At 35.4% G+C, this 576716-nt stretch overlaps 3 protein-coding genes and 2 pseudogenes across 3 annotated transcripts; 3 read left to right on the top strand and 2 right to left on the bottom strand.

Annotated features, from left to right (window-relative positions):
- Positions 1-54542: 54542 nt before the first annotated feature.
- Positions 54543-90533, top strand: LOC129080675 (NEDD8-activating enzyme E1 regulatory subunit-like; annotated as a pseudogene).
- Positions 90534-102974: 12441 nt separating this feature from the next.
- On the top strand, positions 102975-111102 carry LOC129080674 (small ubiquitin-related modifier 3-like; annotated as a pseudogene).
- Positions 111103-173439: 62337 nt separating this feature from the next.
- Positions 173440-460221, top strand: ANO3 (anoctamin 3). Its single transcript, XM_054585980.1, has 27 exons — positions 173440-173518; positions 322673-322867; positions 323906-323977; positions 334550-334668; positions 367631-367789; positions 376188-376288; positions 381721-381765; positions 384393-384524; positions 387585-387691; positions 388757-388812; positions 390013-390134; positions 392937-393071; positions 399310-399406; positions 403424-403484; positions 430450-430532; positions 430960-431100; positions 431664-431828; positions 438593-438629; positions 440776-440887; positions 441666-441723; positions 445570-445667; positions 448289-448422; positions 449193-449345; positions 453855-454002; positions 457736-457816; positions 457981-458086; positions 459725-460221. The coding sequence occupies exons 2-27, from the start codon at positions 322675-322677 to the stop codon at positions 459905-459907; spliced, it is 2898 nt and encodes a 965-aa protein (XP_054441955.1). The 5' UTR covers positions 173440-173518; positions 322673-322674; the 3' UTR covers positions 459908-460221.
- On the bottom strand, positions 404850-409682 carry MUC15 (mucin 15, cell surface associated). Its single transcript, XM_054585979.1, has 3 exons — positions 408980-409682; positions 406856-407005; positions 404850-405010 (listed from the first exon to the last, which is right to left on the bottom strand). Exons 1-3 carry the CDS (start codon positions 409662-409664, stop codon positions 404850-404852), a joined length of 996 nt encoding a protein of 331 aa, XP_054441954.1. The 5' UTR covers positions 409665-409682.
- A 9831-nt stretch (positions 460222-470052) lies between the features above and the next one.
- Positions 470053-509504, bottom strand: SLC5A12 (solute carrier family 5 member 12). Its single transcript, XM_054586250.1, has 15 exons — positions 509160-509504; positions 503989-504054; positions 502106-502157; positions 501176-501243; positions 496767-496921; positions 496526-496666; positions 493758-493887; positions 492711-492799; positions 486563-486675; positions 482651-482718; positions 479862-479948; positions 477311-477477; positions 475264-475367; positions 472057-472184; positions 470053-470205 (listed from the first exon to the last, which is right to left on the bottom strand). Exons 1-15 carry the CDS (start codon positions 509496-509498, stop codon positions 470053-470055), a joined length of 1860 nt encoding a protein of 619 aa, XP_054442225.1. The 5' UTR covers positions 509499-509504.
- Positions 509505-576716: the final 67212 nt, after the last annotated feature.

Genomic DNA, 576716 nt, shown 5'->3' with positions numbered 1-576716 from the left:
ACCTAGTATACATAGAGTTAGGTATCCAAACCAAGTCATCCTAAAATCAGAGCTCTTGTTAGGTTGTCTCCTGAAGTTTGTTTTCCCTTTCTTGACCGAAATAAGCTATCAGATTACATAGAACCAAGTGCCAAATTTTGTTTCATCTGTGTCCTAAGATTCATTCCTGTAGTAACTGTTTTAGGTAAGGCCAACATCGGCCTATCCTGAAACGTATACACAGCCTCCTAAATGGTGTCCCTACTTTCATTTGATTCTCCTTCCAACTGTCTGAAAGTGGTTAACACTTATTCTTCCTAAGCTACACTCCTGTTCAAAAACCTGACTCCCATTTGCTGAATAAAATCAATGGCCCTTAGAAGAAAATTCAGAATCTCTTACCATGTCTTTCACAGTTCTTCCTCATCTGACCTCTTCCTACCACTACAGCCTTACCTCACCCCCTTTACATTTCAGAATTTCCCAACCTTCTCTAATTAATAATCAAGTTTCAGCCTCCATCTCTAAATGGCTTTTTCTCCCATATTAAATGTCATTTGCCCATTAACTGCCATTAAGTAGAGGGAGGGGATCCTGAGCATTGGACTCCTTGGGGTGGAAGAGATGTAGTAGGCAGTTAGACAGGCAAGAGCACAAGAGCAGAGTAGGAACCATAGGCCAGGTACAGGTCACCAGGTCAGCAAGGCCCAGGTGCCTAGCAAAGAGTAAAAAGAGGAAAACAGAATATTATAGGGTGAGATCTTATCCCAGGGTAACCTTTTCTCTCCTTACATATCATTGGTCATGCGGTTCAGACACTCCCCTGACATTTCCTCCCCTGCCATGTCACTAATCATGTGCTAAGCCCCCCTAGAGGAGGAACAAGGGGGCAGGAGAATAGCCTCATACAACTTCCATACAAGCCTTTGTATGACCACTCTCTTAAATCATGAGTCTGCAGAAGAATGAGGTTCTGGCATGCATTACATAATCTTAGGAACAAAATCTCAGGGCTGTAGACCACAAAGACAGAGTTTCAGTCAAACTGAAGACAACATCTAGGTCTCAGCTGTGTTTTAATTCTAGGCCCGAGAAAGTAGCAAAATCAAATGACGACATGCGATGGCTGACATCAGGACCAGATACATGTCTAATGATCTCCTACCCTGGCACTGACCAATCAGTGGAGCCAGTGACCCTGAAAGGAAACACCTGAAAAATCTAATGACTATGCATACTATTGAGATCCTCTCCTGAGATGTCCTCTAAAATCCCTGCTTTTGGAATAACAGATAAAAACCTTCAAAACGAAAGATACCGCGTTCTCTCTCTCTCTCTCTCTCTCTCTCCCCCCCCCCCACTCTCTCTCCAGAACATGCCCACACTTTTCCACCTCTCCTTTCTTTTTCCAGGTACATTTTTTTTGTCTTTCGTTCTCCTAAGCTCCAAGGACATTCTTTTTGCCTCCATAACTTATTTCCTGAGTCCATGCAGTTCAACTGGCTCACTTATTCCACCTGTGTGACTTTCTTTTATTTTAGTTTTATTTTCCATTACAACTTATCTCTCTTATACCACCCTTCCCGCAACAATCATCAAACTCATGTCTAAATGCATGAATGCATTTTCCTTTTTGATCAATCCCTCCACCTCCTACCCTCTGCATAGCTGCCATCCTGCTATCTATGAGTCTGTCTCTGTTTTGCTTATTAGTTTAGTTTGTTCATTAGCTTCCACATATAAGTGAAATCATATGGTATTTGTCTTTCTCTGACTGATTTATTTCACTTAGAATGATGTTCTCCAAGTCCATCCATGCTGTCACAAAGGGTGAAACTGTCTTCTTTTTTGCAGCCAAGTAGTATTCCATTGTGTAAATGTCTCATAGTTGTTTTACCCACTCATCTACTGATGGACACTTGGTCTCCTTCAAATCTTGGTGATTGTAAATAACTGGCATAAAAACAGACACATAGATCAATAGAACAGAATAGAGGGCCTGGAAGTAAACCTACACTTTTACAGTCAATTAATATTTGACAGAGGAAGCAAGTACATACAATGGACAAAAGACAGTTTATTCAGTAAATGTTGTTTGGAAAATTGGACAGATACATGCAGAAAATGAAACTTGGCCACCTTTTCACACCACACACAAGAATAAATTCAAAATGGATAAAAGACTGAAATGTTAGACCCAAAACCATAAAAATTTTAGAAGGAAGCATAGGTAGTAAAATCTTGGACATTGCTCATAGCAATATTTTATCTGATATATCTCCTCAGGCAAGGGAAACAAAAGAAGAAATAAACAAATGGGACAACATCAAAACCTGTGACTTTCTAAATAAACTTTTGCTTATATTTGAGTACTTGCTTATGAATTCTTTTTTAGTTAAAGTCAAGGGCTGTGATCTAACATCTGTGCCTGTTTACCATTAACAATTCTTCAATATCATAGATCCAAAGTTACTGCCTTTATATCAGAGGCTTCATGAAAATGTATACAGGTTTGAAAATAAAGTTGGGAATTATGTAAACATACAAGGACACATATTATGTTTGTATTTTGTGTGCTCATAGCTGTTAAGAAGTACCCATTGTGTAGTGGTTACAATAATAACATTTTAGAATACAAAAATATAGAAAATGAAAATTAGAGTGTCTAATTTGTTTGAAGTAAAAAACTGAACAAGTAATACAAACAAAACCAAAACACATATTTCTTATTCCAAGATTCTATACTTATTATATTGTAAATATGTAATTTGTGCAAAGTTTTTTCATTAAAAATTCTTTCTAATTGTCCTTAAAATTATAATTTAAATGGTTATAATTTTTATATCCACATGTTTGCTAAGATTTTGGGATTACTTTCTCTTTAATATTTAAGGGAAAAATAGAAAACCAAAGAGAACCCCCCATACACATGCACTTAATATCCAAGGCAACATCCATAGTTCTGTGAATTCTCAGAGTCCCTAGTCCACTACCACTTCAGTATCTACTACTTTTGATACCTTTTATTATATATCTTCTCTCATGGATATTCTTTTTCTTCTCCATGTCAACCCAAATACAAACAACTTAATGTAATGGTAGATAATATATTTTACAAAGATAAGATGAATAATGAAATATGGAATGCCACTAGATTAAAGGGTTATAAAATTATATAAATCCAAGAAAAGAGCAGTAAAAAATATGGAATTGATTATTTAAAATCATTTGTCTTGAGAAATTTCTGTCACTAGCAATTTCTTGTCAGCTTCTTACTTCATGGTTACTTTTGTGTGTCAACTTGACTAAATGCAGGGGTGCCTAGGTATTTGACTAAACATTATTTCTAGGTTTGTTTATGAGGTGTTTCTGAATAAAATTAGCATTGTAATTGGTGGATTCAGTATAGTAGCTTGCCATCCCCAATATGGGTGGGCATCAGTCCAATCTCATGAGGGCTTGAATAGAACAAATAGACAGAAGACCGAAGAATTAGGCGTCCTCTATCCAACACCAGTCTTCTCCTGCTCTCAATGTTCCTGGTTCTCAAGCATTCAGACCCAGACGAGAATCCACATCATTAGTCTACTGTTTTCCTAGGCCTTTGGACTTGATCTGAATTACACCACCAGTTTTTCTGGCTGTCCAGTTTGCAGATGGCAGGTTGTGTAACTTCTCAGCCTCCATAATTGCATGAGCCAGTTCTTTATAACAATTATCTTCATAGTTATATATCCTATTGGTTTTGTTTTTCTAAAGAATCCTAATGCACCTGTCTCACATGTCTCCCAGGATTATACTGTGCTGACTGTGTGTCCCCATTAGTTACTTATCATATTGTTGCAACAGTCTTCTTACTAGTCTTTCTGTAACCATTGCTTTCTCATCTCATCACTACCAAATTTACTCTATATCTCTACTATGTGCCCATTCTAACATATAAGCATGTTAAAATGGTTCAATTATGTCTGATGCTTCTAGGACAAGATCTACATTTTTTTAAGTAATACATTAAACCCTCCTGCTAACTGATCTGCATCTGCTAAAGCCAACAGATACTCTCAAACTCTCATGCATATTTTATCTGAAACTAATATAAGCCTCATGAGGTATCTTATTATTGAATGTATAATTTAAGTAATAGAATCTTCATTTTTTTCAGTAGATGGGATCTGGGCACCTATTTGTGGGAAGACTAGTTCACAAAGGACTAATTTATTAAAGCAACAAATACATGAGATTATGCTAATCACTGAAAACTTAAACTAGATGTGAGCAGATGCCAATAAAAACTGATACCTCACAGAATAGTGAAGAGATGTAACAATATCAAAGTGCATTAAATTAACTAAAACTAAGAAAAACAGTATTATATTAGTATATATGCACTTATAATACAAATAAACTAAATAAAATGGTATATCTTGACCATAACCATTAATAATAATCACATCTAAGCTATGACCAAATAAACGGTATGTCATATTTGTATACTAAGATTTTTAAATAAATTACCAATAAAGAAAAGCATGCCACGATTGCAATAGACAAATCCAAAGGACATTTGGTTTGCTGTAGAATAACAATAGCTCATATAATTTTCTTAGAATCAAGGTAAGCTGTAAAGAAAATTCCACATTCATACAATATGTAGGCCTTTCAGATTGGCTACTTTCATGTAGTAATATGCATTTAAGGCTTTTCCATGTTTTTCCATGCCTTGATAGCTCATTTTGTTATAGTGCTGATTAACGTTTAAAGTGATAAATATTTTTTAAAATCTCAGTTACCCATAATGTATCTAAAGAGGAAAAAATTTAACAACTCTAGCTGGAAGAAAATATGAGTAAGAAATCCTGAAAAACTTGTTAAAATTGTAGAAAACTGACTTAAAGAAAATAAGGTTTTCATCAACTACACCAAGAGAGGTCATTTAAGCTCAAAGAAAAATCCATAGATCTGTATACATTCATGATGGGAATGACCTCTGAGGTCACATAGTCCATTCTTTAGCTATTGAAGATTGTGTCCTCCTTTGCTTCCCAATTTATTTTCCCTATCTGATTTATCAGGTCAGACAATATGAACAGACACAATGAAATGACCTTTACAGCGCACAGTCTGCAATATACCAGTACATAGGCCCATCACAGCTGACTCGCTCAGTGAAGAGTTCATATAAATAGTCAGCAGAGAAGTCACAGGGAGAGACTGTCCTTAGACATATCTAGTTGTCTTGATAGGTAGGAGTTAATTTTTCATTCATGATTTTTAAAACCTTTGGATAAGAATACGTACTAACAAATAAATTTTTAACTTTGGCAAAATAAATTAAAAGAGATAGATGTATGTCCAGCACTAGCATTCTTTTACCTCTTCTCTAATTTTTAGTAATATCTTAAGTTTTATAGTTTTCTGGACAACACTGTGTCTCAGTAAACACCTTCTAATAACAATGACTTTCTCAGTATCAGCGATATAATTTCTCCACAAGATGATCAGTGTTTCTGCAAAATCCTCTTTGATCTACTGGATAATGAAATGAAATGAAATCTTTTCATTTGTAATGAAATGAGTATGGATATTTAGATTCAGCTCAAATCTCAGCTCTTTCACTTATTTTGCAGTCACCTAGATTCATTTAGTGTCTCTAGGCCTTAGTTCTCCCTTTATCATCCTACAAAAATGTAAAGCAAAAACATATTAATTATAAGTGTGTTTAGCTACTCTAGCAACAACAAGCTATCAGTGACTTAAGCAAACAGTGTTACTTTGCTTATAAGAAACCCGGAAGTAAGGTATTGCAGTTGTTGATTGCTCTTCTTTTCCATGCGAGCAGGAATTCGAACTCTTTCTGCATTCATACCTTGTCATTTTTGGCATGCTGAATTCTATCCTAATATTTGGTGTTTCAAAATCCCCAAATGGCTTTTGCCACTCCCCATTTATTATTAGGGTTCAAGGTAAGAAGCAGAAGAAGAGAGATAGTGCCAGGTTTGTCTGTTTCTGCCTCTTTTTACTAGGAAAGCAGAGTTTTGTCAAATTCTCCCTGCCACTGAGAAGCTGTCTCCTTAGTTATCACTGCCCAGAATTTAAACATGTGACCAGCTCCTAGCTTCAAGGAAGACTCATAAATCACAAAACATGATTATGTTGGCTATTTTTCATCAATCATATGTCACAAGACTGGACATATTGGAAGAATGAACATTAAGTGATGGCTAGTAGCAGTATATGTTACTTTCAGACTTTGAAGAGTTATTGTGAGGATTAAACGAAAATGTATGTCAATACCACTCCATAGTTAATGCTATATAAATTTTAATCCATTTTCAATTTTGGCTTTAAGCAAAAAGGATGCTTCTAGACCAAGAAATATATATATATTATGTGGACCAAGAATGCAGAATCAACTAACACCATGTCTGAACCTCTGCTTGGGAAGAGGAAATGCAGCCTCTGAAGTTTAGAAAGATTACTTTTTTAGTAGAGGGCAGAAAATGCAGCATCTTGATGATATTACCAGGGTAATAAACATTGAGAATTATCTGGAGTAAGATCCTTAAAGTGACAAGTGGGTCTTCAAATACAGACCAGAATATGAGAGACAAGACTATACAATCTCTATGTGTTAGATGTACAGACACAGGTTTAGACAGAATTAGAATTAGTTCTTTACCCATAGCAGTTAAGACTTGCTGAAGAAACATGTCAGATTCCACTGTATGTTATCACTAATGTTGTTTTAGTACCTTGTACATTATTTGACTGAGATGGTTCATATATTTTTTTAATTTTATTTTTCAATTATTGTTTACATTAAATCTTACTTTATATTGGTTTCAGGTGTACAGCATAGTGGTTAGACATTGATATACTTTACAAAGTATTCCCCTTGATATTTCAAGTACCCACCTAACACCATACGTCATTATTACAGTATAATTGACTACATTCCCTGTGTTGTGTTTTACACCCCACAGCAATTTTGAGACTCCCAATCTGGCCTTCTTAATCCTTTCACCTTTGTCACCCAGCCTGCCCGCTCCCCTCCCCTCTGGCAACCATCAGTCTATTCTTTGTATCTATGAGTCTGTTTCTGTTTGGCTTATTTATTTATTTTGTTCTTTAAATTCTCCATATTAGTGCAATTTGTCTTTCTCTTTATGACTTATTTCACTCAGCATAATACCCTCTAGTTCTCTTCATGGGGTTGCAAATGGTAAAATTTTATTCTTTTTTATGGCTGAGCCATATTCCACACTATGTATGTATCACAGCTTTGTTATTCATTTGTCCATTGATGGGAACTTGGGTTGCTTCCATACCAAATGTGCATTCAGACATTCTTATAGATTATTTGGCCATTTTCATAAAATATGAGTTTAAACAACCTCTAAAAATTACATTATATAGATGCTTGATAATGTTAATCTTACTTGGTTATTAGATGCAAGAGTCTTGCAATCTAAATGTATAAAAAAACTCTTACAGAATTCTATCTCTATTCCAAAACACTACATCCATCCTTATACAGATCACAATCACTTATTAGGAAAAGTATTTATAAATATTCAGGTGATTTTCACATTTTTTCCTCTCTATAATCCAAGAAATCTACTAGGATAGAAACTTCACAAGGTCATGGACCTTTGCTGTGTTCACTAGCAAACTCTGTCCCAAATAATGAGCACACAGGTATTCAATGTTTTTATTTAATGGGTAAATTACTGAAATTTTGTAGGTTTTTTTACTTTTTAAATTTTTTTTAATGTTTTTCAATTTCAAATACTTTTCTCTCCATTTATCTGCTACCACTTTCCCCTGCTCCTCCCACCCCCACATCCCTACCTCAATCCCTCCCCACCTTAGCTTTGTCCGTGTGTCCTTCATACATGTTCTTTGATTTGACCCTTGCCTTTCCTTTTCCTGTTACCCTCCACCTCCCTGCCTCTCAGTCAGGAACAAGACAAAGATGTCCACTTTCATCACCTCTATTCAATATAGTATTGGAAGTCCTAGCCATAATGATCAGACAAGAAAAAGAAATAAAAGACATCCAAATTGGAAAGAAGGAAGTAAAACTATCACTGTTTGCAGATGACATGATAGTGTACATAGAAAACTCCATCGACTCCACCAAAAAACTACTGGACCTAATAAGTGAATTTGACAAAACAAGATACAAAGTCAATATTCAGAAATCGAAGACTTTTTGTACACCAACACTGAAATATCAGAAGCAGAAATCAGGAAAAAAATCCCCTTTTTTATAACAAGAAAAACAAAGTACCTAGGAATAAACTTTGCCAAGGAGGTAAAAGATCTATGCTCAGAAAACCATACAACACTGAAAAAAGAAATTAAGGAAGACACAAATAAATGGATTCATATACCATGTTCATGGATTGGAAGAATTCACGTCATCAAAAGGCCCGTACTACCCAGAGCAATTTCTAGATTCAATGCAATCCCTATTAAAATATCGATGACATATTTCACAGACCTAGAATAAACACTTAAAAAAATTGTATGGAACCATAAATGACCCCGAATAGCTGCAGCAAGTTTGAGGAAGAAGAATAAAGTAGGAGGGATCACAATACCTGACATCAAACTATATTACAAGGCAACTGTAATCAAAGCAGTCTGGTACTGGCATAAGAACAGACACAGATCAATGGAACAGAATAGAGTGCCTAGAAATAAGCCCATGTCTATATGGTCAATTAATATCCAGCAAAAAGGCAGGCAGAAGCATAAAATGGAGTAAAAATAGTCTCTTCAACAAATGGCGTTGGGAGAGCTGGACAGCTATATGTTATTTATTTTTTAAAGATTTTATTTATTTATTTTTTAGAGAGAAGAAAAGAGGGAGAAAGAGTAGAAGAGAAACATCAATGAGTAGTTGCCTCTCGCACACCCCCTACTCGGGACTGTGGCAACCCAGGCATGTGCCCTGACTGGGAATTGAACAAGCGACCTTTTGGTTTGCAGGCCTGCACTCAATCCACTGAGCCACACCAACCAGGGCAAAATTTTAATCATGTGCTTAATAGCAAGTAAACATGGAAGTACACACAAAGCCCCAATGCACACAACTGAGATATCCTTGCATTTTAGAATCCTTATCTTCTGAATTTCTAAATATGCACATGTGGTCAATAAGCCTATGTTAAATACTATCACTCTGAGAAAAACACCAAACACAAATTATGAAAAAAAAAGGATTTGCTTTCAGAGAAAAAATACCTTTAATATTTGCTCATATTTAAGCTTAGGCAACCTCAAGTAAACATTATAAATTTCAGTAAGTTTTTTATAAATTCAAAAGGCAATTAACAAATGTTAATTAGTAAATTGATGGCAATCATTATGCACAGCAGGAAATTCTTAATGTAAAACATTCAACACTTCCCATGAGATTTAAAGAAGGGGTGATCTCCAGAGCTATTAATTCCAAGTGAGTTTTGAAAGAAAAACCTGAGATTTCAAATAATTATTGAATTAGTCTTTCTAATTCTTAGAACTGCCTTAGAGACCATTTAGAATATCCATTCCCATCATATGCTTGAATTCTATCTGTGACATCCTTGACAAATAAGCTACTGGATCTCTAACACTAAGCTTGAAATGTTATTGAGTCAAATATTGCTTAAAAGTCTACCTTTTTTACATGGGCATGATGCTTAAAGTCTATCCCAAAGACAAAAACTATAAGAAAGCCAGCTCACAAATTCACTTCTGCATTTATTACAATGTACTCACATATGTGGTCTATCCCGAAGGTATCCACCCATGTAATATGAAAAATAGAGACATTTATTGAACAAGATACAAGAAACATTGTACATTGGATAATGATGCCTCAGTCCTCTTCAAGGCAGGCACCCTGAGACTTCACACAGTTCTCTCTATCACCATCAGCTGCCCTGCCATATTTTCCAGAATCTCACTGAAGGTCTGAGATCTCTCTCCTTTCAAAAGTGGTTTTAGATTGGGGAAAAGCCAGAAGTCACAGGGTACAAAATTTGGACTGCAGGTGGGCTGAGCCACCAGGGTGATTTAGTGTTTTGCCAAAGAACTTTGCACCAGATTTGATGCATGAGAGGACTTATTGTTGTGATGAAGCTGCTAATCACCAGGTTCCCAGAACTGTGGTCTTCTGAATCATTCAAATAATTTTCAGGGAGGAAAGTTCAAGTTTAATGCAAAATTTGATGATGCATATATGTTGCAGTACTCACCCAGTCATTTTGAATATGACAGCCACACAGTATACATGCTCACTCAACAGCATCTACTGCCCTCACTGACTAGAACAGTGAAACTGTCATTGTTTAAGCATGTGCATTCCAGTCCATTCTCCTTGGCTGCCAGGTTATATCAGTGCTGTACAAGCCATTCTTGTTATATTAGCAATGGCTGGAATTTTTCCAGACAGACCTCACACAATAAACATTTTTCCCCCTCAAAATATTGAGAATAATTAAGTGATTTTTGAAAGTTAAGTTTTACATTAGTTATAAATTATTCTAATATGTATGGTAGCTAAGGGATGGCACCAACTTGTGCTCATTGACAGAGAAGTGTATGTAATATACATGTTTGGGGGCAAGAGTAGGTTTATAGTTGTGAGTATGCAAAACAGAGTTTATTATTATACTATCTATTTACTAATTATTGTATTATTTACTATTAGTAACCTACTCTTTTTTTTTTTGCTCACCTCTGTATAAACAATAGAATATTATGTAGCCTTAAAAAGCAAGGCAATTCTGACACATGCTACAACATGGATGAACTTTGAGGACATTATGTTAATTGACATAGGTTAACCACTAAAGGACAAGTACTGTATAATTCCACTTATATGAGGCACCTATAGTTGTCAAATTCACAAAGACAGAAAAGTAGAGTATAGTTGCCAGGGCCTGTGGGAAAAAAGAAATAGGGAATTACTGTTTAATGAATACAGACCTCTAGTTTTGCAAGATGAAAAGTGTTATGGAGATGGATGGTGATAATGGTTTCACAGGGGCATTAATGTACTTAATACCACTGATCTGTATACAAGGGTATATCGCCCCCTAAAATCGAAATTACCTTCTGCAGGGCAGGCCCCTTGTAGTACAGGCTTCCCCCGCTAGGTGAGTATTCTCGGAACCCATCTGTATCACTGTACCAGTTGGCATTGTTGTGAGAGGCTATATGTTCAGCTTCAGTGAATTTTTTTAAAGACTCTTTCCAACACATTTGCCCAATTCATGATGGTGATTTACTAGTGTACCTACTTACACCAGTGTTCAGCAGTGTTTGGCCAAAAATGCATGACCTCCATGCCTCACCCTCCCTATTCACCTGACCTTGCCCCAAGCAACTTTTTCTTGTTGTTTCCCTGAATGAAATAAATCCTCAAAGGCAAACATTTTGCTGATGTGGAAGAGGTGATACAAAAAAAAAAAAAAAAAAAAAGCAGAAGCACTAAAAGGCATCAAAACTGACGAGCTTAAGAACTTTGAGCATTGGCTAAAACATCTCGATAGGTGTATTGCATCAAATGAAGAGTACTTTGAGGGCGACTGAACTTTAAATATGTGAGAATAAATGAACAATTTTTTATAAATAAATTCTGAATTTTAAGTGGTTAAAATTTTTAAATTTATGTGATATATATTTTAGTACAATTTTTGAAAAGAGAAGAAATGAGCATATATGTGAAGATTAAGTTTGGGGTTTAAGAAAAGGCAAATATCTGCTGTTTTGCAACTTGATGTAGGAAGAGGCAGGCCGCATCACATGAGGCAGCCTGCACCACACTCTAATAGATCTATGCACCAGCTTTTCAAGTTCATTGTCTTATGAGTTGAAGAACTGCTGGTGTCTAATACTGTTTCTATTAGGATATATCTGTATTGAATTATTTTTAATTTCACCCCATAAGTTAAGCATCTTCCAGAACTCTTATCAGTGGAATATTTTTCTTACTTTTAAGAATCTTCACATTTATGACATCCTATAAACTTATCAAGGTGACTAGTACTTCCTTCACTCTAAAAATATATTTTTAATTCAAATCTTTAAAAGCATATCTATTATTGACAGAATTAATATATTCAAGAAAATTTAAAAAACTTTGTAAAAGTAGTTGGGAGACACATCTCCATAACTTTAACAGTTCTTTTGAGTCATGCTGTCATCTTGCTGCATTATTAAAATAACTTCTAACATTTCTGAATGATAATTAAAAAGACCAATTCATATTAAAACGATATGACAATTTCTTTCTTCTGGAAAACAATGGCAAACAATATTACATTCTTATTCTCAGATAAAAAGTATTTAAACTGCCCTAGCCAGAGTGGCTCAGTTGGTTGCAGAATTGTCTCATATACCAAAAAGTTTGCGTTGTCCGTTATTGGTTAGGGCACATGTCTAGGTTCCAGGTTCACTCCCCTGTCGAGATGCATATGGTTTCTCTTTCACACTGATGTTTCTCTCTCTCTCCTATTCTCTCTCCCTCAAAAATGAATAAATCTATTTAAAAAGTATTTAAACTAAATTTATCACTTTATTACTTTGAATATCATGATTTATATAATAAAAACAGCAATAAGGAATAAAACGAATGTATCTTTTTGTGTATCGTCCCATTCTGTGATCTCATTTTCAATATCAGTGCTGCTTGAGCAACAAAAGATGATTAAATATTTAGTCCTAGAAGTCAGAAGGCATTAAAGTGACTTTTGAACTGAGAGCCATTTGAAATAACCTCAATAATATAATTCGTAAAATGTTTACATTAGTCTTTACTATACAGGAATAGATAGAGTTTTTATCTGCTAAGGATGAGAATGATTCTAAAATCCTGTATGACCACTCTACAAAATGCACCATATATTTCATGAAAAAAATGTTTTACTTCTCTCAAGTACAATTAAAAATATTTTTCATGCTTTGGCTGGTGTGGCTCAGTGGATTGAGCAGTGGCCTGAGAACCAAAAGTTTGCTGGTTCAATTCCCTGTCAAAGCATGTGCCTGGGTTGCTGGCCAGATCCCCAGTTAAGGGTGAGCAAGAGGCAACTAGTCAATGTTCCTGTCACATATTGATATTTCTCTCCCTCTCTTTCTCCCTCCCTCTCTTCTCTCTGAAAATAAATAAATAGAATATTTAAATAATCATTTTCAGTTAATGAAATTTTTATTAGAAGCACTTGAAGGTGGCTTATTCCTTTTTTCAAACATACATATTTTATTGCCCCATAACCCTTGGTTCCTCTCTTGCATAACTGTGTATGATGGACACTTGTAAGTGTCCTTAATTTATTTAACCTAAAGAAAACAAGTCTTTAACTATTTAAGCTACTACTTTGTCAAGGTTAAAACAGTTAAACAGCTGGAATAACAATAAAATAACTATATGTTCACCATATAAATTAGTAATTCTCAACTTACTTGGATTGAGAAGATCTCTTGATAATCCAATAAAAACTGTATTTTTTCTCTTGAGAATATATATATATATATATGTATATGTAATATATATATATAAATGCCCTAAAATGGTGTGGTGATTTTATATATATTATAAAATAGATAATATGATATTTAATGTAATATTTATATATTATATATATAAAATCACCACACCATTTTAGGGGATTCCCAGATCCCCTGAAATTCAAATATTGTCTCAAGGTTATAATTTCTGATGTTTAGAGATACTTATTCTATTTGTGAAAGCATAAAGGTCTACCTCCCATTTATCTAATAAGTAGCAGCACATGAAAATATATGACAAATGAAGAGTTAGAAAACATGAATAAACTAATATACTTCTTTCAGCAATTTGGAGATGTGTTTGGCTTATTCTCTTAAGGAACACTACTAAATTTAGACTGTCAACTAGAAACAAGTATAAGAGCCTTGTGACTATATTCACTCTACTTATTTAATTTATTTAAGAAATATTCAGTTTAGTCTAACTCTGGTGAGGCAGGAATGAACAAAATACACCTGACAACTGATGTCATGGCCCTTGAATTAAAAGCAGAGAGATGTTAATGAGAAGATAAGCCACTGAAAACATTGGTAAGATATTTTGTTTTAAATTACAAGTTATATAAGTAAAAGAGAAGGATGTGAGGGAGAATTACTGATGAGGTTTACTTTAGATCAAGTAATTAAGAAGGAGGCTTTTTAGAAGATGATAATTAAACTAAGCCCTGGCAGATGAGAAAGCCAGCTAGGATGTTGTGATAGAAGAAATACTTATTTTGGTCCCTGTCCCCAACACCTGGCCAGAGTTTCTTAAAACCTTTGTAATTTCTTAATCTGTAAAGATTCTAGGAGCCTCTATTGTTCTAATATTTGATCTTTAAACCTATTCTTGACAAAGAGCTCCTACATCCCTTGAAATTTCCTGGATAAGAGGAACATCTCTTGTTGCAATGTGGCAGCTCTTGGTGGGCTGCTGCACCGCTTCAGGATGAAGGCTGGTCACCAGAAAGACCAAAGCATGATGATTAGCTTAGAACTTTCAGCCCCAGGCTTCCTCCTCTGGGGAGGAGAGAAGGAATGGAGATTGAGTTAATATTGATAATAGATCATGCCTACACAATGAAGATTCCACAAAAGTCCCTGAACTGTGGGGTTTGGAGAGTTCCCAGGTTGGTGAACATATCCCCTTGCTGAGTGGTTGGCACATGGTAACTCTACTGAGACAGAAGTTCCTGTGACCAGGACCCTCCCAGACCATACTCTCTGTATCTCTTCATTAGGCTGTTAATTTGTATCTTTCAAAATATCCTTTGTAATAGAAAAACAATAGTAAATAAACTGTTTTATTGGGTTCTATGAGCTGCTTTTACAAATTATCAAACCTGAGGAGGGAGTCATAGAATGCCTGATTTATAGGGAATGGAGAAGGACAGGTGACAAGCTGGACTTGTAGCAGCCATCTGCATTGGGGCCAGGCTAGAGGGACCAATCCCTCAGCGTGTGGGGTCTGCACTAACTCTAGGTCGATAGTGTCAGAACTGAACTGAATTGTAGGAAACCCAGCAGGTGGCAGAGAATTGTTCAATGTGGGAAAACACCCATAGATCCAGTATCACATGGGCTGGGAGTGTGAACGTAAAGAAAAACACGTGAGTTTACTCCACGCACCAAAATAGATATTGCAAAATAGCGTCCAAACACAGAGAGCAGCAAGCACAAAATCCTTCAGGTAGAGATAAGTCAGACCTGCCTCAGTGAACAGAAAGAAAGCCAATGTGACTGCATGTGGTTACCGTGGGAGCACGGAATTAAAGTGAGGCCAGAGGCAGAGGCAGAATCAAATCTAATGTATCATGACAAAGGGTTTGCTGCTTAAGAATTTCCTTAGGAAATTATACCAAGAAAGGCAACTACATTCACAGCTCTGTTTCAGAACCTGGGTTACTGAGATACAAAGAAAATGCAAACCCGATAGATTAAATTTCAAAGCTGAGGTTGGAAGGCAGAAGAGAAATGCCGCCTTCCAAGAGGTATCACCGGGTGGTGAATTCACTGAATTTGAGAATTTGTCTACAGTCTTTCAAATGTTAGCATTATCTCAAGAGGACATTTAACTCTCAGGGACAAACTAATATTGACCAAGATTCTCAGCCCTCAAAGGAAACGTCTTTGAAATATTAAATGCATTTACACCAAATTTCCTTTAGTTCTTTGTGAGGGTTAAATCAGAGTGAGAAAAGTGCATTGTCATGAATTCTATATCAAAATGCATTAATGCCCACTCTTTAAGAGAAGGAAGATATTTTCAAGCTAAATGAAAATATTTGGATAACAAAACAGAATCTTTACAATTTTACTTTGCATTTATACTTTCTGTATCAGCAGATCTCGAAAAAAAATCTCTATCGGACTCTTGGAAGGTCAGTCATAGAAATTTTCTTTAAAAAGGCAAAAACTCAACATGGCTGAAAAATCTCAAGACTCATTACTAAAAGACTGCAGAGGAGATAACTACACTTGTTAAAAAATTTAGGCACATGATCACAAAATAAATTCTGAAAGGAAGAAGTCAGAAATGACATGCCTCTAATAACATTTGCTTGGGGGTTAGGACAGAAGTAAGCCAAAGAACAAAACAATCACATGGTGATTAATTTTGTACAAAATGTTAATGACCCAATTAGTTAAATGTAAAAAACATTTTGGAAATCCTCTCATGATTTAAAATCATGGAGTTAGTCATCAAACCCTTGCTGGGTGACAGGCTGTTCTGGCAGAACAGCAAGAAACTGCAGACAGAGCATCACGTCATGAATTAGTCATTAAAGCACACACATATGCAAATATTTTCATGGCTGCAAGAATTACTCAGAGAGATGTTGCAGCCCAAATACTTTCACTTCTGTAGGGATGAGTGGTAAAACAAAAGAACACTAATACTTTAAACATCTACTTTGTGCTAAGCAATATCATGGACTACTTAAGTATATTATCTCATTTTTAGTATGTTGAATATTTGGAAGTTTTAATGGAAGGAAAACCTATATCAAACAGACTTCATCTAAGAAATGAGATGTAATTAAACATATAATTATTACATTTAGTAAAGGTTCTATGATAACTTCAGTCTCAGCTATAAAAGTTTATGCTTTTATCTTGAGATGTTAGTTGACTCTTCGTTGGGTATCAGCGAAAACAATTTTCTAGAAAGACTAAATTTCTGAAAGTTATTTAGTAAGAAAAAAAAGGGGGGGCTCTATAGCAGAAGGACCAAAAATTTTGCTTTATAATATCAATCCAAATAATTATTCACAAAATTTAATTTTTATTAGGCTATATTGAGTAAATCTATTTTAATGCATCTCTTTCACTGGATCTTTGTTAGTTAAAATTTTAAGGAGAAAAGAAAAACAACCCTTATTGTTTTTAAACTCCATTTCCATATTTATTTATATAGTTCTAGCATGCATGGACCTGTTGTCTTCTTCCATTTTGAAATATAAATTGCTATGTCTCAGTTATCTGGCAATAAAACATTTCTAAAAGCAAGCACAGTCTATAAAATCAAACTAGTTGTGCTTACTTTTAAACAGATTAAAATAAGAAAAGACATTTTTCCAGTTTTTCCCCAATATATTAGTTAAGAAATCCTACAATTTCCCAGCATCCAACCCTAGAGGTTTCCTGGTTTGGACTTCATATGCATAACGAAGTTTTTTTAAAGTCTCACTTTTACTTCAGTAATTAATTTAACATGTATAGATAGAAAAGAATGAGAAATTAGAGACAAAAGCTAACATTGTCGTGAGCAAAACTATCTAGGCTTCTATATGTCTGAAACCACTATAAGTCTGCAAGGTGATTCCATTCACATGTGCCTGCCATATACTGCTCTAAATCTTCTACCATAGTTCCTTATCTTTCTCTGCATGATAAACCTAATGCAAGCTTTAAGACTCAGTTCTCTGACTAGCTTATTTCACTTAGTATAATTTTCTCCAGGTAAAGACAAACACTATATTATCTCACTCATATGCGGAATCTTATAAACAAATTGAACTAACAAGGAAAATGAATAACTGACTCATAGAGAGCAGGATGACAGCTAGTACAGGGAGGGAGGTGAGAAGAGGAAGGGATTAAGGAAAAAGGAAAAAGGATCATGGACAGGGACAGCAGCATGGTGGTCACTGATGGGGGTATAAGGTGACTAAACGGTAATGGAAACTACACAATAAAGATTAAATTTTTAAAAAAACTCAGTTCAATCTGCTATCCTCACTTGTGCAGCCTTTGTGCTTGTCCATTTCTACCACTGATTCCACATCACTTTATACAAATTTCTACCTAATAGTTATCTTTTTTATAACAATTACTTATGTCAAAAACCATTTTCCCCTCAACTATGTTTCTTGTGGATAGAGATCATCTTCGGTGACTACTAAGATACTGGCATATCTCATGACCAAGAACTATTTATTGTAGGCATACAAGAGATGTTCTGTCAAAGTGAGGCTTAGGCTCAGAAATTATCTTTGAGTTCATGTAAGGTCATTGTCTCTAGCAGAGAGAGAAAATCCTTTTAACTTGCCTTTAAGTATTTATTTCTTCCCTTTCTCTGAACTACTACAGGCATCTTTCAGTTTATTTCCAAATACACAAGTGTATTTTTGGTTCTACTGGGTAGTTAGGTTTTGAAAGCCTTTCTGCGACATCTAATTCTCTCCCTACCTCTAAACTCTCTTCCCTTCTTTTTACAATGAGGCAATATTCATATTTCTACAGAAACCTGTTGCCAACCTTACCTTATCAATTATAGTGGAAGCACATAAGAAAAGATTTGTACCATTCAGACCAGTTGTGATGTAATATAATGGAAAATTGTGGTTATTTTGGAAATAACCAAAAGAGCTTATTTCCAAAAACACAAGTATAGTAAATTTCTTTACCTTTAAAGAACAGAAAACATAGTGGCCCAAAGAGCCAAATGAAACAAAACATCAAACGAGACAAAACATCAAAGAGCCTATGTTAACAGGCATACATTGAATATAAGCAAGAGCCATAGATACTGTGAAACAAAAATGATTGCCTTATTTGTCCTATGAAAATATGCACTTCTTAACTCTTATTTTTTCACAATGGAGAGCTTAAAAGCATAGCTGAGCATGTATGCCATCTTCATGGTAAAATTAATTTCACATTGATTGTGCTTTTCTCTCCCAACACCTCCCCTCCAAAAAATGGCCTAGAATATTTCTGTTGAGGTATAACCTGTGTCATGGTCTTTATTCTCATTGTCCTCCCAACTACAGCTATAGTCCCGTGTGCCTGTGCTCAGCTTTTTAGAGTTTAACTGTCCAGTTGTAAATTAAACCACAATTTTCCATTATATTACATCACAACTGGTCTGAATGGTACAAATCTTTTCTTATGTGCTTCCACTATAATTGATAAGGTAAGGTTGGCAACAGGTTTCTGTAGAAATATGAATATTGCCTCATTGTAAAAAGAAGGGAAGAGAGTTTAGAGGTAGGGAGAGAATTAGATGTCGCAGAAAGGCTTTCAAAACCTAACTACCCAGTAGAACCAAAAAGAATGCATAACTGACTATTGTTTCTTACCAGATAAATAGCGTGAATCAGGGCCAGTGTTGCCACCATGTAGATCTGAGTTCACCTCATGCATCTCTCAGTTCCTTGAGATCCAAGGAAAGCAATCACCTTTAACATTCACTTTACTAAATTATAAGAGGATAACCTGTAAGAATAAGAAAGAAGAATAATTTTTGGAGTGAAACTAATAGTAAAAGAAGAAGAGAGAGAGCAATGTATAAAGAAAAAGAAAAAGTACAAATTTTATTTTAACTTTAATCTTTTTTATTATAATATCTTGTTTATTCTATTACAGTTGTCTCAATTTTTCCCCCTTTGCCCTCCTCCACTCATCCCACCCTTCCCCCATCTACCAGAGTCAATTCCCACTCTGTTGTCCATGTCCATGGGTCATTCTTACATGTCCTTTGTTTAGTCCCTTCTCCTTCTTTCGATCATTTTCCTCCTTCCCCATCCCCTCTGATCACTTTCAGTCTGCTCCATGTTTCTATGCCTTCTGTTTATTTTTTTCTTTAGTTTATTTTGTTGAATAGATTCCACTTATAGGTGAGACTCATATGATATAAATTCTTTCAAATATGGAAATGTATAGCATTAAATAAGAACCCTTGTTTTCTCTGAAGTTAAAAGTCTTAAAGGTTATTTTATTCATAATTTTTCCGTAGTTATGACTCAATCACTTTAGATATGGAGATAATAAGAAATAACATGTATGTTTATTTGAAATAAACAGATCAGCAAATAAACAAAATGGAAAAATCTTAATCCCAGAGATTTACTTACATTGCATTTAGAGAAAGGAATGCAAGAGGGAGGGAGGAAGGGAGGGAGGGAGAGGTGAAAAGATGGGGCTGGAGAAAGAGAGAGAGATTGAGAGAAAATATTTTCATGGGCGTAGATCAGTTATTTTTCTAAACCATTCACTGTTCCAAAAATATAGTGAAGGCCATAATACATAGAGTTCCATTGCCAGGATATTCAAATCTTTTTAGAAAGGCAAGTGCCTAGTTGTCCTTCCACATCCAACTTAAAATCACATTGTTTGTGATATCACTTACCCTTAACTTCCAGTTGAACACTCAAAAGCCATAAGCCTTTTATAATTAATCTTTCTTTTTATAAATGTATTGTTGTTCAGTTACAGTTGTTCCGCATTTTGTCCCATTACTCTCCCTTACCCTCTGCCCCCGACTCCCACAGTTAATCCCCTCATTGTCTGTGCCCATGAACCCTCTCTTTGGGTTTCTTTGCTTGCCCCTTCCCCTTCTTCCCCTGTTATCCTCTTCCCACTTCCCCTCTAGTCACTGTCAGCTTCTTCTTTATTTCCATGTCTCTGGTTCTATTTTACTCATTTGATTGCCTTGTTGATTAGGTTCCACTTATAAACGAGATCATATGTTACTTGTCTTTCACCACTTGGCTTATTTCACTTAGCATAATACTCTCTAGTTCTATCTATGCTGTCATGAAGGGTAGGAGTTCCTTCTTTCTTTCTGCTGCGTAGTATTCCAGGTTCCCTACACCTTTGGCCTGGTTTGTCTAAATGCAGGACACACCAAAACCTTTCTAGTTAATGTGAAATCAACAACATATTTTATTTTTAGGGTGAAATAAAACATATTAAGCATGTACATCATTGGAAACTTACTTGGTTATGATTGAGAGATCAAAAGGAACTCATATACTCTAAAACTATACAGAGTACCTACAGAATGAAAAAAAATAAGCTCTGTGCTGAAGATTGATAGAAGCTAATATGAGTATTCTGAAGATACTTGTTTCACATGACAATTTTCACCCATAAAAATTTAAAGCTTTGAGTTTATGTTCTACATTCATTTCTAAGTTCTCACTTCTAAGAAGCACATTCACACACTATTCTCTGTAAACAGTTCATATTCCATTGCAAAAGGGAATAAAATATTTCACTTGTTTCAATCTCAGCAAATGCCTCCACTAAAGAACCAAAGAATTTGCTCATCTTTAAAATGTAATTCTTCATAATGTGTATTTCCTATTAGAGTAGACTTATCTCTGTAGAGCTTAAAAAACAGAACTTAAGGATGAATATATGCTGACTAGTTCTACCTTAAAAATCAAAAAATATTTCACAATAAGCATTATTTTCTTATCACTTGGAAATGAGTTGTTACATTCATTCAGTTACATTTCTGAGCACCTCAAGAATAAGAACAATCCTCTTGAACTCTACAGTTTAAATAAAATATGCATAGCTTGCATATTGGTAAAACATTAGTTATGAATGCATTTATAGATATATAAACATTTTATCTAAAGTACAAGATACCATTTTAGAACAGTTTGATAGGAAATATGCAATTTCGATATCTGTAATAGTCCTTAATTAATGTCACTGTTGCCTTTCACCTAAGTTTTTCTTGACTCTAACTATTTATAATTTATGATATAACCATTGGACCAAAAAATTTTAGGAGACTTAAATTCTTGTTGAAGAATGAGCTGATATAGCTATTCTTTAAAACATAGTACTTGACATCCATACATCCATGAAGGTATCCTAAAGAATAATAAAAGCAAAATGTGTGTGTGTTTGCATGAGTGTGGGTGTGTGTGTGTGTGTATTATGGTTGGAAAAAGTCATGCCATTGTTAATATAATGAGAGAACAGTTTGTACAACATTGATGTAACCTGGTAAGCAAGGAGAGTGGACTTGAATGCACATGCATGAACAATGATGGCTTCATCTTACTAGTCAATGGGGGTGGTAGATGCCTTTGAGTGACCACATGTACCGTGTGACCACAGCATCCAAAATGACTGAGTGAGTAGAGCAATGAATCTGCATCTAATTTTGGGTGAGCTTGAACATTCCTCCTCAGAAACTACTTGGATGATTCAGAAGGTCACAGCTATGGGTAACTGGTGATTGGCAGCTTCATCACAGCAATGTGCCCACTCATACCTCATGTCTCGTGCAGAGGTTTTTGGTGAAATATCAAATTACCCAGGTGACTCAGCTCCCCAATAGCTCAGATTTGGTGCTCTGAAAATTCTGACTTTTCCCAAAACTAAAGTCACCTTTGTAAGGGAAGTGATTCCAGACTGTCAATGAGATTCAGAAAAATATGACAGGACAACTAATGACAATTGAGAGGACTGTATGAGGTCCCAAGATACCTACTTTGAAGGGGACTTAGTTGTCATTGTCCAATGTACAACATTTCTTGTATCTTCTTCAATAAATGTCTCTATTTTTCAAATTAAATGGCTGGATAGTTTCTGGATATGTGTGTGCATGTGTATATATGGCATCATATTAGAATTGCTTTCATGTTTTTAAAGGAGGCTGGAATATTCTCTTTGTGAGGAAAATTATTTAAGCCAAAGAAAAGTATAATGTTAGCTTCTTTATTTTTAATAACTAATAAGGATTTTGCTGGACAGAAAGCCACTTGACACTAATAATAAATTGTCAAAATAACCATCTTATATTTTATCTCATACAATGTTTTTTTATGCATGTAGAGAAGGAAACTGAAAAACAGGGAGTTAAGAAATTTGCTGAGGTAGCCTATAATAATATTGATCTCTGATACCACACAGAGTAAAAATACATCTTAGCACAATAATACTTTTCTATCATTGTCAGTATGTGACATCATACTCCTTCAGCCATTGGTATATTTACTATGCAGAGTTTGGACTGGAAGTTTATTTCTTCTGTTTTTATTTTTACTCATAAAAATAAAAATAAAATTAGAAATTAAAGGTACAAAATATTACCTCTATTTTCTTAATTTATGTAAATAATAGCCTTTCATTTGCCTATCAAGTCCAGGCTGAGTTATTCTGCAATTTTCTGTTAATGTTTTTTTCTTCCAAATAACTAACTTTTTAAATTCCCAGTTAAAAATGAATAAGGTAATGTCTTCCACATACCATTTTCCCAGATGCAATTTTCAAATAAATTGGTTCCACAAAATTCATTCCAAATACAAATGACTGTATTTCCTACAAATCAAACTAAATATAGTTTTAAAACTACACTGTTGAATTTAAAACTACCTGTCTCTTCACTGGCTAACATCTGGAATGACATTTAAAACATCTCCCACTTACAAAACCTTCACTCTCTATTAGTTTTAGGCTCTTCTGTTTGGAGCTATAATTATTAATGTCTTAATTCGAACATGAATCACAGCCATAATGAAACAAAATTCATTAGCGGTAAGATTGCTTTCCCAAATTTCAAATCAGTACAGTGATAGAATTAAAGTGTCTTTCAAACAAACTTTACTCAAATATACAAAGCCTAGTGGAATATTAGCCAACACTATGGCAGCTAAGCTAATTTGTGCTGTAATATAAAAAACATGGCACTTGGAATAAATTCTGCCTTTAAGTAACAGTTTTGTCACTTCCAATGTTTTGACCAAAATTTTTTGCTCCTTTTAATTTCAAGTTTTTTACAGAAAGTAAGAATATTAATATTATAATGTAAGATACACAATTCAGGAACAGAACACATCGATGTTTCCCTCTCTTTATCACTCCCTCCACTTTTTCTAAAAATAAATAAATAATTAAAGTCTTAAAAAATAATTAGTGCAATATAAATGTCTTCAAACTATATAAAACTTGCCTGGCAAATAAAAGTTGCAAAGTAAATCAAAGCTCATTAACCAGTAAGGATCACAAGATATATATGAAATTACTCATTCATCTATGAATGTCTACAATACTATTTTTGTCTTAAGGGGGCTAATGTAAAAAAAACAAAAACGGCAACAAAAAAACCTTGTCAATAAGTATTAATTGTTATAAAATAATGGGATAATGCCTCACATCTGGTGTCAATACTCCAGGGAACAAGGTTAAAAATGATTATGAAAGGAACCTGATACAACCGATTTTTAAAAAGGAGATAGTGGGAGGGTGGAAATGTACAGCAGATGAGAAATAGATATTTACATTGTAGTAAAATAGAGCTAAAGGAAGTAACAGCAAAATCTCATAACACTTTGAAATAAATCTTGGACTATGAGGTATTGAAGGATGGCACTTGTTTTCAAGAAAGAGAATGTCAGGTTGGAGCAATGTGGTTGACTGATTAGCTCTGGCATGGTAGTACAGTAGAGAGAGCTATGTCTATGTACATACCTATATAATGCAAAAGGGGATGGGACTTTGAATTGCAATTTTTAGACAGATAGAGAGCCCACTTATCTAGACTTGGGCAATGTGTTAGATTAGATCACTATATAAAATTATTGACTCATACTCCCAAAAATATATACGGTGTTGAAAGTATACACTTGCCTCCCCCTGTAAATGGGCTCAGTCATGGAGCTTGCTTTGCCTCCTGGTGGGATGAATGTGCACTTCGTGTTAACTTCAGGCATTTGGCTTGTTTTTGCTAATGACACATTAGCATATTGAGGAAAACAGAGTCTTGATGTGTTTGTGTGGTCAAACATGTTCATTATGTCTACCTAGAAGTCATGAGCATAGATTTCCCTGCGTACTCCTGCACCATGTACAAACCAAAAGGACAGTTCTTACTAGAAGCTGAACCTACCAGAAAATTGATCATGTTTTATTTTCAGGGACTAAAATTTTATAAAATACACTTTTTCTTTTATATCCAAAAAATGATATAATTTTTGAAAATATAAAAATGTGTCATAAATTATACAGAATGTTCCTTAATTATAGCTCAATGTAACTGGGCACTTTCTACCCTCTTTAAAAAACAAAAAAAATATTATATATAATTTTTGTATGTATATATATAATTTTTATATGTACATATATATAAAACATACAATTCAAATATAAAAAAATTCTCTCTTAAGTATAAAAGTCAGACTGTCCCCTTGAGAGATATAAAAATAGACATGATGCTAGCTTTGTAAATATACTTTGATCTTGGGTTTCAATCTTCCAGAACTGTGAGAAAATACATCTCTTGTTTTTTTATAAAAACATTGTTTTATTGTGATTTATATTCCCAGTATGGACCAAACTTCCTTAAACAGGGTAAACTCCAAAAAGATGTTTATATTTTTTGAAGTACAGTTTATATTCCATATCATTTTGTGTTTTTTAATCCTCACCTAGGGATATGTTTTTATTGATTTTACGAAGAGAAGAAAAAAGAAAGAGAGAGAGATACATCAACCTGAAAGAAAAACATTGATTAGTTGCCTCTCATGTGTTGCCTGACCAGGGATTGAACCTCCAATCTACGTATGTTCCTAACCCAGAATTGAACTCATAAACTTTTTGATTTACGGGGCAATGTTCCAACCAACTGGACCTCCCAGCCAGGGATCAATGTTATTTTCTATGGTTTCAGGTGTATAGCATACTGATTAGGCAATCATATTCTTTACAAAGTGTTCCCTCCCCACCAATAGTTCTAGTGCTCACCTGGCATCATACAGAGTTATTGCAATATTATTGACTATATTTTCCATGCTAGATTTAACATCCTGATTGTGACTGTTTTATAATTATCAGCTTTATTTTCTGTCAGATTCCATCTAGACTAAAATTTCCTTTCAAGGGGCAATTTTAGTCTGTGCCTTCATAAGAATTTAAAGCATTTTGTTTTCAAATAATTACACATAGCTATGAGATAATTTACTTAAACTGTGAAGTTTTTGAAAAATGACAATGAACTTAGAATTCTTGGAACTGTCGACAATGTGCTAGTTAAGTCTAGGGGAATCTCTGATTTCCTCAGAGAAATCTTCCTTTTTAAATATTCTACTTTTTATGCTTTTATATTTCTGTAAAGAGCATCTTTGAATTGCTTCAAATTTTTTTAATTCACGGGCTTATCAATTATTAGAAAAGGAAGGGGTCTGCCAATTCCTGGGAATCTATGAAAGGTTGGAGACTAAAACACAAACACAAAAAGAAAAAAAAATAAGCATATAATTAAGAATCTTTTGCTTGTAAAGTTGTATATTTTGAGCCCATGTTTCTAAAGTACTACCACTGTGTCCAAAACAAACGTCTCATTTATTTAAAAGTGCTAACTTAGCAATATTTCAATATTTTTAATCAGAAATTAAATGATAATAGAAAAGAAAAAAATCTAAAGTGGAAGATAGAATGATTAATCAAGTCAAGGCCTCTCATTTTGGTTGATGTAGCTGATGGTTAAGTGTGTTAATCTAGGAATTAGTCCTTCCCACTTGATGCTCCCTTACTTTCACATCACTGAGAAAGTAACACTCCTACCTCTCTGAAACTTAGTTACTTCATCTAGAAAGGAAATGAGTTACATTTATGAAATATCTAGCCCCATGTACCTGGAAAATCATATATATTTTTTGAAAAATATCATTAAATTGTTACAACAGGTATTTTGTGAGGTGCTAAAGGAAAAATAAATGTATTATTGTTCCTTTTCTCAAATTGCTTATAACCTATTGCATAAAATAAATCTTATGCAAATAATAGAAATGCAGATTAGTCTGCGATACAGTTTAAAAAACCAATATAAAATAAACCTATGAGGGTCACAGAGGGAAGAGCTATCATTTTTCTTAGAGTAGGTCACAAAGTTATGGATATCTGTATTTGCATATTGTTGATTTGGTGACCTCCTCATCTAGCATGGCTTCTCTTTATTTTCTGTATTAACAAACTGACCCCCAATTTTTAAAAGTCCATAAAATCAAGGATAAGGAAATAAAATGTGTCACATCACAGAATCTAAATACAGATATTACACATGATAGCTACCTAAAAGGCAAATTTTCAAATCCTAGTGGACTTAAAAATGTGAAAACTATCCACCAAGTCTGTAAACATATAGGAACAAAACTGCTTTTTTAGAAAAAAAAAAGTAAAGAATAAAGAAAAATCAGAGCAACAGAAAAGTTTTCCATGAGGCAACCTCTTCAGACTGTTTAATACAGTGTAGTCAGAGACGTTTCTAGACATCTGTTCTATGGGTCAAATCACAGCAGAGAATAATTGACCTAGAAAAAGTAATCAAATTTGTATCAAAAACTCATCAAAGCCTGCATCTGCAACATACACATTAGCTATTGGGAATAAGGGCAAAATACGGTTTCACAAATACCTGAAAAAAATCAGTTATCACTTATAAAGCCTTGCATAATTTTCCCTTCTTTACTACAGGGCTTAAATTTTGCATTTTTCTTTTCTTATTGTCTCTAGGTGATGACTTGCTGTGTAATAACTCCCCTGGTTAGCAATGTGCATGCGAATGTAGCAGCAGGAAAGCAAGTGGGACCTGCCAGTGCTTGCTTTTTCCCTTTTTTTCCCCTCCGCTTATTAAGGAAAAAAATGAACATTTGCTATACTCAATAGTTGAAAACATCGGAAAACACATTTTCATTGAGCATTAAGTCTTAATCCCTAAGTGAAAATTAAAATTAAATGCACAATTTCTTTAATTCAGCTATACTATTAAACGATATGAACCACAATTTCAAGCTACAAGGAAATGGGATGAAGCAGGTATAGCCTTTATTTTCTCAATGTGATTCCAATATTATCCTTTAAGTAAAGCTGCTGAAAATAACCAGTCATTTTAAAGTAATTTAAACTTACCCCAAACTGAAAATTCAATATGTCCCTGAGCTCTCCACGATCTATTTCAAGTTTTCTAATTCTACTTAGAAAAAACTACCAGAGAATGCAAAAGTCGTTTTCTAAATGATCCCACCAAATATCTAGAGGTTACCTGCTGCATGTGGAATGAACCCAAAAAGATATCTCGGAATAATTACAATCTCTAAGGCAAAACTTGGCTGTTGAAGGTTGAGAAATCTAGCATATGAATATTTTGAGCAGTTTTTTGATAAAGACACTGATTATTTTAATATTTATTAAGACATTATGTATTTACAAATTATCGTAAGTGACCAAATCTGCAAGATATTAAAATCAATGATTCTCAAAGTATGAAACAAAAATTGAGAGAAGACACATAAGTGCCATTGTTATGAGTTCACAGTGTATTTATAATTCACCCTAAACTGAAAACATTGTTCTACATGATATGCATGAGGAAGCCAAGAGGCAGAATAATAACTACTTGCCTGAAGGACAAGCAAAGTCAAGCTTCTAAGTCTATTTAGTTTCAAGGCTTTCTCCCCTATATGACTCAGTCTTATAAGTGGTCAACAGAAATCAAAATAACTCTCTTTTGCTATTCATTCATTAAAGTATCAAGTGTACTGCTATCAGCTGTCATTGACTCTCTCAGGGACATTGAATACCGGGGTTGAACCCTATCAGCACCTAGTCCCGACACTACCCACTGCACAGTCCCATTACTCTGAATCTGAATAAATATACTTTATGATTCAATAATAACAATTTACTACCTTTACATGTGGCTCTTTTTGTTTCTAGATGCTCCTTTAAAAGAGTTAATTTTATAGTTTATTAAAATATTCTCCCTGTTCCTATTTTCACTGGCTAAATTATATTTAGCTGTGAAAGTATATCATACATCGTTCTGGAATACCACCTGTTCTGTTTAAACTGATTTCAACATCTAACTTCTCCACCAGGGAGCTGAATCTACAGCACCCAGCATTGGTACTATTTTCACTATCCTCAAGGTTCTATCAGCTGGTCTAATATTTAAATCAACGAAAGAAAGATTAATGAGAGAAAATAACCAAATTTAATATATATGTGCATATGGGAACCCCACATACATGAGATAATCAAGAGAACTTATACAATGATACTATTCATAAAATAGGAACCTTACAATGCTTAATCATTCTGATATAGTCTTTGAGAATTGTGAAGACATTTTATTTTAAGAATCTACTCCCACCATTCCTAAAAATGTCTAAATTATGTTAGCTCTTTAACTGATCACTGCATCTCTTTAAAAAAAGTGATTAGGTTGGGCACTACCTACAGAAACCCATATATATCACCTATATATCACCATATATATCACAACTATAATATCACCTGTCAAGTGTATAAAGAAGAACCAAAGATGTACTCTGACAAATCTGAAGTATCACCTTAGGTACAAACATACACCAAAAACCAAAAAACTTTGGTTTTTGTCATCTTGCTAGATGAAATCTCCTCTGAGACTTAGAAAAATTTTATGACATCCTAAAAGGCCTTTTCTTTAATACCATAATTCTAAAACAAATTTTTTAAAAGTATAAACTGTTATTCTGTACAAAAATGCCTTAAAAGGAAAAACACCCTGGATAACTTGACTTCTGGTCTAAGTACAGGTCTATTTATAAGTAGTAATTAATAATACTGATTTATTCATTAATTATTATTTTCTACCATTAGAAGCAATGAAAAAACTTAGAAAATTATATAAATAAAAGTGAACCATTTTTTGAAAGAATGCACTTATACACAAAAATCTACATATAATGTAGGAAATTATAACCTTCCAACTAACAAAATAAAATTAATTAGAAATAAATAGATTCAATGTACAGCATGGTGACTATAGTTAATAATAATGTATTTTATTGAGTATAATTTGCTAAGGAGAAAGTGAGATAGGTGGTAGTAATGTTACCGAGAAGTGGGGTTCAGCTGCCCATCACTACCCATAGACAAATTCTGAAGGCAAAAGTTTGGTGAGAAAAAGAGAGAGGTATTTTATTCAAAAGCTACACAGTCTGGGAGGATGATAGGCTCCTGCCGCAAAGCCCATCCCCTCCAGAACACTCAGAGGAAAACTCAGCCCTCCCCTCTCAAACCAGGGCAAGGCTGCACCCAGAGCTCCTTCTCCCATTCAAAATACCATCCTTCAGGAATTGCAGGTGGCAGCTGCATGGTCATCCAAGCAGTTTAGCTCCTTTCCTTGCCACTGTTCAGTCTCAGGCTCCCTCCTTTTCAGAGCCACCATGTGCCACGTGGCTTCCAGGCCCAGCAAGGTCCTACATACCCTGGCCCACACGTCCACAAAGTGTACCCAAACTTCCCCGTACTCTGAGAGGGTCCCGCTCCCCCAGTCAATCTCATCCTTTTCCAGGCTAAACTAGCAGGTCAGTACCTCCCCCTGCAGCCATGTTGATCTTCATGCCACATGTGTGGCTGTGTCCTCTGGGACTGGAAGGGAGTAGAAGAGCTTTTCCCTTTTCTGATCACTTTCACTAGATTCATGCATGCTGATTGTAATGACTCTCTCCAGCACCATGCTAGCTTGATTACCAGTGCAATGCAACAGTGCCCTGTCTCAAGGTAGTTCCTTTCCTTGTCTCCACCTCTCTGCTTCTGCTAGCCAGGCCACTGGAATTAATTCTCCCCTTTAACACTACTGGATCCTATGGATGAGGGTCTCATTCTTCTGTAAATACTTCCTCCTGGCCAAGGCCATAGTTCTATCTATCCCCAGGTCCAGAGATTCTTAACAAACAGGGGGTCTGGAATGGAGGGGAGCCTTCACAAGTCAGAGAAGGATCCTGCAAAGTCCAGGGCAGTTGTCTGACCCTGGGGTGTCTTTTTATCCATGTTGGAAGACGTTTTTGATGTAGAAATAAAGTGAACACTGTTATTTTAGATTTAGTGTATTTAATACTTAATCAATCAAATGTTTCCCTCCTTAATGATTCTTCAGAGCTATCACAGTATTCTGAAATCAACAGAAAGTTTACCTCACAATTGTCACATCCGTATCAGGAGCCAGCGTTTGTAGAGGAAGCCCTAGCTGACATATTTGGGATTTTGTTACCCAGGAAAGCACAAGATGGTATTTAGAGATACTGATCCTACAATGCTGAGCATAATTATTTATTATGGGTGATGAATGATAAATAAGCATGATGAAGCTATTTGCCATCACACTGCAAATACCTGAAGCCCAGGGTAAAATGTGCCCTGATCTTCTAAAGGGTTTACAGAAATGAATTATGTGTATTGGAATAAGAATGAATATTAGAGAAAATGAAAAAAATTTAATTGTCCATATTTCTTTCTTTTCAATGTCAACTTCTGTGCTCATGGTTTACTGTGGAGCTAGATAACTATAAAAGCTGTCGTATTCTCAAAAGACTAATTGAAGGACCATAGATAATTAAGAGAATAATATAAATGGACATCACCAAGTAGAACACATTAAAAAAGTTTACCATAGTCATATTTGAAATGTGTTAGGGAACTAAAGGCTACATATCATTTATTGCAATTACCACCAAAAAGGTATATTCTAAATTTGATAAACCAAATAGTTCTTTTAAATTCAGCTAAGATTTTCTTAAATTTTTTTTGGAAATGAAGAAGGTCTGGAAAAAATAATGGCAAAGATAATAAAAATAAAAATGCAGTTTCAATTTTCTCAGATTTGTGAGGAGTATATATATGAGAGAGAGAGAGAGAGAGAGAGTTAGAGACAGATAGAGAATGTTTAAATGTTATATTGTTATGACTGAGAAACTTCTACTTCTAAACATGTGGAATAATGGGAATAATGGAGGGCAAATTATCCTCATGCTGTGAACAACTGGAAATAGGACAAAAATCTATAAAATAAAGTTGTCAAATGGACTGAGACTCTCTGTTTTGAGGCATTTTCTCAGCACAGGCACCTGGAAGGGAATTCACAGATCCCACAGTGGTTTCTCTGAGTTGAAAGGAAGGAGATCAGAGTGCAGGAAGGGTGAAGCGGTGCGCATTTGTAAGGCAGAGCTCTGGAGGGGTCCCCTGCGTCACTGGAGGTCTGACAGTACACATTCCATCTCCACAAAACCATGCTAAACTGCTGTAAGAGCTCACACATAGTGGGGAGAAGCTCTTGCACTGAACAGCCAGAATAGAAAGCATTTGGAGACTTTGTTTGGCATTCATTCCATGGAACCTCCTAGCCTGCCACTTTCTGCAGCAAGCATACCGATCCCTGGAGTAAGGCCTTCTCTGAGTCTTTTTGATAAAGTACAAAAACAGGCCTTGAAGTAATCAAACTGATTCCAAAAACCTCAATGTCAGGACAAACACATATTTTTTTATAGTAATAAATTCCAGTAATCACAACGTTAAGCATCCAACACAAAATTACTAGACATGCCAAGGAACAGAAAGATATGACCCTTAACCAGGATGAGAATAAGTCAAAAGCAAGGGCAGGGTGGGGGTAATGTCAGCTATTCAGGAGCCAGAGGATGAGGACATTAAAACAGTTATCATAAATGTCTTATAGGGTTTAAAAGGTAGTAGACACATATTGAAGTGTCAAATAGAAGATACTAAAAAATAAATAAATAAAGCATCCAAAAATAATAAAATATAATATCTAAAATAATAATTAAATGGATGGGGTTAATAGAAGATTAAGCACTGAAGAAAGATTAATGTACTTAAAATATATCAATAGATTCTATAAAACTGAAGCATTCATAACTGAAAAAAATAGAAATTTAATGAATGTGTAATTGGAGTTCTAAAGAAGTACATAGTAGAGAAAATGTGGAGAAATAATGGCTTAAGTTTTCCAAAGTTGATAAAAACTATAAAAACAAGAAGTCCAAGAAGCTAAGGGGAAAAAATCAGGGTTTTGTCCCACGCATACAAACACCTAGTTATATTAAAGTCAACTGCTGAAAACTATAAAGAAACTATTTAAAAGCAGCCAAAAGTGTGGTAGGTCTGTATGGGAAATGCATTACAGAGGGAGAAATAAAGATCAGATTGATTATAATCTTGTCAGAAAATATACAAGCGAGAACATAATGGAATAATTGAGCAAAATGAATCTGTTAGAAAAATAAAATTGACAATACTTGTAAGCAAAACAGATGCTGTTTGGAGTAGCCCACCTGGCCATTCATATTAAGATGAAAAAGCAAGGTGAGAACTGATCAGATTGACAGAACTTAAGAATTGATTACCTTTGTAATTAGGTGTGGAAGGAGGCTGATGTCAGAATAAGGGTAGAAAAATGTAATGCTATTAACAGACTCTATATAAAGCAGAAAACTTTATAGACTCTTACAGAACAAAATTTTTAATAGCATGTTACGTAATTATATCAATGACCTCAAATAAACAGAGCTCATCATCCCCATACTTCTTTGCAACAGGAAGTAGTAGTGATTTCTCTACCTTTTAAATCTGAAATGGCCTTGGGACTTACTTGGAACTATATAGTGGAGTAAAAGTGACATCATATCAATTTTTAGGTCTAGGTCTGAAGACACCTTACAATTTGCAAATCTGGAAATCACCTCACTGTAGAGAAACCAAGTGTAGCCAGCTGCGAAGAAGAAAGACCACGTGGGTGGACAGTGAAGCGGCAGAGCACACAGCCTATATAACCGAGTGAGTATATGAGGCAGGGCACATTGGATTTTCCAACCCCAGCCGAACTATCAAATATTTGCAACCTCAAAAGTATTTTAGGAGAAAATCAAAGAATTGCCTAAATTGGCAACCAAGAAAATTGTGAAAAATAATAAACTCTTGCTTTTTAAATCGCCAAGATGTGGGTAGTTTTATTTTGTTTTTTACAGAGCCATAGATAAGTGAATCAGAAATCAGTTCTAGAAAAGGGGCGCTACCATAACTAAAACCTAAACCATGCAGCAATGGCGCTAGGGTGAAGTAGACAAAAAAGGCTGGAAGGGAAGTAAGACTGTAGTGAAGATACACAGAACAGTGAGACATTTTCTGTTAGAGACTGTTGTAACTTGGAAGATATAAAAATTATCTAGTGAACTTGCATAGAGTGTCACAAATTCCAACTAGCTTCTTTCAGCTATCTATGATATATTATTACAAGAGAGAAACAAATTAAAGAAAAAAAAATCTTCACTTTCAAGAAGAATTTAGAGTAAATGGAGAAGAACCAGGTGATTTTTCAAAGTCAATAAGAATTCTAATTTAGTGGGTGGCCTTTTTATTTTATCAATGGTTTCCTTTGTTGTACAAAATATTTTTAGTTTGATGTAGTCCCACTTGTTTATTTTTTCTCTTTTGTTTCCCTTGGAGGAGATATATCAGAAAAAATATTGCTATGAGCAATGTCTGAGATTACATTGCCTATATTTTCTTCTAATATTTTTATGGTTTTGGGTTTAACATTTATGTCTTTAATCTGCTTTGAACTTACTCTTGTGAGTGGCAAGAGAAGGTGGTCTAGTTTAATTTTTCTGCACATACCTGACTGATTTTACCAACTCTGTTTGTTAAATAAACTGTGTTTAGCCCTTTTTATCTGCTTCATCTTCTGTCAAATATTAATTGACAATGAAGGCATGGATTTATTTCTGGGCTATCTATTTTCTTTTATTGATCTATGTTTATGCTTTTATACCAGTACTGTGCTTTTTTTATTACTATGTCCATGTAGTATAGCTTGATATTAGGTAGCATGATTGCTCCAAATTTGTTCTTCTTTCTCAAGATCATTGTTGCTCTTTGAAACCTTTTGTACTTTGCTCAGCAAAGGAAGCTATCAACAAATAAAAAGAAAATTCACTTAGTGAAGAAATATATTCACTGATACATCTGATAAGAGGTTAATATCCAAAATTTATAACTAACTAATAAAACTCAACACCAAAAAAAAAAAAAAAAACAACAGACAATCCAACGAAAAATTGGGCAAAGGGCCTGAAGAGACACTTCTCCAAAGAGGACATACAAATGGCCATAGACATATGAAAGGATGGTCAGCATCACTAATTATGAGACAAATGCAATTAAAACCACCATGAGATATCACTTCACACCTGTCAGAATGGCTATCATCAATAAATCAACGAACAAGTATTTGTGAGGATGTGGAGAAAAGGGGAAACCTAGTGCACTGCTGGTGGGAATAAAGATTGGTACAGCCACTATGGAAATCAGTGTAGAGGTACTTCAAAAAAATAAAAAATGGAACTGCCTTATGATGCAATGATTCTACTTCTGGGAATTTATCTAGAGAAATTCAAAACACCAATTTGAAATAATAAAAGCATCCCTATGTTTATTGCAGCATTATTTACAATAGCCAAGATTTGGAAGCAGCCTAAGTGCCCATCAGTAGATGAGTGGATAAAACCACTATGGTAGTTTTACACAATGGAATACTACTTGGATGTAAAAATGAATAAAATTCTACCCTTTGCAACAGCATGGATGGTCTTGGAAAATATTACGCTAAGTGAAATAAGCCAGTTAGAGAAAGACAAATACCATATGGTTACACTCATGTGTGAAATCTAATGAACAACTGAACTAACATGCAACATAAAGACAGACTTATAGATAGAGAGCAGGTTGGCTGCTCTGAGGGAGGGATAAGGAGGTGGTGTGATCAAAAGAAAAAGAAAAAGGACTCATGAACATGGACAACAGTGTGGTTATTGTGGGAAATGCGGGAGTGGTTGGAGGGGGAAGAGGGTATAAGGGGATACATGGCAATGGAAAAAATACAATAAATTTTTAAAAACAAAAAATGGATTCTCAAACTAAATAGCTTTAGAGCAAATTTGAAACCAAGGGTTGGTTTGTAACAATCTTGTTAAAAACTCTTATGTAGTTAAAACAATTCTTTGTAAACCACCCAACCCCATTTGAAAATGGGTCTGTTAAAAACATCAAGAACAATATCTTCATAAATGGCTAAAAGTAGAGAGAGGTCTCACTCATAAAACACACTCAGTTCATCATCACTGTTCTTACCAAACCATGTTAATGACTTCAAATGATAAACCTTAGAAAAAAGCTGAGTTCCACAAACTTTCCAAATCATATAAAAATCACCTAAGACCAGGACTGTTTATCTTTGAAGAAGTACCCTCTTACACAAAATTTCAAATCAAAAGTGAAATTTTCTACCAGATTAAACTTGTGAAATTGTACAAAGCATAGGTCACTTATACTGAAGTAACTGAAGAGGCTTCATAATAAAGTGTATTATTGCATCATTTAGCAATGTTACACATTTTAATAACTTTAAATTATTCTAATTTTGTCAAAAGAGTTTGCAAGAACATGTTCTCAATAGTCCTAAGAGAAAAATATTGGGCCAACTGATGAAACCATTCAAACATAGCAGTAGAAAGTACTGTATTAAGGTTTAATGTGGCTTTGACCCCATAGGCTTTTCATTCAATAGATGGCATTTAATAAAAGAATTTTGAAATTCAGAGAAAGGTTGAAGACAATGGGCTTTAGCAAGAGCTGGAAGTAGGAAGTCTCCAGGGAACTTTGGGTGATTTGATTTTGAAGAACTTTGCTGCTGTTTTCCTTGAAATGAAACTTGGCTTCTGCTATGTGCCATATTAAGGTATACCATCTTAAAGACAATCGAAAATTACTCAGAGCAAAGACCATTTTCCCTCTACGTACTGTTCAATCCTCTTCTTACCTTTTATTTCTTTGTGTAAGAAATAAAAATGCTGTTTCAATCTCACATTTCAGACTTCTGCTTATGACCCAGAAAGCCTAGAATCAGAAGAAAAGAACAGAAGGCAGGGGAGGAAGTTCATATTAGTCCTACAAACCTTTAGTTAGTACCCTATAAAATATCAATACAGATTGATGTAAAAGCTGCCTATTCTATTATATAGACATTGTTTCTCACTCTGGCTAAAAATAATTGCCATTAGATTGTCTATCTTGTTCTCATTCTGTCTGTCAATTATTTATGGTCTTTAGGATGCAATCTATGATTTGTATGCTTATTGTATGTCTTCAATGTGTAGATTACATGTATATCTAAGAGTATTCAAAAATCTTTACAGTTATCGCTTCAAGGTACTTTACAAATTATGAAGTTAAGCTTCAGAAAGAGTAAATAATATTTCTGAAGTACAAATAACATTAAAGAGTAGACTTCAGGCAGATACCTATGTTGTGTGACTTATCCAGGATTCTTTTAACTATAAGATGGTTTTTTTTTTTTGGTTTTATCATTTCACCCAACAGATGATAAAAAATCTCCAGTTTTCTTCTACATCACATTAATATTTGATGTTATCAGTCTTTTTTAGCTATTCTATTAATTGTAAAATGGTATACAGTTGTCATTTTAACTGTTATTTCCCTGATGACCATTTATGTTGAGCAACTTTTGTGTATGCGTGTTTATCTGCCATTGATATATCTTCATTTATAAAATGTCTTTTATTCATATTTTTTTCTTGTTTCTTTCTTTTATTTTCTTTTGGTAAACTGTCCTTTATTCGTTGATTGATAAGAATTCTTTTTATATTTTTAATATAAATCCATTAATAGAAATACATTGTGATTTTTTTTTTGCCTTTTGTATGTCTATTTATTCATTTCCTTAACTGTAATTTTTCAGGTGTTTTTAGAAGGAATTGGATGCATTTCTCTTAGTTCTCCTGCTCAGATCCCTGCTTTTTTAGATCGACTATATTTGTACTTCTGGGAGTCCCCAGCTACTTCAGCTCTCTGATTTTAACCTGGCCTTTTTTTTTTTTTTTTTTTTAGATCATCTGCCTTATTTCAAGAATAAAAGTTATTAGTGAATTTCTATATCCTAACTGGAAGGGAATTTACGTCTCATCCAATTTTGAATTATTTTTCACAAACTTAGAAAACATAAACGGTTTACTCTTTCCTGTCAGGAACTCAGCTGCCCTGGCAAGAACGTTGAGCGGTCAAGTTGGAGTAACTGGTTAAAAACAATGAGCCAGGATGACAGTACCAGTGAAGTCTTTCACTATTTACTGTGACAGTGTAAACAAAAATCTAACCCAGAAAAAGTGCCAACTCCCTGCTCTTCCATTTTCCTCCATTAAAGAGTGCACTGGTCAATGGTCAGATGGCTCAGCACAGGTGGGGCCTCATCTCATTTCCAAGGGGGCCTAAACAAAGAGATCCTGAGCTTTATGAGCCCCAGGGCTGAAGCAGAGAGAAAAGGGTAAAGACTAGGAGTGACCAAGACTGAGTACTAAACTGAGGTGGATAAATGAAACCTCAAGGTTTTCCTCTCTTCTCTTGTACCCCCGTAAATGGGTCTTGTAGAGCTGCTTGGCAAAGGCCTCATTTGAAGGCCCCAGGTAAAGAGACTTAAGAATTTGCATTCCTAGCACCTGGTCTAAGAATGCAAATATGCAAAAGAGCATAACCAGCCAGGAAAGCCTGGGTCCTTGAGTACAGTTCTCCTTAAAGACTGTAATGTGCTGGCTATGCTCCAAGGCTGGTGAGTGGAGGGCAGCTTTCTCCCATGATACCTGGCCTGGTAAAGACTTTGTAATTGCTTATGTTTAAGCTTGAAAATATACAAAACTTTTTGGCCAGAAGCCATACTCCTCATTGACTATTTTTGAAGATAGAAAAATCAAATACCAGCCCCTATATAATCGTGTTTAAATGACAGAGTACTATACCTAATATAGAATCATTTAAACATTCACAACATGAAATAACCTGTATTTGAGTCATAACGTTAGCAGGTGAATTTGAAAAAGTCACAGCTTCCTCATCTATCTTACATAAGTAATAATGCAACCTGTTTTACAGGATTATTGTGGAACTATTTGTAATGTTCTGGGACCAGCATCTGCCATTTGGTAAGAGCTCAATTAATATTAGTTTTAAGGTTTTGTTTTGTTTTCTTCTAACCTGCTTTTATCCTGTTAATCTCTAAGGCAACCTGTAATATTCTGATAGGAATCAATCATCAACCAGAATCTGCAAGCTTTTGAGAAGGTGGCTGCTGCGCAAGATAGGAAACTTCGTTCAAACAGCACACAGAGAGCTGTGAAGGCGTGAGGAATCTGCGTGCTCTCTCTCATCTCTGTGCACCAGTCCAGCTCCATTTTCAAAGCCAGCAAACCTCACGGAGTCACAGAGGTTTTGTAACCAACCTAGCTTTCTTTGCCCCTGTCTTAAAGGAAAAGAGGCAGCAGGCACCAAGAAATAATGAAGTATAGACATGGGTTTTCTATATAAATAACCTTGGTTATTAGGTCTAACTTATTAGCTATGTTACCAAGAGCAAATTTCCTAAACTGAGTTCCCCATCTATATATAACAGGGGAAATAAAACTTATTTGGGACATATGAATATATATTTTAAAATTTTAGTGCAATTATTAGCATATACATATGTACACATAGCAGTCAGTGAACAGTACCTATTGGTTTTAGTGTAATGACAAAGAATGATAGTTTCTCATATTGTTAATGTTTAATGCTAGATTCTTATCTGAATATTAACTTTTCGATATTTGGATGGCCAAATCTTATCAACTGTTGCTATGAGACAAAGTTAAAATTCTATAATAAAATTTTCTAATGTGCATGTTTTTCCCCTAAGATTTTAGGTCACTATTACAATCCTGCTGACATTGTGTTCTGATATATATTAGATCTCATAGACCCTCTGAACCCAAAGAAATTTATATACAGTTGAGAAGCCAAGATAATTTGACTTATTTATTACCAATCTTCCCACAAAGTCCTTAGTGTTTTAGCTTTCCCTTGAGAGCAAGTAAATAACTAAATATTTTGGTAGAGAGTAGTGAAGCCTTGTGTAACTTACAACTTAACCTTGGCTTGTTAAAACCACATTGTCTGGGCAGTGCTGCTTTTCTGTAGAGCCTATTCTAGGCTCCTGAAATTTCTTTTTAGTGATCAGGTCACGGGGAATCAAATGCGAGTATCTGTATAGAGTCTCTGCCTTTGACCTGCATATGTGGCCAACATTTTTTTCATCATAATTGAGCCCCTAAGATATCATCATGTGCCATTACGCAGGGTCCCACACTTAGTGGACCCATATTTCATTTAATGATCTTGAAAGCCTTAATCATTTTTGATATAGGTCTAACGTTTTCATTTTGCAGTAAGCCTGTTGAGCCCATAATCTATTAATACAAACTATTTGCATTCACTCTAGGTAATTATGTACAATGGAATATAAAAAATTTGCAAAGAATTTCAATATCAGCCTTAATTTTCTCCTTGAAAAAAGGCAATGAATCTAGATAATTCAGGATACTTGATATCCAGATTAGTCTTTTTGTGTATGTCCCATGTTCCCTGCTGTTTGCATTGAAGATTTTGATCTTTTTTAGGTCTCTTATAATAACTATTAAGCCGTGCTTCTGCTGAGTGATCATTCTTTGATTGTTTTGAAAGCCTCTTCTCTTTGAAATGCTGAGCACAATCTTTGCTCTGGGTCAGCAATTACAGTCTATTTTTGTGTTCCCATTGCCAGATGTTATCTGAAATATTAGAGTTCTGCTTGCAAAGTAATGGGAACATGATTTTTAAAACCTTTTTTATTTCCTGTGGGAAGAGTAATATCCATTTAAAATGCAATCTAAGAATAAAACCCTGTTGAATAGAAAATATAGACCATATGCAAGTATTTAACAATAAATAAAAAACATATCACAAAAGCTATCACTGAGAACTAGCCCAGGGATATGTTGCTGATCATACCTATAGTTATGGGGTACGATTTTTTTAAATTAATAATTCATCCCCTCTTTCCAAGCAACAGTATACCAATTTTCTTATGGGATGCAACACTTCCTTTAACTCTGATTCTAGCTGGTTCAGTGTAACTCCATACACATATGAAGGTGAGCATTTTAAAAGGGAAACAATATGACCCAGTCCTCAAAAATCATCAAAATCCCAGATATCTAGCCACAAAAAAAATTCTAAACATGGCCCTTGACTCATGTTTGTTCAAAGGTAAACCCCGCCATGTATACAGAAGTTACATAAAGAGAAGTTTCTTTTCCTGTCAAATCGTTGGCAGTAGGATGATGTAAACTGAAGATGTCAGACGTCACTTTTATGAAAACTGAGGATAAAGACGACATAGTCCAAAGTGTAGAAATGTTCAGTCCCCTGGATCATGCTGCCCTGGAATTTTCACATAATAATTAAAATGTTTACTTTTTTATATAACCAACTTTTAGTTGGGTCATCAACTACAATCAAATAATAACTGGTTTATCAATCCACACTCCATTGTGTGTACATTGTTCTTGTTCATATTCAATTAACATTTTCTATTTTTACTGTCTTTCATGTCTGAATTAAGAGTTTAATAAAATTAAAAAGAAGAAATCTTTTTGGTAATGACAAGAATGTTATTCTACACAAATTATAATAATAATATGTTGTATTTTATTTGCATGTAGTTGTGAGGTTATTATTCTAATCTACTTAGGTAGACTTAATATATAATACTTGTTAATCATTTGGTAGGTTATAATTGACATCACATTTGCACCTAGTAGAGTTTGATGCTAAGCCCCCAAAAGAAACCACTTTTGCCCAATTGGTCCAAACATGTGCACCCTACTATAATCCTTGTCACCCCTTATAAAAGGCTTTTTAAAAGGTAATATTTCCCAAATTTTAATTATCAGCATACCATATTTATAATGTTATTTGTGTAACATCTGTACTAGTATTTGTTTAATATTTTTTATCTAAACTGATTCAATTTTAACTTAGGTAATCATATTTCCTTAATTTGTATTCAAAATAGATTTATAACTTAGAATTTTATATTTATTCAATATATGTGAACAAAAATTTTGTATAATACAGGGATAGAGGTGTGGACCTTTGACACAATATCATGTTGGAAGCAATAATATTTTTATTTTTTAAAGATTCAGTTTTGATGACCAGCTACATCAGTAACATTATTTGATATATCTATATCATGTAGGTGTGGGTTGCGTTAATTAACCTTTAAAAGAAAGTGTATAACAATGTTCCGGTATTCTAAGACAGCCTGGAACAATGCTAGACATACAATAGATAATGAATAAAAAATATTGGATTGGTTTTTATCACCTTAGTAAATTATAGAAACTTCCTTGGGAATACAATTTGAGAAGCATATTTAATTTTCCAAGCAGTAATAATGGTCCATGATAGATAAAAATAAATTTGCTAATATAAATTATATCCAAACCCATCCTTGTTACCTCTATTCTATTGCACTGCAGATAACATGAAAAGAAACGGGCATAACAAAGAGATTCCATGGAGCATTGTCTCTGATAGTTCATTTCAAACTGCAGCTTATATGATTTATCAAAGCTATAGTAATTCCAGTAAATTGATGTAATTTTAGTGCCGATCTTGTCTGATTGTTTTTCAAGAAATCAATAAAAGACACTCCCTAACAAATGACTCTAAGTATTATTTATACCATAGAACAGCTTTTATAAGATCATGTGAACCTGTGGCACAGCTACACATTCCCTTGACTGAGAAACCAAAAGTTTCAGAGTTTGAAAGTAAATAAGTATTACTTAGCCTGGTTCTCAGTAGCTAAAGATTCACATCCAAGACTACTTTATTCTTTTTGCTGATAGTACATACAGAAGGCAAAGATGATTGTGCTATGGGTATTTTGTTAGTTCTTCTGGATTTATTTTCCATACTCTCCACCTTCATCTGCAACTCTCCAAAAACACCAAATGTCTCAGAGGTGTTTTTATGTTTTCTTTGTTCTATGATTTCTATTTGGTTTTGACCAGTAAGTACTAGAAAAAGAATGAAGAGTGGAATAAATAGAGAGGCTCTCTCCTTTTTGGGCTTTAGACTGACAAGGTATATTTCCTAAATAATATGGAATTTCCTCAAAAAACTAAAAATGGAACTGCCTTCTGACCCAGCAATTCCACTGCAGGAATTACTCCCTAAGAATCTTAAAACACCAATTCAAGAGAATCTGTGCACCTCAATGTTCATAGCAACATAATTTACAATAGCCTGGTGCTGGAAGTAACCTAAGTGCCAATCAATAAATGAGTGAATCAAAAAACCATGGTACATTTACACAATAATAGAATACTACGCAGCAGAAAGAAAGAAGGAGTTCCTTCCCTTCACGACAGCAAGGATGGAACTGGAGAGCATTATGCTAAGTGAAATAAGCCAGGTGGTGAAAGACAAATACCATATGAGTTCACCTGTAAGTGGAACCTAATCAACAAAACAAACAAAAAAGCGAAATATAACCAGAGACATTGAAATAAAGAACAAACTGACAGTAACCAAAGGGGAGATGGGGGATAACAGGGAAAGAAGGGGAAGGGTCATCAGGGAACATGTATAAAGGACCTAAGGACAAAGCCAAAGGGGGATAGGATTGAGGGTGGGAGGTGGGAGTGTGTGGAGCAGGGGAAAGTGGAGGCAAGAAAATGGAGACAACTGTACTTGAACAACAATAAAAAATATGTATATATTAAATACAAAAAAAAAATCCACAAAGAAAGACACTAAAAAAAAAAAACCCATTATCTCTTGACTAATGGTTCTTACCTACAGCTAGATTGATCTTGGGTGCTTCTAATGTGTCAAACCTCTTGCCCCATTGAAATTAAAGATAGTACTTCGTTGTTTAACTCTGCTGCTAGGCCCAGGGTGTTTCATCAATTCTTGGATTTCCTTACCTATGTCCACATTCTCCTTTACAGTCTTATTGAACTCTACTTAAAAAATCCCTTGGAACTGGTACATACTGTCTAGCTAGGACACTGATACAGTGACATCAGAAGTAGATCCAAGAAATAGATTCTCAAAATGTAAATATGGGATTGGATATCTTATATATTTGACAAATTCATAAGTATCCTTCTCAGGAGAAATGGGACTCCAATAATATATGAAGTGCAATGGTATCATGATTAATTATAAAAATAATAGTAGTAGTAGTATAGAAAATAGTGCAAATGGAGAGCAAGATGTTGGGGTTCGAATATCTTTGACAACTTAGTGTGACAATAAAGAATAGAGAAAAATTGTAATATATTATGTTGCTTCTGACAAAACTAGAGACACAGAGAAGTAGACAAAGTAAGTGATTTTAATGCCCAACTAAAGACAGAAGAGGAAAGAATATTCACCAATTTTAATAAATTTGGTCAACAGGGAGTTAGCTTATACATACAACAGAATAATTACAAGATTGTGCCAATTTAAATCAAAAGGATCATGAACACATATATAAAACTGTATTTACTCATTCATTTATTTACTTACTTATTTTTATTTATCTTTATTGTATTTTTCCCATTGCCATTTAGTCCCTTTATGCACCCCTCCCCCCAGCAATCACTACACTGTTGTCCATGTCCATGAGTCTCTTTTCCTTTTTGCTCAATCTCTACACCCCCTAACCTCTGTCCCAAATAGCGGTCATCCTGCTCTCTATCTATAAGTCTATTCCATTTTCCTTTTTAGTTCAGTTTGTTCATTGTATTCCACATATGAATGAGATGATATGGTATTTGCCTCTCTTTGACTGGCTTATTTCACTTATCATAATGTCCTCCAGGTCCATCCATACTGTCACAAAGGGTAAAATAGAAATTGAAGCATATCCTGTGTTCATGGATAGGAAGAATTAAGATCATTAAAATGTCCATACTACTTAAAACAATCTATAGATTCAAAGCAATTCCTATCAAGATTCCAATGACATGTTTCACATAACTAGAACAAACATTTAAAAATTCTATATAGAACCACAAAATGCCCCACATTGCAATAGTGGTCCTGAGAAAGAATAACAAATTTGGAAGAATCACACTACCTAATATCAAACTATACAATAAGGTCTTAGTAATCAAAACAGCATAGTACTGGCATAAAAACAGAATTAATGGATTAATGGAACAGAATAGAGGGTCCAGAAATAAGCCCTCCTTGTTATGACTTATGTTTTTATAACTATGTTTTATCATATTTTTTAGGAATCAATATTTGATGTCTGACAATGAATGGTTGATTTCTATTGTTCTTGGACAATGCTATAGTCTATTAATTACCAGAAATTAGGTTTAAATTACAATGGAGTATGAATATGCTATACTTATATAAAGCTACCCATATTAATCTTTATAAGTATTAAATCCAGTTTATTATTCTAAACTGTTTTTTCTCTCAGAACTAGTTTGCATGTTAAAAGTTTTTTTTAGTAAAATTTACTAGAATCAGCAGGTTCAGCTCCTGTGTGAACTTGAGGAACAGCCTAACTTCAAGGCCTTCAGACATAGACATTCAGCCAGATGGCCAACTCAAGGATGCTGACTGTAAAAATATCAGGGCCACCAAGAGCACTGCCTGCATGGCCACAGCTCTTCCCCCACTGACCTTCTTTGTTCTGCTTTCCCTCTTCATTCTTATAAAAAACCTCTGCCTGTACTGAGATGTTAAGGTGGACTCTTGAAGACATGAGTCTCCCATCTTCTCTGGTGGCTGGCACTTGTATATGCCTCTTTCCTTCTCACCAGCATCTGTCTTATCAGTTTGGCTTTCATTGTGGTCGACAGCTAAACTTGGGTTTGGTTTCAAAACCATTGTAGATTAACACAATTACTGAGAGTAATTACAGTCATAAATTAGGTGGGGGTCATAATCAATTGCACTTAGTGTATATGTATAAACAGGACTAGTCAAGAAGAGTTTTAAAGGAAACTCTAATTTAAACTAGGTTTTTAGTTGTAATCATTTAAAACCACGATGTTAAAATTATACTATTCCCTCGTTTACTAACTACTCTAGGCCACTACACATATGAGGAAAACATGGGCTTGGAGGTTAGAAAAGATTGATATTTACAAAATGCCTATTATGTATGTGCTGTTGTGCAACTTAACATACATGATGTCCTTCAAACCTCCACAAGAGTCCAATGAGGTAGATATTTCTATCCACATTGGAAAGACTTAAGAATTGTACCATAACATCCTCAAAAGGGCAAATCTCTAGTAAGAAAAGTGTCTCTCTGATTCTGGAAACCAATTATGTTTTCTTCTTTGCACTCTTTTTGCCTCTTTAGACAAAGATGCTAGTGATTACTTCTCTTGTCTTTTGAAGGGGAGCCGAACCAACAAGTCCTTTTTGGCTTCCCTGCCGTCGTGTCTTTGTGCACTATCTTCATTGCATACAGCATTAAGGCACGGATGTAGCTAGCCTTTCTCGCCCTCTTACTCAGCTTTTCAAAAAAGTATACAATGAGTTTCAACTGCATTGTCAAGCTCTATCAGCATGTGGTATCACATCGTGACATCCGCTGACAGAAAAATCTCTTCATTTAACATCTCTATTCACTTAAAATTAATGTTTTCTATTTTATCAGGCATAAATTAGCAGTACTTGCATTGTTGTATCAGTTACCTTTCACAGTTTCTCTATTTTATTTTCAATATAGAGATTACATTTCCGAGTGCCTTATTACTGAGTAATCATTGTATGTAATATTTGTACGGTGCTTTATGATTCATAAAACAGTTTCACCCAATATACTCATGTTATCTCTGCATATTATTAGTCACATGCAGAAAATACTCTTTCAGGAGTTACAATATATCTGCCATTAATGTTCTCAGAGTAGTTGGGGAAAACTAAAAAGTAAGAAAAAGAAATTGAATCATAGTGTGATTCAGACTGTTAACACTAATTCCCATGACAGTACAGAGAAGTGGGTGGGGGAATAGAGTAAAACATTTCTGAAAAAGATTTGCCTGTAGAGATACTTAAAATGAGATGAAGAATTATGCCAGGGAAGGCTGCAAGGAAAACATTCCATCAGACCTAGATCCAAGCATAACGTTTTAGAGATGTGAATCAGTACAGCAGGGAGCAGAGATGAAACACTACAGATCTGGAACAAGATCATCTGAGTTCATGAAACAGCTCTTGCTCCTTACTAGTTAGATATATAAACTTGGGCAAGTTAAATACCATTCTGTGCCTTGGCTTTCTAATTTGTAAAATATAGATTATCATAGTATGAATCTCATGGGACTGTTATAAGAATTAAATAAATTAACATCTAAAATAAATAAAAGACTTCTTGGCACATAGTAAACACTCAGTAATGTTCGGCTGTTAGTCACCATGTGTGGGTTATGGAGAGATATTAAGGTAGTGGAGAGAGAGATGAGACCCCTAGTATTAGCTAGAACAAGGGTTTCAACTTCTGGGCCATTCTGACTAAATGCAATTCTTGCTAAATTTTAAAATCGCACAGTATTTTGAAGACCAGCTATAAACTGGATAAACTTGATGGAAACCCAACCTGACAAGTTGGGTTTCCCAACCTGACAAGCCAACTGAAAGAAATCAACATGTAATTGATCAAATGGTATATATAAACAATGGCTGAGGCTCCTTGTGGGGAAGCAGGTATTTGTATATGAATCCCTGCCTCCTTAACGTGCTGGAAGTAGGAACTATCTTGTGACAACCAAATCTCATTTTTGAATAGACTACTCCAAATAGCAAACACCTTGAGTTCTAAAACACCAGCATAGCAAACATTGTCTCCATTTTACACATGCAGAAACCAAAGCTCAAAAGTTATATGTAGCAAGGGCTGGTGTGGCTCAGTGGATTGAGTGCCGGTCTGCAAACCAAAGAATTGCTGGTTTGATTCCAATCAGGGCACATGCCTGGGTTGTGGGCCAGATCCCCAGTTGGGGGCATGCGTGTTGATGTTTCTTTCCCTCACTTTCTCCCTCCCATCTCCTCTCTCTAAAAATAAATAAATAAAATCTTTAAAAGGAAAGGTATAAGGAGAAGGCATGGAATTAACTATCTTTTTAGTACCTTTTATCACTATCTATACAATTTCTGGATACAATTTGTTTTCTGAAACATAATATAAGAATACCTTGTTTTATTGTGCTTCACTTTCTTGGTTTTATTTGTTTGTTTGTTTTACAAATTGAAGGTTTGTGGCAAACCTGCATTGAACAAGTATACCAGCATTATTTCCCAACAGCATTTGTTCACCATGTGCCTATGTGTCAAATTTTGGTACATCCAAGTACTTTAGCCTGAAACTTTCACCATTTACATCATTATTTGTGGGATTATTTAATGTTTAGCTTTTTCAACCAGACTAATCAACTATGAGGTTAGAGATTACGACATTCTTTTTCATTTATTTGCCCTCACTAACAAATGCTTGATCCATTGCATGATGTGGTAACGTTTGTTGACTCAGTTAACAAGATAGGATTAGCCTCCTTTTCAGAATCTCAGTCCTGTTGCATTCACAGTGAGAGTATATGTCCATTGTCTGTATATGCCTTGGTGTAGCTTTATTTTTTCCAGAGTTAATTGACAAAGATTATTTCCTCCAGTTTGGTGATTCACGTTCATGTCTTTCAATATGCCTGTCCCTAGTCTTTGTATCATTTTTATTACTAGTATTTCAAGTAATTTCCAAAGTATATGGGAATAAACTAGATTAAACCATCAGAGAGTGATTTAATCTAGATTTCACTATATCTACAAAATACTTAAGAAAAATGTGTTGTTTATTTTGCAGATCAGAATGTTAATATTTGGAAATTTGATAATTGTATCCGAGCACAAGTTAAGTGTGTAGATTTTGCAGAATACTTTCTCATCTCTATTTCTTAATATTTTCTTAAACTAAGGCAGAGTTGCCCCTGGCTGCTAGGACAGCATTGCATCTTGAAAGAAAAATTTTATAAATTACATGGCATTACGGTGAAACAAATGAATTTCTTATTGTATACTGAACCCAAAGAGTATGGTTACTCTAAGTACCCAGACAAAATGAGATTTTACAACACAAAGATAAGAAACTTCTTCTGCCTTCACAAGTCACTAGCCATGGGTCATTTCCAAACTTCATGGCAGCAGGGCAAAGCGCGGTCCGTGGGCTGGACTGGCTGAGAGGCACGGCCGCTGCCTCACGTTTTCTCTCTTATGGTAGAATCTGAGACATCTCGGCCTGTCAACATCACCACCAATCTTTCTCTGTGTGAATCTTCATTCTCCACTGGGAAAACCACTTAATACATTTCATTTTTTGTGAGTTCTTAGAATCTATGTAGCATTAAAGAGCACTGTTGCAGGGATTACTTAAGACATTTACCTCCGCATAGGAACTCAAGATGTGAAGATGCGTGTGTGCATGCATGGATGCAGGAATGCATGTTGCGACTTATTTTAGAAAACAGCTTAACTTCCCTTTTCTTTTTAAAACAAACGAAATACTGCAGCATAGCATTTGATTTTGCCAAACTTTCTTCTTCTTCATTTTTTAAATAACTCTCCATCTTTTGTAATGCCAAGAATCCACCTTGAAAATAACTTCATTGTCTGAGATAGAAGCGTAAGTGATACATACACTGCTGCTAAACATTCTGAGTCATATGCTGGTTGTTGCTGGATGTCCTCCTGAGACCTCCATCAGGGCCGTTCCTCCAATTTCTTACTAATGGAAAAAAACCACTGATGCATTGGATGTCAGGGTTCGGGTTCCAGAGCTTTATCACTTCTAATCTTTTACAAGCTATTTTATTACCATGCCTTGACACTATTACAATAGCATTTTGTGAGCCAATCACTACATTTTTCAGTAATCTGAGTTGTTTCTACTGTTTGTCACAAATACTTCCATCTGTATTAGTGGAGATTCTACGTGTACAAGGTGTTGAAATGCAGCTGTCCTGACAAAATGACAATCTTTCAGTTCTAGGTGTGAGGCCCCTGCATTTCCGAGGTTGGAAACATCGATTCTCTTTTTGCTTCTACTCTATAAATGATAGAGAAAGGAATATTCTCAGATTGTTTCAGTTCTCCTGAGGCTTTTCTAGATGGTGTGTTTAATATCAACCTGAAAAACCTAATATCCTTCAAATCCATTCTGTCTTTGTTCCAAACCATAATTAACAACAATGAATATTAAAACCAAAATTTAAAGTGAAATATTCATCTCATATCATTCACCAATCTCTGAAATTATCACTGCTAAGATAGACAAATAATATATTTATTTCTCTGATGGTGCACTGGGTTTATTTATTCTATCCTTCCTTCTTTTTCTCCATCAATCCAATTTTTAAATGACTTTCAGGATCATCTCAGGTTCTACCTCTTCCAGGTAATTTCCAGAAGAAAAATGTGATTTAAAAATTGGTTCTGGGTTTCTTCTATTCTGAGTCATACAATCACCCTCAGGAGTCAGACAAGCCTGTACTGAAATCTTTACTTCATTTATCATTAGCTGTGTGACTTGAGTAAGTTATTCGACTTCTCTTATCTCACCTGAACTATGAACCCTCAGATGCTTTCTGGTAAGTTTGTTATGAGATTTTTATACAAAGCATACAGGACAGTACATATCTCCTGAAATGCTGAGGTAAATCTTAGCTGCCCTCATCACCACTGCCGCCATTTTTAAATTCAGTGTCTCTCTGTTATCATTTTTACCACACTTTGGTTCTTTCCTGAATTATTAAACTCTCTGGGTATTCCAATCTTTTTTCTTTGACAAATTTATAACATCTTTAATAGCAGGAACTAAATTTTTATATTATTCCATGTCATGAACATAAAAAGGACAATAAAGACAAGTGAAGGCTTATAAAGTCACTAGGAGGAGAGAATTCAAATGAATATAGAAGTTGTGCTTTGTTTAAAAGAACAAATTTGCAAGTGTATATGTGTACTCATATACATAACAAAGAGAGAGGCAGGCAGTGGGATACAAGAGATTATAGAATGATTAGTAGATAGGCACTGAAAATGTTGATAACATAGGCCATATCATGAAGCCATGGTGGAATTTGCTGACATGGGGCAAGGTGAAATGGCCCATGAATGCTTCAAAGAAAATCATTTACAATTCGGTTTAGGAACAGAGTCATATTTCTGAATGGACATTCAGCCTGTACATTATTGTTGTGAAAATATCAATTAATTTGAATATAATAGATATGAATCTGAAACTCAAAACCATCACTTATTAGCTATGTTATCCTTATTTAGCTACTTAATTTCCTCAAGTATTAGTTTTATTAATTCTTTGTTAAGCAAGATATTTTTACTTACTTCAGTGATTTTGGTGAGGATAAAATAAAACTAAGGATTTCAAAGAACTATATGAAAGTACTTACAGCATCATTATCTTTTGGTGCTCTCAATGTTGTTATTATATTGCAAAACCATTATAATTAACCTGAGAGTGAGCTAAAAGATATATTACAGAGGATAGCAAGGGGAGACAGAAAATCTGTAGCCAGACTCCTGGAATTTTGTAAATGTGAGGAAACAAAGGCTTTGATTGAGTTACTGAGCCTTGAAGTAGCTAGCTTGCAACTACCTCAGACTCCAACTGTGCTGCCAAAGACAGAAGACCCTGCAAAGATTCGAGCTTCATTCATATTATTAACATATCTAAATTTAAAATTTTCTTGTAAGAAATCAGTTAATATTTCTAAAGGGTGTGGTTCAATATCAATCTGGAAGCTTTGCAAATATTTCAACAAATGTAAACTAATACAAGAGTATTAATAAATATCAAAAAATACTTATTGAACACTTGGTCTAGCTATGCTATACAAAGCACTGGTAGCTTCTATGGTAAAATATGCAGCGTATATCACTATCCTTGACCCCATAAAACTTAGAGTACATTGGAAGATACACATATTTTAATTTAATATCTATGCAAATATATAAATTCAAACTATGGTAAATAATGTGAAGAAAAATAACATTTTAATAGAGTAGTAATTGGAAGACCTTTTAGAGATATGAAAAATAAATAGGAGATGGCTGGAAAAAGAAGTCAGAGAGCACAGCCTGCTGAGTCACAGTCTAGAAGGAAGGAGCTGTGTTTAAGAAATATAAAGGAGGTCAATGAAGCAGTGAGAGAACAAGAAATGCAGGATGTTTTTGAAGAACTTTGAAGGAAATCTTTTCTCTTAGCTTCCTGTTTTTATAAAAGGAGACATAAATTAGTGTATCATGGACTAATTATGCTCTTGCAGGAGGAAAAAGGAACAGATGTGAAAGAACCTCTTCCTTTCTCTTTTTCTCTGAGATGGCTCTCGAGAAGTTCCCTAGTTCCTGTGTTCCTCCAGGCTAAAAGTTACACAGGCCGGCCTTCCTTGGGTTTAGCCTGCCATGGTATACCTGAGCCTATAACCAAGCAGTTAAATCTAATTTTGTAGGACAATAATTTTAAGTTCACTTGAATAAAAGATCCAACACATATATGGGAATACAGGTATTATCAACAACAAAGGAGATATACTTATTTTCAATTAACTTTATTGGGTTTCATTGGTTAATACAATTACATGGGTTTCAAGTGTACAATTCTATAATACATTGTCTGTATATTGCATTGTGTGATATTTTAACCTCCTTTGTAGAGAAAGAATTACCTTTGAAGAAAAAGAGATAGGTGTTATATATTGACTACTCAGATTAAAACATAGATATAAATCAGATCTGGTACATATTGGGTTTTTAGGCCATGGTACAGATTTAGGTCATAATTATAAATTTCAATTAAAATGCTAAAGATTACTAAAAAACAAAAAGACATGGTAAGTCTATAGTTTTTAAGGTATACTCTGGCTTAGGTGTAGAGAACAGTTTTAGGACAAAACAATTCAGTATTATTAGGAAGTTACTAAAATAATTTTGATATGTTTGTTGTGTCTATATGTAAGAGCAATATTTTAGCACTTAAGATTATGCAAATATGTATAAGCGCTGCCAGTCATTATCATATTTACCCATAAGATATTTAAAATCTATTTTCTGATCAACCTGTGGCACATAGGAGGTTCTCAGTAGATATTGATGAATGAAAAATGACATGACTGTCAAGAACAACATATACAATGTCATAAATTATTGATTGAACAAATGATTTAAAAATATATTGTATTTTTCTCTCTCACCCTATAAGGTAATCCTGTTTTTAGCCATACCAATTCATAGTCTTTGGTTCCTTATTTTTAATGCAACACAGTAGACATAAACACACAGTTGAAGTTTAGGAATCAACTTCTAAATTAAAAAAAAAAAAATTTAAACATATGATAGTCCTCAAATTATAGTGTTATTGAATGAGTCAAGAATTTCCTTATTTTCAAATTCTTTGTATCATGCTATTTAAATAATAGAAATTTATTAAGGAACAAAAATAAAGTTATGAACACAATAGGACCAGAGGCATGGAAACATGGAACAGATTGACAGCGAACAGAGGGAAGTGGGGGCAGATAATGGTGGAAAGAAGGGGAAGGGATTGGTCAAACGACATGTATGAAAGACCAACAGATGTGGACAAGAGCAAGGGTACTGACATTGGGAGCAGGGGATGGGCTGGGTTGAGGAGGGCAAATGGGGGAAAATTGGGATAACTGTAATAGGATAACAATAATTTTTTAAAGAGTTACTTCAAAAGTAAATAGGAAGAAAGAAAGAAAGGAAGGAAAGAAGGAGGAAGGAAGGAAGGAAGGAAGGAAGGAAGGAAGGAAGGAAGGAAGGAAGGAAGGAAGGAAGGAAGGGGAAAAAAAAAGAAAAGAAACTTCACTTACTGTGAAGAATAGTGTAGGGAAAAAGGGGGATTAGTATAAAGGAAGTTCCCATTGGACAGAGAAAGTAGAAAGCTACCAAGGGAAGAACGGAGGAATTTTGAATGTGAAAATGCAGATAGATTGAGTTTGAACCTAATATCTTTGTCACTTCAAGCTCTGTCAAAAAAAGGTAAAGACTCTTGAGACTCCAATAAAATTGATAGATGTGTTTAAAAGATTCAGAAAATATCTAGGTACTGCACTTCTTCACAATATTGAACAATCACAGAGCTGCATATTTTAAAGTGATCATGAGAGATGAACAGATGATCTCTTTATATCATGCAAAAGAACCCTCTTGAGACTACTTGAATATAAGATGAGGGATAAGAGGTGCTGAAAAGATTTGGCTTTGTAACACTCGAGGATGTGAAGGGGTCACCGAATTCAAGCATCTCAAAACCAGAGGTTAATGGCAAGACATACAATCTCCATTCTGTTGAAGCTAGAACAATGCTCCAAATGATAGATGGGATAAAACATAATGTGTTGGATTCTAGCATAGGACCTTGGAATCAGGCCACACCAATCACTCTATTGCGAGAATGTCAAGGCTCAGAAGACAGCAACCGGAGTAAAGAGCTCTACCTCTGACTCTTAAATGGTGCATAACCTTGTGCTCATAGCACCATTTTAGCAAGAAAAGAGTAAGTGAAATTTGAGAGAATAGGAAGAGCTCTGATAAGGTGTTTGGATCTTGAATTTTCTGAGAATTTACACTGAAGTGACTGAACTGGCCAGAAATTGTCTCTTTATATAAAATTCTGAATTTATGTTTTACTTGTAAGGTCATTTTCTTTTTTTCCTCTAATTTGCGATAAAAAAGGGGATCTCCAGAAAAAAAAATTACTTATTTCTTTTTTCTTCCATATGAGGCTTAGCAACAATTATTAAACCTTCAAATATTCCTACAAAATATGACAATCAAAATCAAACCCAATATATACAGGCAGTCAGTGTCAGAATTTCATAAGAAAGTTTTCTATGAGATTATATCTTGAAGAATTTTGGAGGTAAAAATGAATATGTTATGCCAAATACAGTGAATTCACAAACCTGGACAAAGCCCATAGTTTATACAAAACTAAGAAATAGTGTAGTGTGTGGCGCATGGGGGGAGCACTGCCATGGGTCACCGCTTGTCCCTGGTCCAGGCAACAACTGCTACAGGGGGACAGAGGGCGTCACGGGGACCACGGCGCTCCAGGATCTGAGGGTTACCATCCAGGGCCAGCTGAGATGGGACTAGGGACTCCGAATCCCACGGAGCCTGTCCTGAGTACGTCAAGGACAGGGGAAATAAACACAAGTCATTGCAAACACTTCTCTGTTTGCCAGGAGAAGGGACATGGCACATCCCTCTAGTGGGGAGGGCCCAGAGTCCCTTTGTTCAAAGGCTTTTATTGAAAGGGATGCCAGTGGGGCCAGGTAAGAGGAATGCACAGGTTATCTCATTACATCAGTGTGTTATTGTTCACAGAGAATAGGTGATATTTTGAAGAAAACAAATGGCTGCAACACACTGATTTACATGGGTCCGAGAGAAGACTAGTAAACAAGAGAGACACTAAACTTGAGAGCATAGTAAACACAAGAGTGCCGAAGGGTATAGGGTTAGGGTCTGTGAATAATGTAAATTTCCTTCCCAGCATGAGCTGGCTAGAGCTTCTGAGGGAAAAACAAAGCACACTTTAAAAAATTTATTTTTAGGCCTGATTTCCCTGGGAACCGCCAGATCTGGTTTAGGACCGACTCCAGTATTGTTTTGAGCCTGAACCAAGTGGGGGAAGGGAGCTACCAAGAGACAAGGAGACTCCTTTCAGACAGAATGAGGACCCTGGCCATGTCCAAGCCGAGCCGAGGGGTGCGGGCCTTTTTGCCCTTTCTCCGTGTCCCCCAATTTCTTGTCTGCTTCCCATACTGATCGATGTCTGACTTAGGTTATCTCTGCATGAGAGAACTTACCAGTCATCACCAAGCGACCACCACAGGGCAAAGCAGAGAGGCAGCAGGGGAGACAAGTTATGTCTCCTCAGGGGCCTGTTTCCCCAAGGCCTCCTGATTGTTTCCAGCCTTGGGGCCCTGCCACCTGTCCTCGGGGTTACAGTTCCTGAAACCAGACAGGCTGTTTCCTAATAAAATAGGACATTGGATATTCAGTATGCCAGGTAATATAGGACTTTGAATGCTAACTTGAGAATTTTAAAGCTCATGTGAATATCAAGTGAGACTATTTACATTTGGAATTGTAGGCAAGAAAAGAAATAGTGTTTCAAGTGTATTTGATGATATGTTATTTGAGAAATCTTTATCTATTAGTTTTCAGTGCCAGATTTTATGACCAAAATGTGACTAAGCACTCCAGGAAAAACTCAGATTTTATAAATGAAAATGAATATATATCTTATTTATTCTTTTTCATATAAATTTCCTTTTCATCTAACTTTATTCAAAAATTTAAGAGGAGGTTATAATTTCTTAAATTTATTTCTTAAAATAAATGAGACAAACATTTATAAATAAAAGAATTAACATTCAGATTTCTATCGTAATATTGGGTGCAACCACATCACATAGCAGTGTTACCGAACAAAAGGACCCGTGGCGGGGGTGCCCAGACAGCTATTACCAAAACAATGACACCCTCCTTCCCCGAACCCCTCTGTTGTGGGTCCTTTGCTCGCCGCCCTTGGAATTATGTCTCTGAATGGCAGAGTTTGGTGAAAAGGAAAGGAACTATTTATTCAAAAGTTATACAGGTTTGATTAATGGCTAAATGTCACCCCTTAAACCGCAAAATCCCTTCAAAACAATCACCAGCACACACACCGTCCTGCCTTCTCCCCTTTTGCCCTATTAGGCCAGTCAGGGGTACCGTCCTTCAGAAGAAAAAAACAGAAGTCCGGGGCTCGGCTAGGCAGGCCTCTCGCGGGTCTCAGCACCATCTACTGCGTTGCGGCGATCTCCAGCTCTTAATCCATAACCAGGTGGCACCTTCTCACGGCCTACTAGCAAGAGTCCTTTCTCCCCTCTTTCTTCTGCGTGGACTTCACACCGTTCCCCAGAGTCTGTGTCCCTTTGTATCTCCTGCAGGCCCCCGTCTCTCTCTCCCAGCTACATTCTGTATTAAGTCTTCTAAACCGTCCTAATTAGCTTTGGTGATATGCCAAATAATCCTCTTTGCAAATGAGGAAAGAAGCTATCCTGTTATTGACGTGCTAACTGACTTCTCAATGGCCCTGCTCAAGGCTCCCATCCCCCATGGCAGCCCGCCCTGGGGTGGGGAGAATATATTTTTCTTGGACACCCCAATCTCTGGACTCTGTTACAAAATACTCTTTGGTAGGGGGGCCCTGGTTGTGCCCCGTTACAGCAGTTTGAGCTGCATATACTAAATGCACAAGCTAATCAGTTATTTTAGAAAATAATATATTAAACTATGGTTTATGCAAAATCTGAAAAATATATGAATAAAAGATCCTTCATCACAGAAAAATAAATATTTTATCTCATTCCTGAATTTTCTAAGTTTACAATACTAAGAAATGTATTACAGTCAAAGATTTTGTCAATAAAAGAAAAACTTTCATCTTAAAAGAATGTATTATTTCACTTTCAGGAGATAACTGGGTTAACTTTTAGAGATTAATTACTTTCCAATGAGAACCAGTTAGTTCTGTATGAAAGTACAAATAGATTCTAATTCTGACATTTATATTCCACACTGAGAACATACTGTGGAATCTCTTCTAGGTGGACATGAAGCAATTGATTGTGGAAATGCTGATGGTTACAAAAGCTTTTTGTTGAGCTGTTTTGTCAATCTGATTTTTTAATGGCATAATTATTATTTTATTTTCTTGACAGGAAAACATGATGTTCTTATTTTGAGGATGACAGAAAAATATTCCAATATTTGAGGATGATTTGAGAAACTATTTTCTCTACATTGAACCTAATCCCAACTCACAACCTCATAGCACGGTAAATTGCCATGTCCAGGAAATTCTATATCGGTTATCTGTGCAAACCCAATGACAATTTTATATATATATAAAGTAATTTACATAAAATATATAATGAAAATATAATATAAATATTAAAATATATACACTCACATATATGTAAAACAAAAGCAAATTTAAAAAGGCCTTGTGGCAATGGTGAAATAAATATGCTTTAAGCTGGGAAAATCTATGCAAATCTTCCAGTGTAGTTCACATGACCCTGGACCTCAAGAAAATTTTTATTTTCAAATTTAATAGGATAAGAATGTCTTTGACCACATTTCCCATGTCCCTTAGGGTATTTTTTAAATTTAATTTTATAATTATCATCTTTGCCAGGAAAATAATAGTCTGTATTAGCAAACTAGACTTGCATTATTAAAATAGTTAACTTTTTATTGGAATGTACATTTTGTGATTCAAACAGAAAATGCACATTTGCGCTTCTGATGGGTGTTTTGAATCTGTTTATCTTGGCTTGTTGACATGTTAATGCAGACCGTGCTTTTTCAGTCAGGCCCATGATTTCTGTTTGAACTCCTTAAAAAACTGAAAGACAGTGGAAGCAGCATAGGCAAGTGGAAGCACAGCAGCTCGAGGACATTTAGACCTGTTGGGGATGGCACTCCTGGCCACCAATTGCTGTGTCACTGTGGCTTTCAAGAAGATACAATATTTGAAGGGTGACTTAAACATGGACAATGGATAAAGTTTTCTCTGTCCCCCAATCCATCTCTAGTGATCATTTAGTGTTCCTCTTTTTTTTTTCCCCTACATGCATTTGCTGACATTTGTTTTTTTGAAAAATTATTCATCCCCTGTGGTGTTGCCTTACGAGGCAGGGTGTGAAGGCCTAAAGTGTTAACAGCATAAACCAAAATTCTAATTTCTTCACTGCATCACCTTGACAGAGAACAGGAATACGACCTCATCTAAGCCTTCTTAATCATATATTCTCTTCCTGGAATTTAAATGAATTTAATTCCTGGAATTGGTTTTAAAACCAGACATTTGTGGGCTCATCTTTCCTGTGAAGGACTTAAGGGTTGGAGCGCTTGATGTGAAGCACAAAAATGTTCTGTATTTTTGAGATACTTTCTATTTGTGGGTCTCCATGCTTGGGTGGAGTGGTGATTGTTGAGACCATGTCTCTGTCTCTCCTACTTGCCTTGATGCTGCCCTTGTAGCCTTTGTTTTAGAGGCTCTGTTCATCCAGTTGACAGGTCTTTTTCAGGGGCAACTGTCCAATATATAGATGTAAATCCATTCTGTCTATGGGACGAGGTGAGTTAAGGGTCTTCTTACATCACCATCTTGAACGATTCCCCATGAATTTTATAAATCATTTTCTTTGACAGCTCTAGTAGGAAGATTTCTTGAGAAAGGAAAACTTATCTAATTTACACACACCAACATATTAGAAGGTGATAGCTATGAACTCTGCTTAGATTATGAAAACTGTTATCTATCTTTCCTTATAACAACCTTCTAGAAAAAACTATTACCCTCATTTTACAGATAAAGAAACTGAAAGTTGGAAAAATCAAAATGGGCTCAAGGTTATAGAACTTAGTCACTAACAAACCCCAAAGTGGAACTTAGATCCGACTGATTACAAAATAAGTAGTACTTTTTTTTTACCTTTTTAAAGCAAAGATTCCAAATATATACAAAAGCAACATAATACCATCATCTTCAAGAGCTTTCCACATTTTGCCATTCTAGTTTTATCTTTATCAACACCTTATTTCTTCACAATCATCTATTTTATAGTCAGTGTTCTATATTAACAAGAATATCGAAGGATTATCAGCCACTTATATAATAATGTGAATAAAAGTTCATGATTATATTTAGATTATGCCTGTAACATTTAATGAAGAAAAGAGACTTGAGGGATAATCACCAGAGGTCATACTGTTTTGCTACACATGTAGCACAGTGTTTCTATCAATAGAGCAAGGTTGTCTCAGAAACAGTAATAGTAAAAAAGATTATACAGGGTGGGCCAAAAATAGGTTTACAAGTGTTAGTATGGAAAATAATACAATTATTAATAAATAATAATACAAGAATAAAGTCTATGATTCATATATTCACAACTCTAAACTTACCTTTGCCCCACCCCGAATTCTCAGTAGAGGTCAATATAAAAATGCATATCACATTTATTTATGCAACATGTCTACTTATTCCTAATTTACATATTTGGATTATTCCTACAAGACTATTGATCAATATAACAGCTACAACACCTGTAAAGGCCAATTTTCCTAATACAAGGACACGGTGATGAGCAAAATAATTTTGTTGGTAGCATGCAATGCCCAATGTTCCTTGTTGATGCATCACGGTTTTATATCTTTATTCATAATTGGTTATCTTTATCTTAAATCAAATTACTATTGAACAATTTAGGACTTAATTTGCCAGAATGTATTTGTAAGCACAAAGTTTACATTTAAATACTAAGAATTATGCCTAAAGATGTTAAATTATTACACTTGAAGAAGTGAGCTTAAAAATTGGAATATCATTGTGATTTGTTTGCACAATGTACACTGCATAGAATATCACCATTTATTGTCCTGTGACTGTTTTTACACTGTGCAGAAATTCAAATTTCTAGAAATAATCACATTTATTTAAAAATATGATTAATAATCTCATTGACATATCCATGATTATACTATACAGCATACCGCATACACACTGGCATTTACTGATCCTCTCTATAATGCATTTAAACTTCACAACTAATCTAAGCAGTTTGGTAATAATTACCCTTTTTTTATTGTTGAGGAAACTAAGACTAAGAAAAGCATAAGACTTACTCAAGGTCTCATATCTAGCAGCAAATGTTAGAATCAGAAAACCAACTCAGGTCTTCCTAAAATCTGATCTCTTATTGTGTCCACTTTCCTTACTTTTATTACCTTTCAATCTTGGACAAATTAAATTATCAAACCACATACACATTAAATTCTGAAATACACCCTGTACCTGTGCACTACCATTCATTTCCATCATAAGTATTTTACTTTGGGACATATCATCTTTACCTGAACCATGTACATGGCATCCTACCTTGTCCTCATGTTTCCTGTTTCATTCCCTCCAAACTTGCCTAAATATGGCCAATTCCTAAATCATAGTTCTGTAATGGATGCCATTCTCCTTTTCTTTTCTTTTTTTTTTTTTATTTTTTTTATTTTATTTTTAATTAATTTATTTACTTTTTAAATACATTTGTCTCTGCCTTCCCCCCCCTCTTTCCCTTGCCCCCTCCCACCTTCCCTCCCTCAGCTCTTCCCCTTTGGTTTTGTCCATGAGTCCTTGCTATATGTTCCTTGACTTTCCCCTTCCCTTCCCTTTCCCTGCCCCCCCCTTCCCTCTTGTCTCTGTTGATTTCTTTTCCTTTCAGTGTTGCTGGTCATATTTGCCTTGCTTCTTTGCATTGTTGGTTAGGTTCCGCTTATAGGTGAGATCATATGGTATTTGTCTTTCGCCCCCTGGCTTATTTCGCTTAGCATGATGCTCTCCAGTTCCATCCATGCTGTTGCGAAGTTTAGTACTTCTTTTTTTCTTTCTGCTGCATAGTATTCCATTGTGTATAAGTACCATAATTTTTTGATCCAATCATCTACTGATGGGCATTTAGGTTGCTTCCAACACTTGGCTATTGTAAATTGTGCTGCTATGAACATGGAGGTGCATAGGTTCTTTTGTATTGGTGTTTTGGTGTTCTCAGGGTATAGTCCCAGCAGGGGAATCGCTGGATCAAAAGGCAGTTCCATTTTCAGCTTTCTGAGGAAATTCCACACTGCTTTCCATAGTGGCTGCACCAGTCTGCATTCCCACCAACAGTGGACTAGAGTTCCCTTTTCTCCACAGCCTCGCCAGCACCTGTTGTTTGTGGATCTGTTTATGATGGCCATTCTGACCTGTGTGAAGTGGTACCTCATGGTGGTTTTGATCTGCATTTCTCTAATGGCTAGTGATGCAGAGCATCCTTTCAAATGCCTCTGGGCCCTCTGTATCTCCTCCTTAGAAAAGCATCTGCCCAGGTCCTTTGCCCATTTTTTGATTGGATCGTTTGTCTTCTTGGAGTCAAGTCGAGTGAGTTCTTTGTATATCTTGGAGATCAAACCTCTATCTGATGTATCATTAGCAAATATATTTTCCCAAATGGTTGGCTCCCTTTTCATTTTGCTGATGTTTTCTTTAGCCGTGCAGAAGCTTCTTATTTTGATGAGGTCCCACTTGTTTATTCTTTCCTTTATGTCCCTTGCTTTAGGAGACGCCATTCTCCTTTTCAAAAATATTTGTCTATTCATTGTCTTTCCAATTGCCAGTATCAGGGGTGAATGTTAGAATAAAAGTGCCTCCAACAAGTCTTAGTCAGCAAATGGATTTTTTTAAAAACCTTGTAAAAACATTATCATAGCATGACATTAAACACCTAACAAATTGTCCTGCAATATTTCCTACACATACTATCTGTAGTATGTAGAAAACATACTATCTGTAGTTTTTATTATCTACTATTTTCCCCTTACTTTTTACTCAGCGATACTTAAAAGAGACTTACAGGCATCTCACACTACGCACCACGTTAAATGCACGTGTTCTTCGCTTGCTCTTCTGTCTCCATTTTCTCAGTGTAGAACTGTTGCAGGAGAAAGGACACCATTATATTTCAGGTATTTGATATTTCCACATTCAGAGATAGTAAAATGAAGAATACTTGGTCCCTGGTCAAAAATAAAAACCTATTCAAGGTTTGGGTTTTCAAGCCCAAACACAGCCAGTTTCAAAGGCTTTACATGGCAAGTATCATGGGAAAAATCTACCTTCTCCTCACCAGACTTAGAGGATAGCCAGTGCACCACAGTCATTAAGGGGAGCTGTGTCAAGGATCCAGGCCCTTCTGGCTGGTTATATTATTTTGCACATATTTTCCTATACTTAGTGCCTTCCATAAATATAGAACTCTGTCCTTAATGCTCTTTTTTGTTCTTACCCCTCTCCCATAAAACCAAAACATTATCTTCCTATAGCATTTATAGCTTATGTTTTTTCCCAGGTTTGTACTATCTCATAAATAGCTGTGTATATAGGTTATGGCATCTTCTAGGAGCAAACAGACATGAACATAGTATATATAACATTAAACACAATTTAAGTGTGTGAAACTGACAGAGTAGGAGACATTAGGTCATGCCATGCCATAAAAATCATGACATTCCATTTGTCCTGTGAAAATTTAAAGTTCTCAAATCATTCTTTGGGATGGAAAATCTATAACAAAATAAGTAGTGGTTAATCCAATGCCATATGTTTTCTACAGAGTTTAAAATTTCTAAATATATCTCCTATATTGGAAAATATACCAGTTTATTAAAGTACCACTGCTCAGTGACATATGCAATTAATAAGTCTCTATCAGGCCACTGAACAAAGAAATTCCTAAAATATTTAGTATTTAATAGTTAATAAGGCAAACTACCAACCCACTGAACCATTTCTACCAGTGGCATAGGTGTTTTATCAAGATTTAAACTCACTCATCCTTACTGGCAATGAAATAGAAGCTAAAATCACAGAAGTGATATCTTCTGTCTTGTTTGCAGCTGTTCATGCTCTGCTTTGTTGCTTGTTAAAATCCAGAAGAATCTCTGAGAACACTTGTGTTCTCCTTTTCTACAGAAACCTAACGAACATTCTGTCAGTCTTTTTTAGATTTCTCCCCAGCTGACATGCTGATAAATGATAGCCTGAAAGACTGACATAGAAATATAAACCCTATATATGTGAAAAACAGAAACAGAATGAAAATAATCTTTGTGCTGAAGGCAGATTGAATAATAACGTGAACATTCTTCTGAATGCACATATTTTGCCAGAAAAGTTCAGCCCATGTGAAAATCTGAAGCCTAGAATGCCTGTCCTACATTTATTCCCAAGTTGATCACTCATCTTTTATCTCTATGGAAGACATCTACTCATTATTCTCTATGAATACATGACATTCTTTTCAGTGGCAGAAGACATTTTATCTGATTTATTTCATGACAGACTTAGAACTTCAAAGAAATGATCTATATTTGATTAAAAGATTGTGTTAATAGTCCACCTGATTTGTTTCTTTCTAGTAACTGCCTTATAGGGTTGTTTCTATAGAACACACATTAAAGCAGGAATTAGGGAGGAAAGAGCCAAAATAGTTCTATCTTAAACTCTAGTAACAAACAATATCTGATTATTGTGCTTTCATCACCTGGAAATGACTTGCTATTTTAATTTAAGTTTTTCTCTTTTTTTGGTGGGGAAACTATTTTCTACTTGCTAGGCGCTGTATTTTCTATTTTCACTGTGTTACAGCAGTGAACAAAATAAACATGGTTTGCCCTTATGAACCTTGTTCATATGGGACTACAGAATTATACAAACAACTTTAAAGGTAATGAATTAGTTACAACTTGAGTAAGTATCAATTTGAAAATGTTGAAGAAGCATCAAGATTATAGAGATGAGGTCTGTCTAGAAAGTATCCAGCCATGTGCTATGAAAAAGAGAGACATTTATTGAAGAAGACACAAGATACAAAAAACATTGTACCTAGGGCAATGATGTATCAGTCCTCTTCAAAGTAAGCAACCTGGGACCTCACACAGTTCCAGTCACCATCAGCTACCCTATCATATTTTCCTGAATCTCATTGATGGTCTGAAATCTCTTCCCTTTCAAAGATGATTTTAGTTTCGGGAAAAGCCAGGAGTCACAGGGCACAAAATCTGGGCTGGACTGGGGGCTGAGACACATGGGTGATTTGATGTTTCACTAAAAAACTCAGCACAAGACATGATGCATGAGCAGGCACCTACGTTGTTGTGATGTAGTTACAGTCATCAGTTGCCCATAGCTGTGACCTTCTGAATCATCTGAATAGTTTCCATGGAGGAACTTTCAAGCTTAATGCAAAATTTGATGCAGGTTCGTTGCTGTACTTGCTCAGTCATTTTGAATGTGATGGCCACACAGTGCACATGCTCACTCAACAACCTCTACTGCCCCCATTGACCAGTACAGTGAAGGTGTCATTTTTCACGCACGTGCACTCCAGTCCACTCTCCTGCTTGCTGCCAGGTTACACTGATGTCACGCAAACTGTTTTCCTTAGTTAACAATGGTTAGGCTTTTTCCAGACAATCTTCGTATATAGCATCTGGGCTCAAGGGGTTTTGAGGAAAGAAGTGAAATTTAAGTAATATAAGAGATACACTTTAGCTTGGAAAGAATGATCCAAGTGAAGAAAACAACACACATTAAAATTCTGCTGTGGGTCCCTGGCCCATGTGACTTAGTTTGTTTGAGCATCATCGCACTGATCCCATAATGGAAAGGTTTTGGGTTCAATTCTGGTCAGGGCATGCACCTAGGTTGTAGGTTCAATCCCCGGCCTGGGCACAGTCTTGTGCAACGTCTGGTCTGGACACAAACAGTCCCTGGTTCAGCACTGTTCCCTGCCCTGGTGCATACGGGAGACAACCAATACGTCAGCGTTTCTCTCTTCTTTCTTGGATATTTTTCTCTCTCCCTTCCTTTCTCTCTGTCTAAAAGCAATGGGGGAAAAAAAGTCCTCTGTGGTGGGGAGAAGCTTGATAGAATTAAGAAACAGAAAGAATATTGTGTGATGAGATCATAGATAGGGAAGTCAGGGCAGGCAGGGGCCTGTGAACCTGGGAAGAGATGTTAAAATATTTTGACCTACAGAAGAAAAGCTATGGGGAATGCTGAAAGCCTCTAAAGAAAGAAATGGTGGTATGGAAATTGGATTGAAAGAGATAATAAGGGGAACTGGGAGAGGAGGTAGCAGGCTATTAATAGAAAGGATAATAGAAAGGTAGTAGAAATGAGAAGAGAGAGAAACAAACTCTTGTAAAAACCAAAACTAATAGGATATGATAATTAATTAGATACAGGGGTAAGGTAGGTGATATTAAAGGCAACTTCAAAGTTTCTTAGCATGAGTGATCATTGTTGTTAAAAACAATATATTTATATCAGGTGGAAAAAATCAGATTGTGAAATAAGATTTAAAAGAATCAAAGATCTTACTCAATATCAAGTGTTATGGAACTTAAAGAATACAAGTCAAGATTAAAGCAAGGAGAAGTCAGGTCTTCTAACGCTATCTGATTCTTCTCTTCTGTGTTGGGTGGAATACGGGCATCAGACAGGTCTGGGTTCAGATTTCAGGCCTGCTGCTTACTTGCTGTGTGACCTTAGACCCATTACTTAACTGCTTTGCATTTCACTTTTATCATGAGTAAAAACCAGGAGGACAATGTGAAACTTCTATCATTGTCTTAAGTAGTATAAGCAAAGATGTTCGCAGTATTAGACATCTGACAGTGCTACAGGTCTGCCTTTCTGTCCCCCAGCCCCGGCTGCCCATTCCCTCTCCATCTTTCTTTCTTGTTTCATTTACTTCAATTGGGATTGAAATAACACAAATATATACCTATATATCTCTTCAACGGTTTCTTCCTTTTTAAAATAGGAACATGATTGATGTATCGCTTTCCCAGAGATATGGCCAGGTATAAAACAACTTCTTATCTTTACAGAGCTGGCCTACAGGGCAATGCATGAGTTCATGTATTTTTCTAAACATGATTTTTTCAAATGAAACAATGCTTGGGAATAGGATCCTCCTACATCTTGTGTCAAATTGAACTTTAAGTTAACTTTCTTAAAGAAAAGTAAATTTTTAGATCCTGCTTTGCTTTGTTCATGTAAGTTAAAGTCAAAATATAGTTTGACTTTATAAAGCATGGATATAGGTGTAATGAGGTACAGGATGGTTGTTTCTCCATAAGATTCCTTTTATTAAAAAAAAACATTAAAATACTCAACCTTAAGAACTGTGCAAAAGAGTAAAATCAAACAGTAGGCACACTTCTTCAAAACACTTCTGTCATCTTAATTATGTAAAACTTCAACATCACTAACAAACTACCTATATCAGGAAATTCAAGTAATGAAATATGCAGTTTGATTAGGAAAACATGCACAAATTCATCTCCTTCAATATGCAGCTCATCCATTCAATTATACAGAAGACCTAGGGAAGGGTACTGCTGGGCCTGTCAATTATGAAATGAGATGAACCGTGAAAGCCTCTTTATCAAAAAGATTACACTCCCTATTTCTTACATACATACCTCCTCCAACACCTTCAGAATAGCCAGTTTATTTTGACAATGGACTTCAATCTGCCAAAATGTAATAACCTAACTTGACACAGACGAGGAAACATAGAATTGTAAATTAGCCAAACTTTGTTTTATTAATTACTATCTCTTTGCATGAAAACAACACACAATAACATGTGGGGGGTGGAGATGAGAGGACGTCATCCTTTCTTTTCCCCAATAACCAGCAGGACTCCTTTGCCGTGGGAACAAACAGGCTTTGGCGTCATTCGAACAAATTTGAATCACGATCCCACCCCACACTAGCTGTGATACCATGGTAAGTTAATGTATGTAGAGTTTTCAGGAACTTACTATGTTAAGGAAGAGTAAAATTAAGTAGTAATAACAAAGATCTGAAATGTCAATATAAAATTTTGACATTAAAACAAATAAGCCCACAAATAAAACAGAATGTTTCAATACTGTTGCAGAAAAAAGGGTGGGGCATTTTAACATCCAAAACAGTGAAACAATCCAATTTTATAGTAAGTGATCATTCTTTAAATGGATAGGGGAGGGCAGGTAATAAAAAGAGATTGACTCATGGAAATGTCACTAATATGTAATTACTTATATCGTTTTTCCATATCATTTTTCTATGTCTCTGGGCTGGGGAAGATTTCATCCCATGTGTCCGTGGACCAGTGGTCTGTGGACCAGTGCTTGGAAAGCACAGACAAAAATTGATGTGTCTTTTATTTCTCATTTGTAAAATTAGAATGCTGCCAATTACTTTCTAAACATTGGCAGAGAAGTAAAATGAAATAATGGATGCTACACACCCCTGAAAAAGATACAGTGTCCTCTTTATTGAATTAACACAGTTAAGGAGAAAAGGAAAGTGCTCAATCCAGATCAGAATTATTTACTATTTGTTTGCTGTATGAATTTGGGGAAATAAACGCATGTTTCTATAATAGGCTAAGTTATACCGCCCCCTCCTGCAAATAGTAGAACGTAATATTCAGAACTTGGAATTAATAAATGTTAACTTCTTATGAAAAAAATGGTCTTTGCATATGTGATTGAGTGAAAGATTTCGAGATATGGAAATTAACCTGGATTTTCCTGGTGGGCCCTAAATAAAATCCCAAGTGTTCATACAAGAGGGAAGAAGAAGGTTTGACACACACACGTGCACATATGCACACAGAGGAGGCAGTGGAAAGGTGGAAGCAGAGACACATTTACAGATGCTGGCCTTAAAGACTGCAAGGATGAAGTCACACACGAAAGAATGCAGAAAGCCACCCGGAACTGGAAACATCAAGAAACGGACTTTCTTCAGAGCCTCTAGAAGGAGCACAACTCTGCCCACCCTTCAGTTTTGGCCCAGTGATGCCGATTTCCAGCTCTGGACTCCAGATTGTGAATAAAAAAAATTCTGTTATTTTAAACTACTAAATTTTGTAAGAATCTGTGATAGCAACCTCAGAAAACTGATACATATTTTTTTTAAGATGATTAAATAAGTTGGTTGAATATTCATGTCTTAAAGAAAGGGTGTAAGGCAATGGAAGGATAGCAGACCTTCTCTACAAGGTACACTTTTCCCGAGGAGGCTGGATGATTTTTGTTGTAATTCATACACATCTCCTCAAAACAAACTTTCCATTAAGAGATGACAAGGCTGAACGCAGACCTTCCCCTTTTGCCTGAATCCGCTGACAAGGCCAGACAGATCATTTATCCTTCCAACCCTAGCTACTTTCCCATTCTTTGTTTTAAGAGCAATTAACTAAAATGAGAACTCTTTCCCTTGCAACTATCGAGTTACCACAGAGATAAACATTTCCTATTTAAACAACTATAAAACAATAACAGCTTCAACCACTCCTCCTGCAACTTGTTTACCTGTCCGTATAGAAGTTTCAGGCAACCAGCCTGCTGACACGCTCTTATCTTGGGTTGGCATGCTCTCCCTGCTGCAATAGCCTGAATAAATTCAACTCCATTGTCTGGTGCACTTTGTCTTTCTCAGAAGTTATGTATCAAAATAAAATTTGTAATTAGAGGGATTTGTGAGAAAAGGCCCTGCTACTGAATTAGCAGCTTCTGAAAATGAAGTACATGTAGTGGTTTAACAGTTATTCTTGGTACATTTGGAGTTTGAGCCCATGTTCCCTGCCTCTTGCCCTAACCTCATTATAGGTATTAATCACTTTGTTCTACATTGTAAGAGAGACCAGTTAGAATACTAGAACCTTTCCCTGGTACCATTTAAAATATCAGCATAATTAAATCACATTCATAATTATTAGGCAAGCAGAAATTCTAACAGCAAAAACAACTTGGACGTCAAAATTACAACTAAGCTACAAAACAGCCATCCTTTAGGACCACCTGAAAGCTAGCTGAATGGAAATCTACAACTAAGGATTTAAAGAAGGAGCCATATCAAAACAGGTAAAAGAAGTAGAGATGCAAAACAGCCTGGTCCCACACTCACATGTGGCAGATAAAAATTGGGAAGGATATCTTGGCTATGGAGGACACTCATGAGGAGCAAGGGGTCCCAGCCCCATACTAGTCTCCTCAGCCCAGGGTTCTAGTTCTGGGAAGAGAGGTCCCCATAATTTCTGTCTGTAAAAAACAGCAGGGATTAAGGCTGAGTGAAATGAAATGCTTCTGGAGTCCCAGGCAGTTCTTCCGAAGGACCCTTGCACAGACTTCTTCAGACTCACTCCCTGTGAGCTCCAGCATTGGGGCACTAGCTTGAAAAGAATCATGGACATACAGGGAGGAACTGAAATGTCTGGAATCAGGGCAAGAGCTGGGGGTGGGGGCAGCTTTCTTCCCAACCAAAATGCTTGCAGAGGCAATTGTTGCTTTTCTGAGACTGGCCACCATACACCCACAGAGCCAGTAGATGGGCACCATATCTGGTCTCCATCAACCTGGCTCACGCTGTGCACCCTGCTCTGATGATTTCCTGAGACCGCCCACCCCGTCCAACTTGCAAGCTCAACCAAGCTGTTTCCAGTTGCTTTTCCTTACAAATGGACTATCTTGGTTCATGCTTCAGACTTTCCTGAAATCTCTCAAACAGCATCATACGGCCTTAGCATGCCCTGTACCACTCGGTAAATAGCCCTAAGCCTGGCACTAGAGGCACCAGGCCTTACTTAACAGCTTGGCCTCCACTGGGCACCTCTAAGCCCAGCACAATTGTGCACTGGGGTGTCCACCTAAAACTAATAAAATGCTGTATGTCAACAGTAACTAAAAAATAAAAAATAATTTTAAAAAGCTGAAAAATGAACTACCTGCAACACATTAAAAACCAAAACAAAACAATTTTCCAGTTCTCTCTGCTTATTTATTTGAGAGAGGGAAGGGGTCATAAGTTTTATTGTTTTAATAATAATACCTTTTATACATTTAAAAAATTAATCTTTTCATACTGAACAACTATTAAGAAAAAGTAATAAATTGGATTATAATAATGAGGAATAAAGATGTTACAAAATGGAAAATGAGATGTTAATCATAGCCATGACCGAAGCCAATTGAGAGCCAAGAACATGAGTGGTAGTAGGTGAGGGGCAAGGGTGAGGCGTGGCGGGGGATAGTTCATACAGGTTCTAATATGGATTGTCCTGTGGCTGTCTAGGTGACTCCAGGGAAGTGACAGTACTCATTTGTAAAGTTAAAATCTCTGATCTCTCTAGGTTAAAAATGATGAAATGTTATTCAACAAACATTATTGAGCACCTGCTAGGCAAGGATATCTATTGGTAGACGCTGAAATGAATGCTCAGATTCTTATAGTTCATGTTCTCAAATTCCTTTAGTCTACTTCAAGTGGAAAAGCCTTATACAGGTAGTTGAGTAGATAAAGCCTTATACAAGTAAATCAGCTAGATGCTGATGCCAGCTGTAACAACTAGATAAGCCAAGTATCATGGAGGCAGAGAGGAAGAAGCCAATATGTACCTTAAAATAATCAATTAGATTAATATATATGTATATGCACTTTCACTTTTCACAATAACTTTAAATGTTGCCTACTTTTCGCTTTGCTTGTATTCCTGAAATAAATATGATTACTATTTTTAAGACATCAGTAAGAATTCCAAAGAGATCATAAAAATGCAATCACATCGCTGCATTCTCTAAATTCATATGTTACAGGAGGGCAGATGTGAGAATTGATACTTGATGGAAAAAACACAGCATTTTGGTCCAGAGACCTCAGAAACTATCACATCTACAGTGTATGGGGGCAAGACTGCCTCTTCTTGAAAAATATCTCAGAAGTGAGAATACTCTGTGTGAAGCCAATCTTTTCAGGTGATTCCATGCACTGATGAATTTTAGCCAGACTGACAGTGGTATATAGTCTCTGTGACCCATACAGCAGGAAATGAATGTCTTTTATTTTTTTTAATCAAATATCTGCCAACAATCTGAGTTTGCAAATGCAACACAGTGAACATGGAATAATAGCAAATGAGGATTTTACAAATTATTGCTGGTAGTTTTAATTTGGAAAAAGCTGGCAGGATATTCTCTTCTCTGCTTTAGGATGCATTTTCTGCTCATTCTCTCCTATCATTTTCCCTAGACAATGCCATGCTATGCAACAAACTCCCCATGGTCATAGGTGTGAGCAAGTGCAACACAAGAAACTCAGCATGAGGTCCCAGTGCTAATTAAAACCAGTGTTGCTTTTCATTTCCTCAGTACATATTTTTTTTTAAATGTGTTTTACGCCTAAGTGTTGAAAACATTGCAAAACCTATTTAAATCAAACATTAAAACTCAATCCCTAAATTAAAAAGGATTGCATAATTTAATTCTTGCTACATTTTTAAACAATAGAAGGCTCATTTATTAGCTGAAGGAAAACGGGTTGGAGCAGGTGCATCCATTCTGTTTTCTGTCACTTCAATGTTATTACATAAGCGATATTGCTGAGATTATTCACCCATTTTAGAGTAATTAGAACATATCCCAAACTAAAAATTTCACATTCCTTTAAGGTCTTGATCCATTTCAAGTCTTCTCCAATTATTAAAGAGAAAGCACAGGTAAGGTTTTGTTTTTGTATTTAGTTTTTTTTTTTGTTTTGATTTGTTTTGTTTTGTTTTGTTTTTTAATGGCCCTGCAGGATTCCAGACTTTGCAAAGTAGTATGTGGAACCCATGAATATATGTAAGATAGAATGTGTATCTAATAAAAACCTAGGAAACATTATCATGGTTTAGATATATTAAATATCAAGATTGCTAAGCAAGATTTTTTTTTTTTTGAGAAGAAGCTCGTAACTAGTGACAACCCTAATGTTTTAAAAGAAGGCATTCAGTGTTTATCAATAATGAGTATTCTGGGTAAATTTAGAGAAACCAAGAAGCAACAGTTTCTATAACTCTAAACAGTTTTATACTTTGTTCCTATAAGCTAGAAGAAAAGAACAGAATTAGCTTCTTTCTGGTGGAAATTCATAAAAGGACAAGTAGAGTTCCTGGCTAAGATTACTCATACTGCACTGCTTAGCTGGTGACCAGTAGGAGTCAGAGACTTCTGCAGTAGTCAGAGACTTGTTTAAGCAGGACTGTGCTTCAAGAAGACACTTAAATATGGGTCAGTACATATCAAGGCACATGCAGTTACGAAGTGGCACTTAACTGTCCTCCAAGAACTTTAAAAGAGTAACCTATTATTAATGTATGTAGTTTTAACAAGAATTGATTAGGTGCTTGGTTCTTGCTTTCTAAGAGTTCTAATATATTTTTCCAAATGTTTTTACTATCAAAAATATTACTATTATAAAACTTGTACAAATAATTATAAAATCTCAGATATGAAGTGAGTTGCAAAAGTGTAATCACTGGGGAAGAACTAGGGTTAAAACTCAGGAATTCTGAGTGTCAATCTAATTTTTTCCACTAAAACATTTTCTTGCTATTGGCAAAAGCCTCATAAATATATCACCAAGTTTAGAAAATAAAATTTAGAATATTTAGAATAAAATGTTTTAAAAGACTTCATATAGAGGATACTATTTTTTTTTTTTTAGTACTGAGAAGGATAATATATTTAGAAGTAAAGTTTTATTTAAAAAATTGTAAGTCAGCCCTGACCCTTGTGGCTCAGATGGTTGGAAATCATCCCACAGAGCAGAAGATCGCAAGTTCCGTTGTTGGTCAGTGCACACACCTGGGTTGTGGGTTTGGGTCCTCTGTTGATCATGTCGGAGAAGCAAGAGATCGATGTTTTTCTCTTACATCAATGTTCCTCTCTCTCTCTCTCTCCCACTTCCTCTCTCTCTCCCTTTCTCTTCTCCCTTTTCTTCCCCTCTCTCTAAATATAAATAAATAAAGTATTTTTTTAAATAGTAAGTCATGCATGGAGTCTTTGTTTCAGGAATAATAAATATTTCCTACTTTACATAGTATAGAATGTAAAGCTCAGGCAAAAAAAATTTTTGAGAAGGTTTTAAAAATACATAAGAAAAATCATCTAAACAAGAAACCCTAATATATCATTATGATGTAAAGCTTCAAAAATAAATTCATTTTTTCAAATTTTCTTAAATATTAATACACATGGAAGAAAAAACAAGAAGCTGAATCATGTTTATGGGTGATTAAATGTTAAATAAAAACAGAGATGTCTTATAATAGCAGAATTCATAGTTTGTCATGCACACAGCACCTCAAATATAATGTTTGAGAGATAACAACATGAAGAAAGATTTTACCAAGGATAATGTTAACTAAGATACACAGTTCTGCAAGAAGACTGATCATTTACTTGGAGAAGAATATAGCTTTGTTCTTAAAACCTTATTTTAGCTTCAACAAGTGGTGTCTGAAAATACGGCTGGAAATTCTCAAAGATCATTTTGTTAAACATGGAGAAGTAAATAATCACACTTAATTACAAAGTGAAAAATATAAAAATAAACTTTTATGTATATATTTTTACTTTTTTTAAAAAAAAGTCAAACATTGCCAAAGTAGTATTTGATAAAACAGAGGGGTTGAGTTTAATTTTCCTCCAAATTAAAGTTCTTTTTAATCTCTCTTTTTGTATATATCATATTAAGGCTACTGTGAAACTTTCCCATATTTAGATTATTCATTCACTCATACATAAAAATACACAAGTCATCAGAAAATGCATTGATTCCCAAAGGGTCTAGAACCTTGTGTTTGCCATTGCTGCAGTTCACAGTCAGTGGTGAGCCGAGATGGAATTTTGGAGACTTGAAAGTCAGTGAGGCCTTAGATAATATTGTAGAAAAACAAATTCCTGGATGAAAATCCCTGAAGACTTGTTAAGCATCAACATGTTAACATGTGCAGCACATCACCTTGGGTGAAATCAAAGAGCCATTGCCCTCATATTTTTGCCTCTCATTGTGGCCACAGGAAACCTCAGATATTAGTTTAGGAAAACCCATAATGTCAGCTTTGAATGTGTGCCTGACAAAATCCTAAGCTTCATAATGTAGTGGTTAACCAATCGTTCTGTAAACAATTACTGATCCCTACTACATTATGGTTAAGTCACTATATCAAATGTTGATTAACAGGGTTAAATTAGAAAGAAAGGAAAACTTAACAGATGAGTCAAACAGTTTTTTTCTTTGAGAAATTAATTTAATAAGACCATTTATCAGAATTATATCTAAAACATTACCTGAATTTTTATAGAAATACAAAAAATTGAAAATTTTCAGAAATAGGGACATTCCTAAATTAAGTATAGAATAGATATGTGAATATAAAATATGAAATTTTTAAAGCTTGTTTAAAATAAATTTTAATAAAATATGATTGATTTCCTATAAAATGCTCTTCCATAAAAGCTCTATGATCTTTGCAAATTACTTATTTTCTTTGTGCTTCATTTTACACATGTAAAAAAGATAGTAACTTCTACTCTATGTAAGTTTTGAGAAGATTAAATAAGTTTATGTGGACAGCATTTTGCATAGCACAAACTAAAGGATCAGTAAATGCTGTCTGTTTTTATATTACTCTTATAATCTTATAAAAATTTCCATGACATAGAAGTATTGCTTTTACAGTATGAAGAAAAATATTCAAACTTGATGTTTGTGAGTGATATTACATCTAATGAGCAGGAACATAAAACAAGTTATTGTCACTCTAATATAAATGTTAAAAGCATTAAATTCATATTAAAGAAATGAGAGGGAGGGAGTCCTATAAGTTTAAGAAGTCTTAACAGCATACTTTTATCCATCTTAAGGTTGAAGCAACAAAATATTAAAGGTTTGGAAAAACTGGGCAAGATCTGATTGTCTGTACTGTTTGAATCATGAAAATAAAGTCACCTGTATAACTTTCTCAGTACTGTTGTAATAGGATTTGGGATTTTAATGGGCCATCACTGAGACTAGGCCACATGCATGGTGGCGCTAAGAAGGAAGTGAAAACAGATGCAGCAGTGATTATGAACTGTGTCCCAGACGCAAAGCTTATGTCCCTAGCTGATGGGCCAATGTTTATAGTGTATAGCAGGGGCATCAAATAGGCATGCTTGAGCAGGAAACTGTGAGGAATTTGAAGAAAGGAAATTATAAGAGGCTAGTGAGACATAGCATTACAGGCAGCAGGAAATAGAAGTCAGTGAACATCATTGTCATTTTAGCTATGTGATGATTGAGGTCAGGGAGAGATAAAAATATAAAGAAAAATGATACTGTATTTTTCCCTTGGGGAGAGACTAGGAAAGTGTTAGATAGGGTTTCTCAAATGTTCAGGGAAAAAAATGGGCACTAAATAATGAGACCAAATCCTAATAAGAATCTTGACTACTAATCTACAAAAATAAGAAAACATTTGGGTAACACATATAGTCAAAACTATGGGGGAAAAGCAGAAAAGGGATCTTGTCCCTTGAATGGCTGAATATAGACATTCAATGAAACTCCTGGTTATGTAGGTCTTTTGGCAGTAAAGACCTGTAATTGGTGAAAGAGATCATGATATACATTCTGAATTTATTAGGTTTGACTGAAGAAGAGAAGAGAATGGGTCAATATCTAAAAGTGATATCCAATGGTAAATTTTGCCATAGGGAACTAGAAGAGGGAATGTGAGAGAAAGACAGACAGATGTTTAATTGACTACTTTCTTTACTTTGGTCAAGGTCTGGACCATAAGTATAGAATCTAAATTAGGTTGAGGAATTACCGGTAACTTAACCATGGTAGTACATCACTGTCCATGAGAAGGCACTTTGTTGTTATATATATTTTTTCCTTTTTATTTTCTCTTTGGTTTACTTTTTTCACATTTTGCCTTGAATTAAAAATTAGAATATTTACATATCTTAATGTAGAACAAAAAGCCAGCACTCCAAAATCTTACCTTCATGGGTGTTGCAATTTACAACATATACATAGGAATGATAAAGTAGGAGTATGTGTTTCATATAAAAAGTTATGGCTGTCAAAAACATAAATATGGTTATGTGATAGAATGACTTTAGAGGTAGGTAAATACATTGAGGAAAAATCAGCCCTCTCACCTGCACATCAGAAATTGACTGTCATAGAAACTTTTCTCCTTTATTCATTCAATTTCTTATTCACTGTTTTTACTCATCAAACATTCATTGATCTTTACTTTGTACTATGTTTCCTGATAAACATTAAAGGAACTAATAAAAAGGTCAGACACAGTTTTGCCCTCAGAGAGTTTGCTATTATGAATGAATCTATTAGTAACATTGTATTTACATATAATAGCATCATTGTTAAATCTCAATCACTCTAACGTTAGTGTGGAATAGGGAGATAGGTTCAACTGACTTACTACTACTGCCAACAAAAGAACAACTAATGTTAATTATTTGTAGTCAGGGGTATGCTGTCAATATACTATTTAATTCAATTCTCCTTGATGTAAGGTAGATTCTATTATTTAACCCACTTTAGACATGAGAAGCTAAGACTTAAAGATGTCATGGACTTATCTCTAAAGCTAAACAACCAGTAAACTGAAGCAAAGAGATTTAAAGAAAAATAATCATAAAATGATTGGTCTCATCTATCTATATATCTGGAATTTAAAAATAAACAGCCTATGTTAGTAAAGTTGCAGAAAGATAGCATAGCGGTATTTTCAATATTGAGCATTGCACCTAATGGTCTTGGAAATTTTTTCTCGTACACTTAACAGTCTTCCAACTATACTGAGAAACAATAACAAAAATGTACGTGTATCTCCCTGCAGAAACTATCATGTAACTCCAAAAATAATATATAAATATCAACATTGATTTAACATTCACAACAATTCTAAGATATAAGTCAATGAGGCACAACAAAGCAAAGCAACTTATCCAAGGACACTGCTGGAGCAGAGCAGTGCCAGGATTTCCACTAGTGTCGATTTGGCTACAGAAAACAGCGCTTGCTACACTATAATCTACAGCCTTGTCGGTAATATCTGCAGGGAGCCAGATTTTGCCTCAATACAAGGAAAGTGTTTACTACAACTCACTGTCACTCCAAAAAGAACTCAGCTACAGTGGAAAAAACTCAACAAGAGCAGGATGCTCTCCATCAGGATTTGGCCAGCTTTCTCTGTAAACAGCTTGATAGTAACTATTATTTAGGCCAAGGCAGACGATCTCTATCACAATCTTTTTATTATTAAAGTTGTAGTGTAAATGCTGCCGTAGACAATACATAATGAGCGAATGTGATTTTGTTTCAAGGAAACTTTATTTACGTACACTGAATTTAGAATTGGATATAATTTTCAAGTGTTACAAAATATTTTTTTCTTTTTTGGTCTCTTTTAATCACTTAAAAATATAAAGGCACTTTTTAGCTAGAGGTACATACAAAAACAGGCAGAGGGCCAGATGTCTTGATTTAAGAACTGATACTTTTATGCTATGGCAAAACCTCTTTTAGAAGCCATGATTCTCACTTTCCTTGAGCAAAGAGGTAAAAAATAAAGTTATGAAATTAATATGAAGCCTGTAAGGAAGGAATTTCAAAAGCAAGGTACTATAAATCAATAAATAATTAATAATTATAACAATTGCTAATAAAAATCAGTACCTATTTTTTCAATTGTGCTCACTGAATGCCTACTGTAAGCCAAGGGCTGTAATAGGAGTTAACATCTGTAGGTGAATTGAATATAATTCCTATTTTCTTGGATTTCTCAGTCTGGTGAGGAGTGGGTCTAGGTGGGTACACAGGCATCAGATAACACACAAACACATGCACACAATTACACATCATGTTAATTCCAAAAGATCATTCTCCCAGCCTTTTGTTAGTTTAGGTTGCCTTTTCAGTTAACTATGTTTATTGTGTGTCGGGAAATGGCTTTGAGAAAGGAAAAAGGCTTTGATTGTAGTTGCTGTCAATTTCTTTGGTGTAAATATTCTCACCATGGTTGATTTTAATTTCCTAATATGATGTCACTGGATGTGAATAATCAACTCTTAGAAGTATGAAACCATTCACAAAATTGTTATTAATAATAACAGAAGAATCACTTTTAGTTAGAAGTATCAAATAGTCCTGCATTTGTCTTAATTCTACTATATATTGATAATATAATCTTGGAAAGATATCATAGATTTTCTTCTAAGTGTCAGTTTGGTTATGTTTTAAATGAGAAATGTAACAACATACAAAGTATAGGATTATGGTATATAAAATGATTACTGTAATACCTGATATATGTGTGCTTAATAAATATTAGCTATTATTATTTTCCTTATACAAAACCATAACACTGTATACTGAGTCAGGTTTCTTTATCAACAAGAAATTATGTTACCCCTCAAAGGTATATCATAGAGATCAAACATACACACTCTGATAACTGGAAAACTCAATACTAAGATGGGGAACAATGGAGAGAATCAGCCTGTATTGTGCATTTATTACTGCCAATTCAAAGTAAATCATTACATATGTTCTAAGATGCACTTTACCCACTAAACGCATCTAAGGCCAATTGTGTAGGTTTTATCCTTACAACAAACAATTCAACTCTCCTGACACCTCCTGGGTGTCCCACAATTTAATTCAAATTAAACTGATACAAATTCACCTGGATTTTGCATCAGATTCCCTCAAGGTCAAAGCTCAGTTCACAAGATTCCCCCCATTTCAGATGCCAGTTGTAAGTCCTGAGTCTCTCCTACTTCTGACTGACTGGCTGCATACTGGGGGCTTCCCACTATCCCCTTCTTAAGTTCTGTAATTTTCTAGAACCAGTCACAGGACTCAGAAAAGTATTTTACTGATTATTTCTAATTTATTATAAAAGATACAACTCAGCCATAACCAGACGGAGTGGCATGAACCATGAACCTCCATGTCTTCTCTAGGTGCACCACCCTCCCGTCAGTTCCTTGATGTGCTCACTCTCTCCAAGCTCTCCACTTGAGACACACACACACACACACACGTGTGCATTCGTGCACGCACACACATGCACACAGAGGTACCAATACATAGGCATGAGTGATTCAGTCATTGGTCATTGGCAATTAATCTCTAGCCCCTCCCCTCTCTTCAGAGGTGGGGAAGGGCTGAAAATTTCAATTCTTTCATGAATTTATGGTCTCAAAAAAGACCAGCGCTCATTCTAACGCACTCCAGGGGCCCCCAGCCACAAGGGTCATATAATCATATAAAAAATGCTCTTATCATGCTGGAGATTATAAGGGTTTTATAAGCTCTTGTGTCAGAAACTAAGACTAACACCAAATATTATAACAAAAGATATTTCTATCAACTCCATCACCTAGAAAATTGCAGGAGTTTTAGAAACTCTGTGTGAAGAACCAGAGATGAAGACTGTGAAGGAATTTTAATAAAAAATGAAACCACAGGATATAAAATGGAAAAATCTCATGCATGTGCTCTCAGAAAAACAAAACTTAAGGAATTCAATGCCTGATTTACCAAAAACAAAAAACAAAAGAGAAAATACTGATACTATTGGAATGTTCTTAAATGATAGGGAGTTGGTCAGAGGGTGCCTCATGGTGTTTCAGAGGCTTGGACAGGAAATGACCCATGTTGGGCTGGTCTCACATAATAAGCAGAGCTTCGTTTGTATGACTGTATTGTTTTTGTGTGCTCAAGAAATTTTCAAAGCTGTTCTTCGTTTGTTTAGTTTTTTAACAGAATCTAATTCAACTCTTTTGTGTTTATAGTCCCTGCTCATAAATACAGCCTAACACAAACCCTCAATGGACTTGCTTATAGCTTGTTGCAATTTACTTGTCCCAAATTACAATTCTTCTAGTGGTCTTGAATAAACCGATCTTTTTGACACTTTTGAGCTTGCCTCCATAAGATATGATATATTTTTAACATGTCATAAAATTACAACATTCAAAGCCATTTAGCCTCATGACAACATGTACTCATTTTACAGATGAAAACACTGAGATGATGAGAGTTAGAACAACTGCCAAAAAGAAGGATTTGTAAGCGACAAATCTGAGATTCAGCATGTGATGTCTCTCTTTAAACCTTGAATCAATGCACTGTGGAATAAAATGCTGTGTGTTTCTAGGTGGATGGTTTCTCCAGTGCAATGCATTTCCCACACATCATTTAAAGACTAGAACAGTTGTCATCTTGTTACATTTTATTCATAGTCCTGATGATTATCCCTTTTGTCCTCATTCCACATGTCCTTTGTATTGATGGCCTCCTTTTAACAGCTATCTCAGGGTTGAAACAATCCATAAATACAAATGGGAAGATTTATGTTGCGTCGTATTCGTTCTGAGGCTTTGAACATCTCCATGCATCTTGAATAATCACTGCATCTCCAAGCTGGCCTGGAATTGGCCTACTGATTTGTGCTGCCAAACATGAATTCATTTGAAAAAATATATTACTTAATGCATAATCATCTGGGAATTTGTGAGTTGTGTGCCTGCTTAGAGCACCCGCACACACACACACTAACAGATCGATTTAAAATTTTGTACTGAACTACCAGAAAAGGAGTACTATAGGTGCAAAACTGTAGAAAACAGATATAAAATAGGTAAAAGGAAAGGTGATTTACAAGACTGAGGAATTTAAATTCTGCCCACCATTCTTGAAAATATCAAAGGCTTTTAAAGACCTTTTTTCTTTTTAAAACAATCTCAAACAGGCAGAAATAACTGGAAAAAGAGTACAGAGGAAGAGCTTTGTTTACTCCTGGAACATTTAAGAGCAAGAATCTCAGTCTTATTACCCCGAAGACTTTACTACGGATTTTCTATTCACAAGGACATTCACTCCGCAGGTGGGTTTGATCTCTCTTTGCTTAGAATATCTTGCAGGTGTTGAAGTTAAAGCTCCTCGAGGACAGAGACATCCTTAGTTTACTCATTCATTCATTTATTTTTTTCAACAAATATGTATTTAACATACCTGGTGTACAGGACCACCTGGAGTGTTGGTTATGTATTGTTACTTGATGCAGACTCTAATTACACGGTTGCATTAGGTTAGTGAAAAATTATCAAGCTGTACACACATGAGGTGTTTACATATTTTTCTGTATGCACTTTCTCTGTATGCATTTAAATGGTCTTTTAAAAGTTCCGAAAATGTGATATAATTGCACTTATACTTAATCTCCTTGATGGTTTCACATCAATGTAATTATATTTAATGACACTAAATTTTACACTTAAAAATGGTTACAGTGGTAAATATTATGTACATTTTACCACAATATAAAATAAGTTAGGAAATCTCATGACTGTTGCACAAGAGAAAGAAAAGAGTGTGAGAGAATGATTTTCAGTTCTTCTAGTGGGCCTTCTGAAAAATTGTGTAATAAAAGATAAACAGTAAAAAATTCAGTTTATCCTTTAATTACGGAGAAGTAAATAAGTTCTTTGTTTATAGGCTTACCTGTTATTCTCAAGCTCTGGTTTATGTTGTATCTTAAGTGATAATCATATGGTTACTTGGAAAACATCTGGAATAATTAAGATTTTATAAAATATATATCAGTAACATTTCTTCAGTAAAAATATGAGCTATACCTCTTGTATCTTTCTTCTTGTTTTTTTCCTTTCCTTTTCTAATGACATTATAAAGCTGGTATCTGAGGATAATCAAAAGTTTCTTCTGCAATTAAGAGCCCAACTATTCCCCCCAAATGATGCCTACACAGTTCATCTCTTTTTATGAATTTCCTGCCTGTTTATTCCAACCTCATCATCTTATCAATAACTGGCAATACTTCTTTTAATCACCATCACATAACTTTTTATTTTTCCTTTGCTAAAATTCTCATTTCATATTTCGTTTGATTTTTTAAATTATATTTTTATTCTGTCTTTACCATAAGAATATAAAGTCTTTGAAGGTACGGAATATGTTTTTCTTGTTTTCTTATGTATTCCAGTAATGTGCCAATTATGTGCCATAAGAAGCATTCAGTATTTATTTTGGAATGATTGAACATCACAGGTCTTTGGACCATAGAGATGTATCCTACACAGTAGAAAAATTCAGAAGTGTATATAAGTTGAAAATTAAGCATTCACTTTTTTTGTCCTCATCCAAGGACACTTTCATTTGCTTTCTTGAAAGAGAGAGAGAGAGAAAAGAAGGTAGAGAGGAAGGGAGAAAGAGAAACATCAATGCCAGAGAAGCATGTATTGGTTGCTTATGTACACGCCTAGACTGAGGATGTGCCCCAGGACGGGGAATTGTACATGTCCAGACCGGGGGTTGCAGGCTCCCATGGCAAGACCAGAGACCCAAGACCTATGTTTGTACCATGATCAAAAATCAAACCCACACCATTTTGGTTATGGGGAAAATGCTCCAACCACTGAGCCACACTGGCCAAGGTTATTTGCCTAATATTTCTTCATGGAAAGTATGTTATATTTAGAAAAAATAAATCTATTTTTTAAGTTGATTGAATTTCAGAAATGAAAAAGTTTAACAGCTATCATGTTTTCTGTGCTTTTAGTCATCTTAAATTAAATGAGTTAGTCCTGCTTGCTAAAGAAATCTGGAAAGTGTGAGATTGGTAACTGTTTAAGTCTGTACCACATGTACAAGTCTTTGTTCTCAACAACTACCAAATGTGGCCATTTTGTTTAAATGATGTAAAAATAATTGTTCTCAATATAAAATTAGCAACTATATAATAGTTCCTTCACCTGGTTATTTATTACATTCCAAAAATGCCACTTGTCATACACTGAAAAATATCTTCATATGATATGGATATATCTTCCAGTTTATTTTTGTAATCGTATACTAAAAAAATGATTCTTTTCTCTTTTGCTGCTAGTATACTCTCAAGGTACTTGCACTTTAAAAAAATGTCAAACATGAACCAGGTTGCAGTTGAATAAAAATATTTAGACACTTGGCTGAAGAATTCTCCAAGCACTTTGAGTGACTGCAACTGAGTTCCCTTAAACAGCATTGGCTGAATTCCTCTCAACAGACTGGAACAATAGAAATACCTGTCAATGGAAATTTTCAAAAATACTTCCGGATGATGACAAGATGAGCTGTCTTACAGGTGAGTAATATTCAGGTTCTTGGTGTCTAGTAAGCATATACCATAAGTTGTTTCCTGTCAGGCAGATGCCAATGAGAGAATTATTTTTGCCTTTGTGAGAATAGAAAATTCACTTTATTTGTTGAGTAGGAAAATATCAGGCCCATTTTGTTTCTACACCATAGCTAAAAAGTGGGTTTATATTAATGAGCATAGTTCTACATATAATGTATTCCTTTAGGTTTAATAGCCAGTGTCCTAGAAGGGAGAAAGTAGCACACAGACACAGCCATTATATAACTTTAAAATATTTGTTTTAAGAGAATAATTTTGATCAGTTATAGGAAGTAACACATAGCCATAAAATGAATTTCTTCCAAAAAGTGTCAGGAATTAGAAGAGAACATATTAAAAATTGGAAAAAATGAAATTTTATGAGTTCCTTTTATTCCTCAAATATTTACTGAGTGCTAGCTAGATTCCAGACTCTATGTCAGACAAAGTCTATCAAGCATTTTTATGAGTTATATCTATTTTCTCTTCAGGCCTCAACTGAAGCATCTTTTTCAGAGAAACCTTCAAAGAGTAGAACTTGAACCATTTGATCCCCTTCATGAATCAATCATAATTCTCATCACTGTTCCTTTGTGATGTTGTCTTTCCCAATCCTCTATTTCAGAAAACAGAAACTATGGCAGTATTGTTATCAGCCTATGTCTAGTATCTGTTTACTAGACTGGAGTACAACAATTGCTCTGCCCTGGCTGGTGTGGCTCAGTAGATTGAGTGCTGGCGTGCAAACCAAAGGGCCACTGGTTAGATTCCCAGTCAGGGCACATGCCTGGGCTGCAGACCAGGTCCCCAGTAGGTGGCAAATGAGAGGCAACCACACATTGATGTTTCTCTCCCTCTCTTTCTCCCTCCCTTTCCCTCTCCCTAAAAATAAATAAATAAAATCTTTTAGAAAAAAATTGCTCGGTAGGTTTTGTGTATGTATGACACATGAATGCAAATAATTAAAAATAAAATAGTACATACTATGAATTCCTGAAGACGCAATAGAAGCCCAGGTTTGGGGTAAATTCTGATACCTGCAGAAGTCAGGAAAATTTCCACGGGAATGTGACAATAAGATAAAATTTCCTCTCCAAGAAAGAATTATAAGGCCAAGGAAATGTAAGAGTAGAGGAAAGGAAATTGTGTCTAAGCACGGAATAGTTAGGGAACTAGAGCCTGGCACGGAGGCTGTGTGGTACAGAGTGCCAGGGAAGGAATCCAGGGAAGCAAAGTTGTCCAGTGGTCAAGCAGCCGTGCTGACTGCAGCCTCTCAATCTGCACCTGCGCTTTCGTATATTCTGCTAAGAAGGAAGCGATGAGCCAAATGGATATCAGCAGTTTAATACTCACTGTTTAACAGACAACATGAATGTCACATTCTAGTATCCCTTGTCCACAAGTCCCATGGGGACAATGGGAAGCAGGCCCAGGTAAATAGTGCCCAGATGGTAGATTTATGGCATAACTGAGAAACCCAGCCTTAGAAACACCCCAATTTATACAGGGAAACCTAAGCAAGGAGACATTATCTTAATTACCTTGGGAAGGAAATATATCTGCCTTGTGACCAAGAGGGAGAAACTGTCTTTGGTTCCCAAAGCTGTCTACTATGTAAACCTCCTTGTGAACAAACTCTTATCATAAGACCTATAGAAATGTCTTAGAGAATTGCCTCTCAATAGTGGAACAGGTTATTAAAAGGCTTCTTTAATAATAAAGACATTTTTATGTATATGTTTTTGTTGATGGAAAGATGATGAGGGACTATATGTGAGTGAATAATAGGATAATGCTTCTATATGAGATAGTAAAAATAAATACTCTTGTCAAAGACAATAGGTGAGCCGTTGCTTCTTGTTTCAAATATGCAAACTCTATATGTCTAGCACAGACAAACAATTTAGTCACTAGGCATATCTTTCGAGACATATGCACAGAAATTCTTAGCAGAATATAAATTTATAGTTATGACTATAGTTTAGAATTTTTCTGGGTTTCTTTAGGATTTTGCCTGTGTCAATTCACTATCTTGAATTACTGTTCATGTTTTATAGCACATAAAACCTTTATGGCACATAATGCGATTCTTTTGTTAATCTGATTCAAATTACTTTCTCTAAAGTCAGATTTTCTCTTTTTTCTAATTTTCAACATACATTTTTCTCCTTGCAATGACTTATTGCAGAATGGAAATGTTTATGAAACAACCATGTCAATTACAAAGTTAAGTTTCAGAGTTGCTTTACACTTAGAATTTACTGGACTGAAAATGTCTCCAGAGTGAAGACTCTCTCTTTAAAACACTAAGGAAGCAGAGGAGATATTAGGTATAGAAAATGAGACCTCCATTCTTTACATTATGAAGCAGTACTATATTAAAATTAATTGTAAATATAATTCATTAGAGATGGTGGATATTTTAAGGAGTGTGAAAATGAAAATGGATCTAATTCACTCATTTGACATTTATCAAGTGTTTTATACAGTCTTGGCCTTCTCTAATGTTTTTGTGGAATCACGAGAAAATAATAAGTCTTGAAATATACACTCAAAAAGCTTTCACTTTACTGAGAGAAACAAAGGGAAAAGCTCTTATAATAAAGCATGGAAATTGTTATTATAGATTAATCACACAGTGGCATAAGAAATCTCTCTCCATGGAGTTGATGCAAAGTTGTATAAGAGAAGCAGAATGAGAGCTTGGCTTTGAGGCATGAAGAGAGATAATAAGATAGTTTGAAAGGAATGACAAAAATAATGGTATGTCACATCAAAGGAGATGTATGAAAAAAATGTATTACAAGGAGAACCAAGAATGTGTTTCAGTGGTGGCTCTGGGATTACGCAATTAGGGAGTCATAGGAAAAGGACACGATAAGAGACTACAAAGCTAGATTAGAGCAGGCAGGTCCCCATAGGCCTTGGATAGTTTGCTGCAGAAGACTAGATTTTGTTTTTTGGAGATGATATAAATCAACAAGAAACCTTTAACCCCCATTCTAACCATAGCCATTCAAAGTTCACAAGGGAGTATATTGGGAGGACACAAAATTGGGTGCAAGTTATGACTAGAGTTTGCATTCAGGCATTAGAAGTAAGAATGGTGAAAAACTAAAAAACTGAGACATATTTCCAAAACTGATAATATTTGGTAACTAGATTTTTGGGGAATTGGAATAGAAAATGGAAGTAAGAAAGTCCATGAGAACTGGAGCTCAAACTAGAAGTACATTAGTGTTTGGGGGAGACTGAATGTCAATTGAAGGGTAGATAATATGACAGAAAGAGCTTAGAGGCCATTCAAGTTGTTATCCAGCTGCCATCATGCATACTATGAAAGAGAGAACTATTGAACGTGAATGTGTATTAGTAGCTTCAGTGAAAGATCTGAACCTGCAATGAGGTATGCACAATCTGATTCACATCCCTTTTTGCACTCAATCAATGAATTTGTAAATCAACAATCTGGAGTATAAAACGACTCGACAGTTTTTCTAATAGGACTGATGTCTAATTTTCAGTAAAATTGATGTTTCAAATACCACATGTATCCTATCTTTTCTCTCCTCCTTCATCTTTGGCCCATATATTTTGACAATGCACATTGAAATTAATTATGTAGCTACAGACTGGTGGTTGTGAAGGGTAACTGACTCAGCTGAGTGAAGGTTAAAATATTTAGAGGCTGAAAACAAATCCCTGTTTCCTTGATTTAACACAGTTTCCTTAAAGTTCCTCAGAGCTTATCTGAAGAAAGCAAACATCTCCTTGAAACGCATCAGTTATACATGAGGTACCATTGTAGAGGGAAGCGTATATTGTTAAGGCAAACAATAATAAAGAGATTTGTCAAACTTATGCGCTAAGGACAAATATCAAAAACTAAGGAATTTAATTCGTTTTTCTCCCAAATACCTAAACCTAAGTTTCTAATTAAATTGTTTATTATATGCAATGATTTTTAAAATTTCTTTCAACAATTTCAACAAGCACAGAGGACAGAGAGAAATGCTTTCAGAAAAACAATTAGAGCAACATTGGCTATGATAACTAACTATTGATATCCTTTAACAATCCATTTACTTAAATTTATTGAATTGATTTTGTGATAAAATTATACAATAATAAAGATCCACTAATGTTGTCATTTTAATAAAGATGTTTATGTGTAGTGATCTAATTATGGATATATGAATACATTTCCAGTTTAATTAGGCAAGTAGTTTTTTAAAAAAGTGATGGAAAAAGATTAATAGAACCAAAACTTTACTCTCTCATTTTCAACTTTTGAAATTTATATGATTCAGAAAATACTGCTGAATAGTAATTAATGTTGCTTCTAAATTGCAGCAATCAGAACAGTGCAAAAGTTTGCTATATTTCAATACAAATCTCTCCTGTTGTGCCCACTTATTGTGCTGAGCTGTAACTGCCAAAAGCCATCCAAGACTTTTTTGCTGAACAAGCTGTTTCAGTTTTTTGGGTCAATGAAGAAGTCAGTTAGTTGGAAGCAGGGGAAGAATTTATCTAAAGGTAAAATTGAAAGAGAAAAGGGCTCTCCTTCATTAAGTATTCATTTCACACTACTTGGAAAAGGAAAAAAGAGTATTCGTGTGTTTGAGAAAAATAATTATCCTTTCAAGCCTTAGTATCACATATGCCCCAGAATTAGAGAGCAGTGGTTCTTACTAGACCTCCCAGAAATATTTTCTAGTAAATCTTTCTGGGCTGTACTTTTTATTCATATGTTCAATATATTTATTAAGCATCTATCTTTTGTCAGGTTTTATAGCAAAGACTAGAAATAAAAAATAAATAAAATCTAGGACCTAACTTTAAGAAACACTCATAGTATAGTAGGCAAGATAGACATATAATACCAATTATCTGTAAGTGTTATATTATAAAATTATTTGTAGAATATAAACAATTGTCACAAAAAGTGATTAATCCTCCTTGTAGTAGGGGAATAAATGTGGTGGAAAAGTTTTCACCTAAAAAAGGGAGAGGGAGAGAAAGAGAAAGGGAGAGGGAGAGGGAGAAGGGGGGAGAGAGAGAGAGAGAGAGAGAGAGAGAGAGAGAGAGAGGAATAAGCAGATTGGAACTTAAAGAAGGGATAAGTTGGAATTGGCCCAAATATAGTAATAATACGTAACAGTATTAGTTATTGACTATATTCATGGCATAGCACTAAATGTTTTTCATGCATTAATTATCTCATTTGTGCCTCACAACAAACCATTAAGGTAGATATTATTACTTATTATTATCATCATCTTTGTTTTCTAGATGGGGGACTAAGGTCAGAGTGTAACAGGACACAGCCAGGGCCCCCCACAAAGGGTATTTGTAATGGGGTCCAGAGATTGGGGTGTCCAAGAAAAATATATTCTCCCCACCCCAGGGCAGGCTGCCATGGGGGTTGGGAGCCCAGAGCAGGGCCATTGAGAGTCATTTTGTATGTCAGTAACAGGATAGCTTCATTCCTCATATGCAAAGAGGGTTATTTTGCATATCACCAAGGCTAATCAAGAAGGTTAAAAAAGACTGATTACAGAATATAACAGGGAGAGAAAAAGTAGAGACAAGCACCTGCAGGAGAGACAAAGAGACACAGACTCTGGGGAACAGTGTGAAGACCACGTGGGAGGAAAGAGGGGAGAAAGGACTCTTGCTAGTGGGTCACGAGAAGGTGCCGCATGGTTATGGATTAAGAGCTGGAGATCGCGGCGACGTAGTGGATGGTGCTGAGACCCGCGAGAGGCCTGCCTAGCCGAGCCCTGGACTTCTGTTCTTTTTCTTCTGAAGGACGGTACCCCTGACTGGCCTAATTGGGCAAAGAGGGGGGAAGGCAGGATTGTGTGTGTGCTAGTGATTGTTTTAAAGGGATTTTGCCAATGACCACAAAACAAGATATAGTTTGAAGATTCTTGTATTTACACACTACATAATTTATACTGGAGCCTTCATTTACTAGTATAAAATGGGCTTAAATGAAGTCAGAATTGAAAAGGTCTTTTTTTAAGATAACTATCTTATTTTTGTTCCTTTTGTAACCTTCCCCCTTCACTTGTGGGGTTCAGTTAGCAAGAATATCAAAGTGATTCAATATCAATGAAACAAACACAACATATGGAGAAAAACATTCACAGTGAAATTTCATTTTTGTACTAAACTTCATCTTGTGCCACTTTAAAATATAATGATAATAAAAATGATTTTCAGTGTATCATATCAACACATTTTATTTCAGTAAAGCTGAAAAAAAAAGAACGCTGTCTGATTTTTAAAATTTTATTTCAGACGGTGACAGTGGCACTTTGAAGGGTCTTGGCTTTATCTGGGGGCTGGGGCAGCTGAGGTTGTGGAGTGGCAAGAAGATTTAGAGTCTGCCCATGACTGCCTAATAAATGCAGGAAATGAAAATCTTAAAAGCTTGGTACTACCAGATATTAATTACAACTATTGATTAAAATCAGATCAGCAGAGAAAATGTTGAAAACATTATTTTTTCCTACAAAGAAGTCAATACCAACAAGAACCAAGTTTAAGTTATCATGGAATCCTAACAAGAATTAAATAACAATGTGTCTGGAAGTTGGTGAAGTCAAGTTCAGAAATCCTTCTAAAATATGACTTTTTTTTTTCCTGTAGCTTTACCACTATAGGTGCAACTTGCCTCCCCAAAAGTATATTACTAAATGTAACTGATGTTCTCTGAAATTCCCAAATCTCACTTTTAATCTATAGGATATATGTGGCTAGTTTGGTATCACAGGATCATTATAAAAGAACACCTAGTAATAGAATTTCACACAGAAAGTGTATTACAGGATCTACAAGTAGATAAACCATTTTCTGAGCTGAGAGAACATTTTCAGTCTTATGATTTGTGTTACATGAAGAAATGAAGGACTATAGCCACACTCCATAAATTGTGATCACAGCTAAATATTAGCATTGTTAAATAGTGAAACAAATGGATAAATACCTAAAATGTATAAAGAGAAAGAGGACTTCTAGAGATTTGATCAGACAAGGGATTCTAAAGAATAAAATCAGAGCTGTAGAAGATGAAGAGAATTTTGAAGAAGCTATTAAAAATATAAACACAGCAAGAAAAATTTGATTCCAATCAATATTAAAGATATATTTAATGAAGATTACTTCATAAATATCAACACACAGGCTCTACTCTTTTGGGTTTCAGCTGACGCTTTAAAGGACTTTTTGGCAAAGGATGACCACGGATACTTTCCTTTTTGACACACAACTTCCTATATAATTGCATATTTGTGTGCATATATAAAGGTGAAAAATGGTTCCAAAGGGTCTATGGCCAGGGCTTGGGACCCTTGCCCTTCACGGTACCCCATTCTATCCGAAGTAAATTACATCTCACTTGGATAATTATATTAACCTCTTCCCAAATCTGTTCCCAACCCAATAGACAGAGTGAGTCTGTGAGAAAATAAAGATTATGTTATTTCTTGGTTCAGAACCTCTTAAGGTTTTTGATCTCAGTAACAATAAGAGCTCAAGTCCTTACTCTGATTCAAAATTCAAAAGGCTCTACCTCATCTTGTGCTACTATTATTTATTATGTTTCCCTCTGGCTAACCTCTTCTATCCATATTGGCTTTCTTCTCACACCAGGCTTTCTGTGGACTCAAAATGTCCATGATAGCTTATCCCTCTGCCTGGGATGTTTTTCTAAAGGCAAGCACATGACATGTCCCTTTTTTCTTTCCAGATTTTATTTTTGTTGAAACCTCCTGGAAAAACTACTTTAAAATTTTAACTCCTATTTTCCCTCACAAAACATCTCCTTTCCCTGCTATATATTTTTGGGGTTAGCACTTAATGCTGATTAAAATAATTTACATATATTTTACTTACTTATTTTATGTGTTATCTACTAGATTGTAAATATAATGAGGATAAAGATATTGGTTGTTTTGTCCAATAGCATAAAGTAAGTTCATAGTACCATGTATGCCAAATAGGTGGCCCTCAGTATATACTGTTGTATGACTGAAGAACGATTAATGTTAGAATTAATGCAGCCATGTAAATCCATTAACTCTTAAAAAAATGGCTGCTTTCACAGCACATTTCCATCAGAAGACTTGCATCATTTTGTCTGTCATGTTGAACTCGATGAAATTTCTAAGATTTGATACTTTTTAATTTATACAAATAGCATTTCATATGGTTCAGTATATATGTAAAATAAAATCTTAAAAAATACACAACTTGGCCCATCAGTAAATGAGTGGATCAAGAAATTGTAGTATATTTACATAATGGAATACTATGCAGCAGAAAAAAAAGAAAGCACTCCTACCCTTCATGACAGCATGGCTGGAACTGGAGAGCATTATGTTAAGTGAAATAAGCCAGGTGATGAAAGACAAATACCATATGATCTCACCTATAAGTGGAACTTAAATAGAAAAACAAACAAGTAAGCAAAATATAACAAGGGACATGGAAATAAAGAACAAACTGACAGTAACCAAAAGGGAGAGTGAAGGGGGATAAGGGGGGAAAGAGGAAGGGTTATGAAGGAATATGTGTAAAGGACCCACTGGACAAAGACAATAGGGGGTGGGGCAGGGAGGATTGAGTCTGGGAGGTGGAGGTGGGTAGAGCAGGTGAGAGTAATGGGGTGGGAAATGGGGACAACTGTAATTGAACAAGAACAAATACTAACATAAAAAATAAATAATAAAGTAGGTTTAACAAAAAGAATACACAGCAACTTGGGTAACTCTCTTATGAAGAATACTGGTCAGTTGTTTTGTTCTGTTTTATATTTTTTTCTCAGTGATGATTGCTTTTTACTTAAGTTTACCAATAGAGTTTCAAAATTCTAAAATATACATACTAAGTGCATGTCAGTAGCTTTAATAATACATGTGTTACCAAACACTCAACCCAACCACTTGTGATTAGTCCACACCCCTGAAATTGCACACAGGTTAGATAAAAACATTCATACTTTAGTGGTACAAAGCAGAACTCTGGAATCCATGTGTTTTTTTGACATCATGAAAAGTGATCATTAAATATCTATTTTTCTTCTATTGTAAGGATATAAAAAGAAAAAATCAATATCATCTTGTGAAGATTATAAAATATCAAGTCCAATTCTCATTTTCCCTTTCTAATTCACTTTTGAATACTTGTCCACTAAACAGATCATATTATTAACATTGAACAAAACTACAATTTGTCTCTTTTATAGAGTTAAAAAAGAAGATAAGAAGTTTTACCCTTTACCATTCAGCAGGCAATGATCACAAGGGAATTTGACACTCATTAAAAATATCTTTAAAATAATATACTTATAGTCACACCTACATCTTCATTATCTATTTTCAATCCACCTTAACAACTAGATATAGACATTATATCTGGCCTTTGTCTACTATGGTAGAAAAAACTTCAAGATAAATAAAAGCAACAATAAAACATCCACTCATTGACTCATCTACTCAGGAGTAAATGATGTCTGAGAAAAGAGAAAAAGTGCCCCTGTAATTTGGGGAAGCAGTTCTAGATGGTATATTGATTTTGTAATGACAAATAAAAATGATAACTGGGTGAGCAGCTTAAAAAAAAAGCAACATATTGATCTCTTATGATGTGGTCAGCCAAGTGTTAGTATTTTTTCCCCAGCAAAACTATTAGGTGAGTTTTTCTATCTTTATTGTTCACCTAAATAAACTAAAGGTAATAAATTTATCCAAGTTCTCATGTGTACTAGATATAAAATGTATACATTATTTTATATATTTATATCCTGTTACAAGATGATTTGAGATAATTTTAATATATTGCAGATAATGAGCAATGACAGTTAATGTAGAACACATCTCTGATACAAAACTTTTTGCTCTGTTAAGTAAATTATGCCATAATTATTTAAGAGGATGAAAATGTGTTAATAACCAGGTAAATATTTATTATGGATTCTTCTTTTCTTTATTCAAGAGATTAAAATTTACCAGTTTGAAAAAGTGGTCAAGAAAGTGGTCAAGTTACTAGAGGTAATGTAACTTATTAAAAAGCTGTTTTTATCTCTAAGTCACCACAATCTAGGATGACACATTACCTCTAGTGAAACGCTTGACCTCACAGAGAAACATGTCTCCTCAGCATTATAAAGTTCCTTTTATAGTAGTTTCTGCAGTCCAAAACTTTAGGATTCTTTGTTTTATTAATTTTTGGTGGAAATCCCTAGCCTGTCTTGGCTACCCCAAAAGATATTATAGAGTCAGGTCTACAGCTGTCAGGTATTTCATTAAAATGTCCTTTCTTTACATGTTTAAATTCATACATTTGAGTGCTACAGGGTCCGGTACAAATAACACCCCCTTTTAATTATAAAATCTTTTATTACAAAATCATAAGCATGTAATTCTGTAACATAACAATATCACACTGAAGCACACCATATAACATTTTAGGGGAAATGTTCAAATTAAAGCTATAAATCATCACACCCATATTATTATTACCCTACCAACCACTCTCAAGCAGGTCTTACTTCTGCCGGACCCTGTATATCTATTAAAAAATTAATCCAAAGCCTTGTATACCTTCTTTAGCTTTAAAAGAAGAGTCTAATGATAAAATATTCATATTGCTTTCTTTTTTGTTCTTAGGTGTTTCTGAGAACATTGTCAAGTAGAAAGTCATTAGTATAATTGTTGGGACTCAGTACATGTTAACCATGCCTAAGCATTAATACTGTAAGAATATGATTTTATGTGTTAACATTGTGTTATGTATTAGCTATCTCTATAAAAATAAAATGCACTGTTTTAATGTGCCTATCTCCTAAGGTAGCATTTCTCCCCTTACATTTAGCATCGACACTGATTTTTGTTCAATGGTTTGGCTATTTGACAAAGTAACAGTTTAGGAATGTAGATTTTCAAATTCCTGTTGTGTGGTAGTGAAAACCAACCTATAAGGTAAACTCAGGCAAATTTTAAGATAATGCATGGGTCATGTAAATTAATTCCTGAAATGCTAGTGATTCTAAATAAAATAAAGATTTTATGCTTTGAATGGTGTATTTTAAAATTTATTATACATGCTAAGAGAATGTGGTGTTAAAATTTATTCTCTGCTCTTAAGTTAATGTCCTGGTTCTGACAGTTTACAGACTGGCTGTTGCTGACAAAAGAATGTCAAGTTTCTTAGCCTCATTTTATTAGAAAAGTGGTAATGGATATGCTAGTAATAGTTATTGTTGATACTGGAATTTACCATTCTTGAAAGTAGCTTCCACATGTACTAAAAAGCATTTTGATAATACGTAGTGGACACTATCATGACCTTATCAGTGGCATAAATTATACTTTTTCTCTCTCTATTCATATTTATTTTGAAGTAGCTGGATGTGACAAAAATACCCATATGAACTTCCTCTGTCTCTTGCAAGGGAAATTTGAATTATTTGAATTTGAATAAGTATCATATGTGTGAGTATTCTTTGTAAATGGCAAAGGGCTTAAAATATATATTAAATATTTTTACTATTACTATCATGATAACTTCAATTTTTGAGCTCTTTTAGCAATTTGATAATATAACATCCCAGCTTCTGGCAAAACCTTCCTCAAAGCATTTCTGATGTGATTTAAGTTCCATTTGATGTTGTACTTTTATTTCTCTTCTTTGCAGCTCCAACCTGCAGAGTTACTACTGTAACCACTAGATTCTACATTCTCTGGCCAGTGCCAGCTGTGAAAGGGGCCATAACTAGCATGTGTCCTGGTATAAGTGTCCCAGAAGAAGCAGCCAGCTGTTAGCCACTGTGTAAGAGAAGTTGGTATATAAATACCCAACTTCCGCAACCACTGGGGAGCTTGTCCTGTTTTCCTGACAGGAAACAGGAAAAGCTACGTTTGTCCTCATTGTTGGCTTGAAAACATACTTTGTATTGGCTGCCATCTTTTCCTTTTCTCACTTCTTCACTCCTTCATTGGTATTTCCTTCACTCTGAAATACACTATTCGCACTCAGAACTTTCTCAGGGTGTAATTCTGGTGGAACTCAAACAGACACACACCTGGCAAGATAACTGCAATGGCCACGTCCAGCTCTACATTTAAAGGGCCTAAATACTTCAAGAAAATGTCTGAAGACCTGACTTAAAAGAACCAGCTAGAAAACGTTTTATGAATAAATCAATTTCCATTGAGAGGCAAACAAATAGATGTTTAAAAAGAAAAAAAATGATGCTAATTTGGGCTTTCTGTGATCTTCCTATTTTGAGGAAAATATAAGAGAAATTTAGACTTGAACTAAGTGCCCTGGTTGGCTGTTTGCTCTCTTCTCAGTTAACAGATACTTGTGTTACCCCTTTGCTCATCACAATTGCTTCAGTAATTAATTCAGTCTCTCAATACCATGTTCTATCACTTGTTTATTTTAGTGTGGATAATACCTATGACATATGGATTCTCTAAGTCCTTGAAATTCACCTTCAATGCTGGGGGAAAAAAGGTTCTCTATAAATTTAATAACACTGCCACTTTTGAGAGCTCCTCTATGAACTGTTGTGGACATTTCTTATTTTTTTAATATTTCATATAAATAAAAAATAATTTGAGGTAGCATTTATTCATCTTATAAAAAGTTAACAGGCTCAGACAATTTAATAACTATCTTGCAAATCACCCAGCTATTAAGTGATAGGATCAGTTTTCAAACTTAATTCTGTATAAGTCAGCCTTTTTATTATATTACACTTATTTTTAAATAAATAAATGCATTTATGCAAATATACACAAAGTTTGAACAATTTGTCAACACTTCAGAGTAGGGATTCATTATCATTATCCTTGTAAATTGTGATTAAAAAATCCCCAGTGAAGAGTACTCCCAGTTTTCTAGTCACAGATCCACTTTCATTGGAATATTTACTTAATTTCTGTAGGTCTCAAAAAAAAAAAAAAAAAACAAACCAAACTAAACTAAATGCAGGATGAAAATAGTACCCACTTAATAGTATGGGTCAAAGGATTCAGTGAAATTACAAATCTAAAGCATTTGACATGATTCCTAAAGAATAATACACCACCAAAAACTGGAAACACAATAGCAAGGTCACATGGACAAAACCAAAGGGAAGGATTGAGGGAGGAGGGGGAAGGGGACTGGGGAAGGTGGTGGGGAGAAGGCAGAGACAAATCTATTTGAAAAAATAAAGAAAGTAAATTAAATTAAAAAAAATAATTAACTGATTTTTAGAAAACAAGTGAAATAAAGCAAAACCTGAATATGAAAATAAAATAAAAATAAAAAATATGGTAGAAAAAAAGATGCCTTCATGATATTTCAAGAAGTCTATGTAAAGACACAGAGTGTGAGCTATAAAGATAAGAAGTTCTGTATCTAGAATAAGGAAATATTACTCCCCTATTATCCCTGCTTAATAAAATTTAAACTCTGTTGGAGACATTTCTAGGAATTATTTCATCAATACTTTGGTGATGGGTAGTATGCTGATTCAGTGGAAGCAGCAATCTCATGGGATAATATTGTGTTATAATAAAGATATTTTACACAAATTTAATGTTGGAGCCAAGCAAATTAAAAACAGAGACAAAAACAGATTTCATGATGTAGCATAAAATAAAGAAATGTTATTAAGCTTATATCTACTCCATACTTTTGCTATAAATTATTTTTTATTCTGGTGACAAACACAGATACAATTCACAATAGTCTTTGGATGATATATTTAGACGCTAACACTATAACCATAAAATGTGCAAATAAAGCAAAAAATAATTCTTTTATAGAATTGCCCTTCCAGGGGAGAGTTTGAGGAGTCATTTTAAGAAAAGCATAGTTGACCTCAAATGGAAACTGGTTTTGAGAAAATACTGTATTTTTTATTTCTCTTATGCTTTGGAAAAATCCCAACTGGGCCCTTGGTAGAATTTATATCCGTGGCACATAGTCTAAATTCACAGAGATCAGTCCAGTCAGATGCCAGTCATTCTCCCAGCATGAGCAGTGAATTGGACATGACTGACAATATGATGTGGAAAGCAAGGGCACATTAGCTTTCCTAGAGTCGCTGCCGGGTTGAAAGTGAATGAAGCATGGGTAGTTAGGACCTGCATGTGCTTGTCTCTGACTGTTCAACGCCCCCTGCCTGAATCATTGTCCTGCATCTCATCCATTCAGCAGATGTTGATGGTAACATAATGTCATGGACTTGCTTGGTTTTGTTAACTCAACTGAATTTAAAGTTAGCATGTGGCAAATGTCACAGTATAATACAGTGTGACCCAAGGTTGAGAATGCTAGCTCTGTTTATTGTGTAAGACAGGAGGGTGCCTCAAAACCCCTTCACAAACATTTTTTGGGGAAAGGCTGCAGCGGGGGAAAGTTTTCAGTCTTACTACCTTCAAAGCCTCAGCTGTGTATGTGGAGAAAGTAGGGGGAGAAGAGTTGAACTGTTCTTTCATTTTCAAATTTCAACTCTGATCAATTATCTCCCTCCTTCTAATAAAATGAGCAGGAAGCAAAGGGTAGGATGAGATGAAGGAAAAAATTATAAGGGAGTAAGACAAAAGAAAGAGAAAGATGTGCAATGATCTGAAATGGAAATCAAGAAAATCTGCACAGCTGAAACTTCTTGCAACCCTGGTTTCTTGTATTGTTGTCTATTAACTAAATTAATTACACACCGAGAGACTCATCACCCAAGTGCACAATGGCCAAACCATATATATATATATAGCAAAACCACATTCTTTGCAACAATTCACCTAAAATGGATAAATCTTAGAACCAAGCCAAATACGCTCCTCTAAACAGTCACATAGGGTGTTCTGCATCTACTTAGCCAAACTTTAACTTTACCATATGCACAACCTTCAGTCACTGCACAGCAGCAGCCTTCCTTTCTTCCCCCACTTTGAATCTTTGCAGATCCTCTGGCTGCATTTGAGTGTCTGCCAAGTAATGATGGGCTGACTCCCTGGTCAAGGAAACTGAATAAATAGTCTTTGCTTGGTGTCATTTGGGTGCTATCCAACCATCTCCAGAACAACTTTATTGAAAAGTCTCTTTGATTGTGGCAATTAATTAGCATGATATTATTCATGTCTTAGCTAGGTTGAAAGAGAACATTAGATTTTATTAATTCTTTCTGAAACAAACAAAAATAGAGTTTAGTAAAGTTTTACTTTGGGACACTCAGCCTCATTCCCAGGCTCTATGTTAATCATTTCATTAAATATTCACGACATATCTAGAAGATAAATATTATTTACTCCCTTTTATGAATGAGAAAACTGAGGCTTAGAATGCTAAGTAACTTTACTGTAATTGGTTAAAAAATTAAAGGAGACATTTGACAGAGCTAATATTTGAATGTATTTTAAACTGACTCTGGAGCCAAGATGTATATTGCTCTTTAGTGCAGTGGTTAACAAACTCTAGAATCACATGGCCTGGATTGAATTTACTAGTTCTAGACACTTTCACAAGCTGCTTCCCTTCTTTGATTCTCAGTTTTCTCATCTGAGAAATAAGGATAAAATAATTTCTACACAAAGGGCTGTTGTGGTAATTGAATTACAGCATATAAAGCACTTGGAATAATGCCAGAAGGCAGAAAGCACTCAATTTGTATCAGTTACTAAGGAGAGAAATTGGAGGAGGAAAAGGAGAGAAAGAAGAAATAATATTCTGCTTTCATCCTCTACTCATGGGTAAAACTTCCACTCCTTGGTGTTAGTTGCATCCCAATCAAGAATCAACTGTAAAACAAACAAACAAACAAACAAGCAAACACCTTAGAAAAGAAGGTTATATTCATTGTGTGAAAAAGCTAGCCTCAGCCAAAATAAGTCCAGCTGTTTATTTGTGTTTCACACACTGGCTTTCACCACCCTTGGTCACTAACTTTAGTGCCATTTCCCATGAAAGATGCATCTTGAGGTCCTCTGCAAAAGCTGGGGATGCAGCTTCTTCTCCAGCTCCCTCCCACTCCACCAGCTCTAGTGATCGTCCTCACTTCTCCTAGGCGATTGGGGCTGGGGTTCAGAGGATTTCCCAGCACAGATACAACAGTTATTCATGTACCTGAAAAACTTGTTAAAGCAGTCACGGGAAGCCTGTGGCTTTGCTTTTTTTAATCCCAATTCCCTAAATGGATTCTTCCTGTGTATTCTGCTTGGATTGCCACAGGGTAGATGACAATTTAGAGACAGCAGCTCTAGCACACTGCTCTGGTTCTGATTCTTTGCAAGTCTCTCAAGGTAAAATAAGCTTTGAGCTTCAAAGAAATGAGCTAGCAAAATACTTCGATTTTTAAGAATGTGTTTTGTTTTGAAATTCTTCTGTTTCAGAACACATCAGTGTCAAAAATAAAATGACTTAAAATACTCTTTGTACTGTTTTTAAAATATTCTTTGTATCATATTTAGAGAATGTTTCCTTTTTATCACCTTTAATTTGTGTCTGTCTTAATACCATTTTAGGCACCACCCATGGGATTTCCATTTCCAAATAATAAAGGCTTTAAAATGTCTGTACAGAAACAAAGGGGAAAATGTATAATTCTGTAGCACATTTAAAGGTTATTCTAAAACCCTTATTCATGTCTTGCCAGCAGATATTTTAAGAGGTTGTGGTTACTAGATACGTCTCATAGTCAATAAATAAGCTTTTTGTAGATTTTTTTGTGATAAATTCTGGGAATGGTTGTTATCCTGACAATCTAAAATTACAACATGAGTGCACAACTGTTTTTCTCCCGTGTTAAAAACCATCTATGAATAGTCGGGGAGCATCCTTGTTGTGTACCGAGAAGCTAACTGAAAGAAGAAAGGACTTAAAAGGTGGAATTTTGGCTATGCTGCTTATTTGCTTTGTGACCTTAAAGCAATTATTTAAATGTTCCCATTTTAACTGGAGGAAAGTAATAATTAACTTGAAGTATTGTTTTTGAATTATATAATAAAATGTGCATACCATACTCACACAGCATGTGCCAAATATAGTTATATATATTTTCCTCTTTATCATTATCATCTTCTTCATCTCTGGTTCCGAAAAAGTACAACTATATTAGATTAACAAATCTCATTATAAATATCAAGACAAACAAGGTTCTAGCTAAACTGAAGAATTAAGCAGCTCTGATGAGCAAAAGAGCAATTTTGTTAATTTGCATTATAGATATCTGGCCAGAGAACATGAATTTATATTTATTTAGGCTCATCTGCCAGGAATTGTTGTGGTTTATTTTGGGAGAGTTTAGCTCTTCCAATAGCTCAATGCCAGTCCCCAAACCTCAAAATAAATATACAATCTAGGGTGAAGTAACAGTTTTAAGAAAAAAATACACACTCTCATGTTCCAATCAGATTGTTCTCCACACATTCCACACACAGGTACTAAACATTAACCCACATGATTTAGTTTAGTCCTCATAATACTTCCATATGCAGACAATATTTTACCTTAGGAAAGAAAAATGACATTCAGAAATAACTAATTTGTCAAGAGCCATCACACTAAAAGGAGTTAGAGAATGTCCATAGACAAATGCAAAAAAGATAAGCAATATGGTATTTAGTTGTGTATGTATGTACATATATATAACTATATATATACATTTATGTATAACTGTAATATAACAATTACAGTTTTTCAGTAAGGTAATCAGAAAGCCTAAAATGATTAGTATTAAATCATGGCCTGCAATAAAAGCCCTCTCAAGCCAAGATGAAAATTCAGAATCCTTTCTGTACATTGTATTATAAAATGTAGTATTTACAAGGCAATGCTAAGTATTTTAAAACGATGAATTAATTTACTTCTCACAACTGCCCCATGAGTATCATATTGCTGTTATTCCCACTTTAATCATGAGGAAATTGAAACAGAGAAAAGAACTTGCCCAAGGGAACACAACTAGTGAGTATAAGAACTTGATTTGAACAAAGACGATTTAATTCATCCTGAAACCCTATCAGCCATGGAGCGCTGCCTCTAAACATGTTTTTGATTCACAGAATAATGGTTTGCCTTAAAGGATAAAATATGCATATGTAGATGGCTTCAGCTGATTTATCTATGTATCTTCACAATCCATTAATTTGATTTTTCCTAGACAGGTAAACAACAAAATTATTATCATCTAAATTTTGAGAATAAGGAACAGTGCTTCTTTGCAGGAAGTATTATAGAGGTCTGAACTTCAGCTCAATTTGAACATAAGCAAATCCAACCCATCATGTCTCATCAATGTTCTGGTTGAGGACATTTCAGTGAAGGTGGCTTTTGTTGTATGTGTCTCTGTGTCCCTCTCGCAATAGGTTTTGCATTATTTTTCTCTGTTCTTCATTCTTTCATAGTACATACATATAAAGACACCCAGTCATATACGATGTTTCTTATTCCAAAACCAAATCACAATAGTACCTGCTATAAATAATCTTTTATAAACAATTGATTGTTTAAATCAATTTAAAAAATAAATTATAAATGGTTGGTGGTTGTTTTATGATAACGAATATATCTGATTTTTGTCCTAGGTTCCCGACACTGGGCTTCAAAAACCTTTGGAGTTTCCTGACCTGAAGGACAAAGGTGTCTTTCCTGAATGACTGGGGAACCCCTTCTACCACATCTGAGTTTATATTAATTGAGTGATTCATGGTAGACCCTTACTTTCAAGGAAGTTGCTGGGGACACCAGAATGATCAAGTAAGTGATTAAGAAGGTTCAAACTTTTACCTGCAATCCCCAGCCTTACCTACACCTCTAGGGAAAAGAAAGACTGAAAGCTGAGCTCAATTACATGACCTGTGACATAATAATACCCAAATAAAAGCTGAACATGCAAAGCTCAAAAAACTTGGATGGTGAGCACTTTAATGTGCAAAGAGAGTGGCATCCGCTGGCAGGGGATCTCGGCATCCAAAATCCACTCCCATATTGCCCTATGTGTTTATTCCATTTGGCTGTATCTTTTATGATAAAACTGAAATGATAAATACAGTGTTTTCTTGAGTTCTGTAAGGCATTCTAGCATGTTATTGAAACTGATGGGGTCATGGGAACTCCCAAATTCATTACCAGTTGGTCAGAAGTGCTGGTGGCCCCGAGACATATGATGGATTGTCATATGGAACAGTGTCATGGAGGATTTGGCCCCAATGCCAGGGAGTTATGTCGGAATTTAATTGAATTACAAGATACCAGTTAATGTCAGAGAATTGTTGTTAGAAAAGTGATTAATAATAAAATAATAATACTCAATGGCCTCACTACCAATTGAAAAGTTTGTGTGTCAAAGAACATATCCAAAGGAGAAAATTTGACTCTGGTTACTGAAAAAGACAAATCAACATTGGAAGAATACAATTTGCTTCACATGTATTATGTGTCTAAGGTTTTGTGATGTTTTATCCCTATGAAATACAACTTTACTTAGTCATCGACTTCATTCAGCAGACTTGGATCCAATAAATGGTAATTATTTCCAAAAATAATTTGTACTTCAAATACAAAATTGTGCCATATTTGAGAAAATTCAAAATGATTTGCTTAAGGAAAAGCTGGGATTTGTGGAAGGAAATGAATCTCCTAAGCATCTCTAACAGCAGCAAAGGAAGCGTGGATCATTAACCACTCACAGAAAATGAGAACTAGGCCATGGTCATTGCATGTCAGTGCTCCCTGGAGCGGCCAGGGTCACGCTGGCACATGCAGAACATGCTGAGAAGTGGTACCAGAAGTGATGGAGGTGAGGGGTTGACAGTAAATCCATTAGTCTAGGTCACTGTATTTTTTTTTCATGTTTCCCTAATCTCAGAGTCCTAAGTCTAACTATACAATACAAACTACTGTACAAGTAAAGGAGGAAAATGGCCACCTGGTCAGATACCAATGGAGCAGCCGCCTGTAGGCCTAGAAAGTACTCAGGCTTCCAAGCCAGAAGGTATCATTTCAAGTCACTACCAGTTGTTATACTGAGAGCTAAGTCACTTCAACTCTCGAAGCCTCAAATTTCTAATTGGTCAAATGAGACTATACCTCTCATGGTTTTAGAAGAATTTGAAATGTAGCAATATCAAGAATGTAGCCCTTGAGATCCAAAGCTCTCTCCACAGTTGTTTTCTTTTTTTTAATTTGTTGGAGTGACATTGGTTAATAAAATTATATAGGGTTTAAGTATACAATTTTATGATACACCATCTGTTTATTGCACTGCGTGCCCACCACCCGAATTCAAATCCTCTTCCATCACCACATATTTGATCACCTTCCCCCTCTACTGCCCCCTCACCCCACTTTCCTCTAGTAACCATCACACTGTTGTCTGTGTGTCTGTTCTTCTTTTTTGTTCATTTGTGGCTTTCCGTTTTATATCCCACATATGAGTGAAATCATATGATTCTTAACTTTTTCTGACTTATTTGGTTTAGCATATTCTCAAGCTTCATCCACGTTGTCACAAATGGCAGTATTTCATCTTATGGCTGAGTAGTATTCTACTGTACCTACGTACGTCTTCTTTATCAGGACATCTACTGAGGGACACTTCAGTTTCTATGTCTTGTCCACTGTGAATAATGCTGCAGTGAACACGGTGTGCATATATATCTGCTAATAAATGTTTGCAAATTTTGGGGTTAGATATCCCCAAAAAGGAGGTTCTAAGTCATATGATAACTGTATTCTTAAATTTTTGAGGAACCTCCATACTGGTTCCCATTAGTGGCTGTACCAGTTTACATTCCCACCAGCAGTGAATGAGGGTTCTTTTTTTCTCCACAGTTTTGACATTTGTTTTTATTTTTATTTTCTTCTTATAACAAATGTTTTTTATGCTGTATGTATCAGATACAATCAGAAAATAATTAATAACTTTTATAGGTACAAAACTAAATATTATATTACTGACCTTGCACCAATTTTCAGAAAAAAGGAAGTCATAATAAAACAGAAAACACAAACAAAGAGAAGAAAATATTGTCACTATATCTAAAGATACGGGGTTACTTTTATGTAACAAAAGATAATATTAACAATAGTAAAATAGTAAAGGGTAAAAATTAATAGGAAAATTAAGAGTAAAAATGTAAAAGTAGTAACATCATCCTATTCATAATTATATAATTTTTAATCTTTAAATATGCACACTGTCTATGTGTCACCATACTTATATTAATGGTACAGAATCAAAATTTATAAGTTGTCATTTATAAAGAAAGAGCACTCTGGAGAGTAAATTAGGCTAGGAATTTAAGGAACTATATTTCAGCACAACTTTGAGAATTAGAATTAAAAATATTTAATTGCCCCATGCCAATTAATCAACTAAATGTGACATGATTACACATTGTCAGTGATCCTAAACCCTTAAACATTTAAAATTTTGATGTTTGGGATTTGCATCTAAATTCTAGATAATGACAAGGTTAGTATTACCTGGCATATTTATCCTTCCATTCTGTTAACTACCTAACATTTTATATTACTTTAGTCAACATGTGCTTTCACATCCATATTTTATTTGATCCTTGAAATAAAGCAAAGGAGAAAAGTGGAACAGAGAAATTTACTCTCATCTTATCAATGAGAAAATTAAGCAAAAACTAACACAAATACAAACATAATAACAAATATGTTATTTGTTCAAATCATATAATTCCAAATTGTTTTGACTCCATACCAGTTTTTAAAGCTATATGTTCTCCATTTCAAACTGTTATCTATCAAAATGCATGTGAGTATTTACTTCAAGTGAGTAGAACAAAATATCCAGGATTCCAAAGTTCGGTTTTGATTTTCACTAAGTCAGCTCATTTCTTTTTATTTCTCTGTCATGGATTCCAATCCCAGGCATTCTGAATAAATGAACTATTGGCCACCATCAAGTTCATGTGAATTTCTGAAAAGGAATAAGTATACCTTCATCACTCACTTTTGAAAACTAAACTCAAAAACACAACTTGGCCAATTAAATTTATCCATAAATATGTGGAATCTGATCATCTAGTCATATCACTTTGACTTCTGCTGAGTCTGAGTATAATGCATGTTTTCAAGCTCTCAGTATGACAGCTAAGAGAACCCTTATAACACTAATGGGGTTAGACTGTTGGGTTAGATTCTTAACCTTCTACCTAGGATCCAATGGCTAACTTAACATTTTAAAATCATCCTATTTACCTCAGATTTTTTGAAATGAGAAATTCAAGGCCAGCATTAATAAAAATAGATTTCACTTTCCTCTCAAACTCAGTGTTAGAAGTACATTTTGTTTCTCTTATTTCTAGCAATAAATGATTAATGATCACTTGAGCACAAAAGAGAAAGGAAAAATGTTAGTAAATGTAAGACCGTGACAATGTTTGAAGCGGCTACAGCATCTCAAGGCAGCTAGTGAATACAGGTTAGAACACAGCTCTGTGTGCATGTGGTATGAGATTAGAGCCAGGATCACCCATAAAACTCTTCTTACCACAGCCAATCCAAGAGCAGAATGCATCCACAGGCATTTTCAGAAGGGCAGAAGTAGATGTCCAGGTAAGGGCAGTGTCCATAAACACACATAAAGCATACAGGGTTACCCAAAAGTATCTACCAAAAGATCAGAACCTAAAGTTATAAAGAAAATCAATATAAAATAAAAAAGATGCTATAAAACAGAATGGCTCTAAAATTTAAAGGCCAAACTATGAACAAGGACATAGGAAACACTCAAGAATTAATACATTAACAATAACATAAAACAATCTGACCCAGTCCACTGTTCTACTGTGAGAGTTAGATCAAAATGATCCATAAAATCTCTTCAGAGTAAAGTGAAAAAAATAACTTGTCTAAAACTAGCATGTTGCAAAGTAAGGATCCAAACTGAGGTTCTTCTAGCTAAAAAGTAAAACCTTTTACTGCCAAAGGTTTGCTTTTCACCCAGGAGTATTGACTTTGGAATAGGACCATCAAATTTAAAGCACCGGAACTAGTTAAAGGATAGCAGAGAGAGGAATCCTCAGGAATGCAAAGGAATCAGCATCAAAATCATGAATGAGTCAGAAGAAAAACTAATCTATAAAACCAGGTGTGTGTGTATATATACATATATATATATAAAATATATAATATACATGTATATGTTTTATAAAATATATACAAATAACATATAAAATGTTTTGTAACACAAAAGAAATCTGTTTCCAGAATAAAGAGAAGCACAGAGCTCTAATGTATGAATAAAACATAGAAGGCCCTATCAGACTCATATATATTTCTTTAATTGTTGACACTACTATAGATATGCCAATTTTCCCCCTTTTTGCCCCAATCCACCCAGCCTCTGCAACTTTCCTACAAATACATATTTTGACTTTTACTCTGATTGACAGGGGAAGATTTTGAGGAGAGAGGTGATACATGTAACTTACAATTCAACAGCATTTCTCTGATGTCTGTGTTCAGGAGTGATACAGTAAATGCAGTGAAACCCATTAGGATGTTCTATAATAATATGGAGAAAAGAGAAAGGTGGCTGGACCAGTGTGGCTGTGTCCTAAGTAAAACAGACAGGATTGGTTGATGAAGCCACTCCATTGTATGAAAGAAAGAGAAGCATAGAAAATGACCTGAAGTTTTAGATTGTTGTTTTGTTCGGTCTTGTTAGAGTAACTTCCACAGATGAAGAATCACATGCAAGAACAAATTAACGGGTGTCCTTGATTTTGGTCAGTGATGTGTAGTTGTGGGAAGTGGTCTTGAGAAGGGAAGATAAATGCAGCATATTGTTCCTATGAAGTGATTTCCCAGGCACAGGATCATCTCATGGCCTAGGGTTTGCCCATGGATCATGTCTTGGCTGTGATAACAGTCTTCATGATGACGCTTCACGTACACAACAATCAAGTTTATGGTGCTGAGGAGTAAATTTATGAGTAGTAAAGGGTAATTATTATATATAAAGGTATCTTTTCTGATTCATGATAACATTTAAAAATTTAACATCCTGCAAGAAGATAAAAAAAGAGATGAATATTAGGAAGGAGAAGGGTCAGTAAAACTTTGACAAACTAGGTAACAAGTAAATTAGAACCATTTACTAAGTACCACTCTACCAACATGACCTGAGCACCTCTCATTGATTCCTTGAACAGTTATATATAACCTGATAACTATATACGTAATTTTTTTCCAATTTCACATTAGGTAAAAAGGAAACAAATAATAGTGATTGTGATGTAGCTAACATGAATGGATGTCCCGGTCTTTGTCCCAGTCTTTTCTAAGCACTTTCCACGTATATACACTTTCTGTCTCACAATAAACCCAAGAGGCGGAGAGTACGATTATCTTGGTTTTACAGATGAAAGAGGTGTTGCAGAGAACTGAATCTGCTATAATCAATAGTCAGCTCAAGTCTCCTTGAACTGCAGCAGTTAAATCTATCATAATGAGGACTGATCTTCAAAATGATAAACTCGAGACCCTGAAAAAGTTCTAAGCTTTCAAGAAGTTTACTGTTAAAGGAAATTAATCATTGGAGGCTTAGAAGGATTATAGTGTATAGGTGTTAAGAGAACAATGCTTTTTTATTTATATGGGATGCGGAGAACATAAATGAGTTAAACTGGTGTTATTTTTGTTAGCAAGGACATTTGATTGACCTAAATATTCTTTTCAAAAACTCTGATTAATTGGGGATGAGTAAAAAATCCTGTCAATTCAGTCATATATAGTGACAGGTAGAGTTTCTGGATAATTTAAATTATCTCAAAGAATATAAAAAGCTTTCCATTCCATATACCAATATTGTGCTCAGTTTATTAAAATTCAGTTTATCACAAAAACTATAAGAAAAATGTAAGTATTTAATAGATAACTGGGACTGAGATGATTCTTCTACCAATTAAACACAGAAAGAAAACATAAACTATTGGTTTTAACATTTTGCTCCTAACAGAAATCTTCAAGTGATACCTCCCCACAAAAAAAAAATACATAGAAAAAAATTTGCAAATCTTAGAGAAGGGTCAGATAATACAAATAAACAATCATTTATAAGATATTTATTGAGAATATTTTATTAGAGAATGTTTATGGTATATTAAGTCAAACAAAACAAATACAAACCTAATTATTGTAGTATTCCATTTTTTTAAGTATCATTGCATAAGAAATGCCAATATATTCTAAGTACTCATTTGTATGGTGAGAAAAGGGTATATAATTGTAGGGGTTTTTTTCTCCTGTGTCATGTTGAAGTATTTGTGGTTCTCAGAGGTATAATTTTCACATTTCTAGCTTTTGCACATGTGATTTCTGCCAGAAATTCCTTCCCTACTTTCACATGAGATACAGCAGAATTCAGTAGAGGCAAAAGTTTTGATACCTGAATACTTGTGTTCAAACTCCAATCCAAACCCTTTTTAACTATATTTTATTTCCAAAACACGGTTATCTTTAACGTGTAAATAATACCTACTTTGAGAGCTTGTGCAGATGAAATACATGGTAAAATATGTAGAGCATTTAGACTCATGCCCAGCATTTAATATGGGATTTATATTATTAGCTGCTATTATTTTACATTTTGGCCCATTTTGAAGTATGCGTTTTACAAAGTTTAGCTTGCCTCTTTGTTTTCTGTGGATTTTTTTCTATCGTGTTTCTACTCCTTATATAGGAACTAAACACTCCTTTTGTTCTCATTGTCTCCCTTGGGTTCTATGATTAATATTATTTGTTTACATATCAGTATTGCTTACTTGGCATGAAAAGTATTAGGAAATAAGACTCAGGGCTTGTTTATTTCCCCATATGCAATATACACTGAGATCCTCGATCTAGCCATATATATGTGTAATACATATATTAGATAAATGAATGAATATTAAAATCCAATAGACTTATTTGGGAAATAGTCTAGTGGGATGAGAGAAAATGTATCTTCTTTACTCTTTGGAAATATTTGGCCAAGAAGAGCTCCCTAAGAGAAGTAGACTCCTTTCGAATGTGTGTGTGAATGCTCCATTTCCTTATGTATGAAATGAATTTTCTAGGGAGAACAGTCTTTTTTCATTGATATATTTTGAGTCAATAAGTTGTTATATATATGAACATACACTTTTTCTGAAAACATTTTTTCTATCGACTTTGGTGCATCTTGGAAGAAATATTAGAAAAATGTATCTCTGGAGATAATCATGAGTTTACCTTCAGGCATTTTGGAGAATATTGAATTGGATTTTCTAGTACCTCAATGTTTACCCTTAGTGAGCAATTTTTAAAAATCATTTATAATAAATTGTGTTTACCTCAGTAATAAACACCGCCCAGTCCAGTGGGACAAAATAAACAAGAGCAGAGTAGAGAGGAAAATAGAGTTCTGATGGCTTCTAGGATACTCTTGCTTTGTGAATAGCCTTAAGCTGCTTATCACATCTCATGTAAAGATAGGACAGCTGGATTTGTTTTTCAGCTTATTCCCTCTCAGTCTCCACTTAGTGATTTCTCCTCCTGGAGAGCTGATGTATTTCCTATTTCATGACTATACGGGTGCTTGATGCTCTGCGTAGCATCAAAATAGCCTAGTAAAACATGTTTTAAATGAGCTGGAAGTAACACCTCAGTTTCCATCTCAGAATGAGCATTAAATAGATCCACTGGATAAAAACTTGCTGTATTTAAACTTTTTAATAGTTAAGTGCAGTGTTTAGGTAATTGGACAGATAAGAAGAGGATATTTGTGGCTTGCAACCAGGAAGGTGGTGACGTTGAGAAATGGAGTTGGATTTGTACTGATTTAATATCCTTAGTTGTATAAAATATGATGAAATATAATAATGCATCTGATTCTTGCATTTAATCATTGAATAACAGTAAGTAAGTTAAATGTTCCAAGGCCCCTTGTCCATCTATAAAAGGGAAAAAATCTTCCAACTGACAGTTTTTCAATGAAGATTGGAGGTAATTCTGTGAGGCTCCTTCACACCAGACAAATCTCATGATAAATATACTACAAATGACAGTTAAAATGATTGGGACAAGACTTCCTTCTGAGATTTTTTCCCACTCAAGTTATGGTGATTAGATGCCCTTACTTTGCATTCTTTCCCTCAGATCTAGCACTGTATCATTATCATAAAGACATTTTGTCACAGAGATATTTTGAAGATTAAAAAGCTAGTTTCCATCAATGAATATTTGAATGAAGTAGAAAAGAATAATTTCAGCTGTCTCAATTATACCTAAGAAGATGTGTAAAAATCTAGGTATACTTACTCAAAAGAAGACATTTTTTTTTAAATGTGGCTGTTACAACTCTCTTACACTGGAAAAAAAATATATTGATCTTATATAACAACATGTATATATTTTTTAATTATTTGCTTAAACACGGACATAAAAAGAAAAAAAAGAGCTCTACTACTGCCACCTCCCTCTTCTGCCACTCCTGGTATTGCCTGCGTGCTCCTTTGGTGTGGACCTGGTACCTGTTTTGTGAAGTGGCACCTGTGGAAACTCAGGTGCTTGTCATTGTCCATGAAAAGCCCAAGAAAGGGGTCAAGACTAACAACAATCATATTAAGTTGAAGGGGGTGGGGTAGGATGGTTCTGTGGTGCAGTTTAAGATTAAGAGGCATACACCACTTAGTAAACTAATGAAAGCCTGTTGTGAACCACAGGCTTTATCAATGATGTAGGTCAGATTCTGATTTGATGGACAGCCACTCAGTGAAAGACAATGAAGGATGAGGATACAATTGATGTGTTGGAGCAGCAGAGAGGAAGTGTCTGCTAAATAAGGAACCTGGTACTTTACTCCATGACTTTGTTGCTCCAGACCAGGAAGACATTCTCAATTAGAAAACTACTGTTCATTTCCACTACAACCTGACTACTACAATATGGTTTTCTCTTATCTTTCATTTTCCCACTCCCCATGACTTTATTGTACATAAGGTAACTGAGGTACGTGCATAAGCATTTACATTGTTAAACTGAATGGCCAATGGTATGTTTTGACTGATATCAAATGGAGATAGGATGGGGAAAAACACTGCTTCTGTGAAAATACCCCCTTTCTCCATTAGTGTTAAGCTTATTCTGTTCTTTCTTTATATTCCAGTAAGTTGTTTTGCTCTCACTGTTTAACAAAACAAAAAAGAATAACATAAAAATTCTTGCATACTGTGTTTTATTGGAGAATTCTAATGCTTTGTTAATTTATCGGTGTAAAATCAAAGGCAATTTTGTAACTTTTTAAATGCAGCTGTTTCATGGAGGACAATCTGTCTTTAAGTACGGATAAATTACTCTGAAAGAAATGAATCTTAGTTTTCCCTTCAAGTCAAGTCTTTGTTTAAATAAACTTCTTGTTTTAAAAAGAGAGAGAAAAAAAACTAGCTCCTACCAAATCTCAAGGTATTATTATGTTTTAAAATGAAGCTTAATTTATCTGTGGGAAAGTTGTCATTTTTTCAAGGAGGTATGTTTCAAATTCTCTTTGATATCAGATATCAATGGTGTTAAATGGGTAAAAGACAGTCAAAACCAAGACAGAATCACACCCCCACAGCGTATTTAAGTACATAGTCCCTTACTTCATGGAATTAATGATTAATCTGGAACCAAAAGACAAGCCTTCAAATTGAGACAATGCGCTATGAAACCAAATCCAGACTTAGAGCTTGCTTCCCTATTCTCTACTTAGAGGAGTAAGAGCACCCTTTGATGAACAGGTCATTCATCTGCAAAAGAGGGGGATATTAACAGTATCGATTGCTTAGGTGACAAGGTTATGTATTGTTATGTGATAACCACTGCATAACTTAGCAGTGTAAAATAACAGCAACATAACTGTGTTTATGAAGCAGAATTTGGGCATGCTCAGTGAGAGCAGCTCATCTCTAAATCCACTCAGCCATGGTTGTCTCTAAGCCTGGGGACTAGAACTCTCTTAATATTACTTCACTGACATGTCTGATAGTTAATTCTGGCTGGTGGCTATGGCCATGGCTGGAACACAGACACATGGTCCCTCAGTGGGGTCTGAGTTTCCTCATAACTTAACAGCTGAGTTCTAACTTGGGACAGGTGAGCGTCCCAAGGGAGAAAGTGCCATGGAAAAGCAGAATCGTTTTTTATGACCTAGGCTTAGCAGTCATGCACCATCACTTCCATTCTATTTTATTTTTGGAGACAGTCAAGAACTCCTGCTAAGTTTCAAACAAAGGGAATATAGACTATACACCTTGGTCAAAAACTGGCAATGCTCTGGAAGAGCATGCAAGACAAAAAATATTGATAAAACATTTTGAAAAAAAAAGAAAGAAAATATGCCAGCCTATGTTTTTGTCACTAATGAAAAAGGAATTAGTATCAGTAATAGGGTGTCTGTCCAGATATTCAACACAGTTTAAAAAAGTATGTGGATACAAATAACAAATCCTCACATTACCCTTAAAATGTAATTAGTATCCCCAATTTATAGATGAGGAAACAGTTCCTAAGGCACTAAATAATCCAAGGAAAATAGCTAATAAGTAGAATATTTATAACTTGAAATCAGGCCTTTCTGGCTTCAAAGAACTCATATTTCCCAGGTCAAATCCTGAGGATACGGGAACAAAGGCTTTTCCAAAACAGATTGCACTTCTCAACTCTCTCTAGTGACATAAGTCACAAAGAAAGAATAAACTTTGTTTTTAAACACTATGCTTATACTTTTCATTTCATTCGTTCACATTTTATTTTCTATGCAAAATGACTTCTGACTTCCTAAACCATTAACTAAGTGACCTTCTCACATGCTGAGACAGAGAGATATTGTGGTCTCAAAAATATAGAATGAGAAGGCAATGTTCATCCTACTCAAGTAACTGATGATGGGGTAAAGAAAAAAAAAAGGAGAAAGAGAGAGAGAGAGAGAGAACCTGGGACCTTAACATCATTACTGAGCGGCTTAACAGATACGAAGGACTTCCATTCAGACACCTTGCCATCTAGGAAAAAGAATCCCCTTCCGCTTAAGCTATTTAAATGATACTAAATGATCTTTTGATTTCTTTCAACTTAATACAATTCCTAACTGAGGCCTTCATCTTCAAAACAGGCTCTTTCAGGAAATTTTCTGCCACAGTTTACAAAGATGTTCCTGTTCTAAACTCCAGTGCCTGAAGAAAACAGTTTCATATTTCACAAGACAGTGCCAAAATTGTTTAATTTTAACCTTATTAATAAAGGTGAATTATTTAACATGATATTAAAGCAGGTGGGTTTTAAGACTTCTTAAATAAAACACCCATAAATCAGGAGAAAGTCACTATAACAATTATCCTCATTTTTCATTTTTGCCATTTTGTTCCCTAAGCATTTTGTTTTCTCTTTTGTAACTATCAAGTAAATTATCATTGTCAAAGACTTTGCAGGATATTTTTTGTTTAATGCACTGTTCTATAACTAAATATGTATGGGAAATGTCACATATAATGCTCTTCTTTTGAGCTTACAAAGCTTAGCGATATATTCAGGCTTAAAGAACTCACACATCAGGAATTCCAAACCATTGAATCATATCCTTGTCGCGCTGCTCCTGCCACTGTGTGTAAACAATACTTATAGGCAACCCTGGGAATTAACTTTTAGCAATGATGAAATTAATTATGCTATACTGAACAGGAGTTAGTACTAGATATTTTGTCTTACTTTCACAAGCTTTGGCTGTGCATAAAACATGCTAACAATAAGTAATGTACCTGTTTAATGCATGAATCCGCTTCACCTACCTGTTCTCAAGTTTGCATCAATTTACTGCTTGTGAATTGTTAATTTCAAACTCAACTGTATATAATTAGTGATATAATGTTGGAACAACTTTTCTAGAGCACATACATTACAAGAGAAATTGCAGATAAGATAATTACTTATTATCTCAGTGAATGGCAATTCTAATTCTCCCATTTGTTCAGAATAAAAACCTTGGGGTTATTCTTGATACCTCTCTTTTTCTCACATTCCACATTTAACCTGTCTTCAAATTTTGTTGACTTTACCATTTAAATGCCTTCCAAATCCCGATTAATCAAAATGTATTCAAATTTTGCCCATTTTTGCCACCTAAATTACTACGACCCACATGGAAGCCATCAGCATCTCCCTGGATTACGAGCACGGAACAGCTCAGTTCCCCGCTCTGGCCTGCTCCACCCACAGTATATTCTAACAAAACAACTGGGGTCTTCATTGTAAAATTAGAGCTCAGATGGCATCACCCTTCTACTGAAAACCCCTCAGTGGTGTTCCAGCTTACTCAGAATAAAGACAAAAGTTCTTTAGAGGGAATTGTAAGGTTCTCTCAAGTTATCCCTCAGACTCCACCCACTTTAATTCTTCCTCTTGGAAAACTTGCCTCTACGGCAGCCACGTTGGCCACACATGGTTCTTTCCACATACCAGTTAGGCTTTGCCCTTGGAGTTGGGCACTTGCTTTTTCTTCTACCTAGAGTGTTTTCATCCCACTCTTCATAGTACTCTCCCTTGCTTACTTTACTTGGTTCCTAGTCAAAGGCCCATTTTTCAATGAGGTTTTCCTTCACTGCTATGCCTAAAATCATTTCTGCCTCTTCTAATAACCCAAGTCTCCCTTTCATTATTTTCTTGCTAAAAGTTATTACAATCTCACATCTTTTTATATTTATTTATATTTATTTTGTCTCTTCTCATCTGGAATGCAGTCTTTATGATTTCAGGAATATTTGTCTGTTTTATTTTTCTGTTCTATCCCCAGAATTGAGAGGAATACGTGGCCATAGCACAGATTTAATTAATGTTTTCTTAATATTTGAATGCATAAATGTACTATATTTTCTCAGTCCACACCTGTAATAGTCTGCTCAGCTTGCCATAACAAAACAACAAATATTGTGTCACTTAAAGAACAGATACCTGTTTTCTTACAGTTCTGAAGGCCTAGAAGTCCAAAATCAAGGTGCCAGCAAAGTTGATTTTTGGGAAAACCTCTATTCCTGGTTTGCAAACAGTCACTTTCTTGATGTATCTTCCTTCCTTTTTTTGCATGTGCAGAGAGAAAAAGAGAGACAGAGATGGAGGAATAGATAGAGAGAGAGAGAGAGAGGGAGAGAGACCTGCTGTCTTTTTCTCTTCTTATAAGGACACCAGCCCTACAAGATTAGGGTCCCGCCCTTATAACCTCATTCAACCTTAATTACCTTCTTAGAGGCCCTATCTCCAAGTACACCATGGGTTAGTGCTAATACATGTAAATTTCAGGGTTGGGGGGAGGACACAATTCAATTCATAAATATACCCATTTGGAAACTTCTGTTCCTACCAAAAAAAGTGTAATATAATCTCACTCTTTATTTCCGCATATGGCAAACACATATGTGCATCATTATCAGCTGTTTCAAATCAGAGACCAAAGGCAGAAAGCTGCACAATTAAGCTGTTCTCACGTAAAGTGTCTAGCTACAATTTGATTGTGCTAAATGTGGGATGAAAACCATCTCTTCAGAAATATAATTAATAAAGACTGCGTACAAACTAGAACTTTGTACAACTTCAGATTAAGAGATTTAAAATTCTTTTCAAATGTTATTAGTGACTCCAATACAGAACAACAAGAACTCCATCCTGAAACTATATCAGATGGCAATAGTTATGTCCTGCGGTGAAAGAGCCAACTACCATGGGAACCTGAATGAAAAGAAATTCAGAAAAAGACCAGATCATAGCCTATGCTGTTATTATATATGGTTAAACTGTAATATCTATTTTTCAGGCATAATATAAGACTGTATATTAGTTTTCTATTTCTATATGGTAAGAAATGACCATAAACATAGTGCCTAAAACAACTCTCACATATTATCTCACTAATCTGTAGGTCAGAAGTCCAGGTGGGCTCAGCTGATTTCTCGGCTCACAAGGCTGAAATCAAAGTGTTAGCAAGCCTGTATTTCTTATTGTATGCTTTGAAGAAGAATTACCCCTAAGTTCACTTGTCTCAAGATTATTGGCCAAATTGAGTTTCCTGGGGTTATAAAAATGAGGTCCTAGTTTCCTTTCTGATTGCCAGCTGGGAGCCACTGGGAGCAAACTTCAATCTTAATGGCTGATCCCATTCTCTCTACTGCTTTCCAAGTAGCCCTCCAGCAATAGCGGTAAGTACCACTCAAGATTCAAATCTTTATGATTTCTTCTTTTCCCTTATCGCTCTGATTCCAGCTGAGGAAGGTTCTTCACTTTTCAGGCCTCATATAATGGCATGTGCCCCCATAGATAATTCAAAATAACTCCCCAATTTTAATATTTCCAGTGGCCTTAATGAAGACTTTAATAAATAGCAAAAAAAATACTTAGTTCTCTGCTTAGGCAGATAAATAAGATATTTCAGTACTAAAGAAGTTGAGTATATGGCAGAATGAGGGTTGTCTTAAATTTGGGTAAGAAGTGTAAAGCAAATCTCTTAAAAATAAACTTATTTTAAATGTTTCAGTTTTACAAAAAAAAAAAAAAATGTGAAGGGACTACAGAGAGTCCCCTTATAATCTCATGTGCAATTTAGTTATTATAAATATCTTACATTAATATGTTACTTTTCAAAATAAATGAGCCAATATTTATATGTAACTAAACTCCATAATTTATTCAGCTTCTACTTCTTTTCTCTTGAAACATGCTTCTGGAAGCCCTGCATCCACATACAAAAGGTCTGACAACCCTAGATTTCCTTGCTGGAAAAGCTTGTGAGCAGAGTCTTCCAGTCACCGTTGCCCAGGCGTCAGACACTCGGGAGAAACAAGTTTGAACCCTTCGGACCAGCAAAGCCAACAGTTGGAATCCACTGAGCAAACTTAGTCACTGCTGCATGAAACAGAAGTTAGCCCAGCTGAATTCTAAACCATAAAATTGTGAGATTTAATAAAATAGTACTAATCTCAGGATAATTTGCTACAAATCAGTAGATAAAAAGGACATTTGCCTAATCCAAAACATTAGGATACAAACAGATGCAAAATATGTCTCATGAAACAACCTTAATTCCCTTTGTAGACTACAGTATTGCTCATTTAGTTGTCTAAGTCTTTAGTTTTCCAAGTCTTTAGTTTTCCAAAAACAAATCTGCTCTCTTTCCTGCAAAATGTCAAACTTTGCTCTCTTGTTTCTGCCAGAGGCAGTTAGATCAATCGTAGCTGGAACATCAGGCCATATTGGAGTTACAGGCTGTGGAATAAGCTGAAGAGCTGGAACCCCTGGAAATCCAGGAAGCCCTAGGCTACAAAGTAAAGAAGGTGACTCTAGGAAGCAGGACACACTGGTAGGAAAGCCGTAACGGGAGAAATCAATATAACTGAGGGAGGGGACCTGCAGAGATGGGAGAAACTAGGCAAAGACAATTAGTTGTGATAATAGATATGTGCCTGAAACATGGTCAAAATCTATGTGAGATTCTCACCTTTTTGTTAAGGATAGTAAAACTTCAAGTGTTGGATGAATTTAAGTCTTAAATGGACATAAACTAGATACATCTGTATGGAGAGTGAGGTAAAAAGGGAAAAGAAGCAAAGTGGATCTTTACCTGAGCAAGGGCATGGTATTTATAGCACACTAATAACTACAATATCTGAACTTTGTTTTCCAGGACAAATAAGGAAACAACAGTGTGAAACTATCACAATGTGACCCACTAGAAGTTACAGCTCTAGTCTGACATATTTTTAAAACTTATTTTAGGTCTTTAAGACAGCCTAAATGTCAAGTTCATCTATTTTCTTTGTGATAGTTCTCTATGAAAATTTACGAACTTCTCCTGGCACAGAAAAAGAAAAAGAGTTTTAAAACGGTTGTTGTTAAACCATATAGTGTGCGGGATCATCTGTTGTAATTCACATAGTTTTTTGTTTTTCTGTTTTAATTCAAAGCACCGTGTTTGCTTTCTGTGTTTTCAAGATTTACTCTTGTGCCACCGCCAAGAGCCCCTCCAGCATCACAGATGCTCAAGGGTTTGCAGGCATAATAAAACAAATGTCACTAAGGAAAATGTGTTTGTTAAAGTGATCTCATACCCTAGAGGAAAAAAGCCCACAAGTCGTCTTATGGCTTAATGCTAGGTGGCAACTGTTACTTTAAATGTATTATTCTACTTGATGCAAGTGTTATTTATAATAAATAGAAATACAAAGAAATAAGGTATTCATCTTGGAATTGGTTAAAGTAGTTTATTCCTTAAATAAAGTTTTCTCAGCCTTGGCCGTGTTAGTACTGACATTGAGCTAAGTGATTTTGTGTGTGTGTGGTGGGGGACTGACTTCTGCACTGTATGGTGGTTAGCGGCATCCCAGATTTCTACCCACAAAGTGCCAGAAAACCCTCAAGCTGGAACCACTAATAATGCCTCCTGGTACTGCCACATATTATCTGGGGCACAGAATTACACCCAGATGAGAACTATCTCCCCATGCGATAAAAGAGTGTTCCTGATATCAAAAAGATCTCGGTTCTCATCCAGGCTCTATCACTGTGGGATCCTTAAAGGTTATCTTATTTTATTGGGGAGCCTCTCTTTTGAATATTACCTTTACCAGGGGTTAGAAAATGGGAACAATATGGGAGAGGCTGTAAAAGTACACAAACTTTCAGGTACAAGATGAATAAATTCTGAGAATCTAATGTTCAACATAGTGATCATTGTTGATAACATTGTATTATAAAATTGAAACATGCTAAGAGAGTAGAACTTAAATGTTCTCACACACACACAAAAGAAAAATAGGTGAGGGGATGAATGTGTGCAAGATAGGAGGAATCCTTTCACAATATCTGTGGAAAAACAAACAAACAAACAAACAAAGCCTGAGGTGTTGAGGTTGTCACTTGTTTATAGTTCACAGTCACTAAGAAGCAGAGGCAGGATTATATACTCCAGGCTTTCAGGCTCCAGAACCATCCCTCTTATCCAGCTCACCACACTAGCTCTTTTTCTACCTCTTTTAATCTTGATAAAATCCTTTACATGAGTTTATCATTGTCTCCATTATATAGATGTGTAAACAAGTTCAGAACTCGGTGACATAGCTAGTAAGTAGCATGCCATAGCATTTGAATGACTTCTTTTATGCTCTGCTCTTGCAAACTCTTTCTTCCTCTTATGTCTGATCTAAATTCATGTAGACTTCCATGACTTCTCTTTCCCTCTGGATGAGAAAATATCCCATAATTTTATGCCTGATATTGTAATTTTATTTTATATAATTATTTCTGTTACTACCATTTCAACTGTTGTTCAATCTACCGAATATTAATAGTAGTCAAAATACTTTGTCTAGTTTTTATTTTCTAAGATCCAAATGCAGGATGAACAGTTCCTATCCAGAACTATACTCTAAACTTAAACATGACCAAATACTAAATCTCTTACCTTAGGAATTATTCTTTCATATTTCCCTTTTTATTTTAAAGAGTTTCATTTTTTCCCACTTACTCAGAACTCAGACTTCTCAAACAATTTTCACCCCTCCCATATCCAGTTATCTATCACATCTTTCTCTTCTACCTCAATTGTCCCCTTCTCTATCCACAATAATCAACAGAGTACTTGGACGTACATACCATTCTGTAAATACTTGCTGTTAGAACTCAAGATAAACAAGAAGGAGTGTTATTTGAGGAAACAGAAATTCTAAAATAGATTATTAAAATGTGTAAAGTAAAGCAATAAAAGGATCATGATTATTCACAATTAATTACAACAAATTTCTACAACTAGTGTTCCTTTAATCCTTACCACAACTCAGTAAGGTGAGTTAGGTTCAATTATTACTTTTATTTTTACAAATGAAGAATCCAAAGCTCAAAGAGTTGGAGCAATCTGTCTAATAACACTGCTAAAAAATGTTAGTACTGGGATTCAAGCTTATTTATTCCCCAAACTCATTTCTCTTTAATGGTGCTACACTCTCTGCAATAACATAAAATTGATCAATGAACAAATCCAGACAAAAGCATACCCAATAAAATTGTAATGACAAAGGTTTTAGCTGCCCAAAGATAAGATTAAAGGCATATTATAGCACTCTATCAGTGCCACAAATGTCCCAACAGTCCTCAGGCTTGCATTAATCATTCTATGATATTCAGAATAATGTGTAAACATTTAACTAAATGTCAGATCAGTAGCTCATTCATGATAACACTTAAGATGGCTGTGCACATGAATATAAAGAATCTACATAGTGGATTGAATACAACGTGGGTTCTGAAAGAGGGTAGATCTGGATTTGAATTCTGACTCTACCACTTAACTTGGGTAAGCTCATTACCTAAATTGCTTCTTTGAACAAAGAAACATTAAGATCTACCTAAAATCATTATTGTGAGGACAAAACAAAACAATTAGAGTGTTTTATGCAACGAATGCTTGGTACTAGTAGGATATTATAAGCAAAAATAATACCAAGATTTAAACATTTTTAAGCAATACTCTCATGCCATTTTTATCACAAGACTCAAATATGACATATGAAATTATGAAATGTAATCTGAGACATTTTTGTACAGTGCTGGTTTTGCTTGGTTGGTATGTATGAGTCCCTTGCAAAGAGCCATGCTATGTTAAAATTTATCCTCTACCAAGTTGATGTTTGCAAAACATAGGGGGAGTCAGTTAATTGTACATAACATTAAAATGCATCATTGAGAAGAGCATTGCAGGTCTCCAGTAAAACTAATCCTCAACCAGACAGAGAGAGAGAGAGAAAAAGAGAGAGAGAGAGAGAGGTGTATAAAGATAATTAAAAAATCTCTCTTTGTGATAAAGACTGAAACACCAAAAATAATAATACATTTAAAGATTTTAAAGTAATGTTATTTGTTTTAATTTACTCATTTTTCTAAAATTAAAAGATATTTGGTCCACACATACAATTTGTTTCTCCAGGCCTGTTTTCTAGTTTTTCTATATTCATGTATCTTTTCTCTATCCAAGGTTGCCCCAGTTAGAAAAAGAGAGTGCTGTACTATATTTGACTTTTGAAACATTTAGACTCTCTGACCCAAAGAAATTGACTCAAGTGGAGCAAGCATGATTGTTATTTTAGTGCACAATTTAACTTGCCTGATAAGACCTTTCAAGTAAACATAATAGGCACCAGTAAGTCACTGGCCTGAAAAGAAACATTCTAGTCTTGTAAAGATCAAGGGCCTGGCTTGGTAAAATAGGTTTACCAGATGGCTGAATTCCACAGAGTAAATCACAACCCATAATCCACATGTTGACACTTTTTAATGAATTTACAGCATGCGCAAAACTTTGTTAATAATGAATCTTAATGTTGAATATACACACCAGAGGTTTATATTTTCACCTTTCACTACATTTGGCACAATTATTAAGATCCCTAATACTAGTCCAATCAACACCTAAGACAGAATAAGTAAAGAACAGTTTTTGTCAGAGTGTCCATGAAACTCAGAGAAATCAAGGAATGGCTTGTGTTTGTCTCTAATCTAAGTATTTGCCATTGAAGGTCAGTCATAATGGTCATGGTTCATCTCATCCTCTTCAAATTGTTTTGTGATCCATAATTTCATCTATTCATCCGTCACTTCTACAAAACACGTACAATGCTAAGTACTACTAGTAACATAATGGCAGTTAAAGTTTGGCCTCTCCTTGATGGAGCTCACAAATGTTCAGTGCAATGTTTTGTGTAGTTCCTACTTCATTTCCTTGAAACACTGAGCCACTTATGTGAAGAAGCCAGACTGTCACACTTATGACAAGCTACTCAGAGGAGAACTAGATAATAGTGTCAGCTTATGTGAGGCTACGTTGGCCTTTCTGGCTTAGGTTATTGTCCAACAGAAAACAGCTCTATTACTGAGCTCAAGTGAAACCAGGAAAGAAGTGCCAACAAAATCTCAGGGTGAGAAAATCTAAATTACTATTTTAAGCCATGAAGTTCTAAAAGTAGCTTTGTTACATGGTATCTTGGTCCCAACAGTACATGTTTCAGGTTTGGGGCAGGGAATCAAATGGCCTTTGTTATACCTACTTAAATCTGCTGCCAGTAGTGCAAAAGCAGTTGACAGAGAGTAGGTAAACAAATAACATGGTGATGTTCCAAAAAAACTTTATTTAAAAAAAAATAAACCAATGGACAGATTTGGCTTTCAGTCCATAGTTTGCTGAGCTCTGCTCTAAGTTAACAACAGAAGAAAATGTATGTAATTCCCATTTTATAGTATAAATTCAAGTATTAATAATTAGCCATCATGTTGTCTTCAAAAAATTTTATATTAAAAAGCACCCACAGACATTGTTATAAACAATATTTAGACCAACTATCACAGTCAATATCTTAGTGCACATTGTGGTAAAGGTAGGTATACAGTCCTTATTGCAAAACATGTAGAGAGTTTAAGAAATACAGTTTTTAGTATTATATTTTTCTAAAATCATATTAATGCTATTTTAAATACACTGACATTTAAATATAAAAAAGGAAAAAATATAATCTGTAAGAATTTCTACTCTCTTAAATCATCAAACATAAATTAATATGAACTTATGAAAAACAAGCTATTTCAACAGAATGTTTGTGTCTGGTGAAATAATAAGTACATAAATAATATAGTTAACACTATGAACTGATTCATAAAGATGTATCTGAAGAGATTCTTTTTATGAACTCCTATTTCTTTCATACTTGGAACACCATTTGACATAATTTTATGCAGATTATTTTTCATTGTTCATTCAAATTATTTATATCAAAGAACAAATCAAAGTATCAATAAATTTCATTTAAGACACAAATAACAACCTTCTCACTGCAGAAAATTAAAAATAACTTGACCAGCTTGGAAGATTAAGCTTTTAAATGCTTCTTCTTACATGCTATTCATCTCTAGCTAAATTAAACAAATGGTTCTACCAATAAGCCTTCCCTAACTTCAAAATAGACATAACACAGACAGAGATGGTAACTGATAAAAACTAAGACTATTAATTTGAAAAATGGTTTCTAGAAATATCTTTTTCCAGGACTTCCAAAAACCTCTATCTTGATTTTAAATAAACTAAGTACTTGCAATTCTAATAGTCACAAAGTAATTTATGAAAACTACTTCCTATTGCTATTGGCACATCAATAGACATATGAATCAGTGGAACAAAAGAGAGAGTTCAGAAATAATACACTGAAGCACACTTGAAAATTCAGGATATGAAAGGATCTCAAATTACTCAGGAAAAAAAGTGAGTTTTTAATAATTTGTGGTGGGTATCCTGATAGAAATTTGGTAAAAAGAAAGATTGAACCAATGCCTTACATAATACACAAAAGTAAACTCCAAATGGATTAGAAGTGAAATAAATAAATAACAAAAGTTTCCTCTGTACTAGAAAAAAGATCAATTATTTTATAATCTGAAGATATAAAAACATTTTCTAACAATGACATTCATTCAAAAAGTGTGTAATAAATTTAACTACATTAAAATGATTTCACAAAATGAAGAGACACTGTAGATAGTCAAAAGATAGATGAATAAAAGGAAATATTTCCAAATAATATCAATAATAACAGGATAATATTACTAACAAAAAAAGAGTTATACCACTTAATGAAAATATATCAGAAACACAATATTTTAAATTATTAATACTTTCACTGGTAGTTCATGAAACAGATACACAAAATGGCCCTTAGACTTATAAAAAAATGTTCAGCTTCTTCCATAACAGTAGTCATGCAAAAGAAAACTACACTGAAATGTCATTTCTCATCCATAATATTGGCAAAAATTCAAAAGCTTGACAAATTCACACTGCAGGTGAGCCTGTTGGAAAACAGGCACTTTTGAATATTGCTAGTAGGATTACAAGCCTTCTGGAGAAGAATGTGGTAATATCTAAAAAAATTACTTATCAATTTATAATTTACCCATTAATCCTACTTCTAAAAATTTACTCTGAAGCTTCATGATCAAGAGTATGAAAATAATGCACACATTTTTGTCATTGTGGCATTTTTAAAATAACAATGTATTGGGAACAAAATCAATGCCAAACATAAAAGATTGAACAAATAGACCATGACATAACCTCACATTCTTACAATCATTACCATGTTGCAAAAAAAAGAATGAAAACAATTTTAACGACTGATTTGGAGTGGAAAAAGCAAATTGAAAAACAGTTTATATAGTATGCCACTTAGGTGTTTAAAAAAAGAGAAATAATAATGTGTGTGTGCACATCTGTGTAAAAACTATATATATAAACATACATATATTAACATCTTAGATAGTATGTGTCTATATAAACACATATAGACATATGTGTGGCTAGGCATATATATGCATATACACCTCTCTTTGCAGAAAGAAACACAGGCGAACATAAACTGAAAGGAGTCAGATTGATCCCCTACAGAGAGCAGCTTGAATCACGGTGGAAGATAGAAGGAAGGGAATGTGATTTTTCTTAATGTTATATAGTTTAATATTTGATATCCCTCCCTTAAAAAACAGTAGGAATAGAAAAAAGCTTTATATTTTATGTGAACAGAAACAAGCCTATAGATATTTTAAACCAATAACCTGAACATAAAAAAGGAAGAAGTGAAAAAGAAGTCAGGTGACCTTTGAACATACTACTATGATTACATATATCCAGTGGGATATATTTTAAAGAAAAAAATGAAAAGAAATCTGAATTTTTTAAAAAGATTTATTTATTGTTAGAGAAGAGAAGGGAGGGAGAAATAGAGGAACATCAATGTGTGGTTGCCTCCAGCATGCCCCCCGCTGGGGACCGGGCCTTTAACCCAGACATGTGCCCTGACTGGGAATTGAACCGGCGACCTTGTGGTTTGCAGGCTGGCACTCAATCCACTGAGCCACACCAGCCAGGGCAGAAATCTTGAATTTTGATAGCAGTGTTTTTGTAATAGTAGTAATGGTGCAGTGATTCCCAAACTATTTCTGAATATTATAGCATTAAGCGAATGATATAAATGTAGTGAATATTTTTAGAGAACCAGTGTTCTCTGGGAGAATGGGGAAAAAAACAAGTATGGAATGGAAAAGGAGAAGGAAGACTATAGTTTAAGATCAAAAACTGAAATGTCATTATAAACATAATTTTTAAAGAAATATATATTTCTTAGCACTGTCCAGAGGATGGGACAGATAATAATGATAACCTAATTATGAACACACTCAATATTGGTTTCTAAATCTCTTTCACCACTGAAATAGGACTTCTTGGGTCAATAGCTGCTTCCTGAGCAAAGACAGAGAAAGAATAAAATTAGACATTTTCTAGTAATTCACAGTATGGCAATACTCAAAATGTGATAATGACATATCAGGATACATAGGACCAGTTTGAAGGTATCTCCAACTGTCCTCATCTGAGACATTTTGAGAATCCAAAGAAACAATAATAATAGCAACAACATATTATACAAAAAAAGAAAATCTATGAGCACATTATGATTAAAATTAAGCAAATAGAAACAAACAGTGGGAATATTGGGAAGAAATGTTACTGGCGGTATTTAGCTAGGAAAGAGAGCAAAGGGAAACAGACATTGAATTTAATAAACCAGGAAGCATAAATCCTGCTTGCTAGCCAGGAAGCTACAGCTTCACACTCCATGAGGATTTAAACTCCTCCTCCCCCATCTCCTCCAGTATGAGATTGGGGGTGGGAACAGAGAAGGTAAGTATATGCACAACGGAAGTCAAAGTGGCAGGGGGAGATGCTGGACCATAAAAGCCTCTCAGTTTAGCCTGGGAAAAGAAGGGATTGGTGGGGAGGTGGACCTACCCAAAGCATGACGAAGTTTGGGAAGTGGATTGGTCATTTTAAGAAAGCGCTTAGTCCATCCCAAATCCAAGTTAATATAATCCCAGGGGAACAAAGAATCTCTCTCTCTCTCTCTCCCTCCCTCCCTCCCTCCCTCCCTCCCTCTCTCTCTCTCTCTCTCTCTTCTCCTCCTCCCTCCCTCTTTCCTTCCCTGCATTGGCACAGTGGACTCACCAGTTCTCTCCACAGCCATGTGGCCTTAGCAGCTGCAGGTCCCATAGCCTTCAAGAGAGAAACTCGCTCTCTCGCCCACCTGGTAATGGACTTGTGCCACTCATGTTCTCTTTGTAGCCCTGGAGCATGCAATCATATGGCCCTCGCCGCCCCATGGCCCGTGGTTGTGCAACTCTACACACAGGCTCCAGGTGGAGGGAGCCTGAGATGGATGACGGGTGGAAACACACACTAAGTTAGCCAGGTGTTGGACTGCACTGGATTTTGATATAGAGCATAAATTCTGGGCAGTGGCCTTCTTCCTGGCCCTGCTGAATACAAGATTGGAATTGTTCCATGGCAAGACAGATGGAGATGGGATATTGGAAAGTCAAGAGAGAAACTCGTAATTGTACATCATCAAAATAATCTATTCCACAGAGTCATAGCCTCTTGTGCATGTCTCAGGATTTTTTTTTTCCCTTTAGATACCGCAGAGTACCACTTCCACCAGTAACAGATGGTCTTCCACAGGTAACAGAAACACATTGTCTTTACAAAAAATATCAACCATTAATTGTAGGAGAAATGATTAAATTGACAAATATCCATTTTAAAATCTCTAATAATAGTGTAAGCAGGCATACCGATAGAACTAAAATCATTAGTATAACTCTTCAGATTGCTTATTAATTACAAGTAAAATGTAGTTTACAATGAAGAAATCTGGAAGACATGTTAATTCAAATATTGAAAGTTACTATCACCAATAACAGTGCAAATTGATAACTCAGTGTAGAGAACAGCTCATCACTTTATAGAATTCTTACTAAAATTATTTAACCTGAAACTAATTACAAAGGAATAGTCAATAAATAAAGTTTTACAGACATTAAAGATAACATCTGAAATCTTAAAATATATTAGTGTCATGAAGGACCAAAAAATCAGGAACTGTTCTATGTTGGAGGAGATTGAAAAGGTGGGCAACTAAATGCAACATGCAATCCTTGATTGGAAATTTGATGGAAACAAAACTAAAATCTACGAAGGATATTATAAGACAATAGAGAAAAATTTGAATATAGACTATATATTAGGCAGTAGAATCATATCAATGTTACATTTCTTCAGTGTGGAAACTGTATTGTGATTATTTAGGAGAAAGCTCTTCTTTAGGAGACACTGGCTGAGGTATTTAGGAGTAAAGTGTGTGATATCTGCAAAATACTTTCAAATGATTCAGCCATAGGAAAAAGAAGAGATAAATTGCTAACAATTAAAAAATCTAGGTGAAGGGTGGATGGGTGCTAATTTTACTATTCTTCCAACTTTTCTATAAATTAAATTTTTATAAAGATTAGAAATATAAAAGATACTCCTTCTACTTTAACTGCTACCTTTGTAATAATCTTTACATACCTCAGTTCTTTAGATATGTTGGTTCTGGATTTGCTGTCTTCCAATATTAAGGATGCAGATAACAACAAACCTTTTTCATTAATACTTGAAGATGCATACATGCATGTCAACAATAAAATCTGTTTCATGTACAGGTTCTGTAATGGGGCACAGCCAGGGCTCCCCTCAAAGGGTAATTGTAATGAGGTGTCCAAGAAAAATATATTCTCCCCACCCCAAGGCAGGCCGTCATAGGGAATGGAGCCTGGAGCAGGGTCATTGAGAATGACTCTGTCTATCAGTAACAGGGCAGCTTCTTAAGTGAAGTGGAACAGGACCATTGAGAGTCATTTTGCATTTCAATAATAGGATAGCTTCATTACTCATATGCAAAGAAGGTTATTTTACATCTCAACCAGGCTAACTAGGAAGGGCTGAAAAACTTTTAATACGGAATGTAACTGGGAGAGGAAGAAGGAGGAATGTGGACCTGCAGGAGAGACAAAGGTACAGAGACTCTGGGGAACAGTGTGACGACCACGTGGGAAAGAAGAGAAGAGAAAGGACAATTGCTAGTGGGCCATGAAAAGGTGCCACGTGGTTATGGATTAAGAGCTGGAGATCTCGGCCACACAGCAGATGGTGCTGAGGACCACGAGAGGCCTGCCTAGCCGAGCCCCAGTCTTCTGTTCTTTTTCTTCTGAAGGACGGTACCCCTGACTGGCCTGAGTGGCCTAATTGGGAAAAGGGGAGGGAAGGCAGGACTGTGTGTGTTGGTGGGTGTTTTAAAGGGATTTTGAGATTTTGGAGCAACATTTAGCCATTAATCAAAACTGTATAACATTTGAATAAATAGTTCCTTTCCTTTTCACCAAATTCTGCCACTCAGAGCCATTATTCCAAGGGCAGCAGGCGAAGGACCTACAACTGAGGGACCTCAGGGAAGGGAGGAGGTCGTTTTGGTAAAAGCGTCTGGGCAAACCCCCCCAGGGGTCCATTTGTTCGGTATCAGTTCCTAGGCTCCCACAGTCCGAGATTCTGATATAATAAATGCAGAAAACGGCTTAGTATCTGGAATTTAAAAAAAAAAAATACTTCAGGGAGATTTTGAAAGATAATACCTAACATCCACATTTTTATATAATTTCCAAACTGGTTGATAGACTAACCTGAGCAGACATTTTGTTTTTGTTGTTGGTTTTTGCATTTTTAAGAGCACAGGTTACGAAGCTGCTGTCAACTCTACTGAATAAGACTCTTCAAAATGGTACCCAGAGTTTGAGTTTTAAAAACTCCAAAGAGGCAAAACAACAAAGCAAACAATCTTTCAGTCCCCCATGAGATTCTGATTTGGACCTCAAAAGTAATATATGAGCTTTTATGCTCATTAAACTTCATGGCAGCTTTCCGTCAAATGAAGTGTGGTATGGTTTGTTAAAGTTATAAGTCTCAAGAAGTTGCTTTAAATTGTGTTTTGGGGAAGAACAGATAAATTCAGTCTACAAAATTCAAGAGAATATTTGTTTTAGCCGATAACTTCAACTTCACCCTCACTGCTACCATATAGATTTTTTATTCGTAGTACTACAGAAAATTCTTCGTTCTTTATAAATCAAACAAATAACCATGAAGGAATTTACACTTGCAAGGTACACAGAATTCGGTTAGGTACTGTGTGGAGGGAAAAAAAGGAGGGGAGCATTTTTCCTTTAAAATAATTGAGAGGGGGAAACAAAAGAATTACATGCAGGCTGGCAAAGTTTGGAGAAATAAGTATGACACTTTTCCAAGTAATAGTTTCCATAGCTACTATATGCAAGGCAAGAGATGTCCTTCCTTCCTAGACCATCTGCAATACTATCACGTGGGGACCTTTTAAAAATGTAGCTACTGTACTACACCAGTAGGCGGCAGGGCTGGGGGAAAGGAGTAGCAAGTCAGTGAGTAAAGAGACAGTAGAACACAGGACTGGAAATTTAGATTGAGAGCACATTACAGAGGACATTAAATGCCAGATGAATAAATTTAAATGTTATTTCAGTGGCAATACTGAGATGAAAATTTTCAGTGTCATTCAGCCAGTGGAATGGATGTTATCTCATGGTTTTGATTTATATTTCTCTATGGAGTAATGATATTGAGCATTTCAATATGCTTATTTAGTTAGCTATTTGTGCATCTTCTTAGAGTAGTATCTATTCAGAGTCTTTAGCCAATTTTATTTTTTTAATATTTTATTTATTTTTAGAGAAGGGAAGGGAGAAAGAGGAAAACATCAATGTGCCACTGCCTCTCCAGCACCCCCCACTGGGGACCTGGCCCACAACCCAGGGATGTGCCCTGACTGGGAATCAAGCTGGAGACCTTCTGGTTCGCAGGCCAGCACTCAATCCGCTGAGCCACACCAGCCAATTTTAAATGGATTATACTTTTATTATTGATTTACAAGTTCTTTATATATTCTCAATTCAAGTCTCTAACCAGATACCTGATTCACAAATAGAGAAGCTTAAAGATAAAAAATGTATTACCTAGAGAAGTAACTTGTGGTTAGTTGAAACTTGGTTAAGGTTGTTTAGGCTTTGGGGGTATATTAGAATAAAAATTCTACAGTAAAATAATGCTTAAGAGTCCACACTAAATCATGCATGTGAGAATTTAGGCATAAGTAGGAAAATTATTTCCTTTCTAAGTCCTACACCATGCAAACAGTATCACTGTTGATGCCAGAGCACTTGTCAACTCATATTTCACAAAAGTGTTTTATTATAGAGACTAGGAAATTTAACAAGGATATCAGGGGGAATCAATTCTTTCTACACATATTGTTGCAATTTGAAAATCTTAAATATCAATCTCCAAGGCTATTTCCTTCTTCATGATATATTTTGTTTTTTCAGTCCTGAAGAAATGTATTGGTCTTTTGAGGCAATTTATATCTGGCTTCCCTCTGTAGATTATGCCATTGAGTCTCACCTCTACTTTTATGAGAGGATTGGATAGATTTGAAGTTTGAGAGATCTCACACAGGCAATTAGAAGTAATAAGGAATGTGTCTTTCACAGGGTAGTACTAATTTAATGTAAGGTTTAGAGACTGCCTGGGCCTGAAAAACTATTGCTACTATCATATTTTAAGCATAGTTGAAATTTGACTCCCATTACATATTCAAGCAAACAAAACATTTTGTTCAAAATTGGAATAAAAATGAGAAAGTATACCTAAAGAATGTGTTTTTTAGCCAAGTCCCATTCTGACATTTCATGTCTCTGAGGACCCAATCAATGAAAACTCATTTCCACAGACACATTACAGGACTGAGAAACATCAGAAGAAAGTGCCTTGCAGAAGTTAGAGACCATTTGCAGTAAATACAGACTGCAGTAGTCACATATTCTGCAGCTTTGAGATGGCCCATCTCTACACAACTTCTTTTCTGCAATTCACCATCTTAAATGGGATTCTGAAAACAGCTATTTTATCAAGAGAAGCACCATTTTGCTTGTAAATGCAATCACCTACATCTTTAGCCACAGCCTTACTGTATATGCAATAGTTACTCTTGTGTTCTTTTAATCATTTGTACAGGTACAATCACAATGTTGAGAATTATAGTCACTCTGTAAAATAAAAAAAATTATTAAACGATTACTGTATATCAGGTATTCTTCTAAGAATTGTGCCCTTATTAAGTCACTCCAATGACTAATATTATTTCCATTTTACAAATGATACTGAGGCACAGAAAGGTGAATTTAATTGTCTGAGATCACAAACATTTTAAGTAAGTTTGGCAAGATAAAATCTAGAATGTGAATTCCAGGGCCCACTGTATGAGAGTAAGTTAAACTCTATTCTTGAATGCATTATTTCCTGAATCAAGAGTTAAATTATTTAATTGTGTCTACTCTAGGACTTATAAATTAATTACAAGGAAAATTCTGAACTAAAGAGAAATGTAACCTGAGTATTTTAATCATGGGTAAGTAGGGGCACTCATTCATTTAACAAATATTTATCTACCCTGTTCCTGGCTGGGACTGAAGTTATAACCTTGTATGAGGCAGACTGGAGATAGGCTCTCAGGGAGCTCCAATAAAGAATAAAGGCAATAAATAAGGAAACAAGAAATAATTAATTAACTTCAGTGGTATGAAGAAAATGAAATAGTTAATATGGCAAAGAATGCCAAAGAGAAGTGGATGACTTAAGTAGTATGTCAGAAAGGTCTGTTTGAGAAAGTGGCATTTGATTTGAGAATTTGTTTGTGAAAAGCAGCCACGCTAAGACTAACTATTGGGAGGGAGCTCCAGACAGCTGCTCGGCAACAATGGGTGGAAATGTTTAGTGACAACACAGACAATGGAGAGCTCAGCACTGGACTCAAGTCACAGAACTATCTTCCAGAGTTGTGTATTTGTAACGACACAGATTAGAACTGCTTCTTGTTCCTAAATCATGGCGTAGCACAAATGAGCCGTCAGCTTTTAACGTCCCACGTGAATTAGAATTTAGGACTTGTAGGGAAATCTCAGATCATTTGACCAACCTCTCCTTAAAAAACAGTTAAGGGTGACCTCTGAATTACAAATGAAGGACATTTTTTAAATTACAGTATATTTTTTCTATCTGTGAAAGCCACCCATCATCAAGTAAATAAACAGTATCTGTATGCATTTCTGAGTATAAAATTGGATAATATTAAATAAATTAATGTCAGCACCCATAGTTGCCTTTAGTCAGTTCTTTTTCTTTTTTCCCAACTATTGCCTTGTAATATATTGTCACTAGTGGAGGAGCTTGTCTCCCCCCAGGATAGAAATAAAGAGAGGAGACAACACAGATTCAAAGAAGATGTTTCCTAATAACTGGGTGACAGGAAATGGGCATGGGGGGGGAGCTTAACGCATCAAGGGAGCACACGCTAACAGAAATATGGTTGCTTAAAGTGTTGCTGGGGTCAGGCTTATATAAGGCTGGAATTCTTCAAGAAGGCACAGAGTGGACCTCTTTGCTCTTCAGTTTCCCACCATAGTCTGCCATTGGACTGGCAGTGGCACAGATTCATTGGTTTTGGAAAGACCCAAAGAGAAATGTTAATGTTATTTAGAAGAGGCTCAAGAAGTCCCTGAAGGACATTCCCATCTCTCTAAGAGAGGTTCAGCCTTCCTCAATACTCTATAACTTACATATCATTATATTTAATGTTTATGGATTGACTCATTGCAGAATATAAACTTCAAAAGTACCAAGAGAGTGGTCTGATTTGTTCACTGATGTAGTACCTTGAACAATGTTTAGCCTACATTATATAAAAATTAATGAATGACTAAACCAATGAATGAATATGTAATTGTGTTCAATGACTGAAAATATAAAATAAAAATTGCTTTGTTAGGCTATCAGTGGCTTTATTTTTTCCAGACTTCCTTAGGGTTGAACCAGGTCATCTTTAGGCTACTTTCAACCTTACTCATATGTGACTTCAGTCAAAGTAAGTTTTTGATTACTATTTCTTAAATAAACTCTGTTTCTCCTTCTCACTTACTTTTCCTTTTGAAACACCAATAATGCATATATTAGACTTATTTATGTCTTTTCTCACTTTTATTTACTCTTTTTGATTCTCTGATTTAATATTTCTAACTATTTGTCTCCATGTTTGCTGAATCCCTGTTCAACTTGATCAAGCCTCCTGTTGAATCCCTGAGTGAAATTTTAAATTCAGTTATTGTATTTTCATATATTGAAATTCCATTTAATATTTTTATATATAGTGTCTATCTCTTTGTTGATATTTGCATTTTTCTCATCAGTTCCTGATTTCATGTAGTTAAGTGGTTTTAACAGAAGTCCTTGAGGTATAAGAAAAACTTCCCAAAAACTGAGAAATAAGATGTAAGTGGAAGTTAAAACAATAGCTAAAATTTAGTCTTATACATAACATACGTGTGGCTTTTGGTGGAAAAATACTTCAGAAAAATTTCACAAGCCTTTGCGTCTCTTTTTGCATTCATGATTATAGGGTTTCCATTTGGAAATTCCATAATTCCACTTCAGATGTATACCTTATATGTCCGAACGTTCCTAAATCTCAGTACCTACTCTTCAAGAAAAATAAACAAATAAAGGCAAAGGTAAAACATTTAAAGAGACATTGGAACTTTGGAATCTGGCTCATGAAAAAATTTTGTAGACTATTCAATCTTTTGTAAATTATTTAAGAAATTTTTGTACTCAATACTTTGCAGAACCTTCAAGGAATGTAACAGCAGAATTATTCATTTTCATTCTTTTATTTGTTAAATACAGTTTGTTAAAGTAATGTTGTTTAATAGGAATTATACTAGTCCCTGGTATAAAACATCAACCAAAAAATGCACCCTGTCCATGAGACATTTTCTGGAAAGCACACCATCACTTTGTCATTATTTGTTTTTGTAGATTTTAATCTATCTTGTTGATTATTAATTTAGAGTATTAAAATCAATAATTCTCTCTTTCTCAATATAAAATAAAAGAAATAAAAGTATTCCCACCTCTCTTAAGAGCAGTGGCCATGTTTCCTTGCTTCTCAAATTAATTCCATATCTTGTGCAATGTTTCACATGTATAAGGTATTCAACAACTTCTGTGGATTTGTAAATAATGTACTGTAAATATTTTAGAAACTATACTTCACCTTACAAATTTTTATTCATCTCCACTTTTCTGTGATTATGTATTTGCTTTAAAGCCAGATTTTAAACATGTCATGTAGGTAATTCGGTAAGCAGCATAAGTGACTACCCTGCTAAATGGTGTAGGTGGACTAGAGTAACTACATAAGAATGACCAGCAAAATAAATGTTCAAGAGACCGCTCGAAGGAGCAGGCATCCTGGAGCTGGTTTCTGGGTGACAAACATGCTGACAAGTGCAGGAAAACCACAGCTGGCTCTTAAAAGCTGCTAAAAGGATTCGGAAATGACACTCTGTTGGCAACTATATGAAAAACAGCCCACTGGAATAAGGAAGAAAATACCCTTTCCCTTGCTAGAGCCCTGCAGTTCTGGCATGCACTTTCTTGATTAAGCCTAATGTCAAGCCAACATGCAAAGGAGAAATATTTTCAATCCAAATCTAATAATACAAAACAAGACCAGAGACTGGACTTGTACCTGGGAGGCAATATATTTGCAACTGGCACAGAAAGTATTTTGACAGGCTTAGAAGTCTTGCCTCCATTGCAGATAATGAAACCTGTTAGCGAGCAATCATTTTTACCCTCATAACTAGTCTTGCTTGACAAAGCTGCTACCAATGGTTTCATATTATGTGGACAGTCATGGTTTTCAATAATTATCTAGTATCTTTGTTACTTATTCTCTAGGATATCAGTTCATCAGTGCTCATAAAATATTCTGCTCCTTGGTTTCAATAAATGATGAAAATTCATTTGGATTCTCCACAACGTCAACAGACACAATTTGTTGTTGTTGTTGTTGTTTTTAAATGGAGGATTAGAAGCTCTTTGTTCTTTCAACAGTCTTGTGTAACTCTAACCATAGTTCAAGAATCCTTTAGGAGATGAGTAAGAGATGTACTGCAAAGTCCATTCATTAACTTGCAGCATTCAATTATAATGATAGCAAGAAAAATTTCAATTCTGTTACCTTTTCTAGGAGAAGAGTGTTCTGAAGGATTTTCTCCAGGTATTATCCTCTGATTGTTTAATGTAATCTCTTTTCCAAATATTTTGGAAGTAATTAGAAGTGATATAATAGAAAAAAGTAGAGATGGTGAGGAACAGGAAATTGAGGGATATAGATACAAATGGTATATAACTGTTTTGCAAAGTATCTTTAAAATAAATAAAGGAAGCTGGAGTAAGGTACACTTAAGCAGTGATTATTTATTCCTTTTATGAACAGGCATTACACCTGTCATGGGGGGGATGTCTCTGAATAAATGTATTAATTTGTCCATTCATCATGTATTTGTTTCCCTGTGATTCTACTACAAGCTGAATATTTTGCTGAACACTGGGAATAGTGATGGAGAGGAAAATAGTATATAACCACAGTGAGCTAAATCTGCCTGAATAAGACAACTATTAAATAATTTCATGAATGTTGATGAAATGCAACAGTGACTAACTCGGGTCAAAAAATCCCCAGCATGCTATGATATACTCTAAGATAAAGTACTTGGGATCAATAAAACATCAAATAGTGTATAAGGGAGGAAAGGTTGGATGATTACTATACATCGACATGAGTTACCCTCCTGATGCTTCTTTAAATTTAAGGCATAAGGTTATCTTGCGTTTCTTTATACAATATCACACTCTTCTGCATTTTCTGAGCTACAGAATGGAGAAAGTAAATGTTATACAGGAAATTACAGGACACTGGAGAACAGATTAGGTATGGAAACTGTTCACATCACTCATGCCAAACATAGTCCTGGTAATTTTGTACACACACTGACAATTTTAACAATGAGAAGTTCTTTATTAGTTTTATGTTGACTCAGTTAATGTCACAATCATTCTTCATGAATCATTTTCTGAGTAAGAATTTGCATCTGGAACTCAATACAGATTAATGAAATAAAGGTTTTCTAGATCTCAAAGACATTTTCAGAAAACTCCTAATCCAGACAATAAAAAACATTATCAACCCCCATCCTCTAATTAGTTTGCTGTCTTGCCTGGAATTCGGTGTTGAAAGGGATTTTGAAGTCATATTTACCCTTAGAGCAAACAGAAGTAAAAGAGGTTATGTTGTCCATGGACATAAGAGAGTATATTTGACACTTGTATACTGTTATTTTATATAAAATCACTTCACTTTTAGGCTAGGCAAAGAATGTCTCTGAATAAAATATCACCTACTTAAAAATTCACTGTTTTCTTAAAATATAACTTTCTAATAATATACTGCTCAAGTCAATGTTCAGGTCCTGATTTTTATGGTAATGGAAAAGAGTATTGATCTGAATCAACTCAAATAAAATCAATTGAATGAATATGTAAGCTAGTTAAGTCACAGATCATTTTTTAGTATGCACCATTTGGCCTATATTCACCCCATAAATTATTTTCAAATCTTGACAGGATGGTAGAAAAAATAAAAACTAAGCTTCCATCTCTCCATAATAAGCAAACATAGTAGGCGACTGAAATACTTAGTTTATATGGGAAAGAGCTTGGCAATTGGAAGCCTCTTGTGTACACGTGGGCACCAGAGGTCAATGAAAAGAGTATAGCTTGTGAAGTCAGGATGAATGTTTGAATGCTAGTTTTACTGCTTCTTAATAATATGATCCTTGGCACATTAATTTTTTAAGTTCAATTTCCTTTTCCAAAAAGCATGGATAACTGGGAATGTACCAAACCAGGAAATGGAGAATATTAAAGGAATTAATATATGTATATGTGTATATATGTGTGTGTGTGTGTATACTTTGTACTAAAAATATTAGTTCTATGTTTATCACATATATTCCTGCTTAACAATTAATAATCCCAGTGTTATCTAAAAGAATAACTGTTTCTCTTAGCCTTATAGTGATGTTCTTTTTACCAGGAATCCCTTATACCCTTTTTTTTCTGATTCATTCTTTTTTGGTGCTCTATTCAAACATCTCTTCCTTCAGAAAGCTGCTATTACCCCTAGACTTATTAACATATTCTCCCTCTGCAATCCTATAGCATGCAGTGCCTACTTCTGTTTACACATTAATTGCTGATATATCTTCTGTCTCATCACCAAACTATAAGCACCTCCAGGTAGTTAACCACATTTTACTGTAATATGCATCCCATGTTCTCATAACCAACTTCAGGGACAGCTTTTATTTTTCCCTTACACAGTGTTTCCAATATTGTTTTTAATTCTACTAAAAATGCATATGTTAAATTTTAGAAAGTAAAATATTCATATATTGAGTTCCACTGAGCCATAAGTGGAACTGAAATATATGCAACCTGAAATCAAAGACACTTTGCTTCTGTTCTTTTACTGCCACCTTCTGACATGATCAATATTTGCTGCTGTAGTCATGTGTTCTCAGCCTCTTCTGTTTATGGGCTGAGTAGCAAGGCAGTACTGAGGATTCTGAGCTAAGGCTACTTAGTGATGCTGTTGTTGAAGACGATGGTGTGTTTTACTTTCACCTGAAGCTCAGGGTTTCATCTGATTCATTTTCCTGGGGGTAGAGGCTAGGTGACTGTCCAAATCAGTCCCCTAGGGGTACTGCATTGTCCAAAACTATTAAAATAAAAATATAGTACATTATTCAATGTAGCATTTATTTCCTTGGTAATGATTTTGTAGATGCTGTCTTAATATTCAGGGGACATAGATTCAGTCCATTTTGAACTTGAAAGAGTCACTAGGTCTTTTTTATCTCTAAAAATGATAAGATAGGGAGTGATTTTCTTCAATGCCTCCTATTGGTGTTGAATTTTATAATTTCCTTTCATTTTATGGGAGATTTCACTAAAAGTCACCTAGAATGGTGCATGACACAAAGCTGTTACTTTAAAAATATATATTGATTCCAGAGCATGTTCATTTCACATGGCTAATTTCAAAGATACTTTTACAAATGCTGTGAAGTAAGCGAGGGAGACACTGCTTTTTCCATTTTTCACTTGAGAAAACTTGCACATGGATTCAAGGCCAAAAAGCAAATTCTAGCTAAAAGCTTTGTGTTCTTCCTTCCTCAGAGCAAATTATTTTGGTCTACTGTGACTCTTTCACGTACATACAAACTCCAACTTTTGTAAAATAAATAGTAGAACATGAGTACATATAAAAAAACATGGAATTTTACATCCACTCCAAAACATAGGATACAAAGCATTTTTCTTTAAAAATGATTTCTTAGAGGAACATATAAATAAATAACTTCCAATCCCATCTCTTGTCAACCAATAGTTGTTGGTGTCATTTCAACACCAACAGGAAGTCCCAACCAGGGGTGCAGTGAAGCAAAAGTTATGAAGTGCACACAGCTCCATTGTGATCCAGCAACTGTGGAACAGCTCAAGAGTGTTAACAGCTCATTTATGATGGTTGACTTCAAGGAGTCTACAGTCCAAGAAAAAAGAGAATATAAGTCACCACAATCCTCAACCCTTAGCCTAGAACCTGCCCTGGCCCCTCATGTCAATTCTACCGTGTTCTACTCTTCAAGCAATGAGAGTCTAAATTCAAAAGGAGCAGACATAGAATCCATCTCACAGTGAAACAAATGTCCATGAATTTGGTGACCATACTTTCAAAACGACAGCATTGGTCTTCTGGTCACAAATTATTTATCTACCAATTACATGAACAAAACTTCTCCCTTACTTCCAAGACCCCCTATCGCAAAGTAATATCTCTTTATGAAATCAGTGTCAAGCTTGAATCCTGAATATTGTTATTTACATGAGTTCCAGATCCGGATGAACTCTTTCATGTGGTTCCTAAAATAGATATCTGTAGGTATAGTTTCTCTCAGTACAAGAAACTCTCAATTAAAGAAACAAGTTCTGTTTCTCTACAATCAATAGACAATGTCAGAAATGGTATAAAATATCTTTCATTCCAAAAAGCAGAAATTAGGATTCACAAAATCACTGGTCCATGGGTATTCTAAAATGTATCTGGGAACAAGTTGCCAATACTTTGATTAAGGCCCAGCCATACACCCTGAAAATGATTCTACATGGTGTTAGGGTTCTTCCCTGTTGACTATCAGTTCTCTCCTCTGCTTCACCCTTTCTTTTTCATTAGAAATTACAAGCATTTACTGCTAAGTCATTTCCTCACCCAGCTTTCTAAGTGTTTTGGATCGAAGGCCTAACGGCCTCTTTCATTTTTTATTGTCTCTGTTCTAGTATAAACTGGTGGTACTTCTACCAGCACATAATGACTCTTAAATTTTCTAAGATTTCTATGAATCTAATTTGAGTATACTAGATCAGACAAAAGCTACCAACACAAATCTTAAGATAAATCAGTTATAATAATGCAATATAAGATGCTATAGGTTATAAACATGATGTACATTGTAAAAGAAGGCAACGTTCTTTTCCATAATACCTATGCACACTTACAGGCTGATATATAAAAAAACAAAAAGCACTCATATGCACACCAGGGAGAAAGGTCGTCTTTCATCCCCTAATATTTGTGTGCATACTAAAAAAACACACGAACAAAAATACCTACTCTCTAATGCCTAGGAAGTCAATGAATGCAACCACTTCTTTTAGAATAGCAATGTTATTTGTTCATCTTTTAGGGCAGTAGGAAATTTAAGTCAATTGGAAAAAATGGCTATGTTGATTTTATTTTATTCATTTATTATTAATGTAGGTATTCCTAAAATCCTTCCATTCTTAATTGGAGAAAAACATCGCCTTCCTGGTGTTTTGCAAAAGATGGAGTGCCATAATACCCTATGTACCTATCTATACTCCATGTATGTCTCTATCATGTCACAATATTATTCCATCATTATAATTTGTGTGTCTGTCTTCTAAACAACACTGAAATGTTCTAAAGGATAAGAATCTCTTTATTTCTTTTAAGTATCCAGCAGAGAGTCTCATATATAGTAACCTGTCCATCCTATAGGAAATCAGCTTTTTTTTTTTTTAACAAAATCACCATCTGTGGCAAAATACAACATTGTCACTGTGGCGTTAAAAATGGTCATTGTATCAATAATTATTGGCATAAATATACTTACTTTCTGATCTTCTTACTCTAAGATATGTAGGATTACATAAAAAGCAAAAAGCAGTGTCTTGAAGCTGCTCAATTTTGATATTTCTGCTCTAATCTCTGTCTATATAATTTAAATGTTTGGTTCTATTTAACTGCATTTTGGTTTTGTTTCAAGGGGAAATTTTTCATATGTGCTTAAGAATATGGAAGGAAGGAATATCCAAGAAGGTTTTTATTTAAAAAAAAAAAATCTGGAGAAATTTTCCAGAACCCAAATACAGAAAGTAACATAGAGTTTGATTTCTTGAGAAGTGAAAAACGACCAGGAACACAGGCCAGTTCATCTCTTGGGGTCTGAAATTATTTCCTGCCCCTCTTGTTATTTTCCTCTCTGCAGAACCCTCATCTTATCTTTCAACTTGAAAATGTTAAAAATGATGGGCCTTGACCCCTTTCTATGTAAAAGCATTTGTTTTCAATCTACCAGCTAACTGACACAATCTCTATGTCCCAACATTAAAACGCAAAAGAGTTATCTAACTGGCTCAGATAATCTTTTTTCAACTAACCTGTCTATGAATGATCTTCTTTGATCATTTTTCCTCTCCTACTTCTATTAGTTGTGTTAACAAAACCCTCTTGGTTCAATTAGCTATGATAACAAAATAATGCAATTATTTTATCCAGGCTCAAACAGCAGCACCACCACTAAGCACATATTTGTTAAGGGATGGGCTATAAGGACTAAATCTTACACAATTATTGAAAAAATAAGGTCCAAAAAGGAGAGTGGGAGGATCAGAGAAAAGCTACTGATTGGCTTCCAGAAGACTTTCCAGCATTAAGTCTCCAACAGTCTCATAGAAATGCAAATTTGGTCCTAATGATCTGGTAAAGAACATCTATAAACTGAATGGTGTTATTTTGTTTTCTGCTACCGAATTCTCTATTAGTGACACATCTCCTTAAATTTGGAGTTGGTTTGCTCCTGATGATGTATTTATTAACCTTAATCATTTGACCTGTTAGAGAACAATGAGACACTAACTTGATGAACTTGATCTAAAATCCAGAAATTACTAGTGAGTTCCATAAAATGATATCACTTCTTCCAGTTTAACATCTATGATATGCATTTAAGTATATATACATTTAAGTTTAATATCCTCCATTGTTTGTGTTTGTAGAACTTATCCTTGGAATTTCTTATGACTCTAAGAAAACTATGAAGGTATTATTTTTTTCTTTTTTAATATAAAAGGAAATTAAAGTTTTACATTAGTTTAAAAATATTTATAGACAGGGTTCTGAGTGGTTTTCTGTAAATGAATGTAATCAGCCATCAGTTATAAGTCTAGCATTATCACTGGACAAAGCTCTAGACATTATAGAAAATTTTTTTCCAAAATAAGAGCTTCACAGAGAATAAATTTTCTAAAATGTATGGGAAAGATGTTATGGGGAAGGAGATTTCAGTTATAAATGTTTGTTGGTGCATTTTAATGTTTTTCAAAATGAGAACACAAAAAAAGGGGGGCAAATTATCTAAATTTTATTGCTATTTAAGGAGTTGTAGAATGTTAAGGGAGAAAGAACATAGAGGTTGTGTCCTCCTGTGAGTCCAATAAGTACTGAATTTGCTTTACTTGACTGAAGAGGGCAAACTAGAATTAGACTGATATTTGGCAGCCTATGGTAAGAAGAAACATTTACGTTAAACAATACAACACAAGGAAAAAAGAATCCTGGAATAAGCTTTCTTCGTTTCTTATACAACAGTATCTCCTAAAAATATGTTCACAAATTTGAAAAGATTGTCTTCTAACCCCACAGCACAAATGCACAAGTCCCCTAACAGTTTATAGGATGTATATCTCTTTGTCATTTTTAATTTCCTTTACTTGAATATGAACTGAAAGGCAAAATATACAACAAGTCCATGCTTATTATGTTCAGTATAGAATATAATCTAGAAGAAAAAGGTCACACATGAATGATGTCCCTATCTAAAGAAGAGATATTTTTAATATTTATTTTCAAGCCTATAGCTATAGAATATGAGAGAGTCCAAGAAAAAAAATGTTAATTTGAAAGTAAAACAAATAGAGCACTATAAAAGTTATCAATATTCATCATACCAAAGAGCTTATAAGGACTGAAAACTCTATCTGTAAAATCTATTGTATAACCTAAGTATATGCTATGGAGGTAAAACCTGCCAGAAACTGGCATCGAAGGAAGGTATATGTTGCCAAAATAAAAGACTCTAGGGTTGTGGTACCACCTTTACTTGTAGTACATGGAATTACTTGTTAGCTGTAACAAATTATTGCCTAGCCAGTTGTGGGTGCCCTATTCATAAAGGTGTCTTTATCACAACCACTCCGTATCACAGATACTTGCTCAGTACAATTCACAATTCTTACTTTCACTTTAATACAATGTCCTTGTCAGCAACATTTCCTGTAGTCTCAGATTTTCCCAAATCTTCTCTTGTCCTGTCTGATGATTGCTTAGATCTATCAACAGCTCTGCCATCTAAGTGGAAACTCATTATCTAGTATCAATGGTCAGAAAATTACTGAATGCCATTCCTATTCCCAGATTGCTAGTAACAATTTAACTGTAACTTAATCTACATGGAAATGATTATTAATTGTATTAAAGAGAAAACGACAGACTCAAAATGCCATCACTTGTACTAAAGCCCATGACTGTAGTTTCAACCTCTCCAAGAAAGATAATCTTAATCAACCCATCTACAATTTTCTTGTCAATACTAATGAGGTGATCTATCACATGGGCCCTCTCCACTTCCCAACCACTTCGAAGGAAGAGGCAATGTGCATGACAGAAAAATCACTGCCATGCCTTTTCTCCCAAAGGATAACATTCTGGATGAAAAATAATCTTTTCTTCTTCTTTCTTTTTTAGGAGCTCCCTTCCCCCACCTTTCTTCCTGTAAAGTCTTTCATTTTGTATGACTTCCCTGGAGTGTCCCTCTAGTGACTGAAAGGACGCTGCAGAATTCATGAATTGCTTAATTCCAACTAGATCTTCTGAATTTTGTTTTCTGATTGCTGAAACCAACTAGATCTTCAAATTTACTCTGTTGAGTTTTGTTCTTTAACGAATGCAAGGGCCATAACTAATAGACATCAAGGCACATTGCAAGTCTTAAGTTTGGTTCTGTCTGCTGTCATAGATTTTTAAAAAACCACTTTGTTTTCAAATGAACATGTAGCAGCATACATAAATTTGAATAAAATGTGTAACTTTGAAAAAATGGTCCTGGAGATTTGTGCTTTTATTCAGTGATAGCCGAAGGTCCAAGAATGCCTTGTTAAATTAAAATAAAGTTTGTCTACTCAAAGTCTTCTTGATAGATAGCTCTGGGAAAGCCGAATTTTCCTGGGAAAATTATTTTTCTCTTCTTTAGATAGCAGAAGGAAAAAGCTAGTAAACATTCAGGCTTCCTGCCAAAGGAAAATTGTCTATGCCTAGAATGGACAAATTCCCAGCACATAAAAGTTTTTTCCTTTTATTTCCATGGCATAGTCACATCTTATTCCAAGAGCCTCTGACAGCTGCAAGGGCATTGCTGGACTCCCGGCCCTCATTAAGAACACCTCTTCCCTTAATAACAATTGTACACCAAAGCCTTGGTTTTAATTCCTATTGTGCACAAATAGTGAAATTTCTTATAATTTAAAGCCAAGGCATAATTACCGAAACTATCTAGGTGAAAATAAATTAATACCTGTTGAGTTGTTGCTAATGCACGGTAGGGAGTGTGCTTAGCGATTCATATTCTCACTGTTCGATATAATTTATTAAGTTGTTACTGTCTGTACTCTGTAAAAGAGGGCATTGAATCAGACAAGTTATGCAACTCGTCCAAAGTTCTAAATCTGATAAGTTAGGCAAAGATTTGGATTTGTGTCAGTTATATAGCATAACTTCTGCTATAAGAAGGCTTCTGCTATAAGAATCCAATTTGAAAATTAATACTTATTTAACACCTCTCAAGATGGAACTTTAGAGTTAAGCATTGCAACAGAAAAAGTGACTGCAGTTTTTTGTTTGTTTTTTTCATTTTATTTGCTAAAATGTAGACGAAATAGTATAGCATTGTTCAAGATAATGTTTCCATGGAAATATATTTACCATGTGAGATTTTCAAAATCTATTGGATTTACTGTTTCTTTAAATAATATATAGTGATTCAAAAGACAGATATCATATGGTTTTGTCTAATTGTGGAAATGAATGGACAAAATAAACTAACAAACAGAAACAGACTAATTAATACATAGAACAGCTGTCAGAATAGAGGAGTTGCGGAACTGGGTGAAAAAAAGTGAAGAGATTAAGCAAAAACAAACAAACAAGCAAACAAATAAAAATCTCATAGAAAACTGTACAGTAATTGATAGAAAGAAGAGTTGGGGGAGGTACAAAAAGGTAAAGTGGCGATAAAAGGGGATGGAAGGAAACTTCACTTGGGGTGGTAAACATACGATACAATATAAAGATGAAATATTATAAAATTGTACACCTGAAACCCATATAAATTTTTTATTAGTCACCCAAAAATTCGATAAAAAATAATACAGTGATTCCCACCAATTCTTTTTAAAAATATTTTATTTATTTAAGTTTTAGAGAGAGAGGAAGGGAGGGAGAAAGTGAGGGAGAGAAACATCAATGTATAGTTGATTTTTACACCCTCTTCTGGGGATCTGGCCCACAACCCAGGCATGTGCCCTGACTGGGAATAGAAGAGTCAGCCTTTTGGTTTGTGGGCTGGCATTCACTCCACTGAGCCACACTAGCCAGAGCTGATTACGCCCAATTCTCATCATTTACACCAATGGTATACTATCAAAACCACTATTTCCAGCCTATAACACTGCAAATGTGTCCTGAAATGGTCTTGCAACTTGACTCTTGACCTTCTACACTCAGTTTCTCAAAAACAGTCAGGGCAAGGTTTTGAAAATGTAAATCACGTCATATTTTACCCTGCTCAGAATCTTTCAAAATTGTCCTGCCAAAATAGGTTTTGACTGCTGGCTCCCACCCTGGCCTGTTTTGTTTTTGTTTTTGTTTTTGTTTTTAATACCTTTTTGCCAGTTCTTTACCATGTGGCAGCAACACTGATCCTACTGAAACCCAAGTCAGACAAAGTTCACTCTTGCCTCAGGCCATTTTTTTCTATCTGGACTACTTTTCCCTTGATTTGCATTTGTTTTTCATGTATGTGTCCACAAAAAGTCCCTCCCTGATTTTTCTATCAAAAAAAGCTCACTAGTGTGTCTATCTCTTGTCTCTACTGGATTTAGCTTCACAGCTCTTTTTATCATTTGAAACTGCATTATATACTTATTTAATGTCTGGCTTCCAGCAGGGTATAAACCCATTCTCTATCTATCTATCTATCTATCTATCTATCTATCTATCTATCTAATCTATCAATCATCTATCATCTAATTTCAGTGTCTATAATATTTCTTACATTAATAAATGAGTAGATGAATACCAAAAAGGAACCTTATCACCACTTTCCTTATTTAATTTCACAAGCATTCTGAGCGTTATAGAGGATATTGTAGGAATAATTTTATTCATTTGCCATTGTGTAACAGCCATGTGTTTTAACTCCCGAGATCTTGTCAAATTCCGCACTTACTGCAGTCATTTATTTTGATGGTTGAGAGATGAGAATCAGCTCTCCTCTGTTGTCCCTGAGGAGGCCATGAACGCCTGGGAGGCTGCTAGCAATGACAGGAGAGAAGCAACCGGAGAGTACCATAGAGAAACATGGAAAACGCGCTGTGCTGAACCTCATTACAACGAGTGAACCTACCCTACCTCTGTCTTTTTAGTTGTATTTATAAACTCTGAGTTCTAAAATCACTGGAACTTTTATTACTTGCAATCAAAAGTCACCTTAGCTAATACTTGTTCTCCTGATATGTCTGGTTACTTAGCAAACTTAGCTCTAGCTCTTGATCACCTTCTTTATTAGATTTTTAGGAAAAGGAATGAAGAATGTTTAGCATGTATCTTTATCAAAGTTATAATTTGTTAAAGTATTTAGGGACTCACGGAGACATCAGATCACTGGTTGGGTTTTTACTGAAGTTGTTTTTATACTTCAATTTTTTTCTGTTTCCTTGTGCATATTTTTAGTTTGTTCCAAGGAATTCCAGCTCTTTGAAGTGTGATTGTCATCACACACTAGCTGGAACTCTTGGTTTTCTGAGGACTGGGATTATTTCCAAAATAAATATACGTTCATCTGATGTTTTAAATATACACAGCATAAGCTATAAAAGCAAGCAGAACTTGAGCACTGTATAAACATAAGAGGAGGGTGAAACAAATTCATAAATAGGCACAATGAATGTCTTTTTACTTGTGGAACTATATGCAAAAAAAAAAAAAGAGGTATAACCAGAGATTTTCATGGAAAGTAAATGCCAAATCAGTTTCCTCCTTGGCTTGAATTCTTTCTGAAGTTCAAATAAATTATGCTGTGTAATTTCAGGGAAAAAGAGGAAAGGAAGATTAATTCTCATGGAACAATGACATAGTTAAAGCAACATAAAACAAAACAGTAAGGGAAATACCGTGTGGGGAGAAAAAACACAAACAAAAACTTAATGCTTCATTTAGCACTAGGTAATACAAGAGTTAGTGATGGCATTGTATTTGTACTTACATACTTAACGAGTACATAGTAAAGATGAAAGTCATATTTATTCTATTGAAGTCTTCCATGAGTAAAGGTCATGGATTAGTTCAGGGAATAATTATATTTTGGTCATAGAACTGACTCTCCACATAAGCTACAATACTTTGGTAATTTATATTAATGTTAACCAATCTGCACTTTTGAAAACTAAAATAATGAAATGACATTTGGTTGTGTGATTTCTTCCCACCAGTTATTAGTTGTAATATTGGTGACAGTCTGGTTTAATTAATTTAGCTTCTTTCACACAGTGTATTATAGTACACTGAGTTTCCCAGAATGCAAGTAATGGCTCAACCAAAAAATAGTGTACTCATTAAGATACATATATTACAGAAATACTGAATTAATGTTGATTTGTCTCTTTCCTGAAAAACATATCAGAGATTTTAACATTCTAATGGACATTTTATATATCCTTGAAGTGCTTATTTTCAAATTTATTAGAATACTTTTAACAGCTAAAGAAATTAGTATTCAAAGAATTACAGTTTTGAATTTGCATATGTATACACACATGCAACAGGGAATAGATGAAACATTCTAGGGCATTTTCATCATTTTTTTTTAACCAGTGTACCCTGTGAACTTGAGGATTTCAGGATGTTTCTCTCTCTCTTTCTCCCCCCGCCACACTTACATACCCTTAAATCACATTTGAGATCCATTTTCACATCAACATTCTGTGATTATATATTTAACACATTTATGGCAATTTAGGAAGTCTCATTCTTCCATATAAATATGAGAGTTCTTCTTATTTAAAGCTTTTTTAAAATTCTTTTCCTACTAATACTGAATCTCAGAACCTTATATAGTTCAGGGCATCATCAACCAATATTTGTTGAGCACCCTGAAAGCTCAAGGGAGACAAAAATTTATGAGATAGCACATAAACTATAAGTTTCTTAACAATAAGGATGGCTATTGGACTAGTCTCAGAGCTCACATACATGACCACAGGTAATGTCTTTATTCCTTAACTGACCAAGACCCTGGATGATTTTAGTCTTCCAAGACCTTGGATCATATTTTTAAAAAAACTCCTTAGCATGCATCACAGTAGTTTCAAAATAGCATAGACATAAGACATGCTGGTCAGGACAGTAAAAATAAAGACTTGGTATAGAAACAAAAACAAAATGGCACTGGTTGGAATTGCACATTACCAAAGTGCTAACTGCTTTTGAATTATTTTGCTTATCTGAGGGACAGAGCTAGAGGTCACAAAATGTCCCTTTAACCAAATATTTAAAGGAGAAGTGATGAGTGTTTATCTATTTCATACTTAAAAACATTAAGACAAAGTAATAATCATTTGAAAAAATAATAATGGTCAATAAATAAAAAGTTTTGTCTGGGAGATTGCCCACATTTTTATATTATCTTAATCCTCTTTAGGTGAATGAAGCAAATGATTCCTGTGGTACTGTGGAAGATATCACTCAATAAGTTGTAGGAAGATATCACTCAATAAGTTGTTCAACCACCCATTGATCCTTTCATTGATTTTTAACTCTAACATTAACCCTGTCCTAGTTGAGAAAATACACAAGTTTAGTGTGTACAGAAAGGATCTGGTCTTACTCATCGCATCTTGGAGGCCAAGGAATAGAGAAACCATTTATTTTCCATTCCCCTAATGCCATCTTCCCGCTGGTGTTCGCTCACCCTTCATGTTTACCAAAATACCCTCCTCCTTCATTCTTCCACCTGCATTTATTTTTACCTACTTCACACCAGGATATTTTGCATTCTCATAATTTTCTTTTAATTATTGCTGACATTGCCAACAGTCAAACATGTACAGGGAAAACATAAATCTCTCTTCTTAATATTGATTGCCTCCATCGCAGAGCATAATTCTGACGTTGCAATGCTAAAAGAACTCTTTCTCATGAGACAATGGAAAGTGGGAAAATAAAACACAGATCCCTCATTTGGATAAAGAGTCCTTTAATGTATACCTTTGCTCTCTTCCTTACTAACTAAACTCAACTGAATCATACAACTCACTTAATTATTTCCTTTCAGCTTAAGTAGCCATGCAACTAAGTTCTGGTGAATGAAATAGCAATAAATTGCTAAGAGTAACTTAGGATGTGTTTTATAGAGGGAAGAGAAGACATTTGCAATACTCTTCTCTTTATTGTTAAATGTGGTACTGATGTTATCATTGGAACTACAGTTGTCATTACATAGGGAAGCTTGAAGGTAAAAGCAAACAATGGTTGTATAGAAAGATAAAAGAAGTTAAGGTTCCTGATAATTTTTTTAAAACATTTTATTTATTTATTTTTAGAGAGGGTAAGGGGGTGAGAAAAAGAAACATCAATGTGTGGTTGCCTCTTGAGTGCTCCCTACTGGAGACCTGGCCCACAACCCAGGAATGTGCCCTGACTAGGAATTAAACCAGTGACCCTTTGATTGACAGGCTAGCGCTCAATCTGCTGAGCCACCCCAGCCAGGGTGGTTCCTGGTGATTTCATGAAGCATTAGATATACTCAGGATTGTCTAATTCTTTACTGGTTTTACTCAAGAGAAAAACTCTAGAATATTTAAAGAAGGTCTTTTTTTTTTTACTAGAAGCCAAACACAATGCTTGTCTGATGCAAATATTCTACACGTCTTCTTAGAGCTCATTCTGCCCTCCTAGTTAAACCATGTTATTAAACTATTTTGTTGGTAACTCATAAGAACAGTTTAATTCATACCATAGTCCAGTACTCACATACACATTTCTTCTTATGTATAATAGAAAAATCTTTTAAGAAAAAATATTTTATCTTTGTTATATTTAATGTATGTTTGGTATATCCAAATATCCGTTTGCTCTATGTCATATTTGGATATAGAGTTGTGAAAGAAGCTAATGATATAATAACTATTATATGCCTGGCAGGTTGTTAGGTGATTTACTTAAGTTTAACTAATTTGATTTTTATAAACACGCTGTGAGTTAAAGTTATCTACATTTTACTAGTGGGCAACTATAATTTTTGAGGTAAAAAAACTTGCCCTAAATCATGTAGTTAATGGGTACTAGAGTCAAGATTCAAATTTATGTTTATCTGCCAAAACACATTACTTCCAACTATTTAGTTCTTTTAGAATTAAATATCTCAGTTTTGTGACTCTCAAAAAAAAATCAGTACTCATTAGCTTGTTTTATTTTCACTCAAGTTATGCCTTGGGAATTTTAAGGACTAAAGAAAAAAAGTAAATGAAAATAAAGAAAAATATTGTGTTCACTTCTGCTTCCAAGTAAGGTCATTGATGGGCCACTTAAAAAACATCCATGTTCAATGGATTCACTTTATGTCTTATAAAGAACCATGTTCTTTCTTGCATGTTTCTGAGTATTACTGTGGCATTTCATTGGTCAAAATCCTTGATATTATCTCTCTCTCTCTCATTCTTCTTGAAGTTACATTAAGTGACAAGTCGCATTGTGCTGAACTGGGCATTGGAGTTATAAATACATTAATATAAATCTTGGTTTCAATAAAAATGGCACCTGTGCAAATCATTTAATTTTGGTTCCCTCACATGTGAGATGGTAATATAAACACCCACTTCACAGTGTTGAGTTTAGGATTGTGTATGTGAAGCAGCAAACACAGGAGGGGCATTAGCAGTGTTAACTGAACAAGCTCCAGGTCACACAGACCCAGTCCCATCCCTTGGCTCCTGGTTCCTTCATCGCTACCTGAAATGGGAGTGGTATTTAACCTCCCTGAGCCCTTTTCTCCTTTCTCTCAAGTAAACATTCAAATATTCCTTTTGTGAGAGTTGTGAGATTATAAGATAATTCTTTTGAAGTGCTTATCACAAAACATGTTACATCTAAGGACTCAGACATTAGCACTTGTCACCATTCTTCAGTGGATTAAAGATGAGTTTGTATAAAAATAGAGGCTACTAAATTTTTGCGCACAAGCTTTTAGAACCCTTCTAGGAAACCTATCCAATTAGTGTAATAAATCTAGCATTTGAAAAAACACCAAATTGCACCTAACAATATAAGCCTCTGCTTGCATAATCCCACAGTACTAGTTCCAGAAGACTTCACTGACTTCAAAGAAGAAAAAAAAAGATCTAAAATGATTAAAGATTAAAGTATGTACAAACTTTTGAAGTACATTCAGTACATTTTTCTGTGTTGATGTTTAAATAATTAATGAAAAAATACATTCAAAGTAAAACTGAAAATAGAAGTTTTCCCAACATTTAATTCAATGTAATTTAGGTGATAAACTGATTCTTTAAATTGGAAGCAAAATTGAAAAATTCCATCTGAACATAAAGTATTTTTTTCTTTATTTGGAGGTTTCTTCTTATGAAGTCTTTAGTATATTAAAAATAACTTTAATGAAATATCTATGGAGACTAGGTGATTTTTTTTTTTCAAATGCCACTACTTCAAAAAAAACCAACTGTTGCTCTATATCAGCAATTTTCAACTAGTGTGCTGCAAGAATTTTTAAAACATGCAATACCTGACTATTTAATCAGGGGTACTGACTTCTTTTCCCTCAGATTTTCAAATTTAAAAAAAATGACAACAGCTGACACAGTAATATTCATCTAATGTGAATGAACAAATGAAAATTATAGCTTTTTTTGGTCAGATCAGCAAAAAATATATTTTTGGGTGTGCCACAGAATTTTAGTAATTAGTTTATGTGTGCCATGAGATGAAAAAGTTGAAAATCACTGCTTTAGATTAACCCTTACTTCTGTATGACACACATAGACCCATGAGCAATAAATAAACATTAGGGTTTTGAAGTTGTTTTATACACAGCAAATCTAATTAATAGTCTGCTGCTTCTCTTTTCTTTAATTAAATAGATATTCTATGATATTAATTCTGTTACCTAAAGGCTACTGAATACATTTATTTTTGAGGCACATCTTTTCTAAATTTCTCATCTGGATTAGTCCTTTGTGCTGGTAACTTATATTCAATCTATAACCACTGGTGTTATAATTGGCAAGATAGGAATTCATTTTGAAATGGAGAAAAACTTAAAAAAGGGCTAACAAGACTAATTTAATAAGAACTCCCTTGACATTTTATTTCTTGTAGTCCTAGGAAGTAAGATGTTTTAAGAGCTCTGTAAAGCAAATTCTGGGTTAATTGAGATTTAAGACACAGATGATTGGTTAATATGTGTCTTGCAAGGGAAATTTATTTTTGGAACAGTAACCTCCATAAATCCAAAAGGATTCAACCAGCATTTCCACACAGCTATAAATCTATAATCTATATAAAGTTTAATTTTATAAATAATGGTTTGAAATTCACTCATCCCTTTTTATACCATTTTATGTCATTGATCTAAAAGCATCAGCTAATTAATGACTCAAAGTATCATTTTGAAATAATAGCACTATTATTTGAGTACAAGGATATAAAACCATATTTATGCAACTAGGTTTTGTATATAATGTTGGAAATGATTGCTAGCAACTGAAAAATTATGTTTGTTTCCAGATTAAAACAATGCTGAAAATAATATTGTTTTAAAATCTACCTGATTGGGACTTCCAGTCAAGATGGAGGCATAGGTAAACAGGGCTTACCTTATATGACCACATCAAAATTACAACTAAACTATAGAACAACCATCCCTGAGAACCATCAGAAATTGAGTTGGATGAAAGTTCAATGACTACAGAATTAAATAAACCTCATCCATCCAAACTGGTAGGTGGGGCGGAGACATGAAACAAACTGGTCTCACACCCATGTATGGAGTATAAGAATTCAGGAAAGATATCTCAGGAGCGAGGGGACCAAGCCTCATACCAGGCCCCCCATTACATGAATTCCAGTGCCAGGAAGATAAATCTCCATAACTTGTGACTGCAAAAACCAGTGGGGATTGAGTTTGTGAAAGAAATTGTGAGTCCTAAGCAGGTCTTCTTAAAGAATCCACACACGGATTTACGCAGTTCATCCCTTTGAGCTCCAGCACCCAAGTAGCAGCTTGACATGCAACAGGAGCATACAGGTAGGAACTGAAGTGTCTGGCATCAAGGTGAGAGCTGGGGTACAGCTTCCCCCAACACAGAAAGTCAGGCATAAACTATTGCTCTTTTTTCTCAACTCTCTCCCAACAAAGCCACAGAGCCAGCCAGCAGGTGTCATATCTGAGATGCCAGCAACCTGGCTAACACAGTTTGCCCTCCCCTGGTTATCCCTTGAGACTACACCCCCACCCACTTACGGGCACACTCAAGCTGTCAATGGTAGCTTTTCCATATGAATGGCTGGTCTTGTGCTTCACAACTTCCTAAATTCTCAGAAACAAGCAACAGCCAACCTCAGTGAGCCTCCAGCCTCTGTACCTCTTACTAAGTGGCTACAAGCCTGGCAGTAGCAGCAGCTAGCCTAGGTTGACAGGTTGGCTTCTCCTAGGAACCTCCAAGCACAATACTAGTAGCAACCATCGGCAGATTGCTTTGTAGCTCATGCAGGGTGGCTCTGGGCAGAACACAGGTGAGGGCTGACTTTAGCCTGCACCATCTGAAAAACCCCAGAGCCTGCACTCCCAGTGGACAGCTACAGACCACGATGGAGCACCACCACTCTGCCCCTGCACAGATGATCCTCAGCAAAGGGTGGAGGTTGATGGTGAATGGTCACAATCAAGCATTACAGCTGGCTGGCCTAGGTAAATCCCTCCCATTGACTTGTCAAGAAATAAAGTCTCAACTATAAGAGAGGGTGTACTTAGCTCAAACAGAGGGTACAGCTCTTATACCCAGCTTATGTAATAGTGGGGGCCGTGTCACTGGACCCTAAGGGATACCTACTACATTAGGCCATGCTACCAAGACAGTGAATCATAGCAGCTCTACTTAATACATAGAAACAAACACAGGGGGGCTACCATCATTAGGAAATATAGCCTAAATGAAAGAACATATCAAAACTCCAGAAAAAGAACTAAACAAAATGGAGATAAGCAATCTATCATATGCAGACTTCAAAACACTGGTTATAAGGATGTCCAAGGAACTTAGTGAGGACCTCAGCAACATAAAAATGACCCAGTCAGAAATGAAGCACACACTAATAGAAATAAAGAACAATTTACAAGGAAACAACAGTAGAATATATGAAGCCAAGAATCAAATCAAGAATTTGTAACATAAGGAAGGGGAAAAAAACTCAACCAATCAGAACAATAGGAAGAAAAAAAGAATTTAAAAAAATGAGGATAGTGTAAGGAGCCTCTGGGACAACTTCAAGTGTTCTAACATTCACATCATAAGGGTACCAGAAGAAGGAGAGAAAAAACAAGAAATTGGAAATCTATTTGAAGAAATAATGAAGGAAAACGTCCTTAATTTGCTGATGGAAATAGACATGCAAGTCCTGGAAGCACAGAGAATCCCAAACAAGATGGCTGCAAAGAAGCCCACTCCAAAATACCTCATAATTAAAATGCCAAAGTTTAAAGATAAAGAAAGATTCTTAAAAGCAGCAAAAGACTAGCCATTAGTTACCTAATAAGACTGTCAGTTTATTTCTCAAAAGAAATTTTGCAAGCTACAAGGGTAAGAAATCTTCAAAGTCATAAAAAGTGGTACCCATAGCCAAGAATGCTCTACCCAGCATAGCTATCATTTAGAATTGAAGGGCCAATAAAGAGCTTCCCAAAAAAGAAAAAAACTAAAGGAGTTCATCATCACTGAGTCATTATTATATGAAACATTAAAGGAATTTATTTAAGAAAAAGAAGATCAAAACTATGAACAATAAAGTGGCAATAAATACACATGTATCAACAATTGAATCAAAAAATTTAGGCAAACAAGAACTGACAGAATCATGGATAAGGAGAGCATTTTGGTAGTTGTCAGATGGGAGGGGAGTGTCAGGGAATGGGTGATGAGGTGAGAGGATTAAGGACAAATAGGTAGTTATAAAATATCAATGGAGCTATAAAGTACAGTATAGGAAATGGAGTAGCTAGAGAACTTATACGCATGACCCATGGACATGAACAATGGTGTGGGGGTTGCCTGAGGGTGTGGGGTGGTGCTGGGTAGAGGGGAGCAAAGGGGGAAAGATTGTAAAATTAAAATATACCAGATTAATTGATAAATGTAAATTAATAATTAATTAATTTTCTATCCATATAACTTATAGTCCAAAATATGGAAAGATCTGACTGGAGTCACACAAAACTTACAAGAAGCAAATATACTGTTTGTATAGTATCATCAGATTTTAAGGCTTCACTTCAGAGACATCAGCTAGAAAGTGCTGTGCAAAACGACTTAATTTGCTAATTATTTTTTCTCATTTTGTGAGCTCATTAAATTTTTAAGAGCTGTGCATGCACCCTCATTTGAGGTTTTTTTATTTTAAAATTTTCTCTACAATTAATTTTCATCAGTTCAGGACATTTCCTAGTGCTAACCACTATGCTCTACATCCGAAACTCCTACAGAATAATATTAAATGTAAACTGTCATTGAAAAAAAATTAAAAACTTAATTTTTTACAAATATTCTATATCAGGAAAATTCTATTAAATTCTATTAAATTCTTTAAATATGCTTCACTTATGAGTATATTCTGAACTTTTCATTCCACGTTGTATATACTGTTTCTACTATTTTGTCTAAAATGTTCGATCAATTTTGAATAAATTAGTATTAAGCAGGAGCTTCTTTCTGTCCTTGTTCCCATCCCTCCATAAACATCATTACCGTTTTTTTTCCCTGTTTTCCATCTAAAACAAAGATTTACTGAACCCAGGCTAAGGACCAGTAGCATGTTTTTTTCAGGAGCTACAAGGATGGAGATGAAACAGCATCTGTTCTCAAATCCTTCACATACCAGCAGCAAAGGCTACACAAATATTAATAACACCAGACAAGTATGGCGAGTTCTATGATGGAGGTACAATCATGAATGAGTAGGACAGAGAGAAAATCATCTCTGCCTAATGAGTAGAGGAAGATTTCTTATATGTCATAATAAATTTTAAAGTACCTTAAATTGAGCCAGATTCTTATGAGCCAAGAGGAAATGTAGGAGTATTCAGATACAAGTATGCTCTGTATCTTGTGAAAAATGCAAGATACAGAAAAATGTATCTTGGAAAAAATACATCCCAAGAGGTAGAAAAATGCAACAAGTTTTTTGACTTGTAGGACTTTAGGCTATGACATCGCAGTGCACTGCCATACAAAATTAGGTTCTTTTTTTTTAAATTTTATTTTAATTTATTTTTTCAAATACATTTGTCTCTTCCTCCCCCCCACCACTTTCCCTTGCCCCCTCCCTCCTTCCCTCCCTCAGCAAAATTAGATTCTGAATGGATGTGAGAAGAATTTTATTCTCTCTAAAGTGTCTGAGTAATTTCCTCCTCTTACTTATTCCCTAGAAAGGGCTGAGGTGAAAGAATGGCAATGTACCAGCGAAGGTCAAAGAATAGCTTTAGCTTTACCTGTAATGCCTTGTGATTTGCAAAGAAAATTAATCATTATTTTAATAACAATTATGACTATGATTTTTTCAAAATTACAAATCTGAAAAAAATCTCTGAAAGTAATTGGGTCAAATATGAAAGGTTGTGGATTCTGAAAGGTAACAATATGAACATTTACATTTTTTCTTCCTTGAATTATGTTTAATAATTTATAAATCATCTAAAAATTTCCCATGTCCCAGGAAAGATTATATAACTGAAAATTTGAATAACAGATTAATGAAATGAGAACAAGGTCAGTAATGCCACGTAGGAGATGAAAGCAGACACCTATTAAGAGGTTATGTGTTTCTTTTTTTTTCTTTTAATAAATTCAGCTTTTCATTTATTATTTATTTATTTATTTTTATTTTTATAGTTTACACTGTGAAATCAGTGACAGTAGGAGTCTGAGTTTACAAATTCACTGTTTTGTACAAGAGAAGCATTCTGCAAAACATAGTCCTGTACACTACAGTGAGTTGGAGGTGTTCCTTCATGTAACTGGAGGTATTTTTGTGTTAAAATATGTAGTTACATTTTTATAGTATAAAATAACCATGTATAATATATGACAATCCTAAATTAATTCTTAGATTTTTTTTTAAAGAGCCAATATAAATGATTAAAAGAAAGTTAGTGTGCAGAAAGTTCAAAGCCAAGAAGTAAGAGGAACGAAGCCATCTTTTTAGGGCATAAAATAAGGATGTTGGCATTCATTGTCATGAGGGAACAGAAAGGAGGAAGATTGGAAAGTCACAATCAGAGCAAACAATGTATTCAAGAAATGCAGGTGCGCATGAGAGCTTTAGCAGTAGTGTTTATATCTCCTGTGACTTTGATGAGTTCTCGAAGTCTTTCTAGACTGCATTATACTACATCACATTCTTTCAAACATTGGAACCTGGATAAGATCCTGCCTCTCACTTTTAGTCTTCTCTTTTTTAGAGCTGAAGCAAACCTGAGAAAAATACCTTCATTTAGTCCATGACCAGAGACCAGAAGACAAGGACAGATTTTAAAACTTTGTACTTAGATCAATCAAAGTATATATATTGACTGATAGAATATAATGGATAAGTTCAAATATTAGTTTAAAGAATAAAAGAAGCTGTATAAAGCATTAGATCCAAGAGTGCAGAAATAAAGATAGAAAATGATGGATCAGGAATCAAGGAGGTTATCAGGTGGCGGTACAAAGCAACCAGTCAGGATGGAGTCACTGGATGCAAGGTCTAGGTATCAAAAAAACAAGGCTACTGTGAAAACACTTTTCATGATAGTGGCTTTGGTAGTTATGTTCATTCCTGTTTCATGTAAAAGGGAAATGAGCCTCAAAAGTTTAAAGTATCTTAACTAATTTGACATGCATATGCCCATAAATAACAGGGCTTTTATTCAAATTCAGCCTTTTTTACTTTAAGATCCACAATTTTGGCCTATACCGTATTGACCTCCAGATTTTAAGATATTTTTAAAGTCTTTCAAAATACATTTACATTCACTTTTTAGAAGTATTCTTTTGATATGGTTTACTGATACATGGTTCATTAAGACATTTTCTCCTAGCTAAATATGTTTTATTCTTTTATGTGTTTTGCATTCCAGTTGCTGGAGCATTTAGCTTTTCTTCATCTTTACATTTCAGCCAACAAACAAGATTATATGCAAGAGTTTTATTAGGGAAGCTTCTATTAGAAAGAAAATAGAGAAGGAGTCATGAAAGAATGGGAGAGTAAGTAGAATGTGAAGCAAATTCATCCCTGTGTGAAAGAGAAAGGGAGGGAAGGCTGGGTAGAATTGTCCTAGACTGCAGAACAGTTTAAAAAACTTTGGGAAAGCTCAAAATCCTCTAGGAATCCCAAGTCTTCCTGGGATGGGTCTGCCTTAGTATCCTTGCCACCCTTTCAGTAGCTGAGAGTAGGCATGGAAAGTAGCACGTTGGCAAAAACACTGCAATGAATCTCAGAATGTAATAGCTAGAAATCTTGCTCGGCCTCTCTGTTATTGGAGATCTGCAAGGTACATTCTTATGGGTGCCACAGATGACTTCCAAAGCCACATACTTTTTTTTTTTTAATTACCAGATGCTACCCACCCTCTACATGAGTCTCTGATAACAAGATGGCATTATTTATAAAGACTTTCTCAAGCCTCTCCAAAATCTTTTGTATTATTGGATGAGATTCATGGGAAAATATTTTAAAAGATTATTTAAATAGAAAGAATGACTGAACATCTAAATTTGCATTGTAAGTCAACTGGAGCACAATCTATTGCTAACAGTGAAAAGCATATTTTTCTTTTCTCAAAACTAAATGACTTGAAATAGAAACCAAGAGAATTAATGGGTCTTTGGAATGAATTAAGAACAGATTTATTTTTGTTGTGACAGATAACATGTGATTTTTTTCAATTTATTCCAGCAAATATGAGGGGTTATGGGATGAGGAACACTAATGCCTTTGGAATGGCCTCAGGGTGCCAAGGTCATGATTGATAACTTATATTTGAAGGTTGTAGAATATGCCACCACAAAATATGACTGTAGGATTTTATACCATGCCACCAAAAATATACTACTTTGGCATATTGATTTTTTTGAACTGTTGACACTGAAAAACAGCAAATGCAGATAAAGGTTTTATCTGAACTCCCCTTATCTGCTTAAAGACAGATCCTCCAAAAGGAGCCTGATGTCCTAAATCCTCTCCCTGGGAGTTTCATTAACCAGGGAAGACTGAGTCTTATTACAGGAGAGGAGATTAGAAGTTGATATCACACTCAGACAAACTTCATAGCTCCCCTGAGAGGCATACATCTTCTGCCCTTTCCCTATTAAGATTGTATTTAAGCCTGAATTCTAAGCCACATTGAGGAGTTACTCATTTTTCCTGCATGTTAATAAACTTGTTTGTTTTTCTCTTGTTAACCTTTTATTATAGGAGTCTCAGCTAAAAACTCAAAATGGTAGAGGGAAAAATATTTTTTGCTGTCCTACACATTCAATCTATATAATGACCATGGTAGAAGGAGATTGTTAGTCTAATTTAACAGATGAAGATAGTAAGTGCTCAGAACCACTAGCCAGAATCAAAGATCTAGGAAATGTCAAAGAGGAGATTTCAATCTAAATCTGTGTAGCTCTAAATTTTGTAATTTTTTCAAGTACAGATATTTTAATTTGTTTATAAAAGATTTTCCAAGTAACTTCTGTATTTTCAGACCTGTTTTATAGACTGAAAATATACATATATATATACACACACACACGTGTGTGTGTGCACACGCGCATGTGTGTGCTTGTGTATGCGCGCGCGCGTGTGTGTGTGTATCACATTTCTATCAAGGAGTTTATAATCAAATTGGAAGAGATAATATTGTACCCAAAGAGCTATAAAACACAAAGGCATTTGTGTATTACATGACTATTAAATACAGTAAATACTATAAGCCTAAAAAGCTATTGCTATGGGTTCTATAGTAAGTACATGCTGAATAGAAAGTGGAAGATGTTTTTGATTAGTTTCCTTAGTTTGTTTAGACTGCTATAACATAATACCACAGATCTGGTAACATATAAACATAAGAAATTTATTTCTCACCATTCTGGAGGCTACAAGTCCAAGATCAAGAACCAACATGGTTATGTGGGGCCCTCTTCTTAGTCCCAGACTCCTCCTCTTGTCCTCTTTTGGTGCAAGGGACTAGAGATCTTCCTGGAGCCTCTTTCATAAGGAAATAAGCTCATTTATCAGTGATTTACCCTCATGATTTATGCACCTCTCAAATGCCACACCTTCTAATACCATCAATCATATGGATCAGGATTTTGACAAGTATTTTTTGAGGAGACACAAATATTCAGATCATAGCAATAAGAACTGAACGCCAGACTTAAGATGACTACGATAGAATTCTACCTTTAATATTTAACTTCACAGTTATTTTAAATTACTCTGTATAAATCTTAGTTTCTTTATCTTCAAAATGGGGTAAATAATATGCCCTTTATTGTGCTGTGACAAGATAGGATAGCAAAAATGCATGGGAAAGCAAGTAGAACATACATAGTCTAAATACAGAAGACTTTAATACAGAGACAAGAGGGAGGGAGGGAGGGGGGCGGGGAAAAGGAAAGGAAGGGGAAAGTCAAGGAACATATAGCAAGGACTCATGGACAAAACGAAAGGGGAAGAGCTGAGGGAGGGAAGGAGGGAGGGGGCAAGGGAAAGTGGTGGGGGGTAGGCAGAGACAAATGCATTTGAAAAAATAAATTAAAATTAAATTAAAAAAAAGAATAATATAGGTGGTGAGATCTGCATTTTATGTGAATGCCAAATTCTAGTCATATTTAAAGTAGATAACAATATTTAACCAAACTGCCACAGTTTAAGAAAAAAGACATCAAAACTATTTGTTCTTGAATTTTAGATTCTTCTTTGAATTTTATGATTCATCAACTTTCAAAATATTTGTGTAGCTTACTGATGTTGAAGAGATAACAAAGCTCTTAAGTAAGATTTCTAAAGTTTGGAAAGAAACAAAATCCTAACTCTATCCAAAAGAAACCTAAAAATAAAACAAGTGAAGAGAAAAGCATATTTTCAGAACAGAAAGTACCTATAAAATTCACATGAATAAAATATATTTGAAAATAACAATTCCAAGAATTATTTTATTTATTTATTTATTTATTGTTTATTGTTTACTTTATTACAGTTGCCCTCAATTTTTTCCCTTTTGTCTCCTCTCCAACCAGCCCACCTCTCTTACTCAGTCAATCCCCTTGCCCATTGTTCATGTCCATAAGTCATCCATTCATACATGCTCTTTGACTAATCCCTTCCCCTTCTTTCCATCATTCCATCCTCCCTCCTACAGCTGCCAGTCTGTTCCATGTTTCCATGTCTCTGGTTCTATTTTCTCATTAGTTCATTTTATTCATTAAATTCATTTTAAGTGAGGTCATATGATATTTGTCTTCTGCTGACTGGCTTATTTCACTTACAGTAATAGTCTCCAGTTCCATCCATGCTGTCACAAAAGGTATGACTTCCTTTTCCTTTCTGCTGCATAGTATTCCATTGTGTAAATGTTCCACAGTTTTTTAATCTACTTATCTGCTGATGGGCACTTGAGCTCTTTCTAACATTTACATATTGTAAATAGTGCTACTATGAACATAAGGGTGCATAAGTTTTTTTGAATTGGTGTTTCAGGATTCTTATGGTATATTCCTGGCAGTGGAATCACAGTGGTTCATAAGGTCATTCCATTATTTGAGGAAATTTCATACTGTTTTCCACAGTGGCTGTACCAGTCTGCATTCTCACTAACAGTCCACTAGGGTTCCCCTTTCTCCATATCCTCTCCAGCACTATTTGTTTGTTGATTTGTTAATGCTAGCAATTCTAACAAGTGTAAGATGATATCTCATTGTGGTTTTAATTTGAATCTCTCTGATTGCTAGTGATGTTGAGCATCTTTTCATGTGTCTACTGGCCCCCTGTATGTCCTCTGTGGAGAAGTGTCTATTCTGGTCCTTTGCCCATTTTTTAATTGGGCTGCTTGTTTTCCTCCTGTTGAGTTATATGTGTTATTTAAGTATTTTGGAGATGAGAGACTTAGGTTTATTATTCTGTTTCATTGATTTAGGTATCTGTTCTTATGCCAGTACCAGACTGTTTTGATTACAGTAGCTTTGTAATATTGTTTAATGTCAAGTATTGTGGTCCTTCCAACTTTGTTCTTCTTTCTTAAGATTGCTAAGGCTCTTCTGGGTCTCTTTTGGTTCCATATAAACTTTTGGAATATTTGTTCTAGAGCTGTGAAATATGCCATTGGCATTTTAATAGGAATTATATTGACTTTATAGATGCTTTGGGTAGTATGGACATTTTAATGATGTTAATCCTTCCAATCCATGAACATGGTACATGCTTCCATTTATTTGTATCTTCCTTACTTTCTCTCTTCAGTGTTCTATAGATTTCCAAATACAGGTCTTTTACTTCCTTGGTTAAATTTATTCCAGGTACTTTATTTTTCTTGTTAGTATAGTAAATGAGATTTATTCCCCTTAGGTTTTCTTTCTGATAATTGTTGGTGTACAAAAATGTCACCAGTTTCTGAATATTGACTTTGTATCCTGCTATTTTGCCAAGTTCACTTATTAGGTTAAGTAGTTTTTTTGGTGGAGACTATAGGGCTTTCTGTGTATACTATCATACCATCATACTACTTCAAGCAATCTATAGATTCAATTCAATTCCTATTAAAATACCAATGCCATATTTCACAGATATAGAACAAATATCCCAAAAATTTATATGGAACCAAAAAAGACCCTGAATAGACTTAGCAATCTTGAGAAAAAAAGAACAAAGTTGGAAAGATCACAATACCTGATATTAAACTATACTACAAGGCCACCATAATCAAAACAGTCTGGTTTTCAAAAGAACAGACACATAAATCAGTGGAACAGAATGGAGAGCCAAGAAATAAACCCATGCATCTACAGTCTATTAATATTCAACAAAAGGATCAAGAACATATAATGGAGTAAAAACAGCCTCTTCAATAAATCGTGTTGGGAGAATTGGACTGGTACATGCAAAGACATGAAACTAGACCACCAATTTAAACCATACATCAGAATAAACTCAGAATGGCTACAGGACTTAAATGTAAGTTGTGATACCAAATCCAAGAATTCTGATTGGAATATATTCTTGAAAAATGGAGGTTGAGTCTTTAATAAGAGGAGCATGAGACCCTTTGTTTGTTATTAATTTAAAAAAGTTCTTTGCTATTTAATATGTATTAACACCTGAATATTTATTAACATGTTTAGTTTTCAGAACAACTGTAAGGGACAGCTGCTCCCACTTTGCAGATGAGGAAATCTCAACCCTAGAGGGCTAAGTGACTTGCTAAATGTAGGCATATGACACAGACACAGACAGTCTGACCCCAATGTCCTTGTTTTTAGCTATAGAATTTACTATATCCTATTTATAGAATATATCCTAGTTTATGTTATCTCCTAGTTTAGCTTCTAGGAACATATTAGAACTTCTTTGAACCTATTCTGCTTAAAGAGATGGAGCATATAACCTATTCACAGACATTTTCCCTTTGCCTGGAAGGTTCCTGCTGAACATATCCACAAAGTGCACCCCCTCTTTCCTTTTACTTCTCATACAGACACCTTCCAGGAGCACTTCTTTGACCACCCTAATGTGTGTTCCCTTTATACCTAATATGTGTGTGTTTGTGTTTTTAATAATGTTTACTATTCTTTATATCACATTAAAGGTTTATTGGCCTTATTCTACCTTTCCAACTATTTTGATAAACAATATCTATATCAATGATTGGCATATTGAAAATACTCAATAAATGTGTTGAATGCTTAGGCAGTCATGAGCCAAATGTTATGCTAGCAGTTTTAAATATAATGTTTTATTTACTCTTAAAACAGTCCTAGGCTTGGATTATCATTATTTCATTTTTACACATGAGGAAAAATATTCAACTATGTCGAATTTAACAGATGAACATAAATACTTAATATCTAAGATAAGATTGAATCCAGATCCATGATTTTAGAGTTTCAACTTTTCTCATTACTCTGCTGCCTTTCTAATTACTCTAAATAAAAAGTCAAGAGAACGAAAATTTTGTTTCTACTGCAAGCCATTATTTTATAGCATGACAATATGTTATAGTACAAGCTATCCATTAAACTAAGTCTGCAGTTTTGCAAGGGTGTGTCTCCATATTATTACAATCAAAGCTCTGATTGTTTTCTTCTAATAGTCTTTTATCTCTCTTAGTAAGTCTACTGAGATATGGAATTTAAGATCGTCATTAAAAAATAATGTGCAATTTCTTGGAACTGAGAACTTTAACAGCACAGTTATCCTTAACCCTATCAGCCCCAGGGCCAAGTCAACTGTAAGACTTTTTATAACAGAATGAAAAGTCTGTTCTTCAAGTGGCCAAAGTTATCTCTGCTCTATTTCATCAAAAATAAATATATCCCTTTCTTTCAGTTTTACAAATTTATTTTATGAGGCTTTAATATTCTTGGAAATTTAATCATGATATTATCCTTGTACTGTCTTATAAGTATTTGATTGCTTATCTCTGAACTCATTTTTTAGGAACATGCATATAATCATGTTTTCTGTGTTAGAAAGAGTCTTTGGTTTAAGATAGCAGTCATGTGATCTGATAAGTGTAGAGGCGATCTGACAAAAAGACTTTTTGTGGCTATAGTTCATAAGAGATGGAATGAGCAGCTAATGCATCCAAATAACTTTCCATTATGTCTAATAAAACTTGTGCTAAATTGAATTTTTAACTCTACATAGAGTTCTTAAAAATACATTGGTGTGTGAGATTGATCCCCATAAGTGATTTTCAGCATCTCATTTAGAAAGTGAGGAAGCAAATTTCCAGAGCTTACAAATATTACCTATGTGAATGGTAAATATAGTGAGATTTAAACACCTTCCTCTATCAGTATTTGTTGCCATTGGATGAAAATATATTTATTTGGATGTGTAATCAATTTGATTGATTTTAGGGTTTTGAGTGAGTTCAATACAATTTGTGAACATTTTATATGTGAAGTAGTTTACAAAATGATACCTGGGAAATAGGTTAAAATAATTAATCAATAGATTTAGGATCGAAAGCCATAATAACATAAAATAACATTCAATAAAGTTGAACACCAAGTAAAATCAATCTTTGCCTTGACTGGTGTGATTCAGTTGGTTGGGCATTGTCTCACTGCTTTGATTGCCTGTCAGGGCACTTGCCTGCATTGTGGGTTCGTTCCCCAGTTGAGGCACATATGAGAGGCAACTGATCAATGTTTCTCTCTCACATCAATGTTTCTATTTCTCTCTTTCTCCCTCCTTTCCCTTCTTTCATTAATAACTAAAGGATATCTTTTGAAAATAGTATTTTAATCCTCAATGATTTTTTTTCTGCCTGTAAAGATACCCAAATCCTCAGAATTTAAGCTGAAATTTGCCTTCATTTCCTTCTTCATAACTCATTTTGGAAGTTAGAGCAAATCTGCTAATTTCACTGAACTTCTTTTATATAAGTAAATGAAGAGTTTAGATTACACGATTGCTAAATTGCTTTTAAATTTTAAGTAAATTTTTTGGAGATCGCCAATATAAAATCTTTAGAATCGTGTATCACAGCATTTTAAATAACTGGGAAATACCTAATCTACCGATTCCCAAATATGAATCATTAGTGAGATTGATAGATGACTGCTAAAACATGCCACTCTGTCAACTTTACTTCAACGATTTCTGTTTCCATAAATCTGAGGTCTGGCCATGGAAAATGTATTAACACTTCATGGATAAGTCTAATGAACAGTGCCAATGAGAAAACTGAGGTTAATTGTATCATTTTGCTCAGCATATAGAATTTCTCAGAGAAGTCCTAGAAAAACAAAGAAATTGCTAAAAGAAAGAAAGAGCCAAGGACAGGGTAAATATTTTAGTAAAATATAAGTGTAAATAAAAAATAAGATAAATAATCATTATCATATTTTCTTGTAAAGAATATATATATAAAATTAGAGTCGCATCCCCCAAAGGCAGGAGACCGATAAAGAGAGCTAAATAAAAGGGTTCTAAGGTTTATGCATTTTTCAAGAAGTGACAAAGTACCTATTTATTTATTTATTTTACTTTTTTATTGAATTTATTTGGCTGACATTGGTTAATAAAAGACAAAGTATGAATTTATAAACTTCAGTATTCTTTATTATGATAATCACTAAGCAGAGATCAAAGTACACATTATAACATTATGGGGAAATAGGGATGAGACAGTTTTACTCCATCTGCCTGAAAAGTGAGGCCGATTGATGCTTAAGTACCTTCCATGTCTTGGCTATTGTGAATAGTGCTGCAATGAACAAGGGGGTGAAAACATCAATTTGAAATAGAGATTTTAATTCCTTCTGGCTATATAACCAGAAGTGAGATTGTTGGCTCATTTGGTAGCTCCATTTTTAATTCTATGAGAAATTAATGAATTTAATGTAAATGAATTAAGTACAACTGGTGAAGAAAGACTGCCGATGAGATTTTTTTTAATCTCATTCTCCTTAGAAGAGTCAGAACAATAATATAAAAGTAAAAACAAATATAAAAATATCATATAAGAAGAGAAATTGGGAGAGCTTACTACAGTAGACCCCTCTTACCCATGGTTTCATTTTCCACAGTTTCAGTTACCCCTGGTCAACCAGTCTGCAAATATTAAATGGAAAATTCCAGAAATAAATCATGAGTTTTCAAAGGCACACCATTCTGTGTATTATAATGAAATCTCACACACAGTCAGAGGCTGTGGATCATTCTTGCCAGCATCTGTATGTTGTATACACTACACACCTGTTACTCACTTAGCAGCCCTCTTTGTTCACAGATTGACTGTGGAGTTATCGCTGTGCTTGCGGTCAAGTAACTCTTAAAGTATCCTAACACTACGTCACAATGCCTATGTCATTCACTTCACTTCATCTCATCATGTAGGCATTGTATCATCTCACATCAAGAAGAGTGAGTACAATACAATAGGATTCTGTGAGACAGAGGATACATTTATGTAACTTTTGTTTCAGTATATCATTATATTAATTCTATTTTATTATTAGTTATTGTAAATCTCTTACTGTAATTAATTTATTAATTAACTTTTATCATACATATTTATAGGGAAAAAATGGTATACATAGGGTTTGGTACTGTTCTTGGGTGCAGATATCCACTGAAGTCTTAGACTATATCTTGAGGATAAAGGGGAGCTACTGTATTGACAAGTTATAAAGATTAATAGAATTGATGATATCCTGAACAGAACTGGTCAAATCAAAGGACAAAAAGCATAAACTGCCAAAAACAGGAATGAAAAATAGATATAAATTTAAGTCCAGCATACATTAAAAAGATATTGAGAGGATATTATGAATAGCACTATGCAAAAAACATAGATAAATAAGAAGATAGAAAGAGGAAATAACTTAAAAAAGACAACATTTCACATCTGACTCGGGATATGTGTGCAGGCATGGGGGAGTGAAGCTCTGTATCTTGTAAGAAGATTAAATCAGTAATTCAGAATTTTAGAAGTAAGAAAACTGGTAAACACGAATGGTTTTCCCTGTTAATTTTATCAAGCATTTAAGAAAGAAATAATACCAATTTTTTTAAAATGCAGAGATTAGGAAAATAATAGTTTCTAACTATTTTATATGAAGACAGCATCAGTTTCAATGCCACATCTTACTAAGACTACTAGAAAGAAAACTATATGCTGTTTTCTCTCATAAATATAGATGCAATGTTAACATCTGAATCCAGATGATATATAAAAAAGTATATCAAGGCCAAATTCAATTTTAATACAGAAATAAAAATAAGTTTTAATTTACCACATTAAAAAGGAAAATATATTATTTCAGTAGAATTATAAAGTCAACTCACATTTATTATTTATAAAAGCAATAAATTTTTATCAAATTAGGAATGCCCTTAATCTAATAAAAAGTATTAGAAACATATAACAAATTACCTACTTAGTGAAATATTTAAAATTTTAAAGAGATTAGAACTGAAATAAGAATAGTCACTATTACCTTTCCAGTAAACATGGTACTTGATTTACTAGCCAATGCTGAAAGGGAAGAATAAAAGAAAACATAGTTATTGTAAAGTTTCTAGGTAAACAATTGCTGTTATTGTATTGTCCCTTGATCAAAACTGATCTAGGAGTCAAACCAGTTTTAATAGCCTCTTATATATTTCCTTAACTACTATAACATTTTTGGATCTTCCCACTTTTTTTTTCCTGTATGAAACAATCTACATATATAACATTTTCACGTGAAATTCAGAATGTGATTTGAAATGTGTTAGGATTGGAGAGAAGATGGATAAAAGTGGGAGTAGAAAAATTATCAGTCCCCATTTAATATGATTATTTAACCTTCTTTCAATGATATTTTACTTATTGCTCCCATTTTATTTTTCATTTTTATTGTTTTCTTTAATTAATCATGTGTTTTGCCAGAGTATTTTTGCTCACCTTTGCTGTAATTTACTTTCTCTTTTAAGTCTCTAATTCTGATTCTTTTGTTTGTTTCTCCTTCTTTGGCTGGACTATTTCCTCAACTAATGTTTCCAGAAATAACACTTGTGTCATCTAATTTTGCATCTTTCTTGTTTAATAATGTTTAATATTGTTGTGTTTTTGAATTATGGAGATGTGCTCTCTTTTAATCTGTTACCTGATAAACTTCACTTTAGATTTTTCTATCATTTGATGTTGAAGCAAAGAAGCCCTCCATTGTGTCAAATTTGAACACATTCTTCCCATCACTCTTAACTTTATTTTGAAATCTGTTATTGTCTTTAATCATGGATTCACATTACATCAAGATATATTTGGTGTCAAGGTAGGTAATTTCTTTCAACATTGGTACCTTGGGCATTGATATAGTCCTCTGGGTTTGAGGAATCAGCACTATTTGTTTTCTTTTCTTATATTTCCATCATAAGTTCCATTTGTTTGTTTGAATTTCTGTTTTCTACATATTTTATTCTTATCCTCTCTGTCATAATTTCCAACTTTTAATTTTTTACTCTATATTTAAAGTAATTCTTCACATTAATTTTATAATGCAATGAATGTGCTTTGTAGCAGCAATGGACCAGTCAGCCAGTGCTTATACTGAGTTGACTTCTACTTATTTTAAACACCTTTGTTTACTCTGCTCCCTTTTCCTAGAAGCTTATTTTTATCATATGCAAATAATAGTCTCTCAGATCCCATTGAAAGTAGAGTAAAACTATCTTCTGTTTTATGCATGTATGTTAATACCCTGGTTTATTTTATTTAATTGCTCAATTTGCTTATTTAAATTATTATTTCTATTCAAACATTTGTTCTTATTCTGTGAGGCAAAGATAACTTCAGTGACAAGTGACCTTCGTTTTACTCTATCAGTTCATGATCTGTGCCAACTTCTACTTCTGAAGAGCCTGTGCGTAGGATTTTGTTAGTATAGCCAAATTCCTGTGACTTACTCCCTGGCTTAGCCTATGCTTCCACCACTGCAGTATGGAACTTGGTGCCACTGTTAATGGAAATTTGGGAAAGAGATTTTGGTCAGTCTGTGTATGTACTAAAATTTCACTACTGAAAAGACTGACTTTCCTCAATTTCTTGAAGGTCTTTGCAGTTAGCTGGGGAATGGCCGCTTTATCTTACTCCGACATCCAATCAAAGAAATGACTATGCACTGATCTCTTGTTTTCTAAGTGTGAGTTTGGAATCAAATGATGCTTAGGGACAAAACAACATAGCCTGTCTCACCTTAAGATTCTTTTATTCTGAACCAGGGAGAGAGGTGATGGCTTGTCCATGGTTGTCCAGAGTAAACATCTTTGCTTACTTCTAGGCGACTTTCTCTTTACCTTCATGGAATTGCCCATTATTCAATCCGTTCAGAATTCACTCCCACCATTTATTCCAGAATTTTCTCAAATTCTCTAATTCCCTGTTTTGATATTTTTAGATTTTAAAATTTCTTCAGTTGTAGGTATTCTATGGGAATGTATTTAGTTATTATTTAATTACTAAATGGAAAGGATAGAAGATAAACATCCAGTTCAGAGTCATTCTAAAACCAGAACAATAATAAATATACGTCTAGTGAATTGGTTCGCATAATGTTTGGGAGAGCAAAGAATCTGAGACAATGGAAATATATTGTCTGACTTACATTCTTAACAAGTATTCATCTGGGGACTTGTGAATCTACTGAAAACTGTGTAAAATTAAGCTTATTATACGTTTTCAAAGATGCACTGTTATGACATACTTAAAATTGTATTATTCACACTAAATTTAGCTATTTTCAAAAGAAAATAAAGTTAGATTGGCAAGTGACGAGAACCTAAGACAGATTATGCCTTAATTAGGCATGATCTAGAGGAAAAAGGTTTACAAATGCAGCTTATATTTTGAAATGAATAAAGGACCAGAGACCTGAATTTACTGTAACTACTAGCAAGTGAGTGGTTTCTATAGAAACTGAGACAAACTGATTTAGATTGAGAGAATAATATTTGCAGCTAGATCATCCAAAAGAAAGGAAATTTTTGTGTGGTGTTTCTGTGATCTTCTGTTTGCATTCTAAGAGTAAAAAATTGGAAGACATGTTCTGGGTATTAGGAAGATGACATGAGTAAAAATCTGGTGTTGTTACTACCTAACATTTACAGAAAATTGTTCTAAATATAATTATTAGCTGAGGTTTCATGGAAAATACTTCACTAAAGGCTTGAAGTCTGCAATAAGGTTGGGCAACACCTCTATCTTATGTAATGTTAGGTGTCAATTATATCTCAATAAACACAATAGGGTGGAAAGAATAATGTGCTTTCAACTTTCAAAGGTCAAGTATACAACACAGTATCATTAACTATAGTCAACCTGTGGTATATTATATTCCCAAAATGTATCTTTCTTATACCTGAAAATTTGTATCCTTTGACCAACAGCTTTCGTTTCCACCTCCCCCAGATCCTGGCTGCACGAATCTACTCTCTGTTTCCATGAGTTTGGCTCCTCTAGATTCCACATATAAGAGAGATCATGAAGTATCTGTCTTAATCAGTTCAACTTATTTCACTTAGCAACATTCCCCCAGTTTTCTCCCATGTTGTTTCAAATGGTAAGGATTTCTTTTCTATTCCTGAATAACATGCCATTCTGTACACATTTATTTTATCATTCATCCATTGACTGACATAAGGTAGTTTCAGTGTCTTGGCTATTGTGTATAATGCTTCAGTGAACATGGGGGTGAAATTTTCTCTTCCAGATAAGGATTTCATTTTATTTGGATGTATACCCAAAAGTGGGATTGGTAGGTCGTATGGTAGTTCTGTTTTTAATTCTGTCAGGAACTTCCACACTGTTTTCTATAGTGGCTGTATTACTTTACATTTCCATCAGCAGTGCAACAGTGTCCCATATTTCTCTGCATCCTTGCCAACACTTGTTATTTCTTTTCTTTTTATTTTTTTTTATCCAATCCCCTACCGTAACCCTCCCTTTGGCAAACATCAACTTGTTCTCTATATCTATGGGTCTGTTTCTGTTTTGTTCTATTTATTCTTTTGTGTATTTTTTTAAGATTCCACATATAAATGAAATGTTATGGTATTTGTCTTTGTTTATTTCACTTAGCATAATATCACAAATGGCTAGATTTCATTTTTTTATTGCTGAGTAATGTTCTATTGTATCCTTTTTGTCTTCTTTACCTGTTCATCTATTTATAGACATCCACATTGCTTCTACATCTTGGTTATTATAAGTAATGGTACAGCAAACATAAAAGTGTGTATGCTTTTTCAAATTAGTGTTTTGTTTTCTTCACATAAACACCCAGAAGTGGAATTGCTGGGTTGCATGGTAGCTTTATTTTAATTCTTTGAGGCATTTTCATATAGCTTTTCACAGTGGCTGCACCAGTTTACACTCCCATTAAGAGTGCACAAGTGTTCTCTTTTCTCCACATCCTTACCAGCATTTGTTATTTGCTAATTTTTTGATGATTGTCATTCTGACTGGTGTGAGGTGATATCTCATTATGGTTTTAATTTGCATTTCCCTGCTGATTAGTGATATTGAGATTCTTGTACCTGTTTACCATTAGTATGTCTTATTTAGAGACATACATGTTTCTTGTCCAATTTTTTAAAAAAACAGATTATTTATTTGCTATGGAGTTATTATGTGTCTCGTATATTTTGCATATTAACTCTTTATCGGATATATGACTTGCAAACATTTTACTATCCCATAGTTTACTTTTGCATTTTGTTGTTTGTTTCTTTTGCTGTACAGGAGATTTTAGTTTAATTCACTTTTATTTTTTAGTATTTTACAAGCATTGCATTTGTTGTGAGAAAGTCTTTTCGTCTCCGCAATCATAATCATCTTTTAATAAATAGCAGGGATACAGTCTCACAATCCTGATCCAGGAAATATAATTTAGGATTAATTTTCTTTCAAATTAAAACATTCCTCTGATAAACTGCCCAGTGGAATAAAGTTGCATTCTCTGACAGTCTTTAGCCCCTCCCAGCTCTTTTGTGTACAGGAATGTGAATGTGAACTTCTAATACCAAGTTACTAAAAGCATCTCTCTGCAGCCTTCTCTATGTCTTCACTTAGCCCATGTTACTTTTCACTGTAGCCTCTCAGAGATGGGGATAGTGCTGCTATCACTTAAAGGCAGCAAGATTTCTTCATGTTTTCTTGTGTTTCTTCAAGAAAAACAACTCTAAAGTTCATCCATCCTATTGAAGTCAACTGCTTAGGAAAAGCGTGAATACGGAAAACTTAAAAGACTCAGCTCTGGATCCTTTATGCCTTTTGGATTTCCAAGTGAAAATAATTATTGGAGAACCTGGAGTTATTACTGATTCCAATACAGTGATTTTTCTCCTTCTCATGATTTTTAAAACTTTGGTAGTGTAAACTTTGATTTCCAAAGCTCTCAATGAATTTTGCAATGTCAACAGTGAAGTTTGAACTGGATTATCTTTCTTCTGAAGGCTTACGACATGAGCATACTTCCAACTCAGATTTTACTTTAACCTCTTTGACTGAACTCTCTGCTGATTCTAGTCAACTGGAACTTCAGCACTCCAATCATGTCCCCACTGGTAAGCTAAACTTTAGATTGATATTTTTGAGTATACTAACTTATTCAAAATTTGTACTTCTTTAATGTCAGATATATAAAAAATTAAATCATGATGTCACTTTGTGGGGCATAGCTGATGCCAATTTTAATCTTTTGAGTTATTTTTCCTCAAAAATATATAAATAGATTATTACAAAAAGTACAGAGTGTTTTGCCAATAGACTGAAATGTCAGAAAACAATGAACTCAGAAAACTGTTAATGGTGAAGTAGATTTTGTTTATTTGAATGCTCAAGGCTTTCAAGGCTTTGTTTTGTTTGAGATGACTGATAAAATTAGGGATTTTATTTATAAACTGCAGAAAAAAATCTGCTATCTTCCATTTATCTCTTTTAATTATGTTTCATTCTTTGTAGTTATATGAAATATAATATGTTCTTTAAATGCTTATTAAAGAACAAGAGTATTAAGAACAAGAGTATATTGCTTTTGGTATGTTATTTTATACCTGACTTAGATTCCATATCAGATGGCAGTATTGATAGATTTCAATGTGAAGAGTTTCGATCTTGATACCTATAGTGTTACTTATCCAGAATTGCAGTTTTCATTCTTGCTCAGCAATGTCGAGTAAATAATGATATACACTAGTAGTTTGTAGTTATCAAAAAGTTCTGAGAGTTTTGTTGATAATGAACAACTATGACATGTCAACAATGAATTAATTATACTTTGTAGGACAATTTTGTATAATCAATAATTAATATGTTAAATGTTATTCAAGAACAAACACTTCATTATGATTTCATTGTTTATCTTTCCTCATTAAAAAGGCAGTGTGATGTGAATGTGAAAGTTAAACAAAGACTTTATAGCTCAGGATGTTACTAGACATTAAATTGTGTCCAGTGAAAAGTAACTGTAGAAATAATGAATTGCATTTGCAACCTGAGAATTCTTCTAACAGAATTTGGTACACTTATTTACATTTAAATATTCGAAATGAAGTTTTATGTGATTCCCAACCAATAGCTGGTTTGTTGTTGGTAGATTCTTTTATGTTATATGACTAATTTTACAATATAAGCAGTTATATAAACAGGAGATAACACATCTTTTTGTATATTTTATTTCAACTGTAAGGAGAAAGATCTCAATATTATTATTACTATATTTTGAACCTACAACTTAATAAAGTGGACAAATAGTTCTTTATAAATGAACATAGCTTATTACAGTAGATTTGGACAGGGAAAGGAGGTTTATAAACAAAGTATTTGCCAATGCCATCGTGATTTAAATAGCTATGTTATTTAACCATGTTTTGTCTTCAGTGTATGTCTGTGTCTGCACATCTATTTCAGTAGATTCAACAGTTGTCTTTATGCAATTCACCTGCACATCTATAGCTTAGATATAAACTTTTCCCTAGAACCTCAATATCCTGGCACTGCCTCAGATTCAATACAAATAAACTAAACTCCCTAAAAATGCTCCTTTCTTCTTACATTCTTATTTTGTCAATAACCTCTACCTCACCTCTAACATCCCTTAGCATTTATTGCAATATAAATTTCATGTTTATGTGTATACACATTATTTTAATACTTGTTTTCTCTACCTCTTTGTCCACCACTGTAGTCCCAGCAGTCAATACGGTGCCTAGAAATAAAGATAATTTATGCTTTGATTCATGATCTTGGCTAAGAGAATGAAAGATTAGCCCCCTTCAAATCCCAGAGTAAATGCACCTATATGGGTTTCAAACTGATCTTACCTCCAAATTTTCCATAGCACTTCTTGCTCTGGCCACAGAGTTATTGATGGCCACATAGTCCTCCATAAGCACATAGTCCTCCATAAGCACAAGGCTAACCCATTCCTGCTTTTGGTTTGCAATTTCTGTAACTCTGTGCCACCTGGGCTATAAACCTGATGATCTATGATCTACATCTGTTTTTATTTTTTTCCAAAACTTTTTTTAATCCTCATGTGACCTATGTGTATCCTGCAAGAATGATTTAAATTCTCAATCATCATTCAGGTTACTTCAAAGTAATTTCCAATATTTTCCCTTGTCTCTATTTATTAAGATCTCACTGAGATAAAATACTTTCTTATTCCCAAATGCCTATGGTTAACTCTCAAACTTCTACAAAATGTTTGTCCTATATATTCAAAGCCTCACATTCTAATTTTTGTTGTAATTACATAGGCTCATGGTTCCTTTGCTATTAGATTATGTTTCTTGAGGATAATTGTCCCTTCATAACTGTTTGTACTTGTGCATAACACATGTGTAATAAGTGTGATGAACTAAATGATCAAATGTAGTTTATCTCTTAATGAATTATCTGTATAGGAAGCATTTGTTTAAATCACATTATACATATATTTTACCTGCCAAAATGTTATGTTGAAATGATCACACAATTCGTTACCTCACAGTATCATTGTACAGGTTAATGCCATTGTGGAATTTGCCCTTAATTTAAAACTATTATTTAGAAATGAGCATTCTAGAGTTTATTTTTGCATGATAGGTCTTTGTGTCTTATTTCCAATAGAGTTAAGATTGTATGAATACATACAAAATACATTGATTGAATATTTGTGATTGAGGGCTAGGGGCTGGGGTCTATGTGAAAATAAAAATAATGTGATTGAGCTCTGTTCTTTCAGTCTCTGGTGTGGCAGTATGTATTTAATATGCATCTGCATGTATTCCTGGCATGGAAAAATAAAATAGAACAGATGAATGTTAGTCCATAGAAAATGCAATAGGTCTGTCTAAGAAGAAATATATTTCATTGTCAGCAAAACAGTATTTATAACTTTCAGTTATATAATACCTTGAAGATAACTCATGCTTACAGAATCTCAGTAGTTCTCACAAGCTGTCAATGAGGTAGAGTTCATTTATCTTTTTTTCAATAGAAGGAGAATCTAAAGACCAGGAAAGTAATGTAGTTGGACCAAAGTCACATACATATAGTAAGAGAGTGTGTGTGTGTGTGTGTGTATGTGTGCGCGTGTAAGTGATGGCAGGGACAAGGGGAAGTTGAGGATCCCTTAATCTGTTTTCTGTCTTTAAATTTAGTATTCTTTTTTCTCCTCAATACCACTTGGAAATTAAGTTTTAAAACAGTCATATGGGGGAAAAATGTTTCTTTGCCTTTCAGAAATGGATTTTTATCAGTAATCAGTTACAAGAATATTGATATCCTGTCTAGATTCTGGAATGTGTTTTAAATGACTTTTAAAGCCATGAATATTTCATCATCATGATCATCATGGTTATTATCATCATCACTGTGGTATTAATGATAAACACATGTATATCATTTCCTGTGTATCATGCACTGTTCAAATATTTTATATATATATATAAGCATATAGTGTTTTATATAGATGAGGTATGTACAGACATATAATTTCATATGTAAACATATGTTTCTAGATAACATAGCAATGGATATATTTGTAATTGTATTTACATTTATATACTTTTTAATCACCCACATTCAGACCGATAGAGAATTAAATAACATTATTATTTCCATAACAAATATAAACCGATCAACTAATATTTCCTAGTCCTTAAGAAATTTGAAGTGGGCAGAGGATCACTCCCCATTACAACATCAGTAGTACACATGTTTGACACCTGTGCGACACTGTATCTTATGACCAACATGAACAATAAGAATAAAAATATTTGTACGTAAGTACAAACTGCTTTGACCACTGACTCAAACATATATATTTATAAACTCTACACATCTTTAATTTCCTGTAATGATCTATTATCATCTATCATTTATCAAAACTTCTTTGGACCTAACTATGTCTTTTGTTTCCATGAGTTTTTGGTGGTTGGCTCTACCTGAAGTTTAGAGGCCCCCACATAAAGAAGCTATGGTTAGTATAATATAGCAAGATCAAGAGGTGATTGTTCTGTCTGAATTTGTCTTGGGGGCAATTTTAAAAGTTGCGCTCTCCTTTTGTCTGCAGTGTCTACCTCTATGGATGTTTAATTCTTAGGTTGAAAGACTACTGTGCCTTTACAAGTATTTTCTGTATACTTGGTGCTTCTGAATGCTTCTGCAGCTCTTTCCAGCCCCTTAGAGACTCTACTTTTCATTTTTATCTTTCACGAATTATTGTTATTCTAGTCCTAAATTAAAGTGTTGTTACATGATGAAGCATGACATTCTTTCAGAATTTAAGTACCTCCATACAATTAGATAATCACCTCTTAATAAAATATTATCTTATTTTTAAAAAAATTGTTGTATAAGTTTATTCCAATTATATAAAAATCAGCCAGTGCCAACAAACATTAAATTGGACCAGTGGAGTACATATTTAAATGACATAGATATAATTCACATGAATGCTGATATAATTACTTTACAGAGGTGGTAAAGATAAAATGCTAATTCTAAAGAATTTAAATCATTTGGTTTTTCATATGCTTTCCTTTTAAAATGGGTATGTCCCCCTGGTAGTTATACAACTTTCAGTTACAAGAAATGAAGATAACAAGCTGGATCTCATGATTGTTTGTTAATAGCATTTCACTTTGAAATAAGTATCTTCCCTCAAAGACTTCTTGGTATCATGTCTTCTGACACTAGATGACAATAAATCCGCTCTGCTGAAGTATAACTGAGCCATAGGATAGTTAAATGTGATTTTCTAAGATTAACAGATTTTAAAGTCTCATACAACCCCAAACAAATACCACATTTTCAAAAATGTATTACACTATCCAAGAGTAGCCAGAAGAGTAAACATAAACTCTTTATTGAAATTATGCAATAGCCCCTTAAATCACACACACATATACACATACATGCAGTCATTGCACTTTTAAGAAAATATGACGATATTTATCCTTTTGGATATGTCCTAGAACCCAGAAGTGGCTGACCACTCTGATAAAATTCTAGTTGTGTTAACATCAGCCTAACTAAACAATCTTTTTTCCATCAGGAGTGGCTTAAGGCTGTATGAGATGGGCTTTAGAGTGGTTATTCCTTTGTCTCAGGAAAATGAAGGCTGTGACTTCTAAGGATATGCAAGGAATCCCAAAGAATATGCTCTGTGTTTTTAACCTTCAGTTAGAGGAAGAGCATCTAGCTAATTGCAGCCCAGAAGACCATCAAAAAGTAAAAGACAGGCCACTGTGTAAAATGTTTGTTCAGTTAGAAAAAAATGTGAGGTTCTCGTTTCTTGAGGTGCTGAGAACTCTAAACAGTTGTAATGTGACTAATAATAGTTACGATGCTAGCATTATCAACTATTTGTATTTATTAGGTGTGTACTCTGTCCAGCTTTCTGCCAGTCTCTGTGAGAAATGTAAAGTATTTGGAAGGTTCAATGTCTGCTCTAAATGTGCTCTCTAAATCTACTTATGAAAGAAATCCATATATGTGATTGAAATAGCTCCTCTTGCCAGTCTTATTCAGGGTAGGAACATAATCAGCTGGGAGAATAGTGCTTTAGCAAGGTAGTTTCCAAAGCCAAACTGTAGCACACGAAGCACTTGCATTTGAATCATTAGGATAAATGCAATACATGAGATTCCAGGTTCCCATCCAAACCCTTTTATATGTAAGCTCTGTGGATATAATCAAGAAATTTAGAGTTTGGAAGTTACTCGTGTTATGAACGTATGCACTAAGTTCGAGAACCAATGTTTTCGTTAATGATCATGATCAATTCATTGGCAAAAGCTCCCTATAATGGTCTTCTTATGACAATTTTCTTCCAGATAATTTTAATGGTTTATTTTATTGTATTTTTTCCACTAGCATTTAACCCCCTTATACCCTCTTCCACCTCCACTCACTCCCCTCACCCCCGCAGTCACCACATGATTGACCATGTCCATGAGTTCTTTCTCTCTTTTGCTTGATCCTTCCATATTCTAAACCGCTCAAAGCTGTAAGCCTTCTCTCTCTGAGTCTGTCTCTATTTTCCCTGTTAGATCAGTTTGTTCATTAGATTCCACAGATGAATGAAATCATATGGTATTTGTCTTTCTCTTACTGGCTTATTTCACATAGCATAATGTTTTCCAGGTCCATCAATACCTTCACAAAGGGTAAAATGTTCTTCTTTTTCATGGCTGGATAATATTCCACTGTGTAAATGTACCATAGTTGTTTTATCCACTCATCTACTGATGGATACTTTGGCTGATTCCAAATCTGGGCTATTGTAAATAATGCTGCAATGAACATAAAGGTGTATATATTCTTTCAAATTAGTGTTTTGGTTTTCTTTGGATAAATTCACAAGCATGGAATCACTGGTTCATAAGGCAGTTCCACTTTTAAGGTTTGCTTATTTTTTTTTTTTGAGATAACTCCATACTCTTTTCCTCAGTGGCTGCATCAATCTGCATTCCCACCAACAATGCAGAAGACTTCTCCTTTCTCCACATGCTCGCCAGCACTTGTTTGTTGATTTGTTGATGAAAGCCATTCTGGCTAGAAGTTCCCCATGTTATATACATACACATTAAAGTTTGAGAACCGATGATTTTGTCAACGGTCATGATAAGTTTATTGGAAAGGGCTCCCTACAATGATCTTCCCATTATGACATTTTTGCCAGATAATTTTGGTGACAGTAATCTATAACCAACTAGAGCTCTATGTCAGTAGGCTTTTGTATAGTGGTTATTGATCCACTTATGTACTTAACAAAGTGTTTTCCTATTTTTCTTATACCAACATATTATCTTCAGATAAATTCAGATTCAAACTCTTTTTTAATATTTTTTATATTTGTTGAATGCATTGGGGTGGCATTGGTTAATAAAATTATATAGGTTTCAGTCAAACCCTTCTAAAAATCTTCCTTATCTTTAATATAAAACTTTTAATTTTCTCTGTTTGGATGTCAAGAATACCCATTTCTGTCATTGATATCAATATAAAATGTTTATTTTCAACACTTAATTTTATATTTAAGTGTTTTAGATGTTGGATGTAGAATTCATTGTAATTTTATTAAATAAAAAATATACTCCCACAGGATAAGAGATACATTGTACTTCTCTTCTATTTCCCAGAGCAGGACCAGTCAAAAGCTTTATAAAGAGGAGCTGAACTACTTGTTCCTAAAATGACTTAACAAAGATGGACCAGTTGATAGAAACCTTCATTTCCTTCGTGGAATTTTTAAATTTAACTTTGATCTCTTAATGGCTGCCTAAGAGCCTTCACCTCGTTGTGTCTCAAGAAGGGCAATCTAGGTTTATATAATATGCATACATTGGCTGCCTTGGCAACATGAAAAGTTAATGCTAATGTGAAATTGAAAAACGAAATACCCTCAACAGCTATCATTTCTTTCAATGCCTGCTGAAAATATTTCTACTAGATGTTGAGTATATAATCAGAATCATGAATCTGAAAGTGGCCTTTCTGATAACATACATACAAGGGAGTGCTAATGGGAGTACTGATAAGTGGACATCGCATTACCACATAGTACCTGATGAAGTCTGATAAACTGGATAGAGAGAGAGATGAGATAGAGATGAAGACAGAAGTATAGAGATCTCTTCTTATAGGTTCTCAGGTATCATGTCTTTCTGATACCAGATGAAAAATAACTGATCTGTTCTTTGGAATAGTGCTTGGTACCTTGGCATATCCAATACTTTATTAAAAAAAGCAAGAATTGTGGTGAAGCGTTGATGACATTCTCAGGTTGGCATGATGAAATACAGTCACAGTCTTTATTCATAAAGCTCCTTTTGGGAAACAATTGACAGCTCTCTTGTAAGTAACGAGAGGGTTTTTGTCTAAAGTATGAAATCAGGCATGTCACCAATAGTTTTTAGCCAACTATAGAACATGTACTTTACTGTAGCTTATAAGTATTATTCTCTTTTAAAATACAATAGATTCAAGATTCTCTTGTAATTAATCAACCTCACTTTAAATCCAATGCTTTTTTTTAAGCAGAAGACAAAATAGTGAATTATAGGTACACACTGAAATTAGTCAAATCTGCATATATAAAATATGTCCATGTGTGCAGGTGGAAACAAAATTGAAACACATTATTTTAGTTATAAAAGCAAGAAGATAGAGGCTAATGAACAAAGTATTCTGGCAAAAAAAATTACATTTTGTTTTAAATGGATTTCAAATCATACATAGCCTTGGATTCAGAAATTTTGTTTTTAAGAATTTGTTTCAAATAAAATCAGGTAAGTACACAGGAATAATGGAGCAAAATGTTCATTGCAGTGTTGCTTTTTGACAAATACTATATGATCTCACCTATAAATGGAACCTAACCAACAAAATGAACAAGCCAGGAAAATATAACCAGCAACACTGAAAGAAAAAAGAAGCCAACAGAATCAACAGGGAAGGGGAAGGCGGGGAAAGGAAAGGCAAGGGTCAGGTCAAGGAACATGTATAAAGGACCCATGGACAAAGCCAAAGTGGGAAAGAATTGAGTAAGAGAGGTGGGGGAGGGAGGCAAGGGAAAGTGGTGGCAGGAAGGTGGAGACAATTGTATTTGAACAATAAAAAAAATAAAATAAAATAAAATAAAAATTATTTAACAAAAAATAATGAAAATAAAAAACAATTTAATAGTACAACAACATTTTATTTAGTAAATAATTAAACTATATCATACCTTCCAAAAATCATGTTTTAAAGACTGATATTATAGAACATTTAATTAGTATTGGAAAATATTTAGAGAATGACATTAAGAGAAGCAGAAAAAATAATTGCAAACATACAATTTTTGTGTAGGTATTTGTAATTGAGTTAGATCTTTGCGAGAAAAAAAATACCAGAAAAACTTATACCAAAACACTGAAATATGTTAGTCCAAGTGATAGGTTTACAATAAAACTTACCTTTTGTTTTTTGCTATTTTCCAAATTTTCTTGGTTGACCATGTCTTACTTATGCAATGAGAACAATAAATTATATTAAAAGAATTTTACCTTTTATATACTTAAGAAAAACAAGAAACAACTTACCTGAGTATAGACATAGAAGGAGGTAAATTGGTCCTGAGTACTTGACTAAACATAATTTTCTTGGCATCTGAGATTTTTAGGTCCCCACATGTCTTTCACAGCATTCCTTTGACCCTCTTTATTCCAGTCTCATCTTTATGCTGAGACCATAGCATAGGGGCCCACAAGAAAGTGTTAGACAGGAAACAATTGTTCATGGATGTTGAGAATATTAATCTATAGCACCATTTTTGCAGCCATTGTTCTCCCTACCCCTACAAACTCCTAACCCTATTGCCGACAAAATTGTTCTGCATACAGAAATAGTTTGTACACACACATAAATGGTCATTTACTGCATCTATTTAAAATTATAGCTATCACTTTATGAGCTTGATTATTTTAATTTCTCAGGAAAAAAAATCATTTTATTCCATCTAAGAAGGCAAATAATTCAGGGAAGACTGACACTGAGGTGCTCTGTTCACTTTTTAAAAGCTGGAGCTAGGAAAAAAGAGATGAAAAATAATGATAGCTTTAGGCATCAGAAAGTCTATGGGCATCAAAAAAGCAACTATAGGAGAGAAAATAAAAGTATACCCATAAAGACTATAACAATAAAACCACAGAAAATAAGAAGACAATGATATTATAAAGGAGAAATAATTTTAATGAATCAAGGCTCATGTATTTAAACATAAAGAGAACTGTTAGGAAGATATTTTATAATTCACATAATCATTGCATCAGCTTGATATTTAAACCATCGGCTAAGTTTTCAGGAAAAAAAATCTATACATGCTGATGATGAGGAATGAAAAGGGAGCTAGCTCCAGCTGCTGCCATTGCTGAGATTACAAAGCTTGCACCTCTGTTCTGAGATCAGAACTACACTGAAAATCAGTGAGTAAACAGGAAAATGACATAATGGTACCTGTCCAGCCCAACCCTATGTCATGACTGGTTTCTGCTTCAGTCATGGCTGAACTCCTAGCTCTGGTGTTAGATGAAATCAACACAAGATGCATTGACTGAGAATAGGCAATGGGTGAATCTGTCAAAAGAAAGTCACTCTGGATCTTCTTTTTCTTTTGAAAAACAAGGGACTTGGACAGTATATTCCCTGAACCTCTTTCAAATAATCTCTGATTTAATTTTTCATAGGCATTTGATTATAAAATATGAAGTCTCTATATTGGGAGGGTTTAGGAAGTCTTGCAAGTCACCATAAATTCTAAATGCTTTTGTTTACTATAAATTTGCACACTGGAGAAACTTATTATTCACTTCTGGCCACCAAACTTCCTATGGCTATGGTCTCACCCATCACTATTCAGCCTTTTCAAAGGTCATTGTGCTGTGAGATATGGGGATATTTTTAATCTTCTCAAGAACCCTGGAGAGACCATTGCTTATCCCTTGAGTTGGCCAAGGTGGATTCCTTTACTGATAGTAGAATTTTGCCTAATTTTAGATGACAAATGTGCTACTTACATGTCCCATGTTTGTATTTTACTTTGATATCCTCATGTGTTACCTTTCATTTTGCTTGTCCTTTGCTTTATCAGATTTACAATTTGAGTTCACAAAAGCTAAATAAACATGTTTATGGTCTCTGAAAATTCTATACAGAAGATTCTCATTCCAGTTTTTGAGTAGAAAATACAAACTACAATAATAATCTAAGATTTAATACTCTTATTTTCTACTGTTCAAAATTCAAAAATTCTGTACCAATTACTATTTTTTTTATTTTTCTGAGTTATACATTTTAACTGAACATTTATTGGTTGATATAGAAGTGGAAATTGTCTACCTAGGCATGGAGACTCTCAAATAATCCAGTATCTCCATCTCAGTAAGACTTGTTATTCTGTGTAGACAGTAAGGGAAGTAGTTGCTTAGACCCTAGAATCAAACTAGAGTTCAGAGGTTGCTCTTATACTTTCTAGTTTGTAGCTTTGGAAAATTAAGTGAACCTCTATGTTTTTCTATTTTGTTATATGTGTATAAAATTTCTACCTCATGATAGTTAAGAATAATAAATGAGCCCTGGACAGGTAGCTCAGTTGTTTGGAGTATCAATACACCACGACTGAGAGGGTTCAACCCCCGGTCAGAGCATATACAAGAATCAACCAATGAATGCATACATAAGTGGAGCAACAAATCAATGTTTGTCTCCCTCTCTAGTATCAATACATTAAAAAATTAAAAGAATATTAAGTGAAATAATACCCTCAAAAACATCAGCACCATGTCTATAACTAATGAGTATCTAGGAAATGTTGTTATCTCAAATACATTATATAGGGTAGACTATATACTATGGTAGTGCTCCAGAATGTGATGACTACCATGTTTTAAGGATTAATCCAAATGATTTATCTGAATTAGCCCAAATTTCAGAATCTGTGTAGTCCAAACTGAACTTCTCAAATTCAGGTACATTTGTGCACAGGAATACATGATTGTGCAGAGAATAAACATCACCAAGTTCAGGAGAATTTATTTTACTTGATAAATAATCTTACTAATTTTATAAAATTTTATTTTTTATTGGTCAAATACATTTGTATCCACCTTCCCACCACCACTTTCCTCTGCCCCCCTCCCCCACCTCCCTCATTCAATTCTTTCCCACTTTGGCTTTGTCCATGGGTCCTCCACACATGTTCCTTGACTTGACCCTTCCCCTCCCCCTGCTCCTCCTCTTTTCTTCCCTGCTGATTCTGTTGGTTTCTTTTTTCTTTCAATGTTACTGGTTATATTTTCCTGCCTTGTTTGTTTTGTTGGTTAGGTTCCACTTATAGATGAGATCATATGGTATTTGTCTTTCACCCCTGGCTTATTTCACTCAGCATAATGCTCTCTAGTTCCATCTATGCTGTCAGGAAGGGTAGTAGCTCTTGCTTTCTTTCTTTCTGCTGCATAGTATTCCATTGGGTAAATGTACCATAGTTTTTAATTTTTAATTAAAGGACAATTTATCAAGAAATTAAAATAAATAATTAACTTTTCTAAAATAATATTTATATTAATTTTTATAATAAAATGCTAAACTTCAAGGAAAATTCCTATTAGTCTAGAGATGTCTGTGGGCATTCTCTATTTTCTAATAAGAGATATAAAGCTAGAGGAAAGTTTCTGAGGCACTGGAAAGAAAACTGAGAGGTGTTTGCTGCATAAAAACCCGGGTTTCTATTGGCTGCTTGGTGTTACTATCCAATGATCACAGTGAGCGTTCCATGTTTTTGATAAGATTAGTGATTTATCTTAGATATGGATTAGGCTGTACTATTTTTAAGCATTGGCATCATGGAACAGTCTTCTTTTCTCAGGATATTGTGGTTTTTCAGAACCAGTTAGGAATTTTACTTTACTTCATTAAGAATTGAGAAAGGGAAATGAGCTTCCCTTTTGGTTTCTGTGCTAGAAACCAAACCTCTCTATTGTCTTCCCACTCCAGATAAAAGTAGACAGTGGAAAGTCTTCCCTGTGTCTATCATTAAAAGGGTAATCAAAACTTTAAAATGAGATACATTTTTCGAATGTTGAATAGTGCATTAAATAAAGAGGCAGAGATATTGGTGACAATCATGCATTTTCTAAATTAACTTGCCTGAATTGAACTCATGGATGGGAAGGGTGAGTTAGATCCATAAATTTCTCTTACATAAGAATATGAGAGTGAGGTCAAGAAGCATGAGTAGCTTGTATAAGATCACACTAATAACTAGACAAAGAAGTCAGTCTACGACTTTCTATATCTTGCATTGCCAGGCCCTCAGGTGTCTTCTTACTCCCAGTGCTCATCATGATAAGAACACGGCATAGATTTTGTCATAGGACAGCCCTAGCTATGACTCTGACACATGGTAGAATTTTTTCTTTTTTTTATTTTTTATAGTGGATCTAGTACAGTTGTCTCCATTTTCCTGCCACCACTTTCCCCTGCCCCATCCACTCCCACCTCCCACCCTTAATTTTATCCCTCTTTGGCTTTGCCCATAGGTCTCCATGATCTCCATGATTTGTTCTGTATTTCAATGTCTCTGGTTATATTTTGCTTGCTTGTTTGTTTTGTTTATTAGGTTCCACTTATAGGTGAAATCATATGGTATTGTGCAATGTATTTAATACTCTGGTTATTTTTAGTGGCATATTCACTTTGTAGAGTTGACTATGGGATTGGAAAATGCATAAAAAATGCAGTGTGCATGGGAGGGGTTTAGAATACATATTTAACGCATATGAAATATCTCCTCATGTCCCATTTCCAGTGTTTTGTCTACCTACATCATTCCCCTGTGGCTTCTCGAGTTAAATATAAGTTTCTGTGAAGATAAGAGATAATGAATCTGAAAACCAAAATTTTTCTACAAATACACATGTCACTGTGAGTTTCCTAATTCTTGACTTTTAGACCAAACTCCCTTGAAAGTACTTTATGATTAATTCCAAAAACAAAGATCTGGGAGTACTGGCCTAAACATTTTAGTAACAAAAGAATCCTGGTCTCATCACTTGTTGGTTTATTTTCCATTAACATTGAAGAATTTATCTTTCTTCTTTATTTGTCTTGCAGATGTTTACTTCAGAATTCTTATCTGATTCCAAAGTAGATAAGCACAATCCAGTGTTTCATACTTCTTGCTTTCCACAAAGCATTTGGTTTCAATCACTCAAATTTCAGAATTTAGGCTCCATTTCCAAGGCCACATGGAGACAAGTCTCAAAGCAAAACTATCTAAATAGGTGGGTAATTCTGTAGCAGAGCCAGGAGGGTGGGCTTCAGAAATCCTCTGAGTTCTACATACAACTGCTGCATATTTCATAATTGCTAATGAACACACATATAACCATGGAGAGCTTGGTCATTTTTCCATCTTATTTTTCCTTAAAAATTGCATACAACAGTTCTTAGCAATTTAACTCCTATGTTTATTATAGGGACTCTCTAAAAATGAATTTTTAAAAAGTAGAGTTTTATTAGCTTGATAAAAAGTGACCATTTCATCACAGAAAAATTGTGAAGAGAATAAGTAGAATTAATTTAAATTTTAGTGTATAAATTGTTCATTATCCATGAATGAACAATATTTATATAATAAGAGACCTCTTAAAATGTAAGACATTGTACAATGGTAGGAATTACTAAAAGTAGACGTAAACACGGTGTCCACTCTTAACATTAGAGAAGACATCACTCATTACATTAACAATACAATGAGTATATAATGTACTTTGATACGCTTGCATTACTCTGTGTGTGTGTGTGTGTGTGTGTGTGTGTGTGTATTACCTGGGCTGGTAACAACCCCATTCTCCCCAATATCCCGGACATCATTGACATCCTTTGCTTTATTCTCATTCATGAGTGTCCAGCACTAGTTAGGGTCATCCTTTCAGTTTTAGGCCCATACTCTCATCTTACCCTGAACATGGTCAGTATTAAGATCTTAAGTAGTTGATAGTTACAAAGAAGAAGGCAATCAAGGACAGAAAGAGAGGCTACATGGAAGATTTTGCAATCTAGTGACGGTGTCGATGTGTCATGTCAGTTTAGTCTTTAGTTTCCTGAAAGTTAAGTTAGAGACGAGTCTCTTCCAGGGCTTATATTCTACACTCCCATGTCATAATATCTCTTTATTTGTGTTATTCTTCCCCTACTGTTTCTTCCTAATGTACACCCTCCTGGGCCCTTACTTTGTCACTGTTTCAATCTTGATCCACACTGGACTCATTAGCCCCTGCAAATATCACATTCTGTTCTGCATCCTCTGCCCTTATATCATCTGACTCAGGCCCATGGATTGGAGCCTAACTCCAGCATCTGTGTTGCTGAAGACCCTCAGCAGAATGTGGGAGCCATCATGAATGATTGGGAATAGGCACCTCCTTCCACCTCCCAGCTCCGGCGAGGCAAGAGGTTGAAGCAGTGTTTCCTCTTCCCAATATAAGTGGTAGATGTTAAAGAATGGTAAGAGTTTTAGCCTGGCTCTGGAAAGTCAAATTAGAAATTTATTATTATACATCAGTAACATGATGAATTAATTAATTTTGCTAAGCTATCCAGCTTAGCTATAAGTTGGAAAACTAATGCTGTGCATTATATCATTTCTTAAGGCAAGGGTTTCCCATCTTCCACACAGAGGACTTTAGAATTTAACTCTTTAATTTGGACTGATTACTCAAGGGAAAAATGAGATGGCCATTCATTATAGTGTATGTCAAAGGAAAAATTGATGATAAAGGATACATGTCCTAGACTTTCAGGAGACTGATCAATATGTCTTAAAGAGAATAGAAAAGGAAAGAAATTTTGAAGTGGTACAGACTTTTTAAGAGAAAGAAGAAGGGCATTCCTAGTGTTACCTAGTTGGCCACAGACATGGTATCAAAAAGTATTTATTTGTGTGTTTATGTATGCATGTTTGCTAGTTTATTTTTTGCCACCCTTGCATGCATACCTCTTGCTTCTAGTACGAATACTCTAGATTTCTTTTGGGGAATCAATCTCTTTCCTACTCTTTGAAGATACAGTTCATACTCTTAATTTAAGCTGTAGGTGGAGTCAGCCTTCTTTTCAGGTATTTCAGTTATTGGACCGAAGAATTCTATTTTGGTTATTTCTCATTTGATTTGACTCTTCTACTGCTTACAACAGGAAGAGTTCAATGGTAGATATGATGATAAATTTCCAGTTTAAGGTAGAGTAATGATAAGAAAAGACCCACCTGGCTAGAATGGTAGATACATGTTATAATGTAGTATAAGGTAAATTAAGTATAGACAGAAAAGCAGGTTTCAAGTACTAAATTATTAGCAATGACCAGTATGGGCGATAGACACTTTGCTCTTTGTGGAAGCCCTATTTTAGCTTTCCCCTTTTTTTCTAGTCAAGGCCAGATAACATCAGGCTGGGCCCACAGCCAAACAATCATTCCTAACTCATGGAAGTCTAGCAAACCGTGGCCTTAACCTCTGTTCTCAAACTTCTTGACTTTATCTTCTTTTGTAGCTAAAACATGAAAACTAAGTCTCATATAGAAGTTCAATGTGTCCCCAAGGCAACTATGAGGTTTTTTCTTCCTCCCACTAAAGAGATTTTTATTTCATTTAGAGGAGGAGGAGGAAGTGACTAATCTTAGGCTGTTTACAGAAACTCCTCCAGGGACCTCAGACTGGCCGAACCTCTCCAATTCAGTTCCATTTCAGGGTGGAATCCATGAGGATTCTTCAGGTTCCTGTTTTTTATTTCATGTAGGGATGGGACATAAGCAAAAACGTACACCTGCATAACCACCAGGAGATGTCATGTATAACTATCTGGTTCGTAACCGGGCCAAAGATTCTTCCTTATCCTGAGAATCTGTGGCTGTAAAGTTGCTGATACTAATGATTTCCCATGTTTCTATATTTTCAGGTTAACATTTTTTATATGAGGAAACTGATTTTTTTTTCAGGAAATGGTTTTAGGATTAAATACACATCTTGGCAGCTGTGGTGTGTAACAATTCCTGCAGTGAACGTTTTCTTCTTCTTGTGAGAACTGTTAGCCACGTTTCTTTTAAGAAACTTTCTTTTGCCACATTCTAATCATGATGTTGGTAAATAAGACCATAGTCTATGGGATTTTGTCTGACCACAGTATATCTTACTGTTTTAGAAGGAAGACTAAGATATTTCAATCAGAGTGAACTTTAGGACTTTAGTTAGAAATGCTGGGCTTACCTTCTGGGCCTGGGGAAAGTATGGGGAGAGAGCCTGGTGTTGGCAGGGAATGTCTGCATAGCCTAATGATGGTGAAAACCCAGAGGAAGCAAAGTAATAGATACTACTGTAATGCTTGAGTACCAATCAGGCTCTAACTGAAACTAGGCTGAGCACAGAACTAAGTTAAATTAATTCAATTTCGTTTCCTTAAATCTTCATAGCAGGATGTATGTAGCTATTTTTAGTTTGGTACTGTTGGGAAATGTGGTCCCCCTCTGCCTCTGCCTTTGGAAAACTCCTTTTCTTCAAAATTCCTCTTAAGAATTTCTTCTTCTATGAAACTTTTTTTAGACAATGTTTGGAAGTTGGTCAGTTTGTAAAAATCTTTATCATATAACACAACGACATGTTTACTTCTCTGTATTTTTAATAATGTAGATTACTGTAATTCATGTGATAATATTTCTTTAGTTCCTATTCTGTGCCACATTGTGTTAAGTTTGGGGGATTGGGTGCTAAACAAGATAAACATTGGTTGTGCTAAGTGTGATATTTTGGTTATGGATCATTAATGATGCAGCATGTTTTAGCCAAAGGAAGAACTGGGGAACTGAGGAAAATGGTTAGTAAACAAATGAGTACACATGATAAACAGTTTGGTAGTCACAAACAAGGGAAAGCACAGTGTTAGGAATTATGATTCCTCAGAACCAGGATTGGCCTTTTCAGCATGGTGTTCTGTTTTGTTTTAAATTGTCAGGAGCCATTTCAGTTCGTGTGTACATCAGAAACACGAACAAGCTTACTGAATTAATAAGTGATTCAAAACATGTTCAACTCTGAAATTTCCTAACACTACTCCACAAATATCTTAAATATTTATTTAATATACTCCTTTGCCTTTACTTATTTCTTAATTTTTGAGATTTGATGCTTCACATTCATAAGCCATATATCTCAGGTCTTTAAAGTTTTCACAAATCTAAATTGCAGTTAAACCCTCCTTTAATCATAATGTCACCTAAAGTCACATATATAACACCATGTGCCCACAGCCATGCTTGGCACCTTCTCAATTTTCAAATTTTATCATCTGTGTTGTAAAAATAGTACATAGACTAGAGAACTCATTGAAACATTTTTAAAAATCTGTTTTCTTATTTCCATTCACACCATATTATGGATTATGTTCAAATGATAGAGCAACAATGAACTTGACAAATCACTTTTGAGCATATTTGAAACTATTATACACAGGCTAAGAACCAAGGATTTATTTAAGATCTACTGGCTTTACATCTTCCCCTAACCCCATATCTTCAGTTAGACTTTTATTCTGCCTTATGCCAGGACCATTTTTTTTTTAATGAAATGGATGGGGGGAGGGAGTTCATAATAGCATTTTAGTGTCAGAACAGTTTAGTCTTCATTCTTTCTGTGAAGACAAGCTACCAAGTGTAGTTAAGCAGTTTAGTGACATGATCTGAGCTGTGCTATTGATCGATAGTTCTAGAAGAACAAATACTTTCTTTAGCCTCAAAAGGAAGGTGAATTGTTTTAGTAAAACAATCACAACTCAGTAAGAATCACAAAATAGATGGCATCACTATTAACTAACTTTATTTGGACATGTGTAGATAAATTCAGAGCCACGTTGTTGGAATAGTTTGATTTCTCTTCATATTCCTTTCTCTACTCAATTTCTTTTTTTCCCTCCTCAACATTTTATTTTTTAATTGTACTTTATTAGTTATGCTATTACAGTTGTCCTGATTTTTCCCCCTTTTCCCTCCTCCATCCAGCACCCCCACTCCCTCAAGCAATCCCCCCACCATTTTTCATGTCCATGGGTCATGCATATATGTTCTTTGACTACTCCATTTCCTATACTGGACTTTAAATCCCCATGGATATTCTGTAACTAATTATTAGTATTTCCTAATCTCCACACCTCTTCAACATTTTAATATAAACTTTTTAGAACAGATTTAAGGTTACAGAACAATTCAGGAAATATAGAGAGTTCCCATACATACCACACCCAGTTTTCCCTATTACTAACATCTTGCATTACTGTGGTCCATTTATGCAATTAATAATTAATACATCAATATTGATTTTTTTATTAATTAAATTCCATACTGTATTCAGACCTCCTTAGGTCTTACTTGTTATCTTTTTTGCTTCAGACTCTTATCCAGTAAACCACATTACTTTTAGATATTTGTCATGTCTTCTGAGGCTCCTCTTGGCTGTGACAACTTTACAAACTTTCTTTGGTTTTGATGAACTTGACAGTTTTGAGTACTGGTCAGGTATTTTGTAGAAAATTCCTGAATTTGTGTTTTGACTGGAGTTATGTGTTTTGGAGACAGAGACCACAAAGGTAAAATGTTATTTTCATTATATCATATCAAAGGTTTATACTATGAACTAAACTTATCACTGTTGAAACTAACCTTTATCATCCAACTGAAGCAGTGTTTGTCAGGTTTCTACCTTGTTAAGGTGTTTTTTTTTCTTCCTCCCATACTATAAGCATTAGAAGGAACTCACAATGCACAGTTGACACTTAAGGAGTAGGAGTAGGGAGTTATATGTTTCACCCTCTTGAGGGAGTAATATCTAGATAAATTATTTTAGATCTGCATGGGAGTTTTGTCTGTTTCCCCTATTTGTTTAGATATTATTGATATTTATCGGTATGGACATATGGATAACCACTTTTTACTTTGGATTTTAATACAATATTATTTTATTAACTTTTTTTCTCAAATTCTTCAAGCATTGGCCTTTCAGAACTGTTTCAGTTGTCTCCTGTGTTGCTTTGAGGTACCACTGTCATTGTGACTTATTGGTCTTTATGTAACTTCTCATGTTTGGACAATATAAGACATTCCAGGCTCTCTTAAATATTTTCTTCCAGTCCTATAGTGAGTGATTGTGCTGTTTATTTAAAAACCGATTCTTTTTATTAAAGAAGTATTAGAAACTGAGGTATGAACATTAGATATGCTTATTAGTACTACACTATCATAACTTTCAGGGTCTTTCACCTGAAAGGACAATGAAATATATGTCTGCATAATAACCTATACATGTACAAATATTTATATGTATATCTATATTAAGCTAAACATGAGTTTATACTGATGTATCTGACTCTAACTCTCTATCACATGGATCATTACATCCTCCTCCCTTGTTTATAACATGCTCCTCTCAACAATGTAAAATCCTACTCACTTGTGTTACCAGATTTGTTGACCCTTACCTCCATCAGGGTCACCTTTACCAGTTAAAATACTGTACTTATTATATACAGTCTCTTGCCATTAGCCCTACAGATTACATTTATTTCCAAACTTACTTGGGACAGCAATGTTTTCCTCTACTCCCCTCAGTGAGGTTGCTTCATACATTTGCAATACATCTAGAAAGCTTTGTCACATTCTGCCTTCTATCCTGAAATACTCCAACCACCTAAAATATGTTTTAATTTGCATGTATTTAGGTTCGCTTTTTGTGCCACAAACTTTTAAAAGTTTAAACACATGTATAATGTCTTGTATTTTTTATTACAATAAGATAGATAAGAGCTTCACTGCCATAAATATCACTATGTTCTGCTCATTAACCTCTCCTTGCCCTAATGAAGTGGCCACCACTGATTTTTTTTTTTTTACCATTTCTATAGTTTTTCCAATGTCATGTACCTTAGAGGCATATTACATGTAGCCTTTTCAGGTTGGCTTCTTCCATTTACCAAAATATATTTAATTTTTACCTATGTCTTTAACTCTACATAGATACTATTTTATTGCTGAATGATAGTCCATTGCATGGATGTACCACTGTCTGCTTAACCACTGACTATTAAATGGCATCTTGAGTGCTTCCTGTTTGGGGTATTTGAATAAAGTTACCATAACTTTCACGAAGTTTCTGTGTGGGCATAAGTTTTCAATCAGTTTGACAAGTACCTAAGAGCAATTTAGGATTGTATGGTAAGATTATGTTTAGCTTTGAAATAAACAGTCAAACTATCTTTTAAATTGGCTGTATCATTCTGCATTCTCACCAGCAATGGATGAGAGCTCCTGTTGCTGTGTATCTTAGTCAGCAATTTGTATTGTCACTTTTTAAAAAACAGGTGTGTAGTGGTATTTAATTACTGTTTTAATTTACAACTCTCTAATGACAAGATGTTGAATACTTCTTATATGTTTGTCTACCTGAACACCTTTTTGGAAGAGATACCTGTTCAGATCTTTTGTACAGTTTCTGTGTTATTAGTTTTCTTATTGTAGAATTTTAAGGGTTTTTGCTATAATTTCTATACAAGTCCTTTATCAGACAAACTTGTTTTGCAATATTTTCTCGCAACATGAAACTTGTCTCCTCCTTCTCTTAACTGTCTTTCTCAGAGAAACAGTTTCGATTTTAGCAAAGTGAAAACCTATCAATTTTTCTTCCAAAGATGACACTTTAGGGGTTGTATCTAAAAACTCATCAAACCCATGATTTTATTTATATATATATCTCTCTCCATATATATCTATAGTAAGTTATTATATATATCTCTCTATATATAATAGTATATATAATATATATATTATATCTATATATTATGTATAGATATATATACTCTCTATATATCTATATATTTTATATATATATATATATATCACACTCACACATATATTCTCCTATATTATCCATTGGAAGGTTTATAATTTTGTATTTTACATTTAATTCTATGATCCATTTTAAATTTTGTTGTGTGTGAAATATGTAACATCTGTGTCTAGGTTATAGACAGGCAATGAAAACTTTGGATTAGTGCTCCGGTATAGGAGAGAGGATTTAAAATTTTTTTCTTTCTCCTTCTTGCCCAGCTTAAATTTTCAAGTGTCTAAATATCTGTGTGTCTTGCCAGCAAATTGCAGTAAAAGTGTCCTCTGCCATATGATGTGCTTTCATATGGGGGTTAAGTGGACCTCAAAGTCAAAATTAGAGAGTCACAGTGAGAGGTCATAAACCCTGGACTCAGACATTCTGGTTAGAATTTCATGTTCATCTTTTACCAGCTAATTAACCCTGGGCAAGTTTTAAATAGTTTCTTATATCTCAGTTTCACTATCTGCATAAAAAAAATGGTAGTAACTATTTATAAAGATGATGTCAGGTCAACTTAGTTACTATTTGTTAAGTAATTAAAAAAATATGGGACATAGTGTATGCTATAACAGCATTTATATGTAAATGCAAATTTAATCTCAAATTATGTCTAGATATTTGTTATTGTCCTTTTAAACATTTTAACTTTAAAAAAATATTATTTATCATTAATAGAGTGTTTGTTCTGAGTGTGCACGTATGTCTGTATGTTCCTGTCTGAATGACTGGAATTGGGGAAGGAGACATGTCTGTGTCCACGCATGGACCAAAATGGTAAGTGAAGAAGGTGACCTCCTCTGTGATTAGAGCAATAGTTTCAGACACAGAATTGCGAACAGGAGAGCCTGGGCGCAGCCGTGGCTATGCGTTTCAGTTGTCCTGTGCTATGAGGAACTCCCTGTTTCAACAACCTCACCATTTCTGGGTTTTATTTATTCATTTATTTTCAGTAAGCGAGGTAGCATTTTTAGGGTGAACATTAACAGAAATACAGTTTCCTGAGGAAGAGCGCTTTGGGCATTTTATGCAAAATATGACAGACCAAGACTGGCTGTTGCAGCCAGTCCCAAATGCTGACCCTGGAACGAACAACCAAAGGAATGACAGTGCGGTGTGCCTGGTGGTATCATAATAACATGGTCTTCTCCTGGGGTCGTATAGACCCTTGACTGATTTGCTTTCCTCTACTTTTGTTTACATTTTGATTTTTAAAAATTTTATTGCATTTATTGGAGTGACATCAGTTAGTAAAATTACATAGGTTTCAGGTGTACAATTCTATAATATATCATCTGTGTATTTTGTGCTCACCACCCAAAGTCAAGTCTCCTTCTGCCACAGTTTATCCCCTCTTTACCTTCTTTTACCTGCTTCCATCTCCTTTTCTCCTTTCTGTTTTAAATGTACAATCTCTTGAATTTTTCTCTTGTATATTTTTCCAGGCTAGTTCCTACTTTTGTTGGACCAACAACATTTTAATTTAATTTGTTACATTCACCCTCCCAGGGCTCTTCTGTATTTCCTCACCTCTTCCCTAGATACTATCTATGTTCAGTAAAACAAACCTCCTGGCCCCTCCTGCCCCGAAGGGCTGCTTCACATTAACATTCGACTTACTACAAATTTGCTTTTGCCAAATAGCTGTACTGATAGGAACTCCTCCACAGGACAATATTAATAAGCAGATTTTTTTTGACAAACTAATTAATGTACAACCCTCTTAAGAGAACTAGAGGTATATAAACCTCCAGATTATTAGAGATAATTTTTCAAAGGAAAAATATATGTACACCCATAACCCCAGAACATGGTACATATATATATCTTTCCTGTGAAAGTGAAACTGAAAGCAAGTGGGGAGAGCTGGTGTCCTGAGAAGTGACAGGTGTTGTCGTCATCTGAAAACTTGCTTCTAAGCTGTCAAAATAAATTTCGTCTTGTGTGTTTGCCATCTGCTAGATCAGTGTTTCTGCCTTGTTACTACTGATATTTTCCCCAGAAAAATTCTTTGTTGCAAAAAGTTGTCCTGGTTGTTTTATGATATATAGCGGGATCTCAAGCCTCAACAGTGTGAGTGGAACCCCCCCGCGCCCCACTGATTCTGACAAACAAAAATGTCTCTAGGCATTGCCAGATGTCCCTAGTTGAGAACGCAGCACTTCGCATTTAAAGTATTCTTTTTTTCAGGAGATGTTGAAGCCCATGGGGAAAAGTTACGGTGAGAGGGAGAATTTTAAAGTAAATGTAAGTTAGAAACTTGGGTAGAACTTCAGAGTTATACTAAAGTTTCTGTGTTATGTGAACCTGTTTAATCATTCCATTTTTGTACTCGGTGTTTGTTTTTTTGAGTAGAAATCTTCAATAACCTTCAAAAGGAAGTCATATCCTGTTTATATTATGGCAAAATAAACAAAGCCCTTTTCTTTGGAATCTTTTAGTTTTTCTTTTTCATGAACCCTTTCTTTGAGACATGCCTATGCTAAATATTATACCAGTTTCTGTGGCTGCGGAAAGCGAAACATACAAAAGATACCAACTCACCTAAGGGCCTAACCAGATGCCCAGTGTCCAAACGGACACCGGCAGTGCTGGGGTCTGTATTCTTCTGCTTATCATTTAAAGCCACTGGCTGCTGTTGCCTTGGGTTGTGTTTTCAGTGTAAGCATAAAAAAACATATTGTCTTTGTGGCAAAGTTTAAAAATACCTATTTATTGAATGCTGAATACTGAGGTCATGTGAAGTAAAAAATCCTTTATGGAAAGCCCTCTTCACTCTGAAACGTAACATTTTCCATGTTGTCAGCACTGAACTAGAATAATTCAACTTTATTCAAGCATGAGTAAGTGGCAGAAAAAGATAGAGTCCATAAATATCTCAGAGAAAAGTTAAATGAAAAATCATTTCTGCTGAGACCAAGAAATGGTCCTGGATTTGTGTAGCCTGAAATCTGTAGAATTAGTAAAAACCCTTAAAAGAAATACTATAAAATTTTATGTACAATATTAGGTAAGAATGTGAACACTTATTTAGAGTAAGAAAAGCAAAATTATTACAATTATGCTTTTTTTCAATACTGACAAATTGCATAAAAACATGAACTGCAAAAAATAGCATATTGTTTGTATTAATAACCACATGACACCCTCTATCATATTTTTCCCTGTAGTTTTTGACTTCATGATCTTTGATAAGCTCTTCACATGGCACTGATTTTATAATATCATTTTCTATAACAAAAATTAAAAAAATAATTTATTATTTGCTCTGTCATGCTTGGTTGAAGTAGCTTATTTTTACTAAAAAAAGTTATTTTTAGATACACAATCATTTCTGGTAATACCACATACATTTTTAGGATTGATGTCAAATTTGGAAGTACCTCTCTTTTTTTCCTATTTATAATTTATAAGATTTGGTATAATTTTTCAAACATGTTTATAGCTTGGTACATTCCAACTGTTGTTTCTGCTCTAAGCACAAACAGCTGGAGGGAAGCAGCGTAAGAGACATCCTTTTCACAGTCACAGCCACTGTCCTCGCAACTTCGTGTCATCGAATTGGGTAAATTCATACAGCAGGCAGTAGGAATGCTCCTAGGAGCCATCTTTACACTGGGCTATCAACAATAATTTAACTCTACATAGATATGGCTGACATGCCCATAATTATGCCTCACTAGTCACAAAATAAATGCATTCCCACTTCAACTTCTCCTATGAAGTCACAGAAAATACTCATGACCATGCCAAAGCTCCAAGGCCCTGCTTGCTAAAAAGGAAGGTGTGACAGAAGGAACTCAGAGTAGACAGAAACAACAGTCCAAATGCATTATGACTTCTGTAAATTTTATAGAAACATGTGATCACTTGAACATGTTAAAGATGAGACACCCTGAATTGGGGTTTCATTAACTCCATGATCGGCTTCTTCATGGACAGTATCTTCAATTGAAGGGAATTGTTTTTATTTTATCATTACACACAAGGTAAATGATTGCTTAAACTACTTTGTATTTGAACTTTTTTATACTGTGTGGCATAAGCATGAACACGCCTTGATTGTATAAGAGAGAGGCTGTTTTGTGTCTATTCTTCAGATTTTTTTTTCTGGTTAAAGCAGTTGACTATATGGGCCAGCAGTATTGGCTGTGGGTTTGGCAAGCATGGATTTAAATCCCAGCTGCACACTTAACTACCTTTGTGTCCTTGGAAATGTTGCTGGTATAGTGTCGGTCTCTGTCACTGCACCCGTCGTGAAGGTCTAGCCTTGGACATTGGAGACCTTTCAGATACGCTTTTGTTCAGTGTTGGAAATCAATGCTTAGCCTCCCTGCTAACACAGTCTGTGCTTCAGGACTTCATGGATTTCTCAAATCCAGGCAGTCTTCCTAGGCTTCCACATCAGTACTCTGAACATTCTATAGCCAATCCCATCTATAAGCAAAATCCTGAGCCATTGTCCTGAACCATTCTAGCCTTTATTCATCACTGGTTTCTAACTGACCATTTAAATATTTCTTTTTATCATTTACCTCTGGGCTTGTATTTACTTCTTAGGCTTGAAAACTTACATGTCTTTTCTACTCTAACCTTCAAAACGCCATATGACATAGACTCTAATGTAGCATTTACCCTGTCGCTCTTTCTCCTTCCTTCTCAAGGTCATCTCATTTCATTAGGTCTCAATCTGTGTGGTCATTCTTGGCACAGTGGCCTCAAGCCCATTGGATATTGCCACATTGCGTTAATATCTTCAGTGGAAATAGTGAAAATTTTAAGTGATTCCTTAAAAAGACTACATTAGTAATCTGTTTTCCAGATTGTAACTGAAATCCTACATCACATGCTATCATAGTTTGCTCCATTTACCCACATGCCAGCATCAACCAAACAGGCTGGGCAAAGTCCCAGAATATTGGGTCCCTGGGACTGTTGGTAGTAATAACAGCCCTGGGTTCCTTTGTCCTTTTCCAGGTAGAGAAGAAGCTATTCCAAAGTTTAGGAAGCAAATCTCCTACCCGATTTGAAATGGCTTTAAATGTTTATCAGTTCAGAGATACATTTATTTTTACTCACTAATTAATTTACCTGTTTATTCATCCATGAAAGACTTTTGAAAGCCTGCTCTGTATACTAGCCACAGTAAAAGTCTATGGAAATTAAGATAAGATAGATGTGACATCCAATAAAAAGTCAAGCTTTGTCAATTCTACTTTGAAATCATCTTGTGTACTGCGCATTTCTCTCTATTATCACTGAAGTCACTCTCCTTCTTACAGGTAAGAACCATCTAAATCCCAATTTATTATTAAGCCTTAAAACTGGTTACTGTTTCTCTTTGTGTCTCTGTTTAAGTCATTCCACACAGGGAGTCCGAACATTCTTTCAGAAAGCAAATCTGATTACGTCCCTTCCTTGCCACGGCCCTTTCAGATTTGTTAACATTGACCTCAGGATGAAAATCAATCTTCAGTCTTTTCCCCTGCTTATTTCTCTGGCCTCAGTTATTTCTTGCTGTTTTATCCCCTTCATGCATTACATTGTATTCTTAATGGCTAGCTTTTGGTTTAATTATTTGATTGCCTCCTTCCCTTTTCTAGTTTATACACTCTATTCAGGAAGCCTGGAACACTTGTCCCACCCCTTCCAAGGCACCATTTTAGCCAGCACAGTATCCAATGCCCCACCTACTTTTAAGAGTCACTACTGTCTCAGGGCAGCCTGTTGATTAAGTCCACTCACAAACGGCACTACTACTTCCTGCACTTCTCATACTAGGGTGAAATTGTGTCTAGGTTACTTGTTCTTTCCCATAAGACTGTAGTCTTCCTAAGGATACAGTCTGTAGCTTGATCACAAATGGACCTTTAGTACCTCACAGGTGGCATGCTCTGAAATGTTTAATGAATGATAATAGAAAATGAATGGATAGCTGCTAGCGTCTCAGGTCCACAGACTGATGAAATGATCAGAGAAGTAAACGGTCAATGAAAATTGGGTGTGATTAAAACTCAAGAGGAACATGGACAAAACAGCATGGAAGCACAGTAGCAGGGAAGGTGAGCCATCCTCTGGAGAGTCAGGAAACTGGGGAGTCTGGGTGAGGACTTGAAGTATGGATAAGAATAAGCCTGCGGAGAAGAAGGTGAGGCATCCCAATGGATAAATATGATAAATAAGAAAAGAAGCACAGAAAAAAGCAATGTTCAAGGCACAGAAAATAATACTCTACCTTTGGATACAACATAGGACAACAGCAAACAATGAATTAGAAGTGGGCAGGAACCAGATATCCAATGTCCTTAAATGTATAATACCAACATATAAATTATAAAAGCCATTGGATGGTTTGAAGCAGAGAAGTGATAAATCTAATTTCTTCTCTGCTGTAACTATTTCTTATCTCCTGGTTCAAGTGCCTTGAGAAGCAATGTTTGCAATGTCACCTTAGTATGTCCAACGTGCTCAAGATTCTTATTAACCCCTTATATTCATATTCAGTCTTTTAAAAAAATGACACACATGTGTTACCTGCTACACTTTCCTTTTTGTATATTGAACACTTCTTGATCAGATGAAGTTTTCTTTAAGTCATATGAGAGAATCTCACAGCTTATATATTTTAATAAAGTGAAAGATAAATGGCTTATCTTATTTTAGTAATATGAATTTTGGGACAACTAACTTAAATGCAGCATCCTTAAATCTCGATTTATTAAAAATTGAGACTAAACTCTGAAAAATAATTTAAAACTATTAATTAAAAAGATGAATATAAATAAAAATTAATAAAATGATTTTTGGATTATAAGACATTTAATGAAATAAACTACAACAGATAAATCCGTAATGATATTCAAAAAAGAGAGAATTTTAGCTATTCTTAAAGAAGAATTGCTCTAGGAAGTATAGAAGAAATGGTAGAATTAGAAAATCATATCCTTTGGTAACTTCTTTATTTTTTTCATTGTTGTTCAATGATAGTTTTCTCTATTTTTCCCCATTACTCTGCTGTGCCCTACCCACTCCCCACCTCCATATTCAATCCCCCGTGCGTCCATGGGTCCGTGAGTCCTTTATACATGCTCCTTGACTTGACCCTTCCCCTTCTTTCCCGTTATCTCCCTGCCCCTTCCCCTCTGGTCACTGTCAGTTTGTTTTTTCCATGTCCCTTGTTCTGTTTTGCTCACTTGTTTCTTTTGTTGATTAGGTTCCACTTATAGGTAAGAACATATGGTATTTATCTTATGAAAAAACTTACCACTGCCTCATGCATTTGCTGTGTTTCATTTTATGACTCCGATTATTTTCTCAGACACCTACTTCCATTTAGAAGCACATTTCTTCGAGCAAGTGCTTTGCAATTTGAAAGTAATGACTGGATCATCTGTCTACTGCTGACATCTGCTGGCGAGAGTTAGCAACACATGCTTACATCTTTTTGGTGCTTCAGGAAATGTATAAGGTGTTGATAAATACCATAAAATTAAATCCATTTGTAGAAAACAGATATGAAGTAATCAGTGATTCATCTCTGTATTCAATATTAAGTTTTTTCTCCTGTCTTACAAAAATATCTCAACTTTCATCTATATATCTTGAGCTATATGATGAAAACAGACACATTTTTAATTTGCATGATTCCATTTGTATTTCTCACGTGCTTATGGAAAACATCTGTTTTCAACTATACCACTCTCTGCCTCTGATACCTTATACTCCTTTTCAGCCTAACAATTCAAACAGCCACTTCCACTTGTATGTAACTGATGAGCTGAAAAGTTTTGCTATTGGTGTATACAATGATGAATATTTTTAACGCAATTTTGATTTATTTTTTAAAAAGTTATTGAATTTATTTGTGTAACATTGATTAATAAAATTTTATAGGTTTCAGATATACAGTTTTATAATATATCATGTGTATATTGTATTGTATGTTCACTATCCAAAGTCATGTCTCATTTCATCACCATTTATCCTCCTTTACTTTCTTCTGTCTCTCCAACCCCCTTTTTCCACGTGTAATCTTTATTCTGTTGTCTGCACCTATGAGTTCTTTCTTAATTCCTTTACCCTTTTCACCTAACCCCCCAAAACCATCCCCTCTGACAGCTGTTAGTCTGTTATATGGATCTATGAGTCTGTTTCTATTTTGTTTATTTTGTTCATTAGATTCCTCATATGAGTAAAATCATATAGTACTTGTCTTTCTCTGACTGGCTTATTTCACTTGGCCTAATACTTGCCAGGTCCATTCATGCTGTTGCAGAAGGTAAGACTTCCTTTTGAAGGTGGATTTTCAGGATTAATTCCTAGAAGCAGTACTATTGGGTCAACACATATATGCTACAGAAAGTTCTCTTCTATTCCTGTAACATTTTGAATTTCCATCAGTGATGTAAGGGAATGCTTGTTACGACACAGATTTATAAATAGAATGTGTCAAGCTTTTAAAGTTTTTACTTATCTGATAAATGATAAATAGTATCTGAGTGTAGTTTTAATATACATTTATCTTTTTAATGAGCTAAACTGAATATTTCATCATATTTTAAGTAGGAACTGTACATGTTAAGATTGTATATGTTTTTGCCTATTTTTCTTTTGAATTTTTGATGTTTATATTCTTGATTTTTAAGAATCCTTTATATATATTGAATTATTATCTCATTTTCAATGATATTGATACTATTTTCTCCAAGTTTTTAATTTCTCCTGATTTTGTTATTTTTATGTATTCAAACTTATTGTAATTTTTCTACTATATCAGAATTTTCAACTCTGTTAAAAATAATTTTCTAATATTGAGTTTAAAAGTTCAGTTATAACCTCTCATAATATATATTGCTTCATTTTTTACTCTTAAGTCTCTGAATAACTCCAAGTTTATTTTTATATATAATGTGAGGTATGGACACAGTGTGACATTTTTTCCAATAGTGACCCAGTTGTTCACCTATGTGTTTTTCTAATTCATCTTTCCCCAGTGATTTGAATTCTATTTTTTATCAGATACTGAATTGCTCTGTGTACAGGGTTCTGTTTCTAAATTGCATCCTTTAATTCACTGAACTATCCCTGTGTCTATTTTACACTACCAAAACGGGAATACACTTTTTTGGTTACTCAGTGACTACTAGAATTATAAGCACTTTAGTTTTCGTTCATCATTGAAACCAAGAGACAGATTTTGAGTGTTGAAGGAGATAGTATTTGCATAAACTGTTGCTTCCTCTCAATTTAGTGCTGTGCCACCACCGTCTGTTATCTTTTTTTGTTTTGAAAAGATGAGAATATTATTGAAGATCCAGGTATTTTATTTAGTTGGGAAACTCAGTCACTTCTAAGACAAAGGATTTATAATTTACGTCTTCCAAGCTGATCTGTTTCAAGTTAACCTTCTTTCCTAAACGAGAAGGTTATTATATTTGACATTGATATTGCCTTTGCTTTTTGTTTACTTGAATGAATGAAAGGAAGTAAAGAGAAACTGAATAAAAGCTATGTCAATTGGTATTTATTTCAACAAAAGACAAAAATATTCACTCAAGAAATCTTTTCAGTTATCTTTGTGGAATCAATTAGTAGAGCTAAACTGGATTCTGTATGCAGTGTGTTTAGCCAGACACAATCATTCTGTTGAAATGACTTGTTGAAACTGTGAACTTTTTTATATGATATTCCCTATTCTGTGAATGCACCATTCTATTCTACTGCCTTTTGATTCTTGTATTTTTATGTCAAAACTATCACTTAAGCAAAGATAAAATACTATGACATGTATCTGCACAGCAATTCAAAATATTCTGTAATGGAGGCTGATTACCTAGATTTACCAGTGGGACATACTAAGGTCTGTCTGGAAAAAATCCAGCCATAGTTGATATAACAAGAATGGTTTGTGTGACATCGATGTAACCCAGCAGCCAAAGAGAGTTGACTGGAATGCACATGTGTGAACAATGATAACTTCATTGTACTAGTCTGTGGAGGTAGTAGACGCCATTGAGTGAGCATGTGCACTGTGTGGCCATCACATTCAAAATGACTGAGTAGAGCAATGAATCTGCATCAAATTTTGTGTTAAGTTTGAACATTCCTCTGTGGAAACTATTCAGAAGATTCAGAAGGCTTTTGGGGATGAGACAATGAATGCAGTGCAAATAAAAATGTGGCACAAACACTTCAAAGATGGTCGAGAATCTGTTGAAAGTGATCCAAATTCTAGCAGTGATCCAACAATAAGGAGTATACCTATGACTATTGAATGTGTACAGGCTGCAATCAACAGAAGTCAGTGATGGACAGTGCAAGAACCAAAAGCTCACCTGGGGATTCCAAAAACTAGTGTCCAAGATTTTGACACAGGATCCTGGCAAGAAATGTGTCATGGAAAAATTTGTTTCGCAGCTTCTGCTACCATAGCAGAAGGAACATCATGCTCCAGTCACTAATGACTTGATTCAAATGCGTACCAATGAACCAGATTTCCTCAAGAAGCTCATAACCAAAGATGAATTGTGGGTCTAGGGCTATGATCCAGAAATGAAGGCCCAGTCGTGCCAAAGGAAGTTGCCTGGTTCTCCGTGCCCAAAGAAGGTGCAGCAAAGTTGCAGCAAGATCAAGTCTGTGTTTACTGTATTTTTTTGATTGGGAAGTGTTGTCCATTATGAGTATGCCCCTCCAGGCCAAACAATAAGGAGTACTACCTTAATGTTCTTCATTGGTTGAAAGATGCAAAATGACAAAAATGTCCTCAGCTATGGCTAGCTGGTGATTGGCAACCTCATCACAACAATACTCCCGCTCATGCATCACTTTTATTGCAGAGTTTTTTAGTGAAACCTCAAATCACCCAGGTGTCTCAGTCCCCCATCCAGCCCAGAGGTGGTGCCCTGTGACATCTGGCTTTTCCCAAAACTAGAATCACCTTTGAAAGGGAAGAAATTTCATACAGTCTGTGATATTCAGGAAAATAGGATGGGGCAGCTGTTGGTGACTGGCGAACTGTGTGAGGTCCCAAGGGGCCTACTTTGAAGGGGACGGAGGTGTCACAGTCTTATGAGCAATGTTTCTTATGCCTTGTATCTTCTTCAATAAATGTCTCTATTTTTCATATTACAATGATGGATACTTTCTGGATCGACCCTCCATGGGTGCTAATTGTCATATTTGAACAGGACCCACTGAATCCAGACATCCTTCAATAACACGGTATACCTGCAGGATTTTGTTTACACAAGACTTTGTGAACACCACAAAGTATTTCTTATTTAAAAATTTGTTTATCCTATGGAATTATAATCGAACACATTCTAATACACAAGGAACAATGGAGAGGCTTAGCCAGCTTTGGCTAAAGGGATGAATTGTGTGGTATTCTGGTGTCTATTACTTCTTGAATTGTATAATTCTGTGTCTCTTCTGGTCCATGATGATTGTGTTAAAGTAATTCATGCTTTAAAAAATAAAGACTGACTGCCCTGGACCAGTAGCTCAGTTGGTTGGAGCATCATCCCCATACTTGAGGGTTGTAAGTTCCATCCCAGGTCAGGACACACACAGAAATCAACCAGTGGAGGCATCAATGACTAGAAAAACAAATTGATGTTTCTCTTTCTCTCTGTTTCCTTTCTTCTGTCTCAAAAATCAATAAATAAAAACATTTAAAAAATGATAAGAAAGGAAAAAATATTTTTAGCACTTCTACATACTTAAACATATTATCTTTTTATTAATAAAGGATTTTTTTAAAGATTATTTATTTCCAGAGAGAGGGGAAAGGAGGGAGAAAGGGAAAGAAACATCAATGTGTGGTTGTCTCTTACGTTCCCCCTACTGGGGACCTCACCCGCAACCCAGGCATGTGCCCTGATTAGGAATTGAACCGGTGACCCTGTGGTTCCTCAGGCCGATGCCCAATCCACTGAGCCACACCAGCCTGGGCTACATATTTTATATATTCTTATTTAATACATTGACTATATGCTGTTTATGTTCATGAATGTGTACAGATTTTACATTAAATAACTTTTATTGATTCTTATAGAAATAAATTCCTTGTAATATAAACTAAACTCTCTTGCATGACAAACCTTGAAATCTTTGTAACAACATAAATGATACACCTTTTTATCCATGCATTTTCCTGTATATATCACTTCTAAGCAGTGTCTCAGGGACCTAGAATTATTCATTGAGGGCTGTGTTTTCTCCACATGTGACCCCCACTCTCACTGCAGCAAAACATAGAGAAAAAACATCTGTTTTTTCCACTGCCTGGAAATGGTCCACATCACTATCACTTGTGCCTACAGCCCACCAGCCAAAGTATTCACTTTGCCCCACCCTAACTATCATGTAACTGCAAAAGAGCCAGGGGAATGTAGTCTAGCACACAGAATTCTTGGTGAGCAATAACTCTGCCACTTGCTCCTTAATAGCTCTGCTTATTAAACTAGGAAATCTTCCTTTTCTATTTAGACATGTTTGAAGTGTTCTTTTTTCTGAAGCTCTGAGCACTTTACATTTTCCCATTGGTTGCCTCTTTGTTCCACCTATTTGTGTTGGTGAAGATAGAGAAACAGAGAGAGAGTAGAATTTCCTTTCTCGGGAAGACAAAGGATGGCATTCTGAACTGAAATGTCACGATGGGCAGGGATCTAGATGTGACCACACTCTCTGGGTAACTTGTGTAAGCCATCCCTATATCAAAATGTTTCAGGTAGTCCTGTTTAATCTTTGCATTTTCAATATACAGACCACAGTTAAATGTTCAAACTTTTTATTTTACAACTTTTCTACTACCTGAGGCTTACATGTGCTGTCAGTGAGCTGATCGTATGCAAAAAACTTCCGTTGGATTCATCTCTGCCATTGTTCAATGTTGAAGCAATTTACCACCTGAAAGATATAGTTGAGGCACTGAATTGACGATCAGAGGAACTAAATTATACTTATAGCTCTGTGATAAGCTAGTTGTTTTTTCTTTCTGGGTGTTTCATTGAACTTCTCCAGGCCATTAGTTTCTTAATCTGTTAGATGAAGGTGCTGTTATAGGAGTCTCTTTCCAATGTTCACACGCACACACATACAACCTCTTTTTAAAATGAAACCTGTCTTAGGACCCTTATATATAAGCAAGAAAATGAGAAAAGTAATAGCCTTGAAATCTACTGAATCTAAAGTGTTCAGGAATTTTCCAACTCCTAATGTCTATGATTTTATAATTCAAAAGGAAGAATGGAGTTTTTTTCTTTATAGATCAAAGTTAGTAATTCATTGCAAATACGAAGCAAATCTCTGAACTGAGTTTCCCTTCAATGAGACAATGTTTCCCTGCATTTGGCTACCACTTAAAATAAAAACCAACTAAAACGTCTTATTTTAAGTGAAATAGTGCCATATATATTCAGTGCATAAAATGGTCTCAAGAGTTCTTTGCTTTATGTTATTGTCCCTAAAAGAAAGGGTGTGTCCTAAACTTTTATGTGAAAAATTTAAATACAACATAGAAGAATTATCCTCTTCTGCAACCCACAAAGTGTTTTATTGGCATAAAGCTAAATTCAACTTTAGCCTTAACTCCAAAAGAGACTCATAAAACCACATTATTTAATGCAAATTTTAAAATGATATACTACCCTGTTAGTTACCAATTTAGTCTGATTCTGGAGCTTAAAATACCCAAAAACATTATGAGGAAAGCAACTCTGGAGACACTGACGTGCTGGCAAAGCCATGGATTATTACAGCAGAATCCCTGTAGAAAATCCTTGTTACTCCCCAGCTAGTTTTCACTCTGATTTATGAATTAAAAGTTCACAGTCTCTTATATAGTGAGACCGATGAGGACTCCTGAGGACAGACATGTGAATTTGGGTTCTTTAGTGTTCTAATATTTAAATTATTTGAGCAGTTCTTAAACAGTTTCATGGACTCCTCCTTCCATTACCTCCTTGAGAAAAGTTGAGTCACTGTAGTGAATGACAGTATCACTTGGTGCATCTAATTATTTCGTTTATATTTCCTCTCAATTATTTTTAAGGCATATAACTAGCATGTAAATATGTGTGATAATCCCTCTCTTTTTTGAAACACCCAAGGGAATATTTTACACACATATTTATTCCAAACCTCCCACCCTTGGCTCAGTGATCATTTAGTATCAGCACATTCAGATATACCTCATTCTTTTTATTTTTAAAAGTTGTTTATTTTATTTAATCTTCATTGTATTTTTTTCTATTATGATTTACTCCCCTTAAACATCCCTCTCCCCAGCAATCACTACACTATTTAAGGCTTTGCACACACAGACCCATGAAGACTTCTGAACACTTCCCACATATACACTTTCATTCATACACACATTAGACAGATACACATATCCTTTTACACTCTTTCCAATTCCTTTTTTTTCTTTCTTTACCCAGTCTCATTAAAGATAAAACTCCTTTTGGTCTTTTTGTGCAATTTCTAAGTTGTGGACAAAATTCATATGTCAGGTAGAATGATAGTGTGTCCGTGTCCTGTAGAACAGTTATGTAAACTACCTGAGAGATTTTCATGTCACCCTAAAAAAAAAACACTTGGAAAGTATAAAGTGAGAGCTTGCATTGTGGGATTTTAGTATCGAAAACCAAATTCCACGCAGAATGAAGATACTGAGGGTGTCAGCCACCCTGTCTGACATGAAAATGCAGGAAACAGAGGGCTTCTTTAACACTTCACATTCATCATGACCAAAAAATCATGTCTCACTGTACCGTCTTTGGTGGATGCCATTGCTGTGGCCCATAGGACTTCCCCTAGAACTTCTTTTCACATGCTCAGCAGTCAGACAATGTGTCAGTGCTTTACAGCTCCCCAAAAGTAAACTGAATTATCTAAAAATAAGAGGGCAACTTATTGGATGCATTTTTGAAAATTTGGAATGAGAAAACGTTTTATTTTGACAATCTTAAGAAATTGATGAGTCAACTGCTTTTCCTTTGCAGATGAAGAAATTGAAATTAAGAAATAATGACACTGGCCTTGGTCAGGTAGCTGGGTTAGTAAGAGCATCGTCCTGGAATGTCAAGGTTGCAGGTTTGAACTCTGGTTAGGGCACATGCAGAAAGCAGCCAATGAATACATAAATAAATGATAAATGGAACAAGAAATCAATGTTTCTCTCTCTCACTCTTTCTCTTCTTTTCTCACTCTAAAATCAATTAAATATATATACTCATATGTGTATATATATACACATATATATTTTTTTAAAAAAAGAAACTGACAATCTTAGCCAAGATATAATAGTCAATCAATGGTAAAAATGGGATCTGAGGCCAAAAAACCCCACTGCTAATCCACTATGCCACACCATGTGATGTTTGCCAACTTTGAAGGAAAATCCCTAGGCTAATGGATCAGTCTGTGCCACATTCTGATTTATCTGGGCTTCAAGGTCAAGACCTTTGAGACACGTAAGGGCCAGGATGGCAGTCTGGGAAAATACAAGAAGGCATGCTCAACATTAACATGCAATGATAACAGGCTCCTCTCCATGCTGCAATTTCATTCTAGAAGGAATTTCCAACAGGTAGATTGTGCTTTTTCCTGTGGAGTCAGCCAATTGGAAATAAATAACATGCCAAGCTTTTCACTTGCACAAGGCTGCAGTTTTCCCTTTCCGGGCTGATGACTTATGAGTGCTTGTAATGATTCCCGGAAAGGTATTATCAGCTTATATCATGCACTAAAGTAGAGTTGTAGCTGCCCCAATTCAGTCAATTATGGGAGGAGGTGGGGTCAGGGGTGTAAATATTTTAAGATCTAGTATATTTGCTATCCTTTCTAACTAGAATGACCTTGCATGGAGACAAGATAAGCGAACATGCAAAGGATAAAGGCAGAGCTGGAGACTTTAATAATCTGACACTAGGCCTCTGAAACGATCTTCCTTTGAGTGGATGGCGAATTGGAAGGTAACTAATGGGGAAAGAGGCAAATGAGAGGTGGGAAACTGTCAGGGAGCATGGTAAACAGGAAGAATCCATTAGGCCTCGAGACAAATGGTTGTGCACTAGTTCCCACACTCTGCAATTTCATAGGGTGGGAAAAAAATGGTTGACCTCTGAATCCAAGTCAATGGATGATCTTAGCAAATCTTTTAGCTTGTCAAAATCATGCAATGATTTTCAGTACCATGTATTGAAATACAATCTCAAATAGGTTATGTTGAACTTGGGACTAAATCTGGAGGTTTCTACTGTTAGATGTTGAATGGATCAATAAAACACCACTGAATACAAATGCTTTGGATATTGCCTTCCTCTGACTTTTAGAATTTTTCTAAAATTGTAGAGATCATAAAAATTAAAATTATAAAAAATTATGAAGTTTATTTACTTCTTTGCTTGTATTTATAATCTTATTTGCCTTTCAGACATATGTAGGATGGTGGATAAACTCTTAAAATTGTTGATTATTTACAAATACAAACTTTGATTTCACCAATGACTAACTGTACAAGTTTGATCAGGTTACCTTACTCTCACAAGCTTTATTGTTTATTGTGTAAAAATATACATATTACCTCTATGAGTTTCTTAATTGATAAAATGAAAATAAGAACAGCTTAGCAGTTGTTGAATGAGTCAAGGAGATAGTATATGTGAAAGCAACTAATACCACGGTCTCTGTTACAGAGTACACATCTAGGTATTTTATTTCTTCCCTTTCTTTTTCTCATATTTTTCAGGGTATAGCTAAAAATAAGCATGTGTCATTTGTCTTTTTTGCTTGCTAGCTAAATAAGTGATCTCAACCAGGGAGGTACTTTTTTTTTTCCTGCAGGGGATATTTGAAAATATCTACAGTTATTTTGGGTTGTTATAATAGGAGAAGTGGATGCTACTGCTACCTAGGAAGTAGAAGCCAGATATGCTGCTAAAAAACCTGCAATGCACAGGACAGTTACCAACAAGAGAGATTTATCCAGCTCAAAATATCAACAGTGCATATCAAAGTCATCTATGATTACTGATTATATGTTGACAATATTTATTTTTTGATATACAGTTTGTTTAAGAGATTTGGGATTGAAAAAGTCATCAAAATCAAGATAATAATATCAATAAATTTATTGGCAACTTTACACTAAATATATATGTATGCATATGTGCATATGTTCAGATACATGCATACATATATACATACAGATTTTTAGATTGTATTATCTCATTTTACTCTCTACTTTTCAATAGAATGGATTATTTTTTATTCATTTGTAAGGGATTTGATCATGTACTGTAACCTGACTCAATAATATGCAGCAAATAACTAATAATGGCAAATATAACCAGGGGCTTCTCACTCTAAAACCTACTCATTAAATCACTAAGCACGTTCACCCTGCCAATTAATGATTAAACTCTTAGGCTAAGAGTTTAATCTTCTTGAGCCATAGTTTCTATTATGTAAAAAAGATAAATTAGTAAATATATATTTCTATCTATGCTATAGAATCAGTGAAAACAACCAAGATATGAATTCAACAAAAACACATTAAAATTTTAAAGTACTGTAAAATGTCTATGTCTATTGATTGACAGATTTATGTCACCACTGAGTATACTGGGAGAATTTCAGCTCTATATTGCTGGAACAATATTCTGTTTATTGCCCCAATGTAGAAAAAGAACTAAATGAAAATAAAAATTCTGTCTTATTAAGACCTAACTTCTGTTTGGATAAGTGCTATTTCTGACAAATCATTAAAAATAGAAAGACAAAAAAAAAATACCTCTGTCCAGTGTTTCTTCCAAAAGCTCAACCTCTTGTATATATTGATGGGACTAGGGATGATAGGACTGAATTAGTTGGTACTAGAGAAAAAGGTGGGTAGCTTATTCACACAGCTTTGCCACACAGCTTTATTTCATATTTTTTTGTAAAAAATAAATCCAATAACTTTCAACAAATACTGAGACTCTGCTCACAGAGGTAAATATAACATGTGTGTTTTTATTTTTTAAAAAAGGGTAGTTATTTCTATGAAGATTTCAGACTACATTAATACCACAATATGTTCAAGTAAAATTTCCTTACTAATGATACATTTTACAGAATAGAAATTGATGTATTATTTCTTACAAGATAACTGTTTATATATTTTTTTAGATTATTTTCTCCATGGTGTAATACTTTCCCCTTATATTGATGAGGACAATTAACTTTCAGAAAGATGCTTCACTTAACATTCTTATTGATCAAAATACAATATAATGATATTCACTACACATTTACTAAGCAGTTACATCAGTCAGTCATTTAACACCTACTTATGAAAGAAGTGCTCATTACTGTGCAAGGACCCTTAGAAATAAAAGAAATTTTACTTTCTGAAAATAAAATGGAAATAAATGATTTAATAACCATTTATATTTCTTCCAGGAATCTCAGAGCCAAACTCGAAACTCATTACAGTCACTCTGTAGGCTTATAAGATTCTCATATTTGAACTATTTACTGAGGCATAACTGCCCCTTTTCTCTTTATTCTCTGTTAGATTCTTGTGTTTCACTCATACTCCATGGAGACAAGAATATGATAATGTGATGAGTCCATTCTTATCAATTGAGTGTTACAGTAGTTTTCAGATGCAAGATTAAAATTGGGTTCATATTTTTTTATCCTCACCCTAGGACATTTTGTTTTCATTGTTTTCAGAGAGAGAGCGTAAGGGAGAGCCAGAAAGACAGAAACATCAATGTGAGAGAGAAACATCAATTGGTTGCTTTCTCATATGCACCCCACTGGGGATTGAACCTGCAACCTGGGTATGTGCCCTGACTGGGAATTAAACCTGCACCTTTTGGTCTATGGGACGATTCTCCAACCAACTGAGCTGCCTGGCCAGGGATCACATTGGATTCATATTAAACATACACGCCTTGGCCTCTAACCCATACATATTCATGAAATCAATGTCCAATGAAAGATAAAAAACTTCAAAATTTCCCTTGGACCACAACTCAGATTCTTTACATACTGGGAAAAGGTGTCAATAAATTAAATATATATAGAGAGAGATGTTATTTCGGTGACTACCTACTGTGGACATTAAAGCTGTCTTGGTAACATCCATCCCACTGCTCCTCCACAGTGACACTTTAATGGAGTTTGGATTGTAGTTACTTCAGGGTGAAGCTTGATTGACCAAAATTTGGACTTTTGATTGTTCAGTCTTGCCACAATGAAAGATTCAAATAGTCTATGCCGTCATTGAACACAGAAGTATATTGACTTAGTTATGTGTTTGCATGTCTCTCTTACATGAATGTATATGTCTAGATATACAAATACACAAACAGGAAGGAAGGTGGGTGGAGAGAGTAAAAGATAGAAGTACTCGACAATATCTAGCCATTCATAGAAGGGTACCAGAATAGTAATAGTTTATATTATGCCTCTGCATCTCACAAAGCACTTTCATATAAATATTATCTAATCTCCATGGCACACCTATAAGGTCTAAGTGTAAGTATTATTCTATTTACAATTAAGGACATTGAAATCTCAAAAAGATTTTTGTGTTTTATCCCATGACACAAATAGTCGATCACTTGAGTACTGCCCACCACAGGCCGGTATATGAGCACAGACAGTAAGTGAACTGAAACTCCAGAAACAGAGAGCCCAGCATACAACAGTTCTTGGAGGAGCCTGAGACTGTCAGAGGAGTAGAATAACTCTTTACACAGGGAACAGTAAGAACAACAAGAAACTAGAAAGAAAGAAGGTTTACTGGAGCTGAACCAAGATCTGAGTCCAGGGTCCCTTACTTTACCCATTCAGACACCACTTTCATTAACCTCAAGTAAATATCCCCAATACCAAGGAAGTAAAGATTAAACACCACCCAAAACTAAATCCACACAACAATTTATGGGTTTTTTGGATTTTGCTTTTTTTTGTTTCATGGTTACGGATCCCTTTAACATACCTATGCACAGCTTGTCCTTGGTTATTTCCACTTTTGTTAATTTTTGCAGGGCCTCAGCAGAGCCTCCTTTTGGTGAGTGGATTTATGATGCTTGGAAGGCTCTTGGAAGGCTCTTTGAAGGAGAAAATTACTAAGGCACAGATACCCAAGAAGAGGATGTGCCTTTCCACAAAATTAACTTTGAATAGAATAATATGTCAAATAAATAGCTAATCTTACACGTCACATAATTTATCAACAGTTTCTCTAAGATTCTCTCTGTGCCAGAAGAGAACCTTCCACAGAGAACAAACATGAACAAAATAAGAGAATTTAAATTTTTTGGCTGTTATGAGGGGCTGAAATGCCTTATAAAGAACATGTCAAACTAGAATATGAATTTATTTTATTACCAGTCATTACCCGTCTTTACAGGATGGCTTTTCACCATTTTTAAAAAATTTTCCTTGAAAAAATAGCATTTTATATGACTTCATCACTAATCTATATCCCTATCTGTTACTCAAGTATCTAAAAATTAGCCTTGCATTTTTCCTTTTTCTATTTCTTCCTTAATCTAAAAGTACCTAATGTTGTTCCTTATGCTTCTTAAATCAACTGCACCATGAAAATTTTTCCTGACATGACAAGAAGCATATTGAGAGAGACTCAAAAATATTTGACTCAATTTCAAAATAATTTCCTTATTGCTCAGATTGACACCCCATTTTCCTTGTTCCCCTCAATTTTGATTCTCTCCTTCCTGGATGTTTATATGTCTCACCTGGCACTACCCACCTGTGGCTGTGGTCTTCTCTGATGGTATGACCTAGGGCTAACCATGCTGACACCAACTCATTCATTTCATTTTTTTTATTTTTATTTTTTGAGAAGGAAAAGGAACTATTTATTCGAAAGTTATACAGGTTTGATTAATGGCTAAATGTCACCCTTAAACCTCAAAATCCCTTCAAAACAATCACCAGCACACACACCATCCTGCCTTCCCCCCTTTGCCCAGTTAGACCAGTCAGGCCAGTCAGGGGTACCATCCTTCAAAGAAAAGGAACAAAAGCCTGGGGCTTGGCTAAGCAGGCCTCTTGCAGGTCTTAGCACCATCTACCACATCGCCACGATCTCCAGCTCTTAATCCATAACCATGTGGCACCTATCCAACAGCTACCAAGGCACCTTCAAGACAAAATGTCCCAGTTTAGATGGGCCTTAAGTTTTACTTCATCAAAAACTCAATAGAATCTATGGTATTTTGAAGGAAGAAGAGTGGATTCATTTCTGGAGCAATGCCTTAGCATCATAAAAGATGTTGAGAACATTTTATCAAATATGTTTTCCATGTAGTTGTATTCTGAAACTTTTGGATTAGAACTCAACATGTGTTTATAGATTTTAAGACAATGTGTGCTCTGTGTTATAAAGCTGACCAGAAGCACAGGATGTAAAAGGATGGTCAATGGTATGAAATATTTGAGACTGTATAACTTTGAATCAAATGTCCAAGTCTAAGAACTATCATTATTGTACATGACAGGTGCTACAAATCAGCAGAGTGGTATAAATGAAGAAGGCAGCTGTTCAGGATCTATGCTTGCCTGAAACAAAAGAATAGAGAAATTTAACGCACGAGACCATTCATGACATGACCCATTCTAACCTTTATAACATCATAAAAACTATAAGAATACTTTTCTTTATTAATTCCAAACCTTTTACAAGGCTGTCAAAATGCATTTTCTCACAATTCTATTTTTACTTGTGTTCTCTTCTTTCTGATTAAATCCATTTCCCACTCTCAGTACTGTTCTTTAGCCACATGACACATTTGACTTTTATTCTGCCTAGTTGCTGTTCCTCTGAGGCCTAATAATCCACTGTGCTTATTTTTATCAGCTTTTATGAGCATGTATTAAAGCTGATGTTGTACATTCAGCTTCCATTATGCTGTGAGCACTTTGGGACCACAGAGGTTGACATTTTATTATATTTGCTTCCTTGAGTGGCATAGTACTTGAAATATAATAGGTACTCCTTGAATGTTTACTGAATAAGTAGGTGACTGAATGAATAAGGTTCCTGAACTCTTTGTCTTTATTTTTCTTGGCAATGTGATTTTCTTCTCTCTGGTTGCCCATGTTCTTCATTCCAATGCCAAGCTTCCTCTCAGCTAGTCATTCCTAAGCCCCTGCTTTCTCCTTGGCTATTCCTTTATCCCTTGTCCCTTATCTACTCTCTAGCATCCAAAATACAAATTGGTATAATATAAAATGATTTGAGATCTAACTTTTAAAAATGTTATTCAACTATTTAAAAAGCTATTCAACCACGTGGTTATATCCAAATCCATACCCCATTTTTTTATGAGTCACATTGACCACTCTCTCTTGCCATGAAGCTTCTGCCAGCACTGGCAGAACACCAGAGAGCAGGAGGGAAGAAACATGGGAATTTACCCTCCCTCCCCCACTTTCTCTGCATGGGCTGAATTCTTTCCTCAGTCCCAGTCCCTACCGGATAAACATGTCATACTTTCAGATTCCGCTAGAATACCCTGTGTCTTGATTTCTAGTAACTGTCTCATCCTGTTGTCATTCTCTTCCATGAATGGTTTCTGTCCTACTGTTACTCATTTCTCAGTAGCTTTACCATCCCTTGTTTAGCTCCTCTGCTTTTCCACCACCTGAGTATTTCATTCACTGATGTAAATTGCCTTTATTTTTAATACTTAGAATAGTTTATTTCCTGGTTGGACCTTAACTAATAAAGTGAATTTAGAGATATGGGAAGAAAGTGGCTAAAATTTGCCTTGCTCTATTTTTTGAATTACAAAACATTTCCTGTTTTCTGAATGACTGCAGTGGCTCTACATAATTCTTTTGCATCATTGATTTCAATGGGCAATGGAAACTCTGTGAGAACTAAAAAAAAAAAAATAGCAAATGTAAAGGAAAGCAACATTGGAAACATGATTATCATTTTTATACTTTATGACTAACAAAACTTCTTACTCTGTCAAAGATCTGAGTTCAGCCAGAACAAGTACTACTTCATGATTCTATAATCTCAGGTTTACTTTTCTAAAAAGTAAAGCAATCACATTTAGTTCCATGGAAAATGATTCACCTTAATTTAAAAAGTTGAAATTAATCACTATTGGTTCTGGTCTTTGAAATGCCAGATAATCTATTTTTATTCAACAACACAGTGTGGGTGGGAGGCGGTCATGTGGGCTAAAGTGGTAAAAATAGATTTCCTGGAAGATTCTGCAAGTTATTCAAAGGAAAAAAAAAGGCCCAGTAGATTTTCTAATATTTTCAAGAAATGAAACTAGGACATTTAGTTCTGACTTAACCAGGAACCCAGTTTATTCAGTAATTTTAATTAAATGAATCAAATAATTATGAAGCTTATCAAGTATCTTAGCATGAAAAAGCTAGCAATAATATTCTCATATCATGTACCTAGGTAAAAATTGGCACCATATAATCCTTGAAATAAGTCCAGGGAAACACAGAAAATAAAGAAAAGACAACCAAGACCCAAAGTGAAAATATGCCAACTGCTCTAGTTCCAATCTTACAATACAAAACAAAAACCTTTTATCTTTATACTTTTTGTGTGATAATATTTACCTTTATATCAGTAGAAGAAGGACACTTGTACTACTGTTCATTGTATTAGTCAGATAGGGCTGCCATAAGAAATTACCACAGACCAGGAGTTTAAACAACAAAAATGTATTTTCTCACAGTTCTACATGTTACAAGTCGAAGCTTAACATGTCAGCAAGGTTGGTTTCTTTGAAATGTTCCCCTACTTGGATTGTAGGAAGGCATCTTCTCCCTGTGTCTTAAGGTGATTGTTCCTTTCCATGTGTGTCCTAATTTTCTGTTTGCATGAGGACATATTGAAGTGGAGCTCACCCAAATTACTTCATTATAACATAATTACTGTTTAAAAGATCCTATCTTAAAATAGTCACATTCTGAGATACTGGGGATAAAGATTTCAGCATATGAGTTATGGGGGACAAAATTCAGCCTATAACACTCATATAATAATTGAATTTCTCTTTTGGAGATAATATACACTGGACTTGGTGGTTTTGGTACTAAGAATGAAGTAGACAAAAATAGGAGACAATTTTAAAAATGAGAAGATAAAAATGTAGAATTGTTTTTCACTGTGCTATATTCAGATATGTACTAATGTGACATGCTTTTCCACATTTTTGTACAGTTTTTTGTCAATAATTATTTCTCCTTTGATGTTCCACTTTTACTGATCTGAATTCAGTGGTTTTCCTTTGTGCTGTTTTAGCACCTGGATGTTTATCAGCACTGATAAAGTTGTCATCTTGTACAATAATCATATATAGATGCTCTTTGACTTAGGATGGGATTATGCCCTGATAAAGCCATCGTAACTTGAAATACTATCATAAGTTGAAAAAGCATTGCATATACCTAATCAATTGAATATTATAACTTAGCCTGGCCTACCTTAAAAGTACTCAGGACACTATATAGTTGCACAAAATTATCTCACTGTTGCTGCCCAGCATCATAAGAGAGCCTCTCCCCCTAACCCAGGAAAATATCAAAATTCAAAATTTGAAGTACAGTTCCTACTGAATGTATATTGCTTTCACACCATCATGAAGTTGAACCAGTGTAGTCAGAGACTGTCTGTATATCTATTTCCTCCATTAAACTGAGGGGCCCTTAAAAACTAGGATGAATTGTTTCATCTTTATGTCATCAGTGCTTGGCTTGGCACCACATAGGCCCTACATTAACAATTTCCTGACTCAACAAATATTGTTCAGCATTCTCTTTGCAGGAGATGTAAAAGACGCAATGATGAGAAAAATCACCCACAGGCCCTGTGTGTTACAACCTGTCTAGGCCAGGCAGGTCCACATGAGACTCAGGTAGACAGAAGAAAATGCACAGAGCAGTGGGGATGCTTGACATGCTTTTATTCAAGGACAGGAGAGCCACGCAGGCTACAAACTATATGTCTATGTCTGTACACCCAGTGAGAAGCCCCTACCTTCTTAAGGACTAAAAAAAACAAAGCCAGCAATAGGCCAAACTGTTAGATAACAGCATAGTTCTGCGCACGCAAGCCCACTTCATGTTAGGGGAACTGTTTATTGGACCCAGTCTCAACGCTATGAGACCCAGACTCAAGACTCTAAGAACACTACTTTAACAGACCCCTTCAAGGTTGTGAGAAACTGCTTCCTTTAGTCACCCAGATACTTCAGTGAGGAAGCCAGACTGCCTCCATTTACCATACACCCTGCTCTACTGAAACAGTTTAATATACGAATCTCAGTATAATGAACACTGCACACATCCCCCCTACTAGCAACACCATGATCCATAATCAGGAAAAGATATCCTTTGTATTTTCTTCTCTAGCCATATAGAATTTTATCATGAGCATTATATTCTTTAGGCAGGCATTTCCTTACATCTTAGTAAATCTGTACAGCATAAGTTATTGTGGGGCCAAGATTTGAATTCTGTAGTGAGTAGAGCCAATTCTAAAAGTTCAGGTGGATGTAAATATAGCCTGAGTCAGATGCATGACAAGTTATAAACCCAAAAACCTAGAGGCAAAATGGTTACGATTCAAAGGGTGGCAATGATGAATGGACTAAATGTCAAGTGCACCTTTAATTCCAACTGAGTACCTGCTTCACGAGTTACACAACGGAGGGGGTTATCCTATCGGTTTCAGCTCATCTGTACTAGAAGAATCCTTCTAGGGCATAAAGATGGTATTTCAAAAACATTCTTTGCCTCTTATCTCTGGGATAAAACTTATGATCCAAAACAATTTTATATGTAGATGTTTACATTGGGATTCATCAATTTCCTCTCTGAATGACATAGGAAGATTTTTTTTTAATCTATAAAGTTGCTCAATTTCAGAAATGAAGTATTTTCAAAATAGCTCCTTCTCAGCACTCAGTTACTCTGAAATCTCTCCCATCTCTCCTTCCTCACTTCCCCTTTCTCTGTGGTTTAGGTTTTAAAGGTTTATTAATTAGTATTTATTCATTAAGTTATTTTAACACTATTACTGGTACCTATTACATGCCAGTAGTATAATTCCTGCTTTTATGGAGTTTCAATCCAAGCAACCAAAAGTTAATGCAACCAAGTATAAGTATTCTAAGTAAAGAGTATGCATGGGTAAGTGTTTTAAAAAGACAGTAATGTGTAAAGTCGAAGTGGAACATAAGAACCACCTTCATACACACACCCGAATCTGCGATGGTTCAAACTAAATTTACCTGGGATTTTTTCACCACTCTCCAAAGCCACCAAAAGCTTTTTCTTTGAGAGCATGTATACAAAAAAGTTGAGGTGGCACTCTAAAATCCTAAATTCTTGATAATATCTAAAATATTATGTCAATAATTCATCACTAATAATTTATATTGCAATACATGGCAAGTATTAAATCCATAGAAAATTCATATTCAGAGATCCTTGTATATTTATATAGATATGAAAGAAATATATCTTAAAATAATTTTTCTGCTTTACCAGTTTCCTTTACTTCATCTTTGGTTCGCCAGTTAATTTTGCAAAATTTCTTTGCTCATGTTTTGTAAGCAACTTAAAAAACATCTCCATCAACTAAATGTATAAAACATTTATTGGGTACAATCACAATAATTTCTGTAATATTTTCTTCTTTTGAATGTAAAACACTTTCCAAACTCAGCAGCAGATAAGTCATTCTAATGGCATTGACAATATCAATGTCTAGTCTCTGGCAATTTCAACATTAACAAAGTGGAGGTGGCATTATCTTACCTATGTGATTGTTGTGAGCATTGTATGAAATAATGTATTCAAAGCCCCAAGGATGGTGCCTTGCATATAATCCGAATAATCACCCATGTATGTGTTCCTTCCAGGGACCTTTGGCATAACAAGCTATTCTTAAACTGGTAAGAACATATACTACAATTGATCTAGTTAAAATGTCAAGAAGCAATAATAACAGGTTCTTTTTCAAGGTGGAAAGGCTGCATATGAAGCAGCCTTTTCACCTGAAAAATTGTGTCTACTGAAGTGTTAAGCCAAAGGTCTCAGCGTTGACTTATTTATATAACACTGCTTATTGGCTTTTAAAATTATCATCTAAATTAAGAGGAGGTTGCTAAAACTAATGATCCAAATGTCTTATTTGTCATCTCCGATGGCTGCCAAAGAAGTTACAAATTTCCTAGTTCCAGATCGGTGCAACCACAAAGCAAATTCCTTTCCTAAATTTTTTCACGTACAGCATGATTTTTTCTATACCCCACTTATCGCAGTGGAAGCTTAACTGAGAGTGGAAGGGAATCAGAATCAGTTATTTCAATAATACAATAAGTATAAATGAAATAATGACCTGGTCAAAGGATCTCAAAGGCAAAATTATTCCACATGCATAAATCTGGACTTTCCCAAAATGAACAGACTCAGAATCTTGGGGGAGGAGCCCTGAAGACTTAAACTTTTAGATTATAAGTAGCCTAGATCCTGGCCAAAAACCTATGTGTGCTCTCTCAGGCCCAACCGAAGACAATTACAAAAACTTTACCTAGCAAGTCTCACAAAAGGAACTTGCCCTTCTCACACAAGAGTTGGTAGACAACCAATGCATTGTAGTCATTGAAGGAAGTGGCAGTCAAGGACTTAGCTGCCTCACTTTCAGGCTAACCATGCTCTTACGTATAGCCTGCATTCCTAGAATAGTTACTTCTATTCGGAGACCTCTTTGTCAGGGGTCTTGGGCAGTGGCCTTTTTGGAGCACCTCTGCCAAAGTGTCTAAGGAGTGGTAGATGGAGACCTTGAAGATAATTTATTCTCTTTGGTTTAGTATTCAGTTGTTGTCTGTTCCTGGCCTTTTCTCATCTTCTTTCTCCCTTCCTTCTTGGGGCTCTCTCAGTGGTGAAGTGGCCCCACATCTTTGCTGATCCAGCTGATTGTGGACCAGCACTATTTGAAGGGGAAATATGGAACAGGGGAAGGGCCAGTGCTTTCTCTGGTTTAGCATCTTCATTATACTGTCGCAGTAAGTGCTTGAAGGCTTGAATGTTGTTTTCATTCTGGCTATTGTCTTCATTAACTAATCCAACAGCTGGTGGTTCAGCTTCTCAGGTCCTGACGGTCACCTCCCAGGTCTTTCGTGCATGGAAAAAACAGCTGTTGTCCAGAGCAGACTCAGAATCCAGAATCCATGACTATTCGAATTCATGTTCTGTCACATTTTAGTGTTGACAGTTGCTATGGGATGAAAGGTGCTCTTCCCCTCCCAAAGTCATCTCTTGAAGTTCTTACACCCAGTACTTCAGAATGTGACCTTATTTGGAGATAAGGCCTTTAAAGAAGTAATTATATTAAAATAAGATCCTAATTACTTAAAGAAGTAATTAGATTAAAATAAGATCCTTAGGCTGGGCCTTAATCCAAGGTGATGATTGTCTTTATGAGAAGAGAATATTAGGACACAAAGACACAGAGAAGACTATGTGAAGACACAGGGAGAAAACAACTATTTACAAACCACAAGAGAGACCTAGCAAGAAATCAACCCTGCTGACATTTTCACCTTGGATTTATAATCTCCCGAACTACAAGAAAGTAAATTTTGGTTGCTTAAGTCTCTCTGTCTGTGGTACTTTTATTATTGTTACTGAACAGCAAGTGGGGTCCTGCTGGCTGCCACCACTGGAGGCAAACATTTGGTGATAAAGGAAAGGAGTATTTATTCAAAAGCTACACAATTTGGGAACAACAGATTTCCATATGCATTAGTCACTTAATCCTATCAGTTAAGGCTAAAATCTTTAACTCCTGAGTTCCCTACCATTCCCCCTGTGAGTTTTTAATTATTTTATTTCTACAGCATTAGTTTACAAACTAAAACAACAGAAGATACAAAAGCTACACAACTTTGGAAGGATGACAGGCTTCTGTCTCATGAGCCTTTCCCCTCTAGAATGCCCAAATAATAATACTGCCACCCTCTGCCAGGCCAGCCCAATCCTAGTCTGCACCTGCAGTTTCTTCTCCCATCCAAAACATTGCCCTTTGGGAAATGCAGGCAGCTGCAGCACAATCATCCAGGAATCCTCAAGGGAGCTTGAAGCCCCCTTCAAAAACTCAGGCTTCATTTTTACAGGTGAATTTGATGTTTGTACACATTTTTAGCTCTTTCCAAAAATAACCCAAGATTTTAATCTAAAGTAAGGCCGTATGCACATAAGCTATGTTAGTTCGGTCATGCTTTTATGCCAATAAGCATTAGTTTCCCAACAAATAAATTCCCACAAGAGGACCACCCCTCTTGGGTCATATTTTAGCTATGATTTTCATTTAAAAGCACTTCCCACTCTGTTCTATTTCTGTAAGGATTACCAGGTTAGAACATGTTTTCAGTAGTCCACTTAATGTGTTTGAAAATGCCTCTACCTGTCTATATAAAGGTAAAATTGGTTAACCTAACTTACTACACTGTTTTTCCTTCTGGAAGTTATCTCACTCTAAAGTGACACTTTCCCTCTCTGGTTTTCATTATCTTTGGGTTTTGATGGGTATAATTGGTCAGCTTGTCTTCAGAGGCAAGCAGATGATATCTCATCTCTGTTACTTGATAGACTGACCTCTTCTTTTACAGCGATAGGGTCACAATAACCCCTGCCGAGGTCAAGATCACCTCGGTTGTTCAAGCATGCTCTAAATGAGAGCAGCAGGTTGCTAAGTGGTCGTGGTATGAGGTAAGGCTGCCCTCTACTAAATGTCATTCAAATTGCACTGCAGTGGTTTGGTTTTATCTTCATTCATGTGGTGGGGGGATATTTAAGCCAGAAATAAATTCATCCAAATGAAAAATAGAATCTCTCAGTTTCACAAAATGATAATTTATTGGTGTGAGGATTCTTCTCGTAGTATGATTTTGGATGAACTCACACAAACAGCATTTTAATAAAAATAAACAGCTATTAACAAATGCCTTAAGAGTGCATGTGAGTGTTTAGTAAAGGGAATTTCCATCATATAAATGAACAGAGCAGCTTGAAAGGAGATATAATTGTTCATGTTATACATAGACTTTAATATTGATTCTATTATAACTTATCTCATTTTTATTGATATTAAGTAATCAATTTTGATTACTAGAATGTCTGAATTCTCACTTTGTCATCTAACACCTTTGTTAAAAAAAACAACCGTATTAGATCCTTATTGCCAACAGGTAGAAGTATAAACCCCTTATAAGAACATTAATAAAGTTGTCTCAATTTGGGTTAAAACAATCTTTTTAATACATCACTACTCCTTCATTTTGAATTCTGAGATTTTAGCTAAATCAAACTACATGTATCTAGACATGTTATCCCCATTCGTATGTCTATACTTTTCCACATTCTGTTCTTTTAATGTGAAATTCATTTCCTCCTTCCCCCCCCTTCCTTCAGATATTTGTCCAAACACAGCATTCCTTTTTCTTGATTTAAATATTATCTTCTCTGTCAAATTTTCCTGATATTTTTCCCAATATGCCTTGAACATTCTACCACAACATCACTTAAAATGGTAGACTGACTTTTTGAGGATCTTCTTAAAGCCTGGCAATGTGCCTGGAATCCAGTCAGGTCAGAGGTCTATGAATAAAAGATTGTTTTAATATGTAAACAAGAGCCATTGTGTCTCCAAGTATTAACTAGTGGGTGTGCTCTGAACTTAATTCCACCTACAGTTTTTCTTCTAAGACGTTGTTGGTGGTATCTGTCATTATTACAACCCAGCAGCCATTCACGTTATTTGAGAAATGACTCCCAGTCCCATCATTGTAGTAATGACTCGCAGACTCTCTTGCTGGTCTCCCATGCCTTCCCAGATGCTTCTAGTAATGTTTAGCTCTGACCAATGAGTGCATCACATTCTTCTGGCCTTGGTTATTGACTCAAGAATGTACAAAATGAGACCTTTGCTAATTTTCCTGGAAAAGAGATTTGTACTTTTCCACTGTTTATCTTGAAACATGTGAAGAATGAAACTTGACTGCTCTGGCTACCACATGAAGCCAACCTTATGATAATAAAGCGGAGAGACAAAAATTAAGGTGTTGGTGATGTTGTTGAGAGTGTAAATTAAACCATGACTCAATAGAACATACTTTCAAATGTGATTCAGTTAAGATTGGCTTCTCTAGCTTTATGTAGTCCAAAGAGTTATAACTGATTCTAAAAATTCTAGTATTCCTCCTTAATCAGATCTTACTATTTATTTCTACTTGACTGGGCTCAAACAGTAAAAAAAGCAAGGAGCCATCAATGGATATTTCTCAATAGCTGGTATAAACATACCATGGTTGGCTTGGACTGCAGATGTCCTCATTCTGACATAATTGAATTTTGCACTAATGTCTCTAACTTTCCCAGTCACTTACACTCCAATAACCCACAGTAGTAATTATCTAGTAATTGTCTTTATTATCTGTCTCCCCTATATCCCTTCCCCCCTTCTTTATTAGTGTTCTCCCTACTTTCCAAAGAAACTACTGACATTTGAAATATTGTCTCAGGGACCTCTTCTGGAGGAACTCAAACTAAGACTGAGGCCAGGGAGGGGCGACGTGGAATGTGATGTCAGTGTTGTATCCTGGGATTTGTACATTGGGGTGCTTTGTAATGCAAGTTACTATACATGCATCTCTACTTTCCTGCCCTTATGCTCTAGTTCTTAGAGATTGGCATATGGTATCCAAGGGCTAGTTCATGGAAATCCCAGAGTCCTGGAAAGAGGTAACTTTGTATGTAGTAAGGTGGGATAAAATGAAGGCAAAAAAGTTTGTCTGGTGGCAGTAACAATAATCTAGGAGAGGGAAAATAGATGTTTCATCCCTTCAGCCGCTTAGGCTTTTTGCTTATGGGTTCCTATCACAGTAGTTCCTTTCAAGTGGTGAAAGATACCAGATCAGAAAACAGAGAAATTAAAGATGCTTCACGATTTGACTAAGTCACATTTATTATTTTACAGCATTGGAAATGTTGTAGCACAAACAGTACATACAAATAGGTATCCTACCAGAGGGCTACTTCTCTCAATTGCTTTTTTTGTTCTAAGTCCTAGAATTTAAAAAGTGCCCTGTAGATACACAACTGTAAGGATCTTTGCAAATCGTATACTTGAAAAGGATTTTATACCCAGAATATATAAAGAACTTTTCTATAGGGTAAACACGTGAAGTTTGGGGAGAGGATACAGAAGCTTCATGTTGTTATGGTCTCTTCCATTTGGCTGTTCCCGAGTTAATCCTTTTATAAACCACCAATGAGCTATGGGAAGCAACAGGAAAAGGCATGGGAGCCTTGGTTTTCCAGAGAGCTGTGACCAGGAACAGTCCCTACCAAAAATGTGGTCAGTAATGGAGGCTAACAGAGGCTAAAGATCTCTGCATGGAATTCACCCAGGAATCTGGAGCAAGGTCAGGGGTCTGTGAAACTTAACTGTAAAACACAGGAAAATCCTCAGTCTACTGGAAATAGGATCATAATCCAAGTAATAATGTCCTAGGGAGAAGATGAAAAAAAAATAAAACAAAACAAAACAAACTACCAACAAACAAAAGTCCAGGACCAGAAGACTTCACTGGTGAATTCTACCAAAAACTTAGAGAATGACCAATACCAATTCTTGACAGACTCTTCCAAAAAAATAGAAGACTTCAAACTCATAACACCAGCATTACAAGTGTTGGCGAGGTTGTGAAGAAAAGGAAGCAATGCTCTGTGCATTCATGGTGGGAATGTAAATTCATGCAGCCACTATGGAAAACAGTGTGGAAGTTCTTCAAAAAATTAAAAATAAAACTACCATATGATCCAGTAATTCCACTTATGGGTATTTATCAGAAAAAAAAAAAATGAAAACAGAGAGAAAGAAGATGGCGGAGGAGTGAATGGAAGTCATGCTGAACTCCTCCCAAGACCAAACTGGAATTGTGACTAAATAGTGGAGAAATCAGCTGGAAAACAACAGAACGGTAGAGTGAGAGGAGCCTTGGAGCTTCGGACAGACAGTGGACTCAACTTGCACATATCCTAACGGGTGAGAAGTGCGGTGGAGGCTCAGGAGGGTGGGCTGGGCGCCCACGGGCATCAGCACCAGAGGGACATTGAAATGGCCAGTTGGATCCCCCTGAGAAGAACGGGGTCTGAATCATAAACAGGGACCCCTAGACTACAGCAACTGAAACCAGAAAAACACATAGACAGAACGTAACCGCAAAATGCTTATGGGCGCTCTCTGCCAGAGACAGGTGGCTGGAGAAGCAGTGACGTTTAAAGGGCCAATGCAAAAATTTGCAGTGGCAGCCGCTTTCCTTGATCTCTGGGTAGAGGCGGCAGCAGAGTGGGCTGGAGCCTGAGGCAAGATTGGTGAGGAAAACTGTGAAGAGAACTGAGATGGTGGCCAGCAGAGCCCAAGTGATAACTCACCTCCCACTCTGCAGCTACCATCTCACTCAGACATAAGGGGATCAGTAAACCTGCCTTCTGCATGCTCCGCCCAGAACTTGCATTCATGGGTTGGGGTGCTGAGTGGCTGGAAAAAATAGAGGATCCCTGGCCAAAGGGGACACAGAGCTGCCTGGAGACCTTTGAGGGGAGACTGGAGACAGAGGCATTGGGGAAAGAACTGGAGGAACTGCCAGAGATTCCCGGAGCTAACTCCTTCCCCACTCGTAGTCTCCATTTTGCACAGACAGGCCATGCCCTCAAAGAGGTTGAAGCAGGAAAGCACACAATAGCCGGCTTTAAACCGCTGAGGGCCAGCGCATGCGTGAGCAGTACAACGTGGTCCACAGAAATAGTGGATCCCACAAGGGCTTGAAACTGGAAATCAACCTCAAAGAGAAATATCAAAAACCTGCAAACTCATGAAGACTGAACAGTACACTATTAAACAATGAATGGGTCAATAATGAGATAAGAGAAGAAATCAAAAAATTTCTGGAAACAAATGAAAATGAACAGACAACACTCTAAAACCTATGGGACGCAGCAAAGGCAGTCCTGAGAGGGAAGTTCATAGCAATACAGGCTTAACTAAAAAATATAGAAACATTTCAAATAAAAGACCTAACAATACAACTTCAAGAACTGGAGAAACAACAACAAATAAATCTCAGAGCAAGTAGAAGGAAGGAAATAATCAAGATCAGAGCAGAACTGAATGACATAGAGATGAAAAGAACAATTCAAAGGATCAACCAACCCAGGAGCTGGTTCTTTGAAAAGATAAATAAAATTGACAAGCCTTTAAGCAGACTCATCAAGAAATAAAGGGAGAGGACCCAAATTAATAATATCAGAAATGAAAGAGGAGAAATAACAACTGATACCACAGAAATACAAAGGATTATAAGAAACTACTGTGAACAATTATATGCCAAGAAATTTGAAAATCTTGATGAAATGGACAAATTTCTAGAAAAGTATAATCTTCCAACACTGACGGAGGAAGAAGCATAAAACTTGAACAGACCAATAACAGCTGGGGAAATTGAAGGACTAATCAAGAAACTCCCGGCACACAAAAGCCCTGGGCTGGATGGTTTCACAGGAGAATTTTACAAAACATTTAAGGAAGAACTAACCCCTGTCCTTCTCAGACTATTCCAAAAAATCCAAGATGGGGGAAGACTCCCAGACTCTTTTTATGAGGCCAGCATCACCCTAATCCCAAAACCAGATTAAAAACCCTACAAAGAAAGAAAACTACAGGCCAATATTGCTGATGAACATAGACTCTAAAATCCTCAACAAACCACATCCAGAAATACATTAAAAAGATCATCCACCATGATCAAGTGGGATTCATCCCAGGGATGCAGGGATGGTTCAATATATGCAAATCAAAAGCGTATATTGATTGTAATGTATCACGTTACATCACATAAACAAAAGGAAAGACAAAAACCACATGATCATCTCGATGCAGAAAAAGCACCCATAAGGTATAGCACCCGTTTATGATCAAAATACTCAGCAAAATGGGAATAAAGGGGGCATATCTCAACATAATAAAGGCCATATATGAAAAACCTAGAGCCAACATCATACTCAAGGGGGAAAAACTAAAAGCTTTCCCACTAAGATTGGACCAAGACAAGGATGTCCGCTTTCACCACTTCTATTCAACATAGTATTAGACGTCTTAGTCACAGCAGTCAGACAAGAAAAAGAAATAAAAGGTATCCAAATAGGAAAGGAGGAAGTAAAATTATCATTGTTTGCAGATGACATGATAGTGTACATAGAAAACTCCATTATAAAACTACTCAACCTAGTAAGTGAATTTGGCAAAACAGCGGCATACAAAGTCAATATTCAGAAATCAAAGGCAGTTTTGTACACCAGCAATGAAATAGAAGAAGAAATCAGAAAAAAATACCATTTGATATAGCAAGAAGAAAAATAAAGTACCCTAGGAATAACTTTAACCAAGGAGGTAAAAGACCTGTACGCAGAAAACTATACAACACTGAAGAAAGAAATTAAGGAAGACACAAATAAATGGAAGCATATACCGTGTTCATGGATTGGAAGAATTAATATCATCAAAATGTCCATACTACCCAAAGCAATATATAGATTCAACACAATCCCTATTAAAATACCAGTGATGTATTTCACAGAAATAGAACAGACATTTTAAAAATTTATATGGAACCATAAACGACCCCAAATAGCCACAGCAATTTTGAGAAAGAAAAACAAAGTAAGAGGGAACACAATACCGGACATCAAACTATATTAAAAAGCTACTATACTCAAAACAATCTGGTACTGGCCCAGACCCATAGACCAGTGGAACAGAATAGAAAGCCCAGAAATAAGCCCATGTCTATATGGGCAACTAATATTTGACAAAGGGGGCAGGAGCATAAAGTGGAGTAAAAATAGCCTCTTCAACAAATGGTGCTGGGAGAGCTGGACGGCTACGTGCAAAAAATTGAAATTGGATCATCAGCTGACACCATACACAAAAGTAAACTCAAGATGGGTAAAAGACTTAAATATAAGTTGCAACACCATAAAAGTCCTAGAGGAGAACATTGGCAAGAAACTCTCAGATATCCCACACAGCAATATTTTCACCAATATGTCTCCTAAAGCAAGGGATGTAAAGGAAAGAATAAACAAGTGGGACCTCATCAAAATAAGAGGCTTCTGCATGGCTAAAGAAAATGTCAGCAAAATGAAAAGAGAGCCAACTGTATGGGAAAATATATTTGCTAATGATACGTCAGATAGAGGTTTGATCTCCAAAATATATAAAGAACCTACATGACTCCACTCCAAGAAGACAAACGATCTAATCAAAAAATGGGCAAAGGACCTGGGCAGATGCTCTTCCAAGGAAGAGATACAGAGGGCCCAGAGACATTTGAAAGGATGCTCAGCATCACTAGCCATCAGAGAAATGCAGATTAAAACCACAATGAGAGACCACATCACACCCGTCAGAATGGTCATCATAAACAAATCAACAAACAACAGGTACTGGCGAGGCTGTGGAGGAAAGGGAACACTAGTACACTGCTGGTGGGAATGCAGACTGGTACAGCCATTGTGGAAAACAGTGTGGAATTTCCTCAAAAAGCTGAAAATGGAAATACCTTTTGATCCAGTGATTCCCCTGCTGGGACTATACCCTAAGAATCCCAAAACGCCAATTCGAAAGAGCCTATGCACCCCAATGTTCATAGCAGCACAATTTACAATAACCAAGTGTTGGGAGCAACCTAAATGCCCATCAGTAGATGATTGGATCAAAAAATCATGATACATTTACACAATGGAATACTATGCAGCAGAAAGGAAAAAAGAACTACTAAACTTCGCAACAGCATGGATGGAACTGGAGAGCATTATGTTAAGCGAAATAAGCCAGGGAGCAAAATACAAATACCATATGATCTCACCTATAAGCGGAATCTAACCAACAAAACAAAGATGCAAGGAAAACAAGACCTGCAACACTGAAAGAAAAAAGAAACCAACAGAGGCAAGAGGGATGGAGGGAGGAGTGGGCGGGGAAAAGGAAGGGAAGGGGAAAATCAAGGAACATATAGCAAGGACTCATGGACAAAGCCAAAGTGGAGAAGGATTGAGAGAGGGAGAGGAGGGAGGGGGACAGGGGAAATTGGTGGGGGGAAGGCGGAGACAAATGTATTTGGGAGAAAAAAATTAAAAAAAATAAAATAGGCTTCTATTTTGTCAAAAAATACTTTTCTATAATATGAGAAAAAAGGCAAACAATCGATTTTAATATTGGGCAAAGGCCTTGATAGGCATTTCTCCGAAGAATATATACAAATGTTTAACAAACACATAAAAAGATATTCAGTGTTGTTACTCTTTTTGCAATGTACAAGCTCTGAGTCAAGTCTAATCACGGACAGTTTGCAAGTAGGGTCGTTCAGGAAAGCACCATGTAGGTTAAATAACAACAATTGTCTGGTAACGAGTCTCTGAAGGCGATCCAACCCTATTCTGCCTCCCTCTAATGGCTGCCAGGCTTTTGATTTTCACTATAATTTCAGGCTGTTGTATTTTTAAAAGATGTTCAGATAAAATTTATTTAGTTATTGATTCTTTTTTATTTTTTATCACAATTTATATGAAATATTATTTTATATTAGTTTCAGGTGTTCAGAATAGTGGTTAGACCATCATACACCTCACAACATAGCCCCCCCGATGCTTCAAGCGCCCACCTGCACCATCCGTAGTTATTACAATATTATTGACTATATTCCCTATGCTGTACTGCACATCCCTGTGACTATATGGGCTATCGCATTTTAAAGTTACTCTGGAGCTAGAGGATTAGATGGGAATAGAGTAAATTAAAACACCCCCAAATGTGCTGTCTTTAATGAGATTCAGCCATTTTTCTGGGGGTAAACTCTTCTTGGACTTCTGTAAAACTTCGGTTTATTTCCAAAGTTCTGAAAAAGTTAATTCTGACAACATATGCCAGTTTTCTATTGTTTTTTATAAAAGAGGCATTTTTTTTCCAGGAGATTCCTACTTATTAGTTTGATGACAATCTTCCCCAAGTGTTACCTCATGTAGGATTATAGCATAATAACCAAATCAGGCCTCTTACATTGGGACCAGACGTGTGTATAGTTCTATGTCATGTCACTACATCTGTAAAGTTGTGTAGTCGTTACTGAAATTAAGATATAGAACTATGATATTGCCATAAAGATTTCTCTTGCGTTGTCTTTTTATAATTACATCCACCCCTAACACCCCTCCTTCCACCATTCCTAAACCCTGCTATCCACCAATCTGTTTGAAATCAACACCACCTGTCAGGAGAGGTCTCCATTTCCCAAGAATGGTACTTCCATAATATCCCTGCTACATTCACTTTTTGGCAGGGAGCAGCTGACAAGCCTCTTTAAAAAAAAAAAAAAAACAACCCCAAAACAGTAATAGATTTTACAGCATAGCACAGCAACTGGGCAGCCAGTCTTTCATGCTCCCTGGAGTCAGGGAGCTGACAGGCTCATTGCCACAGCTGCCAAAACCAATAAGAACATGTGTAATGTCTGTCTCTCTCATTGTTTTATCCCCAGCACTCGGCACGTAGTAGTGATAATACTTTATTCCCCGTTTACTGTGCACTGAACACTATTCGAAGTACTTTTTGTGTAGTGAATCACTTAATTCTTACTATAATCTTATGAAAAAATTAACATTATTATCTCTACAGAGAAAGAAATAAAGATATAAAAAGGCTAAGTAGTTTGTCCAAGGTCATGCAACTTATAAATGACAGGCAGACTGGCTTCTAAATCTTTCGGTATATATAATACTATAGCAGGCACTCAATTTCTGTTCAAGAAATAAATGATTGAGTGAATGAATAGGAAATAATTATTTCCTCCTCATATTCATTGTTGGAACATCATTTCCAATTTGTTCTTAACTCCTGGTGAGAATAGGAAAATAAAGAGACTAAAATAATTAAAATAGGCCTAAAGGAACCTTACTCCCCAATTGTTAGTAGCTTTAACTCTGTCCAAACTCCATCTCAGATGAGTTCAGAAAGAGAACGAGAAAGAGAGATTCCTCTTCACACTGAGATTAAAAGTTTATAGAAAACTTGAAGCTTTAGAAACTAAAATCGGGCAGAGATTGTCTAAACCAGAGTAAATATGTTATTACTCTTTACTCCACTATAGTAATTTTTACTTGGGTAAACAAGGGTCCGCAAAACATTTACAGAAGATTTTATCAAAATGTATTGTCAAGAGAAGTACGAAATACTTATATTTATCAAAAGAATACATAGACTTATAAAGCCCAAGTGTTAGGTTATGTGATGATAGTATCTTGTGGAAGGGACATAACTTTGCCCTTTGTCCTTTTGTGACCTTTCCTATAAGTAGAGCTAATGCAGGTTTTATAGCCAGGCATGTGTCTTCCTTAGGATTCTCATCTCTTTTGGAAGATATCTGCTCCAGCCCAGCTCATGTACATATTAAAACAACACCTCAGCAATGATAATGCCACCTAGATCAGCTGTAATTCATATCTTCCTATGCCAAAGAAAAAAAGCAGAAACCGTTACTCTGCACCTATATATGTTTAATCTGTTTCAGAATTCACATTAGCAGCAGGGAACTGCGAAGCAGGTCTTGGGGCTACATTAATTTGGCCATTAATAGAACTCTTTATTTTTTCTTGAATTTCACTTTGCAATTATTAAATCACCAGCCTGAATTGCACAATGTCAGACAAAAAATTCTGAGACTCTTTGCTTTCAATTGAAAATATAGTTGACAATGCTATTCATATGATCTTGGACTGTCCTCCTCATAACATACTAAAGTAAAATATGTATCTGGGCCCAGGGACTGATCTGAACTGTGCTTTTCCTAGACAAGTAGATTAGAAAATTTTTGGTCCTTGAATATTTTTTTAATGTATTTTTATAACATTTCCTACAGAAAGAAGGTTGAAATAAAACTCGTTGGTTCCTAAAAATTGATCAAATGTTTAAAATTATTATTGTTTTACAATTTTTTGTTTTGCAACTTGTTCTTAATATTGCCATGCAAAATTTCAGGATTTCTATGAAAAATGGAGAATTCTATTTTGATTCCCCCTTGTATATGAGCTATGTGATGTCATTGCATTTTCTGGGACAAAAACTAATTTGAAACCTCTTTGAAATGATATTACTCATGTACCAGTCCTTTAACATAGCCATATCTTTAAAAAACTAAAAAAAAAGTACGATGATGTGAGCATGTTTCTAGTGTTCTTTTGTTGGTCTTGTAAGGTCCAGGGAAAATAAGGGATTCTCGTTCTTAAACTTTAATATCTTCACCATGAATTTGTTCTGCAAGTAATTGTTAAGGACTTTAACAATTAGTTCAACATAATAGTAGCTCATGATTGCTAGTAAAGATGAGAACTAATAGAGCCAACATCTTCCTGGAAAGAGAAAAGGATTGATATTTTGTGAGAGCCTAATTCGACAAAACGGTGCTGAGAAACTTTTTAAAACATGAATCCATTTTTGAATCTATTTAATACATACGTAAAAGCATCCATTCTCCAGGATACTAGAAATCTATCATCAAAAAGACAGACCTGGTACATTAAATTTTAATGGAGGAACAATGTAAAATAAATAAATAAAATTAATAAACAATACACATATATGCAATTAAATTAACAACTACAAATTGTAAAGAGTGCACTGAAGGAAACAAATAGGGTGCTACGAGGAAAAAAATAAGAAGCAGAATTAGGAGTTGGAGACCAAGTCTAGATACAGAGATAACTAGAGCGTTGTGAAAGCTCAGACCTTCAAGATGAAAGAGAACTAGACACAAGAAAAATGAGAGAAGTATGGTAAGAGGGTGAGGATCCATTTATTGAAAGACCTTGAGACTTAAAATAGCATGACTTGTTTAGAGCAATGCAGAGAAAAGCATTGTGCTAAATAGAATGAACAGGTGGGCGGAATGATGTGACCTGGTGGCACAGGCATCTCCGGATCACTGCAGTCTTGGAGGCCAGGGCAAGGAGGGTTCCCAGTGCAGTGGGAGCAATTTCACAGTTAGATCTGCAGCCGACATGATATATTTCCTATTCAGTCTATAAGGCTTAATGTCCTGTGCGCCGCAGGGAAGTGGGGATGGCAGTTAGGAGGCTGCTCCACCCATGAGGGCCGTGCGAATAAGGAGGTGATTGTCGCTTGCATTATGTAATAGATTGCAGATGGAGTCGAGCGGCACACAATAAATGGCTAATGGCTGGTGAGTAAAATGTGAGTCACAGTACTGAGAAAGAGAATTCAAATTTGATGTGGAGAAGGACTGAGGGAGAAACGGATTACTATACTCATTACATGTATAGGGAAGTGAATAACAATGAGAGCTTTAAATTTTCTCCTATCCTTCAATTTGGAAGTGGAAGAATATAACTCAGTTTCTTACTGGACTTATTGTCTTACGAAATGCACATTTTGAATACTTATCTTCCTCCCCTCCACTAAGTGTTTGGACATTTGCATTAATTGTTCTCAAAGTATATGGTATTGAAGCCTATGAAATGGAGAACTATTGTTAGAGCGTCCCTGCTTCCAAACTTCCACTAGAGGGCGCTACGACAATGCGTTTTATTTTCTCTTTACTGTTCAATTTTTGGTAACTATGGTAAAGTTAGTACCAACTAGCCACCCACAGACTTAATCTTAAAGTTTACTCACTTTGCATCTTTTAGAAAATTTTATGCCCATTTTGCACAAGAGCCTATTGTCTTGGTCAAAACTTTTTGAAGGAGAAAATGTAGGAAATAAAGGAAGATGTAGAAAACAAAGGGAAAGAAACTCTTATTTACATAATTAGAAATAAATCATCTAATTTAAACTGTAGTGGAAGAAGAATCTGAAAATATTTCAGTAAGTAAGGCATACAAGATTATATAATATCTCATAAAACTGTTGTTATTACCTTAAGGTGTATAAAAATCACATTGGTCTGTCTTATTCACTGTGCTGTCTTTTTTACTTTAAGTGACTCTCTAATAAATATTTAAATACAATTAAAAGGTACTTCTTAACACAGTCCCTAAATCAGTTTTTCCTATAAAGGCATACATATGGAATATAAATTTTTTTTTCCACAGCAAATTTTCAAAGCACTTGAGCCATAGAGGGTATCTCTAATTTAATAATAAACAAAATAAGGGTAAAGGTAAAAACAGTAACAATAGCAACCAAATGGGTGCCAGTTAACTTGCTCCTCACTTTACACATACGTAGAATATTACGTAATCATTTCTGTTGGATCTGCAGTGTTGGTTTCAGATGCATGCGAGACAGAAAAACCCTGGGGTGTCCCTCCCCTTTGTCACATGTTGAATCCTGACATCCTGTGTGAGGACAGTAGCAGCAGCCTAGCAGCGGTCCATGGAAAGGCAGGAGTGATAAAGGCATCACTCAAAGCAGAGTCGTCCCTAAGGCGCCAGCCCATGAATGCCCTTCCAGTGAAGCACGTGTTTCTAATTTGGGCCCAGGGATCTGGCATAGAAGGTGTTGTGCGTTCTGAAAGGCCCTTGAAATTCACTTGTTGCCTCCTGATACCAGATAAAGTGGTAAATGCCACCTTTTGAATCGTCTCTGTTTCATCCTAGCACATGGCTATTGGCTCAGCCTGCTGGGAAGTCAGCCTTTTGTGGTCCATCTGAGAATAAGCAGGTCAGTTAACCACATCCCGAAATGACAAGTGGAGAAAAAGCCCAGGGGGGCTCCAAAAACAGAATGTGAAAATACGCTCTGGGAGAGAAAACCGTCTTAACCACAAAATATGTGTATCTGACAGATCTTAACATTTTTGTATTTGGAGCACATGAAAGAAATGATTATATATTGGTGTAAAGGCCTGGGACATGTCAGTAGTAAGTTCTGGTTGTGAATTCTGGCTACACATTGAAATAATTTGCAAAATGTTCATAGTCTCAGATGCTCAGGCTACACTTCATAGTAATTAATTCAGTATTTCTGGGATTGAAACCCAGGCATTAGCCCAGGCAATTCCAATGTGCAGCTAATTCTGAAAATCACTGGTTGTAGAACAGTGTTTCTCAGAATCCTTATTAAAATGTAGGCTGTGATTCAGTAGGTGTTTGATGTAGCCTGGAATTCTCAGAAAATGGTAATATTGCTGTTAACACAATGCTCTGCATAACAAGAGTGTCAGGCAATGTGGGTGGTCTTTCCTCCCTATGACAGGTATAGAGCTCCTAAAATATTGAATTGTAAGTATTCGTTATATATTCTGAAGACAAGTCTCTCAAGTTATGTAGTTTGCAAATATTTCTCCTTTCTCTGGGTTTATCTTTCCCCTTTCTTGATAACGTATTTTGAAATGCAGAAGTTTTAAACCTTTATGAAATCAACATTATCTTATTTTCTTTATAACTCATGCTTTGGATGTCATACCTAAGAAATTATTGCCTAATCCAAAGTCACAAAGATTTACTCCAATGTTTCTTCTAAAAGTTTTATAGGGTTAGCTTTTATATTTAATTCTATGATTCAGTTTAAATTAATTTTTGTCTATGAAATAAAGCAGTCTACCTTTATTTTTTTTGCATGTGTATATCCAATTCAAGCACAATTTTTGAATAGATTATTCTCTCCCAATTGAATTACCTTGACATCTTTGTTGAAAATCAATTGACTATTAAAATAAAGACTGATTTCTAGACTCTTAATGTCTAACCCTATGCCAGTTCTAAGTGTCTTCATTACTGTAGTTTTGTAGTAAGTTTAGGTAATTGGAAGTTTGAGTCCTCAAGTTTGTTCTTTTTTCTCAAAATTATTTTAACTTTTCTGGGTCCCTTGCATTGCCACATGAATTTTGAAATCTACTTGTTGATTTCTGGCACGCACACATATAGACACTGTCTGGGATGCTGATAAAGATTGCATTGAAACTATAGATCAATATGGAGAGTATTGCCATCTTAATATTAGTTCTTTTGATCCATGAGCATGAGAATTATTTCCACTTACTTAAGATTTAAAAATTTTTCAACAAAGTTTGTAATTTAATAGTAGAAGTCTGAAGATATAGGAAGATAATTATTTTGTTAAATTTATTCCTAAATACTATATAATACCTGATGCTATTGTTAATGGAATCATTTTCTTAATATTGTTTACAGTCATTTATTGCTAGTGCATAAATATACAATTTATTTTTCTGTATTTGTGTCTTGAAAACTTTCTCAACTCATAAGTTTTCATTACTTCTTAGTGTATTTTTTAGAATTATATACAGATATGGGTATATATGTATGTATGTGTGTATGAATATATGTGATTAAATTATCTACACATACAGATAATTTTACTTTCTAATCTAATACATCATATATTTTTTCTTGACTGATTTTTCTGGCTAGAACCTCCAGAAAATAGGAAATAGAAGCAATAGTGGACACCTCTTCTTATTCCTGATTTAAGGGTAAAAGCTTCACTCTTTGACCATTAAGTATATATTAACTGTAGCTTTTTTATAGAAGCCTTTTATAAGGTTAATTAATTTGTCTTTTATTCCTAGTTTTTTTAGTGTTTTTAATCATGAAAACCCTGTAGATTTTATCAAGTGATTTGTGTGTGCATGTCTATTGTTCTATTAACATGGTGTACTATGTTGGTTGACATTCATAAATTATAACAATCTCTTTTTCTGGGAAAAATCCCATTAGGTCATGTAGTATATTCCTTTTTATGTGTTGCTGGATTTGCTTTGCTATTATTTGGAGATTTTGTTGAGGATTTTGCATCTGTATTTATAGTAGAGTTTGGTCTTTGGTTGTATTGTCTTGTCTTTGCTTTTAGTATCAAGGTAACACTGGGCTCATAAAATTAGTTGGAAGATAATCTATATTATTCTATTTTTGAGACAATATCCTGGTGTATTAGTATTAATTCTTCTTTATATAAATTTTGGATCTTCTTTTGTACAAGTTTACCTGCAGGAAACACTAGGTGAACACAGGAAACTGCACCCAACTAAACCGAGCCACATAAGGAGACACAATGCATTCATACACAGGCACCCCTGCCCCTACACCCACAAACATCTACCAGCTAGCTCCGTCACTGTGTGCATTATGAGCCACACCCATCCGCATTTTCATTACAAATTCCCATTAGAGTTCAGATAACCCTCCTTCCACCACTTCAAAATGTACAACTCTTTCAATGGCCAATTACACAGGCAAACTTTAGGTCTCTGTCAAATGTCACCTTATTGCAGTATTTATGTATATGTTAACCATTAAATATATATAACTACTCTTCTTTTTTATTAGGTTTCAATTTTGATGTTACCTAAGAAGTTTTTGAGTGCTGTCCCTTACCCCATTTTACAGTAAGCCCCATAGATTTAATTATGCATTTTGCATAATATGGTGATTTTTAGGGATATGTATGTCTTGCTGTAGCAAAACTACTTATTTATGAAAGGATCTCAGGTTTTTAAATACTCGTTTCTTCCTTCAAAATTAAAACCAGTAATGCCTACGAGGTCATGGTTTGCTTAATTTTAATGCCCAAGTGGGCTTTTAAATTCTGCTGTTCATGTTGTTCATCAATTACTTTCATTCTTTCATTTATTAATTACTAGGAAAATAATACATATCTTAAGGGCAAAAATCTTTGGAAGCCAAAGTATCCATATAATATTATTTTTGATCCAGTTCTACCCAGCGATTTAAAACCTAAGTATGCTTAAGAATTATTGTACAGGTTTATAAAATAAAAACTATATATGAATACGTAAAGTTTTGCTCATCTATTATGTTTTTTATTTTACAATGATTAGAAGGAATGTGTCCATCTAGTATTCTGCTGATAAACTATTTAAAGCAATAGCTTGAAACCATTAGAGGTCCCCAGCTCTTTTGAAAACCTGATGAACGTTATGGATCCACTCACCAGAGAGAACATATATATTTACTCATATACAAAAATTCTGAATATAAATTTGGGAGAATCTCCAAAACCAGTTATGTATCTTTAGTTAAAACAAATTTTGCTATTGTGGAGTTTAACATGATTTTCCTTGAAAGTGTGAGCATTTTTATATTCATTAAATTCTAAACCTTCAGCACCAACATTTATAAGAAAGAAAAAATAATTATCTTATGCAGTAAGAATGAAGTCAATCATCTATATAGCCTTCTTGTACATTAACCCTTGTACATACAGATCTTCTTGGCTCATATAAATGAGCAATTTTATCACCATTAACCAATATTATGAAGGGGCCTATTCCGAGAAAGAATTCCTTTCTAATTTATACATGACTTTTCACTAGATATTAGTTCAAAAAATGTTACAAATGTTATATTGACTATAAATTTAGTAGTATATATCTTCCGTTATATAAGCATGACAAACCAGCTGAAAGTTTGTTCCATATTTTATCAATGGGCCTTTGCCAGAAAGGAATGTATTACTTAAAGTGTTGCATAGTAGATTGTATTTCTTACCTTACACTATATATTTACAAGCACTTTTTACATAATGCCCTCTGTGGTTCAAATTAATTGGTTAGAACAGAAACTACTTGTAGGCTGGAAGGGCAGAAACTATTGGTTGCTTATTCAAGAGCATTTTCTCTTTCATACTTGCTCGTCAGGCTCTTTTCTTCAGGTATGAGGAAGCGCACTGCTCAGAGTAAGTGGGGCTGTCTGCGAGAACCTTGGATCTGAAGCATGACCTGTTGTAGCAACTCACAATAAAGCTCTACCCTTTAAATAGGAAAACAAGAGGAGTGGTTGACATTATTGCTCTGAAACTCACTGTCATCCTATCATTTGAATGTCTCCCACCCTTTTTAAAACTCAGTGGTTTTTTCACATTCTGGCTCAATTGTTGTACCCAGTCTATGGATGCAGATTTTACATTACTAGGAAAATAAGAGATCTATTTTTCTGTAGTTTGTTGTTGTTTGTTTATAGATCATCCTCTGTCTAGAGCAGGTCGAAGGGTTCTATTTTTGTTCTTGTTGCTTTCGTTCATGTTCTTTTGCACTGCTTTGCTGTGCAGTATAAGAAATCCTGAGGTTGAGGGAGATTATTTTATGGAAATATTGATATATGCAGACAGAATTAATCACACTAAGAAGGACCTTAAAAATCACCTATGCATACCCATCATTTTACAGATGGAGAAACTGAGACAGAAGATAGAAAATGTAATTAACCTTTCTTGAGCATCAATGATATATCCTTGTACTCTGTATATGTTGTTATATTATTACTAAGTGTGATCTCTGAAATTGGCAACAGTAATACTAATGTATTGGTTGGAACTATTTAGAACTAGTTCTAAAAATGATTCTATAATTCACACAAGCGACACAGCTAGGATTTTTATATTATTCACCTGAATATTCTTTCTGTCTGGTGAGACAAATGTGTCTGATCACACTTCGGTGTGAGAGCCTCTGTGCATTTGGTGAAGGAGGCCACAGGAAGGTGGCACATTTGGGAGAGCTGTGGGCAGATGGGTAGCAGAAGCTGAAAGAACAGGGTAGAAAGTGGCCTCTGTGGAAATAAAATGTTTTTGAAGGACTGTTGTCCACAGTTTGGGAAATTACAATTTATAATCTTTTTTAGGGTTCAGAAGCTGACTTATCCTGAATATTTAGTGCCTACCTCCCTACTCTGATCATGTTTTCAACATGGGATTTATACAACTGACGGAGGGTCCTTGAGCTGTTTTCTCAAACCCCGATAACTTCAGGGTTACTCTGCAACAGCCGCCGTGCTGGTGCTTTATAGAATATGACTCCCCTGAATCCTCCCACGGGCGCCACATCAGGTATTATTATTGTTGTAGCGCTTATCATTGCTACTCTCCAACTGGGGTAACAAAAGGCTCAGTAGATTAAGCAACTTTCTCAGGGTCATGCAACAGAATCGACAGAACCAAGGTGTGGACCCTTTTGTGACTCTACCACTTGCCCTATGACTTTGCCTCTCACTGGGAAAGAATGCCTGTCATTTACCATAGACTGGTTTATCAGTTTTGGAAACTTCAAAAAAATTGAAAAAAATCATATGCCTTTCTTTCTTTTTTCCTCCTTCTTTTCCTTCTTCCTTTTTGTATACCTTTCAGAGACAGAAATATATCTGAGACAATGGGTATAGATGTCACCAATTGACAGTCTTCCACTTCTGTCATTTCTTTAACACATTTTTAATAAACTTCTTGCAATAAAGCCTTGGCAACAAAGTCATTTGAGTCAAGAAGTTAATGAAGAACAGTAAGGCCAATAAAAGGCTTTAAATGTATTTCCTAACATTTAAAGGTATATAGTTAAATATAAAGTTATGACTACTTCTTTAAAACATCATTTAAAAGTTATATATTTCTATAAAAAGTCAATGTGTGAAATAAATCAACTCATCTTTCCATCAAATATTAGACCAGAAGGAAATTTGCAAAGATGTGTTATCTCTGGGTTTGCCCTCTCAGATTTTATTGTTTGGAAATAGGTCTGAGAAAACAGAGCCCAATGACCACTTAAAGCCAAATTCCTCCCTTTCCCCGCCCTCACCCATGCTTCCACCTTCTATGTTCTCAATGAGATTGTTGTTCCTCCTGCTCTCAAACTACAGTGCTGATTCTGTTTTCACTGTTGAGCCTGGAAGTGCTCTTATAATAGGTACAGCCCAGTGCTAACTGGGAAAGGGAGCGAGAGACAGCTACTTAGATGCAGCGCTGCCAGCGACATTCACTACTTAAATATGTGGGGTTCTTAAAAAGGAAAAGAAAATGAATTGGTTTAATAATCACTGTAATAAAGCGGCCGTGGGTAGTAAGATTACTGATCTTATGAACACTGATTTATGTGTAAAATGTTTTTGGTGCCAAAGGAAAACAAGCTCTCGTTACATGAATGAGTTTGTTAAAACCCTAAGGCTTCGGGCAAGTTAGCATTTTCTTAGTGAGTCAGTGAATGTAAACATCTCCAAAATAAAAATGAGAAAATGTTGAAATGAGATGCCAATGCTGGTGCTTACCCTAGATTAATTGACCCTCCCTTTCATGCAACATATTAAAGTCACTGAAATTTAAATCATGTCTCTGGTTGACAAGTCTAAAAGGGAGAGAAAGAGTAAATATGCTGTCGTGGAGGAGCCCTGCCTGCTGTTCACACAGACTGAGTTTCTCCTTGAGCCTGGGCTTGGTGTTACCATGAGGCTTGAAGGTTTCACTGATGTTGAAGGTCAGGGGAAGGAATGGGGTCAGTCGTTCTTGCTTTTCTTGTGTTAGGTGATAGAAAACCATCACATAAGAGAGAAGTTGTAAATGCTTCAATTATATTTCACTGCAGTGAGTAATTATTGATAAATGATAGGAAAGGCACTGATTTGGCAAGTACTCCCATTTCCAAAATGAATAAGTCCATAACAATTTTAAAAAGTTTTCATAGTTTATATATAAACAAAAGAACCAGGCTTCACTATGAAAAATATTATTAGCTTCCAAAGCACATAAATATGGCTTTGCTCTGAGCCCTCGAGTGTCAAGAGCCGGAAACTGAAACACATGTAAAAATCATCTAGAATTCCTAATGTTATACATGAATCCTCTCTAGGGCTGCTATAATTCATGACTGTTCAAAATTTATTTGAAAAGCTCTAGAGATAGGAAGCCACAGCCAAGCTAGCTCATTCTATATTGGGTAACTCTTAAAACTGTATTGGTCCACATATTCAGAAGGTGTGCTTTAGGAGTTACTTGATGAGATTAGTTCCTATAAATTAAAGTTAGCAATCACTGTTTATGTACTCTCTTCTAGCCAAACATCCCCCGCTACTTCAACTATTCCACGTGTAAATTCCTTTTTAACCTTCTAGTATTTAAATATTTCCTTTTGTTGCGTTTAGATACCCTTGGATATGCCCTTCTTACCTGGCTGGCATCTATCAGGCACATGTTGAATTTCACTTTATAAAGGGGTTATTTTTTAGTAGTGAGTGTTTCTGTCAGTATCAGGAATAACCAGCGAGTGTCACTGTTCTAACACAGACAGATACTTACTAGCTTGTGGTCCTCTGATGATCAACAACGTCCCTGTACAAACTATGAGAACGTGTCATGGTGAAGAGCACAAGCAGTGGGCTGGATGAATTCAGGGCCCTTTTATTCCACTCACATAAGCTACTGTATGTTTGGACACATCTATGATGCCTATTTTCTCCCTCAATTCTACTTCAGTTTTTGCAAGAAGATAATTTATTTTCTTTTCCTTTCAAAATACAAGACTGGTCATTTTCCCCAAAATGCTGCTACCACTCAACTATTTTTATGGTCATAAACAACTTTCTCCTGTCTACTGATAAATGCTGTTCCTAACTTTATTTCAATCATTTGTTAAATCAATCGTATATATCAGGGGAAGATAATACTTCTGAGTATACATTTGCACCAGGTTTCCTGCTAGGCCCTCCATGTTTATTATTTCCTTTTAACTGCACCACAATACAATGAAGGAGTCATTGCACATGCCATTGTGTCATCATAAAAAGGAGACGGAGAGACATAAATAACTTGACTCAGAGTGATTAAGTAAGTAACCCACTGGCATGACAAGCCAAGACTGTCTGACATCAGACTCCTATTTTTTCCACTAAACCCTCCTGCCCTCAGACTATATATGCAAAAATGGGAAACTTAGAGACTAGTATCTCAATCCTTGAACACGATGGCATTTTAATGGACTCCATCAATATCACCTCTGTCTTCCCTGCCAGAATTCTGAAATAATTGAGATACAGAGCACTAGAGACTGACAGATGGATATCAAAAGGTCAGATGTATAATTTATGAAAGCTAGGAAACTGGGTCTATGATGTTTGACCAAATGAGATATCCCAATTTCCTCTTCTGACTCTGAGACCCACCCATCCAATAACTGACCTGACTGGGAAACCTCATGCGTCTCCCATAGAGTCAGATAACAAATTTGGTGGAAGGAGAGAGGGGAACAGAACAAAATAAAGAACAAAGGAGAAATTACATCACTAGCTTCTTTTTCTCTCAAACTTGAAAATCACATAACCCAAATAAATGAACATTTCCCTAGAGGAAGAGAGGCCAGAAGTGTGCTCTACTAAAGTCTCTACACATGGCAACAGGAGGGTATGGAAAAATTGTTCCCTGAAACAGATATTTTTATATCTGTAATGCCAAGCAAGTTTATTCGAGGCTTTGTAGCACTTGTTGCCATATAATAATTTCAAGGACTTGGGTTTCCTCTGAGTAAAATGGGAGTTCATTGAGTGAAGAGTTTCAAGTGAAAGAATTATATTAGCTAGATTTCATTTTTTAATTCATCTGTCTCATGCTCATTTTCTCTCAAACCCAAACCTACCATCAGCTGAGATTGGGAAACTGTGGGTGAATATGGTCTGAGAGCAAATATCAGAAAGTTCACTTGTGAATGTTGAAATTGAACATGATTCTTTCAGATCAAATGGATTGTGAAGAAAGATATGTGATATATGACTGGAAACAGAGAGATATCTGGCCTGGAGATGTGCGTTTAGGAGGTATATGTATATAGATAATATTTAAAACCGTGAGACAGGATGAGATCACCAAAGGTAGGGAATAAATGTAAAGAAAAGAAGGGTACAAAGATTGGTCCATAAATGTATCCATGGTTAACATGTCAAGAGATGAGAAGAATGTACAGAGGAGCCTGAGAAGGAGCATGTAGAGGGAATGGAGAAGAGCCAAGACAATGTGAAACCCAAAAAGCCCCATGAGAAAAGTGTATCAAGGAGGAAGGCACAAGAAATTATGTCAAATGCCCCTAATACATTAATAAGATGGAGGCTAAGAACTGATCATTGACTCTGACATTGAAGAAGTTGTTGGGGACTTTAGTAGTCTTAGTGGACTTATGGAGCAAAAAAAAAAAAAATATTGTAGAAGATTTAAGAAGAGGAATTGGAAATAATAGCAGTTGACTTTACATATTATTTTGGAATTTTGGAGCAAACCAGAACACTTAAATTGAGAAGCTGCCAGGAGAAGCAGAGTCAAGAGAGGCTGCTTTTTTTTTTTAAATTTCTTTCTGTGTTTTCAGGAATTGAAACAGCATGCTTGTATGTTGATGAAAGTTATCAGCTAAAGGAAGGAGCAGCGACTGGATTTGATTCTGTGGAGAGCATGGGGGAATGATTGTGCTGGCGTTCGGAGGTCGCTGAGAGGGATGGTAAGGACTGCATAAGTAGACAAGATGGGCTTAGTTGCAATTACGCTTAGTTTACCTGAGTATCAGGCACGAAGTCAGAATATATGAGTCCAGTTGCTGGTAGGTGGGAGGAAGCTGTGGAAGTTTTCTTCACACTGCTTTAATCTTCTCAGTGAAATTCTAAGCAAAATCATCAGCTAAGACTGAGGACTGAAGAGGAGGTGCTAGAAGAGAGTTTGAAGTGAGAGAATAAAATATGAAATAGTTTTGTAGGAGAATGGGAAAAAAAGATGATCAAGGAAATATATTTTGACTATTTGGCAGCATTAATTACCCACTTGAAGTTATTGTTATGAATTTGAAGGAGATCAGTTCCCATTTTAGCATGTTTTTACCTTCAGTTTGGTTGAACTACCTAGGATAATGCATGACCTAGTTGTGATAAACACACACACACATCATAAAAAGGAATTTTTGCATCTTTCCTCTATTCTATTCAACATATTTTAAATAAAACTTATGGTCATGTTACAGCTCTATCAAAGATGGTATTTTTCACTCTTTATTGTTTCTTTTCTATTACCATTTATCTTCCTCATACCCACAATCACCACACTACTGTCCATGTCCATGAGTTTTTTTCATTTTTGCTCAATCCTTCCACACCCTAGTCTCCCCGCACCTCCCTGCCACCACCACAGCTGTCCTCTGCTCTCCATCCATGAGTCCATCCCCGTTTTCCTTGTTAGTTCAGTCTGTTCATTAGATTCCCCATATGAGTGAAATCATATGGTATTTGTCTTTCTCTGCCTGTCTTATTTCACTTAGCATAATATTCTCCAGGTCCATCCATACTGCTGCAAACAGTAAGATTTTCTTCTTTTTTTTTTTATAGCAACTAGTATTCCACTGTGCAAATGTCCTATAGTTGGTACTTTTTTAAAAAAGGATTCAAAGGTTTGAGGCCTTGTCTCTGAGGCAATTACTATTATTTTGTCTTTTGACTTTTCCCTTATGTAACATTGATCCTGACTTTAAGAACAAACAAAAATGTGGACAAAAAACAACACACTCAACTAACATAACCAAGTACATAAAAATTAAAAATGATTTTAACAATCAGCCCCATCTCCCTCATTACATGTAGGGAAACAAAAACCCAGAGGAGAGAGGCTTGTCCATGGTACACAAGATCCTGTACAAATCTACACATAGCATTTTGTGATTAAATTTTACCTTATTTGCTTTCTTTAGAGCCAGATCAGAGATCAGACTTTGCCTTATGTTATGATAGGACCGGGGGGTATTACTTATTCAGATTTTGGCAGTCATACAGGAACAAACAGCTAGGAGCTTTCGTTATAGATATTTTTCTGCAAAACAGGTATGTAGAAGAAGTTTGTGCTAATTCCCAACAGATGTTCAACCTATCTTCTGTTATATACTCAAGAGCTCAGCTGAAGTAAAAGTAACTTATCCTTCCATAATATCCCTCATATCATTGTTAGGGAAATGGCACTTCTGTTGCCTGGTTACCTCTTTATTTTCTTCATTACCTCTTCATAATGTTGAGTTTCATAAGATATATCAACCCAATAGAAAATGCAGAATTACAGTTAGTTACCGCTGTGATTACCTTTCTAATTTCATTTGGAATTTAAAAATCTAGATACATGGAGTCTTGTCCTATCTTATTCTTAGCTTTTAACTTTGCTTAAGTAACTGAGTGTTCTGGGCCTCTAGTTTCTTAACCCAGTAAATTATATCTTACTAGGTTTCTTTGGAGACTTGGAAACATTTCTGTAGGACTGCTTATTTAAAAGGAATTATTATTTCTAAATGGAAGTGTTACTCAGAAAATTGCCTTTGGAGGTAATCTTGGAGCTGTATCTGAAAAGAGAAATAAATTTTCCATTGACATGGTGGGTAGGCAAGGCATTCTAAGGACAAAAAATAGATTGACCAAAATTCCAGAGGCAAGGAGGTAGAGCTTCAGGGAATTCTGATGATTTATCACTGGCAGAGAACAGGACAGGGAGCGAGCAGAGGGAAATATACAGCTTTTAAGTTTGGGTGGGCAGGAAATTAGGAGAGTGTGTTTCTTACCCAGAGAAAATGTAACTGGAAAATTTAACCATTCTAAACTTTTTCAAAGATGACAGCTAAATCAGCTTGCATAACAGCAAACAGAACCTACCCACCTGCTTAGTTTCTAATGTAATTAACTGAAATTTTTGTCCTCCTACATACTTTTTCATAACTAATTTGACCTATACCACATAGTAGTTTTGTAGCAGCTATAGTCAACAAGAAATGTTATTTTTAATAACAATTTTCTACCGTCTTTCTGGTCTACAGAGTTTCTAAGCAATTTTTTTTCTTGTTCTTTTGTTCCCTCACACACATTTGCAAAAATGCTCATCTTATAATGGCTTGAGAACAGCGTGTGGGCTGCCAATGGCATGTATAATGAAGGTGAGGTTTGAGGATGGGGTTCTAGGCAGTCCTACCACCTTTGCTCTTTAGCATAATGAAGTAGCAACTTCAGAGTCTTTGTGGGGTTTGAAACTTCAACACAGATTTGCAGTATCATAGGCATATTATTATCAGTGTACCTCATCATTCAGTTTGCAAAACACAGTCACATCTGTAATTTACTTCGTTCCACTCTAAGGTTCTAATGAAATTTCTTTTACTTACGCATGTCTAATACGAGATCTCACATGCAAAAATCTTCGCACCCCTTGTTTTTAAGAGATGTATTTACATTACAAAATAATAACTTGGTAATCTCATAGTAAGTATTAATAAATTAATCAGCAAAAGACCACTGTGCAAACTATTTAATATATACTTACCTATAACTTTTAATATAAGATATTTAATGTATGTTTATATAACTTTAATTTATATAGGTATGAATATACACATGTGTATATAGAAAGCAGAAAAATGCCCTAAAAACTCATGCAATAGATGAAACCAGATAAATTCAAAATATATACTTAGCAATCAACTCCTTCCTGAGGTCCAGTAATCTCTCTCTCTCTCTCTCTCTCTCTCGCTCTCTTTTACTTTCTTTATCTATTCATCTACTTGTGTTTCCATGCCTGGCTATTGTGAAGAATGCTGCATTAAGCATGGGGTTCAGGTATCTCTTTGATAACTTGGTTTTATTTCCTTTAAATACATATCTAAAAGCAGAAATGCTAGATCATATGGAAGTTCTATTTTTTCAATTTCTGAGGCATCTCCAGACTGTTTTCGATAGTAATTGTGCCAATTTATATTCCTACCAACAGTGCACAAGAATTCCCTTTTCTCTACAACCTCTCAAACACTTGTCTCTTGTTTTCTTTTGTTTTGTTTTGTTTTTTGTTTTAATAATAGCTATTCAAATAGATGTGAGGTAGTATCTCATTGTGCTTATTGTGATTTTGATTTGCAGTTCCCTGATGAGTAGTGATGTTGAGCATCTTTTTATGAACTTGTAGACCACTTGTAAGTCTTTTGAAAAACGTTTATTCTGTTGCTTGTCCATATTTTAATTGCATTATTTTTTGTTCATTTTTCTATTGAGTTGTATTAATTTTGATATATTTTAATTTTAACCCCTTATCAGATAGATTGCTTAAAAACATTGTCTCCAGTTTTGCAGGTTGTCTTTGTACCTTGCTGATTTCTTTGCTGCACAGAAGCTTTTTCAGTTTGATGAAATTCCACTTGTTTATTTTTGTTTCTCGTGCTTTCACTTGTGTCAATTTTTTGTGTTACCCAAAAAATCATTGTCAAGACCCATGTCAAGGAGCTTTTTCTTTATTTTTTCTAGTTGTTTTATAGTCTTAAGACATATGTAAGTCTTTAATTCATTTTGAATTAATTTTTATGAGTGGTGTAAGATAGAGGTCTCATTTAACTTTTATGCATAGCAACAGTAGGCCAGCTTTTCTCTGGTATAAAGTTTTTTATTATCTTCTTTCCAACATTACTCACTATTTTACCTCTAAATGGCTTTCTTCTCTTAAGTTTCTACATACCCAAAGAAAGGATTATCGAAGTTTCTACATACCCAAAGAAGATTATGGAATTGAAATTGGCAAGGAGAAATGGTAAATCAATGAAGAATCACATGGATAAAAACATGCCCTAGGATAATATTAATGACAATAAGAATATTAGGAGGAACTGGTATTTACTGAGTTATTTTATGTGTCAAGTGCCTCAATAAGATTTTTGTCTGGGTTCAGTGATTCCTCTCAGCAACTCTATGAGGTCAGAACTACTATTGTATACAGGTAAATTAAATGAAGATTATCCATGTGATGTAACTTGTCTGTGGTCTCTCTACTTCTGCCCTCATAAGGGCCTGAACAAGGACTTGAAACCAAGTTTGTCTCCTCAAGAGACAGCACTCTTGACCATCCAGAGATATTGGCTTGATCCTAAAAACTAGTGACACACAAAATTTCTACCTATTGTAGAAATCAGAACTAGAAGCATTGTAACTGTTAGGTGCTATATCAGGTAAGCTGTTACAGTGTCCATCCATGTTCAAGGCCATGTTCGGTGATTCTAAAATTAGCACTTTTCCTAAAATTCAGGCTATTTTAAAGTATCGTGTTAAACATCATAGACTTATAACTAAGGTTCAGATAAATAAAATCTATTCAAGTACATCCCTTGAGAAGTAGCAGAGCATAAATTTTAACTGAGATCTTCTGAGGTGAAGCTGCATACTTTCCTACCTGTCTCCCTATTTGGAAACCGAAGACCAAGTGTTACGCTAAACAAAGCAATCACCATACTAAAGGTACAATTTGATGATGCACCTGTTGCAAAAAAAAAAAAAAGAGAGAGAGAGAAACTACTATAGGACTAATATTTGGGGGGCATGAGTAACTGGCATAAGATAAGAGAACAACTTATGATTCTATATAATTAAATGCAGAATTATTAAGTAAGGATGAAGAAGCTCAGAAGAGACTTTGTGTAGACAGGTATGTTCAGGGAAGATGTAGCACATCAACTAGGTTTCAGAGAAGTTGGATGATGAAGAGCAGGTGGAGAACATTCCTAAAAGAAGTAATGGAGAGACATTTTTGGTATGATTTGATGCATAAAATATATGACTGTTGAATCTTACTTCTATATTATCCTTTATCTTTATCTAATACGCCTTTTTAATATTTATCTTCCTAATTTGTAATTCCATCTGACTGATATTAATATTGTTAGACTTGTTTACTTTTAAATTTTCACTTACCTGGAATCATTTTGCCCACCACTTTATTAGTTTGTCTTAAATATTTTTATTCCTTTCAAAGTACATATCTTGATTTTAATGAAGGACTAGCCTTTGTCTTTTAGTGGAATAAATAAGTTTGTTTATATTTGAAACATCGGCTGATATGTTTGATTTTATTCACTGCAGTTTGCTTTGAACTTATTTTTTATGTCCATTGTTGAGTATGAATTTTCTTTTTCCTTATTTTTCCTGATTTGATCAAGGTGCAGTATATTTCATATTTCTCCTTAGACAAATTACAGTTCTTTTCCCATTCATTAAATATTACACTCATTTTTTTCTTGTCCTCATAATCAGATGCTTTTAAACAAATTATTTTATTATTAAAGTATATACTTCTGTTTGTCTCTTATTTGATCCCCTCCTCAATCAAAGAAGCTTTTAAGATTATTTTCACTTTCCATTTTTCCTCTCTCATTCTCCCATTCTTCATTATACTCCTGTAACATTTTCTTTCCTCCACTTGATTTGGTGAGAGAGTTAATAACTAATACAAATTATTTTATAGTATTTTCTTTCTTTTCAGTATATTTCAATAGCTCTATAATAAGTATCCCTGGAAAAAGTGTGCTATTAGCCATTCAATTTAATCAGATAGATAAATAGATCAATATTGTATACTATAATATTTATCCTTATTTTATCTTGAGGTCTCTCTCCTGATTCAATTTTTTTTAGCAGAGTCTTTCCTTAAATGTTTAATCAAATTATGTATGTTATATATTCCACAAATTTTTGCAGATCCTCAAATGTTTTCCTATACTTGAGAATAAATTATATCTTGTCTGGGTATGTGATTCTGGGAAGAAGTCACTTTTTGATGTCAGTCTCTTTTCTCTTTTCCTTAGCCAATATTTTACTGACTCCCAAGTGACAAAATCTAATGTGGAGATTGGAAAATATAGTTACTAGAATTAACAGGCAAAATTTACTGAAAGGGGCCATATGCAAATCCTTGTTTTTATAGTGCAAAATGTAACGCTATAAAATTTTTCCAAATGTTCTATCATTGTTTTACAATAAAACACCACAAACTTGGAAGACAGAACTTGGCTTATATAACCATTTGCTTTTTATTCTTAAGTAATTGCAAAGATGTACTGTTTCTCCTGGTATAAAACTTACAAAGACTAAAAATATATATTCTGGCCGAATTCAGCACATAGACTTCAAATATATATATTTTTAAATATACTGAAAAGAAAATATGTAGCTTTTTCTTATTACTTGTAGCAATTATATGATGGGAGGAAGGAGAACATTATACATGGTTGGGCAAAAGTAGGTTTACAAATCTTTGTATGAAAAATAATACAATAATTAGTAATACAATAATAAACTCTGCATTGTGCATACTTATAACTGTAAATCTATTTTTGCCCCACCTTTTATGATATAAAATATGATTTGCTGAAAGTTTTTCAAGGTGACATGATGTAATCTATTATTCCATGATGTTATCTAGATTTTTTAGATTTACTTCAGTGAATGCAAAGGTTGTAATTCACATATTGATTATTGATACAAAAATGGTTTCAAGTTGCCAATATTGCTTTTAAAGTAAATGTGATGCTGTCTCATTAGTTAAGTAATTAATTCAATGATATTTTCATCCTATAACTTTTGTTTTGGTGAATTTATTTTTCTTTATAATATTATAGTGTCTAATTGCAGACTCTTCTCAAGTTCAGATTCCCAAAAAGTTTCTTTTTGGAGATTGAATCAAATGGATTCTCTGTATTATTCTACTATTTTCCTTCAGAGGAGGCAGAGTAAGAAACCTGATAAAACCAGCCATAAGCATAGCATTTATAAATTGAGAGTACATAAAACTCCCTTCTAGCAGACAGGAATCCTAGAATATGGAGGGTGGAACTGACCTTAAGGAGCATCCAGCTAATCCATGTTTGACAGCATGCCAGTTTAGACACCAGGATAAGTTTGAAGGTTCTAAACTCCCCCAAACAATGCTCTCCTTCCAAATTTCTTTGCTGGATTCAAAAGGGAGCCTCCATGGCAAAGTGCTGATTATTTTTCAGTTTAAAATCTAAGCTATCATTGGATTAAAATGGCATGATATTTTGTATCCAGATCATTTTTAAATACTTGTTAACATTTTGCTCTTTTTACATTTATTTTTCTAACATAATTAATACACATTTGATGGTTAATGTGATAAATGTGATAAATGGTACACATATCATCCTGTCCAAACCAGGATACTTTGAAAAGTTTCAGGTTATTAATTATACTGTGACAAAAGGCAGCACAAAATATCAGGTTCCTTTAAGAATAAGTGCAGAATAAGGTTAAAATATTGGTAAGCAAAATGAAAAAATAAATCAATATCTCCTCCATGCACACTTCACTATATTTTGAGTTTCATCACTATAGATATATCTTACGTTGTATAATATTTTGCAAAAATTGATCTCACAATGCAGTATTCTTTGCAGTCTGCTTTAATAAACAATGTATAAGAAACCTTTATTCCAGTCAACAAAAATCTATGTATACTCTCTTTTAAGTACATTGTTCAGTATTACAATGTCAATCTCTTCAAAAGAATGGCAAGGCAGCAAGCATATTCCTTATTCCAGCTGGTTATGTTCAAATAGAGGCCACAATGTCATCACAACAAGTCACTCCAGCTTCTCAGGAGTCAAGAATATGTTATCTCTGCAAAGTAAATATATTACTACAAAAGCTACCTTCACCTCACCTTTCTATTGGTAAACACCCAAGCAATCAATACAGCACAGTCCTAGACCAGTTAGCCACAGGCATAAGGCTAACAGAAGACTCTAGCTGTAAGAACTAGTACCACCACCAGAACACCAGCTGAGTGCCAGCTCTGCTCAAAAGCATGACAGTTCACCCAAATGTGGCATAGTGGTTGATATGATCAGAGTTATCAGTTTACGTGCTTACTTCCCCCACTCCCAACTGAGCATAGAAAATAAATCAGTAATTGTTACTTTGTTAGATTTGTCCAAAAACCCACAGCAAAAACAGTCTTTATGAAATTATCTGCCTTGCAGAAATAAAATCACAAAGCAATGCAAAGACATAGTCTTGCATGTAAATTTGAAAGGCAATTAATATACTGAATTTGAAGGTCTTAATAGCCTCCTTTGATAAATAAAAAACAATAATTAGAGATCATGTGTGTATTTCATTAGCTTTTATGCATCAAACCATCTTTTATGGATTGTGAGAAATAGAAAAATAAGTCAACACAGTCTTCCTTAAAGTATTTCTTCTGAACAAGGAGAAAGGTCTGAGCCTACTTTCAAAAGCTTACATACAGTGTGGAGCAAAAATAGGTTTACAGTAGTGAGTACATGAAACAAAGAGTTTATTCTAGTGTTATTTATTAATTATTATACTACTTTCCATATTAACAACTGTAAACCTCCTTTTGTCCAATCTTGTATATATAATGCATGCTAGAAAACATGGTAAAAAAAGCTATGAAATAGGATTATTTATAATCTACAGGAATTAGAGGAGGTTAAATCCATATCTGACTGACTATAGCAGATGGATGTGGACAAAGGGAAGATTCATCCTGGAAATGGCATTGTTCTCGGCCCTTGAAGGGGTTGAGAAAAATTATGAGCAAGACAAAAATTTTAGGACAATGATTCCAAGTAGAAAAAACAGCAACAGCAAAAGCAGAGAGGCTTATGGGGGAGGGAACCAAACAAACCAAGCAACCCACATTATAGGATCACAAGAGTTTGTAGAGTCTTAGAAACATGATTGAAAAATGCTGAGAACATAGCAGCACAATTTACAATAGCCAAGTCTTGGAAGCAACCTAAATGCCCATCAGTAGATGATTGGATCAAAAAATTATGGTACATATACACAATGGAATACTACGCAGCAGAAAGAAAAAAAGAAGTACTAAACTTCGCAACAGCATGGATGGAACTGGAGAGCATCATGCTAAGCGAAATAAGCCAGGGGGCGAAAGACAAATACCATATGATCTCACCTATAAGCGGAACCTAACCAACAATGCAAAGAAGCAAGGCAAATATGACCAGCAACACTGAAAGGAAAAGAAATCAACAGAGACAAGAGGGAAGGGGGGGGGCAGGGAAAGGGAAGGGAAGGGGAAAGTCAAGGAACATATAGCAAGGACTCATGGACAAAACCAAAGGGGAAGAGCTGAGGGAGGGAAGGTGGGAGGGGGCAAGGGAAAGAGGGGGGGAAGGCAGAGACAAATGTATTTAAAAAGTAAATAAATTAATTAAAAAATTAAAAAAAAAAAAAAAAAAAGAAAAATGCTGAGAACAGGTCATGGAGCTCCCTGACTGGGAGAACAATGAAAATGGACTTCATTCCACAAGCAACTTGAAGAAGTAATTAAGTTTTTGTCAGGGACAGAAAATACAAATTGTTGTTTAATCCATCACCACCCACTGTGTTCCACACATCTGTCTTCTCTTGATGCTATCTTCTTAAGCAAATTATTTTGTGTTCTTGTCCCTTCAAAATATTATGTGATAAGATCATGTCAGGCCAGATTCAAAGAAGGTAGAGGCTGCTATTTTTCTCTATTTCTTTCTCTTCGTCTTACATCCATCAGGAATGTCATTTCAGAAGGCTTCTCGGAACATACAGTCAGAGTATCAGTAGGACTAATCTGCTTAATTCTGCTGCACTGTCACATGCGTCCAGGGAACATAGACTTTTTGGGAAGCAATTTTTACATTGTGTTCTACCTTCCCATTTATCCTTGCTGTGTTTTCTTTGTAAGAGCTTGTATGTGTCTTTTTTAAAATTGTTGTTTAAGTACAGTTGTCTCCATTGTCTCCCCACTGCTCCCCCCTGCCCCACCCTCACACCCACCCCCTTTGGCTTTGTCCATGAGTCCTTTATACGTGTTCCTTGATGACTCTCCCCCTACAGTCCCCCATGATCCCTCTCCCCCTCCCCTCTGGTGACTGCCAGTTTGTTCTTTATTTCAGTGTTTCTGATAATATTTTGCTTGCTTGTTTGTCTTGTTGGTTAGGTTCCACTTACAGGTGAGACCATATGATATTTGTCTTTCACCACATGACTTATTTCACTTAGCATAATGCTCTCCAGTTTCATCCATGCTGCCCCAAAGGGTAATAGCTCTTTCTTTCTTTCTGCTGTGTAGTATTCCATTGTGTAAATGTACCACAGTTTTTTTATCCACTCATTTACTGGTGGGCACTTAGGTTGCTTCCAGCACTTGGCTATTGTAAATTGTGTATGTGTCTTTAATATGGTATGGATAGCAAATTAGAACCCAGAAAGTACTTAATAGATTTATACAAATATGTAAAAATATACATACATTTTAAATATATATAAAATATTTTTATTATATTGTCCTTGGCTTTACATAAAGAAGATGACGATGTTCAGGGTATTAAACAAACATTTTTCTGGAAGTCATTTAAAAATTTTAACTTCATTCCTTTCTTAATTATTCATTAGTAAGCATTTATCAAGCTTGCATGGCCGGAACTATACTGGTCTCTGAAGGAAGAGATATTCTACCCTTAGTCTCCTCTCAAGGAGACTGTAGTCTCCCTTAATAATATCTCCCAGGGAGCTCTCTCTTTCTCCTCTGTTCCTTAGTCTTTGCAGATAAACCCATTTCCAACGTGACTTGACTATTTCACTTCAACCATTAATACCTTACATAACTGGATTCTAAAAAGGAAATAACCGCATGGAGAATTTCTATCTCTATTTCTGTCTCCACTTAGGCAATGAGAAGCAGACCTAGCAATTTCAATTTCAATTAAATTAGAGATTCAAGATGCAAAGAAGTTCTAACAGAAGTCTCTCAGTACCTGCAATAGAACACGATGCAGGGAAACTCACTATTGCCTAAGCTAAGGGTCATATATCAGACTTTATTTTTAAATTATTTAAATATTTATTATATATTTAAGTATAGTTAGTATACAATATTATATTAGTTTCAGGTGTATGATAGAGTGATTCAACATTTATATACTTGACAGTGTGATCACTAAATTAAGTCTAGTAATCGTGTCATTGTGCAAAGTTATCACACTATTATTAAGTATATTCCGCTTCACCTTTTTGCTCATCAAAGGAATAAAAGTCTCCTGGTGATACAAAGAACAGAGTCCTTATAACTCTGGGAAGCAAAAGCTAGCACAGGGCCTGATAAATTAATTACCTAGGAGGACAGGAGACAGGTGTTGAGCTGCGGGTGGGTGAATGCAGCAGAAACCTCAACAAGAAAATAAAAAGCCAGGATTCAAAACTGAAAAATAAAGAAGAATTGGACTTGTATAAAGATAGACATGGAGGTAGTTTAAAGATATGTGTATAATAAATAAAAATTTAATATATATGAATCATTCGTAGAAAGTATGAAAATGATAGAAAAATATGAAGGTATTAAAAAACATCGACCTTAATTCTAACTTACAAAAGTAATCATTCTGGATATTTTGATGGTTGTTTAATTTTTAATTTTCCTATTTTCTCAAACATAGTCAAGATCTTTCCATATGTGAAAATAATGAATATTATACATATACTATATGTGATATTATGTTCTCACCCTGAAAATTAGGTTAAATAAATATTTTCTCATTAAAATTTGAAGATGTTTGAAAACAAAAATAGTAGGAAAAAAAGCAACCCAACAATCAGTTTAGCCTTCCCTAATGGGGCTATTTAATATTCATTCTTAAACTTTCTATAATGGAGATGTCAATATGAAAATATTTCCTCTTATCAGGTCAGAGGAAGACTTTATTTTTTAAGAAAGTCTTTGCTCAAATCCCTCTTTCTGTGCTCCCCACTTTCAAAACATACACACTATCTCCCTTTACACACACACACACACACACACAATTTCCTTATCTTTGCATTGCCTTTCCTGTAAAGCAGATGGTGCTTTAAATTCCTAGGCCCCTCACAAAGCTGTTCCTCTAGCAACCCTCCCTAAAACATTGATTTTAAAACAAGCAAAGATGTTCTTTGAATTCCCTGCTAGTCAATCTGTCAGTCCAGCCTAAAATGTTTCTAATTAAAAGTAATAAACATAATGAGAAGACAATGCAATCATAACTGTAATGCAGAGATTAGGGTGCAAGAGTGTGAGAAAAAATCCAAAACTACTTTTTTTTTTTTTTTGCAGGGAGTTAATTTCTAAAGTGGTTCAAATTCTTAACCCATTTCTAGCTTCATCATGCACACCTCTGCCTCCTCCTCAGTTATGGGTAGCAGAGATGGCTGGAGAAAAACAGACATACAGAAACAAGAGGTTCTAGAAAACTGAAAATAGTATCTTGGCCTGGCAGTGTAGAGTAGAATTAGAGCTTTTTAATTCTTGCAACTGCTCCTCCTGATCAAGCATTGAATTAATGTTCTCATTTCAAAAACATTTATTCTAATCCCACGATTTAGAAAAGTTTTAAAAAGAAGATCAGATACTAAGAGGTCATAATCATAAAACATCTAATACTTACTGGACATTAATTTTCTGCTATGAAATACTCCTTAAATACATAATCTAATTTAATCCTCACCTATGGGGATTGGGTTATATTAGAGTCCAATGAGTTGTTGAGTTATATTAGAATTTTATTAACTGCAAATGAACAAAACATAATAAAGACACTCTCAGGCAAGTTATTTATTGCTTTTGGTTTCAGTGCCCTCTCCAATAAAATATCTTTAAAATGGGAACAATTGTCATTGCACAACAATAAAATATATATATATAATTGAAAAATATATATTTTTAAAGACAAAAAATAAAAATTAAAAAAATCTGTAAAATGAGCTTTTGTGGAGATGGTCTTGGGTTTGTTCTAGATCTTCAGTTGCAGGTAAACTCAATTAGAGTTTGTTCTTCATAAACAAGTATTTCCTTATTGGCTACATACTGAGCTCTTACTGATTGCCCAATATTTTCCTTCTGGAAGGAGCATTTTCCTTCATTAAAGGAGGCTGCCCATTCTCTTCTATACTTCCCACGGAGAGCAGAATCCAATTTCTCTCTTTTTGCTTTAGATGATCTCAGGCCCAGCCACTGAAAACTCAAGAGAGACTCTGAGTCAGAATGACTAGCCCAAGCCTAGTAAACATAGAGAATACCATGAGAAATAATAAATTATAGATTTGAGCCTGTAGTTTCATAGTGGTTTGTTATGCAGCCATATAAAACTGGAAGCTGCTTCTAGAAAACCCGCTTCTTTAAAGCTATAATCCCTTTGCTGCCCTTGTATCATATGCCACAGGTGAAATAAAAGATTATCTTTTAGTACATTATCCTATTTGAGATTTTAAAAATTTTGAATCTCTGTATCTTTCTCAGCTGCCTTTATTTGGATCCCTCACCCTATTCTGAGTTGACCTCACAAAATTTCAAAACTCAGGAAACCACAAACTTTTTTTTTGCTGCTTTTTGTTGTCCTGGGCCTCAGTTTCTTTTATAATATTAGAATAATAATATCCTACCTATTTTATAGGAGTTCTATGCAGATTAAGTGAAGTACTATGGACAGCTTTTGTGCCCCCCCCCATCCCCAGCATCTGTAATAAATGGTTCAGTGTCACTATCATATGTGATTCAAGGTCATTGTAGCTGAAGCCGAAGTGGGAAACTAAAGTGTAATAATATACTAGACATTTAACAATGCTTATTCAATAAAACCATTCTATTGGATAAATGGAGGCTATTCATATTTTCCATATTGAAGTTTAAGAGGAAAAGAAGCAAAACATCTTCCCATCTACAGTTGCATTCCTCACAAAGAGCCCAACTTTGCCCTTTTGCAAGTGCCAGTGTTTACAGACCAACTTTTAGAAAATTAATGTTTCTGCCCAGGTAGACACTAGCCTCAAAAAAAAAAGAGGGAATTACTAGCGGCTTTAGAGATTTGCTGGGAATTATTTACACTCCCTAAGAAAGGTCCTTCCTTGCCTCTCCCAGCAAACCCCGCGCAACTCCCACCCACTCTGCGGCACTGGAGGCAGGGGTTTCGGGGTTATTCCTCAAGTAGCCACTAAGGGGAGCTGGACGCTGGACCGCCCCCCGACATTGCCATGACAACACTGGGCGCACCGCCTTTTGAGTGATGCGCCCGCTAGAGCAGGTGTCGGATTGCAGCGCGCTCGCGCCTCTTCTGGGATTGCGTGAAGCCAGGGAACCTCTCAGAAAGTCTGGCTACTATTCCTCCGCCTCCCTCTCGGACAGCTTCCTAACCCGGCGGGGACGCGCAGAGTGAAAATGGTCCATCATTCAGGCTCGATTCAGTCCTTTAAACAGCAAAAAGGTCAGTTGGAATCTGTCCCCCTCACCCCCGCCACGAGTGTCACGTCCCCCTCTGCATGCCCTTGCAGTTGTGTAGGAGCATCCTTTGCAGGCTAATGCTACGCAGAGGTGGGGAACTCTCTGAAGTTTTTTTTTTTTTTTTTTGTAATTGTTCTTTGTTTTAATGCCTCTTCACTCTGCATCCGAGATGAGTCTGAATTCTGATCCTCCGCACAGTCTTTGGGAGAAGTGGAATTCGTCATCCCAGGGACTTGATTTAATGTGAATTTCTGCTAAGACTGGTTCAATGCATTGCAGTAAACCAGCTTAGTGCGGTTGTCCTACCAGCACTCTGAGGTTTCAAGACAGAAGGATCAGACCATGTTTGCCCGTGTGTGATTCAGATGGCTCCGTAATCTTCATACAAGCAGATTTCTTGAGAAGCTTTCACATAATCCTAGGATAAATGCAATTTTGGGGAATTCAAGAAGTTGGCCTGTTGATGGGGGCTCAGAAACTTTCTTGGAAAACTTAATTTTGCCTGTGTCCTATGCTTGATTCTGACTTTCAGGTTTTTGTAATTGTTGGTAGGTTCCACTTCTAGGAGCTTTATTTTTTCTCTCTAGCATCTAGTTCATGTTTCTCCCTGGGTGCAGTGATAAAAATCTACATGTTCATAGTCAAATCAAGAATTTGTCCAAGTTATCCTCCTCACTCTTTGTTTCTTGTTCCATATTTTGTCTAAAAGGAATATATAGAGTGCATTTATATTGAAGCATATTCCCAGTTTTCTGGAGTTTGACTGAAAACATTTATTAAACAGCAACGTTACCATTTTATTGCATTAATAATGGTAATTATGCCATACTTGGCTATATGGTTATGAGATATGTGAATTTTGGAATGGTTAATTTGATCATTCAAAATGAAGTTAATATTTACTTACATTATCTCTACTTTTCCCCCTTAGATGCCATAAACTTTACACAGTGACATGATTACTAGACTTAGTGTTGTGATCACATCATAAGTCATATAATGTCAAATTATTATACATCTGAAACTAATATGATGTTTTATACTAACTGTACTTAAATAAATAAATAAACAATTATATATGTCAACAGTTGTTTCTAGGTAGATACTTGACTTTTTTAAGCAAAAACCAGGGATAATTAGGTAGGGATTCCTGTATTAGGTGGAATATTGGACTGAGTGAGCTTTGAATTCCATAATTTTATACTCTGTTCAGGACCTCCAGGTTCTTTCAAAAATATGTTGAAATTGAAAATCAGTGGCAGTTGGATAAGAGACTGTCCAGGTAGACAAAGATTTCAGCTAGTATACAATTCCACTTCAAATTTAAATGTTCTGAAGAAAATTAAATTGCTTCAAAAGTTGTATTTTCTTTAATCATTATTTTAAATACATAGAAATTTTCAGAATAAAGACAAAGATTATAGGAACTTTGCACCAGCTTCATACAATTCATATCTTCCTCTCATACATAACTGTGGATGATTCATTTCTGAGACCTGGAACCTTGAAAATGTCCCTCACATGATTTTTTATGTATCTGTACATACTGTGTTTTTAAAAGCAAATAATTGCCAACTTTAGTACCAACTGTCATTGCTCCATGTGAGTGATAAACTATTTTGCTAGTCTTGGAACTTCATATTGTTTCCTTTATGATGCATTATGATCCATTTATTTTCAGGTCTTTACTTTTGGCACAAAAAAACAACTCTAGCAGAAGGATTAATATAGAGAGGAGGAGGAACATGAAGGATGTACCATTAAAGTGATCCTGCTTAATTCCTTATTAAGTCTGGAAGAGCATTTGTAAAAGACACACCAAATTGAAGATTAGCTATTTTAATTTTTCGAAGAGAAAGAAACAAAATAATATTCTAAATTCTTTCTGAGCAAGGAGGTATGAGACAAAACATTGTGTTTTGACCATAACATTAACTTGAAAACTACACCATAAACGTGGAGAAAATTTTATATTATTGCTCGGGAATCCTGAATTTTAGATTTAAAAGTGCTTAACTTCTTTGGACTTTGTTTCATGTATAATACAAATAGGTTGAACTCCTGACCCCTTCAGCTTTTTCTCTCTCTCTTCCTCTGTCATTTGGGGAAGGGCAGGTGGCAGTGGGACAACTGTGTCAGTGGAGATGGTTTCCTCCTGGACTAGATAAAGAGGAGAGCACTGCGTTTAGTTCACGTTCAGAAAGTACTTTAGCGGAGTAATCCAGTTTATGGAGATTATTTTTGCTTTAATCAAGTGAAGTCAATGTATTTTTTAATTTTGATTTTAAAGATATAATACCTAGAAATAGCCTGACCTATTCCAGAAAACACCCTTACTATACGACTTAAAAGTGTTTCACCCTCACTTGGGAAACAGACACACTGTCTTTAATCTCACTGAAGGTGTGGATATTTTTCTCTATATGTGGATATAGTAATCCAACCCTGGCCCAAACTCCCTCACTGATTTTTCTCAGTATTTTTCAACAAATCTGGATAGATGCCAGAATAGTTATCTATAAAATGAAATACTATATATAAAGCCATTTTTTCCATTAATTTAATCCATGGTCTTCATTTTCAGCCTTGGATTTTAACCCTCCATTCCTATTTACAAATTATGTTCTCTAATATCGCTAATCCTCAGTTACCACTTCTGAGAAATGAAGATAATATTTACATTGCAGATTGTTTTGTACTTAGCAGTTTGGCACAGAATTGGGGCTCAATAAATTTAGTGAATAATAATAATAATAATAATAATAATAATAATTTCTTTTTCACCTCCTCCTTCTCCTTTTCCTCCCCCTCCTCTTCTTTCTTCCTCTTGTTCTTCTTGTTCACTCATCTTTTGTTGACTCCTAAAGAGTAAAAGAAATCTTTAGTAGTTTCCTTGTAAATTTTTACCTTTTATTTACTTTTGTATCACTCAGTTTTTTTTCCTTTGGAGTTTATCTGCAGGGAAATAGTGGGCTACAGGCCATCAGAAGATAGCCATGTACAATAATATCGAGTTACAATCACAAACTACCCACATTATTTGCCCATTCTTCAGGAAAGCTTCCAAAATCCCTGTAGACTAAATTTAGATATTCATTTTATAATTTTAAACTTTTCTTGCAAGTAAATGGTATATATTCACTCTTCACTCAGCCCACCTTTACCACGTCCTTGCTGTGTGTCAGGCCCTGTGCTCAGTGATGGTATTATCAAGAACACTTCTATTCCTGAACCTATTGCTGCAAAAACCTCCTTTTTCAGAGAACTCTGAAAAGTAAGAAGTCTGAGAGCTTTGCTAAACACTGTTGTGAGAATTGTAAGCAACTCTACGTTTTTCTAGAAAGATGTGTACGTTTTGTTTCTTGGCAGTGCCAGTTAAGTTGTGTTTTGTGAAGAAGACATCCACATACAGAGTGGAACAAAAGTAGGTTTACAGTTGGTTGTATGGAAAATCATATATAATTAAGAAATGATAATACAAGAATAAGCTGTTTCATATAATCACAACTATAAACCTACTTTTGCCCCACTTGTATATTTTTGAATTTTTATTACACTTTAATTAATTCTAAGTTTTTTTTAAATAAGAGGTTTAATGAGTTAGGAAGTAAAAATAAGAACTTTTGGTGGTTGGGCAGTGGGGCCGCGGATTGTTTTTTAAAGATTTTATTTATTTATTTTTAGAGAGGGGAAGAGAGGGAGAGAAACATCAATGTGTGGTTGCATTTCACACATCCCCTGCTGGGGACCTGGCCTGCAACCCAGGCATATGCCCTACGCTGGGAATTGAACCTGCGACCCTTTAGTTTGCAGGCTGACGCTCCATCCACTGAGCGATACCAGCTAGGGCTTATTTCTGAAGTCCCATGGGTAAATTGGAGTGAATTATGCTTACAGACAACTGGAGTGTGTGTTTGCCTTTTCCTTGGTACATACTGGAGGAACACATTAGCTGGCAAATCGGCAGTGATTTCTGGTGAAAGTCCAACTGTGCTTCCTAGCCTGGCTTGCTTTCTTTCACTTGATTTATGATGGATTCATGTGTCATATGAGTGAGAAAAGGACAATGCTAGTTCTGCCTTCTGGAAGCTGTTATTTACCAATACATCTAGCAAGAATTTTAGTGAAACTATAGGTCACATCAAACACAGCCTGACCTAAGAAGCTTGGGTTTAATGGAATCAGCTGAAGCTGTCAAATGATGTGTCATTATTCTGAAGGACACTTATTTAAACATGAAAAGAGTGCTTTTAATAATTTCACAGAATCAAATACTTGGTACTCACATAAATCTTTTAATAATAATAATCTTTACACTTACATGGAGATGTATAGAGTATAAAATAATTTCATTCTCTTTTTCTCAAAATATGTCATTTGCTATTGCAGGGGCACACCTGTAAAACTTCTTAGTAAACATCATGATTTATGTTTAGCTCCAATTCATAATGCTCAGAAGGGATGGTGTTGGGAAAAACACCTAGTTTCAGAATCTCTGATACCCACTTTTTCAGCCTCCTTTGTCCCTCACTGATATCTTCATGATCTAGAACCTTTGTATATTCTTACCTGGTGAAACCAGAAAAAAATCTGAAGCTATTACAGAAATTCATCTGCACATATGTATTAACTCTCCCTGGACTTTTGGCAGCTTGTTCTTTTATTTATGACTAATGAAGGAAGGCATTATTCTTGTTATAGAATAAATTCCCAGCTGTATAGGAAAAAAGTTTCCCCAGATAATCTCTCAGTAAGGGCCAGCCAAACTATGGGAGAGAATGTAGATATATTTCAATCCCCAAAGAAAATACATATATCTGGGACTATTTCTTTAAGAATCTTTCATATCTTAAATGGCTCAGAATAAATACTGTATTTTTTCAAAGTTAAGAACATTGAAGTTTAAAAGGATGTCTTTGGATTAGCAAAAATAGTATTTATTATGTGATAGATACATACTCTTTACTTAGAAATGAAGAAAAATGGTCAAGTTTAGAAGAAATTTGATCCCAAGTAATTATAATGTAAATATGTGAGTATTTTAAAGATATCTGGAAGTAAAACATCACCTTTCTTGAGGATTCTAAAGAGTTGAAGTTTTCAATGAATCTAGAATTCAAAATTTTACTCTGCACATGGATGTTACTCAAACAAATTTGGGGTCAAGACGATTATATAAATCAAGTTTTCAAAATAAACTTTTAAAAAGCAAACATTCAACCTTTTTCTGTTTATTATATGAGTATTTTATAATCACACTAATGTTTGGGAACTAATTATACCTTGATGAAAAGATCATTGACTCAAAGTTCCCTGTGAACGAATCCTGTAGCTTTGTGTATTTATCTTTTCTGGGCCATATGATTATTATTCAAAATTTTGGAATTGTAATCTTCACCTCTCATGATTTTACTGAAGAAATAATAATAACCACAACAAAAAAACAGCAGTAGCAGCTAATATTGTGTGAACACTACTAGCTGTCCCAAAAGCTTAAAAGTACACTGCATTATTTCATATTCACTGAAGCTTTAGTAGTTAGATATATTATTTTTCCTATTTTCAAGGTGAAGGAATTGAGATTAGATGTTTTATGCATTGGCGAGTTAGTTTTCAATGATTGTTGGAGCTAGGGTTTGAACACAGCCCTTCCTCACTCCAAAGTCCACCTTTCTACCTGCTCTACATTCTGTAAGGAAGCTTAGTTGCTACAGATTCTTTGGAGGGAAATAAAATTTAAGTAGCTGGAAAGCATCTCACTCTTATCTGATTCCCACCACAGCTGTCTGTAACTTCTTCCTTTGCTCTACCTCTTCTCTGCAAAAATATCAGAGTTTAAGGCAGAGTTCTGTGATTTCCAATCTTGATCATGAGTAGCCCAGTGTCTTTTCTGTGGCCGTAGTAAAATAAAAATATCAGACAGGATAAGCCCCATGCTCCCTTCTGACTCTACAGTTCTTCAGCACGTACAGAAGTGTGAAATCACGTTCTTAAGCTGGCAGTGCATTAGTGCAACCAACCCAGCTGTTCCTTCTGTTATTGCATTTCCTCCTGAAATGCACTCCATAACTTTTTGCAAAGTGACAATTACTCTATATCCCACTTGGTTTCAACCCAAATAGCATGTGAGATGCTTGCACCAGCTGCAGGATCCAAGTTCATCAAAATATGAGCCATCATATTTACATCTTCACTATAACTGAGATGCAGTTGGCTGTAGAGGAGAGGTCTTCCCTATGGGTGAAACTGGGTGGATGTGAAATTGTATTGCTGCAAGTATTTTGCAAATGCACTGCATTAGTCATGGTACAAAGTTAATAGGCTATCCAAAAGGTGTCCCCCAAAAGTGACTTCTAAAATTGTACATATAGTATTTTATATCTGACTTTGAAGCACTGCTAACAGCACTTTAGAGATAGGAGGTGGCTACTTTGCAAATACATACACAAGGTCTGGTTTAAACACAGTTTCTGTCCCTCACCGGTATCTTGAGCAATTTGTTTCAGGTACCTTAGGTCATTTCCCTCAACCATAAGATCAAGGTTTATCATATTTGCAAATCTAAAGAATCACCTGGAGTTCTTGTTAAAATACAAAATTTTCAGTCCTTCTGACATAAAATCTAATTTCCAGGGGAGATTGGGAATCTGTTTGCTTAACAAAAATGCATCCTACAGGATTCTTAAAAAAGAGAATTTGAAAAACAATTTTGTAAAATAATATAACTGTGTAAGCACTGAGTGAAATAATGAATTAAAGTGAGTAGCATATAGTAAGTTGTAAATAAATGCTATCTCTTATTAGTAGAGGCAAACTATATAAATGCAAGATATACTGAGCTATGGACATGCATGTAATATTACGAAAATATAAGTGCAACATGTTTCTCATACTAACTATGATACTGCATCTTTCCTTTGTAAGGTTTGATGACGTTCCTAAGTGTTTTTGTCTTGCCTCATTTACTAAACATTTTTCAGTAAATAAGTTATTAAACTTTAGGGAAGAGCTCTCAGACTTTGTCTTCAGCTGTTCTACCTTGACCCTTGTAAACGCCATAAACACTCTCAATTCTTTATCCTTTAGTTCCTATTTCTAAAGATTTTATGTTTATTTATTTTTAGAGAGAGCAAAAGAGGGAGAGAAACATCAATGTGTGGTTGCCTCTCACATGCCCCCTACTGGGGAGATGGCTTGCTACCCAGGCATGTGCCCTGACTGGGAATTGAATTGGTGACCTTTTGGTTTGCAGGCTGGTGCTCAATCCACTGAGCCACATCAGCCAGGGAATTTCCTATTTTTACTATATAACATTTTGCAAAGCAAGGGGCTTTGGTGAATGCCATTTCATAACAGAATGTATTTTTTTAAATGAAATAAGTGGTAAAAATTTATAGCTTTCTTGATTTATGTAAAAAGAAGATGTATCTTAGATTTGCATTTTCTTATAATTCATTGTTATAATTTAAAGTTACTGTGAAAACAGCAATGTTTGAAATGAAAAGCAGGGATATGGAGTCATATAAAATTAATTGCATTTGAACTTTTAGACTATTACACAGTGAGTGATCATGGCAAGCTAACTAATTTCATTGGGTTTCAATTCCCTTATGTGTGAGATCAGAATAATAAGTGCTATTATTAAATGCTGCTTCTTTTCCAGACACTGTTTAAATTACTTTTTTTTGTAGTAACCCACTTAATTTTCATGAAAAGAAGTTTCTATTAATGTCATTCCATAGGTGAGGAAACTGAAGGACAGAAAAGTTAAGCAAGTATTCAAGGTCACAACTAAGAGTAATAAAGCTACCTATCTGTCAGGTAAAAATGTTATGAGTTAGCCATTGTGTATGGTAAGTACCGCCTACAGAGATTGTTATTTAGTTCAATACTTGATAGCTAGTGTTTTAATAAAACATCAGTACTCTTTATTTACCCCAACTCCAAATCAGTGAGATTAAAGATTGCCCGTTAGCACAAGATTTTGCCCAGCAACACTGAAAGGAAAAGAAATCAACAGAGACAAGAGGGAAGGGGGGGCAGGGAAAGGGAAGGGAAGGGGAAAGTCAAGGAACATATAGCAAGGACTCATGGACAAAACCAAAGGGGAAGAGCTGAGGGAGGGAAGTTGGGAGGGGGCAAGGGAAAGAGGTGGGGGGAAGGCAGAGACAAATGTATTTAAAAAGTAAATAAATTAATTTAATTAAAAAAAAAAGAAAAAAAAAGATTTTGCTTTTTAACCTACATAATCCTTACTTATCTGCTTGGTTACACCAATATTTCCCAATTAATTTTTCAAAATATGCAAAGTATAGCTGATGGCTAAGATTCAACTTCTTTTTCTGTTTAGGTAAAATGGTTTAATTTACTCATTTTGCTCATCAATTAATATTGGCTCAAATTGAGGCCTATTCAAAAGACATAAGAAGCATTTTAGCTGTGAAGTGGTGGTTCTCACAGATATAATTCTCACAGGTATCCTTGCAGTCAGTGGTACCCAAGAATAGTTTAGTCTACCTGTGTATGACAACCTTGAGTACAGACTGGTCATATAAACACAACAAGATGGCCTCAGGCTTGAAATAAGAGAGACAGATATGGTCAAGACCTTGGGTGCAGAAGTCAAGCAACTTGGATTCAAATGATTCCTCTATGATTTGCTATGTATTATAATGATTGTATGATCTTTGCCATAGTCTTTACGTTTTTCTTTTTCTCCCATACAAATTGGAGCCAATAGGATTGTTTTGAGGACAGCTTTTTATAGTGTGTATTTAAAAAAAAAAAAGATATTCACCAATCTACCTTTCCCCCTTTTTTGCTATTTTTCTGACCTTAAAAAGTTCTAAGACATTCTGCTACAATATATGCTTACACTATAAATAGTTCTACAAAACTTTGATCAGGAAAAGTTAAATTTAACACATTTTTCTTACAGTTCTGTACTTAGGCTGATTTCTTTTGAATCATGGCATATCTATGAATTTCTACATATCAAGGATTTAAATTTATAAAACAATATTATCTAAAAACAATCCCCATATATTGTTAATCTCTCAATTCACACTTATTTCTGATATAACATTAGTAATTTCTGGTTATTTATGATCTGTTATTATACCTATAAAAATTACAGAGCAGTATTATTCATAGACTGTAAGTGTGGATAGTGGCAACTGAAAAGAAATTTTTTCAGGTAGAGTCCAAATTACATCTTTCTCTTCATTGTACTTCATGTCTGTTATAATATGAAATAAAAAGATTTAAGATGCCATTCACTGAAAGTGGACAAAAATTGGGGGTAAAACAGTAAACTCAGATTTCCTTACTGAGGAAAATCCTGCCTTTTAGCATACTGCCTTTGGTACAATGCCTCCATTAGCCATTGTACTTTGAAAGATGCTTCTCCCTATCTCCCACATTGCTCCAAGATGAGAGAGTTGGTGGGTCACACCACATTGAACAGCTTGCAGTTAGTCATAGCTCTTACCAGATGTGAAGAAATCACCCACTCAGAGATACTTTTGCCCATTTAGAAAAAGGCACTCTGAAATTTAAATCATGTATAGCAGTTACACTATATATATAGTTCATACTAAACTCATTTTTATTGATATGTGCTCTAAAAACACTTAATAAAGATATAATTGAACAATGAATTATACACAAAGATGTTCTGCGTATAATGTTCAAGACATACTTTTTTCCTTATATAAACTGAGACCTGCATAGTCCTCGAGTACCCCGTTGTCTTTAAGAATGGCATTATTTGATATTAAAGGGTAACAAAGGAATGGGGAGATTCTGTACCTTTTTCTGCTTTTAACATAGTCTTGAAAATACCTTCCATAGCCAACTAGAACAGTGACAATCAAGGCTTTCTTTGAAATTATCTGATATTCCCTCCTTCTACCAAGATAATCCTTGCTGTGAATTGTACCCAACAGGTATAAAGCTTAGATATTTGAATTTTATTTCTGTCAAGAATTTTTTTGTCAGATTTAAATCTTTTCTTCAACTTCTCAGTAAATGAAAAGATGCTACTGAACACTTTTAAAAATATCCATCTTAAAGCCATGGAGGATTTGTTATGAAGTTAATGCATGCCACTTATCACTGGGTGCTTGATGTGCACTAATTCCTCCAATTCTCCTCTCAAAAAAAAAAAAAAATCAAAGAAGGTGCTATCAGACCCAATTTACAAATAAGGAAATTGAGGCACAATGTGACAAAGAGTTTACTTAGTAACATAAGATAAATGCTTAGCAAGTGCTACTGTGGTCAAGGAATCACTTAAAATTTTGAAAGCAAGCGAAACAGCTTCAGGAACAGGTATAGTCATCCTTGTCCTTGGAGTCAACTCCTAGGAGCAGACCTATATTTTATTTTTAGTGAGATAAAAAAAAGTTCTGTCCATATTAATGTTTTGGAGGTATTTTGAACAAAATGTCACAGTATCTAGTACAAGGAGATAGTGTAAGATGGAAGTTGAGTACAAATTCATCATCCATTACCCACTAGCTCTGTTATCTAACAGCTTCAAAAATTATCTAAAACTTGAGTCTTTCATCTATAAAATGATAGTTACTTCATATGGTTGCTATATCAAGTATAGTGATATATAGGTTGGCAGTCAATAAATATGCAACTATATTGAGGTTAACCTTTTTTGATCATCAAATGTGAATCCAATAATGACGAGTAAACAACAGATACTTATTGGATAGCTGGCCAGTGCCATGTAGTATTGATGCTGTAGGTCAGGAAGAGCAAACATCTGTGTTCCAAGTAGTCATGTCCCTCTCTTGTCCAAGTCAAAGCCAGACTTGAAAATACTTCTTCATGTGTCATTCTCGGGAGTTCATGTGGAAATGACATCTTTCTGTCAAGCTTTTTGTAGAGTCAGCAATTCATCCCTACGTATTCCCATGGTGAAAACTTCTCAGTATGACTTCTTCCCTTATTTACCCTCCTACTGGAAGATGGCCTGCCCTTATTAGTCCCTTAAGGACTGGTAGCACATTTTTTTTGCTATTTATTAGTACTTGTGAGAGGAATAAAGTCAAGTCAAAAGGGTGGGGTGGGGAGAAGCATCAGAGCAAAGCAAAAAAGTTGGGAATTTTCTTTTATAATGTAGTAATAAAAGTAATCCAGGTGTTTCTTGGTTTGCATGTTGGAAGTCCAGGTATTGTTTGCTTTCTTTGAAATCTAGTGGATTGTACCACACCTTGTGTTCTACAGGGAGCAAAAAAAATAGGCCTTAAGCCAAAACGCTGGAGTTATGATCAATCAGTAACCCTCTCTGGCCGTGCCCATTGAGTACCATTTGCAGGGATAAGGTGGAGACTGATGAGAACACTGATGTGATGCTTACCAGGTGACATGGCAGTATAGGAGAAAGAAGCCTAACCTCAGATGGATGAAGGGATGGGTTTTCAGGAGAAGTGTATGGTTGCTCTTATGAAATTATAGAGGTTTTGCCTCTTTTGCTTCATTTCCACACTTATTACCAAGGAAGGACTTTGATCATAAATGTAGACACAGAGGTTTATAGGACTCTTTGAAAGGAAGTCATAAGCTTATTACAATAGTGGAAACTTGTGTTCATAAATATTATTTAGATGATTAATCTAAATCTTAGACACATTAATCATTTTCAACTCAGAGAATTTAGTTTGATTCATAGCATGCACTTAATTCTTTATCTGTGCAATATTTTGGTACCACAGTGACAAATTAACATAGCATAGAGTTTGAACCTTTAAGCTGAGCTTTAAATTTAACATTTTAAAATTTAAAATCCATGTTTATATTCCTTCTGTAACCTACTTATTGAAGTTAAAATAAAAATGATAATATATAATTGTTTTAAGGATGTATTATACAACTGTTTTTGGTATATAATATCTCATAAATATAAGGATCATATGATATTTGCACCTCAAGTATATGGAATTATTATTTTTAACTAGCACTTCCTAGTTTGCCCTAATAAATGGTACTATTTTACTGGAACCCCTACTCACTAATAAAAATCACGTGATCACTGAGAATTGTTTTTTTAAAAAACTAATGAGACAGTGAAGAAATAATCTTTAGCATTAGCAAGAGCTCTGATATTAGCAGAAACTGATAGTTGAGCACAGTGACCTCCTTTTCTTAGTGGAGCAGAGTATTCCTCTGGCAATATCCACTTCACCTTAGAACTCCATTAATCTGAGAGAAAGAAGAAAGGGATGAGAGATGAGGAGAAGGGAGAGGAGAGGAGGGATCAAAAGAAAAACAAACAAAAACAGACCAACCTATGTGGAGAAATCTGAAAAAGCAAACCAAAATTTCGAAGCCAGCCCACTGTTGATGCTGAGAACGCAATGTTCAAATTGTTTTAGAAGGACTGTGGGTTAGAAGAAAAGACACATTTATTCTCCTTTGGGAGACATGAGTGAGACACGTAAGCGTGGATGGCGCACCAACATCAGATGTGGCAGGTTTTGCATGAGTGTACACTTGTGTGTGACCTGCTGCTGGCCAAGGACCTGTTACGGATTACAGCCGTTCAGCAAGTTTAAGCAGGCTACCTAGTGGGAACTTTATTTATGTAGCTGTATTTGCATGTGGCCTAAATTAAAAAATATATATTGTTTTTAAATTTTAAATAGTACATGATCTTTGTAGAAAATTTGAAAAAGAAAAATGATTACCTTTTTAAATTGTGCCTGTTAAAATTCTACATTTAAAAAATATAATTAGATTCTGATGTTCTAGTTTATCAGTATTTAGGGTTATTTTACTTATTTTTCTAGTTTATTATTGTTTAGGCATAGTTTTATTTTTAGGTACACCCATTTAAATATTTTCTACAAATATTACATTTTTTTATTTATATATATTTTTATTGATCTCTCAGTTGAAAAGTGTACAACTTTATGAAATTTTTGAAGACTATATGCAGATGAATCTGATGGAATACACTTTCGTGACACCTTCACATGTGAATGAAAACTACAGAGTACTTAAAACAGGAATGATTTACCATAAATATTATAACTTCTCCATAGTCTAATCTTAATCGGTACTATTAAAGAGAAATCTAAATTCAGACCAGTGTTTTTTATTTGCAGTAAACTGTCCTTTTCTGCCTAAATTCTTGTAGATTTTGTCATTATCAATGAAATCCAAATTTCCAACAATTATGCCTGAGTATTGAATCTCTTTCTATTGTTTTTGCCTGATTTTGCCTTGAAAAGGGAGCCCTTTAGAGTTGTCATGTATCTCTTCAGCCTGGGGAATTTATTGTAGCAATGCTTTTATTTTATTCTGATTCTTTTATGCCTGCCTCTGTTCAACAATCTTAATTAATTGTATAAAATCAGCAATATACACCTTCAGAATTTATCTTCTCTCTTGCTATTATCATCACTTTTGTCTTTTTTTTCCTACATTCTGGTAGTGTTGTTTAAGATTGTATCCTCTGTCAATGGTTCAGTTTTCCGTAAGTTGATTCTGTTCTTTATTTCTGCAGAAAGAGTTTTAAATGTCTACCAATAATTATTAGTGACTCTAATTATATTTTCAAATGTACCTTGCTTTGTTTTCATTTCAATGTGTTGTAACTTAATATTTTTTGAGAATACTATTTTTAAGGGGAAATTGCAAGTGCTGTCTATATTTTGTTTATTGTTGCATGTCTTGTTCAAAGTTTTACTCTTCTACAGCTTTTGGGACTTGTTATTTCCAGTTCTATTTTTTAAAAAAGGCTTTATCTAAGCCAGGTGTTTGACCTACAGCAGTTTGAGAGTATTCTCTGTACTACACCCTCCATTCATATCTTAAGGTGGCTGACTGCCTGCTCTTAGTTCATTGGCCACTTCAGTGACCTAGAATCTTGAGATGACTTGGGAAAGTGGGTCTTTGGGCAGTCTCTTTAGGTGCCATTGTTTTCTCCTAAGTGTTTGTTCAGTCCTTTGAACAAAGCTTTGTGGTCATGACTCTGACCACATTTACTAATGAAAAACTCTTTTGGCTTGGTTTCTACTTAAGGCAAACTGTGTGTTTTTGTCTAATTTATTTCTATTTTGTACTGTATCAAGGTAAACCTAGTAGAATCAATGAAAAGCTCCACTTCCATTTGTTTTGCTGTTTGGGATGGACACACTAGCCCTGGGCTATTGCTTCTAAACCATTAATACCTAGAGATCAGGGGATAGCAAAGTCTCTTAATTGCCCTGTCCACTGTCCCAGTTAAAGGATATTAGTAAACTCAAACCAGAATTCCCTCAATTCTCTTCCAGCAATACAACACCAGAGATCTTTATTTAATCTGACTTTGTCTATTTCAAAACCGTTTCTTAATTTTTAGCCTTGAAGCAGGGATGAAGGTTTATTCATATTCTTTTACTCTCTCCCTCTTCCTCTCTTTCTTCGCTTTGGTCACTTCAATCGGAATATCAGGTAGAGGGAATTAGACGCTTTTCCTTAACACATGACATCCCCAGAATTCTTACTTTACCAATATATGAATTATATTTGTCAAAATAAATGTGCCTTGCCCTTTTAAGTTTTGTTTTAATGTGACCTGGATATTAGGATTTTTACCATTTACTTTACTTTCTGTCAGATATATTAAAGGTCAGTTTGTTTGTTTTCAACTTTTTCAATGATTTGGAAGATATAGAGATATATATATATCTATATATATATATCCTCTATATTAGAAGAATTTATATATATCTATATATATATATATAAATTCTTCTAATGGCCTCGCCTGTGCCAGCTGTTCACTAAGTATTAGATCATTCACACAGTTCCCCCTTAACTATCTTGTTTATATTTGTTCATCCAAGAAAGTTTTTTCATAAACTTGGAAACTATTCCTGTTTGGATGTTTTTTATAACTAAACCCAGCTACTTTCCCCATTTCCTTGAGCATAATCACAATAAGTTCTAATTGTATTACCACCCACAAATAAGCTGTAATATATTGACATCAGGTTCTTATTAGTTTTTATCAGTAAAATAGGAATAATTGCCTAAAACAGAAAATATTAATTTCATTTTATTTTTTGAAAAATTGGTGTGCAAGGGTGATGAAATCCAGGTTTCTATTAAAATATATTATTCAGTTCTTATTCCTTTTGACCATTAGGCATGAAAGTAAATGATTCAGCATGTGAATAGAGGCTTATGCAGAGCTGCACTAATTAAGAGGTATTGCTAAGACAACAGTTGCTGAGTTCTCATTAAATCTTCTAAAAAATTAAAGTAATATATGTTCATGGTTTTAAAAATAGTGGTATTGTGACAAATGACTTAAACACCCCCTCCCCAGCAATATTATGTCACACCCTTTGCACTTCGCAGGCTCTATTCCCAGAAGAAACTTCTGATTGGATTCTCTTGCTGCAACGTGTCTTAGAAACTCTCTCAAGCCAATAAACTGGCAGAATTGTAGGGCTCACCTCATTTGTTACCCATCTCTCAGGGATTGCTATCCTTTGATGCCTAATGTCTAGATTCTTGTAAACCATTTTTTCAGGTGGGAAGATATACTGTCCCCCATTATTCTTTCTTGATCCAGGAACTATGCTGCTAATGCCTGTGTGTGTGAATATACACGTTTTGTACACACACACACACACACACACACGAATTTGTATACAAATAAATCATATAAATGTGTAAATTAATGTATAAACTTGGTATTTATGTATAAAGGGATAAATTTTGTTGTATAATGTAAATGCTAATACCATATCTATTTATTATTCTCTTTATTTTTCCCAGCATCCTAATCTTGATTTATGGACATAAAAATCTCCTTAATCTCTTTTTAATCTCTTTGAAAAATTTAACTGGAAACTTTTTTTTTCTTTTTTGCTTTTCATAACTCTTTTTCTTTGCCTCCCCTACTCCATCTTTTTTTTAGCATACTGCATTGCCTTTGTTGCCTCCTTAATTTTTTTTAGTGATATATTGTTTATCTGTTTCCTGTCTTTTACTTTGCTTTCTTAGATATCGATGGATCCCTGGCTGGGTCTGAGGCCCTAAAAAGCCACCCAGAATGTCTGTGGGGTAGGCCTGGTCCCTGATGTACTTCTTTGCATGGAGATCAGATAGTAGAGGAATACGTTCAGTCCCCTGGCTAAGAGAGTGGTGGGTGTAGGAAATACAGAAGGGTACTTTGCAGTAGGTGAGGGACTTGGCAGATGAACCTCTCGGGATGCCAGTCTGTTTTGGCTTTAGGACTCACCTGGCTTCCCACAATAAGTAATACACCAAAATGCTGACCCTCTTAATGAAGGTCTGATGGAATCTCTTCCAGATGTTTTTACTTGAAGCTTTCTCTACTTCATTAGTTTCCCCTGTCATCTTATTACTGTAATTGGAAAGTTAATTCAGATTTCTTCGTGTTATCTAATCATGTCTTCCTTGATCTCATAGATTAAAAATGATTTGTATTCTTCGATTCTTATTTTACTGAAGTTTTGGGGATAGATGGATAAATGATAAACATGTTTGCAATAAATCTTCTGTAACTAACTGGATAGCCTAAAAACTTTGTAGCAGTGACAACTTTGACTATGTACCAGTTGCATATCCAGAGAGGATCCTATGTTGACATTGGTCTTGGCAATGATTTTTTTGGATTTACTCCCAAAGCAAAATAAACAAGCAGGACTATATCAAGCTAAAAAGCTTCTGCACAGCAAAGGAAATCATGAACAGAATTAAAAGGCAACCTAATTAATAGGAGAAAATATTTGCAAATCATATACCTGGTTAGGGGTTAATGCCAAGAATATATAAAGAACATACAGAACTCAATAACAACAACAAAAAAAGGGGGGGGGAGAAAAATCTAATTTAAAATTTAAAATAGACAAAGGACCTAAATAGACATTTTCCAAAGAAGAAAGATATAAAATGGCCAACAAGTATGTGAAAAATTGGTAAATATTGCTAGTCACCAGGGAAATGCACATCAAAACCATAATAAAATATCATCTCAAACCTATTAGAATGTCTATTATTAAAAATATAAGAAATAACAAGTGTTAGCAAGGATACAGAAAACAGAGAACCCTCCTGCACTGTTGATAGGAATGTAAATTGGTGCTGTCACTATGGAAAAGAGTATGGAGATTCCTCAAAAAGTAAAAATAGAACTACCACATGATACAACAAATCAACTTCTGGTTATCTATCTGAAAAAAACAAAAATACTAACTCAAAAATATATTTATGCCCCCATGTTTATTGCAACATCATTCACATTAGTCAAGCCATAGAAGCAACTTAAGTGTCAGTGGATGAATGGATAAAGAAAGTGATATATATATATATCACTCATATATATATATATGAGTCTATGTGTTCGTATAGTTGGTTTTCAACTTTTTCAGTGATTTAGAAAGTACACCCTCTGTTTCAAATTCTACTAATGGTCTGGCTTGTGCCTGCTATTCAATAAATATTAGATCATTTGTACCTTTTCCCTTTCATTATCTTGATTGTGTCATATATATGTAATAATATATATAGTGAAATATTATTTAGCCATGAAAAAGAAATCTTGTATTTCTTAAAACATGGATGGATGTCCAGGGCAGTATGCTAAGTGAAGTAAGCCAGACAGAGAAAGAGTATGTCATATGATCTCATTTGTATGTGGAATATTAAACAAAATTCCCAGAGCTCATAGAAACAGAGAACAGGGGGTGGGAAAGGGGGCAAAACCAGTGAAGAGGGTCAAAAGGTACAAGCTTCCGGTTATAAATGTCATGGGGAAGTAATGTATAGCATGGTGAGACAGTTGATACTGTATTGTATATTTGAAAGTTACTAAGAGAATAGATTTTAGAAGTTTTCATCATAAGAAAAGAAAGATTTTGTAATTATGTATGGTGGCAGATGTTAACTAGATTTATTGTGGTGATCACAAATCATGTTGTTTAACTGAAACTAATATAATATTATATGTCAGTTATAGCTCAGTAAGAGAGAGAAGGAGAGAGAGAGAAAAAGTCCTATATCAGGTGTGTAAATACAGCTTCACCCCCTAAATTTTCTTATTAAGCTTCACAATCAACATGTCACTGCCTTTTATACTTGTCTTGCCAGAAGTCAGGAAAGGCTAATATATTTTAATTTGAGGGCAGATTTAACCATATTTGAGGTCAGTGCTTACCGTCTGGGTAATAAAAAGTGGTGTTTAAAATGAGAAGTATCCATGTTCTTAATGAGTATTGGTTAAGAGTTCCACTGTATTGAAAGAAATTGTCCATGGGTGCTTTTGGAAGTGTTTTATATGTACAGAAATTTGGGGAGCATTAGATTTATTTTTCATTTCAAATACCTGTGACTTTTTATTGCTTCAGGCTTTGTCCTGCATCAAAGCAGAGCAAAAGGAAACCATGCTTTGAAGAGATTTATCCTTTATTGCAATGATTTTCAACTAGTGTGCTGAAGAATTTTTAAAACATGCAAGATCTGACTATTCAGGGGCCCTGACCTCTTTTTATTTAGATTGTCAAATAGAAAAAAATGATAACGGCCAACACAGCAATAGCCATTTGATGTGAACACCCTGTCTTGAACCATAAATATATTGGTCATATAACAGAGTTGCATCTGATCGGTCACATTGCAAAATAAGTTTGCATCTGACTGGTTAATTCCTGGTACCAGGAATCCTTATATACAAGTAAAGGCACCCAATTTTTTATAAAGTCACTTTGGAGAAAAAAGGGTAGGTGATTATTATTATTACTTTTGTAAATCAATCAAAGTTATATGTATTTTTGTCAGACTAGCAAAAAACATATTTTTGGTGAAAATATATGTTTTTGGTGTGCCACAGAATTTTAGTAATTAGTTTATGCCATGAGATGAAAAAGGTTGAAAATTGCTGTTTTATTGTAATATTTGTAACAAAACATAATCGCATTTAACGTGGAAATGTGACCTAACTGCCTTTTAGGATATAACTGATATTGTAATAGTAATGATTCAGGTGAACCATTGTTTCTTATGCTTCTCCCTTATGATTGCTGGGCAAAAAGATTGGAGAACATTTGCAATAAACATATTTATTCTGAAGGAAAGGCAAAGGGGGGACCAATTAGGCTTCTGGTATCCGCTGCCAACTTTGGTGCTTGCCGTCCTGGTGATCAAGGATGTAACATTTCTGAAAAATTATTCCTACTACTTTAAGCATGCCCCAGGTAGTACAGTACAAAGCACTTAACATAATTGTCAGTGACTATTCATCTTTAGTTCTTTAAAACTTCAACTTCTTTTGCAATACCCTCTGTTTCTTTCAGATTTTCATCTCCTCTCTATATCGAGTTGTTGTTTGGCTCTGCCTGTGGGTGGTCAGCACTGTTCCAGAGTTTTGTAGAATAACTCCCACCCCTCCCACGTATATCCATTAGACTTTGCAGAACAGTTGCTGATTGTTTGGACTTATTCAGTGCCTGATTCATAGATGTAAGAGAGTTATTGGAACTGAAAATTACTGTCTCCATTTACCATTCCCTTTTTCAAATAGGAATTTTTAATATGAGGATGACAATTAAATGTGACCAGGTTGAAGCTTCTCTCACTGGTGCCCATGGTGGAAATTTCTCATTGACCACGGTCATGGCTCCTAAATCAAATCATACTTAGGTTACTCTCATGGTAGTGCTCCAGGAAACCACAGTCAATCATTAAAATTATTTTTTAACTTTTTACTTTGAAACAAAAAAATAATGGTAAATACTGTGTACCTAATATATGTTAGATAGTCTACTTGGAGTTTTTTATATATTATCTTTAATTTTCACAACTATACAAAGTAGATTGTATTTTTCCATCATTCAGTCATAATTATTGAATCTTTGAAAGTTTGAATAATTTAAATTCAAATTATTCTTTATAAACTCTAAAACATTTATATCGGACCTTAAAATCCCTCTCCTTCCATTAAGCAAGACAAATTATCTTAAATGAATGACTGGTGACAAGCAAAAGCTGCAGATTTTTGAGCAGATGGCCTTGTGGCAAATATGAAATGATGCCAACTAAGGCTGACCCTAAACAGAGAAATTCCACTACTGATTTTAAATGCATGAGCAAATTGTGCTTCTGGAATATGCCTTAGATTATAAATCCATCTCCTAAATTAATTTTATTTTTTGGGGAAGGAATTACCTTCCTGTGAATTCCAGTATATCGCTCTACTCTTTTTTATTAAGCAAATATTACTAGATTGTTACAACAACTAATAACATATACTTATGAATTTACTTGCATAATTTTGCTTGTTAGTCTTCCATGAGGGAAGGTCTCAAGTGCATCGTCTGTTTAATTTTATTCTCAGTATCAACAGATATGTTTAGTAAATATTTCTTAAGACTAGATGAATGTATGATCTGGAATTTTTCCTGAAGACTTCTACAGCTCAATTGGTGGAACAAACATATGCATGTATCAATCGAGGAAAAATGATATAACTAGACATTTGTTCTACAGTGAGTAATGCAGTCTGTTAAATGCATTTGTCAAGAGAATGGGAAAACTAGGTGGGATGGCATAATTAAGAATGTGCCTTTTCCATGAAATTTAAATTTGTGACTATCTTAGAGATCACATTTTCTTATCATCCTGATATGGAAGCTGTGACCTATAGATTAATGAGCTTTTCTTGAATCATCCTGTTAGTTAATGGCAGGACACAAAATCATCAGGTAATCCGTGTGCAAATATTAATTGATTGGTGCCCACTTTTAGGATCTGTATTAGCCCGGGTTCTTTTCGGTGCTGCCATAACCAAGTAGCACAGACTGGATGGTTTGAACAAAAGAAATTGAGTTCTAGTTCTCCAGGATGGAAGTCCAAGAATAAGGTGTTGTAGGTTTGGTTCTTCCTGAGGCTTCTCTCCTTAGCTTGCAGATAGCCATCTTGCTATGTCCTCACATGGAATCTTTTTCTGTGTGCATGCACCCTCAGTCTCTCTTCCTCTTCTTTTTAAAAAATGATTTATTTATTTATTTTTAGAGAGAGAGGAAGAGAAAGATCAATGTGTGGTTGCCTCTCATGCGCTCCCTACTGGGGACCTGGCCTGCAACCCAGGCATATGTCCTGACTGGGAATCAGACCAGTGACCCTTTGATTCACAGGCCAGCACTCAATCTGTTGAGCCACACCAGCCAGGACTCTCTTCCTTTTCTTAGAAGGGCATTGGTCATATTGGATTAGGGCCCCACCTATGTGCCCTCACTTAACCTTATTGACATCTTCGCAGGCCCTACTCTAAGTACAATCACACTGAGGCTTAGGAATTACTAACTGAATTTTGGGGGGACACAGTCCTGTCTATTTGAATGTTCAAGTCTGTGCTTTCTGATAACATGTCCTTGGTTTGTTCTTGTATTCTTGAGGCAACCCACCTTCTTACCTAATGAATTTCCTTTTCTTCAAGTCTCCTGTCAGCTTCTGTTCTTAATGATGACTAATTTTCTCATGTTCCTTAATGTAAGTTGTAGAAAGAAAGAGATAAAAACAATCAGCTTAACCTCTCTCTGAAAAGAAGAAGATACCATAAGTCTCTGAGAAGACAAGATATTATCTTTTCAGAGTACAAATGCCTACATTTGGTCCATTCACTGATGACCAGGATAGTCCTAAAGAGACTCCTTTTACAGTAGGGTTTGGTGTATATTAATTTATAATGTTCATGAGAAGAAGAAGTGGGCTAGTAGAAACTAATTAACATCTGCAGTGCAGATATTTCACCCACATACTTCTGCCCAGTTTCAACATCACAGCAGATGTGCCACCTTATGTGGGTCCACATAGCTCCAGGGTCCTGGGTGCTGTTCCAGATTTAGCAAGCTGAAGAGATTTTAATTTGTCCCCTTCCACACAGAATGGGTGTGCTGGCAAACCCATTTCTGGCTTCTCTTTGCTCTGAGGATCATCCAGAAACATGGGGCTTGTACCTAATCCTAGCATTTGATAACCTCTCCAGTTCAGCAGTGTTCCCCTTGCTAGTATTTTCAGTAATTTCTGCAGTGATTCTAAAACACCTTTGCCATTGGACCAAAAAGACCCCTCTCCCTGTATCTTCCCTGTTCATGCCTGCAAGGCCATTATTTAGAGACACCATAACCTCTGTATAGACACTCTCTCCAGCTGAAATCCTGAATTCTGTAAAGTATTAAATTCCACCTCAGGAGGCAAACGAATTCTGGTGACAAAAGACTCATGTTCAAAAGCTGAGAGAACTCTCTGTGCCCCATCACTCTGAACACAAATATTAATGACAGAAAGCTTGTGGGTTTTATAAAGTGAACCAGAAGAATATGTGAGCTGTGACTTTGCCAGAAGAAATTAAAAGGTAGCTCTGACCACAGTTTCTGAATAATCTCTGTATCAATGCCTATGTCAAGAACTTTAATAAGAATAAACTTAATTTAAAATAAAGTTATACGTTTCTGGGAATACAACTGGCAAAGTTTGATTTTCTTTATTGTTACCTAATTTTGTATGAAATATTAACTTTGGCCAGTGCCATATGTAAAAGGAAGGACTGGTAGAAGGTGGAAAGAAGAGGGACAGAGAGGGAGAAGAAGAAAGGAGGACATAGAGAGGGAAAAAGAAATTCTTTTAAAGAATGTGTCTTTGTATATGATATCTCATGGTTCAAAAAAGCACAAAGATCTACGGTCATGGCATATGTGAATTGACCTCCCTTTCTGTTCATAGAAAATAATGTGGTGCTTATTTTTCTATTCTAAATTTGGTAAGTATGCCTCTAAAGTACCATAATTTTTTTCAAATGATGTAAATCTGTGTGTGTGTGTGTGTGTGTGTGTGTGTTGGAAGTGTGGAAGTGAGTAGTGACAGTAAAGGTGGCAAAAGAAGCAGAGTCTTAATCTGAAATACCAGATTTCAGAAACCAATCTAGAAAATCTTTCAAAATCTGTGCTATCTGGGTGCATTTGAATGTCAATGAAACTCTACCATTTCTTTGGCATTTTTCTAATTTTCAGTTTCCCATTCTTCTTTTACCTCCTCCTCTAAAAAATATTTCAATTTGAGAGCTCTAAGACTAACAGGTATAACATAAAGCTGATCTTTTTCATGCTTGCTGATGTTTTAAATAAGAAGAAACAACATATTGTCCATTACCTGTTTTTCTTTTAATTCCTTTTTTTAAAAACAGTTATTCAAATGCCCTTGGCAACCTTTAAGATACCCTTCCAATTTTAGCTCTTATTTTCAACAGGGTCTGATTTTGTTTGTTAACAGTATTAATTTATGTACCTAACACAAGCTATTTCTCTAACTTTATCCTCACTTTTTCTACTCTATCTCTCTATAAAGAAAGCATCTTCTTTCCTTTTCTCTACAAACAATATTGCTTATTTTTTTGTTTCCTGTTGTTTTCTAAGTTGAAATTCTTCTATCTTGGTATGTCACTGAACCATTATGTAGGAGTTATCCTTAGATGCTCAAAAGAATTTCGTTTGTGAATATCAGTCGTTCTACCTCCTGTACCCTGCTTATTTCTAAGAGAAAATGAAACTGGATAGATGAACACCCTCCTCGTTTTTTCTCTTGCTCTGTATTCTCAGACTACTCCCTGATGTAAGGAATACATATGTTTGTGGGTATACATTATCTTGCCCTATTTAGAATGGGATATGCACTGGGAATAACTAAAACCTTTAAAAATAGATTAATTGCTAGGCTTTTTGTCCTCTTCATGATGAAAAGTCAGACCTGGATAAATTAATTTAAACAAATAAATATTATTTTTATAACAGAAGTTAGTGTGCATTTATAAAATGTCATCCATGGATGTATACTCCTTTTAATTCAAGGGCGAATCTTTAAGTAACTGTGCTTTTCGTATGATTTCAATTACATTCTTTTATTCATCAAATACTGATTAACTTTATATAATGCACCAGGCACTGTTCTAATTCTAGCAGTAAACAGAACAGATAAAAATTTTTATTTTAGAGAGCGGATATTCTACTGGTAGAGAGAGACAATATAAGTAAGGAAAATGCATTATGTATCAAACAAATGGTGATTGGTGCCAAATATAAAATTAAAGCAAGAAGATGAGCCATAAAGTGGTATAATCACAGTTGAAATTTTAGATAGATTGGCCCATTTACTTTGAACATTTATATTCATGTTATACATATTTTTATGAGTACATTGTTTTATTGAAATATGAGTCATGCATGCTTATTATAGAATATTTGGGAATGTATAAAATGCAAATGATAACATAAACTCAATCATATACTGTTACCTAGAAATTACAACTTTTATCCTACTGGTTTATTTTAATCTTTTTCTAAGTCTAAAGATTTATACATACAAATGTCTGCATACAGGTATACTTATACATATATAATATTATAATATTTATTATAAAAAATTAAGTAAATAGTTGAAAGTATAAGCACAGAGATCATAAACAAAAAGAATGAATTTCAAAAGGAACCACTTGAGCCTCTTGATTTATAAACATATAATCAAAGTCATGAAGAGCTCACTGTTAAGCTACAGAATTGACATAGATGAAGAGAACTAATGAATTGAAATTTAAATCTGATAAAAATTGCAAAACATAACTTAGAGAGCAATCAGCTAGAAACTATAAAGAATGGGCTAAAATATGGAGAAAAGAATTAAAAATGCTAGCGTATACCTTATTGGAAATCTGGAAAAAGAGAATAGAGAATGAAGGATGGTTTCGGAATTGTTGAAAGAGATCACTCTTCAATTTCAGGAAGATTACTGAATACCAAACACATTAATCAAAGTAAATCCACATCTAGATGCATTGTTGTAGAACTGCAGAATATGAAAAAAAGAGGAACTCAAAAGTATCCAGAGAGAGAAATGAATACCAGCAAATAAACAGTAATTAGACAGAATGCTGACTTCTCAAGAGTAACAATGGAAGCCATCAGACAGTGGTATAATGTCTTCAAATTGTAGAGAAGCAACTCTCAATGTAGAATTATATACTCTGTGATAAAGCCATCTTTCCAAAAAACAACAACTGTGAAATAAAGATGTTTGCCAAGAATAAAGACTGAGTTGGTTACCAAAAATTACTTGGTTAGAACATTTAAAAATATGATATAGTCAGAGGAAAAATACCCAGATATAATGCATAAGAAGGAAAATGAAACATGTAGATAATGTAAATAAATAATAATAATCTATAATATCTCTGATTAGCAAATAAATATTAATCAAAACATTGCTGGGAATATACCCTCAGAATCCTGAAACACCAATTTAAAAAAATTCATGCACCTCTATGTTCACAGCAGCACTATATATAACAGCCAAGAGTTGGAAAGAGCTTAAGTGCCCATCAGTAGATGAATGGATTTTTAAAAACTGGTACATTTACACAATGGAATAATATGCAGCAGAAAGAAAGGAGTTTTTACCCTCTGCTCTTTGAGACAGCATGGATGGAGCTGGAGACTGCTATGCTAAGTGAAATAAGCCAGTTGGTGAAAGACTAATACCCTGTGATTTCACTTATAAGAGGAATCTAATGAACAAAATAGACTAACAAGCAAACCAAAACAAAAGACATGGAAACATGGAACAGACTGAGAGCTACCAAAAGGGAGTGGGGGAAGAGGATAAAGATGGAGAGAAAGGGGACTAGTCTATAGAATATGTATGAATGACCCATGATCATGGACAACAGTGTGGGGACTGACTGTGGGAATGGGGGGTTGGGCTGGGAGGAGGAGGGCAAAGGGGGGAAAAATTGGAAAAACTGTAATAGAATAAACAAGAATTAAAAAAAAAACTAATGGACAACAGTACCATCTGGAAAAGGTAGGCTTCAATTCCCAAGCAACTTCAGACAAGACAAGCCTCCCTTATCACACAGTATTAGGTTGTAAGGTGCTTGGCAACACTTTTATTCTAAATCTCTGTTGCAGCTATTGAAACTGAGACCAAAAAAAAAAAAAAGGTGAGGTTGAGTTGTCTCATCTGATATAATTTATACAATAACCAAAACAAGAAAAAATGGTAAACAATCTAGGTATTGAAAAGTGCAGCATGAAAGTGATTTAGAATGCTACTCAGTGTTGTCTGAGAGAGTGTCATATCAGCAAAGAGCTGGATGACAGACAGAAGCTGTCTCTGGGAAACTGTGGAGGAAAAACTACTATACATATCCCAGGGAAGTAAGAACCTGACACGTTTGCAGAAATACGGCAAGGTGGCGTTGGTTGAGCTGAAAACAGAAAAGATCAAAGATGCAGACAACTAAGTGGAACCTTGTAAATCTGGTTTGGAATTTCTTTTTTCTGAATTTGATAGAAGCCATTAGAGTGTTTTAAATAGAAGAAAGATACAATCTAATTTCCATTTTTAAATGACTGTGCAATAAGGGAGCAAGAAGGTCGGGTAGGAGGCATTGCCATGATCTAGTGAGAGATGATAATAGCTTGGTTTAGTGTTAGAGCAGGAAGGATGGAGAGGACTGGAAGGATTTAGCATGTGTTGGGAGAATAATTGAAAGCACTATGGGACAAATTGGTTTCAGGAGAAAGGGAAAAGAAGAAATAAAAAACAATGGAAATTGTGACTGGAGCACTTGGATGCATTGGAGGGTTCTCTTTACTTTAAAAGATTTCCAGTTAATGCTGCTTAAACCATATGTAGCCCTTACAGGGCTCTTGATATTTATAATTTTGAGCTGTTCTAGATTCCAGCAGCTGATAGGTGTGATACCTGTTGGCTTCTCCAGGCACCCTCAGCTCTTCACCTATTTTATTTTTAAAGTAAGTTACTAATTGTCTTTCTGCCTTTCCAGATTCCAAAATTATGAGGATCACTGCTATAATTTTTATTGAAAACCTGGCCCATAGTATGTGCTAAGTGAATGCTAGTTATTATTTTACTGTAGTTACTAAAAATTTATATTTTTCAAGTTTCTGTGGTTTATCTTTTAGAATACTGTTGTTTCCTTGCCAGTTGTGATAAGATTAGAAATAAGCAGTCATGAGTCCATGCGCATATTTCATCTAGAGTCTGCATTTCATATTCTTTTATTTTGTTTTTTCTAAGTCAAGCTGAATTCTGGCACTTGATTCAACATGATTTTCTTTTTTTCATGTAGTTCTTTTCTAAAGGCAACCAAGATGATTGTGAAAACTAAAAACATAACATGTTAGCAGTCAACATTTAATAACCTAAACTCATCTAAGATAGGATGATTTCTTATTTCAGTCATTGTGAACTCCTAAAACATTCAGTCCACTCTCCTAACTGAAGTTTCATTATCAGGAGCTTTTTCACATGTGATTGTGGAAGGTCCATGAGATAACATACCATAGTAACAGTGTTTTATTTTTTTCTACCCACTGTATCCCTTGCTGTTCCTTCTTCTGAGAATGTTATCTCAGAATTTACATAGTTGACATCTTCTAATTTTTCAGGCCTCAGTTCAATATCACTTTCAATAGGATTTTTCCTGCTTTGACTTCCTTTTCTAAACAGCATTCATATTACTCTCCATCCCTTCTCATCCCATTATCATGTTTTGTTTTCTTTATACCATCTGGAATTATTCATGTAGTATAGACTTTGTACTAACAATCTCATGCCTCTTGGAAGTTCCAAGGAACAATGTCTGTCTTGTTTACTGGCACGTACAACAGTACCTGACATGTAGACATAATAAATGTTTGTTGACTGAAAGAATGATTTCATTGGCTGCCACACATAACTGGCAAAGTGTCATTCCTACAGCATCTCCACCCCCAACCTCCATTCTTGTGTGTCTGATGTAGAAAATTGTCAACAATGTCTGGAGAATAACTTCTCCAAAGCTTTCCTCATCAGCCGACTGTTGGCAGGGCCATTCCCCACAGATGGTGATTGCCAGCTGTGATGTAGAACTTAATAGTGATTGTCTAGTAAAATGGAAAATGGGTACTTTAATTTTAGAAATAAACATGAAATGGATTTATGTTTACACTTTTTTCATTTCTTGGAAAAATACCCTTGATGGCAAGAAAAATCATGATCGTATTCTTTGTTTTTCAAACTATATTTTGAGGATAAGATCATATTTTAATTTTTATTTTATATGGACTCTATATTTTATAATCTTTCTAAATTCTAGCCAATTTGGGTAATAAATTAGCATACACACACACACATATACATGTACATACATAGTTATCCAATTTATGCAGTTTATATTCAATTTGTACACAAAGATTTCTGAGCTGAGTACTTTCATTAGAAGTAAAATAGTTTGCTTAAACAAGAAAAAAATTACAAAATAGGTCAGTTTGTTTTTCCCAAGTTAGAAGTCCTAAGATAGTAATGTAGAATCCACTGATACTATGATAATAATAATAGTATCATACAGTGAATACACAGTCTTAGATTTTTCAAAGCAATGGTTTATTTATAATTAGTGGCCAACTAGACAACCTCACTCTTCAGTTTGCAGAGCTTTCCAGAGATTAGAGTGTAATTGTCAAGAGCATCCTCTAACACTTTACACTCGGCTTTTGTACTCTTCTTTCTTCCTCCTCCCTCATCCACCCACTCTGATAATTTCTTAGATAAAAAGAACTATGAACTCCTAACTTAAGGAAGTTTAATGAAAAATGGGTGCTATTTTTTAAAAGCTGGGTACCTAAAAAGAAACAATTATAGGGGGAGGCTAATTGTCCTCAAATGCTCCTCTACTTTGGAGTTAGTCATCATGGCTCAGAAATTACATAAATATTCTCTCAACACCCATTTCTATCTGGTAGCAAGCTTAGAAAAGTTATGAACCCATCCTTGTAAACCCTAGTTTCTGCCTCCTTGAAGGTGTTCCAAGATTATATAAAAATTGTACTGCTTATATGGCCCTAGCTGGTGTGGCTCCCGACTGAGCTCTGGCCTGAGAACCACAAGGTCATCAGTTCAAATCCCGGTCAGGGCACTTGCCTGGGTTGAGAGCCAGGTCCCCAAAAAGGAGCGTGTGATAGGCAACCTATTGATGTGTTTCTCTCCTTCTCTATCTCCCTCCTTTCCCATCTCTCTATAAATAAAGTCTTTTTAAAAAATTGCACTGCTTATATATTTAGAAGTATGTGCTACCCAGGCTATGAGATTGCCCTCTTTAGTTATAAAAAACACTTTCATTATTTGATGAAAAGTTGAAGAATTGCAACCCCTGTTCCTAGCTCTTTTTCAGCCATAAAGGTTTTCCCATGCTGGTGAATATTTGTAGGATCATTGCATGTATTCTAGTATTCTAATCTGTGATATCTTGAACTTTGAGTGAACATTTACCTGACTTGAGGTATTTGTAAATGCCATCATCATTGTGGTCTTCAGGACCAAATAAGAAAGAGGTATTCAGTCTCAGTTAGATTGCAGCACTTTTAGATGAAGTCCAGTCAATATTCACATTTTTAAAAGCCTGGTCCTGGAAATTCCACTAAATAGTTAAAGAAAAAAGAATGATAGTGATCAAACGAGGAAGGAACTTGCTTCTTAATAATGTTTGCTAGCATCCTCTAGTCACCTCTGAGATGGATATTAATAATAAAAAACACAGAGATTAACAGCTGAAGGAGATAGCCACAAACAGTAAATTCCTGGATGTCTCGAACAGACTGCCTAAGGTCAGACAGGGATGGCATCTGACATCATCAGGAGTAAATCCAGAAAGTAAAAACAGCTGTCTCCTACCATAGAAATCGATACCACAAAGTCAGGAAATCAAGACAGATCAACTTAATAAGCAGAAGCAAAAAAGAAGAGTCCCACAAATAATGGGAAGACAAAGAAATACCCGCCACTCGAAGGGAAAGGAGGAATGCCCAGAAAGAGAACTAAATGAAATAGAGCCAAGTAAACTATCAGATATTGAGTTCCAAACAATGGTTCTAAGGATGCTCAATGAGCTCAGTGATCTCAGAGAGAATTACCAAAAAACTACAGGAAAACTATGAGGAATTTACAGCAAAATATATCAGCATGAAAAAGGACATAGAAACTATCAATAAAAGACAAGAGGAAATGAAGAATACAATTTCTGAGTTGAAGAACACAGTAGAAGGAATCCAAAGCAGGCTAGATGAAGCAGAGGAATGAATCAGTGAGCTGGAGGACAAGGTAGAAAAAAGCTTCCAGAAAGAGCAAGAAAATGAAAAAAGACTCCAATGGAATGAAGAGCCATCCTAAGTTTAGTAGAATTTAGAGTCATTTTCAAAGAGGTTTCAAAACTGGTTCAACATGATGAACCTAGTTCTCTGATTTGAAATTACAGTCATGTGAACACATATCTTGGCAATTCCACTGTTCTTGACTTTATTCTCTAAGTAAGACTTGTATCTTGCTTAATCATTTTCTTACCTCTCTGGTGGCTTAACCTTTGTATGCTTAATCTAAATTTTTATCAATTTGTTTGATGCATTTAAACTTTTTTTTTTAAACTATTTTTTTTAAAACATGCCCAAATCCTGTTGATGATTAAATACTTTTCTTATATGGTACTGACATTTTTAACCTAAAATTATAGAATGTTTGATACATGGGATTTCTATGAAAAGGACATTTAAGATACAGCATATAAAAGAATAAATGAATTTGTTGACAGAAAAAATAGATTGAATGAAAATGTAAATGCAACAATGATGTTGGGAGCTAAGTGTCTCACTGTTGGAAAAAGTGTTTACAAACATAGAAATAACCCTCAGGTCCTTTAGCAGCTGTATTGGTTTTATATTGCTGTTACAACAAGTTAGCACAAATATAGTGTCTTCGTTTTATACACTTACAGTTAGTTCTTGGGGACAGAAGTTTAAAATCAGACTCACCGGATGAAGTTCAAGGTATCAGTAAGATCCATTTCTTTTGAAGACTCTAGAGAAGAATCTATTTCCCAGTCTTTTTCAGCTTCTAGAGACTACCTGGATTTCTTGGCTCATGGCCCCTTTTTCTCCTTCAGAGCCACGCACACACAAACACACACACACACATACACACACACACACACATACACTCATATTCTTCCCACTCTGTCTGGTCTCCAAAATTCTCATCCCCCTTGTATGCTTTGTCCTGAGTGTATACTTTGATAGATGGAAATTATGTGAAAGTAATAGTTAAAATACTATGCATATATTTATTTATGTATATGTGTATACTTACAGATGTGTGTGGAAGAATATATGTATATATTTACATGTATATGCATGTGTATATAATTTTTCCGCTTTTTCCACTGGAAAAACAGTGGGAGAGCCTAGAAGCAAGGGCTCCTAGCGGCAAAAAGAGCCTAGATTTTGGTTTTAAATATCATCCTCCAGTAAATCCTTTAGAAATCATCACACTGAGGCAGGAAAAATACATGATGAGCCTGAAACCACTTACTGTGCTAGAAAGTAAGACTGTATTAAAAACTATGGAGACATATAAAAAAGAGACAGGCCAAATCTGGGGTAATTTTAACATTAAAATAAATAATGAAGGGTCAAGTCAAAGAACATGTATAAAGGACCCATAGACAAAGCCAAAGTGGGGAAGGGAGGTGGGGGTGGGCGGGGCAGGGGAAGAGGTCGCGGGAAAATGGAGACAAATGTATTTGAACAGTAAAAAAATTTAAAAAATAATAATAGTAATAAATAAGAGGCATTGAATAAAATAGGATTTTGTGGCTCTATAGTTACATAGATAAGTATTAATGAACATGTACTTAAACTGGGAGCAAGGGAAGACTTTTCCTTACATTGCAGGGCAAGCTTGTGAAGGTAGAAGGGGTGATGGAGGTGGAAGGCCTCCTTTTCATGACTATGATACAGCTCGTTGATTCGAGGGCAGGATTTTCCATAGAGATTGGAAGGAAGTTTGAGGAGGAAAATAATTTGTCATAATCTGACATCACGAAATACCACTGAATTATGAGAGAAAGATGATAGCTTCATTGAGAAGAAACCTGGCAAAAGCCAACATGGTCAGGTGATTTACGTTAGCATCACTGGATGCAATGTGTTGACATCCTGCGTCAACTGACTCATTGCACTGAGAATACATTATTTTTGTGGCATTCCTGTCAGTTATTTTTCATAAATATCAGATAAATTTGGGTTCAGTCATTTTATAAAATATGAGGTCTGTAATCTTTAAAACTGTCAAGGACCTGAGAAGGATTCTGCATTGGAAGGTACCAATAAGACAATACAACTAAATATGCATTCCTAGATTGTAATCTGGCCCACAAAGGAAAAGGAGACATTGATAACATTTTATTCAGATCTGTGGATTGTACAGGGGTGTTGTATCAATACTGATTCCTTGACTTGAAATATTGAATGTGTTTATGTAGAAAAGCATTTGATATGTTTTGGTGAGGGAGAGACCTTTAAGTATTTGAGTATTTAGGGGTTGTGAGGCAGCATGACAGTAGCTCCTGAAAGGTTTTGAAAAATTCTCATAATAATAGTGTGTGTGTGTGTGTGTGTGTGTGTTTGTGTGTGTGTGTGTGAGAAAGAGGGGGGGGATAGAGAGAGAGAGAGGTGTATTGGTCCAAAGCAGTAGTGATAAAGATGATCAGAGTCTGAGACCATCTAACTCTTCAATGTTTCTTAACCTTTCTCTCATTATATCTCTTTTCCTCTCTGTCCTGCATTCTGTACAAATGGTTTAAATTCACTATCTCAGTTCTCTCTTTAGCTGTATTTAATCTACTGTATAACTTAATTGAGTTTTATATTTTGTTATATTTTTATTTCTAAAATTTCTCAAATTCAGTGTTTAATGATCAATGTTCAATGTTTTTATTCTATATTTTATTTTTAAAATACTTTATTCTTAGTTACTTTATGTTCTGTATGTTATTATTCCAGTATCTGAAATATTGATATATGGTGACAGAAGATTTGACTTTGGGGTAATGGGCACACAATGCAGTATACAGATTATGTATCATAGAATTGTATACTTGAACACTATATAATTTTACTATCCAATGTCACTCCAATGAATTTAATTAAAAATCCTTGAGGATCTAAAATTACGTTCTTATATGTCCAGATTTTTATGAGCAAAGTTCATTTTTCTGTTTCTTTGGGTGATCATCATGGTCTCATGTTTACCAGATCATAGTTGGTGGGAGTGCTAAGGGCTTAAACCAAGGATGCTCTTCTCTGGAGAGAATTTGGAATTTTTTTTTTCTGAGAGCAGTGTGCCTGGACCACTTTTCCCTGCTTTAACGGCCCAAGCTTAATGTGGAAACTTCAATTTCAGTTCCTTACTATGGAGTCACCACAGGTATAGCTGTTCTAGTTCCAGATCATAGTTGTTTTTTTTTGTTTTGCTTAGTTTTTGTTTGATTTGATTTATTAAGCTATTTTTTGACCTTTAGAAAATTTCATTACTTTCTACAAACCAAGAAACATATTAAAACACGTTTTAATGATAATGGAGTAGTACTTTAGCAGAACCCTTCAAAATGTTTTTTGTTTTGCAAAAAGAGGAATATTTTATATATATTTTATTCTTCCTTAAGTGACTGTAGGTCTCCTACAGATAACATTAATATTGTATATACTTATGTCTTGACTTTAGCATGGTTCCACTAAAAACAATTGTAAAGTGAACAACAAATGAACTAATGAAGGTCTATTTAAAATCTCTTCTCTTCACAATACCATTTCATATATCTCATTTAAGCCTTCAATAATATATTATGAATAATTGTTTTGTCATTTTACAGATAAAGAAACTAAGAGAGCTAAAGCAACTCTTTAAAATCAAACCTTGTAACTGGTTCCATTTTGAAAGATTTTTCATATCCACTGGTCATAGAGCCAGTTGAAGGCACTGCCTACAACCCCCCATTGAGAGAATGCCAGCACCTCCATAAAGGGGACCTAAGAATAAACAAACAAACACACACACAAATATTTACCTGTGTGCACACACACACATTCTGTGCACACAAAGATTTCTATATAGCCTTTTTTCTTAGATTCTTCTAGTAGGATTCTGCCATGTAAACGTTACCCAGATAGAGTAGTATTGGGGAATTCTGTACAATGTTAGCGCTTAAAGGAAATGTTGGGCAACACTTTATATTTGATAAAAGCTAGAACTCAGGACAAACCTATAGGCGTTCTTGTATTAAGAAGGCAAGTTCATTGCTTAGAAGTAAGCCCCACAGAATCTCTTCCTAGAGGGCAACTTTATTTGATATGTTACATTTATAATTAATATCCTACTTCCATAGCAATAAGATTAAGCCAATGTCAGAGTGATATCAGCAACTACTGCAAATATGATTTTTTTCTTTATTAGGGAAAACAAAGCATAAAAACAAAATGGTACAACTACAAAACCAGGTACTGAGACAGCCCGGGTTCAAATCCCAGGTCTAACACTTATCCTGTGGTCTTGGTTAACCTAATGTCTCAGTGCCTCTGAATACAATGGGAATATTCAAAGTACCTATCTTATAAGTTTTTATGAAGTTTAAAGGTGAGTAAGTATAGCTAAATGAGTGAATGAATGAATGGCTTCAGGGACTAACACATAATGAGCACAATATTTTTTTATTATATTTCCCCAACCTTAGCCAAGTGGATCTGCTCGTTTTCAGATGGGCACTCTGCAAATCGATAGTTATAGACACCATTCTTCAGAGACCTTATGAACTTTGACTAATATATGAAAAGAATTTTCTGATTCCTATGAACAGTATTTATAATCATAAATATGTATTAAGTACCACGTTTGCTAATTTTGTCTAAAACTTGAATATCTCATGATACTTTTTATAGTGCTTTGTCTTTTCATTATGCATACTGAAAATGTATTATTTTTTCTTGAATAAAAGACTGTGAGGAACATTGAAATTCTAATTTTGTTTATACTCTGCAAAATTCTAGAATCTGAAAAGGCTTATAAAGCATTTGTGATGTATTTTTGAAATATCGTAATGAAAAAGCTTTTGTACACCTGTGCCGCCTAAACTTAGGAAGTGTGGACTAAGCTGTTTTGGAAAGCTCAGTAGGTGTGTAATGGTGTGCATTTGAAGTAACACTTGAAAGCAAATATAAAAGTTAAATAAGAAGGAAAAAAGAAAGCAATCAGTAATCAATAAACCACTCACTGTTTCTGCCTTAGGATGGTTTTGTTAAGTGTCTTCAAACTTCCAAAATGCAAAAATTGGTTTTGTGATTGGCAGAGAGTAGCCTGCCAAGCTTCTGGGAAAATCACCAAGAGTGGTTTTCAAACTCCTTGCAGGGAAGCTTTACAGAATTAGGCACTCAGAGGAGGCCTTATGTATTTCTTTAGTATTGCATAGATGTTAAGATCTGGGTAATTCGAAAGAGGGTTTTTAAAAAATGGTTGTGTACGTGTGAATTGTAGGTGGGAGAGAACAAACAGAGAGAAGTGAGAGACACAGTGAGAAGGTTATTGCAATAAAGTTAGGTTATAAAAGTGCCAATTAGAAAAGAGACCCAAAGCCCCACTTGTAAAATTATCTTTCTCTTGCATTTTGTAGGAATTGGCATTACATTGTGTTGGGAGGGTGGCGTGGGCTGGGAGGCAGAACAAGGAGAGGGAGAGGAGGAGGGGAAAGAGAGACTGAATTGAAAAGATTAGGTGACTTGTAATCACTCCTTAAACTGTGAACTGGCTTAATTGTTTTGGCGGGGACTCAAGCCCTAGTTCTGCTGAACATTAGCAATATAACCTTGGGTACAATGCCTCCACCACATCATTAAAATAGGAATAAATATACTTGGCCAAATGGATTATTATGTAATTTAAAACTGAGGGAAAATGCTTTGTAAATTCTAAAAATACATGGGTACAATGAAGGAATCCATTATCCATTTCTATCTTTTATGAATCATGAAAATTTACCTTAGAACTCCACTGAAAGTACTTGAAACATATATTCTTTATTACTTTCCCCCGTCAATTATTTCCTTAGGTTTAATTCCTAGGACTAAACACATTGATAAGGATAGATATCATATTCTCGCTATGCTCTGGTATATTGTTTTCTACAGTAATTGGACCAGTTTTTGAGACTAGAATTGGTATATAATTTTACCAGTTTCTCATCAGCTACCTCATCTGACCTGGGTTTTAGTGTTTTTTAATGTTTCTTTGCTTTTATTATTATTAAAGAGCCCTTAGTGATGCTTTAAAATGTATACGTTCAATTGGATAATTTTTGCAACTTTCGTTAAAACTATTTGTATTTTCTTCTTTTTGAATTATCTTTTCAATTATGTTTTAATTGACCTTACTAGGAGCTTGACTTAATAACATACATTATTAAATAATTAATAAGTTAATTTTATGTTAATGTTTTAATTATTAAAATTTTACTACATTTGATAATATTTGTTCATAATAATCATCTTACATTGAAAAATAAAATACTTACATTTTGCCAATCACATTTGATAGTAATATGTCCCTAGTGTGTCATTTTCTTTGTAACTTATTTTATTACCTTTATATATATTTCATTTATTTTATATATACATATATACATTTTATTTGTGATTTGTTTTTGTCTTCTGCTTCAAAGTTGATAATATGTCTTCATAGAGCTGGTAGATATTTTCTTTTTTCACTTATGATATTTTTTCTATAGGTTGTGTTTTATCAATAGTTACCTTTCTAAAGCATCTGTAGTTTATTTTCAAATGTGGTAGAAAAAGTATGACTCTGATTTAATTGACCATCAGTCTTCTTTGACCTCTCACCTATTTAACTTTCTGTGATTTGCTTTTTCCTGGCTCTCTTTCTCATAATGTGACTTCCTTCCTTTCTGCTCCCCTCTTTCTCTTCCTTTTTCATTCTTTGTTCCTTCTTTATCTCTTCTTCCTCCTCTTGTTCCATAAATATGGGCCATTATCTTGAGTCATTTCTCACCTGTTCTCCCTGTATTATACTGCTGAATGACTTAGCTTTTCACACGTCAGTGTTTACCTCTTTTCATTTTTTTTCTCTATAGCTGTGACCTATAGTAGTTTAGATTCCCCAATCCCATTTGTCGTTTGGGATCTTTCCTTCTGAAATCTTGCTTCTACTGCAGATGTAGCCCATGGAGAATGAAGTTCACTTCCTTCCCCAAAGTAAGTTTCCTTTCGAAATTTCCTTAATTTTCCCTGATAGATTCTCCTTATATTGATTTGTACACACACAAACACACAGGCATTGAGAAAAAGATGGTAGGTTTTAAAATTAGGAAGTAATCAGCAGTGTCCAGAAGGAAATGCTAGTTTTACTTGACATAGAAATCAGGATAGAACCATCAGGAATAAATGTGAGGGACCAGAGGGCTGGAAGTTGAAGACTGAAACAAGATGTTTAAAAACTTGAGGTGGAGAAGTAATGTTAGGAAAGTATTCTAGCTCTTCTCTCAATATGCACAAAAGTCCTTGGCAATATTTGCACTAAATGATTTTGAATGTACCCTCTAATGCTAAAAAACTGTAGATGGATAGAGCAGCTGGATACATGTCCTTTTAAGATTCTTCCCATGCTCTTTGTTCCTACCTCTCTCGGGCACTTATCACAAATGCCTCATTCCATGGCTTTGTGACTCTTGCCTTTTCCTCCTTAGATCTGATAAAAATCCTCATCCTAATCCTCCCCCAAGAGAGAATCCGCCACCGCACTGAACACAACCTGTATACCTTTAGCACTCAGTGAGCACAGGTTGAATCATTTCCCTGGTATTTCCTTCTCAAGGGATGCACACACCCAAAAGTACTGCATGCCCTCTTTTGGGAAGGAAGAGGAAAAAAAGAGAAAAAGAAAAGAAAGAAATCTATATCTTAAGGCAAAAGAAAGAGGCTAAAGAGTTTGCTCTCATGTCATCCAATGAAAAGCCCCAGGCCTCACCCTGTGAAGAAGGATGGATCCTTGTCTATGTCTAGATTTCATCTTTTTAACAGTTCTAATGGATACATCTTAGCTATAAATTTCTGTAGTCAAACAAATGGTTTACATTTGTTGCTTTAGTTTTCTTCTGCCTACTCTTCTATAATGCTATATCTCTTAATTGTACACAGTTTAGTGATACCTAGAATATAAAGTTGTTGCCCATCAATAAAAATCACAAAATTGGCTTAAAAAAAGAGAAGGGATTCAATATTAAAAAACAATATAAGACTGAATTTTGTTAATATGCTAGCAAATATCAGTCTTAACGTTTCTTTTGATATCACAAAGTAATATAATTTAGGAATTGTTATTGGCATTAAAAAAACCTTTTAAAACCTCAGATAAGTAAGTGGTTAATGTATATACTGTTAATTTTTTAATACTTTGGTAAAAATATGTGATTATTTTTAAAATTTAGACAAAACCTTTTCACTTGGAAATATTAAAATAAATTTACTTTCAAACTAATCTAATTATATCCAGCTGGTTTTTAAATGCTCTTTATCATTTATTTGAATGGACTTTCTAAATCAGGAAATTTTATGACCAACTTGACAAAGCTGATTCAGATTTTAGGATATCAAACATTAATCTTAACTGCCAAAATTTTACCATTTCATTGTAAAAGTTGTTTTGTTAAGTCATTTGATTTTGTTTATTTTCCAAACTACTTGCAAGGTCTATGATTTTCAATACCTGGGTAAAATTCTAATGATGTTTTCTACTTTGTGATAAAATATCACAATGACTGCTGGACTGACTTACACATGGCTTAATCCTTAGCGCAATGAGAATTAAAAAAGTCAAAATCAAGGAATGTTTGAGATTATGTGGTCCTGACATTATTATAATTATGGGGAAACAGGCTCAGAGAAGATTTACCATTTGTCTGGATCATAATAAAGAGTAGAACCCAGGCCTTTTGAGTGGCAGTTCATTTTTTTTCATTACGTAATACCCATAAAATCAATTCTCTAGACATTTCATTATATTATGTATCCTTACATATTACACTACTTCCTAAAATCTCTCTTGTAGTGAAATGACTTACCTTTCTAGCTGATTTAGAATAATAAATATATTGTATATTACAAATAGGTTTAGAAAATCAGAAAACCCACAAAACTTATGGGACTAGAATACTATCAATGGTAACTTTGGACAAATAGCAAAAGTGGTTAAAACTCTAAATCTCTCCTCAAAAACAATATTGGTTAATATCTTCAGGAGTTGGAGCTGAGTTGAAAATATATTTATTGATTTCTCTATATTTACACAATTTTCTAGTTGTCAATCTCATAGATAGTAATCCATATATAAACAAACACAACAAGTTTCTCATTCTCATCAGTTCATAGGACATTTAGGTGCAGCTACATTCAGCACGTCACAGATAGTGAAACTTGTATTCTGCCTCAAACTCACCATAAGGACTGAGGAGGTTTCCAAATAATGGACAATTCAGATTGTTCAATTCAGTAACTAACCCAGAGAAAAATATTGACGACCAAAGGCAGAGTGATATGGGTATTTTTCAGGCAGACCTGGGTCCCAGTCTTGACCTTAGAAAAGATAAGTATTTACTACAAACCTGAATTTCCTCAGTGGTAAAATGGTGTTATATTTGTTTCTAAAAAATGTGATGACTAAGATCTAACATCACAGCATAGCCTTTAGAAATTTGCATCTGGTATCATAAAATATCAGTTTTTTTAACCTGTTTCTTTTTTATGCAAACAAGTTACCTAGAATTGAAAAAAATTCACAACACTAAAATAACAAAAGATCCCAAGATTACTCTTAAAGTTGTTGTTTTTTTGTTTGTTTGTTTCAAACAGTGGAACTGAAGTTCTCTGAAGATACAGTTGTAATCTATATACCATGGGTAGATGATTTCTTTGTTCAGTCCCTTGTGGATTGCAACATCTTTATCCTGTCTCTTACATTCTCTATTCCTTGGTTTGTTTCACCTCTAAAATGGTGAGGAGAAGCTGTTCTCTTCAATTTTTCTCAATTCTTATAAGGATGGGTGAAAAAAAGCCCTTGAAAATAAAATGTATTATACAACAGTATTGTATTACATAAAAATCTTGGGATAAATATCAGCAGAGCTCAGTAAATATTCAGGCAAAGAGTGAAAATACCCTGGTGCAATGCCAAGTGGAAGGTCTGACTTACAATCTATTGAGGATAAATGTGCCCAGAATAATATTCTATTCAGTGTTCTGGGCATTCTAAATTTTGGGGAAGTCAAATGGTGTCGTCCTTTTTAAAGCAATTGAGAGTTAAGTTTTTACAGGAAAATAAAGAACTCTCAGCCAGTGTGTATCAAGGAGAATAGACTTTGAATTTTCAAAAGACCCCTGTGAGTTTGGAGAAGATGGGAGGGAAAGGCTGGAAAGAGGTAAAAAGTAAATTCCATGTGTGTGGGCAATGTTTTATGACTTATAAAGCAAGACCCAAAGCACATGAACAAAATGGTAATATTTGTCAAATATGAAATTTTACTTGATGGATGGATGTTCACTGTTATTTATTCCTTTCATGTATCTGATAGAATTTATCATTTAAATTGATTTTTTAAGTAGGATTATGTGGTGTGCTTTAGGATGGATGATTATTATTAGGACTAAGCAAGTGACTGTGTAAGGCATGAATGACGCATCAGCAATGCCTTCATTATCTGGTAGAGAGGTAGGCCTTCCTCATAGAGCCAGGCAGGATGTGCTCTGCAAAACCAGGGGGATGCTGTTCATGTAGATTATCCTGAGACTTGTGCATCCTGGTGGTGTTTCATTCATCAGCCTTTGGAAGGAAAGATGGAAGAGAGAATCACACTTACCCAAAGTGTCCTTAAGAAATTGAATTGAACTAACCAGAAAGGACAGGCTCCTTGAATGTGATGACTTTTGAACTCATTCTAGGAAGCTGACTAGAATTTAAGTGGTAGGATACAGGAGGGTGATAGGCCATTTCAAGCAGACTGATTGATAATGGCAAAGTCACAGAGTTGAAGAATAGGGTATTTGTACTTCCCTCCAGTTCAGATTTGACCAATCCAGACACTCTTACCTGGAAAAACTCAAAATCTGGAGAGATAAAACTATGTCCAGACTGACTTTTTGTTCTCCTCCAGAGCCCAGTTTTACCTTCTTCCACCCACCAGTCTCTTTCTAAGAGTTTCAATGAATCTTTTTTGCACTAAAGTCTTAAGAATTGTAGGTATTACTTCTCTTAGTGGCATTTGTTTTTGAAAACAGGACCATGGTGAAGGATGGTGCTTTCACTGAGAGCACCTTCACCAGAATAATCTTTCTAAAACAATTCTCCCTTTCATTTAAGAGGCTTCTCTTACCTCTCATCAAATATACTAAGTGTATAAAATACAAACGCCAAAACATGACGATCAGACCCTTAATGATCCATGCCATTTCCTTAAGTTCTCTCCTCGCCATGTGATATGGTTATTCTTGACACCAGCTCTTCCTTCTGTCTTCCCCAGAAGCAGTTCATGCTGATAATGGGCCAGGAGCCCAGGCCTCAGATGCAAGTGGAGCTCAATTGCAGGCTTTACCATTTATCAGCAGATTTAATTTTGGGCAAATTATTTCTTCAGGAAACATTGGTTCTTCATTTGCAAATAAGATAAAAGTATTTAGTATTCAGGGCAACTGTTATATTTAAATGAAGCAGATAAAAAGTGCTTAGAAGATTTTCTAGAGATATCAAACTCTCAACATGGTTAGTTTCTTTTGTTCTCATTCATCTTTGAATGGAGCCCTTTACTTTTGTTGATTTTTTAATGTACTCAGTCCTTCCCCTTTCTCCCCTGCCCCATAGCCCACACACATGTATATTAAACTTATTGTGGTGACTTTGGTAAAAAGATTATGTATACTTCGAGTGTACAATTCCATGATACATTATCTGTATATTGCATTGTATGCCCATAAGTTATGGGCACATCTTTGTCCATCACCAAATATTTGACTCCTTATTCTTTTATTTTTTTCTCTCACCCAAGGACATTTTAAAAAAATTGGTTTTAAAAAGAGAGAAAAGGAGACAAAGAAACATCATTGCAAGAGAGAAGCATTGATTAGTTTTCTACTATATGTGCCTAGACCAGGGATTAAACCTACAGCTTAAGTATGTGCCCTGACTGGAAATCGAACCTGCAACCTTTAGGTTATGGGATGAGGCTCCAGCCAATTGAGCCATACTGGCCAGGGCTGATTCCCTATATTAGTATGTTTAACGTGACATATTTTATCCTGCCCCTGCCACACTCTAAAACAAAGCATTTTCCTTCTTCTCTCCTTTTTTTCTCTTCTTCATGGTATCAGAGACCTTCCTGGATTCTGAGATATGTTATATTGACTTTGGATTTAAATTATTTACTTTCTGCAGTTTACAAAGGTTAAACTCATGAAAAAACACACAGTAATTAAGAAAGCTTAAAAAATGCATACAATTCTGCTAACCACATAGAGATTGAGTAGCTTCCTTAGATAAATTAACTTAATCCTTAATCTTTATTACCTTCATCCGTATCACCACAGCGACACCCTTGTGATCAAGTCTGTGTTTCTACATATAGGGATTTTGCAGAGTGGAGCCTCCCCTCCCCTCTTTTTCTCTGGGGTATTAACCCAAACATTTGAGGAAACTTTAATATACAAGGTCATCAGGAGAAGTAGTTTCTGTTTTTTACCAGTTATGAGTTTACAGTGGATTGCTGGGGCATTTTCATAGTCAAATTTTAATTCTAAGAAAGCACTCAACTGCTCATGTACGCCAACACAGACATAAGGCAAGTCCCATGTGTCCAGGGCATGAAAAAAATGATAGCATACAAAAAGATTATTCAGAATAGCTCTCAAATTTTATTTTTGGGTGTTTTTAAAAAATATAAAGCAATTCTGAAAACCATTTTGAAATAAAAATCACTTGCAGCAAATTTTAGCATATTTATTTTGCATAACACCTTCTAGACCTTGACTAAAGATATGAGGTCTGTCCAGAAAAAGTCCAACCATTGTTAATATAATGAGAATATTTTACACGACATTGATGTAGCCTGGCAGCCAAGGAGAATGGATTGGATTGTGTGTGTGTGTGAACAATGACAATTCCACTATACTAGTCAGTGGGGGCCATAGATGCCATTGAATGAGCATGTGTGGGAATTGCATTCAAAATAACTGAGCGAGCAGAGCAATGAATCTGCATCAAATTTTTCATTGAGCGTGAACATTCCTCCCCAGAAACAACTCAGATGATTCAGAAGGCTGCAGCTATGGGCAACTGGTAATTGTCAGCTTCATCACAACGACGTGGCTGCTCATGCATCATGCCCCATGCAGTCTTTGGTGAAACATCAAATCACTCAGGTGACTCAGCCCCCTTGCAGTCTACATTGGGCGCCCTGTGACTTCTGACTTTTCCCAAAACTAAAATCACCTTTGAAAGGGAAGACATTTCAAACCATTGGTGAGACTCAGAAAAATATAACAGGGCAGCTGATTGCAATTGAAAGAACTGTGTGAGGTCCCAAGGTGCCTACTTTGAAGGGGACTGAGGCGTCATTGTCCTATGTACAATATTTCTTGTATCTTCTACAATAAATGCCTCCATTTTTTCATACTACATGGCTGGATACCTTTTGGACAGACCTTGTGTACATATTTGAGAGCTTCAAATGTACTGTCAACCTAAGAAACACCCAGACCTGTAGGGAATTTTTGTGAGTCTATTTGAGCCAAATTGACAATTACCAGGAAGCAAAATCTGAACAGATTTAGAAAATGCTCCAGAGAACGACAGCTTTGCAGCTTATTTTATAACATTACAATCAAAGAGGGAGACATAACGGGGTGGGGGATGTTACGTGAAAGCTATTGGCGGTGTATTAGGGAGACAGGAGAAAGCAAAGCCAGGAGATCTTCCAGACTGGATAAAGAATAAACAGGAGAGAAAAATACCTTTTACATTGGTGGGTACAGGATGGTTAACAATTTACATTTACAGCACATATAGATGGTACTTGAGAGAAAAGATAGCAATGCAGGGTTCAGTGGCCTGGTGCTCTGGTGCTGTGGGTATACCCTGAGGGGTCTGGGAGAAGGGGAGATTACTCTGCCATTCCAAGAGGATCTTATCTCAGATACAAAAGGTCAATAGACAGGGTTAGTTAAGGTAAAGATTGACCTTTGTCAAGAAAGCTAGCTATAGGCCTAGGGCAAGTCTACCTGCCATGACACACTTTTATTAGAAAGTTTTAATTTCTGACCATGCTTTGTAGTTACTTTAGGTCTCTGAGTTTGTAACGCCTACCATGCAGGGCTCCCCTGAGCTTGTCACATTTAGTATGTGACCCTTTTTTTGTCCCCACCACACATAGTACATCTGATATGAGACATGTTGCTTTTTATCCCATACTTTTTCTTCAATATTTTCCTTTCATTAAAATGGCTTGCTTTCTGGGAATATGCTGGGTGTGAAGATACGAGGGTGGACAAAGTGTTCCAGGCAAATATGAATTACACATACATAACATGCAAATATGTCCATCAATGTGTTTATTGAACAGTTAAAGAAAATGGCGTTTATTTTACTAAGGAAGGAAAACATATGGTTAGTGATCAACTTTTCAGTGTCTAAATGAAAGGATACAAGGATGACTTTAAGAGCTGAACAGTTAGATTTGCTTTGAAACACATTTTAGACTTCTTTAGCATGAGTTTCATTTTAATTTAGTCTGCAAATGGTCATTTGTTCCCTGCCAATCCAGTGCACTTATAGCAACAGCCAGATACTTTGCAATGTTACGAACTTCCCCACTCTTAGCCACATTCATCTATAGTTTGCCAACTTTCTTGCTAAATTCCCTGCTGCTTTGGCTCATCGCTCATCAACTACAGTGTGAAATAGGAAATTTAAAAATTTCCAGTACTCTACAATTGTATGCCACAGAAAATATTTTGAAAAGCCATACAGTACTCCTCCCATCTACAATGTTGCTTTCCATGGTTTTAGTTATCTATGGTAAACTAAGGTCTGAAAATATTAAGTGGAAAGTTCCAGAAAGAAACAATTCAGAAGTTTTAAATCCGGTGGTGATCTGATAGTGCGATGAAGTTTTGTGAAGTCCTCTCTCCTACCTGGAACGCGAATCATCCCTATGGTCGGCTTCTCCCCACTGTGAGAGCTACCAGCTTAACTGTCAAAATATCGGTGATACACCATGCTTGTGTTCAAGTAACCCTATTTTACTTAATAATGGCCCCAAAGCCATTCATATTCCTTTTATTACAGTATATTGTTAGAATCGTTCAACTTTATTATTAGATATCATTGTTAATCTCTTATAGTGCCTACTTTCTAAATTACACTTTATCATAGGTAGGTATATGCAACAAGCCTTCGAATAATGCCTCTGAAACTCCTTTCATTATCATGTTGATGAAGAAAGAAAGTTGACTCCTGGTTAGGACCATTGCCTGTGCGTAGTTTGTATGTTCTCCCTATGTCTGTGGGTTTTCCCTGGGTCCCCTGGTTTCCTCCCACAGCCCAAAGACGTGCCAGTGAGGTGAACTGGTGTGTCGGCGTTGCCCCAGTCTGAGCGAGTCTGGGAGTGGCTGTGGTGCTTCCTGCCACAGAAGCGTGCCCTGTCTAGGTGGGTTCCTGCCTTGTGTCCTGCCACCTTGTGCCTTGGGCTCCCATTCACCCATGACCCTGAACTAGACTAAGCTGGTTGGAAAATAATCACACTTGTTTTTATTTCATTGTTTAATATTGGAGTGTTTGGGGTCTTAATTTAAAAGCTTGGTAATTTTTTGTGACCAGAAACACGCTGTAAGAACTTACCTATTTAAATCAATCAGCCTATGGTAATATTGGTTTCCTTAGTCATTTCACTTACAGTCAGTTTCCAAGAACACTGCTGGGGACATTAAGTGAGGACTTAACCGTATTTGAAAAAAAATAGCATATCTAGAGTTTGGTTTATCATAGCATATCTGAATTTCAGGCATCCACTGGGGCTCTTGGAACATATCACTCATGGATAAGGGGGGACTACTGTATTTCCTTCCCTCCCTTTTTTTTTAGTGAGCCAACCTTATCTAAGTTGTATTTTTTTCTTATAAGACTTTACTATAAAAACAGGAATCAGTCATCATATGGACACATTCTGATTCCTTTTTAAAAATACTTCCTTTAGTACTATGTTTGAGGAACAGGTAAAAATTAAGTGACTATTTCACTTAATTTTTTAAATTTTTTGCACATAACAAGGGCCGTCCTCTCCCAAGCCTGAAATAATTGGGTTGTCCGTGCCGTGTGCTCCGCTTTGGAGTTGGCACACTTTTTCTGTAAAAGACCAGGTAGGAAATTCTTTGTTTGTTTTTTTTCCTTTCATTCTCATAACTGCTACTTTCTTTATTTTTAAATTTATTTTTAATTACTGTTGATACACAATATTATATTAGTTTCAACTGTATAACACAGTGATTGGACGTTTCTATATCTTATGAAGTGATCCTCCTATTAAGTCTAGTACATGTCTCATGCTATGCTTTATATCTCTGTGACTATTCTTATAACTGGCAAATGCTTTGGGTGTTGCAGGCTATATGGCCTCTATCTCGACCACTGAATTCTGACATTCCAGCATAAAAGAACTGTAGATATGTGTAAACATAAATATGGCTTGTCTATCAATAAAGCTGTATTTACAAAAACAAATGGTAAGTCAGGTTTGACGTGCGGACTGTAGTTGAGTGATCCTATTCTAACTCCTTTGTTAATCCAATTCCACATTTTAGAGTCTGTTATTTTCAACCCCTTGCCTTTCTTAAATAAATTCTGATTTGACATGGAAACCTAATTCAAAAGAAACAATGAGGAAAAATTTATTTTCTCACATAACCAGTACCTCCAAATTAGGGCTCTTTCAGAATTGTTTAATGTACCAATTCACCAGTTCAGTGTGGTTAACAAGTGCCCAGGTTATATACCTCTATCTGCTCTACCGTCTTTACAGTCTTGTTCTCGTCCTCAGTCTAGTGCCCTTCATAATTACAATATGGCTGTAGCAACCCCTGTCATTAGACAGAAACACAACATCCCCTTGTAAAAAGAAAGACTATTCTCTTTGTTTCTCCTTTCCAGAGTGAAAACATTTCCCATATGCCCCCATGAACATACTTTACATTGACAAAAACTGATCTACATGCTCACTTGTAAGCAAATCACAGTTACAAAAGTTGCTATTAGCACCCTTGTCTTGGACTTCTCAGGATATAACCCTGACTGAGGAGAGAGTCATCTTTAAATGGCGATGCCTGAACAAAATCTGAGCCTTGATTATAATGATCTGGAAATAGATTATGGGTAGAAAGCCAATAATGTATAACCATGCTTCAGCTGTTGGCAAATAATTCCTTTGGAAAATATATGAGAAAATGAATTAATTCATCAAATGTTAGGTACATTCTTATCATACATGCTTATGTATTTTTCTAAAAGGTAGAAGAATGTACTTGCAAAGTAAGAATAGATTAGTTATACAACAGGTTTTTTTCAATATTTCTACTCATTTTACTTATTTTTATTTTTATATTAATTTCGTGCCATTTCAATTATAGTTGACATTCAGTATATTAGTTTCAAGTGTGTTGTATGGTGTGTGTGTGTGTGTGTGTGTGTGTGTGTGTGTGAATTAGAAAGCACATCATGGAGTCCAAAGCCCAACACTGTACATTGATCAGGAAGTTGTAGAATCAAACATGTCTATAATTGAGTGTTCCAATGAGCTCCCTGAATATATAATGAAGTTATATACCTCTGTGCCTTTGTTAATTGTTCCATTATCTTGTATGCTCATCTCTGCCCTCTGAAAGTCATATGCAGCCTTCAAGACCCAACTCAAATGACTCTTTTCTTCTACTACAGTTGCTGTCTCTACTTGGAACTAATGTCGGCTATTCCCCTGCTTCTCTGCTCTTTGAATATACTCTAATATTGTCAGAATATTCCTTCATATTTAGTACTAAATGAATATTTTCAATCAAACCCAATAGCCTGTGAATTCTAACTTTTTAAACTTCTCTTTTGTCTTCTCTTTTCTTGAGACCCACAATCACAACTCTAGTTTTAAGGCCACTCTCTATTCTCCCGTAGATAACTGAAGCAGCCTATTCACCTGCTGCCATGGCTTTACTTATATCCTATTCACATCTGTTCTCCATAGTAAGAATATGCATTAGACTGGGTCACTCTGCAGCTTAAAAACTTGCAATGGCTCCCATTTCCCTTAAGATAAAGTCTAAACCCCTCAATAGTTCATGTCAGGCCATTCAAGAGCTTTCCTCTGTAGTCCTATCTCTGTCCCCTGTCCCCTCTCTGTCACTTTCTGCTTTATTTTCCACTAATACCAAGCTTTTTCTTCTCCTCCAGATGTTTCTAGAAGATATTACTTCTCCCTGGAAATCTCTACTCTCCGATTTTGTCTTGTTAATTCCTACTTATTCTTCAGGTACAGCTTAGGTATCATGTACTCTGGACGGTCTTCCCTACCCCAAACTCCCACTCCAAATTTGGGTATGAAGGTGCCCCCATGTGCTGCAAAGGCTTTGGGCACATCTCACACTTTAGTAAGGACTCCTTTTTACCTAACTTCTTATTTATACCTGTAGCTGACTCTATATATGACTCAGAGTTCAATGAGCATGGAAGCACTGAAATGAGATGCACTAGGTTCCTGTTTTCTTGGAAAACATGATGTTTTGAGGGCTGCAGTCACTAGACAAAACCTTGAAGAATGCACATAAAATTGTTTATCTACCCCCTACTCTATATACTTTAATGACCAGGCATTAAGGGGCAACACTTTCATGAATCATGACAGTACATTAAACTAACTGTATAAGTATGTTGTAAATTTAAGTACTGAGATATATGAAAGGAAATACCATGACATTTCCATCAAGGTAGAAACCACCAGGAAAGCAAAGATTATCTTCTGTTTTTCCCTCACTAGATTGTTTTAAACTAATCATCTTGTTTCTGTTTGTACCTTGGCAGGGATATTAAATTGTGTATAAGTAGGGTGGTAATTTATGTGATGTGTTGTCCTCCTCTTGTTTCTGGCAAAATGACGTAGTAATGAGGACTATGATATGATACACTTAGAGACAAGGCATATGGGTCATTGTTAGTGTGGCTGAGTGATTAAATGACTGTATCTCAAAGATAGTGATCAGTGCGGTAGTAACTGTGTCTATGGTTGTAAACCTCATGACCCAGAGGTTGTTTTTTCTTCACCCTGACACATTCAATATTTCATGAATCCTAGGATGAATGATAAAAAAAATGTGTTTGACATTTGTAAATGTAAATACTTAATGGGGTGGCATTCAGTATTTGAGTATTCCTCAATATTCACTACATAAATAGTGTATCTATTGAATATTTACTGAGTAAGGTTATTGAGGGCATATTATGTGCCAGGGACTTGGGTGACGTCAGTGGTAGTCTCACAATGCAGCTGTGAACAAGCCAGGTCTGTTTTATGGGGCCTTACCATATAGCAGATATGCAGACAAGAACCAAATAATTATAGGGAGAATTGTTTAATTACAGTGGAGCTAACATGCCTGTATGTGATGAAGGCATAAGGAGGGAAACCTCCTCTAATTGAGGTGGGATCAGAAAATATGTCCTAAGTAGCTGGAAGTAATCTCTTTCCTTTGTAATATCAACAACTGGTGATATGGGCAGAATGTAACAGAATGAAATGGCTCACAGGTTGATATTTGATTTTGAACTGAATTCCAAGTTATCCTCTTTATAGAAATTGAAGGGAGATGATGTGGTTTGGCAGCATCCCAAAAACCATCTGTAAAGACAAAATCTTTAGAGAAGAAAGGATGTAAAGGGGAAACGATAACTCTGCAAATATTTGAAGAGCTGTCATAAGGAAGAAATGTAGCTTTTTTTTTTTTTTTGATTTTCTGGACGGCAGAACAAGTACCAATACTGGGAACCATAGGAAGGCAGACTTCTGCTCTATGAATATAAGATTTTTCCCTATTTTATTCCTTCAACAAATAGGTTTTAAGTGGTTCCTCTATGTCAAAACACTATGGTGGGTATCAGAGGTAAAAAGGTGAAAAATACCCACTTACCGATTTCCAGGAACTCCATTTATTTGTCCATCCATCCATCCATCCATCCATCCATCCATCCATCCATCCATCCATCCAATTGTTACTCTTCTCCTTTTCTGTCTCCTCCTTCTCCTCCTCCCCCTTCTCCTTTATCATCAAAAAGAAGTTCTTAACAGCTGGAACTATCTGAATGTGGAATGGGCTGCTCTGAGGGAGCCGTGGACAGTGTTAAAGCAGGGATGACATAACCTAAGTGGAACTGCAGAGTTTAATGTTAGAACAGCCTCCATAGAAACTGCCATTGTTTGGATGGGTACCCCATGTAATCAGGACACCCCTGGCTGTCAGAAGCAGTTTTGTTTTTCTGTCCTGGGATTTGAGATTTCTGAATCTCACACAGAGGGTTTGTTCCATTCTAGAATAAATCTACTGGCTTAAATTATAATAATTTTCTAGAGTGGAAGAACGAGGCGTTTCTTTTCAATAAAATGGAAGCAGAGGCATCCATGTGTAAAACCTGTCCCATGGAAAACCAGCTTAGATGCAGCTGAGAATTGAAATATTTCATTCATTGATTCAGTCATTTGCTTGCTCTGCAAAATACGCAGCATATAGTGTCCATGGTTTGGAAAATATAAAGACAAATTTGTTGTAGATCTCGATGGCAAGTAGCTTATAGTCTAAGAGAGAAGACTGATGTGAATGAATGGCTGTGGTGCCGATAAGGAGCCATATCAATATATTGCAACAAAAAATTGAGACATAGCAATATAATGTCACAAAATGTTAAAATTAATTAGTTAGTTAAAGGTTGAGCATTTGTCAGTGTGAGAAAAGGGTGTATCGTCTCCACTCTTTCTAATATTTACTGCAGGCCAAACTAATATTTCTTTTGGAGATATGCCGGTCGCAGTGTATTAGGAGATATAAATGTAGACTTTACAAAAAGGAAGTTGTTTCAGATTTAAAAAAATAAATTGACCATGATAATAAAATTATGCATTTCACTAAGTAGTGTTTTTAATAATTAAAGGCCATACACTCTAGAATATGTTTGTAAACGTTGTCCGGTATGATTGCCAAGTGACATGCTAACATGTTTGTTGGCACTCATCGAGCACTTCTGCACTCATGGCCCTTCCTTCTCACCATCGTCATTTGCTCAGTCCAAGAAACCTACACCTACTTTTGTTTTTTCCCTTATTCTCCATTATTTGTAACTTTATGTGTTTTATATTATAGGTACAATTAATTGTGACTGTTTTGGCACAGCTTTTTATTTGAAGATTGCATTTTGGCCTGTCTTTCTTTCGCTATAGATTCTAAGGTATATGTCATAATCCCACATCTCCTACTGTCCTTGTAACTTTTCAAAATTGGGAGGGAAGTGGGCACTTTCCAATGTATGTGGTTGATCCTAAAAATTGGCGGTGTTCTCTTTGGAAATTTAATTAAATAAATCACTCATATATCTGTTAATTTTAATATCACAACAAATATTTATTTAAATTATAATGTAAAAATTTAAAATATTTATAGAGATTATAGCTATTGTGAAAATCTCATAGCATTTGTAGAAATACAAATCTGGATTTGAATGTTAGCTCAACTATTTCTATGGACTCAAACAACTTAATTTGGCCTATAATCTGAGCCTGTATTTTCAGCCACATGTCAGATAAGGCTACTGAGATATTTCATGCCATCAGAAATATTCATGTCTGAAATAACTCAGACAGAAAAAGTTAAGAACCATATGATTTCATTCATATGTGGGATATAAACTAAAAGCAACAAATGAACAAAGAAGAAAAATGCCCAATATACACAAACAGTATGGTTGTTACCAGACGGAAGTGGGATTGGAGAGAGTCAAGGGTAAAAGGGATCAAATATATGGTGATGGAAGAAGCTTTGACTTTGAGTGGCGGGTACACAGTGCGATATACAGATCGTGTATCATAGAAATATGCCCTTAAAACCTATGAAATCTTATTAATCAGTGTCACCCAAAGAAATTTAATTTAAAAAACACATACAGTAAGAGAAATTTGTCTGGCGTATAAAAAGCCCTTAATGAAAGTAATAATAATACTGACTAAACAAAAACAGTAGAGTCAAATAAAGGATTTTCTTGATAAATAATAACTCATCAAAATTAAAAAAATTGACATGTACTGAAATCTATGTAATGCCTCAAGTGGGCCCATAAATGTAAAGCACTGAGCAGGTTACTACGGATGAAATAAACAAGCATTTATGGGCCCTAACTTCAGGGGCTGAGTCCAGTGGTAGCGATATAGCTTGCACACACAAATTTTAATACAAAAAAAAATTACCATTATTCATTGAACAGACTAAGTGCTATTAAAATTCAGAAGAAAAACTTACTTTTAAGGACAGCATAAATATTATACAAATGTATGGGTGTTTATGGGTGCAACATTGGGTTTATTAAACTACAGAGAAACTAGTTGTACAGAACCACATTCCTCTTTAATGTGAATTTAATGCCTGGTTCTTCTTGCTCCCTATTAACCTCTGAAGTTTAGATATGGAGTCAGAAAAATCTCCCTGTATTTCTGAAGAGGAGTGTTGCAGGAAGTCACTATTGTTCCAGAAGCCAAGCGTTCTTTTTAAAGAAATTCACAAAATGGAATATTTCACATGAGTGCCTTACAATGAGAATAGCAAGACTGCTCTTACTTCATCCCACCTCCCCATGGCAGCCATGAGCTATATTTACTCATCACTGATAAGTCCTGCTTTGACATTATGTTGTCCATGGTGTTCACGTAAGCAGGAAGAGGAAGGAGAGGAATTTTTGTCTGGTTCACTCACACATATTTGCAACTTGCCATTTTATCATCCCTGAATGCCGTTATCATAGATACCTCATTGAAGAAATCACTTCAGTTGTTTTTTAATAACTAAAGATAATAATTAGATTTTCTGCATGGTGAATTTTTTAAATCCCTAAATATGAATATTTCAAGGCAAATATGACATGTTATTTGGGGAAAACTATTATCTGAAAATGACTTAAATGCATTTCCTTGAACTTACCTAATGTTTTTCAATTTCAGTGTAATTATTGTCTCTGTTTTTGCAGAAAAATTGTATTATTTTAACCTATATGTAGAGATAGCATACATTTCACTTATTTTAATATGCTGGAGAACCAATTTAAATTTTGTTTAAAATAAATATAATATGAAAATAACTTCCTACTTTAGGAGAGGTATCATAACAACCCCAAAGCACTAAGGTTATCAACTATACTTATGTACCTTTTATTGATTTTCTCTTTGAGATTTTGTCATTGCTGTTTTCCTTAAAAAACAGAACAAAAGGGTTGAGTTGGTGGAGAGGATTTACACACAATGGCTCCTGCCCAAGTCTAGTTGCATTTATTGGCAGCTTCACAGTGGAAGGCTTCAGCTGAAGAGAGATTGTAGCGGAGGCGAAAATAAGTTAGAAACATTCTTGAAATGAAGGACTTGAGACTCATTTTAGAAAAAAAATGACAAAAATTAACTACTGAAAACCATAGAATATTACAACGTTGGAATTGAAATTGTCCAGAATTTAGACGTTAATCAAAATTTAATTTGGGAGTAATCCCATGATTTGGAACATTTTTTTCTTTTTAATAATATGTAGTAGCCTTCTTCAGAATTGTCCATGGCCATTATGGTCCAGCCAATTTATTTGTTTTGACTTGAGGAAAATTATTTATGATTTAGAGGAGTGAGTTCTTTTTTCCTGAAAATACTCTTCTTACCCCAGCACACACGTTTGTGGCTGTAAAAAAAGTAGCCACAGCTACCAAGGCAGAGCCAGACTGACCACTTGTTATTTGGGGTAGGTGTGAGCGAGGGAGTGTATGTGTGTGTGTGTGTGTGTGTGTGTCTGTTTGGAGTCATGTGAACCACTTTAAGGCTTTTATATTTCCAGGTCTACCCAAAATCTTCTTTATAAGTTGCTGAATATTCTTAGAACTTCTCTAAGACCACTGTACCAAACAGCATACGGAAATATGCCACACCTTAGACCTGCCAAAAATTTCAGAAGTTAGTATTCTAGCTGCACTCATTCATTTCCCTAACACTTGTGTGTTCCCTAACAGTGTGTGTTCAAAAAAGCCTTGTCAAACCCAACTGAAGATGCCACCTTCAGAGTTTCAGTGCTATAACCAGGACTGTGTTTGTGACCTTTCCTGATTCCTCAGTCATCAGTTTACCCACTGCGGGCTTTTTGACTGCAAAGGGCTTGTAATCCAGTCACTAAGCTAAAAAGAAACCTTTTGCTGAAAAGTTATATCTGAATCAGGAATGATAGGTATAATTTCTGTTAAAAAAAGACAAAACAGCTGGTGGGCTTCTGCCTTTTGAATCTGTTTGACTTTACAGTCCTTTGTTTTTCATTATTCTCATTGCAAAAAGTGGCACTTCTTAATCCATCAGTCCATTTTCTTTTCAGGGAATAGAAAATTCTAGAGCATTTCTTTTTTTTCCTTTGTGTGGCACTTTGGAAGAAAAACTATCAAGGGCCAGTGAGTGCTTGAAAACCAGAAAAATAAAGGACCATGTTCTCTTTTCCTTTATCTTTGGACTGGGCATTAAGTCTCTGCACAGTGGGAGTGATTCTGAAAGCATTCTTTTCCATAATGTCAGTCTGTCAATTAAAATACATTATTCATTCTATGATGACAAGATTAGAACATTTATATTCAGATAGCTTTTAAAAGGAAATTAGGAGGTGATGAAACTCCTTTGAGGTTTTTGACATTATACTCTGACTGAATTAAATGAATTATGCTTCGATTTCTTACTGTTCTAATGATTGAAGTGCTCGACATTGATTTTTTGTATAAGTTAGCAATTGCTTCCTTACTAATTTCCATTTTATAGAGCAAGTGGCCTTGCTCTAGATACTCTAATCATATTCTTGATGAGATTATTCAAGCTATTTTTCTTCTCTAATATATATGTATATAAAAATGTTTGTTGTCCCTTAGACATTATTTGAATGATCTTATTTCTCTTCATTTGGTAAGTTTCTATAACTCTGCTGAACTAGACAAATAATGTGAGTATGGAATTCCTGAGGATTTGTAAACATTTCTTGAATCAAAACAAAGATCTAGTTGATACCCAGGAGATTTATTTTCAAATCTTAAAGTAGATTCAAGGGAAAGAAATGCAGATAAGATACACTTCAGCTAAACAGTGTTTTTAGTTCTTTCTAACTAGGGCTGTGGCCTAAAAATTTTAGGTGAAAGTATTGGTTCTGCTGAACTGAGCTCTGCTTTAAGATATAAAATAATTGCAGAACTGTTTCTTTCTTCTATGCCTATATCTAATTTTGAACTGTAATATTACTTCTTTTTTAAAGCTTTTGAAAACCCAAAGAAATCTTGATAGAAAATGAAAATATATCCCTATGTTATATTCTAAACTGGTTAAACTGTCTTCAGGAAGGTTAGCTGCAAAAGCCATATGCTGTTTTTACGTCACCTTCATAAGCTTTAACACATGGGAGGAAAGTATAACAAAAAAGTGAGACCAAGAAAGACTGCATTGGTCAGTGTTTATGACTTTTGTCAATGTACATATTGGTTTCACTCTTAAGGACCCTGGAACAAAAGTATGCATTTACTAGAACCTTACCAGGGCCTCTTTACCTTGGAGGTGGAATGTAGGAAGAGAAAGCTTTATGGTTGCCCTGGAGAGCGTCAGCAATATTTCTTCTTATATTTATGTGAAGGGCAGGTGCTATAGTAAGAGGAATTTATACCACACTAACAGACTTGATAAGGAAACTACATGATATAGCAACAGATGCAGAAACAAATATTCAACATCCATCATGATGAAAGCTTCAGCAGCCTCAGAGTGGAAAGAAACTTCCTCCATATGACATAAGGCATTTATAAAACACTTCATGAGAGAATATTGGCTTTTCCCTTAAGATCAGGAATTATGCAAGATTGCTTCCATCACTCTTACTCAATATTGCATTGGAAGTCCTAGAAAATTAAATGAGGATAGAAAAAATAAATAAAGGTATTCAGTTGGTCAGTAAGAAATTATACTACCTTTCTTTGTAGACAATATGATAATTTATATAGAAAATTTCAAATAACCTACAAAATTGTTCCTGAAAGTGATAAGCAAGTTTGCAAATTTACTGAATACAATATCGATAAATAAAAATCAGTGGCATTCCTTGGGTAAACGCCATTGGCAAACTGTGTGTGCAGACCCTGCGCCGGGTGCTGACGCTGTGCCTGTGAGCACGGCAAGCATGGCCCATGCCCCGCGTGACACTTCCCTTACAGCTGGAGAGACTGTGTGTTGAATACTAACTAATGAATAAATAAATGCAAACACGGTAAGTCCTGTTAAAGCAAAGGACTTGTTTCTAAGGGGATGCATAACAAGGGAAATTCACCTATTTGGGGTGGGCTGTGTGACCCGGAGATTAGAGAATAGGACACAAAGGTAAAAGTAAAAATGAGGGCACTCATTTCATCATCGCCAGTTTGCAAACCCCCACGTAACTTTGTGCCTTTCTTACAATATTCTGTTTTGCATTAAAATTAAGGAGAGCTTTTCTTATTCATCCTAATATAGTTTAATGATATGAGATGAATTTTGATTTTGATAGTCACTCTTATTTAAAAACTGAATGTGTATTATTCACCTCTGCCTCCTGCGTAGTCTTGCACAGAGCAAGCAAACTCAAAATTACATTAAAGTCAAGAGCTGCCTTTCTCGTGTTAACTTATAAGCATCTTACGCATGGTTTATTCCCCCCCCACACACAAAATTAAATTGTATTCTCTCGTGGTTAAAAAAAAGTACATATGTTGCTTTCTGTGCCCAAAAGTTAAGCTGAAAGCTCCTCTGAAGTTATACATCTGTTCATCTGTAGTGCATAATCTCAGTTTACCCCTCCAGACCCATCCTGCTCTGTTTTTTCTCTGCCTAATGGAAGCAGGTGTCTGTGGATGATAACCACCAGTTGTTCGCACAACTTCTAGCCCTTGTTTAAATTTAACCAGTGGGAGGCAGCAGCTGCAGACCAGATATTGACAAAAGAGAGGTTGGGTATTTTATTTCCTCGGCCCCCAGACTTCCTTTCTGTGGTTTGACAGTGCCTACACACCTCTATCTAAGCACTTAGGTGCTGTAATTACCTCCAGGTTCCTATGTCTGCTCTCATTCCCTCCTGCTTTGCAGGCCCAAGGTTGATAAGAGTTTTCTAATCCTTGTTAGTTGAAGAGAGCTTCACCAACCATTGCTGGTTTCTCTTAATCTTGCCCATTCCTTTGTAACTAGTTCCCTTATTAAACTTTCATCAATTACCCTGAGTTAGCCCTCTCTGTCATCCTAAAACTGATACAGTATACATACTTTTCCTTGCTCAAAGTGAGAGTAAAACTGAGAAGTGAGTGAAGAGTGTACTATGGTAAAAGAAGTCTGAGTATATAAAGAGGTTGCACATTTTATTACAAAGAGCAGAGCCATAGGAATAAGATGCACCAGATTTGTTTCAGCCTCCAACACTTCCTGCATGTTGGATTTGAGACAAGTTACTGAAGTTCTCTGTGTTTCAGGATTCTCACGTGTGAAGTGGAGATGGCAAGTCCTACCAAGACTATTGTGAGAATTAATAATATACAGGATGTACCTGGTGCTTTGCAGTCTCTCAATAAATGTTGCTTTTGTCATTAGCAATAACTTCCAGCACTCAAGCAACAATTTAAAAAATGTTCCTTTGAAGAATACAGAGCTATGGGGATATTGACATGTAAAAAAATAAGAAAATTTTGTGTCCATTTATGCTTCCCTCCCATGCTTATTATTTAGATAAATATGCATTGATTATATCCACTATCATAGAAGAGTGTGAGTGGGTTTTATAAAATTAAATGGCACCCTGAAGCACCATCTACCCTCAGCCCATTCATTCTAAAATACTTCCGATGAAGGTGTGGAGTCTTACTAAACCATATAATTCTTCTTGAGAATAACAAGAGGCAGACAGATATATTTGTTATTTTTAAAATTTCCTTCTCGTGGACATAGTGTAAAATTTATTAGATAACAATATCTTATATCTTACTAAAAAATTCTTATAACAAATAACTTCATAGAATTTTTGAAGTTTATTCTATTAATTTTTTTTCTTTCATGAGTCCTTAGGATGAGTTACTTTTCTGGAAGAGAAATTTTATCAGAAGAGTGGTCTTTTCAAAAAATGTTTGTTTTGCACTGAGATTAGTCAAATTTCTTTACTCCTCAATTTTCTGTCTGAAGTTTTCTAAAGATTTTTTTTTGCCATTAAAACTCCATATCAGCTCAAAACTCATTGAGTTATATGGTATCTGAATAGCAAGTTTTTCTCTTTTGATGTCTGATGACTTATGTGAATGAATTTCTAGAAAATATTGTTTTGCAATTCTACCTCTTGGATGTTTGTGTATACCCAAGTGAAATTGTCATTTCATTGGATCCTTTCATATATATGTGCGCGTTTATGAAATGCTCTTAGAATAGCTGGAAGTGGTACTAATTGTTGTTTTAGAAAAATCTGTCTGAAGTAGAGGAAATGACACATCTTCTGCAGTTCTACAGGTTTATCCTTGAACTCAGGAGTGGCATATGCTTACCAAAACTCATGTTACTGTTCACATGTTACTGTGGTCCCTTTTCTAGTTATTAGCTTTAAATGGGTAGTTATCAAATATTATTTAAGGGTGCCATGTAAAACCATATAATAAGGAACTAGAACTTTGAAACATAGAAGAAAAAGGCCTGATTTTGCTCTGGGGAGTGTTAATGTCAATCACATCAAGCAAAGAACAGAACTGATTGTTATGACAAACAGAATATGATGGCAGTTGATGTGAAACTTTGAAAAGAAACTTTGCACTCTTCAGACATAAGATATCTGACTTTTGGTTTTGATTATATTGGTTACCAGCAAAGATGATCTGTATAATATATTTGGAAACAGTCATTCAGAAAATGAAGAAACTGCATTTGCATTAGAGATACAGGGAATGCGGCGCAATAGGAGAGCCATTTGTTGCATCTTCAACATCATTTTCTCAATTTTCTTTAAGTGTTCATTTGACAAATAGTTTTAGTGTTTATGAGTTTGTATAGTGTTTTCTACAGACTTTCTTTCTTGTGTACCCATTCCTTTGGAAAAAAATGTGTTAAATCCAGGAATTACAAATAATAAAAATATAGGAAAAGGAATATGCAAAAAAGAATCAGTTCAGATGACCCTCACAGGTAAGACTACAGTGGTACTTCCATCTGGATTAGGAGCTCTTGGGTGGTTTTAGCATGGCTGATGTGTACATTTTTACTAGTTTTTAATGTAAAGATCTGCTTTTATGTATCTGCTTTCCATGTGAGTGAGCACCATTTCACACCCAACACTGAGTTAAGGCCTGGCTCAGAGGAAGAACTCAAAAACAGTTTGAAATTATTAAATAAATGATGGAAACCTGAATGAACAAAAATTCCTATAAAAATATTGATTGATACTTACTTCGTGTAATTCAGTTACACACATAGCTAACTCATAGCAAATTATGTGTTCACCATATCTGTTATTTTATAGTGAAGTTTGAAAGAGAAGAAATGCAGTTTGATGAATGGTGGGTAGGCATTCCTTTTTCACCAAAATATATTCTACAGTTCACTAAGATGTGGATGTGGAATTTTTAGAGGTCCTGAGGTTTACTTTAGCTCTGTGGTTTCTCCATTCAGAGCACTCCGCTTAAAATTTGTCTGCTTAAAGTTATACCAAGCCAAGCAACAGTAACAAACCATGTGAGGATGGGTTCATGAGGAGCCATGGAGCTTTCTGGAAAGATCATAGGCTTTAGAGTCCAACAGCTATAGCATTAACATTCAGTTCGGCAGTTGCTAGATTTATAACCTTGAGAAAGCAAATTTTTATCCATGTCCTGTTTCATTTCCCCCCTGGAGTGAGCATTCTTTGCTGCAGCAGACCGTCACTGGGACCTCCATTTTCGGAGTCAGAGTCCTGTTGAGTGGCAGATCATTCTTCACTGCGTGAGGGGAGGGACTGCTACACAGAGCCCAGGAATGCGTTCTCTGGGCCTCTCTCTGCTTACCAGTTTTTGTGCTGCATTATACCATCTCCGGCAGGCCTCTTGGTCACCGTCACTGCAGTGTGCTTGTGTTTAAGGGAGGCTAGGGCACATAAAGAAAGCCTTCATTTATGAATAGCAATTTGAATGTTTATGAATTATGTTTTATTTCTTTTTTCTCTTGAAAACCTAAATGGTTAGACTTATCCAAAGGCAACCTAAATCATTGTTCTCACAACTCCCCAAGTACACTTAAACATGTATTTCTTTAAAAAATGGTGAAACTCCAAATGGAAAAAAAGTGCTGTTTATTTCTCAGAACTATTTGACAAAAACTCGAATATAAACAAAGCTAATTCAACTAATTCTAATTCCTAAATGGTGCTTTTTAAGAGTATTTTTCAGAAGCATCTAGTACAAGAATAAAAATTAGTTTTTTGGTTTTTGCTGAATATTTCTGATTACTAACACTCACCTATTGGGATTTTTAGGTATGAATATGAGCAAGAGTGAGATAGCGAAAGAAACGTCATTGAAACCATCCCGGCGATCCCTGCCATGCCTGACCCAGGGCTATGCTTTCTCAAAGAGCCTGAGCCAGTCTACCTCCCTCTTCCAGGCCACTGAGAGTGAATCTCAGGCCCCCATGTCTGTGACCTCCATCTCTGCTGACAAAGCAGAGGAAGGTGAGCCCCATTTTCTTGTTCAACTTGTAAAGGCTAAGGTTTTGTCAAACAATTCTTTCTTGTTTTCCTTCATCTATTTCACTAGTATGTATGAAGCTCTTTAGGAAGGAGGCTGGCCTAGGAAAAATAGTACCCTGTGTGAGTTAGGTGAAAGTCTATGTGTTGGTCAGATGTGTTTTCAGTTCTTTCTTGCCTTGAAGGCAGCCAACCCCATGCGAATCTAGACCTAATAACTGTTATTTTCAGGGGAAGACAGACCAGCTTTTATGAATTGTTGGCTCAGTACCATTGCTGGTGAAAATTTATAAGCATTATTTGAAGAGGATATGTCATTGATAATAAACTCAACTTCCTAAAAAGACCAAAAGCTTTAAATAATATTGACAATAAAACAGGGAAGAATTGGTTGCACAAAGATGTGGTTGGACAAGTGCTGACAATCAAATATGGATTTTGAAGCCTTGGATAAATACAAGTGCTGAAATACGAGGTATAGGGAAGAGCCAGCTGGATGCCACATTAAAGAGACTTTGTGGCTGCCCTTGGGCACTCTTCTGCACACAGATCTGCCAATCTGAGACACGCCATTATGTTCACAGGAGTCAGGAGTTAAAATGCAACCAGGCCAGTATTTCATTCAGTGGAGAGAATGTATTTTCATTTTCCCATCCCTTTCTAAGGGGCTTGGTTCTTATTAGAATGCATTTCCTTATAATTCCTTATGGCTGCTTCTTGCTTTGGATGTCATGAAAAATACCAAGATTATCTTTTCAATAATATTGTGAAGTCATTTCCTATTATACAAAGTCTTATGACATCCATGCCCAATGAGGAAAGTGGCTGATTGTTCAAGAAGATGAAGGCATTGTAAAACATAGTACAGATATTAATCTTAAATAACTAATTTCAACTTATTAACTTAAAACATTATTTATGTTTGGCCATCATTCAGATAATAGTCACTATGGTCATTTTTTCAATCATTATTATGTTTTTATTTTTCAAGTATACCAACTGTCTTTTTTTCTTTTTTTTCAGTTAACCCTGAGGAGGATAAAAAAGACTCTGTACTCAAGTGCTCTTTTGCTGACCTCAGTGATTTTTGCTTAGGTGAGTTGATTTTTAATATTTCCTCTATCTTTTTTCCCTCCTTAAAGATAAGCTGTCTTCTTCAAACCTGGAACATTATTTTTTAGAAGAAAATTCATGTTTGGTTTTTAATATATGTTGGGTGAGTATAATATTATGAGGTTAAATTATTAATGTATTTTATACTGTTTGACATTTAAATAATATTTGTAAACTTGTGATGAATAACAATCCCATAATCAAAGAAAATGAATCATTTATACTGCTTTTCTTTTGGAAATTTTTTACAATTCTTTATGATTAAGTACACTTATATTACTATGTCTAGATTTATCAAATTTCAGCATTATCTGTTGTTGATTTCCTATTATACTAGATGAGGGTTTATCTCATTTGTATAACCTTTCAATTTTTCATAGCTATATTGCCATTTTAAATTTAAACCTCTCTACTGACTAAATTTGTAACTATAAATAGTATATTTGCATCTTTATATCATGTTCTATCACATTTCAACAGCCTATCTTGACTTCTCACTTGGCAGATATATTACAGCTATGAAAATAATGTTTTCTGCAGATGTAGTAACTACCTGTAGTACAGTTCCAAATTGTTATGATCTCTGTCACTCTCTTTTGCCTAGAGTTAAAATTAAGTCAATTCTCCTTTCCTGCCTTCCAACAAATAGGCAAAATTATACATTATATTTACTTAATTGTTTATACCACAAACTATTGTTAGTTTTGTTTTCCTAGGTTATCTGATATTGCTTTCTTCTTGGGAGAACAGAAATATCATTTTTTTCCAAATATTTTCATTATGTTTCAGTTTCTTGTTTTTATATCCACCATCTCATTCTTCTTTAAGAAATTTTTGGTCCCACTGACTTTTCATTGGATTACTGGAAAATTCCAATTTCTAATGTCATACTTATTCTTTGCTAGTTTTCCCTCTTTTTTTTTCCAGAGTATATCCTTAAGCAACTACCTCTGAAAGTTGATGTGATATGCAAACTTTATAAGTTATTGCATATCTGAAATGACTTCAGTTTGATCTTACTATTGTTTGGCATTTGCTTGGCAATAAAATTCTAGATTAAAACTCATTTTTTCCTTGAATTTGGAGATTATCATCTAGCATCTGCTGTTACTGATGTCTTTATGTTATTTTTTTGCAACTGATGTTTTTCTTCTGTACATTTTTATTATCTTTACTTTTTGTGTTATAAAACTCTGCAACATAATGAGGAAGTGGTGATGTGTGTGTATGTGTGTGTTTTTTAATATCGTGTTAATGAAATTGTTAGATAGGGAACAACAAAGAGACAAATTACAATTTATAAAGTTATTTTCGACTCTGCTTCTTGATCAACAAATTGATAAATGGCTCTTTGATGAGTTGTTTTACTGTATGGACAAAATGAGGTATCTTAACAGTGGTGTCCAACCTTTTGGTATCTTTGGGCCACACTGGAAAAAGAAGAATTGTCTTGGGCCACAAATTAAATACACAAACACTATTGAAAACTGATGAGCAAAGAAAAAGGTTTTAAGTAAATTTACAATTTCATGTTGGGCCACATTCATAGCCATCCTGGGCCGCATGTGGCCTGTGGGCTGTGAGTTGGACTCCTGAACATTTATTTTAGGGACATTTATTTTTTCATCCAAAAATCTATTCCAAGATAAATAATATCAAAAATGAAAAACATACTTGTTTTCTCACAGGTATCAAACTTGGAAATGGAAGCAAATCGACTATTCTAATAATAGGGAAGTAGTTAAAATAATTATAAAATATCTACGTGCTTATTGAACATTTACTGCATGTTGAGAGTGGGGAAAAATAGCTTAAATATAAATGTAGACCTCCTCTTATTTTTAATTATTAATTGTGAATGTATTGGAAAAGAAGTAGAAAGAAATATATCAATATACTAGCTAATGGTATCCTCATGTGGTGAGATTATTTGTGGTTGTTATGCTCTTCTTGCAGTTTGTTTTTTCTTTCTTATCTAAAATATTATAGAATAAGAATGTGTAAAGAAAAATATTTATGTCAGAATTTCTGAATAAGTAGAGAAAACTCTCATATTTAAATCAAAATATCACATATCTATGAATAGTTTTCAAAAACTGAAATTTAAAACTAGTTCATAGTTACCTATTATTTGGAATAATATACTGAATATTGATACTGAAAGTTTTATTCTAACACTCCATTAGTAGGCAATATATTTATATTATAGGAAAATAGTGACAAGTTTACTTCGCTCCCTCTTTGGCCTCTCTCTGTCATCACATAAGGTTTTCTTCAGTTGAGCAAGGCTTAATTAAAATCTGTTGCTCACTGGACTTGCCCATGGTCAGTGCCTTTGAACTGGGGCTTTTCTTATTCATTAATTGAATGCAAGTAAACTAAAGATAGATTTTATCAAAAAGTGATCATAATCTTCCTCCAAACTCATCTTAAAACCTTGGAGTGAATTTATTTATAGCCTGCATAAATGAAGTTCTCATTAGTGAACACATCGGTGCCCTGGCTCCATTACCCACATCAAGTTCTTAGCCCTGGCTCTGCATGCAGGCCACGGAGGAGCATTTAGAACTCCTTCACTCCCAACTCCAGAGAATCAGTTTTAAATGGTTTGGAGAGCGCAATTGATACCCATATCGTTAAGTATTCCCCAGGTAAATAGTAAAGGTAGTCACGGTTAAAAATTTGTAGCCTGAAAGATACATCTTGGTTTCTTTAAGGGGACATTGTTAAGGTAATTTTTAATAATTTTCAACAATGAGAATTAGTCATGTTTCTTATAATACTCTTTTGTGTGTGTGTATATGGCATAGACACAGTGCAGGCTTATTAAGTGTCCTAATTAAAGGGAGGCAGCCACCAACAGATTCGTTTCACATACAACGTCAAAAAGAACATTTAATTAGAACAAATACATTCAGAATACAAAGGTCTTTTCTATAGTAATTAATTCTGAAAGAGATTACTGTTGTTAGTTACTTTCTGATAAAAAAAAAAGAACCAAAACCTTGTCCAGAATATTCATGAAGGTGGTACAGTTGGCATGTCACCCCCCACGCTAGTACTAGTCAATAGCCTAACAGTCGCTCTAGTGGTGCAAACCCGTCTATTCAGTTCCAGGCTTCTTGTTCTTCACAACTTGCCATCACAAATATGAAAATTTTTTCTAAGTGCTCGATACAATTTGAAGCCTTGTCCCCATTGTTCCCTTGTAATTCTAGTACAATGCATCTCATTCACTGGACACACTGACTTGCACTTATGTCTCTGCAGGCATTGTGTGTCACACTCAATAGTTTAGCATTTCCCAGCATCATTCTTTCATTTATTAAAGTTTAGAGAATAATCACAGCTTTGTACGGGTTTAAAACATGTACATATGAGGTGTTTGCCCTTATAATGAAGAGGAGAATGACGCTGTAGTGGACTGTAATATCACCAGACATTCCACGAATCAGTCTAGATATAAAACCTGGCTAGGAAATTCTATTTTAGATATATATATATATATATATATATATATATATATATATATATAAAATTTATATATATATATATAAAATATGCATTTTAAAAATCATCTTTAGGAAGAAGCCAAGCAAAATTACATCAAATATAGCAAGTGTGTAATTAAATAAAACATGGATATTTTTAGGAATAGGCATGAGTATTTTAGGAATAGCTCTTTTTAAAAAAAATTATCCTCACCCAAGGACATGCTTAGGGAAGAGAAGAAAAGCAAGGGAGAGAAACATCATTGTGAGATAGAAACATCGATCAGTTGCCTCTTGTATATACCCCAAACCCGCAACCCAGGCATGTGCTGGGAATTGAACCTATGACCATCCAATTCACAGGATAATTCTCAAACCAACTGAGCCACACCATCCAGGGCATGTGTCCTTTTTAAATTCATCAAAGTTACATTTTCTAATTTTTGTTTTTAGAGTTCAGATTACCATCTTCTAACACTGGGTTAGTTAATACATGGGAATTTGCAAGTATCAATAGGCTGTGATACAATTTTTGGAACCTAACTGATGTAACCAATTAATGGCCTTTTTTTTTACAGTGAACTACTTTGAACTGCCCATAAGAATATTAATGCTGTGAAGACAGGCAGAGTGAACTGCGTGTCTTCAGCATTTCACTGAGGACTGATATTTCTCATTGTTCAAAATTAGAGCAAGAGAGGACGGACTATTCACAGTTGATTGGCTCAGAGCTGGAAATTTCCACTTTGGTTGTCCAACAAGATTTGTAATATAGTATGGATGAAAATTCCCAGATAGACATTGGTCAAATCTCCATTCTTGTACCTATTAACTGCATGACCAGGGCATATCATTAACCTCTTTTAGCCTCTGTAATTTCATTTGTAAATTGGAATTAATCATTCATGCTTTGCAAAATTGTGGAATTAAATGAAGAGGCATAGCTTCATCATAGCTCCTAGCAAGAACATCGTCATAGAGGTTCAGCAAATATCTATTCATTGCTTTATGCAGTAACTAAGCTGATCTTTCAACACCAAATTCTGCTGGGCTTAGAGATATCTTCACTAACTGGGTGTTCCTATTATAACAAAATGTGACTCTTACTTATGGCAGAGTGGAATAACAATAATTTACTGAACTCTTACTGCACAACTCTCTACCTTCATTACCTCAATTCTCATAATGTTTTTTTTTTTGGTCAGGTACTATTAAGATTCACTAAGAAATAAAATAATTTATAAATGCTATGTAGCCAAGGGAGAACTGAGATTCAAACTCAGGAAGTCTTAATCCCTTGCCTTCTCTCTTAATCCCTTGTCTTAATCCCTTAATCTGTTTTATTCACATTACTGCACTAGACAGAGACTTGGAAGGTGAAAAGTGATGTCCAGAGGACACTAGCTCTGCAAGATGTTAGTACGTATCAGTATAGAAGCAGCAAAAAGATGGACTGAAGGGTCAGGTAGTATGGTAAAATATATCCTGGAGATAATCTATTAAAGAAAGCTAATCAAGGTGAGAGGCTTAGAATTTTGTTTGGTTTTCTTTTCTTTTTCTTTTTATTATTATCTCTGAGCCTTTAATTCTACTTTTCATAGAGCAGGCCACAGAGCCAGGGAACCGTTTCACCCCATACTCACAGCCACACAGACACAAACACCCAAATGTACTCATAGACTCACACACACACACACACACACACACACACACACACACATTCTGAAAAGTGTTGATCCATGTAACAATGAATTTGAAATTCTGGTGTGACAATAATTTTGTCCATCAGTCCTATAAGCCTTGCTACTATGTATCACCCACCCTTTTTTCTTATTAGAATGTCAGAAAATAACCAGGACAGAGAAATTCATATTAACAGGGGACCCATGCTTGATTGTGCCCATACCTGTGGTGCCATAAAATCAGGTAACTTTAACATGAAATAAATTAGGCTCATTAAAACCAACACAATTTGAGTCCAGCCAACCGATATATATATATATATTTGTCATCTAAACCAGTGAAGTCAACATTTTGCTACTGTTATGAAACACCTCCATCAAGAAGTGGTTTATATTAGCCAGCTAAGACATTTGTTTGCTTTCCATAAGTGTAATAGTCTAGATTAGTGAAGTTTTCACTGGTCTTCTTAAAACAGTTATGGTCAAATGAATACATGTTAATTCTGTTTTTGTTCTGTAATATTAGATAATTTCTACTAATTTGTATTACTTTCTCCAACAATGTTTCTTATTAATGTGGTATAAAAAGGACATTCTACTAATGTCAGTTTATTTAAGAATTATAGAAACAAGGGAACTGAACTGAAAGAACACGCTGTTTTCCAGTTGTGACCGTCTTACAGTCACTGCAAATCTTTTCAATTGTTTATTAAACACATTAAATAAGTTGCCTGGGCTCAATTCTGAAATTGTATTTAGAATCTGACCCTGGTCACCACTTTCTGCTACAAGTGCTATCCCCACGGCTGTACCTCGGGCCAGTCTGCCTCCCTCTCTTGGCAGACTAGTGTAATACAGTGACTCCTAATTTGTCTCCACTCCAACTCTTGCCTCCTGATAGTCTGTTTTCCAAACAGCAGTTGTTGGAAGCTTTAGTAAGAGGGAAATTAAATCTCATTATTTCTCTACTCAAATCCCTCCGTATTTCCCATTACATTTAAAATGTAAACTCCTTACTGTGGCTTCGAGATCTTTTAAGATATCTGGGCCTGGCCTCTCTAGGCCATTTCTTAATGCTTCCTGTTACTTAGAATGCTAAGCTAATCCTAAATTTTTTTTGTTCCTTGTTCATAATATACTTTCTCATATCCCAGGGCCTCTTATCTATGCAATGATAGAAAGAGGATTCATACAAGCTTCCTTTTGTATCTCTTAATCTTGATTTATTTTTATTTGTTGTATATATTACCTGAAATCATAAGATTTATTTTTCTCCCTCTTTCTGTGTCTAGAGGATTGAGGCTTTGTCAGTCTCTTTAATGCCTATAGCCTAGAATCAAGAACAGTACCTGGCATATAGTAGGTACTCAAAGAATATTTTAGGATCAGTGAAAGGCCAGATAAACGGATGAAACACAAAAAGAATACTGACACACATATCTTTGGAGAGTGCTGTAGAATTCACTGCCTTGACCTCTATGATGTTATTCATCACTGTGATTTTTCTCACCTGTTGGGAATCAATAATTTTTTTATTGATTCTCACTGAGGACCTAATTTGTTATTTTTCTCACTGAGGGCCTAATTTGATTATGTTCCTTTTGTTTTTCATTTAAATTGTGTGGAAAAACCTTTTTGTTGAGCATTTGAAGACCCAGTAATTGTCGCTGTTAAGAAGCAGGAGAATGCTTACTTTAACACTGCTGTTATAAAGCCATTTAGGTGCTTCCTCCTTTCTGCTAGCATAGCACTTTGGACATGGCTTTATTTACACTCAGTTCACCAAGTGATAGTAATTTTCCTTCATATCTTTCTTATTCCCATTACCTAGCAATTACTGTCTACTCAAGGATAACTGGGTAATGATAACTGGGTGAATGTATGGAAGGATGCATGTGGATAGATTTAAACAGTGACATAGTGGGAAGTAGTTTATCTGCAGGATTTGTTTAGTGGTGGGGTTTACCAAATTCAGCTCCTCTGTGACTGGCTAGTGTCAGGACTTTAGAACAATGACAGTGTTAGGGAGAAGTCGGCAACAAAAGAACTACAAAGAATAAGCCTGGGTTTTCATTATCACCATGTTTTAACCACGGAGTAATCCATGAATGGACCATTGGAATTATTCTTTACTTGAAGTTTGGTGAAATGATAATTTTAAATCATGGAATGTATTAGCAGTCAAAAGATACAGTTTCAGGTACTAACTCTAATACTAACTACATGCCATCTATGCCTCAGTTTCCTGACATACAATATCAATAATATGGTTTGATTCCTAATTATAATATAAGTAAAGATTGAGCAAAATTGAATTAAGAACTCTTGTTAGATGCAAGTAAGAGAATATATATTGGAGATAATATGTAAGTAATAAAGTATGACCATAATCCTAGGCCATTATGATTATTATTTTAATATTCAGCCTCAACGATTTCGGCAGTTCTGGAATACACTATCATTAACAATGGGAAGGTTGCAGAATTGCAAGTAAATGGAGACCAATAATAAGATCACTCATGAATAGTTAACATTGTCCAAAAGTTACCTCATCCATTTCCAGATGCTCCAGAAGTTATAATACAATGTAACAAAGTGATGAAATAAAATGGCATTATATTAAAGAAGAATGATTGAGCTGAAATAATTTGGCTATTAAAATTACACTTCCAGAGATAGGTCTAAGTTTTATGTTGCAAACATAATGGCCTGCTATACTGATTGGTACCCTTGAGCTTTGAGCTGATGCTGGTTCACAAACAAAATTTAGAAAACCTAATGGATTCCCACTCAACTCAACAAAAGTCTTCATCATAAATCATACTATTGATGAATGTAAAAGGGATTTAAAATGAAATTTTAAGTTGTCCCTTGGTATACTAAAGGTAATTACATTGTGCTTATCCATTAAGGCTTTAAAATGGAAGATGTGTCTTTTTTATTAGTCTCAATTTACACTTTTGTTTGGTAGATTCCTAAATACTAGAATTCTGAGTTTAAGAAAATGGCAAAGAAAAAGAATTTGTATTTCTTCAGTACCTAATGTTTTCAAGTCACATATATTGTCTTTCTGACTCCTTGAAATGAAAGGATTTTATTATTTCCAATTTTCATATTAAGAAACTATAAATGACCCACTGCCATTAAGCTAATAAATGACATGACCAGGATTTTGACTTGGGCTTCCTAAAACCAATATTAGTTGTCATTCTGCTACATCAGGCTCCTTAATGCTTTACCATATCTGGTCTTTGCTCAGAACTCACTACAATTCTCAGTACTAAAATAACATTTTCACCTTTCATACTGGCATCTTTCCTCCCGACTGAATTTTTCTCCAATACATTGATCACAAAACATACTTAATATTTTACTTTTTATTTTACTGTTTTCTTCTCTTACTTGAATATTTCATGATGGCAGTGTTCTGTTTGCTGCTAGAACTCCAACTCTTAAAAGAATGTCTGGCATGTTATAGGTGTTTAATAAATAATTATTGACTGAATGAAATGTAATCCACCTAAATCTAGGGAAGACATTATGTTTATTCACAAACATCAGCTTTGAAGTCAAGTCTTGATGTGTTTCAGGTCTGGATGCACCCCCTGCTGATTTAGTGACTTTGGCATGCTCCTCAATTCCCATATGCGTTAGTTTATTATTCAGTGTAGGTAAAAAATGTAACCAAATGCAGGTCCCGATGCCTGCCATTTTGAAAGCGAATGCTTGAGAGACAGGTGCTGGTGTAATGGAAAGATCTTTTTTTAAGTATCTGGTCACCTGTAAAGATGGGGGCTTATACCTCAGAGCTCAGTTTAACATCTCAGTGGAGGCAGAGGTTTCTGTGAGGGAGAGGGAGAGCAGAACCATGAGCTCGAGAGAAGGGGGTTGAAAAGTTTTCTATGAGAAGACCAGCGCAGTCCATTCCAGTAAGGACCTCAAAACTGGTCATGTGATGGTCTGGTGTGTGTGTCATTTTAGTTTTACATCATCTGGCTTTATTGTTGAAGGTCAGCACATCTAGATCTAGAATGACTGAAGATTGGAGTCTGTAATTTTGAAGTTAGTTACTAGGATTCTTATAGAAGCATGTTGTTCATCAACAAGCTACATATTAGCCAGAGTCAGCTCTTATAGAAACAATGTCAAAATAATGGTGTGTTGGGTTACAATTCTCCACTGTTACAAAAATTGTACCCACTTTGTAGAGTTGTTATAAGGATTGAAAAAAATAATGCATGTAAAGTTTCTGGTCCTTAGTATGTACTCGATAAATGTTAGCCGTTGATAGTGTTAGCTATATTAATAGGTCTAGGTATAACCCTAAATGCTTAGAGCACTTTAACATAATTAGTAATTAATTATATCCTAAAACATAATATGACTTGTCTAATCTTAGTTCATACCAGTACTAAGAACCTAATTATTACTAGCTTTATGTAGCATAACACATTATAACAGATTTTAAACTTTACTAATAAAGATATTAATGGATGCTTTATAATAAAAATTGTTTTTTCTTTTGCCATAAATCTATGTCAAATGATTGAGTTCTTTAAAGCACTGTATATAGTTGTCCATGTCAGAATTTGTGTTTAATAGTTCATTAATAGTTTTAAAAAATAACTCCATAATATTTTGATTTATTTGAAATAAGTTAAATATATAAAAATCTGGCTGTTTTTGAATTTGAAGAGATGTTTGTGTCACAGAGAATATGAATTTTTTAAAGTGTGTCAATAGTTTTTAAAGCCACAATAGAGATTTTGTATTTTATACTCTTTTACATTGATTATATCTGGTTCATGATTTTTAAAAATCTTCCTTGTAATGTATGTTAGGATTTCTTCTGTGGTTTCTCAGACTTCTTACACCCTTAAGTCAAATTCCCATTTATAAAACTTTACAAAATTTAGGAAAACAAATTCTCAAATGTACATAGTTTTTAATTAATCAAATAAGTGCTTAGAAATCTATTGAATTCTTACAAATATCTATATTTGTATACAATATCTCTTGATAATGATTTTTTACAACTATCTCTACATTCAAGTTCAAAAGCAGTGGTATCCAATAAAATTTGTATAATTCTAATTTTATTTTCAAAAAGTTTAAGTGCATTAAAATACAAGAGATGCATTTAATTTTTATGAAAGTTATTCTACTGTCAATATTAATCCACTAACAGGATTAAGCTTTTCATGTTATTAATTTTTTTGGCTTACTTATTAGATGTATGAGCCATAAGATAATTACACTTGGCTGAGCCTTGGGAAAATATGAAAAAAAGGAAAGATTAGTACCTGTAAAGAGGTAGAAAATAAAAAAAAAGATAAAATGGGTATAATTGTCTTTTTTTCTTTTTTTTTCTTTTTTTGTAGCCCTAGGAAAAGATAAGGATTACCTGGATGAATCAGAACACGCTAATTATGACCGATCTCGGCTCATTAAAGATTTTGTTCCCAAAGATAATTCTGAATCCAAGAGAAGATTGCCTAAGGTAATGTAAATTAAACTGGGAATAAGCTACTTGAAGACCACAACTTCTAAAACCTTTTAATTTTTCAATAGTAATCTATACTGTGCTGGAGAGTATAAGAGGACACACAGTTTAATGGACATATCTAAGGACACAAAATTGAAAAGTAATGTGTAGGTATCTCATTATTTATATTATACAGCAGAATTTTTTTTAAAAATCTGAAATATAAAATTATTTATTAATATTTTCTTTAGGAGTTATGCTATCATTTTTCATGTTTTTTGAGAGGCAGCATGGTTTAATGAATATATGAATTTTAATATCAAATGGACCACCATTTGAATTCCAGGTCATCTACTTTCTAATTTGGTTAACTTAAGCAGGTTAAACTCTCTTAGCTTTGTTTTCCCTGTCTGTAAAATCAGAATCATGTTGTCTGCTTGACAAAGTTCTTTCCTGACTACCTGAGATAACTACATGAAAGTGTCTAGAACATAGTAAAAGCTGATTATATGGCTGATTCTTATAACCACTTGGAGGCTGAGAATTCTTCATTGAAACTATAGTTCATTAACAGTGAGTAACTGGGCTAAATTTCAGTTAAAAAACAAAAAACAAAAAAACCCTGGCTTGAGCAATCACACCATCTCTCAAAATTAAACTCATCAAAGCTGAGTGTGGTTGTCCAACACCCTTTTGATGTGTTCCAACACAGATCCTGGCTGAGTTCAAGCTTACTTTTCTTTTTTTTCTTGCTTTTTAAAGTAGTAATGCCTTTGTAAAAAAAATTTTCAGGCTTATATGAGGCATGACTGCTACCATTGTCACTGCATGGCTAATAATCACACTTGCGAATATGAGGTTTTTCTGGAAAAATCCAACCATTGATAATATAACGAGAACAGTTTGCACAACATTCTGGCAACCTGGCAGCCAAGAAGAGTGGACTGGAATACACATGTATGAACAAGGCCTATTTTATGGTTCTAGTCAGTGGCAGCGGTAGATGCCTTTGAGTGAGCATGTGTACTCTGTGGCATCACATTCAAAATGACTGGGTGAGTGGAACAGTGAATCCGCATCGAATTCTGCATTAAGCTTCAACATTCCTCCCTGGAATCTATTCGGATGATTCAGAAGGTCACAGCTATGGGCCACTGGTGAGTGCAGCTACATCACAACGACCTGCCTGCTCATGCATCATGTCTAGTGCAGAGCTTTTTGGTGAAACATCAAATCACCCAAGTGACTCAGCCTCCCTACAGCCCAGGTTTGGCACCCTGCAACTTCTGGCTTTTCCCAAGATTAAAATCACCTTTGAAAAGGAATAGATTTCAGATCATTGATAAGATTCAGGAAAATAACAGTGGGGCAGCTGATGGCGATTAGATCCCAAGGTGCCTACTTTGAAGGGGACAGAGGCATCATTGTCCTATGTACAATGTTTCTTGTATCTTCTTCAATAGATGCCTCTAGAGTGCCTCTACATGGCTGGATACTTTCTGGACATACCTTGTATATCATTCTCTGTGATGCTTGCTTTGGTTTGGCTTGGATTAATTTCACAGACCCTTTTTTAGTTATCACCAAAGCATTAGTGAAGAAATATGGCACAATTAAAATGTCATTATAAAAGAGGCCAAACTTCAGTAAATACCTGAAGAGATAAATGCACCAAATTTCTTCATTCTCCTTTAGTTTTGTTTAAAGGAGTCACTATTTTGTGCCCATCATTCTTAGGGTATTCACAAATTAGAGGTTGATCTCCCTGTTTATTTCCTATTCTTCTGTATATGATCAACATAATGGATGTTTAGAGAGTCTCTTATCTGTAAAACGTTGTTCTAAGTGACTTGGGAGAAGGAGGAATTATAAGAAAAATTGAGGAAAAACAGATGTTCCTCAAGATAGCCATACAGGAAAGCAAGTGCAGTATACTTCAAATAATTAGAAAATGAACTAAGATTAAATAAAATTTGTATATCTGCTTCCCTAGAATTTACCACATGCCGCCAATGATACCCTGCATTTCATTTCTGCTCAACAATAGTCATTTCCCAAATCTCACTTTGACTAAACTTGAACTTGAGAATATAATATTAAGAAAAAAGTGTTAAACTTGCATGTGTATTTTGTAAGCTTTTTCTGAATGATTTTAAGTCAGCACTGTGAACTTCTATTTTGATTATATATCTACTGCTTATGATAATTTAGTAAGCTAGGTATATTGGTAAGGCATGACAGATTGTTTTGGAATTTATCTTCAGAACAATAAATTATATCTTTAGAATATTTTGTCTCAAATTATTAACTTTTAACATGTTATTTAATTACACTAAAATTCTTCACATTTTAGAGATGAAAAATATCTGCAACATTGAGATGTAATATGATGAAGTTATACTAATAAAGTAATAGGACATATTTTTTTCTTTAGTTGGAAGCTGCTATGTGCAAAGCTTGGCACTGTAGGACTGAGAAAGATGGCAAACACAGAACAGGTTTTGCTCTCCAGGTGCTGGAATGCAATTCAAATGCCTACATATAAATGGAGAAAGCTAAGAGCTCTAGAAATTAGAAATGACATTAAATATAGGCTAAGTCAAGATTTAGCTGTCCTGAAGCTTTATAATAGAAGCCATATTTAAATATCTCTTTATTTATTTATTTATTTATTTATTATAATATTTTTTAAAATTTATTTTTTCAAATACATTTGTCTCTGCCTACCCCCCACCACTTCCCCTTGCCCCCTCCCACCTTCCCTCCCTCAGCTCTTCCCCTTTGGTTTTGTCCATGAGTCCTTGCTATATGTTCCTTGACTTTCCCCTTCCCTTCCTTTTCCCCGCCCCCCCTCCCTCTTGTCTCTGTTGATTTCTTTTCCTTTCAGTGTTGCAGGTCTTATTTTCCTTGCATCTTTGTATTTTTGGTTAGGTTCCACTTAAATATCTCAGAGGCATTGTGGCAGATAGAAAATTGACCATAAGACCCTGAAAAAGACAAAACAAACAGACAAAAAAACAAGAACATGAATAAGAAACTGAAAACAATTGAATCACTGAAAGAACAAACAGCTACTAGAAAACAGCTAGAAAAAAATCAGTTGGAGAAAATTCAAAAAGAGAAAACCCTTCTCTAGATCTGTAAGATTTGGCATTGGGTATTTGAAGATTCACAGAAGCAAGTTCGTTGCTAGACATCAGTTCAAACACATCTTTTGTTAAATTTATTGGTGTATACAGAATATCTATGTGCCCACATCTAAGAGTCATCTATAATTTTAACCATTTATCCAAAATTATTCCTCTGTGTGAAATTATTTAATAATGCCTGTTGAACTGATTCTTGCATATTGCTTCCTATATCACGTCAACACATACTCTGAAAGAAAAAGACACATGAATATCCTAGTTAAGCTTGACAGATAGAAAGACAAATGTTACTGTTTTTTTAGTAAGGCACAGTATATACCATATAAATGAATAAAGACATTTTAAATTTAAAAAAAATGGCCACAATTCCTCTTTTTTTTTTTTTTTTTTTTTTTTTTGCTGTATCCACTCTATTTTCAATGAGACTTTGCAGCTCCCCCCATCAAGAGGTGAAAAAGCTGTTAAATTGGCCTTACCTTCTTTTGGCTAGTAGACGGCTGTGGAAGGGAAAATGTGCCAGTGTTGAACTTTATACTCTGAAGGTCTTGGCTCACACTCTTTCTCTTGGGATTGTGCCTGCGCCATATGACTAAGTCAGAGCTGTTCTTCAGGATGAGACCATGTAGAGCAGAGCCGAGTGAGCCCAGTTGCCCAACTCAGGCAGGAATATGGGAAAATTCAGTGACAAAGAACAGGAACCACAGACTCACCTGAGCCCAGAAGAAGTCCATTTGAGCCCAGAAGAACTAACCAGCCCAGCTCAGCCTACCCACAGAATCCTGAGCTAAATAAAAAGTGTTTGGGGATAGTTTGTTTCTCAGCAATCTCTAATGGAGACAACCATAAATGTTAAAAGATAGCATGTTGGCTGGTATCAGTGATTGTTAATAAAAAGTGAATATTTTATCAGTTACTGGGAATATTTGCAAAATTATCTCTGAGTTTTTCGCATCATACTCATATTATCCATTTAACTCTAAAGAACCCAAGTATATTTAAATATCATAACCTAAATTGTGTGGTATCTAGGCAACCTATCTAAAACGTTCTGAAATTGTCACTTCTGAAACTCTCCTTACAAAAGTGCTTTCTTTGTGATAATATTAAAGTAGGGCAAAATTCCATGACTACATTTGATTGAAGTATATTTGTTTAATTAGCAGTAGTCACAAACACCCAATAAAAATAGTGAACTAATTTTTTAAAGGCAAGTTTATTTTACTTTCAACATTATTTTACTTTCAACATTTTGACAAAATGTTCTCTCACACCTGTGTGGATAGAAATCCAAAAAGAAAATTTGTAATGTAGAAATCAATTTCATAAATTTATAAACTGGAGTACTTGAGCTATCTGCAAGCAAAAGTCTTGAGTAGAGAGGGATTGCTTTTAACATAGTTTAGGTTATGATTTCCTTTCTCTGTCATATTGATGTAGAGAACACTGCGAATAACACTTGAAGTTAAGGTCCTGTAGTCCACAGGATGATCCTCAGAAGCAAAATTCTCTCTGTGAAAAAGCCATGCTCTGCCTACCAGCTGAGGCTCCTAGATGTGGACGGTGTACAAAGAATGTCTACAATTAATCTAACTTAGAAAAAATAAACCTGTGACGTAGAATCCATGATTTCTGTGGTAGCCATTAATGAAGAGTTGACTGCTTCTACCATCTCTTGGGATGCTAACATAACTACAGATGTTGCCAATAATGAGCCTGGGAATATACATCTATATTCCAAATAATGGTGATGTCTCCTCTTACAGAATGTTTAGTATCAAATTAGACAGAAAATAGATTATGGACTAGGAAAATCTTGGCATGAATATTTTAGCATTTCATTAAATTTAAATCTCAAAGCCATTCAGTTTGACTGTGTAAACTAGCATTGGCAGATGGTGTTCATCTTTAACTCAGTTGGTAACAGGAATAACTTTCTCTTAAGGCTAGAGACACTGATCGTTTGGTGGAGAAGGTAAGAGGGAGATGGCTCTGTGGCCTTTTATAATGCATCTTTCATGTGGGCATTGGCAACTATTTTATTTGCCTTCATGGCTCTTTACCTCTATATCATGTACAGGGATTAATATTCTGTACATACATATTTTTCTCAGCCTTTGGGGGATAATGATGATAAACTACAAGATAAAGGACTAAACTTGACCTATATGGCTGCTTTCATTGATGAAATTATATGTGAAATCAAATGTTAATTATCTGGATTTATTAGGGTAGTTATTTTCTAAAGAAAGTGTTAATTCTTTGCTAACTGTAGGACTTGAATGATATGTTTTTATGTTTAGTAATATTATGGGAAATGATACCCTAGTATTTAACTTTCATAGAAGATATGGGACATACAGCACATTATCTTGATTTATTAATCTTCTTGGCCAGTGTTTTATATTTACCTTTTAGCTTAGTATTAAAAAAACAATTCCTCCTCCAACAACCCAGAGGATGCATGGTCTTGTCTGCAGAAGCTGATACCAGGGAGGACCTTGCCCTCCCTGTGATCATTGGAGGTATCTCCCTCCTTTGTGCCATTTAATTGCTTCTACTGTGTATTTTCCAGAAGATTTAGTATAAGATTTTCCAGAATTATTCCCCATCATCTGTGCATTGTTTAAATTTAAAAGTGTGTGTGTGTGTGTGTGTGTGTGTGTGTGTGTGTGTGTGTTATGACAGAGGTAAATCAGTTACAATATATTGGTCTTTTAAAAAATGTACAAATGTCTCACAAGAACTAGTCAATTAGTTCGAGGGGATTAAAATATTTTAGATGTCTAACTCACATCTTATAACAAAAAGGACTTAAGATCTAAATAAGTATTAAATTCAAAATTAATATGTAAAAATAAACATTTTTTTAAATCACAAAACTTTAAAAAAATGAATTTTGTAAATCAGCAATAAAATTAATCATTGAAAGATTAATAGATTTAAGTATTTAGATACTGATCAGTATCAAAATTACAATCAAATTTAAAGTAAGATATGAGCTTAACATTTGATAATGATCTGACATACTGGAAAATACATGTATGTAAGGATGGTTAATATTCTTAATCTGCAAAGATATCATAAACATACAATTAATAAATTCAAGATAAACAAGTATTGGAAAACAATAATTTTGACATGTAAAATGATAAGCCGTACTAATACTTGAAGGAATACAAATGTGAGCAATTTTCTTTTAAACCAAATTATAAAACGTTTTAACATAAAATAAAATCCAGAATTTATACTATAAACTTTTAATTCTATTTCTTGCTTGTTGATATGTACGTTAATCCAAATTTTCTGGAAAACAATTTGACAATAAGCATTATGAGCCTTAAAATAATCTTGCTCTTTGACCCACTCTAGGAATTTGTCCAGAGAATGTAATTAAATGTTATCCCAAATAATTATGTGTAAGGGTGTTTCTCACACTGTAATTTGTGAGGAATGGGAGGAATTAAAGCACTTAAATGTTCAGAATAAAAGATGAATTAAAAATAGAAATGCTCTCAAACAAAGCAGTAGAAAAATAACCAACCTTCCCAGTATCGTTATATAAGAAGGTGGTTACAAAACACAATATGTGAAGTTTGATACCAATTATATACAAATGTTTAGCTGTTTTTCTCTGAGAAAACACTTACAATTATATACAACAATTGTATAGTGTTTATGTATTCTTAAATTTAAGCCTTAAGTATTATCATATTACCATTCCCATTTAAAAATTTTGCATAGCCAGTAAATGACTGAGTTAAGATTTAAAATAAGATGATTCTGTTTCCCAAAGTTGCTTTTCTACTTTGCTATACTGACATGACAAGGGCACTTCAGGACTTTAGCTCTTTGGTCAGGTATCCATAGTAAGTAGCATTTCAGTTAGTTCCCCTAATACGTATTGATCACTTACACACCAGGAGCTATGGTAAAGCACTTTGTGTGCATCATCTCAAGTAATTCTCATAACTCAGTGAGAGTAAGTAGCAGTAGTCTCATTTTACCAACGAAAAAGATAAGGTTTGAGAGGTAAGTTTCTAGGCCAGTTTCTGCACTGGGCAGGAACAGAGATGAATTGTAGCATGTTTCTTTGACTCCAGAACCCTGTGCTTCTCTGACTTCGGTTCAATAGTTAATGTGAGAAATACACTCACATATATTAATCATACCTTTCTAAAGCCCTAAAACATTGCTCTGAAGTCAACAGCTCAGCATCTTAATAATTGTGTGGCTAACTCACTAAACCCCGGGAGTGGATTGACCTGTTTGTAATTACTCTTATATCAACAGACTAATGAAAATAGACAGAGAGTCTGTTACAAACTTAATACTAAACCTCAGCAGAAATAATGAAAATGGAAAAGGTGTATATTACTTAGCTTACATAATAATCAGTGTACTAAGTATTTTCTACTGCATCTGCTACAGAGTATGGAACCCCCCTTATCAATCAGAAAAATAAAAAGACACCCATCTCTTCCACAAAAACCCCTATACTACGGCTGCCAACAGCTATGTGTAGAGCAGAATTCTAGGATATCAAGGCATGGTGACATTTTGATTATTAGAGTAGATTTAGGTGAGAGACGGTTCTGCTCAGGCAGATCTTTTAGTTCCCTTAAAAACTACAGAGGAAAAAATGTGCTCGTCTACTTAAGACATCTTATTTCATAACAGATACAGAAAACAGACAAGATGCCATACATGTTTTCTCTCTCCTGAAACTAATATCTTGGTAATTAGACACACAGCAGGCTCCCCCAATCACCATCTTATGGGTTTTCCCCATGATTGCTTAAGAGCTCATTTTAGGAGATCTATCTCCTATACCTCCCTGGAGGACCTTGTCTGCAAAATGAGAGCTGCAGAAACTTGTCTGCAGAAATTGCATACATGCTTATAGGATATGAAAGTAAATTCAATATATGAGTGTGTGTGCGCATGTCAATTAAATTGTACAGATAATGGTTCAACTTGATATTTATATGTTTGCTTAATGATAGGGCTACATTAAATTAATGTTCTAATTACTTAGACATGAAGAGAGCCAGATCAAAATTAATGTCATTTGAAGATCCTGAGAAATCAAAGCTACCTTATTTATCTCCCATCTCCAGGTTATGGAGGTGACAAGATAACCAGGCCCTTTGGGTTATGTGTATGTCAGAAGGATCACAGGATTGAGAATTGGAACATCAATGATAATGGTAATATTAAGTAGTTAAAACAGCTAACATTTATTAAGGACCTTTCAGAGATCTTGTTGAGGACCTGTATTAACTTCACAATGACTCTGTAAAGGAATGCTGTATTTTTACTCACGTTTCATACATGAGAGAATGGAAGCTTATAATGGCAAAGTGCCTTTCTTGTTATCGTACAGTTGGGTGAGCAGTAGCAGGAACTATACAGAAACCAGCATGTTGTTAAGCACTGTGCTGTGCTGTATATAACGAAGGTATGCACGAAGGGCTATAGAGAAGCTACGAGACAAGTATATCAGGTAGGTAGAGAACATGTTTGCATTACTGGGGTGTGATCAAGTACATTAAGGACTATGCATATTGTGCAATCCTTGATGTTTTATGCTTAAGATAAAATAGAACAGAATTGAGACTTCTGTGCTCAGATTCTGATAAACTATAATAGAAATACCCCTTCCCTACTGTTGTATCTCTTCACCTGCCCATGCCCTTTTCCTCCATGCAAACTTCTTAATCTCACCAAATAAGTTAATCAAAATAGGAATATTTTGAGCAGTTACCACTAATCTCAAAGGACAAGAATGTCAACAAACATAAAGTGCTCTTGCATTTATTATATAACTTATGATACTTGTAGAATTTTTAAAAAATTGTTGTTGTTTAGGTCTTTGCAAGATACAAACCAAGATTGCAGATGAGAGTGCCCATCACAGAAACCTAAATGGAAGGGCTGTTGAACCTGTGGCCTGGGGTGAGGCCCACGATGGCTATGAATACGGCCTAACACAAAATCATAAATTTGCTTAAACCATTATGAGATTGTTTTGTGAGTATGTGTCTCAATGTATTTAATGTATGGCCCAAGACAACTCTTCCGGTGTGGCGCAGAGACACAAAAAGGTTGGACACTCCTGCTAGTGGTTTTATAAATCCCTTGATGCCACAGGCAATTTAAACCCAGGGACTACAGTAATCTGCCATGTGTTATTTAAAAGTTTCAGACCTATTCTGTGAAGTTAAAATCTCCTATTTTATGAGCCTGCCAGAAAATCAGTGTTTGAGCCTGCTGAACAACTCAAGGCCATATCCTTCAAGTGGCTGCTTCTTAGCTCAGTGTCTTGTCTGCCCCAAGTACAAGTTGTCCTCTGGAGGCTTTCTTGACAGAAATAAACGTAATCCTTTGTTGCATCTCATCAAAAGAATGTTAACCGCAGGGGGGAAGGGTTGCAGAAACATTCAATTTCATTTATTTATTTGTACCAGTTACTTTCATCACTTTCTGATCACAGTCACTTTACTATATTCAGCCCCAGTGCCAATATAATGCAGAGTCTCAAATTTAAGAGATGCAGGATTTTTCAGAAATTACAAAGGTTTGTATTGTACCTTTCTCTAACAAACAAGAAAATGAGGCAATTCCCAGGAAAGGCTGAAAAAATCCATAGGAATTCCAAGTGAACCTGACTCAGCTATCCTAAAACATCACCTGGCTCACCGGTGAAAAGGATCATTTGCCAGACCACTATTGTTCAGACTGAAACATACCTCCTACCTTTTATGTTAACCCGCATAACTCATTCAAATAACATAAGAAAGTGAAGTACATTATTAAAAATTGACAAATTATCAAAATGTCATATGACTAAATGTCACTTAGGTGAATCATACCTAGACATATTAACCAATGACACAGGAAGGCAGCACCCTACTGCACCCTATACTAACCCCCGTAAAGTAATGACGAACAATACAGATATTCTTCTAAAGAGATGAGCTGTTTTTAAAAATCATTATTCAGACTAAGGCATTTAAAGAGTTGTCTAAAAACCCTCCAGCCAAATGCTTTGTGCAGCATTCAGTATGTAACACTCTCGCTAATGGAAAAGCAGATGTGGAGGAGAGAACTTTGTGTTGTCATGCTGAACAGTGCTTTAAAGAAGATTGTCATTTGAAATTCTGTTGTCAGCAATGAAGGATTCCAAATGCAGCTGAACCCAGAACTCTGACTGTGGTATGTTTAATAGTATGGCATTCTAGGAATTCTATATTACTTTTCTGTTTTCTTAAAAATTGGTAGAGAAACCAGTTAAGAATAATTGACATTGATTTCAGAATTGGGGATGTGAGTGTGTTATTTCAAAATATTAGGAGTTTATTTTGAAAAATAAGAAATACAGGATCTATATTGTTTCCCTTGCATGTAAAGCAAATGCTACTTCTCAAATTTTGACTATTTTTAAATTCATTTGAATGTTAGTTCATTGAAATAGTTATTCACAAATTCTACTCTAAAATTAGTACTTGATCAAAAATATATGATAGATGTGTGAAAGTACTTATTTTGAAAATGTTATTAAAATTATTTTATACAAGATGTTTTAGTAAATAACTTCAAAGTAGAAAATCTGAGAAAAAATCTGAACTTGAAACATTTTTCAAACCAATAAATGTGAAATTAACTGTGATGTAAGCTACGGAACAAAAAGAGAGGTTTTCAACCAGCTGTCTTAGTTTCTCATGATTTTAAAGTGGTAAGAAAATTAATTTTGTCCCATTCTGGGGGCTTTATTTTAAATTCTTTGTTTAAAAATGTCAGCTGCTACTCTTTGGAAATGAGGGGTTTATTTTCTAACTATGCATTCAAGGTTATATCACTTAAAATGGATAGTCACTGGTGTGGAAATGTGTTTTCTTGAAGAAAAAAATAAGTATTTAAAGATTCCTTATGTGGTATTGAAATATAAAAATCAGTGAGCAGAAAGGGTACACTTAAATTTACTCTCTGTAAATTATTTCCATTAACAGGATATGAAAGCACATTTTTTTTAAAGTTTATTTCATTGAGAACCAGTAAAAAAAATACACAGTTTATGCTCCATCATAGACTATTTTATTTAGAAAGGCTTGGCTTTGGTTTTTATTAGGTAAACCAGAAAAATCTGTACTTTTGAGTAAATAAAATTGGATAAAGTGAAAGTAAGTTTAGTACAATGCTTGTCACATTACAGAAATTCAATCAATTATTTTTTATTTAATTTTTGCTTAACTTTTTAAAAGAATTCTAACTCTTTCCATGGATATATGCTTTAGTAGATGAAATTGAGTCACACCTGATCTAGTTATGTAGCTCAGGTAACACGGCTGTTTTGCATCCAGTCTGAAGTCTTATCTTCAATGATTGATTTTCCATCTTCTTTGTAACTCCACTGATAGTGTTGCCCAGCAAAGTAGCTCTCTTTTATAGGACACTCCAAACATGGAAAATGAATGATTCCCCTGAAATAAAACAACTAATATCACTGTAGGAAAAAATTCACCTCAAAGGTGAATTGTCTGATAAATCATCCAGATCAAGTCATTGTTTGAATCATCTTGAGAGAAGAAACACAAGTTTTTCATAGTTTTACCTGATTTTAACTGAATTAATATTCAAACATTGGCATGGAAGTAGCTTTACATTTAAACACCCTTCAGGGAAGAATATGTGCTATGTAATTATACTTAATATTCATAAGAGATATGCATGTTTTACAATCTTAAAAGCAAGCTGATAGGCAGAACTATCACTAATTGTTAGATTTAAATATTTTAAAATTATTATTGAACACTTTTAATCAATAAAATGATAGATTCAATGATATTTAAGGTTCAAATTTCACATTCTAGGAAATTTTGGCTGTGGCAACTTTTAAACAAAGTATGTAGGGTTCTGTTTCAAAACAGATACTTTACAACAGTGATTGTCAAACTGGGAATATCAGAATCACTGGTAGGGCTTATTGAAAAACATGACAGGCTGTACCTCCAGAGCTTCTAATAACAGTAATTCTGGTTGAGGTATTAGAATTTGCATTTAAAAAGGATTGAATTATTGGGGCAACATTTGTTGCTAGAGTTATATAGGTTTCAGATGTACAATTCTATAATACATCGTTTGTATATTGCATTGTGTGTTTATCACCCCAAGTCAAGTCTCCTTCCATTACCATTTATCCCTCCTTTACCCTGTCCTACCTCCCCCACCACCCGTTCTTTCTGGTCATCACCATACTGTTGTCTGTGTCAATGAGGGTTTTTGGGTTTTTTGCTTAAGCCCTTCACCTTTTTCCTCCAGCCCCCAAAGCCTCCTCCCCTCTGACAGCTGTCAGTCTGTTCTCTGTATCCATGAGTCTGTTTCTGTCCTGTTTGGTAGTTTCTTTTGTTTATAGATTCCACATATCAGTGAAATCACATGAGACTTGTCTTTGTCTGACTGGCCTATTTCACTTAGCATAATGTTCTCCAGGTCCATTCATGCTGTTGCAAAAAGTAAAATTTCCTTTTTTTTTTTTTAATTTTAATGGCCAAGGAGAATTCCACTGTGTAAATGTACCACAGCTTTTGTGGAATATGCATTTCTAACAAGTTCTCAGTTGATGTTGATGGTTGATGCTGCTGGTACTGGTACCACATTAGAGAATCACTGCTGAAAGTTCCCTTTAATATCTCCAGTGTACTCTGCATTTTGAGAGACTACCATGTGCCCAAATCTATATTCGGTCTCAATATGTATTGATGAAAAGAACAGGCAAAATTTCTGTCCTTGAAAAGCTTGTGGTCCAGTGGAGGAGTCACAGAATAAATAAGTAAACCAACACATAAGCACATATTTATCAGTTGTCTTTAAGTGGGCCATGAAGCATTTGGAAGAGGAGCCACTCAGGGTGATCAGGTAAGCAGCCTCTCAGAAGGTATTAACAGCCAGAACTGAAAGATGAGATGTCAGCCAAGGGATGAGTGGGAGAAAGAGGAATTCCAGGCACAGAGGCTGCCCTGTGAGGGCCCTGGGGTGGGGAAGAACTTGGTGTACTTGAGAAACTGATATGTGGCCTGTGTGGCAGGAACACAGAGACTGACCCCCAGGATGGCTGAAATGAGAGGAGAGAGAGAGGTAAGCAAGCACAGTGTTGCGGGGGGCTGGGGGGCTGTGGTGGGAGTTTGTGTTTTATTCTAAGTTCAAAGGGTTTTGAACAGATTTTTGTATTTTATAAGTTCACTCTGTACATGAGGGTGGGGTATCAATGTTAGGGGTTGGGGTAGGAGTTCAGCTGAAAAATGACAGAGGTTTAGCCAGGAGTGGTTGCAGTTGAGGTGGATACATCAGTTTCCAAAGTTAAATGTGGAAACCACTTAGCTCTCTAACCACAGAGGAGCAGTTATTTAAAAGTTAAAATAGGGTTGATTATAATAATATAGGAACAGGGCAAGGAAGCGAAAAAAGAAAGCAGGTAGAAAGCAACATTATAATTGTGTGTGTGTGTGTGTGTGTGAGAGAGAGAGAGAGAGAGAGAGAGACACCAATTATAGTAGTGATAACATAGGTGATTTTTATTCCCTTTTGTACACAAGAAGTAAAATGTTCATTATTATAAAATTCCTAAATTGAAATACTTCATTGAAAAAGAATAATTGTGACTGTGAGAAGACCATCACAATCTGAATGTGTCACTCCTTTGTGTGTGAATTTTGTGCGTGTGTACGCTCACATGTGCATTCCAGGCACTGTACAAAGTACGGTAGGTGCAAAATGAATAAAATGTAGTTCTTATCCTTAAAAGAGTGTAGTTTATTGGGGAGGATAAGAAATAGGGACATAAGACCAATGGGTTTCAATGTTAAGAATGATCTTTATGTTATTTGAAAGCCTTTCCAGGTACCAATTGCTCCTATCATCACCAACCCTGTCAGATCTTGACTACACTCTTCCTTTTCAAAGCCTTTTGCCTTTGCCTGCAGTGTTTCCTCTACTTAGGAATGCTCACACTCCCCCTTCTCTATTAATTTTTCAAAAATCAAATCACATATCACTTTTTAAGGACTGTTTTAGAGCGGCTTTAGGATTACAATAAAATTGCGAAGGAGGCACAGAGATTTTCCGTATACCTCCTGCCCCCCACCACATGCACAGCTTCCGCCATTCTCAACATCACTTACAAGGATGGCGTGATTTTTACAAAGGATAACCTACACCTAAAATCCGTAATTTATCTTAGGGTTCACTCTTAGTGTTGTGACTTCTATGGGTTTGAACAAATGGATAATGACATGCACCCATCATTATAGTACATACATAGAATTTCATTGTCCTAAAAATCTTTTGTACTCTTTCACTTGACCGCACCCCCGCACCCTTTTCCACAACCACTGATCTTTTTATTAGTGTTCTTATTCTTGCTGTCATTTGTTTTTTTTCCAGAGTGTCATATAGTTGAAATCATTCCATATATAGCCTTTCAGATGGGCTTCTTTTACTTAGTGATATGCATTTAAGGTTCGTCATGTCTTAATAAGTCATTTGTTTTTGGTGCTGAATAATAATTCACTGTCTGGATGTACCAGAGTTTATCCATCACACCAAAGGACATCTTGGTTGCTTCACGGTGTTGGCAGTTATGAATAAATCTGCTGTAAACATCCATGTGCACGTTGTCGTGTGGATATAGCTTTTTGACTCCTTTGGGTAAATACCAAGGATTACAATTGCTAGACCATATGGTAAGAACATGTTCAGTTTTTAAGAAACACCCAAAATTGTCTTACAAAGTGGCTGTACCATTATTTTATTTCCACCAGCCAGTGTGAGAGTTTCTGTTGCTCCTCGTCCTCATCAACATTTGGTGGTGTTAGGGTTCCAGATGTGGACCATTCTAATAGATGTGTAGTGGTATCCTGCTGTTGTTTTAATTCATATTAAATTAAATATATGATGATGACATGTGATGTGGAGCATCTTTTTATATGTTTATTTGCCATATGTATGTCTTCTTTGGTGAAGTGTCTGTTAAGGCCTTTGACCCAATTTTTAATCAAGCTCTTTGTTGTTTTTTGTTGTTGTTGTTTGTCTGTTTTTTTAAGTTTTAGGAATTCTTTATGAATGTTGAATAACAGTCCTTTAGCAGATGTGTATTTTGCAGATATTTTTCCCAGTTTGTGGTTTGTATCTTATTCTCTTGATACAGTCTTTCATAGAGTAGGATTTTAAATTTTTTTAACTTATTTTTTAGAGAGCGGGGAAGGGAGGGAAAAAAAGAGGGAGAGAAACATCAGTGTGTGTTTGCCTCCTGCACACCTCCCACTGGGGACCTGACCTGCAACCCAGGCATGTGCCCTGACTGGGAATTGAAACAGCGACCCCTTGGTTCATAGGCCGGTGCTCAGTCCGCAGAGCCACAACAGCCAGAGCCATAGAGTAGGATTTTAATGAAGTCCAGCTTACGAATTATTTATTTCATGGATCATGCCTTTGGTAGTGTATCTTGAAAGGTATCCAAAGTCATCTATGTTTTCTCCTATGTTACTTTCTAGGAGATTTATAATTTTACACTTGTTTAGGTATATGATTCATGTTGTATTAATTTTTGTGAAATGTAAAGTCTGTAGGTTCCTTTTTTTTGCATTTGGATGTCTAGTTCTATCACCATTTGTTGAAGAGAATGTATCACTCTTGAATGAAGAAATGAAGACTTCTTTCTCTCTGTGCACAGTCAGTATATCTTTGCTCTTAAAGCACCTGCACTCACCCCTCCAATGGCACAAATTATACCAAATTGTAATTACTTGTCCTCCTATCTTTCTCCCTGACTAAATGAATCTCTCTTAAAGGATGAGGACCATGAGTTATTTTTCTTTGTAGTTACATTTGCTCCTCGCACAAAGCCTGACTCATAATAGGAACTCACAGTGAACTTGTTAAATAAGTAAACATGAAAGAGAATATTAGACCATTACAACTTTAGGTGGAATAAAGTTATGAGTGTGACCTTTAAGGGTTAAGGTAATTAAGCTTATGTTTAAAAAGGAATAAAATTTTTAAGTAATTTTACCTCTAAGAATTTGTATTAATAAAATAATCAGAAAGGTTAACAGAGGTGTATGAACAAGGAGATTCATTGCATTATTATGAATCATAGCAAAGAATATAACAAAACAAACCTAAATAACCTTCAGTAGGAGGTAAATCAATAACGATGTAATTATAAAAAAATGGTGTTCAGCTACTTCAAACTGCAATAAGACATAGCCAACATGCACCATTAGTCCTCTAGAAAGCCGATGGCACAACAATAAATAAAATGTGGGAATATGCAACTGAAGTATTTTCCACCCTTGGTTCTGGGGTGCCCCGACTCAGCAGATCTGCTCTACTTGAGCTGCTGAGACCCATCAAGCCCTCAGACTCTTCTCCCTAAAAAGCAAGTAAAAGTTTCCGGAACCCCAGACTTCATACAATGCTATGTACCCCCATACAAGGGGAACAAAAGTTTCAGGAACTCCATACAGTGTTTGTTATGTTTCCTTGATTTCATGTGTTCCTTTCACTTAAGATAAAAATAACTCAGCACTGTCAGTTGGAACGGTATTTGTTGCCTGCCTAACTTGAACAAAATTAGATAAAACTTTGTTTATTAGACCTGTATAATAGACTTTTCCTGTTGTTTTACCCAAACAGCACTTTCTTAGAGGTTCAGATAGAACAGACCATCTTTTCCTATGCTAAAATAGCCAATAAAATTCCCCATCTATAAAGGCAGAAACAGTTTTGAACAAGGTCCCCAAGCTGAATTCCATGCGAGGATACTCACCCAGAGCTATGAGGAAAGATGCTCCTTCTACAAATATGGGGACGTAGGGGGAAGGTTACATTTAGAAGGAAGTAATGACATGACACAAACAGAAAAACAAACAAAAACATAACTCAGATACAGAATAGAGATATAATAGCAGAGATAGAATCCTGACAGCTACATTTGAATAATCTCTAAAATCTGCTATTCTGGAAGTGATCTAGCTCTATTTCTGGGCTTTTTAGAGGTAGAGAGCTGAATAATTCTTACTCTATGAACAGAAAAAGCCTTTTGGGATTGCGGGGGAAGTTAAGATTGTGTGGCTTGCATTGGATTTCTGTCATTTGGAATGGAAAGAGTCCTGATTAATATAGATATCTGTAGTATATAGTTGAATAAGAAGAGATTTTATAACAGTATACATGAAATTCTGTGTTGCTGCATTATGTATTGCATATTATATGTAGTGTATATACATATACACATGTGTTTACATCTATATTTGTATAGAGAGAATGAAAGAAAGAAAACTCTAAACTTGTAATAACAATTATCTCTGAGCTGTTTTCTCTAGAAATACTATTTTTGTATTGATCATGCATTATTGGGAAAACAAAAGCAGAGCTCGGAAAAATAAGAGAGTTGAAAAATGCCATTATTAAGAGCAGAGGAAGGGTTGGGACAACTGGAGGAGCAGAATAAGCAAAAGTACAGAGTCTGAACTAGATCACCTATATGCAGCAGCCACGGCACTTAGAATTGAATATGGATATTTTATATGTGTATCTAAGGAACTTCCTACTCAGAAATTATATGTATATCAGAAAAGTTTGTATATTCATATGAAGTTCATATGTATTTTCCTTGTATTGTCTAAAATATATATACCTAATTTGTTTTTAAAAGACCTGTACATGAATAAAACAAATAATACTTCGGAACTGTATATATTTAAAAAATCACAAGGGCGATTAAGTAGTTAGAAGATGTTTTTAAGATTCCTAAATACAAACCTCTGGACTCTTTGTGTGTTGTGAGTGTGTGTGTTTGTGTGTGTGTGTGTGTATGTGAATGCATTGGAAACAGTATTTTCAAAAACCATAAATGCTTGCCAGATGCTCAAAATGTTTATGAGTTTATACATGTAAATTTTTATCTTAGTCCTTCCTAGGTAAGCCGTTCTTCCTTTGGTAACAAGAAGGTATTCAGGATACTGCCTTCAAAAGATTCCTCATCTTGATATAAGATCTTGGAGTTTAGCAGAGGCTACTGGTGTTTTTAACACTTAAGTAAAATGTTTTTCATTAATGAATGTAAAATAGCCATTTGTGAAAAGGAAAGAGGTCCTGGAGCAGGGACAAGATTAGAGAAACTACTATCCTTGACAAACTTGGACCTTGGAATCTGTCATCTCTGTTTGATGAGATCTTAAAACAGGCAGCTAGGAGGGGAGGTTTTAGTGGAAAAATAGCATTATCTAAATATGTGTTGAACAGTGCTATCAAGAGTCATGTCTGACGCTGTGCGGTCCCACTTCACCACTACTTAATGTGGTTGCCATGGCCCTGTCCACCCCAACCTGATTTGAAAGGACTCTGGTGACTTCAAGTTGTTTTATTCAAACTGGAGCACACAGGGCTTCACTTTAGTACTCATATTATTTTTCTAATTGCTGTGCACCTTTCTAATAGCAAGCACTTGAACAAGTGCAGTAGGCACAGGAAAAGAGATTTGTTGAATGATAGATGCCTCTTTGTCTCTTCAGCATGTAGCTCCGAGTAGTCCCTAAGTACGGTAGGGGTGTGTGTGGGTACCACTGAGTTATAATAATCCGGCTTTCATGAGATGTGATTTGTTTCCATTTTCGTTTATTGAAATTTTTTTTATTGTCCATACAGGGGAACGCTGAATAAGCGCTGCTCTGGGCAGCTCCAGGGGCAACATTCACTAAAAAATAAGCAGTAATTTAATGATCTTCCAAATCCTTCACGGAATTACAACCTTGTGTTTTGCTCTTAAACAAAGATGCATTACAAATGATTTGCATCAGGAAATCAGCAGAGAGCCAATTTTCCTGCCTTTCAAAACTAATGTACTAACCACACCTGCATTTTGTTATTAGCTCTACTTTTTAAATGATGAATTCTCTTACTTTTTTACCAGGTTTAAAATAGTGCACCCATTCAATAAAGATGCAGCTTTTACTTGCTAAAAATGACGCAAGCTAATCCAGCTCTGGACCTGAGGTCACTAACATCTCTCTTTTCATCTTCCACGCTGCCTCCTTTTCCCCTCCTCCCTTGCACACTTCCCTCAGGGACTGTAACTCCCTGGCTGACCATTAGATGCCCAAGGCACTGCCTCCGGGCCTCCTCAGGGCATTTTCTTCTACTCTTTCCAACATCAAAAGCCCTATCACCTTGTCTCAAGCCTTGCACCAGGCCAGGGACAATAATCCAAAATTAGGTTTAATTTTAGGTAAGGTTTAATGGCTTGTTATATACACATGCTTGATAAAGCATAGTTTTCAAAATATTTTTTAAGCTACACAGTAACGATTGAAAAAAGTTTAATAAACATAACTTTATTTTCATGTGTTAGAAAAAATAACCTCACTTAACAGATTCTATTTACATTAACATTATTTTGTCAAAGGCTATTTTTTAAAGAAAAAGTGCAATAAAGAAAAATATAAAATACGTGGCCTATGGCTATGGCAATGGCAATATATATGTATATATTAACTTTTGAGAAACAATACCATATTGTACCTTGTCTAGTCACTTCCCAGATGACAGTTGTCATTTATCTAGCAATTAAAAAGTCTGGCACTTATGCTAGTTATTTTAAACACATCAGCCACCGCTGTCACAGTTTTTTCAGGGAACTGAATAGGCCTATTATTACCATTTTTAAATAAAAATGTTGAAATATTAAGTATTTGTGTACAGTAACATGAGATAAGAAGTAGAAATAGGTCATCAACAACTGTGGTACCCCAACTACAAGTCAAGCTTTCGCCACACAATTAAAGAAATATGAATGCCTCTGCTTAGCTCAGTTTCCAACATGAGGCCTTGTGTGCTAGTTGTTCATAGTTTCCGGAAAGGAAAGGTAAGTAAGTGAAAAGGAAATGTTGGTGACATTCACTAATGTCCCTTTTTCTTATAAATTCTTATAAGAATTTTCTTATAAATGGCTACACTGCTAGTTTAGCTGTGGGGCTTTCACAGCATTTAGAGGATTTGCAATAAGAGATGCACCTCCTTTCTGCAAAGTCTTGCCAAGGGGAGCTTAATTACAGAGCAGGTGCTCTTACAACTGGGAGGATTCTGGAACTCTCTGATGCAGAAGTTCTTAGCCTGGTGTCCTGGTGTCCTGCAGGGCTCACTCATGAGCTCCAGGGGATCCATGAACTCTCTTAAGTTGTAAGCAAAGTTATATTAATATGTGTGTGTGTGTGTGTGTGTTTTTCTTGGAATATTACCTATTACCAAAATAGGATTAAAAAGCACTGGTTTTGACTTGACACACCCTTCTACAGTTTAGGAAACGAAACAATCACCACTGGAGAAACCTCTATAATACAAGTAGCTGGGCCCATAATCTTGAATGGCACCTGTGGGGCCCTCATAGAGTTCATCTTCATGAAGTATCTAACTTCTACCAAGAGTAATTCTGGTCCTGGAAAGAACTAAGCCCCTGGCCAAACAGACGTCAATATTTCATTGTATATTTTCAATGCCAACTTTCCAAAGTTTCCAATGTGATCTGTTATATTTTTATGATGAGTAGATTATTTGTAGCTAATGTGATAAGGCCCTCTGCTTTATGTTTTTAGCAGAAATAGTTGCTTGATAACCATTCTTCCTCTTGTTTGATCTTAAGAGTTTCTTGTCTTATTGACAGAGCTTTTAGGGAGAAGGAAGAGGAACATAGGACTGCTGGTTCATGAAAATTTTCTGTGAATGTAAGGAACACAGCTTAGGACCCATCTTTTCTGCAGGATCCAATACATTTCTCATCAGATCAAATCCATCTTGGTGTGGAGGCTCTGGGAGACTTTATTCTCTGCTTTCATGGAGTATGTGATTAATGATAAACACCTAGCAGTTTAAAATAGTTTGCCTGGGAGCGCATGTGAATTACCCTAATTTACATGTACGGTCAAGGACAAGATGATGATACTAAGGAGCTATTGTGAGCCAGAAACATTGATACTCTAATCTGAGAGTCTACCATTTCAAGTTAAATATTCAAGTGAAAATGCAGCCTTTGATCAGAGTAATGTTCTGGGCTATTCCTGTGTTTCAGAGACATTTTTCCCCTGCTCTGTATTTTTGACTTGGTATTTCTATTTCCATTTGCAGAAGTGCAAACGAATTCAATCTGCCCTTGTAGAATTTGAGCTTTCTGTGTTGAACTTGCTCTTCTTTTGAGGCATCTACCTGCCATTCATGTTATTGAATCTAGAGCCAAAAGAAGGGAGTATCTTAATATTTCAAGTACTCTTACTACTGAGTCATCCTAAAAACATCTTTGGAAGACTGGGCTGTGTGGCTCGCTCACCACTGCATTCCCAGCACCCTGTCCCCCAGAAAAGTGCTGATAGAAAGCCCATATTTGCAGGATGTGCATAAAAGCTACCTAGGTGCTCAGGTATGCAGCTTACCTTTCCATTTCTGATTTTGTCTGTGCCTTGGACTTGACCCAGCAATTCTTCACTGTCTTTGATAATTTTTAAGATTTTGCTTTGCATAATTTTTGCTTGTTCATGGGAAAAATTAATCTGAATAACTATAAATAGTGCTTCAATTTTTTAGGAATGTAGTCATTGGATTTGTGAGATTACCAATATTTTAAATTGGTTTCTTAAACACATGCTGGAAATCATTGTGTGCCCCTTTACTACAAACACTCTTTTGTTTTGTTTTGAGAACTCTGTGAAAGAGAGTAGGGCATTCCTGCATTGATGTTACAAGTCATTATGCTGATGTCGCAAGTAATTGATATGGCATTCAAGCAGTCTTATTTTCTCAAACTCCTTTACAATAAAAATATCAATTAATTTTGTTTTGCATTTAAAAATTTATCTTCTCATCTAAAAATTTTTATTTTTCAACCTTTCAGTAAATTCTTAAGTGTATTTTCTTTGTATTTCCAACTGAACACAGCAGAAGTGCAGAATAACTTCAGGCTGGGTTTAAGTAGAGTTTATGTGAAAAGTTGTCTTCGGTGGTTGATGTGGAACTTGATAATGTTCACATCTTTTCAGCACATGAGCCCTGAGATAAGCATTTATTCCTAAAGGTGCCCCTTAGACTGCATGAGATTCTTTTAGAATCACCAGTGATGTAGTATGTCCAAGTTCATATCTCTGATAAGCTTATTTTACCATATTTTATATTTTTAATGATGACTTAGGTACAAGTATAGTTTACTGAAGGTAGTATACTATTTCATGACCATGATTAAAATTTGAGCTTTATTATTTAAAGGTCTTTGACTGCAATAACTACAGTGTGTATACTACTTAATGTTTTACAGTGTTTACCTCATTTCATTCTTAAAATGCTCATCAGAAGTTGTTATTGCCCCCATTATATGGGTAAGGAAACCAAAGCTTAAGTTGTAAGTAAGATTTTAACTGCTAAACAAATATACAATCACAGATTATTGATTTCAAATGTCAACAGCAATGTTGATCTTTAAATTATTGTTATTATGAATATTTTAGGCAAATTGAAAACTGCATTATTAGACTATATTAACTGTAACAAGCTATGCACAGCATTAAGATTTACTGGGTCTGAACTGCTTGCCAAATTTGTTTCAAAATAAATTATCACAGATAATATTGAAGACTCTTATAAATGCTCTGCTATCCTTTTCTTCAGTTCGTCTCCACAGAATATCCACTATTCTGACTTTGATGATTAGTTTCCATACCAATATTTTTATACACTTACTACATACGATATATGCTTAAAAAGCATGGAGCATTGTTTTGAAGTTTCATAAACTACAAATACCATCTAATGTATTTTATGTTGCTATTTAAAAATTAAACAACTCTTTAAGGGATGGCTACTTAAGCAATGCATCATACTCCATTGTATGACCTCAGAACAAGTGGCATTAAATGTATCTCCACAATTTATTCACTTTCTGGTTGATGTGAAGTTTTGTTTCTAATCCTCTTCTGTTCCAGATAATGGAACAAAGTTTTTGTATTTGTTAAAGGTCTATTAATATCATCAAATTTTTTTCTATTACATTATTTGCTTTATTAAGAGGAGTTATTTATATATTTTGGAGACTAATCATTTATTAGCTGTATTTATGAAACGTATCTTCTTGTTAAATCTTATTTTTAAAGAAAAATATCTTCTTATACAGAGTTTTGTTTGAATGTAGTCATATTCATCAGTTGTACCTGTATTACTGGTGCTGTAATGTTTTTTTTTTAGCCTTGTTAAGAACAAATAAAATTTGTTTTTTTTAAGCCTTGTTAAGAACAAATAAATTTTTTTTTAAGTTAAAACTTTTTATATTGTTAAGAACAAATTAACTTTTAAAATTAAAAAGTGTGTTAAAATTAAAATTACCTTTTGGTGTATTAAAATTTATAGTAATGTAAAATGTGTAGTAAAATTAAAATTTGGTGTATTAAAATTAAAATTAACTTTTAAAACTTTTTAATTTGTTACAAACAAATTAAATATTTTTTTAGTAATTTGTAGTAATGTAAAATGTGTAGTAAATGTAAATGTAAAATTTGTAGTAATTTACTACAGAATTACTACATTTACATTTGTAGTAAATGTAAATGTAAAATTTGTAGTAATGTAAAATGTGTAGTAAAATTAAAATTTAGTGCATTAAAATTAAAATTAACATTTAAAACTTTTTAATTTGTTAAGAACAAATTATAAATTTTTTAAGCCTTGTTAAGAACAAATAAAATTATTTTTCTACCAAAGTCATAAAAATATCATCCCATATTTTATTCAAAAAGCTTAAAATTTTTTCTTTTGATATTTATCATTAGTCCTTTTATATTTTGTGTATTGTGTCTATTTTTTCAATGAAAATAATTGAACAGTACATACCCTATTCGTGAACAGTACGTGGATTTGTAATTCCATCTCAGTCTCATATATATAAGTCTTTTCCTGGGACCTCTGTTCTGTTTCCTATATTATCTATTCCTGCATGAATACCTTGCTGTCTCAATTTCAATAAATACTGGTATTTTAAAGGATAAGTCCACTTAGATAGTTTTTTTCAAAAATTTTCCTATGAAAACACCTTTGTCTTTTATATAAATATTAGAATTAACTTGTTAAGTTGCACATATATACATAAAACTATGTTGAGGTTTTACTTTTAATTATAACAACTTTATAGAATTAATGTGTTATTTATAATAATTAGTGTTGTGATGAACAGATGCTTTTATGTGTATTGTAGACAAATTTATCCATCTTTTTCTTTTTGTGATCTGTTTAAGAACTATTCACCTACTCTTAGTTATGTTAGCTTCTAGAAGCAATATTTCAAGCATTTCATAATTAATAATTTATCTCATTGATTTTTAGAGCTTTACTGAGATAAAATCCACATACCATACAATTCATCACCCATTTAAAGTATACAATTCAATACATTTTTAGTATATTCATAAAATTATGCAACCATCATCACAATATGATGTTAAAACATTTTGTCTCCCCAAAATGAAACCTTGTACCCATTAGCAATTTCTTCTACCTCTAGTTAATTTCTATTCCACCCACCCCTCCTCCAGCCCTGAAATATAATTAATCTATATTCTTTCTCTATATATTTGCCTACTGTTGAATTTAATATAAACACATCATGTAAGATCTTTCATGACTAGATTCTTTCATTTAGTATAATATTTTCAAGTTTCATCTATGTTGTAGTGTGTGTGAATAGTTAATTAACTTTAATGTCAACTAATATTCTTTTGTATAGATACACCACATTTGATTTATGTGTTCATGGGATAGATATTGTATTGTTCCCCTTTTTTACTGTTAACGAATGTTCATGTACAAGTTTTTGTGTGGATGTGTGTTTCCATTTTTCCTGGGTTCATACATGGGAAACTCCTATGTGGCCATCTTGCTGACATCTTCAGATTTTATGGTTGACAATAAATACCATCAGTTATTGTCTTTATATACCTAAGAGTTAAACTGATGGTATGGTAACTCTATATTTAATGTTATGAGTAATCGCCAAACTGTTTTACAAAGCTTCTGCACCATTTTACATCTTCATAATAATGTATGTGTATTTCAGTTTCTCCACATCCATGCAATGTTGGCTTAATTTTGTCTTTTTGATTATAGCCAACATAATGGGTGAGATATGATATCTACCTAATAATTTTCACTATTCTGAGAAACTTAGAATCTGCTAGTTGGTCACTTGTGTGTCTTTTTTATGAAATCTCTATTCAAACTTTACTTATTTTTAGTTGAGCTATTTGTGTTTCTATTATTTGTAGATTGTGGATATAGTCCCTTATCAGATATGTGGTTTTTAGGTATTTCTTTCTCATTCTGTGATTGCATTTTCACTTTATCAATGGTACTTTTTTGCAGCAGAAACATGTTTAATTTTTCTATAGTCCTGATTAATCTTTTTTGTTACTTGTGCTATTAGTTTTGTATGTGAAATCATTGCCTAACCCAGGGTCTTAAATACTTAAGATGTTATAGTTTAATAATTTTATAATTTTCTTCTATTACATTTAGGTCCATGATCCACTTTGAGTAAGTTTTGGTGTATGGTTTAAGTAAGGGTCCAACTTCTTTTGCACATGGATATACATACAGTTTTGCATCATATTTTCAAAAAGACCATTTTTCTACTTGAATTTCTTTAGCACTCTTGTTGAAAGTCAACTGAGCATAAATACGTTTATTACTGGACTAGAATTGATGTTTGAATAAAATATAAAGGAGTCAAACTAATTTACATATGTATATCTAGTTCATCTGAATCAACATAATTTAATAAAGAGACCATATTTTAGCTTTCAATATTTTCTAGTTTTTATTGAATTTTGTGTCTTTGGCTTATTACTTATATGTTTCATTTTTAAATTTATAACTGTTTGTTTTTGCTACTGTTATTTTTTGGTTTTGATTTTTAGTTCTACCCAGAACAGCCACACTATTAACTTGCCTGCCAGTTTTATGGTTTCCTACCTCTTTTTTCATACCTGGCAACTAGAGTTTTGCATGCCTTCCTGTTAATTTCTGCCTGAATTTCAAAATATGCATATTTTATTTGAGCAACCATTTGTAGGTGTTTCATTGCAGGAGGATTTTGAAATGTTGTGTTGCCATGTTGCTGGGCTCACAGCCCTGTTTTTGTTTTTATGCTTCTCACTTCGTGCTCAATTTTACCAGGAGGATTTTACCTCTCCAGCATTTTCCCCTCAAGCCTTTATTTCAGTGGTCATAAAAGAGTGCCACATGCCAAAGTATGTGCTTCGTATTCCAATTGATATGTGAAATTTGATCACGTTGAATTAGAGCAGAGATTGCTTTTTATTTTGGAATAAGAGAAGCCCTTGTCTCTTATTTTCTTCTGCATGATGTTAAAGGTGCTTACTCAGGTAGAAGTAAAACAGATCTCAATTGTCACTAACAGTTTTCCCTGAAAAGACCTTTGAAGCACTTTGGAGAGTGAATTCAGTTGCTAGATATTTATGTGATGATCATTCTTTACAGAAATAAAAACCTCAGCCAGGGTTAGTTGAAAGATTTGAAAGATCTTAGAAAACAGCCTCTGGAGAAACACTTGGGGAAAGAAGATAATCATGGAATGCTGGAGCCACAAGGGTCTTTACTTGCAATAGCACCAATGTTGGTTCATGGCAGGGAAACAGAGCAACGGGGAGGGAAAGTTCGTTGTCTAAAGACACTTCAGCTGGGATAGAACCAGGAGGAAAAAAAAGAAAACACCAAGGTTCCTTCATTTCCTTCCTTTTTTCTTTTTTATTTCCTCTGTTGTGGCATTTTTCCAAACTGGTAAGTAATCCCCTCGTAGTTCTTGTGAAGATTTTGGTGAATGAGACTATAAGCCTTCCTTTTCTCATACCGTATTTCATAAGATTTCTTTTCTAAGTCAACCTTTTAATTGTTTAAACCAGTCTTTTAATTTTATATAATTCACAAACCTTACTCTGACAGGCAGACTCTAGGAGTCTGCCTCAATGATTCCTGTCTCCCGGTCTTTAGACTGGCTTCTTTCACTTGGCAGCTCAGTCGTTTTTAAAACTCTTAAAATTTTAATATGATTTAAAAATAAGCTGTGAAAGTCTGAATGCTGTGAAGTTATCAAGCGATAGGAAGGACAGGCATCTTAAGTTCTTCTCATTCCCAATGTCTTTATTCCTCTAAAAGCCTGCTTCTGGGGAGAGTGAAACTCAAGAATTAGATGGAGGGCAAGATTGGCATGAGGCCTGGAATGCCTCTGGTGCTTTGTTATTGTCTTGTTTCAATATATATGCTATTTTGAAGCTACTCCTTGGAGCAAACAACTTTGCCTCATAAATTACATACCCTGCAGGCAGGTGAGGCTGCAGAGTCTGTTTGCACCTGCCTTTAGGTCTGAGAAGGTGTAATGGTTTGTTTCCTCATGTGCATTCCTTCCCAAAAACCATTAGCAGTGAGCCAGAAGAGACACAGCCCTGCTGCGTTAAAACTTCATTCCTTTATCTGTGGGCTACACAGAGCCACGCAGCTTGCACATCCACTGAGAGTCAAGTAAAAGTGAGATGATGCAAATCACTATGGAAACCCCAGAGGTGACAGGTTGCTCTTAGGCTACTACCAGAGAAGAAGCTTTATGTCTGCTTTAAGAATTCTGCTTTCAGCGCACCTTGCTGTGCCGCTGAAAGAACAATCAATCAGGACCTTCGCTCTCTTCTATGCCTTAGACCTCACATATACTGTTATCCTGCGGGGCCTCAGAGGTAGCCCGCCCTGGTTCTATGACAAGGCACTCTTTGGGTTCTTTTGTGATTGTGAATCTGAAAACATTTTTCTTTTTCTTTCTTTTATTTATTTTTTTGAAAACATTTTTATTTTTCAAAGTTGGTGTGGCATTGCCTCCTCACTAGTAAGCAGAACACATCATGGAGGGCTTGTGAAGAGGGCAAAAGCTGTCTCTGGGAGAAAAGGAAATCAGTATCTTATTAATTTTAAGTTGATTGAATTCTATGGTCAGTAATGATTTTTAATCAGTAGCATGCCACTTTTATGAAATATACACATGTAATAGAGAAGAAAGGTCAGGGGTACAGAGAGTAAAATGAAAGTAGTAATAGCCTCTCACTGAACACAAGGGCCCTGTAAATACAATGCTCAAGATTTGTACTTCAAATCAGACTACCTAGATTTTAATTCACACTCTCAGCTCATTGACTCACTGAACTTGGACATTGCCTTATATAAGTAACTGTACTAATGATAGAACTGACATATGAGGTTCCTATAAACATTAAATTAGTTGATATATATAATTGCCCAGCTAAATGCTTAGCATATAGAAAACCTTGATAAATGTTAGCTATAGTTAAGACTATTGAATCATTCAATTATTATATATATATATATATATATATGTATATCATGTGTAATATATATCAGTAGCCAGTGGTACTAGGTTAGAAAACCAATTCAGCAAATGAGTCATCCTTAAAGGATTTTTAATAATTTTATTAAAGATTTTCTATTTATGCAAGCAGCAACTTTAGTGCTAACCATAACAGCAATATAAAATGTATTCTACCTTCCAATGCCCATTGATAGTTTACCTTAGCACTAGTTGAAACTGCAGAGGAAGTAAAGGCCTTTTCATCTATAAAGTTTTAAAGATACTCAATTTCAGCATCTATGAAATGGAGAAATAGCATTTCTGTATATTTTTGTGAGTATGAAGTTTGTTAATACATGCAAAGTATGTTAAAAGGTACTTGGTTTTTGCTTAGCTTATGTTGGTTTATTATTTCTTTAAATATTATTTTATTAGTTATTTTCTTAAATAGCAGTTCTTCTCTGCCTGATAGTAATAGGAGCTGAAATAGAATCACTTAGAGCTTCTGCTGTAGAGTAAGAGAACTCCAGGGTTACTGACTTAGAGAGAATTTGTTGGGTTGATGCAATGAAACCAGCCAGATTATTATCAGCAGCAAAGGCCACGCCTGTCATAATTTTTTATTCCTAAATCTCATAATTAAATATGATATGTATAGAAAAATTTTCATAGTATTTATATTTCTGATATATTTTATGTTAAGCTTGGTACACTAAAATGTGTATGTATTAATATGGTTTGTTATTCTACAGGACACTTAGAAAATTAAAACACTCTTCTCCTATAAGTACTATTTTAAAATGAAAAATTTCTCTGAGGAAAAATCAAACACAATTTTAATTAATTCAGCGACAGTTACTAAATTTCCACACAAGTATGGACTTTCTTCTGATCCACAGTATGTGATGCATTTTCTGTTCATTTGTTTTTAATAGGGGCTGTTTTTGTTGTTGATTATGTTTGTCTATATTGTTTATGTTTATTGTTTTAATCAAAGTTATTTATGTTGTTTTTGTTGTTTAATAGGGGTTGTTTTTTGTTATATGTGATTTTCTTGACAAAACTTTCTCATTGGTCTGAAATGAAAACACTTAAAAAAACATTTTTTATTTCCTCTATAATAGCATGGGTTATTTTGAGGCAGGGTTTTAACTCTGAAAAAATTATAGTTACATACCAGGGCTGTTTGGATTTTTCTCTAATTAAGGAGTGTAAAGCTAGAATTTCTGGGTAAAACACGGTATCGGACTAACAGTGTCTAGATGCTATCTCCTAATTTTCCCTTAAAAGATTGTCAAAAGAAGATACAGAAACACTAAAACAAACACCATCACTGGAAACTAATGAAAAAGAATTTTATTATTTGAAGATTTGGTAGGGTAGGATTAATGAACAAAAGTCTACAACACAGACACTTGGCGTTATTGGCTGAAACCAGCATGATGACGACCAAAAGTACAGAGGAGATGTGTACCTATCTGAGCCATTGTTTGTCCTCATTATTGGGTCTCACAGTCAAAGGCCCTAAGCATTTATTGCGCTCCTCAGTAGGAGGGATCTGAGCAAGCCAGAGTCATGCCCTGTTTCTTCTCCCTACCTCACCTGTGCCTCTCTCTCTCTCTCTCTAAACCCTAAGAGGAACAGAAATACCCAATAAGTGAGCATGGCAATAGTTATTTGCATTCTGAATACCAAAATTTCAGTAAAAGGAGTATTGTGTGTGGGAGCAGATACTAGCATCACCTGAGACCTAAGTGTATCGGGAAGAATGTAATTTAACATGTTATATACTATGATAAAATAAGTCATTTATTTAAAGCATAGACCAGGAATCAGTAATCAAGAAGTTTCCATCTGTACAGAGCTGTCCATGAAATCTTATAAGACACTAGAAATTAGTCTAGGGCCTATACACAGCAAAATCTAATCTATAAGTCAAGATCAACTTATTACTAGATGAAAATAAGCATTTTCTGTGATTCATCAATTTTTTTCTCTTAGGTACATGATAAAAATGCATGCATATGTATGTACTGCAAAATATACAGATGAATGTTTATTATAGCTTTATTTGTAACAGCCAATAAAATCACAATTATCAAAGAGTTAATGGATGAACTATGAACATCCCACAAATATATTTTAATAGCAAACATTTTTGTAATATTCAGTATTACCATATATAGAAGTTAGATTTAGGTCAAAGGAAGATTGCAAGATTGGGGAAACAGATCTTTTGCTACAGTGTGTGGGAACAGTTGGATAAAGACAAGGAAATAATAAATAAAATGTTACCCCTACCACACATCTTATGCAACAAAATTAGTTCCAGTAAACTTTTAATCTAAATGATAAAGGGCAAATAATAAATCTTCTAGAAGATAATGGAGGAGAAATTTTAATGAATAGGAATAGTGAAATTTGTTTTAAACAGAAACAAAAATACAGACTATGTGAAAAAAACAAATCTCACTGCATTAAAATGATGACTCTGTGTATTTCAAAGCATCATATAATTGTGTAAAGTTCAGCCACAGACATTTGAAAATGAATACATATGAATGTCAAAAGACTTATCTATAATATTAATAGACAAATAATTAGAAAAGGCATCAGGAGTCATGGAAGTGCAAATTAAATACCAATAAATTATGACTAAGCACTACTTCACCAAAATGGCTAAAAACAATTTTAAAAAGACTGAAAACATTATGGAGCAGGGGAAACTTAATCACTACTGGTAGAGACTTAAATTGATTTAGAATGTCTGGCATTGTCTACTAAAGTTGAAAGTAAGCATTTCCTGTGGATCAGCAATTTTTGTCCTAGGTTACAGACTTGATAGAAATGGATACACATGTGTATTGTAAGATACACACATAAATGTTTATTATAGCTTTATTTGTAATAGCCAATACTGGAAACAGCCCAAATATCTAATACAATCAGTGTAAAGCATAAATAAGTTTCATTTAACTCATGATAAAACAACAAAAAAAATGACCCACAAATGTATAAAAATTAGGAATGGATTTCATGTTCATAATATTACATGAAAACAGCCAGATGTAAAATATTAGTCATTGTATATTTGCATTTACATAAAGTTTGATAGCAGACAGAACTAAATATAGTGTTCAGGTATATAACCTTTGGTGATAAAACTAAGAAGGTAGCAAAGTAGTGCCATACACAAGAGGACTATGATTACCTTGGGGCAGAGGAATGCAGAGAGTATCATGATTATGAGGGAGGGTTTCTGTAGGAGTTGGTCAAGTTCTGTTCCTCGACTCAAGTAAAAATCATCAGATAACTCTCCAAATGTCAGGAAATTTTTTGAATATGAAGAATACCTTTATAGGAAAAATGGAATAGAGGTTTGGTGCAGATGTTCAAGTAGTTTGATGGAAGATATGAAGCAAGAATGTCAACATACACAACAGCTGAGAACATGGACCTGGAGTCCAAACAGGATTTAAGTCCTGACTCTTCAGTGATCTTGGGCAGTATAGTGGTAAAGTGCCCCTTTCTAGAAGACTATCATGAGAATCTGGTCATCAATAAGGTTGATTTTATTAAAGTTACAACAAATAAAGATACCATCTGGATTGTCTTAGTAGGGTTTTTAAAAAGGTAAGTTAGGAAAAGTTTTCAAACAGTCAGGAGCTGGGCTGAGAGATTTTAAGTCTCCCAAGGTAGAAATTTGGTAGAAAATTAGAATCAGAATCTGAAAAATAGCTGAAGTGAGTGAGCATAGCAAGGTTAGGGACTTAAAACAATGTTGGTAAGTACTCTGTTTTAGTTGGATCACAGTCTAATGCCCTGGGAGTAAGTATTTCTTGAAGCAGTCAGCTCAGGAATTATCATTTGGTTTAGTGTTGTTGAACATAGATTTAGGAAAACAATGTCTGGTCTGAATATTGTTTAACATAGAAAATAATGTTGATTTCAGTTCTCAGTACTTAAACTTCTTTAAGCCATAGTATCTTTATCTTTGAAATGCATGTTGTGAGTATTAAGTAAGTTAAAACATAGAGAGCACTTATGTCTGGGCCTGATGTTGAATAATTACTGAACATAGGTTAGCTGAAATTATTTTTTACAAAGCTATTTTGTGTAATATATGGATTTTGATGCCCGCATTATTTGACCCATGTTCTGGTATTAGATTTTCCAATTTCAAATCTTGTTCCATTAATTCCTAGCTTGTCTTCTACAGTAGATTGAAAATTTTTGAAATAATCTTCCCCTATCTTAGAATATAGAAACACATTTTTTTTTTGATATTGGATTGCCATTATCCAAACAGAAGTGACTGAAACCCAAATGTATGTGCTTGTCTAACCCGCATTATTAACTACCATTGTTTTATTTGCAGAATGACATGAATTACATAGCATCCAGTGGACTTCTATTCAAAGATGGCAAAAAGAGGATTGATTACATTCTGGTTTATAGAAAGTCAAATATACAATATGACAAAAGAAACACGTTTGAAAAGAACCTCAGAGCAGAAGGCTTGATGTTGGAAAAGGAGGTAGGTGTTTAATAATATTAATTATGTGATATAATATGCTGGAAGAGAGATCATCTTTTATGTTTTGGTATGGAAAGTATGTAGCACATGGCTTTATAAAATGTATAGTTATTTTTTGCCCAATGTGAAAGAAATACACACTATGCATAGTCCCACTTAAATATGTATTCCTTTTTTACTCTCTACATTTCTGTAAATTTAAATGTTTTTCAAAGTGCATAACTATCTTAAATTTTTTTTAAATTGAAGAAGGAATAATTATACCAATGTAAAGTACAAAACCCTATGGAAAGAAAAACAAAATGTTGAAAGAAGAGAGTGCCAAACTCTTAATATCTGGGTTTTAATTTTGGAACTATGGGCGATTTTCTTCCTAATCTTTTTTCTATTATGCTTTTTTAAAGACTATTTTTTACAAAAGGGGAAGAGCTGAGGGAGGGAAGGAGGGAGGGGGCATGGGAAAGTGGTGGGGGTTAGGCAGAGACAAATGTATTTGAAAAAATAAATTAAAAAAATAAAAAATAAAAAGAAAGAAAGAAAGAAAAGACTATTTTTTAGAACAGTTTTAGGATCACAGCACAACTGAGATGTAGGTACAGAGACTTTGTATATACCCCAACCTCTACACATGCATAGTTTCCCCGTTATCAACATCTCCTACCAAAGCAGTACATTTGTTACCATTGATAAACCTACATTGACACATCATTATCACTCAGAGTCCATAGTTTACATTAATGTTCCCTTTTGAAGTTGTACATGCTCTGGGTTTGGACAAGTGTGAAAAAAGGATCTACATTACAGGATCACACAGAGCATTTACAGCATACAGAGCGTGCTGTAAAAATTGTCTGTGTTCAGCTGGGCATCTCTCCAGCATTCACAGCCTTGGACCTTTCTGCTCTCTGCATACTTTTGTCTTTTCCAGAGTGTCATATAGTGGAACCACAGTGTGTGTAGAGTTTGCAGATTGGCATTTTTCACAGAGAAGCAGCCATTTAAGTTTTCTAGCTCCTTTCTTTTTAGTGTGGAATAATATTGCATTGTCTGGATGCTCCACAGTTTTTTTGTCCATCATGTACTAGAGGACACCTTGGTTGCTTACATGTTTTGGCAGTTATGAATGAAGCATCTATTATATACGCTATGGGTGAATACCAAGGATTGCATTGTTGGATTATATGGTAAGAGTATGTTCAGTTTTGTAAAAAAAACTTCCAAACTGCCGTTCAAGATGGCTGTATCATTTTGCACTTGCACCAGCAATGAACAAGAGTTCCTGTTGCTGCACATCCTTGGCAGCACTTACTGTTGTCAGTATTCTGAATGTTGGTCTTGTAATAGTTGTGTAGAGGTGTTTTATTTTATTTTTGTTTTCTCGATGACAGATGATGTGAAGTAAATTTTCATATGCTTATTTGTTATCTATCTTCTTTGATAAGGTGATAAGATCTTTGGCCCATTTATTAATGAGGTTGGTTGTTTTTTTATTGTTGAGTTTCAAGAGTTCTTGATATATTTTGAATAACAGTCTTTTATCAGATGTGTCTTATACAAATATTTTCTCTCAGTTCTGTGTATTGTCTTTTCATTCTCGATTTTGTATGTTGCCGAGCAGGTTTTAATTTTAATGAAGTCCAGTGTTATAACCATTTCTTTAATGAACTGTGCACTTGGTGTTACATCTTAAAAGACATGACTATGCCCAAGGTCATATTAAGTTTTCTCCTGTTTTTTTTTTCTAGGAGTTTTATAGTTTTTCACTTTACAGTTAGGTCTATGATCTATTTTTACTTAATTTTTGTGAAAAGTGTAAGGTCTGTGGCTAGATTCATTTTCCTTTTGCTTGCAGATTTCCAGCTGTTCTACCACCATTTGTTTAAAAGACTGTTCTTACTCCATTGTATTACATTTCTTCCTTTGTTAAAGATCAGTTGACTTTTATAAGTTAAGTTGATATTATATGGGTCTATTTGTGGGCTCATCTGTTCCATTGGTCTGCTTGACTATTTATTCACTAATACCTCTCCTGTAGCTTTACAGTAAGTCTTGAAGTCAGATAATGTCAGTCCACTAACTGAGAGGAAAAAACAACCCTAAATTAACTGTTGGAGTAGTCTCTAAATAATGACTGATGATAGTTAATAGTTTTCTTATAAAAATGATACAGGCAAGGTAAAAAAAAAGCTTTGATGATTTCTTTGTTTAAATATTTAGATAATTTTCTAATAATCTCATCAATAATAGAGTGCCCACCAATACTTAAATAATATTGGAGCCCCTTCCTTTCTTTTCCCCACAAAACATTTCCTGTTATTAGTTTTCTGAGAAACACACATCAGGAAACCCAATTTTAGTTATTAAAATGCTTAATATGCATAAAATTACAATCATGCAAGCCTTGAAACTTTTCAAGGTAAAGATTTATTCACATATAACCTAGAGTTACAGAATTGGACAAATGGATTTCTGATCTCAATTCTATTGACTCCTTTAGCTGTGAATCCTTCTTTATGCCTCTTCCAGGATTTTTTAACCCAGAATATCCATATTACTGGTAACTAATTCAATCAAGAAATATTTATTGGAAAATTTATGAACTAAGTCTTTTAATAGGCTTTTCTTTAGCCTATCCAAGCTAGACTGGCATTTTAGCCTATCTTTTCTTTAGAAGTTGTTTCTTCTCCATAGCAAGAAAAATAAATTACTTCCTCATTTGTTTTCAGAGCAGTTTATAAATACATTCTATTAAAGCATTGGTAGTTGTTTTGCTCACATATCTCCAATTATTTGTTATTTATGCAAATAAATTGGACTGGTATTGTGCAAGCCGTTGGGGACCCAATGAGGTAAGTAGACCATATACCTACCTTCATTGGACTTGTAGTCTGTGTAGAAGTCAGTCATGAATACTGATTAATCAGCTCACAGTCTTTACCTACTTTTCTTGGCAAAAGGTCCAGATTCTCTTTTAAATCTTCTCCCTTGTTCCTCCATATTTCCTCCCCACCAAATAATCCTGGATGTTATTCATCCCAAAGGGGTCTGGTTCTGCTTTTAGAAAGAAATCCATTCATTCTGGAGCTCTCACTCTTTAGTCTCTGCTGAAAGATATATGTTTGTTTTGTTTGTGGTTTTGCTTTTTGTTTGGTTTAGTTTGGTTTTTGTTCTAGATTGGCTGTCAGCATACCAGTGTCCTATGTATATACAGCTGTTCCTGGATTCTGGGTTCAACAAATAGAGTTCTATTAATTCATATTCACATTCTTATGATTGAAGGCAAACTATACATACATGATGGTGGTTTGGATATGGTAGGAAAGATAAGAAAATCTTAATGATAACTTGAGTTTGTGGCTTGAGTCATCTCCGTTCATTCAACAAGCATTAGTGATACATCCATGTGTGCTACATTCTGGAGATAAATAGGAACCAAGATAAGAATGTGCCAGGTTCTCATGGAAGGAGAAAAACCATAAAGAGACAAGGAAAATGACATAGTGAAGGATATTACCCAATAATTCAAATAGAATGTTATATAGGGAGTGTGACTAGGTAGCTATGTTAACGTGTGTGATCTGAAAGAAAGTGATCTGAATGGGTAGTCCACCATAGGGAGAAAAAGGAGGCAGAATGAAATAGCCAAAAGAAATAGCCCAATTTCTACAGAAGAAATAGCTAATATAAAACTACTGTTGACCAGAAGAGAGCTAATTTGGGGAGAAAGTGGGATGGGATTATGGAATTGAAAATCATAAACTAGTAATTGAGGTAATGTTGAGAAATACAATGTTTGAAATTTCTGCCTAGAGCCCTACTAGAACTGAAAGTAAATATATATGGTAGTAGAAGTGATTTATAAGAAAAAAACTTTCTGGAGAGAGTAATGGAAAAAAAATGAGCCCCAGAGTGAGACTGTAAAAGGTAGAAAAAGAAAAAAGTGATTTGGAGGAGCTGGGAGTAGGTAGAAAAAGAAAAGATGAGAAGTCACAGGGAAGAGTGGTTGTCTGGGTCAATTACTGCTGAGAAGTCCAGTAATACCAAGAAAGAGGCCTATTCCATTGGGCAACATGGAGATATTTGGTAAAAGGAATGGAATCATTTCTCTGAGGAGATGGGCTTCCAAGCTAGATTGGCATGAGTAGAGGAGTGAATAGATAATGGAAAAATAGAGGCATCCTCAAATATCATTAACTTGCTTATCTGTAAATGGGAATATGAAAAGCAATAGCCAACAAGGGAAAAGAGATCTTGTCAAGTTTTGTTTCATTTCCTTCCTGTCTCCCTTCCTCTCTCCAGGAAAGAAAGATGGAAGGAGAGAAACAAGTAGAGAAGGAAGGAAGAAAGACTGAGGAAACAGAAGACAGATGAGATTAAAAAATGACCTTTGAGTCGAAATGAAAAGGAAAATAGAGTAATAGAATATCAAGTATAATACAAGAAAAAATCAAAATTTCTCAATTATATTTTAAAGTTAATTTACTACAATTATTTCTCTCATTTGTCAAAGATATTTTTACAAAAGGGTTATCTTATGTTTTTAATTCTAAAAGTAATGACATTGATTTTTGAATAGTTGAATTAATTAGGACTAGATTAATTACCCCAATGTTAATGTGTAAAATCAACCTGCTATGACAAATGCAATCTGAGTGAACAAAAACATGTTTCTACAAAAAGCATTTTAACATTATATAATGAAAATTATTGCCTTAACATTTCAAATTAAGATTTTTAACACTGTTTTTGTATTAGGTTTCTACTGCTGCTTAACAAATTACCACACATTTAGCAGCTTAAAACAAAACCCATTTATTAACACACAGTTCTGTAGGTCAAAGCTTAGGTCATGACATGATTGGGCTCCTTGCTCAGTTTCTCACAAGACTTAAATCAGTGTTGGCAGGCTCTCTTCACACCTGAAGCTCCAGGTACCCTCAGCTTATGTGGTTGTGTTGGGACTTAATTCTTGGGGTTGTAGGACTGAGGTTCCCATTTCTTTGGTGGCTATTGGCCAGGGACTGTTCTCAGCTCCTATAGACCATTCTCTTTCCTTTTCATATGGTCCTGTGTCTCCATTTTCAAAACCACCAATGAAGAATCTTCCTTGTGTCCCTCTGCTATTTTGAGTCTCTCTTGCCAGGAAGAGCCCATTTCCTTTTAAGGACTCGTCTGCCATGAAGGATAATCTCCTGTTCTTAACAGCAAATATAACATATAACATCACCTAATAATGGGGGTGAATATTCCATCATATGCACATGTCCCCAGGGTTGTACAGGACAAGGACAACAGCAGAGTATGAGGATCTTGGAGAATACTTTAGAATTCTGCCAGCCACACTATTAAAAAATATCAGCATCATAAAGAAATGTACTGCCCTTCTAAGCAAACAGACTTAGAAAAAAACTTACCTCTATAATGACAAGATAGAATCTAAGTTCTTGGTTGTTTTTTTTAGTTTAAATCTTATTCTAACTGATAGGTAACTCATATGTAAACACTTAACATCTGTTTGAATGGTCCAGTTCAGCATTTTGCATTATCATAAACATTTATGGCCTTTGGTGGCAACTTAATTTTAATCAATATCAACTGAAAATACATAGGGCTTGTGATAGACAGAAAGGGACAATGAAATTGTGAAAATGTCTGCAATATTGGATTTTAGTTGAAAAATGGGGGTAATTCTTAGTGAACAGTCCTCATTCTCTGTGATTTATTTACATTTACCAGAGCTAAGCACTGAGCCTGGCATAGAACAGGTCTTAAATCCTCATTCAGTTGCACGTTGATGCGAACAGATTTTAGATGGTCATGTCAACAGATAATGATGCATATTGGAAAGCCATATGAATGAATAGGTAGATGATCTATCACTGTCAGGGAGGGCACTTTGTTATCCAAATCCATTTCTATATCATAGTAGCAATTTCTCTTTGTCTTAGACTTAATACCATGAGCCTCACATTCTATTTTCTCTCAGTTCTCTGATGCCAACTTGAATAGTGACTGTAAAAACAATTTTTTAATTTCTTCTCTCAAGTAAATGTTCTCCCGCTTGGGAGTTTTGGATGGAATAATTAAATAATAATGTGAAGTGTGAAGGCAGTGGATGTTTTGTTCCCCCAGAAAAGCCTGCCTTCACCAAAGCTAAGTTGGATAGTGCCAGATTGGGAGCTTTTGATTGCAAAAGAGAAAGTTGTCTTTCCCTCTGCCAAAACCATCCCTTTACCAGCCCCCTGCTCAGTAGCTCCAAGAAAATAAAACTCCTTTTTTTTAAGTAAAGTTATAAAAAAAGGGAAATTAAGTTGATGGAATTGTAAAAGAAGACAGTTCATGCTGCTTGAAAAGATCTATATATGTTAAAAGTCAAGAAATACAAAATTAGAAATGTTCTAGCTCTTTGTGCACTTAGCCTGACACTTTACTCATTGATGATAGAATAATGCAGAAACATCCTTCAAAAGCACCCCTTTTATTTAAGTGCATTAGGTTGTCTCCGATTTCAGAGGTTGACAGAAATGAGTTAATAATCAGTACTAAGCCAGCTATTTATTCATGATGCTAATTTGATTCTTCACGTAGCACCTCTTCCAGAATAATTCTGGCTTAATTGCTTCCTTATCTCCACCATTTCTTGCTTAGGTGCAAATGACATAGAACGGACTGAGAATAAGTTACATCAGTACATTCATTAAACATTTGCCAATTTTTATTTTCATCATTCTTTAACTTTATTTAAAGTAAACATATTCGACGTAGAGAAGATCTTTGGAAATTGCACAGAAGTGAAAGCATCTCCTGCCACTTTTCCCATGGTGATTTGTAAAACACTAGTACCTCAATAAGCTATGAGAAAAGAAAAAGGCAATCCATGGTCTGAAATTTTGGACATTCAGCTGGCTTTTTTCACCTTCTTGTATTTTTTAGTGAGCACATGCATATTAAAATGTCAGAATTTTTCTATCGGGAAACCCAAAACTAACTTGACCATGGAATATCCACCCCCCAACTTCTTTTTTTTATAATTCTTTCTGAAACAAACCTTGGCAGATGCTGACCTGTGAAAGTACACACCCTGTGGTAGCAGCAGTGAGTCTGTCTCCTGCATTCAAGTGTTAGTGCAGTGAATGGCTCATGGTTCTCCAATAATTTTGTTTTAAAATGTTGCTGATACAAATTTAAAATATTATTCTGGCCAACTTGTGAAATTAGCCATGTCTAAAATATAGGGCTTTATAAATAGATGGATATAAAAGTTTACAGTTTAATTTTAAAAGATATGTAATTTAAAATTAAACTGATAAATTTCTTCCATTCTTTTGAGATTTTAAGACTGGTTTGTTCCTTGGGAAGTCCCATCTAGTTGAACAATGTTAACCAAACTGAGTCCCGCTGTGTCCACCCTGGCAGGTGTGTCTAAATGGGAGCATATAGCGGTTCTTCCCTTACACAGCTCCTCTAATAAGCGGGAGGAGAAGGCCTCTGGCCACAAACTCTTTCCTGCCTCTGTGGGCCTTAGACACTGTAGGAGCTTCAGAGAATAACTATCTAGACATTTTTTTAAATAGAATATGAATGTGAATACTACATAATGCCAAAGTAGTCCATTAGTTCTTATGTTAGACTGTTGGACCTCATGTAAGAATCTTGATCTCAGAGAGGCATCTGATCCTCGATGAGTGATCTGAGCAAAATATTCAGAACAATGGGATCCAATTGTGAGAATTCTTAAGAATTACAACAGGTATACTTTTTTTAAAAACCTTCTTAGATAATTCCAGTGCACATCTGACTCTGCTTTAAAAACTTTTGTCTAGATCAAAGACACTGAAATTCTTATATTTCTTTATATGAGAAAGAGTGGACTAAAAAAAAAGCTAGGGAGAATTAGACAGCTTTGTAAGGTAATGGACTTGAATGTTTTACACTCCATTTTCCACCTAGGATTACCATAGTACCTAGCAAGTAGTAATGACTCAATAAAATATGCTAAAAGAATGGTGAATTAATCAATTAATGACTGGTGACAACTGTCCATCTCTTCTGAGCAAGAATGAGAGGAACTTGATAAATTACCCGGCAAAAATTCCTTTAGATTTCTAACTCTGTCATAATTTTCCTCATTGGGGATTCTGGATCCCGATAACAATCAATGTAAGAAAATGCACTAACTCATATTGGTGATTATTTTTTGTATATGATTTCATCATTAAATTTTTGTTTTAGATTTTTACATATTAAGAATTTTTATTCATATAAATTACTTTTAAATCAGTGACAATGGTGCATGTGTAGACAAGAGGTCAGTGTTCTTTCCTCTTAAATCAAGTTGTTCCCTGATATCATCAGTTCTGATTATAAATAATGGTGCCTGTCCTGCTCTCCTTTGCAGCCAGCTGTTGCAAACACTGATATCATGTTTATTAAAATTCATATTCCATGGGACACGCTGTGCAAGTATGCAGAGAGGCTGAATATCAGGATGCCCTTCAGGTACTTGGAAATTTTATTTCATTTTCTCTCAATATTTCTTAAGATCAGTCTTTTTGCAAAATCTTACAGCACGAAATGTAATCATTTCAACAAGAGAATTGCTTTTTCTTCCAAAGGTTAGGTACTCTGAGACACTTTTTTCCCCCTGTAATTTGCTTGCCTAATGTAGCAAATTTTGTGCCTCCCTAGGTACTTTATATCATTTCTCGATGTACTTTTCTAAAGGGAGGGAAAAACAGTTGTTTCCACATTTTAACTGATAACATAAATCTCAAGATCAATTTCATTTCTTATTTCATGTAGGTGGGTGGAACTCTCATTGTTTTTGTGGAAGGCAGGAAGTTTAAGTATGTAATATCCTTATGCATACAAATACAGTGTTCTTCTCTGGATAGTGGTTAGCAAGAATCATCCCTCAGATGCAATTCAACCAGATGGTTTCTTAGCTTTGCCCTCGGTATCAAAGGAAGATTGTAATGAGATGCCTGCTTAGTTCAAAGATTTATCAGTCCTTCCTATAGGCAAGCAAATATTGGATAGAAATGATTTCCTACATTGCATATCTTGTGTTATATGCAGAATGTTTCCCTTTCCTCAATCACTTTTCAAAATAAAATTCAATAGTTTTCATATTATATGCCAAGTGTTAACTCACACTTAAGATAGGGATATTTGTACTTATTTGGAGCTCAGTGTGCTTTATTATCTGCTAAGAATGTTTTAAAATGTTCAGAGTAACAAGATACCAATAAAAAGGACCTCTAGATAATGAATATGAATGAACAGTAAGAGAGCAATTAAAAAATGTGGAGAAATTTCACATACCTGGTAGCACGAAAGAGGCCAGCTCTGGTAAGAGTGTTGACATCCCTAAGTCTTATGATATTCATTTAAAAAAAATGATACTAATATTTTTTATTTCCTGGTAAGGGTGCATTTGATAGAAGAGTTCTGATAAGAGTAAAGAAAGAATATAAAAATTATGAAACTTATGCAGTTACTGTCTCTTATTGATGTTGTGTCTTAAATTTTGTCTTTATAATATGTTTTTCAAAATAATGGTTACAGGTGCGGTACCATGATTTAATAATAATATCTTAGAAAATATGCAACATTTCCCAAAGTATATCAAAATAATGCTGGTTTCACAGGCTCTTAGTAGAAAAACATCTTGTGACCAAATATGTTTCTGAATTTCCTCGTTATACAGTGTTTCTTCACTGTAGGAATTTTTAGAGAAGTGGTTCTCATTCTCAGTCTTAAGAGTACATCAAAATCACCCAAGAAACTTTGTAAAGATAAAGGTTTGTGGGACATCACCTGGATATTCTGGCATATTAAGTCTAGGATAGGGTTGGATATAGACATTTGTAACAAACATCCCAAATGACTCTGATGCAGATGTCTCAGAGATTGCAATATTTTAACAATTATAGAATTTTTTATAAATTTTAAGAGACAGTTATACAGAGCAACCTTTCCCAAATTTCCATCTGATAATGGGTTTTTAAAAATTTTAATATGGTGGTATTCTTGGGGAAAGAGTTTGAGAAATGCTGGAACACAGACTTCTTTTGGAATATCTTTCCAGATCAGTTTACATCATAGATAACAGCATTAGCTAACTCCTTAGTAATTAACTACTCATTTATTTATTATATTCCTAAAATTTGGGAGAGTTGTCAGCTCACAAAAAGTGAATGCTATTCAAGCCTAAACTGCATAGTAGAGCATTTCATGATGGCCACTTCGGTTTCCAACTGTCAACTGTGATCACATTGAAGAACATATATGCTGCCTTTAAATATACAAAAATAACAAAGAACTTAAATAGGAAAATTGATATCTCTTTTTAAAGATCTATGCATAAAAATTTGGCTAATCTACATATTTAGTCAGTGTTGAAATATACATGTTACATTCCACAAAAATAGCTGCAAATTTATTCAGAAAACATGTTAGAGTTTTAGCACTGCCTGCAGACGTTTTCAGCTGACTTGTATGAACATGAATCTTGAGCAATTTATCTAAATTTTTGGATTGAATATATGTGTAGAATTGTCTATACCTATATTTTCTAGATACTTCTTTGCTTGATTATTCTTCCAAGTAAATATAGCCTAAATAGTAGACTTCATGTTTCAAAACTAACCACAAAAATTTCAGAGAATGAAAAGTCTACATTTTCCAGTTTTTACCCTGTCAGGATGGACTTAACCTGTCCTCTTTACATTCCAGAAATATCACCTCCCACTTACATTATTTTTCTTTGGATTCCAAGGTGCTTCCTACTCATCCTTACTCTTCTTTCACATTAAAAGCGTCAAACATATTTTAGGATGATTCAATCACCCTATAGCTTCACAGGTTGAGTTCCAAGATGGGGTCAACCTTTCCTCTTTCCTCAAACTTCCCCCACAAATATTTTAAATATAGCAAATTTGGCGGAATATTTTTGAATTATTAAGAACATTTTTTTCTAGATTAAAAATATTTTTATCAGAATTAAGAGTAAACTTAGATCCCTTTTTAAGCAAAGGATACCTTACTCAAAAATAAAATGGTATGAAAAAATACAGGGAGCCCAACACATAGAATAAATAAAGGTGGAGTAACTGTGCTTGACAAGGAGCTGTGGACTCAGGGTCCCGTCTCTGTGACTGCCCTCCTCACGTGGCCCTGCTGTCATTTCCATGTGTGGCTACTTGGCTGTGTGAAACTAGTTAGAAACAGTATTGAGATAATTATTTACTTATAATTTTGAGTGATTGTATAATAGGTAGGTAGGTAGGTAGGTAAAGTAGATAAATGCTGCCCTGATGCAAGGTGTAAAATAGCAGACACTCTTCAAAGGAAAAATAAAGAAAGCTCTGTACCTGAATAATGCACAGTTAATAAGTTACAGGATAGAGGGTTAGAGGTAGGAAATGATTTGGTTCTGCAGGTTCTTTTCTGTAGAAAACTAAGAATTGCAGGTGATTATTAACTTCAGTGTATACTTGTATATTGTTGGGGATATATAATTAAAAACAAAATCTCCCCCAATCCAGAAAACTGCTCCACAGATGTAGAAGAGAAAGAAAATATTTTTATTATTGAATAGGCATTAAAATGCAATGTGATATGCATCACAGGCAAATAAGCTATTCACCATAAAAATACTTTTTTAAAACTCTGAAAGAAATGCATTGCAGAAATTGAGACATAGAGGAAAGTTTGTCTTACGTATATTTTTTAAAATCAGCCTTGAAATTTAAAACTGGTGGTTAGATAAACTTTTAAAGGGTAAAAAAAAAAAGAAATTGTAAAGACATAAAAATAAATCTCGCCTTTTTACATGCCCAAACAATGCAACCCATAACTGACATGTTCTCAAGATAAGCAGTAACCAGTCCTCAAGTAAAAGGATTCAACAGCAGTAATTTTCACGTAGTTCGTCCTAGATTTGATTGGTAATGAGGGTGTTAGTTAATAGGAAAAATTTTGTTTCTTAGTTTAATGTTTATTTGCTGTTATAATGCAAGTGGTCTTAAAAGTATATATGTTCATCTTGTATGACTTTCTTTCTTTCTTTATTCCAAAGCACTTCAAACTTTTTTAAAAAATTGTTTAACTATCTCGAAGTAACATGAAAAAAAAAAAAAAGAGAGAGAGCAGTGTTTAATCCGAATGCTCTTTGCTTTTATAACATTTCTTATCATATCCATGACCAATACTTATAACTGTAATCTTTTTATTCTCTTAATCACATTTGTAGATTTTTTAATGCTAAAATTATTTTAAACTAATTTCTACATTTGTAGTTTTGTAATAATATCTTATTAGCAAATGTTTATTGAATGTAAAATGTTCTCAGACACTGAAGGACATAGTCACATCTCTGAATTAAATAAAGGATCACTCATTTATTCATCAGCTATTTTAGTTCTTACTACTTCTCAAATAATGTGACAAGTACACACCAGGCATACAAAGTCAAATGAAACAGAACTACTGTTTTCAAGAAGCTCAATGTCTTACAAAAGATAGTCAGCGAACAGCTGTATAACAATGGGATAAATAGTGCAAGACAGCCTATGTAGAGGAGGTTCAGAGTGAAGATGGGTTTATAGTCCAATTGGATGGAATGATATATCCACACAAATGTATGTATGTTTGAAAAAAATGAAAGGGGAAAATAATTTAAATTTGGGTTTAGAATAGACATAGCCAGCTTCAAAATCCCATATTTGAATTTAGTGTTTAGTATGTCAGGGACAACTTAAAAATTATTTTCTAGTCATATTACCAGTGATGCCAATGAAATATGGTAGCTAAAAAGGTTTTCTAGTTTTCTAAGCAGTTAATAATACAGTACTAAATATAAATTGTCCTGACTCTCAGCCCTGCTTTCTGGATACCTGCTTTCTGGAACACTGGCCTCTGTTACAGGTTTTGATGAGCAGGGATACAGAGGCTCAGGTTGACATTCCCAAGCTCCAAGATGAGGATGTAGTGAGAATCTCTTAAGAGATTAATGAACCTCTGTCATTAGAATTTTTAGTTTCTCTAAAATCAGATATGCTACACAGCTACTTAAAACACAGTATCTTCCATTTCTTTTCATCCAAAACCTTAGGATTAGTGGTCAGAGTCCTCATTAACTGTGCCTTGTTCATCATCCCCCCCAATCTTTTATCTCTATCTTCAACTTGTAATCCATGCTCTAGTGATGACCAAAATAGTTGCAGTTCCTGAATCTTAACAATGTTTGTCCTTGGTCCCATAACCATTTCATATGCAGTCTAGAATGCCATGTCTCAAGTACTCATTCAGAGGACTATTCCCACTCATGCTTCAGGATTTAATACAGACAGCATATCCTCTGGGAGGGTTTCCCTGTCTCCTTTTTTCCTCCATCTACAGAAACTTACTGAGATCCCTTCGTAAGTATTTCCGCAGAACTGTTTTCCTGCATTGGCACATTTTGTTGTAACTATCAATTGTCTCCTCAACCGTGAAGCATACTCTTTAAGAGTAGAAACCATCTTTATTCTATAATTTTTTTAGAGGTTATACCTTAACATTCCTTGTAACATCAGAAATATTTATTACATATGTGTCTACATGGAGGGATGGATGGATGGATGACTTCAAATAACAAATGATCCAGTAAATATGCATTGTGTAGCAGACGAGAGATCTTCAAAAATGGAATTAAAAAATCAAATATTTAAAGGGATTTGTTGATTTATAAAAGTGTTTTATTATTAGTGACTTAGATTCTGAAATTAAAACAATGTAAATTCTATATATTGTATCGGTTGATTTCAGGTCTTCCTGAAGCATGTGGAAGTTGGATTATTGAAATGCTCGAAATTATTGAATGTTGTCAGTCACTGGTTTCACTCTTTTCATGTGACTTCCTCCAGCTCATTTCTCTTATTTTTCAGGAAAAAATCCTATTACACTGACCCAAGGAGCAAATCAACGGGCAGGTTGGTGGGTGATACATAATTTGTTTATGACTAATTTGTCGTTTGTGGGAAAAAAATAGAAAGGCATTTGATTTCCCTTTTCAGCAGTTGTAAATTTTAGGGGAAAAAACCCTATTGATTTATTCAAGAGATTTCAATAATTGACTTGTGCCAAATTTAACAGTTTATAAACAGATAATCTCTTTTATTTTAATGTACCATTGACATTCCTACAGTCCTCACTTGATATGTTTGCAAGTTAGTGTTATAGAAGATTTTAATTTTAAAAATAGTTACAAAAACAAGATTGATAAGTAAACATTGACCCAGTAGATAAATAAAACAACAAACCCAACAGAGACCTTCTGGATCATGTGTTCCAAATCTCTTATTTGACAGAGGTTGTAAAAAAAAGACTAGCATCCACAGTGATGAATTGCCACACAGCACGTTGCAAGCACAGAACTACTCTTATTTCACCACCTGAAGCTGCGTGTCTTATCCTAATATTGAAAACAAACTTCTTTTCAGGAGCTTTCATCTCAAAACAGCATCTTTTACTTATGGGTATCAGTAGCTATAATAAAGGAGTTAATCAGACCAGAAGCCTGAGACAGAAGAAATCATCGCGCCTGAACTGCCTTGGCCCTCTTTCACGGAAGGAAATGTCTCCTTTTAACAAATGGTTAAACAAAAAGCTGTGCACACTTGGCTGCTTTTCTGCTCATTGTGAAAAACAACAGAAGCAAAATATGAATGTGGTAGAGTGTGCCCTATTGAATAATATTATAGGATATTCCAAGTCGGAATGACACAAAAACTAGACCATTCTAAGAAAGGATTCAGTAAATCTAGTTCTTTTAAGAAGAAAATGGCTGAATATAATTTAGATCTTTACCATAGGAAAGATTTCAATTTTAAAATAGGAGAATATTGGTCTCTTTTAAACATTACATTTAAAATGTAGTAGGAATTTAGGAATTGCTGACAAGTAAATCATGGAGGCAGGGGGAACTTAATATTAGAGCAAGCATTAAAGGGATTAGTGCTCAAGTTGCTTTTTTAAAAAAAATCTATCATTCATAATGATCCACAGCCAAGTCAGATTTTCCTTTTGTCCAGTTAGCATGCCCTGGGTCAGAATGAACTTTCGTCACTCCCCTGTGCTTGTTTGGTCCTGGTCTATGTAGCAAATTTCCAGTTATTTTCATGTAATAAAGCCAAAGTCATTGGAATATTATAATTTATAAATTTACAACTGCAGGGGTTTTTTCTCCTTTTTTTTTTTTTTCCGCATGTGCCTGCTTAATGTTGGATGTGTTGAGAAATGTCTCAATTTGTTTTTGTTTGCTCTATAGAATTAGTGAGATTTTGCTGCTGTATGATAGTGGGTTTTCAGATAAATAGGCATCTTTCTTTCAGAGATTTGCAGAAGGATGAAATGCTGTATTTTAAATAGCAACAAATATCTATTTATGTAATATTGTCATAATTTAGTTTTATAATAAACTTGTGCTTCGAGTGCCTAATAAATATGTATACATTAAATCCTAAAGAAACAGCATTTTTAATAGTAGAAAAGATTATTTTTTTCTATTTTGGTCAAATTTAAAAGTAAACAAAAAGGGAACACTATTCGGTGTCCCATGTTTTATTATCATTTGTATTTGCTGTTTTTCTGTTTAACTTCATGAAATGAAAATTCAATTATCAGTTATTTCAAATGATTATTAAAGTCTCTTAAACATTTATATCATCAACCTTTTTACAATTTACTTTTTACAAATATTCATTGGTCCTTTACTTTGTGGATGCATATGGGGAAAGTAGTGAGTAAATAGAAAAGTGTATTACACATTAAACTGAAAAGAAGAATGTCATGTTATTCACCTTAATGTACACATTCAATTAAGGAAATAAATGATTTTGATGTTATTAAAAATTTTACCATTGGAGGAGAAAATTTAAGCGGAGTATGTTAGGGGGAGTCATCACTGTTATAACATTAAAAAATCCAATTTGAAGATAGCTAGAAAGAGAGAAACAAAATCAATTATGTGCACTTAGATTTCACTTGTATTTTTTCTTTCTTGAAGTGGGAAAGTTATTCTGTGGAAGGTACTTTAGCCAATAAACATGAGGTGATAATTAATGATGAGGTGATAGTTAATGTGCAGGTAATTACTCACCTTTTCAAGTTCATCATTTCTCCTGCCAGGAGAAATGGGGAATGGTTACAGTTTTATTATTGCTGCCATTTATCATTTGTTTACAATGCACTTTCACACTCAATTTTTAAAGTGTCTTAAAAATAACCCTTCAAGGAAGCAGAACAAATTGTAACTGCTTTTGGAGATCAGAAAAAAATCGATGACTCTGTCATCCCTGCTCCCCACCGCACCACGCCTCACCCCCTAGTCCTCACAGCTGGTTCGGTGCAAGTTGGGGTTCTGACCAAGCACTTTTGACCTTTTAAGCCAGGTTTCTTTTCATTTCCTCCCGGAAACAGGAGGAATGTACATGTGTGATTGTGAGTGCGGATGTGTTTAATGTCTTTTTGGAACTCTTTTTTTGGAATGGCAGTGGAAGGTAGGCATTACTCTGGAATGCAGACTAATCTAATATGCTAAAATGTGACTTTGTTCCAGCGTACACAATTATTACAGAAGACTCAAAAAATGGATGTCTCAAAACCCAATGGTTCTTGACAAGTCAGCTTTTCCAGACCTGGAGGAGTCGGACTGCTACACTGGCCCCTTCAGCCGCGCACGGATTCACCAGTGAGTTCCCATCTGTTTTCCCCCACTACCTGCCTCGGCATCTTTCATTGTCTGGGAGTTGTTGATAGAATAAAAATAGCTGGGACCGGTCCCGTTGTTTGCCGAATGTCAGAGAATGTATCATTTTATTAAAATGTACACTTAACTTAGAACAACACTCAGTGAACATTATTAGTTAATTACCAACTACGATTTAGAGACATTCCAGTAATGAATAATTAATTGTAAACTCATGAAATGATAGTCTAGCTCCTAATTCTTTGAAAATAATTACTATGGTAGTAAGTCAGTTAAAGTAACAAAAGTAACAAAAATGATGATAATATTAATAATAATAGAATTGCTGTTAAATAACATGCTTGAATAATAGATTGTTCTCATTAAGAAATTACATTTAAAATTATATTTAATTAATTTGTATATATTAGTTTAATCCACTGTAGTTTAATCTTATTAAGCTAAGGTGAATAAGTATTCATTTTAAGGATTTGTTACATGCGTTTCTATCTACCAGCATACAATATTTCAACTCATTTCTTTATTCGATGACTATTTGCTAAGTTTCTACATGATGCAGACTGAGGTTATGACGCAGTCCCTGCTTTCACAGTACTTCCAGTCAACTGGGTCAAAACAAAGAGGTAAAGTTAACAATTAAACAAAATAAGATAAACATGAAGATGAAGAAATGCACAGTGTGCAGTAGGTCTATAGCAAGATCAACTTGCTAATACATAATTTTGGATTGACTTAAATTCTGGGATGTTGGAAGTTGAGAGGCAGGATGAAACAGAATTCCTAACCGCCAAACATGTTAACAGAGCCAGCCATCAATGGGAAACCCCCTCTTTCAAAATTTTTTATTTATGTTATGATTTACTCTTAGAGGTGGACGTCTGGAAGCATTACTTTTTAATCCTAGTTACGGGAAGCAGAGGAAGGAATGGAAATCCAAATGACTTCTACATTGAGAGAAAGATTGCAGTTTCATGGAAGGTTTTTGTAGTACTTTTTCAAGCTCTATTATGCACCAAATTAAAAAAGAAAAATTCTGCCTTTTTTCTTTGAACCTGAGAAACTAGGGCGATCTTCCAAAAATCGCAAGGAGATCATGAAACTGTCTTGCTTAAACCACCCCTGCTCATGGACTCTCATTTACACTTAAAATAAAATTCAAACTTTTTATCAGCTACCATGTGGCCGTATAAGTTGCAGTCCCTGCCCAGCACTGTCCTCTCATCTTCTACAATTTCCGCACCATTTACTTTAGGGACACAAGCTTTGGTTCCACCCATTGAAAGCTCAAGCTTAATTCCCTCTCAGAATTTTTGTTCTTTCTGTTCTCTGCAGATATGTTCTTGACCCACATCTTCACATGGCCTATCCCTTCTTATCATTCAGCCCCTACTCAAAACCCACCAGTTCAGAGAGCCCTTCTCTGAAAATCTTCTCTATAGTCCCCTTGTACCAGTCATACTCTATGCCGTTAGTTTCCTTTTTTCTTCATATTAACAACTCCTGAAGTTACATAATTGATTTCTTTACTTATGTATTAATCTGTTTCCTTCCTTTGTAATGTAACTCCACAGAAAAAGAATTTACCTGTTAAAAAATATTTGTTCCAAAATTTCTGAATCAATCTAATAGTGAAATAATTGGACATTCTTTCCTGTTCTTATAATTTACAGGACACAGAAATTTTAATTCAGTGCATCCAAGTACAATATCAGAGTATTAGAAGGACTCTGGGTCTAATGAAATGGGCAGGTATACAGCTACAGAAGGCAAAGTAAAATTAATGTGTTAGGAAAGATACAAATAAAATGCATGTTTATGTAAGAGAAGGAGGAGCTACACCTAGAAAAGAAGACCCAGGAAAGCTTTATGAAGGAGCTAGTTCTTCTCAGCAGGTAAACGTGTGGAGGGAGGTGGTGAGAGGTGGGAGTACAGATACGAGAAACAGAACAAAATCTTGAAGTAAAGAAGTGTGGGATTCGATGGTGATGATAAATTCTACAATTTGACAGACTCACAGATACAAGAAGCCAGAGCTCTAAGAAATAAGACAAAGGGGAAGGTTTAAATGGAAGAATAGAGAGCCCTCAGAGGAAAATGAGAAATTTAATTATGCTTATTGTAGAGCTGCTGACCCATTAATAGTAGGAGTCCTCCAGGGGTCAGAAAGTGCACTAAAAGTCAGGTGGGAAGTTGCACAGCAAGTTAAGAGGGCTTTCCATAACCTAGGCAAGAGGCAGTGAGACCCAGAACAAGATGGATACAAGAAAGCCAGAGAGAGGCAGTGTAGCTATAAAAGCTGCTTCATTTGGCAACTCTTGGAATATGGATGCAGAAGAGAAAGTAAGGATCATAGAAGACCTGATACTTCAGGGCCAAGAGTCTGAGAAAATGGAGGCTTATCATTCATAAAGATAGAGCAACTGGAAACAAGTTGTCAGCAGTTGAGTAAGGGCCAGAATGCTTCCATTTGTTTGAGGCTCCCACTATGTTATAAAGTAAATACTAAAAACAGACTCTTTCTTTCCTCTTGGGATCACCCTTTTGCTTATTGTATCACTGACTGTCACCTGGCTCCCTTTGCAGCTCTTCCCACGTAGGGACAGAATAGGGCATGAAGGGGAAGGGAGAGCAATTGCTTGTTGCTGAAGTTCTGTAAGTAAGATAAGCTAGCTTGGAAAGTGTGGCATGGGGAATTACATCCATTTTTAATGTGTTCTATTTGGAACTCCATTGCTTAATTAAAATGTATGGGAGCTAATGGAAACTCCTTGTTCAATGCCAAACAAAAAACATGAAGACATCCAGGCTTTCTTACAAACTGAAAGATATTAACATGAATATTTGACAGTATACTATGATGTGTGTTTAATTTTTCTCTGCCGACTGACTTTCATTTTAAAGAGGATGGTTTATCTCCCTGTTTACTCTACTTCACATACAATAGTTGAAAGGAGAAGACAGATGGATGACTGCCCAGGAAGTTGTCACTGTTGCTGGATTCTGTGTTCTGCTCTATTAAAACCAATCCCCCTATCTTAACAGCTTCATAATAAACAATAAGGACACCTTCTTCAGCAATGCTACTCGAAGCAGGATAGTCTATCATATGCTGCAGCACACCAAATATGAAAACGGAATATCAAAAGTGGGTAAGAATGCTGATAAATAATGTAGAGAAAGGAGAATTAGCGGTTGCTATGTTTCCAAGGAATATTTAACAATCGAAGCTCTGTCTTCATGCATTAAATATGAACATGTAACACATTGAGCACAAGCTCTAAACATTTTATTTTTCAGCCTTTCAATAAAACAAACAAACTGTTTTAAAAACATTTGGCCATATGTATCAAAATGTGAAATGTGCAAACACTTTGGAACAGAAGTTTTGCTCTTGAAATTTATCCCAGAGAAATAATCACGCTTTGCATAACAATGTACGCAGACATTTGTTCATTGTGGCTTTGTAGTAAAATAAAACTGGAAATTCTGTAACTGTCCATCATTAGGAATTGACAAATAAATTAGGCTACATCCACATAATACATCTCTTAAAAATGAAATAATTCAAAGGTTTCTCAACACCACTATCCCTTTGAGGTATTTTGAAGGGTAGGGAATTCCTCAGTTCCTTTAACCAAATTTTGTTTTGAGGGAAAAGTTACTCTAGGCTTGTGTGATCCACAATGAATGGATGTTAAAATTCCTCCTGTCTCATGACGTGGCAAAGTGAAATCCTATGTTGGTGCATTGCAAATCTCCATGTATTAATGTTGTAAGGACAGAATTAGACTCTCAGCATTAGTCTCCTTCACAACCTCAGTGTCCTCGTAGGTGAGGTGGTTATGGAAGTCATTTTGGTTATTCTAAGTATAATAAAGACTTCTACATGGTCTTTATGTTTTCAAGATTTTCTTTATTTATTTTTAGAGAGAGGGGAAGAAAGGGAGAAAGACAGGGAGAGCAATGTCAATGTGTGGTTGCCTTTCGCGTGCCCCCTCCTGGGGACCTGGCCCACAACCCAGGCATGTGCTCTGACTGGGAATCGAACCAGGCACCCTTTAGTTCGCAGGCCAGTGTTCAATCCACTGAGCCACACCAGCCAGGGCACAGTTATTCTAAGTTTTTAAAGCAACTTATTGTTCAAAGCGTATATATGTTGCTTCAGAAGAAAGACGTCATTTAAACTAACTCAAGAACTATTCTTCTCCTTTCAGGTATATGTAAACTGATAAACAATGGCTCATATATAGCAGCTTTTCCTCCACATGAGGTAATTTTGAAATACAATTTTCATTACAAAAAAATTAAGGTCTCATGCTCAATGCTTGATCCCTTTTTCTTTTTTTAATCTAAATCTGGCTCCCCTCTCTCAAGAAGGTTCAATCAGCAACCAGCCCTGGGCTTTCCCAAGGCCCCCACAACATTTGGTGGCTGCACGCTACTGGCTCCTCTGCTCTAGCGCCCTCTTGCATTTGCCCGCTTCAGGAAGCCCAGCCTCGGAGGGAACTCCTGCGCATGCTCAGCCACCCTGGCTGATGCCTCCGCTCCAGCACAGAGTTCCATGGTGGCACACCTTTCCCAAAGGGCGGGGTCCTAGTGTGCGCCTACTGCACGGGGCTCCCTGAAAACCAAACCCACGGAACACCTACAGCCCGCTCTGTACTTGATTCTCTGCCTGATTTTACCTCTCTTCCAGTTTTAACTAGAAAAGCTTGCTCTAAGCTGTGGTGGGCTCTGCCTACTGAGTCATGAATTAAATTTGAATCAGTTTTAATCCCATCATGCCCCCCATACACACACAATGCATTCATTTTAAGGCAACTCTGAATTTTAATATAAGAATAGAGTCATTAAAATGTCATTTCTGCACTTTCAAAACTGGCCATTCTTCTATTTATTAAGGCTGAGGACTCTCAGGATATAATTCTTTTACTGGTGGAATTCACAGTATAGTACAACCCATGACAGATAACATGTGTTGAGCACTTACTCTTTGGCCTTGAGCTAAATGTTTTATATGGTTTATCTCATTTAATCTTTGCAAAAAACTCTTTGAAATAGACAGTGGTATAAACCTCATTTTATGAATAAGTCATTGAGGCATAGAAACGTAAAGTATCAAAAGTACAGTTTTGAGCCCTGGAAGCCAGACTCCAGTTTCTCTCAGTGATGGTGAAGTCTTATTAACAGACCTTAGGTTCCAAACAGTAGAGTCTAGTGTACTTTAGGTAAGAGGAATCCCATTGGTTTAAAAAGGAATTGAAGAAAGGATTTTTAAGGAACTATCAGAATATGTTCAATGAATGAGAGATATATAAAGACATCATCATTCCAGAGAGGAGCTTAAGTTTACAATTTCTGAAGCTTTCAATAAATTTTTTAATTATTCTTTAAGAATAAAAGCAATTCTTATTTAGTTCAAATTTTAGTAAAAGAATGATATCGATTTATCTTACTATATCTGTTTCAGGGAGCCTACAAGAGTAGCCATCCCATCAAAACTCATGGACCTCAGAATAACAGGCATCTATTATATGAGCGCTGGGCACGCTGGGGAATGTGGTACAAGCATCAGCCCCTGGATTTAATCAGGTACTGCAGATGGATCGATAATGGAAGACATATGCTGTTTTGTTGTCATTTTCTTAGATTTGGAAATATTTCATTTCCTCATCAAATTACCTGTATCAGGATGCAATCAGGAAAAAATAAACCACTATGAATCTTTTCAATAAAAGGAATTTAATTAAGGAAACTGTTTGCACAGGGGATAGGAAAGCTGAGAAATCAAACAGGAATAATGAGACAACTCAAGATTAACAACAGAGGAAACTGCTAACCAAACTAAAGCTCAAGGGAAAATTAAATAAAATATATTTCAGTGCCCAATACCTGGACTATGAAATTCATGATCAGACTACCTGCAAGAAGGGAAAGTAGGGAGTAGAGCTATGGATAAACAAGGACTATCTTGAGGACAACGAAGGGAGGAGAAAAGATCCTGTCTTCTCCTCTCCTTCCTCCCTCCCTCCCTCCCTTTCTGCCTCCTTCCTTCCCTCTCTTCTTCCTTCCTTCTTTCCTTCCTTCCTTCCTTCCTTCCTTCCTTCCTTCCTCCCTCCCTCCCTCCCTCCCTTGAGTCTCCAAGTACCTCCTGGGCCCACTTAACCAGAAGCAACTTATAAAGGAACCTGTGTAATCTACTTTTTTGTGAAAACCAATCAAAACAGGGAAAGGCAGAAAAGGGATTTGAGAGCAAAGAGAAAAATGACCAACAAAGCATCTATGCGTATATTTATCTTTCAACAAAGATTTAGTGAGTATCTGTTTGAGTCAAAGTATTAGTATAAAAAAATATTTGAATCTGAAAAGAGCACATTTTAAATCTTGTCAGCTATAAAACCCACTTAACAAAATAGTTGTGTGGCATTTTTCAAAAGATTTTACACTAGGCCTCTGAGAGATTTAAGTGTAAAAATTAAATGAAATAATTCTCTCTAAAAACTGTTCATCATTTGTTTATTTATAGATGAAGTTATTTCAGCAGCAGAATCCTATCATCAAATGATATGTCACATGAGAAAGCAGTATAAAAAATACAGAAATAGAACGGCTGTGGGCGAAGTGTGATGGGGAGGGGCACCCGTGGCCACCCTGTGTTCATCCTTGCCCTGTCGTGGTTTCAGCCACCTTTAAGGAACACTTGGATGGCCTGGGAGACAGTCAATACCCGTGCTCTGGCCCAGGGGTTTTCATCAGCCTTCTTTGCCTGAAACTGTCTCTTTCCTCTCCTGAAACAGATCTGAAATCGGATGTAACTCAGGTGGTTATAATCCTCTCAGATAATATTTCCAACTCCTCTTTCTTAACCTTTAACAAGGAGTAATTTAAAATCTCAGCATACTAATTTGTGTAAGGGGTCTATGTGTAGTTTTCTATAATTATTCTAAAACTATCCTATTAATATGTGCTAAAAAATAACTCCAACCTTTAGAGGAACACCTGTTTAAAAGCACAAAGCCTTTGCTGCAACACCTGTTATTAAAACAATCTTCTGTTTCAAAGTAGAACATTATCATTGTATAAAAAATGAGTAGACTAGTGATGCGTGTCTCCTGAGAGAAATAAATTTTAAAAAATTAGACAAATGATGCTTAATGGCTTTATGTCTACCCCTGGTAGAATTTACACAAATAATACAGAAAATAAAGTGGAAAAAATAATAATTTTCAGAAAGAGAAGTCTTGTTAAGGAAAAATATAACATGAGAATTTTCTTCCCAGCAAGAATTACTGCCCAGTGCAAAATTCCCAAATGAGCTATAAAACACCAGTCTTTAAAACTATTGCTGGGACAAAACTGTGTGTTAAGTTGCCATTTTTAGCAAATGGAGACTAAACAGTAGTGGAGAATTCAAGAAGTTATATCATCTTATACCAGAGCTTAATGAACAGTGTGACAGTTAATATTGCCAGGAGACTTGGTGAAGAAAAAGTGGTTGAGTAGTTTTTTCAATCACCTTCTTCTGCCATTTCCTTGTAGACTGTATTCATCAGCTGAAGGGAAATAAAATGCATTTGATTCCCTTAGCTTCATTTGATATTTCCTGTGGTGGGAGCTAGTAGAACAAGACATAGTCCACTTCTCAGCAGCCAGAGTCATGGGGAGGGAGAGAGGAATGGAGAAGTGCCAGGTAACTGCCACAAAGTGTGTGAATTTAGGTCACTGAAGCTTGGGTGAGGACAGGACATCTAATCCATGGTTGTAATGGGAGTCAGGAAAGGCTTCCTGGAAGAAGCGGTACAAAGTGAAGGATAAATAAAAGCCAGACACAGGAAGAAAATGAAATGTATTATTCCAAAGCATGAACCGAATAAAGAATCATGTGCTCCAGGAACTGCAGGGTTGAACTTTGTTGAGGAAGATGTGACATAATTGTGCAGATTTGTCTACTGTAAAGTGTCTGTGTAATTTTGCATATGGAGACTGAAATCGAATCAGCTTTCCCCACCCACCTGGAGAGGACGCTTTTTTCTATTCATGCAAAAACAACATGGTATAGCACAGCTCTGTGTGGAGACCAAAAAAGCGTTTCTACTAGGAAGGTGGAGAAAAGCAAGAATTAACTGGTAAAAAGCTTGATGGACAATATTAAGAAGTTTGACACAAATAAACACATTTTAGCAAATTGTTCCTATAAGGACAAGTTTAAAGACAAACAATGTCACCATTATTAAAATTATTAAGAACCATGAACTTTAAGATAACCCAGACAGAGCGTCCAAGGGACCGAGCTGGTCGCCTCAAGTGTCCATCTGAAGTTCTGACCAGGTGTAACATCAGTATTTGTAGTGTTACTTATGTTGCTTTAAGCTAACAGTTTGCTTTCTCATGCAGGCTGTATTTTGGTGAGAAGATTGGGCTGTACTTTGCTTGGCTGGGATGGTATACTGGAATGCTGATTCCGGCAGCACTGGTTGGCTTGTGTGTTTTCTTCTATGGAATATTTACAATGAATGCAAGTCAAGTAAGGTAAGCTTATTAACAGACTTATTGAAAATCGTTGGTCTTTCTTCTGATTAGACAAAAGCTTTATTGAACACAGACTTATTGAAAATTGTTGGTCTTTCTTCTGATTAGACAAAAGCTTTATGATAATGCTAAGTATAAAAAACAGGTGATGATACTACAATTTATTTGCTGTTTTTTGTGGATTTTTTTGTAGGGGAGCATTATAATAAAAAAGATAATTTTTCTACTATCATGTGCAAATTCTTTTGCATAAGTTCCAAAATTGTTCCTGTTTATGCCAAATTTATCTTTCTAGTTTATGCTGCATAGTAATTTAATAATTTAATAGACAGTTTTATATAGTTTACATTTGCACAGCATTCGGTAGTCTAGAATGCCCTCTCAATATATCAATTCAAATAATTATATAGCTACTGTTCTTTAACATTTACAATATACAGAGACCTTCCAGATATGCTGTTTCATTTACTATATATAACCTCTACTATATCACCCTTGGCGGTGAGTACTCCTTTTTGTTGATGTGGGAACCTTACACAGTTAAAGATGTCTAAACAAAATATTCATCCCACATAAACCTTGCTCTAAGTAATCTACTCTCCTGAGAACAGAAAAGCACTCTCTACTTTCTTCTTACTCTCGATAGCAACAGATACTGTAAAAAAAATCTTGCATCAACTTTAGATATCAAGATAGTGGTGAAATAAGGTTCAACAAAAATCACACATTTATCAGAATAGTGATTTTTCTGTTAAAGAAGAAGTGACTCAAGACTTCGATATAGGAACAATAATATATTGTTTTTCAGCAGTGGCAACAGTAAAGACTCAACCTGACACTAAAGACTCTTAAAAGCATGACCTATTTCATATATCTCAAGAATATCATTAAGTTCAACCTTCTATGATACACAATTCAAAATATGAAAAAACACCTCTCCTGTTCTTCAAAGCTCAGCACTTCTTTCCCTTTGTTCCAACTTTGAACCATGGCTTTGCCACTGGGTAATAATTGGGGCAGCTAATGGGATCGTGAATATGCATTTTCTTGAATTTTAAAAAATATGTATCCATACGCATATGTTTGTATTTGTGTGTATATGTATGTAACAGGTTTTCCTAAAAAGAAAGTACTTTTCTTCTCCTAGAAATGAATTCTGCCCCATAAGCAACTGCTTTGATTTGGTATCTCAGCATGAAGTTCAAAGAAAACACCTACTGTTCAAAAGCACTTCATGCAGTCCCTGGTTTGCTTCAGACTTTGGCTAAGCCACTTACCACTCTGGAAGGCAGCATCTTCTTGTTCTTCAGTTTATTTAATCAGTGTCTTACAGTTTTTGGTGTATAGATCTTTTGCCTCCAGGTTCAATTTATTCCTAAGTATTTTATTCTTTTTATATAATTGTAAATGGGATTGTCTTCTTAGTTTCTCTTTTTGATTGTTGTTGGTGTATAGAAATGCAACCAACATTTGTATATTGATTTTACTGAATGGGTTTATAAGTTCTAAGGGGTTTTGGGTTTTGTTTTTTTTTTTTTTGGTGGAGTCTTTATGGTGTTAGAAAAACACTCCTTTAAAATTTGCCCTGTCTGGTGTGGCTCCGGGGATTGAGTCCCTGCCTGCAAACCGGAAGGTCACCAGTTGGATTCAGGGCACATTTCTCCATTGCCGGCCAGGTTCCCAATTGGGGGCATGTGAGACTCAACCAATAGATGCATTTCTTGCACATCAAAGTTTCTTTCCCTCTCATTCTCCCTCCCTTCCCCCTCTCTAAAAATAAATATATTTTAATAATAAAAATAAATAAAATGAATTAACACAGGCAGAAAATGATTCTTAGTTAGCTACTGTTCAACTTGGTTCCATGGATACATATTCACAAGGTTTTACCACATTGTGTAGACTCCCCCTCCACCCCTACAAAGCTGAAAGTGAACAAAAGGTAATGAAAGGAATAGATTGGCTGTTCCTATTGATTTATGTACCAATGGAGTAAATTAGGCTCCTTTTGTATGAGTTGGTATTCTCTAACCTTTAATATGAGTGTTTCAAAAGGCTTTAGCAAACCCTTTGCTTCAGTGCTTTTTGGTATTATATTTCTGTTACTTCTGTCACGCTATAATTAAGATCTTGTCAGACTTTCTATTCTAAATCAAGATAAGCTTAACCGAATATCTTGACTGTCAAAACTTTATGGAGCTGAAATTTTCCATTCAAGGTGTCAGACGTGAAGTTGTAGGTGTTATCATGGTGGGTTGGGGGAGAACACAGAGCTTTTCTTTTGTGTTGCTTTGTTTCAGTATGATTTTAAGCTCTTTTTGTTTCCTGTAAAGAAACAAAATGTTAAAAAGCTGGATTAGATTGTATTTATTATGCTTCTACCAGCTTTGTTCACATAAGTTAAAGCTATATTTCTTAATTTCCCCGCAGTTAATTGTAGAATTATGTAACAATCAAGTTGTAGATTATTTATTATATCTGTAAGTACACATATATTTACATGTGTTCATTGGTTTTACAAAACCAAAGGTGGTCAGATTTATGGCTGGGAAAGGACATATCATAGGAATATAAAAATGAACCAGCAGGTAGATATCGCCTGCTTCTCAGACCCTGAGTTTCAGATTTAGAGCAAAGAAGAGAAACCCCAACTTTCTAGTCCATCCTTTCTTCTTTGGTATTAGATTCACCAAAGAATTTATGTGGTCCTTAATAATGACCACCTTTCAAAAGCAGTTGGGTCCTAAAGAACTTCTAGACCCTCTCCTGACAGCACCCTTAGCAACAAGAGTTTCTTTCAGTCACTAACTGTCTGTGATGTGTCAGGCGCATTATCAATACCCCTTATGTAATATCCCAACTAGATGTCATATCCGACTAGAGATAAAGAAATTGATCCTCGGAAAGATAAGTGACTCGGTCAGGGGACTATATCTAGTAAATGGTCAGCTAAGTTTCAAATCACTATCTAATATATTTTTTAAATTGTGGTAAGAACACTTAACATGAGATCTACCCTCTTTAAAAATGTTTAAGCAAACACTACGATATTGTTAACTATAGGCACTACATTGGAAAGCAGATTTTTAGAACTTATTTATCTTGCACAACTGAAACTTTACACCTCTGGAACAGCAGCTCCCATTTCCCTCTCCCCTAACCCTGGCAAACTAGTCTGCTCTGTTCCCATGAGTGTGACTGTTTTAGGTGCCTCACGTAAGCGGAATCCTGCAGTATTTGTCCAGCTACTGGTTTATTTCACTTCATATAATATCCTCCAGTTCATCTCTGCTGTTGCCCATGGCAGGACTTCCTCCTTCTCAAGGCTGAATAATATTTCACTGTATATTTATACAACATTTTTTATCTCTTTATCTATCGATGGATATTTGGGTTATTTACATATTTTGGCTGTTGTAAATAATGCTGCAGTGAACATGGGAGTGTAGATATCTCTCCAAGATTCTGATTTCAATTCTATTAGATATATACCCAGAAGTGGGATTATTTAATTACATGGTCGTTTTTTTTTTTTTAAGTTTTTGAGAAAAGTCCATATTGTTTTCCATAGTGGTTGTATCATTGCACCAACAATGTACAAGTGTTTCAAATTCTCCACATCCTTGCCAACACTTGCCATCTTTTGTCTTTTTGTTTGACAATAGCAATCTTAACAGGTATGAGCTAATACCTCATGATTCAGTTTGCTTTTCCCTGATGATTTTATCTGACTCTAAAGTCCATCCTTACTCATGCTTCCATACTGCCTTCTTTGAAATCTACTTAAATATTTTCACAATTTCCCAAACGGGACATCACCAAGCATCTCTGTGAGGTGTCACAGAAAGCCTGAGACCCTGGAGCAGGTCCAGACCTCCGCCCCCACCTTGATGAATCGCTCTCTCCACCCATTATCTTAAGTGCTGGGAATTATTATTTCCTTTGAGTCAGCCCTTACTGTGTATACCTGACAGTAGATGTAAAACAAAAGAAAGCCACAGGTGAAGTCGTGGTTTATATTCTTCGCCTAAGCAGAAGTTAAGAAAACACTCATGCTGAGCTCTCTTTCTCCCTCTAGTGGTGAAGTAAAATGAAGAAATTTCTGATGCTCTCAAATCCCTCATTTCAGGCTAAAAAACACATGATCAAAAGTTGTTTAATATTTTTATTATGTATTGTTTCACTTTGAGCAAATTACAGAAAGTGAGTTTAATTATTCTGGAATTAAAAATAGGATTCAGCCTGATGGCTGGGATTCTAGACTTGATGTTTTGTTTGACCATTTGGAAAATGAAGAAGATGATACAGTGTAAACTGATTGGATAATACAGTTAGTATGAGATTTCAATGCAGGATCCATTGTGTCATTCTTAAAACACAATGAATTATGATAGCAATGCCATTTTAATCAGAATGTCCTTCAAGAAGTATATTAATTCTTCTTGTTTGTAAAAATTAGTATTATTACTAAGAGAAGATACAATTCTCTCTTTCTTAGGGATTTTTAAATGGTGTGTTTTACTTGTTTCCTCCTGCTTCTTATAGACATCCTGATTACTAGAAATATGGTGTATGTGAAAATGGGAGGGTGACAGTATATGTGAGACTCATTACATCACCATCATTAATAAGTTAGTTTTGGGTAGGAAAGTTTTTTAAATATAAAACAAATGTATCTTTCTTTTAGATACATTATAGTTGATAAGGAACTGGACCCAGAATAAGAAAAACCTAAATTCAGTTCCCAAAAGTACCTACTGTTAGCTATGTGATTTTGAGCAACTCACTTAGATGAAACATCTGTGTGCTCTATGTTGTGGAAGTAACTCCCCTTGCAGGGGATGATTACAGTGAGTACTGAATTTAATGAACGGGAACTCATCTTTGCTCATTGTAAAGCACTGTGTATGACTATAGAGTATTCTTACTTGCTATTATTACTACTATGGCTTGAGGATATGCACATCCAGCGCCTGAAATGCACATGAATTCTGTTTCTGCTTCATTTGAGTGCAGACATTTTAGAAAACTGCAATTCTTGCTGCAAACGCCACCAATTAAACTATTATTTTCAGACATATTTTCAGAAGCCTTGGAATTTCTTTCAACATTTCCAGAGCAGATTTACTTAAAGACAACTTATTCAGGGGATACTCAGTGGAGAAGAACAATGTATGACAGATAAAACACAAAACATCTTGAATATAGGTTGTTGTAAATTCTCAGGCTGTGAGGCTTTTGAGAAGTTGTTATTGATACCCTGCTCCTTTCGCAAAGTCACCTATAATATATACTTAGATGTTTTGAAAGGTAGAAGCATAAAACTGAAGAGACATATTATAAAGTTACATTCTAATGAAGAATATATTTCAGTAAATAAAATCTATGTCATGTCAGCACAAAAGTGTGTGTCAAGGTACCACAAAAAATAAAAGGAAAGGGAAGGAAAGAAGGAAGGATCGGCTTCCTCGGATTTCCAATGGACATGATACACTGACTTCCTGCAGTGGGGGTTATGAAATTGTGTGAATTATGGATTCTGTTTATCTTGCTGATACTAAGGCAGCAAGATTCAGAGAAAAGGGCAATAAATTTGAGAAATCAGAATAGTCAGATGTGATTCCAGGTCAGCCACTTCCAAGCCTGTGGGCTTGGTTAAAATCCCCTGGGTGTGAAAGTATCTTCATAACAAAACCCCACGGGTCTCTGAAGTATAAAATATGGCCTATGGCCATTACCTTCTCTAGACAGAGATTTCTCAAAACAAAGAAGCAGACAGAAATCTCTGTGTCACAAATATCCTAAAAATTCAAGTTGGAACCCTGTCTCATCCTTTGTGGCTCAGTTGGTTGTTCCATGCACCAGAAGGTTGCGAGTTCTGTTTCCAGTCAGGGCACAGACCTAAGTTGCGAGTTTGTCAAAGCACATGCAGGAAGTAGCTGATTGATGTTTCTGTCTCACATCAGTGTGTGTGTGTGTCTCTCTCTCTTTCTCTCCCCCCTTTCCTCTCTCTTCCCTCCCCCTCTCCCCTCTCTCTCAAAAATCATTTAATGGATATTTTTTTATTCAAAAAAAAATCCACAGTCTTAAGTTCTTCTTCATCTGTCTACCATGCCCTGTTATTTCCATTTCTTCTTTTCTTCTGTCTTGCTGCCGCCCACAGGATTGACCGTAGGAGCTAAGCACCTTCCTAAACATGAAGGCTTACGCTTTCTTTTTTCTTATTTGATTTCTCAAGCCAAGAAATTTGCAAGTCTACTGAGGTGTTCATGTGCCCTCTCTGTGACAAGAACTGCTCACTACAGAGACTCAACGATAGCTGTATCTATGCCAAGGTGAGTGTGGCCCCTCACATTCTCCTTACTGAGCTCTAGATAGTAAAAAGGACTCCAGTATATTGCTTTTTACCAAAGTTAAATGTTCCCAATAGTTTCAACAACCTATATCATTGGCAACGGAACAAGATGTCACTCCACGACAATTACAAAATGAGCATACTTTTATTTGAACGTCGTTGGCTTCCTTTGTTTTTTATAAATTGATTACTGCTATCATAGACAAAAAGTGTTTCTGGGAGTGGTGTCTAGATTCTTTTTCAGAAAAGGTGATTATTTTTATTGGTAATGATTACAGTTGAATTTTCCATGAAGGCTCTTGAAATTAAAATACTTCTAATTTTACAGAAAAAATGAAATGACATACCAAAAGTTCTCAAATTACTTCCTTTTAGAATGACCTGAAGGTTTTTTAAAACTCCTGAAACCCAAGTAATCCCCAGAACAATTAAATAGGGATCTTTGGGTTTGAAACCTAGACATCAGCACTTTTTAAAACTTCCCAGATGATTCTAACATGCATATGAGTTTGAGAAATTAAACTTCACAATTAGTGTTGTTTATTTATAAAATGGTATTAAATTATCATTAACATGTAATAAAATGTACATATTTGTAGTGTATAAATTGGTACATTTTGATTAGATATATGCACCAGTGAAATCATTACTACAATCAAGATAATGAACATATCCATCACTTCCAAAAGCTTCTTCACACAGTCTTGTTTATAATCCCTGCCTCCCAGCCTGCCTACTCCACCACTGTACTCAGGCGACCAACTGCTTTCTGTCATTATAGATATGTTTGTATTCTCTAGACTTTTATGTAGATGGAAACCTTCAGTGTGTGATTTTTTTTCTGGCTTCTTTCACACATCTTAGTCATTTGGAGAGTCATCCATGTTGTAATATTTACCAGCAGATTATTCTTCTTTACTGCTGAGTAGTATTGCATTATATGGCCATACCAGAGTGGGTTTATCCATTCATCTATTAATGGATTTTGGGATTGTTTCAAGTCACTATCATTTTAAATAAAGATGCTATGAACTTTCACCTACAAGTCTTCCTAGAGATAAGTACTGTTTTTTCTCTTGGGTAAATACTTAGAAGAAAAGTAGATGGATTATCTGGTAGGTGGATATTCAACTCTCTAAAAACTGCCTAATGATCTTCCAAAGTGTTTATACCATTTTACATTTTTGCCAGCAGTGTCTGAGAATTCCAATTTTCTATATAGCCACTAACCCTTAAGATGTTCAGACTTTTTAACTCTTCTCATTGTAGTTTAATTACCGGAAAATAATTTGATCTTTTGGGGTCTTGATTTTAAGATCTGTGACATGGGCTCACAGCAGTGCTCTACCTAACACTATGTCCTCAATAAAAGCAAGATCTTTCTTTGTACCCTACTCAATGCACTATGAATAATATGGACTTGCAGTCTGGCCATGGGAATAAGCACTGTTCTTGTCTCTGAGTTCCCGCCACTGTTACCTCTAATCCTTTCAGAAGTTTCTTTCCTTGTAGTTTCCTCTCATACATGTTCGCTGGGCACTCTCTGGATGGCCCCTCTCTGCACTCTACTAACTCTTTCAGTGCAGGAACCTGAGGCAATCATAATACTCACTCCATTTGTTCTCTGCTTCTCCAGGATCATCAGCGTTCATTGCTTAACATCTGCTATCTTGGAATCTGTTGCTTATACATTTGGTGCATTCTTTGGTTATTTCCAGAATGGGGATAAAATTAGTCATTGCTCTTCCATCTTGTTCAGAAGTAAAAGTCTCTATACAATTAATTTTGACAAGGCTGGATATAAAATCAGGAGACCCTTAATATTCTACTACAACACCAAACTTGGTGAAATTAGCTTCTGAATTATATCTTGAGTGTGTAGCATGGAAAAAGTCTGTTTTCTTTATAATTTCACTTCTAACATACACTTAGTTTTGAATGAGTTCAAATGTTCCACACTGATATCTCACTTTAGGAAGCATTTTCTCCACAGTTTTTGTAAAAGCCAGGTGTATTAGAGTTTTTAGATGTATATACACATGTTCCTCTCCCAGCCTGTGCATTTCAAAGACATGACTGCCTTAGGGACACCAACAAATTCATGCATATGTTACTCCTGCCTTCACTCGAACAGATCTAATGAAACACACTGGCATTATCTGAAGACTAAATATCCATATAAGAAACATCGACATATGGCAGAGTGAGAAAGTGAGGAAACTGTCCAAAACCAGGAGGCTTTTGTCATCACGCATTATCTACATTCCTCCTTTCCTTGGTAGAAAAGAGTATGTTTAGGTACAGTTATGACTCACGTCGTATGAATATTTCACGTGTACCGTACTGTATCTCATGGATGTATTTCTCAAAACTTAATGCTTCAATTTGTTGAGTTAAAAAAAATAGCTGAGATGTGTGACCAAACTGATCAAGAAAACAATGAAAAGCTTTTTTAAGGAAAATATTGCATAAACTATGATAAATCGTGTCCTTGCAACCCAAGTGTTGTGAAGTGTGGCTTTTTTATTTGCCACTTCTTTAAAAGCATGACTGATTCTGGGACAGGCTGCTTTTTCTTAGTACGTTTTTAGTCCCCATTGTAAAGTCTCTGCTGGAGACTCTCAGAGGCCATTCCCCCGCAGCAGGCCGTTTCGAAAGGAAAGCAGACAGCTGTTGAGTTGGTGGTGGCAACAGGTGTCTCTGCGGGATGCCTCTGGATTCCCCCGGGGGGTGTAATTTTATGAGCTCTGTAGGAGAGTTTCTTCATGATTTTTTTCTCTCCTATACATAATATAGACTAATGATCTACTTATGATTGTTAGGAAAACCCATTTTTTTTTTAACATTTTTAGAAATCCCAAGCCTTGACAATCATGGAAGCTTAGAGCCATATCGGACATCTCACACCTATCCACAAACCATCAAAATGTGCCCATCTTTTGTACAATGATATTTTCAGTGATGCTACATTATAGGAAAATACATCCTACCTTTATCTGCTTGATATTTTGTTTGCAGTGTGTTTTAGGTACTATAGTCAAAATGCACATTTACTCCCCCCATTGAGCAGCCCCTGAACTGTAGACTGAGCAAAGAAGAAACTGTTTTACTCCCAGTTCCCTTTTAATAATGTTCTTTCTGTTTTGTCCCTAACTGACTTCTCTCTCCAGTGAGGTTAGTGCCCCTATTTTCTCTATAGTGTTTATGGTTTGTATTTGACTGCCAGACACTGCATCTATTTAATCTCACTCACTAACTTATACATATGGTGAGGGATTTATGCAAATGAAGAGAAGCAAAGGTAAATTAAATTTACACTTTATTAAAATCAAACAGCTCTTGCAACCCTGAAAATTGTATTCAGTAACATCATATAACTGTACATTATTCTTTATAAAATTTCAGGTAATGTCTCATTCAAAAATACTTGCACTATATCCTACATGTCAATGATTTATGAAACTTCTGAAAAACAACTTAAGATGAAATTCATTGCACCTTATAGCCTCTCTGTGGCCATGGTCAATTCTGAGACTTCAGAGAGTAGGGATAGCACGGTGATACGGTGCCATTGGAAGTCTGCCTCACTAGTGGAAATCTGCATTTTGCAGCTTCCCCAATCTCGGATGTTTTGCTAACAAGAAGTACAACTAGGTATGCTTCAACTGGGAAGCTGACTTCTTACAGTTCACACAGTAGCTTGACTTTCTGTGGCCCACAACAACTTCAAAGTGCTAGAACCATTCCTAAGTAGAAATGAGGATGGGTCCAAAGGGAATAAAAGGGAGGAGAGAAGAAAAAGGAGGAAATGCTCATCCTTTATCTCTCTCCATGAGAAAATCACATGAAACAGTTGCAGGATTCATGAAATGATCTCATACCTTATATTTACAAACTATAAAATAATGTGATTACATTGGAAAAAAATATAGGACCAAAATGCTGGATTATAATTAACCAACAGTGTGACTCATAGTTTTGTTTGTTTTCCATTAAGGTGACATATTTGTTTGATAATGGAGGGACAGTCTTCTTTGCTATTTTTATGGCAATATGGGGTAAGTATGTTCTTCCATTACTTACTTCCTACCCTTCATTTTCTGAGGCTGTTGCTGTGTTTCTTCATATACACACATGTGCAGACACACACACACATACACCCCCATGTATCAATTCAACACACACACACACACACACACACACACACACACACACACACACACCCCCATGTATCAATTCAACAAAAACTCTTGCTTTTTGCCCTCTTCACACCTTCACTGCTTCTTTGGGAATTTATCTCTTGATGTAACCCTCTAATTTCTATAGCCTGGGATCTTCCTATACTAAAGTGTATTTTTTTTCCTTCCAAAAGCAGACAGTAATTAAAAACAAATACTCTAGAATCCAGGTTGAGCTTCTTGTATACCCTTTCTTGAAACTGATGCTCAGAAAAGTTTTTGTTTGCTTAACATTTCCACTTATCTATTTTTACCATACTCTTCATATATTTACAGATGCAGAATCTTTTCCCTGTATGATTGATCAGTAATGTCTAATACATAATAAATTCTGTCCCTATGTAACATCATAAAACTGTAAAAATTATGTACAGGTACATGCTTTGGTTGGCTTTTGTTACCATGTTTCTCACTGAATTTTTAAAGTACCCAATTAATGAAGGCATGAAGTAAATCAGACAAGTCTGAACACCCCATCCTTTGAAGAAAAGCAGTTCCTTCCCTGGTTAGGGTCTGTTCTTCTAACATAGCCCTGTTGAATGCAAAGTCATTGTCAACTTGGCAGCTCAAAGGACAGACCATATATGTGCTGATACAGGAAAGTAAACTGTACTGAAAGACAGGTCTCTCACTCCTTTTACCTAAATTTCCCAGAAAGAGAAGTTCTGTGCCATACAGTTTTTCTAGCTTTAAGTAATGTTTGTTTTTTTTAATTTACTTCCAATGTTCCTTCAACAAATGTCAACAGTGATGCATGTCGTTAGCATAACAGGGGAAGCAGGCAAGAGTCCATCCATTGATTTTTGTCCAAAAATAAAAACATAGTAAAAATGTAGTTTAGGGTCTTCATTTTCACTGAAGGCTTTTTAAAATTAAATTATCAAGTAGGGCAATCGAGGTGAAATCTTTTAAGTCTTACCTGAATCCACGAACATTTCGTATTAAGAAAAAAATAGACCAAAATACAAATTAAGGTTACTCAATAGATGCTTCAGTACAAGCAAGAAAGGAAACCTTTCCGATGATTCATCCTCTCTTTCTTTTTCTGCTACTAGTCTCAGGCTTTTATAGTTCTTGGCACAAGCCACATGACAGTGATCTCGCTTCAGCTTTTGGAAGATGGGTCGGTGCAAGTCCAGGATGTAGGTAAACACTTGCCTTCTGAAGCCTTTTTTCCCCTTAGTCTTATACTGAGGTACGAATGGGAGGTATGTCATCCATAGGAATGCCATCGCGTGCATTTTCTTGACCTGCTGGCACGGATGAATCATTCACAGTTTGGTTGTAATAACTAGCATTCCCAAAACTCACATCATAAGGTTCCGGTGCATTGTCTAATCGCAGAACTAAAAAAGTAACCAAAAAAAAGGTGTTTTGTGGTGACAGAGTGAAAGATCCATGCGCACTCAGGTACCTGCCGCACCTCAGGAACCATTCTAGGTCAGTAAATCTGTCTAACCTTTACATGGGCTTTGCAGATACTAGTTTTGAAATTCTAAATAAATAGATATTTTTAAGCCACACTGCTTTCTAAGACCAAGAGAACAGTTTAACCTCCCAAATTTTCCTGCTGGAGGACCAAAACTAAAGGAACTAAGGGAGAAATCACAACAAAAGTGGGGTGATACTTTGTATAAAGAAGTATAAACAAATGTCTTACTGACTTGTATCTTGTGATTTCAGAGACTTGTCAGTATGTTTAGGATTTTTACCTCTGGTATAAAAAATAGTTTTTAAAAAATATAGAGCATTAATTTTAAAATCAGTGTCATTACTCTACCAAGTGACTTCAGGTAGTTAAGCCATTAAATATGGAGATGGAAAAAAAACTATTTGTAAAATGTATATTTCCTGCTGATAGATCCAATCTATCATGTGTTTGAGATTTCATGACTTATGATAAAGAATTTTTCTTTCTTTTTCAACAGTCAATTATCATTTCCTTAATGAACTTGAACTTATATTGAAAGAAAACTTGGTGTGCAGGAGGTGGTTTTAAATATTAAAGCAGTGACTAATTGCTAAGCAGATTAGTAACCTAATTGTGCACTGAGTATTTTTATATCCTATCATTTTCCTGAGTCATCTCTTTACAAACTAGTCTCCCAGGAACCTTAGGGATTTGGGGGTGTTCCTAATCTGTCTTGAAGGAGTAAATTAGATGGTGTGAATGAGTTGTTTTCTTATGCCTCAAACACATGTTAAATTATATTAATAGACTAGGCTTTTGTATGTGATTACAGACAAAGAAAAAATCCCGAAGTTTAAAAAAAAAATTGAAAACCTTTGTTGTTAGAAATTCTATCCTTTAATTTTGAAAAATTCCACTTTTTACTTTTTATGAATTGCTAGAAACCCATAGACAGAAATCAGTTAAGCTCACAAGTAGTGGATTTGGTTCTGAAAAAGAGCCTATGTCAGTCATGGTCTGAAGTTATCATGGTCTGAAGCTGAGTGAAAATCAACAAGACTTTACCAATGGAACCTACCAGGGTCACTTAACTAATTTTTTTTTTTATGATAGCAAGAATCCTTTGTGAAAACCAGTAAACAATGAGAAGAGTCAAGTATTTATGATTTCATTTGTGTTCTAAACATTGAATTGTTGAGATCAAACTCTGTGCTTAATTCTTAGCAGTCACATTTTTTTTATTCATAGATGTTATGGTTCTTTTTCATCATATGAATGAGAAAATCTTGAATTAAGGTAAATTGTGACTCTCTGTAGCCAAATATACAACTTTTAGAAAACATGTTTAAGAGACTCAAAAAATAATTAGTATGGGCCTACTGTATCTGTAAGACTTGTGAAGAGTTTCTAATTACAATATGTCTTTGCTCAAATTACTGCTAATAAAAAAATCGGGCAATGCTAATAAAATTGGCCATATTTTTCTCAATATCATAATATTATCTTCCAATTTTATAAACATATTTTAGGTTCAAGGATTGTTATTTAAAACCAACTGTGATGCAATGAGCAACAGTTTCAAATACTTAAAATTTTTTTCTCACAGGTTCATACTTATTTTGTTTATGTTATTTGAGAACCAGAGAGTAGATCAGAATAAATCTTTAGTCTGTTCCTTTCATATGAATCTCTGAACCCCTCTAGATAATGTAGTGACCATTAGCAATGAACACTTAATTAAAACCACTGTGTAAAGATGAAATTCCAAAAGTCATTTTACCTGGTTCGTTTCTATCATCATAAAGTCGCCGGTGGGAGAATGAATTTGTCTTCCTTTTTCCACACAATAAGTAGCCAACAAGAGTAAGCAGTGAAGCTCCCAAAATAGCACCTAAAATGGCCCCAAATACTACTCCTGTATTTCTATTCTCTAAGGAAAAAAAAGAAAAAATAGTCTATAAACAAGAAATAAAAATAATTGTTCAAAGAACAGTTAATTTATACATATATAGATATATATATACACATACATACATACTTGTGAGCTTCCTACACATCACAAGGAATGATTAACAATGCATTTATTTATTTATTTATTTATTTATTTATTAGATAAGGATGATATTGTGTGTGTTTTATGAAGTACTGAGTATTTGGGATATATTGGCAAAATACACTTCCTGATAAAACCAAGTCCTAGTTTTTTAAGTGTCTCATTTCTTAACACCAATAGTACTGAAATGTCATGTTTGTGCTCCACTAGGATATAATTTCTGTGTTGAAAGCTATGTTGTTTTCAGTCAACCCTGGATCTCTGATGAACTTTAGTGGTGAAATGAACTTTGAGCTTGTTTCTATGATAATTTGGAAGTAAAAAACTAATAGGAGTAAGTGGGTGATAGAAAACAAATCCACAAAGCTCCAAGTAAAAAGGCAAAATGAGGAAAAAGCATATACCTAATAAGGATATTTTCAGGTAGAACAAATGACCAAAGCAAGATGCTGTCAACGCCTTGCACATAGGGAACAAATGTGTAGGTCTGAGTTTAAGAGAATCCAAAATCTCATTCTATCATTCCAATAACCAAGTAGTTATTTGAAGACTGTTATCAATATTCTACTTATTGTTCCCTCAACTCATATTTAGTGTATTTTATTTTTAATGTTTTTAAAAAAAAATTCTTGAGAAGCTTACTAATTAGGTAGGAAAAAGATTGTATAGAGTCTCTGATTCCATATGAAGCCCTATTTATTTAAAAAATTAATCTTCACACTGGAAAGTTAACAGCAAAATTATTACTGAAATGAAAGTGAAGCAAAGTTAACTTTTTTTATTAAAGGGCAAAGGTAAAAATGCTCAGTGTTCTCAATATGTATTTTGAGTTTAGAGAGACAAAAGATAGTATTTAAAAAATATTTCTAGTGGAATATTAGAGCATGTATGAATGAAATAGATGTGTTAAAATTACAGCTAAAGTGAAAATATGTGAACATACAATACATTGGTTGCAGAGCTATAGTAAAGCCTAGAATTTATAATTTAAAACCTTTTCTGTACATTTGCAACAATTTTCAAATAGGAACTTTCATATATATATATATGATTTGGTTTTACATCGTTAATATAATCTGTAAATAAGTTGTATTGGAAATTGGAGAGTTTGTAAGCAAAAAAGAGTATTTTTCTTTTAGGTTTCAGGGAAATAGAAACATGGTTAGATGTGACAAAAATAAAACAATGAATTTTCATTAAATATTAGAGATCTTTTTCAGTTTAGGTTTCAAAGCTTTATGTAATCCCTAAAAATGAAATATAAAAATGTCCCCATATACAATTATCTTATGATACAATTAAACTCCATTTTATGTTGTTCATTAGTTACTAAACTAAAAATTAAGGAAGATTTCCTTTCTTGAATTTACTATTTTACAAAAAAGTAAGTGTTTTATTTGCCTGTGATTGCAATATGGTATCAGATAACTTATAAATTTATTCAAGTTTCAAAACCAACAGTCATATATTTTTAAAGTCCATTTGTACAGTATTCCTAAAAGCATATGAAATCTCAAGTGGTCATTCTAAAATTCAGTTTAAATTGTTATACAGTACCTCAAAACGATATCACCACCTCAGTCTCTACTTCTTTTCAGCCTGACCTACTTGGCATTGTGTCCCACTGTCTCATCATGTTTCCATACAGCAGTGACAAGCACATGCTGACTTAAGTTCTAAAATTCCTTCACTATTTCCAATGACTACCATGGTTACCCCTAAAAGTGAGAACGACCTGTCGTATTGTAGCTTCCTCTGTTTTTCTAGTAGACTCATTCCTTAGTTGTAATCCATATGACTTACTTGGAGATTATTTCACACCAAAGGAAAATTAAATATGTTTATATTTACCTTCTTGGGGATCTGATGTATTTGGAAAGATTTTTGAATTATTGGTGAATTTTAAGGTGGGCTGTAGAGTCATTTCTTGATAGGGGGTAAGCCCCGCCATGCTATCACTGGTAGTGTTAAGCCTTTGGCCGGATTCTGTTGTCGTGGGATTCACCGCTGTGGTGCTTGGTGCTGAAGGGAGGACGCTAACTGCAATGGAACTGTTGTCAGTTTCCACGGTGTCATTGGCCAAAGTCCAAGGGAACTTTGGGGTGGGTAAAGCAGACGTAGTATTGGGAGGCTCGGAGAGGGACAGAGGATTTTCATCTGTTACTGAAGAGTTCTGAGGCAATTTAGAAACAACGCTGTGGATCAAGGGAGGGCTTTCAGAAAATGGGGGCGTGGTTCTTGGACTCCAGGAAAAGTCTGTGGTCAAATTACCGACAGAATCTGTTGTTCCTTGACTTTTATCTGCTGGATCCATGAGAGAGGAATTACTTGCTTTGTCATTGAAGGTTTCTCTATTTTCTTCACCTAGGTTGAAATCTGCTTCCCTTTTCCAAGGAATATATTCTTTTGCTATATTTTTTAAGCTTTCTGAAATGTTTTCTGTTGTGTTTACTTCCAGACTTTCTTTCCCATGGCTTACAAATAATAGTAAACTAAACAAGGTTGAAATCAACGGAGTCTGGGTTGAGGTCAACATTGTAGCTTTCTTTGGTACTGGGGTTTATTCAGGGGAATCTGGAAGAAAATAACAACTATTTGAATGATTAAAGATCTACATTTTTAAAGTGATAAAATTTAAATACATAATACTGAGATAATAATATCATACTCTTAATACCAAAAGTTTGTTTTCTTTGAGCTATGTACTAATATTAGAATAACTGAGTTCTACATTCTGTATATATTTTTTTCTTCCCTTAAGAAAATCCCATGTAAAAACTTTGTCAGGCCTGACACCACTTTCCCCCTATTTCAAATATATATAAATATACATACATATACAATATATATACATATACATATATGTATACATATCCTATATATATATATATATTTATATATATAAATAACCATGGCCCTGACCTCCAATCCAGACATATCATTTTTCTTAAGTGTAGAAGTGCTATCAATTCATAGATAGTGGGATATGGGAAAAATGGTTTTTGAAATTAGATTTATATTAAAATTCTGGCTTCTGTCAAAAATAGCCTATGAAAAACAATTATCATAACCAGCAACTGTTTTAGCATCATCACAATAACTATATTGACTTCACATCATTGTTCTGAAGACTAAATGAAATGATCTGAGTAGAAGTATTCTAAACAATATATGACATCAAGTACACAATTAATAGACATTAACTTCCATTACTTATTATTAAAAGATAATATTTTCTGTGTCTTATACTCTACAAAGTTTATAATATCATTTCATTTGATCATCACAATGATCCCTTCAGACAAAAAGAGTAATTTGTATTATCTCTGTTTTGCAGATGAAGTAACTGAGGTTCAGATGTATGAGAACATTCACAGGGGCATTATTTATAAATGTCTCCAACCTAAACATCTATCAGTGACAGACTGGTTAATAAATTGTGTAAGATTAATATGTGGATATTAACAAACTAAAATCACATACAAAAAGATGGGTGATTATCACAATGTAATGCAGACCTTAAAATATCAGCTGAACTGGTGATTCCATGTAAATAAAATTCAAAGACAGGCAAAAAAAAAAAAACAACCCTAGAATGTTCTAGAATGCCAGATGTCAGGAAGCGGTCACTTGCAGGGAGCCAGGGGACAATACTGACTGAGTTGGCACTTAAAGAGCTGCTCTGTGCCCACACTGCCCTGGTTCTTGGACTGGTAGGGGTTACATAGGTGTTTGCATTTTTGATAATTCTGTTTATTTATATTTAATTAACATTTTTGTTATATTCAAGAAAGTTGATTGAGGTCCTAAAAATTGTTAATGTAACTGGAAAACAGATTACTATTAAGCACTTATTATATCAGATGCTTTGCATGTTTTCTCATTCAATTTTTACTAAAAACAATCAAACAATCAGAAAGGGATTATTAATCTTATTTTACAGATGATGAAATGAGGCATAAAAATGTACATAATGTGTCCAAGGAAACACACCACTAAAGAAATAGAGTTAGTATTCAAACCTAAGCATTAAACCTAGTAATTACTTATCTATGTAACAAAAGGTACAAAGGAATATGGAATTTAGTACTCAGCTGCTTTTTAAAACTTTTCCCATCAACATTATCTTAGCACAACTTCTACAAATTTTATTATTTTAATTAGAGAAAGTTATAATCTCATTTTTTAAACACTGGAAAATTTGGGCCTTCTACCTTAAATAACTCTCAAACACACTAAATACAATTTTATCCTAATTTAATATATTTTAACAATTGTCTCTATGGTCTCTTGATGGACACCTTTACCATGTAGTTTGTACCTTTTTAGAAACACCCTTCTCCTGTGAACTGTCAGGTTTGTGGCCAATATTATAGCCTTTGTCATTATCTACTGCCAGTGATCTGATTAGTTTTTGAATTGTACTTGGGCACCCGTCTTATCATTATTATGCAGTTTGATCTGGCTTTCCTCTACCTGCACTTTCTGGCTATTTTCACGTTCTAATGCAGTAGTCACCAGAGGGTAAGAAAACGTCCCTTAGCTGTTCTTCTACCTTTCTCATAATGTTACAGGAGAAACATGGCATTGAGCTTTCATTCCCTTCCCTTAATGAGGATCCACTTATCAAGAGTCAACAAAGTGAGTTTTGTTGTTCCTGTTTCCCTTTGCCTGTAACACTGAACCACCAAAGGGATCTCTCTACCCTTCACCCAGTTTTTGATTGCAATGTGAAGACCTAAGGTATCGATACCCCAAATGAGCCAAACATCCTGTTACAGCCTATAAAGAAGGGGCAGAGAGGATAAGACAGAATGCTATGAATACTATTGGCATTTTATTCTTAAATTAATAGAGTTGTGAATATAGACTTATTCCTGTTGTCCGGGCATGGCAGCAGGGACTTTGTTTCTGTACCCAGGCTTCTAAGAAAACCATGTTATACCTTGTCCTCAGGTCTCTTCATCTTTAAGGGATAGAAGCATCCAGGACTTGAAACCATTAGCTATTCCACATCCCTGTTCTGTACTGTTGTTGGAGCAAAGACTAAGCAATTTTAGTTAAGTTCAATCCCATTCTGAATTGAATAAAGCACATTATAAGAAGCAAAGGCTAATGGAGGTGGTAGAGAAGTTCCAAAGGGCCATGAAATAAAGATATATTCTTTCTCTTTGCACTTTTCTCTCAGCTTGTCTCTATCTCCAGAGGTCAAATTCTTAAGCTATGTTGCGAACTGTTATGTAAAGCTAAGTTAGGCTAAGTGATGGATGGCATGCTTGTGTGTGCCCAAGTTCATCTGTCAGCCAGATACAGTGCAGAAGGAAGCAGAAGTTGAAATGAAAGAGAAGAGTGAAATTGTCATTGGAGAGAAAATCAGGACAACCAACCAGGTAGTATATTCCCCTCCACCCTCTGTTCTCTGCCTCTTCTGGCCTCTAGATGAAAACTCCCAACAAAAACTTTGAGGGTGTAACATAGGAACCAAGTTGAGATCATAACAAACCCAAAAATTATCATGAAGGGAACAGAAAAAGAGAAGAGAATGTACATCCACTTTGTGATAGCTTAAACATAGATTCTAAACATTTCTGTGAATATTGACATCTTTGTATTATTTCTGTTACTTAATAACTTGCAAAATATATTTTCAGAGAGTATGAATTTCACTGTTTTTAAAATAATTCCTTAACATAGAGAAAATCAACACTATTTTCTCCTTTTCTTTGGCGTTGTTACTAAAAAGTGGTTTCATGTTACTACTTTTGTATGGAGTGCTACAGAAAGTGGTGAGAGAGAGAGGGAAAAAAAAAACTATGGCCATTATGGGAAGCAAATCCACACTTTCTGTACATAATTTTGCTTCTCCTTACATGCATGAAGTCATTATCCTGCCCCATTTCCATGTTCTAACTGTGTCACACCCATTTTATACCAAGCTTTGAAAAGAAAATATCTTGCTTTGTGTCAGGTAAATCAACCCATGCAGGGAAGAGAAAGGCTTGTCATTCTGAACTCAACCAAAACCAGAAATATTAAATAAAAACATTAGTTCAGGTACACAGAGGGGATAATATAAAAACATGTTTCTTTAGTGAAATAACTAGAGTATACTGTGCTACTTCTCTCTCTGTTGCTTTTGACTGCTTCTTGTTATAGATCTCAGGCCACAAAGTAAGACAGATGGGTTTTGTTTGTCTTTGTCATAGGAAACTCCGTCTGACATGTAGCCAATGTCCGAGGCAGACCTTGAGTGTTACTATGAGTGGCTTTTCCAATCTTGGCAGTATTTTGCTTTCCCTAAATGAAAGAGCCACAATAAATGAGGATGTGAAGAATCATGACTCTATAAATGCTTCTTTTATGAGAGTTTTGAAAGGGGGAGAAGACAACTAACCGTAAAGTAGGACTGTACCTGAGAATTATAGGCATATCATTTTACTTTTATTTACTTCAAAAAGAAAGAAAACCATGACTTTCCTCCCTACCTCCCCACACACACAAAAAAACATTATTTTCAAAAGTTTGTGAACATTATTCTAACTAAAAGTCTGAAAGGTATAAAAAAATCCAGGAAAAATACAGAGAACATCATACTCCCTGCTAACTTGGGTGTTCTCAGTCATAAACTACAAAGCCGAAATAATTAGGTGAAAGAGTGTCATGCTTAGAAAGAAAGGCTCGTCTCTGAAAGAAATATTCTGGACCCAAACTGCCAACCATGGGCTCTTCAGTCTTCTGTCCAGTTTCACTGTCTGTAGAAACAGTGTCTATGGATCAAATAGAAAGTGGATGAATAGTAAACCAAAATTAATTTTGAGAAACTGCATTTGCATCTTTGTTCCATGGGATGCCTTCTCTAACAACTGACTTAACCTTTAGATTTCAGTGAGTGGTAGACATGTGCACATCCCTGGCTAAGTACAATTATATACGCAACATTCTGCCAAACCTTTTAAAGAAAGTCTTCGGGAATGCAATTCATTGTATTAGAACATTGTTTTTTTAGAAACTATCATATTCTAATACTCTTGCAACAAGCTTGAAGCCCAAATGCATTATTGAAATTTAAATATTCAACTTACATGCATGCTGGAATCTCCACTTAAAATGCTTTTACTAAGAAGTGACCTAAGGAAACTCTTGTAATCACTTATGTTTGAAGTAAAGTTTTTATTTTAGCTCTTCAATTGGTTTCATTATCTAGTAAATTTGGCAGTAATTCTTAAAGTTAACTCACGTAACAATACAAATGCTCATTTCAAAGGTAGTTATTTAATGAAGTAACTACATGTCTTTACAAGGGTCTTTTAGCTACCTCTCAGGCTGTTGGTCAGCAGTCGAGCTCACTTTGATTCTCTTTGGAAAATCAATGAAAGAGAGAGGGGCAGACAGACAGACACAGAGTTGGGAGAAGAGGAATCCTGTGTAACGCAGCACACACTTACCTGTGTCTAGGAGGTGTTTACACACAGGAACTGAAATATCACAGCTGTCCCGGCTAAAATGAGTCTGCCGTGCATTAGAGAAAGCGATGGGTTAAGTGTGACGACGTCCCACTAAGAAGGAGGGCGGCAGAGAAACAAAATTAGGTGGAGCTGGCTGTATCTTGCTTGTGTAATAGAGCACCCAAGAACCTGACTGACCTGCTTCTCGGCTGTCAGCATGAAGATACAACCTCATTCAGGCCTTTAAAAAAAAATAAGTCCAGCCCTCCAGCTTTCATAGGTTGGTTGTTTTTGACTTTGGGGCCAGCTAGTTGTCTTCAGCAGTGCAAAACAAAGGACATTTATTTCTTGCCCTAAGTGAAAAAAGGACTTTGGTAACATCCCTGGTGCATCAGGAATTTCTGACACATGCTGGGTTCCCACTTTGCAGGTGAGGAAACCAAAATGAGTCACACCCTGCACCTGTTGCAGTGTTCTGGCTGTGTGTCGTTCTCTTGACTCAGAAGCAAGTCTTTCTTTCCCACAGTTAAATGTTCTATTTGTGTACGTAAAACCTGAATGAAGAAAATGTGATGGGGTCAGTAGTGAGGAGCCTTCTCTGCAATGCACCAAAATCAGTTTTGTAGAAAGTTACTCTTCACATAAAGTGAATTGATGTGTATTGCGGTCCTTGAGAAAGCTGTAAGCTTTAAATTAGAAGTAATCACCAGGACTGAGATGGGATTTCTTGCTGACTTTCAGAAGTTTGGGGAGTAACTGGGGCCTTTATCCAAGTGGCCACATGATCCTGAGAAATCCTGGGAGCTTTCTCAATTAAGTAGTTTCCATCCTGTGTTCTCTTTGCTTTTACTCTCAATTTCGAAGCTGGAGAGTTTCAGAAGTGCCCAGGTAATGCCTGATTGAATACTAGAGTTGAATAACAACCTGGCATACTTCCTTCACTTCCTTTCACGGCTTATGAAAAGGAGAAGAGTGAAACTGCACTTTCTGGGATTTTCTGAACATCAATATTTGGGGACTGGCGCCAAGGTCTGTTCAGCTAAGTATGCCTGAGGTTCATGCTTAGTTTCTGTTGTGCAAGGAGATAGGTTTCCAATTGCTGAGAGAGAAAACGAAACTTTAGCTAAGGTTCAGGAGCTTCAAGTTGAATGCAAAGAATCTGCCCAGTTAATTGGCCCCAGGACAGAACAAGGTAATTCTATAGTTTTTAATTTTATGAAGCCTAAAGGACCCTTTAGAGTTCAATTATAAATTAAGCCAACCCCTACAAAAATGTTCACTCAAAGAATATTTAAGCTGTACCTGCACTGGTATGAAGAAAAGCAAGTTAAATCTAATCAAATGACTGGTTTCTAAGCAATGGCTTAATAGAATTTAATTGGTTATTTTCAGATTTGTCTGTTCCTGCAGAAAAAAATTCAACTGAAAGAAATATTTTGTGTCTGTACTTAGAGAACTGAACACTACTTAGCAGGATTGGAGGCACCATACCCTTAGGAATTTTTCTAGATTAGTGTATGAATATATTACCATTTTCTGACTTGACCCTTAATTACAGCCTGTACTAAGCACAGAAATTACAAGGCATTTTTGCTACAATTCTCTGCTTTCACTTCCATTAAGTGTCAAAGCTCATCTTCCATGACCCCCTTTTCTGAAGACCCCAGCTACAGCCTCGGAATCCTTTTCATTATTGCCCTCCTGACAATCATAGGCAATTGATTAGAACTGACTCTGGAGATAGGCCCTATTTACCCTCCCTCATGAGCACGCTGGAATTAAGCTGTAAATGAAGACTATGCATAAATTTAATGCCTTAGTTACTACTTTGCTCATTTAGGTGTGATCAGAAACCTTTGTGAAGTCACCCGAATTGAAGTTAAGAAGTAATTTTTTCACAAACAAACATGTGTCGCTGAGATACATCTCCAGGTATTGGCCGTATTTTGGAAAAAACCAATCCCACGCCAGGCCTTGTTTCACTAGAGTTAGTTCAACAATTAGAAACAATTACCTGACAAGTTCATCAGCCAAGCCAGCTGAGATGACACATAGTGCAATGCTTACATTATGTTTTTGTGCTTACCTACTATGGTGCTTTTCATCTGGCACTCACCAATTGCTTTACAGCCATTAATTAAGTCTCACAATATATATCGGAGAAAGAAACACCTTCTCTTTGTTTGAAGTGATGGAACCATTCACAAGTGGATTTTCTAGAACATGAAGTCATGTTATTTCTTGCTGACAGATGGATTTAAAAATAGAAGCAAAGTAGCTTGGGAACATGTCTCAGATAAAATCAAAACATTGTTCTAGATTTAAAAAGGTAGTTTTTTTTCAAATCCTATAGCATAGCATGCCTGTTGCTGAAGAAACACACAGGAAATTTGTTCCCTTGGGTCAAATCCATTAACAGCAAGTTATGAGTTTGATGCTGAATATAAGCTGAATTCATATTTTCTCTCCATATAGAAGCATGGACATGTTCAGCAACAAATAAATACTTGATCAATAATAAAATAAACATTATGATTCTTATATTCTTTGAGGGTGCTTCGATGATATTTGTTATAAATACAATGGAAATTGATGACTGGAAAATTTCTTTAGGGATGATAATTGTTTTAATATTCTATTAGAATAGAAATAAAAGGATCGTTCTCATGAATGATAACAGTGGTTTAATATACAAGCTTATCTTTTTCCTATTAAGTCATATGATATAGTATGGTCTTCTTCATTTAACTATAATTTGATGGAAAAAGTTAAAAACTCCATTTTTGTGTGAAGGGCTTTCTAGAACTTTGCCTTTTGTAAAGTAGAAGTTGTGACATAGTATATACATATATGCGTGGGTGCATATTTGCATGCATATTACATAACTGGGGAGCTAAGGAAGGTTGTAAAGCTGAGAAATCATACACAAACTTTAACTCAACCATGGTTCAAGGAAGTGACTGACATAGCTATAACAAAACCTGTCGCATTCCTGTCAACATATTTTCTTGGTAAATATCTTTGTGAAGACAAGAAACTAAAATAGAGTTTATGCTGAAGCTTATCTCATTGTAGTAAAAACTGGTAGGTATCCAAGGGTGCATGAATCATTTGGAAAAAAAAAAAACCATGACATCCTTGAGATGTTTTTATAATAATATCTTAGATTTTATGTTTAATATTCATTAAATTTTAGAATAAATTTATTTTTTTATTATTCCTTGTAATAATAAGCCAATCCAAGTTGCGTTTTAAAAAGCTTCATGGCCATAAGAGATTTTAAAGATACTTTTAATTTCTATTTATATTCTTTGTTGTTTTAGAGAAGTATGGCAAGAAAATCAATAATCACTATAAGACACAAATACAAGTATAAAAGATAATATTCTGAGGTATAAGTAGAATGGAAATAAATTTAAAAACTTGTCTTATTTCCTTGCCCTGCATTAATTTCTCCACAGCACTTAACTGCCAGCTAGCATATTCTGTCTTATTTTGTTGTTGTTTATTGTCCTTGTACTAGAAAACTCATGAAAGTAAGCACTTTTTATTTGCTTCCACCATTACTTTATCCACAGAGCTGAAAAAATTCCTGGCAAAGACTAAATCCTCAATAAATGTATAAATGAATGAATAAATAGGTGAATGGATATATGAATAAATAAATACATTTAACAATAATAACAAAAAAATAAATGAATATACTAAGGATAAGATATCTTCTAGCTTGCTTTTCTTCCTAGAACATGCTTCTACTCATTGGCTCATGCAGATCTGAAATCTGCTTTATTTTTCCATTTAAAGACATCCTTTGAACGTATTTATATAATTGTACATGTAGATCCTTGACCCGTTTTCCTTTAGCATGTGATAAGAGATGGGAGCTATTTCATAAGAAGAGCTGATTTTTTCTCGAGGCCCATAAATCTTGTGTTAGAGCAGATGAAAATAAAGAGGCAGTGGGCACAAGGGTAGATAGTGGGTAGATATAGTTTGGGTGGACAATTTCTTTGACTTTATTTTTAAGGATGAAAAAGGCAGCAAAATTGCAACTGAGAGTGTTACGACTGTAGGTGCTGGATGTTAAGGGAGAAAAGAAAAGACAACAGCATAGTAGACTCAAGGATCCACTGAAATCAATTTAAAATGAGACAAGTCACCCAGCATAGCTGTAACTTCCCCTAGCAATGTTCATTCTTGATAGAGTAGGGTCATGTTCAAACTACGGGTTCATGACAAATTGAGAAAAGGTCTAGAGAGTTAGGGGTATATGCAAGTGAGTGAATGAATGTAATGACTGACCATTAAAAGACATAAAGAAGGAAGTGAGTGTATGAAGGGACAGTGAAAATAAGACATGTCAATGGATTGAAAATCTGGGTCAGGGGAGTATTGAAATTGGAGTTCAGAGTGAGTGAGCTCGAAGAATGAAGGTGATAATTATAGATCATGTTGGGTAGGGGGTGCAGTTATTGATTAAAAGTATGCCGTGGAAGCACATGAGTAATATAGAGTAGGAGGAAATATTGAGGATAGAGATCAAAGAACTGAGACGCCAAGATCCTAGGAAGATTATCTGCATATACTGTAATTTCCAAGAATTACTAACATGTTGGTAAGAGTTACACTAAGCCAAGAGCTTAAAAGTCTTCAGAGCAGTTGGAGGAAATGTCCCAAGGAATGTTAGATGGCTGCCACAGGAAAGGATAGGAAATATGGATTGATAATATGACACTCAAATTTGTGAATCTTTAAGGAGGAGAGAGAGAAATGCCCTTGAAGCATCTGTGAGGAAAAAGAAATTCACTACTTCATCTTCGCTACCTACTGGTGTGGGAGACAAATAGCCATCACCTGAGAATGCCACATGGAAAATGGGGTTGCGGGGCCACCCCAGGTGTCAATTAGAGCCAGGATTGAGGCAACATAAAAGACATTGCTGTTGATGACTTTGAGTGGCAAAGGACATAGTGGAAATATCTCGAAGAGTTGAGAAGGAGTGGGGATGTTCACAAAGGAAATACCCATTTCCCTAGAACTAGAGGATTAAAATCTGAGGGTTAAGGGATGATGGGAAAATTTTGGTCTTCTTGAGGCAAGTGATATGAGTGCAGTTAAAGAGTGTAGTGATTTCGTCCTGGTGGACCTGAGTGTGAGAGAGACAGGACAGAAAAGTATATGTGTAGAATATGGATATGGGGACATCTTTTCAAGATGGAGAGTTCTGGGCTTCCTCTGGACTCCTGCATAGATGAGTTCTGAAGTGAAGCCTCTTATTCCTAGCACCTCAAACAACTTTTCAACCCTACAGGCAGCATCCTGCTGGGAAATAATATTGCTCTCTTTAGCAAGTGCAAAATACTCTTGTGTGGGACTACCACACTACTGATTCATTCCTGTCTGATAGAGTATACTGTTACATGTTTCCTTATTTTAGAACACTAATCTAATTATAGAGTTTAACCTCTTTAGGTTACGGTTGACCAGTTTATAAACTATGTAATCATTTTACATGGACTTGATTAACTAAACATACAACTTGACATAAATGTAATAAAATAACAAAACTGGCAGATGGATGATATTATAATTTATTTTGCCATCTTTGGGAAAAAATCCAAGTGATTTATTAATGCTTTCTAAAAATATATATCTCAAGTCAGATAATTAGAAAATCCTAGATCTCTAATTTGTTTCTTTCTGGTTATAAGAGTTATAATAGCTAAACAACAGCCTCAGCAGCCACAGTGCATGGAGTCTCTTTGCTAAGTGTTCTCAGCACTCAGCCATGACTGAGAAGGGCAACGTGAGGGAAGAAGGAAATGCTTGCACTAGGTCTGTATTCTCTGAAGAAAAGTCTTGAATGATGTGTGCCCAAAAGCTGGAGCAGAGGAAAAAGAAAAATTTGTAATGACCTGAATAGGATTTTGAAATGAAGTCCACAGGCAGCAAATAACAATGACAAGTGGCTTTCACATTCATTCAAAGGACAAATAGCACCTTAAACACTTTGTAGAGAACAATGAAAACATTGTTTTCAACTAAGTTGGTAGTTCCTAGAACCTCTTAGCTACAGAAAAAGAAATTTTTGTGCTGAGTCAGGAGAGAATCTTTTCAACTAAATTGATAGTTCCTAGAACCTCTTAGCTACAGAAAAAGAAATTTTTGTTCTGAGTCTGGAGAGAATCTTAAAAGAAAAAGGTACCTGAAGTTGCTGTAATTTCCATCTTTGAATAAGTATTTTAAGTAAGTAACCTGCCTTCGGAGTCAGAGTGACTCGGAATAAAGTCAAGTCCATTTGGGGACAAGTTGTAAATTTGGGGCAAATTCTAGTGTGTTTCAATATGAATTGATATTTGTGAAATAATTTTCCATAGGGGAGTTTCTGGCTCCATTTCTGAACTTATTTCTCTCCCATTATCAGTGCTGACTACCAGGGAACATGTGCACCTCACCATACGGCCCCCGGCCTGACACCTGGAAGTGTCAGCGTATGCACTGGAAGGAGTTTCCTCAGAATCCATTTCAGTATTAGCAGAGTTAGCTGTATTTGAACAACATGGGGAAGTGCCTGCAAACCACTTGAACATCTTACTAACCTTAAACTAAATGTGTCCCTTACTCAATATTCCATCAGTCAACTGTCAAAAAACAGTCAGGGACACTCTACCACCCAGTATTTGGGGGAGACAGAGACACTGATTGTGTCTACAGGGAGCTTTGAGACACGTCAAAATTATAAGCAATTTAATTATTCTTTGACTAATTAAATGTTTGCTTAAAGTATAGAACAAGAAGCATTGTTTGCCTCTGCATGTGTGTCTCCACAAAATTTAGATATAGTGGTCTAATCAAGGAAAAAAATCTTTTCAGACAATAAAGTTATAAACATGTATGAAAATTTCAGTAGAAGTTTACTATAAAGGAAACATTTTCTAAAACACCAGTGTGAAGACTTCTGACTTGGTAGAGGCATTTATAAGAAAAGAGAATGGTTAATAATCATTTTTAGACTCCCCGCCCCCCGCCTCAAAAAAAAAAAAACCCCAGGAAACGAAAGGGGGATGTGAGGCCAGGACTTCAAACTGTTGATGGATCAACCACTGGCATGTGGGTGAACAGCTAACCTCCTAGAAGTTCTCAGGCTCATTTAGATCTATTAGGATTTTGCAATTTTGCTTCAACATTTTGCCTGTGATAATAATTTTTAATAGAAGCATGTTGTAAATTATATAACTCAAGAATGTCTATCCCAAATCATGTTTGGAATAATTTTTCTTTTGGCATGGAAAAAGATCTGGATTTTAATTTCAGCTAAATGACTTCTTCAGGTAACTTAACCTCCAAGATCTTCATATGCTTACTCACTGAATGAGGTCAGTAATATTTATTAAACATGGGTTATTGTAAAAATGCTATTAGTTAATTTAAAAATACCTAGCACAAAGTCTGAAACGTAAGTGCTCAATAAATGCTAGTTCTCTTCTTACTTTTTGGAACATAATGCGGTTCCATTCAATTTTTTTTTTGTATACTCTATAAGAATAGACAAACATTGTGCTTTAGAAAATATTTTGAATGGAATTCTTCAGAGGCAGCTTCAGTCTTAAGAACAAAAGAATAAAAAAATTTAAGTCATTCTCTAGGTATGGGCAAAAAGTGGAAGTTACTATGCAGAAACTTCTTATGGCTGAATTTTTATAAAATTGAAACAATTGAAATATAAGTAATTGACAACACCTCTATTATTCCTGAAAAACAAATACAATATTTTAATGCAGTGAAAACTAAGAAGTTTGTCTACAACTAGCAAAATGTTGAAAAAAATTATTATAATTTGTTTTACCCTTAAAATAAATGAAGTGTAGACTACTTACAAATTGTACCTTATTTCATTCATACAGCACCCCCGTGAAGCCAATTTCACAATTGTTGATAAGATGTGTACATGGAGGCTTGCCATTCCTTAGTCATTTGTCTAAGAGCACACAATTGGGAAAGAACATAGGCAGCTTTCAACCCAGAACATTGCTCTTCCAAACTATTTTCTTTCCCCATGCCACATTGCCTTTCCTAGATGTTCTTTTGAGGATAATTGTAGTTTTGTCAAGATAAATTTTATTGTATTTTTGCAAAAGTGAGGTTAATTATTCATTTTATAGCGGTTGGTGTTCACCTATGGTGCCAAGTATTCAGTTTCAGAGGGATGCCTTTATGGTTCAAAGGCAAATGCTTAACCATGTGTAGGGCTCTGGGACTGGCCCACCATGGTGAATGCAGACCTTGGTTTGGAGCGCTTCCCGGGAGGCCATAGCGGTTCCAGTGGACAGGCACCTGGACCTCGTGAATGTTTCCTGGCCAGGACAGGCCAGCCTGTGAGGGAGTGAGGCCTTCAAATGACTTAGTTGTGAGTTTGTTTTTTTTCTCTTTTGTCACAAATTAATAACCAACATGCCCATACCTCTGCCTATCAGCAATGTAACTGTCCTCAATAGAACTGTGCTCAAGAAAGATACCTTGGATGGAATTACCAAAATTTTAATAGTAGCTTATTATTAGCGGTGGCAGTGTAGGTGACTTATTTTCTTTACAGTTTTAATTCATTCATTCAACATGTATTTATTCAAAGCCAAGTGTATGGCAGACGCTCCTAGACACCTTCTCGTGTTACATTTGTAATCAGAAAATGTTCCACAAAAGTAAGGAAAGAAAGTCTATCAAAGAATTGAATGATAAGATGAGGAAAGGGCCTGAGAAAAATCAGTCCTGTGCTGTAAAAAGATTACATTATAGTTCATTAAAAAATACATAGCAAAAGCTGACAAGTTTTTATTTGCATGGACTCCTCCAATTTTTCAGCAATTCAATTGAAAGGATCAATTCACATTTGAACAGATGCTACTGAGATGTCTATTTAATACACAAATGCCGGTAGCATATTGAGTGTTAGCACATAAAGGGGTCTATTTATCTGCATGCATTAGAGCCCAGTAAGACAGGAACAGGAGTTTGCAGCCAAAAGAAAAAAAAAAGTAAGGGATTATTACTTGAGAAAGCGGCCCACACCTGAAGACACAGGTGAGCTAATCAAAGACCTGGCTCCGCAAGGGCTTCCAGAGGATGGGTTACATAGGGGAAAAATCATTAATCATGGTGATTAAGGGAGTTGGGGACCTGGTCAGAGTCATGGTCTCTATTGATTGGGCAGTGCTAGCAGTGGATCAGTACATCTGGTCCTGACGTCAGCCTTGAGTAACTTTGTTTGAATTCACCGATTTTCTAGGGTGGAGCTGAAACACAACTGAGATCTAGATGTTATCTCTGGTTTGGCTGAAACTCTTGTCTCTGTGGTCAACAGACCTGAGGCTTTGTTCCTAAGATTATTTGATGCTGATTAGAACCTCATTGTCCAGAGGGCTTAATGGTTAAGGGAGCTGGATGTGCAAGGGAGAGGGAGGCAGGTGAGTTGGGTGCTGGATGAGGCCAGTCTGGATCAAAAGGAAAGAAAGGAGAAAAGGTCATGTTGAAGCATGAAATGTTGCGTGGTTACAACTGGAAGAGTTAGCTTTAAAGAGATTCTGTACATAAAAGTTAGGAGTCTGCTCTGGTCAAGACGGTGGTGAGAGTTCCCACTGTTTTAATGTAACAGCATGCTGTTTGCATATAGCTTGTTATTTCTGACTGAATTTTATTATGGAGAAAAAAAATGTCAAGGCTGATTTTAGGAATTGGTGAAGCTTTTTGGAGCTTAAGGTTCAAGCACTGGCCATACCATATTCTTAGAACTTAGTTATTTGTTGTTTCTTATTTAATATTTTTAGAGAGGAAGGAGGGGAAGTAAAGTTAGAGAGAGATCCCATATCCTTAGACAAAAAGGAAATTTAATAAAACATGAAGGAATTGATTACATAATGAGCCTCGGTATTGCTGTGTCAAGTACAGTTCAGCTCAAATATTCAAAATCTGTCACCTTGCAAAAATTTATAGCCTCCTTATATTGATTAGCATACCCTATATTCATGTACAGACCTCCATTAGTTTCTTACTTGTTAAATGTAAACCAAAAAACAAAAAAACGGTTACATTCCCCAAGTGTGGAAATTTAGTATGTGCCACATTCATAGCCATTCTGCTCATTGTAGAACCTGTTGGGTGAGATTTCAGTTTTTACCTCATGTGTGGGGATGTTGCAATACCATATGGGGAAAGCACAGTATGTTTGACGATGTTGCTGGAAATGAATCTGGGAAATGGAAGTGAGTCTTTAATAGTACCTGGATGTTCTCCAAATTGGCACTCTCAGTGTCGTTGCTCTGATACACTGTTGTTTCAGCTGGGTCTTGTTTCGGGAAGACTTAACTCTTTATCTCTTCTGATGAAAACAATACTTGGAATTCCTTTTTGTTCTCCATATTCAAACATAGTTCATTTGTGCTTGGTATTGACCTCTTTCCTCTGCAACCCAACCCCTCTGACAACCCCCAACCTTTCTGAAGTATGGTGAAGTCGTTTTCAAACTTTTAAATTAATAATTATTTTTCCATGTAAAATTGAACTTTATCAATATGTAAAATGGATAAAGAAGGGGGGCTTCTCTGGTGAAGGCCCCTTCATATATTTCCAGTGAAATTCCATGGAGCATAATTTGAAAAGCTCTGGAAAAATGGAAAGAACACTCAACCAGCAGTTAGAGTCACAATCACCGGATTCCATTCAGCCAATCAGTTCAATTTAACAGACATTTATTAAGGACTGTCCGTGTTCCAAGCACTACATATGATGGGGGGGGGGACACTTTAGAAACTTAACTTCGAATGTAAGGAAAAGCAGGTACAAGAACAAGAGTAATCAAGTCTTGCAGGTGCTTTGGCAGTTTTCTGGACAAGGTCAGTGATACATGTCAGCCAGTCAGAGCCTTGTTTTCTATAAACAATTTAAAATAAATAACTTGGAACAAACCACATATGGAATCTAACGTCTTTCACAGGCATGACCGTGTGATTCTCTTACTCTGTGCCGTTGGCTTGCAATCACAAAGGAAGCCACTGGAAATAGACAGGAGGAAATGAAAGCACCAGGACTGGATGTAGTATGTGCATCTTGGATTTTTTTCGAAGTTGGAAAAATTTGTTATTATAGTCAGAATGGCAAGAATAAAAAATTTAATACAATGTATGGTTGCCAAGGAACAGAATTAGAAAGTATCATCTTCAGCCTTTCCACAATACTCCTTCTGCCTCCATGACTCATGTAAAACCTGGCCTTCCCCTAATAACAAAAAGCCTTTCTCCACTGGAAGCCTCTTATCCTCCAACTCCACCCTCAAGCCAGTTTCATGAAACTGAGGGAAGGAGTTGATAAACTTTCCTCATAGAATAATAAAAAGAACATATGCGTGGATACTTCTTAGACAATGTCGATTTTTGTAGAAGGTGTCCCATAATCCACTTCACACACATAATTAGTATTAACACTTTAGTGTATATTCTTTTGGATATCATGTATCTATTTCTATAATATATCTAATCTGATATAGAATCTACATATTTGATATATTATATGTACCTACATATTATAGAAGTGTTTCTATTACTTCACCTACGTTTGTTGGCACTTTATGCTTTGTAAGTGAAATGGCTGTCACTTTATACACTTAATTTTTAAAGCATTTTTATTTTAATATGCTTCCTTTCCTCTTCACCACCCCACAGCCTCTGCCACTGTACTCATGTCCCAGCCATTGTCCTTTGTCCTGCTGTACATACATGGTCCCCTCCTTCAACCTTATGCTTTTTAACTTCCAGCACTCTCCATTTCATATCTGCTGTCTCCAGGATACTCCTTTCTTGAAGACTCTCCCAGCTGGCTCTCAAATTCCCATTCCTACCTGTTAGCATTTGCAGTCTCAACTCCATCCATTGCCATCCAGGGAGGCACTATGGTATGGTATAAACAGTACAAATTTTTGAGTTAAAAATGATTTAGGGTCCAATCAGCTGTGCAACTTAAGCTAGTCACTTAATCTCTCAAAACCCTAAATTTCTAATCTTAAAAAAAAAAATGGAGTAACAACAATAGCCATTTTAAGGCACATTTCACATGCCCTTGATATATGTCGTTGTCATTCATATTTTTGTTAACTTTTGAGAATGACCTTAATAGAGATTAAAAGTAATGTATCTACAATGATTGTTAAAATTCTTTACAAATAATTGGAAATCAGAATGAAACAAGTAATTATTTCTGACAGGGTGACCTTAAACAATTAACGTTCTACTGCCTCAGTGACTGTGACTGATTTCTATTCCATCTCCTTCATGAGCACAACTGTGTTTCCTCCAGGCGCCGGTGACCAGCATTCGCTGCACCCTGGAAGTCTTTGGGAGCTTTAAAAACATACTGATGCTGGCTTTTATCCTGAGATTTTGGTTTAATTGCTCTGAGGTGGAGCATGGCATTAGGATATTTTTCAAGCTCTAAGATGTTAAACTAAATAAATCCCCTTGCTTCACTTGTCCAGCTCTTCTCCCCGCCTCCCCCACCCCCACCTCCTCAGCCTTGCTAGAGCCTGCCTGGGCCTCTGTCATTAATGCGCCTGCGTTCTTTCAGCCTGCTTCTCGATTCAGACGCCACCTTGTCCAGCCCGGATCCCAGAGTTGTTAACTACGCATACCAACCTTTTCACCACCAATTTTAACAAAATGACAGATGTTTGCTTGCCACTTTCATGGTTTATGGATACTTTTCTTAAAGTCACTAATTTATGGAGTCTTTGACAGATTCCTGTTTCTTTTTGACATTTTCATACCCATTACTCAATCCTCAACTAGCTACCAGTTCAATGCTTTTTCTTATCCTCTTCTATCAAGAATTGGGTTAAATTCATAATACTCTTCTGGGTGAAAGAAAAATGACTTTAATGGAGGCCTTAAAACTTTTAGTCCACCATCTCACATTTAGAACCTATAACTTATTTTTCAGTTATACTCTTTAATCCAGAGGGCAAAATGTAAGCCAGTGGGATAAATCTTGCTGATGACTTAGGGCTATGTTGTGTTTTATCTCAGTGTGTATTATTGGATTTTGAGTATATTTAGAGGGAACAAGAGCTTCCTAGTTTAGGTTAGGCTCCAGCTTTTCTCACTGTATTTGTAAGTAGACCACACACATTTACCTATCAGAGAGGCTTGAAAATAAAGGACTTTAAATTGTGGTCAAAAGGAAGACCAAGAGTACGAGCTGCTGGATGGAATCATGTGTGACTTCCCTGGTCTGCGGTCTTGGGAGAGGCACCTACATCAGGTGCCATCTGCTGTGATCCTGGAATGGGAATTCTGGTGGTGGTGTTGGGTTGTTTAGAGATTTTCCATTTAAGATCTCCAATAGGCTGAGATGATCACTCAGGCGTGGGTGTCCTTTTAAAATGAGAAACGTGAGTCCATGCGGCAGTACCCTTCAGTGTCGTGGCACAAGGATTAGTTAGGAATACCTGACATGGCCCTTTCCATATCAGGGCTGAAGGGCATCTTTCCAGAGATGGCATTTCTAATAGACATCATCTCCAGGTTGGAGATCATGACGTAGGATCTCTGTCTCCCAGATGTGTGTAATGGAAAGATTGCTCTAGGAGCTCGGAGCTAGTTTGAAGGGCCGTCCGGGTTCTTTACAGTAAATCAATAGGTCTCCTTTCAGCAGTGCGGGTTCATACATTCCTTGATCTAATCTCATGGGTCTTCTGGTAATACTTTCAAAAGTAGACAGTCTACATTTGCTGAAAAGGGTAAATCTTAGGTTGAGCAATACCAAGGGTAGAAACCTAGGTCAAGGCAGACTAAAAGGCTCCACCAGTTTTGCTACTTGAGTTTTTTTTTTTTTTTTATTAATTTATTTACTTTTTAAATACATTTGTCTCTGCCTTCCCCCTACCTCTTTCCCTTGCCACCTCCCATCTTCCCTCCCTCAGCTCTTCCCCTTTGGTTTTGTCCATGAGTCCTTGCTATATGTGCCTTGACTTTCCCCTTCCCTTCCCTTTCCCTGCCCCCCCTTCCCTCTTGTCTCTGTTGATTTCTTTTCCTTTCAGTGTTGCTGGTCATATTTTCCTTGCTTCTTTGCATTGTTGGTTAGGTTCCGCTTATAGGTGAGATCATATGGTATTTGAGTTTTGATTATCGCTTTAGTCTCCTCTATGAGACCGCAGAACTGGGGATGGCATGCACAATGGAAATGTTTCAAAATCAGCCAGGTCTTACAAATAGATTACATAACGTGTGCTGTGCTCTGAGTTCCCTAGTCACTACAGCCCTCTGAGGGGATATCCCAGATAGGAAAGCTTTTCTAGGAGTTAACTTACTGCTGAGGCTGTGGCTCTGTGGCGTGGGAATGCTTTCACCCAAGGAGAAAACAGACAAATTATTACTAACACATATTTGTATCCTCGAAGAGGGCAACCAAAAAAAGTTCATTTGCCAGGCCTGAAAGGGGCTTAAACATAAGAGAAATTGCCCAACAAGGTATGAATGCATTTTCCAGGGTGGTACCCTAGGCAAATCTGGCTTTCTTTTCTTTTTGTATACCTGGGAAGCTGGGTTTCAAGTGGAATTTTTTGCCAAGAAACCACTTTGAAAGTCAATGATTTAAGTCACATACATATCATTGCATATGATACTGTATGCAACCGAGGGGAACAGTCGGTCATTTGGATTTACCCATCTTTTAGAGCCAAATTTATAGCCTTTTTCTAACCATTTCTCTTTGTTTTGTTGAACAGCTAATGCTGTGCTTCCATAATGTCATGTGTTACATCCCCAATTGCTTCAGCTGGTGGAAGAGATGTGTCCATTAGGGCCTGAGATTTTTTAAAATATTTTATTTATTTATTTTTAGAGAAAGGGATGGAGGAAGAGAGGGAGAGAAACATCAATGTATGGTTGTCTCTCAAGCTCCCCCAACTGCTGGCCCACAACCCAGGCATGTGCCCTGACTGGGAATCAAACCAGTGACCCTTTGGTTCACAGGCCGGCATTCAATCCATTGAGCTGTACCAGCCAGGGAAGGGCTGTGATTGTTTTAATGCTGCTAACTTAGCAGCAGTGGTAAACAAGTGATTACCACTACGTTTCTTTGTATTTGCCATTGAATGTCCAAGAAATTTCATGGTTGCTAAAGATTTGGGTAATTGGATAACCTTTAAGAGTTCTAAAACATAAGAACTGGGTTTTTTAAAATCTTTTGTGTGAAAGAAGTCAAGAATTTCTGTTTCCAGAGCATACCAATGCAATAGACAACACCAAAGGAGTACCTGGTGTCAGTATAAGTGTTAACCATCATACCTTTGGCCAGATTGCAAGCTCAGGCTAATGCATAGCACCCAGCTTGCTGAGCAAAAGTTGCCTGAGGCATGATAGCCTCACTCTTTTCCTCTCACTCTCCAACCTTATCCCTCTCTGAATCCCGGAGAAGAAGTACCTGGCGTTTATTGTCATTCCTGGAGAAGACTTTACCTAGGTCTTTTAGATGATTTTGAACATGCATGTACAAATCAAAAGAAACAAATATTTTGTTGCTACTACTGACCTTCTCTTGTAGCATCATGTTGATAGGTGGTGCTACCAAAAGTCTGCTTATTTAATCCAATGAAAAAATTTACTTCCCCTCTAGGAATGCACACTGATAGCAATGTGCAGAGAGAAAGGGAGAATGGGGTGAGAGAAAACAAAATTCCAACTACATGAATTTACTATGAATTTAAGTAATTTTAATAATTCCATAATATGGTAAAAAAAAATGCATCAATCCAAAGAAGAAAAGCAAGGATGAAAGAATGTAATGTGGTTTGGTGCATTATAATAATAACAATGGTAATATTATTATTTCTAGCCACAGTCTTCCTGGAGTTTTGGAAAAGAAGAAGAAGTACACTGACCTATACTTGGGATCTCATTGAATGGGAAGAGGAGGAGGTAGGATGTTAGGAAAACAGCAGATAAGGAAACCGGGATGACAAATTATGCAGAAAATTACTCACTGCCCTTAACATATAAATCAAAAGCAACTAAACACCATTAGATTTTTTTCTTGATTTTTTTTTTTTACTAACAAGGCTTGTTATTTAATGAAGGTAAAAGAGATCAATGATGAGGTAATGTAATTTTTTTTTCAAAGCATTTCTATGATATTTACTTAAACTACATCAGTGGAAAATTGGGCTAATTAACATAGAGTTCAGAGTTTACTTGGAAAGTAATTTGTCTCTTATTTTTAAGAAGCTGCTTCTTTGCCAAGGCTTGATATAAAAATAGGCCAAAATGCAGGAATTTTGTATCAATTCTTAGATATTTTAATTTTTTTCTCCTTTGATATTTAGGTAACTTTAAGTTTCTTTCACAGGAAACACTTCGTCCCCAGTTCGAAGCAAAGTATTACAAGATGGAGAGAGTGAATCCCATCAGCGGAAAACCTGAGCCGCATCAGCCTTCGTCAGACAAAGTCAGTCGTCTTCTTGTTTCTATCTCAGGAATATTCTTCATGGTAAAGTATCACCATTACTATCAGGATGTTGTGGGATTCCAGAGTTAAAAGGAAATTCTAGGGTAGTCACTAGCTCATTTTGTGACCCTGATGGTGCAAGGAACCACATCCTGTTCAACGCTTTGGCGATACACACTGTTAAACAAACTAAAAATCACAGCAGGTCATGGAGTAATTGCCAAGGGCGTTTCTGCAGATTCTTAGGTAAAACACTCTGGGAGAAACAAAGTTCATCTAATAAGGTACAATGGAAACTATATGAGTTGCCCTGATTAATGAGTTATCTTGTTTTAAAACCAAGTATTCCATGTAAAAGTGGAAATTGAACAAAATTTTCATTTTAGTGTGATAACTTTATCACACTACAACAACTTAAATCTTACACTATTTATTTTGACTACAATATAACTTAGTTCCTTAATGGAAAAAATTAAATATGTATACTTTCTTAGAAAAATTAATTTTTTTAGCTCCTGGGGGCAGTGTATTAGATCAATGGTTTTGCTTTTGTTTTGTTAATGATGCAAAATACGGTTGCCGCCTCTTGGTCTCCCGTATTGTAGATTTCTCTGGTGATCACTGCAGTGTTTGCGGTTGTGGTATATCGCCTGGTTGTCATGGAGCAGTTTGCATCATTCAAGTGGAATTTCATCAAACAACATTGGCAGTTTGCAACATCTGCAGCTGCTGTCTGTATCAATTTTGTAATCATCATGGCCCTGAACCTTGTAAGTGTTTACAATTTTTCAATAAGTACTAAAAGGAAGAAGTCTGTGTTTTCTTTATTTATGTATTCATTAATTTATTTACTTTTATTGTTCAAATACATTTGTCTCCATTTTCCCACCACCACTTTCACCTGCCCCACCACCCCCACCTCCCACCCTCAGTCCTTCCCCACTTTGGCTTTGTCCATGGGTCCTTTGTAAACGTTCCTTGATTTGACCCTTCCTCTTCTTTTCCCGTTACCTCCACCTTCCTCCCTCTCATTACTGTCAGTGTTTTTTCTTTCAATGTTGCTGGTTATATTTTCCTTGCTTGTCTGTTTTGTTGATTAGGCCCCACCTATAGGTGAGATCGTATAGTATTTGTCTTTCACCCCCTGGCTTATTTCGCTTAGCATAGTGCTCTCCAGTTCCATCCATGCTGTCATGAAGGGTAGTAGCTCTTTGTTTCTTTCTGCCGCATAGTATTCCATTGTGTAAATGAATCATAGTTTTTTTGATCCATTCATTTATTGATGGGCACTTAGTTTTCCTCTTTGGCTCTAACTACATAACCATGTTGGTCAGATTTCTGTAGTTCATTTCATGTGGTTCATTCAGTTATTTCAATGTGCTAATTTCTCAAAGACAGCATCTGATTGATCTTAACATCACATACATTGTATGACTTGTGAACCATTGTCTATGGCTGAGAGGGCAACATTAGGCCTAGGCCTTCCTCTTCAGCAAGGTCTATGGATGAGGGTCCATTTTCTCTGGGTCTGAAAACAGAAGACATTGTGATCAACACATTTAGGATAATATCTTTAATTCTCCCAACACCACCACAGGACAATATATTCTCTCCATTATGTAATGGGGAAACTGAAATGTGAAAAGCTTAAATAACTTTCCCCAATTATACATGTAGTGTTAGTGCTGCTAATGTATTGACGTCATGAGATAATTCAGGTAGATAACCAATACTCAAATAATGGTGTTGATATTATATACAAGCCATAAGCATTTAGTTTCAAATGTGAATTGACACTAGGGGTACATGCTTAGCCTGGAGAGGTTTAGGACTGTTTGTTATTTAACTTTAAAATAATCAGGGAAGGCCTTGACAGAAAAGTAAATAGTCAATGTAATCAATGAGTAAGTTTGAATGCAAGGATGATAGTTAATATCTTCTACTGGTGTCTGCCTTCTTCAGTTCATTTTAATTTGTAGAAAGAGAATATTATTTACAGTATCTTGAAAGAAGCCATGCAGTATTTTAATTTATGCCCTTGGCTTATATATTAAAGTGAAAAATAAACACTGAAAACTAATACAACATCAGGGCTGGGAGGCTTATATGGTAGTATAGGTGGTGCATTGCACAAAGTCACCACATTGGAGAAGAACCTCTCATAACGTAGACATTACAGTTGTTTAGTACTAATGATAATACTCTTATGGTAGATAGCGAAAGATCTTATTTCTAACAAAATCAGTATATCATGGCAATTTTCCAATAGACAGAGGGTTATTGTGGTTAGCCCCCTTTTCTGAGGAAAAGGAGGCTAAGTAGTTGATGTGTTTACTTCTAGGTAACACTAGCAGTCAGCCAGCCTGACCTTAAATTGAATTCACTTCTTACCTTTAGTAAGTGGGTTGATATCAAAATGTCTGGTCGTAGAGCTGCTGTACATCATCTTATTAACCAGGAGGAAAATAAGACTCAAGGCGCAATGATGACTGCCTCGTAGTTAAAGCATGAAAGAACCTGAGTAAGATGGGAAAGAAGTCATTGATTGCATCTGAAATGAGGTGATGGGATTGTGATAGCGGATCAGAAGGCTACTGGGAAGAAAAGAGGGTGCTTAGACCCTGATGGGCCAAGAATGAACAAAAAGTGGACTGTCATTTGAAGAATTCAACCTACAGATGTACAGAGATGCAGAAGTGCATGTTGTTTGTCCTGAAGAAATTGTGAGAAGTGTCTATGAGACACTACCTTTATGGAAGATTGAAGAAAACAAGATTAGAAGAGCAGATCAGTGCCTAGCTGTGGCGATCTGGAGTAGCATGTGATATAAGGAATTTAAACACCACCCCTCCTGCTCCCCCTCTGTGGGCAGTGGGGGGCCATCCATGTGGGTATTTGATTAGCCATGAATCAACTTCTCAGATACATTTATAGATGTTAAAGGTATTAAAATAGAATATATTACAGTGTCATTGCTATGCTAATACATTTTTACTCTCAAGAAAGAAAGAACTCTGGGGAAAAAATTAAATGGTCAAAACTACTAAAGTAAAAGAAGGTATCTTGAGTAGATAATCGATCATGAAAGAAATTGAAAAATAAGCATTACAAACTAGTGATACTATCTCACCTAAGGCCATTATAAAAATGATGTTCTTTTCACTTTTAAATAAATATGTTTTCCTGTGTACAAGTTAATTCAGAATTTAGACAAAGATGTAACTCTTTCTGAGCAAACATAAACCTGATTTTAAAAATATATGTCGTAAAGAGAGTATCAAGAATCAAACTAAAAAACAATTATAGCTACCCAGATAAAAATTGCAAATATATATCAAAATGTTATCAGGAGTTACCTCTGAAAAATATAGGTGATTTTTATTTTCTTAACATTTTGTCTAATGTTAAATGTATATTTGCATTTTCTAGATTTTCTATGATAAGCTAATGTTTTATTTAAAACTAGGAAAAGATCATATTTCATATTAATTTCTGATATTCTATTTTAAAGAAGTCATCAATAATTGTAGCCCAAGATTTATGTAGAAGATTCTTATCATAATATTATTTGAGTAGCAAAAATAGGAAAGAGACTCCCTAAATTACCAAAAACATAAAAAAATTAATTCAAATTCTATAGAAAATCATACAACCAACTAAAATGCTATTTTAACATTATTTTAGGACATACAGTTACATACAAACTATATGCAATTGGACTTGATTCTCATTGAAACATATCTGTATTTTGAAACTATAAGGAATGACAAGAAAATGTTAACAGTGCTTTTCTCTCAGTAGTGGGGTAATATGTGACTTAATGTAATATTTTCTGTTTATTTAAATATCTATCCCTATAGGTAGGTTTTGATTTATAATAAGAAAAAAATAAGCATTATTTTAAAACATTGTACCATTTTGTAAAACTTGGAATAAATTAGAAATGGAATGTACTTTATTTTTACTTTATATATGAGTTATCCATAAAACCACAGCCCCCTAAGTAGAAACCGTGGGTAACTTAAAATTCTGTCTTTCACTAGTAGAGGTAGAGAAAAGGATTGTCAGTGGTTGGCAACACACACACACACACACACACACACACAGTTCCTCGTTCTCTTTTCTCTCTCCCTCCGCCCCTCTGAACTCTGCCCAGGCTTCTATCCATGTGCATTGCCAGTTTCTCAGCATGGTGCCTGCTAACGGGCAGTGGACCTTGGACACAGGCAAGCAGAGATTTGCTACCTGTGTGATCCTTCTCACACCATGTAACATCTTGGAACTTTAGTTTCTTGATCTTTCAACTGAGGGTGATTAAAGAAATACATAGGGGAACTGAAAGGTTAAACAAGATCTACTTCTGATGCATAGAAGGTGTTCCAGAAATCTTAACTTTCTTCCAATTTGCTATCTGTGGAAAGAGAAGCACGTATACATTGTCAGCATATATCATGTCTTTTTTATCGAACATATGTCTAAACTATAAGAAAATTTGAAATTTTTATTGGTTCATATAGAAATTCTACCTACTAATGTCTAATGTTTCTACTTGTTTCTCTTTAATGTCTTAATTTTATTTTCTCCTTTTTAAAATCTATAATTTTTATCTATTTTTAACTTTAAGTTATGGAACATATATTGTTGACAGAATAAAAATATTAAAAATATTAAGAAAAGTTGCCTTGGCTAATGTGGCTCAGTGGATTGAGCACCAGCCTGTGAACCAAAGAGTCTCTGGTTCGATTCCCAGTCAGGGCACATGCCTGGGTTGCGGGCCAGATCCCCAGTAAGAGACATGTGAGAGGCAACCATAAATTGATGTATCTCTCCCTCTCTTTCTCTCTCCCTTTCCCTCTGTCTAAAAAATAAATAAAATCTTTTAAAAAATTAAGAAAAGTCACGTGACTCAACCCCACATGCTGCTTACCTCTGTTCCTACTATAAACTAATCATACCCATTGAAAGTAATCAATGTTAATGGCTTCATGCCTATTTATCCCCCACCTACCCATCATTTATTACTGCCTTCAGGAGAGTGAGTACCCTATGTTCCTGTGTTCCTGTGTTTGACAATTTGTTCCAAAGACCTACTGATCTTTGAAAACATCCTGAGTGAATTAATGAACTTGCCTAATATTTTTGAAGACAAAAGAACATGAAGCCAAATGTGGTTAATTAACTTTTGCTTGGGAAGACAAGCATGATGGCTCCTGGAACAAAACCTCCAGATCCAGGGTTCAGGCCTTAGTTCTTACAAAGTTCTTTTTAGTTAAACCAAAGAACTTGTGATCAGATCTGCATTGGAAAAAAATAGGAGCTTTTATCCTCAAACATATTCCATATAAAAGGCACTCATATTGCAAAAATTGAAATTTGGCTAAGATTTCCATTGGTGTACCAGAGGCTAGATTTTATGTTATGCAAGTTGCTTCTTCTTAAAAAAAAATTATTGATTGATTTGAGAGAGAGAGACAGAGAGACAGAGAGAGAGAGAGAGAGAGAGACTGAGTTGTTGTTCCACTTATCCATGCATCCCCTGGCTGATTCCTGTATGTGCCTTGGCGAGGGATCTAAGACACAAGCTTGGCGTATCGGGACAATGCTCCCACCCACCGAGCCATGTAGCTACGGCTCCAGTTGCTTCTTAGTCACCAATCCCTTAAACTGGCTGTGCCTCCCCTCTCACCCCTAGCATACACACACACCACAAAACCTGCCCTGTCAAAGTGATTGCTGTCATACGCTGTACAGCTGGATATACTTACATGATGGTTCTTCTTGGACTTTGTGGTGGTTCTGGAGTTGACAAGTCACTCTGCCTGGACAGATTTTGTGGCTCATCATCATGCCAGTGCCAGCCAGCTAGCATCTGGGCCTTGGGAAATACATTTTCCAAAGTACCCCAGAAAGCTTCCCAAGAGCACTATTTTCAGAGGTGAATAAGCATCTTTTGTGATTTATAACTTTTCTTCCAAATGTTATTGTCATCCCTTGGGGCATCAGCTGCAGACATCGCTGTCCCAGGCTTGAAGACAGGTGCTTTGTGCTAAGTACTAAGATGAAAACTATAAATGGTTTATGTGACGAGGGATAGCATAAATGGTACAGGAGAGCCACTTTGCAAATTCTGACTTTGTTACTTACTTAGTAGTGTTACCTCAGGCAAGGTACCTGATACTTTAAACTTCAGCTTCCTCTTCTGTAAAATGAGGATCATTATACATAATTGATGAAATTGTTGTAACTTAAATAATAGTATATATAAAGCACTGCCTGGCACCAACCAAACACTCTGAATGGCACATACTTAGTTTTCTTTCACTCCCAGGGTAAGGCACACAGTTCAGTGCTAGAGGCACAGTCCCGCTTAAGTACTGTTTATTGATTGATATAAGTCTATCTTACACTTTTTGGAGACCCTGCTATAAACATCTGATGATAAATGGAGTGGAAGAAAGACCACTTTACAATCAAAATAACTTTGGTGTTCATGAACTTAAGCTAACCTTGTCTTAAAATTTGCTTGTGTGTTTAGTTAGAAAAGAGAAAAAACCCTACACTAGACAAAGAATGACACTATTGTACTGGATGTAATCTTTCTGTCTCAAGATAACACTTTAGATCTTAGGAAGAGGTAGGTTTAAATCATGGCTAAGATGAACAATCACAATAGCCCTATTGAAAGGACAGGCAGGGAAGGTGAACAACTTTTAAAGTGTCTAGATATCTACCTTTTAATTTTGCATGCCAACAAAGAGGGTTAGTGAAATTTATAATCTAGAGAATAATTTGTAGAATTATAGGGTTATGTAGTAATATTTACATGCACACACATGTACGCACAAACACATATTACCCTTCTATCCTTAGCAAATGCACTTTCCCAACTATATTTACTTGGAATATTATAAAATATGTTTTCTCCCTTGAGTCTGCATGAGTCATGCACAGATCATGTCAGGGCAGGGAGAGGGTGGCAGATGAAAAATCTTATAAAATTCTGTTCTGCAGGTACCTTGCTTGCCATAGATTCAAAAGATTAGACTTATGAATCTTGTTTCAAATAACCACCAAACCTATTTTGTTCCTTAAGAATGAAAATTTGTACACTGTCATAGTTTGGAAAATAGTTTATCAACAGTAAAAATGTCAAGCTTTCACTTATCCCTCCAGTGTAGTAATAGTAGGGTGTATAATTTGGCCATGAAATGCTAGGCCTGCCATTAACTAGTTAAATTACTTCAGGGTTTTCCTCAGTCTCATCTTTATTTATAAAACGGAAATAAAGATAGCCCCCAAATAAGACTTTGTTATTACAGAAATCAAGTGTGACTGTATATGTACACATATTTACAACATTTTTATATTACATGCATTGTATGTGTATATGTAAAGCACTACATAGTAACTTTAAAAAGATGCTTCTACTTAAAATGTAGCTACTTTGTACAATACAGGGATGCTTCTTTGAATATGTAAATAGCAGCCTTTTCTAAAGAAAACAATAATAGTGATTGTTGTCCTCTTATTACAGGCTTATGAAAAAATTGCTTACCTTCTCACTAATTTAGGTAAGTCCATTTTTCTTCACTCCTTAGTTAGAGAATACTTCATACAGGAATATTAGTCTGTAGTTGCTTTATGTGCTTTAGTATTTTTAATATAATTGTCAATAAAAATGAAAGAAGTGGCATAGAAAGTTGGACTACATCATATAACCATACAGAGACAGTGTATGTAGTTACAAATTCTCCTAACTACAAATCAGCAACCTTGGTTCTTCCTACATTGAAGCACTTTTTTTCCCTGCCTTTTCAGTTCTTTGCCCCCACCCCCCAATATTTTTTGACCTTTATTTCTCATTTGGTTACTACTTTTGAGATCCAATGTCACCATCTCCCTTGGCTTAATTCCTTGTCTTGATACCTGGAAAGTAAATTTGTTGAGACCTTGTATATCAGAAAATACATTTTTTTCTATACTTTAACTTGATTTTTGGTTCCTCAGTTTGGGGGTGAGAGTTTTTAATGAAGAACTATTTGAGCAGCAATCTTTTATTGTTTGAGGACTCACCAAGTCCCAGGCACTCTACTAAACACTCCTCTTTCATGATTTTGTTTTATTATAATCTCAATTCTATGACAATAGAACACTTACTTTAAGGACTAGAAAACCATATAATTAAATAAGTAGAATTTAAACACAGATAATGACACACTCCACTTAACTATGGTGGAATAACTATCCCACTTCACTAACATAGTTCTCTTGAAATGTAGTTACAAGGACAAGTAGTAATAGAAGAAACATTGTATAGAGGGGACAAATGGGCCTTAGTTCATGCTCTGGAGCTAAATGATAATATCACTTGGACATTTTGTAATTATGAGCAAGTTTTCTCCCCTCCCCATTCTTTGCCCTCCTGCTCCCCTTCCTTCGCTTCCCTCTGCTCCTCCTCCCCTTTCTGAGCCTCAGTTTCCTCATGGCAAAAATGAGAAGGAAACAGTTCCCGTTTCACCATTGTTGTCAGTTGGCCAACACAGGACAAACGCTCAATAAATGGGAGTAATGTTTCATTGATCTGAGCTAAAGTATCTTCAGCTGGATAATGAAACACTTGAACTAGGTTTTCTCAAATCATTCTTTTAGCTCTGATTTTTTATATTCATTTTCTTTTAAAGTACTTTATACCCTGGGTGGCAGCAAATCTAAAAGAGTGATCTGGGGAACCATCACTAATAGTAGGAAACAGAAGAGTTATTTGTGCGAAGTGAGAAAATGTCAGCTCTCCTGAGTGCTCTTGCTGCAGCACACCAACCGACCCTCCTGTTCTGGGAACCTACTGCCTTTGGCCTTGAAGTCCCCTGGGTCCTACCTCCTCTTTATTCTGTGATTGGCTCCTGTCTATATTTTTGCCTGGTTGTTTCTTAAATTAGATTCCATCTAATTTTATACCTTTCTTGACTTCTTCAATTATATTGCAATATGTTAGATTTACATATATTTTTTTTTCATTTATTTGGATACGGGGTAGGAGCAGAGGGTGAAGTTCATGCTGCTGTCTCCATTCAATCTCTCTCAGTGCTTGTTTTGTTTTGTTTTGTTTTAAGAATACTAGAACCATGTCATGTGAGAGTTGACAGGCTCTTTAAATCACATTATCTAAATTTCTCATTTCATAGGTGATAAAACTTATTGCAGAAAATGTAAGGAGACCTGCCTGAGATTACCAGCAGTTGGGTGTAAAGCTGAGATAAGAATTCAGCTCTTCTACCCAATGTAGCCCCTCTTTTTCCTTTACCATTTCACTGAAGTCTGCGCTCAAAATATTCATCCTTCAAAGAACTCCGTGACAGTTTAGGTCACTATGTTGAGAATAGCCAGATAGGGTGAAAGACTGATTTCATATTTATGTTTACTGCTAAGTGACAATAATAGAGAGAATCCTGGAAATCTTTATATATTAATAACAGGCATCAAATTTTCATAGCTGTGGGGGATGTCAGCAGTTTATCCCATTAGATCCTTTCATCAACACTGAACAGAAGATACTCTCACTCACATTTTACAGATGCAAACCCTAGATCTTAGAGACACTGAGTGCCTCACAGAACTAGTAAATGACTGAACCAGAACTTAAACATGGGGCTTCTGATTCTCTATCCACATTTCTTGTTGCTCACCTCAACCATGTAAACACACCCTGTGTCCCTTTAGAATATCCGCGGACAGAATCTGAATGGGAAAACAGTTTTGCCCTGAAGATGTTCCTCTTCCAGTTTGTCAATTTAAACAGTTCCATCTTCTATATCGCTTTCTTTCTGGGGAGGTAAGTCAGTTTTATACACATTGACTCTATAGAGTGAAAAAGATTGTCAACAATTTCATTTGCAATTTGTTAACAAAGGTGGCAGTTTCTTATGCCCAGCCTTGGAAAACTGGGCTAATCAGCCTTCCCATGTTTTCAATCAAAAGATTTCAGTATAGTACTTCTGGCTGCCACTACCAATAAAGGTGACATAAAAAATAAAACCTATATGCCATGGGTTGAATTATGACCCTCTAGTCATCAGTAATGGTTTCATTAAATAAGAAAATAATTTTTGCCTAATCCTGAGTCCCAGTTCCTTAGTGTAGAAACTTCCTCTACCTATCATGTTAACATTTCTTTTCCTATCTTGGCTGCAAAATATGGAAACAAAGCATATTAAAATTAAACTACTGGTTCTGGTTTGCCATATGATTAATACCCAGCCAGTGCCATGGAAACATACTGAAGCTAGAAACATTTCAAATTAAATTATTTAACACATTACATTAATGTTCTATAACTAGGTCAACCAGACACTAAAACTCTACAGGTGAAAGTAGAAAAATTCATTCAGTTAGTTTGTCTGTACTTTCTCAACGCATTGGTATTGAATTCACACATCACTTTTTCCTTTTTATGTCCGGCACTTTGATGTGTGAGCATGACCTAAGGCAACCATTTAGGAACAAGTTGCACCAATGAACATTTATGTCTCCCCACACATGCATTTGTGATGCATTCGATGTTCTTCAGTCAACCCACATAAATGCTAATGAATTAAAATGTCTTTTTACAGATTTGTAGGCCACCCAGGAAATTACAATAAACTTTTTAACCGGTGGAGACTGGAGGAAGTAAGTACCTTGTAGGGGTGGGTGTGGGGATATGCATGGATGTGGGCCAATGACTGAGAGAAAGGGGGGTGGAGAGAGAGAGGGAGAGAGAGAAAGAGAAGAAAGGTAGGTACAGGGAATTTCAGGCATGCTGAGAAAATTACAAGGAGAAAGCCTAAAACTTTCTAAGAACATATGCTTTATATTATAGAAAACTGGGCTCAAATGCTAACCTTGCTTCTTATTAATTCTTTGCCCTTAATTTAACCTCTCTGACTATCTTTCTCATCTGCAAATTGGCAATAGTAATTCTTAGGTTGCTAAGCTGTTCATAGACAAGAAATAATTTGCATAACACAATTAGCACAACCCCTGGCCTCTGGTAGGTACTCTATAAATTGTAGTTCATATTTATCAATGCTCTATCTCCACAGCTACCCAGATACTATTCTGTTAGTCAGTGACAGACTAAGGCCATTCAAAATCCCACGTTTTGGGGAAGTCCCCAAATCAAACATGCAGTTTTTTTCATATCTCAGAAGAATGACTAAAACTGCTGAAAGGCTTTTCATCTACCCAGTTCGAAGTGTCCAGCTGGAGTTAACAATGGTAGAGTGGAGAACAGAGGGGCTACAAGCAAGTAGATCTGTGTATTGATGCCACCAATAGTTTTGTTTAATTGAACATTCTTATGAAATTATTGGAAGTCATGATTCTTCTTTGAAAACCCTAAGGAAATAATTATGATACTAGAGTCAGGAAGAATGTTTTATAATCATTCTAGACATTTTCCACAATATATAGGACATAGATAGAGCGATATTTTTCAACAAAGGATTATTTATTTTGGAAAAAGTCAGTGAAATGTAAAATGTATGTTTGTATAAACCCTAAAAATCCTATATATAAAAAATACACATAATGGAAGATAAGAATTGACCCTCTGAATTCAATGAAACAACAAGCATTTATTGACACATACTCTTTTCTAAACCTTGGCTGGGTGGTGCGTGGTATACAGATGAAGGAGCCCCTTTCCTTTCTTTGATATTGATAGTCATGAAGAAAAGAACATAACTAGGATATGTAACAAATATTTTGTCTTTTGAGTCTGATAGTATGCATTCTAATTCTGTCACACCCAAATGCATGGTCTTACAGGTATCTCAGTTTTTTTATTTTGTAAACTGTGACATAAATCACAATTTCTATATGAGTATTGATGATAAGTAGATTAAATTGGACCCTGCATGTAAAATCCCAGGCACAAATAATGGTAGCCATTATAAAGGCAGATAAAAAGTACTGTACTATAATATAGATTATTTATGAACAGCTGTACTGGACTTTCCTCTTATATGCTATATAGTATCCCACATAATAATTTATGTAAATCTACATAAAATGCTAATAATAGCTAATTTTTAACGAGGACATACTATATGCCAGCACATTCCAGCAATTGTTTCTAAGTATTCTACATATATTAAAGCATTTAATTCTCACAACAACTCTTACACTCATTTTACATATAAGAAAACAGAAGCTTAGAGAAGTTTTCTGAATTGCCTTCAGTCATAGAAATATACTAATAGACCGATGAAGCCATCAACTTGATACCAATGTGATCCAGGCAGCCTAGCCTCAGAGTCTGTGCTCTGAACACTCTTCTTCCACCCACTTCTGGGTTGGCACAGGCCCACTTGAGAACATAGTGGAAACTGATTTTCATGAGAGATTGCTGAATGATTGCTGGCTCACATGTGTAAATTGGATTTAGAATGAACATATAAAGGGGGTAAAGTGAAAGGAACATGGGTATTGACTGGAGTCTGATAGTCCTCTCTGCTACTTAGCTTCCTCATCTATACCATAGAGATGTCAACACCCATCCCACCAGGTTCTCATGAGGAGCAAATGAGAAACTTATGTGGTGGTAGCTCACTTTGGGTTGTTCTTGGTCATAGGATTTTGAGTGGTGCAATGGGAATGAAAGCCTGAGTCTCCTGCATGCTCATTCATGCCCTTTTACTCGTTCTAACTATTGGACCTTTTGACCAAATCAATTTTAGATTATGGAGGACTAGAATTAGCTGAAAGGAATCATTGCATGAGGGAAGTAGACTCACAAAAACTTTCTCTGCCCTAATCACTAAATCATCAAGGCTTCATTTCAACAAAATTATAAATGGTCTGTGAGACAATCTTCCAACTTTGGCCTGCTATCAGGGAGAATCATTCAATCACAGGGTTCTATAATAGTCTTTGTTTTTCTTTCCTGCGTAATTATATGCTTTGATAAACCAACCCCTCAAGGAAACACGGTTGGTAAACAGGATTCATCTTTAGCATTATGTAGAAAAGCACCGGATTTGGGTACAGGAGGCCAGCCCTTTTAGTTCCATACCACCAGTCAACATTGCATGACCTTGGACAAGTTAATTTGCCCCTTTGAGACTCTCTGCAAAAATGACGAGTTTCAGCTTGCAACTGTGATCTTTGCTTTGCTTCTGTATCTCAGTTATTATTCTGCCTTGGACATTCTACTGACCCACTTATCATATATGCGTGTCAGAGTTCTGAGGATCCTAAATTCAACCTAGAGAGAAGGGACATGCTTGGATGGGAAAACTGAGACTTCTCCACACAATAGACACCACCACTGCCAAACCCCCTCTCTCTGGCTCAGATTAGGAGTTTTAAATTACTGAGCTGTAACTGGAAAATCAGGCTCTTCGTGTCCTAATTATTTGTTCTCTTTGAAGTCCCACTGCTACTGATTTGATAGAAATAGAAACTCCGGATCAAAGCTTTAGAGTTGATCATCTTTGTGAGTAGGACATGAACCCATTTCCAAAGAAACACACCCACGTTTTTCTACCCAAATGTTTTCTGTAGTGCATAGTTTTCAAACAAAATACACTGATTGCAATTTTCATTATAGGCATATTTTTGTTTGTGTGGGTTTCTAATGCTGTTTTTAAGAGGTAGAACTTTTTTTTAAATTTATACACACGCACACACGTGCACACACACACAGACAATAGTGTGGTGATAGCCAGACGGAAGGGAAGGGTGGAGGTGGAGGCGGGCAAAGTGGGGGTGGGGAGGGGATGGAAAGAGACTTTGCTTGGGGTGATGGGTGCAGGATGAAGATGTTTAATTGAGTTGTACAATTAAAATATGTATAGTTTTGTGCACTAATGTCACCCTAATTAGAAAATTTTCAAGGATATGAAAAACTTAGAAACTATCTAAATCAGAGGCAACTGGGGAGACATGACAAATATGTATTAAGGTATCTGGGTCAAAAGGATATAAATTGAAAAGCTGAAATCTAAATAGGAATGTACTAATGTTGGCTTCTTAGCTTTGACAAATGTACCTTGACAATATTAGAGGCAATGGAGGGAATTGGGTGAGGGTTATGTGGGAACTCTGTATTATCTTTACAAATTGTCTACAAATTTAATATTTTCTGATATAAAAAAGTTCATTTTAAAAGAACATGTTATAAACATTTTCCCATAGAATTAAATACTTGTCTATCTCCTGTTAAAAAATATGTAGTATTCCAGAACATCCATTAAAGGTAACCATTCCTGACACAGAGTTTGGCAGTAGTAAGTGCTAATTAAAAGTTAGATTTGTTGTTATTGCTATTCTACTTTTGATTAAAATTCCAATGTAAATCCTGAAAACTCCCCTATCAAGTGTCCTCATCCATGCTATTTCTAGTCTGTTTTTATTTTCTATATGCATGGTGATCATGTGACCGGGTTTTAGATTTTGCTTTACACTTTGAAGGTGGGGATGTTCGGGCCCCCTGAGAAGGCCAAGATCATTATTGCTCTTGTCCTGTTTCAGTGTCATCCGAGTGGCTGCTTGATAGACCTCTGCCTGCAGATGGGAGTTATCATGTTTTTGAAGCAAATATGGAACAACTTCATGGAACTGGGATACCCGTGAGCACTTTATTTGTAAAATTGCCTTATACACAGTTACAAAGAAGACAGAGGTAGTGTGAATAGTTCTTAAGAACTTGGGCTTGGCAGTCAGATGAGGGTCCAGTTCTCACTCTGCTCCTCACTAAATGTGTGACTGTGTATACATGAACAAACCTTTCTGAGACTCGGTTTTTACATTTCTACACAGGGTCAACAGCTATATCCACCTCCAGAATCGTTGTAAGAACTGAAGGAAATAATAGATGTAGAGTAACTGGTACTTTGTTCAACACATTAAGACATCTGCTGTTCTTAAAACAATTGAAAGTACAGGTTCTTGAAGATAAAAGTAACTTTCTGATTTATTTTGACTATCAGAAATCCAAAATTATTGTTATTTTCTATAGACTCCATTTCTATCCCCCCCCAAAAAAGAATAAAACAAAGATAAATTGATGGATAGAGGAGGTTTGTACTCTTTGATCCACACACACACACATAACACACAAATCATCAGAGCAAGATTGATTGTGACAACATCAAATCAATACCATTCTTTTGTCCCTTAGATAAGTTTTAACTGTCTGTGAAATGCTGACATGGAAGGGTGCTGAATCCCCACTTTTACATTTTTAAATAGGTTATGCTTCAGAATATAGTAAAATAAAATGTATTTTAAACAATTTAGTATAGAAGCTTTGGGGCCAAAGTTAAAAACATGACTATTCTGAAGAATTTCCTGACTATGGGGAAGAACTGGTTAGTTGATAGATGATATAAATAGTTTAGAATTAGTCATCAAATTATAGCATGATTCTTTCCCCCTGCTGGCCCACAAATGGCACTGGCACATTTCTCAGCAGAGACCTTGCGGCTGGAGTGGTGACTTGAATCCTGAAATCCGCCATGAAGTATTGTGTTACATTACAAGCAGCCTTAGTATGAAAGTACCAAGACCTTGTTCAAATTCTTTCTCTACCCCTTGCTAAAGATGCTTATAATTTACTTGAACTCAATGAGACTTTATTATTTTTATTTGTAAAGTAAGGAATTTATGAAGATTAACTGAGATGACCCAATGCTCATTAACCTTCAGTAAATGACAGAACACTTTTGTGAAGAGATTTTTATACAAATTCTCAATATTCATACCAGATTAAAATGAATCTACTCTAACTGAAGAGAGAATAAGGGATGGAGGATTTGGGAGCCTAGTCTATTCTTCATATCCCTTTCTATCATTGTCTCATCTCTTTGAAACTTAGGGTTGGGAAATATTATTTTGAAATACCTGAGAAAATTATATATGGAGTGCCTAGCACAGGAACTGATGTGCTGTGAGTACTTCATAAGCACCATCAAGATAATATACTAGTTATAGTGTTAAGGATAACTCTTTTATTACCATTTTCCTGGACTTCTGTACACACCACATGCTTTGGACAGAACACTTTCACCATGGCCTTGTCCAATGGTCAACTTGACTTATGCATATCAAATACCAAGGGTACCTTGGCAAAGGACATCCTATTGGTGTTTGCGCACTAGTTGAGCAAAGGCACTGTTGAAAAAAATCTAGCAGGGGTAAGCCAGTCACTAAAGCAATGATTTTAAACTTTTGAATCACAGTTCTTTTTCTTCCAAGTAAAATCTTCCAAGCAATAAATGGAAAAGAAACAAGCAAACCTGACTCAATTACAACTTCCACCCCCTTTTTTATCTTCATGGGGCCCCAGAGCAGCCTCCATGGGACACATCGAAGTACTGCCTGATATTTGGTCCACATATGGTTCTTTTAACTCCCACTGAAGTTCTAGGTCCATTCATTGAAACTGAGAGTTGTGTACTGTTCACTGAATCCTTTTAAAGTTACCTCATCTTAGAAACACTTTTCATCTAACTCAAAATAATTCATTACCGAAAAGTCCACAATATGTATGTACTGGGATATTTCTGAGTCATATAATTTCAGCACTTCCCCTGGACTAGGGCAAGAGTGCTGTTACTTTCTTTCCAAATCTGAGAAATGAACTCTGACACAGACCCATTGCCTGTTAATTACTGTTCATTCTAGTAGCAGAATGTAATCACTGATGCCCAAACCCTTCCTTTTATAAACTCAGATGAAATGACTTGCTAAAACTCACACACTTAATGTTTTGCAGGGTGGGAACTAGAAACTACATGTCTTGAAATCCTATCTAGGTCTCATTTTTTTAATGTGGAACATGATCATACTCACATTCGGAAAGCATAGCCCAGAAGATTTGGGGTTATGGGAAATGAAGGGCTCAGATGCAATCACAGCAGGCAACATAGGAGTTCAAGTATTTATATAGATGGGGTATGGGAAGCAATCATAGAAACAGATGTCTGTCTAACCAATATCAGGAAGCATCTAAGTGTATAGGGGGATCAATTCCTAGGTAAATATGTAGATGTTTATAGGATCTGGGAGAGTTCTGGAGGGCTGAGACCTTTTCTCCCATGCTAAACTTGAAAGATGAGACCATACAAATATCTTCAGTTTCCAGGTCTGCTAAGTGTAGTCCCAGGGTAGTTGATGTTAATACGCTATGAATTGTTCACCAAATACTTAAGTAAGAGCTCAAAAGCTCTTTGTCTGCTTTATGGTGTAGGTTGATCCAGAACTGGTGGTCACGACATAAAATCAAGCGAGGAATACAAGACGCTTCTATACCTCAGTGGGAAAATGATTGGAATCTGCAGCCCATGAATATTCATGGCTTGATGGATGAGTATTTAGAAATGGGTAAGGAAAGATTCTTCTGCCAAAGTATTTGGACTTCTTGTTACTAATTTTCTATTTCATGCAGTCTTTGGTTCAAGAGAAAATCATATCTCTCCTTTCTAAGCCAAGCATTCTAAACACATCAGCACCTTTATCTCAACAGACTAGAGAAGATATTAAAGAAGTGTCCTTAGAAGTCTACCACATTTTGTCCTTATAATATTTATCAGCCAAAATAAAGTAATAGTTCTTTCTCACAATAAGCCATTGCACAGACCTAGTCTGAGTCTTGGCTTCTTAAAGAAGCATACTTATATTTGAAAAATAAATATTTACATCCCAATTATTAAAATCACAGTGTGTTATCTTGACATTTGCTCTTTCTCTGGACTTAAGTTTCCTCATCTGGAAGAAAAAGAGGACAGGATTAGGTCTCTTGGGTCTCTTGTAGAGCTAAGCAGTTTCCAAGGCTCCCTTTGATCTCTTCTTTTGTCTTTACTCCTCCTTCACGCTGCATGGTACAGAGGTTAAGAGAACATAGGCTTTCAGCCTATTGACTGAGTTTGAATTTAGGTTTTAACATTTTTTTTAGCTATTTACCATTTAGCAAGTTTGCTGAACACATATGAACTATCATTTTCTCCACTCTGAAGTGGGATAAACATATTTACCTTGTAGGGATATTGTAAAGATTAAAGGCAATCTATATAAATTACTTAATATTGCACAACAAAGACATCAATAAATTATACTGTTTCTATTACTAATTTTTTAATGTTCTTCCTTTACAGTTTTGCAATTTGGTTTTACCACCATATTTGTTGCTGCTTTTCCTCTGGCCCCTCTTTTGGCTTTGTTAAACAATATCATTGAAATCAGGCTGGATGCATACAAATTTGTTACCCAGTGGCGGAGGCCTCTGCCAGCCCGAGCAACTGACATAGGTAAGATTAAGGAATTAAATGTTTTTGACATTGCTAAAGCCAAGAAGTGGCCACGTATTATATAACACCATGTGGGTTTCTCTTGCTCGTCCCCTTCCAGCCATAACAAAACTGAGCAGTTTTTAGTTGAAGGAAAGAAAGAGAGAGAAAGAGGGAAGGAGGAAGGAAGAAAGAAAAAGAAAATAAAAGAAAAAAATCAAAATAAAAAGAGCAGAAAGGATAAAGAAAGGGAAGAAGGGAGAAGGAAAGGAAAAAAGAAAGGAAAGAAGGAGAGAGAGTAAGAAAGGAAAAAAGGAAGGAAGGGAGAAAGGAAAAGTGGAAGGAAGGGAGAAAAAAGAGAAAAGAAAGAAGGAAAAAGAAAATGAAAGAATAGAAAAAAGGGAAGGAGGAAGGAAGGGAGAAAAAAGAGGAAGGAAGAAAAAGAAAGCAAAAGAAAAAATCAAAAGAAAGAAAAAAGGAAGGAAGAGAGAAAGGGAGGAAGGGCGAAGGAAAGGAAAGGAAAAAGAGGAAAGAGGAGGGAGAGAGGAAGGAAGGAAGGAAGGAAGGGAGGGAGGAAGGAGGGAAGGAAGAAAGAAAGAAAGGAAAGAAAGAAAGAAAGGAAAGAAAGAAAAGAAAGAAAGAAAGAAAAGAAAGAAAAAGAAAGAACGAAAGAAAAAGAAAGAAAAAGAAAGAATGAAAGAAAAAGAAAGAAAGAAAAAAGAAAGAAAGAAAGAGAAAGAAAAGAAAGAAAGAAAAAGAAAAGAGGAAGAAAGGAAGGAAGGGAGGGAGGACGGAGGGAGGGAGGAAAAGAAAGAAGGAAGGAGAAGGAGAGGAAGGATGGAAGGACAAAAGGAGAAAAGGAAAGGGAAGAACAGAAAAAGGAGGGAGGAAGGAAGGGAGAAAAAAGAAAGGAAGGAAAAAAGGGAAGGAGGAAGGAAGAAAGAAAAACTAAGTTGAGAATAGGTTCATACTAAACATGCTATTTCATAAACTTATTTGTCACTAGAAGGGATCTCACATGCATCTTTCTATGTTAATAAATATAGCTCTGCCTCATTCTTCAGTTTTTTAAAATTTAGTCTTTATTGTATTTTTTTCCATTACCATGTAGTCCCTTATGCCCCCTCCCCGCAGCAATCACCACACTGTTGTCCATGTCCATGAGTCCTTTTCCCTTTTTGCTCAATTCCTTCATCCCCTAATCTCTCCCCCTCTCTAGCTGTCATCTGTTCTCTATCTATGAGTCTGTCTCTATTTTGCTTGTCTGTTCAGTTCATTCATTAGATTCCACATATGAGTGAAATCATATGGTATTTTGTCTTTCCCTGACTGACTTATTTCACTTAGCATAATATTCTTCAGGCCCATCCATGCTGTCTCAAAGGGTAAAATTTTCTTCCTTTTTATGGCCAACTAGTATTCCATTGTATAAACAGATTTCTGTTATATGTTGTATGACATTTAAAAAAAAACAGCCACTTGTTTACAGATGATGTTCAGATTGCTCCAGTTCTTGCTTTCGTAAACAACATGTAGGTGACTATCTTTGTGCATACTTTGTCTTAGTATTTCCTCTAATTGCTAGAGTGAAACTCCTGTGCCACAGAGCATGGACATTTAAAATTTTGATAATCTGTTGACATATCCCTCAGAGATATTTTGCCAATTTAATCTCCCACCATAGTGAATGAATGCTCATTTCTTCATTTTCTCAACAATTCCAGATGTAATCAGGTTTTTTGTTGTTCCATCCTCAACAATAATAGGAAGGAAAATGATATGTTAGATTTACCTGCATTTGTATTATAACTGTGAGATTAATACTTTTTTATCTCTTTTTCTCTAATTGCGTTTTTGACCTTTGACCATCATATCTGACTTGGCAATCTTTATCTCATATTAAAAATACTAAACTTTGATATAAATGTTGTGAATATTTTCAAATGCTCATTTTTAATTTTTTTTTTACATTTCCATGCATAAGGTTTTAAAGAGCATACAGAACGAAGTTGATACAACTCCCTTATAGTTGTTATTTTTGTGGCATTCTTAAAAATATTCCTTTAGAACTCAAGATTTTTCACCCATATTTTTCATTGTTTTGTATTTTAGCTATATGTTTCGTTCTCCTTTTGTTTGTTAGAATTGTGTGATTTTATTTAAAGTATTGATCTATCTGAAATTTGCTGTTAATTAAGGGGTTAAAATTGAGATCTAGCTTTTTTTTTCTAATGGATAGCCAATATTTCTAAAACTATTAAGCAACTCTTCTCTTTTAAACTTGTTTGAGTTATCTCTATTTTCTTATACCAAATTCCCTATAAACTTAGGTATATTGCTAGAACCTTCATTTGTACATTGATCTACTTATTCTTGGCATAATGTTTTAATAAACTGGTTTTGTAATAGAAATTCAAAGTATATTGGAAAAGAAAATCCATACGTTGTTTTGGGTTTTTTTTTTATAGTATTCTGAGTTTACTTTTTCAGTTGATATAACTCTTACTTGTATTCAACAACCACCAAAGTCTGTTTACAATATACTGGTCTGCAGAGATTTAATGCCATTCAACCTGATTTCCCATTTATTGAAACAACTAACATTCATTATGTTAATATGCTGTTATTTAATGTGGATATATTTATTATTATATTATTAAAATAATGTAAGCACATTAAAGGAAATCTAAAAAATAACTCAAAGGAAAAAGATAAAAGTCCAATTTTAGCTTTTGTGTTTATTGCACTTTCCAATGCATAGATTACTATTTTTTTAAATTTTGCTAGGTTGTCTCGCTCAAACCAGATGACACAAATGTATAAAAACAATTAATAATACTCTCCCCACCTTTACCTTTCCCTTCTACTTAAGGGATTTGATGGTATCAATTAGTCATATATCCTTTGTCAATGTTTTTCTTGCTCATAGAAGTATAAAAAAATATTTATGGACATATTTATGGGTTCTGCCTTTTTTCTTCATAAAGATCCTCCAACTCAAAACATATTGGTGTAATTCATTTAAATAGAGTAGTAATATTCATAATATGAATGACCTGAATTTTTTAGACATTTACTTAATTTCCTAACTACAAACAGGAATAAACATACATATAGCTATAGATAAATATATATAAATATACATATAGACATCGATATATATGTGTTATATATCACATATCCATATATATGAATGTGCAGTATAGATCCTAAAAAGGACTAAATTAAATTATATTCATACTTTAAATATTAAAAACATGAGATTAATTACCACAAACATTGTAACAAAGTCATATTTCAAACAACTACCTCAAACAGTTTTTGTTTCCTCAATTTCTAAATAACACTGGGTGGTATAAGACTTTCCAATCTTCAACAGTCTGGTGGATTTTCAAAAATGTTATCTTTTGAAGCACATTTCTCTGAGTACTAGTGATTGAAAACTTTTTAATATATGTATTTGTTATTTATATTTTTATACCAAATTGTTCATTTGGATTATTTGCTCATTTTTTTCTTGGATGGTTTGCTTTATTAAAATTTTAGGATATTTTTGTATACTGATAACAAATAACAACATTTTGTGTGTTTTATATGAAGCAAATATTTTCTCCCTGGCTATTGTTTTCTTTTGACTAAATAGTGTTATGTTTGTAAAAAATAAATGTTAAATTTTCATGTATTCAAATATTGTATTTTTTTAATGCATCCTGATTTCTTGGTCTTACAATCTTTCCAACCAGGGAAATGTTAACATCTTTTTTGTTTTTATTTTTATATTTTTCTTTACAATGCAATGTAGATACATTATAAAGATTGAAAATAAAGAAGCTGGGCATGGTTGCAGGGAGAAAGTTGCCAATCTGTACAATCACCTCGAGCACTTTGAGTGTTTTTTCTAAAACTTTTTAAAAATTGTATGTCGGTATTTTTTAAAGCTAAGTTTTGCCCTGTTTAAAACATAGTTTTGACTATAACCAATAGTATATTGATACTCTATGCAATTTCAAAAGCTTTCCTTGTGTGACTCTTATGATGTGAGATTGCCATCTTTAGAAGCAGAAAATGTCAACCAGTGATTTGCAGGTCTTGATAACAAACTTGGTTTCCTTTCTTGTATTTTTACTTTAAAAAGTACTTGACAAAGATAAATGCAAAACCCATAGTGAGTACATATATTTCACACTTTACCCAATGATATGCAACTAACTAAATGGTTTTGCTTGTTATTTTTATTATTTCAATAAGTTGTAATTAAGTTTCGAAGCAGCTGTACCATGTCTTATTATTATAGACATAAACCAATTCCTAATGGTATTTTAATATTCAGATCTTTCAAGACAGGGGTCTATCTTTCCTCTATGGAAAAACATGCAATAGCTGTTTTATCTGTAGTGAAATACTATACCAAGAAATTAAATAATCGACAGAGCTGTGATTCCAACATAAATAAAACATTCGTTTCAAACTAAGATTGATGAGAGGGTTTTTTTAAATTTTATTCATTATCTTCAATCTTTATCCTACTAGGTATATGGTATGGAATTCTTGAAGGAATTGGTATATTGGCTGTGATTACCAATGCATTTGTAATAGCTATAACATCTGATTACATCCCACGTTTTGTGTATGAATACAAATATGGCCCCTGTGCAAGACATTTCGACTATGGTGAAAAGTAAGGTTGAAATTTACACATTTTTCTGATATATTTTATGTTTGTAATTGAAGTGAGAACTTATTGGGAAGTTTTGTTCTGTGACAAGGGCAGTGTTTCTGACCATTGCATTTATAATGTGTTTATTGGAGAAATCAAGTGGGATAAAAAGGAAAACAGTGTTTTACAGTAAATAATTTCAGAATGTCTCCATGTTTTCTCTTGTAAACGTATCACTGACATTAAAATGTTTTTTAAAGAAAGGTGTCATAATGTATTTAGAAGTGAAATTTAGAACTGGAAGAGGCCTTAGAAATCACCCAATGCTATCTTTTGACTACATAGATGGGGAAATTGAGGCCCACACTGGTTAATGAAATTGCTGAAGAGAATAAAGCTAGTTGGTGGAGACATACAAATGAAGAAAGAACTGTCAGCTATGTGACTAGAAATTCTTCTAAAGGAATTTACAGCGAGCTGTCCTGTGCATTATAGGATGTTTAGCAGCAGCCTTGGCCCTAACCCAGTACATGCAATAGCAACCTCTCTACTCCCCGAGTTGTAACAACCAAAAATGTTTCCAGTCATTTCCAGATCTCCCCTGGGGGACAGGATCATCCAGTTTAGAACCACTGCCTTGGGGACTATGGGATTTTTCAGATTTTTTCTTCCTGAATGCTGGTATTAAGAAAGAATGCAGGAGAGACTGGATTTGGGGAACAGAGGGAAAATGGAGTTTTAGTTGGAGATTAGCCTTTGATGTGGAAGTTGTAACAGAAGATAAAGCAGTGATAAGAGAAGCCGGTTCTCTTACTTCCTTCAGGAGCAGTTTTGGGCATGTGTCTTATCTAGACGCAGGACATGTGCCCCAACAACTGAGCCCTGGTTTAGAGTGACATCAGTCCTTAGATCTGCTGATGAACTGATGTTTTCTTAGAACACTGAAATGCCTTTCCGAACATAAATGTTTCAGTTTTTCAGAGAGGTAATAAAGGCATGAGATTTAAAAAAATATTTTTTAGAGTCTTTTCAAGGAATTTTAACTTGAAGTCAAACAGCCTAGGTTCAAGTTCTAACTTTACCTTTTACTCAAAGGAATGTCAACAATCTGGACCCGTGATTAAGAAATGATGTGCAAGGTAACATTTTATGTACTGTAAAACACTAGCTAAACTGGTTTTATTATTAATAGTGAAAAACAAAAAAAAAAAAGCCCTTTTTTTTTCCTTAATTCAAAATGCCTAGAAACAGATTTCAAAGATTTAAAATGTGTAGATATGTTCAACAGCCTTCTTCCTTAGAAGCATTATTTGCTGGTGTTTTTACTGCCACCTAGAGGCAAAAGAAAATGAGATTTGTTGAATATTTTCAAGACCTATCTTTCAAGTCTAGAGAGAGCACCCCACCCTTTCTCCACATTGAATGACTAAGGATATAGAATAATTTCAAGAGATGCAAAGGGCTCATGTGAAGTTGAAAGCACACACACACATGGGGTCATCCTTCTATTTAATTGTTTTCAAGATATGCTTAGCAGCTAAATTGGAGTAGTCATTCAGATTGTAAATTTTCAAGGCAAGGTGACAAAAACATAAGAAAGCGATGAAGAAGAGGGTTCTGGCATGACAACAGTTGAAATGGTAAATTATGAGGTCTGTGACAGGGACGGGAGTGAAGCCAGTGTGGCCATGTACTTAAGAATTCTGAGTTTAGAATGGGCTAGATGTGCATTTGAACCCTGGTACTAACAGCTCTTTGCCCTGGGCAAAGCGGTTCTCAATGTGTGTTCTACAGATATCGTTCAGGGTCCATGAGGCCAATACCACTTTAATAATAATACTAAGACACAGCTGCTTTTTTTTCACCATATTAACGTTTGCACTGACAGTGCGAAAGCAACTGGGGTAAATTTTTCTGGTGACTCTGCTTAATTCAAGGCAGTGGCACCAAAGAACACTAGTATATGATAGTATTTCTCACCATTGTATAATCACCATTTCAAAAGTGCTAGTGGGAAATTTCAGAATGTCCTTGATGAAACAGTAATAAGTATTAATTTCATCAAATCTCTACTCTTGAATAAATGTCTTTTTGAAAAAGACAAAATGCATAGAGTGCTTAAAACACTTCACTTACGTATCAAAAAGTGATGTTCATCTCAAAGAAAAGGACCGTATGCTCGTTGGAGCTGCTAACTCAACAAACTGTTTTAGCCTGGAATAAGGATTGCCAACCCATGATTATTCAGGCTTGGGTATTAAGCAGACACTCTTTTATAAAATGCACAAAACTATCTTATCATTTTAAAGAAATAATGGGCAGTGTTTGTTACTGTTAATGAAGTTTAAGATTTGAAGTGAAAATTAGAATTTCGAATAACTTTTATCTACCAATATGAGCTTGAAAGCTTTCCAGATTTATAGGGGTTTTTTTTCTAATAAAAATCAATCAATTTGTGATGCTTCATAGCCTATAGTAAAAATATATCAACATTTGGAAGATCTGTATAATTGACAGAACATTTTTCAAATGACCCATATTTGATGTTGCAAAATCATTTTTAGGTAAAAAAAATAAATTAAAAATTCAAGATAAAACTATAGATTTTAATATAATTACATATGAAAACTTTATTGATATGTTTAGATTCCACTTGCAACTGATCTGTAAGAAATGACCAGATATAGAGTTTTGTTGTAATATCCAAGAAAAATATCAACAACTATCTGAAATATTATGAAAATAGTCCTTCTTTTTCCAACCATTTGTATTTTTGAGCACAGACTCTCTACCTAATCTTTAATCCAAATAACATATTGCAAGAGATTTAATGAAAATGTAATGAGATATGGGAATCTAGTTGTCTTCTAAATATTAAAATAAGCATTAAAGGAATTTGCAAACATGTAAAACAATGTAATTTTTCACTACATTTTTCTTTTGAAAAATATAGCTATTTTTCTTAAAATGTGTTATTTCTATTAATTTTTATTGTATTTGATAGTTATTTTAAATTAATTGTTAGAGAAATATTTTCTAAATTTCCCAGTTTAAATTTCTAATGAGTTAAATATCAATAGATATACACCCCTAAAAAATGATCTTTGAGATTTTATCTTTAAAAAATGCAAAGGGCACCTGAGACCAAAAATTTTAAGAATTATAGACCTGGAGAAAGTTATTTAGTCTCTTAAACCTTAGTTCTTCAATTTACACGATGGAGATTATTGTAAAAGTCCTGATCACAATTTAATATATAAGCACCAGGGTATGGGGTTTTTACATGTTTTGTTCACTGTTGAATACCAAGACTCTGGAATTTTTCTAACAAAATGACATTTTCAATAAATATATATTAAGTAATAAATACATCACAAATAAACATACTCATTGATTGGCTGTTTAATTATAATTAACCAAATTATATTATATGCATATTTATGAAACATTTATAAGGCTTTAATCCACAGGAAGTAATTACCAATACCTAGTGCATAATGAGCACTTAATAAATGTAAACCAAATAAACATGTAAAGTGGAAACTTTGGGGAAAAAATGTCAGACAAGAGTCTGTCTCATTAAATACAGATGTAATGGGAGTTAGGGAATAGAATCAGAGTGCTGAGATGCTAAGAGTTTATAATTAGAATGAAAGGAATGATGATACTTACCAAATCTTATCATTTGTAATGAAGAAATTGGACTAGAAACTTATGAATCTCTGAATTACATGATACTTTTCTTTTCTTCCAGTTGTTTAAAGGGATACGTCAACAATAGCTTATCCTTCTTCGACCTGAGTGAGCTTGGTATGGGGAAATCTGGTTATTGCAGGTACTGACTTATGAATTATAGCCATCCTTTCTTCTTGCTTTCATCATTCCATCTCTTCCCTCTCCATGTTAATGAGCCCATTTAAACTGTCCTTTTGGAGTGTGGGCAAATCAAGAATATTTGGGACCTCTTCAAAATTGTTTTTTGTTTTTTGGGGATTTTAGATACCGAGACTACAGAAGTCCCCCTTGGAGTTCCAAACCCTATGAGTTCACCTTACAATACTGGCATATCCTCGCTGCTCGATTGGCCTTCATTATTGTGTTTGAGGTTAGTCACAAACTGATAAAATAACTATAGGTACCTACTTTTCCAGCTGATACATTAGTTGCCTCTTTGAAGTAAGCTCATTACTGACTTTCAAAAAAGGATTGGACTACATTCCAGTAAAAGGTTCAGATACAATGAAATCACTCTAACAAGTGCAAAACAGCAATAGCTGAAAAATGTAAGAAAGTAGGTTAGTGGGTGGGTATTTGTACCAGGAAAATGAGGATAAAAACCTACTTCCATGTGAACTGAAAAATTTGGTTTTGAGCCTCCTAATAACCAAATTTTAAAAGGAAAGGACATTTTTTATCATCTGAGAGAATAATTCATACCTATTCACCAGGATGGAGAAGCTTATTTCCTGAGCAATCAACTCTAATTACAGTTGATCATGTGTATTAATATGAGACATTGCATAATTTAGTCAATTATGCCTGAGAACACTTTTATAAAAATTGCATAGATTTAGATTGTAAGAGTCAGGCAGTAATACTAGATTGTAGTCTCATGAAGAAATTTTAGAGAAGCTACAGAATTGTTGTCTTGCTTAGCATAAAACCAGCAACGAGCTTGATATAGTGAAGACCTTAGCACTGAGATATATTATCCATTCTCTAAGGTACCACCAAGGTCTGTGGACAGACTTTGAAGGCATCTATTTCCTATGGCTAAAGTTACAGAGAGAAAAAGGTAGCGAGGAAAGAAACTCCTAGCCTGCGTTTCTATGGAAAATTTGACCTGCTTCCTATGACCCACTATACAGTGCAGTTTCCTGGGACACATAGAGCAAGCTCAGTTAAAAGTGCCTTGAAATCTTTCTTCCCGCAGAGAGAGACTATTGTCACAAAGTCCTTTAGGTAAATGGGTTCTTTCCCATAGATCACAATAACTCTATCACCCTCAGACTTTTTTTGTCTTTACTGAGAAACTGAAAGATCTACATTTCTTTATGGGAGAAGACAAAGGATGCATTCATAATAATACGAGGTAATATTTAAGTAGTGCTTATACTCCCTTCATCCTCATACTAACCTTTAAGAGATACTGTTATCATCACTATTAGAAGTGTTTGCACAAAGAACTTAGGTGATTTGCATAAGGTTACACATCTGTGTCAGACTGTTAGAGTGTGCACACATAGGCAGTCTCCTTTATCATATGTACTTTTAACCACAGACACATTACCTTTCAATTTTCATTCCTGATGTTTATATATAATACTTTTATCAGTCTATTTTGTTTAAATATTTTTATCATAGAATAATTATGTAACAATTATAAAAATTTTAAAGCATCTGTAATGAGAAAGAACTTCATAGAATAGAAGTTCTGAAAAATTCACATGCTGGAGGTTGAGTCTAATCCCAGCATCACAGACAGACTACAGTCTCTCCCGTTTATAGGCTGGATCACCATCCATTGCACATGGGTTTTCCTGCATGTGATCTTGTACCTATGTGATATGAGGCAACAGTAGTATTCCCAATATAATTTTTTAAATATTAATATTCTAGATCATATATACTGAGTTCTGAAGATTGATTGTAAGGCAATTGCAACATTGTTCATTATTGTTCTGTTTTATAATGGGCATTTCAGAGTCTTTCAAAAGTGTACTTTTTCTTCTTAAATTTGCAGCACCTTGTTTTTGGGATCAAGTCATTCATCGCATACCTGATTCCAGATGTACCAAAAAAACTTTATGACCGAATACGACGGGAGAAGTACTTAGTCCAAGAAATGATGTATGAGGCAGAGCTAGAGCATTTGCAACAACAGCGGAGGAAAAGTGGTCATCCTGTTCACCATGAATGGCCTTAGTAAATACCTTTTGCCCAATAGGGACAATACCATTAGTGGGAGGGATAGCTACTTCAAAGTCTAGGTGGGATCTGGGAGGAGAGCATTCCTGGCAAATCATATGGGTAATATTCTACTTGGAAATGCATCACAGCCATTTCTTGGGTTTAGAACATCCAAGCTTCTAGGGGGAAAAATATGACTTAACGACATTTAAAAATGGTTAGGTTGACATTGCAGGAAGCCAGGATATAATTCACAAATGAAGCCTCAGGGAGCTGTATGTTCGAAGACCTCCACCTTCCATCAGCTGTAGGTAATAGGAAGGGTGATGCTGAGGTTTCTAGAAACAGAGGTCCATGTAAATGTTCGCAAGCCAGGCATGGCTTCAAGTATAGTGTGATTTTCACTCACGTTCTAATCTGACTTTGAGTTTAGATTAGGTTGAGTTAAGATACTCATAAGAAATAACTTAAGTCAAGGATTGCCTTTCCTACCAGAAATCCATGTCCCTTCTGCTTACTGGTTCATAAGAATTTCCCTTGTTTCTTGCTGAGATTATGGACCTGTGCCACAGGGACTCTATGCTGCTCTACATTGACTATGCAGTTGAAGAGTTGCACATTAGCTTTAGTTGTCAAACCAAAAATCCGAGATCCTGAAAAGAATACTATTCACTGAAATAATGTTCTATTGCATTCTATTCAAGTCTATCATATCACTGGCAGAGCCAGTTACACTGGATTTTTTTTTTTTTACTAAATGCCAATAGAGCCACATGCTTACAAAGTACAGGTGTTTATTCTCATGTCATTTAGAACATTACTAATTCATATTTTACCATGGAAAGCTGTTTATAGTATATTTATTTCCCCTTGCTGATACATTACATCAACTCAGAATAATTTGAAATACTGTAAATATTTTGGTTTCCCTGGTACCTTTGCACTTTGACAATATGTAATGCAAGTTACAATTTCTGCAGCTCTGAGACCAGTTCCACCATATGCCGTCGTGACTCGTTTATTCAGGAAAACAGAAGCCAGATGCTTTTCAACTCTTTTGCTTTTCCAACAATGTGCACTCTTGCTCATGAATTAATGAAAACAATGCATGAATATAAATTTGTATTACTTGTAACATTGACACATATTTTTGAATTTTACTTTCATTACTGAGGTGAGTTTTCTGTTATTTCTTTGATAGGTTGATTTGATTTACTTTTGAAAACTCTCTAGATGCAAAGACAAATTAATTGTGAGAGATTTGCTTTTTTGTGGAGTTGCTATTTTGGTGTCAACTCTGTATCTTTGAGTGTGACTGTTCACAGATGGGCGAGGTGGGAAGGATGGGACATTGAACTACAGAACATCTGGTGAAGGCATAAGCTATGGGGGCAGCAAGAGAAGAGAAAGAAGAGTTGAATTAAGGAAATGTATGATAGAAATCAAGACACTTGTCCTTGAAAAACAGTCAAAGCTAATCTCAGTCTTCTTCCTCTGAGAATAGGGTGAGGAATAACATACTCACACATTTACACATAGGTGCAATTATTGTGATTATTATTTATCCAATTAAACAAAGTACAGTTATTTCCAAAATTCATAAAGACAAAATTAAACCCAATGGTAATAAAGCTACTTTATGTATATGCTAGCTTTTCTCTAGTAAGAAAATTACTAAGTTTCTCTTACTAGAGAATTATTTTTATAATTCTAATACCAAGTTTTTTTTTTAACTCTTCCTTCTTTCCTTCTATCGAAAAGTTATAGACTTTGGTTGATTTTGACAAAAAAAATTCACTTCCTTAGTTGTCTTTTGATTCTGAGCAAGAGGAAGGACCTCATATTCTAAACATATATCACATGGCCTTGCCGCATGAGACTTTTCCATTCAAATTCCACAGATGTTTCTGCTGCCTGGTCATCAGCAACCTACTTTACTAACTCTATAATGAAGTTTTAAACTCCATTTTCATAGAATTTGCATTCCCTCTTCTTTCTTAGTTAAATGTAGACACAGGCCTGAGAATCATTACTCTCTAGGCCTGTTGAAGACATAAATGTCAGTCAGGTCCATAACCTGACATTTATGTTTTTTTCAAATAAGGGACACAAGAGCAAAGAATAGTGACAGCTGTGCCCTTCAGACTTCTTCTCTTTCTGAGTTATTTTTATACAACCACCATCAAGGTTTAAAATTATATCAATTGCCTAGAGAGAAAAACAGGAAAATAAAAAAAAATATTTTAAATTACAAAGCATAGCACATTGATTTAGAAAATGCCTTCTTGATATTTTTGAAAATGATGGAAAATGGGAGAAACAATGAAAAAGCATCTGAAATTTTCCTCTTGTTGAAACAATGCAGTAGAATTTAGCTATGCCTTCATCATGGTTGACAACAAAATATTGACAGCGAGCCCTTCACATTATGTTAGTTTTAAATCATTCTGCTTTAGTTGAAATGTTTTATATCATGGTTTTCAAGTGAATACAGATTATTTCTCAAAGATTTATATAGCACACACTCTTCTCAGGAATTCTGTATTACATGAATGCTGCTTATATATTTTGATATTCTAAATTGTTGTCTTTTCAAGCAAATTAATATATATGTGCATGTAGTCAACCTTGACAAGTTGTTCAAAGCTGAAGTGCTTTCACAGTATATTGTGTGGAAAATTTCCTGAGACCATAACAAAAATAGTTTGTAATTGTCTGAGTCTGTGCATGCACTTTTAGATAAAATGCTGCTGAGTGACTGCATGAGGTACAACTTCCAAATGCTGCACATTCCTTCAAAACAACTCTTAGCACAACCTATTGTAGAACGGAATGAAAAAGAACCTTTTTCACTCAATAAATTATCATGTGATATATTTTCCTATAATTTGCATGTTAAATTTACTCCTGCCTGATTTTTAAATATTAAATTGGGATTTGTTGAGTGTGAATGGGGAAAGGGAATTGCTTATTCTTTAGCTCCACATGGCAACAGTTTCCGGTTCTGACAAGCCCTTTATCACATGCTTAAAAAGTTTTGACTCTTTGTCTTCTGACAAATTCATTGTCATCATCAAGGCATTTGCAAATGAAAGTGCAGTAGGGTATCATATTGATCCTAATAATGCTTTCTGCTAGAAACAGATGGGAGAGGAAGCTTGCTTAACTCTTATGAGGGTAATAATGCCTCTTTTTCACACTTGGGCTGACTCTACTAATTATCATCAAAATCTCTTTAGGACAGGAATTTTAGCACAGATATAGTTCATGCAGAGGAAGGAAGACATGTAAGGGCATCATAGCCAGCTGTCAACAACAGGCTACCAAATTTACCATTTTTTAAAAATCTACTTGATTTAAATCTATTTGATGGTTAAAATTGAAAATCCATGTTGCCTGATGAGTTACTTAATAGATATGACTGAATTGATTAATCTGTCAATTTGTGGCAGATAGATATAGGCCCAGAGTGCTGGGGGGGGGGGGCAGGGTGTGTGTGTGTGTGTGTGTGTGTGTGTGTGTGTGTGTACACTCACACACATTGCTAGGCCTATCTTTTGGTGTGTAAAATCAGAAAACATTTACTCTCTGTAAGATATGCCCAACTCAGGCCTGCTATAGTCATCAGATACTTCCACTCCATTCTCTCCCAAATCACAGTGTTATAACAGACTTTGGAAGTAGTTGTAGGTTACACCCAGGGAACTAGTTAACATCTTACCTTATCTTTGATATTCTCAGTAGCTCAGAAAATAACCTTTAGAATGGCCTGAAAAACCCAGCTTCTGATGGAACGGTCAGTTTCCCTTACAGGCATTTCTATTCAAAATGAAATAATGGCAGTAATACATAGTCCAAAGGGAAGATCGTGCTAGCTAGAATTTATGTATTTGCAATGGTGGTAAGTTATGATCAATTGAATTTGCCATCTGGGTTCATCTGAAAAACCTCCTCCATGACTACATTTGGTGGTTTTCCTTCTAGAGAATACACACATTACATAGCTACTGCATACGAACCACATCCGCATGAAGGCATCTTTTTCAGGAAAGTAAAATTGAAGCACACAGTTCGGTAGAGAAAAGACTCATACAATATTTGGGACCCGATCCAATTTCTTGTACCATCAAAATCTACCCTCTGGAAAAAGAAGCTGATCCATCCACTCTCGTTGCTCTATGACTGTACCAGTGTTTGTGTGCCCCAGTACAAACGTATGTATTTCCATCGCAATTATCATTCTCTCTGTGGGTAAAGCAGCGTCTCTGCCCTTTGCTTTTCAAAAAGCAAAGCTCCCCTAAATTACTAGTTGAAAAGTAAAATTTAACAGATCCATTTAGATAATGCCGACAGAAACAATTGTCATGGGGATGGCTAGCCCTATGTGATAGTCAAGCTGCTTCAAAGCCTTTATAATTATTTTGTCAGTGGACATGCCCCTCACTTCCAGGTGAGCACTGTAGGCCAAATTTTATATCTTTTCTACCAAGTCGTATGAGCTGACTTTTCCCACTGCTTTTGACACAGTGTACATTTTTGATGATTTTTTTCCTGAGAAGAGAGGGATTAAATAGTCAGAAAAATCTGGTAGCAAAGACAATTGTAGAATGTTTTGGAGATGGTGAAGGGGACATAGAGACTTTTCTACTGAAAAAACAATGTATCCGATTTGCAGATTCTATTTCAGTATCTGCTGTGCACATACCCTGTCTTCTTTCTGACTGAAAAAAAATATGGAGTTCATCTTTTAACATTCAAAGGAAAAAAGAGTTTTTTTATTCATTATCTATTTTAAGGTTTATGAAGCTAAATAAAGTAGCTTAGAGTTTAGTGAAAACTCCAACGAAAAAATAAATGTGCCACTTTTTACTGTTAAAGATGAAAATGCACTTAACAACATAAACAATGTTTTCTTTTCAGGATGTGTGGCTATTGGTCTCTATATTGAACCCTTCAAGTAGAAAAAATGTTAGAGAGGGTGTGGGGAAGACCAGAGGAGGCAGTGAATTTCTCCATTTTTGTTCTCAATAGGGGAAATTATGTTGCAATAATAGATTTAGCCAGAGGATTATAAATACTGATTTTTTCTCCCTATGTATCTATAGATAGATAGATATTGATATATAGATATAGGCATATATTATTGTTAATCATTAAACATTCCTAACAAACTCTCATAAGAAATTTGAAAGCTAACTTCAGGGAGCTTTGCTCTGTAGACATAAACTGAATCAATTTTTAAGCTGGTGTCTTCAGGTCAGCCTTCTTGAAAATAGTAAAAAAAAAAAAAGGTACATATAAACCTTAGCAATGTCGTCCCAAATCAGTCAATACCATCGCCTGATACTATGATATTGACCAATACCGTGCTCAGTTCTCCACACATTCTGCGTGACTATATTTTACTGTTACAAATAAGCAATTTAGGAATTGCTCATATATTTTCTTACGTGCTAATTACTTACAATAGGACATTAAATCAATACACCACATGAAATTATTCTTAGCTTTTTAATGTGTCAAAACAGGTTTTGAAACTGGGAATTAACTGAATACCCTGAATAGTTGTGTATACATTTACCTTAATATTAAAAAACAAACCAAAACAAAATAGGTGTATTGCTGTTTCTGGAAATTCCTAAGGAAAAAAAGATCAAGGTAACCTATTAAGTCATAAAGTAACTTCTGTGTATGCGCTTGTGTGTGCACACAAATGCTTGTTCTAAGCCTAGGGTAGCCCCAAGTTTACAGGCATATTCAATACACTGAAAAAGAAGTCGTTATATAATTTGTCAGAGCTAATTTTGACATGTTTACTTGGTTATTGAATAAAATTGCTTTAGTCTATTAGTTAATATAAAATATTTTAGGGTAGATAATTATTTTGCATCTTATTCCTTAACCCTGTGGAGAATGTTCACATTGATCATTTGAATGCACTTCAATCTGAACTTATTTTAAAAAACAATTAAAATAATTATGTAGCTTAATTATATATCTATGCTCATTCTACAGGTATTTCCCCCTAAAATTAACTACTTGGGTAAATACAACATTCAATTTACAAGTATTCCAGGGCTCTATGAAAAAGCTACATAACATTTTGGCAATATAGAAATGTCTTAAATTTCCCATTGATATGCAGAAGTATCATTATCAACTAACATTCACTACCATAGGGCAAGATTATTTGTCATCGGTTCTAATTAGCCACTGATACACTGATACCCAGGTAAGGGTAATGTTGTGATTAAGTAGCCCAATGTTTATAAACTTAACTATGTATGTCTTCTGAAAATAGCTGATATTTCAAATACAAAAAGTAAAGTATTAGAAAAGTGGGCTCATGTTTGTTGTTCACACAGGTGTTAACAAATCTAGGTTGATTTGGTCAGGAGATCAGAATGGAGGAGGAAATAATAGTATTGACTTTTTTCAAAGAACTAGAGATAACAAAACCCATTAGGTGGCTTACTATCAGTTATGAGTTGCACTTGATTAAAGTTTTCTATCATTTTAATATATGTCATTTGTCATTCAATTACAAATTAAGATGTTTGAAAATATATTATACTTCAAGGGTACGAATGCTGGATAACAGTGGTTAACTCAACAGTAAGCCTACATACAATATTGTAATTGAGCACATGAGGTTTCTAAATATACCAATGTATATACAGAAAGCTAAAAATTCTGCAATGTTTTAAAACAATTGATTTCTAAAAGAACAATTAAAACTCCTCTATTCATTTCTATTTAGCAATCTGATCTTCATAATACTGCTTAAGATTATAATATCACAAAAAATATTTCTGTAATATTCTTTGAAATACTGTTTGCAAGCCTTTTCATCTGTGGTTTATTTTTCCCCTTTATAATACAATGGTCTAATCCCACAAAGTTTCAAAATAAAATTTTTATTCAAGAAATACTATTTAAATAAACAAAGGGAAAGCCCTTCCCCCTTCTACTGCTGTTTAGAGAACACTGAGCACTGAGCCATAAACTTGGATTAAGATGCTACCTACTTATCAAGGCTTCCATTTTTAAATGTACTACTCAACCATAGATATGAATATTTCATTTTTCAGTAATAAACTTGTCTATCACAGTATTTTTTCCAAGAATTTATGACTCTCCAGAAAATCATATTTTATTTAAATTTGGCATTAACAAAGCTACTGATTGGAAATTTATGGCATTACTTTATTTTATACCTTATGTTTACCTTGTTATTTTTAATTCTCAAACTACTTCAGTAATATATGCACTATGCCAGTATCTTAAAAACCTTAAAGAGAAACAGTGAACAAATTGAACTTTAAGTGACTACACTGAATATCATTTTCTTCCTTTCTTCATTGAATGTTCCATGCAAGCCAGTCACAGCACTAGCTACTCTACTTGATTTACCTCATGACAATCTTATTTTTAAGTAGGGACAACTTTTGTTCCTTTTATTCTGTAAATAAACTAAAGTTGAAAAAGCCTTGCCCAAGTTTACTGAGATAATTTGTGTCATAACTTAAGTCTGAAGCTAAGCTATTTGACTCTAATTTCTCACTTCAGTCAATAAGTTGTATCTTTCTCCAAATGGTGACAAAGACAATGTCAGTCATCAAAACAGATTCATTCAGAATGAGTGTAAGAGGCATTGAGGTCGTTCCATTCCATTTTTGCCAATATTTGTTGTGTTTAAAACGTAGAGAGTGGCTACGTTTTGATACCTTTTAGGTCATCCTAGGAACTCATCATTCATAGCCCCATTTACAGAGGATATCCCTAGTCATTCTGTGGGAGGCGGGGGGTGGGGGGAAGCCACAAATTTAACCCATGTCATGGTTTAGGTTGAACTTGGCACGGAACAGATCTTACACTGTACCAGTGGCCTTTACGCAGTTCCGAGCTGGCGTTTGGCAGAGCGAGGGCAGGAGAGGTGTGCTATGAGAGCCGAATCTATTGACTATACTTCCTGATTCTCTTTTGCGGTCCTACACAACAAATGCGGATTCTATACACTGTGGAAGATGATTCTCCTGTGGATTTCTATCTCTTCCTACTTGAAGCCTTAGAGTTTTGCATGTTTATTCAATTAGGAAGAATGTGTGAGGTTTATATAATAAGATAATATTACTATCTTCCATTTGTAAGTCAACTTACTTTTTGATAACACTCCAGGTTAGAAAATTTGTGACTGAAAAAAAAGGACCCTAAAAAAATTTCTGGTTAAGTTTTAACCTAGTACTTTCCAGCACTGAACTAAAAGGGGCTGAAATACCTATAGCATAATTTGTGAGCAAAATTAGAGAATTTGTGAGTGAAATGAAACACCATATAGTACTTTATTTTTGTGTAATTTCAAGTGAAAGTTCAAAATTTGAAATATATTCCAAATATATATGCCAATGAGGTTTCACCCAGATTTCAACACTCATCTAATTTTTAAAGTTAAAATGTATACGAATGTCATAACTACTAAGTCATTTGGAAAATAACTGCAACTCTTAATTTGCAAATCTTTAGATTAACACTTTTCATTAGCTTGCTAAACCTCAAAATGTTTCTAGAAATTTTGTTTCTTCTCAATTTCAAATGTTTTCCAAGCATACCCCCTTTTTTCCTTCCTTCAGCTTTTTTCAAATGTACTTTTCCTCATCTCTTTTAAAACCACTTCCCAAATCTCTCTTTCTCTCCATCTATTCTCCTCTCCTACTTGAGAGAAGATGAGCATTGAGCTGTGGCTTATAAATGCCAGTTGTCATTTTTTTTAATTCCTTTATTGATTTTCCCTATCTTCTCTCCCTAATAATAAATACTGATTACATAATATTCCCTATCTCATTTTTTTTTAAGGTTTCTTTCTTTTGGGTAACATTTAGACAGCACAGTTTTCCAGAGTCCTTATCCTTGCCTATTTGGACCATTTTTTCTTACTTTGCTGACATACTGTTTCTAGGCCTCTTGCTCTTACCTGGCCACCAAAATAAATATCTGACACCTGCCATAAGATACCTGCCTTTCTTCTAACCCCTGTGGTACTAGTTCTTTTCTTTACCTTTTAAAGAATTTTTTTTTGCTTCTCCCAGAAAATTTTCACTGCATCTCCACTTGTTAACTCACCTTTTGATTTTTTTGTCCCTTCTTACTCCAGAACTGTAAAAAATTATCTACTAGAGTTCAGTTAATAAGATCTACTATTGTAGCACATTGAGCTTGTGAGTATGGGCTGAATGAGCAGAATATAAATCCTGTGGACAAGGTATTTTGTATCAAAAAAACAAAAACAAGCAAACAAACAAAAATAAACAATGGCTGGTGAAATCTTCTGTGGGCTGGCAGACTATTTTACATGACGCTGTCCTAATCGTTTCTTATAGTACATTTTTTTCTTCTTTATCCATCTCCAAGAAAGGCTACACACTTCTTGTTGAGCACAGAGTCAATTTTTCATTGTAAGGTGATAAAAAAAGAAAAAGAAATACTATACTGAATTCCCAAAGGGAGAAGAGTAGTTATAACTGTTTTCACTAATCAGGAATTCCAGTCTCTTCTCCTGTGCTGAACACAACTATTTTTAAGCCTTGGCCAGGCCAGCTGAAGTACAGGAGTGACTGGAAGAGGACATAAAGATGTGTGTGTGGCGGGGGTATTAGTAGCAGCTGTGTGTTCCACCTGAAGCTGCAGAATGGGGAGTATGTAAAATGTGTCTATACATATGTAAGGCATGGGAGTGAGGTAGATGCCATTCCCTTGTTTAATAAGCAGAGACAGAGAAGCATTTAATATGCATGTTCTTATCCTCATTCTGCCTCTAAACTCCAAGATATCTGATGGTTAAAAAATTATCAAAAAGAAGTTTAATATGACACAAGCAAAACAGAGAATAATTCCTTGTACTATGATGAAATCCAGTCAATTTATTCAAGAAGGAAGTCACTAGGGCACATAAGGCTTGACTGTTTTTTCTCACTTGAAGGTTTGGATCTTCCAAAGACTATCCTAGGGCACAGTTATTTTATTTGTATAAATAAGTAAAAATAGACATCAGAGATTCTTGTCTTCTACCAGTGGCAACTATGCAAAACTACTAACCAATAGGCAAGAAGTATGTGGATTATGTAGATCTGTATGTGTGTGTGTGTATTGCATGCACGTGCTGCCTTAAAAATGGGTAATCTTCTCAAATGCCACATTGTCATAGCTCTTGTCCTTGGGGTCATAACCTGACACATGGGCCAGGCTTTCTCGTCTGAGTCCGTTCTGTAAGACAGATTCAGTTCTTTGTTTCCAGGTACTGCCATTCTCAAGGTTTTCCTGAGAAAAATGGAAAGACATATATTAATAAAATAGTCTTGATGTATTCTAAAATGAGGGACTCTTGTTTCGGCTTCCCCCTTCGAAAAAATGTTATAGAAATATGAAAGCAGCACAAAAACTTCCTAACTGATAACTTTGATGCCTCAATCCATGTAGGTACTATTTCTAATGATGATAAAAACAGAATAATTTAGTGAGCACTTACAATATATTGTGTGTTGTGTGAATACACACACACACAAACATACACACACACATTATTTAGTAGAACAAACTTGTGACATAGTGGTATTACCTCCTGAGGAGAGATAACCCATGCTTCAGATGGTGATGGCCTAACCCGGGACTCTTTGGCAACGAAGCCCAATAGTGACATGCTAAGCATCCCTCCCAACTCTCTACTCATCCTTGAGAACAGAAGCTGTCTGAATCAATAGGATTTATCACTTATTTCAGGAAATTATTACCCAGGAAGATAAATATGTAAACTAATAGGGGCCTGGATTCTTTCCTCTATAACTCACTCAAAATTCATTTATCCGAACAATGTACTGATCACCCAGCTGCCTCCTCAGCAAAATAGAGTGCCTCCCTCTTCTGAGCTCCTGTCAAGATGGCACTTTCCTTACTGCAGTAACTATTAAACTCAGTGTTACTTCATATACATGTTACTATGGTGTTTTGAGGAGAACAGGAACGTTTGACAACTTAGGCGATGTGATAAGGGTGAGTCGTCAATCTCCTTGAGTATTAAAAGAATGAAATGTCTAGGGCCAAAAGAATGATAATAAGCCCTAACAAAAAAGAGAAAAAGAAAAAGAAAAACCCACTCCTGCCATTATTCATACTGCGAAGACAGACACACACAGGTAAGACCAGCTGGAAACGTTAAAAGAAAACATTTCTTCTCCCAAGGTCTGCACTTGTCAAACAGCATAACAACCCTTTGAATGATTGCTGCTCTTCAGCTAATGCTGCTCCAGACAGTTTTATTTTCATTCTTGCTTCCCTTCCACCCCTCTCAGAATCCTTCAGCAAGAACCCAGACCCAAAATACATGCCAATCTTCTCTTTTGTTCAGGATAGCCTTCCCCGGTACCCCTGGACTGCCCCCGCCCTTGCCCTGACTAGTTGCATCAGGTCAGTAAGTTTAATTTGGTCTGATCACAGGCTGTGATCTTTGGATGACGTGTCCCTAATATTACTTGGACAGTGTCTCTAGCCCTGCCTGGCCTGAACATGGTTCTCAGAGGAATAACGAGAATAGGGGTAGGGAGATGAGAGAAGTGTATCCTGCTGCTTCTCTGCCTAAGAAATTCCCCCAGTAAATCTCATTTTATATTTATACTCCGTAGAACTAAAGATGTTTGTATCCAGGTTGTGCTGCATTATTCCTCACTCCACCTCCCCTCCAGTTCTCAGGTAAAAACTGAAGTTGGGAGGCATTAAGTACCTTACCCAAGAGGAGCAAGACATGGAATCAGTGTTAAACCCCGGCTGGCTCTAAAGCCCATGCGTTCACCATTATATGAGACTGCGACCCTATTTTATTCCCTTTCTAATATTCACTTTTATATTATTTCCTAAAATTCATCCTTAGAGGGGTTAAATAAAATTTTGGAAATTGATTGCTTACAAAGACCGCAATTTAGCCCAAAGGCACATTTAGCTACAACATAATTACTTGTTTAAAAGCTAATTAGCTGAGGTTACTGAGGTTGAAACCCAGGCTCTTTCAGGTTCTAATATTCACTGCCCTCCCTCCCCACACCACTGCAAACGGTTTAAATGGGCCAAAGGAAATCTCTTTGAGCCAATGAATATTTTTCAGGAGCTCAATCAGCTTACCTGTTCTGTCCCACAGTCATGCTGAACTCCACACCAGCACAGTGTCTTATATTTTTTAGACCAAAAGCAGAATAAGTTGCAAACTGGCCTAATTAGCCCTGGTTGAATATCCTTGCCACTTTGGTGACCTATTAATGAAACAACAAATGTATTAAGTTGTTGCACACTTCCAGAGCTTCCTTAAATTTAAGCATTGTCAGCTTGAGAAGTAGGTCACTCCTTAGTCTAAGGGTTGTTTTTAAACAGGCCGATTGGTTAACAGACAGAAATTAGTAACTGCTCAAAGCGATGGGAGCTAGTTTTTAAACATCCACAAGGTGTCAGGTGAGGCAAGCTCATGGCTCCAGAGTTAAACAGAAAAACATTTTAAAATATTTATTTTGGAAAACTCCACTGATACCCTTTAACAGAAATGATAGCAGGAATTATATAATTTCTTCCTTTAGGAAAGCTCTCAGATTTCAAGCAAATAAGATATATATATTAAAAGGCATTGGAGTCAATATTTGTAAAATTGAAAAGGTTATTTGTACTGTTTCTTCTTCCTTCCACCCCAGCATCCTAAACAAACAATACCCTCATGGTCTCTCCCGCTACTCAAGATTTTCCTGACACGTCCTTCCCCATCCTTAAAACATACCTGTTCAATGTCCCATTCCTTCAAATCCTACTATAACACAGGAGTCTCCAGCCAACAAAGCCTACAGTCTTTAATGTCTATCCTTCAACATAAAAAATTTGCTGAACTCTGTTAGTGCTTTGATCTTGTCAGAGAAATTTCCTGGATAACATTCTAAATTGTCGGCAATTATATATATATATATGAATAAGTGTGTGTGTGCAAGCGCGTGTGTGTGTAAAATGCTTTGGGCTTTGTTGGCCAGAAGGTCTTTTTTGCAACTACTCAGCACTACCTCTGTAGAATGAAACCAGCCAAGGACAATAGTGGATATGGGCATGGCTGTGCTTCTATAAAACTTTTTTCACAAAGACAAATAGTGAGCCAGATTTGTTCTTAGTTTGTTGACTCCTGACCCAAGAGATAAACTTAATGAACTGATAATTAAAGCTTTTATATCTGAGTCCTGCAACCATGTGATAAATGAGGAATAAAAATTGGCAAGATTCAGATGAATATAAATTGTTTCCCAGTGAAAAATAGAATAGAATAAATTTATATGCTGTAGTCTCATAGTATGATGGTCTGGCCATTTGATAAACTGACAAGGATATTTGTCCTTGACTTATGAAACAGTATTTCCCTTTTATATGGTTAAAGGTATAAAGGAAAATAATTTCTGGCTGCCCAGTAGAATTTTACCAGTAATAATAAAGGCTTTGAAGTGTATCTTGGACCAGACTCACCCTTAAGCAGCTAATGCAGAGAATAATTAATGATATAAAGGGCTTGGAGGTATTAATCAAAATAGACATATTTTTATTTATCAACATGTATGAGTAACATGAATGACATATCTTCAAAGTGCTAAATTACTGAGTGAAATCATCACTCAGTAATACCAAGCAAGACAAACAGCAGGACCAAGATAAAATACGATACAAATGAGCAGGCCCACAAATGGCCTCTGGTCTTCACTACCGACTCATAAACATTTCAAGACATTTTTAAAATATTGAAATAGAAGGTTTCTGAAGCCCTCTTAGACCAGAACTGAAAGTACCAAGTTAGTCCTAGGGCCGCATTTGAAAGACAGGCACCACAAGGCAAGAATATCTGATGCCAAAGGTAAAAACTTTTTCCAAAGATTTGATGGAATGGCATAATTAGACTCTCATAAAGTGCTCCCTTTTAGTCTTAAGGATATTTTACTAGTATTTGGGAAATATTTAGAAAAACAAAACACAAGGATTTATACAAGGACAATTGTTTATACTCAAGATGGCAAAGAATTTTCAATCCCGATGTAATTAAGTGCTGCCACATCAACACAAGAACACATGAATTTTGATCTGCATATGGAAAATATCTAGACCTGTCATCTTCAGGGTTTAGTGTGCACAAATTTTCTGCTTTGGAGCCAGGCAGCTAAAGCTTTGGTTGTCTTCCAAAGCTATCTGACCACTTGACTGATAAGTCTAGGTGTACCCTACTGGCATCAAGAAAGCCTCCATGGTTGTTGGGGGACTGAGGCAGAATTTAAATACAATAAATATACAAAATTCCAACTGAGTCCATTTATATAAAGAAAGATATTGGGGCGTTTTACCACATGAATGCCTGAGGTTACAAAGTGTATGTTTTATACTATATCATACCCAAGGTTGGCTTAAATTTAAGAGAGTAGCTGGGGATATCATGTCCAGGGTAATAAGTCACTGGAGCTTGCACATAGCATTTCCAGTACAGAGTCACCGGAATTATTACCATTTAGGATATGTGTTAAGAATCTTAACTCCCCATTGCCTACAGTTATTTAATGGTAGTGGAAAAAATATACCTTAATAATAACTTACTCAGCTAAAATACTCATATATACTCCAAAGAGGCAGAGTAGCAAAATTATAATGGGCCTATTTTACCCCATTCTCTCTCACCAATCCTTCCTGGGCTTTGGCATAAAAAACAGCATTACATCATCAGAGGGACAGTGGCTCAAAGTACGAATAGTAAACACTGGTACCAAAAACGTCTGAGAGTGAAGCCGCTCACTGTAAGAGTGACCTCCAAAGGACAACATATCCAAAAGCAACAGTAAGACTTTCCTCTGCTTATATAGTCAATTAGTAAAGGCAAACCCATGAGATAGTAAGGTGATCATAGGAGAAACTCCAGTCTCTTACTAAAATGAAGAGGAAAAGAATCACTCCTAGTGTTTAACCTTCCTTATTGAATGTTATATTACAAAGGAGTTCTCATACTCAGGCTTCTGGAGGCCATGGGTTGAAACATCTTTTTTATAATATATGGAGGATATTTAAAAATATATGTTTTGTATATATTATTAATTATATATTATATATATCAATCATATATTAATCTTCTGTATTATATATATATATGATTAATAATATATCTAAAGAGGGATGTTTTTGCAGGTCAGTTTGGAAAGTAGATATATCTCACTGAGAAGAGAAGCTCTTTGTGGTGAATCCAAAATCATACCAGTAGAACAGTCACTAGTCCACCAATGCATGAAAATAGCCCATGTTTTTCTTGGCCCCAAAGAGGGTATCCATGTACTCGACCTGTGATGAAGCTGATGATTACTCCAGTAACAATGCATCCCAGGCAGCCCACTGCACTGTAGTATAGGTAGGAGATCGAATACCAGATGTCAGCAATTGCAGGTCTGTGGAGGACAACAGCACATGTGGGTTCTCAAGATAGATTCACAGGGACTGAGAGCATGGGAGAGGGCTCATTTTAGGGTCTAGCTTCTCCCAAAACTCCAAAGCTTAACTTTTTGCCATTTGATTATTTTTTGAAGTCTCAGAGGTAGACTAGTTGTGCTTTGTATTCCATTCTATCCCATCCATCCCCAGATGACAAATGTTGCTACTGAGATACAATTGCAATGAGGACCTTGCTTTCCATTTCTTTTGTATTATTTATTCTTCAGACATTTGTAGAGCCCAGATTTAGTCCCAGAAATTGTGACAGACATTGAACATTTATAAAGCCACCCTGAGTTGTGTGGCTCAGTAGGTTGAGTGTGGTCCTGCAAACCAAAAGATCATGCGTTCCCTTCCCATTCAGGGCATATTCCTGGACTGCAGGTTCAGTCCCTGGTTGGTAGCATGTGAGAGACAACCGATCCATGTTTCTCTTGCATGTTTATGTTTTTTTTTCCCTTTCCCCCTCCATTCCCCTCTCTTTAAAAATAAATAAATACAATCTTAAAAACAAAATGAGAGTAAGCCACACAGTCTACATACAGGAGCTTACAATCATAAAATGGGATGGCAATGTCCTGGTGGAATAGGGGCAGAGGAGGATTCTGGGAATATCAAAAAGGGTATCAAACTCAGGCAGATATATGAAATGATACAGTAGTTCATTTTTAAAGAATCGTTAATAGTTAATCAAGCAAAGAAAAGGGGATACTATAAGCATAGGCAGGAAAGAAGAAACAACATTATAGACTTGGGAACTATAAATAGGTTGATATTGCTTGTCCATTAGGAAAAGTTCTAAACTAATATAACTTCAGAGGCAAATGAAAGCAAGATAATGGAGTGTTCAAATATTATATGGAAAAAAACACCTACTCAGAAGCATAATTAGATGTAAGAATGCACTCTTATTAAAGTCAGGTACCATGCTCCTGGCTCTTTCTCTCTCCCCTATTCCCTCATTCTCTCCAGATAGATAAAAAGGTAGATAGATAATAGAATTTAATGTTTATAGATATATAGATATAATTTTATATATAGATTTAATATAATTAAATATAGATATAAATTTAGTATTATTTAATCCTCTCAAAATCTCAGTAAAATACTTATTACCTTCCCTAGGGACTCAAGGATTCCTTGAGTAAGGATTCAAGAAGAGAGTAGCATATGGGAGTAGAGTTTCTGTAATAGTTTGTTAATAATAATATTGTGTAATAGCTGTAATAACTATAGTTTATAATAACAAATATCAATGAAAAATGACCACTCTGTCTCCATTATCTGAGGTTTTTCCAAACTTCTGAAATTCTACTCCATGTGCAAAGATAAAGAGTGAATAAATCATAAAACCAAAATCCAGACCAAGATATTTCTGATTTCAAAGTCCATGGTCTTCTCCCTGCAACGCCTTATCTCCTGTATTTTGGTACTTTAAATTATTTATCCCAGCCCAAAATAGAAAGGAAAACCCTTAGTTAAGAGCTGTACAGTTTGAGTTAGAAACGATATGTTCACAGCAACGCTCTTTTCTCAGTAAATTACAATCATTCTTTGTGTTGCTAACAAACCTACTCTACTCAGAGCCTGTATTCTTTTTAAAAAAACATCATGATCTTCATATGCTATTTTCAAACTTTTCACTATTTTATCTGTTTTGCACTCATACCTCCAACTAATCCTTCTGCCATGTTTACCCTTCCACACCGGATTGCAGAGGAATAGATACCTACAGAAAGCTGGAGCCCTGCAGGACACTCCACAGTGCTGGGTGCTGCCCAGAGGGCGTCTCACAGGAAAGCAACATCTGTCTTGTCAGACTGATCGCTGAAGAGTGCACCTTCCTCTAACCTGGTGACCCACTCTCTGGGACTTACTGCCATCTTTAGAGGCTCCATACCTGCTGGATAGCACTGGAGGCACTAACTCCGTCACATTTGAGGGGACACACTGGTCTGTCGATAAAGGCAAGGGCCATGTCTTGGAGGCTTGTGCAGGATACATGAAGCCCCCAATGGCTACCCAAAATGACAAGGTGATCCCAGTCAGAAGGCCTCCTATTGCACCCTGATGAAGGAAAAAGAAAAGTTAATGAGAAGTTTGACAAAGCCATTGAAATCATGATGAGGGGAGGAGTACTGTGTCTCAGAGATCCTGGTTTTCCACCCCAAATCTTAGCTACTCATTCTGGAAACGGCCTTCCTTCCAACTCCCACAATGTTTCCTTATTTAAAAATAATTTTTTCCTTAAAAAAAAGCACTAAATGATTTCAGAGTGATCATTATATTTAGATTTCTAGCAGGAATCTTTTTCCCCTCTCTATTTAGTTTTTTTCTCCCTCTTATTGCTTGAAAAGCTGTTGAAACCTCAGTTCCGAATAGCTGAATTTCAGAAGTTTGGGAAAACCTCAGATAATGGGGGCAATGTGGTCATTTTTTGTTGGCATTTATTATTACAAGCTATAATACAGAAATTCTACCCCCATATGCTTTTCCAAGTGGTTCTGGCAGCATCTCTGACTCCCAAGTTTGGAGTATCGACTCTAGATACTAGCAAGTCTATTTGCTAGCCCTTTCATTTCTTGATAAACAGTGACAGAACAGCGTAGCAGAGACCAGCGCCACTGGAAAATAAAACCTGGATGCTCCTGGGCTCTCCAGGAGGACTGAGCCTTCTCTGCGAGAGAAAACGTTCATTTCTCTATTTATTCAGAATAAAGTTTCTCCAATAATAGCACTAGAATGTTCTGTTTGTTATTATTGGGGGAAACTAAAACAACGTATGTGATTTGAATAGTTGTAATTTTGTCTAGACTAGAAATCTGCAAGCATCTATTATAAACAACCAGCTAATAAACATTTTAGGCCTTGTGGGCCATTCAAGGGCTGTCACAGCGGCTCGGTCTTGCTATGGTAGCACAGAAACACCCACGGACACTACATAAACAAAGGAGAGTGGCTGTGTTCCAATAAAATTTATAGGCACCAAAATGCGAATTTTTAATAGTTGTGTCATGAGACATTATCCTTTTTTAAAATTTTTTCCAACAATTTAGAAATGTCAAATTGTTTTTAACTTGCCAGCCATACCAAAACCAGGAAGATCTCTGCATTCAACTTGAAAGGTGTAGTTTGCTGACCCCTGGCCTCCCAGTAAAGAGTGAATGGATTTTAATACAAGTCTCTGCCCTCACTGATTTAGAGTAGCTGCCTTGAAAGCCACGCTGGGAATTTTGAGGTTGCATCCAGATTTTGTGAAAAGATAGCCAGGATTGATTAGTAAGATCAGCCATGGCCAATGACAAGGGGAGAGATGACACAAATTTGTAATATTTATTATATTTTGTCTAGAATAAGGGGGTTTTTGTGACTAAATAAGATCATAATTGACTAACATAGATACAAACTAATGTTTAGAATGCATTAAGATGTCATGTAACTAGTTATTAGCTCTTCTGTGGCTAAGGAATTGCCTTCTTTCATACTATCTCTTTAAGGACATAACTATCCTTGTCAAATTCAATATCAGAAAAGTTGATTACAATGAAGTGTCTTCTAACAAGATTGAAAGGGAAGCACTGCAGATTCCTAGATGTTCCCTACCTATTCATTCTCCCCCATAAGATTTATCTAGAATAAAGGTCAATAATGGTCAGGTAGTCACAGAGACCCAATTAGATATACCATTTGATCAGGCTTTATCAAGAACCCCATAGTATAGTAAAAATATGCATAGAGTCTGATTTTGTGTAGCCTAAAGATTTTCTAAAACTTTATGCATGGAAGTGTATATATGGATACATTTTAAAAAATCAACTTGTTAGCCTGAAAAATTGTAATATATAAAAGATTTAAAAAATACTATAATATTATTTTTCCAAATAAATGTTCATTTTGATTTATACTTACTACACAGTCATGCAACCAACATTTACTTAAAGACAAACTATTAGCTTGCCAGCTAGCAAAGCCAAGAAGATTCAGCTCTCAGAATATACAGGGCTTGTCTCCTCTCCCCCCGCCCCCTTTAAATTGTCCATTAAATTAGTTATAATATAGGTAAAAATATAGAGAAAAATTGTACTTTTTTAAGTTTTATAAATTATGTTTAAATTAAACTATTTCTGAATTCAATAGCTGTTTAAAATTTCATTCCCATGGGTCCTTACTTTAGAGAAGACAGTTTAAACCCTGAAGAACCAGCTTTGATGGCATGACATTTTGTATTTTACAACGACATCTCACTTGTTTTGCTTTCTGTTTCTAAAACAGTTTCACTGAAGTCAGAGATAGGAGGACTCAGGTTTTGTTTAGTTCCATGGAAAGAAGCCACTCCACTACTTTTTTTTGTTTGTTTGTTTTTGTTGTTTTGTTTTGTTTTGGCAAAGACAAATGGCCTTTCCATGGAGGAGTGAGAATTGAGAGAGCGGTGGGGAGTGCAGAATCCTTACCTTCCAGTTCACAAAAGGAAACACGATTCCCAACGTGAACAGGCCCAGCATCGGCCCCCCACACATGCCATGGATGCTGAGGGCAGCCTGCAGAGAAAGGCAGATCAGAATTATGACCTCATGACCAGCCTGGGACCACCTCTTCTTTGGACTTGGGATAAAATTCAGTCCTAGTCCTGACTGTTCCACTCACTGATCAGGGGCTTTCTAAAAGTCATTTCTCCCTTCTGAGCTCAACAATAAACATTGTGTTAAAAAACAAAAATACATACAAACAGACGTGTGTGTCTGTTTTGTGTGTGTGTGTGTGTGTGTGTGTGTACACACACACAGGTGACTTGGATTTGGTAAAAGTAATTTTCCTTCAAGCCAAAACTCATCAATTTGTTTGTATTTTCTATCTTAACGACAAGTTTTTATGTAGTATATCAATAAATACACCTATAATATATTTCATATCTTATATAGTTGATCAGCTGTTTAAGCAATTGAATTATTTTGATAGTAATTGTCACTCCACCTCTGACATCTTATGCAGAACACCTCAAGGACGTTGAGGCATTGAGGTACGGTGGGAGGCCATAGGACACTCATATCCCATATCCCTCTTCCATGGCCCTCTTGTGGAAATGGAATTTGAAGAATGCATTTCCACATCTTTTGGGCTCTGAACTATTGAGCCCAGGGATGTGGCAAAGAGTTTTTTTAAACTAATTTGCTGACAACCTATAGACTTGTTCCATGGCCTTCTTGAACATACACAGACATAGTCATGCAGGCAAATGAGTATGTGCATACACACATGCAGCTACTTTGCAATCAGCTCTATCTCATTCCATTAATGCAACTATAGTGCTCTTAGATCAAGGGGTTGAGATGAATATTTTCTAAAGATCTTATATATACAGTATCTCATGTTTGTCAGGCACCTCCTATAATGCCACATAGTAACTATGAGCTACTCAGGCACCCCGAATAAGTGATCTCATTTAATCTTTACAAATATCCTTGCTATAGGTAACACTAATTCAACTTCATAGATGAGAACATTGGACTGAGACAAACATATTAAAAAAAAGGCATCTAGAAAGTGGCAGAAGTAAGATTTGAGTTTTAAGCCATTTTGTCTTCAAAAAGAAAAAAGACAAGAGCACAGATCACTATAAGGACCTTCTATTTTTGTTGTTTAAAGGAAAAAGTTCTTGAAAGAGCCCATCACTAGTAGGATATTTAAATTCTAATGTTGGCCCTGCCACACAAAAGTATGATTTGGTGAAACTTCTGTTATTAATTCAGATTCATTCTACTTCGGAGAGACTTCTTTTCTAAAAACAATGGAAAGATATTACCAAGGGGCCTTCAAAGCCCCTCCACCTGTATTGTAAGTTCTGCTGTGAAGCAACAGGAGACGTAAGGCAAGGACATGATTGTTTTGCCAGGTTAATTTTTAGAGAACTCAATGCCACAAATAAATCTTTGACAAGATGGAGGCCAATAAGATTAAAGTTGATAATCTTCCCTAATATAGATACTGGTTTTAACATTCCCAACACTTCTTCTGATGACTGACAGCATTAATTTATTGTTGCTATGGTTGCTGAATTTGGAAGATAATTTACTAGGTATTATATGGGAGAGTCAATTAGCTAGGAAAGGTACTTACCTCTCCTAGAGGAAAAATTAAAAATCTCTTACAAAGTTATTTGTAACAAAAAATGGAAACAAAAAATGTCTTGTGTGATAGCACGAAAAAAAAATTTAAGAAAGTCAGTGATTATCATCCACTCACACTTATTCATGTTTTTGTTTAAGCAACATTTACTGAAACTCCAGGAAACAAAAAAAAGCCTTATGTAATAGAAAGAAAAAAAAACTAAGTCAGTGATTATTATCCACTCACACTTATTCATGTTTTTGTTTAAGCACCATTTATTGAAAACCTATGCCATACCAAGAAAATGTAAAGGATCTTCAGATAATACGAAGATAAAGGGGAATCGAAAGGGTTAAAGTAGAATATGAAGGTTCGCTTATCTGATGCTGCTTTGTGAGTTGGGCAGTTTGTGAAGGGAAGAGGTGTTGTACCTCAGGAGTCTTGAGCCATAAACCTGATTCAGCCACTAACTAACTGTCAGAACTTGAGGAGCATATTTTCACTCTTTTCTTTAATTATCTACAAAAGGAAGATGGTAAAACAGATTATTCTTAAGGCTTCTTTTTAGTGCTGGCATTTCATGGGACTGAAAGTGGGATATATGGGAGGCAGCTCAGGCTAGATAATAGGTAGAAAATAGAAGAGTCATGTCCCAGCTCCACCACTCTTTAATTATGTGACTTTGGGGACATCACTTCACCTCTCTACATTTTAGTTTCTTCAGCTATAAAATTAGTATATTAATCATACTACCTCCTGAAGAAGTGATCAAAATTAAATGAGGTAATACATTTGAGACTGTACCTAGGATATATAAGCATTTCATAAATATCAATTGTTTTTATTGTTTTTACTATCATAATTATCATTCCTTCTTTTACTTCAATATCATAACTTCTCAGATCTGGATTTTAAAAGTTTCTAGTTTTACTACAGTATAACTTGTCACTGATCCATTATTAGCTTTTTTTTAATAGTTTCCCTTTCTGAAAGTAATTTTAGTTGAAATTTTATCTGTATGTCTAATTTGGACCTGGCATCAGAGAGTGGCTTGGAGGAACAGGCAAAACATTAGAAAAGAACATGGGTAAAACATTGGTATGAAATTAAATGTGTCTTTTTCTTCATTCATTACCTGTATAATGCTTCCCATGAAGGATGCAGCCACAGCCATGGAGGTACACATCACACCAAATAAGATGCCTGAAAGAATTGAAAACCTCGTTACCATCACCCAAGCTGGCTTTGAGGGGTTCCTTTTCCTTTAGCTCCTGCCCATGACTCCCTCTGATGCAAGCCCTATCAGAAAGGATGTCAGGGAACTGCCCTCCCTAGTCAGCCATCGCAAGCCCCAAGAGGAGCATTGAGATATTTTTCTCCCTGGGACATGCTTTCCTAGATCAGGCAGAATGAGCTGGAATCTAGTGTCAAGTAGTTTCCAATCCAAGATTCGAGAAGAAAGCTGTCAGGTGAAAGCAACATGAATTGTGGAAAGGGCGCTCATCAAAGCTGATCCGGACTAAGTTAGCTGGAACTAGTTCTGCTTTGACCAACCAGCAGTCACCTGAAGAAGTTACTAACTTCTCTGGGATTTGGGTGGTTTTGCATGTTGAAAATCACTAAATATTTATACATTTTATCTCACAGGTTTTGCAAATCTGGAAAGTTTTTCTTGTCTTTTCCCTAAGTGCTTTATTCATGCTATCCTTATGGCCCTTAGTGCGTTACACAGTGGATTACTTGTTTACGTATCTATGTTGGAGAACCATAAAAGCCATCCGGGCACCGTGCTCTGAAATGCCTTTCACAGAGCTTCTAGGACCACAGGGGCTTGCTGGGTGAATCAGCACATACATCTTAGTCGTCTTTTAAACATGATGCCTTTTTTAAAATTATTATCTTTTAAAAAATGGTTGTCTTAATACATCTTTGTTCAAAAATCACCTTAAAGTACATTTCATACCGATTAAAACTCATACACGAAACAAGGGCGGGAGAGAGATAAAGAGTTGGAGCTGGACATAGATGGAAACACAACGACAGAAACAGAGAAAATGATTTTGTTCATGCTCTTTGAAATTCTCTGTCAGCTAAATATCTAGATCAGTTCCCAATTACTATTAATTCAACTTTATTGAATATTGATCATGTGTCAGGCACTTTACTAGATGCCAGTGCTTTAATGTCAGAACTTGATTCCTGTTCCAAAGATCTCACATTCTGAAAAGGAACTACATATACATGAAGTTACTATATCTAGCAGCGCTTGAGACATAACAAGTACTATGTGTTTTCCACTATTATAATTATTGTTGTTATTAGTATTATTTTATGTCAGATTTAGTACATGATAGTTATTTATGATACTTATTATCTGTAAGTCACTCAAATCAGGTCAGCAACTTTTTATGCTGTATTTTCCAGCTTCTCAATAAGACCCAGAAAAATAAGGAAACTCAAAACAATGCTAAAAACCAAGTTTGATCAATAAACACATTTCAGAATTCTAAATTTGTTCCTATCGTCTTTCAAGATGATAATTAGATTACAGAAAACAATGTTTGCCCTGATTCTGTATTGCTTTATGAATGAGGACAACTTCACTTTCCTGAAGAAAATAACAGGACATGTTTCCTCTCTACTACTGACTACCTTTGGTGCACCAAAAATTACATGTTCAAATGAAAGGATCGGCAGCCATCCCTCAATCCAGGAATTCTACATTTTTTGTGCTGACTAGAGAATTCATTTAGCCTCCCTCCCCCACCAAATATTTATACTTCCAGAAGAATGCAATCAATAGCAACCTGCAAAGCAAGGCAGTAAATATGCAAGAGAAAGAAAGCTCCACAGTTACAGCAAATGCTGTGGATTTTTCCATGCTAAATCAGCTCAGAGGATCAGACAATAAACCATGGGCATAAAAGAAACTTGTACTCAATCCAACATATTTATAAATATCTGCTAGAAATTGGGAATTGTCCTGGGAATAATGTCCATTTACCAGATACTTTATTAATAAGTATCTGGAGGGAGTGGGAGGGAGCAAGGATTGACTGGGATGAGCAAAAGGGAGCTTCCAAGGTTATGATAATTATTTCTGTCTTTAGCGGTTGGATTGCACAGGCATATGAATTTGTCAAAACTCATCAAATGCATACTTAACATCTGTCCATTTCATTGTAGATAGACAAATACCTTGTGATCTCACCTATAAGTGGAATCTAATGAACAAAATAAACTAATGCACAAAATAGAACCACAGGCATGGAAACACGGAGCAGACTGAAAGTGACCAGAGTGGGGAGGGGAGGAGGACAGTTGTAGAAAGAAGGGGACGGGACTAGACAAAGAAGACGTGTGGAATGACCTGCAGACATGGACAATAATGTGGGAATTGACTACGGGAGTGTGAGTTGGGATGGGCGGAGGAGGGCAAAGGGGGAGAAATTGAGACAACAGAATAAAATAACAATAAAAATGACTCAAAAAAACTTTAAACTGTTCTTTAATTCTAGTTAACAATATGCATCTAAATTTAGGGGAAAAGTATTTAAATATGATGGATTATTAAATGGATAGAGACCTAGATGGATATGAGGAAAAGTAAGTTTAGAAAAATTTTAATGGATTATATATATATACACATATGAATTCATAGTAGAAGTCTTTAAACCTTGTTGCAAGATTTAATTGTTATAATAAAATATAAGGGGCAAAAAACAATAGCAGAATTAAAATTATTATAGTGAAAGCTTTACTTTGTGGAGAATTCAGAAGTAACTGAGAAAAAAATGTGATTTCTCCAAGTATGAAGAGTTAAAAAGCAAAGTTTTGGGAATAGGAGAAAAACTGAAAAAAATGAAGACCAACTTAAATCTGAGAATAAGGGGATGATAAAACTACTAATATTAGTATGCAATGACCATCCTTACTAGAAAACCAATTAAAATTTGAAAATCAACAATAGTCAGGTAAATGGAAAGATATATGCTTTATAAAACAAAAACAAAAAGATACATATTTTCTACATTGATTATACACAGTTCAGGAGATATGGAGAAAGCATCTCATTCACAGTATCAATGAAAGAGGAAGAAGAAGAAGGAGAGGAGGAGGAGAGGAAGAAGCAGGAGGGGAAAGGGGAATGGAAGGAAAAGAAGCAGCCAAGGAGGAGGTGGGCAAGCAGGAGGAAGAGGAAGGCATGAGTATAATTAATACCTAGGATCAAAATCATTATATTATTAAATGGAAAATATTAAATGCTATCATTACATATAAATAAATTGGGTCAATTCTTCCCAAATACATTTTCAGATTTAGTGTAGTCCTATGAGGGAGAATACAGTTAGGTAACATGCAATATATTTTATTTTAAAGTTATGTTGAAAGAAAAACATAGATAGCAAATTTTCTTGTAAAAAAAAGTAACAAGAGAAACATTTTTTAACAGGTTTAGATATAATTTTATTTTAAAAGTTTATATGGTTTTCCAAGTACCTACATTTCCTATAATAAGTAAACAAGCAAATAATTTGTTTATACTTTGAAGTATATTGTATAAAACTATAATTTAAGATAGTAAGTATTATAGTAATTATAAACATAATATACAATCATACAATTAAGCAAGGAGAAATTATTCTTTGAGATGAGATTACTGGGAGTTTGTCAATAAAGAATTTGGCTTTATTAGACAATGTGACTGACCATAGTGAGCAGAATAATATCCCATATGTAGGAATTAATATGATCAATACACAGCATTATCAGTTCATAGCATAATTAAAAGATATAGAATTGATGAATCTAGAATGTAGCATGAGCACAGAAGATTTTGCAAACAAGGGTGGTGAAATGTAAGCTAGCTGGTCATGCTTTCTTGGTACCCTCCTGGTATCTTTGCAAGTGGAAGAATCTATATGTGAAATTCCTCATGTATCTCACATGCTTTTGTGCCAGTGTCCTGACTAGCATGTGCAGGATTTTGACATGTACCACACATACATTATGTGATATGGAATGAATATTCACTGGTTATACCTACATAAGCCTTTACTGATCCAGGTGTTCAGCTTGTCAGAGAGATGGGGAAAACAGCTCTTGACAAAATCCTCAAAGGTCACTGTTGCTAAGGCATTGATACTTGCAGCCACGGTGCTACAGGGAGAGAAAAGCGAGAACATGGTTCAAGCTAAACAAAGCTAAGCCCCGAGCCTGCCCTGCTTTCCAGGGCAAATAGATAAGGCAGCACTCTGGGACAACAGATGCTGACATACATCTTTATTCTAGAACTCTAGGGGAACCACACGGCCTCTCTATTCACTCTTCAAAACTGCTTCTCTGCTTAATCAATGCTCTTTCAATACTTTCACAAACTCCATTGAAGAAGCTAGGTTTTCAACTCCCAGTAATTTCTCTTAACAAGATGTTCAATGAATTAGCAAGCAATAGCAGAGATTAGGTGTGTGCTTGGGTGTGGTATGGTCTGGGGGCTTACATTGGACTTGAAGCAAGATGTAGTGACTATCCTAACCCAAGTGTCAGTTCACTTTGCCATTCATTAATAATTAATTAATTAATTAATACCATTCATGCGCCTGTTTATTCAATCTGGGTACAAGGCATATAATGATAAACAAGAATGACAAAGATCTTCCACTTAATTTGAAGACAGGAACATTTAACAAACAATTACATAATTGATAACAATTGTAAAAACTGTTGTGAAGGAAAAAAACAAAGTGCTATGAGAGCATGTCTTGCAGAGATCGAAACCAATATAAAGTTGGGAGAGACTCCCCTTAGGAAACTATGGTTAAGATAGGAACTGAAAACACTCACGCATATTGGGAACAAGATGTTCTAAAACAAAAGGAAAATTACATTTAAATGCCTGAAAGCTTGTTGCATTCACCGACTTTCAGCCATCAGAACGGCTAGCATGCAGTTAGTAAGAGAGTAAAGGACAAAAGATAAGAGTAGGAAGGAGCCAAATACCTAAACTCAAAAGCTCTGACTTTCCAATCAGAGTTCAGTTTTATGCCCCTAAAACTCGCTTAGATGTCAGCGGACCTGAAGGTTTTCATTTTCTTTGCAGAATAACAAGAAAGTTTATTGAATTCTTTATAGAGACCAGGAATATTTCAGCTTGTAGAATAGACAACTATATTAAATTCACATGATGTAAAATCACAACCACAAATAAAAGTTCTAGAAAACTAAAGATGATGAACAAAACCTGGCCAACTATTTGTAAGTGTTCCACTGATGCTCATTATTAGTTATTTTGTTATCCTCTAATCCACATTTGAAGACTTGCTATAGCTGTGACAAAGGTATGAAAGAAAATTGAAACTTTTTCATGTTTTGGTAATGTAGGATAATAGTACCATTAATTTTAGCTGTAGGTTACTTCAACTGGAATAGTTCCAAGGGTCCATCTTATGCATTATTTAATAGCTCCATCCCTAAATGACAGATATAGCAAGAACAAACTTTCTAAGAGCCATTTCTGGGAATAGAAACTTTAAGTACATGTCATTCTTATTTTTCTGAGGATCAAGGCCTAGTATATGTTCCCTGCAAGACCCCCATCCACAGCTCCATCAAAGTCAAATAAGGATAGGAAGTGATCAAATAAAAGGACTGCCTGCACTCCCAAAGTGTATGACTCAAAATTAATTATGTGAAAGTTGCAAACATTATGGTTAACCCATGAATCTTTTGGGAAGGAAGGAACAAAAAGCTGACTTTGGCACAGAAGGATCAGATTTCTAGAACCTCTGTTGAGTTGTTTTTACAATCAGGTGTTTTCCAGATGTCAATTTCTCAGATTCTAAAACTGCTACAAGATGGTAGAAAGTCTTTTTCCTACCTCTTTACACTATCTCTTTATGCTACCCCTACTCTTGTCTTTTCCTTTCCCTAATCTAATACCCCCCTTACCATTATAGGAAAAGCAGTTTATAATATATACTCTTGATGGAAACTTTGTGGGATTTAATCTGTTGACGGCTGTATTTCAGCAGTCTGAAGAAAGTCAACGTTAGAGTAAGAAAAAAATAAATAAAGACAGCTCTGTAGAAAGGGACAAAATGAAGACGAGAGTGCCACCCCTCCTTGTGTATGATCCGCTAGTGCTCATTGTTTCTGGCTTTAGTTTCTTGAGATCCTAACGCCAATGCCACAGAACAGTATCTCTTTGTGTTATTAATTCAGAATTCTGAAAACATAGAGTAAAATGTTCAACAGCACACTACATTAAAATTACAACATTAGCAGGTTGAAGTCATTATGTGTATTCGAGAGGTTTCTATTTTGAAAATCAGTAATTATAATATTAATATGTGAAAGGTTAACAGTTTTCAAAATACCCACTTTAAAAATCTCAAAATCTTACCAAATCTCAACATTCTCCCTGATAAAAATATGTCCTAAGTGTAGCATAAATACATGTATTTCTGTCCTTTTTAATAATTTTATTAATTTATTTAAATATTTAAAAATGTAAATAATATCTTTTAAATCAAAATCTAAAATCACATTTAATGGTAGGATCCAAGAACTATTCCCTTTAAATTACATAACAAAACAAGGATTTCTGCCATTCCTCAATTATTTATCATTGGCCTTAAAGCTCATTTATATATGAGAATTAATATAGAAGTATAAAAAGAAGAGAAAAAATGTGAAAGTTTTTGCAGATATCATGATTTCAGTACAATCAATCCTAAAAACATAACTGGAGAGCATCATGCTAAGCGAAATAAGCCAGGGGGCGAAAGACAAATACCATATGATCTCACCTATAAGCGGAACCTAACCAACAATGCAAAGAAGCAAGGAAAATAAGACCAGCAACACTGAAAGGAAAAGAAATCAACAGAGACAAGAGGGAAGGGGGGGGGCAGGGAAAGGGAAGGGAAGGGGAAAGTCAAGGAACATATAGCAAGGACTCATGGACAAAACCAAAAGGGAAGAGCTGAGGGAGGGAGGGTGGGAGGGGGCAAGGGAAAGAGGTGGGGGGAAGGCAGAGACAAATGTATTTAAAAAGTAAATAAATTAATTAAAAAAAATAATAATAATAATAAAAAATAAAAAAAATAAATTACACTGAAATATAAAAAAAAAATAATAATAATAAATGAAAATTATTAGGAAAAAACATAGATATCAAAGGAAATTTTAAAAGAAATGTAACCAATAATTACCAGTCTCACAGATATTAAATCATACTTTTAATGTAATTGTTAAAATTATTAGAATTGACATAACTGTAGACAAATAGATCAAAGGAATATAAAAGAGAATCCAGAAAAAGTTCTGAATAGGTCGAAGAATGTAGGATGTACTAAAAACGGCTTTTCAAATCAGTAGTGGAAAGATTTTTTTTTTTTTTACTAAAAATATAATGGGACAACTGGTAACTAACATAGAACAAACATGGGTCAGGAACTCCACTTCATTCTTCATGTCACATGTGTACCCTAGATGATTTAATAATTTTAACATTTAATAAGATCACAAATATACTAGAATAAAGTCTGGATGATTATTAATAATCATGTCATGGAAGCTTTTCCAAGAAAGATATTAACCAGAAACTATAATGCAAAAGAATTGATTAATATAAAATAAAATCTTCATCTACACAAAAACATGATTAATAAAGCAAATACATAAAGAACAAATGAGAAAAATAATATATGGCAAAAATATTTTCATATTTATATAAAGGAAAACTCAAAAGAAAAAATTTACTGAGAAAATGAATTGGTATTTTTCAAAAAACAAACAAACGAAAAAGAAAATGAATAGTCAGTGAAAGCAAGGAAATGTTGTTAGTCCTATTTATGTTGAAGAGAATTCACAGTTAAAATTAGTTACCATTTTTCAACTATCAAACTAGCAATTTAACAGTGTTGTAGTACTCAATATTGATAGCAGTGTGGGGCAAGAGTTACACTGTTGTTTTCAGTGTATAAATTAGTACAAGTTTTGGAAGTTAATTTAGCAATGTCAATAAAGAGTTTTAAACGAATATGTATTTTGACAGTATTTCCACATCTTGGAATGTAGCCTACACATTATGTAGGCTACACAATTTCACAAAGACATACCATATAGTGCGCTATATCCCGTCAAAACTCAGATGTTGAAGACTAATTCCCAATGGATGGTATTTGGAGATGGGGCCTTTGAGACTTAACCACATCATGATGGTGGGGCCCTCATGAATGGGATTAGTGAGAGACCATCAGGAAGACACCATGGAGGGCTCCATCATCCCTTCTGCCATGTGAGGGCACAGCAAGAAGACAGCCATGTTTGAACCAGAAAGTGGGTCCTCACCAGACACCAAATCTCCAATGCCTGGATCTTACACTTCCTAGCCCCGAAAACTATGATTAATAAATTTTCATTTTTATAAGCCACCCAATATATGACATTCTGTTACAGCAGCCTAAACAAACTAAGACATAACCATTGTTAGTTATGTCTTACATTGAAGGACTGGTAGATCAAAAAAACAAAACAAAACAAAACAAAAAAGAATGAACAAGGCAGATCTACTGATATGGAAAGATTTTTCAATTACATTAACTTAAAGAAATGAAATAGTATATAAAATGTGATCTCTTTTCTGTACCCTAAAAGGTATATATGTTCACATAAGCAAAGAAATTTTCTGATCTATTCACAAGAAATTATTAACAGTGGTTAATTTTGTGGGGTGGGACAGGGATTTGAGGGATAAGATATAAAGTTTTTACTTTTATCCTCTGGTACTGTGAATTTTGACTCTTATCAATTTACTACATTAAAACTGTCCTCTTACCAATCCTGTAATTGCTCCTTTGCCACTAGTTCCAGGAAGGGAAACAAGGCTTTTCTCACTAGCTGAGTCTCTGATCTTAAAAGGCAGTGGGTCTAGTTTCAAGGAGAATAATGGCACTGTCTTACTGCTTTACTTCATTGCTCTTAACACTGTTGCCCCTACCCTTCTCCAAGTCACTATCATCTCTCACTTGGATTAAGACAAATGCTTCCTAACAAGTCATTCACCTTTACCACTCGAGCTTTTATTATAGCCCTTTCCCCACATAGAAGGCTGAGTCTTCAATTGTATGGCATCACTCACTCCCTTGCTTCAAACCTTCTAATGCCTTCCAATTTAATGTGAAATGCAGACTCTTTACCATTTCATGATCTGATGCTTGTTCATACCTTCAAACTCATCTGCACCTACACTCCTCCCAATTCCTCATGCTTCAACTCTTCTGTTTGTTCCTAAAATATTCCATACAGTTTCTCTTGAGGGCTTTGGAATTTGCTCCTCCCCCGGCCTGAAATCCTGCCTGTGCTCTTCACAGAGCTCCCTCCTTCACATGCTTTAGGTCTCATCTCAAATGTCACAGACTCAAAGAGGAGGTTCCTAAAGACGTTATTAAAAATAGAACCCCCAGTCCTCACTTCTCTCTAGGATATCACTCTGTTATTTCCTTTATATTACTTGTCATTATCAAACTATATATTGTTTATTTTGTTCACTTATTATATATTGTTTACTTTCTATGCTAATTAGAATGCAAAGTCTATATGAGGGCAATGTCAGCCTTGTTCTCCACAGTATCCCCACATCCCCACTATCACCAGCGGTGCCTGGCTTGCTATAAACCTTAGAATAATGTCTACATGCGGAGGGAGGAAGTTAGGAGCTGCCTGAGTACGCTACTGAAAATGGGGAGAATGGATTGCCAACAACAGATCTGCAGAAACATATTGTGGTTAAATGATAAATGCCACCAGATTGAGCTGCCTTGTGTAAAGATGATGTGAAATTGTGGGAGCAGTTGGCATTAGACAAGGTTGAGAAAATAAACAGAAAGATCTAGTGTAGGGGCAGACCTAGGCTTACAACCTTCCTCTGCAGTTTACTATATCACCGTGGGTAAGTTAGCTACCTTGCTAAATTTCAGTTTTCTTATCTACAAACCAATGATAACGCGAGTAAAGTTTCATTCTTATATATAGTGTAACAACTAATGAGCAGACACAAATAAAACATTTAGTAGAGCAGTTGACACACAGTAAGTATTCAGTAAACACTAATGATTTACTACCACCATGACCTAATCATCCCTGCTGTCACCATCGTTATCATCACAGCAGAGCGTTGTCAACACACTAACCTCAGAGTTCCACTGAAGGCACAAGACACAAAAAGTCCTGGTAGTCCAGGCATTGAGGCAAATATCTCCATGACGAAGTATGGCATCAGCTGAAGAGGAGGCAAACAAGGTAAGATTAGTGGTCTCATCAGCAGTGTCTAGAATGTGGGAATGTAGCTTTTTAGCAAAGGAAGGTGAAAAAAATACACATTAATAATAACACAGGAGTTTGCATGGATGAAGTGTGTTACATACTAGCAAATGAGGTTATGACCAATCCAATGCCATGGACCTGAGGTCCAGCTGAGGATGGGTAGAAAAGATACAGTCAGTATTAGGAAAAAAGGCCTGGACGAACTTTAGAAGGTTCGGAGACTTTTAAAATGTTTCTTTTGTTTAAGCTCTATGTGTTTTCTTGCCTTTTTACCCCTGAATTGAGCAAGCAAACCCTAGAATCAAAAGCTTAACACAGGTCTTCAGGGAATCGAGGTGCTATAGTTCTATTCTGTAGCCTGATTTGTGAGAGAGAAACTCCATAAGATAAAGTAAGTCAGTTTAATATATAGGGGACGAGAGAGGAGACAATGAGTCTTCCTGAGCATTTGTCCATAAAGGGAATTTTTAAGAGAATGTTTAATGGAATACATCAGGGTGCTGTTTAAGCTATGATGAGAAGACATGAGCAGAAGCATTAGAGAAATATGGGTCATTTTGTTGCATTTGAGATGAAAGCATCGTTAATCAACCTTGAGATGTCCAGAAGGAGTTGGAAGGTGACATTGACAACCAAACTGTTTAGTTCAACCTCACTTTTCATTGTCTTCAGCCTTGCCCTAGCTCCTGGCCTTGTCTTCAAGGGCAAGGTGAGGTACCTTTTTTAAACATGCCCTAATATTAGAACCTAAGGTGTGGTGGTATCACCCAGGAGGAGAGGAAAGAAAGGTAGTCTTTGGGGCATGGAAAGGGGCTGTGGGTTCAGGTAGAAACGAGGAAGACCCCGCATTACCCATCCATGGCTAGAAGCACGCTCATTTCAGCCATTCCCAGGGATCCCAAGAGAACGCGTACCTGGTCTGGCGCCGAGATAATGCCGGAAGTCCAAGGGTCACAGTCCTTGAAGTAGCTGTACATGATTAAGCCAGAGAGGACAGCACACACCAGAATGATCCAGAGACCCAACAAATTGAAGTACAAGGCTCTAGAAAAAAACACATGGGTTGCTTGGTAGCCTCTATGCCATGTTACAAAGGCTTAAGGGAAAACAATTGTTGGGTCTTTTTGCTTTAAAATTAAAATTTTACAGTCTTCAGGAATTGTTACACTTTATACTTTTGCTCTTGTTTGTTTGAGAACATTATATTTTTAGACTGATTACAAAATTTGATTGAAGTAGATTTTGACGGATTTTCTTGTGAAATTGGGAGTTTTGCTACAAAGCCTCACTGTGTGGTATGAGATCTATTTTCTTGATGAAATTTCACATAACAGTCACTCACCTATAACTTTAAGTGATGCTCCCCTCTGCCCCCGTCACACATTCAATTCAGGAATCTGTCAGAAAGCCTACTTCCATTTTAACATATTTTTTTTTTTCCAGAGGAATAAGAAGATGAATGCAGACATAGGTAAGTTTTGGAAATACATACTCTGGTGATTGATTCATATGAAATTTGAAGTTGAGGGTTTTTTTTAAAAAGACAAAAAACTATGAAAAACCTTAAGGTCATTTTACCCATTTTTTTTTTTTGGAGCAATTTGTTTTGTTCTATAACACAAAGATATACTTAATTATAATTATGCATGTAATTTTTCAGTAGCCTATGGTTATTTTGTATTTGTTACTGTCATGTGAAAATAAAAATATTATTCATTTTCTTAATCTGAAAATAGACTTGAAAGGGGGTAGCTTTACAATGTCTGAGAGAATAAAAAATCTCATTCTGGCTGTCACTGCAGGGGGTCAGGAGAGCAGCACCGGGCATTTTCTTGGATCCAGTCATTATTTGAAAGGAAATGACGTGCATCCACATTCAACTGGAAAGGACTCACATCCATTTCAAAGTCCCCTAAAGCCTGTGCTGAATAGATATACCTGACTTTCAGGAAGCCTTTATATCTAAGTATTTATTTATAAAGCAAATATGTTAAATAATTATTCCATTGGTAAGTTTTTATTTTATATTATTTACGTTAGCAAAGGGTCTTATCTCAAAAGTTACTTTCTTGGGAATAGTCTAACAATGTTTACCTTTGAGTTTTATTTGTTTTTGTTTAGAGGGTTTTGAATTAGAGGTAGTTTTTTGGGGATACACTTGATACATAAAGTGATCAATACCTATGAATTGCATTGCTTGTGCTTTTACTATTTCTCCATTCAGGGAAACTCTCTGTACCCACTTCTTCTGAGTACTTGGGGTAGAGCAAGCAGTGAGAACACAGAACCCACGTTCATGGAGGTGATATTGTTGGATTGGAGCCAAATGATAATCTCTGAAATGAACTAAATGAATGAGAATGTCTTAGATTCACATCTAAGTTATAAGAAATATGAAGAAAATAAACAGAGGCAATGGTAATAGAAAATAAGTGGGCGTGTGTGGATGTGCTCATCTTAGCAAGGAGTGGGAATGGTACTGGGAAGGGATCTGATAACCTGTATCAGCTCCTCCTACCCTTCCAGCGCCATTTCCTACCAACAGTCCTGGTATATAAATCATACCTTCAACTCCAGTTTAATTTAAAGTAGAATTTTAAATGAATTTTAATTTTATATGAATTTTAATGTCAAAGATATATTTGATGTTAATACATTTTCATTACTTCAGCTGTTTGATAAAGTGATGACCATGTGTGTAAAGAGTTTGTTAATATTATTCATTACCATAGGATATGAATATGTTACTAGTGAACTGCTGAAACACTAGTAATGCTTTCACTTCTTCCTGGGAATGTGTGAAATTTATAAGGTGATATTTTCACTTTTAGAATTTAGGTTACAAATTGGTGAACCATATCCAGGCAGCTCTATTTTTTTTTCTGTTTAAATAAGAAGCTGTGCATTGAAAGTACTTTAAAATCAGTTGTGGAAATATTCATAGTGATTGTTTCTCACTCTAGGAAAAGTTGAAGGCATCCCAAGAAGTCAGGGGAGACTGGAGCTTTGGACAGCAGCAATAAGGATAAAATGCTCATTTTAGATGACATGCTAGTTTATCTCCACCAGTTCTGCCGAAGAGCTCATCCTTTCTCTTGGTCGCCATTCGAGAGTGTGGGCTGACTGGCAGGGCTTGGAAAATGATTGACAAGCTGTTTGCCTGCTGGAGTCCTTCAGAGTACGCAGGCCTGGCAAGGATTTCCTGGCAAGACTTGGAGCCCCTAAAGCCCCATTAGGATCTGCCTCATTATCTTGGGCTTTCTTCTTTTTAAATCTCTCACTGAAAAATTTAAAGGTATAGTCCTCAAAAGAAAAAGAGTAGTTGAAGAAACCATATGCTGAGTCAAATTAGTGACAAAGTTCATCTCATCACAGAAACTAAGCAATATATGCTTTTTACCTCTGCATTGCTATACACAGCACCTAATATAACCCTGTCATTTCTCAATAATGAGAGGCAGGAAGTGATGGAGAAGAAAGGCAAGCAGACTGTTATGTTCAGACTCCAGCTCCAACAATTCCTTGGTGAGACGGGAGTAGTAATACCTGCCTCAAGTATTGTTGGCAAGGTTAAATGAATCTTTCTGTTTCTCTGTTTCTTTTATACACAGAGCATTAGGAAGCATTAATAAGTGCCCAATAAGAGGAGAGAAAACAGAAATATTTTTTATGAATAACTTACAGCTTGGCATGCTTTTGCGTTTTGCAAGAAATGCATCGCTGGATGGTTGACTGATTAACTCCGTAGACCCCAAGCCATGTAAAAGTTCCTCCCACTGAGATTGTCCAAAATGTGTGTCGCCTGTGAGGATCTATATCAAAGCTATGAGGTGAGAGAAGTGAGCGAACAAAGATTATTTTTTAGGGGATTAGGTCACACAGCTAAATCTTTATAAAACATGGAAAAGTAGCATTAGGCATACTCAAAAATATTTAGTCGAGATCCATTTGTTGATTGCTCTAATACCCTGTGAAATCCACCAGCTTGAGCTGATCCTCGAATGAGAACTGTTAAGAAGCCCACAATCATAACAACCATTTGAAATGCATCTGTCCACACGACTGCTTTCAGTCCTCCCTGAAATGGAGAGAATGGATGTGAGTTCTAAAAATGAAGCCTGCACATCTTCCAGCTCTGCTAATATGATCTATGTTTCCTCCCTCCCTCCCTTCCTTTTTTCTTTCACTTTTCATCCTCCCTTCCTTCTTTTGTTTTCAGCACAGTTGCTGAGCACATTTTATGTGCCATGCATGATGTTAAGCATGGGACTAAAAGCAACAGATTTCTTCCTTAATTTCAGTGTTTATAATCCAGTGGCAGAAGCAGATACTACATAATAATATATTAAAACTGTGGAAAGTGCAACTAAAAAAGACAGGTTGCTATTGACACATATACTATGGAGTCCAGACCTGGTCTTAAGATAGTGTCACTGGAGCCAAGTTCTGAAGAGTGAAAAGGACTTTGCCAGGGACAGAAGACACAGAGGAGAGGGGAGCAGCAAGAAGAAGCGTGGCTTCCCTGAGGAAGTAAAAGAAAGCTAGAATGTACAGATTGAGGACTATACGAAGTGCTCATAGGGAGGCTGCTGAATTTGCTAGAATCAGGAACACACAGATTATGACAAGGCCACCTAAACAATTTCTTAAGAGCAGTAAGAAAGCATTAAATAGATCTATATGGTGAAAACTTTTGTTTGTTCCACAATACTTTCAGTGATGGTTGTGTGGACAACACATAGAAGAAAGGGAGTTGAGAGACCAATCCAGGGTTTATTTCAGTAGTCCACATGCAGAAGGATAACAAGCTGAAGGAAGGCAGGGATAGAAAGAAGCTGATACATTTGAAAGATATTTGGGAGGTAAAATCAACATAGGTTGTGATTAATTGAATACAAGTGAGGAGGAAGTGAAGATAATCACTCAAGCCTGACTTGTGCAACCTGAGATTTCTTTTTGTAAAACTAGTGACAGTGAATGAAAGAAGAAAAAAACTAGGAAGGTATGATACATTCTGGATATTCATGGAGAAAGAACTTGTAAGAGCTAGAGGATGGTCAAATAGTGGGGTGAGCAAACAAGAGTTTCAGGAAAACAGAACTAACAGTACAACACAGGATAGCGTGATTGGAAAGGAGGTTATGGAGGTGGTTAAAATCACTGGGAGAATCTGAAAACCAACCAACAAACAAAAAAGAAAACAATATCTGAGCCCCATTCCTGAAGATTCTGAATAAATTGAGGTCTGGGATAGGAATCAGTCCTCAGTGTTTTTTGATAATTCCCTAAATGATTCTAATGTACAGTTCTAGTTGAGAACATGTGGACAGGAAGGAGACAGGGAAGAAAGAGACGGATAGAATAACCCAGGTTGTAAACCAGGTTATAACCCACATATAAAAATCCCCTAGGACTTTGGTGAAGGTGGAATGAGCAAATTGCAAGAAATTAAATGAAGTGATGTATTTAAAAGAGCTTTGAAAATGAATAGCACTATGAGAATGAAAGGACATGGTATTTTTAACAATAAAAAATAGAATTATCTTCCCCTGTTACTCCTCCAGAGTGTCAAGAACTGTGAAAAGATGACAGGCTTCATCTTCACCTTAAGAAGAAAGATGATATTGGGGTTGTCCCATCATTTCTTTTTAAATTAAAATTAAAATGCAATTAAAAAACCATGTATTGAAGTTCCTGCCAGAAGCACCAGATTTGTATATGCTCTTCAAATCCTGATTTGAGAAATAGTCAATTTCTTAATGCCCACCTCCCAAATAGTGGCATTTCGATTTCCTTTAAAGACACGAAAACTTCCAAACCGAAATCTCAGCATCAGATTTAGTGATATGAAGACCAAATGTCAAACCCTTTGGTTTTCAGAGACTATTTTACATTGGTTATGCAAAAATATGCATAAACCTGAACTTCAGCTAGACATGAGGCAAGAGAACAAACCACTTTATCCAATATGCCTTAAAAGATAGATTATAGCCACCATGAAAATTGCTCTGACTCTATGATTCCTTCACATAGCAAGACACACACCCACATATACCACTGATCAGAACTGTGCCATAGTGTCACTTAGATATTTAGTCAGTGTTATCTGAGATCCAGTGTTTACTAGATTGCATACCCTTAGATGGCAAGAATCACTTCTTATTTTTTTAATCTCTTTCCACTGTTTGTTTTAGGCTAGGCAGCCACGGGATGATCAGTGTAAAGAGACTCCAGCAGATTTGAGTAAAAGTGTTAGACAAATAAGCCACCATTTGGTGAGAGAGGGGATCCTCTAACATGGCTAGAGAGCAGAGAGAAGGAATGGGTGTGGTGGGAAGAGATTAGATGGGTGGATTTATTCAGATAAAGAAAGGTTTTCAGCACTAGGCTGAGGAGCTTATACTTTATCCCATAAACAATGGGAAGTAAGAAGAGAATTAGGCCAGTCAAGTGGCTTGAAGAAATTGATGTTTCAAGATTAATATGTCAGAGGCAAGCAGGAAGGAGGGAAGCACTGAAAGCAATTAAGAAGTAGTAGAGTTAGTTCATTTTATCTTGTGATTATTAAAATATCTGGACTTGTTTCTGACATGTTTCTTTTTGGTTTCTATTTGTTCTATTTTCTCTATGCTTCCCCCTCCCCTTGCTTAAAGCAGCTGAGGTTTTACTTATTTTGTTTTAATTCTATTTTTCTCACTTTGACCATTTCATTTAAATGAGCCCCCTTGAAATTTTACATTTAGAGTCTAAATTTAAAAAATGTCAATTCAAGGATCATAAAATATTTAAGCTTGATTAATCTCTTCCTGGTTTTACATACTATTGTTGTCTAGTTGAGGATTATTCTTTTTCTTAATCCCCAAATTACATATAATAATAACAGTTATTATATTTTTAATATTATATATTTTTACATGTAATATGTAATTTGATACTAGATAAATTACACTGTACTCAAATTATTATTATCATTAAGTACCAAAAATTGTTTGGCTAGACTTTCTAAATGTTTACTACTTTATTATATTATTACTTTTTTAAAATATAAAACTGGATAATTTTTCCTCTTCCCACAGCACCTCCTCTAGGTTTTTCTCAGGTGAAGATATTTTAGTGGTAAGTTCTCTTGGTTCTTGAGGGGCAGTTCCTGAAATATTGTTTTGCTAAATACACAGTTATAGGTTGACAATTGTTTTACTTCAACATTGTGAAGATGTTATTCCACTCTTTCTGTCTTTCCCTATTGCTGCTGAGAAGTCAGCCTTTAGCATCCGCAGCAATGTATGTATCTCCTTGATCAATGCAGGGCCAGGTATGTCTGGACAACTAATCTCAGATAAGGCCAGATGCTTAAGGAGCAGGAGCCTATTTTTAACCTAGGGAGGAGATGTGTGCCTGGAATAGAATGGTATGGTAGTGAGAACAGTATGGAAACAAATTAAGATAACACCTCATAGTGTAAACAAATGGTGGGAATTGCAAGTACGAAAAAGAGAGGTAAGAGCATTTTTTAGTTATGTATTCTCATGACATATGTTAAAAAGAGTATGTAGCATGCACATAAAGCAAAAATACATGTAGATCTGCTACATGATAATATATCAAGTAATTTATTTGTCTATATAAAGGAGGGAAGAGAATCCAACTATCTGGGAACAACTGCCATATTCTTAACTGGTTGCGTATAGCCTTTTTATTGTATATGGTGCCAATGACTCAGAAGAATAGAGATTCCCATTGCATGGCATGGCAAATAAGAGGTGCTCAATGAATGTTTGTTAAACTGAACTAATTGTAGCAATTATATAAGCACGTTGTTAATACCACCCAGGTTCCTTGGTTAAAGATTGAGCATGTGTACAATCCAAATCCATAAAAAAGAGACAAAAGCAAGCTGTGGAATGCTCAGGACAAAATACCAGCCATCCCTGATTATTCATGTATGCGTTTTGTATTTTTCAACCATTAGGGAAGTATAAAGTCTATTCATCATGTATAATCACTATTAATGAACAACTTTTTTTCCTCAGAAGTTGCATTGGGTCACCTAATCCTCTGAGCAAGGAAGTATTTTATTCATTAAATCTTCTCTTAGCTGTGGCTTTCTCAAATGAGCTCAGAGTTTAAATTCCACTAATGGTTGATACCAAAAATAATTTTAAATAAAACAACAGCACCTTCCATAGGAAACTGCAACAGATAAGCCAGCATACTTCTGTTTAATTTTGGAATAGCAATTTCTGCTATATTTAGAAGCCCTGCTGCTGGAGATTTGCCCCTTATCCTGTATTAGGAGATAGTGCTAAATCCTTTTTCACAGCTGGGTACATACCAGAGTACAGTAGAATGTGCAAACGATTCCTGTTGTAAACACAGAACCCCAGATATCAAACCCAGTCACTAAAAAATGAGAAAAAAATGTTGAAAGAAATTTCTCTGAGAAAAGCAAAACAGCAAGCTTAACAAGGAAAAAACCAACATTTTGGTCAGTGTTCTTTGTGGGCAAATGAAAATCAAATTAGAGTTTTCTCTTAAGCTCCATTTTTCTCACCTCTGATAAAGATTATTTTATTACACTGTTACACCTCAACCTAGTTAATAAATTTCATATAATGTTAAAAGCCAAATTTTTCCTCCTAAAGTTCTGGAGCTTCCAATCTGCACCAATTATTTGTATTTGTTTTTCCTTAACAAAGTTAGTGTGAGTACTTTGAAACCAATTAAGCATCAGCAATGAACTGATATTTCTCAATATAAGTAGATACCCTAGTTAAATTGAATATTGAGAACTTTCCATCTTATAGGTATCATTATGGAATTTATTTCATTTTTTCCCTTTTTGTTTCCAGGATTCTATTTTCTCAAAGGGGTCAAATATAAAATTTGAAGTAATTACTTCAAGTACATTTTATTATTGTACTCAGATTATCTACATTATGAAATCACTGAGAAATCACCATCTATTATACATGACCTTGCTTAATTGTTGTGCCTATACAGTACCAAAACTGCCATCATTACAGTGATTAGAAAAACAAAACAAATAACAATTAAATCGTGTGTTTGGAACCATGTGAGCAAAATCAATCGTTTCATTACTTTCAATGTTCAATTTTGAGAGCTTTATATTGTGACTCCTACAGTAATTCAAAGCACCCTAAACACAAGAATGTCTCCCCAAGATGCTTTATGTGTATTTCTCAAGGCAAGAAGGCAGGCATAAAAATGGTGGTGTGCACCCAAGGAAATGTCAAAAACTTACCCTGATTGAGCGCTAGGGCGGGAGCATACACCACCACTCCTGTGTAGAGAATCTGATGGAGAAACAATAATTAGGTGAACATTGAGAAAAGTGACATGGAAAGAGAAGCTACCCAGAAAGTTCTTTATTGACCTTAGAGATATATTTCCTTCAACTTGTTTGCTAAGCATTTCATTCCCATCCACTCTCATTTTGAAGTTGTTGAGCACTGTAACTAGTTTGAATAAGGGATATAAGGATTAGATAGAGGAATACCTAATAGGGTTGGGCTTTTAAGAAGGCTGCAAATTTTGAGGTTTTATGGCTAGATTTTGTGTATTTCCAAAGAATAGAAAAATGGCCTTCAAGTTTTTAATTCCTCTCCCTCCCTCCCCCATCCACACATCACAATGACACAAATGTGTTTCAGAGGTTTGTAAAATATGGATGTTATAGTGAAGATGGAAAGCGTCCATGAGAAGGAAGTACCATGCAGAGAAGACTGCAACATGGATCATCCACACAACAGTACACCTTCTAACTCCGAGAGTGGCAACCATACACTGAGGGAAGTGGGTGCAGTTGTATTCCATTTTTAAATGAAATTTCACCATTTAGAGATGTATGTGAGGGTTTTAAAAGGCAAAATACCTATGAACAGGTCAAGGAGCATTGTTTTCCTCCTTTAGTCTCCCTCAAATCCTTCAGTACCTGAGTGGGAGTTTTGACTAAGTAACAGGAAGAAAGGTATCTTTCAGCAGAAAGTACTTCCTGAATAGTGGAAGTGCACCAACAGGGTGACACAGGCAAGCTGGAGGCTATGTGAAGGCACCCCAGCGCCTGGGAGGGAGGAGAGGTGCTCAAAAAAGTGGGAGTATTGGCTTGGAAATGTTGCCTTCAAATGAGTTTCAACAAAATGAGTCGTTCTGGTTCAACTCAGCTAGTTTAAAGAAGAAATCAGTTAACAGACCATTTATTTTTTTTATTTTTATTTTTTTACAATCAAAATGTATGGATTTTATTTGGATTCCTATTCAAACAGACTGTCCCCCCAAAAGTTATACTGCATATTTTATGATATTAAGGAATTGATACTAGTTGTTAGGTGTGAAATGATATCATAGTAATGTTTCTTAAAAAAAAAGAGGCTTGCCCTGGCTGGTGGCGCTCAGTGGATTGAGCACCAGCCTGTGAACCAAAAGGTCTCTGGTTTGATTCCCTGTCAGGGTACATGCCTGGGTTGTGGGCCAGGTCCCCATTTGTGGGCATGAGAGAGGCAATTGACTTATATTTCTCTCTTGCACATCAATTTTTCTCTCCCTCTCCCTGAAAATAAATAAATAATATCTAAAAAAAATTAGTCTTTTTTTTCCAGCTCTCTTTTATTTTATTTTTTTTTAAATACATTTGTCTCTGCCTCCCCCCAACCTCTTTCCCTTGCCCCCTCCCTCCTTCCCTCCCTCAGCTCTTCCCCTTTGGTTTTGTCCATGAGTCCTTGCTATATGTTCCTTGACTTTCCCCTTCCCTTCCTTTTCTCCGCCCCCCTCCCTCCTTCCCTCGTCTCTGTTGATTTCTTTTCCTTTCAGTGTTGCTGGTAACAGACCATTTAATATCTTTATATCCAAAGCAACTTGTACAGGTTAATTAAGAGTTCAGATGACTTTTAAGCAAATGCCTTTTTCTGTGGTTTATGATATGCACTGATTTATTATTTGTGTGTATATATGGGGTATATACAATGGGCAACTCTTGATGTAATCATATATCTTGAAAGTGCTATCCTTGAAAGAATGGAGTTTCTTCTTAGTATTGTCTCTCTTTTAATTGGATTATCTATTCCTGAAATAAACAACCTGTATCTTGTCAGCCCACAATTCCACATCTGCAGCTGCCCTTAACCTTACCGTCTGCACAAGGTAGATGATCGTTGCTGCATAACGAACTGGTTTGTTGAATCGTAGTTGTAAATACTATAAAGAATAAACAACATGCAAAAAGCCAGTGAGTTTCACGTGCAGCTGCTAAGGTGGTCTCATTTTTTTGGTATCCCTTTGAGTTTAGTGCTTTGGATTTATAATGTGATTTTATGCTATTTAATTGGCAGAATAGGACAAAAATATGGACTGTCTAAAGTCAAAGATATATTAAAATTCAATTCTTGCTCAAGCTTCTCATGATGGTCAGGAAAGATAAACAGGTTACTAGGGAAAAAAAAGTCCAGGCTTTTTCTCAGGGTTTTTCTACTGGATATACCAAAATCATTATTTCCTTTAATATTCCCACTGCTCCAAAATTTACTTCAGGCCTTTATTTTACCTTTCCTCAATTACTGCAGTAGCTACCTAACTGATCTCCTGAATTCCAATCCTTCCCACCCATTTTATCGACCACACATCAGGTTGTATTGATTCTCCTAAATGGAACTCTGTTTACATCCCTCTTTTTCTCAAAGCCTTTAATTATTCTGTATCATGGAAGCTTCATATTCTAAACCATCTATTATTTAAGCCATACTTTTCTTATGTTAAGACAAACTAGAAAGAGAGTATGGAGAAAAAGATAGATTGAAAAAAACGATCAGAAATAAGAGTCCTTGAATTCTAGTGTGAGCTTTGCCACTATCTCACTCTTAGATCTAAAATTCTGGTTTCTGATCCATGAAATAAGAGAGATTACTCAAACTGCATAATTTTACATCTGAAAGAACATATTAAATCATTCAGTATGTTCAATGGTCATCTTCAGTGTGCCTGTCACTATTACTACAATCAAAGTAAAATGAAAGTTCAATGGAAAAACTGCATGTTTCTGGGCTTCACAGGTCATGATGTTAAAGTATTTTCAAAACCCCAAGCCTGATCTAGACACATTCTTTTCCATCTCACGAAATAACCAGACCACTTTTCATTTGGTTCAAGCCCAAATAACATTGGGCCATTCTTTACTCCTCACTTTCTCTCAACTGCTCACATCTAGTTCATAAAATAATCCTGGTGCCTACCCTCAACTTTCAAAACATTCATATTTGCTCGCACCATCTCCTCTGTTGCCACTAAAATACCATTACCTATTGCCTAGATTACAGCAATAGCTTCTTAATTAGAACCCCTGCTTCAGCAGTCAAAACTCTATAATCATTCTCAGCATGCAGTTAGTATAATACTCAAAATACAAATCATATCATTTTATTCCTCTGTCTAAACACTGTAATGATCCATTTCACAGAGAGTATGAGCCAATCCTTACAGTGGCCTAAAAGACTTCATAAAATTGGTTCAGACCCTAAATATATATTTCACAACAAACATTTTGTAACATCACTTACTATGCTAAAATAAGATTCAGAAATGATATCTTACACCTATACATCTAATTTCTCAAAATTTAAATACAACTGTTATGATATCACAAATGTAACTTAATGGAGAAGTAAAAGGAAAGAAACTTACTAAAAAAGTAGTCTATAATGCTTAAAACCACCATTAAAAAGATATACAGAAGTAATATTCTATGTAATTACAATAAGAAAGTTTGAATTAAAGTGAAGTATGGAGTTTAGAAGCCTTTTAATTGCACAAGTCCAAGAAAAATGAGAGAGCAGGTAAATACTAGCCTCTAAGCTAGTGTTAAGAATAAATAATAAACTGGATTTATCAGTGTATGATAAAAAAAGAGAATAACATCAACTGAAGTAGAGACAGCATGATGAGGCTAATTATAAACTAAGTGAAGATAATGCAAATGCACGATATTGCAAATAAGCTGAGCCTAATATATAACTTGAAGGTGAGAACAATTCTTTATGTTTTGACATGGGACAGAATAGTGGCAAAATAGTACAGATGGCATATCTTAGTCTTGAAATCCCACTGCTATTGCTGTGTAAATCCCACCCCAAAACTCATGGGCTTAAAAATCAAGGATTTATTATTTCTCATAATTTTCAACATCAGCTGAGTGATTCCTCTGCTTGTTTCCCTGGGCTTTTGTGGGGTTGAAATCAACTGGAAGATGAGCTGGGTGAGAAGGTCTAAGGTGGCCTCATTAACACATCTGGTAGTTGGTGATGGCTGTTGGCTAGGGTGTCTTTGTTTTCCTCTGTGTTTCCATTCATGATCCAGAAGCTAGACCAGCAGGAACAGCTTCCTGACATAGCTGTATCAACACAGCATTCCAGGAAAGCAAAGGCAGAAGCTCTGAGCCTAATGAGGCCTAAGCTCCACACATCATTTCTGCCGCATTCTGTTGGTCAAAACAAATCACAAGGCCTGTCCAGATTCAAGGGTTGGGGAAACAGACTATACCCTTTTTGGTCTTTATTACTTAAAAAAAATCCTGGAAAGATTTATGGATAGGGAACAGAGAATGGAAGATGAACAAAGAAACAAATTCAAGCTTCAACAGATAGACAATAATAATAATACAAAACTCTTACGAGGGATTTACTGTTTGTCAAGCTGTATTAAAAGTATTTGCATATGAATGTCAACTGTAACTGAAAAATAAAAAATAATAAAAAACATTTGCAAGTGATGCCACATTTACTCCACAGAGACATCCTTTGAGATAGGTGATTTTATTATCACTATTTTACATATGTAAGAATTAAGTACAGAGAAGTAAAATAATTTTCCCAAAGTCACACAGCTAGCAAGTGGCAGAGCTAGCATTCAAAGCCAAATAGACTGAGTCTAGAGTCTGTACTTTTAACCCCCATACCATATTGCCAAATTTCATAGAGTAAGAGTCAATTCCAAAATCACCTCATATGCACTTTACATATAACCTTCACTTCTTATTATTAAGATATGGAAAATTTAAAAATATGTGGAGGTCAATAAATTTTGTAAGTTAAATTCATATAATGCTATAGGCGTTCCCATATATAGATATATTTTATTTTATTTTAAAAAATTTTATTTGTTTATATTTATAGAGGGGAAGGGAAGGAGAAAGAGAGAGAGAGAAACATTAATATGTGGTTGCCTCTGGCATGCCTTCTACTGGGGACCTGGCCCACAACCCAGGCATGTGCCCTAGACTGGGAATTGAACCCACAGCGCTTTGGTTCATAGGCTGGTGTTCAATTCACTGAGCCGCACCAGCCACGGCCATATATGGATGTATTTTAAAACAAGAGGTAATTAACTTCTTCAACCTATATTTGTCCCATGGAGGCACTGATATTGTAAATGTTTTTTTCCATTTTTGTACTAATTTAATAATTAAAACAGAGTCTCAGATCTTCACAGTTTCATATTTGGTTCAATGTTTTATCTCCAGTGGTGTGCCCAGGACATAGTAAGTGCTTAACGAATATTTGTGAAGGAATGGTTAGTGGTACAAATGATTTTCACATTTGGGAATGTTTTAACAATGGAAAAGCTGTTTTACACTTAACAAAAGCTTCATAAAAGATGGCTGTTATTTTCTATGTGGAAACTGGAGTTGATAAGAGCTAAGTAACATACAACGGCATCCTGCTGTTAAACAATGGATTTAGATATTGAATTTGTATTTTCTGACTCTAAGTTCTCTCTCTCTCTCTCTCTCTCTCTCTCTCTCTCTCTCACACACACACACACACACACACACACACACACACACACACACTGACATACAGACAATTCTTTCTAAAATGCTAGCAATGTCTTTGGGAGTCCAAATTTAATAGATGAACGGAAAAAAGAACTAGAATATATTTACACTTTCAGAAATACTCTAATGAATGGTTGTATCTGTAAATATATTTTAGGACTAAGCATAAATTTAGTCATTCTCTCTTGAATCTATATCCTAGGTAGTGACTGTTGTATGACCCAGTCCTGATTACCTTCTTTTAGTGGGAGGGGAGGTTAAGGTTGGATTTTAGGAATATAATCATCTGCGGAATCAAAGTTTTAAAACCTTCTAGGCAGTGCACAATTGCCTGAATGCCTTTGAGGTCTAGAGTAATCCTTTATAATCATTTAGCCTTACAGAAATACAAAGAAAAAAAGAAAGGTCTGTTAAGAGTTCTCTGCTCTGACTTAGTAAGGATGATGTTTGATAAGGAAAATAAATGCCTTTTCCATAGAAACTTTATTAATCACATTTAAATATTGGACTTACATATCCAATTTTCAACTTGATATTTTTCTTCAGAGTTATTGCAAAGTCAAAACACTACTACCTCATTTTCTTTTCATTAAAATAATTGCCATGTTTGTTTTGTTTAGCAATTCTTTCCTACTAAAATAGCTTTTAATTTTTTGAAAACATTACCATTTCCCCCATTAAAAACTGGAGCATAGTAATAATTTGTATTGGAGTACTCAACTCTACTATCTAATGGAAAGAAATACAGACAAAAGTAGGTCCTAGCAAGGCTTTACTCACTATGCAATCTTGACTAAATCATTCACCTATACTATCTCTGTTTTCTTAGCTGGAAAATGACAATATTCATGGTATATGTTCTGCATGAATTTCAGAATGATGCTAATAATAATGCAAATAATAACTTCAGGATCTCTTTTATTGAGAATCTCTTAAAGTTAGGCAATGCCTTAGTTGTTTACATACAGGTTCTCATTGTATCACTGAAATAGCCTTATGGAGTTGACTCTATTTTGTTCCACAGATGAAAGAATAGGTATGTCTGTATCAAAAGCTTAAGCTTGCCCCAATAATATTGTAATATATTTTCTTTAAAATAAGTGAGTAATTTTCAATTTCCACATGTTATCATCAAGATGTGTGTTATTAGTCCTGGTTGGTGTGGCTAAGTGGAATGAGTGCCGGCCTGCAAACCAAAGGGTCACCAGTTCAGTTCCCAGCCTAGGGCACATGCCTGGATTGCAGGATAGGTCCCCAGAAAAGCAACCACATATTGACATTTCTCTCCCTCTTTTTCTCCCTTCAGTCCCCGCTGCCTATAAATAAATAAATAAACAAATAAATAAATATTTCTTTTTAAAAGGGGGATACGTATTGTTAGAGGAGAACAGCAAGAATAACAAAAAAATTGTTCAGATGGAGAGAGAATACCAACTCCTCCCAAAATAAAGAATAAGGGCATAGTTAGTTGGCTTACCTCATAAGTGCTGGTGATACCGGATTGGTAGAACACGGGCAAAAAGAGCTCTGATGTCAAGATGATGACAAAAGTATAGGCAATGGCGAAAAGCACAAAGGAGGCCCCAAAGCGGTAGACATCTGAAGGGGTCCCCAGGACAGTGACAGCTGACATGAAGCTGGCTGTCAGAGACAACGCTACAGGACCAAAGTTCATTTGTCTTCCCCCTACAAGGAACTCTTTTGAAGTTGCCTTCTTTCTCTCCTTAACAGCAAAGAACACCCCGATTCCAGAAGAAACAATAATGAGGGCTACAAATACGAGGTAATCCCAAACGACAAAGCTCTTCACCTCCATGCTGGGAAGTATGGCACCAGATAATTGCTTTCAACCAGGCCTCAGGGAAAAGTTGGTTCTAAACACAAAGCTCACTACAGCAGATGTTTTGCCCAGAGAGCAGACTGATTCTGTGAAGAGAATGATGACCAGATGCACTTTATGGATCTTCAGACACCAAGTTGTACTCAGAGAAGATCTCAAAAGTTGACTACAGAGAAAAATCTAGTAACCGTATTGATACCGACAGATGAGAAATTGAAATTTAACCCTGACCAGGAACTCTCTGTCCTTTACTCAAGCATATGCCACAGAGAAGGAATTCAGATGTGTTCTGAAATTAATAACAAACTGAGGGAGGGTGGATATGGAACGGACTCGCCAGATAACATGTTCTTTTATCTCCAGATTTTTTTTAAACTTAAGGTTAAACATTACTGGGAAACAGAGGTGATACAAGCTGACCACCTCAGCATTTTAAATTAGTGAAATGGAATCTGTAAAATGCAAACACAACCCCTTCAGGGGCATCTTTCTCCTGGATAAGGAAAGGAGGAAGATGTGAACTTGCAATTGGGTGAGGCAGTGAGTGTGGAGGAAAATGAGTAAAGGACTAGGAATCAGGAGACCTTTGCTCAATTTGTCTCAGCCTTCACTGAGCTGTGATTTTGTTGACAAACCATTTAAACTTTCTGAGATAGGAACAAGGGAATGGTGATCTAATAGGGTTATCATAAGTCTTTAAGTGTTTCAAACTTCCTGACCTTCTTTTATCTGATCTTTAAAGTGAAAGACAATAATATTTACCTTATTGGTTATTATTTTGCTTACAGCAGAGCATACTGAACTTAACAGTTGGTTCTCTCTTGACACTAGGCCTCAAAAAATGGACTTATCAAAAATTAATAAATTGTAGTCCTCAGCTTCATCTTCTCCATCTCTCCTTTATTTTGACAGCTTTTTAGTACTTGTACCTAGAAGCTTAGTTAGAATTAGGACCAGGACAAATGAGAGAAAAAAGGTGAAAATCCAGTTGTAGATTCTTGTTTCTGCTCTTGTTAGACTCTATCAATTGTCCTGACGTATCACCAGCAAGCCTTTGGTAGCAATTTCTCAAGGCTATTAATTATCCTTTTTCTTCTCAATGGCTTTTCCCAATGCCACCTCAACAAAGCCTGTCTATTCCACAAGATCTAGTTCATGTCTCCTGTGTTCCTTGGAGCCTCTCTTGACTCACATTTCTTGCTTTCTCAGCCTCAACCAACTCCTGTAAGATGCTGCCTCTATTGGTATTTTGTTATCTGCAAGTACCCTCACCAATTTTAAAGAATATATCTGGCCCTGGCTGGTGTAGCTCAGTGGATTGAGTGATGGTCTGTAAATCAAAGGGTTGCTGGTTCAATTCCCAGTCAGGGCATATGCCTGGGTTGCAGGCCAGATTCCTGGTAGGGTGCATGGAAAAGACAACCACACATTGATGTTTCTCTCCCTCTCTTCCTCCTTTTCCCTCTCTCTAAAAATAAATAAACACAATCTTAAAAAAAAATAACATATCTGTATGAGTTGGTCAGCTGTTACAAAGGCACAAGTCCTGATTGATAGAGCCCAAAGAATAGTAGTTATTGTGAAAAATAAAGAAATAATTTAAAAAGTGTAAGAAGGAAACAAACTTTTCTATAATGCAAATAAACATGCAAAGACTCCTCCAAAAACTGTCTGTGACAAATTCTTCTAAGTTTGTAGAACTGATAAGATCAGTGTTTACAGAAAGGTCTTTAATATTTTTATCTTAACCTAAGGCTTTTAATCATTTTTTCATGAAGTATGCTAATTATATAATAGGTTTTTGTTTGTAATCATCTCAGCAGAAAATCTGAACTCTGGCTTTCAGAAGCTTGACTACTTAATACACCACCTAAGAATTAATGTTAAATCCACAAGTCATATAAACAACTTGTACAAGTCAGGTGATGATTCATTCAAAACACTATAATTGTATCTGTGATGTTCAAAGGCTAAATACCAGAAGCTTGTAGTTGCAGAGTCAATGAGTACTGCTGGTTTTATTATTTTTTATTGAATTTATTAGGGCAGCCCTAATTAATAATAATTTTATAATTTATATGGTTTCATGGGTAAAATTCTATTGTATGTTGTCTGCATATTGTGTTTTATGTTCATCACCCCAAGTCAAGTTTCCTTCCATCACCACTTATCCCTCTTCTACTCTCCCCTACATACCCACACCCCTGGTTTCCTCTGGTAATCACCATACTGTTGTCTATCTATGAGGATTTTTTTTAATCCCTTCACTTTTTTCACCCAACTCCTTTCCCGCTCTCCTCTGACAGTTGCCAATCTGTTCTCTGTATCTATGAGTGTGTTTTTATTTTGTTTTTTAGTTTGTTTTACTCATTAGATTCCACATATAAGTGAAATATGGTATTTGTCTTTTCTCTGTCTGCCTTATTTCACTTAGCATAATGCTCTCCAGGTTGATCCGTTCTGTCACAAAAGATAAGAGTTCATTCTGTTTTTAAAGGCCAAGTAGTATTCCATTGTGTTAATGTACTACTGCTTTTTAATCCACTAATCTAGAGACAGGAACTTGGGCTGCTTCCAAATCTTGCAGTAAATATTGCAGTAAACAACCATATTTACTGCAATGAACATAAGGGTGCATATATTCTTTCAAATTAGTGTCTCAGATTTCTTTGGGTATAGTCTTAGCAGTGGGATCACTTGGTCATAAGGCAGTTCCATTTTTAATTTTTTGAGATAACTCCATACAGCTTTCCACAGTGGCTGTACCAGTCCGTATTACCCCCAACAGTACACAAGCGTTCCCCTTTCTCCACATTTTTGCCAACACTTGTAGTTTGTTGATTTATTGATGACAGCCATTTTGACTGGTGTGAGTTGATATCTCATTGTGATTTTAATTTGCATTTCCCTGATAGTGATGCTGAGCATCTTTTTATATGCCTCTTGGTTATCTGTATGTCATTTTTTGGAGAAGTGTCTGTTTAATTCCTTTGCCAGTTTTTTAATTAGATTGTATGTGTTTTGGTGTTGAGTTTTATAAGTTCTTTATAAATTTTTCATATTAACCCCTTATCAGATATATCAGTAGACATGTTCTGTTCAGTGGGTTGTCTTCTTATTTGATTGATGGTTTCCTTTGCTGTACAAAAATTTTTTAGTTTGATGTTGTCCCATTTCTTTATTTTTTCTTGTGTTTCCTTTGCCTGAGGCAGTATATCAGAAAAATATTGCTACAAGCAATGTCCAATATTTTTACCTCCTGTATTTTCTTCTAGGATTTTAATGGTTTTGGGACTAACATTTAAGACTTTATTCCACTTTGAATTTATTCTTGTGTGCAGCATATAAGGTGGTTTAGTTTCATTTTTCTGCACATATCTGTTCAATTTTCAAAACACCATTTCTTTAATAGACTGTCTTTAGTCCATTGTATGTGCCTGTTTCTTTGTCAAATATTAATTGACTATAAAGTTGTGGGTTTATTTCTGGGCACTCTATTCTATTCCATTGATCTATGTGTCTGTTTTCATGCCAGTAGCACACTGTTTCAATTATTGTGGCCTTATATTATAGTTTGATATTAGGTAGCCTGATTCCTACAAATTTGTTCTTCTTTCTCAAGACTGCTATTGTTATTTGGAGCATTGTGGCTGCATAGGTTGTTTTGGATAGTATGGACATTTTAGTGTTGTTAATTCCTCCTATCCATGAACACGGTATGTGCTTCCATTTATTTGTATCTTCTTCAATTTCTCACTTCAGTGTATTATAATTTTCTGAGTACAGATCTTTTACATCCTTACTTAGATTTATTCCTAGGTATTTTATTCTCTTTGAAACAATTATGAATGGGATAATTTCCTTTTCTGACAGTTCATAGTCAGCACATAAAAATGCAACTGATGTCTGGATATTAATTTTGTATCCTGCTACTCTACTGAATTTGTCTATCAGTGCTAGTAGTTTTTAGGTTAAATCTTCGGGATTCTCTAGGTATAGTATCATGATATCTGAAAATAATGACAGTTTTAGTTCTCCTTTTCCAATTTGGATATGTTATATTTCTTCTTGTCAGATTCTTATGACTAGAATTTTCAGTACTATGTTGAATAAGAGAGGTGAAAGAGGACATCCATCTTTTGTTCCCAAGATTAAGGAGAACAATTGTAGTTGTTGTCCATTGAGTATGATGCTGGTAGTGGGTTTGTCATATATGGTTTTTATTATGTTTGGGTATGTTCTCTCTATTCACACTTTGCTGAGAGTTTTCATTGTAAATGGGTGCTGAATTTTATTAAATGTTTTCCTGCATCTCTTGATATGCCCTTATAGTTTTTATCCTGCATTTTGTTCATGTGATGTATCACATTTATTGATTTGCAAATGCTGTACTAACCTTGAATTCCAGGAATAAATTTCACTTGATGGCATTGTATGATCTTTTTGATATACTGCTGTATTTGGTTTGTTAATATTTTGTTGAGGATTTTAGCATTTACATTCATCAGGGACATTGGCCTATAATTTTATTTTTTGTAGTGTCTTTATCTGGTTTTGAAATTAGGATAATGCTGGCCTTATAAAATGAACTTGGGAGTCTTCCCTCCTCTTGAATTTTTTGAAAGTTTGAGAAAGACAGGCCTTAGTTCTTGGAATGTTTGGTAAAATTCACATAGGAAGCCATCTGGTCTAGGGCTTTTGTTTGTTGGGGCTTTTTGATTACTGCTTCAATTTTACTATTTGTAGTACGTTTATTCAGATTCTCTGATTCTTGCTGACTCAGTTTTGGAAAATTGTATATTTCTAGGAATTTATTCATTTTTTCTAGATTGTCCAATTTGTTGGCATATTGTTGTTTGTAATATTTTCTTACAATTGCTTGTGTTTCTGTGGAGTCAGTTGTTACTTCTCCACCTTAATTTCTGATTTTATTTATTTTGGTCCTCTCTCTTTTCTCTTGACAAGCCTGCTTAAAATTTTGTCAGTCTTGTTTATTTTTTCAAAGAACCAGCTCTTGGACTCATTGATCTTTTATATTTTTTTAAAATCTGTTTTGTTTATTTATGTTCTGAATTTATTATTTCCTTCCCTCTACTCATATTGGACTTTGTTTATTGTTCTTTTTCAAGTTCCTTTAAGTATAAAGTTAAACTGTTTATTTGAGCTTTTTCTTGTTTCCTGAGGTAGGCCTGTAATGCTATGAATTTCCTTCTCAGGACTGCTCTCAGTCTGTCCCATTGATTTTAGGTTGTTGTGTTCTCATTTTCATTTGTTTCAGGGTACCTTTTGATTTCTTTCTTAATTTCATTGTTATCACATTCATCGTTTTGTAACATGCGATTTAGCCTCCTTATCTTTGTGTTTTTCAGTTTGTGTGTATATGTGATTGACTTTTGGTATCATACCATTATGTTTAGAGAAGATGCTTGATATAATTACAATTGTTTTAACTTTATTGAGACTTGTTTTTTTTCCTAAAATATGGTCTAGGCTAGAAAATGTTCCATTTGTACTTGAAAAGAATGTATATTGTGCTGCTTTGGGATAAAATGCTCTGAAGATACAAATTGAATCCATCTGATTCAATGTGTCATTTAAGGCCACTGTTTTCTCATTGATTTTTCCATCAGGAAGATCTGTCCATTGATGTCAATGGGATGTTAAAATCCCCTACTATGATTGTATTTCTGTCAATCTCTCTTTTTATGTTAATCAAGATTTGTTTTACAGAGAGATCTGGCCAAGATGGTAGCATAGGTAGAGACGCTTACCTTCTTTGCACTACCTAAAGAAGGATAACAACCAATTTAAAACCAATAGACAACCAGAACTGCCAGAAAATCAAACTGCATGGAAGTCCAATGACCAAGGATTTAAAGAAACATTAATCCAGACCGGTAGGAGGAGTGGAGACAGGGGAAGGGAGAACATGCAACAAGGCAGTGGGTTGTGCGGGCCAGCGATTCCACATTCGCATGCAGATAAGCTGAGAGGAACAACTGTGGAGTGAGAGAGACCTTGAAACCCAGGGTTCCAGTGTGGGAAACAAAAGACTCCAAACCACTGGCTGTAAAAATCTGTGGGGATTGCACTGGCAGAATAAATTCACAGCCTCACAGGAGAGCCTGTTAGAGAAGCTCAAAAAGTCCTAGAATGTATACAAACTCACCCACCTGGGAATCAGCACCTTAAAAGGCCCAATCTGGTTGTGGGAAACAAGGGAACTGTTGGAAAGTGGGGCAAGAGCTGAGCAAGCAGCATTGTTCCATCTCTGACCCCTTCCCCACAGACAGTGCCACAATGCAATGATGTGGGTAGCCCCACCCTGGTGAATACTTAAGACTCTGCTCCTTCCAACATAACAGGTGCACCAAGACAAAGAAATATGGCTCAAATGAAAGAAGAGATCAAAACTCTAGAAAAAGAACTAAGTGATGAGAAGACAGACAACCTATCAAATGCAGAGTTCAAAACACTGGTAATCAGGATGCTCACAGAATTGACTGAGTTCAGTCACAAAATGAAGGAAGAAATGAAGATTACATGAAATGAAACAAAGGAAAATATACAGGGAACCAACAGTGAGGGGAAGAAAATCGAGACTCGAATCAACTACTTGGAACAACAAAAGGAGGAAATAAACATCCAACAGGAACAGAATGGAGAAACAAGAATTCAAAAAAATGAGGCGAGGCTTAGGAACCTCTGGGACAACTTTAAACACTCCAATATCGGAATCGTAGGGGTGCCAGAAGGAGAAGGAGAAGACCAAGAAGTTGAAAACTTATTTGAAAAAATAATGAAGGAAAACTTCCTCAATCTGGTGAAGGAAATAGACTTTCAGGAGATCCAGGAAGCCCAGAGAGTCCCAAAGAAATTGAACTCAAGGAGGAACACACCAAGACACATCATAATTGCTACACAAGATTAAAGATAATGAGAGAATGTTAAAGCAGTAAGAGGAAAGGAAAGAGTTACCTACAAAGAAGTTTCCATAAGGCTATCAGCTGATTTCTCAAAAGAAACCTTACAGGCAAGAAGGGGCTAGAAAGAAGTACTCAAAGTCATGAAATGCAGAGACCCACATCCAAGATTACTCTATCCAGGAAAGCTATCATTTAGAATGGAAGGGAAGATAAAGTGCTTCTCAGATAAGGTAAAGTTAAAGGAGCTCATCATTACCAAGCCCTTATTATATGAAATGTTAAAGGAACTTATCTAAGAAATAGAAGATCAAAAACTGTGAACAGTAAAATGATAACAAACTCACAACTATCAACAACTGAATCTAAAAAACATAAAGAAAAACTAAGCAAATAGCTAAAACAGGAACAGAATCACAGAAATTGAGATCACATGGAAATTTATCAGTGGAGTGGGGAGGGGGAGAATGGGGGAAAAGGTACAGGGAATAAGAAGCATAATAGATAGGCACAAAATATGCAGGGGGAGGTCAAGAATAGGATAGGAAATGGAGAAGCCAAAGAACTTATATGTTCAACCTATGGACATGGACTAAGGTGGGGATGCTAGAGAGTGGAGGGGTGCAGGGAGGAGGGGGATAAAGTGGAGGAAAAACTGGGACAACTGTAATAACATAATCAATAAAATACACTTTAAAAAAGATTTACTTTACATATTTATAATGGGTGAATACATGTTTACAAGGGTTTTGTAATGGGCAAATAAATGTTTTCAAGGGTTCTATCCTCTTGTTGGATCGCTCCATTTATCATTATAGATTGTCCTTTTCTGTTTGATACTATTGCCTTTATTTTAAATTCTATTTTTCAGATATAACTGTCACTACCACAGGTTTTTAAAAAAAATTTTATTTGCATAAAACATTATTTTCCACTCTACTTTTAGCCTGTGTGTATATTTCATTCTGAGGTGGGTCTCTTGTTGACGGCATATATATGGGTCTTATTTTCTTATCCATTCAGCTACCCTATGTCTTTTGATTGGAGAATTTAAGTCATTTGCATGTAAAGTGATTATTAATAGTTAGATATTTATTGACATTTTATTCTTTCAACTATGTTCCTCATTTTTTAAAATTCTTTTTTATCTTAAAGAAGGCCCTTTAACATTTCTTGTAAGACTGGTTGGTGGTGACAAACTTCTTTAGCTTTTTTTTGTCTGGGAATTTTTTAAATTTCTCCTTTAATTTTAAACACTAGCCTTTCTGGGTAAAGTAGCTTTGGTGTAGGCCATTGCTTTTCATCATTTCAAATACTTCATGCCAATACCTTCTGACCTAAAATGTTTCTGTTGAGACATCAGCTGACCTTCTTAAGGGAGCTCCCTTGTAGGTAACTAACTCTGTTTTTCTTGCTGCTTTTAAGATTCCCTTTGTCATTAACTTATGTTATTTTAATTATGATGCGTCTTAGTGTGGATCTCTTTGGAGTCACCTTCTTGGGACTCGTGCTTCCTGGATTTTCATGTCATTTTTATTCACCTCTTTAAGGAAGTTTTAAGTCAAAATAATTATTTTCAGAAAAATAATTCAAACAGGTTCTTGATCCCTTGCTCTCTTTCTCCTCTTTCCAGTACCCCTGATGCAGATGGTGGTTCACTTCATTTTGTTGCAAAAGACCCTTGATCTATCCTCATTTTTTATTTTTTTTATTTTTTTGCTGGTTTGATTGGGTGTGTTCTGATATATTCTCTTCCAAATTGCTGATTCTATCCTCTGTTTCATTCACCTACTGTTTATTTTCTCTAGTACTTGTTCATTTTACATCTTTTATTCTTCATTTCTGATGGTTTTTATGGTTTCTATGTCCTTTCTCATATTGTTGTAATTCTCACTAAGTTCCTAATAGTTTTAACTAAGTTCCTTAGTTAACTGTAGTTTCAAGTTTCTTGAGCATCTTTATAACCATTCTTTTGATTTCTATATCTGGTAAATTTTTGCTCCCATTTCATTTAGCTCTTTTTCTGGATATTTCTTCTGTTCTTTCATTTGAGAGCTGTTTCTTTGTCTACTCATTTTCACTGTCTCTGTGTTTGTTTCTATGTTTCTAGATCTGCTATGACCCCAGTCTAGGTGGGGTGGCCTTATATAACAGGTGTCCTTTGGAACCCCATGGTACAATCTTCTGGATCACCTTCTTGGGTGCTCCAGAAATAACCTTTGTTAGGTTATGTGGACTCTCTTATTTTAATTGAACCTTGATTGCTATTAGCCTGTTCATGTATGGGATAGACGTTCAGGCTTGCCAACTGTGAGAATCAACCCAACCACAGGGTACGAGCTGCTGTGCAATTGTTGACCACACAGAAGAGATATCGCCTCAGCAGGGTCTGTCCTGACAGGATCTCCCTTTGGATATGCCACTTGTGAAGCTAACTGAATTCTGCCCTGATGTTGTATGAGGCTGGCCACTGGGTATTTTGATTTGGGCTTTCTGAGAGGTACTCTGATACAGGCCAAAGTCGGATGTTGACTATGAACCTGTTTGGAGCTACAAAGCAGTCAATAATTTGTGGCTGGCTCTTTTGGGCCTGGATGTATGCAGGAAAGATCAAAGCTGTGAACCAAGACTGGTTTTTACCAGCACTGGACCAGGGGGCAGCTCAGCAAAAGTTCCAAGGAACCCCAAGATCTGCCTCTGCCTACCTCCACCTGCCAGCTGCCTATTAGGTTCAATCACTGAAAGAACCTCTGGTGTACTTGAAATGCATAGGATAGGTTCTCAGTGAGTCACCAGGTATGGAAGAAAGGGGTTCCCCAGATTGTTACAGCTTCAAACTCGATGCTAGTGCTAGGTCTGAGGTCACTCAGATAATTTTCTAGGCTATATCAAGTCTAGCTGCCACTCGCTGAGTGCTCACATACCTTTGTGGTAAGGTGGGGTCTCAGGGAGTCATCAAAGAGAGGCTGGTAAAATTTATCAGGCTTTAACAAATCATGAATTTGTTGTGTGAAAGCAAGGCTCTTCACTAGTCAGTGTGGGAGGAAAAAATTTCTGCTATCCTAGAGCCATGTAACACAATCTATCCCAAAGTCTGCTGGAGCCTAATTGTCGCAGGGCAGTGCCTTTAGGAGTTGGAGAGCTGGTCAGGTTTGGAGGAAGATGGAGGTAGTGGGGCTCCCACTCCAGAATCCTACAACTCAGTCTGTCCTAGATTTTGGTCAGACCTTGGCAAGGCAGAGCCACCAAGTGTCGAGAGCATGGGGCCTCTGGAAGCCCAGAGGGTGGGGCTAGAGGCTCTCTTATGATGGGAAGGTACCTACAAGTCAGGTCTGTGGGAAAGAAGGGGGAATGGCTCTCACCCCAAAGCCATACAACTCAGTCACGGACACCTCCTGAGACTTCCCAGACCTCTACACCACATTCCAGAAATCTGGCTCTTCAACAGGGCATGAACTCCACATATGAGGTGACAAGTGGAGTCCAGAGTTGAGGCTGTTGCATTCCTCCTGGCTGATGCCATAAGGCAGGGTGTGCTGCACACAAGAAAGATGGAATCAGCAGTATGGGAGAATGACTCAACACAGAGATCCTTGCAGATGTCCCCTCAGCTCTCTGTCCAGAACCACAAACCCCAGACTCTCTGCATAGGACTCTAGTCTTCTTCACCCACCTTCCACTGGAGCCCAGGGTGAGCAGCTGCAAAAGAGATTTTGTGCATTGGCCCTTTAAAATAGTGCCTGTGCCCTGGCTGGTGTGGCTCAGTGGATTGAGCACCAGCCTGTGGACAAAAATGTTGCCAGTTCCATTCCTGGTCAGGACACATGCCTGGTTTGCAGTCCAGGTCCCCAGTTGGGTATGTGTGAGAGGCAACCAATCGATATTTCTCTGGCATATCAACATTTCTTTCCCTCTCTTTCTCCCTCTTTTCCTCTTTGTCTAAAAATAAATCAATAAAATATTTTTAAAAAATAAAATAAAAGGGTGCCTGTGTCTCTAGAAGACTTCATTTCTCCCTGGCAGGGAGAATCTGATGATTTTCACAGTCAGGTGTTACATGGGTACCTTTCCTGGCTGGGGATCTTGGTGTGGGGCTTAAACCCCACACTCCTCAGGGGGAACCTTTGCAGCTGAGATATCCCTCCAGAACCTCAACTGCTGCCTGTGGGAGTAGGGCCAGCCTTTTTACACTTCCACCCTTCTTGCCATCTCAATGTGGCTTCTCTAAGTCCTTGGTTATAACACTTCTCTTCAGCTAGTCTTCAGTTGGTTATTCAGGTTGATTGTTCTATATTTTAGTTGTAATTCCAGTTTGGTCCTTGGAGGAGGTGAATGTAGTTTCTACCTACTATGCTACCATCTTGTATCTCTCTCTGGTGGTTTTAATTAAACTCCATCAAGAAACAATATTTTCTATGTGAACTCCATTAGTCTCGGAGTTTAAAACACCAGGGAAACAGAGCAACAAATGCGAAGGAAACTTCATGCCTCTCATAAAGTAGTCCTTGCCTGCAACATTTTGCTGGTTATAAGGTACAACATCAATGTATTAATTTAATTCTCAGTTTTTTTGTTTTTTGTTGTTGTTTTTCTTTTACCCTTTGAGATAAGGATATAAAGAAGAAGCTTTGGTAGCATTTCATGTCTTCAAACTCTCATTTTTTTTTCCATTAAAACTATACAAGGTTTATGCCAATTATAAGACATAACAACAATTTATTAATAACTTTTCAAGGAAACCCAAAAGAACCAATATATTTAATCACTACATCAACTAGAAGGTACGGTCCTATATCAAAAACATTAACATGGGAGAAAAAGAAGGAAAAATATGCTTCTTTGATGTGAAGAAACTCCAATATTTCCTACACCCTCTTGCTGGCCCCTCAAATGCCGCCATCAATGCTTAATTCCTTTAGTATAAGGCTGTTAAAATGTAAACAGCGTCACTTGCCAACCACAGACACACACTCACCTAACAAGGCCCCACATTGTCCAATTGCCCACCTGCCTAACAGGTTAGTTTTGTAACTGTTATTAGTAGTTTCTGTAGTGTAAAATAGTTCTGCATCTGCATACAGCAAGAAAGTTATAACAGAAAGAAGAAGAGAGTTTGAGGGCATTGAATACTACCGAAGCGAGGAACCCACAAAGAACTGGAAAGATAGAGCATCCAAAGAAAAGATACGATTGTTGCAATGTTGCTAATACTGGACTATGTACACTGAGGGGGGCACTCCATCCAGCAGAGTCCCCCCAGTGCCCCCCAGTGTCTGGATAAGCCATTCCAGACACTCAGTCTGCCAGGAAAAGGGGGTGGCAATTCCCTCTAGTGGGGAATGCCCCAAGCCCTTCTCTTGAAGTGGCTTTTATTGAGAATGAAATGTGTGCAGGGGTAAACAGCATGCATGCAAATCCTATCAATCTATATCAAAAAGGCTATAGGTTATAAATTGAAGAAATACAGAGGCTAGCCTTAAATCAAGGTCTGTCAGACAAGCTGGTGCCAGATGCTCATTAAGGCACAGTTTTCAGGGCTCAGGAATTACCTCCTTACAGTGAAGTAAAATGCCTGTTTTTTCCTTGTCAGGGCAGTGCAAAGCATAGTAAGCTTCAGTGGATACAAGGCATTCATTCGCAGGGCTACAGTTCCCGATACACAAAGTGGTCCCCAACAGTACACTGTATTTATTTTGGCTGGGGATAAAAAAGGAGGAATATATATATATATATATAATGTTGGGCCTTGGTCATTCTGAGACTGCATTGTTACAAGATTACTGTTTGCTCCGCTCTATATTAAAAGTATAGTGGGATAAATGGCTGTTGTTTGATTTTAAACAAGGAAATGGCAAGATCAGAACTGTGCCTCAGAAAGGTTAATATGCTTTAAAATTTTACATGATGAATTTTTTAATCCAATGGACATTATCACCCCCAGAATGTAAGCTGCTTAAATCTGGCAATGGCAGCTGTCATCCCCCAGAGTTCTCCCCTCAATGACATGCCTATCTAACAAATCCCCAGGATGCAAACTGGTTACACCAAGTTATAGCTAAACAGGAATTATTGCTTTTTATCACACTTAGAGAGACTATAGCCTTTTCTGCCTTTCAAGTTATATTGAATAATTCTTATTTTGAAGAAAATAATTCTGTATAATGCTTTCTTATGCTTATGGAGAGTGGTGATAAATGAACGATATACAAGAATTTTATCATGAAATTGAACAGCTGCAAATCCAGAGTATCCGCTCTTCCTTTGAGCTACAAAATACATGATCCATAATAGACGTTTTGATTGCCTGCTGCTTTTATGAATTTAGAAAGAGTAGGTTTGAGGAGGAAGTGGTGAAGACAACAGAACTCTGCCTGCAGATTAACAGGTGTGTTTTTCTTTTTGTTGTTGTTTTTAACTGTGGGAATAGTGTTGGAGACTTGGCATATGAGTGAAGACAAGAAAATGGTACAAGAATCTGGCTGGTGGCAGGACTATCTCTCAAAACTGATGGAAGTGGCCTAGTGTAAAAGAAAACCAAAGAGATTAGATTAATATTAAGTGTTAAAATTTTTCCAGCTTTACTGAGATAAAAGTGACATGTACATTGGGTAAGTTTAAGGTGTACACATGATTTCATACATGTATATATTGCAAAATGAATACCACATTAAGACTAGTTAACACTTTTCTCACTTTACATAATTACTTTTGGGAGGGGTTGAGGTGAGAATATTTAAAATCTACCCTTAGCAGCTTCCAAGAAGTATATAATGTAGTATTTTAAACCATAGTCATCATGCTGTACATTAGATCCCCAGACAAATGTTAAATTTTTGTCATGTGCTGGACTGTAATTCTCTCCTTTACCCCAAACCTTAGGGAAAACCTGCTATATTGCTGGTATTGCATTGACATTTCATTATTAAATTGAAGGGGAGAAGTTTGTGTTCAGCTTTGAGCTCAAAATGGTAGATGAGGAAGGAAAATTGTTGGAGGAAGTAAGATACACAGGAAAGATTGAGAGCCCAAAAGAAACAAAAACTGGAGGAAGAGCTCCTGAGAATCTTTATGATCTTTGAAGTTGAAGTGGGGAAGAGACCACTTGGTATCTTGCTTTGTTTTTGTCTTTTTTGTCTTCCTTCCTTCCTTCCTTCCTTCCTTCCTTCCTTCCTTCCTTCCTTCCTTCCTTCCTTCCTTCCTTCCTTCTCTTTCTCTCTCTCTCCCCCCTTCCCATCCCTCTTATCTTTCTAATATTAAAAGAAAGAGTTATCTTGGGAGGCTGGAGCGTTTAGAGCATCTAGGAGTTGACACTTGAATTTCATTCCTATGCTAGAAAAATATTTGTTCCCCAAGCTTTGGTGTGATGTAATAGAAAACATCCTTTATCTGCAAAAAAGACCAAGTCTTTGTCTACCTTCTTACTGAGCCATCTTATGATTTTGGACATGTTACTAAAGTCTCTGGTTCTTAGCTACCACATTTTTAAAAATAATAGTGTGTTGTATTAATAATTAGATAATTAGACTAATGTAAGTAACTACATTACCTTTCCAAGTCTTCTCAGATGTGACCTTCCTTGACTAACGTATTTAAATGGCAAACGACCACATTCCAAATCTTCTGTTTTATTCTGCTTTTTACTCCAAGAAATGTATCCCCTACTAATATACTATGTGATATTTTAAATATAATATCCCTCTACAAGAATGTAAGCTCCCTAATGGGATTTGTCTATTTTGTTCCCTGAATTACTTCTCAGTACTTAGAAGTTTCTCAATAAATTAAACTAAATTATGTGAATTCAAGGTGTGTCTTTCAACTTTATAATCTATGTTTAATTCTTCTTTTACTAGGAAAGAAAAGAATAACTAAGAAAATTTTTGCAAGATGTTTTTAAAAATGGAAATATTTATCTCCAAACACAGTTTCCCATGTAAGTAATAACTGAAATTTCTATTCCATCATATCAGCTTCCCAAAATTCATTGTAACTAAGTGTGGCTGCAGTTACAATTTTATTTACTCATTCCACATATACTTAACAAATATGAAGAAATGGTGACTTACAACTTTAAAAGGCAAACCTCGGCATCCAGAAGAGAACATATTTAATATTAAAACAGACTAAGAAAAGGACATGTCTACTGTAAACAAGTAGAACATTCAAAGGAAATGTCTCATTGAGAGGGTAACTGAGCATGATGATCAAAGTCCATTGCTAGTTGTCCTTAGGTATCAAGCAATTACTCTGTTATAGAACGCCAAAGGAGAAAACCACAGCATGGTTTCCTATAGACTTGATTTTGTTAAATAGGCATAAAGGGAGAGGATTTCTTGTTTGATTCAGTCTTCTAGACATTAAATAAAAATTTTTAATAAACTCCAAAAGGGGAGAGAATCTACTACATACCTGACATTTTTATGTATTATATTATTATATCACTTTGATTTTATATGGCTGTAAGAGTCTATAAAAATCAGTCGATGGTCCCATTTCATTAATGAAAAAAAATACATAAAAGTAATTTGTGCAAAGTCAAGTTATACAGCTATTAGTTGGTGTTTTTAGGCTTAAGTCTAGCCTGGATGACTCCAAAGTTGATGTTTTTTTTATACTGAGTATTTCTTACAAAGATAATTTCAGTTTACTCCCTTTTTTAGTTTTGATGGGAGGCTTTACAAATGTATTAGAGAAAATTCTGGGCCTACCTGGCAAGCCGAACATGAATATCAATACATCTTCAGTGAAATAGTGACAGTGATAACCAAGGTCTCTTGTACTGATTGTATGATATTTTCATATTCTCAAGTACCTGATAAATAAACACATAAAATTTCAGTTGAAATAGTTTTAATATTGGGTGATTTTTCGTATCTAGATTCTCTTAAAATACACTTGAACATACACTATAGTTGGCAAGCTCAAACTCAATTTTATCAGTTACCAGAAAAACATGTTAGTCTATCATTTCTTATTCATGCTAATGCCCATCATGCCACTCCTGCCGTCACGGCACCCTACTAGGATTGAATGACTTCTGCATATTTATTAAACTAAAATTTACTGAATAGTTGTCATCACTAGGGATATACAAATAAATGTGTCCAGTCTCAAAGGCGGTATCAAAAGAAAACCTTGCAAAAATGTGCTGTGTACAGTAACTACAATGTATAGTTTTTCCATAGTGACTCATCTGAAGGCTGAATTCGGGTGATTATGTTCTTAAGTGTTTAGTGACATCGAGGCCATCATTGTCATCCTTCAGAAGAGATCAAGAAGTAATAATGGAGGTCCACCCACACTGGACATACACTCTTCTTTAAGTGCTGAGTTGCTCAGTAATATCTGTTTGTGTGTCTCTTAGAATGTTAATCTAAGAAATAATTCTTTGGAATTCTATTATAGTTCCATGCTTTCTAATTCTATTCTAAAACTCTATTCCCTAACTAAGTTAAGTTACTAGGCCCTGGATTATATTTTATTTTGGTTAATGATACACAGAAAATTCCCCATAAAAATAATTCCCACGAGGATTCAGTTTTTCAGGTGCCTGATTAAAAATGATTTAAATTAATGAGAAATGCTTAGTTTTAAATAAACATAGAGAGGATTTCTTTTTTGAATCCTGAAAAAGACTGAATTAAAATTTCATATTAGTCATCTACCAACTTCTTGAGTTTAGGAAATGTAATTTATGTCTTTCTTTATCATGAAACTCAGGATTATATCTAAGTCATACACAAAGCATGCTAGGCAGAGGGAAATAGTAAAATAAGTTGGTGCAATTTGCCACTGTAGGTTTGTACAAGAACTCTAAAGGTATACCGATACAAATTCCATATAAAGTTTTTAGCTAGTCCTCCCTGGCTGGGGTCCTTGAAATTTTTTTATTTTATACGCGCGTGCGCACACACACACACATAAACTGGTTCTTCGTGACTCTGCTTATGATATTTGAAATAACTTTACAAACTTACATGTGATAATCAAGTGATTGATACATACTTAAGTATCAATAAATAGAAGCTCTTATTATTAATGAGGACTAGGAGATTTGAGTCAGAGCTAAATTCAAATTTTTACTTCATCATTTATGACTTTTATCACCTTAAAAAATTATTTATTTTCTCTGATACTCAATTGATCATCTTTAAAATAAAGATAACCCCTCTTCACTCCATTGTTGTATTAGAGACATGTGTCAACTACCTTGCCCAGCATAGAAACATCATAAATTCTATCTATAATATCACTATTAGTGACAGCTGTCATATTTTAACATTTGCACCTGGAACTTTCAACACTATTCTGGAAAGAACAAAGGCTATAGGAAAATAGCAAAGGAGATACCATATTATTACTTATAAATATTTACTTCCTAACCCAGGGAGACAAAAGTCAGATTTCTAATTTGGAGTTCCCTTGGTTTTGCTCTATTCTGTATTTGTAATGTCTAGATTGTGGAATCACTCCCAATTTCATTGCAGAATGTAATTCATCTTTTTTTTTTTTTTTGCATTTTATGTCATGTCTCTATTTTTACACAAGTTCTTGTATCTTGGGATTGGAATGTCCTTATAAATGTACTAAAAATCCTAACTCCACTGAAATGTGTCAGGCAAGCCTATAGCTGAATTGTGATACGGCAGGTATTTGCAGCCATTATAAATTCTAACTTCTTGTCCTTGTTTATTCTAGAAAAGCAAGTGTATGGCCTATTTTTCAAATGTGTTAAGCTTTCCAAAAATCAGTGTTATTTTAATCTCCCATGAAGCAAAAATGTTATGGAATATCATAACTAGAATTTAGAGAAGAATGAGTAAGAAAGTAGAGTTGTAAAAAATCTTGTTGTGTGCTATATTTTAAAATTCTAGAGTACTGTAAAGATATATATGTACATATATATTTTTTAAAAAGCCTTTACAATATCAGTGCCTCCATGGGACAAATATGGGTTGAAGAAGCTATTTTTTTGTAGTTATAAAATATATCTATGTATGGGAATGGCTACATGGATGAGATTATAATACATTTTTACAAACTACATTTCAACTTCAAAGGCCTACTCCTTGCCCCTGCCAAGTATCTTTTCAGATTATTGGACTTTGCTTCAGGTCTATAAGGCCTGTCTAAGATAGCTGATGTTTTCCCAACAGAAAAGCATACATTAGTAGTAAAAATTATTAAATGGGAAAGATATACTTTGAAAATATTAATTATAAGCACTTTTGATAACAATTTTAGAAAAACATATTGCAAGTCAAACAAATGCGCTATTTTATTTTTGTTTTAAGAATTCATCATCTGTATAAATGGAAAGGTTGTGCGTAGTATTCCTAATGAAGGCAGAGTTGGGATGGAATGGGAGGATTCAATTAATCCAAAACTGTTGAGGATATCACCAGGTGAGCTATTTCCCCATTTCCAATATTTTTAAAAAACTGGATCCAAAGGAAGCTGGGATTTGAAGTGAAAGGAACTGAGTCTGGGCCCTGTTCTGCTATTAATCTGCAGTGTGGCCTCAAGTGAAAACAAACAAACAAACAAATCTTTGTTATAATGAAGATAATGTAACTAACCTCAAAAAACTGTTTTGTATGTATTATAAAGTGTAAAAGTATTATATACGGATACTGGCATATGCAATCAGAAGGAAGAAGAGAGAATAAGAATAGAATCTTGAGCTTAGACATCAAGTGAAATTGAATTGAATTTTTGCTATATTATTTACTAACTACACAGTTTAGACTGATTACTTAATCTCTCTGAGTTCCTATTTAGTAAAATAGAAACCCTTTACAGGGTAGTTATGAGCAACAAAATAGATAATATAAATCGGTGCCTAGGATAGTATTTACCACATACTAACTTTTCTATACATATCTGTTTTTATTTTTTTTACAATGGGGAAATTAATACAAGAGTCAATTTAATAAAACAAGTGATGGTTGAATACACAGCATATAAAAGATTCAAAGCTAAATGCTGAGGATGTATCCAAGAGCAAATGAAACGTGGCTCATACTCCCAAAATATCTATAATCTAGTATGGCTGTGCAGATGGAAAGGTAAGAATGTCACCTCTAACTAAAGATGCCGTGTAATTTCTAATTCATCATTTTAATTGGGAACACCGAAGTGAAAAGGGCAGTACTGTGGTACTGGGACAGAGATAAAAATTCAGACTGTGACAAGCAAATCAAGATACAAGGTCACCCTGTCTACAAGGGGTATGTCAGGCACCAGAAAGGAAGGATACATTCAGCTGACTTCCTGCAAGTGCTTCAGGCCAACTTTTAGGCCAGTGATTGGCACTTTATTTCTATCACAGGAGGTTCCAGAATGTTCTGCTCTGTAGCCTCCACTCCCTGGTAATGTCTCAACTGGGGAAATGCTTGAAGTCAAGAAGGGGTGCATCCTCCACCACCTCCAACACATACACAGCATTCCCATTCAGGTGGAGGAAAACCTACACACTGCAGCGGATATGCCCTGATTTCTACCACTAAGCTTGACTTTATAATGTGTTTATTTTTAGTTACCAAAGAGCAAAAAATGCCCCAAATGCTCATGGGATTAAAGTTAACCTCATTATCAAAGGAGGAAAAACAGACAGCAAGTAGACCTCATAATACCTAATTACAGAAATATCTGTGTTTGATTTTGTCTGTGTTAAATTTAGGAACATCTATATAACTTATTCATAAGAATCAATGGCCAATGATCCTACTCAAGAGGAACAATTCAATTTAAAACTTTGTGAGTGCGGCTCTGCCTGAGCTTTGATTGTATGCCTGACCTATTCCTAAGATAGGTCTTGTTATGTTTGATTAGAAGGTTTGTTCTTTTGGGTCTTGAATAACCAACTGAATTTGCAGACCTGGCATGAAACACAGAAAAAGAGGGAGGTGGCTTTTAAAAATCAACCAGTGACCTTGTAAGACAGAAGTACACATTTAGTTTTAAGAAGACAGGGCATCATAGCTTTGGTCAAATTTGGATTCTTTTCCAGCTGTGCTGCATATTCAGGTTTGAGAAAAATTTTACAAAAACATTGAGATTTAGTTTCCTTAGCCGAAAAATGGGGATTATATTATGAAGAGTAGTTGTGAGGATTAATAAAATGATGCTTTTAAAGTAGTTACGATAATTAATGCAGTACCAGGCATGCAGGTTTAGTTCAATAAATGATAACTCTGTAAATGGTCTTACTACATAGGATAAAAAGTTTAAAAATATACAACTTATAAGAAATTCTTCATTAAAATTTAAAAATCTTTGCTTAACAGCTCACACACAAACAAGCCTATCTTTTTTCCATTAAACATTGTTTTTGGACTTTGGTTTCTGTTAATCATTGTTTTGTCTAGTAATAAGATATTGCTGCCTATCTACAAGAAAGGTCATGAATTGTAAAGTTTCAACCCAAGAAATATTCATTCAGTGTGAAAAAAAATTAGCATTACATGTTACAATAAAAGAGACATCCTCAATAATTTTTGGATCTAAATCATCTTTGAAGAAATCTCCTTATAAGTTGATTTTATGTCCCATCTTGCCATGGGTCAGAAGACTCAATAAGGGAGTACTTTGCAACCTTGTTCTATAGTCCAGCCCATGGAAAAGAAGCTACAGAAAGAAAGGGAGAAGAGATATGCACCTTTGTGGACCCCTCTTTCACTACTTACCAGTCAAAGGACTACATTCTTCATGAGGAACCCAAATATTATTCAGGGTCCCCCCTTGCTTCTTGAAACCGGATCTTAATTTTCTCAGAGGTCCACTAATTATGGATATCAACAGAAACTTCCATTGTTGTGTTAATTCTCAAGAGTCTACCTTTTCTCTGATCACCAATACTACCTGCCAGAACGCAAGAATAGCTAAAGGAGAGTTTACTGACCTGGGGACACTTTCTAGGATTCGATATTGATATTTAACACCTTGGCCAGGTCCCCAGGGATTGGTCCCAGTTCACTTCTAGAATGGCTCCTGGAAGACTGAAGAAAGCAATGGCTATGATGAGAGAAGTTGATGTGTCTGAGTTGCCATGGTAGAGAAAGGGACAAAATGGCTCAGGGCCCCAGTCTAACCATGATAAAAATATCAAAAGTAAAATGAAGGACATTCTACAAAACAAATACTCTCAAAACTGTTGAGGTTATAAGAAACAAGGTAAGTCTGGGAAACCATCACTGTCTAGAGAAGTCTAAAGGGCAACGATGACTTCATGTCACATCGTATTGTGGATGAGATCCTGTAACAGAAAAAGGATAGTAGGTAAAAATTAGGGAAATGTAAATAAAGGGTGGACTTTAGCCAATAATAATGTTGGCTAATTAGTTTGTGATAATTGTGACTAGTGATGGAAGAGGTTAACAAAGCGGAAACTGCCTGGGAGGTATATTAGAACTCTCTGGACTATCCTTGTACTTTTTTCCTATATCTAAAGCTATTTTATAATTAAAGTTTATTACCAAAAAGGTATACTCAGGTAAGTGAGAAAGCTGTACAGATATATTATAAAAGGCCAGATGATCCAGAAGAAGATTGGGTTTCACATATTAGGGATGTGATGGGGAAAGAGGCACCAGCATCGCTGAGATCAGATGGTTGGAGAAGCTGTCACAGATCCTGGCTCATTGAAAGCAATGACGATGATGAGGCTCTCAAGCAATAGAAGCTAAGGGGCAGAATTAATGGCCAGAAACTGGGATTTTACCATTGTCATAATGAATGGCAGTCAAGAGGGTTTAAATAAATGAGAGTCCTGGAGATCATAAATAGAACACAATGTCTCTAATACTTGGAGATCTGAGGTATCAACATGTGTCCTAAAGTCAGACATACAGTGAATTCAGCTGGTGGCCATTTCCTGAGTCCATGAATATATCCTTGTCATTGACATCCTTGGCATTTGGAGCAACTCTCACAATGGGTGTTTGGCCTGTGGGATAACTGCCAGTAGAGCTGGGAAGGTAAGTAGAAACCTCTGAACCTGCATCCCACATCTGGCCAAAATAATAAATCAAAAACAGCATTGCATCCCAAAGGAGTTGACAGAGAGATGAAAACATTACATGATATAAAGAAAGCTTTACCTTCATTTGCTAGTGTGGTCTCCTGTAAAAACAAGACAGCTCCTGGAGAATGATGTAGACTACCAATAGTTCAACCAAGGAACATCCCCAATAACAGCTATCATGTCAAGCAAGATGTTTTATGCTAGATTAAATTGATATAACATGGCTTCAGGCACAGGGTATGTGACCATTAATTTGGCGAGAGTATTCCTTTCTATTTCATCAGGATTGAAGATCAGAAACAATGCCATTCACAACAAGTGAACAACAACATATTCACAATTTTGTCCCAGTTTTGTAAATTCTCTTTGTCATAATATAGGGAAGAGATCTGGACCATTCTGACATCCTACAAAGATCTAACACATCACTGAAGTCATAATGACTGACTAGAATAAGCTAGAGGTGACTAACATGCAAAAGCCTTTAAGACACAAGCATTACAGAAGCTAGTAGATAAACCCTATGAGTATTTAGAGACCTGACACTTTAAAAAACATTTGAGGGAGCCAGAAGTCAAGGATGTGTCGGGACTTCCCTTTCACAGAAAGAACAAATTGTACATACTGCTTCTTCTTCCACAAAGAAATCTAATTCCTATAAGTCTCTTTTCTCTGAAGTCAGTCCATTTGACACCTAAGACTACTGCTCTGTCCCATGTATTAGAGGCCATGGAAGGATGTCAGCTTTGATTGGGGCCCAGAGAAAGAAAGGGTTTTCAGCAGATCTAAGCTGCCATGCAAGTGAGCCTGCCCCGTGGGTCATGGTATTTCCATTGGTGGAAAAAGATGCACTGAGGAATTTATCAGGCCCCCCAAAAACAAATGGGTAGACTCTGGTGGAAGCAGAAAACTTGGCCACAGAGACCAAGTGACCATATTTTTAAAACTTCTCATCATGAAGTGGGTTCTGTTGGACTGAGCATGTCATAAAGCCATGCAGTAGTTCTAGCAGAAATCCATTTAAAAAAATTTTAGGATTGAGCATAAACAGGACCAAGTTTGGTTTAAGGATGGATCAACTTAGTGTGCAAGTGGAAGACAAAATGAACAGAGGCTGCGATACAGCCACACCCAGAGTGGCTTCCAGAATAGCACTGCTGCTCAAATAGATTCGTAAGCCACTTGGTGGCAAGCTGATTACTTTGGGCCACTTTCAAACTTGGAAGGCCCAGCAGTTCGTTCAAAGAAAAATGGATATTTAATCCAAGTGTGGGTTTTTCTTTCCTGTCCACAGAACCTCAGACAGCACTGCCCCAAAAGAGAAACACCACCTTCTGTTCTTGATTTACACATACATAAAATTGAATAGGGCTTGCTGTGGAGCAGAACTTACTAAAGCTGTGGGGGAAGTTGGAGGGGAGGGGTGGTTGGAGGGCTGTTCACATCACCGCAAAGCAAAAAAATTTGAAACTGAATACCAACCATCCCTGTTCTTAAAGTTGTTTATTGCTATTTTATATTCGGTTAGTCATCTCTTCTCCTTTCTTTTCCTTTCCTTTCCTCTTTTTCTCTTCAGGAGTAAAATTCATCAGCCAAGTAATTAAATAAAAATCCTCCTACTTTCCTCTTCAGAGTAATTCATCTCTGTACAGTTTCTACTTCTAACTCAGTTCTGGGTTTCCCTTGGACCAATAAAAATATGTAAAGAGAGCTTTGAGTTAATGCTGTAAGAGCCTAGTTCTTGTTTGATATGGGAGCCAGGAGTATTGGCTCTTCCAGATACAGATATAATAAAGTCCATACTGGTGACGCTGTAAACAGAACATTTGAATTCCACTTGTTAGGAAAAACAAACTATCGTACTATAAGTTTTAACTATATGATACTATGATTCCAGATTTAAGTGTACCTGTTATCTACATTGCCTAAAAGATAGCATTGTAAAATGTGAGCATACATTTATCTGAGTGATGGTCAAAATTTGCTATAACTGATACATTTCAAATCACCCATAGATAAACAGCAGCCCATGGTTTGGGATCCTCGGTTGAAGTTCTACTAATTAGCTAGTGCCTTTGTTTCATCTTCTACAAAATGAAAGCATGCACATAATAATGGCTAGCCTTCTTGTCTCATGAAATTAATATAACACCTAAATGAGAGAATTAATTTGAAAATGAGAAATAACTTAGAAGTATTTAGTTTACTAAATTAAATTTGAGTAAGACTTTCATCATCAGAGATATTATTATAGGTATATCTGTTTTCACTAACAGAAAGAAATATGAAGAGGATTTTCATTTTTATGCTTTAAAAAAGCTCTTACCATCTAATACAGGTATTTCATAAAAGTGAAATGGTGTAACACTAACTTTTGAAAAGCAGGGGATACTTTTTATTTTAGCTTACAAAAGATTTCATAAGCCCTGCATTTCAGATAGCAGGGAAAACCTGTATATTCATGCACACTTATAGTACATATGAATACATCATATATACTTAAAATTATTCATTCTGTCTATTTATAGAAAAAGTTTACTAACCCCTGTTCTAGATACTAGAATGATAGTATCTAGAATGATAAGGCACATGGTAGAAAATATATTTATATCCTGAGGACTGTGCTGTGGAGTATTCATGCAATTTTCCTGATCATTCAAGCCAAAGCTAAGTTATTTTCATCATGTCATTGTTTTGGAAGAGTTTGTGGCCTGAGTGGACCAGAAAATTGTCCTTCTTTCCACTTCACTTCTGTTGTTCATGAAACTTTGGATTAGAGAATTTTCACAATTTTTTATATGTCTCTCTTTCCAGATCTCTCTCAGAAATTGCAGAAAGCACAGGGACTGATTCTTTCCCTTTCTGCTCCCTACTTAATAGCAGACATTTAATGTGATATACTAGGAAGATAAATATGTATGTCTATACCCACCACCACACATTTATTTATAAGATGACCATGTCCTTTTGCAGTGAATGTGCCTATTAAGGAAGGTGTAAAAACAGGCTTTTTTGCTGGAGTTTTAAAATGAATGATGGCGTTAGTCAGCAAATATAGTAAATCCATCTGCAGCTTATACTTTACAAAAAAGAGCCAGTTATTTGCTTTTTTTTTATCCAACATATTACAACTTGATATGAAAAGACTTTAGTGGCCATTAACAGAAGAAAGGGAATTTACGTTTTCCAAGTAATTTAAAATTGCATATTTTATAGATTTTATACTTCATTAAAAAACAATATTTGATCAAAAATAGAAGACACAACAGACAAAGTATTAGCATCAAACAATTCTATCTTGGCATCTCTCATGCAGTCCATACAACCACACTCTGCGGTAGACCCCAACTGTGTACCTTATTTTATAGATGAAGATTATGAGAACAAGGAAGTTAAGTAGCTTGTCCAATGCTCCTGTGGAAGTAAACAGTAGAGTGATGCTTTACAACCATATCTCCTTCCCATGACCAGTGTCCTTCCTCTTGGTAAAATCATAATAATGATCATTACTACCTTCATTAATGTTAATTGCTATATTTATGAGCACATGTTATGTCTAGGAACTTTACTAAGTATTTCTCATAGGTAGCAGGACAAACATTTGTTCAGAAAACTCCTTAGATAGAAAAGTCACAGCAGAGAATATAAAAATCTAAGAGTACAGGTCTATGGAAGTCAAAGAAGCAAGGGCAAAATAGACTACAGTAGAGAATGGTGGGTGAAATTTAAAAGATTAAAGAGATATGAGAAAAGAGGAAAAGTGAGAAATCAGCTAGATGGTTTGAAGCTGGTGTAAATAGAAAGGTGCCATGATGAGCGGAAAACATTCCCTTAATATGAGGACTTTAAACAATAGGAATGTCTAATGATTAACTAGAGATCTTTTAAATTATTGCCTCATGAAGACCTCTTTTGTTCTCTCAAATCTTCAGTGATGCCTTTTAATTCTATTTACAACCCTTTGAGAAAGTACTGTTCTTACCATTATCCTACAAATGAGGAAACTGTGATAGAGTGGTCTAAGGACTGACAATTATTAAAAAATGGTTATGGAATTCAAACCTAGGCAAAAAGATTTCCTTTCTTGTTTGCTTAGCCATTATTTATACTGTCTCATTTTTATAGCAGATCATAATAGCAACTATAAAGATGACACATGCTAGAACTGCCATTTATTGAAAAACTATGCTGTGCCATGCTACTTAATGTGCATATATTGTCTTGCTCAATGTTGTAAACATTTTTCAAAGTAGTATTAATTTCACCATTTTAGTGTCAGGAAACCGATGCTAAAAAGGATGTAGTAATACAGTTAAGGCTTCATGAGTGGCATCAGAAGCCAGATTCAAACTCAGGTCTGTCAGACACCCCTCTCAGTCCCTTACTCCCCACAACCTATGTTCTTCACATAAAGCAATGCTGTATCTTGAGTTGCAGTAAATAATTCCATCCAGCAGATTAAAAAAATTGAGTTTATTCTGCCTCTTTGATCTTGGAGAGGATGCCTTGTGCATAGGAAGTGTCATGCTTTAGGTTGTGTGGCATCTATAATGCCCTGAGGGTGGGGTTGGGGGTCATGCTCCTTTCAAAGGCATCACAGAGACCTTCTCTGCAGTGTAGAAAGTCAGAGGGCCTCCACAGCAAAAGGCATGCCAGCCTGCACAGGTTCAGAATCTTCATATTTCCTCCATGAAAGGAGAAAAAGAATTACAGACTATTTCAAGAGCAGGAGGAAATTATTGTAAAACACTAAGTGAGGTTTTATGATCATGTTAGCATAAATCCGTATTTCTATGCATTAAGAATAGCCTTGGAAAAGTCTGGTAATGACTTTATGACTTCCTAAGAACTAAATCAAATTGACTTTTCTGAGCAAATTTAGCAAAATTAGCCTCAAGTGCGCTCATGACTCTCATTCTTTCTGTGGTGTCTGAGACAGTACTCTTTCCTCGTTTTCTTCTTCAGTCTTTCTTTCTCTTGCAATGGCATTACTTCTTTAGCCTGTCTCTTAAATATGCTGCCTTTCCAGAATTCCACTTTTGACCTTCTTTGATGGCTACTCTATGGAAGTGAACAACATTAGTGAATATTGTTATTTGTCTCTCCAGCAGCCCCCTTTCCTTCCCCACAAAGCTTAATTTTTTCCATTTTAATGTTTGACTAAATTTGATGCCTGTAACTCCAAAGCAAGAACAGGCTGTCTAGGCCTTCACTAATAAGCGTAACCCCACTCCCCCTTCCTGGATGCGACGGCTAGTTCACAAGGATGCACATGAAGTCAGGTGTAAGCAAGACAGCACATCCCATTCCTCTATTGAAACTAATCGGGAGGGAGTGCACATAAGATTTAAATTGGTCAGTCAGAGCAAATATGTGAATGGTAAAGCAAGAATCAAGCAGAAACTGCTTTTTATGACACATTGTTGAGTTTTTAAAGCCAAAATCAACTGGGCCTATGCTATTTTTGGACTTTTCAATTATGTGAATCAATAAATTACAGACTGCAGTTCAACTTCCTGCCACTTGCTGTTAATAGCTCCTCAGCTGACCCTGTGTATTTCCTGCTGAGGAGTAAAAGCCACTTTCTTTATGTAAAATTATTTAGCTTCTCTGAGGTTCCCCAGGTTAAACAAGAAGATACTGGCCAAATTAAATAAACTCATGTAGTAAAGCTTTTAGCATCAAGAGTGATAATTTATATTATTATTTATATTCATTCATCTTTTATTTCCATCTCTGACCCTTGAGCTCCAGATGAAAATGTACAACTATTTATTACACATCCCCATTAAGATGGGTCCTCAGCATTTCAAATTAACTCATTCAAAGTTAAATCCAACATTATGCCTGCAAAACTGCTCTTCTTCTAACAGATTGACGATCGTGCACACAACCCCTCTGTACGTGTCATCAAAACCCCAGTCTCTTTATTCTTTAATATCCAGCTATTACCCACATCTATTGATTTGTCTCTGCAAAGTCTCTGGAATGCCAGTCCCCCCTCCACTCTCACTGCCTTTATCTTGGTCCAGGTGCTCCTTATTTTTCACATGGACTATGATCATAGCTAATTTATCTTCTATCTCTAGTCTCTAAATTCTCCAATTCTTCCAAACAGTTGCCAGCGTTCCTTCTAAAACAGATTAACCTAGTCATTCCTTTGCTTAAAAATTGATAAAAAACCATCTATAGTTCCCACTGCCTGAAGACAAATTCTACATCTGTAGCAAAATGTATCTTGTCTTTCGAATTCTAATTACAACTTAATTCTCAGTTTCATTTTTTTTTTTTGACCTTGTCTATTCGCCCTTTACTCTAAGGTTTTCATATATTCTTATCTTTGTTCAGGCTGAAAATTGAAAAATTGCTACTCATTATTAAAACTGATTCAAATGTCATTTCTTGCAGAAAACCTTCCCCAACTATCCAGAATAAAATTATTCACTGTTTAGTCTATGCCTCTTTAGAACATGATATATGTTGCTGCTCTAATATTTATATTACTTCTTATTTTTTATTTATCTATATGACTCCTCTGTTACACTGTGCATTCCTGAGAATGTATGTCTTTTTACTCCCAGAAACTCCAAAATATACCTGAAATTAGTGAAGTTGTTATCCTGTATTGATTACCTCCTATGTGGTGGTTTCATATGAGGTATGCTAAGTAGTGTGTCTTTTTATTTCTTTCATCAACCCTTAGAATCACCATTCCCATTTTCTAAATGAACTTGAGACTGAGAAAGTTGTTTGATTTTCCCAAGGCCATATTAATTAGTAAGTGACAGAGCCAGAATGCAATTCCAGACCTGTATAATTCTTTTCACTATGACTTATAGCTTTCTTACACATGGACTTAAAATTTTCAAATAATGAATGTTTGGATGTTACCCAATGTGTGTATTTGTTTCTTCATTCAATTTCAAACCCTAACCATAGTCATTTTTCTGCCTCTTATTTGCTCATAAGGATATTATTGAATAATCTCTATATACCACCTCCCTTGCTTAAATAAAACATTCTTTCTTTCTACTGTGTAAGCTGTAATTTCACTTTCCCCTACTAGAAAAACAGAGTCCTTTGGGATTGGTAGCTGGGATATTACAAAAATGAACACATTCCAAGACTTTGTAGCGGCCTTGCCTATAAAGGCAGGAATCCACCACAGCCTTGTTGTGAAGTACCTGGCTACCATAACGACAAAAATGTGAAACAGGAACATTATACTCTAATGAGCCCTTTCTTATTTTGGGATCTCACTTTGGCATAGGGTTTGCATATAAATTCTTCACTCTTCTAAGATTACAGTGCCAAATTAAGCAGTCATTGTATTATACTACAAATAACATTGAATTCTTATATTTAAATGTTATTTCAACTGGTACTTGAATGAGTTTCTTAATCTTTCCTTAGGTATGCAGTGTTATCTGCCTGCCAAATTTAGATAACTTCTTGGAACAGATTAAGTTAAATTCCATGGTGTAGCCCTATTGCAATCAAGGTTAAATATTGTCTTATGATTAATTTTTCAGATCATAAGGGAAAAAATCTAGAAGAATATCTATTTTCCTTCTCCCTCACTTCTCTCCTTACCCATATTATCTACCTGTAAATACTTAATTTTACCAAGACCCTCACAAGATATAAGATTACAATAACCAATTCTATGTTTTTACTTCAAGGGAATATTTTCTAGGAAAGAGAGAGAGAGAGAGAGAGAGAGAGTGCGTGTGTAGAAGGAATATCTAATTATCCATCAAAACTAGCCAATATAGCCAGAGTTAGACATTAGCTATTCCTCAATTGCTATTAGCTCTAGTACTTTTCTCTGTGTATATATCCATGTGCAGAGTGTATGTGTGTGTAGGAGAGAAGGGTGTAGAGAAAAAGAGACAGAGAAAAACAAAGAGAAAGAGAGAGTTTTGCTGCAGAGAAAAATAACTTTCACCTGAAATACACATTGAGAGGTTACCCTGTTAAATTTAGATTACTTAAATCAAGGTTACTAAACCAAGATTACTTAAATTTCATCTAATAATTTATATGGTTTTATCTGATAGTGCTAGTTTATTAAATTGCCAAGTTTTTCCAATGTGACATTAATTTTAGAAAGTTCATGGCCAGATTTTCTGGTTCACACCCATATTAAATGTGTGGCTCATTATACTTTGAAAGACTGGTTTTATTTATGGTTACAGCTTATATCCAATCTTTTGTAATTGTTTCTGTATTTTTGCTCACTTTTAACCTAGACTAATCTATCATATTTTCTTGTGCTCTACAATTAATTTCTAAGCCTTCTAAAAGAGTAAATAGCTATCAATATGAAAGTCTTTCAATTGTGAGTTAAATGAATACCTCATATACTGTTTCCTTTTTTTTTTTTTTTTTAAAGCCATAAGCTTTGTATGTGCTCACTGTCTGCCAAGAACTAAAAATAGGTTGGATGTGGATGTTAGCTGTTAGTCTGAGATGGTCTAACCTCCTTGAATTCTTCCTCTAAATTCTCTTTAAAAAATCCTGCCTTTTACATTCCAAAGGATTTTAATCTGTTTCTGGTTCTCCTTCACATTCATAAACCTTTGAATCATGCATTCAAGTTTACAAGGTATTTTACAGTGCCTGTTCAGCAATGTTCCTACTTCATATCTCCAGCTATTCTAATCCATCCTGCAAAATTATAACGTAGTTTTCTTAAAATGCTATTTGTATCTCTCTTAAGAACTCCTATTTGCCATCTTAAGGTGAACCTTCTTTGCCTAGACTCCAACAGTTCTAATTAGCTAGTCTTGCCTTACTTCTACAATTCATTCCTCTCTTTGCTCTCCAACACGAACCTTCCTCTAACATCTCCACAGCAGTATCATTTTCATTCCTGCTTCCCACATGCTGTTCATGCAGTCTCCATTACCTAGAATACCTTCCCTGCTCTTCTGATCCAATTCAAATCCAATCCAACTTTTAAGCCTCACTTAAGCCATGGTTCCCTCTCAAAAGTCCTGGGTCTCAGAGTTTGTTCCCCATCAAATGTGCTAATTGTTTCATTATGTTTTTCACACTTTTTCCAACTGAACTGTGTTCTTTGATAGCAGACATACTATTGTATCATTTTCTTGGGTCATATTACTGAGCCCAGCATTGAGAGTTAGTATAGAATTAGTTGAGACAGTGAATTTTGGTTACTTCATACCATAATCAAGCCCTCAGCCAGGGCTATATATTTTAGAATCAGTGAAATAAAAAGCCTGAGAAACCCCAGGAACTCTTTAATGGCCTGATTTGTTTAAGCAAGCATTTCATGATGACAACACTAAATCAAATTTGCAGTACAATCAGAGTCTTCAGTATGATGTAATAAAAGAAAATGACTATGGCCTGTGTTGGTTACTATAAACTATAATTAAATATGGTCATGGGGAAATATCTCTGTAAAGAACTGTCAGAAGAATGAATTTGGACTTTCTTTCTATAAATAAGAAACTCATATTGCTTCTCATGAATTTGAAAAGTTAGTCAGAGCCCTGAATGCCTCATTTGCAGGGAAGTGAATTGTATGGCATGAATGCTACTATCCCCGCTTCCCCACACTTAGCACAGGCATTGCTCTTCATTCATGTTGCTTGCATGACAAGTGAGACAGCTTGATAAGAAGTCCAGTTAATCTTTCCCTCTTTGAAGACTATCCTTCCTATCACACAGGCCAAGGTGCAGTTAGAACAAATTCAGAACAATTGACAGGTCAGCTAGAATCTGTTTAGATAATAACTTGCATCAAGTGAAAAATGACATCCTATGTCCTTGTGCTTCCACATTGTTCTCATGACTTTGGTGAGGAGTGTTGACCTATAAGCCATGAGTAGCTACTGTGGGTTTGTGAGTTGAAGATTAGTATAAGCTTATAATGAAATGTCAATTTACAAGTATAGAAAGAATGATCAAGTTTTCATCAAGTCTCATTTTCCAGTCATTTTTACCAATAATTCATTCAGGTGAGAGTCAGCAATAGATATTAAAAATATTTGGGTGGCTGTTTCGTGGGATGAAAATTAGCATATCTATAGTCTGAAACTATTTCCCACAGACTATTTATTTATGAAGGTGAAAATGGCAACTGTACAGCAGAGAAAACTGGCAAATACCACTGGTCAAGTAATCAAAATTAACATCAACAGCAACAGAACAATTTGAGAGCACGTGCCTTACACTGCAGTGCCCTGAGGTGACACTGCATGACCTATGGAGTATTGCTGCCAAAAATGCATTACCTGAGTTAATAATGAAGAAAAAATATTGAAAAACCCAGATTGAGGTAGTCATCCTGTACTCTTTTCTTCAAAAACTAGCAGCACTGAGTGGTCCTGTGTTAGATTTCCTTCCCTTCCCTTCCCTTCCCTTCCCTGCCCTTCCCTTCCCTTCCGTTCCCTCCCCTTTCTTTCCTCTCCTTTCTCTTTCTTTTCTCTTTTTTTCTTTTCTTTCCTTTTCTTTCTTTCTTTCTGCTATAAAGGACATTTTTGGAACAGCTAGTGAAATGTGACTATTAGAGATTATTGTATCATTATTAATTTACTATGAATTTTTCTAATGGCATTATGGTTATAAGCAAATGTCTTTGTTCTTGAGAGCTACATTTTGAACTCTAAAGGGTTATAATGTCTGCCACTTACTTTCACACATTTCAAAAATCATATCTATAAAATACATATATTTGTAGATACAAGTATATCATCTATACATATAATATGCATATAATATTTATAAACACAATGTGCAGATATAAACATGGGTATATGGAGGAAAAAGTCATGATGGTGAAAGGAATATGAGAGTTCACTGTATTATTCCAATAAGCCTTCCCTAATTCCATTTGGCAGACAGAATAGTGCCCCGTCCCACTAAAAATGTTCAAATTCTAATCCCCAGAATGTGTAAATATGTTAGATTACATGGCAAAAAGTCTTTAATGCTGCTGATGGAATTAAGATGATAAATCAGCTGAATTTGAGATGAGGAGATGTTCCTGGATTATCTCAGTGGGCCCAATGTAATTATAAGGCTTCCTGCGTAAGTAGAGAGGAGGTAGAAGGAGAAACAGAGAAATGGCAGCATGAGAAGGACTCAGCATGATGTTGCTGGCTCTGAAGAAGGAGGAAGGAATCACTAAAGAAGGAAGCTGAAAAAAGCAAGAAGAAACTTAAAGAGGAATATACATTCCTAAGGCCTCCAGAAGAATATGGCCTTGCAAAATGTTAATTTTATCTCAGGGAGATCCATTTTAGATTTCTGACCTCCTGAAATATAAGGTAGCGAACTTGTATTGCCTAAGCCGCTAAAGTTTGTAGAATTTATTAGCATAGCAATAGAAAGCATAGACTTCTCATTTTATCCACATTAAAAGATTAAAAAGAGATTATCATCAGCATTATTTTTAAGAATGCTATATCTGGAGGCAGAATATTGAATTGGGGAGGTAAGATATCTACAGGATTTGCAATCTTTTGGAAGCTTGATTCGTAAGACAAATGAAGATGAAGACCCAGAGTAGTGCAACTGGGAACCACCACATGGCAGAAGTGCAATAGAACCCAAAGGAAGTGAAACAAGAAGGAAGAAGGGAGTTCACATTCTGAGAGTTCCTTGGCACTTATCAAGAAAGGGACAGAGGAAAGGAAATAGCTTTAAATATATATAATCATTTACATATCATATATATTTTTATATGTATAAATTGTCATCTGAGGCATATGAAATACTGAAGCGATTGAATTTAATCCTGCCTCTGCCGTCCTAATTTGTATAACTGGGACATAATAGAAATTCTCTGAGCCTCAAACTCTTCAACCCTACAAAAGGGTCATGATATCTATTTTGCTGATTGCTATGAAAATTAAATGAAAAATGATACATATACCAAAAAGAGAGATTAGAATAAAATGGATGGTCAATACAGAGAACAGTCACTGTATTTATTATTGTTATTGGGTTTTTTCTTTTCCTTTTCTTTCTTTTTTTCTTAACACTTGTTTAAATTGCTATTATTCTTTTGATCCCTGTCCACTAATTATTTTCTGCTTCTTCTCCCTTTATCCAGCCCTTATATTCAGGTTTTTCTTAGTCTGTAGCCCTGAACTCTGTTTTTGTTATCAAACTATATTCATTCCCTGGGTGGCCTTTCACTTTGTTGACTTAAAATATTGCCTCCCTATTAAAGACATATTAATATATGTATCCAATTGAGTTCTTATGTCTGAGTCATATATCAAAGTCACTGAAAGGCAAAAATGTCAATTGTACCTTTAAGAGGTTTGCAAGGGAAAGAAAACAATAGGAATGGTGTTTAAGAGAAATATTCAACTGAGCTAAACTAGTTTTATTATTTTGATTTGCTTTATTGTATGTTTAGAAATGAAGAAATTTTAGTTAATTTATATACTCAGGGGAACTGGTTGAGGAAATTATAAAAATAAAAGGAAGAGAAAGATTATTGAAGAGGCATGACATCAGGGGTATTTGAAATATGGAATCAAGGAAGACTTGGAGGGAGAGCTGAGAGTGATGTATATGATGCATAGGTGAGAACACAAACTCCCCAGAATTGAATTAGAATTCAATGAGGATCAGTCAGCTAAGAGACATGTTGAAAAATAAACTCATTTCTTTGAAGTTTTTTGTTTCCAGAAGTTGCAACTCTAGAGCATCAGTTGACAGTTTATATGGATAGTGCTTTTTATGTCTAAGGAGCCTGCCATGGAATGGATTTGAAGTCTTTTTAGTAAGGTCAGTGTTGCTTATTTGACCAAAGGACCATCTGCACATCAGACAAAATGACAAAAGCAATTTGAAGCCCACCGTGCCTTTTCCTAGAACAGTTTTTTAAAATTTATTTTGTTTTGGCCTCAGGAAGATACAGAAAGCACAGGTGTACACAGGTCTCCGCCCCAAAGTTCCGTGTGCACTGACTGCTGGGCCTGGTGCGCCTCAGGCCCTCTGGGGCTCGTCTGAGCCCGCGTCATGCACGGTAATCTCCCTGCTTGTGGCGGCCGCCGCAACCCAAAGGTCCTGCTGGCCCGTTCATGGAAGAATTCTTTCTTGCACTGCTTTTTCTTTAGTCTTCTAAGTGATTGAGACATCACTTTATTGTTTATTTACTTTACATTCTAATTTTATTGTCTTCTTTTAGCATGTAGTTTTAACTGGATAATCTATGTTACTGAAATTTTAGAAAAGGCAAAATAATTTCATTCAATAAAGTCAGTTTGAAGTTCCTTTATAAAACCATGTTATTTGACATGCCCTATATACTAAACAAGAAAAATGTAAATACAAAAAATTTAAAAATAACATAAAAAATATCATCTTATAACTGCCAATGACAAATCTTGTTAACCATTTTATAACATCTCACGTCTGTATAAAAAGAATTATTTTTCAAAGTGGAATTTTACTATATATAGAAGCTGTTTTGAAGATATTCTAAAAATATAACAGTGTATTATATATATTTTTCTATGAAAAATATGTATTTCCACACCATAAAATTTGTAAGTTACATAGGATTTCATTGTGTCAATATGCTATAGTATGTTTAATTAATTCTCTACAACAAATGTGTCTTTAAGAATACTGCAATTCTATAAAATGAACAGTGAAGGAGAGGAGTAAAACAAGGTAGAAAAGAAGAATATGTGCAAAGAAAGAAAAGATGAGGAGGAAACACAGAGGGAAGACACAACCAAGAAAGGAAACACAAACAGATAAGTAAGGGACATGGGAAAATGAAAGATAGAATGGGGTAAGGAAGGGACTAAAAAAAAAGAAAACCAGAAATGATTCTCAGTAAACCATCATTTTTCATTTGGTTTAGAGGTTTCAAGTTATTAAGTCTTATCTTTTTTTTATTGTTGTTCAGTTAATTGTCCCCATTTTTCTCCCATTTTCTCCCCCACCCTACCCACCCCTACCTCCCACACTCAATCCTTCCGCCCTACCCCCAGTTGTCTTTGTCCATGATTCCATTATACATGTTCCTTGACAATTCTTCCCCTTCTTTCCCCCATTATCCCCCTCCCCCTCACCTCTGGTTACTATCAGTTTGTTCTTTATTCCCATGTCTCCAGTTCTATTTTGCTCACTTGTTTGTTTTGTTGATTAGGTTCCACTTACAGGCGATATCATATGGTATTTGTCTTTCACTGCTTGGCTTATTTCACTTAGCCTAATGCTCTCCAGTTCTATCCAAGCTGTTTGAGAAGGGTAGGAGTTCCTTCTTTCTTTCTGCTGCATAGTATTCCATTGTGTAAATATACCAGTTTTTTGATCCACTCACTTACTGATGGGCACTTAGGATGTTTCCAACACTTGGCTATTGTAAATTGCAGTGCTATAAAACACTGGGGTGCAGTAGGTTCTTTTGAATTGGTGTTTCAGGATTCTTAGGGTATAATCCAAGCAGTGGAATTGCCAGGTCAAAGGCAGTTCTATTTTTAGTTTTTTGAGGAAATTCCATACTGTCTTCCACAGTGGTTACCCCAGTTTGCATTCTTACCAACAGTGCACTAAGATTCCCTTTTCCCCACAACCTCATCAGCACTTGTTGCTTGCTAATCTGTTTATGATGGCCATTCTGACCAGTGTAAGGTGATATCTCATTGCGGTTTTAATTTGCATCTCTCTGATAGTTAGTGAGGCTGAGCATCCTTTCATGTGTCTCTCGATCCCCTGTATGTTCCTGGAGAAGTATCTGTTCACCAAGAAAACAAATAATCCAATTAAAAAATTGGCAAAGGGCCTGATAAGCTTTATCTTTTTCCTTTGAATATATAAAGTTGTTAACAGATAAATGCTCTATAGTTGTTCTTTATCTTAAAGACCAATAAATTTTCATTGAAGAACAATAATAAAAGAATGATAAAAGCAGGTATTAACATTGAAATGATTCTCTGGCTGCAGCTAAGAAACAGAAGAACAAATGCCTATGATTTGGATTAAACAGAGGGCCACATCTCCAGGGGGGAAAGACAAAAATATTTCTACTTCCAGTTCATTTCAACAGTAAGATTGTGAAGTGAATATCCATCTTTGACATGATAATAAGTGATGTCTGTGAAATAGAGTCATACCACATTTAAAATGAAAAATATATGTAGATTAAAAAAACCACATGTGAAACACATTTTAGTCCTTGCAGACAAAAAGAAGTGGAAGGCTACATAGTGAACTGGGACTGGCTGTAAAAGGGGAGGTTTAAGAGCATGGTATAGAAATAGACTTTGTGCTTGATATTTTTTGTAGCTTTAGAATGTTGTAACATGCCATGTATTGGGGTTTTTTTAAATAATAAATGAAAGTAAATGAATAACATGGGGAACTATCAGGTCACTGCGCACAGATTAGTCACGAACATAACGGAAGGGGGACAATTCTGTGAAATGCCTCGGCCGTGGCTGACGGGGACAGCCCCTCAGGCAGTGCTGTCTCCAGCAGCCTGGAGAGGCCTTGTTCCCGGTTGGAGCCATGTGACTCACCTGTCACACTGGGCATGTTAGGCCTCCGTTGAAGAACATTTTTTGTAAGGCTTGGATCTGGACCTCTTTATCTTCCGATTGCTGCAGACGGCAGCATTAGGTTTCATGAAGGAATAGGGTGGGTAAGCAGGCCGGAATCATTAACATATGGGTGGCTTCAGAGGGAACAGAGGATTTTAACATGGAGACCTTCCCTGGGAGTGAAGCAATAGGATAAGAAAGTGAAGCTATGGGAAATATTAAGTTCTTCGTGTTGCAGAAATAATGATGAAAAAATTCGGATTGATCCATTGAAATGATTTCTTCAAATCTTAGACTGAGGACTGCCAGGGGTCCACAAAGATTATAATAGGGGTCTGAAAGCCATTTTCAATATTTCTTAAAATCTAATGGTAATCAACTATTTTACCACAATAAGGCTGCATAATATACCTCAATGTCAAGAGTTTTCCCTTTTTTGGAACCATCTCAGCTCATGTAGATATATCATTCTACATCCTGACATAGAAATTCTTACATATTCAATAAAAATGGGAAAATAATAAACAATGACTTAAGAAATGGAACACTTACCCTGCTTTTGACAATGAGTCTCATTTATTTCTTGAACTCTAAACTGTGTTTCATTGTCCAGCTTCTTTCCCTGTCCATATCCCACCTAGAAACTGATCACGTGGGCTTCTTTCTTCAGGAACCTCATCGTACCTGTCACCCATAAGCAGCTCTGGTAAGACTGACCCACAATACCAGGCTTCTCTTCCTTGGCTCCTACAGAAGTGCACTGAATCTACTTTTTCTTGATTGGGAGCATGCTCTTTCCTGTATTCAGGCAGAATTTTTGCTCAGGACTCTCAACAAGTACCTGGTGTAGGGAGATATTTCCATCAGCAGCCACCAGAAAGCCAGGCTTCTGATCTGGAAAAAGTAAAATAAAAAACCTACATCATTGGTCATGCCATTTCAGAACTTGGTAAGGCTAAGACAGCTGAGAAAAGCTTTGAATAAAGATTGTGGGGAATTATCTTAAACATAAACATTTTGAATACATTGTCACCTTTTTAGTTCTAAAATAACTAGAAGACTTTCCTTCCTTCCTTCCTTCCTTCCTTCCTTCCTTCCTTCCTTCCTTCCTTCCTTCCTTCCCTTTCCTTCTTTCCCTTCCTTTCTTCCTTCCTTCCCTCCTTCGTTCCTTCTCTCCCTACCTTCCTTCCTCCCTCCTTCCTTCCTTCCTTTCCTTTCCTTTCCTTTCCTTCCTTCCTTCCTCCATCCTTCCTTCCTTCCCTCCCTTTCCTTTCCCTCCCTTCCTTCCTTCCTTCTTTCTTTCCGTCCTTCCTTTTCACAGCCATGTAACTCTCCAGGAGAAGTTTTAGAGGATAACTATAATTTAGCAATTGACACTTTGGAGGTAACTAATAAATTATTTTAGAAACTCTGGTAAGGCCTTGCAAAGATTCAAAATGAAGCAACTTAATTTTTGATCTCTAGCAGTTTATAAGTATGAGAAGTAGGTCTTTATAATACAACATGAAGTTGACAAAAATATGTACCAAGTTCTATAAAAGCACAGAGGCAGAATTGTTGAAAATATTTTCTTAGAGAAAATATTTAAGCTGGTTCCCAAATATTTAATAATTCTTTTAAAGATGGAAAAGAAGAGAATTCCAGGCTTGGAGGTATGAAAAATGTATGGTAAATAGAGTATGTTAAGTACAGTATTATTGCTGGAGTTAAAAGTGGAGAGAACTGTAATGGGAAGAAAGTCTGAAATGAATTTCAAGGCCAATGTATACAGTGCCCTAAATCCCAGGCTAAGGAGATTTCATTTCTTTCTATATTCAATGAGGAGCCACTGAAGGATTTTGAGCAAGAAGTATTTTCAGAATTGCACCTTAAAAAGGTTTATCTGGCAGCAGCAGTAAGATAGTAAGATGGTGGCCAGGAAACTAATTATTAAAATAATACCAATGGCAGATGCTGAAGACCTAAAATAAGACAATGATGGAAAGAAAGGCATGGTGTTTTGCCATAAAAACATCTGTAGTTTGTGAAGGTGAACACTGAGATTTGTCCTGTAGTTATCAATTCCAACCGTTACTACCCAGAAAGAAGACCAGAATAAATACTTCTTTTGAGGGGAAAAAAACAAGCTTTACAGAAGAAACATAAAGAAACAATTCCTTGGTGTGCTTAAGGACATCAATAGTGCCCCCAAGAGGCTGAAAGCCCTGGCAAAGTGAAAGCCTGAGGTTCACATTTCCAAATGCTTTTACTCTTTTTTTTTTTATTGAAATTATTGTGGTGACATTAGTTAATAAAATTATATAGGTTTCAGGGGTACAATTCTACAATACTTTACCCCAAGACAAGTCTCCTTCCATCACCATTTATCACTCCTTTATCTTCTTTTACCTCTGCCTGCCCAACTTTCCCTCTGGTAATCACTGTACTGTTGTCTCTCTTAAATGCTTTCATTCTTTAAGCAGTACATACCATGAAGTCACAGATGGAGAACTGAAAATGTACTGCTTCTGTAGATAAATATGTCATCTGTTGACCTCTTTATCAGAGGCTGAATGTTAGAAGTTTATCCTGGGAAATTAACTTTGAATAATTAATTTAATTTATAAACATGAAAAATTTAATCCATAAAAATCAGAAATTTATAACTAAAGAATGGGGTACTTGAGCGACAATTATATATTGCCTACTTGGGAGTTTCCTATCTTTTCATGAGTGAGAACTCATTTTATCTATTTTTTCCACTTTATAGATAGCTTCGCTCCTTGGTCATGATCAAGGTGACTATGTTTTGTTACCAATGTTTGGCCCACCAATCACACACCAGAAAGTCTTACAGAATTATCAATAGCCAGCTAGCAATTTCCATTACTTTTAAATCCATGTAGTCAATACAATCTCAGATCATGGATAAATTGCAAACAAAATCAAATTCAATAGTGATTACTTTTGTGTCCTTATGATATCTATTATATTTCCAGAAATATTAAAAACAATTTATAGTCCTTATCACTACCTTCTATTCCTAAATCCTTAAGTATCCCAAGGAATTTATTTCATATAAAAAGGAACTTCTTTTACATAAAAAGGAGGCAGAAAGAAGGGAAGTGATAACGAGGAGCATAAAAGTGTCCTCAACATGCTATACTTTAATCTTAAGTAGCTTTTCAGTCCAAAGAAAGGAAACCAATCTTACAATCTGTTTCAGCATTTCCATGTCCCCCTAGATTGTGAGATTGATTTATACATCGTCTGTTCTGACTTATAGGTAGAAGGCCAATGGCTCCCCCTTGAGCTCTGTTCTTGTCTATAGTTTTTTTTTTCCCCTAAAAGTGTATAATTATACAAAAAAGCAGATGTCTTTGATCCCACAACTTGCTTAGCTTAATGTCCCAAGTTGCTTGAACACTGCCATCTGGACACATTGGTGCTGTCTTTGGATCACTTTAAAAATAACCATGACAAGGAAAATTTTAAAAATAAACAAAAAGATCAGAAAGTAAAAAGAGCAGATACAATGGAAAGAAGGAAGACAGGTTTGATTTTCCTGGAGGAAAAACAATAGTTGTTGGGTGATTTTGTCTTAGTTCTGGGAAAAAAGCCCTGGCTATGTCGCAGCATCCTTCTCTGCTATTCCTCTGCTTTCTTTTCATCTCCTTTACTCTACTCCTGCCCTCTTTGCTTTCTTTCTGTGTGGATAAGACCTGAGGCATTTTAGGTGCCACGTGTCTATTATTAGATTTCTGTCAGCGCAAAGGGTGAATACCATCAGAGTACTTGGTTCTTAACTTTTGAATTTGATTCCAGAGACTAATTCCAGGGACAAATTAATGATCAGGAAAAAAACAAAAAACAAAAAAAAACATGTGCAATGAGGGAGTATTGTGTGATGTGCAAATTCTACATGGCTTGAGTAGGTAGAGGAGGATGTATTATTTATATCAGAAGTGTTTTCAAATACTCTAAATGGTGTCTACTCATGGAAAGAAAATTCAAAGACTCTTATCTGGCTGCATATGGTATGAGCAAATGTCTTTTATAACTTCCCAGCTGAGGTGTGACAGCTAGGAAGTACACCAAGGGCTCCCAAGTTGAACTAGCTGTGAGAGATCTAGGCATCTGGATTATTGGCCTGGACTGTTAAAAGGTTGTAAAAGAGACCTGACTTTAACATGATTCATGATTAATGAAACTAGTTTAGTGCAAAGATTATGCTTCCTAACTCATTCTACAAGGCCAGCATTACCCTAATACGAACATCAAATAAAAACATTACAAGAGCCCTGGCTGGTGTGGCTCAGTGGATTGAGTGCTGGCCTATGAACCAAAGAGTCACTGGTTCAATTCCCCATCAGAGCATATGTCTGGGTTTCAGGCCAGGTTCCCAGGAGGGGGTGTACAAGAGGCAACCACAGATTGAGGTTTCTCTCCTTCTCTTTCTCCCTCCCTTCCCCTCTCTCTAACAATAAATAAATACAATCTTTTTTTAAAATTACAAGAAAATTATAGACTAATATCTCTTATGAACATAGATGCAAAAATCTTAAATGAAATATTAAATCAGTGGTTGTGAGGGGTCATTGGGCAAGGAATAAATAGGCCAAGGGTAGTGAAAATACTCTGTGTAGTACCATACTGATGGATGCTTATCATTGAACATTTATCCAAACCCATAGAACGTACAAGAAAAGTGAACCATCATGTAAACTATGGACTTCGTGTGATTATGATGTGTCCAAGTAGGTTCATCAGTTGTAACAAATGTACCACTCTAGTAAGGGGATATTGATAATGGGAGGTTGTATACGTGTGCAAGCAGGGAGTACATGGGAATTCTCTTTACCTTCCCCTTGATTTTACAGTGATCCTGAAATTGCTCTAAAAAATAAAGTCTTAAAAAATAAATAAATAAATAAGTAAATAAAGTAAACCTGTCACTGCTTCACAAACAGCTGACAGTATGTATTTCCATTCATAAAATTTAAATTTATAAGTGAAAACTAAGATTTTGAAAAAAATATATTACTGTAAACTTGATAGCTTCCTAATATTTAATGATTATTGATGACCTCTACAAAACAAATTTTTTCATATCTTATCATGAACTATGTTAACATTTGAGAGAAATTCATATATCACTTAACCAATATTTATTTAGATGATCAATTCATGGTGTTACAAATACCATAGGTAACAAATTACCATAGGTAATAGATTATTATACTAAAAGACTAATGAATTATAATGTAACATATGAAAAGTTCATTGATACAATTTCAGATTGATTTTATTTTGCATCTAAGTTTTAAGGAACTACCACTTGTCAATTTTTGGTATATTAAGAAAGATTGTATGTAATATTTTTATTTTTTGTTCTTCAGTCTAAACAGTATATCCCAGCTAATTGAATGCAGAAACCTATGTGACAATGTAGCTCTTTTTCACTAAGAGATATGCAAATATATAAAACAATGTAACTCATTGCACTAATTGTCTTTGAATGTTTTGGAAAACATAGGTTTTCTTTAATAAAAATTACTATTTATGTTAAGATGCAACTATTCTTATTTTTAAATGACTTAATAAATATATTTTTAAAATTTCTCAGTTTTACTCCTTGATATAGTAAGTATAGGTAGGCATAACTTACATAAATAATAGCTCTTGGGTTCTTCCTCAATAACTTTTAGTAGATCCTGAGACCTAAAAGTTTGAGAACCATAACACTATTGTGCTTCTCAAAAGTAAAACAGAGGTGTTTACTCTCTTGCCATCCAGTAACTTGCCTCTTAGAGGGAAAGCAAAGCTAAAAATAGATAAACATGTAAATAAATAAAATACAGTTGCAGAAAATATTTTGGAGTTAGTAAACTCAGCATTGAAATGATAATAAATAGAGGGAGTAGAGGAAAGGTATTACTTTAACTGGACTGGTCAGGGAATGCCTCTTTGGAAAAAGTGACAATTAAGCTGGGATATGAAGAATGAGATATCAGCAATGTAACAAGCTAAGCTAGGAGAACAGTGACTTGCGCGTGGGACATAGGAAAGCAAAGACCCTGAGGCAGTAAAGAGTTTGGATTAGACTCCAGGACTGTATCATCCCAAAGCTCCATCTTTTGCTTTTCTTTTCATAAACCACAACTGATTTCTTCGAAGCCAGCTTTGCTCTGGCCCTTGGAACAATCCATCTGGAAAATGGAGTCAAGATTGTTTTGATTCTTCTCAAACGAAGGCTTCAAATTCAGTCATTTGGCAGGTGGATCAGGAGCCTGCAGGCAGCCTTCATTGCTCTTAGGGAGTAGAACTCTCCAGAGCACTGCTTGTCAGCAGTGCCAGGAAACTGCTGTTGCAAGAAGTAGGAAGAGGGTGGAATTTAATTTTACAGAGAGAAGACTTAAATGGGACCTATAAATTATGCAGCTATTTTTCTATACCTTGGCCACAATCTGGAATTTTGTAAAATAAATTATTTGAGCCAATTTCACTGTGGTTGTGAATATTACATCTTGCTCTGTGGTCTCTGAAGCTTATGTCTTTTGCTGAGTTGGCATTTTGAAAACTGCTGTGACCTACTGAAGACAGCAGCAGTTCCCCGTGAAAGTGTTCTCTCATTTCCCACTCCCTAAGACACTGCAGAGGGCTCAGAGGCAGAAAAGCTAAATGACATCTGGGTAGGAAGTGAGGGAAACTGGAAGCATTATTTTACACAATGATGGAATTTTCTTATATTTCCAGAAGTCAGAAAGAAATATATCACCTCTCTTTCCGGGGTAAGACATTATAAAGCAGTGATTGGGCAAACATTAAAGAAACACATCAGTCAGTATCACAGTGCATACCTCCGTTTGGACACACTAGATCAGATGCCGTGGAAAACCACAGGGGTCAACATGACACAAAAAATCAGATGGATGACTAAGACGATTCAGGCAATCAGCGGTATGATTCATAAATCACATCCCACATAGAGTGCTGTAGTCCAAAGAGACTGTGTTCATGGCTGGCTGTTGTGTAGGGGAAAACCACAGATACTTTGTCCACTGTGATAGGTGATGAAGCTTCAGTTATTACACTTAAGCCAGTAACTCAAACATTCATCTTGAATGCTGACCTTCTGGAAGGTACCATCCTTTATGTTTGTCTACTGGGTATTTCACCACATAGCCACATATCCAAAATCATACCACAAAAGTTAAAACCAGTGCCGTCACCCTGCCCTCAGAGTTGATATCACCTTCAGTCTTCCCATTTTTGCACATGACTACTTTGATTTTCCAGTGTTTTAGAGTCAAAATCTGGAAGACACTGATGATTTGTGTACTTTATTGCCCTCATCAAATCTGCCAATACCACACTGTAAGTCATAGGCAGAGCTGATATGTAAGCCCCAAGGCAGGAGCACCTGGAGGCTGTAAGCTTAAATCTAGGCATCATACGCAGATCCTGAGGAAGTCATCTGCATCCTGCTGGGCTTGAGTCTATGTTCCATGACAGCAAAGTTGTGAGAGAGCGATTCCTAGATAAGACTCCTTAGTGTGAAAATCGCCGTAATGGAAACACTCCAAAAAAGGAACTCATGAATTTCAATCTGCTGAACTCCATGAAATGGACTTGGAATTTTTATGTTCTCCTGAGGACTTAGCTATGCCGGTTATTACTTTAAAATGTCTTTCATTCTCCTTCCTAACCCTATCTGCCACCCTACCACCACCAGATTCTAATTTTGTATCATATAAATTTGTGTCATATAGTTCTAGCTGTTCTGTTTACAATCTTTGTGCATTCCAAGCCACCCTGTAAATATGACTGTTCATGGCTACCTGTAGCTCAGAAATCTACAATGGTTCCCTTCTTCTACTCAACTCCAAGGTTCTACATGAATTGACTGACTGTTAGCTGAGGCAACCCTGGTCTTAATTGCTTCTAAAATGTATCCGTCAATGCAAACAGCCTAGGAATCTTACAGTATGGACTCATTTATTCCTGCTGCTATGTCTTTTAACCAAACTTCTTCTTTTTTAGAGACTATTTTCCTCACTTCGTTGTATTTTTATAAGCAGCCAATAATCGTTATGAAAAAATCAATCTACAGAGGAGAGAAATATAGCACATAAACTATTATAAAGATGGATATGCAGTTACAGAGCGTAGTAATTCACTTTAGGGCAATAGTAGTTGAGCTATTTGTATTATCTACATAATGTTTTTCTCCAGAAACTTGTGCCAGAGTCTTGAGCAGAAACAAGAGTTAAAAATAAATCTAAAAATTTTCTGCTAAAATTTCGAATGAGAACTTCAATGTTGATGCCTGATAGCCTGTAGAGGACAAAGGAGCATAAAGAATAAACTGCAGAAAAGACTACAGCAACATTGGGAATGCATGCAACATGGGGCAGAAAGCTAACAAGCCCCCATTAGGAAGGGAGGAGAAGCCAAGAAAACATCAGAGGTGACAACCGGAGACATGACTCAGAATGTCTGAGTGAAGTAAAAATGGCTGGTACCATAACGTGGCAGTGGAAATTGCTGCATTCACTACACTTGCCTGAGGAAATGGCAAAAATTCCAATGTGAGCTAAGAGGAATGAATTCACAAGCACCAGAGTTACTCTCTGAGGACTCCATAAACTAGCCGGGAAGGAACAAAATTCAAAAAGCACTAATCCCACGATTCTCATAATTCTGTTAGTGAGAATAGAATTAGAGAAATTCAACTATGCTACTGTGCTTGTGAGTTGATTTAAGCCATATGCTACTGAGGCCCAGGAAACACAGATGTGAGGTTTGCCCAGGTTGATGATATGTATCAGTTGCCAGGAATAGCCCTACTATGTGTGCTCTTCCTATAACTCATAAAAATGCCTCAGTAGGGAAGAAAAATTATAATATTTCACCTATGTTTTTTTCCCCGTTCTACAATATTTACCTCTTGAAACAGAATTCTTCAACTCTGAGCTGGCTGAACAACCCAGACTTGTAGGGCCTGGAACTGAGCATCAGGCTCAAGGCTACTGCCTGACCGAAGCTCAGCACTGGGAAGACATTGAGGGAGAAGAGTGCTCAGTTCCTGCGCTGATGTAATTTTTCCCCTAAACTTCTCAATAGATACAAAGTTCTTCAGAATCTCTTCTCCTTTTGTCTAACTTACAAAGTGATTTTTTTTCCTTTCTCACCTTTTATTTTGTTTTCATCTTTAAGTAGACATGGTTAGAGGAGGGTAAACCATAATAATTGCTACTAGTTTCCCTTACATTGTAATAGCTGAAGTGTGCTATGTCATTAGAATATAACTATCTTGCAATGAGGAACTACAGATTCCCCATTTTACAGATAAGGAAATTAGCCTCAGGGATATCATGTGATTTCTCAGGTGGTTAGAAAGAAGCAACATGGGGAATCGAAGGCAAGGCCCCACAATTTTAATTCAGATCATTTTTTACTACCTAAGGTTGTCTGAAAGTTTCCCCGCAGTTTCCATCATCTCTAGTACTTGGCGAGGGAAATTCTGTAAAGTTAGCACATGTTTCATCTCAGAATATACAACTCTGCACTTAATTCTCTGGAACAGCCAGCCTTGGAGGCGCTCAGCGAAGAATGCAAAATATTACTTTGCTATTCTGTACTTCCAATGTCTTATAAATTACATAGTATATTCATGTCTATATTCAGACTATGATTTACTCTGCATCAGTCCACACACCTCCAAGATGCAGGGTATGTATATCATTTATATGTCATTTTTATGCATATGTCATTTATATATGTATGATACACATAAACACACAGGAAAGAACCAGTACACTAGAAGTGTGTATCATTGTTGTTATCTACCAAGTAGCCTTGTGTAAATATCATATAGTTTTTATCAGCCAGAATTTTTGAGCTACCTGAATAAATAAGCATCTTTTAAAAGTACAACATTTGGGAAAAAATTATATTCAGCAGGTGAAAATGGGCTTTATTTGTATTTTACTAGACAGTTATTGACTTCTCTCAAGTATACCTTCAACTCCTTTACTTATAATGGATGTTCCCTATATTTTAGGAGAAAAAGGCATATTTTTTGGCATAAGAGAAATATAAGGCTCTACAAGACTGAACTGAGAAATTCTGATGGCAAGAAATTAAAGTGGAGTACGGCTTCACGATTTAATTATTCTGGGCAAAATATCCAGGTTTCTTGGGCAACTTTATTTCGTAGACATCAGGTACAAAATAAAAAAAATAACTCATGCTTCTTACTTTATTACACATGATAATCAATTTTTCCAACAAAGCTTCTTTCTTGTTTTATTTAGTTGTAGTTATTTTGTTATTATACTCTCCTTATCCCCACTCCACCGCCATTGTCCTACTCCTCTACCTTTAGAGTGAACCTATCCTGCAGTGTTCAAGGCATCAAGGATATCAGGGTATTTGACTAAGCCAATAAGTTCCATCAGTATGCTAATTGCTTATCTTAATATGTGAGAAGCTGTGGTAAGTTCTGAGTTTCAAAAATACCTCTTTTTTATTGTCACACAGAAATGAAAAGAAATTAATACCTTTAGCTAGTGAGAGCAACTGAGTGAGCTCCCATCACTCATCAAAAAGCAAAAAAGAAAAAAAAAGAAAGAAAAAAGAAAAGAGAAAAGAAAGAACTGCTTGAGAGGCTGGATTGCACAGGAGTGTAAGTTATTGCAAAAGTTGAGACTTGACCATTGCAAATCCTTAATAGGATTTTAAGTGTAGGCACTCCCTTGTCAGAGTCATTCCAACCAGGGAGCTGAAGCAATGAAAGGGACCAGATTTTTACAGAGAAAACTAATATTATTTTTAGTGCTGACTACAGAGGTAAGTGTGATGTGATGTGATGAAAAGACTCTGAATGAAAAGTGAGAAGCTCCGAGTTCAAGTTCTGGCTCTGTCACTATCAGCCATTAGGTCTCAGTGCTTTCAACTATCAGCTGAAGCTGTTGACTTTTTATTATGCTGAGATTAGGGTAATGTAACATAGGAATAAGAATGCAGGCTATGGAATGAGACTTGACCCTGGATTTGAAGTAGTTCTCACTCACCAAGAAACTGAGCATAACTCACCTCAAAACTCGCTAGTTTTTAAGCATTAAGGCATGCAGAATTGGAAGATGAACCAGTAACCGCGAGGAGAGGTACATACCTCCAGGGCTGACCTTTAGTTGACATGCTACTGCATAGCTGTACCATAGTTAAGATTTTTAAATACTTCCTTTGGTCTGTAAAAGTCTCTGCTCCAAGCCAGACCACAGACCTCCCAACAATCTAGCAACTGCAGAATATAAACTCGGCATAGCAAGGGACCTCCAGGGATCTCCATCTGGAGATAGCCACCTGTCCCTTCTGATTTTCTGGTGTCCATGGTAAATCAATTACTAAGTAATTTTATTAGTATCCTTGCATCTACCGCAATTGAAGCTCAACCATAAGAAACCATGAAAGAAGTGATGGGGTCGCCTTCTCTGGATCACTCCCACGCCACCCCAGCTCCTCATAGATGGGAAGCAGGTATAATGAATCTGCACCTGGGTTTCCCACAGCAAGGGATTGTGAAACATATGGTTGAGTATGTTATGGGATGTTTTTGTTACAAGCAACGTGATGAAGTGAATATGCAGTTTGTTGCTGAGATCTGGATCCAAACCCTATTTCTAACTTCTTTTTTTTTAACCAGCTGTCTGCCTCAAGCAAGTTTTAAAAACTTTCTATGTTTCTATTATTTCATCTATAAAATTTTTAAATAATAATCCAAATAACTCTCATATATTCAGTGGTTACTAGGGACTAAATGGTTTATATGAGTCACCTGATTTAATCCTCACAATAACCCTGTGATGTGGGCACTCTTTCATTCCCATTTTACGATGAGAAAAACCAAAGTGCAGTGAGATTAAATAGCTTGTTCCCTTTCGAAATCGTACAGCTATTAATAGGAAAGCCAGAATTTGGACCTGTTAGTCTGAGTCTTGAGCTCATACTTTTCTGAAACACTGCCCCAGAAGAATCTAGGGTAGCTATATTTGGGTATCTAAATCTCTAAAAGAACAAGAATCTCATTTTCTGACAACTGCTTACATGTTTATAGTTACAACAGAGCTAGTCCCTTAACTACTCTAGGGAATGTAGGCCATGTGTCTATTATAACTCTGGGTTACTTTCCAGCTGGATTAATCCACAGCACCCCAAAGTCAGGCACAGTGTCTTCAGAAGTTAAGCAGCACGACTACTTCTAATATTCATAGAACTGATTAAAGTGCCTATGACCATAGTCTGATCTTCCCAGACTATGAAATTCTGTATGCTCCAGGCCAATGGAGATGATTTTTATTCTGATGGAATAAAAACAAACAAAACAAAAAACTTTAGAGATTTCAGTATATAATGAAAAGCAGCTGTTACCAAAGAGTGTTTTGACTAGCTGTGGAGTCCACATATGCACCAAGTTTCAGCTTTTGGGGCATGGCTGGTCTACTTTTTGGGCTATTTAGCTAATACCTGAGACTGTCTCTTCCTCTGTATACAAATATTATTTACTCCTGTCCTCTCTAATTAGAAGACAAGCTACTTAGACCTTAAGGAAAACATGAGAAAAAGAAAGAGAGACAATTCTCTTAGGTCTTCACTGCTCTCAGATACTAAGAAAGGGACAATGTCGTGATGAGTAAAACAGCTCTGAAAATAGGTGTGTAGCCTCAGTGTGTGTGAAAGGTGACAGAAATATGACCCCAAGACAGAACATTTACCATGTTGATTCTGTGGAATGAGAACATATATCACTCTGCTAAAATTCTTGAAGTGGTTATTTTGCCAATAAATTCCACATCTGTGTCATGATCTTACTGTGATCCACTGGCTACAGAAACCATGTTGACAATATGTTGTCAGGCCACTGTGAGGTTCAGAATGTGAGTCATTCTTCCTTTTTAATAAGTATTGATTACCAGGCTCAGGTCCTGTTCTCAAGGATCATACAGTTTGACAGGCCAGATGAGACAGGTACAGAGATATTTAGACCACAAACTCTGAAAGAGGTTACAGGAGAATGGCAGAGTAAGAGCTGAAAAATAGGCAGATGATGAGAATAGGGATACCACATGTAGGAAGTATTTTTAGCAGACAGGTGAAGGGGAGCCACCGAATTTGGTTTTAGATATTTCTTTTAGCAATATAAAGTATGGGTTATAAAGTGGAGAGAACAGGAGGAGATTTTCAAGACCAATTCAAACAGAAAATAAGGGAAATTTCAACTGAAACTAGAACTATATAGGTAGATTAACAGCTAAAGAAAAAGGGAGGGGCAGAGCTGGAAAAGGATTTGTGGAAGAGGAAAGATTATCAAGCAGTGAGAATATGTGCTGAAGGGGAATAATCCTTAGGGGAAAATGTTAAGAACCCAGGGAAGAGAAACTAAAGTGATAGATCAAGGTGGCTGAATAGATAGGAGTTTCTAGATTCCAGATCATGGATAAAAAGATAAGCTTTGGGGAAAAAAATGGAACTTTTGAACTAGAGGAATGAAAGCAAGAATGCCTGTATACTCATTTGTGTATGTTTAAAACAGTTCCATCCCGGCTGTTTAGTTTCTTTGCTGTTGCTCAGCACATGACTGCTTATGCTTCTCTTAAACCCCCACCCCCGCCAAAAGAAAAAAAAGGAAACCCTCCAAAGAACACCTTTAGAATCTCCGCGAGTTCCACAGTGTGGGTTCCTGGGAAAGACCTGATTAAAGCTGCGCCAACAGCATTCCCTAGAGAAGAACATCTTCCCTACCTTTCTTTTTAATGAAAGGGATAAATCCTCTACTCCCATAAACTGACTTACAAATTATAATATTTTATACAAATTATAATTTTTATAGTTATAGAATATTAAAATATATTTATTCCATTATAATTTCATATAGAAATTACTTAATTGAAAGGAGGGTCTTATTAAACTGGAAGGAGGTTCCTGTTTTCCCCAAAGTTCACGAGTAGTTGATTTTTCTCATATTATAAATTTTAAAAACACTTGAGAGAGACTTAAAATTTTTAAGACCATATCATAGATAAAAGGAAGATAGGTGATTATTATACTTATAAATCAAATTATACAAATGGTATCTTTCTTCCTATTTAAAAAATTCAAGCCAATTTTCTGTCACTCATAGAAACTCCTTGGAAATGTAAGTCAAATGACTGAGAAAATAGCTCTGGAAGTAAATTCTTTTTTATCCAGCAGATTATCCACGGGAATCACATGAGCACCCATTTACACACATGAATAAGTAAAATGCAAACTGGTGTTCAGGGCCTCTGTCAGTGATCCAATTCTGTGTAACAAATTACCACACACTTAGCTGACTTAAAAGAGCACACAGTTATTATCCCACAGTTCCATAGATGAGGAGTCTGAGCATGGCTTAGCTGGGCCCCTTGCTCAGGTTCTCAAAAGGATGTCATCAAGGTGTTGGCCAGGCTATGGTTTCATCAGAGGTATAAAGAGAAGAAAAATCTACTTCTCAGCTCCCTCAGGCTGTGGGCAGAAGTCAATTCCTTCTGGTTGTGGGACTGATGTTCCCTTGTATTTTATTCACTTATTTCGTGGGCTGTTGGCTGGAGGCTGCACTCAACTCCTAGAGTTGCAATTTTTTTACCAGCTGGCCCTCTTTATAGGCAGATCACAGCATGACAGTTCACTCCTTCAAACAAGAAGGGAGAAAATTCTAAGAGTCCCTCTCAGATGTGATAGCGAGATGGCTATATGTGCACAGGCACCACCCCTACCCCACCCTGGCAACACACAGTTATAATGACAAATCTCAGGAGTGACCTCATCCCATCACATTTCATCATCTTTGCCATATTTTATTTGTTAGAAGCCAGTCTTAGGTCCCAGACAGACTGTGGACATGGGAGCCAGTCTAATTTCTGCTCACTACAGTCCCCAAGACAAAAATGACACTTTGGCAAATGAAAGAAAACTTGATTTCAATGTAATTTTAAAATCAAGCACATATTTTGACATATTTCAGCAATGATACTGTTTCAGAATACATGCATGATCATCTCTCATTTCTTAGAGTTACCTTTTATCAAAATTCACTATTATTTTTAAAGGAAACACGTGAAGAAAGAGACATAGTGAAGAAAAAGAACAAAAGGAAACAGTATAACATAATTTCTATGTTAAGAAAAAAGGAGTGAAAATGATCGAGATAATTTTTTTCTTGCTGCTGAATTAAGTGGACCAATAACTTGAGGAAAGATGAATGTAAATAACAATGGTATAGCTAGCATTGGTAAAGAGTATTAGAAATGACATTGCAAGGGAAAAAAAAACCCTCGCCTATCTACTTCTCACCCAACATTCTGCATACATTTCTGGGGGCTTCTCAAGGACTCTAAAGCCCTTCCAATGAGTTCAAATAGAAACCTCCTACTGAAGCTTGAAAATATATTACATGTATCCAGAAGAAAAACTTAGCTAATTCATGTTCATGTACATATGACATCTTCAATTAAAAAACAAAACAAAACAAAACATGAGGTGATGGGGTGGAGGGATTGAACAACAGTGAAAAAGGACTCACAGACATGGACAACAGTGTGGTGATTGCTGGGGGAGAGGATAAAAGGGGACTAAAGGGTAATGGAAAAAATACAATAAAGATTAAATTAGAAAGAACATATGTATGGAACATTGAATAGTCTAGAAATACAGGTATATATGTCTAGGTATATATAGAAATATATACATATATGTAAATATATATTTTTACATGACTTCTCTTGGGCACCGAAAATAATCCAGCATGTCTGAGAATGGCATACCAAATGCTTTAGAAAGGCTATGAGAGGAGACCTAAGGAACAAAAGCACTCAGCTTCTGGGCACAAGCTCTGCATTGCTGGACATAATTTCCTGTTACTTCTAGGTTTGTGTTTTACATCTTAAGTACAGATGTCACCTTTTATATTATTTTTCTCTATTCCCAATATATACAGGTGTACAAGAATTAATAGGATACCTTAAAGAAAATGGAACTATACATCCAAGAATATACTGAGTGATACAAAAATGTATTTTACATTTACATGCTATTTTTGATTAAAAGAAATACATCTTTTTTATTCTACAATCTATTGGCAAAGTCAACAGTTTAATGTCGTGGTTAAGTCAGAAATCAAACAAACTTGGGCTTGAATTCCATTACATTAGTTACTATCTAGACATCTTTAACATGTAAGTTTCCTTATCTATAAAAAGGAACTAATAATAGTAGAGGTGCTGTGTTTATCATAAATAAATAACTAGACAAAACAATTTTTATTGTTATGTTGGTTGTCATTATTATTAGCAGCAATGGCAAAATCAACATCATTATCTTATGGAAAAAATCCTAGTAAGATACGGAAAACTGTTTTTCAAAAAAGGAATAGAGGGGAGAAATGATGAAAACATTTGAATGACAGTTAATATTTAGTAAATATTTTAAACAAATGTAAAGGTATTATTTCAATATAAAGTAGAACTCTACCATCATTTTTTTTTATTGGACATTTAATGACACTGTATGTGAATTACAAATAAAAAATAATCATCATGTCATCTTAAGGATGCTGTTTCATACTAGCAATATATATTTTTTATATTAGGAAAAGCTATCTTAACAAAATCCACCCCAAATATGTGTTCATGTTACATGTCCACTACCAGGAGCTTCTTGCACATTTATGTTGAAGCTGAACTGTTTATATTGCCTCCATATCCTGTTCCTAAAATAAATTAAACAGGCTTCCTTTTTTCTTTTCAGCTAATTAGACAATTTTAAAGAGAAAAAAAATCCTTGACACCTGTGATAAATAATCTAGCCTCACAAATAACACATCTGAAAAATGTATCTGGCATTCCATGGGAAATAGCTCTGGCATTCTAAATTATAAACCATGAATGTTTTGAACATTTAGGTCCTAGAAAAAAAATTATTTACTAAAAATGAAGGCTTTGAAAATAGTCTTTTTCCCCTGGTAATTTTTCCATGGACTAATAATTCACAGTGTTTTGTTTTTTTAGGCTCTGGAAAATTAAGAAGAGAAGGAAAAATAGGAAAACATAATCTTAAGTCTAGAATTATTCCTGTGCAAGTCTCAACAGCTGTGTTTCTAATTACACAGCGGGAGGCCTTAAGATGACCATTTCCAAGTATTTAGCTAATGCCATTGGAAACTACAAAAGTGTATTATTTTTAATCCATTTGGTTATTGGACAATGTCTTTTTTCATAATAACAATAACACATTTTAGTTAAAATGCACTCTACATGCATTCCAGACAATGTAGTTTTCTATGCATGTAGAAAAGATAAAAATTACCAAAAGTACCACCTTAGACATATTCTTTATGTACATTTTCACACCGTTCTATGAGCTCCTTATTTCTCTCCAACATATACACAATTATTACTAACATGATATTATAATAAATGTGATATTTTAAAACAGCTTTTATACTTTACAATACATGTATTCATTTACAGGTCAATAAATACAGATCTTAATGATTTTTATGACTGATAAGTAACCAATATATGGCTACTCTAGAACTTACTCTAAAGTTTCTCATAGATAATTGCATTGTAAATAAAGACTGCCATGCTGTAGTCTTTGTGCATTTATAGTTTCACACAGATATGATTATTTATTTAGTAAAATCTTCTAGAAGTAGAGTTGAGAGAATGTTTTTGCAAATTTTTGTCACATAAATTGTCAAATTACTCTCTAAAAAGATGTAATTGTTTACATCTCTTATAATTTATAAGACCTATTTGGTCACATCCATGCCAATGATGGATTTTACTCTTTTTTAAAAAATACTCAATCTAATAGTTTTAAATTGATATACAATATGTTAATTTTATATATTCAATTACCTATTTGGCAAAATATCCTTATTAGTGATTAACAGTTCTCCTCTTGAGAATGGTCTAGTTTTGTCATTTAGTGATTTTGTTTGTATGAGTTTTTCTTATTTATAATAAAAAGTTTATTGAAAGTCAGAGTTATTAATCTTTATTTTGCTGTGATTGCTGCAAATATTTTTTCCAGCTTTTTATCTTTAATGTATCTTTTATATCTTTGTTTGACATATTTCTCCTGTGTGGAAATTATACATTTTATTTGAACAATTGCAATTTAAAACTGTAGTTTCTGCTTTTGTTGTAAACTTAGAAAAAGCTTGTTTCCAAACCCCTAATAATAATATAGTAAATTATATTTTATTTTTTAAATAGAACATTAAAGTTTTAAATATATCTGTGATATATTTTATGTGTGATGTGAAATTCTAACTTTGTTTTTTTTCTAAAATAATTATCCATTTTTTGAATGCCATTAATTGAAAAATTTTTTTCCTTAGCTCATTTATCTTTTTTATTGCTCTACTTATTCACTTTGGCATCATTTGGTTTAATTATTTAGAGTAAAATATGATTTAATAGTTGGTAAGACAAGTCTTCAGGTAATTTTTTTCCCACTTCACCTTTTTATCTTTTTAACTTACATACACTCTACTCTAAGTTCCTAGAATATTCAAATGATAATCTTCACTATGCAATGCAAAGCAGTGTTTTCACCAAAGTTGAGAATGAAAGGTAAGGCAAACAAGAACAATCCAACAGGTGGTGGTAAAATACAGGATCTAGAAGCAGCAAGGAGAGTAGAGTGATTCATTCTGATAAAGAAGAGAGGAGGGACAGCAGAAGGCTTTACAGAAAGGAATGAAATCTGGGTGGGTTTTGAGGGACAAGTGTGAATGGTCAGGCAGTAAAAAAAGTCAAGAGCGTTCCTGAAAGAGAAAAACTTTTCTTGACCTTTTCAGGAAGGAAAATACTTTCTTTGTGTGTGTGTGTTTATGTGCGCACACGCATTTGAAACATTTTGCTCCTATATCCATTACAATCACAGTTAACATTTATTCAGATCTTTTGATGTGCCAGACCTTGTTTAAAGAATGTCTAAACATAGTTGATTAATTCTCTCAACCACCTGTTACATAGGTGCTATTATTAGCCTTATTTTATTTTATTATTTTTTAAAAGATTTTGTTTATTTATTTTCTGAGAGAGAGGAAGGAGGGAGAAAAACATCAATGTGTGGTTGCCTCTCACATGCCCTCTGCTGGGGGCCTGGCCTGCAAACCAGGCATGTGCCCTGACTGGGAACCAAAACGCCCACCCTTTGATTCACAGACTGGCACTCAATCCACTAAGCCACACCAGCCAGCGCAGCTTTATTCTATAGCTAAAACAGAGAAGCACAGAGATGTTAAGTAACTTCACCAGGCTGGTAAGTGGCAGTCAGGATGTTCACTCAGCAGTGTGGTTTTACGGTCCACACTGAAAAGTATTATGCCATGCTGCCTCTTCGCACATATCAAAATTAAGATACTTTTTAGAAAACTCATTTTACTACACAAAATAAGGGTAACAGTTATGTATCACCTCTTTCCTCTGAAATTTCTGTTTATCTACAATAATATACATTTGTGACTGCATACACATTCAGAATCCAGAAATTACAGGTGCCTTTTTCTGTTGATTCAGCAACCAGTATGGCCTCAGCAACTGCCAAATTTGGATCTAAAACCCTGTTCTCAGACCTGACTCTTGATTTCACATTGCAAACAAATTATAGATATTTACATGCAATGGCTCAGAGAACCTTGTACTATTGATTCCCATTATTAAATTTGTTATCAGCCTCCCTACATGTGCTCCTCTTAAATATGTTTCCTTTTCTCAGTTAATACCTCCATCATCCTCTGTGTTGCACAAGCTAGAAATCTGTGGTTGTGTGTGTCTCATCTCTGGTTCTCATATTCCCTACCCATTGGTTGTAGCCAGCTCTTCAGCCCACAGGTAAAAAGTTCATGATGTTGCTAGGTATGGAGCTACAAGTCTCTATAGCTGTGGGGTAGATTTTCTGGCCTTCATATTCCCTTCAATGAAGAGAAAGTGTTCCACAGCAACCCCTTTCTATTATTCTGTCAGATATGGTTAGAAAAGACAGTTTTCAGTTTTTTAACTAACCTCCCGGCCCATGATAGTCATTGCACAAAAGTGTCATTAATTTATCCAATACATATTTGTTCAGTGCACAATATGAAGCACCGCATTATGTATGGAAACCAATCGCTGTTATCTTAAATTAGAAGAAAAAACTCTATAGTCAGAATAGAAAGAGCATAGAACTATAACTCAAGAAGTCTTGGTTAATTCCTGGATCTACTGCTTTATTAGTTGTGTGACTGTGAGCACATTATTTACTGCAACTACATTCAATAAGTGGTTGAAAGGAAAAGATAGCATAGAAACTGTGAAAGAGTTATTATTACTAAAGAACCAAAAGGCAATGACCCAACCATTCCTGAAATGCACCTGCTTTTCCCTCACTCTAGATACACATCATTGAACCATGATTTTCTGTAGAAAGTTGTATCTTGAAGGCCATAAACAATAACTATAATAATAGCAACATTTTACTAAACATTTTTTAATCTATCCCAAGGCACTGCATCTAGAAATCATCCTTTTTAATATCACAGGATCCTGGTGAGGTATGTAACATTGTCTTCAATACGTGAATGAGGACAGGAAGGTTGAGAAAGAGTGGGGGAACCAGGATTTAAATATGTTCTCCCTGGCTTCAAAATGCATGTTCTTTATCCTACAATTTGTTGCTTGAAAATTTTTCAAAGGAAATGTAGCAAAATAAAAAATAAATGAATGTCACACACAGTCTATAAAATCTCACCATGAATGACTTACATTGGGAAATTCCAATATAGACAGAAATAGGCCTACCCCTCCACCCAGGTCCTAAGCAGGAGACAGAAAAAAATGTCACATATTTAACAGGAGCTCTTGGGAAAGAGCCTAGGTGGGTCATTTGCAGAGCCAAAGGCATGCCATTCATTGCTCATACCCTTTTCTTTCTGTGGGAGGGCTGGCTTTCCCAATGTCTCTTTAGTTTTTCCAGCTACCAGATAATTTTAGGATAAATGATCCTAAGCATCTTGGAGAGTAGAGCCAGTAAATTTCCAGAACCTAATTTAAAAAATGCTCGTGTTTAAGAGGAAGGCAATATTTAATTCTGAGGTTAGCAACAATCATAAATATTTGAGTTCATACAAGTTTCCAAAAATGTCCTGTAAATGTGGAATCAATTTTAAAGCAAGAAGTAAGGACTAGTTTACAAAACTATTAGCCCAACATCTGTGATCTATAATAGAAGGAGAGCAAGACTTGAGTAAGACAGAAGATACAATATGTGGGAATGGAAACACAGAGGAAGATAAACACAGGTTATTTGGAAGAAGTGTTTTGTCTTCTAGTGATGTTGGCTTTTTTGAAGATTTACTTATAAAGACTAGGGTTTCCATTTTATTGTAATGCCTTCCAGACAGTTGCTAATAAAAAATCAACATAACAGATTCTTACTTGTTGGGACCACTAATAGCCTATAAAATATGTGTTTGGATTATTTTATAATTTTTACTATCCCACTTAATAGTCTCTGATCTGATGCAAGGAATAGAAGAAATAGACTAAAAGGATGACACATTTAAATTTCTGAATGAACTTTATACCATTGGGTCAAGGTGCCCTTCGAGATGAAGACCTATATGAGATCACATACACACAATCTAGTTCATGATTAACAAGTATGAGCTTTATCTTATTAAATCTTGTAGCAGAGAAAAAGAAAACTCATAGACACAGACAACAGTAGGGTGATTACCAGAGGGAAAGGGGAATGGGGGAAGGAAGAAGAGGGTAAAAGAGGATAAATGGGGATAAATGGTGATGGAAGATTTGACTTGGGGTGGTAAATGTGTTAGAAAATTGTATATCTGAAACATATATATTTTTATTAACTAATATCACCCCAATAAATTTTTTAAGTAAATAAATAAGTAAATTTTGTAGAAGATAAAATCCTAAATTTGCTTCAAATACAAAATAAATTACAGATTTTGTTAAATACCATTATGATACCAAAAAAACATATTTTCCCTTCACTTAAAGACCTATTAATGTGTTCTGAGGCTCCAACCTCACTTGCTAGATATATTTTTACTAATGTAATAGACCTAGGGAATTTTAAAGATAAAAAGAAACATAGAAAACAGACTGGCATTTCTTTATACAGATGAGGAAAACAGCACCCAAAGGAGATTTGCTCTGGGTCATATGGTTGGTTAGTTTCAGGATAAGAAGTAGATACTAGAGCTTTGACTTCCAGGAAATATGTAAAAAATTCTACAAACTTATTTGTTTATTTATTCAAATATAAATAATATGTATACCTCTAGGGACTATGCTAGGATACTGTTGAGAAGAGAGCAAAACAGATTTTATACCTTCTGTCACTAATATTTTGGTCTACTGAGAATTAAAGAAAAAAAACCAAGGATAGTTGTACAAAAAAATCAAATAATTTAGAACTGTTATAAGTGCTATGAAAGAAAAGATTAGGATGTTTGAAATCATATTTAAAAAGGACTTAATTTAGATCAAGAGAATCAGAAAAGATCTTTCTGAGTAAATGATACAATGTACAACTGAAATAATCATGAGATAGGAGATGCAGGAACACTATAGGAAGGAGAGCCAGCGTGCAAAAAGGCTCTGAGGCACTGAAGAGGTTGATGCATTGGAACAAATCAGAGAAGGCTAGAGTTCAGAAAAGGAGTGAAGGAGGGAAGGAGAAGAGGGCCATGCGATGAAGTTTGGATGAAGGCTGATAAGAGAAAGGCCTTATAAGTTATGTTACTAATTTGTCTTCTATAAGCCAGAGGGAAGACATTGAAGATTTACAAGCAGAGGTTGAGTGACAGGGCCTAATTTCTATTTTAAAAAGAGCACTGTCTTACATTGTTGAAGTTAGACTCAAGGGGGCTAGTTGAAGATAACTGCTATTCCTGACTTAGAGTATGTTTATGGTGAAAATGGTGGGAAGTGCATTGACCTAAGACCTCCTTGGGTGATAGAAATTCAAAAGAACTTGCTTATTGATTTCACATGGGAAGTGAAGGAAGTGAAGGTGCCATAGATCTAACTCCTGGTTTGGAGCTTGGGCATCTAGTTATATGAGGGTGTCAATATTGACTTGGGGAACACTGGATAAGAAGCAAGTTTCTGTGAGCAGGTGGGAGGTGGGTAGAAAATAAGAGTTCAGAGGTCAATGTTTGACCCATTAAACCTGCACTGGCTTGTGGAGATATAAGAATGAGAGTCAAACATGGACAGGAGAATGTTGTGAAAATAAACATTTATGAGTTATTAGCATGTAGGTAGAATTTTAAATCTATATGAATGGATAAAGTTATTTAAGCAGAGTGTGAGGTGAAGTGGGAAGACTGCTCAAGAACTTTGAGGAATTCCAACATTGTGTGCTGTGGCAGAGAGTAATAAATGGGCAAAGCTATAGAAAATAGAACACCAAATTAGAAGGGCGAAAAAACAAGATATTGTATCACTGTAGAAACCAGGAGAATACAGGCATTTTAGCCCCATGTTTCCTATATGTTTATACATATTATATGAGCACAGAATTTTGAAGAAGAGCACATGTATTTGAGATCTTTACCTGTTATAAACTCGATGTGTGACCTTGGGCAAATCATTAAAACTTTCTTATCTCTAAAATAAAAATAATAATTTCTTTTCACCTATTAGATCATGATGGACATCAGTAAAATAATATGCAAGAAGTGCTTTGTAAACTGTTGATTGTTATACATATGTAAGGGTTTTTTTCATAAACAAAGCCAGAAGTATTTGTTTAATTTGCTGCTAATATCTACTGATTTTAGTAGTTATTAAGATACTTAATGAGACTAATAATCATGTGAGTATAAATTATATCATCAGGATTTATTTATTACATTACTGCTTTTTTAAAAGACTATTTATTTATTTATTTAGTGAGAAGGGAAAGAAAGTAGAAAGAGAGGAGAGAAACATCCATCAGGTGCCTATTGCACATACCCCGTCCAGGGACCGGGTGTGCACCCAGACATGTGCCTGGACCAGGAATCAAACTGACGACCTTTCTCTTTGTGGGAGGATACCCAACCAACTGAGCCGCACTGGTTAGGGCAAGATTATCACTTTTTGTGTGTGTATGTGGTGGACTTAAGCAACGAGTAAATAGAGTATTTTATATCATCAGAAGGATGTCTCTGTGTTGTGTACCCCAAAGTTAAAACAGGAAAAAAGAAGCTAAGGGAATGGAAAACATCTCTGTTAAAGGCAGAATTCATCCACCATGAGTATGGGTACTTGTTAGGGGCCATAAATTAAACCAAAATTAATGAATTAATATGCTGCTCTTCAAACTTGCTTCTTTTGTCAGTAGTTAATTAAGTCACATGGAAAACAGTTTTTACTGTTTATAGTATTAGCGAGGCCTCCTGCTAAAGACTGACGTCGTCCTTAACTTTTGGAATGTTTTCTTCACCTTCTCCTATGACCACCACGAGGAGTTTGTCAGGACTATAGTCACTCTGAACGACAAAGATTGTTGTTATGCAAGTACACAGTCTCTTCCCCTGGAGGGACAAGAGAAGGCACACCCTACTTATTATAGCAGAAGAGAAGTCCAGACACCCCAGTGGTTGCTGAGATCTGGGGATGGAACGAAGTGAAAGTAGATAATTACAAATTCCAGGTCAGGTTTGATCTGAAGTCAGAGGCTGATTCAGTGACAGGAACAATTAAGAAGAACTCTGTACTCAGGAGATCTACTTTAGCCTTGTAAGCCAATAAAGATTAATTTTATTAGGTCTTGAAAGCTGTTAAATTTTGTGAGTTTCTTATTAAAAAATGGTTTGGCACCATGTAACTTTGAAGTTATTAATGACAATTACATTATTGGGTGGGGTAGAAAATGAGTAGAGCCATGGATGAAGATATTCCCCAGGATGAGACATTGAAAGAAGTAACGAGAGACCCCAAAGAAACTCAGAAGGCAACATGATTAGGACCCTGGAATACTGAGCTGTCATTCTGGCTCTGCCTAAATTAACTGTAAAAATGATTCAAGTCCTCCTGAGTACAATGACATGCTGTTATCCTTCTATACTGTATACGTTAAACTACTTCCCTATCTCCCAGTTGGTCCTGTCTCTGACCATGAGCCATTGGTCATGTCTGCCAAATTTTAGGACAATGTAAGGCAAATTAAAGCTACCAGGAGAGTCAGAGATGAAGATACTGCAATGTCAAACCCAATCCTTTCCCAAATTAATTGATGTTATCCTAAGTTTATGTTGTATAAACATAAATTGCACTGATGTTGAGACTGTAACTGCTTCAAATGGAGAATTAGCAATGGACTATGCCTTGGGTTTTGATTGTTTTATGTCAGGAGTTTTCAATGGTGTAAAATGAAAAGCAACTTTTTTAAGAAGCCATTCTTCCAGGATGGAAGAAAAAACAGTGAAAAGAAAATATAATTTAGTGAAGAAACATAAGCTATGAATTCTCATCATGTGGAAGTGGGAACTGTCAGATGACATGAAAAGGCAGCCAAGAGGGGAGAAAATACCCATTGAGCGCTGCTGCATTCCTCGTCATTTAAATTCTCAAGAAAACAGTTATAAGTGGTTTCCTAGCCCTTAACAAAAATAAACAGTTGTACTAAGTGATTTTAAATCCTCTGGGTCTTTCTGATGACTTTGTCAATTACTCTATTTACTTTCAAAATGACCAAATGAAAGACCCAGCCAAGATAGGGGCTCGGAATAGAGGCTGGCATATTACAATGGTTAAAAATCTGCTTGCTCATATCTTCACATTGCAGCATTTTCCAGTGTAGTTGGAATTATCTGAAAGGAAGAGTCATGGGAATTGAAGAAATAGTTGCATTCACTGGTTTAAAAGGAACAGCTTGAAAATTGGTTAGTGGAAAACACATTCTAAAACAGGGGTTCTCGAAGTTTGACCCCAATACCAGCAGCACTAGTAGCACCTGGGACATTGTTAGAAATGCTAATTCTGGGGCCCCACCCAGACCTTCTAAACCAGGACTCCTGGAGGTGAGACCTAGCAATCTGTGTTTAACAAACCCAGTTGAATAGGATGCCAATAAAATTTGAAATCATTTTAGAGGAATAAATTTTTCTCTTCACTGGAACAAAGTTCCTTTATTTTCTTGCCAGGAAATAGCATACTGTCTCTGCTCATATTCATGGCCCTGTCCTTGGCTATTGAGTTTTGGGATTTTTTTTCTAAGGCCATCAAGTTAGTCTATGGTCCAGCCAGGCACTGTACCTAGGTCATCTGAGTCCACGCCCCACGTTGTCCCTTTCCATAGCTCAGTCCCATGGGTTTACATGAGCCCGACATGGGCGTTGAAGAGACAGTTCCCAAATTCTCACTCATCACATGAGAAAACCAGTTGCAGAGTGGTTTAGGGACTTACTGAAAAACCAGAAAGAGAGCAGTGATGCCAGGAACATTATGATAGCAGGAGGGACCTAGGAAGTGGATTGATTTATGAAATTCTACCCCTGGGAGGGATTTTGAGAAGCCACACAATCACTACATTGCATATGCTTTTTATTCTGCCTGAAGTATTTTTCCTGCTTCCCTCTGCCTGGATCATACCTAGTCATCATTCAGGTCTCAGTTTAGAAAGAACTTTGTTTGGGAAGCTCACTCCTGGTAATACCAGACTAGGTAAGATACCCCTCAGCACCCTGCTTATTTCCCTGCATCCTTCACTAGTGTTGCTTGTTTAAGCATTTGATAGGAAGCCTGAGCTCCAATCTACTGTAGTCAGCAGTGTAGCTCCAGGACTACTGAGCATAACACCTAACTGTCATTGTTTTTTTTTTTAAATTAATATATTCTCAATGAATATATTTACAACCCCTATTATTATATATAGGTAGAAAATATCTTCTCTTGTTCTGAACAAAGATCACGCATAAAGTGATTCCTTTGAAAAAAATATAAAAAGCTCAAAACATCTTTTAGTTATCCATGCCAGCATCATGCAGGCCTATATACTAGGAAATCCAGCCTTCTGCTGAATGCAGTGTCTTATGTTAAGGGTTAGTTTATTTCTCTTTTCTGACATCAGCAAAGATGGAGAATATGTGAGCTCTAGTAACTATGTTTATTCATACTGACATGTTTAAGTTATTTGTTGTCCATCTCTTTATCACATGGCTCATAAGCTTCCATTCTTTTCTGGATCCTTTCATGTATTCTATTTCCTATATTATTTAGTAATTACTTGCTATAGACCTTAGCACTTAACTTTTGACCCTCGATTTCCTCATCAGTAAAGAAGAAGAAGAATGTTTTTATATAGTTGCTAAAACTAAATTAGATGATATATGTGAAAATAATTTACATGGTGACTGGCACATAACAATTGTTTTGGAGTTATTTATTATAATTATCTTCCTTTACTTTTTTCTTGTGATTGTATATCCAGAGCTATTTAAGTAGAGGCTACATGGAGTCCCTTAGTTCCTTACGGAGTCTTCAAAGTAATGGCCATAAATCACTTCTTAGTTCAAGGTTGTGTTTAAGTGAAATTTGCTAATCCAAGATCCCTAGATTGTCTTAAATATTACTTTCCTGGATTTCAAGGGATACCCCTTAAGCCTATATCTTAGAATTTGAAAACTAAATCTTTGAACTTCATCATTAGGATAGAATTTGGGGATGGAAGAACCCAGAAGTTCCGAGGAGTCAATCTAGGCAAGCAAACAAGTTTGGTCCTCATTCTGTGGCCAAAGTTTTAAGCTGATAGTAAAGCTCAAAAGAAATAATGACTCTAGGAAATGCCAAGGTTTGGATCAATTACAAACACAATTACTATGAACACTGGTATATAAATTTCTGTGAGAAAATATGAGATAAATGCCCAAGAGTGCAATTGGTGGGTCTTATGGTAAGTCCACTTTTAGTTTTGAAAAGAACTGTTAAATTATTTTTCAGAATAGTCGTACAATTTTATATTTCAACCAGCAATGTATAAGTGATCCATTTTTTTGTGTATCCTTGTCAGCATTTGGTGTTATTTTTCATTTTAGTCATATCATTTTTAACAGATTAAAAAGTACATTGATGTCACCCACCCATTTTAAATTGTTTTTTCAATGCTATAGTTTCTAAACAAAATATTTATTGAACAATTCCTTCAGAAAGAAATCAATCATCCCCTGGAATATATCTATCAAAAGTGGAATTTTCACCCTGACTGGTGTGGCTCAGCTGTTTGGTCACTGTTCTGCAAAGTGAAATGTCACTGGTCTGATTCCCAGTCAGGGCATATGCCTAAGTTGCGGGTTCAGTTTCCTGTAGGGACACCTACAACAGGCAACTAACTGTTGTTTCTTGCTTGTATTGTTATTTCTCTTCCTCTATTTCTTCTTCCCCTTCCCTCTCTCTAAAAATAAATAAATAAAATATTTTTTAAAAGTGGAATTTTCAAAATTATGTCAGATGTGACTAAAACAACATTAATGTAAAATAATTAAAAATTAATGCAAACACAGCATTGAGTCAAGAAATAATTTTCTCTAAGGCTTTTCGGTAAATGCCCCAATTATTTAAAACCTGATTTTTTGAAATTATACTATAGTTTTACTCCAAATCTCTTTAATAAGACATGCATATTTGACATTATAATACAAAAACTAACTGAATAAATTCCTTATATAAAAATAAATATACCAAGCACTGAAAATGTTAGAGAAAGTTTTAGCCCAAACAAAAAAACTATAGGAAAATAAGAGCAACTAAATTTCTTACTGACAAGACACAGAAAAATAGTATAAAGGAATAGTGAATATCTTCCTGGGCCTTGATTGAGTCAGAAAAGTCATACACAATTAGAAATATGAGTTACAGGAGAATCAAGATGGTGGAGGAGTGCGTGGAAGTCACACTGACCTTCTCCCAGGACCAACCTAGAATTACAACTAAATTGTGGAGAAATCACCTGGAACAAACAACTGAACAACAGTGAGAGAGGAGCCTTATAACATCAGAAAGACAGAAGAATCAGCTTTAGCACAACCTGATTGGTAATGATTGCAGTAGAGACTAGAGAAGGCGGGTGGGGCCCGCAGGTGGCAGCACCAGAAGGATATTGAAACAGCCGGTTGGATCCCCCTGAGAAGAGTGGGGTCTAAACGATAAGTGGGGATCTCCAGCCTACAGCACCAGAGCCCAGAAAGTACACAGAAAACAGCCAGCTGCAAAACATGGCAGGGTTGCTCTCTGCCAGAGACGGGCAGCTGGAGACGCAAAGAGACGTTTAAAGGGCCAACGCATAAATTTTTATTTGCAGCCACTTACCCTGGTCTCCAGCAAAGGCAGGGGCGGAGTGGGCTAGAGACACCTGAGGAGAGACTGGGGAAGGAGGCTTTGGGGAGAAAACTGAGAGAGTAGCCAGCAGGATCCCAGTGTTCACTCATTTCCCATTCAGCAGCAGTCATCTTGCTCAGGCAGACCACACCCCTGAGTGGCAACAGTGTTTCAGGACTCAATAGCTGCGCCCCTAGGAGGGCCTCGGTCCTGCCCTGTGGTGTCTCAAAGCTGGCCTGCTGAGTGCAGAGTGACTATATTAACAACTGAAGGAGACAGCCACAGACAGTAGATTCCTGGAAGTCTCGAACGGACTG

Source organism: Pteronotus mesoamericanus, unplaced genomic scaffold (genome assembly GCF_021234165.1).
Source record: "Pteronotus mesoamericanus isolate MK-2021 breed Mesoamerican mustached bat unplaced genomic scaffold, CSHL_Meso_final contig_90, whole genome shotgun sequence".
NCBI classification, from domain to species: domain Eukaryota; kingdom Metazoa; phylum Chordata; class Mammalia; order Chiroptera; family Mormoopidae; genus Pteronotus; species Pteronotus mesoamericanus.
The sequence above is the reverse complement of the archived record's forward strand: the minus strand, read 5'-3'. Positions and strand labels throughout refer to the sequence as shown.

Excerpts from the sequence above, each read along its gene's own strand:
- ANO3 (XM_054585980.1), top strand. The coding sequence starts at position 322,675 with ATGAATATGAGCAAGAGTGAGATAGCGAAAGAAACGTCATTGAAACCA. Across the intron at positions 390,135-392,936 it reads CAGCCCCTGGATTTAATCAG|GCTGTATTTTGGTGAGAAGA; the intron begins GTACTGCAGATG and ends TTTCTCATGCAG. Across the intron at positions 458,087-459,724 it reads CCTTCATTATTGTGTTTGAG|CACCTTGTTTTTGGGATCAA; the intron begins GTTAGTCACAAA and ends TTAAATTTGCAG.
- MUC15 (XM_054585979.1), bottom strand. The coding sequence starts at position 409,664 with ATGTTGACCTCAACCCAGACTCCGTTGATTTCAACCTTGTTTAGTTTA. Across the intron at positions 407,006-408,979 it reads TACATCAGATCCCCAAGAAG|AGAATAGAAATACAGGAGTA; the intron begins GTAAATATAAAC and ends TTTTTTCCTTAG. Across the intron at positions 405,011-406,855 it reads TGATGATAGAAACGAACCAG|TTCTGCGATTAGACAATGCA; the intron begins GTAAAATGACTT and ends TTACTTTTTTAG.
- SLC5A12 (XM_054586250.1), bottom strand. The coding sequence starts at position 509,498 with ATGGAGGTGAAGAGCTTTGTCGTTTGGGATTACCTCGTATTTGTAGCC. Across the intron at positions 502,158-503,988 it reads TCATCTACCTTGTGCAGACG|ATTCTCTACACAGGAGTGGT; the intron begins GTAAGGTTAAGG and ends TTTCTCCATCAG. Across the intron at positions 486,676-492,710 it reads GCCTTCAGTGGAACTCTGAG|CACCGTGGCTGCAAGTATCA; the intron begins GTTAGTGTGTTG and ends CTCTCCCTGTAG.